This window comes from Lucilia sericata, unplaced genomic scaffold (assembly GCF_015586225.1).
Source record: "Lucilia sericata isolate MDLA Ls3-8-SP2 unplaced genomic scaffold, ASM1558622v1 Contig000128F_arrow, whole genome shotgun sequence".
NCBI classification, from domain to species: Eukaryota; Metazoa; Arthropoda; class Insecta; order Diptera; family Calliphoridae; genus Lucilia; species Lucilia sericata.
In genome coordinates, this window is record NW_023994160.1 from 3,440 (window position 1) to 580,155 (window position 576,716).

General features: G+C 29.1%; 3 protein-coding genes and 1 long non-coding RNA gene across 9 annotated transcripts in view; 1 reads left to right on the top strand and 3 right to left on the bottom strand.

Annotated features, from left to right (window-relative positions):
- Positions 1-517: 517 nt before the first annotated feature.
- On the bottom strand, positions 518-267,533 carry LOC119600927 (myb-like protein P). Of its 2 annotated transcripts, XM_037951516.1 has the most exons (4): positions 267,514-267,533; positions 183,301-183,329; positions 117,182-118,812; positions 518-657 (listed from the first exon to the last, which is right to left on the bottom strand). In XM_037951516.1, exons 3-4 carry the CDS (start codon positions 118,422-118,424, stop codon positions 533-535), a joined length of 1,368 nt encoding a protein of 455 aa, XP_037807444.1. In that variant the 5' UTR covers positions 118,425-118,812; positions 183,301-183,329; positions 267,514-267,533; the 3' UTR covers positions 518-532. The 2 variants fall into 2 exon arrangements, with proteins under 2 accessions (XP_037807444.1, XP_037807446.1); XM_037951518.1 differs by lacking the exons at positions 183,301-183,329; positions 267,514-267,533 and adding an exon at positions 122,188-122,315.
- Positions 267,534-377,822: 110,289 nt separating this feature from the next.
- Positions 377,823-547,524, top strand: LOC119600926. Its single transcript, XR_005231169.1, has 4 exons — positions 377,823-378,301; positions 448,800-448,873; positions 539,484-539,626; positions 547,076-547,524. It is a non-coding gene; the product is annotated as an uncharacterized LOC119600926 (long non-coding RNA).
- LOC119600924 (venom allergen 5) lies at positions 414,122-429,733 on the bottom strand. Of its 3 annotated transcripts, none has more exons than XM_037951515.1 (6): positions 429,262-429,733; positions 416,807-417,007; positions 416,572-416,732; positions 416,404-416,501; positions 415,850-415,990; positions 414,122-415,641 (listed from the first exon to the last, which is right to left on the bottom strand). In XM_037951515.1, the coding sequence occupies exons 1-6, from the start codon at positions 429,353-429,355 to the stop codon at positions 415,374-415,376; spliced, it is 963 nt and encodes a 320-aa protein (XP_037807443.1). In that variant the 5' UTR covers positions 429,356-429,733; the 3' UTR covers positions 414,122-415,373. The 3 variants fall into 3 exon arrangements, with proteins under 3 accessions (XP_037807443.1, XP_037807442.1, XP_037807441.1); XM_037951514.1 differs by having other exon boundaries at positions 415,822-415,990; XM_037951513.1 differs by having other exon boundaries at positions 414,127-415,990; positions 429,262-429,732.
- Positions 467,451-576,716, bottom strand: part of LOC119600923 (acetylcholinesterase) — a 163,306-nt gene continuing 54,040 nt past the window's right edge. For 2 of the 3 annotated variants that reach the window (XM_037951510.1, XM_037951511.1), the window contains 9 exons: positions 552,630-554,290; positions 543,673-543,811; positions 543,070-543,606; positions 542,501-542,708; positions 538,879-539,021; positions 531,380-531,529; positions 514,880-515,043; positions 513,079-513,242; positions 491,258-491,387 (listed from right to left, as the gene is read on the bottom strand). In XM_037951510.1, the coding sequence (XP_037807438.1) occupies positions 491,266-491,387; positions 513,079-513,242; positions 514,880-515,043; positions 531,380-531,529; positions 538,879-539,021; positions 542,501-542,708; positions 543,070-543,606; positions 543,673-543,811; positions 552,630-553,132 (2,130 nt within the window). In that variant the 5' untranslated portion in view covers positions 553,133-554,290 and the 3' untranslated portion in view covers positions 491,258-491,265. Of the gene's footprint in view, positions 469,008-491,257; positions 491,388-513,078; positions 513,243-514,879; positions 515,044-531,379; positions 531,530-538,878; positions 539,022-542,500; positions 542,709-543,069; positions 543,607-543,672; positions 543,812-552,629; positions 554,291-576,716 lie in introns of those variants that run through there. The other variant, XM_037951512.1, reaches the window with a different exon arrangement.

The window sequence follows — 576,716 nt, forward strand, 5'->3', positions numbered from 1 at the left end:
TTTTGATACTGCTATAAAAGTGAAAGTTTGCGATCTCTCAAATTTTCCTCGAAGATTGTTTGTATGAAAACATAAAATTGCGTTTCAAAAAAGAGAGGCCCAACAATGAAAACAGTGAAATTCTGCTATCACTCGAAATTCGTTTTAATATCAATTTTTTTTATAGAAACATAAAATTACAGAAAATTTCCAATTAAAATCGATTTTTTTTCTGTACAAAAACATAAAATTGCGTTTTCCTCGAAAACTTAAGGCCCTACCGCGAAAACAGTGAAAATCTATGATCGCTTAAATTAAAATAAATTTTTTTATGTATGAAACATAAAATTGCGTTTATTTCGAAAACTAGAGGCCTTATAGCGAAATTATTGAAAATCTGTAATCACTCAAACTTCACATTAAAATTCTTATAAATCTCTTTTTTAAAAATATTTTGTATAACTGAAATGTTTAATAATAGTTGAAAATAGTTTTAAATGTCTGGCATTTATTTAATGGTCGAAAAGATTTCGTGTTAAACTTAAAATTAGCTTTACTCACCGGTATTGGCAACTTCACAGGGCAAGACAATCGTATCACCAGCTACAAATTTAAATGTTTCTGAGCGGGATATAAACATGGGCTCATGTTTACTCATCATACTTGTCGAGGCAGATACTGAAATTGAAAAAAAATATCAAAAACATTAATTTATATTATTTTAACTTTAAAATAATTTTAGTTGACTTTTTAAGTTGTTTTTTTAAAGCTTTTGCTCATTTGTTTGTTTTTAAATAAATAAACATATTTCTGTAAATACTGCCATATAAAGTTTAGAAATTTATTTCTTTATTTGGGTTTAAACATTTTTTCACAAACAGTTTTAAAGTATTACCCAACCTTAGTAAGATAAGTAGTTTTGTGTAATTAAGTTCTATAATTCATTATTTATTTACAAATTACTTTTTGTAGAAGTTTTTCTTAAACAGGTTCATTTATATTTTTCAGGATTTTGGTTACTTAAAAGTTTTATTTTTTAAGAAAACATTAATCATTTGTTTAAAAAAAAAGAAGTGATAGACAAATTGATGTGTAAACATTTTTGGAAAAGTTATGAAAGTTAATATGTATCACGTTGTGAAAATTCACAAAAGTCTAAAGTATATAAAAAGTACATACTTAGTTTGATAAGAATGGAATCATTATTAATCATGGCACTTCTATAACGACCCTTTCTCTGTACTAGCTTATTTAACCTAAATTTCTATATTTTATTATAAAAACTTTCTATTTTTTTATACTCTTAGCATAACAATTATTTAGTATTTATTCAAAAATTTTTTTTTTATTACCATGATAAAAGTCTAATGTTAAATTTGTGTAAAAATTTAATACCGACAAAACAAATTATTTTTGTAGGTTTTTCTACTTTTGTTTTTGATACAAATTTTTAACAATAGTAGTTACATTTTCTATAGTTATTTCATTAATATTTATTATTTACATTCATAAGTCTATATAAAACATAAATATATCTTTTTGTGTACACACATTGTGCAATTATTTGTATAATTTTTTTTATTTTATTATGCAGCAATAATCGTATTGTTGCATTAAATCAAACAAAAAGATAAATAAATACAAAGGGAAAAAACAAAAGTTAAATTTATGCAACAGAAAAATAAAATTGTTGTTTTTAGCAATAGTTAGTTTATTATTGAGGAAAACTATTCAGTATGTTGGGAGTTTTAATACACCCTATAAATATTAGAAGAAAATTATATTTCCAATATTTTTTTTTTTGCTCTAAAAAGGTTGACATCATATAACAGACATAATTTTTTTTCATGTAAAGTATCATTTATTGTCAATCATTTACTATTTTAGTGTAAATTTTTTTAGTGTCAAGACAATCATTCACTATTTATTTATATGCTTATTTTTTATTATAATTACTAAGCCCCAACAGTTTTTGTTTTGTTATAGGGTATCTTCGATTACGTTTGTTTTACTTAAAGTTTTTTGTAAATTGTTGTTATTTTTTTATCTGTTTTATTTGTGATATTTTTTATGAAATTCAAATAAATATTTATTTAAATATTTTTTATGTAAATTCTACATTGTGTTTTACAGCTATGAAATATTTCCATGTTTAAATTATAATTTAAAAAGTTGTTCAAAATTTAAAATACATATGTAAATATCATCATTGCGCCAACAAAAAGTTCTTAATCTTTTTTTCTCAAAGTTAAAAATATTTTTTAAATCATTCTTAACCCTTAGCCTATAATAATGGGTCAAAATTTCCCAATAATAAGTTATAGAGATAGGTATGAATTTAGATATCATATAGCTGCTTTTAATTAGTCAGTTAAATGTCTCAAAATATTTGTATAAAAGAGAATTGGTTAAAAAACCCTGTAACAATTTTGAAAAAAAGCTTTCACACATAGAAAGGTTGATATAAGTATATGTGAAATGTCCACTTATTTCCTTATAAAAGGACTTCCTTATAAAGGACTTACAATTTCAAATGAATATTTTAAATATTTATATGTGTTGGATGCTAATCTAATTTTGGTATAAAATGAAAGCTGTCAATCTGTAGATCTTATTTGACTCACCTAGATAAAAATCTAAAAAGAAATTAAATTTAAAAAAGGTCTCACTTTCGAAACGAAAAATGTTAACAAATTTTTTGTGACAATTCTTTTTCATGCGTGAAATAGTTATAAAATGTATAAAAAAATTTTAAATATATAAATTTTTCATATTAGACAACATTGACCCACTAATGGCATATTTGTTTTACTCCTTAAATACAGGATAAGGGTTAAATAAATTTTTTTTAACACAAAAATTAAAAACATACATATATGTTTTCTCTAGCAATTCGATAATATCTTTTGCAAAATAAATTTTTTGTTAAAAAACCAATTTAATTATTTATTTTTGTTGACATGAATTTAACTGCCAGTTTCTCTAAATGTCAAAGAACATTTTCTTTCTTACAAATATATTGAAAACAGCAAATAAATTTAAAATGTTATTATATCCTACACCACTATAGTTGGAAGGGTATTATGCGTTTGTGCTGATGTTTGTAACGCATTCTAATATTAGTACTATACTCACCTTAAAGTTAACCGATTGATTCAGAGTCACGTTCTGAGTCGATTTAACTATGTCCGTCCGTCAGACCGTCCGACCGTCCCTGTGTCCATGTAAACGCTGTTATCAAAGTACAGTTCGCAATTTTCAAGATAATTTCATGAAATTTGTAATACACTTGACCCAAGGACGAAAATGGTTAAAATCGGTTCATTATTTCACCTAGCCCCCATAAAACTGAACCCCTCGAAAAGAGCTTTTGAGCTCATAATTATGTATAATATAAATGTATCTCGATGAAAGTTCGCGCAACTAAGTTTTATACAAGCCTTGATGACCTTGTAGAATTTCGAAATGATCGGACTTCGTTTGACCCTAGCCCCCATACAAAGCCCCCTTCAGAAAGTGACTTGAATATCCACAATTCATTTATTAACACTATTATTGGAATGAAATTCAGCACAGACAAAAAATATATATGAATACAAATCTATCCAGCCCATTTTATCAGGATCGGTTCACATTTGCTCCTATTCCCCCATATAAAGCCTCTTTTAGGAAATAAGTTTTTCATCAATAAATTGCTTAAATAAATCGGAATCAAGGTAATATTTAAGATAAATGCTTTATTGTGAAAAATAAATCACATTTAATATTCATAACTGGTGTAGGGTATCATACTTACTTGTTTTTGTTTTCAATATATTTATAAGAAAATGTAGTTTCGATATTGTGAAACAGGCAGTAAAATTTGATTCCGCACAAACGAAATCGTCTTAAAAAAAAAATAAAAATAAATATTTATATAGGCGTTAAACAATCGGATAGACGAAACATACCAAACAATACTTTTATGAAAACCTAGTTTTTCTTTAGGCGAACGTCATTAATGTACATTGGACACATTGGAAGGCTTTACACAACCATCGGACGTGTCCGATCGCATACCAGACACAGAAACACTGATCACAAATAGAATGTCGTGGAACATTAGATCAAATACTCGTAGGAATCCGTTTTTACAAGCATTGCTCTAAATTGGGGAAAAATTGGAAATGGGGTTCTATATAAAGATCCAGAAACAGATATACCACTGTTTATTTAATCACAATACTAGCTTCCAGGCAGAAGCATTAACGGAATGCGTAAATTGTTTACCAATATCCAAAAGGCAATTAGGGAGATAACAGATGATAAAGCTAAATCTAAGACCGTATTGAATTGTATGAAAGCTCTAACCGAATACTCTCCCAGAGATAAGGTACCAGGCCACTTGGGAGAAGTCAGCAATGAAATGCGATAAGGCCTCTTGGAATAATGAAACTGTGAGTAGAACCACAAAGATTATATAGTGTGACCCTAACAAGAGCAGGATGAGAAGCTACCTTAACTTAAGCAAGTCTAAGGTAAGTATTCTGAGTGTTGGACGTGTAGATTCAGACGAATGTAGAACATGTGGAGAGGACAGTGAAACTCTGGAGTACTTTCTCATTGTCAGGCTTTCGCCGAAATTAGATCCAAATATCTTCGGAGTGATATTATTCCGGATATATCATCTTACACGAACACTGATAGAAAAATTCTTAGGAAATACATCCAGATAACTGAGTTTATGAACATTCAGTGAATACTATATTTCATGGAAATCAGAATACAACAGGCCCGATAGTGGCCTAGGTGTATTTCTTCGAATTTGATGTAGATACATCCTCCTATCAACCTAGCCTAACCAAGTTTCCTGAATGAAGATTTACATGTGAGCTAGTAGCAAATATAGACCGATCCGCATAGAATTTATGTTTACATAAATTTTTTTCTGCTGAATATCATCATATTTGAAAAGTGTTGCTTATCTTTATAACTATTTGGAGAATTGATACCCAAAACGTAAATTTTGAAACTAGATAAACAAAATTTTACGAAAGCTCGAATTGTTATTCATTTAATCAAAATACTTTACTATATTTAAATAATTAAATTATATTATTTTATGTATGGTACATAAGCAATTAAAACATATGTATGTATGAGCACAAATAAAATTTTGAATTTGAAATTTAATAGTATAAAATTTAATTTAAAAGTTAATAAAATGAAAATATATTACAAATATTATTGTATAAATTTAAATACAATCAATCATAGTTTTTGTAGTACATAAAAAATTATTTTTTACTTTGACAAGAAATAATTACATTTGACATGTAATGAAATTCTAAACCCTAAGGATATAGAAATATGTAAAGAACATATTTTATATATACATATGTATGTATGTCTAATTGATTATATTATATACAGTTGGTACATAGAGGGAAAAGGAAATATACACGCCTGTTACCAAATTGACACCAAAGAGTTTATAATTTTTCAATAACATTCGTTGTCGAAGTATAAACATACGTACGAAAACACTATGTAATGTTGACAACTCAACATTGCAACAATTCGTTGTCGAAATCTAAATTTTATACACATCCGTTGTCTAAATGTTAATAAACGTAGTAAGCTCACTATTGGCAACGGATTGTTTGTCAATAGTGATCATACCAAGTTTGTTAACATTTAGATAACGGATGTGTATACAATTTAGATTTCGACAGCGAATTGTTGCAATGTTGTCAACATTACATAGTGTTGTCGTCCCTGTGTGTACAAGTCAAAACCGGACACTGTTATAAAATTATTGGAATGACAGGTGTGAGATCGATTCTTTATTGTAAACGTAGAAACATTTTTTTTTTCACGAAAATAAAAATTAAACTTTATCACACTTTTCGTGATCGTATTCCTTCACTTCTGGTCTTGTATGGTAATTTTGATATTCGCTAAAATTGCAAAGCGCTATAACCGAATGTACATTAGACTGTTCCGAGGAACCACCTGTTTAATTTAGGAATACCTCTCAAACGATGAGTATTAATGTACTGAACCCAAGAAAAAAATTTTTTTGAATGGTCCCCGGGACACCCTAAAGTACATGTATACATACATCATGCTTATATATGTACATATGTATAAACATATTATTGAATTTAGTATATAAATTAGTGCTGACTATAGTATAGACTATAGTCTTGACTATGCTATAGTACTTAGGTATAAGGCTTAAAATAATTTGAATTTAATGCATTAAAATAAATGTTTAGTTTAGCAACAAAATATATGGTAAACTTGGTAAATATTATTAACAGAATATTTAATAAATGCTATTAAAATAATATTTCTCTTGTTTTAAAGATTTACTTCGTTTTGCAAAAAATAATTTGATAAAATATATGTATGAGAAATAATTGTTTTCTGTTTGTAAATTTTGTATAAAATTTTGTTATTATGGATTGTTTATATTTTATTTGCAACAAATTGCAATTATATTTAATGATTTATGTTCATTTCTTTGTTTGGTTATGTTATTAAGGCTTTATGCACACTGGGATGAAGAGCAAATAACTTAATTCATAAATATGCACATTTATTAGCCAAATTTGTTTAATATTTTTTAAATTATATATTTAAATATAAGTATACCTGTATGTTTTTTTTTTTAACACTATTTTATTTAAAATAGTTTTTTGCCTAAAAACAATATGTGGTTATTATACAACATTGTAACTTTAAAATTAACCAACCACTGTACATTTAGGTTATTAATAACCTTCTTGCACATAATATTTAAACAACACACAGTGGTATAGGAAAAAAAAAAGAGGGAAATAATTCGGTAACTTCTAAACGGTTAATCCGATTTTAATGAAATTTGGTGTGCACAAAGAGGAGGTGTTGTCGAGTTTAGGTTTTGAATTTGGACCTTATAGGCCAACCAGGGGCCCGGCGGGGGGTCATCAAATTAGGACACCTCGGCTATGTTAAATTTTTAAAACGATCCTATTTCTTCATTTGAGTTCCGATTTAAAAAAAATTTCGTATATAGAATCTCCTCATCGAGCACTATAAAAAATGTTGTCATAGCAGTAAATTATCTCTTATAGTTTAGGAGATATTCGCATTTAAAAATTAAAATTTTAAAATTTTTACCGTCCTTACTTTAGTTTTTTTTGATAATAGCAGGTCCAAATATTCCCGATTTTCGCCATTTTGTTTTATTCGCTTAACAACAAGTTTATATATCAAGCAGTGAAAGAATTATGTAAAAATCATGACTGAGTCCAAAGTTATAGGCATTTTAATTTAAAAAATTAAAAAAAGGCGATTTTTTGTCATTTTTTTGGGAAAAAAGTATCTTTTTCTTTTTAAGTTATCTAAAAAGTTTCTAAGAAGATGTATATAGAATTTATACTTTTTGGAAAGCTGACTTTACATAAAGTACGATAAATGAAACAAAACCTAAAAATTTTTGATACCGAGGGGACCAGGTCCATCCAAAAAAACCCTATTTTTTATGGAAAATTAAATTTTGAGCAAAAATTCTCAAATCGCATAGTCGATATCAAATTATAGTGACCTGTTTTATATGACCCAATATGTTCTTAATCATTTTGTAACGGGTTTCGATAACCCCGCCCCTGGTATGGATATAATAGGCAAAAAACTAAAAAATCCCATTTTTGGGATTTTTTAAAACTTTTTTGGGAATTCCGGGATTTCTAATAAGAAAATTCGAAATTTTGATTTAATTTTGGATTTTAAGTAAAAAAATCTACCTAACTGTAAAATTTCATCAAAAAATATTCATAAATAAAATTTTTATTGCAATTAGAAAAATTTGTATCTTCGCAAAAACTGAATAAAAAACATTTTTTAATTTTTTTTAAAAAAAGTATTCCGCGAATTTTTTAATTTTCAAAAATTATATACAGTTTTGAAAAATAGACAAAATTACCTTTCCATTGATATATAACATGCCTACCTAATGTTTTTTAAGTGACAAATTAATTAGGGAAAACTCAACATCTTTTAGAAAATTTGCCTAGCACTATTATTTTCATCCATAAGGTTAACTCTTAAATTTGTTACATATATGGATGAAAATAATAGTGCTAGGTAAATTTTCTAAAAGATGTTGAGTTTTCCCTAATTAATTTGTCACTTAAAAAACATTAGGTAGGCATGTTATATATCAATGGAAAGGTAATTTTGTCTATTTTTCAAAACTGTATAAAATTTTTGAAAATTAAAAAATTCGCGGAATACTTTTTTTAAAAAAAATTAAAAAATGTTTTTTATTCAGTTTTTGCGAAGATACAAATTTTTCAAATTGCAATAAAAATTTTATTTATGAATATTTTTTGATGAAATTTTACAGTTAGGTAGATTTTTTTACTCAAAATCCAAAATTAAATAAAAATTTCGAATTTTCTTATTAGAAATCCCGGAATTCCCAAAAAAGTTTTAAAAAATCCCAAAAATGGGATTTTTTGGTTTTTTGCCTATTATATCCATACCAGGGGCGGGGTTATCGAAACCCGTTACAAAATGATTAAGAACTTATTGGGTCATATAAAACAGGTCACTATAATTTGATATCGACTATGCGATTTGAGAATTTTTGCTCAAAATTTAATTTTCCATAAAAAATAGGGCTTTTTGGATGGACCTGGTCCCCTCGGTATCAAAAATTTTTAGGTTTTGTTTCATTTATCGTATTTTATGTAAAGTCAGCTTTCCAAAAAGTATAAATTCTATATACATCTTCTTAGAAACTTTTTAGATAACTTAAAAAGAAAAAGATACTTTTTTCCCAAAAAAATGACAAAAAATCGCCTTTTTTTAATTTTTTAAATTTAAATGCCTATAACTTTGGACTCAGTCATGATTTTTACATAATTCTTTCACTGCTTGGTATATAAACTTGTTGTTAAGCAAATAAAAAAAAATGGCGAAAATCGGAAATATTTGGACCTGCTATTATCAAAAAAACTAAAGTAAGGACGGTAAAAATTTTAAAATTTTAATATTCAAATGCGAATATCTCCTAAACTATAAGAGATAATTTACTGCTACGACAACATTTTTTATAGTGCTCGATGAGGAGATTCTATATACGAAATTTTTTTTAAATCGGAACTCAAATGAAGAAATAGGATCGTTTTAAAAATTTAACATAGCCGAAGTGTCCTAATTTGAGGACCCCCCGCCGGGCCCCTGGTTGGCCTATAAGGTCCAAATTCAAAACCTAAACTCGACAACACCTCCTCTTTGTGCATACCAAATTTCATTAAAATCGGATTAACCGTTTAGAAGTTACCGAATTATTTCCCTCTTTTTTTTTTCCTATACCACTGTGCAACATAGGTTATTTATATATTGAAAATATTTCTTGTTATATTGAAGACATTGTTAAAGTTGTAAAATATTTAATATGTATATGTATTTTAACAAAATGTAAGTGCCTGCACAAACAATATACCGACACAATATATGTAAGTAATATTTAGTATTATTCACAGCATATACCTTAAACCTACCAAGACAATAATTAGTTTTTGAATTACATACTAAATAAAATACAATTATATAAAACAGACAAACTTGACATTAGACCTGTTAAAATAGAAAAACAAAATAATTTTTCTTTAGAATGTAAACTAATTTTGGTTAAAACAAACAAAATAAGAACTACAGATTAAAAATTTAAATTTCAGAGCAGGCCTAATTCTCACATACATAAATATTTCTTACCATAAACAGAATATTCAAACTATACAATAATACATGCTTAATAAATTTGATTTGAACATAAACTACATAAATGTTTTGTGTTTGTGTGTGTTTATTTATAATTGTTTTATTTTCAATTCCAAACTTGTTTATACACATTTTGAACAACAGGACTCTTGTTTTAATTTGATTTATTTAATTTTAGGTTATTATATAAATAACCTAATGAAAATTTTGTTTTGTGATCCAGAAAAACTAATTTATATATTCTTATGTTTCGCATAATAGGATATTAGTATAAACAATGGGCAATGTCTTTTATAAACACAAAACAAAAATATATAGTAATTTAAGTAATAATGTTTAAGTGGTTACAACTTTTGTTATTAAATAGAAATTTTAAACTGTTATGCATATATGTATGTTACGATTTAATCCGATAAAATTTATTATTATACCCTTCACCTCCATTAGAGGTGATAGAGGGCATATGTAAGTTTTGTCTGAGACCCAACAAAGTATATATATTTTGTGTCGTTATCATATTCTGATTTGATTTAGCTATGTCCGTCTGCCTGTCTGTGTAAAACACGCTCACGTTAAAACTAAGCAAAGGAAATCAACCAATAAATTTGGTATTGAAAATAAGCAAAATCGGTTCACAACGTAAGAAGTTATGAATAAAAGTTTCAGACTACCTCGAAAAAAAATTGTGTTTTTTTCCTAATTCGAAAGCAGTTTTCTCGGAAACTACCGAAGATATTTCAATGAATTTTATAATACATCATTTTTTCTACTAGGGATCAATTATGTTCAAAATCATAACAATCGATCAAAAATTTCTTATAGCACCCGGAAATTAATTTATCGTGAATAACTCCCTCAAATATATCGGTATTTTCTATATATAAATATAATATGAGCAGGAATCATAATACCAATATAGATCTATATCGGTCCACAATTAGTCATATATAAATAAATTACTCTACGAAAGTTTTCCCGGATAGAACCGTTCTGAAAATCACTTAATAGCACATAATTCATTATTAAATGTGTATATCCGGATAAAATTCGACATGTGTATGTTCTGTGTATAGATAAATCATTCTGCTAAAAAAAACACTTAAACTGATTCAGTTCATGAAAAATGTCGACGTCGGAATAAAACTCGAGAGGAATATGGTTTGTAAATATAGAAATCATTCTCCTAAATTTTTTGGCATCGGCAAGATCGGCCAATAATAAGTCATTGCACTCGTACAAGGACCACATCCGCAAATTTTCTGGACCTAAAAATTATCTAAAACACAATGGGTATATTTTAAAAATTATTTATTTTTGAAAAAAAAACTTTTTGAATTTTACCAAAATTCCGATGTATTTAAGCAATTTATTGATGAAAAACTAAATTTCTAAAAGAGGCTTTATATGGGAGCTAGGGTCAAATATGGGCCGATCCTCAAAAAATTTGGAAGAGGGATGTAATTTTATATAAAGGTTAGTTATGCTGTATTTCATCGCTATACTAATGGTTATAAGTAAATTTTTGGACGTTTAAGATATTTTTTAAAGCGGTGTTTGTATGGGGGCTAGGGTCTAACGACGGCCGATAATTATAAAAATTGGCTTGGTCATTTATGCTTATATAAAACTTTGTTGTGACAATTTTTGTAGAGATAGTAGTATATTTGAAATAGTTATGTGTTAAAAACCCAAAATCCGAAGGACAGGTTGTATGGGGGCTAGGTGAAATAATGGACCAATTTCAATAGGCATCATCCCTGTGCCGAAAAACTCGTATGGTCCAAATTTTATCAAAATATCTTGAAAATTGTGTGACGGACGGACATGTCTTAATCGACTCAGAAAGTTATTCTTAGTCGATCGGTATACTTTAAGGTAGGTAGGACCAATATTTTTATGCGTTGCAAACATCAGCACAAACGTATAAAACCCTCCCCACTATAGTGGTGTAGAGTATAAAAAGTAGCTTGCTGGTGCAGGGCATTTATGATTCGGCACAGTCGAATATACTACTCTAATTTGTTTATAATTAAAATTTATTTATTATAACCTAGTCTTTTGAGAAGTACTCTTTGGATGCGTGTACGGAGTAATCTCAATTTTTGCAGGGTATTAACATATACCGGCATGCTGACGTATGCGGCTATCAGCTGCTGGGCTTTCTGCTTGAAAATGTTGGTGAGGATAGTAATGGTGTTGCCGCGTTCATTGGACCATCGTCATTATATTTACAAAACGTCAAATTGTGTTAACAAATTGTCTGTTAAATAATTTTCTATTACATTAAATAACAAACCTACTTTATAACATTCAACTAACTTTCTTCCAATTATATTAAAGTTATACATACTTAAAATAATACCTATTTTCCACGAATCATTTTCAAGTGATAAAATTATATTTATGCACACAAAAATAATAATTTAACACCCCAAACAAAAGTTAAATTTATAAATAACAATCTTTATAAAAGACTAACTTATAACAATTATTTTCTATTATATTTATAAGTATTTCATTCGAAAAGAGCAAATATATAAACACATCAGGACTTTTACTGCCAACAACAATAAACTATTATACGACTAAATACACAAAGTATAAAGTATATCCAAAATAATATAAATAATGAACCTAAATTCTCCCCAAATAAGTTATCATAATAATGATATATAAATCTACTTATTTGTTTGGTAATAAATCCAATATTTGACACTTGATTGTAAACGAACTGGGGCCAACAGAAGAAACGGAAAATAAAAAAAGAATATGTATATAAAATCATCTAAAACTAAACAATCAAATGTAAACAATAAGGCACAATTTAAAAAATAAGTCGAAACATAAACTTTACCATTGTTGATATATACATATATACAACGAAAAGAAAGGAATCGTATAAATAGAAAAGAAACGACTAACAATTGCAAAAATAACACACCAACACATTGTTGTTAAAATGAAAATTGTCCTTGAAGTGGAATTAAAGTAACACACTTACTGACATTTTGTAGTTTTAATGGAGATGGAGGACAAATTGATGAAGGAGAGATGATAATGACAGGCATAACAACATGACCTATTGACATATTTGCCTAAAAACATACAATACTATTTCAATGTTGACATTATCCCTCCAACCTTCTACGTAATTTTCTGTAGAGTTATTTCTACTTGATGTTATGTGTGGGAAGTAAGAAATAACAAGGAATAGTGGAAATGTCAATAAAAAGTTACTTTATAAATATTATCGACTGTTAAAATGAAACACATTTAGACAAGGCGCAAATAAATTAATCGATGACACTTGACCGGAAGTAGTAAAGGAAATCAGGATTTCCTACGATTAAAATTTTGCCAGATTTTATTGAAGAACTTTAGTGTAGGAAGCGTATAAGTGTGTTAATGATGATAAATTAATCATACGCCATGTGTATTAATGAGCATAATATGTAAATATAAAACAGTTTATTTCTAGAAAATTTTGGAGAAAAATTATATTTATAATCAAAATGAAAAACATTTCTTTTAAAATTTGTAATACGTTGTTTATTTTTCTTTAATAAATTTGAAATTTTAAAAAAAACTAATTTATATTTTTTCAGTTATTTAATTTATTTTATTTTAAAATAACGTTTCAAAATGTGTGTGTTTTCTTAAAAGAGTAATTCTTTGTTCTAAGTAAATTCAAGGAAATTCTCTACTTTTAAAGAATTTTCATTAATTATTGATTTTTAAATAGTTTTCTTTTTAAAGAATTTTTGAAAATTTAATAAACTATATTTACTCCCTTGTTCGAATGAAACATATATTTTTGAAAATCCATTTTTTACCACTTTTTTTTGTTTTTTTTATCCAATTGATATACCTTACAGCACTATAGTGGGGAGGGTATTATGCGTTTGTGCTGATGTATGTAACACCCAAAAGTATTGTAGGGCCAATATTTTCCACCTTAAAGTATACCAATGGGCTCAGAATCAATTTCTGAATCGATTTAGATTTGTCCGTCCGTCTGCCCGTCTGTGTGTCCATGTAAACCTTGTGCGCACTCTACAGGTCGCAATTTTCAAGATAATTTAATGAAACTTGGCATATACTCTTCTTTTGATCCAAGGACGAAGTCAATTGAAAATGCTTAAAATTGATACATTATTCCATATAGCCCCCATACAAGCGTACCCTCCGAATAGGGCTTTTGAGCTCATAAATATGTTAAATGTTCTTGTATCAATTTAAAAACCAGCAAAACTTAGTTTTATATAAGTTTAAAATAATACTGCTGATTTTCATAGTGATCGGGCTTCATTTGACCCTACCCCCAATATAAAGTCCCCTTCAGAAAATGACTTGATGTTCAAAATTCACTTATAAACACTAATATCATGATAACATTCTGCGTAAATACCTAATGTAGATGTAAATTCCTCTACCAAAATTTATAAGGATAGGACCATATTAACCCACTGGCCCCATATAAACCCTTATTTAAAAAATACCTTTTTTGTCAAGAAATTGTTAAAATATTTCTTAGTTAAGGTAAAAATGAAATTAAATAATAATTTAAATTTCTAACATAATCACTGGAGTAGGGATCATATGGTCGGCCATTCCCAACTATAAATTCTTATTTGTTTTGTTAAGTTTTTTTAATTAAAACAAAGTCAATTTCGAAGAAATTATCGACATTTTATTCCAGAATTACTAACTTACGGATTTATGCCTCATAGTTCATTTCTTACATTCTCTTTTATACTTCTTCCGAAAAGCTCTTGGAAGTGTGAATGAGAAAGAATAATTATAAATAAATAAAGAAATCCATATAGATTTTATATCATGAGCAAAATCGTTGTAAACTCTAAATATTTAATTCGTAAATAATTTTCGGTATAAAAAAACACATACAAATTGTCCAGGTAGAAGTTTAGTTTTTTCACAAATATTTCTCCTGTTAATGTTGTAATTTTTTTGCTGTGAACACATGTTCATGTTGGAAATCAGTTTTATGAAAAAGACAAGAGAAAATAAGCTTTCTCAACGCTTGCATTCAACACAAGTTAGTTTATACAATTAAAACTTATTCTTGTAGTTTTTAATAAAAGTTTTTTTGATAAAAATCCCTTATTGCTTTAAATCTGTTGTATTTTTATAACACTTACATTTTCAGCTGAAGACAAGCTATTAAAAGTTGAAAATTAACTTTGTCTATTTTATATTTTCCTGTATTCATTTAATGGGCTAGTTGGTTTCATTTAATAAAGGCCATCAGTAAATTTTGGATTTTCCTTTGATTAAATAAAAAAGTTGTAAAAATATTTAACAAAATGAAAAATACTGCTTGCATGTATGTCTATCCAACATAAACTATGTTAGCGATGTCCTTCCCAAAATTAATTTATAAAGAGTCGATCTAAATCATGATTGGTATACGTATATTATATATTACATACATATTTTAGGTTTACTACATTTTACTTAACAAAATCAAACATTAATTATATTTTATTATTGTGTAAAACTTAACAAAATCAAACATTAATTATATTTTATTATTGTGTAAAACTTTTATAATTTAAATTTTCAATAACAATTTCTATTCCAAATGTATTAATTTTTAATACCAGTATATAAAAATTTATTTTCCTCAAAAAAAAAAGAAAAGAATTTGTGTTTTCCCTAAAACGTTCGTTTGTCATTAATTCTAAAAATCACGTCACAAGGCAAAAAAAGTACTGAAATCAACCAACAAGGGTTTTATAAAAAAGTGTAAAATGAAAATAGGATTTAAAAGAAACTGTATGATTAAATAGAATAACACCATTTTTTTCCTTTCTAACAAACCAAAAAAATAGCAAAAAAGGGTAAACATATAAACATGTTGCTTTACATGGAAATGAGTACAATTTAAAGGATTTAACACACAACAGGACTTTAAGCTGAAACAAATACTAACGAAAAAAAAAGAAGGAGAAAATAGGAAAGAGAATAAGTATAAAATAAAAACCCATTGTGATGATAAAAATGTCAACAATAAATTGATTTGAATTCGTTTTCAACCACCTTCAACTCGAATAAACAGGCTGACACCTAATATTTTGTGGGTAATGTTGGAAAACTCAAAAAGGACTTATTTTCAGAAAGGCTCACTATGTTTGGTTTAAAATTTGTAAAACATTTCTTAGAAAAAAAAAAATATTATAAAAAAAGCTTTTATGGGAAATGGTGTTGCCTATTTAAAACTGTGTACATTTACATTATATATTTTGCTGCGTATTCATGTGTTGACGAGTGTCTGATTCTGACCGTATTGTAGGAATTGGTATCAAATGGTTAGTTAGTTTATTTGTTTAAGTATTTTTTCTTTTTTCGTTTGTTTTTTTTTTTTAATAAAACTATCATTTATTCTACTCGTCACGTAACATGTTGATTTTCTGCTTTTGCTATTTTTTCATTTATTTATTTTATGTATTAAGTTTTTATTATTTTTATTTATATTTTTTTGCTGTCCTCAGATTTGTTTGGTTTTCTTTTATTAAATTATATTTTACTTAGTTGTGTAAAAGTGAGACCTTTAATAAAATTTGATTTTTATTGTCCAAAAGTGACCTTTGAGTCACCGAATAAAATAAGTAAAAAATAAGTAAGAATAAGAAGAAGGGAATGGCCGACCGTATGATACCCTACACCAGTTATTATAGTATTTAATTTAATTTTTACCTTAACTCAGAAATATTTTAACAATTTGTTGAGGGATTTTCTAAAAAAAGGGGTTAAATGGAGACAGGGGGTTAATATTTTCCCAGAGTAATTTAGGTCTACATTACTTATTTATGCAAACTATCATCGTGATATGTGTTTATAAGTGAATTTTGACCATCAAGTCATTTTCTGAAGGGAACTTTATATGGGGAATAGGATCAAATGAGGCCCGATCATTACGAAAATCAGCAGTACTATTAAGACTTATTTAATACTAAGTTTTGCCGATTTTAGAAATAATACAAAAACATTTAACATATTTATGAGCTAAAAAGCTCCATTCGGAGGATACCGTTGCATGGGGACTGATTAGAATAATCTTTATCCATGGGTCAAAAGAAGAGTATGTGCCAAATTTGATCAAATTTTTTACAAATGTGATTATGGCCCACTGTGCATAATAACGAAGAATAAAGTGATGTGATTCTTGAGTGTAACATATTGGGGATATTACAATATCGACGATATGATATTTTAGTTTGGCGAAAATGTTAATTTATCAGCATATACATATGGGCATTTCCACCGAAAAGTATATTTTTTGTCACATCACGTCACGCACATTAATTGACAATATCTTAAGACCATTCCTTTTGATTGGCCCTTACTTTATCCTATGTATAAAGCTATTAGAGCTCAACATAAAAATATAAATAATTTAAATATATATAAATATTTTCCATAGATATAGGCAGTTAATGGTGCGTGACGTGATGTGACAAAAGTAGACTTTTCGGTCTTTATCTAAAAAATTTAGAACAAATTTTGCTATAAACAATAATTAATCAGTTATATAGATGAGAAAAAAAACTATTGTTTTGCAAAAATATCAAACTTTAACCTTCTTCTAAGTACTCAAACAAGTTGTGCGGCAATCAAGCGACGAAATCCCAAACCATTTTCGAAACATATTTTGAATCTGCAATAAAAAAAGCTTATTTCATTCTAGTAAACTCTAAGCTACTTCTGCTAACAGCATCTCTGCATTTATATATTATTTCGAAAAAAGTTAAATATTTAAAACCAAAATTCTACTATCAACATTTATCATTTTGACGCTGACGTGATGTCATTTTTAAAAGTCATAAAGGTGTAAAAATATCCATGTATTTAGATACATAATAGTATTTGAGAATAAAAAAATAAAATAACATTAAAAAATCCAACAAAATCAAACGTGAGAATTTACTGAGTTTTATGTTTCCAGAATAAAACATAGATACTTATTTCAGTATTTAGGTGTCTTTTTGAATAGCTTTGTGACCTGGCATATTTTATGGCAATTTAGCATGATGTTTTAGTTTAATTTTTTAAATCTAAGTAATATCTATGTTGTCAATATTATTGTATTGAATTTAACAAAAACAAAAAGGTCTTTCATGTCATGAAGTTGTAAAAACGCCAAATTATCATTATTTGTTTAGTGGAAAAAAAATTCCGTGGAGACGATAATATGTGTGAATTGTATTTTTTTTTTTAACTAAAAAACATAAATTTCATTATCAAAGTGAATAAACGGACAGACGGACATTATAGATACGAATCAGGGACTGATTTTAAAACAAACTCTGTAACATATATATGTACTGCCATATTCACAAACATTTATCAAAGGTTTATAGAACAAGTTTGTTATAAAATTTGATTTATAAACCTTTGGTAAAATTTTATGAATAAATATTTTCTATCTCATTTCTACAAATTTATAAAATCCCAGAAATTTTTTTTCCAAAAAAAACACCTGTTTCTAAATTATAATTTTATTCTGACAACTAAAAAAATTAATAAGAAGCTTATAAGCAATATAAAAATAAATGGAATAAAAACGAGAAAAAAAACAAAGAAAATAAATGAATGTGTCACAATATAATCTTTATCATTTTGTCATTTTTATTATTTTTTTCGTTGACTTTTATAGTAGACAAAAACAAATAATAAAACATATTTTTATATTTGCTACTATATTGCCGTAGCTATACAAGTACAATTCAATTTGACTTTGTCATCAGGCTTTATATTATTATTCCTTGATTTCTTGTTTTCTCTTTCTGAACACACGCCCCTCCCCCCTAATACTTACTACACCCTCTTTATCTTTCACAACGATTTTTGTAATTTTTCTCAACAATTTACGTTTTTATTTTTCTCATGTTATTTTACTATTTTCGTTTCCTTAAAATATTTTGGGTTATAAGGCCTTGTAATGATACACATAATAATGACGACGAGTACAACAATGATGATGATGATGAACCATTTTATTTTTTGATTGATGTCATACGCCTCATAGTGACAGTCAATTATCTTAAATCACTACAAGATGAACGATGAATGAACGTAGTGGCATGCGTTAAGAAAAAAAAAATATGTACATTTTTTTTATTTTTTGACCTGATGCCAGAAGGCATAACTGCTTAAGCACTAAATAAGGGGGCATGTCTGGGCAATACAACACCAGGCAAATTAAATATAAAATAAAGAAACTGATAAAATGATAAACGTCTTGTGGAACAGAATTGAAGAGTGCTATTTAAATAATAATCTACCAGCATTTGTTAGTAGAAGAGGACGAATAAAATCTTGGTTTATTTTAAGGTTTAAACTTCTTTATAATAGATTTGTATAGATAAGGTTTTTATTAAAGGCAAAATACTAAAAAAACGCTTTATTCATAATTACTTCATACACTGCTATAGTAACAGTGGTTCTAACAAATTATATTTAAATATATAATACATACATATTTACTTACACACCGAAGATTATTGATAACGCATTTAGTGAGACAGAAATCGAAACTTAATTTGAATTAACTTAATACTTATATTATAAAATGTCTATTATAATGTTAAACTTCACTCCATTACTCAGCCCAACTGTTAATATCTAATACATTTCAATTATGTATACTGTCATTTGATATACATTGCGTTTTTTTTTTCGATCTAATGAAAAGTTATATAAGACGCTTAAAACAAACGTTTTCAATCAATAAAGTATAGACAATTAAACATAATATCAGTTAGATATACAGACATATAAAACAGTTAATATAATAATGTTGAACTAATGATTTTTCCACTAAATAAAGAAAGAAATACAAAAATTTGCTATAAAAAAGAGACAAAGGAAAAAAATTCACTTCAAATAAAAATATCAACACCTTTTTAAAAAAAAAGTAAAATAAAACACGCAATGCTTTAAAGACAAAAAAGTTAATAGAAAAAGAAATAGAACAAAATGAGAGTTGTAAATATTAACTATTTAACCATAACATATTGTTATTAAACTAAAAAGTTCTTTGTGTTAAAATAGGTATTAATTGCTGACTTTTATTTTGGAGTCAAAAAAGTTTTTATTTAGTTATTTTTCGATTTTCACAAAGTTATAACTGCTTTGTTAATGGTTTATTAGGTACTTTTTCATATTTATTTTTATTATAAAACATTAATGTATGTATTTATGTATATATGAATCGCGGGCCTCAACTGAATCGTAAAATGTTTACAAAATTTGAAATTTCATGTGTTGTTCTAGAACCTTTTATATTATCTACAAATATATTTGTGTATGTATGTCTAAATATACCTGCAGTTCGACAAAGAGTCAATGCATAGCAAAAATACAGTCATTTCCACTTATGTTAAACCACGGATGTACTCTTTGTAAACGAGGGTGAAGGTAATCGTCACTTTAGTGTCCCCTTTATAAGCGAGAGAGGGGACACTTAAAAAACACTTGTCTGTCTCTTTGTAACCTATGGGGTGACGATTGACTTCCTCGTAGGACAAGCACATGTTAAAATAGCAGTCGGTGGCTAGGGGTAACCCTATGTGATAGGCTAAATAGGGAGTTCGGGACTGTCGGCCCGAACTTCTGGGTATGTCACTCACTTACACACCTACATTGTCCCACACAGGGAGATCCAATTGCAAGTTTCTGTTATAATTTGATCTTAATTAATTTTGGTATATTACGGCTTGAAAAATCAGTTATTTCTTTATTATGTACAATAAATCGCGTCTAATATTCATAACTGCTATAGGGTATCATATGGTCGGCTACGCCCGCCTACACTTTCTTACTTGTTTAGATGAGAGACAAAATAAAAGAAAATTGAAATACCTGGGAAGTGATACCATTTCTCTGAAAGGTGGATCCAAGTAGCAAAAGAATATGTTTTTGAAATTTGCCAAACACCTCCAAAAACTTGAGTTTCGGATAAAAAACCGGGTTTTCACATCTTTAAGTACTTAAAGGTCAGTAACTTAGTTGAATTTCAACCGATTCAAAAAATATGTTTGCTGATGGAATTCACACATAACTCTCCAGGTTACTTAAACGTTATATATTTCATTATAAAGGTCTCAGCTTCTGCTTTCTAAATTCGTGGACTTAATCGGTTAAGATTTAACTAAGATTTAACTAAGTTACTGAGTTATAAGTGCCTAAAGGTACGAAAAACCGTTTTTTTACCCGTAACTCAAGATTTTGGAGGGATTTGGCAAAATTTCTAAAACATATTCTTGTTCTACTCGGATCCATCTTTCAGAAAAATTGTATCAGTGGCATAGTGTTATTTTATATTACAAACGATTATTTAATTTTAGTCCGCGAAGAAAAGATAGTGAACGATACGAATAAAAAAATGTATTCGTGTCAAAATAAACTAAACTACTATTTAATAAGGTGCCAGTATTTGGACCACCCGTTATATTAACGCAATTTATTTCTCAAAGAAAATATAAAAAAAACTATATGTGTGACAAATAAATTTGTATTCAGTTGATGACAAACAAATGTCAAATACATACAAATCTACTATATAGAATAACACAATACACATACATACCTACATACATATGTATATATTTATGTGTGCATAAAAAACCTATATCCTTTGTATTAAAGAACATGTGTGTGTACTTTAACATGTATGGATGACATTGTTTAAATAGGCACTTTAAACGAAAACAGTTACAATCAAATTGTAGCAGTGAATATAAGTACTTTGACTGCAAAACTGTTTTAAGAAGCGCTTACTCAATTGTGTGTAAACTACAAATAAAAATAAAACACATACTAAAGAAAAAAGTTTGAACAGTGGGCAAAAATATTACTTCACCTTGGAGTACTTCAATAATGAGAAAAATATTATGATTGTAGGACTATATTAAATAGTGCCTCGATATCTCAGTTTCATTTAAGTAAAAAGTAAGAGTTTTATATTCGGCTGTGCCGAATCTCATATACCCACCATCAAACCGAATGCCATAAAAATAATACTCAGCAATAAATATCAGGGTGATATTTGGAATATGGCTTAAGTCAATTATGGACCGAGCTTTTTTGAACTAACAAAATATTAATTTTTAAAAAACAAATTTTTTAGTTAAATTTTTAAACCGTGAGCGTATGAGTAATTTTCTGAAGAGGATCTTATATGGGGGTATGGTCAATTGTTGCCCTATCCTCATAACTTTTTGTAGACCGATTTTGGTTGATATAAAACTAGTTTACATTGCCATTAATTAGCATTAATGTAGTTTTATAAAGGAGGCTTATATGGGGGAGTAAGGTGAATTACCAACACATTCTGTATGAAATTCGCTCCGTATTTTATAACTGATATTTTTAAGCCAGTAATGATCGTTTCTGAAGGGGACCTTATATGGGGGGTAGAGTCAATTATGGACCGATTTGGTTGAAACATTTTGGCTCGCGAGGAACTTACATACTTGTATCGCATTTTATCGCTATACTCGTATTTTTTAACCAGTAATGAGCGTAAAAGTGGTAGGGTTAATTATGGACTGATCCTCCCTAAATTTGGTGGAGAGATTTTGGTTCGCATTAAACTTATGTGTGTCAAATTTCACTACATTCATATTTTTAAGCCAGTAATGAGCATTATAGTGATTTGCAGAGGGGACCTTGTATGGGGGAAGGGTCATTTATGGTCCGATCCAAAAAAAAATTGGTACAGAGGTTTTGGCTCGCTTTACTCGTATTTTTAAGGCAGTAATGAGCGTTAAAGCCATTTTCTGAAGTGTACCCAATAGGAGGAGTAGGGTCAATTATGGACTTATCCACATAAAAGTTAGTAAAGAGATTTTGGGTCGCGAGGAACTTAATTGTGTAAACTTGTATTGCTATATTCATATTTTTTAGCCAGTAATAAGCGTAAAAAATTGGTAAAGCGATTTCGGTTCGTAAGAAACTTACTTATACCGAATTTCATCACTATACTCGCATTTTTTGGCCAGTAATGGGTGTTAAAGTCATTTTCAGAAGGGGACCTTATATGGGGGGTACGGTCATTTATGAGCCGATCTTTAAAAAAATTGGTTAAAAGGTTTTGATTCGTAAAACTTACTTATACCGAATTTCATCGCAATACTCCCATTTTTGACCCCTTTATATGGGGGTAGGGTCATTTATGAGCCGATTCTAAAACAAATTTGTAGAGAGGTTTTGGTTCGTAAGAAACTTACTTATACCAAATTTCATCACTATTCTCGCATTTTTGGGCAAGTAATGAGTGTTAAAATAATTTTCTAAAGGGGACCTTATATTGGGTGTAGGGTCAATTATGGACCGATCCTCAAAAAATTTAGCAATAGAGAATATTTTAAAATTTCAACAGACAGACGGACGGACATGGCTAGATCGTCTTACAATTTAATAAGGACCCGGAATATATATACTTTTATGGGTCTATGACCAATATTTCGATGTGTTACAAACGAAATGACAAAATCAATATACCCCCCATCTTTTTTGATGGTGGGTATAAAAATGAGATTTTGATGGCTAACTTTACAGAAGCTAAGAAAGTTTGTTCTCCATCGTGTTTTGAACAGGTCAGAAGATATCTAGATAATCTCAAAATTCATGAAGGACCCAGTTAATACATCTCCAGGGAGGTATAACAAATTATATATAACCTCCAGTATACATATTAATTTTATGCTTAAATAAAAGGTTTTTACCCCAACGTTATAATGATTTATAACAACTAAGAAAATAAATACATTTAGCTTAATCATCACCCACTGTGCAAAAATGTGTTACCCCTAAACACTCACATTTGTTAATACTCTTAGTGTTTGTTTGCAAGTAGTTCTTTTTTCTTTTTTAATTTCAGGAAAATGGGGGAGTGTGACTTTTAAGAAATTGGCAGCGTTGCGCTGACACTAAGCGTTCAGTGACTGTTGAAAAGTATTTTACCGTTGTTATCTTAATAATATGAATATATGTATATGTGAGTGAGTATGTTTGTATGTATTGTTAGTACATTGTAAAGGTGCAAATGTAACAGGATGTCTACATTTATACACAATAAATACTTTTCAAATGTATAGGTATGTATAAGTCCACATAAGAGTGTATATTCATTTCTTCAACAATGTTAAAATTCGAAACGAAATTTAAGTCAAATAAAAATGTTACCAATACTTAAATAACAAAGTAATTTTTTTTTTTTTTTTTTTTTTTTTTTTTTGAAAAAAAGGCTTTCCTTTTATACTCATGTTTTGTATTATTTTTTTGTGTTATTTTCTGTTCAAAAACAAATCCAAGTTCGTGACATGATGTTACCGAAATTTGGCACTTGTGTCGTTGTATCTATCTCATTTAGCTTCACTTCTCTTATGGCATTTAAATGACAAATGCTTGTAAAACGTTTACTGTTTTATTTTCATGTTAGTGCTGCCACTGTCACAGCTATTGCCACTTATGAGAGTGAGTATTTTTGATTTTTTTAGTCTTTTATTTGGCAAATATGTATCATTGCCTTTTTTGGTTGTTGTTTTTTTTTTACTTGCAACATTTGTTGTGTATAATTCGTGTGGAAAAAAGTTCTACGTGTGTAAGCCAATCTGACACTGATTTGTACACTTTTCATGTATTTTTTTTTCTAGCCTTTTAGCTTTTCTTACGATTTTTTGTCATGTATTTGTTTGTCGCAGACTTTTACTTGTTATATTTTTTCATGTTTTTTTTTTTTTAATTTCGATCTGGCCTTATTTGCAGTAGACTCAAAAATGTCAGATGAAAATATGTATTTGGAACATTTTTTTTTCTTTAAAGTATTTGAATAATATATATAAATATATTTTGTTCACTTAACAAAATTGTCGCACATGTGAGAAAAGTTTATTTATAAAATTACAAATTTAATAATTTAAAAGTTGATAATAAGATGTTTTGTGGCAAGCAGAATATACATACATACATATATATTTCTCTAGATTGTTAAATATACGTATCTAAAAGAATAAGTGTCAAATTGTACAAAACTTAATGCAATTTATGTTGTCAATAAAGTTTTCTTTACTATTAAATTTCTGTCAAGTTTTTACTGTACATTAAGACACTTGTACTTCATACCCGCTTTAAAATATTTAACAGATACACACTTCTACACACACAAAAATCCTCATGAATACAATTCTAATCAAAATAAACTTAGTGTCTGCCAAGTCTTTAAATATTTAATAGGGATTTTTTCATTTTCACTATAAAAAAAAGGTTTGTTAAACTTTTTATTTTGCACTTTTTCTAAACATTAGCTATAATTTATATCTGGGGTAAAAAAATAATAAAAAAAAAATTACTCAGGTGCTATTTTTTTATTTTAATATTGCAAGTTAAAACTGAATGGTTAAATAAATGAAGTTATCAAACAAAACAAAAAAAAAAAAAAAAAGAGAAAATAGAAAAAGTAAAAAATAGAGTAATCCAAAGGTAAAAGTAAAACTTTAAAATACATTTAAACATACAGGGTGGGAGGTAGTTTTTCGGACAGAATTATTATTAGTAAGTTGTTAAGACGATTTGGATGGACTACATTGTCTACAAAGGAATGATTCTGTTAACCAAATTTCATAAATCATATAGTATAAAGTAGCAGATGACCAAAATGCTGACAACAATTTTCTTTAATGTTTAAAATCGAATACCACAAATTATATCCCCCTGTTTGCTGTGTTTAACTATAATTCCGCTTAAAATCGCTACCTCAACAGCAGCTTTAAAGATTTTGCGGTAGTTTTTATTTTAATCATTTAGACTTGAATACATTTTCCTTATCCTTATAATATGTTTTCTTTTCTACGCATTTTGGCTAAAAGATTTTTTTAATTTAGTAATTTTTTTTCCATTCATTATTCTTTCTTTTTTTTATATGCTTAGCTTTCTTAATTTCTTCTTTTAATGATATCTTGTTTTTCAGCTCATTCTTTCTTGTCGTTTTTGTAATCTTTCTTAGTATTTGTTTTTGTTTCCCTTTTCTTCTTTCAAACATAATGAATAATGAGAGGTAAAAGTAAAAGAAATCACTACCTTTAGGGTCTTTAATGATTGTGCTGCTATAGTGTTGATATTGTTTGTTTACCAGTTGGTTTTTATCTTTTTTTTTTTAAGCAACTTTTGCGGTCCATTTAATGAAATGACCCTAAAGTATTGTTGATTCTATTCATTAATTTAGTTGTTTAATGTTTAAGACTAAAGTTAATTTAATAAATTAAGTAATCAATGAGATGTTGTTGAAATCAATACCAAAAGGGCAGATTTTTTAAGGACTTTGATTAAAATAGAGGCATTATTAGCATATAAGAATTTAATTAAGAATTTTTGGGCTGTAAATTATTTTTGAACATAAAGAGCCTAACGGATTTGATATACCACCATTCTGTTCATATATTGAAAAATATTTAAAATATTTTTGGTAATTTTTTGATGTTTGTAACGCACAATAATATTCATCTTATACCCACCTTAAAGTATACCAATTGACTTAGAATAATTTTCTGAGTCGATTTAGCTATGTCCGTCCCTCTATCCAACCGTCTGTTCGTCCGTCTGTCCGTCTGCTTGTCTATCTGTCTGTCTGTCTGCCTGTCTGTCCTTGTAATCAAACTATAGGTCGCAATTTTAAAGATAATTCAATAAGGACCAAATAATTTGGTCCCTATTGCCCCAGGGACGAAGCCTCTTATATTTCACCTAGTTCCCATACATCTGAACCCCCCAAATAGGGCTTTTGAGTTCATAATTATGTTTAATATACTCGTATCTCGACAAAAAGCTACAAAACCAAGTTCTATACTAGCCTTCATGACCCTGATGAATTTTATAATGATGGGGCTTCATTTGACCCTAACCCCTATACAAAGCGCCCTCCAAAATATGACTTAAATGTCTACAATTTTATTCAACAATAAATGGCTTAAGTATATCTGAGTCAATGTACAATTTAACTTAACGAAAACATAATGGTGTTTAAACAGAGAGCTAGATTGCTGCAAATTTTGTGTTTTTATAAACGATATGTAATTCACAAGTAAGACAAATATTGTCTATTTTCAATACCAAACAAACCTTATCTATAGGAAGGCGTGGAGCCACGGGGGAAGAGGAAATTTACAATTTAGCGATAAGGTTCGTAAAAATTGTGACACTAATATAAACCAATAAACCCTACAAACTATTTATAATGTAAGACAATGTAATTTCCTTTAGTTAATCTTTTAGTTATATTCATTAGCATTATTTAGCATTTAGTCTTTGTATTCTTTCTTTTTTTTCAAAAGCCATTAATAATTCTAACCAAAAAAAAAAAAAAAAAAATATCATAATTTCCTATAGATAAAGAAAACAAAACTATAGAAAAAAAACATCAAGGCTAATTCTGAGATATATTTTTGCATTATCTTGAACTTTTGATTGTCAATTGAACAATTTTTCTTTTATTGACTTTTTTTCTCTTTTGTTACTTTTGTCTCAATCACCATCACCACAATCATCCGAACCACAAAAAGTAACAATGAAAATATTAAAGTACGAACCGCGTTAACTTGCAAATGACTTTGTCTGTTCTGGATCAAATGGTATCAGAACGTTTGAATAATTCATTTGATTTGTGCTACCATCATTATTAAACAACAAATTTTTTACAATAACTTTGCGGATTTTTTTTTCGCTTTGTTAACAGTTTTTGTTTCAAATACCAATTTTCTATTCAATGTCTTGATTTTTGTGTTTTTTTTTCTCAAGATTTTTAAGGCTTTTGCATAATGGTTTTACTTTAAGTTTTCTTGCTTACTTTAGTTTTGTATGATTCTTTTACTGTTTTCTGAAATTATCGTATCGTTTCTGGTAACTCTGTGAATGTCATCAAATGGCAGTAGCCAAAGTACAGGAAATAATAGAAAAGTATGTGAGTCATAAAAAAAAACAGCATAATAATATAAAAAAGGAAGAAAATATTGAAGAAGAAGATGAAATCGTCGTCCAAGTTAGGGAAATAAAGATATCAAAACTTTATTCTGTGATTTTCTTGCATTTACTTTTGTGTATAAAAATTGAGAAAAAAAAGACATTAACATTAAGTTAACATTTTGAATTTCTGTGTAAAAGTCTTTTCATTTTATATTATTGTTTAACTGAATAAAGAAGTAGAAAAATGCTAAAGGAATATGATTGTGGGAAAAAAAAGAATTTAATAATTTTAGCAGAGTTGAATTGATGCTGACATTCCTTATTTTAATATTGCAGTGCAAAGTGAAGTCGTAAGTCCTTTCTGAAATTGTTGAAATGATTATGTATAAAGTTAAAATGAAATTAAATATGGAATTTGTTGACCAAATTAAATTTGTTTGATGGCATTTTTTTTTTCTTAAGTATGAGAGTAAATTTCTTGAAAGGTTCTTTACGCATATGGATTTATTTAGATTACTTAATTAGTGCGGAAGAGATTTCCCGTTTTTCCTACCGAGTGAGTCCCCAGGTGGCTGATAGGGGGTGGTGATGGACCATCTCTCCTCTTCCAGTTTAGTTTCATTTAAGCTGAGGGAAGACAGATTGTCCACCACCAGGGAATATTATATTCTGAAGTTAGTATGATGGTATGTATTCTGAGTGGACAGACAGATTTACGAACACATCTATACAAAATTTATCGTTCGTATTCAGACGCATGTTGAGCATGTGGAGAGAACAGTGAAACTCTGGAGCACTTCTTTGATACGTTCAGGCATGCATCCAAGTTAGATCCAAGTATCTTGGAAGTGATGTTATTCCGGAAATTACATTACTGACTAACACTGATTGGAAAATTTACAGGAATTGCATCCAAGAAACTGAGTTTCTGAACATTGAAAAATAATACATTCAGTGAATAATTTTTTTTTTTTTCATAAAAAGGAGCGCACAACAGTTCCGATAGTGTTTTTCTACAGATTTGACTCAATTCTTTCTAAACATTAAGATCGAGATATGAAAACCTCTAAAGATAGAACATGTAATTTCATCTAATTGCAATTATGAGAAGTCAAAACCTTAGATTGTGTTAATGTAAGTGTGCTGTACATGACGATGTTTAAAACACTAATTGTTCGTATAATTCAAATGCAAAGATATATAAGGATATAAGTACTAATTAGACTTACAAACATATACTTACTACGTATTTAGCAGGTACACATATACATACATACATATGTAGGTATGTATGTATATAAGTGGGAGTATAAACCAGCATATAAACAGCTTTTGAAACAAACGGTAAACATAAAAGGTTAGAACTGAACGTGCTTAAACTGGAAAAAATAAATTTTGTATTATTTAGAAACAAATACAAAAAATGATTGTAGCTTTTAGCAATTCTAAATATGCAGACTCAAACAGCCAAACACCCACAAACATAATTTTAATTTCAATGTTAAACACAAATACATATAAAAAAATATTTTTTAATACATCTAACTAGACCTTGGAAAAGATTTATGTATTAAAAAAAATACATACTAATTTGCAGTTCTTTTTTTGCTTGTTTTTTTATACTGGAGACTTAATGGGAATATACACAAATTTTCGCCTAAAGCAAATGGTGTGGCTTATGGTACATGTCACTATACAAAAGCTATGGAGACCTGCACAAGTGCTGAACATAATGCAAGTACATACATACTGTTTTTTTTTTAAACTAGTTACATAAAGTGAATTGAAATCTTTTCATGTACTTAATGTAATGTACAGAAAAATTACACGTTTTTTGTTTTTGTCATAAAAATTTTTATAAATTGAAATTTTTGCTTGGTGTGTTTTTGCAAGTTGTCTACCCCAGGAAATAGCTGTCTGCGTTAATATGTTGCTATTGTCGTTGCAAAAGAAAAGAAAATAAACTTAATTTTTTTCTGCAGATTACTGTTAAGAAACATCTTAAGAAAACAATAAGCTTGCAGGTGTAAATCTAAAAAACATATATGTACTGCGGCAGTATTGCCTAGGCAATCAGGTATATATGTATTTTTTGAAAATAAAATGTATATCAAAGGAAACTGTTTCGTGGTATAATTCGTTATTAAGGAGATATTAATAAGCCCTATTGTCGCACAATAGTGTGCTTCATTAGTGAGTAGAACTTTGAACTGTCTGAAGCTAGCTTAAATGATAATAATAGCATCGCTCTTAACAAAAGCATCTTAAAGAATTCAAATTCCTCTAGAATTGTTTCTTTACATAAACTGACTCTCATAAAGCCAATAAATACATTATTAAAAAAAATAATCCATCAAATAAGAAAACGGTAACGCAAAAAGTTATGTATATTTAATATCAAATTAATTTTTCCGTTATTAGAACTGAAAGTTAATTAAGATATGATAGCACAGGTCTTAGACGATGGAAAAAAATTTCAAATAATTTTATGAAATCATCGTGCTGATCCCGAATCTTTTAGTCCTTATGACTGTATACTTGTAGTAGTTGGTAGAGTGCTAGATTACACAGGCCAACGAAATGAAGGTTTGTGAAAACTTTTAAACCCAATTGGACTATTTTTAATGTATTTTTAGCTACTGATATCGAATCTGATATCAGTTTTTCCCCATCACAGTTTCAGTAGTAAAGAATAACGCCAGTTTTTAAAAAATTTTAACAAAAAATAATTTTCTCCGAAATTTTCAAAATTCAAATCCCACTTACCGCTAATGTGTGAGAGATATCGATCTAATTTCTTTACTAATTTATTCCTTTCTTTATTGTTCATAAGTCACATGAAGATTTTCTTAATATTTTAAAATTTACTTAACAAAATTGCTAGAAGTTTGAAATTGGATTTTTGAAACTGCCGTCTGAAGGGGTTCCCATTTATGACTATACCCCAAATACGGTTTACGCTATCCAATGAGTATAAAAAAACACACATTTAAGTAAATAGGAATATAGTAAACGTAATGACATGGTGTTATTAAAATAATTGTCAAAATTTGGTAATGATTTTTAGATATTTCTCATTAAAGCGTTTTGTGACACTAAATGATTAGGGGAATTTGTAATAGCTTTTACAATTTTTGACCGATTTTTACATTTTATATCTCATTGAAACGATAATTAAACATATATTCTAATTATTTACTATTAAAATCCAAAAAGATAAATTTGGTGCAAAAAATTTTTAAAAACCTTTTTCTCCTTCAGAGCCGTGGTGCCACCAGTTAACGTAGTCCTATCGCGCTTAATTTTTCCAAATTGCATTTCTATAACTTTAAGTATAAATCTAGCGGCAGAGATGGCCACTATTCGCAACTTCTATAAAATTACCGAATTTTATATTTGGGACTCAAGTATACAGTAAAAGGACTAAAATATAGAAATGTGGAAATTTGGAGGGTGATAGGACATTTTTATTTCCATATTCGGAATCAGCACCCCAAATAATACTAGAATTAGTGAAATTTATTTCAAAAGTTTTTTCATCGTTGGCCTGTGTTATCAGTATGGGGTTCGATTCCCACTAGAGACTCTGGTCTGCATCACTACAACGAGCATAAGGTCATCGTCACCCTCGTCACTGCTCAGTAAATTAGTTTATAATATAATTTGTAATTGTATTGTAATGGAGAAATAAATATATAAAATTTCAGATAATAGAAAACATATTTCTGAAGTTTAAGTAAATTCTTATAATTTTAACCCATAAACTGTTAAGTTCAAAGTCACATTTTGCAATATTGGCAAACTTTTTGGAACCGTAGTGAAATATTAATTATTTTCAATCGAATTAAATAAAACTTGAGAATAATATATAATATAGACCCATATTTATAATAACATAGAAAAAATCTATGTTAGCACTTAAACGTTATATATGAACTAAATATTCAATATTTCTATAAAAATATGGGTGATAAAAAAAAATATTATCAGATTCTGTTTCACCAACTAACAATACATGAAATCGAGAGATTTTAACAGATTTTCCAAGCATTCATTTCGTTGGCCTGTGTAATTTTATTCATAAAATTAAAAAAGCAGCATTAATTTTCAATAAGTTGAACTTTAATTCAATAGCACTAATAGTGTAGATATTTTTCAATTTCCACTGTTAAATTAAAACTTTACGTGCCTTTATAAAATGGTCTTAAATACAATTTTTTTTTTTCCTAAGAAAATATAATAATCACGTTTTCGAATACCATGTTTATGGGAAAATTTAATGCAAATACATAATCTACACCTGCATGTTAACATACAATGCGTATTATTAATATTTAATGAAATCAAAATTAATCATACGCACATAATGTCTCCAATAAAATTTGCATAACATGTTGACAAAAAAAAAAAACTATGTAATAAATATTTTATTTATAATTAATTCAAGTATTTACGTATACAAATGCATGTACATATAAACTTATGTTTGAGAAAGGTAGAAAAAAAACAATTTAATTAAAATTTTAAACTACTGCAGTGTTGGCATGATAAAATATTTGCACATCACACACACAAGTATAAATGAACGTATGCATGTGCAACAAACTGACATTAAAGTAATAAGACATTTAGTCGAGTGTAAGTGTACATAGGTACATACTTATTTATATTGTTAAACACTTGCATACTTACGTACATGTATAAATGCAGGCATGAGGGTACAGGTATGTACATATATATGTATGTACATACATATGTATAAAGTTTAAAGCAAATGACTTTAAAGTAATGCTAATGACATTGTACAGCATATATGTATTCACGTATGAAGAACTGAAATGTGACAATGTGAAACAAGTACTTGTATGTGTTAGACAATTTTATATGGATATTAACATTTCTAAAAGAATTATGCGAGTTGAAACTTTAACCGAAAGGAATTCTTATATATATCAAAATATAAACGATCAAAAAGAAAAAAGGAAGCTTACAATTATACAACGTTAAAAAATAATTTTTAGGAAAAAGTTTTAAAGATTTTCATAGCCATTCTAGATTTTAAGATAATCTAGACTTTACTGCCCATTAGTCCGTTTGTCACGATATGGACTACATGGAGGGAGATCAAAAACAGTATGTCGTTTATGTACCGTATTAAATTTTTTGGATACCTTCTGTTTCAGTTATACTTCATCTTAAAGCCTTTTCTCCAAATTCGAACGAACTTGCTCATTCTTATTTCATATTGAGAGCAAAAAACAAATTCGAAAAATTGTTGTTTTCAATATAAAATAAGAGGAACATGCCCTTATTGTTGAAGTTTAGTGATATTAACTATAACATGTACGTTGGGTTCTGGTATGTTATATTAAAAACACATTTGCCAGCATTATAAATGCATAACTTTACCAACACATGTTCAAAATCCTTTGACTACTAGTCTTTTAAAGGTGATGGAATCCTAAGGAAAATATCAAAATTGGGAGAATCCATGTGAAAGAGGACAGCAGTCGGATTTACCATCTCCGATTTTAATTAAACTTACCACACATACAATGTATATTTATAATATCTTCCACATATCATTGACTTTTTGAATGGAAACTCATTCCAATGTAAAAATATGGCGATTTGAAAATTTAAAAATATCTTAAAATTTCCTAAAAGTATATACACATAATTGCCCATAACTCTGAAACTACTTAAAGTTCAACACGGTTTTTGATTTCATATTAAAGCCAAAGATAATGTCTTTAAAATCATTTAAATAAAATATTTTACTTTCTAAACGTTAAAGTTAAATTTTCGTGTTAAAAAAAAAATTTAATTTAAAAATTCAGAGGAAATATTTTTTCAAATAAGAAAAAATTCTCTGCAATGTATTGAAAGTGGGAACGCCTGTGTACCTGTGTATTTCTCAGGTTGCTTAAGTCAGATCATAAAAAACCCTTTCCCTAAATTTTTGGAAAATTCCAGTGTTAAAGAGTTAACCAGAACTGCTCTATTTAAATTATCAGTGGTCTGCAAACAAAAAATTATTTGCGTTCCTTTAAATTTTAATAACTGATTGTGATAGATTTATTGTTCCCGAATACAAGTGCGGTAACAAAAACTACTTTTTTGGCAAAAGTGTTGTAAAAACATAAAATTTTTTGTTAAAAATTTAAAGAAATTTTTAAAATGAGGACAAAATTGACAAAAAAAAAAAAAACAACAATTAAAACAAGTAAAATTTATTATAAGGATGTCTGGATGTATATTAGTTATTATTCCCCACTTTAGTGTGGAGGGTATATTGGGTTTGTGCTGATGTTTGTAATGCACAATAATATTGGTCATATACCCATCTTAAAGATACCAATCGGCTTAGAATTATTTTCTGAGTCGATTTAGATATGTCCGTCCGTCCATGTACAGCTTGTAATCAAACTACAGGTTGCAATTTTGAAGATAATTCAATGATATTTGGTACATGATCTTTTATTGTACCTGGGATGCAGCCTATTGAAAATGGTTAAGACCGGTCTACTATTTCACCGAGCCCCCATACAACTGAACCCCCGAATAGGGCTTGTAAACCTTGTAATCAAACTACAGGTCATGTTTTGAAGATAATTCAATGAAATTTGGAACATGTTCTTCTATGGTACCGGAGACAAAGCTCATTGAAAATGGTTAATATCGGTCCTTTATTTCACCTAGCGCCCATACAACTCAACACCCCGAATAGGGCTTTTAAGTTCATAATTATGTTTAATATACTCGTATCTCGACAAAAAGCTGAAAAACCAAGTTCTATAATAGCTTTGACGATCCTCTTGAATTTTATAATTATAGGGCCTCATTTGACCCTAGCCCCTATACAAAGCCCCTTTCAAAATTTGACTTAAATGACCACAATTTCATTCAACAATAAATGGCTTAAGTATATCTGAGGCAAGGTACAATTCAACTTAAATGCTTTATTATGAAAACTAAATCACATCAGCCTTAGTCGGCCTTGCCTGACTATAATTTCTAACTTGTTTTCAAAATGGAATTTTTAGAACTAGTGTTACTTAGAAGTTATTCTCCCTTTTTGTATGTCAATAAGAGTATACGCAGTTTATGCAGTCAATCAGTTTTGCAGGTAAAGTAAAACAAAATTATTTGAAAAAGGGTAAAGTAATAAGGTTAAATATGACAAAGTTAGAGAATACAAACACTTAAGATGTGACAGTTAAAAAACCCAACAGAAAGTTGCTAGTTGAAATTAATTTGAAAAAAGGTTTTGCACAACGACTAGTATGTACAAAAATCAATATAAAAATTTAATAAATTAGTGAGAATGTATTCAGTCGGTCCTGACAGTTAGACGTAATCATACAAATGTATATAGGATTTTTTGCAACAATAAAAATAATACGTATTTAATAAATATGTGCGTATTAAAAAATAAAATACATTTAGAGAAACATGACGATAAAATTTTGCCCTATTGGCTTTAAGCTCTCTTATAGACCATTAAAAATTGATTTCAACAATTTTCTATTTCTGAAATGATTGTTAGTTGGAAGTTTTTCAGTAGTACACTGACAAATTTTCACCATGGCAGTATTTTCAAACTAATACTTCTCGCACTCCTTGCAAAACGTACTTTTATTTATGCAAACTATAGTTATAAAACTGATAATATAAAAATATCATTAACCCTTCGTTAAGTAAATTTTAACTTAAATACCATCATTAAATTATAAATCATGTCGTATATAGAACTTTTTTTTGTATAGCTCTATACAGTAAGTACCTACCAAAGACTGCAGGTGATATTAAATTTTACAACATTTTAGCGTAAAATTAAACATAACAAATTTACATGCATAATATGTCTGCTTAAGCTCATTCCCATTATATTTAGAACATATTTTCTTGTGAAAATTTTCTTTCCAACAACACAAAAAAAAGGGAACACAAATGCAAAACAAATTTACAATCCTAACATAACATGAACTCTTTCATGTTGCCAACATGCAAGTATATGTATGAAGTTTATTAGGGCAGACCATCAAAACAATTGTATAAAATTCTTTTTGTGAAACAATAATTTAAACAGTAAGCTTCATAAAATTTAATATTATATAAATCGCATTCGAATGAAATTTATTTTATTAAGGGCAGGCCTAATGTACTTATGTATGTATGTACGATGAACGTATAGGCATAGAGTAAAATTTAGACTTTTACATATTAAATTGCTTAATATTTTAAGCATTAAGTTAACTATGGCTCATATACATAGTCATTATATTTTGACTAGTATTTGGTTTGGTAAATGAGTGTATAGTTATTAGTAAAAGTTGGCATATTATTAAGTTTAATTTAGGTGATAAGTGTAAGAACATCAAATAAAAGTAATGTCCTTCACATTATATTTATATTATATATAATGGAATGCGATAAAAGCTTTGTTCGATATTTTAAGAACTTTTGAATTCAATAGATTACGTTTAAAACTGACACTAACACATGACACAAGAACATGACTGATGAGAAGTAGTATCGAGGCCGAAAATGCACTCTCTTATACTGTTACATCCAATATTTTTCATTATTCTTCATTGAAAAATATCATAAAAAATTGAAAAAAAATCACAAGTGAGAGTTTAACTTGAGCATGAATATGTGGTATTCTTGAAATTTAAAAACAAAATTTTGTCTATACAGTTTTAGCTTCCCCAATATGACTGAAAAATACCCTTATAGCTATGAACTGCACATAGATAAGTTTTGTAATAAACGGAATATATGTATAAAATTTTATGAGAATCAGTTCATAATTGACCCTATCCCTCGTATAAGGTCCCCTTAAAAAATTACTTTATTGATCATAACTTACTTAAAAATAATAATACAGGAATTAAATTCAAAAATTTTATGGGGGTAAATCTGTAATTGACCCTATCAGCCCATATACTTCTTTAGGAATGAATAATCTCTACAAAATTTTGTGACGATCTGTCCCTTATATAAGATTCCCGTATAACCCTTTCTATTTCAAAGTCTGTAGGTCCCTTAAGATCTGTTTAACTCCTTAAACTATATATGTTTAAGATCAATTTCAGAAATAATCTTTAATTTACAACACATCAGGAGTGGGGGTTAATGATTACACAAAGTAATTCATTACATAGTCAATTACAATTACTTGTACTTGAGTAATAACCAATTGCAATTACTTGTAATTGAAGTTCTTCCAATTACAATTACTTATAATGTGTAATTGACCAATTACAATTACGTATAATTGTAATTCAAATTTTGCCAATTACAATTACTTGTAATTGAAGTTTCCAGTTAAAATTACTTGTAATTATAATTGAAAATTCTTCAATTACAAGTAATTGTAATTGACAAAACTTCAAATACAGTTACAAATAATTGTAATTGGCAAAACTTCAATTACAATTACAAGTAATTGTAATTGGTAAAGCTTCAATTACGATTACTTCAAATGTATTTGTAATTGAAAATCTAGTCATTACCCCCCAAGCCTGCAACATATGCTATGATGGTGGGTATCAAAATATCTCATGTAATATGCAACTTTTAAGACTTTGTAAAATTCTAAAAAAAAAACGTGATATATCTATGCGTCAATCGATTCATCTGTTTATAGTTCTGACACAAAAAATTCCAGCATAATAATTTCCAAAATATTTAAAATTTATCTTAAGTATTTTTTCAAGGAACTTTTTTTTGTTTTAAAGTACCAGCACTTTTACACCCAACTATCATCATGTCCTACATTAGTGCATTGTTGCTTTTTCCTTGCGAAAAAAAGTTTCATTTAGCTTCGAATACAACATATAATGCTAAAACTAATGTTTACCAAACATTTTTTGGCATACTTAGTCATTGGCCCTATAAATTTATTAGACACATACATAATTACACATAAAAGTTAACATTGTTATGGTTTTAACTTGGCTTTCTGTCTGTTTTATTTCTTGGTTATTTTCTTTTTCCCAACACCCCACCCTTATTGTGGAAAAACCGCTTGTATACCAAGAGAAAAACTTAAAAATTGTGTTACTTTAAATTGCAAACTTTTACAAGTTGAAATCTTTTTATTTTTGTTTTTGCAATATTTTTTTTATGTAAGCAAATACTTGTTTATATATGTATGTATGTACATTTATTTCGAATGTATATAGAGTATATGTAGAATTGGTCATATTTTAATATTCACAACAAATTTGCCAAATTAATATCATTCTAAAATAACGAATATATCTATTAAAAAGAAAAAATCTTGGAAGTTGTTAATAGCTGGTATCAAATTGAATGTTACTTTTATAAAAATATTTACATTTATGCTTTCATCTATTAGTTTTTTCTTGTTAAAATTCTGCAGTAAAGTGTATATCAGATTCGACTTTGTCCAAATATATCACTCCTATTCATTCTTTCAGATTTATTTTATTTTCATCTACTTTTTTGCCAGTACTTTTTCTTGCTGTATATACATATTTTTATGTAATACTGAGTATTTTTTAAATTTGGGTCAAGTTTTGTAGCATTTATTTATTTTGTGTAATATAAACACTCTTATATATCGTTCCTGATATAAGGTAAGGTCTTTACTAATCATAATAAAAATTTGAGTAAAGCAAAAAAAAAAAAAAAAAATCTACTTGAAAATATCAATTTTGTTCAATATTAATAAATGGTTTTGTGCAGATAGTGCTAAAAATTTAAACAACAATAAGATTTAAAACATTACATAGGACTTTTTAGCAAAGCAGTGGCGATATGTGCCATGTATATGTATATATTTTCAATTTTTAGTTTTTATTCTAAAATACTCATTTTTATTTCTATTTTCTTTTTTTAATATGAATTTTTTTGTGAGTATATGTGTATATATATGCATTAATTCAAGTTCTACTCAGATTGTAGTTGTTAAAATTGTTTTTATCATGATTGGGTTGGCATATTAATTTAATCGTTTAAATTGGCAAAACGTAAAGTTGGACAAGATTTCTCCAAAAATGAGGGTAGCTGTTACAATTATAAGTAATTAGTTTCACACTTGAATTATTTACAGGCATTAGAATTATTACATAAGTATTTGTGTTTAAAATTGTTTAAGGAAAATTTATTTAATAAATAGAACCTGAAAACTAAAGCTACTTTGTGTAAATTTGTATACTAAAACGCTTTAAAATATTCGAATAGTCTAGTCTATTAGTCTAGTCTATAGTCTAGTCTATAGTCTAGTCTATAGTCTAGTCTATAGTCTAGTCTATAGTCTAGTCTATAGTCTAGTCTATTATTCTAGTCTATAGTCTAGTCTATAGTCTAGTCTATAGTCTAGTCTATAGTCTAGTCTATAGTCTAGTCTATAGTCTAGTCTATAGTCTTCTATAGTCTAGTCTATAGTCTAGTCTATAGTCTAGTCTATAGTCTAGTCTATAGTCTAGTCTATAGTCTAGTCTATAGTCTAGTCTATAGTCTAGTCTATAGTCTAGTCTATAGTCTAGTCTATAGTAGTCTATAGTCTAGTCTATAGTCTAGTCTATAGTCTAGTCTATAGTCTAGTCTATAGTCTAGTCTATAGTCTAGTCTATAGTCTAGTCTATAGTCTAGTCTATAGTCTAGTCTATAGTCGTCTATAGTCTAGTCTATAGTCTAGTCTATAGTCTAGTCTATAGTCTAGTCTATAGTCTAGTCTATAGTCTAGTCTATAGTCTAGTCTATAGTCTAGTCTATAGTCTAGTCTATAGTCTAGTCTATAGTCTAGTCTATAGTCTAGTCTATAGTCTAGTCTATAGTCTAGTCTATAGTCTAGTCTATAGTCTAGTCTATAGTCTAGTCTATAGTCTAGTCTATAGTCTAGTCTATAGTCTAGTCTATAGTCTAGTCTATAGTCTAGTCTATAGTCTAGTCTATAGTCTAGTCTATAGTCTAGTCTATAGTATAGTCTAGTCTAGTCTATAGTCTAGTCTATAGTCTAGTCTATAGTCTAGTCTATAGTCTAGTCTATAGTCTAGTCTATAGTCTAGTCTATAGTCTAGTCTATAGTCTAGTCTATAGTCTAGTCTATAGTCTAGTCTATAGTCTAGTCTATAGTCTAGTCTATAGTCTAGTCTATAGTCTAGTCTATAGTCTAGTCTATAGTCTAGTCTATAGTCTAGTCTATAGTCTAGTCTATAGTCTAGTCTATAGTCTATAGTCTAGTCTATAGTCTAGTCTATAGTCTAGTCTATAGTCTAGTCATATAGTCTAGTCTATAGTCTAGTCTATCTAGTCTATAGTCTAGTCTATAGTCTAGTCTATAGTCTAGTCTATAGTCTAGTCTATAGTCTAGTCTATAGTCTAGTCTATAGTCTAGTCTATAGTCTAGTCTATAGTCTAGTCTATAGTCTAGTCTATAGTCTAGTCTATAGTCTAGTCTATAGTCTAGTCTATAGTCTAGTCTATAGTCTAGTCTATAGTCTAGTCTATAGTCTAGTCTATAGTCTAGTCTATAGTCTAGTCTATAGTCTAGTCTATAGTCTATAGTCTAGTCTATAGTCTAGTCTATAGTCTAGTCTATAGTCTAGTCTATAGTCTAGTCTATAGTCTAGTCTAAAGTCTAGTCTATAGTCTAGTCTATAGTCTAGTCTATAGTCTAATCTATAGTCTAGTCTATAGTCTAGTCTATAGTCTAGTCTATAGTCTAGTCTATAGTCTAGTCTATAGTCTAGTCTATAGTCTAGTCTATAGTCTAGTCTATAGTCTAGTCTATAGTCTATAGTCTAGTCTATAGTCTAGTCTATAGTCTAGTCTATAGTCTAGTCTATAGTCTAGTCTATAGTCTAGTCTATAGTCTAGTCTATAGTCTAGTCTATAGTCTAGTCTATAGTCTAGTCTATAGTCTAGTCTATAGTCTAGTCTATAGTCTAGTCTAGAGTCTAGTCTATAGTCTAGTCTATAGTCTAGTCTAGAGTCTAGTCTATAGTCTAGTCTATAGTCTAGTCTATAGTCTAGTCTATAGTCTAGTCTATAGTCTGTCTATAGTCTAGTCTATCGTCTAGTCTATAGTCAAGTCTTTAGTCTAGTCTATAGTCTAGTCTATAGTCTAGTCTATAGTCTAGTCTATAGGTCTAGTCTATAGTCTAGTCTATAGTCTAGTCTATAGTCTAGTCTATCGTCTCGTCTATAGTCTAGTCTATAGTCAGTCTATAGTCTAGTCTATAGTCTAGTCTATAGTTAGTCTATAGTCTAGTCTCTAGTCTAGTCTATAGTCTAGTCTATAGTCTAGTCTATAGTCTAGTCTATAGTCTAGTCTATAGTCTAGTCTATACGTCTAGTCTATACTCTAGTCTATATTCTAGTCTATAGTCTAGTCTATAGTCTAGTCTATAGTCTAGTCTATAGTCTAGTCTATAGTTAGTCTATGTCTAGTCTATAGTCAAGTCTATAGTCTAGTCTATAGTCTAGTCTATAGTCTAGTCTATAGTCTAGTCTGTAGTCAATGGAGTTCATTATTAGATTATTGAAATTAAAGTGGCATGTCATAATGTCCTGGACATTGTGACACACTAAATTGAGTCATGTGTCCATTGACGTTATGAAAATTTCAAAAGTGTCACAATATGACACTTTTTGGAGTGTCATAGCGTCCATGGACATAACCCTGGACATAATGATACGCCACCGAAATCGTTCGTTCTTTTAACTGCGACCTGCTGAACTATAAAATTCTGAAGCTAACAATACATACGAATAACATTACATCGAATCAGAAATATATTATTGTATATTTTTAGGGGAGTGTAGGGCTATTGGTTTTAATTTATGGTATTTACCTAAAAATGTATTTGTAAAGCCAAACTATTTTTTTTTTTAATTTACAAGGATGCATAAATGGTAAGTACTCAGTTATAAAAATTATTTTTGATATTTTTTTCCAAGAATTGAATTTTGTTAACATTTCGTTATATCTATAGGCAGTTTTATTTCGTGTTAATATTTTAAAAGAACAATAATAACTTTAGCATATTTTACTTGAAGGGTTGCGATAATTTTTTTTTAGGTTTTGCAAAAGGGGTTAATGTTGAATACGAAAAATTTTAGTTGAATTGGTATGTATAAACATAATAATTTACACTCTTGGGAATTAAATTGTAAATATAATAAAAATACGGAAAAGGGTCAGAATGAAGGTCGTTAAGCAATTAGTGGAGAGTGAATATTACTGATATAAGGGTTATGTATTAATATATTTTAACTTACAGACATTAGCATCAATTGTTAAAAAAAAATTATAATAAATTTAATTAAGATCACATTCAATGTATTATGTGATTTGACGTACGTAGAAAAAGTTGGATGTTATCGTTAAATGACATGACACATGACGACTTTTACTAAATACTTTTAAGCTAATATACCTAATATAAACTATTTCGCGAACTGTTACACATATTCATATCATAAAAGTTTTTTTCTCTTTCTTTATTTAAAATCCATTTATCACTAACATTTCACGCCCAACAGTATGACATTCTTAATTCAAACAAACTTGAATTATATAAAATAATAAAAATAATATTTAACTAAGCACTTGCTGAAATTTATATGACAACAACTGCAGCTTAAAAGAACAACTTTGAAAATGTACTGGAACTACGCAGGAACACTTCTACATTTGGTATTGTATACATACTTAAATTAAAGAAAATATATCGTTAACTGAAAAGGAAAATGTTATAAAATAGTTACAAAAACTGGGACTCTTTAAAATTTTTGTCATATCCTAGTGGCTCTTTTTCTTTGTGAAACCCTGCATACACTAGTAATGGGTTTCGAAACTATAATCTCAATACATGTAAACATTCTTCACTAGCAAACAATCCTAATCAATTTGGTTTTGCGACTGCATTGTGTTTTCAGCGAACATATGGTATATATAATTATCAAGTTGGTCTGGATTTGTAAAATTTCTTAGCTATACACCAATATTTTCATATTGGCTTCAATTTTTTTAAATGTTTAATATTATGATATGCTCCCTTTGAATTTTAGGTGACGTTATAAATATATTTAAGTATAGTTAAATACATTTTAAGAACTTTCATTAGTACATCCGGTAATGAAAGAAAAACACATAGAATTAAATATAACAAGTACAACAGCAAAATAGTAAAACAAAAACACAAGAAGAGAGAAACAAAACAAAACTAGCTGTCAGAGAAAATACATTTATAGGGGGTATAAGGTTCATTTTCACACATGTGGCAGCATAACGTTTTTTCAGTGTTTGTGATAAAAGAAAAATAAATAGAAAACTGAACCGGATGTTATTCTTAATAAGCATGTGTGTAAGTATTATACATACATACGCTTTCATTTATGCATGTATGCGACACAGGATATAAAAGGGAAAATGTAACGCATACAAATTGTTGTAATTGTAGCAAAAGTACTATGCACATTGAAATAGTAGTAGTGTTTGTATTATTATAAGTAGCAAGTATGTATGTATGTGTGCTTGTGAGCGTGTAAGTAATCTTATTTGACTTAAGGGAAAATAAGTTTACACATAAATCTGTAACAAATGAAACAAAAAACAGAGCAGCGTAAAAAAAGAACAAAAAACATCATACAATTCTGCTAGTATAATATAATTTACAATTACAAGTTGCAACAAAGTTTTAATGTAAATGTTTGTGTAAAATAATCATGTATTTTTGAAAGAAACTAAACAAAACAAAATTCAACATTAATTATAGAATACTGTTGGAAATTGAGCATTAAATATGTAAGAGTGAAAAAAAATTGAGGATTTCATTTAAAGTTTTTTATTAAAAAAAAATCTTTTTGAAGTTTTTGTCCTCAAAAAATATAATAATTTTTCTGATTTTCTGTTAATTATGAACTAACCCGCATGAAATTTTATAGATATTTTGATACTAATAAAACTTGTTTCAGTTGCATTTAATCGATATGAATACTTATAGTATCGCGAAACGTATAGTGCGGTTGTATGGAGGCTAGGTGAAACAATGGACCGATTTCAACCATTTTCAATAGACTTATGTCTTGAAAATAGCGGCCAGTACCTTGCGCACAAGATTTACATAGGCAGCCAGCCGGGCAGACGGACGGATATGTCTTAATCGACTCGTTTGCCTTAGATCACTAAAAACTTGTACAAATTATATGGTTTTCTTAACAAAATAGTTAACATTGAAAATTCAATACAAATTAAAATTTTAATTAAATTTTCTTTAAGACAAATATACATTACACCAAATGTCTTTAATAATCGTTGTGCTATTAAAAATGACTGGCTGACAGTAGATTTATAAAACATAAGATTATGTACATTAGAAGTGCCCAAAAATGATCGAATTTGTTTAGATGGCTCTTCATTCGTTCATTATTGTCTAAAACTAAGTGGTTTTAGCTCCATCGGATAACGGGAACCCGTGCCGAAAATCGTTTAAAATGTTTAAAGTTTGGCAAATAAAAAGACTTTTTTGATTTCTTCAAAAATAGTGCAATTAAAATTTTATAAAATTATTAGTTTTTAATAAACAAAATGAGACCCATCTAAACAAAATCGATATTTATGGTCACCTCTAATGTATGTACATACATGTAGTCTTTAGCTATGGTTACAAATTACATACTTATCTACAAGATGTTTTTATACTAGATGCTACAAACAATTAATAAGTATAGTTGGTCATGATAACCTACATTAGTTATGAGCAGGGCAAGGATGTTCATGCACTAAAAAATTTAAAAAATGCGCTTATAATATGCATTATAAAATGGGAAAATATGCACTAAAAATGTGAAAAATATGCACCAAAAAATATTTCCTTGTGAAGGTACATATTAATAGATATTCAGATCTTAAGTATTTTGACAACAAATATACAGGTTTTTAAGGACAGAGCTACTGCTTTATGTACTATAATAGCACTTTAACGGAACCACGATCTCGAGGATGACAAATATAATGACTAAGAAACAACTTTAAATAGTATATATTTAATTTCTGAAAGTGGAAAGCTTGATAGCAATTCTAATAAAATTTGTTAAATGAATGTATTTTTGTATAAATTATATTTCTTCCGAATTTTTTTTTAGAAAAATTAAAAAATATGCAAAAATGTTGGAAATATGCAAAATATATCGAATTTAAAGCAAAATATGCAATTTATGCAATTATAACAAAATATGCAAAAATATGCAATAACAAATCGATGCCATTTTGTAGCAAATTCTTTGATTCGAAAAGAAAACTAGTTAAAAGTTATTTTGAGTTACTCACTACAAACATGCATTTGCATAGAAATCCTTGCCCTGGTTATGAGAATATAGTTTATTATACAATATAATGCTTCTATAAGAATGTATGTACATCGATAAATAAAAAATTTGGTGAAAACATAAAATTTGATGAGGATTTATATAGGATCAATATTTTAGTGTATTATAAACATCTGCACAAACAGATAATACCATTCTATAGTGGTGTAGAGTATACAAATTATTTTCTATTTCTTAATAACAACTCGTAAAATAATATTATTTCCAAGTACGCATACAACATATAAAATACTTGAACACAAAACATACCAGAAGTTTTTCAAGGAGTCAAAACATCCCCCTTTAGAAGGTATTTTTATACCCTACACCACTTTAGTGGGGAGGGTATATTGGGTTTGTGCTGATGTTTGTAACGCACAATAATATTGGTCCTATACCCACCTTAAAGTATACCAATCGCCTTAGAATCATTTACTGAGTTGATTTAGCTATGTCCGTCCGTCTGTCCGTCCGTCCATGTAAACCTTGTAATCAAACTACAGGTCGCAATTTTGAAGATAATTCAATGAAATTTTGCACACGATCTTCTATGGTACCGGAAACGAAAATGGTTAACATCGGTCCATTATTTCACCTAGCCCCCATACAACTGAACCGGACTAATAAGGCTTTTAAGTTCATAATTATGTTTAATATACTCGTATCTTGACAAAAAGCTGCAAAACCAAGTTCTAGCCTTGATGACCCTCATGACTTCTTTAATTATAGGGTCTCATTTGACCATGGCCCCAATTCAAAGCCCCCTTCAAAATTCGACTTAAATGTCCACAATTTTATTCAACAATAAATGGCTTAAGTATATCTGAGGCAAAGTACAATTAAACTTAAATGCTTTATTATGAAAACTAAATCACATTTTTTTTTGTAACAGGTGTAGGGTATTGTATGGTCGGCCTCGCCCGACTATAATTTCTTACTTGTTTTTTAATTATATCCTTTGGCGTTTCTCCGTTTAAATATTATTTAAAACATTAAACAAGTTTATCAATTTTTAAAATTTTTTCTACAATACACTTTGAAAAGTATTTAATTAAACCGACATTAGTTATCAAGTTTTATGTTATTCCATTCATATATAAATGTAGCAATGAATATACATAAATGCCATAAAGAATCACTAATTTGATTCAAACACTTTAAACTGCAGGGATTTAGAAGCTGTAGGTGTATAAGAAATAATATATCTGTATGTGTTTTGTTTTTTACGAGAAGACATTTAAAGTTTAGTTTTCATTAATTTTCATTTGTTGGGTTTGTTTGGTGGTGTTACTTAGACTATAGTTGTACTAGCAATAACGTTGATGTTATTATTTTGTATGTACTTTATTATCCTTGAAATACTTATAAATTAACACCAAGGTTATTTGGATAAATACACATATTTCTAAACACAAACATACTTTCATTTTGAGAGCTTTACTTGTTAAGATGGTTGGGTGTTAAATTTTAAAAGAAAGTGGCACTTGTAACATCTTTTGAAAATATTTATACAAATTAAAACAAATAAAGTTTTAATTTAAGTGCTACCACCAAACTATTTTTATATACATATAGTAAAATAATGTTGAACACTTTTAAATAAATAAAATTTAATGAATACTTTAAGCGGCATTAGAAGTTTACATTTGATTTTTATTAACTACTAGCATACCCTGGGTGCTTCTCTACCCTAACCTAAATTAAATACATACAAAATTTTGTTTACTTTTTTAGAAAATTAAAATTGATCAAACATTTTTTTAATGTTTCAGTTTTTTACGTTCAATATCATATGAATAAATTCGCATTTAGTAAGAAAATTGTTTTTTTAGTTTCATTCATTTAGCTTCCACATTATAGAAAATTTGGAAAGTACTATTTGAAAAAATAGTACTAAAAAAATTTTATTTTTCTGTGTTCAATATTATATATATATATATATATAAAATATAATTTCATGAATGAAAAAGTACCAAAAGTGACTTTCAGTAGATTCTCATTCACTAAGGTCCCTACATTTTAAATTTTATTTTTCCATGTTCAAATTTGGAAAGTACTATTTGAAAAAATAGTACTAAAAAAATTTTATTTTTCTGTGTTCAATATTATATATATATATATATATAAAATATAATTTCATGAATGAAAAAGTACCAAAAGTGACTTTCAGTAGATTCTCATTCACTAAGGTCCCTACATTTTAAATTTTATTTTTCCATGTTCAATATCATAAAAATATCAAAAAGTACCATCGGAAAAACGAAAAAGTACAAAAATCTCTATCAATAAATTCTCATTTAATAAGGACCGTGTGTCATGTGTTCTGGTTAACCATTATATAGAATCCAAAAGGTACCATTTGAAGAATGGAAAAGCACCAAAAAGTTCACACTTACAGGATATTATTCAGTCAAGACCAAGTATAATTTATGTTCCTAGGTTGAATATTTTAGAAAATTCAAAAAGTACCATTTATGAGATAAAAAGTACTAAAAAGTTCTCTCTTAAAGAATCTTATTCAATGAGGACCGTGTATGTTTAATAATCATGTGTTTTGAATTCATATTATAGAACATACAAAGAGTGCCATTTGAAGAAGAAAATGTGCCAACAGTGGAATAAATTCTACCTTAGTGGAAAGTACTAATAAAAATAATAAATTTTTCCCCTTTTCGCTTCGAAATATACTTTTTTGAGAATTAAGTTTACAAAATATTCTGTATTTAAATTTATATATCACAGATAAAACTCAAACGATTTCAATCTGCATTCATTTGTTCCACAAAAATTGTGCTTTCAAAAAGTACCAAACAATTTACTCTAATTTGGTCCTATATAAGACTTAGTACTCGAATTCCAAATTAATATACCAATAGCTTATTTAATGTGAGTAAATAAACTACTTTTTTAAATTTTATAAAAATTGGCTCAATGAGTTTGAATAAAATTAAATTTCCCGTTTTTCCCCTTTTTGGTACTTTTTTCTCCAGTGAAATAGCAAACATTTTGTTTCAACAAATATTACAGAGTTAGTTCGTAATTTAATAGGAATACTTCAATAAAACGAAAAAGTTTTCACATTAGCTAAAAAAGTACCAAAAATACACTTTTCTCCCTTTTACACCCAAAAAGGGCTGAATTAAAAAAAAAGTACGAAACAGGTGTCTCATAATTTTGGGAGATATATTCAAAATATTTACAAAAAATTTTATTTTGTTAATTAGTTAAAAAGTTATAAAGGACAAAAAAGGTACCAAATTACCTTTGTTACACATTTTTACCCCTTAAAAGTACGAATTTCGAAAAAGTACCAGACACCTATCTGCTTATTTTAAGAGTAGATACAGGTGTATTTAAAATTTTTCTTGTATCACTAGTATTGGAAAACCAATAAGAAAAAACCCGTTTTAGCCGTTTTTTTCCCTTTTTTACCCCTAAATGTACAAATTTCCAAAAATCCCTCCTTAGTGGGTCTACATAACTAAAAACACATCTAATTTCAAAATTTCATAATTCTAGGTTCAGCCCTTTTGGTCTGTGCGATGATGAATCAGTCAGTCAATAACGCTACTGTTTTATATCTTTTTTCCCACTAAATACCTTAAGTTCTGTTAACAAAATCAAATAATGTTTTTAAATTCATTACAAATTCTATAAGCAAAGTATATACAGTGTTATTATGTAAAAATATCATTCCATGTAAATAAAAATAATAATTTTTAATTACACCAAATGCGGCCAACAAGCTAAATTTTGTTAAAATTTTCATTTTTAATATTAATATTCGCTGCTTAACTTACTTACACGTTTATTAATTTTTAAACTATTATTATGTTAATTTAAAATTCCCACATGTATTATCATATTTGTACATATAGCAACTCATATACATATTTAATTGAAATTAAATTCCTTTATTGCCGAATTTACACTGAAAATTACGTGTGTATATGTAAATATTCTTTTGGCACAAGAAAATTGAAAATAAGAAATAAAAACAAAGCAAGTGAAATTAAATAATGTGTACATATGTATGTATTTATGCCTTTCCCATAATAATTTCAGGTAAAATCATAAACTTTTTTATTAGGATGGTTCAAACTCAAAATTTTAAATTTTTTACAGGAAAATCCTCGTTTTTTCTGCTTTTCAGAAATTCATACATATTTAAGTAATTAATACATACATAGCAGACTTTTTTTTAAATGCGGCAAAAATAGCTTTATGTTGAATTTTTGGGAATACAAAAATTTTAAAATTTAAATAAAATTTCTATTTATGAATATGTTTTAAAATAAAATTTAAAATTTTTGTAGAATTACATACAAAATAGAAATCTTAAACCAACTGTTTTCTTTTTTACAAAATATATTTTATATTAATGTTTATATCTTACAAATGAAAACAATCCTAATTAATATTCTTACACACTTACTTATACATACACAACATACACACTTAATAATGGTTGTGGGTATTGAAGACGATATTTGTTTTTCTTAGTTCAAAGTAAAAACATTTTCATTTTTGAATATTTAATTTCTGTATTTCAATTTACGCTTTAGCACCCACAAGTTTTACGTATTAACCTTGAATATACATAAATATGTATGTGTGTATGTGTAAGAAATTAAAAAAATAAAAACTATTAAAATCATTAAGCTTAACAGCGATGAAAAACTGTGCAGAAACCATTTTATAACAGCAATAATTGTATTAAAAAGAAGGCAGACAATTATAAGAAGCCATAATACCTACATACATATATAATCACAACTGTCTGTAGCTAGGAGGCTTTATATCCATTTTAGAAATGGGTCTAAAATATTTCTTAATTTTGAGATCCGTTCTTTAAAAATAATTAAAAAACAAGTAAGAAATTATAGTCGGGCCCTACACCTGTTACAAAAATAAAATGTGATTTAGTTTTCATAAGAAAGCATTTAAGTTGAATTGTACCTTGTCTCAGATATACTTAAGCCATTTATTGTTGAATAAAATTGTGGACATTTAAGTCAAATTTTGAAGGGGGCTTTATATAGGGGTTATGGTCAAATGAGACCCTATAATTATAAAATTCATTAGAATCATCAAGGCTAGTATAGACCATGGTTTTGCAGCTTTTTGTCGAGATACGATTATATTAAACATTATGAACTTGAAAGCCCTATTCGTCGGGATCAGTTGTATGGGAGCTAGGTGAAATCATGGACCGATGTTAACCATTTTCAATGGGCTTTGTCTCCCATACCATAGAAGATCATGTGGCAAATTTCATTGAATTATCGTCAAAATTGCGACCTGTAGTTTGACTACAAGGTTTACATGGACGGACAGACAGACGGGCGGACGGACAGACGGACGGACGGACGTACATAGCTAAATCAACTCATAGCTAAATCAACTCTAAGCCGATTGGTATACTTTAAGGTGGGTATAGAACCAATATTATTGTGCGTTACAAACATCAGCACAAACTCAATATACACTCCCCGCTAAAGTGGTGTAGGGTATAATTATAAGAATACAGTTAGTTGACAAAATCTGAGAAGCATATGACCTAAAAAGTCTTTTAAGAACCGAAAAAAACACCAAATAAATTTGTAGAAATTTTTATCGTAATAAGCTAAAAACACGAAAATTTTGACACCATTTCCAAAAAAATCGTTGTTTCTAGTAATGCGCACAAACCCCTTTTTGGACCAAATATTAAAAAAAAACAGCATGATCGACCATATGATACCCTATACCAATTGCGAATATTAAATGTGATTCATTTGACCGTGTCACATCGACGGACATTCTGTTATAAGTGAATTGTGGACGTTCAAATCATTTTCTTAAGGGGACTTAGTCCGATCATTACTAAAATTAACAGTGTTATTAAGGATATCAATCTTAGTTGTGCCAATTTTTGGGAAAATAGTGGTATATTTGATGTAGTTATGAGCTAAAAGGCCCAAATCGCCCAATTTTCAATAGCGTTGTTCGTCCCTGGATCAAAAGAAGCGCGCGTTCCAAATTTCATCAAATTATCTCAAAAATTGATTTACATGAACACACAGACAGACGAACGGACAGACGGACATAGCTTTTTTTTTGTACAAGTTCTACTGAGATCGGTATTTTTTTGTCGCTGGTAGGGAACTGAGGACGCCTTCGTAATGCGCATGTCTACAATATATATTTTAATAGCGGATTGTAACATATAAAGAATACGTGTAAATCATAACCCGTATGTTCAGATGCGCATTCTATATAATATTTATTCTTTGGTTCAACTTATATCGGGGGAAATCATATACAAATTTGATCTTATATGAAAAGTCTATAGAAGTTGAAAATTGTTTGAAATTTTGTTATTGTCCGGATTTTTTTTTTTTTTTTGCTAAATGCTTACATTATTAATTTATTAATTAATGCATTTTAAACCTCATAGGGCATATACATATACATAAATATATCTCCGTATTTCTATTGTATAAAATTTATAATTATTTTAATATTTCTTAACAATGTCCAACATTTTAACAATCTGTGCCTCCAATTAAACAAGTATGTTTTTAAACTTAATATCTTATTAAAGTTATTAATTAATTTTTATATTTCCAATTATTCATTCTAACCATTGCAAAGAGTTATAATTAAAAATTTAATAAAAATATTATTAATAAAATTATAGAATTACGTTTTAATGGCGTGTACGAGTAAATGTATACACACAAGTGTACACAACAAGTATAATTAGTTAACAAACGGTTCAACTTCACCAATAAGTACTGAGCCGGAAAAAGGATTAAATTTGCCTTAGAAGAAGGCCTTTAAATAAATAATTATTCATTGTAACAATAGGAAAAAAACGACCTCTTATACTTAAATTTTAACATCTTTATCGAAAAAATACATGACATGAATTATGAATTATTTAATGGAATACTTAAAATTTTCTTTTAAATGTTTAACGAAAAGTTATGTTAGTTACGGCCATGTAGTTTTCAACTAATTACCTCTAAAATGCTGCAAGAATCTCTTACCGCTTTTCCAACAATAAACATACAAATGACTACTTAAACATACATACACTCAGTTTTATAAATCTCTGCTTTATTTTGTGTTTACTCTTCTTTGTCTTTTACAAATTGTTGTTCAACAATTCTCCACATTTAATTAAAATTAAAAAGTTTAAATTTGTTGTGTGTGTGTTTTTTATACTTTTTTGCTGTTAAATATGTTCGTATGTCTGCTAAGTAGTTGTTGCTGGCATTTATTTTAGGAGTTGTGATAGTGTATCTATGATATATACATATGTAGGTTTGTACATTAGAGTGCTCCCAAAAAAATAAGTTGAGAATTTTGCTAATAAATGGCATGAGGACATTTAATGGCTAGATTGTACTTACAGCATATCGACACACTATATTCAAAAAGTGCGTCTGGCATAAATTTGGAATCAAAATATTAACTTTTGTGCTTTTTGCACTTGGGTTTGTAATTTTTCTTTTTTGAGCAAGCACTTTTTGAATATAGTGTGTCGATATGGATAAATCTTAGGGAATAGGCAATATATTTACGACTGATTAAACTATATGCCGGAGGTTGAATTCGTAAAAGTTGAGATTCAAATATTAAATACGGAATAATTTACACCAACACAGAATATTTGTGTAAAACATCAGCCTCCTTGGTTGGCTTAACGCACTAGCCAAATAATTTTTTAATCTACCAAGATTCGAGTTTGCTAAAAATATTCGAATTTGTATTATATATATCATATAACATTATATATTTAGACCCAATACTAAACTGATTTCATTTTCTAAGTCGATTATCCTATCCGCCCGTCTCGCCGTCTGTTTGGTACATGCAATGTACAAGTTACCATTTTTAAGATAATTCGAAGAAAATTGGTAATAAGCATTTTTTTAGCCTAAGAATGACACCTATTTAAAATTTTTAAAATTGTGTTACTTAGCCCCTATATCACCAGAACCCCAAATAGGTCTAATGAGATCTAAATGCAGATATAGGGTATTATATAGTCACCTATGTTTAACTATACACTCTAAACTTTTTAATGAATATTATTAAAAATCCTTTAACAGCCAGTTTAGAAGAATAACATGTTAGTGTTAAATATTAAAGTAAAATTTAGAAAGGGACCTCCTTATTCTTAGAGTTCCAGATTTTCTCTGTGGGTTGCTTATATGTTATGTTATTGTATGTTTGTATTTAATTATGTTTTGATTGTTAAGGGCAAATACATACATATGTATATAATTCTAGTTATTATTATAATACTCAATGTTTAGCTCAACATTTACAAGCGCTAATTTAGCAATTAACTTGCTAAACTTGTTAGAAAAACTTAAGTACGTATTGCTCATTTACTAAAAAATCAGTAAAAAGATCATTTCAGAATAAATGGCTTTGAATGAATATTTCTTAAATTATTTTTAAACAAATTATGATATTAGAAAAGTGAAATATGTTTTAAATATTAAAAGGGTAATAAAAATGTTTTTCATGTGAATTAAAATTAATATACGTTAAAACACAATTTTTTAATTGTTGCTTAAATATTTGTATACCCACCATCAAAAAAGATGGGGGTATATTGATTCTGTCATTCTGTTTGTAACTCATCGAAATATTGGTCATTGACCTACAAAAGTATATATTTTCTGGGTCCTTCTAAATTCTAAGACGATCTAGCCATGACTGCCCGTCTGTTCGTCCATCTGTCTGTCTGTTGAAAGCACGATAGAGTCCGAACGGAAAGAGATAAAGGATTAAAATTTTCCACAAATATTCAGTATATATAAGGTTTGCTTGGTATTGAAAATGGGCAATATCGCTCCACTTTTTCGTATAGCCCACATACAAGTGGACAGCCGAAAAACAGCTTCAACGGGCATATCTGTTTTAAAAGTACGAATATAGCAATGAAATTTGACATAAATAAGTTTCATATGATCCAAAATCTTCCTACCCCCATATAAGATCCCCTTCAGAAAATGACTTTAATACTCATTACTGGCATAAGAATACGAGTATAGTGATGAAATTCTACACACATAAGTTTCAATGGAGCCAAAACTCTCTATCAAACTTTATGTGAATCGGTCCATAATTGACCCTTCCCCCATATAAGGTACCCTTCAAAAAATGACTTAAACGATCATTACTGTCTTAAAAATATGAGTAAAGCGATGAAATTCGACCCAAGTAAGTTCCTTGCGAACCAAAATCTTTTAAAAAATTGTATGTGGATCGGTCCATAATTATCTCCCTATAAGATCCACTTCAGGTAATTAATTTAATGTCAATTACTATCAGAAAAGTACGAGTATAGAGATGAAATTAGACATAAGTAAATTTCTTGCGAGCCAGAACATCTTTACTGACTTTTATGAGAATCTGCATATGATTGACCCCCCTTTATAAGCTCCCCTTCAGAAAATGACTTTAAAGATCATTACTGGCTTAAAAATTCCAGAAAAGCGATGAAATTTGACACACATATATTTTATGCGAGTTAAAATCTCTCTACCAAATTTATTGAGGATCGGTCCATAATAAAATTAATTTAACGATCATTGCCGACTTAAAAATACGTGAAGAGTTTTGAAATTTGATATAAGAAACATTTATAATAACGTAAATCTGCCTACTGAATTTCATGCGGAGAGTGTCGGGAAGTGATATTCGATGTAAGTATGTTTTATATAAACCAAAATTTGTATAAAAAATTTATGAAAAATTCAGTTAATTTGATGAGTAATATCACCCTGATGTTTATAGGGGAGCATTTCTTTTAAGGCATACGGTTTGATGGTGGGTTTATGAGATTCGGCTCAGCCGAATATAACACTCTCACTTGTTTTAAATATTATTAAAAAATATTTAATTTTTTATATGTCGACAACGCAACGTTCACCTTTTTTACGTTGCGTAGCTGTCAATCGCAGTTGAACGTAAAGTATTATATGTGTTTGAGCCTTAAGTTAAAATTTTTTATCACACTTCCACTCCTAATTGTCCCTAGTCATCACTTTATCTTAAACAAAAAAAAAAAATCCTAAAATAATTAAAATTAATTTTCTTAACGTTCATAAATATTACAGAAAGAAAAAAACTTTCTCTTTTTATACTTTGAAGATAAAAACTTTGCCCTGAAAAGAGGACAAAACAATAAAATGTTGCCAAAAACAAATTTATCCAACTTTTAAACAAAGAAAATTAAATCACCAAGAAAAGTGTGTCATTAGTAAGACATAATTTGTAAAAGTAGCCTAAATAAAACCACTTAAATAACAATTATAATTTCATTTCAAATGTTGGTAACTTATTTGTTTTTTTCTTATTGTTTGTTGAATAATTTATATAATATTATAAATGTCAAGTTTTTTGCGCTTGATATATGTACAAAGTTTCATATAGTTTAGAGACAATTAAGAAATGTAATTTCTTAGAATAGAACTTATACAAATGTACGTCAATTTTCAATAATTTTTACATACGGCTGTCCCTTTTCCAAAGTAATTGATGGCAATCGCACCTACGACATCCGGAATGACAGACTATCCTAACGGAGGTATGTAAATTTTATTACTACTGTTGTTTAATATTTCGAACAGATTTTGTATTTTTTGTAAATTTGGTTTTTATAAAAAATATTGGCGCGTGCAGAATTTTATAGAAATCGGTGAGAGTGATGTTCAAAATTTCTTTTTATAATATTTTTCAACAATTTCTTCTCCATCCAACTTTATCTTGCTTTCGTTTCAGTTTAAAGCATTATTTTTTATATTATTTTCTTTTTTATTCTACTTGTATATTTCAATCTTGTAACATATAAAAAGACACGAAGTCACGTGTTAATACACGTTTAATTTGTACACAACCTGAGGAAAATTTGTATTTAATTTTTTATTGTATTTTTTATATAAGTACAAAATAGTAATATTGTAAAAAAATGCATAAAGTAAAAGTTAAGAGAAATTTACTTTCCAATGTTCAATAGAAGTTTTGGCTTTAACAACTTAGTTATTTAATCAAAATTTTATTTATTTGATTAGAAAAAAAATATTTAATTGTGATAAGAAATTTATGAAAAACTTCTTAAGTGTATAGAATTTTTTTGCGGTACTAATAAATTTTACTTACAATTATCATAATAAAGCCATTAAGTAGGAACTTACCTAAAAAAGACAAAAAAGGAAAATTAGTTTAAGTTAATAAAATACAGTTGCATGAATATTAAATACTAACAAATAATAGAAAATGGCTTTATGCCATCTTTAAAAAAATTTCGGATCATTATATATCTGCTAGGATATTTTTTAATACAATAATAATAGGTTGTAAACTTATTGTTTTTATATAGATGGGGTATTTTGATTTTGTCATTCCGTTTGTAACACATCCAAATATTGGCGACAGACCTACAAAAGTATATGCATATATTCTGGATCCTTATTATACTCTAAGAAGATCTAGGCATGTAAGTTTGTCTTTCCGTCTATATGTCCGTCCGTCTGTCTGTTGAAAGCACGATAGAGTCCAACCGGAAAGGGTTGGAGGGTTGAAATTTTTCACAAATATTCCTTATAGGTAAGGTATCTTCGGTATTGAAAATGGGCAATATGGTTCATGGTTTCACATGGCCCCCATACAAGTGGCCCTCCGAAAAAAAGCTTTAACAGACATAACTGTTTTAAAAGTACAAGTATAGCAAAGAAATCAGATATAAATAAGTTTTTTATTGGGATATTCTCTATTGAACAGTAATATTTGGTAATGAAAATGGGCAATATCGGTCAACGATTTCACATAGCCCCATACGAATGTATTCCCCGGAATATTGTGCAAAAAGCTTCAAATATTCACAAATTCGTTGATTATGAAGCAAATGTGACAAAATTTCGCATAAGTCAGATTTTTGTCTTCTAAAATAAAATTCTGATTTATAGCGAACATAAGACCATAATTGGGCCTAACCCCCATATAAGGGTCCCATCAAAAAAGTTATAATGATCATTGGTGGCTAAAAAATAACTCTACAGTAAAATAATTCGACATAAACACCCGAAACCAAAATCTTTGTACTAATTTTTAAGAGGATCAGTCCATGATTAACCCTACCCCCCATATCAAGTCCCCTGTAGAAATTACTATAACGCACATTACCGGCTTAAAAGTAATTTACAATGACGAAATTCACCACAAACAAATTTTTTACGACCTCAAACCTTTTTACTAAATTCTGTGGTGACCGGTCCATAATTGACCTTAGCACCCATATAAGGTCCGCATCAGAAAATTACTGAAAAATACGAGTAAAACGATGAAATTTGACATAAACATTATTTTTATGAACCAAAATCATTCTACAGAATTTTACAAGGATTGGTCTATTATTGACCCTACCCCCACATAAGGTCCTCATCGGAAAATTACTTTAACGCCAACTACTGGCTTAATGTGAGTAAAACGATGAAATTCCATATAAACATAACTTGTATTAACCAAAATCGTTCTACAAAATTTTGTTAGGATCGGTCTATGATTGACCCTTACCCCCATATAAGTTACCCTTCAGAAAATCACTTTAAAGCTCAGTACTGGCTTAAAAATACTAGTAGATGTATGAAATTGGACATTAACTGGTTTTGTATAACCCCAAACCTCTTTATGGTCCACAATTGATCCTAAGGTTCCCATCAGAAATCACTTTACCGCTCATTACTGGCTTAAATAACAAGTACAACGATGAAATTCTACATACACATTTTAAAAATTTTACGAGGATCGGCCTATAATTGACCCTACCCTCTATAAAAGTTGATTTGTATAAACCAAAATCGTTCTATGAGATTAGACGATGATCGGTTCATAAATGATCCTACCCCCCATATAAGGATCCACAAATATGAGGATAGGGATGAGAATTGTTCTATATATAACCCTACTCTCTTCAGAAAATTACTTTAACTCTCAATAGTCATTAAAACTATGAAATAAGATACAAATACAGCGATAAAGTTCGAAACCAATAATTGATGTATAGACAGGTGAGGATAGGTGACCCTACCACGGAAAACTGTTTACGTTTATAAAAATAGGACAAAAACGCTTTGTTTTTAAAAATTAATATTTTTTAATTCGGGAGAGCAATGTCTATAGTCCCCCATTAACGGACCTTTTTATTAATATCGATATATGACAATAAAATATTCCTTATTTATAGGGCAATGATTTGATGGTGGTCATATAAGATTCGGCATAGCCGAATATAAGACTCTTCTCGTTCCTTTAAAATTAAAATTAACAAAATTCAATAGAAAAAAACTAAATCATTTGACCTGCATAATTTGAATTTATAACATAATATGAATTGTTTTTAAACTATTTTATACTAAAGTTTAAATATGCAAATAATGTAATTATTATAAATTGGAAATACCTAATATGTTTCCATATATAGAATAGAACACTATATATTCATTTAAAAATACATACATACAGTTAATTTTCATTTGTTGACCTCAAATAAAAAATGTCAAGTAATTGAAAAAAATATATATTTATAAAATTATTGCTAACAATTACACTTATTGTATGATAAAAATAAATTTTTAAATTCAATTATCATAAAATACTCTATTACCACACATTTTTAACATAAATGTTTATTTTATTTAAATCTAATAAAAATATTAAACAAAATATTTAATAAATATAAAAAACTAAAAAGAAAAAAACTTTTCTGAAGCTAATACCCTGGTATTAACACACGACATATTGGTTGGTGGTGGTTAATATAAAAACAAAACTTTTATCAAGTAAAAAATTTCAATACATACATACATACATAAATATAAAATAATTAAAAATAAATTTAAAATTTGACTGATGCTTAATCACAACTAATACTGAAAGGATTATAGATATGCAATATTAATACAAATGGTTTAAAACTTTGGACAACTATATGAAAAAAAAAGTTATTATCAATGTTTATTTTCATTTTCAACATTTGTGGTGTTAAAAATGTAAATAATTTTTTGCCTTTAACCTTGTATTTAATGGGATAAAGGATTTTTTGTGTGTTATTTTAATGTTAAGCGCTAAAATAAATATATGTATTAACACTGAATACAAAATAGGTAAATTAATTTAAAATTTATTTTTTTACTTTTATAACAATGATTCATTTTGAGAAAAAGCAATTAATAATGAAGAATTTTTGGAATAGCAAAACGTTTGGACATCATCTGTATAGAGTTTATTACTATGAAACTTATTTCGTTGTAATTAAATTGTTTTCGAAATCCCAAAGGGATTCTTTCTACAATTTCTCTTAACTATAGTACTGGGAAGTATTATGAATTTGATTCCTAAACCAAAAATAAAATTATTAATACCACATACAAACAATGTGAACACACGCACTTTGTGTGTATAAAAATAATATAGAACAAGAGATGTACTCCCCCGTTTTTAAAAAGTAACCTGACCAACTATAATTTGTATGTTTTGCTTTACATGTGATAATTGTCTTTTTTTATTATTTTGTTGTTAATTCTCTAGCACAAACGTAGACAATTAATTAAAATTAATTGCATTTTTAGCAGTTTCAGTTCTGGGTTACCATGTGCTGATGTTCTTCAATTACCACTTCATAAAAATTTTGAATAATAAACAGCTGAAACAACAGAAACAACATCAGCCATACAATACAAAAAAATCTGCATGGCATCATGTTAAAAAAAAGTAATTTTCATGCTGTTTACATGATGAAGTAACCATAAAATTACACTTGAAAACTTGACAGCCTAGAAAATGAGCTGAAACACAAAAAAAAAAAAAAAAATAACGAAATTTAAATATTTTTATTATAAACACGCACACTTATAGAGAAAAGCCAACATGTACCGGATTAACTTTAAAGTACTGGGAAAATTTTTAAAATTTTTACATAGATATAAAGTTAAAATGTGTAAAGAACTTCATTACATTTTAAAGTAATAACTTGTGAAGGAACTTATCAGGTTATGATATCAAATGTCAGAAATATAAGACACATCATCTACAACACGTTGCACGTTTGAAAGCATAATAAGGTAAAAATTTATTTAATTACATTATAAAAATGAATTTGTTGATATCTTCAGTTATTCGTAATAGGTGATATGAACAAAACAGACCAACCATAACTTACGCTTTAAAAAAGGACCTGAGTTCTAAATTGCGGATGTTATTAAACTAATACAAACATCATACGGCAGAAATGCAGATATAGTTGGAATATAGAGGGAATACTGCGCTGGCATTAAATCATATCATTTAGAATGATATTGTCATCCCCTTTATAACACATCCAAATATTGATTGTAAAATTATAATCAATAAAGTCCGAAGTCACTTTAATTTCCTATTATGAATCACTTTAATTTTCTATTCTTAAAATTATCCTGCAACTCTATATTACTCTTGGAACGAGTAATATAGAGCCACATCCACCTTAAACGTATGGTTTGTCTTTGCTTACATAAATGGTGGGAATAAAAGATTCTGTATGTATTCTAGTTCTAAATTTACACGCATATGTATGTGTGATCCTCAGTTTTTATTCCCATTATCAAAAAAGATGAAAGTGCAAAGATTTTGTCATTCCGTTTGTAATACATCTATCTATCTTCTATCTATCTATCTATCTATCTATCTATCTATCTATCTATCTATCTATCTATCTATCTATCTATCTATCTATCTATCTATCTATCTATCTATCTATCTATCTATCTATCTATCTATCTATCTATCTATCTATCTATCTATCTATCTATCTATCTATCTATCTATCTATCTATCTATCTATCTATCTATCTATCTATCTATCTATCTATCTATCTATCTATCTATCTATCTATCTATCTATCTATCTATCTATCTATCTATCTATCTATCTATCTATCTATCTATCTATCTATCTATCTATCTATCTATCTATCTATCTATCTATCTATCTATCTATCTATCTATCTATCTATCTATCTATCTATCTATCTATCTATCTATCTATCTATCTATCTATCTATCTATCTATCTATCTATCTATCTATCTATCTATCTATCTATCTATCTATCTATCTATCTATCTATCTATCTATCTATCTATCTATCTATCTATCTATCTATCTATCCTATCTATCTATCTATCTATCTATCTATCTATCTATCTATCTATCTATCTATCTATCTATCTATCTATCTATCTATCTATCTATCTATCTATCTATCTATCTACCTGTCTGTCTGCCTATCCTCTGTTTGTTTAAATCACGATAAAGACCACACGATAGGAGCTTAAGCGCTGAAATTTTTAACAAATATTAGCAATTCAAAAAGTTTGTTAGTTAATTAGACAGAAATCGTGATAGAAATATACAAAATCCAGTTTTACGCAACCAGAAACTATATTGTAAAGTATGCCGAAAGACTTCTTTGATATTAAAGAAAAATTACCATAAAATATTAAGAAAATATCGTATTTTTCCGATTTTAAAATCTGTTTTTATATTAAACGCAAAATCAATGCATATAAATCACGTTAAAACCAAAAAAACACACATGATTAAATTTCCATTAAAACATTAAAAAATCAACGACAATGATGAATATATTAAAGGATTTTACTTTATAACAAACTCAAATCATCTGCTTATAGGTTTAAAAGCATCAATTTGCGCCTTAAATAAACAAATATTTTAATACAGATGTCTATTACCGCAATATCTATACATATAAACAAAACATCACTTCGATTTTTTTCAAGTTTTTGTTGCCGTTTCTTTTTTTTTAATGTATTACCAATAATATCCTTACATTAAATAAACGACACGCAAAGACTTCATTACTAAAGGATTTTCGAATGGAAAACGACTAATAAATGATAAAATAAGTCGATTTTTATGGCATTCAAGTAGACACAATAAACACTTAAGGCTTATATATCTACTAAATCGTTAATATACATATATATACAAATATAAATAAATAACAAAGAGAAATAACTTTAAAAGGAAATTGGTATTGTATGAAAAAAAAAAAAATAAAAAAGAAAAAAATTAAACATAAATTATGTTAACAGCACTCTTAACACACATATGCTCTTATATGTATAGTCCTTTTAAGAATTTACCACATAATCCATTTTGGTATTCAACAGACAGATACACCAACAGACAGATAAACGCACATAAAGTAATAAGTAAACTCTTGATTTTATGCGAGGGTCTTTGTTTCAAATAAATTTTTGTTTGAAATTTGTTTAAAAAATGTATAAATACGCATTAATATTAACCGTATTATACTCATGAGTGAAATTTTATTTTTAACATAAAAATAAAATAAATTAAATGAAAAGAAATATAAACAAACACAAGCAGCAAATACTTAAATATGCCCACATACACTAACTTGTAATAAGTACTTTAATATTGCCCTGCAGTTCGAGCTGCCTGTTATGAATTAGTGACTTTACGTTACACATTTAGCAAGTTTCATAGCATTATAGAAAAAATACTTTTCTCAAGGTGTCACTCTCTATCAGTTAGCTTACTTGGGGAAAAAAGAGTAACGATAGATTTTTTCGATCCAAAATATATAGTACATAATTGTGCATCTATCAAGTGACTAAATATTTTGGAAAAAGCTATCTAAAGATGACTTATCAAACTGCTGGGTCCTTACAAAAATTTCTAAATTACGTCTGTGTGTAAAATTTGTTGTCTGTATGCTCTTCTGCTTAATCGTGGGATAAAGACTTTTATTTCAACAAATAAAAGTCTAAATTGTAAAAAATGTTTTTTTTTTTTATTTCCACTAAAATGTTGGCATTTTATATGAATGGCAACAAAATTTATTTATATGCCTGCTGGCCATAATTTTTCAATCGACAGTTGAAAAGTACCCCTTTTTATTATTTTATATATTTATTGACTTAATAAAAACTAATATGAATATAGGGAAAAAATTTTATGTTCGAATTAGTTTAATGACAATAAAAACTTTTAGGACCACTTTTAACAACATATTGTTTTCATGTAAACTATGACTGTAAAATAATTTTAAATATTTACTTATTTATTTTTATACTTTTAGCAAGCAATGTTTTTAGTTGGCCATGGTTTTTTTTAATAATAAAGCATTAATTTTGATTTGTTGATAAAAAAACAGATTTTCTAAAAGAACGGCAAGAGGTTAATATTGGCATATCCTTATAAATCTTGGTAGAGGGATTTACGTCTACATTAATTTTATCCTTCAAGTACTTTTCTGTAAGGGACTTTGTATGGGGGCTAGGGTCAAATGAATCCCGATCATTACGAAAATTGGCAGTACTATTTGTATTATATAATATTAAGTTTTAGAGAGATACAATAATATTTCAAATATTTATGAGCTCAAAAGCCCTATTCGGGAGGTACCGTTGTATGGGGGCGATTTTAATCATTTTCAAAATTCAAATTTCATTAAATTATTTTGAAAATTGCAACCTGTAGCGTGCAAACAAGGTTTACATGGACAAACAGACAGACAGACATACAGCCAGCCAGACGGACATAACTAAATTGATTTAGAAAGTGATTCTGAGCCGATTGGTATACTTTAAAGTCTTACAAACATTAGCACAACCCAGCAGTTCGACAAAGAGTCAATGCATACGAAAAAGACAGTAATTTCCACTAATAGTTAACCATCTGGATGATCGTAATTCGTATGTTTTGGGTCATTCGTCACGAATGTACCCTTTGTAATCGAGAATGAAGACAATCGTCACTTTAGTGTCCTCTTTGTAAGCGGGAGCGGAGACAGTCGTCTGTTTACTGTCCTCAAGTAACCTAGAGATTATACTCTTAAAAGTTGTGTTTTTTTTTTTTGTTGTACTTCCGAAAGTAGTTATTTTACCCATCTTTTGGAGAAATGATTGTTACTTTCTACTAATGTACCACCATCTGGTTGACTCAAATTTATATCTTTCGGGTCAATCGTCACATTATTGTCCCATAGTATTCTAGAGAGTAGACACTTGAAATTTTTAAATTTTAGTTCCATTATTGGTGGTGGTAAGGTGTTAAGATACCACCTCCAATTCGTATGTTTTTGGTCTTTCGTCACAAATAAACTCTTTGTAAATGAGAATGAAGACAGTCGTCACTTTAGTGTCCCCTTTGTAAGCGAGAGCGGAGGCAATCGTCTCTTTACTGTATCTTTGTAGGGTGTAGAGTGACGATTGACTTCCTCGTAGGACAAGCCCATGTTAAAATGGTTGGTCACCTGGGTAGTCAGGGGGCTAGGGGCCACCACAAGTGGTAGGTTAAGTGGTCAGTTCGGGACTGTCCCGTCGAACTGCTGGGAAACGCATAATACCCTCTCCGCCCCAGTGGTGTAGGATTTAAAAATCATATTAATACACTTCACAAACAAAAAGAAATTGTTTGTTACTGATATGAGTTTTGATAATTTTGCTTTTATCTGAATAATTTATGAACAGAAATTTTATGTTTTTTTGTAAAAATTACAACAATTCCAGTTAAAACTTACATTGAAAAGTCATGAGTTAGCAGCTTTTCCAACTTATTCATTCGTTAGTTAACGTTATACGTTGATGACACTGGAGGCACTGGAGACTTAACGTTTTCACTTACAAATAACTAATTAAATAATTACTTACAAACCAATGTTTAGGTAATTTATTGTACGCCACATAATGGCTTACTTTCTGTGTGTTGTTAGTTCGCGTCAAATAAAATGTGAAAATGAAACCGCAAAACTTAAAATAAAGTGCTTACGTATCTGATTAAGAGTATTTAAAAATAATGCAGACTGTATGTAGTAGTCATTGAAATGTAAGTGGTTATGTAAGTATAAACCATTAGCAAGTTTTGTTATTGCCAAAAATCAATTAAAAAAATTTCAAAATTTTTAAAAGATTCGCACAGCCGTATGTATAGGTTAGGTTAGGTTGATAGGAGGATGTATACTACATCAAATCCGAAGAAATACACCTAGGCCACTATCAGGCCTGTTGTGTGCTCCAATTCATGAAAAAAATGGGATTCTCTAATCCATATTTTTAATTCATCTTTTGTTGCGTCGAATAGTTTTGCGTTTGTCAGGTTAACTACATCGAGCTCCCTTCCCTTTAAAGCTATTACATTCGCCCTTTCGTTGCCGACTACTCACGAGTGGCCTGATACCCATATGATGTGAACCTTACCACTGGGAGAGTATTCAGTTAAAGCTTTCTTACAATCCAATACGGTCTTAGATTTAATTCTATCACCTGATATCGCACTAATTGCCTTCTGGCTGTCGGTAAATATATTAAGTCCTGTGGGCGCCATATTTATTCTAATTCAATTTACACATTACGTTATTGGTCGTACTTCTGCCTGGAAGCTTGTGTTATGATTAGGTAAACGGTGGTATATTTCTGTTTCTAGGTCTTCAATATAGAACCCCAGGCCCACTTTGTCCCCTAATTTAGCCATCCGTGTAGCAACGGATTCCTACTGGTATTTGCTCTAATGTTCCGCTTGACCAAGACATTCTATCTGGGATTAACGTTTCAAAGTTTCCGACATATTCTGTGTCTGGTATGCGATCAGGCACGTCCGATGAATGTGTATAACCTTCCAATGTGTCCAGTATGCATTGATGACGTGTCCTATAACCGTTTTTGGCCAGTTCGCCTAAAGCAAAGAACCGTTCGGCTGTAAGCGCCGCCTCATATCTTATATATGTTTCAATGGGTGGAATATCTAGCAACGTTTCCAGAGCCTTGGTTGAAGCAGCATGTACGCTAAACTCCCTGTAGTAGTTTGATATTACACTTTTTGTCCAAAGCAGTCCACCATATTATTGAAGCCTAAGCTAGAATTGGTCTAATTACACTTTTATAAAGCCAATTTGTCATAGTAGGACTAAGATCCCATTTCATGCCTATGGTTCTCCTACATATCGCCCAGCACCGATGTGCCTTGTTGATCCTATCCTCTATGTGGTGTCTCAATTTTAATTTCCGGTCAAGTATTACACCTAAGTACTTAACTTTGTCTGTCACCGGTATCTTCTTGCCCAGGAAGCAAGATTCTGTATATGTAGAAATTTTTGTCTTTCTTTTACTTGTTTTTTCAGCGTGTTTTACAATGTAGTGAAAGGTACATAAATACACAGCCGAATATAGGCACTTTAATTAAAAACATAAAAAATATCCACAACCAAATTAAAAGAAATTGATGCCCCAAACAAAAAAAAAAAGCTAACGAACGAACATGAAAAGTTTATTTGTTCTTTTATTTCCCTATGAACTAAATATCCATATATTATTATTTTACATTTACTCTTACTATATAGCCGTTAAAGCACAGTAAATTTTTATTATTTTCTTACTAACTGATGATCCTTTTTTGAATCCTTAATATCCTGCATACAATATAACCAACAGAGCGCACCATGTTTATTTCAGGGTATATGTATGTTCATTACTTTTAACAAAAAAGGAGTCGTATAATTTTTTTGTTTGGTTTCTATTTCGATTTCATAAGAAGGTGGCAAATTTAAGGATATTTCTATATAAACATTTTTAAGGCAATAAAAAAACAGTCAATTTGATTTCCGGCATTAGCCAAAATGTTACGTTTTTTTCCAACATTCCTCTTAAGTATTTGTAAAATTATACATCAAATAAATTCTTTTGATTTTTTTTTCTTTATGTAGTTGGTGTAAGGATAGCAAGTTTCTTTCTCTTTATTTTAAAGCACCCAGCTATTAGTATAGTGTTAACAACATTTCCGTTTATTTATTGATTTGTAAAGTAATTTCATATGATTTTATTTCTACGATTTGCTCGTGTATATTAAGAGCCAAAACGTTGTATGGCATATTTAATAGATGCGAAAAAAGAAGTAGGGGCTATATAGGAAAATATGTGGAAACGATGCAGTTAGGGAAGACTAAAATTAAACTTTATTATACAAATTTAAAACAAATTAATTTAAATATTTTTTAAGTGTAAAATCTATTAAATTATTTATATAAATTACAGTCCACAATTTGTATAAAAGAAATTATGTATGTAAGTCCCGTCCCTGTTTTTTCTAACTTAAAATAAAGGCAAATAATGAACAGGATAATCAATTTGTTTACACTTCTTATAATGCAAAAAAAAAAAAAAAGAGAAAAATATTAAGTTGAAAGTAACATAATAGCGCCTATTGAAGTATGACTTCCTGAAGCAACTCTTACATGTACTAAAACGCTTATAAACATAATACAAGAGAAAGACAGAAAAAAGAAAACAAAACACATTCCAATATACATACACCCAACTGACCAGAACGGAAGTGGGAATTAATGAATATCGAGTAGTTTTTCTAGGCGATTTATTACCCATTTGCCTTCTTATGGCTAATTTGTTTTATGCTTGACTTTTACATTTCTCTGTATCATACCAACCAGCCACCACCCAACCTATAAGTATATGAAAGCTTAAGCTTGTTGTACTATTTTATAAACATAACATTCATCAATACTTTTTTCGTCGGTTTGTTTAGTTGTTTTATTCCCTTAACAGTTTTTCGTTATTTCTTTGGATTTTTATTACTTTGGACATTATTACAAAATAAGAACAACAACAGGCGTTATATCAATCTATTTCGTTCCAATAGAATCGTTTCTTTATCGTTAAAACCATCATCATGTTTATGTTCATCAGTTGTTGTTGGCCTGGCATGGCTTAAGTTGGCACTGCCTGCCAACTGCCTGGGTCATGAAAATTCATCATGTACCAATAAACATGAATTGTTTTATTGTCTTTTGCATTAAATTTCTTTGTAGAGAAAAAAAAAAAAAAACGTAAATTTCTTTTAACAGCAATTTATAATAAAAACAAGAAAAAACTCTCTGACTTTGATGTTTATACTCAATTATTTTTATAAGAGCATTTTTATTTTCTATGTTGTAGCCTGTTGTAGCCTGGTCTTGACCTTGTCTTGTTCTCTTGTCTAGATAAAGATTAATAAAAACTGTAGCAGCATTTAAAGCATCTTAAGGTTGTAGGAGTTGATGATAATTCTTGGTATTATTTAGAAGTAAATAAGAGTCAACTATTAGAAAATATTAGAATATAAGTTTATATTTTGATGGAATTTTTGTAGCAAGTAAAGCATAATGCTTACTTAAACAAAATTGTAATCTTGGGATTGAATTTAATTCTTAAATATTTAGTTTTTAAGAATTTTAGTTTAATGTAGATACCGCTACAATGTAACTGCAGTGAAATATAAGATTTATGAATATGATACATATATGAACAGAAATTTTGTTATACATTTAATTTTTTTAAATATTAGATAAACAAGAAATATTTATAAAAAATTCTTCCTTCCAGCACTTCAACAATAAGTCAAAGAAATTTATGAAATTGTTATTTCGATGCGTTATAACATAATTGAAAAGGCAATATATGATTCTCTCGAGTTATGAAGTGTGGGGCCCACTTCTCTGCTCCGAATATCTCTAAGCCGAACCAAACAATCATATAAACATATAACAAATTGTGTTTTTTTATTGATTCGAATGTAGCCTCTTTAACATTCTAGTTAGTTAGTTAGTTAGTTAGTTAGTTAGTTAGTTAGTTAGTTAGTTAGGTAGTTAGTTAGTTAGTTAGTAGTTAGTTAGTTGTTAGTTAGTTAGTTCGTTAGTTAGTTAGTTAGTTTAGTTAGTTAGTTAGTTTAGTTTTTAGTTAGTTAGTTAGTTGTTAGTTCGTTTTTAGTTCGTTGTTAGAGTTAGTTAGTTAGTTAGTTGTTAGTTTGTTAGTTCGTTAGTTAGTTAGTTTCGTTAGTTCGTTCGTTAGTTCGTTAGTTTAGTTAGTTCGTTAGTTCGTTAGTTATTAGTTCGTTTTAGTAGTTAGTTCTTTCGTTTAGTTTAGTTCGTTAGTTAGTTAGTTAGTTCGTTCGTTCTTCGTTAGTTCGTTCGTTCGTTAGTTAGTTAGTTAGTTCGTAGTTAGTTCGTTCGTTCGTTCGTTCGTTCGTTTCGTTCGTTTCGTTCGTTCGTTCGTTCGTTCGTGTTCGTTCGTTCGTTCGTTTCGTTCGTTCGTTCGTTCGTTCGTTCGTTCGTTCGTTCGTTCGTTCGTTCGTTCGTTCGTTCGTATCGTTCAGTTCGTTCGTTCGTTCGTTCGTTCGTTCGTCGTTCGTTAGTTCGTTCGTTCGTTCGTTCGTTCGTCGTTCGTTCGTTAGTTCGTTCGTTCGTTTCGTTCGTTAGTCTCGTTCGTTCGTTCGTTCGTTCGTTCGTTGTCGTTCGTTCGTTCGTTCGTTCGTTCGTTCGTTCGTTCGTTCGTTCGTTAGTGCGTTCGTTCGTTCGATTCGTTCGTTTCGTTCGTTCGTTCGTGTCGTTCGTTCGTTCGTTCGTTCGTTCGTTCGTTCGTCGTTCCGGTTCGGTTCAGTTCGTTCGTTCGTTCGTTCGTTCGTTCGTTCGTTCGTTCGTTCGTTCGTTCGTTCGTTGTTCGTTCGTTCGTTCGTTCGTTCGTTGCGTCTTCGTTCCGTTCGGTTCGTTCGTTCGTTCTGTTCGTTCGTTCGTTCGTTTCGTTCGTTCGTTCGTTCGTTAGTGGCGTTCGTTAGTTCGTCTTCGGTCGTTCGTTCCGTTCGTTCGTTCGTTGCGTTCGTTCGTTCGTCCGGTCGTTCGTTCCTCCTTCTCTCCTCGCGGCCCCCTTCCCGTTCCTCCCTCCTCTCTCTGCGGCTCGGTCCCCTGCTTCCCCCTTTCGCCCTCCCCTCCTCGATTCAGTTCTGCCCCTTTCTCCTTCTTCCTTTCCTCTTTCCCTTTCCTCCTCCCTCCCTGTTTCTTTTCCCTCCCTTCCCCCTTGTCCTCCTCTCCCCTTTTTGCCCTATTGTTTAACTTACAAATAGTGGTGTAAATTTTAAAACAGACTTGTCCTGGTGCAAAATTGGTAATTATTGGTTCCTTGTTCCTAGATCTCTTATAAGGTTCTTAGCAGGAATATAGAGTACGATTTAAAATTAGTTATGAGTTGTTCCATAAATTGATTTTATTTATATTTCGTTAAATAAATGAAAATATCTTTAGAAATTAATGTGAATATTAAAGTAGGTTTATAGCTAAATCACTGTCTACAATTAATGTAATTCACTAGATTTTTATAAATAAAAAGGATTTTTAGTCCTAATCTTCAGCAAAATTATAATTTATCTAAAGGTAGAAGAATCTCAGTTCCTGTAAAACCCTCTTCCCATGACATGCAAAATTATAATAATTTATATATAATTTTTCTAGTTTCAGTAACAGCTGACGCAGCATATAAATATGATTAAAATATACATTAATTCATATTTATTAAATTTAGCCCTTTTTAATGGAATTATATAGTATTTAAGTATGTATATGATACGCATACATATTTACTTTCTCTGCTGTCTACTTCTTAATTTTAATGACTCGACATTCTTTGTTATTATAAATCCTAATTTTTTTACATATTTCCATCATCAGCAGGCAACAGGTTGATTTTGTTATTATGAAAAAGTGTCAAGTCATAAGACAAATTATTGTCTAATAGAAAATAAATTTGTAGACTATTTAATGTAGGTGCCAACCCCGTAAAGAAATGTTGAATTAAATGGATAATTTATCAAACATTAAAGATGTTTAGTTTTTCTTTTGAATTATAAAACAAAAAAAAAAAAGGTTGAATACAATTAAGGAGTGAAAAATTACTTTAAGGTTAAAACTAAGAGTTATAAATTGTTTTTAAAAGAAAATTTTACAAAATTATTTTAATGTTTTACTAACCTTTAAACATTATTTGTGTTTTTGAATGTTTCTTTAAAGCGAAAATTGTTAATTTAAATAGTTTTACCAACAGCTGCGGATAACAACTACAAAAAACATCTTTTTTTCCAATAATTTGTCCAAAATGTTTTCTAATTAAAATTTGATATTAAAACCCAAAACTTGATTGATTTAATTTCTTTTTTCTTTCTTTCTTCAGCTGAACTTTAACCATGCGGGTTTCCTTTATAACTTGAAATAATTTTTTTTTGTTTCTATTTCAACAGACTGACTTGAAACATGAAAAACAAAAAGGTTCATTCATTATACGTTTAACAAAAAAAGAAAAACTTCTAACCGAAAATTGTTTTCGAAATTTTTTTGTTGTAAATTTTTTTTACTATTTCAAAAATGTTTATAGTAAAGTAAATTTTCCATACTTAAGAAAATTAAATTTTTGCCTTTTTACCAAAGAAATCCTACAAGTAATAGTCCTTGCCTTGTCCTAGATACACAAACAAAGTAATTTTGAAAATTTTATATGTATGTAAGTAAGGGTGTATATGCGGGCGGTATTGGTGGTGGCAATATTAAAGTTAATGAATTAAGGTTAGACAAAAAGTTACAAAGTAGCAAGGGTTGGGTGTTTGAGGCCAAGAAATGTTGTTGCTTAATTATATTGAATAAATATTTGTTAAAATTACTATAACAAACCCTAGTAATATAGTTAACAAACTGTTAGTATTTGCCAACAGAAAGTCTTATTGACAGACAGCCAGACATTTAGACAAACAGTTGTATCTAGTGGCCAACAAACTCTTAAAGAGAAAGCAAATATTTTAAATTCCATTTATCAAATTATTTACGTATATTGTATGTATGTATGTATACGTTCGCCATAAGAAATTTATATTTTCTCTAAAAACAATTTGATGTATTTCTTATTTGAAATTAAACACTCAATATCTTTAAAAATTAATTTGTATTATAGCAATCGTAATAAAACTTCGAAGGTGTATTGCATTTTATATTAAACTAGCATACCCTGGGTGCTTCGCTACCCTAACTTAAATTAAATACATATAAAATTTTGTTTACTTTTATAGAAAATTAAAATTGATTACAAAATTTTTTTAATGTTTCAGTTTTTTACATTCAATATCACGCATTCAGTAAGAAGCTTGTATAGCTTCCACATTAAAGAAAATTTCGAAAGTACTATTTGAAAAAAGTACTATAAAATACCTCTAATAGATTGTTATTTAATCCAAAATTTTATGTTTCTGTGTTCATATTATATACAATTCAAAAAATATAATTTGATGAATAAAAAAGTACCAAAAGTCCCTTGTCATTCACTAAGGTCCCTACATTTTAAATTTATATTTCTATGTTCAATATCGTAAAAATATCAAAAAGTACCATCGGAAAAACGAAAATGTACAAAAATCTTTCTCAATAAATTCTCATTTAATAAGGACCGTGTGTCATGTGTGCCGGTTAACCATTATAGAGAATACAAAAGGTACCATTTGAAGAATGGAAAAGTACCAAAGAGTTTCCACTTACAGAATATTACTCAGTCAAGACCATGTATGTTCAAAATTATGTTCCTATGTTGAATATTTAAGAAACTTCAAAAAGTACCATTTATGAGATATAAAGTACTAAAAAGTTCTCTCTTAAAGTATCTTATTAAATGAGGACCGTGTATGTTTAATAATCATGTGTTTTGAATTCATATTATAGAACATACAAAGAGTATCACTTGAAGAAAGAAAAAGTACCAAAAGTGGATAAATTCTACCTTACTGGAAAGTACTAATAAAAATAGTACAATTTTCCCCTTTTCGCTTAGAAATATACTTTTTTGAGAATTAAGTTTACAAAATATACCGTAATTAAATCTCTATATCACATATAAAACTCAAATGATTCAAATTTGCATTCATTTGTTCCAGAAAAAAGTACCAAAACAAAAAGTACCAAACAATTTATTCGAATTTGGTTCTATAAAGGCCTTGATACTCGAATACTAAAATAATATACCAATAGCTTATTTTGTGTGAGTAAATAAACTACTTTTATACCCACCATCAAAAAAGATGGGGGGTATATTGTTTTTGCCATTCCGTTTGTAACACATTGAAATATTGGTCTAAGACACCTAAAAGTATACATATTCTGGACCCTTATTAGATTCTAAGACGATCTAGCCATGTCCGTTTGTCTGTCCGTCTGTCTGTCTGTTAAAAACACGATAGAGTCCAAATGGAAGTAGCTAGCGAGCTGAAAATTTGCATAGATACTTATAGTTAATGCAGTTTGTTTGGTATTAAAAATGGGCAATAACGGTCCACGATTTCGCCTAGGCTCCATATAAGGCCCCCTTCAGAAAATGACTATCGTTCATAACTTGCTAAGAGAAGCATCAATAGCGGTGAAATTTGGCACAAACATGTTTATTGGAACCTAAATCTCTTTTAAGGTTAGGCCCATTATTGACCCTACCCCCATATAAAGTCCCCTTCAGAAAATGAGTTTATCGCCCATAACTGGCTAAGACAAGCATCAATAACAATGAAATTCGGTACAAACATGTTTTATGGGAACATAAATCTCTTTGAAGAATTCTATAGGGATCGGCCAATAATTGACCCTACCCCCATATAAAGTCCCTTTCAGAAAATGACTTTATCGCCCATAACTGGCTAAGAGAAGCATCAATAGCGGTGAAATTCGGCACAAACATGTTCTATGGGAACCTAAATCTCTTTGTAAAATTTTATATGAAGTCCCCTTCAGAAAATGACTTTATCGCCCATAATTGGCTAAGAAAAGCATCAAGAGCGGTGAAATTTAGCAAAAAACATGTTTTATGGGAACATAAATCTCTTGGTAGAATTGTATAAGGATCGGTCCATAATTGACCCTACCCCCCATATAAGGTCACCTTCAGAAAATGACTTTAAGGCTTATTACTGACACAAAAATGTGAGTACAGCAGTAAAATTCTACATAAACAAGTTTTGTGAGAGCCAAAAGTTCTTTATCAAATTTTATAAGGATCAGTTCTTATTAACCCTATCCCCCTTGTAAGGTCCCCTTTAGAAATGACTTTAAAGCTCATTACTAGCTTAAAACTGCGAGTACAACGATGAAATTCGATATAAACAATTTTCGTATTAGCTAAAATCTTCCACTAAATTTTATGAGAATCAGTCTGTAATTGACCCTACCCCCCTATTAGGTCCCCTTCAGAAAATGACTTTAACGCTGATTACTGACTAAAAAATGCGATTACAGCTGTGAAATTCTACATTAAAAAACTGGAATTTTTCAACTGAATTTGATGAGGTTCGGTCGATAACTAATCAAACACCCATTTTCAGTTCCCTTCAGATAATTACTTAAAACCTCATGACTGAATTAAAGATACAAGTACAGTGACATTAGATACAAATAATTATTAATTACTTACAAAAAAACAGTTTATGGTTATAAATATTGGATCAAACAAAATTAATATTTTTAATTCGGAAGAGCACGGTCCATGCTTAAGCCCTTATTAAAGGCCCTCTTCCAAATATTTCCCTGATGTTCATATTAATATCGACACATGATTCAACATAGATCAATAATATCAAACTTTATTTATAAGGACGATTTGATGGTGGGTATATAAGATTCGGCATGGCCGAATATAACACTCTTACTTGTTCAAATTTTATAAAAATTATACATATTTATAAAAAATGAGTTTGAATAAAATTAGATTTCCCCTTTTTGGTACTTTTTCCCTCTGTGAAATAGCAAAAATTTTATTTCAAATAAATATTAAAGAGTTAGTCTGTAATTTAATAGGAATACTTCAATAAATCGAAAGATATTTCTTAATGTGCTAAAAAAGTACTATAAATACAGAAGCAAACAACCCTGAATATTACCGCTTAATTGGTATGTGTTCAGCACTTTCTAAAGTTATGCAAAGTCAGAAAAGTGTGGTTACTTATCATATATTTGAAGTTCAACTTAACGAACGGTATTATGACTTTCTACCTCAGTGGTCTTACTAGCCTTTCTATTAGAAAGTTCTATTTAAAATTTTAAGACGACTTAGGTGGTTACCAATTTTAATCACAAATAAAGAATCTCAAGTAAACTTTCAGAGTTCTATATTAAAGGAAATATTGATTAACAGCAGATATGCAAATTTCGTTTAATTTAATTAACATTAAGCTAAAAATGGCAATGAATATGAACGAAGCATAACTGAAAATAAAGTATGTTTTTTTATTATTTTTTAATTTCATTATTGTTTTTTTTTGCACTTAATTTTAAAATTCTCTATCATTTTTTCAACATCTTGTTAGCGTATGCCACACTCCATCCATTTAGTATATAATATTAAATTCATCGGTTGGTGCGTTTTTATTGCTTCTCGCATTAACAGGATCTTGTTTTTAATTATTAAAACAATAAAAAATAAATGAAATGAAAAAATAATAATAAATTTAATTAGTTTGTGTAAACAGAAGAAAGAGAAAAGATAAAGTAAAATGTTTAATAAATAATGCTCCGTTAAACTGGAGTTATGTTATTTTCGTTTTTTTTTTTTTTTTTTTTTGGAAGCATAGCGTGAGGAAAATAAATTCACTGAAACATAAAATAAAGAAAAATAATTTTACTCTTGCAAAAATTGTTATAGAACGGAATAAGTGCATCAAAATTTCGGTTGTTGCTGTTTAAAAATTTTAGTTTTAAATGCTGAAATTTGTTTCTTTTTGTTGTTTTAAATAGACTTAAGAAAATTCTTTAAAACGAATAACAATTTGCAAAGCAGTTTGAAAAACGTAAATGCTTAAAAACACTTTTTATCATCAAACATTTTACAATACTAAAAACTATTGTGTTAGAAGCCAAACACTAACGTACCTGAAATGCTATAGATTTTGCAATTTTTTCTTAGGTTTTGAAATAACTCAATTAATTAATTTGTAAACCATACGAAACAGATAAACCCAAACGTATCTGTGTATATTAGAGTATCCCATAGAAACTTAATTGTAGAAATAAATCTCAAATGTATCAAATAACGAATTAAAAATCGTGATCTCAGTGTAATTTATCCCAAAAAAATATTACTACATTTTTCGAAATAGTTATCAAAAATCAATTTTAGAGCTAGGCCCATATGAGATTTACAGAAAACCTTTTTCTCGGGACTCACTAGTGTACTTATACTTAAACATACAAAACAGAACTGAAGCAAAACAAGTTATTGTGAGCATAGAAAAGAAATTAATTATAGTTTCAGAAATTACTGTTGTTTAAAAAAAAAAAACGATGTATATTTTGTACTTCTGTGCAAAATATAGTCTACAAAAATATAAACAATAGATTTTCAATTCTGTTGAGGCATCCATTCACACACAGACGATGAAAGCTTCAGGCATTTCCATAGAGATAATTGTATAATTGATAGTTTGCTTTAATAACAAGAATTGAAAAAAAAAAAAAATATTTTAAGGGAAAACATTCATGAGTGAAATTGTTGGTAAACGACGAATTAGCTTAGTTTTCTGAGAATTGTAGAAATAGTTTTAAACGTAGTGAATTGCAGTTATAAACACCAGCTTTAACATTCGAATGCATTCGCAAGTTGTTTTATAAATATTGAATTGAAAATCAAAATCAATTAGATTTGATTTCAAAGTAATATCTATTACGGAGTAAAAAATGGATTTAATGCATCTTGAACTGAAAAAGGGTAATTTTTATTTTTTCTAAAAAAGTCATATCATTGCCAGTTGTAAATCGATTGAAACAAACGATATTAATTGGAAGAGAATTTACTAAACAAAAAAATAACAAAAAATAACATTTCTTGATAAAGAGTAGTTCATAAATGGACTTAAATTTAAAAACAATGGATAAAAAGAAAATCTGAATCTTTTCAGTTACCACCACCAAAAAAGATGGGGAGTATATTGTTTTCGTCAATCCGTTTGTAACAAGTATATATCGTCATATGAAATCCAAAAAGCCCTAAGTCACATTGAAAAAATTTTTCAGGAGAAGCAAAAAACCCTCTAAAATGATAAATAAACCATTGACAAATTATTATTTGAAGAAAAATTTGCGGTTTTTGTTTAACTTACGGAGATATAAAACTTATGCCCTTGAGAATTTGTTTTTTTGAAACCCAAAAGGACCTAAGTTACATTAAAAAATAGTTTGTTTTAATATTTTCAACTAAATTCAAATCGGTTTTTGTTGGTCAAATAGGCTTTAAAATGGAAGGCATAAGGCTTTTTTGTTTTCATAAAGATTTTACGAAATTGGAATTTTTCTTTGAAAAAATTCTAAAACTGATAAAATAATCTCTAAATTACAAGGATTCGCTAAAAATGCCATTTTTGTTTCATTTGATGCCAACTTATAACATTTCACAGTTTCGAAGTTAAAAATTCAAAAGAATTTTAAAATGTTCAAGGTAATTTTAGAAGATAACCTTTTAGAATTTCTTTGATAGGGACGTTAATTTTAATTGTAGGAGTGTAAAATTTAGCAGGAACATGTATTTTGATACGGTGCATCATAATCAATCAAAAAGTCAATTTTGATTTTTTTGTAACTTAGGACTTTTTGGATTTCATATGACGATATGTATATTCTGGGCCATGTACGTCCGTCTGTCTGTTGCAAACACGATAGACTCGGTCCATGATTCCTAGACCCCATATATGGTGCTCTTAAAAAAAATTAATATAATCCGAATAACTAGCTTAAAAAACAAGTTTTATTGGAACCAAAATGTTTTTGTCAAATTTTATGAAGATCCGATAATTAACTTAAACCCCCATATAAGGTCCTTATCAGAAAAACAATATAACCTTCATAACTTACTTCAAAATATCGGTATAGCAAGCGAATTCTAGACAAACAGGTTTTATGGGAACTTAGATGTCGTCGCCAAATTTTGTGAGGATAGGACCAAAATTAATACTACTCCCCATATAACGCCCACCTCAGAAAATTATTAGTATAGCAACCAAATTCTAGATAAACAGGTTTTATGGGAACTTAGATGTCGTCGACTAATTTTGTGAGGATAAGACCAAAAATAATACTACTCCCCATATAACGCCCACCTCAGAAAATTACTTTAGCGCTCACAACTTGCTTCAAACTGCCAGTAAAGCTACAAAATTCTGTTTATATCGAATTTGTTTTATCAAATTTTATAAGTAGTCCTTATTAGATTCTAAGACGATTTGGCCATGTCTGCCATCTGTCTGTTCGTCTGTCTGTCCTTCTGTCTGTCTGTCCGTCTGTTAAAAACACGATAAAGTCTAAGCGGGAAGATTTAGAGACCTGAAATTCTGCACAAATATTTTCAGTTGATGTTTGGTATTGAAAATTGGCAATAACGGTCCACGATTTCACCTAGCCCCCATATAACGTCCAATTCATAAAATGACTATAATGTGAAACTTGCCTAAAAAAGCATGTATAGTATGAAATTCGACATAAATAAGTTTCATTGGAACCAAAATTTTTGTAATTTTATGAGAATCGGCCGATAATTGATTCTATCCACCATATAAATAAAATGACTTAACGTCCTTAACTCCCTTATAAATACCAGCAAAACAACAAAATTCTAGATAAACAGGTTTTATGGGAACTAAACTAACGTCGCCTAATTTTGTGAGAATATGACCAAAATTGATTGCTCATAACTTGCTTCAAACCCACAGTAATGTAATAAAATTCGACATAAACATGTTTTATCAAATTTTATAAGTATCGATTGAACTTCAATTTTTTTCTAAGAATGTCTGGTACTGGTACTAAATCTCAGTCAGCGCTACAATATATAAAGAACATCATTTAGTTATGTATTTAGGAATCGATATTTTGTTATTTTTAATACAATTTACTTATTTAATAGATTACGCAGAATTTTATGATCAATATTAATATAAATTCAGGCTGATTTTTGGAATATGAACTTTAATATGGGTCAGTTATAGATGAAGTATGTGTAAAGGAAATCTTTGAATATATGGACTTATGTCTTAGGAGTTTAATGAGGCTTTAGTCAATTATGGACGAGACTCTACAGAATTGTATTTTTTCTATAATTTTATCTAGGACACTTTAGATCATATATGAGAAATAATTCAGAAAATTTAGTAAAAAGATAACTGTTCCTAAAATACCAGTTTTCATTAAAAATCGATTTTCAAAGGAATGGGATAGAGTTAATTATAAAGGGTTACTCATTTAATGTAATCCAATATGAAAATTTCGGTTCTAAGTACTAATTTACATTAAAAATATTTTATGTCAAATTTTCGATAAGTACTTACAAAACATTTGTTAACTTACCTAAAAAAGAAAAGAAAACATGTTTTTAATTATTTGTACACATAAATTAAATCTAAAATAATATGACTGTTTTTAATACTTATTATTAACTTTTAATAGGTTTTTAAAAAATTGTAACAACTTTTCAAATTAAAACTACCATAAACTTTTACAAATGAAAATAATAATAAATATTAAAACAAATAGTTTAATAACCTTATCCATTGTTTTATTACTTTTAATAACTCTAAAATGCGTTTAAAAGTAGCCATCACCAAACAAGTTTAAAATTGTTTCTAAACAACAAAATTAAATTAAGAGTTTTTAAGGTAATTGCTAATAAATATTACAATAAAAACAGATAAGAACTCTATTACAGGAAAGCCTAAAATATGTCCTAAATAGGCAAATAGAAAGGAAAATTTAAGGTTTTCTTAAGAATTTAATAGAGAATTATACAAATTTATTAAAAGAAAATAATGTGTTTTCGTTTAACTTTTTTAAATGGAAAAACTTTTCTTTTTTGTTTCAATGACTTTAAATTTATAAATTTTCCATTTTTATTGTATTATCTGTATAAAAAGTAAACAAAAATTTTTAAAATATGGCTGTTAGTAGGCCTAATTTTGCATTTTGTTTTTATAAAACATAATCAAATTCTTAGAAAATTTGAAAGAATTTTAGTATTAAAAATAAAAAAAAATCTATGCCAAATCTTGTACACCCGAAGTCCACCATTATTTTCAATATAATTACTGGGATCATAAGCTAACTCATAACATACAAACATAAGTACATATGTATGTATTTATGACTCTTCAAACTACTTACAGAGGTATATTTTTACGGGATATACTATGTACATAAGTATGGACGTTATCTTACATTTATATATGGAATCTACAAGTGATTCTCGGAGTCCTACAAGCGGTATAACAAAATTAATATACCCACATCATTTCCGAAGGTGGATGTGAAAATGATATTGTTTGTGAAATTATTATGTAACTGTTTGTCAATTTATTTAATAAACAAATACAAATACCTTTACAATTGCCACTTACCATCAACCCACATTTTAAAAATTACCCTTAAAGTATTCTACAAAAAAATAATTTTTCTTAGAAATGTGTGGCTGTCTGGCATGTGCGTCTTTGTCTGCCAATGAATTGTTTTTGTTTAAGAGTATCTGAGGCAGAATAAACGTGTCCACACTTATGCTATTTAACGCTGCATCAGTGTTGCCAGGAGCTTTGGGAAAGGAAGGCCAAATCGAACAATAAAAAGGCTAGAAAATGCTGAAACTTTTGAAAAATAAGGCTAGAAAAAGGTTAACTTTTAATACTTTAAAATCTGTACTAAAAAGAGAAAAATTATAGTCCGGCATTCCGACCATATAATACCACAAAACCAATGATATTCGAATGATCTAGAATGACAGTATATCCAAAATTACTTATTCTCACAGAATTTGTTTATATTTGTAATCAATTCTGTAAAATAATCTGCGTCTGTAGCAAACTTATTCTTGTTCTCTTCAAAATTACGATTCATCTTCGAGATCAAAATCGCTTTTCTAAATTAGGCTTATACTTAATATTTTTAATATCGATAGATCATTAACACGTATACGTACAGGTGTCGCCATAAAAAAGTGCATGACTTTTGGCAAAACTGGGTCTTTTTTTACGTAACGGTAAATGTATATGGTTATATTTTCATAACTGAAAAATGCACGCAGTATAATTATGACAAATAAGAAAAAGACTAATAATTGCAATCAAAAAATTTTTAGAGTTTTCAAATCTTGAAATATCTTCTTAATATTTTTATCATAAGCTCTTAGAACTATAATAAAAATTCTGAAATGTTAGTCTTTTAAGTCTTAATAAGAAAATTGAATAAAGGCAGAAAGAGCCAGAAGATAAAACAAAAATTTCGAGGCTAAATAATAAATAAAAAGTCTAAATTTTGCCCTAACATGTTAGAGTGTTATATTAACCCTTAATAAATTTGGTAGAGAGATTTTAACTCGTATAAATTTCATCGTTTTTCTTGTATTTTTAAGACAGTATTGACAGCTTTAAAGTAATTCTCTGAAGGGGAGCTTATATTGGGGTCAATCATTTCCATATTCTTATAAAAGTCAGTAGAGAGGTTCTGAGTCGTAAGAAACGTACGTACATATGTCGAATTTTATCTCAATACTAGTACTTTTAAGGCAGTAATGAAAATTAAATAAATATATCTGAAGGGGATCTTATAGGGAGTAAGGTCAATTATGGACCGATCCACATAAAATTTGGTTAAGAGATTTTAGTTCGCAAGGAACTTACTTTGGTCGAATTTCATCGCATTACTTGTATTTTTAAGCCAGCAGTGATCGTTTAAATTATTTTTTTAAAGGAAACCTTATATGGGGGTTAGGGTCAATTATGGAACGATCCATATAAAGTTTGATACAGAGATTTTGGCTCCATTGAAACTTATGTGTGTCGAATTACATCATTATAGCCATTTTCTGAAGGGGACCTTATATGAGGGGTAGGGTCAATTATGTACCAATCAACATAAAATTTGGTGGAGAAGTTTTGGATCGTAAGAGACTTACTTATGTCAAATTACATTGCTATAATAGTATTTTTAAGCCAGCAATGAGCGTTAAACCTAATTTTTTAAGGGGACCTTATATGGAGGGGGTAGGGTCAACTATGGACCGATCCACATAAAATTTGTTAGAGAGATTTTGTCTCCATTGAAACTTAAGCCAGTAATGAGCGTTCAAGTCCTTTTCTGAAGAGGACCTATATGGGGGGTAGTGCCAATTATGGACCGATCCTTATAAAATTTTATAGGGAGATTTTGGATCATATGAAACTTATTTATGTCGAATTTCATCGCTATACTCGTACTTTTAAGACAGATATCCTTTCCTATTCCTTTCGGCCTCTATCGTGCTTTCAACAGACAGACAGACATACGGACGGACAGACATGATTAGATCGTCTTCGAATTTAATAAGGACCCAGAATATATATACGTTTGTGGGTCTATGACCAATAAATCAATATACCCCCATCTTTTTTGATATTGGGTATAAAAAGGCTAACCTGGTAACACTGCGCTGCATATATGTACATATTACTTATAATAATATTTGTTTCAACAACTTTATTAAAAAAAAACTTTTTGCATTTATAAAGAAAGATTATGGCAAAGAAACACAAATATCTGGTAATAAAATAATGATTGTTCAAACTTGAAAGCTTCAAGGGCTGCTAAGACACGTATGTATTTAAAATCTTCAAACTGGTAAGTACAAACTAAATTATTATTATGGGCCTTAAAGTCGCCTTAAATGCATTGACATGGATTGAAAATAATAAAGTCACGTGTATGTTTCTTTTTCTAACACTTGTGATCAATGCTTTAGGATTCAAAAAAATATAATAGACAAATATTATATTGTAAATTTATTTTTTCAAATTATAATATTATCATATTACAGTAATTTAAGACACTTCTTATATACAGTAAGTTCAGCTCTGATTTTACATACATATTTATATTAACAAAACAAAAGACTGGAAAAAACAGAGACAGCTGGTCAAACGATTTCTTAATATTTAAATAATTCTCAAGAATGTTTGCTTTATAACACATATAAATTGTTATAAAAAAATTACAAGGGAAGCTAAATAGAATTCATATTGTCTTACGTAACAACTCTAACATCTGTTGTTGCTGCTTAAACTAAACAAAATATATGTATGTAACTACATATATATATATAAGTATGTATGTATATAGATGTTAATATAAATATTTATTTAAGTATCAAACATACTATACTCATTATCATTTATACTTATACATACAAAAAAATATTAACTTAAAGTAAAATGAAACAAAACAGTAGTAAAACTTCTAAAACTCCTCTTTGTAAATTAGTTTCGCCCGGCAACAAAACTTCTTATCCAAGTATTTATCTTTCAACATTACTATCCTACTTATCGTCAACATTGTTGTGCCTTATCGTCATTATCATCATAATTTGAATTTGAAGTAACAAAGGAATGTTGAAAAAGCTAAAACAAGTTAAAAATCCCATAAATTTTTAAAAAGTTTTTATGCCCACCAAAGAAATTGATGCAATTCCTTAAATTTATTTTAGCGGATAGGGGAGAGCGTTAAATGAAAATGATTTGGGTTTGACATAAAATACGACGGTAGTATTAAGATTACAATTACTAAATGTTTTAATATTGTATATTTTGCTTTCTGTTGCCTTTAAGAAATATTAATTCTAAGCAAATTTTATATCAAAATTCTCCTTTATTATTTTCCATTTATTTTCTCCCTTTATAAAAACCAACATCTGTTGTTGTCCTAAAGTTGGAATGAAAAAAAAATGTTCAATTGTTTGCCATTGTCAACAAATTTGGTTTATAAATATAAACAGTTTTATTATCCCAAAATACAAAAGATTAAATATTTAGCTGAAAATCCTTATTAAACACATATTTATGGGTTTGGAAGAGAAAGCGTACAAATAAAGGAACTTATCAACCCTCATTTTTTCGTTTGTTTGTTTAAAACTGTGGTTTAATAATTTTGTACTTCTTGTTGAAGTTTCCTGTTTTTTTAAACGAATTGTTTAACCTCTTAAAGTAATAACAAGTATGGACTTATAATATCATATTTAAGTTGTTTAATATTATGGGATGTTGCTGTTTATTCATAACATTTGTTGTTATTAATGCAAAACTGGACATAAAATGAATATTTTATGAGCGTAAAAAAATTGTATTAGAATTTAATGAAATTTTAAAGTTTAAAATGACTTTTGAATATTTTAGTTTGAAAAGGAAAAAAAGAAATGATGAGGAAAGAAAAATTTGTACCCTACATGAGTATATATAAAATGTGATGTACATATGTATTTATTAAAATAATTTATTTTGAATTTTACCTTAATTGCTGTATATTTAGGCAAATTATTTATGATAAACTAATTTTCTGGATTAAAGGATTTTACATGTCGATTTGTGTTCATTACGATGGGTGTAGGACCAACATTTCTATGAGTTACAAAAATCAACTCAAATGCATAAAACCTTCGCAATAGTGTGGTATAGGGTATAAAATTACACCCCTCTACTTTTCTTTTAAGTCCAGTTATGAACCTCTAAGTCATTTTTTGAATGAGACCTTATATGGGGGGTAGGATCAATTATGGAGCGATCTTCATATACTTGTATCACTAATCCAGATTTAATGGTTAAAGTATTTTTTTATAGGAGCCTTATATGGGGGCAAAATATGCAATATTATTTCTAGTTTGTGTAAAACTTACTTTGGCAAATTTTTAATATGATTACTAACTATTTTAGGTGAAATCGTAGACAGATATCGCTCATAAATACCAAACAAGCCTTATTAATTGCGAATATTTGTTTCAGTTCTGTAGCTCCTACCGTGTGACCCCAATCGTGAATTTAACAGGCAGATGGACGGACATGGCTAAGTCGTCGTAGACCTCATGCTCGAATACTTATTCGTTCATAATATAAAAAAAATTCAATCAAGTGAAATAATTGATAATTATTTTAACTTCAAATACGATGAAGCTAACATATTTTAGATATTTTTTTAACAAACAGTATCTATGTATAATTTAATTTTTCTTATAAACCCAAATCACACATGATTTATATCATAAGATTAACAAAATTAAAACCAAAAGTCATTTTACTTTAACAAGAAAATATTAAATAAATATATTTTACTCATGGCAAACATAAATTGTATATTTTCAAAATATCACCTGTATCAAATACAAAAATTATGAAGAAGGTTTTTAAGTTGGAAATATTGTATTTTTAATTTTTATTAGCATAACACATACAACATGCCAACTATATTCTGTGTGTGTGTGAAGGCTCTGATATGTAGTAAATTTTTCAAAATATTTAAAAATTGATTTTTATAGAAAATGAAATTTTAAAAAGGCATAAAACATGTTTGCTTGGTAATGCTAGTTAGTTTTTGTAAATGATTTATAACAATAGAGTTTTTGCATCTTTTAATAGTTTGCTATTCTATAACAAAACATACTTAAATACTTATGTACATTAAGGTGGTAACGTTTGTATAGAGTAGAAATTAGATCTTGTGTTTGCATCAAAAATTAAATTTTGGGTCAACCCTAATGCACATTATACATGTTTTTGTACTAATATTAAATTTAAATACACTTGAAATCGACTACATCTCCCCACAAACTTCTAAGGTCTTTATTTTAACAAGAAACTACTTGTTAGTCAGTATAGGGGGTCCATTGCTAAAAAAAAACAAAACAAAATCAAATACAAAAAAAAAAAAATAAAAATGTCTTAATCTCCTTGTCAGGTACAAAACATGTTCATTTTTGGTTTTTACCTTTTCTGTCTCTTATACAATCTAAAAGAACATGAACAATCAAAACAGGTTGAAAATAACACATACACACACACAATTTTAGAAATACTTTGTAAGACCAACCATGTTTTATGAGTGCTTGAACATGATGATGGTGGGTTTTCTTTTCTGAAGAAGATAAATAGTTAATAGTAAAATATGTATGTACGTTTAACTTAGAGTAGAATAAATTTTATAAAGTATTTGAATTGAAAATTTTACATGTTTAAATAATTCAAAATTTTATTACTAGGGCAGACAAACAATTTGCAATGTGAATATTTAAGAAGGGGAGTAAAGGAATTTTTTGCAAAAATTATATGTAACAATAAATGGAAAAAATGTCATAGAAGTGTATAACAAAATTCCAAGCATTAGAATGAATGTTAAAGTCAGACCCATCAAAACTAGGTAATGGCTTACAATTGTAATTACTTACCTAACAACATACTTTTCAATGACTATTACATATTGCCTGGATTACATAGAATTAGTCTAATATGGTCTTACTAATAATGTGTTATAAAGGTTAGGTTAATTGGAGGATGTATAGTACATAAAATCCAAAGAAATACGCCTAGGCCACTATCGGGCCTGTTGTGCTATTTTCCAATGTTCAGAAAATCAGTTTCCTGGACGTAATTCCTAAGAATTTTCCAATTAGTGTTAGTCAGGAATGTTATTTCCGACGAATGCCTGACAGTGGCAAAGAAAGTGCTCCAGAGTTTCACTCTCCTCTCCGCATGCTCTACAATCATCTGAATCCGCACGACCAATTTTGTATGGATGTGCTTGTAATCCTGTGAGTCCATTCAGATTACGTACCATCAAACTAACCTAAGACTTGCTCATTTTGAGGAGATTTTTCGCGTTGCTCTCATCACGGTGGTCTTAGATTTAATTGTATCACCTGATATCGCGCTAATTTATCTGTAGGCGCCATATTTATTCTAATCCAATTTACACATTCCGTTATTTCTCGGACTTCTGCCTGGAATCTTGTGTTATGATTAGGTAAACGTTTCTTGGTCTTCAATATATAACTCCAGGCCCACTTTGTCCCGCATTTTAGAGCCATTCGTGTAGCAACCGATTCCTACTGGTATTTGTTCTAATGTTCCGCTTGATCAAGATATTCTCTCTGGGATCAGCGTTTCAAAGTTTCCGACATATTCTGTGTCTGGTATGCGATTAGGCACGTCTGATGATTGTGTATAACCTTTTAATGTGTCCAGTATACATTGATGACGTATCCTATCACTTTAGGCCAGTTCGCCTAAAGTAAAGAGCCGTCCGGCTGTAAGCGCCGCCTCATATTTTAAACAGATATGTGAAATATCTAGCAACGTTTCCAGAGCCTTGGTTGAAGTAGTACACATGGCACCACTTTAACCCATAGCAGCATGTATGCTGGACTCCCTGTAGTAGTAATTACACTAATTACACTTTTTTAAAGCCAATTTGTCATAGTAGATCTAAGAATCAATTTCACACCTATAGTTCTCCTATGTATAGCCCAGCACTTGTGCCTTGCTGATCATATCCTCCATGTGGTGTCTTCATTTTAATTTCCTATCAAGGATTTTACTTAAGTACTTAACTTTGTCTGTCACCACTATCTTCTTGCCCAGGAAGCAGGTTTCAGAATACATAGAAATTTTTGTCTTTCTTGTGAAAAGACAGATTATCCGATTTGACTTAAATTTTACACCAGTTAGTTTTAGACACTAATGAACAAAATCATATTTTTTTTTGACACTTCTAATGTACATTCATGACTAGTGTTATCATACGGTCGGCCCTGATCTATACTTATTTTTTTAAGTCGACTCTTACTATTTCGTTTTATAAAAATATTTATCTAAAACTGAATTGAATTTAAAATATTTCAGTTTCCTGCACAAAAAAATATTTTAGTTTTCCCCTCTCTCGTATAAAAATGAATGTCTAAATCTACATTTTGTGTTTTTATATTTAATATTAAAACTATATAATATAGTTTAGGTTATTTATTTACAGTACTTTTTTGTTCTTTATATTATGTGAATTGTAGAACCACTTTAATTTACATAATTTCAACCACAAAGGTTTGCATAATTTATAACTTTTCTTTTATTTTTTTACAGTTCCTGAATTTAACAAACCAGGTCAGTAAAATGAAATTAGAAATGTAAAGAAACAAAATATATAAAATAGAAAAAATTATAATGTCGAGTGTATGTTTAGTTATGAAGGGTGTTCCATAATTGGAAATTGACTCTACAAAATGCAACAATTTACTGTTATAAATCAATTATAGTAAAAAAAAAAAATATTTTTTGTTTAACTTGTTTTACCTCTTTATAAATCATCAACAAATAAGGCCCAATATTCCAACTGACAGACAGACAGATAAAAATAATAAAAGAAACAATATTTCAATATATGTACCCACTAAACAATTTTTGCCGAATTCGTTACGAAATCGTATCGACAGTCTGCATAGGTTGCCGATTTCGTATCCGAATTCCGTCAGAATTCGTTACGAAAATCGTATGAAAGGTTGCTCGGAATTCGGAACTCTTTGTCTGAGGAAATTCGGAAAAATGTGCAGAGTTGTCGGTCAGAATTCGGTACGAAATCTGATGTAACTTCCTGGGGAAATTCTGTAGGAATTTTCGACAAATCTTATTGAAGTCGGACAAATGTCTGATACCATGTCTGACATTCTTTCGACATGTCGTACGAAAGACTAATCAAATATAAGAAAGTCTGATATATGTCTGATAAATGTCTGATAAAATTTCCGACAGTTCGTACAAAAGTCTGATCAATTATAAGAAAGTCTGATAGATGTCGGATAAATGTCTGATGAAATGTCCGACAATTCGTACAAAAGTCTGATCAAGTATAAGAAAATGGGCTGACTATTCTGATCAACGTCTGATGAAAACTATTTTCATATATACAATTTATTATGGTTTAAGTTTATTAATTTTAATAATAATTTATAAGATTCCATTATTCATGACTTCTTAAGGGTACATAAATAAATAATAGAAATTTATAGATTATTTTTAAAATTAATAAAATTAAACCATACTACTTACGTATTATATACGAAAATAGAGTTCATTATATACATCTATTTAAAATTATAAAATTAAACCATAAAAAATGATGTAATTTTTTTGCTAATTTTTGTGTATTAACAAAGTTTAAAGAAATTTAAACAATAATCATCACATATGCAGATGTTGTTTACTTGATTTCCAAAAACCAACTGAGAAAATAAAAGAAAATAAAAATTAAATTCCCTTTTAAAGTACAGTTGACGAATTTCAAAATATAAACAGGTTTGTGCATGATTTTTATAAAAAAAAAAAACAAAATTTCCTTCAGATAATGTGCAGAGTTGTCGCAAAGTTTTCTTACAAAAGTACTGAAAATGGGAACAAAATGACCGAGCAAAAAATATCAGAAAATGTGCAGACTATTCTGTTAAATATCTAAAGGAACGTTACAAAAACAATTCTCTTCAGATTATGTGCAGATTTATCGGATATAATTCTTAATCCATTTTATATTTTACTTCAGAAAATGTATAGACTATTCTCCTTTATGTCTAAAAAATAATATAGGAATAAAAAAACAAATTGTCCTCCGCCAATGTGCAGATTAGTCGCATAATTGTCGTAACACTGAAATTCCCTTTCGACAATGTGCAGACAAGTCTGATATTAATCGTTTAATACTTCAGAAAATGTGCAGAAAAGTCTAACAAACAGTTTGCCGATTATTCTGTAAAATATCTAAAGGAAATTTAGAAATTCGTTAAAAATTCTGATAAAGTATAAGAATTATTTCAGAAAATTTCTGACATCAGACATGTCTGAAAAAGTTGTTTACTGGGTACATACATATATGAAAAAATAACACAATTTTTAAAAAAGATTATATTAGACTTTCAAAAGGGACTCCCTTAAATACATACATACATTTTATAAATTGTTGTTTAAGTGCTGTTTCACATATAAAAATATATGTATACAGTACACTGGCTCTTAGTTATGAATACAAAAGTATCTGTATCTGAACAAGCCAATACGGAATATTGTTAAAACGGTGAATTGAAATTTTTGAATTTATCTAACTGTTATCCATTAATAATACCTTCTAAATCCAAATCCAAACGTCGCCGCCCTAATGTTAACTAATATTAATATTTAAAGAAACATTTAAAATTTCAACAAAAAATATGAATTTAACCATATCAGACTGTTGTTTATTAAAACAACACTTACTAGTCATTGTTTATGGACACGTGTTGTATTTGTCTATGAGTGTGTGTGTGTGTGTCAGGGCATGAGAAAAATTACACCTTCCTTTTTTATTTAAATTTAATTTTTTTATTCTTGAGCTCCAGGCAAAATGACACAATTTAGTTGAATGCAGGATTTTGGACTTACCATATAATAAATTTATATCCTCTATATGATATAGTCAGTACGTGCAAAGGAGATGGGTCTTTGCATTTAAAATTTTAAACATTTAAGCATTTATAAATGTTTTATATCTTAAGAAATATTATACATCTTAAACAGATGTATAAGTGAGCAAAAAAAGTTTAAGCAAAAAAAAAAATAATAATAATATTCAACATACATACATATGTACATTGTACATTGTTACTTTGACCAATCTTACTTTTCACATATGTATGTGTGAATGTTAGTATACATGTATGTTCTTTAGAGTGTCCCGAGGAATAGCTTTTTTATACCCACCATCGAAAAAGTTGGGCGGTATATTGATTTTGTCATATGACATAAGTAAGTTTCTTAGGAGCCAAATTTGACAAGTAATATCACCCTGATGTTTATAAGAGAGCATTCCTTTAACGGTATACGGTTTGATGGTAGGTATATTAGATTCGGCATAGCCGAATATAACCCTCTACTTATTGGGATTTGATATAGGCAATGCCTATTTATATATGTATACATATATGTACTGAACAGAGATAAAATAAAACAATATTTTTTGGAAGGGGTCCTATAAGATATTGAACATCCTGATCTCAGAACTATTTAAGAATAAAGTTTCATAAATTTTTCAAAAATATGTTTAAACAATTTTAAACTCATTGAAGAAAAAAATCTTAATTTTTATACCCACCATCAAAATAAATGGGTGGTATATTAATTTTGTTATTCCGTATATATATTCTGGGTCCTTATTAAATTCTAAGACGATCAAGCCATGTCCGTACGTCTGTCTGTTGAAATCACGATAGGGACCAACTGGGAGGAACTAGACAGCTGAAATTTTGCATAAATATTCCGTATTGATAAGGTTTGTTTGGTATTGAAAATGGGCAATTTAAAAATTTGCTTATGTTTTCTTCATTTTTATACATTTTATACTCATAACTGGTGTAGTGTATAATAAGATCGGCTACGCCCGACTTTACTTTCTTATTGGTTTTTATTTTTTCCTCGTATAAAAGTAGGAAAATAATTCCATGTGTATTTTAAAAATATCATGTTTTTGAAGTGAATGTTTTCATATCAGTTTTATAGACTGCGTACAGTTGTGTTTAAAATAATAAATAAACAAACTACTACCTTTCTTGGAAAATTGTGCTGTTTCTTCATTGAAATAACTGAAACTAAATTATTTATTATGGCAAATAAATATGTTCGGTTTTAAGTTCTGGTAATGACTGAATGAAGTTTTCACAAAACCTCAGTAGATTAACACCTGTAAATCTTCCTTTACGCCATTTTCAGTGATAGGACTTAAGCGGAAGAAGTTAGCGCATTGAAATTGAATTGAACTTACAACAGAAATTATGAGGAATAATTGGACTGTATTAGAATTATTTACTTAAATTAAATTAAATTAATTTAATTTTTAAATTCCTTAACAGAATACAACCTATATTTATTCAATATTTATGCTGCTATAAATCTCTCCACATCAAAAATAAATAAATCCTACATAAAAATATATAAATAAATATAACAAAAGCAATTTTTTTAGATTATTTAACAAACATTTTTAAATTTTTAGTTATTCTATTATAAAGTGTTCTTATTTGTACTTCTCCTTTAATTCTTGGAATAAAAGATATCACTTTCAAGGCTTTGAAGCTTCTTATATTACAATGTTTCCATTTATGGATATAGTTTTTTCTATTTTAATTTGTGGTTTCTTACATGACCTGTAAAAGAGTTTCATACAAATACATATATATACCATAATCCCAAAAAAAAAAATGGAAAACAAACTATAATAGATAGAAATGGTTAGTAATATTCACTTGTTCTCATACTACTTTAGAAAAGAAAAATAAAAACTGTTTTTAACAAGTTCATTTTATTTTTGTCACATTTCTTTTGCCAATTATGATGCTAGATGTTGTACAATCAGTATATTCCCAGAAACATATACAAGACTATCCACCCAGCAGTTTTACCAGGACTCTGTGTATTCCTTTTAGATATAATTTTTTCAATTCTTTCCTTTGACTCGAATTTTAATATTTTTCTAGTGTATGATTTAAACCATAAATATTGAGACAGCTAATTATATAAACACTTGAAGTGATATCACGACTTCAAAGCAGCCACTCCGTACTGCAGGGACATTACTATGCGGCTTACAAAAACTTATTTTGGCTTGATTTTTATTTCCAGCTTTATCTGTGTATGTGTTTATATATGTATTTAGGGGATAATTTTTTTCGTCTTGTTTTTTGCAACACTCTTTTTGTGTCATTTTTCAACATTTTGTTATATAGTTTATTTTAAGGGTCACTTTGGGAACATTTTTGAGTGTGTTGAACTTTTATGAATTTTAATTTTGTTTATGAATAAAAGGACAACACGTTTATGTATTTTTTAATTCTCAGAAAAGTACAAATTAAATACAAAACAAAAAACTCTATTACATTTTATTTCTACAAATTGAGCATTAAAATTAAGCAGAGACAGTTACTGTTTTACTTTTTACTTTATACATTAAAAAAATAAAGGTTTCTTGTATCTTTTATCAGGGATATTAAGAAAAAGTTGGAAATTATAGTCGGGAATGACTGACCATAAGATATACTGTAAATAACTATAACAAATTCATTGATGAAAATATGATTTTCATGATGAAAATATGATTTCTAAAAACAACATATGGTAAAAATTTCATCCAAATATTATCAGTCAAAAAGCATCAGTCCAAACGCATAAAACTCACTCCACTATGGTGGTGTAGGATATAAAACACTTAAGTAAAACTATATTATAAAAATAATTGATCGAAGATTAATGTATTTATTGGAACATGATAACTCGAACAAGAAACCTATAAATTTAATTAAATATTAAAAATTTTTTTTATTAATTATCCCTATATAATGCAATCTACTTAAATATACGGGATACTGTTGTCCTAATTTACTTATAACAGATAACTTTGAATGTCATTTTCTAAACTATTAGAATTGAGCGGAATTGCAATTTATTTTATGTAATCGTATCAATTGATCAAGTACCAAATAGCAGGGCATGAACTTTTCAAATATAAGGCCACCATAATAAATGCAAACACTATTAAATACAAACATACTACATACATACTGTTACTCCTATTTAATATGTGTAGTATGTATGTATTTTGCGTTTGAAATAAGGAACAATTGACAATTACATAAACAATCGCTTATATTTCTAAGGACAGAAAATAATTAAATTGATCAAAACTTTTCTACAAATAGATAATTTAGCACAGAATTTGTAAGCATTTTTCTAAAAAAATAGAATATTAAACAAGTAAGAGTGTTATTATTCGGCCATGTCTAATCTTATATACTTAAAATCAAAATCATCATTATTAATAAATTTTGATATTATTGAAGCAATTTTTTCATTTATTAGATCTAAATATGTTGAATTTTATCATTATATGTCGATATTAATATGAACATCAGGGTAATATTTGGAAGAGGGCCCTTAAATAAGGGCTTAAGTATGGACCGTGCTCTTCCGAATTAAAAATATTGATTGTTTTGTCAAATTTTTATAATCATAAACTGTTTTTTTGTAAAAGTGGGTATATGGAGGATAGACCTATCCTCATCGGTTTATACAATAATTATTTGTATCTTTAGGATCAATTATAGACTGATCCTCATAAAATTTAGTAAAGAGGTTTTGGCTCATACGAAACTTGTTTATGTCGAATTTCATCGCTGTACTCGCAGTTTTAAGCTAGTAATGGTCGTTAAAGTCATTTTCTGAAGGGGACCTTATATTGGGAGTAGGATCAATTAAGGACCGATCCTTATAAAACTTGATAGAGAGCTGTTGGCTCGCACAGAACTTGTTTATGTAGAATACCGCTGTACTCGCATTTTTGTAATGAGAGTTAAAGTCATTTTCTGATCCCCATAAAATTTAAGAATTTACAAATTTCATTGCTATATTTGCTTCTTGAGGTCATATATGAGCATTAAAGTCATTTTCTGAATGGGACCTTATATAGAGGGTAGGGTTAATTATGGACCGATCCTTATAAAATTTTTCGAAGAGATGTAGGTTTCTATAAAATATGTTCCTGTCGAATTTCACCGATATAGATGTTTTTTTTAGACAGTTTTAGACAGCTTTAAAGTCATTTTCTGAAGGGGGCTTTATATGGAGGGTAGGGTCAATTATCGATATAAAATTTTACAAGGAGTTTTAAGTTCCGATAAAACATGTTTATAGATGCTTCTTTTAGCCAATTATGAGCGATAAAGTCGTCTTCTGAAGGGGGCCTTATATGGGGCTAGGTGAAATGCCCATTTTCAACACCAAACAAAGTGTATCAACTAAAATTATCTGTGCAAAATTTAAGCTCGCTAACTACTTAAATTTGGACTCTATCGTGTTTTCAACAGACAGACGGACGGACAGAATATATACTTTTATGGGTCTTAGACGAATATTTCAATGTGTTACAAACGGAATGACAAAAACAATATGCCCCCCATCTTTTTTGATGGTGGGTATAAAAAATAGAAAAATAATAATGTGATTTCTGTTACCAAAACTTCACCTTCTAGGTTTAAATTTTCAATTTCACTGTGTAATTTATCGAAAACATACTAAAAGTTAAATAATTGACATTTAAATTTGACTAATCTTAGTCCTTAATTATAAATATGTACACTTATGAATTTTGTGATATTTGCGGGTCTCATACTAAACAATTTCAAAATTACAATAATTTTAATACAAACATGTTTTCACATACACGTTCATATTTACTTATACATTTTTAAAGTATCCTACAGTCCTGGTGACTGGTACCGAACTAGTAAACTAATTTAATATGTTTTTACACTTTTTAACCGATTTAAAATCGATAAATGAAAACTTCCTTTACTTTATTTTGTAAGTGTCTGACGATAATTTTCCCTAAGACTTGTTTTCAGCTGTGTCAGATGTCTATTCATATTCTCTATCTTTTGATCAATGATCTCTATCATCTTCATGCTTATATCTTTCATATTAATGTTAATAACTTTACCATATTCTTCGAAGGCATGGTACCGATTCTAACCGCTTTTATTCCTCTCAAATTTAATTATGTGCAGCAAATGAGTCAAAAATATATATCTGAAAACAGCTGAATAGACCAACCAGATGACAATGCACTGCAGTGTCGCTTTCAGCATTTGTGTTTTTGTTAAACAATTTTATTTATTTCTTGTTTTTTAGTATGTGTGTATAATAGTGGGGTCCAGAAATAATGATTTTGTTCAGATGTGTCTAATTTGGTTATTTTTTAATATATTAACAAAATCGAAAAAAGGACAAATGTTTGAAAATTGTAATTTATCTAATATTACAATAGGATTTTTTTTTTGATTTATTTAAAAAACCAATTCTATTTTTTTTATATTTGAATAAAATTGTATTTTCTGCAGAATCTTTTCATCGATCAAAATGTTTTGGTCCTTGAAATGAATTTGCAATATGTGCGGAATTTCATAAAATTTTCTTGAGTATTGTAGTTTTCAAAAGTTTTACATGTATACACAGACTGTCGGATGGATACCTATAAATTTCAGAAAAATATTATGACTCCATTCCGTAATAGAAATATTTGGTTGCGTCGAAAGATTGGCCAAAGACGTAAATGAGTAAACGTTTAGCTATAATAATTTTTCCTTAATACCGAAATATTTTAACAATTTGTTACCAAAAAAAGTGATTTTCTGAAAGAGGAGTTACATGGGAGCAAAGGTAAATGTGGTCCTATCCGTCCTATTTTCCGACAGACAGACAGACAGACAGACGGACATTGCTTAAAAAGTGATTCTGAGCCGATTGGTATACTTTAGAACCAATATTTTTGGGTGTTACAAACATCAGCGCAAACGAAATACACCACTATAGCGGTGTAGGGTATACAAATGCTAATAATCAATTTTCCCTTGTAAACATACATATTTACTAACATTGGAGGTTCTTACACAAAAAAATCAACTTTAATTTCATTATTTGAAATTTATTTCAACCCACCCTAATGAAAATACCTATTCACATTATTCTGTGCATTTGGCATAGCTTTCTTTCGTATAAATATAATGAACATATATATATATACTATGTATACACATACATTCATATATAGAGAACTTGTTTTCGTTTATTCTAGACAGAAGTGAACATGATTTACTAACAAAAGAACAATTACATATATTGATTCAGTAAAAACAATTGCTCTTTCTCTTCAATTTTAGTCTATCTATTTCAGTGAGTGCAATTGTATTATTGAAAATTTATTTAGTGTGTATGTATACAACATACACATACATATGTATGTTCGTTGAAGTGCGTTTGCATTTACTAAAAAGATTTTTGTTTACTTTTCCTACATCATCAAACATCTAAAAATAAGGGATTCTTTTTGTTATATGATATTGACGACAATTGAAATCATCACCATTAGAGTGGCACGTTTGTGGTAAATTTTTGGGTCGTTCTGTGTGCGTGTGTGCAAATCTTTATTTATTGCAACACGTTATATTACTTCAATGAGGGATAAAATATTTATTAATTTGTCATTATAAATTCTTTCGATAAATATTGATTTAGGACGTTTATACTTTTTGTATTTATTATTGCTAAATTGACACTTTTGGTAATTTATTATTTGTCGATTGTTAAATGTTTTAAATTGTATAGCAATAAAAGGTATTAGTAAACATTCTATTTGAAAATACATATATCTGTACAGCTCTCAATCATTCGAAATCCCAATAGAGCAAATTCAAAATCATTCATAATTTTTGAATATTTCTTCTGTGCATTTAAAACACTACAAGGACTTTATAATAAAACAATCTTAATACCACTTAAGAAAAATGAGCATTTTTAACATGTATGTATGTACATATCGCTCATTTACTTTGAGAATGTCGTAACATTAACCGACAATATTAAAATTTTTCGCAAATGAACAAAAATGCACAAAAGAATTTCGATAGTTGTGGTAATTTTGTAGTATTCAGAATACCGAGTTTTGAATTATGACATTCTTAAAGTAAATGAACAATATATGCATTCATGTGTGTAAGTGTTTAACTATGTTTGTATATATCAGGATGTATGAGTTCCATAAAGTTCTTCAATGGAATTGTGTACTTAAACTAATGAAGCAGAGAATGTTTAACACTATGACAATGATTAAACTTATTCGTACTTTGCCGATTATTGTTTGCTAAAACGAATACAACAGCAAAAACTACAACAATAAAAAAATCTCAATTATATTTAAGTTTTTTTTTTTTTGTTTGTTTTAGCACTACTTAACATACTCAGCAACTAAGTAAATACTCAATTCAGTGAGTAAATTAAAACACTGTTTACGAGGTTGGATTTATATTAAAAATATCTATTCATTCTAGTCAAACTTACTAATGCTAATTTAGCTTCTTTCATATTTATATTTAATATTTTATCTTATAGTTCTAAAATCTAAAACAAACGTTTTTAAAGTAGATAAGAAGTTTCTTTCTGAGTCGATGTTGCTTAAATTGTCATACTTACATATGCACATTAGGGTATCCCGTGGACCACTTTTTTCAAGGAATGCCTCTCAATGCATTTTAATGTACAACTTAGACAAATATTGGATTTGTGCTGATGTTTGTAACGCATAGAATTAATGGTCCTATACACACCTTAAAGTATACCAATCGGCTCCGAATCATTTTTTGAGTCCGTCCGTCTGTCTGTCCATGTAAACTTTGTAATCAAATAAAATAAAATTTTGAAGATAATTCTATGAAATTTGATACACATACTACTTTTGACCCAAGGAGGAAGCCTATTGATTTTGGTTGATATCAATCCATTATTTTACCTGACCCCCATATAACCGGACCTCCTATTTGGTAGAGCCACCCTCTGAAAATGGCTTGAATGTCGTTAATTGGTTGGATCGGTTCATATTTTTGACCCTAGCCCACATATATAGATTCTTTCATTCAAAATACTATATCTAAATTAAGACAAAATTCAACATAAATGCTTTATTATTAAAAAATAATACAAATTTAAAATACCATATGGTGGGTCATGCCCGACTGTACTTTCTTACTTGCTTCTATTGTTTAAAATTGGTTTAGGGCATCATATAGTCGGTCATGACCGACTTAGGTACTTCTCAACTTTTGTAATTGACCTATTAAGACAACATATTTTCGCTATTATAAATTGACTTTTTTTAAATGACACAAAGGTTTTAACACAAAAATTCATACTTCCCTCGTAAATTGTAGTTCTGCGGTAGAATAATTGCAAATCATGTAGTTTAAGAAGGGGAAATACACCGTAATAGAGGAGGATATACATATACAATTTTTTAAGCTTTTTTAAGTATACGATTGGGATTTAATTTGATAGGTTTTTGTAATCCTTACAACACATGTGCACTCACACAAACCCCCTGGAAAAATTCATATATTTATTTATGTCTACAAGTGAGTGTGAATATGCCAATACATACATATATTTGATTTAGTACAATTTTCTATGCTTTCACTTGATTAGGTATCAGCATTTTTCCTCCACCCGTTTGCAGCTCTCAGTTATTTTCAGTTATTTTCCGTTTAGTCTTTGTTTAATACCTTTCATTTGAAAATTTTAAATCCTCATATACAGTGATTGATACGATATTTAGAATAGTCCTCATGTGCTTCTGTTATCCGTTTACACAATGCTTGCTTCCTTCCTGCAGGAATTATATAAAGCAAAGGTTTTTTATTTTCGAGTGGGAGTGTAAATGCCTTGCATTCATGCCTTTTGCTTATTTTAAATTATTAAAATAGTCATCATTGTTTGAAAATGTTGACAGTCATTACGGGGATTTATTCATGTCGTTTTTAGTGTTATTGTCCTTAGTGGTGATGTGCTCACGATGACAATGTTATTGCTGATGACAACGACAATATATTGACATTGATATAGTGCGTTATTTATCTTTTTTTGTTTGTATTTGTTTTTGTTATTTAGTTTATATTTTCATTTTTAATTTGTTTGATTGTCTATTTCGTATTGAAAAGCAATGTAAGTACATACGAGTATCAACCCCCTCTTGTGTATTCACTTCAAAATCGGTTTTAATCTTAAATACTATAGTGTAAACGTTTTTTGCTTTAAGTTCTTTTTTCACGCTTATCTGACAGATTAGTTACGCTAAAGAAATTACTGGGAATTTCTCTAACATTAATTGTAGATTTTAACTATTCGGATTATTTCTATGAACATAAACCTAACATATGGCTTAATTAATCGATAGTTTCAGATAGATATAAAGAGTGAGTATAATTGTTGTTTTTATTTTCCATTAGTTTAAGTTGAATGAACTATGCTCTTCAAAGTTAATGATTTACTCATACATGTATGAACCTTTAACAATAAGTTGATAATTACTCTTAGTAATCTCAGTGTTGATTTTTCTAAACGAAAACTATTTTATAAATATACCTTTCTCAATGAAAACGGACTTGTAAAGACACTTTGAAAATTGTCGTCTAAATAGTCCATACTGACTTGTGAAATCACTTTTCCATAGGAATTCTTGTGAAGACATATTTCTATAAGAAAATTGTCTTATGAAGACACTTTTCTATAGGAAATCTGTCTTGTGATGACACCTTTCTTTATGAAAACTGACTTTTGAAGACACTTTTCTATTAGAAAATGTCTTGTGAAGACACTTTTCTATTAGTGTTAATTTGTCTTGTGATTATTATATAGTGAAGATGCTATCCTTTATGAAAACAGTCTGACTGATTCATCATCGCACAGCCCAAACGGCTGAACCTAGAATCATGACATTTTGACTGTATATGTGTTTTTGGTTATGTAGATCCACTAAGGAGGGATTTTTTTTCTACATTTAGGGGTAAAAAAGGGAAAAAACGGGTAAAACTGGTTTTCTTAATTATCCTACCTAAAATTAGTGATACAAGAAACATTTTAAATACACCTGTATCTACTCTTAAAATAAGCAGTGTGTCTGGTACTTTTTTGAAATGATTTTGGTACCTTTTTTGGCCCTTTGTAACTTTTTAACTAATAAACCAAATAACACTTTTGTAATTATTTTGAATATATCTCCCAAAACTAGGAGGCACCTGTTTCGTTTTTAGTCCTTTTTGGGTGTAAAAGCGGGAAAACTGTATTTTTGGTACTTTTTAGCACATTAAGAAAACCTTTTCGATTTATTGAAGTATTCCTATTAAATTACTAACTAAAAATTACTGAAACAAAATTTTTGCTTTTTCACCGGAGGAGAAAGGTACCAAAAAGGGGAAAACGGGAAATTTAATTTTATTCAAACTTATTGAGCCAATTTTTATAAAATTTGAAAAAGTAGTTTATTTTATTTACTCGCACAAAATAAGCTATTGGTATATTATTTTGGAATTCGAGTACTAAAGCCTATATAGGACCGAATTCGAGTAAATTGTTTGGTACTTTTTGAAAGCACAATTTTTCTGGAACAAATGAATGCATATTTGAATCGTTTGAGTTTTGTCTGTGATATATAGATTTAAATACGGAACATTTTGTAAACTTAATTCTCAAAAAAATATATGCCTATTTTAATAAGTACTTTCCACTAAGGTAGAATTTATTCCACTTTTGGTACTTTTTCTTTCTTCAAATGATACTCTGTATGTTCTATAATATGAATTCAAAACACATTGTTATTAAACATACATGGCTCTCGCTGAATAAGATTCTTTAAGAGAGAACTTTTTATTACTTTTTATCTCATAACTGACTGAATAATATTCTGTAAGTGGGAACTCTTTAGTACATTTCCATTCTTCAAATGGTACCTTTTGGATTCTCTATAATGGTTAACCGGAACACGTGACGGTCCTTATTAGACATTTTCCAATGGTACTTTTTGATATTTTTCGATATTGAACATAGAAATATACAATTTTAAATGTAGGGATCTTAGTGAATGAGAATATACTGAAAGGAACTTTTGGTACTTTTTCATTCATCAAATAATATTTTTTGAATTGTATAAAATATTGAACACAGAAACATACAATTTTTTATTAAATGAGAATGTATAAGAGGTATTTTATAGTACTTTTTTTTCAAATAATACTTTAAACGAATTAAATAAAAATACAAACTTCTTCCTGAATGCGAATTTATTTACGTGATATTGAACGTAAAAACTGAAACATTAAAAAAATTTTAATCAATTTTAATTTTCTATAAAAGTAAACTAAATTTTGTATGTATTTTATTTTGGTTAGGCTAGCGAAGCACCCAGGGTATGCTAGTTTCCTTTAAGAAAACTGTCGTATGAAAACACTTTTCTAAACGAGTATTATCTAGTAAAGATACTTTTCTGTTTTTTTATGGCTTTAAATCTAATTTCTTTCTTAAAAAAAAACCGTGTAAATGGATCTCACTTTTAACTTAACTTTCTTTATAATTACCACGATTATATTTAAAACTCTCCTCCTCCTTAAATGGAATATAAAAAAATCATATTTTCCTTGCTAAAGTGAGTTTTATTTTATAATGAAAATATAATGAATGAAAGGCAAAAAAAAACGTGTTGATATTTTGTGTGAAAATACTATTAATATTATGTGTTTAATTTCGTGCTCCTTTTTTTCAGTTGTAAACTACTGGTATTAGTTTATTATGAAATATGAATAATGTAAGTTAGTAAACCAACTTGTGCAATCTTAGCGTAGAGTAGCATAATAAAATATAAAACAAAAAGATACATCATAAAAAGTAAAAGCAAAAAGAAACTTATAATTACGTTGTTAAAAAATGAGTGGGTGGCAAAAAGGAGGTAAGTGAAACACTAATAAAAAGTCATTTAGACCAGTAGCAACAACATGCTGCCACCAGTAGGTTTATGAGTTGTTAAAACTAAATATTTTTTAAGTAAAACTGTTGCTTCTGTTTATGTGCGGGTTTTCTGGCTAATATTTATTACTCCTACTGTTTAAAATAATATTTTCTATTCACTCACTAATACCATTGCATTAAATAGTTTTGTCTGGTTTTACAATAAAGAATCCTTTTTAGCCAAGATATTGCTTGTTGCTGTAGTTAGCACCGCTGTTGCTTTTACTCTTTGTTCGTGTTGTTGTTCTTGTTCATGTTATTTATTTAGTTTGTGGGTTTTTCATAATTGTTTATTATACAATCTTATCTTTATTTTTACATTTTATAGTTGGAAAAATAAATTTTGATGCTTGCTTAACCATATTTATAAATAGACAAATTAAACTTACTGCACAGACAGACAAGATTCTAACTAGCTACCAAACACACACACACGTCATCACATACCTAGATGCTTAGTTAGCAACATTGAATTTATCATGGTGTTAGTAAATTGTTGAAACTTTAAGTCATTTATTTGTCTGCTAGAAAGGCGATAATTGAGGACAAAATATTTTCTGCATATTTATTTGAATTTTAAAAAGTTTTTAGTACAAGTTTCCTGTAGTTTATTTAACTTGTTTAACGTAATTTATTTTAGAATTTTACAGACATAACGTTAATGGAAGAAATAATACATTTATGGAAGAAATAATACAATCACAAATAAATAACTATTTTAATTAAGCATATACTGAAAATAGAAGATGTCTTAAATTCCATTGCCCCTGAAACGCTATTGTTAGAAGATTATAATTAATGTTTGTTAACACTGAATGAAATAATAGTGTTTAGGTCAAATACACAGATCCACAAAATCTTCAATCTTCTTCTATATATATAAAAGTGTAGCGTTACTGACTGACTGATTCATCATCGCACAGCCAAACGGCTGAACCTACAATCATGAAATTTTGTAGATCCATTAAGGAGGAATTTTCGAACTTTGTACATTTACGGGTAAAAAGGGGAAAAAAGGGTAAAACAGGTTTTCTTAATTATCTTACACAATATTAGAGACAAGAAAAGTTTTAAATACACCTGTATCTACTCTTAAAATGAGCAGATGGGTATCTGGTACTTTTTTGAAATTCGTACTTTTAAGGGGTAAAAATGTATAACAAAGGATTTTGGTACCTTTTAGGCCCTTTATAACTTTTGAACTAATTAACATAATAAAATTTTTATAAATATTTTGGATAAATCTCCCAAAATTATGAGATACCTATTTCGTACTTTTTACAATTCAGTCCTTTTTGGGTGTAAAAGGGAGAAAACTGTATTTATGGTACTTTTTTTGGCATATTAAGAAAACTTTTTTCGGTTTATTGAATTATTCCTATTAAATTACGGACTAACTCTGTAATATTTATTGTAATAAATTTTTGCTATTTTACTGGGGAAAAAAGTACCAAAAAGGAAAAAAACGGGTAATTTAATATTATTCAAACTCATTGAGCCAATTTTTATAAAATTTGAAAAAGTAGTTTATTTACTTGGTATATTATTTTGGAATTCGAGTACCTACTAAGGCCTATATAGGACCAAATTCGAGTAAATTGTTTGGTACTTTTTGAAAGCACTATTTTTCTGGAACAAATGAATGCAGATTTGAATCGTTTGAGTTTTATTTGTGATATATAGATTTAAATACGGAACATTTTGTAAACTTAATTCTCGAAAAAGTTTATTTCTAAGCGAAAAGGGGAAAATTTTATTCTTTATTAGTACTTTTCACTTAGGTAGAATTTATTCCACTTTTGGTACTTTTTCTTTCTTCAAATGATACTCTTTATATGTTCTTTAATATGAATTCAAAACACATGATTATTAAACATACACGGTCCTCATTGAATAAGATTCTTTAAGAGAGAACTTTTTAGTACTTTTTATCTCATAAATGGTACTTTTTGAAGTTTCTTAAATATTCAACCTATTTTAACATACATATTTTTGACTGAATAATATTATGTAAGTGGGAACTATTTGGTACTTTTCTATTCTTCAAATGGTACCTTTTAGATTCTTTATAATGGTTAACCGGAACATCCGGTCCTTATTAAATGAGAATTTAATGAGAGAGATTTTTCGTTTTTCCGATGGTACTTTTTGATATTTTTACAATATTGAACATAGATATTGGAAATAAAATTTAAAATGTAGGGACCTTAGTGAATGAGAATCTACTTAAAGGGACTTTTGGTACTTTTTCATTCATTAAAATTATATTTTTTGAATTGTATATAATTTTGAACACAGAAACATACAATTTTTGATTAAATAATAATCTACTAGAGGTATTTTATAGTACTTTTTTTAAATAGTACTTTCGAGATTTTCTATAATATGGAAGCTAAATGAATGAAACTAAAAATACAAGCTTCTTACTGAATGCGAATTTATTCACGTGATATTGAACGTATAAAACTGAAACATTAAAAACATCTTTAATCAATTTAAATTTTCTATAAAAGTAAAAACAAAATTTGTATGTATTTAATTTAAGTTAGGGTAGCGAAGCACCCAGGGTATGCTAGTTAATGTATAAAAGATGGGGTGCTAAAGAATTAAAACGGAGTGCGTATTTCTTTAAAAAAAAAAAAAAAAACAATTATATATGTTTTTAAAACAACAATTTTAGGTTTTTGAAAAAAATTTCCACGTTAAAAATCTCTGACATGGCAATATCCTATATTTGTTTTCATAAAAAAGAAAAAACTTCCTGCAAAATAAAAATCAAGCATATTATCCTTGAATATTTTTGCTGTTACCATAAAATTAAAACGTAAGTAAAAAAAGAGTAACACAAACATTATAAGAAATCAATACACTTGAGATAAATAAACAAAATCGAAGACTAAAAAGGCAGCGTTTTTTTTTTCTTTTGTTAATATTGGCGGATGTTAAACATACTTCAGCTACCGTCTCTTAAAATGAAAATCGAGAAAAAATTTTTTTTTTCAAAAATCCCGAGTGCTTATATAATTTCACATACTTGTACAAGTCAAGTGGAAAAACGAAAAAAAAGTACATTAAGTGTATAACGCCGACATTTCAAGCCTTTTATAGAGAGTGTAAATGTTTATTTCTAAACCACTTATAAGATGCTCAACCAAATATGGTGGTGGCAGTAGCAATATCACTGGCAGCATCAGTAAGAGTATCACTGTTTATGGAGGTTTTTACGGCAACATCATTGAAATAAACAAAAAAGTATACAGGACTTTCTTTTTGTTTGTCTGTGAGAACTTTTATTCAACGAATAAAAAACATTTTGCAATATTGTTCAAACTACAAACTTTTGGCAACCAAATAAAACACACACTAAAGTCAACATTACAATTGAAAAATAATGCAAACAAAAAAATTATATAAAAATTATAGTTGGCATGATCCGCCCTAAGATACCCTACACCGATAAAATGTATTTTTTGAGATTTGATCTTTATATAAATCTATAAATAAATATTGATACCGAATTTATGAAAATGTGTTTAGAGGAAGCTTATTTTTACAGAATTTTGCATATGTAAGTATGTTAGTCATTTATAAGCACTAAAGTCCACTTTTAAAAAATATTTTTGAAAAACTTCTGTTCTTCTATCTACAAACTTAACATATAGATTCAGATAAAAATTCAAAAAAAAATTGTTAACATTCCGCTATGTTATGAAATTAGGTTTCAAATCGACTCGTTTTAAAAAATCACATAAGCATGTATCTGTTAATGTCCCTTAATTCACTAACATCAGCACAAACTCATTAAAGTGATGTAGGTTATAGAAAATATACCGAAATGAAAATCGAACAACGAGGCATTACTCAATTTTGTTTGGCGAACTGAACATGACAAAGTTTTGTGGTTTATATACAAAATTGTTTGCTGATGTGTGGTGAGTGGGTGAAAAATTGGTTAAAGTCATAGTCAATGATAGCAAAAAAAAAAAAATACAAATGAAGCTATGGATTTATTGATTTTATTCTCAAAGTAGTTGTTTAACTCACAGCTAGTTATCGGTGGTAATAGTGATATACAGTCAGTGTCAAAATAGAATTAACTTTTATATTTAAATGCAATAAATGTTTGTGGTCTACTACACATATACCAATATGATGAAATTTATATAATATTTATATCAGCATTTCCTAATTCTTTCACCCCACTGTACATCATTAGGTATTTATTTTCATTTTTTTCAAAACACATTCACATGTTCTCAGCTTTCCAATATAGATATATTTTTTTCTTTTCGTAATACTTATTTGCAAACGAAAATCTAAAAATCTAAAAAAGTTTTGCCGACACTTTTGTAAAGTCAGTTTGAAGTGTGTTTTCTTTGCAAAGTTCTCTAAGGTTTATAACGATGCTGATTTATTTACATAACGTCAAGTGTTTGCCAGTGATAAGCTCTTTGAGTGCACTGTCTATTTTTTTTCTGCCAAAGGTACGTTAATCTTTTACCTGTTTAGAGACAGAAAAGTTATCGATAGTTTGTAGAATTTATTGCAATAACAAATGAAGCATAAAGGAATTTGTTTTACTTTAGCACACAAAATATTATAAAAGGGTTAATAGGTAGAAGGTGAAAAATCAGTGTAACTTAAGATAGGTATTTTGTATAGAAAAGATCAATAAAACAAAATGAAACAAAGCCAGTAAGTCTTCTTTTAATATGACTATTGCACATATGTATGTATGAAAATTTTGAAAATTTATCAAATTATTTAGAAATTAAACAGAAGGACGGACTTTATTTAGTCAACTTAGAAATATGTATTTTCTAAGTTGACTAAATTTATTTTTGTTTCGCTACAACTAGCAGTACCCTATTGCTAACGTAAATATAAATATTGTAAAAATATTTTCACATAATTCATATTTCATTTTATCATAGTTTCCTCCTTATTTGATAAAGTGAACTTCCTTTTAATGTCAATAGAAAATATTCATAGTTGTGTTTGCTGCTTGCTTTCCAATAACTTTCATACAGTCAGCAACAAATATAGCAACTTCTTACATATATATTTACAATGAAACAGGGTTAAAACGAATAACGAATATAACATCGATTTATATATAATTTATACATAAATTTTACTGGATAGCCAATGATTTAAATGATTATATTACTTGCAAAACTTCAAACATTTCGTCATAATCATATTCGACTGTCCTGAGCTATGTATGTATACATGTGTAGTAGTTGAACTTAAAGATTCTTTTTTTTTTGCTCTTTCATTTATTGGAAAATTCGATTTCCTTTTTCTGATTGAACGTGATGTGGTTTAATATGAATATGAATGAATGTCACTTGCATGAGTATATCAGCATATATTGAAAAAAAAAAAAAAGTATTTATATATTAAATTCCCAATTGAGTCAACGAAAACGAAATCGTGCGTATTTGGTGTTAAGAATATTTTTTTTTTGATGAGATCAACAATTTTTGTTTCCACATGTTTCCCTTCCTTTTTTTTTGGTTAGTTTCGCTAACGGGACATGCTTAATAACTGCGAGAAATATGTATATAATAATTTGAAATTAAAGCCACTTGTTTCAAAATAATTAAATGAATCAAGTCTTTATACCCTACACCACTATAGCGGGGAGGTTATTATGCGTTTATATTTGTAACACCCAAAAAAAAAGGTCCTACACCTTAAAGTATACCAATCGGCTCAGAATAACTTTCTAAATCGTTTAAGCTATGTCCGTCCGGGTGTCCTTGTAAACCTAATGCACATACTACAGGTCGCAACTTTTAATAAAATTTGATGTAATTTGGCACATACTCTTCTTACGACGAAGCTCTGACGAAGCGTATTGAAAATTATTTTGTAAATAAGCATTATAAATGATACTAACCTATTTCGGTTCATAATTATATCATATAAATCTTATTTTTGATAAAATGCTTTGCAAATAAGATTCGAGACAAAAACTCTATTTAAGATCTTGTTTCGAAATTGAATTTGAGGCGCAAAATTAGCAACCACCATAGTTTTCTATTAATAGATACCGTTATAAGATTTATTACATTTTGACAGCCATAATTTACATTTTGTTATTGCAAAACTAATGCTAATTATGACAACTATATTAACAATAATATTTCTTTTTCTACAAGTCATTAAAATACAGTGACATGACTTAAATACTCTTCTTGCCACGAATACATATATAGCCCACATACGTATACTATACATATTTATGTAGTCACAAACATTTATATGTAAATGAAGTGGGAAAAATAATGGGTGAAAGTGTGCTATATATTAACAAGTGGTAGACGTCAACACATCTACACACATTTATATACGTATACAAAAAGAAAAAAGGAATAAATACATACATAAACAAGTATAAATATATGTACATAAATAGTATAAAATTCTTGTTAATATGTACGTCTGAATTTATATACATATGTATGTATATATAAGTTGGTGTGTTTGTGTGTGTGTAAGTAATTAGCAATATGAAAAGTAACTTTATGTATTATGTATGGTTGGTTAGAGTTTCGTGTTTTTAAGCAGTTTATTGTATCTTCCATTCAATTTAACTGTTACTAATAGAATTTATATTCATAATAACGACAACAGCAGAAATATACTTTACGTATATGTATATAAGAATGTATGTATTGTATTATAAAAACACACTCACACAAGCAAAAAAATAATCATAAACATAAGTACGACTCAAAGTCTAATAGGCATTTTAACTGAATTCTTGTTTATTTCTTTTAAATCTTCAAATTAAATCATATTTGAAAAAGTAAAGAAGTATATATCGGTTATGGTGGACCATGTGATACCCTACACCAGTTATGAATGAATGGAAATAAAACATATGTTATATGTCACTTTATCTAATTGATAAAAAGCACGGTTTTCTAAAGAAAGCGTAAATAACCATTTTTAAAAGACTTCATTGAGTCTAAAAAGTTTTGAAGATTAAATATCATGAGCATAAATCAATTCTGAGACGATTTGTGTACTTTAACCCTACGGTTATGACTTTTTGATGAGTTGTTTTCAAAAACACCATAAAAGACAACAACGAAACACAATCTTACTTTTTAGCTGCTGTCAAAAATGTTACCGCACCAAACGAGTCAAATTTTGTTCTTTCATTTAGCTAATGACGATTGATTTTACACTGTATTAATTGCGACATTCCGGTGTATTGAATTCCACAAAAAGTGGAACTGACGTTTTACTTTTAACTCGTTAGATAGCTTTAGAACAAAACGTCAAAAACTAAAGACAATTTTTAGACTCAGAAAATACTAAATAAATATAACGATAAGATGCTATGGATCATTATGTGTACTAGATTCACATATGTATAACTATAGCACTTTAATACGAACCACTTAAATTTCTCACACAAATCAACGACGATTTATTGCTAAGTAAGAGACTAATAAATGAAAGTGAAACCACACTTACAGAACAAACAAAACCTACAGGCAGATTACAATAAAAGAATAACAGTATTAATAAGAAAAAGAGAAAACTTTGTGAAAATAATCTAAAGAAAAGTAAAAAAGAAACATCAAAGCAAAGGAAATAAGGCATAAATAAACGGAAGCTTGTGTTGAAAACACAATAACAACATGTCAACATAAACTCATATACTTTCACAAACGCAGAAACACATACATTTACTCATACTAAAAATACCATATGATATTTCCATCTGACTGCTTGCTCGTTTCGGTTTTTGTTGTTATTTTTCATTAAGATCTTTTTTTTTTTTTGTTTCTGAAAGTGGCATGTTTTAATAACGTTGAAAACCCCATCTTGTCATTTTATGTCTTCATTCTTAACTTATTCAAAGTTTGTGAAATAAAAAAAATATATACTCATACATACACAAACACTTTTTAGTATATAAAATTTTTTTTTATTCCTTTTCTAGGAATTTTATATGTTTATTTTTTTCTTACTCTTTATATGTTGCTTGAGGGTAAAAAACTCATACTTTGTCCTTTGGCATAAATACCTCAAGTTTCTCTTTATGGTAGTAGAGAAAATATGTAGGAAAGTACTGCAAAATATTTTTATTTTACAGCAATAAACGTGACTTGATATACTTACGTGCAATGTATATCATAATTCGTTTAGAAAAAATGTTTTATTTTGTCTTTAAAAATTAAACTAAAAAAACATGTCCTCGAAATCTCATGTTTAAGAAATCATATACAGTGTAGTAGCTGGTCATAAGAACAAGCTTTGAAATTAAGAAAAAATAATTGACCCTAAACTTTGAAATTGTAATTTGGCAAAGTTTTTGCTGATATTTTTGTTTTAATGTTATCATCGTTGACTTTAACCCTTTCTATAAATTATCTTTTAAAGTTTTCAATCATAAAGGAAATTCGTTTTTGTTTTAGTTATGCTATTTATGCTTGCAAAACAAATTAGAACAAGTATGTATGCAATGTCACTTATGAGTTCAAAACTGATCATCAATAAGTTCTATGAAATGATTACTTTGGTATATCTATCAGCTATCCTGACAGTATAAAATAAAAATAATACAAAATATCTCCCAACTCTTCTTGTTCGCCTGACATCAAATTTGACATTGTTTGATCAGTAGAAGTATTTTAAAATATTTTTTGAAAAATGTACGTTACAAAACTTTGAAGTCCTTTAAAAAGGACACGGAATCATGAAATAAAAAACCCAAAACGTAGTATTTCTGCATTAAATTTACAGTTTTAGACGTATATCAGCCAGTTCGAGTCTAACGATTTTTTCTCTTTTTTTTGTTGGACAGTGTAACTTTTTAAGAAAGTTATTAAACTTTACGAAACTTAAAGTTATTAAACTTAACGGTGCTGCGAAATATTGCATTATGAAAGAAATACCCAATTTTTTTTGGTGAAAATTAATATCTTTTAGGAATTTTGTTATATTAAGAAATTTTAAATATTGAATTTTTATTTAAAAATCTCATGAAATATGAGTTCCCTATTACTTACTGCGTTTTTCATAAAAGGTTTAAAAAACAAATTTTCACAAAAAAATTATCAACCTATAAACTTTTGATATATGATTATGAATAATTAACAAATCAAATTTAACATACAATAATCAGAAAAACATTTAAAACGGTACGTATGAGTGATGTTATACAGACTCATATTAAGCATACGTACAATGTACATTAGAATATATGAATAAACTATGTATGTACATATTCATACATATTTATCTATAAATTTTGTTTATGTAATTTAAATAAGTATCTGTAAATTCACAATATTTATACAAATTGTTTTGAAATGTACATCTGCATGTTATAACAAAAAATTAAAACTTTCAAAATAAAGTCAAATTACAAAACAAAAAACTTTTTTAAGTCAATTAAGTCATTCAATATTTTTTAATATAAAAAATATACTAAATTTAAAATTAACATACAATAAACTACTAAAAAAATAATTTACATTAGTTTACCATAATTTTTTAGTCAGTCATTATTTAAAAATAAATAACTAAAACATCCGTAACTAAACTTTCTGTCAATTACATCAAGTAATCTTTCATTTTGTTTGGAAATTTATTTTGCAATTATTTCCAACAATATTTCAAATTGAACATAAACTTGCAATTTACACAGGCAAATATTCTGTCAGACAAAAACAAGAGTCATGTGAAAAAGTGATAAACAAACTTTTACAGAACTAGCAGACAAAGGGCTATATAAAGTGTAAAGCGGTAAGAGAAAAACTGAATATGAATAGAAATGCATTTAAAACATTTACATATACAGTGGAAACTAGAAAAATATAAATAAAAATAAAAGAAAATTAAAATTTTGTTGATGTTTGTAAACAACTTCATGGACTACAGTTAAGATTATGGTCTAGTGTCTGAACTAGAGTTTACAATCAGAACTATAGCCTAGTCTAACAACCGGACTAGTATGTGGTCTAAATTAGCCTGGATAGTATAGTATATTATTTATGGGGAATATAGTTTAGCTCATTGTTCGTAGATTAATATCCTAGATTATAGTATTATCCACAATATAAAGTTCGGGCTATAAACCCATCTATATCACGAGGTGCAATTCATTCTAAAGTCTCAACTGTAGTCCGGGTTATAGACTTATTCATAGTCATACTCTACAAAATTTAGCCAAATTAGTAGGATATAATACTATTTACAAACTGGATTATATTACATAGTTCGGACTATAGATCCCTCTAGTCCGAATTATAGTCTTGTTTATAGTCAAAACTTTATATATCTCTACAGCCTGCAATAGAGTTTATATATGGAGAACAATTTAATCTGAACTATAGTCTAAACTAAAGTCTGCTCTATAGTCCTTTCAATTATTTGTAGTCTAAACTATATTCCAGTCTAATATAAAATTCAGAATATATTATCTTATCTAGTATATAAGTATTATGAAATATAGTCCGTACTATATTCTAGATTATTGTCTATCTATAGTCTTGTCTGTAGTCTATACTTTAGCCTGGATCATGTTCTAGTCTAAGGACTGGACGATATACAGCCTGCAATAGAGTCTATATATGGAGAATAATTTAGTCTGAACTATAGTCTAAACTAAAGTCTGCTCTATAGTCCTTGCTATTATTTGTAGTCTAAACTATATTCCAGTCTATTATAAAATTCAGAATATATTATCTTATCTAGTATATAAGTATAGTCCGTACTATATTCTAGAATATTGTCTATCTATAGTGTTGTCTGAAGTCTATACTTTAGCCTGGATCATGTTCTAGCCTAAGGTCTGGACTATAATCAAACCTCTACTATTTACTTTATAATCTATGACTTTCACAGTACTCTGTTCTTGAATATTTTTTACTGTTCATACTAATGGTGGTTATATACACAACCCCCTTCTATATTGGTATTAAATTGCATATACATATACATAAGTATGTATATGTGTATGTACGTGTAGAATTTTGTACTGTAGCACTTACATTTATTACTCTCTAAGACTAAACCAAAACAGTGGCAATGGTTACAGCACAATAATAGCAACAACGAAAAAAAATATTTAACCACAATAATAACAACTATAATTGATAACAAAACAAGAAACGAAACGAAAACGCGTCCACCAAACTAAAACGGAAAAACAGAGTAGTTTTAGTTTCTTTTTTTTTTTTTTTTTGTTCACGTTTTTAATGCTTTTTGCCAGTAAGAGTATTTTATTTCTTTCTGTTTTTCATTACAATTTTTCTTTAAATGGCAACAGTTGTAACAAATTGTTTGTTACAATGGCCAAAGGCGAGATATAAGTGTGTTTGAAAGAAAGAAAACAATGAGTGCACAGAGCTCCTACTGCTACTAGCGTAGTAATATTTAGTTGCTAGTATAAATATTTTAGTTTTAGTATGGGAATTTTCAGTAGTAGCTGTAGTAGTAGCATTAGTTGATTTTCACTAAGTTCTGGTGTAAGTGAGTAGTGGGTGTAATATGAAAAAAAGCAAAATATCAAAAAAAAAAAAGCTTAGTTATTTGTGGTTCATTATTCAGTTTTATTTATTTTAACTTGTTGTTTTATTATTTTTTCCGTTTACATTTGTCTGAGTACTAAATAGTCCGTCTGTCTATACAGCTGGCTGTCTATTTTCGTTTCTAGTTTTATTCAAAAGGATATTTTTTTTTTGCTGTGTTTAACTAAATGTTTATGTTAGTCTGTATTAAATCTTTTTGCTTTAAGCTTTGTTTTATATACATTTTTTTCTATTTTTGCAAAAACTTTTCTGGTTCGTTACACTGGTCATTGTATAGTTTTTATGTTTTTCTGCAAAAATATTTGTTAATGAAATAAGAGTTTTTGCATGAAGAAAAATTATAAACAAATTGTGTAATTAGTTTAAATGTAGAAAAACAAACATAAACGTAATTATTTTAGTTATTTTCATAATAGTATTAATATGAACTTAAATTTTTAAAACGTGTAGTTTTTATTCTTAAATAAATTGAAATCACAGAAACTTTGTTTGCTATTTTATATAAAATTCTAAGAAAATAAACACTGTGGAAAATAGTGCTGTATATATCCAAAGTGTCTGCAAATATTATATACATATAATCAAGAATTTTTTTGCTTAGTTATAGTTTGAGGGAAGTCGAATTAGAAAGTGATTTTAAATTTATGGGTTAGAGTTAGAATATCTAAGGCCACTACTTAACTAGGGTTACTAGGCAAAGCTAACGAAATTTCTTTCTTTTTAATTTTATTTTTTAAATTTGACTAATTCTAGCTTAAGCTTCAATAATCTGGTTGGCTTCTTTGGATAAAAAGTGCAATATCAAACTACAACAGGGAGTTCACGTACATGATGCTTGGGTACAAGTGGCGCCATAAGCACAACGTCAAGCAAGGCTCTAGAAACGTTGCACCCATTTAAACACATTTAAGAAATCAGGCTGCACTTACAACCAAACGGCTCATAACTTTAGGTGAACTGGCCAAAAACGGTAAGAGGACACGTCATCAATGTATACTGGATACATTGAAAGGCCATAAACAATCATCGGATGTGCCTGATTGCATACCAGACAGAGAATATGTCGGAAACTTTGAAACACTGAGCGCAGATGGAATGTTTTGGCAAGCGGAACATTTCTCACGAACACTGATTGGAAACTGAGTTTCATAACATTGAAAGATAATACATTCAGTGGACACTATGTTGTTTTTTTTTACCAACAAACCTTTTCCTTCCATGAAAAGCAACGCACAGGCCTGATAATGGCCTATTTCTAATACATTAATAAATACTGCGATTTTCTTATATAAAACAGTTTGTAAAAACGTCTACAAAACAGGTTTGCTAAACATCGTATATATCATTGTAAAGGCCTCAGCTTCCACGTTTAAATCCGTTGAGAAAATAGGTTGAGATTCAACTAAGTTACTGATTTATTAGTATTAATGTACGAAAGCAGTTTTTTTATCCGTATCTTAAGATTTTGAAGGCGTTTGGCAAATTTTATTTATATTTTATTAAATTATTCGAATGAAAACATTTATTTAATATTCGTTCGAATAATCGAATAATTTTTAAAATTTAATCGAATGAAAAAATATAGTACATTTTTATTCGAATAATTTTAAAAACGGATAATTGACAACACTAATACATATGTAGGTACATATGTATGTACTTTCTTATTTGTTTTATTATAATTAGTGTTGTTGTGTAAAGTAATATAAAAAGCGTAGCATACTTTATGGCATTTAGTAAGTAAAAAACACATATGCGTATGAGTAACATACAACATGTCTTAAAATAAATAATACTCATACGTTTCAAAAAACAATTTTAAAATAACTTTTTCCAGAGTTTCTATTCTACAGCAAATATTTAACTAATTTACAATATAAAATTGATAATAGTTGACTAAAATTTAAAAGACTAACTAAAATATTGTCACCAGAATATATGAAAAATTTTCTTAGCTTTTAACAGAAGTTTAGTATTACCAACATTTAATACTTTTTAAAAATTCCTCTTCAATGCTAGTGGCTTTCGCAAAAATTCAACTAGATGCAATAGACAATTTATTTAAGTGGTTTATACAGCAAGCTATGAATAATAATTCATTATAATTTAATATATTTTTCCTTTTATTATTTATTTGGTTAAACACAAAACCAAATTTTAATAACATTAAAGAATGTTCAAAAAACATTTCATATTTTTATGAATTTTTTTTTTACTCAGAATACAATTTTTTCATAAAGCAAAGAAATATTTGCATATTTATATGTAAATTTATTTAGTTATTTCATTATTAAAGTTAGAAATGCAGAGTAAAAAATTCAGTTTTGTTGAATTGAGAAATATACTATTTAATGAGGAAATTTTAATAAAATTAATGAAAAATATAACAGACCAATGGTGGAAAATTTTCGTAATTCTAGTATTATTTGATGTACTGATTCCGAAAAGTACATTAAAAAAGTTCGTATCACCATTTTCCATATTTTCATCTTTCAGATCTCGTGACATGTCTCCCAAATATTCAGTTGCAGAAGTTTCGAATACTGACCAGAGAAAAATGATTTTTAGAAACATTTTACCATTAAATTATAATTAGCAATATATGTAATTTGAGGACTTTGGATAATAATAGAAAATTATATATGTATTAGTAAAATTGAATAATGCTAAACTATAAACTATTAAATTCCAATCTTAATTTGAAGAATTTGTATAGAAACTTTTGCATAAATTTTGAAAACTGTGGTAACCAGTACTTAAAAATTTCATAAAAAACTACATAAATTTAGATGTGTTAAAGATAATTAAAATTCATAAAATTCTTCCAAACATTGAACGAAATGACATTCTGCAATCAACTCATAATATGATACAAAGTCGATTGAATAAACGAGTATTACTGGTATAATACCTTCCCCCTTGGAATATACTAAATTAGGCTGTATTAGAACCACAAACAAATTTTAATTTCAATTTTAAAATTATTCTCTTGCTACCCATATTTAGGTAAACATTTTCTATGTTTACATCATTTCATTACTCTCATTTTGTTTGTTTCGAATGACCCCTCCCAATAGAACACCAAATTTTTTCCCCATATACCAGGTGTTTTTGGTTTTATATGATTTTGCTCAGTGACAAGTCCTAAATTTTCCATTCACAGAAAGTTATACAAAAATGTAAATGAGATTTTCATCTTTTTTACTTTTTTCCATTTATCAGTCTTTTAGATGAGATTAATTACAACACAATATGGTTTTAACATAAAAGGCACATATGTGTACGCACATACTAGTAGGGACAAAAAAAAAAAGGATAAGGATGCATACATTTCATACAACAATCATTAATGTGTGCACGTAGGAGTGTGTCATATTACCGGAAGTATATAAGGATATACATATGTACATATGTTTATAATTTACTACTTACCAGTTTGATATTGCATCGACATGACGAACATAAAGCTAAACACAACAGTACGTAGTAAACATTCCAGCTGTTTGGTATTTTGGTAGAAACGTTGTCGTAAGGGAAATGCTTTGCAATATGTTGTTGCTGCTACTGCTGCTGAAGTTAAAGTTGATAGTTCTGTTGGTCTAGTAGCAGTAACAACAGCAGTAGTATTCTCAGTAGTAGTAGCAATATCATCTGTGTGTGCATGATGGATGGTGGTGGTAGTTGTAGAAATAGTGTTGAGTATTATGTTGGCCTTGTTAGTGGTGGAAGTGGTGGTATTAATGTTGGTATTTCTTGTATCCTCTTCAACGGTTTTAGTTGCAGGGGGATAAGTAGAAGCAGCATCTGTACTACTAGCATCAGTAATATTGATATTTATGTTTGATTTGTTAAAAGTGCGGATGTTGTTGAAATTGTTTGTGCTGCTACATATATTCGCACTTTTGCAGTGCTGCTTATGCTTATGTTGTTGTTGCTGTTGTTTCTGTGTACATTTTTGCTTTGAGCCACATTTTGAACTAATGCAAACATTATTGCATTGTTTTATTTTACTTTGTGAATTTTCCACAACATCCCCAGTAACAGGAATTGTTAATGCTTCTGCTGTAGCAGCAACAACTAATTCTGTTGTTGTTGTTGGTAGAAGTGATGATGATATAGATGATGATGATATAGTTTCCAGATTTCGTATAATTTCTGTTGGGTCAGTAGTGCTGGCAATTGTTGGCCATAGTTTGAGTTGATATTGTTGTTTGCCAGAATTTATCGTTGAGCTTCTCTGATCTATATTCTGTTCTCTTTGTTTGACATACATGTTTTTGTTTATTGTTTTACTTGCTGTTGTCTTATTTTTTGTGGTTGTTGGTGTATTCGTAGCATTTGAAAATTCAAAATATTCCTTTAAGGTCATGTGTGTTCGTTTCAATGCCTGCTGAGCCATTGTGGATACTTCCTGTTTCGAAACTTTACTAATAATTGTTTGCTTTCTGAAACTAGTTTTTGTTCTATTTCTTGGCTGTGCTTCAGCTTTTAATGGTGAAAATTCTAACATCATCAGTCGGGCGTTTTGTAAACTTTTTGCTTTATCAAATTTATTACTTTTTCTGCTGCTGTTATGACTAATGATAGTGTTGGCAATATTTTTTGAATTAAATTTGTTGTCTTCCCTCATTTGCTGTTGTGTTATAAAATTTTCATTTTGTTTATCACACGTCATAGTTTTTTGTCCGTTTAAATATTTTTATCTCGGGTATTTTTTTTAAAGATGACCTCTGTTTTTTTTCTTATATAAATAATTCACTTTGAATGGTTTTTTGTTTTACACAATTTGCTCAATAGATGTTTAATTTATTTTACAATTTTTTTGCAACAAACTCTTTTGTAGCTATTGAATATATTATTATATATATATTTTTTTTGTTTTGTTAATTTTTTACTTTATTTCCATTCAAAATATATGTATATATAAAAAAACTTTTATAGAATTTGTTCACTTTTCATTTTAGCCATTTTTTGTTGTTATTATTTGTCTTTTTCGTGAGTTTTAATTAATTTAGTTTTACGAGGACAATTTATGCAGCAAAAAGTTTTCGTTGTTTATCAACCTAAAAAGGGAAAAAATAGAGTTTTTGTTAAATATTTTAAAAGTTATAAAACTAAAGTTATTATTTTTTAATATGCAAAAGGACGTAACAGTAATTTTTTGTTTAAAATTTAAAATGAAGTGTATTGAAAATCTTTAAAATCGGTGCATTATATTACTTAGGTCCTATTTCACAACCGGACCCCTAAATAATTTTTCAATGTTAAAATTTAAAAAAATGGGCCTTTATCACTTCTTTTTCTCTTGAAAAGTAAGGTAACAAAGTGATAGAGAAAAATCTAAAAATATATTCGACCTTAACTTCATAAAAGGCCTTCCTCCGCAAATCGGCTTATGCTGATATCATTAGTGATACTGTAAATTATATTAATAAAAATTATATTAATTTTGGCCATTTAAAAATTCAGCGAAATACCAGCTAAATCGTATAAATTTATAGACTTTTTACACAATTTTAAGATGATCGGTTTTTTAAAACACAGATGACAATAAAAGGCCTTTCCGGCGTTTCCTAGGATGAATTGATGATCTGAGACCACAGTTTCCCATGAGTAGTCCCGTTAGTATTCTGAGATCACTTTTGTCAAGCGATAACATCTTTTGGGTTGTTTCCAAGTGGCAAACAAATTCCAATTCGACCCACGATACCCATCTTTGTCTGACGTAACCTTGTGGAATACCAAAGAATGGTTCAGTACCGATAAATGGACGATGTCTGTCTTTCCTCATAAACACAACACAATTTTACAAAGAATGGCTTATAAGTTTCGTCAAAATCGGAAAGGGAAACGTATAAAACCTGTTCGAAAATGTTTAAAATGCCCCAATAAACCATATTTGTAGATAATTTCTTCTCTACACTTTCATTTTTGGTAACGCTGTCGTGCTCTCAGCAAATAAATGGACAGATGGACGGAAATTTCTAAGTATATTGCTTCAGAATATCATAAGAAACGCGATTGTATAAGTCTATGATAGATCACGTATGAACCAACCGTAAATACACTTTTTATACCCTACACCACTATAGTGGGGAGGGTATTATACGTTTGTGCTGATATTTGTAACACACAAAAATATTGGTCCTACACCCACCTTTAAGTATACCGATCGACTCAGAATCACATTTTGAGTCGATTAAGACATGTCCGTCCGTCTGTCCGGCTGGCTGGCTGTCCATGTAATCCTTGTGCAGGCCGCATTTTTCAAGATAATTTGGACCAAGCATGTTTTTTGGCACAAGGACGAAGCCTATTGAAAATGGTTGAAATCGGTCCATTATTTCACCTAGCTCCCATACACCCGTACCTCCCGATTTGGGCTTTTTATGCCATAATTACGTCAAATATGCTACTATCTCTCTAAAAATTGGCACAAATAAGTTTTTAATGGCACTGCAGATTTTCGTAATGATCGGCCCTTATTTGACCCTATCCCCCATACAAACCCCCCTTCAAAAAATTCCTTAAACGTCTAAAATTGACTTGTAACCATTTGTATCGCAATGAAACTCAACATAATTAACTATTATTTAAAAATAAAAATTCAAATTTAATGAGGATCGGCCCATGTTTGACCTATACTCCTATATAAAGCCTCATTTAGAAAATTTGTTTTTTATCAATAACGGACATAGCTAAATCGACTGAGAAAGTGATTCTGAGCCGATTAGTATACTTTAAGGTGTGTGTAGGACCAGTATTTGTTGATGTTACTATCATCAGCACAGACTAATAACCACTATAGTGGTGTAGGGTATAAAGATTGGACATTATGACAAGCTCATATCAATAGTGAAAATTATATTAATGCAAATCAGTGTAGCCAATTTAGCCATTTCATTGCTAAATCTAGCACATTTCATTTAGCCATCAAAATTTTAATTTTGCCATAAACCATTTTTATTTTCATTTAGCCATTTGAAAAGTCAGCGAAATACCTGCTAAATCACATATAAAGATTCAAACATAAAGCCCAGGACCAATATTTGTTGGTGTTATAATCATCAGCACAGACTCATAATACCCTTCCCACTATAGTACTGTAGGGTATAAAAATTGGACATTATGACAAGCTATACAAACTTCATCGATTAATTTAAAATAAATTTCATAATATTTTTCATTTCTAGGCCTTTCATAAACTAGTAAACAACTAAGATCTAGATTTGGATATGTAACCGCAGTGCACCTGTGCGTAGACAATTTGAATTTTTATCCAGAAAAACAATCTCGTAGCTATGGTGATTAAGTTTAAAAATAATTTTTGCCTAATTTGTTCTAAAACATATTTTCTAACTATGAAATTTTTATTAAAATTTCTTTTAAATTTAATTACATTCTTAATATTAACACAAGTAAGACCATATGATACCATTTATGAATGTTAGATGTGATTTATTTTTCATAATGAAGAATTTATCTTGAATATTACTTTGATTCCGATTTATTTAAGCAATTTTTGGATGAAAAACTAATTTTCTGAAACAGGCTTTATATGGGGGGCTAGGGCAAATATGGATCAAACCCGATAAAGTTTTGTGAATATATTTATATTTATATAATATTTATTTAATATTTATTTGTGCTGAATTTCATCGCGATATTTGTGTTTATAAGTTAATTTTGGGCATTGAAGTAATTTTCTGAAGGGGACTTTGTATGGGAGCTAGGGTCAAATGGGGGCCGATCTTTATGAAATTTGGCGAGGTCATCAAGACTTGTATAAAACTTAGTTATGCCGATCTTTATCAATATACAGGTATATTTAACATAATTATGAGCTCAGAAGCCCTTTTCGGGGGGTTCTGTTGTATGGGGGCTAGGTGAAATAATGGATCGATTTTAACCGTTTTTGTCCCTGGGCCAAAAAAAGTGTGTGTGCCAATTATCTTGAAAATTGCGACCTGTACCTTGCGCACAAGGTTTACATGGACAGCCAGCCAGCCAGACGGACGAACGGACATTGCTTAATCGACTTAGAAAACGATTCTAAGGTGGGTATAGGACTAATATGTTGTATGTTAGAAACATCAGCACAAACCCAATATACCCTCCCCACTAAAGTGGTGTAGGGTATAATAAATATATTTTATTTAATAACTTGAAGCGAATTATTAATAAAAACAGGGCGAAGAAAATTATAGAAGATTTAAAATTTATTTGTTCATTTTAAACAATTTAAAGGGAAATAATAAGTCATAGGAAAAACTAAGAACCACCCTTTTTAAATATACCATTTTCCTAATTGCCTCAACTTGTTGCATTTAAAATTTAAATTACTGTAATTTGTTGCTGTTTTTTTTTTTTCTTCTCTTAAAGAAACTAGTAAACACAGTTATTGTTTTAAGTACACTTAGTACTATAAATAATTATACCTTTATGAATTGTTTTCAATAACTAAATTTACATACATATACACATGTATGTATGTGTGTTTGTTTTTATATATAATATTAAATTTCACTTTGTTGCTGTAGTTTTATTAAGAAAGCGTTTATTTTTTTAAACTATTATTTTGTAAAATATTATTTTTTTTATTTTGCAATCTTTAATATTTCAATAAATGAACAATTTTTTGTTGTTATTTGTTTATCTATTTTTATAATAAAATTATTATTAAATACTTTTTTAAAAAATTTGTTAGTAGCTTTAATTTATTTTTGAGCTTTTTAAAAAATTATTTTATTATTTATTTTTTATATTTTGTTTTTAGTTTTATTTTGTTTTTAATATTATGTACTTTTTGTAGGTTTCAATAACAAACTGTAAATTTTACTTTTATTTGTTGATAATTATATTAATTATATTTTATTATATTTATAAATATGTATAACAAACTCCAATTAAATACATTCATATATAATACGTTTTTAAATTTTGCTGTAAACTCTTTTGTTGCTATTCAGTTTGTGTTTATTTGAATTATTGATTTTTATCAATATGAATTTATTATTTATATTTTTACTATTTCTTTAACACTCCCTCTAATTTCAATGATTTTTAGGTTTTACACACACATACACTTGTTGTTTGTTTAAATCTTAGCATTTGCTATAAATTCCTTGATGTTGTTGTTTTTATTATAAATTTTCTAATTTGATTTTTTTGAAGAAAATATTATATTTTCCTTTTGTTTGTTTTTTTTCACTTTATTTTTATAATTTGTTTATTTATTTTTTTAACAATTCTTTTTTCTTTGTTATTTTCAATCACACAATAAGTAAATATTGTAAAAATTACACATATTTATTATATCTTAAGGTTAAAGAACATATAAAAATATTTTATTCTGCGTGGGACAAACGACCGACAAGAAATGGTTGTGTATGCGTGTTGTATGTTGTATACGTCACGAAATCTATGAAACAACTGACTTGTCAGACCATTGAAATACAACCAACAACCAACTATTCAACCCAATTGAGTTCAGTTCAGTTGAGTTGAATTGAGCTGAAATGTAAAGAGGACTAAACAAAAATACGTTAGTATGTACATGAACACTCTCTATTTCTCTCAGACACATATACTAACATACTCTCAGACATTTATACTCTATAAAATGAAATGTTTTCTTTTTTTTTTTGCAGACAATAACAGGAAAAAGTGGGAAATTTTTCCGTTTCTTGTCGTAGTTGAGCAAATAAAACAAGTGGAGAAAAAATCATGTGTTTTTGCAGGTTTGCTGTTAATATAAGCTGAAACACACACATATGTACATAAGTATGTTCATCCTGTTTATACATTTTTTAGAGGATTTGTGTTTGTACTAAAACTATGCTACTCATTTTTTGTTTGGGTTCTTGTGGCATACGCAGATTTCAAAACAATCCAGCCAAGAATAAATTTAAGAAAATAAAATCCTTTGGGATATAAAGGAAAAAAAATTAAAAACGGTTTACTGTAAACAGGAAAAAAATTCCCAATATTTTGTTTGAATTTATTTTAAATATATAAATACATGTATGTAAGTTTTTGTATTAAGCAGTAGAAAAGTATGTTTATTTGATTAAATACAGCACCAAATTTGTCAAGAATTTTTTTTGTTTACTTTGCAAGAAATTTGTATGTGCGAGAACTACTACATATAAATAGAAATTAACATTTGTATATGTATGAATTTATATACATTTAAGCAAATTTATTTATTATATTAAACATAGAATTGTAAATCTAATAAATGCTATAAAATCAAAATAAATAGAATATTAATAACAAATTTTAAGCTTTAATAGTTTATATTATTTAGTTATGTATTAATATTAAAGAGTAAAAGTATGAATAATATATGAACTGAGGAAATTTCGCATCAATTCTTCAGAATTTCTTAACTGAATTTATTCCACAATTAAACTAAACCGAGAAGTGATTCATTTACTAGAGCAAGTAATTTTTGTGGAATTTAATCTTAAACTGATTCTGGTAAAAGTTACATGAGTTAAAGTTACCATAAGTCTTTTACGGATATTTTTCTAAAGAATATCTTTTGTTTGCTATTTTTAGCCCAGATATGATAACTAAAGTATTTTTCAGACGAATACCTTTTGTCAAATATAGACCGCCATCGATATCGGATTTCTTTGCTGACATATATTCCCTATTTATACCCTCCACCACCATCAGTGGAGATAGAGGGTATATATGTATAAGTTTGTCGTTCCGTATGTAACACCGAGAAATATTCATCTAAGACCCAACAAAGTATATATATTCTAGGTCCTTATCAAATTCTGAGTCGATGTAGCTATGTCCGTCTGTCTGTCTGTGTAAAACACGCTCACGTTAAAACCAAGCAAAAGGAAATCAACCACATTCACGTAAAATATTTATTATTATCCTAAGCCGTTTAATATTGAAAATCAAAAATTTTAGACTATCTCGAATAAATTACGCTTTTTTTTCATAATTTTTTTGAAGTTTTCTCAGAAACTACTTTCGATGAATTTTGTCACATATTATTTTTTAGGGTAGTGATCAATTATGTTCAAGATCTTTACAATCGATCGAACATTTCCCATAGCCCCCATACAAAGGACATATTCCCGGAAATTAGTTTATCGTTAATAACTTCCTCAAATATATCGGTATCAACACAAAAATTTGTACATGCAAAATCATACTGTCAACGTAGATCTCGGTCGGTCTACAATTGGTCATAGCATTTTCAATAGGCGTCGTTCTTGGGTCAAATTCAAATTACTTTGAAAATTGGGACCTGTACTTTGACAACAACGCTTACAACGGACAGTCGGACGGATGGACGGACATCGATGGAGCTGCTTTCGTTGGACAAAAGACATATTAAGAGACAGACCTGGCTATGTCGTCTTGGAATCTATTAAGAATCATATCAATCAATAATTTTTTGGTGATGGGTATAAAAATTAACGAAATTCTCGAACAAACTTTTAGTGCAAGAATTGAGTAATCAAGTATAAAATTCTAATTTTTAACTAGTAATAATTAATTTTGGGATTACATTTATCTTACAATGCATAGTAAATTGCAATCTACTTATTATTAGTTTGTTTAGTTGATTAAAAATTTATTTGACAATACAATCGATTTAAATGAAACGATAACGATAACGAAATTGTAGAAGTATTGTTATGTTAATTTGAACCCTACCTGATTTCAGATTTTAAAACATTTTAGATAGAAGAAAATTGTATTCTTGATTTGAGTTGCATTTGTAGTTGATTTTATAATACTTTATAAAGAAGTTCATATGTTCATACACATTATTGTTTAGATTCAAATATTAATATCATTTGTCAAAAACTCAACTACTTTGTTTTTTTACTTGGAGATTCTATGATATAATAAATTTTTTAAAACGAATAATTATTCTTGCTCCAAAATACCTTTTGTACAAAATTTCAACGAGTATTTATTTAAACTAGAGAAAGCGAATACGTAATAGTATAACCAATTCAAAAACTACCTTGCAGTTCGACAAGGAGTCAATGCATACAAAAAAGACAATGATTTCCACTAACGTCTAACCATCTGGTTGGCTCTAATTCGTCTTTCGTCACGGATGTAGTTCTTTGTAAAGAAGGGTGAGGGACACTTTAGTGTCCCCTTTTTAATCGTAAACTATGGGGTGACGATTGGCTTTCTCGTAGGACAAGCATATGTTAAAATATCTAGTCACCTGTACAGTCGGTGTCTAGGTGTAACCCTAAGTGGTAGGTTAAATAGGGAGTTCGGGACAGTCCGACCGAACTGCTGGGTAATTCTGAACCGTGTTCTAAAACATAATGTACTCCTCAGTATAATATTCTAAATAACAAGTAATTTTATGCTTTTAATATACACACATACATACAAAAAGAACAATTTATATATTGACTCTTTTTTTCAAAAAATATTTTAGGAAGTCGAAAATTATACATCTGATGATTGGAATACATATGAAAAATATTAATAATGAATTATTTCAGTGGAAACAGTCATCATATCAGTTGGTTTTATGTTAGTAATACGTAGAAATTCTATTAGCATTTTAATATATAATGTAATATTATATTGGTATAACACGTTTCGAAACTGTATAAAATTAATACAATGCTTTATTAAATTCTTCAAATTTTACAATTTTTTTAAATTCATTATCTGATTACAAATTTAATTTATTGATTTTCTCAAATTTGTACAAAATAAAACCAAAATGTATCAATTATTTCTTAAGATACCAGCTGCTTTTTCTCGTATAATATGTATTGTAAGAAAACTTTTTTAATTTTGATCTATGTAAAACATAATAAACAAATTTCTTGGTTATGATATAGAAATTTGCCTAACCTTTTTCGTAAACAATTCAAATATGAAAAAAAAAAAAAACTTTAAGTAAATGTATATTTTTACCCACTTATTAAATTTATCTATGTGGCCTGAAACATGAATAGAAAAAGGAACATCCTCCTTGCCGCACTTTCGGCATGATGTTGTATTGGTCTTGAAGAAGAATGAGAAGAAGAACGAAACATTAAGGTTAATGTTTTCTATAAGTGTCTGCCAATAAATTGATATATGGAATGAAAATAATACATGCAAAAAATACGACTAGGACTAGTCAAATTAGGATAATGATGTACACATGTATATTTGGAATAAACTTATATACATTTGGTGTTCGTATTTACATGGGCGTGTGTATATACATAGGGAAAATTGTCTGTGAAATTTTAAGAGCAATCATTGTATCCAATACATAGTAGAGAGTAAACATGACAGCTTAGTAGCACACATCTGTCAGAGTTGGTTCAAGCTTATGGCCAAAGTACAGCTAGAAATATGAAAAAACTTTTGGTTAAGTACAAAGGTCAAATTGGTCATGATTCAAGCACAAAGAAAGAAAGCATTCAGATTTATAATACTGCTTTTGCCATTCCGTTTGTAGCAAATCGAAATATTGGTCATGGACCCATAAAAGTATGCATATTCTGAGTTCTTATTAAATGCAAAGGACTGAAATTTTAAACAAATATTTTCTATTGATGCAGTATAGCGATCAAATTAGACTTTTCATGTTCTAAATTTTTTTTGGATCAATCCCTAATTGACTCTATTTCGCATACAGATCTCCTTCAAGAAATTACTTAAACACTCATTACGTACATGACATAAAAGCAATGAAATTCGACATAAATAAGTTTTATTTGAACCGAAATCTCTTAACCAAATTTTATGAGTTTTTGGGGTTTAAAATTATTTTCTGAACAAGACCTTATATCTGTTGTAGGGTCAATTATAGACCGATCCTTAAAAAGTTTGACCGATAGAACATGTTGACTTAGGTTGGGTCAATTAAGGTCCGATCCTTATAAAATTTAGTGTGGAGATTTGAGTTCCCATAAAACTTTTGTATGTAGAGTTTCGTTGCTATACTGGAAATTTGAAGTAATTTATGAGCGTTAGAGTCATTTTCTGGAGAGAACCTTTTGAAGTGGAACTTATATGGGGAGTAGGCCAATGATTGTCCGATCCTCATATAATTTAAGAGAGAGATTTTAGTTTCTATAAATCATGTATATTTATGTCAAATTTTATTGCTATACTGGAATTTTGTAGTAAGTTATGAGCGTAAATATCGTTTTCTGGGGAGCCTTATATGGGAGCTAAACGTAATCGTGAACCGGTATAGACCATTTTCAAATACCAAACAAACTATATTAACTAAAAACATTTATACAAAATTTCAGCTTTCTAGCTTAAAGATTGGGTATGTGATGGAGTGAGATATACCATTCGGATACTTGTATCTGATTGACGAGAAGGATCCTGAGTTGTATCTGTTGAGATGTCGGAATGACAGAGGGAGTAACGGTTGAAATGTTTATGATATTGGTTGAGAAGTTGTGGAGCTGTAATACCTTAATCTTTAATTTATTGGCGATTTTCCTTCATGGTTGAGTGTATTGGAGTTTACACTAAACATGCTCAACTTATCACAGTAGGTCCTTGTGGCCACTGAAATAAGTATTGTCAATTAAAAATGGATCCGTGTTTTCTGACGACCAATTAAGTCCCCTAGGTGCTGTTACCGAAGACGTCCAGAAATGCACTGGAGTGAGTCTTTAGATGATGAGAATGTGAGGAATGGCATTCCTCATAGCATCAACCTGATGTTGGGTCCAGTGATTGCCTTTTCCTTTGTCGGGGTTGGATTAAGCTTGACTCATGACACCTGTTATTCCCCAACGGGACTACTATGGCAAAAGATTAGAAAGCTCGAGTAATTGAGCAAAATGCACGTATACTGAATTTCCATATTTCCATATTTCCGCAAATTGCCACCTTCGTATAAGAAGCACAATGGGACAGTGGTGAGTCGTTACAAAAGCTCTACCAGTGGTCACGTAAAGCACTTCAACATTCGTGTCTAGCTCATCACGTATGAACTCTATTTGGTTCTAATCTTGTTCATGTCGAATTTCATTGTCTGTCATGTGGATTTTCAATGCTATACGAGGTTCTGTTAACCAGTTATCTGCGTACTAGTCATTTTCTGGGGGATTTTACATAGGAGCTCATTTTCAATACCAAACAAACTATGTACATTAACATTTATGCAAAATTTCAGCTGTCTAGCTCATATGTGTATTCAACAGACGGGCGGACATGGCTAGATCATCTTAGAATCTAAAAAGGACCTAGGTGTTACATACGGAATTACAAAAACAATATACCCCATTTTTTCGATGGTGGGTATAAAAAAACTGTAACATAAAATATTCTATTAAATTCTTGATATACAAGATTAAACGAATGCACGAAATGTTGAGGCCAAATACAAGAAGATGTATTAGAGAAATTTTGAAAAATATTCCTTTATAATTTTTGTACAATATAGCCAAATAGAAAATTATTATTTAAATATATAGTTTAACGTTATTTCTTATGATTTTGGTTACATTTAAATGCCGTGAAATATTGTAAATACAACAGTAGTAAAATTATATTAGACAAACTTATAATAATATTTTCCACACTAAAATCTAACTACAAACATATGTACAAAAATATGTAAATTGCTATCTATTAGTTTAGTTATTAGTCTGATAACAACTTTTTCTTAATTTAAAACAATTTTCATTTATAAGGAAATTGTTTCGTGTTTGTATCATAATAGTTTAACTTTACTCATGAAATTCCTACTACTTTATAGAAAAAACCTTTAGCTTTCACTTAAATTATATTATATGAAGAACATACTCAAGACGTTTCTGTCTTGCTCCTTTGCCTTAAACGATCAAATTGGCAAGTATGTTAAATTGTGATTTTTGGGTATTAAGGAAAAATGGAAAATGTTCAGAAACAATGTTAAAAGCCAAAGAAAATAAATACTATATGTGCCAAAGAAAGTAAAAGTTTTCTCGTTTACCTTTCATTACTGTCTTTTTCAGGTTTTTTTAGTTGCCTGTTTTACGGTTTGAGTATTATAAATAAAGATGTTTTCCCAAAAAGTTTTTTTTTTTTTTTTTTTGAATTTCTATACGGGACCCTGAATTCTTTTAGTTTATTCAATACTACTGGATGTGAGGATATGAATAAAACGTTTTTTTTTACTTTAACTAGCAGAAGACTTTGTTTTGGCGTTCCTTTTGTGTATATGTGTGTTTTTTTAGTTTATTTTAAGATATCAACTGTTAGTTATATAAAACAGTTGACATCAAAGAACCGATATATAACTTTTGTTCCTAAGTTATTTTCATTTAATTATTTCTTAAAATTGCTTTAGCAGGTGTTTAAGATTTACAATAACTGAAAAGGAAACAATTTGTGAGATTAGAATTAAAAATAGTTGTAGATATAAGCAAGTAAGAGTATTATATTACGCTATGAGGAATAATAGCGGCCAATCTATAAAAAGATTCGGCTTTATGGAACGATTTTTTATCATTAATTATCACGTTTTTATGTTTTTTAAGATTTATGTTAAATTATATTACATGTATATTGATATTTTTAAGCCATTAATGAAGGTTAATACCATTTTCGGAAGGAGGCTTTATCAGAGGTATAACAAAGTGAATAATTCTTCGTATTAAAAATGTTTTTTGCAAACTTTGTATTTTTTGCAAAAAACTTATATTTCCGTTTTTAAGAATTTGATAAAAATTTTTTTGAAATTTTGTTGGGATGATATAATAAATTATATATTTTTTTTAATTGCATATTCTATGAAATTATGTTTTTAAAATAAGATATAAAACACTGATATCATGTCAGAAATAAACTAGTTTTACGCATTTATATAGGAAACTTATTTAATATAATCCAATTGATTACCCCCTTAAATCTTCGTTGCGTATGAGTAACAATTTTGTATGTGTTTTCCAACAAGAGTCAAATACTTATAAAATCAATGTTTTTGTTTAATATATGATCTGAAAAATCGCGAATAACTTGGTTATTTCTGATTCGATTTTGGAGTATTATATCTTATTTTAGAGATAAAATTCCGTAAAATATTAAAATAAAAACTATTTCTTATATGTAAAAATTTTGGTTAAAACGGAAAAAAGTTGTAAATTTTAACAAATTCAGTGATAATTATTCAAATTCTTCCACGAATTTTTATTATCCGATTGGGAATAAAATTAGACTCACCAAAGACAATTTTTCTTTTCTGGGCCAGGACTAATAAGCGAAAATTGCTTGCAAATCATAAAAAAAACATTAAAAATATCAAAAGGTGTTTACGTTTGGGAATTTTCAGGAGATTAAGTTTATAATTTTTATACAAGTATTTGGTATCATTGAAAACATACCTAATGACTTAGGAATTAAAGTTTTATAGATATATAATATAAAGGATCTTTTATTACAATAGCATTTACAAAAAAGTTCAAAAATCATAATTGACACATAGATAACGAAATTTCTAAAGCAAAAAAAATGTGTTCCAAAAAATTATTTTTTGATAAAAGTGCCCACTATGACGTTATTTACCGTGTGATAGTAAAAATGCTTTATATATATTTAAGAAACATATATAGCCTATATAAATGTGGTCCTCTGTTAAGGATCAGTGCTTTGCGTTTTTAAAATTTTTTATTCAAATCAAAATATTTGTTTCAAAATTGGCCAAATTTAGATAAGGTGATGGGGACAGTATCCGCTTAAATGAGCCAAGTTTAATTTTACACTCTTCTACATTAAGTTATCTTTCCGAATAATATAAAACTTGTATAAAATCCTGAAGAAAATTTGTTTCTTTTGAGGAAAGAATAAAGGGTAATTTCAAAAAATTTCGAACAAAGAAGTAGGATTTTGAACATTGCCCTCTCCGATTTCAATGAAATTCGTTACACACATTCATCATGTAAATATAGAATTTAAAGTTGTCCAAAATTTATAAATTCGTTATGGTTCAGATTTTATCGAGGTTCAAAGTTCATATTCTTTATGATTTTTTTCAGCAAGCATTAAATTTTACATCGTATATTTTCTAAACTAATTATCCGATTTTAATCGTTTTAGTCCCCAATTAAAGCCTATGTCTTGTAGTTCGACAATATTTTATTTAAATTGATGTCATACGTAAAAGGTACCTTCCATTTTTGTTATTATATATAAAAAATTCAGAATAGGACAATAAGGGGATCTCAAGTAAACCAACTTTTAGTAAAATAATCTACAACATTTCCATACAAATTTCTCAAGGACTAGTTATTCAGCTCATTCCTATCATAAATAGATTTTAGCGATTTTTAAAAATGCCCGAAGTTATTAACTTTGAAGGGCTACCCATTCCATTCTCAACCACCTACAATCGTCAATCAACTCAAAAACACTTCAGCTCCAAACATGTGAAATTTGTTTGCGATATATCCAATATTTTCAGAGATACCTAATTATTTAAAAAAATAAAAGTTTATAAATCTTCTACAAGTGATACCATTGAATTTTCCTTCCTTGTCCAGGTATGTTCAGGGTTACTCGGTTCATACCAAATTTACCACAGTGTGTTTTCTGTTAGTAAGAACAAGTCCTCTGCTTATTTGATGGATTCGTGCTTCGGTCCATCAGAGGCCATCCCATCATGGTTGTAAACCGAAGTGATGTTTCTGCATCTCCAAAGTTAAGCAACAGGACAACAATGGTCAGAGTTTACATAGATCGAGTAGTTGAGTAAAGTGTTTGTATACGGTCCAGCAGAACAATGTACAAAAATTGCCAACGGCGGGAAATTTAATAGGAGAATTATTATAAAACAGATTTGTGTTGAATTATTTTTAAGTCTGTTATGATCGTTAAATTAATTTTCTAAAAGGATCTTTATATAAGTTCTATGGTCAAATATATGGCGATGTACACCGTAGTTAACATTATATCTTAACCAAATACATTAGTAAATAAAATTCAACTCCCTAGCGTTTTCGGATTTAATTTTAATGTTTATCTGCACGCAGTGTTAGCTATGATATGTTGCAAACCTTTTAAATGGTTACACTAAATATTGAATTTTCATTTAAATAATTAAAACCGAATCAGAACAATAGGAAAGAAATCACTGAAACAAATCCTTTTAACAAAATTAAAAAAAAAAAACTAACAAATCTTTAATAAAATTAAAAAAATACATTAACATTAAACTAAATATAACCATCATATACACTCTTTCAAATAACTATAGCGCATTTTTAGACAAATAAAAAAATTACCTCTGTTAAACAGATACGACCGTTGTTCAATAATACTTTATTGATATTTCTTGTATTATTAGAGAATAATCTATTATAACAATTTTAAAAAAAAAACATACCTGCGAAACAAGAGAAAGGAGAATGTTTGTTTAAAAATATACTATAGTTATTAGACAGAGTGCATGAAGATTTACTTTTTTTAAACACTGTTAGGAAAATGATATTTAGAGTTTTTTTTTGGCTACCGCTGTTATTGTTTTTACTTGTGTTGCATTTTAGCCGCAGTGCTTTAACAACTACAATTCTACTCCACTTGTATGTAAATTCAAATACCGGAAATAGCCAACATTTAAATTTAAAAACAAAGAGTACATATACATACATGCATTCGAAATGGAGTTGAGTGTAAAACAAGAAAAGCGAAACGTAAAGCAATCTGAAAATGCTATTCACTTTACAAATAAAGAGCAAAACATCTGAATGAAGTAGCACCATTGCCCAAAGTAAATAATTTTTTACGCTTAGTTGATATTTGTGGATATTGTATAACCCCTCGTACAAAATATCAGTTTATATGTTGCTTACATATCAAAAAATATTGTAAATTTAAAGTTTGCACTAATATCTAAACAACTAATTTTTTTTTTAATTTTTTCTGCTGTGGCGAATCTCATATACCCACCATCAAACCGTATGCCGTAAAAGGAATGCTCCCCTATAAACATCAGAGTGATATTAGTCATCAAATTTATATCAAACTTATATGAAAGGTAGGGTGAATTACTGACATTTTTTCATAAATTTTTTTAGACCGATTTTGGTTTATATACAACTTGTTTACATAGAATATGACTTCCCGACACTTTCCGCATGAAAATTGGTAGAATGATATACGTTCCTATACTCGTACTTTTAAGCCAGTAATGAGCGTTAAAATCATTTTCTGAAGGGGACCTTATATAAAATTTGGTAGAGTGATTTTGACTCGCATGAAACTTATATGTGTCAAATTTTTATATTTGATAGTAATTAGATTTAAAGTATTTTTTGAAGGGGGACCTTATATGGGCGATAGGGTCAATTATGGACCGATCCGCACAAAATTCGGACTCATAAGAAACTTACTTATGTCAAATTTCATTACTATACTCGTAATTTTAAGCCAGTAATGAGGGTTAAAGTCATTTTCTGAAGTGGACCTTAAGGGGGGGTTGGGTCAATTATTAATCGATCCATATAAAATTTGGTATAGAGATTTTGGCTCGCATGAAACTTATGTGTGTCGAATTTCATCGCTATATTCTATTTTTACGCCAGTAATGAGAGTTACAGTAATTTTATGAGGGGTACCTTATATGAAGGGTAAGGTCAATTATGGACCGATTCTCATAAAATTTGATAGGGAGATTTTGGCTCATATTAAACTTATTAGTGTCGAATTTCAACGCTATACTCGTACTTTTAAAACCGATATGCCCGTTTAAGCTCTTTTTCGGGGGTCCACTTGTATGTGGGCTATCCGAAATCGTGAATTGTGAACAAACTTTACCTTTAGAAAATATTTGTGGAAAATTTTAACTTTCTAGTTCATTTCGATCGGACCCTATCGTGCTTTTAACAGACAGACAGAAAGACGGACGGACGGACAAACGAACGGACATGACTAGATCGTCTTAGAATTTAATAAGGACTCAGAATATATATACTTTTGTGGGTCTATGACAATATTTCGATGTGTTACAAATGGAATGACAAAATCAATTTGGTCCCCATCTTTTTTAATGGTGGTATAAAAACTGTGGTTTGTCTTACCTGATGTCAGGAAACTAATATTATGTATACAATGTTTTCTTTTCCTGGAAATGGTGTATTTTAAAATAAAAGTACACAAAAATATAAACTCCATAAGTATAGAAATGCAGTTAGTAAATGTTATTTAGTCTGAAGTACTTTTTTTTATTTTTTGCATTTTATTTGTTATATATAGTACTAAAGGTACATACATACATATATTTACATTAGAGTATACCAAGAAACTAGCTTTTCAGAACATAACTTTTTTGATACAAAAATCTAAGACGATCTTTATACATACATATATACATATGTATATAGGTATATTATTGAAATCACAGTAGGGCTCTGAAAATAGTTAGGATAACAAAGTTTTCCACAAATATTTTGTGCTTACAAAAAATGTATTGATAATAGGCAATGTCGGTATTAAAATACGCTATGTATACCAATATCAATAAATTATTCCTGTGGGACACTCTATATTACTTAGGTATATATGTATGTATATATGTATATCAACTACCTATACATGCATAAGCTTCAACAAATGTTTATGTATAAATTTAACTAAACTGAAGGTATTTATGTTTAAATTCATGTGGTTGTATCGTGGTCTGTTTTATAGTTAGTGAAAGTATTTGTTTTCTATTATTATTATTACTTTTTTGGTTGTAGTCTTGTGTTATTTTTTTTTTTTTTTAATTTTATTTAGTTGCATATAAATGAAGCAATTTGTGGTAACACTTGCATTTCACTGCAAATCTCTTTCTATTGGTATATGAAATGTTGAGGTAAAAATATATATTTTTTTTTAATATTAGTCGGTTATGCATAAATGTTTTCTGAGGATATGGGTAGTTTTGTAGGCATGACTTAAGAATATTTTGTGGAAAATTATAAATTTAAGAAAATAAATAATATTAATAGAAAACAAGTTAGAGTGCAATATTTGGCTATACTCAATCTTGTTATATATATTTTTTTAATAAAAATAATTTTTTTTTTTAATATTTCTTTAAAAGATCCGAATTAAATATTCATAAATTTATAATTTTAACTGTTAGTTGGGCCAAATCTTGTCAGCCACTACTTGTTGTTATAGATGAGATCTCTTCAAACAAAGACGTTCTTTCCCCTACCCTATTTCTTATTTTTGAAGCTACGCGACCGCGTACAGAAGATGTGAGTTGTATTTACATACTATGGAATGTGTTCCTCTGAAATTAGGAAACATGTTCCCGGTACACGTTTATTATTACGCAACGTACGCCTTTCTTCAAGAACACACCCTTTTGTGCTAGATTGGCAAGTGAACCGCACAACATATTACAGAGAAAATTCATTCTTCAGTCGCACAGTTCGTATGTGAAATAAACTTCCTGCAGAAGTATTCCCATGACACTTTCGATGTTAGAGGATTTTCATCAAATGTCCACAAACACTACTCCCTCTGCCCTATGATAATTAAATGAAATTTGGTATATGATCTTCTGTTGTACCAGGATATGTAACCGTAAATTAATTCTCCTGAAAATGGTTAAGATCAGTCCATTATTTCACCTAGCCCCAATACAACTGAACCTCCGAATAGGGCTTGTAAACCTTGTAATCAAACTACAGGTCGCAATTTTGAAGATAATTCTATGAAATTTGATCTTCTATGGTATCGGAGACGAAGCCTGTTAAAAATGGTTTACATCGGTCCATTATTTCACCTAGCCCCCATACAACTGAACCTCCGAATAGGGCTTGTAAACCTTGTAATCATACACATGATCTTCTATGGTACAGGAGACGAAGCCTATTGAAACCAGGTAACATCGGCCCATTATTTCACCTAGGCCCCATACAACTGAACCCGCCGAATAAAGCTCCTAAGTTCATAGTTATGTTTAATATACTCGTATCTCGACAAAAAGCTGCAAAATCTAGTTCTATTCTAGCCTTGATGACCCTCAAAAATTTTGTAGTTATATAGTCATTTGAACAATTTGACTTAAATGTCCACAATTTTATTCAACAATAAATGGCTTAAGTATATCTGAGGCAAGGTACAATTCAACTTAAATGTTTTATTATGAAAGCTAAATCACATTTTAATTTTATAACAGGTGTAGGGTATTATGTGGTCGGCCTCGCTCGACTATAATTTCTTACTTGTAATTTAATTTTTTATAACATTTAACAGAAGTGATTTGTTCTTAAATTTTATACATGTCGGTCCACAATTACTCTAACTGTCTATTTAAAGCGATCAATTTATTTAAACAGTTTATCCTCTAAATCAAGATTCTTTTAAATTATATAAATTTAATGCGTCTTTTATTTAATATTTTGTTTCATAAAATATCATCAATATTGCGAATAGATATTTGTGGGCAAATACAATAACGTTAGGAGAATTGTAAAAATATTTACACATACGTACATATACACACAAGTATAAAAGAGGATTATTGGATAAGCAAGAAAGTATTTTCATAATTTGTTTTATTTTTGATGAAAGTAGCTGTTGAAAAAAAATTAAAGAAACGCAGGTTCTACTTGATATATTATTAAATCTTAGTGGATAATGTTCAAGTCTGTCAGGCCAAGATCGATTACCACCACAGACTGTTTTAAATAAGCGAACAACAGGATCGATAGTGTCCTAAGTGTTTTTCTTCGGATGTAGTAAGCATCCAGTTTTCAAACTAACTAACACAGTGATGTATTTCCTTACGATCTATATTAGTTATAATAACTTTCTAGAATAAACAAGTAAGAAAGTATAGTCGTGCGTGGCCGACTATATGTTTTCCTACACCAGTAATGAGTATTAAATGTGATTTATTTTTCATTATAAAGTATTTAAACAATTTATGGACGAAAAACTAAATTACTTAAAGAGGGTCTATATGGCTGCTAGGGGCAAATATAGACCGATCCCGATAAAATGTTGTTATTAGATTTATATTTATATAATATTTATTTGTGCTGAAATTCATCGCGATATTAATGTTTGTATTTGAATTTTGGACATTCAAGTCATTTTTTGAAGGGGACTTTTATGGGAGCTAGGGTCAAATGAGGCCCGACCTTTATGAAATTTGGCAATGTCATCAAGGCTTGTATATAACTTATATCGAGATACGGGTATATTTAACGTAATTATGTGCTCAAAGGCCCTTTTCGAGGGATTCTATTGTATGGGGGCTAGGTCAAAAAATAGGCTAATTTTACCATTTTCAATAGGCTTCGTTGTTGAACCAAATAAAAACCCCTGTACTTAGTCGACTCAGAAAATGATTCTAAGGCGATTGATATACTTTAAGGTGGGTATAGGACGAATATGATTGTGTGTTACAAAAATCAGCACAAACCCAATATACCCTCCCCATTAAAGCGGTGAAGGGAATAATAAATAAAATAACATCTTAAATAATTTGTTTTTAGAAATTAATTCTTCATTTACCCAATACGAGTATTTACTTCTTTATATATATATATATTTATTTATTATTATTCATTCTTTTTGATTTTTTGTTGATGTTTCGTTTTCTTTTTATTTCAATATTTGTATTCCTGCAATTCTATGTCATACTACATAGAATAATTTAAAAAACCATCATACATATATCAAAAAAACTACAAAATACATACATATATACATCTTTATAACATCGCATAAATTTGTATCTATTGAATATAGTATATATCGAGTGGTAGAAAGTTATGAATAAGCAAATGTAGACATAGAATAAATGATTGAATCAATGAATGAATGATTGTACGTCTATGGAGTAGAAATGTAGCATGTTTTATAAAGCCAACCATCCATCCAACCATCAATCCATTCACAAAACCAACAACCAGCCAAACGTCCAACAACTAAAAGTAAATTGAATAACGACAAAAATTGTACAATATGAAAAATTGATTTGTCTTTCGTTGTTTCATCTTTTTTTTTTTGTCGTTTTGTGTTGTTTTTCTTTCATTTTTCGATACTCAATGTATGAGAAAAGCCAATATGAGAAATTATAACAACGTACTACGTGTATTAAAAAAAAAATGTGATCTCCTTTTACCACTACCAAGAACAAGGTTTTGCTCTGTATATTTTTTGTATGAAAATAAAATTTATGGTCATAAATAATAAAAAATAGAAAAAATAATTTTCCTAGTTTTTAGGTACATACATTAGGGTGTTATCAAAATAATAAATAAGAGCTTAATTGAATCTAAGAGTTCGTTTCTCGAAATTTTCGACCGTCAATATTTGGTGATGTACATATGTAGATAAAAGTATAAAATGCCTAGAGGTTTTTGTGATAATTTTCATATATCATATTTTGGGTTTTATATTGAAGGTCTTTGAATGACCTCATTCGATTTTTTTTAATTTTTATAAAAAAAATTATCTTTTCAAAAATTTTTTTATGTATATTATTTAATGTAATACGTAGAAATTAGTGTATTATTTTATACATATTTTTAATAAAATGTTTTTTCTTACAAATGAATAGGTGACAAGAATCAAAACAAGTGAGAGTGTTATATTCGGCTGTACCGAATCTCATATACCCACCATCAAACCGTATGCCTTAAAAGGAATGCTCCCCTATAAACATAAGGGTGATATTACTCATAAAATTAACTGAAGAGGACCTTTATAAGAAGACTTACGTTCCTATAAATGATTCTTATATCAAATTTCATAACTGTTCATGTATTTTTAAGTCAGCAATGATCGTTAAAGTAATATTCTTATGGACCGACCCACAATACATTTGGTAGAGAGATTTTAACTTTAAGATATAAAGTCATTTTCTGAAGTGGAGCTTATATGGGGGTTAATCATATACAGATTCTCATAAAAGTCGGTAGAGAGGTTCTGGCTCGTAAGAAACTTACTTATGTCGAATTTCATCTCTATAGTCGTACTTTTAAGACAGTAATGAGCATTAAATTAATTATCTAAAGGGGATCTTATATGGGGGTAGGGTCAATTATGGACCGATCCACATAAAGTTTAATAGAGGGATTTTGGCTTCATTGAAACTTATGTGTGTCGAGTTTCATCACTATATTCATATTTTTAAGCCAGTAATGAGCGTTAAAGTCATTTTCTGAAGGGGAACTTATATGGGGGGTAGGGTCAATTATGAACCGATCCTTATAAATTTTTTTTGGGAGATTTTGGATCATATGAAACTTATTTATGTCGAATTTCATCGCTATATTCGTACTTTTAAGACATATATGTCCGTTAAAGCTGTTTTTCGGAGGTCCACTTGTATGGGGGCTATCCGAATACGTGGACCGAAATTGCGCTTTTTCCATACCAAACAAACCTTAGTAATAGAGAATACTTGTGCAAAATGTCAGCTGTCTAGCTACTGCTGTGTGGTCCCTATCGTAATTTCAACAGACGGACAGAAGGACAAACGGACAGATGGACGGACATGCCAAGATCGTCTTAGAATTTAATAAGAACCCAGAATATATATACTTTTGTGGGACTATGGCCAATATTTCGATGTATTATAAACGGAATGACAAAACCAATATACCCCCCATCTTTTTTGATGGTGGGTAAAAAAAGCAATTTAAGGAAACATATCAGTAGATTGAAAAAACTTTGAATTTTTTTATTTTGGGCCTCCCTAATATACATACGTATATATGGATATGTATTCAAATTTAAAGTAAAAAAATCAAAAATCGCTACAATAATACCCAAAAATAGTAAGAAAGTAAAGTTAGTCAAGCTTAACTAAATTCGTGATACTCTACATCGATAAAACTAAAATTTGGGCAGATGTAGGTATGACCAGTTAACAATCCATCATTAAAATAAATTAAATGGAGATGGGGATTTTGATTTTTGCATTCTGTTTTTTTTTTTTTTTGTAATATTGATCGTAGATCCGCAGAAGTATGTACACATATACAGACTTCTCTTCGGGTTATCGAACTAGTACCTAACTAATACAAAAATCACCAGTCATTACCATGTTTTTGCTGGTTAAAGGTAGTTTTAATAGCTATTTAGCTCATTACTTTTTCAATGTGAGTTTTTACTGGGATTGTCTACTTCCAAATCCCTCTCCTAGTTACTTATTTATTAGCATATATATAATACTCATATAGCGCATTACAGATTTAAAGGAGCAAAAATCATAACTTGTTTCATTTCACCTAACAACCACTTGACTTCTTCTCTCAAACTTGAACATTAGTTTACATATGTTATACAAGAATGACTAGAGAAAAATATATTGTTCTACTCAGATTTTTTGTGTTTAAAATACATACATTTATAACTATTGCTCATTGCTACACATGTAGATTCAACTATTTACATATGTATATTTGTATATTTTCTTTTTCAAATGGGATTAAATAAAATGACAAACACACAGCATATTCTTTTTCTATTTTTCCCTAATATTTATTTTTTCATTTGTAGTCCTTAGTGGTCATATGATGCAACATAAGCCTATAAAGCATCATCGTCATCATCAAAATTTATATTCTTCTCAGTAGTTTTTTTTTACAAATTTTCTTTTTTTTAGCAATACGTATATATGTATGTGTAGTAAAAAATGTGTAACATCATTTTTTAGCATATTTGTTTAAGTTAGTTATTTTTCTTTGAGTGCCTGTGAGTGTTGCCTTAACATGTGTAAAGAATTCCATACATAATTTCCATTTCTATTATTTCATTCCTTCTTTCCCTAACTTTACTCTTATTGTAGGTCTGCTTTTCTTTATTTTATGCATATTTCTATTTGTATGCATATGTTTGGATGTAGTACTTAGTTATGACATGGGAATATTTCCGTATTTGTATACGCATTGTTATCAAAATATTTTTCAAAGCACTTAACTCGTACTCATGAAAAAAAAAATAATGGAAATGGATTTACTCTTATACAAATGAATATCTAAATGCACAAACATACTAGTACTTTTTTAAATTTCTTGACCATGAGTAGCAAAAATTTAATAAAAATAATTTATTTAATGAAATTATTTTCTATTTTAAGACGAATTTTAATAGCAACGTATTAATGTTTAACTTGGTTTTCAATTTTATAACAACCAATCCCATTGGTTTCTTTAAGAAAGTTGTAAATACTGTTTAAAATAAATTTAATTTATACAACAGCTGACTTTTTTTATGGTTCATTTCTAGAAAATCAAAAAGATTAATACTGTAGATTTTGAAAATTTGATATAAAACTGATTTTAAAGCAAATTAATTTTTGTTAATAAATCGTTTAATATGATACTAGCATATCCTGGGTGCTTCGTTACCCTAACCATAATTAAATACATACAACGTTTTGTTTATTTTATAGAAAATTAAAAATGATTAAAAATTTTCTTAATGTTTCAGTTTTTTACGTCCAATATCACGTGAATAAATTCGCATTTGGTAAGAAGCTAGCATTTTTAGTTTCCTTCGTTTAGCTTCCACTTTATATAAAATTTCGAAAGTACTATTTGAAAAAAAAAAACTATAAAATACCTGTTATAAATTCTCATTTAATCAAAAATTTTATGTTTCTGTGTTTAATATTATACACAATTCAAGAAATATAATTTGATGAATAAAAAAGTATCAAAAAATACCATCGGAAAAACGAAAAAGTACATAAATCTCTCTTAATAAATTCTCATTTAATAAAGACTGTGTGTCATGTGTTCCGGTTAACCATTATAGAGAATCCAAGAAAAAACCATTTGAATAATGGAAAAGTACCAAAGAGTTCCCACTTACAGAATATTATTCAGTCAAGACCATGTATGTTAAAATTTACGTTCCTAGGTTGAATATTTTGAAAATTCAAAAAGTACCATTTATGAGATAAAAAGTACTAAAAAGTTCTCTCTTAATGAATTTTATTCAATGAGAACCGTGTATGTTTAATAATGATGTGTTTTGAATTCATATTATAGAACATACAAAGGGTGTCAATTGAAGAAAGAAAAAGTACCAAAAGTGGAATAAATTCTACCTTAGTGGGAAGTACTAATAAAAATAGTATAATTTTTCCTCTTTTTGCTTAGAAATATACCTTTTTGTAAATTAAGTTTAGAAAATGTTCCTTATTTAAATCTATATATCACAGATAAAACTCAAACGATTCAAATCTGCATTCATTTGTTCCAGAAAAATTGTGCTTTCAAAAAGTACCAAACAATTTATTCGAATTTAGTCATTTTCACATATTTCCAAAATGTACAGCTATATACCAATTAATTCCATAATGCATACATTCCAGGAGCATAATTCGGTTTTGACAATTAATCTGCTTTCTCTATGAACAAAACAAGTTTTTCCAGAATATTTTCGCTATAGTATTTAAACTGTGTTCTGTGCCTTGTACCTTGCCTCAGATATACTTAAGCTATTTATTGTTGAATAAAATTGTGGACATTTAAGTCGAATTTTGCAAGGGGCTTTGAATAGGGGCTATGGTCAAATGAGACCCTATAATTAAAAAAATCATGAGGGTCATCAAGGCTAGTATAGATCTTGGTTTTTGCAGCTTTTTGTCGAGATACGAGTATATTAAATATAATTATGAACTTAAAAGCCGAATAGGGCTAAGTTGTATGGGTGTTAACCATTTTCAATAGACTTCGCCTCCGGTACCATAGAAAATTGTGTCCCAAATTTCATTGAATTATCTTCAAAATTCTGTAGTTTGATTACAAGGTTTAAATGGGCGGACGGACAGACGGACGGACATAGCTAAATCGACTCAATAAATGATTCTAAACCGATTGGTATACTTTAAGGTATAGGACCAATATTATTGTGCGTTACAAACATCAGCACAAACCCAATATACTCTCCCCACTTAAGTGGTGTAGGGTATAAATATTATTATTATACCCTACACCACTATAGTGGGGAGTGCATTATCCATTTGTGCTGACGTGGCCAAAAACTATTGGTCCTACATCAACCTTAAAGTATACCAATCGGCTCAGAAACACTGAGTCTGTCTGTCTCTCTTACATACTGTCTAATTGTCTGACTGTATGTCCATTAGAGTGTCCCGAGGAAAGCCTTTTTAAGGATTTCATGTAGGAATAACACTCAATCGATGCGTATTAATCTTATGAACACGACAAAAATAAAAAATATTTTTTTTTTTTTTTTTTTTGGAATGATCCTCAGTTCCCTAGCAGCGATTGAAAATCCTGAACTCAGTATATTTTTTAAAAAATTAATAAATTAATAATCTTTTAGATTTTTTTTTTTAAATTTATATGCTCCTTATAGTACAACAAAAGTCGTTTTGAGGACCATAAATAAACTAAAAAATACGCTCAAAATAGCGGAATTTTTTAGACCCAATTCGAAAAGATTGCAGAAAAATGTTTTTGAATATATTTTTAAACGCAGGGTAACTAAGAACTTTTTCATTTAGTACATTGAAACGCATGGTTTAGAGGTATACTCCTAAAAAGTCCATATAAACAATTTTTGTTTTCTTTTTTATACCCACCATCAAAAAAGATGGGGGGTATATTGTTTTTGTCATTCCGTTTGTAACACATTGAAATATTCATCTAAGACCCATAAAAGTATATATATTCTGAGTCCTTATAAGATTCTAAGACGATCTAGCCATGTCCGTCCGTCTGTCCGTCTGTCTGTCTGTTGAAAACACGATAGAGTCCAAATGAAAGCAGCTAGCGAGCTGAAATTTTGCACAGATACTTCTGGTTGATGCAGTTTGTTTGGTATTGAAAATGGGCAATATCGGTCCACAATTTCGCCTAGCCCCCATATAAGGCCCCCTTCAGAAAATGACTTTATCGCTCATAACTTGCTAAGGGAAGAACCAATAGCGGTGAAATTTGGCACAAATATGTTTTATGGGAACCTAAATCTCTTCGTAGAATTTTATAAGGATCGGTCCATAATTGACCCTACCCCCCATATAAAGTCCCCTTCAGAAAATGACTTTATCGCCCATAACTGCCTAAGAAAAGCATCAATAGCGGTGAAATTCGGCACAAACATGTTTTATGGGAACCTAAATCTCTCTGTAAAATTTTATAAGGATCGGTCTATAATTGACCCTACCCCCCATACAAAGTCCCCTTCAGAAAATGACTTTATCGCTCATAACTTGCTAAGGGAAGAACCAATAGCGGTGAAATTCGGCACAAACATGTTTTATGAGAACCTAAATCTTTTTTTAAAATTTTATAAGGATAGGCTCATAATTGACCCTACCCCCCATATAAAGTCCCCTTCAGAAAATGACTTTATCGCCCATAACTGGCTAAGAGAAGCATCAATAGCGGTAAAATTCTGCACAAACATGTTTTATGGGAACCTAAATCTCTCTGTAAAATTTTATAAGTATCGGTCCATAATTGACCCTACCCCCCATATAAAGTCCCCTTCAAAAATGACTTTATCGCTCATAACTTGCTAAGGGAAGAACCAATAGCGGTGAAATTCGGCACAAACATGTTTCATGGGAACCTAAATCTCTTTTTAAAATTTTATAAGGATAGGCTCATAATTGACCCTGCCCCCCATATAAAGTCCCCTTCAGAAAATGACTTTATCGCCCATAACTGGCTAAGAGAAGCATCAATAGTGGTGAAATTCGGCACAAACATGTTCTATAGGAACATAAATCTTTCCGTGGAATTTTATAAGGATAGGCCCATAATTGACCCTACCCCCCATATAAAGTCCCCTTCAGAAATGACTTTATCGCCCATAACTGGATAAGAGTAGCATCAATAGCGGTGAAATTCGACACAAACATGTTCTATGGGAACATAAATCTCTTTGTAAAATTTTATAAGGATAGGCCCATAATTGACCCTACCCCCATATAAAGTCCCCTTCAGAAAATGACTTTATCGCCCATAACTGGCTAAGAGAAGCATCAATAGCGGTGAAATTCGGCACAAACATGTTTTATAAGAATTTAAATCTCTTCGTAAAATTTTATAAGGATCGGTTCATAATTGACCCTACCCCCAATACAAGGGCCCCTTCAGAAAATGACTTTAATGCTCATATCTGACTTTAAGAAACATATGTGCATATATATAGCAATAAAATTCGACATAAAAAATTTTTATAGGAACTAAAATCATTTTCTTAAATTTTATGAGAAAATGACTTTAAAGCTCATTACTAGCTTAAAACTGCGAGTACTGAGTACGACATGAACAATTTTCGTATTAAGGTCTCCTTCAGAAAATAACTTTAAGGTACAAACTAGTTTTGTGTGAGCCAAAAGTTCTTTATCAAATTTTATAAGGATCGGTCCTTAATTAGCCCTATCCCCCTTGTAAGGTCCCCTTCAGAAAATGACTTTAAAGCTCATTACTAGCTTAAAACTGCGAGTACTGAGTACGACATGAACAATTTTCGTATTAGCTACAATCTCTCACTAAATTTTATGAGGATCAGTCTGTAATTGACCATACCCCCCTATAAGGTCCCCTTCGGAAAATTACTTTAACGCTCACTACTGACTCAAAAATGCTATTACAGCAGTGAAATTCTACGTAAACAAGTTTTGTACTAGCCAAAAACTATTTATCACATTTTATGGGGATCGGTCTATAACTGACCCCACCCTCCATATAAGGTCCCCCTCAGATAGTGACTGTAACGCTCGTTACTGGCTGTAACGCTCAAATGCGACTACAGCGATGAAATTTCACATAAACAAGTTTTGTATGAGTTTATGGTTATAAATATTGGATCAAACAAAATTAATATTTTTAATTCGGAAGAGCACGGTCCATGCTTAAGCCTTTATTAAATTCCCTCTTCCAAATATTTCCCTGATGTTCATAATAATATCGACATATGATTCAACATAGATCGATAATATCAAAGTTTATTTATAAGGATGATTTGATGGTGGGTATATAAGATTCGGCATGGCCGAATATAACACTCTTACTTGTTTTTTTTTTTCAAAAGAGTAGAATTTTTCAAGATAAGAAATTAATCAATTTCTAGGTCCACATTTGACATAAACTTTATAAAAGTCTTTAAAAAATCACAGCTATCGACATATTATATCCAATTTAGGTTATAAATTAATAAATTGCAGTTACATATGCAAAATGCAGATTTGTATTCTTTCAAAAAACCGATTCCTGGATTTTAGATTTTTTAACACTTTGCAAAAACTGATTTCCGGTTTAATGATTTTCCAAAATTAAAGAAATTCTAATGTCGGCCCCATAGCCATATTCCATTAAAAATGTAAGATTTTAACTAAATTGAAAAAAACTCCATATTCCAACCTTGTGTAACTACTAGAGTTTAAAAATTTAAAGCTTGATTAATTTCTTTATTTCTTTTTGATGTTTTCCAAGATCTTGACATACATTTCGAGCAGGAAACAATATTAGTAATCCCTTTTGTTTGATGAAGGTCTACTATGGATTTTGTGGCATCATAATTTTTGAAAAAGAAAAGAAAACAAAACATAAGACAAGAAAAATAAAAGAAAACTGAAAATATGATTGATTTGCTGTAGATTGAAAAATTAACCATAACAGAATAAAACTTTAATATACAAAAATATACATATACATATGGGGAATTTCGTGTGAAGTGACCCAAATTAAAAAAACTATTTGGATGAAATTTTCACCAAGCTTAAAACTATTGGATAATAGGCCAGGCTCTATCGGTTAAGAACTGCCGGGCTTTTTAAATATGTTTTTTTTTTTCAAAAAAACTTCCTTATTTTGCTCAGAAGAAAGCTTAAACAATTTCCTTTAAGGGCTTTATAATCAGTCCCATAATGTGATGAGATTGGGATGTCTATCGAAAAATTATTTTTTAATTCTAGAATAATTTTTTTTCAATATGTGGCACTTAATTTTCTCTATTTTTATAATGGACGTTTTAGTTGTTTTTTTATACCATTTCCTTTAAGAGCTGGTTACTTAGAGGAATGTACCTTGGTGCGAATTTCATCCAAATCGATTTTAAAATTTGGTTCACTTAACACGAAATTGCCCATATGTATTTTTGCCTGCAAAAACAAAAGAATAAAATAAAAGCAAAAAAATAAAAATCCATATGTAAGAAGTAGTACATATAAATAAAAATGAAAAAGAGTTTACAAAATAAGCAACATTATGATAATATATCATTATAACATTAAACTGAAAGAAGGAGTTGACACAAACAACATCATTTTTGCCAAAAACAATATAAAGTAAACGAGAAAAAAGTATAAAGCTTATTTACCTCAAAAGTGTCATATATCAAAAGATGTTTTTCAAATCAGTACTAGAAAATATAAGACTTGTTAGTATTCATTCTGTTAGGACAAGTCCATACTATTATATTTTAAAGAGAGTTTTGGAAAGCACGATTCAAGGTAAAGAATTTTGCGAAATTATATTATAATACAATAAGTTATATATCAAGACTTTTACAAATATTTAATCCTTGTGGAAAACTAGCTAGTCGCAATATTCCTCGATACTTCGAAGTTCGCTAGATTGATTAAAACTGTAATTACTTAGTTAGTTAGTATGTTATTTTAGGCTTAAAGCACTAAAAATTCTGTTTTCATTAAACTATGTTTTTTTTACTTATAACAGTCTTAAAGTAAATAAATGTTATGTTAGGCGCACACAATCACACACATATATTCTATGCATATGAAAAATATATACAGACTTATCTAAGTTTACTACAATAACAACACATACACTTTATATTTTTATCGAGCAGTAAAGAAGAAAAACTTCAGACATGTTGTTGTATGTGTGACATTGATGGGGATAAATATAAATTTCATAAACCTGTAGAAGACACAAAAATACATAAACATATATACATACATACTCTCATATAAAAAATAAATTTATATATGTGTGTGTGTAGGTGAAAAAACCCTCAACAAATTGAAAATTTATTTTCTTTAAGAAACCAGCACTACCGGAAATGAATATAAAGATAAGGATGTAAAACAAAACAAAAACGAGAATATGTATAAGGATTGAAAAAAAAAGAAAATAAAACTCATCTTTAAAACCACATGAAATGAAAGGGAACAAAATAAATTGGCCAAAATTAAGGAGAAAATTTCAATACACAATAGATCGACATCATAAGAAATGAAAACAAAGTAATAATAAAAAGAAGAAACGTAAAAACTGTGAAACAATTTATCAAAATTTTTTTATATAATTTTTTTTAAGCAATTTAAAAGAAAACCACAAACAAATAGAGAATAACATAGCAAAAGGACACGTAGAGTATTTTTTAAACTAAGGGCCCTTGAATTGTATTAGGAAGTTAAATCAAAATAAACTTTTTATATCCTACATCACTTTAGTGAGGAGGGTTTGTGCTGATGTTTGTAACGCACAATATTATTGGTCCTATACCCACCTTAAAGTATATAAATCGACTTAGAATCATTTTCTGAGTCGATTTAGCTATGTATGTCCGTCCGTATTTCAATGAAATTTAGTACATGATCTTCTATTGTCCCAAGGACGAAGCCTATTGAAAATGGTTACGATCGGTCCATTATTTCACCTAGCCCCCATACAACTGAACCTACTAATAGGGCTTTAAAGTTCATAATTATGTTTAATATACGCGAATCTCGACAAAAAGCTGTATAACCAAGTTATATACTAGCCTTACTGACCCTCATGAATTTTATAATTATTGGGCCTCATTTGACCCTAGCCCCTATAAAAAGTCCCTTCAAAGTTTGACTTAAATGTCCACAATTTTATTCATCAATAAATGGCTTAATTATATCTTAGGCAAGGTACAGTTCAACTTAAATCACATTTTATTTTTGTAACATGTGTTGGGTATTATATGGTCGGCCTCGCACGACTATAATTTCTTACTTGTTTTTTGATAAAAATTTATTAATAAACAAGTTAGATTGCTATATTCGGCACTGCCGAATCTTAGATACCCTCCACCTGCAAACTACTTTTTATTAAAACCCAAAATAAATATGTTATAGGGCCGAATTTATAGTTTATACTAAAGAAATAAATTTTACTTAAGTATTAAAGTACATACTAAGTACTTAAGTACTTTATTTTCCTTATGGAGAACTGTAAAACCCGGCACATATTTTGTTTCCGTAATTAAGATACTATTTATCATTTTGTAACTTATTTATGCATGTATGTATGTAACTAATTTTGATTAGGACAAGAAACATTTGTATTAAGTGATTTTCAGATATCGACCGATTATTCTTCGACCTATTATGTTCCGATCCTGCCAATAACTTATATGGGAACTATGACCAATAATGTACCAATTCGAAAAAAAAAAAAATTCAAAATTATTTATCTATACACAGAACATACTCATGTCGAGTTTAATAATAAATTATGTGGTATTATGTGGTTTTCAGAAGTGAACCTTACATGGGAGCTAGTTATGGACCGATGCTGAAAAAATTCTTTATATGGAATGTAACCAATTATGGACCGATGTGGAAATTTTTCACGAATGATTTACATACACAAAACAAATTCACGTCGAGTTTTACCCTGATAGCTTCATTTATCAATGAATTATGAGCATTTAAGTGATTTTCGGATGTGGACCTTATATGTGAGCTATGACCAATTATGGACCGATCCGAAAAAAAAAAATCGTAAAATAATTAATATTTATACACAAAACATATTCACATCGAATTTTATCCCGATAGCTTTATTTATCAATGAATTAAGCTTGTTTAAGCGATTTTAGGATGTGGACCTTATATGGGAGCTAGAACCAATTGTGAACTGATCCGGAAAAAATTTCACTGAATGATTTATATCTATATACAGAACATATTCACCTCGGGTTCTACCCTGACAGCTTTATTAATCAATGAATTATGCTCGTTTAAGTGATTTTCGGATGTGAACCTTATATGGGAGCTATGACCAATTATGGACCGATCCGGAAACAAATTCCGTAGAATGATTTATGTATATACAAAACATATTCATGTCGAATTTTATCCCGATAGCTTTATTTTTCAATAAAATATGTTCATTTAAGTGATTTTCGAAAGTGGACCTTATATAGGAGCTATGACCAATTGTGGACCGATACAGATCTAAGTCGGTAGTTTTAGTTCCTGTTCATATAAAGTCAATATGTACAAAATTTTGTGGTGATACCGATATATTTGAGGAAGTTATTAACTATAAATTAATTTCCGGGAATATGTACCTTTGTATGGGGGCTATGGGAAATTTTGGATCGATTGTTACAATTTTAAACATAATTAATCTATAGATGGACAAAATAATCTGTGATAAAATTTGTCGAATTATCTTTGGTAGTTTCTGAGAAAACTACTCAAGAATTGGTGAAAAAAACTTAATTTTTTTGAGGTAGTCTGAAATTTTTACTCATAACTTTTTACGTTGTGAACCGATTTTGCTGATTTTCAATACCAAACTGCTTAGGAAAACAATGAATACTCTCAGTGAATTTGGTTGATTTTATTTGCTTAGTTTTAGCGTGAGCGTGTTTTAACCAGACAGACAGACAGACGGACATAGCTAAATCGACTCAGAATTTCATAAGGATCCAGAATATATATACTTTGTTGGGTCTAAGATGAATATTTTTTGGTGTTACACACGGAATGACAAACTTATATATACCCTCTATCACCACTGATGGTGGTGGAGGGTATAAAGAAAAAAATATGTATGTATGTGCCATGAAAGTATACAACTACAGGAGTTTTAGAAATTTTTTACCAAATATCTGGAATATTTGAGCCCTATTAGGTAATCGCGGTTTTTAAAGTCTTTAAAAATGTTTCAAAAATACATATCTCAACATTATTAAACAAAAGTTTGAACTACAAATATGTGTAAAAACCTCATTCGTTTCAAGTTAACCTAAGAGGTTATTTTTCTTTTAATTATTTAATTTATTATTAATAAAGTTGTTTTAAACATTACACAATATCGTTTTGAGATAGATTTGAGTAATTTGAGAAGCGTAAATCAAGCACCACTTTTTGTGAATCGGTTTACTATAAAAACAAAAGTATATACATATGTATGTATATTAGACCGACTCACTCTGTATGGAAAGCAAAAACGTGTTTTTGTTACCCCTTTCAAAATTTAACTTGCTTTGTTTTATGATGATTCCCAAAATCTTTTAAGTCTAGCGATGACCGTTCATGAGCTGGACCAAATTAAAAAAAATGCATTTTTGAACTATTGTTTTTAAGTTTCAGTTTTGTTTTGAAACAATATATTTTTTTGGAAAACTGTCCAGCTCACGAACGGACAAAACTAAACCCAAAATATTTTGGGTAACATCATATTACATAACAGACAATATTTTGAAGAGGGCAAGTTAAGCACCATTTTTTGTGAGTCGGTCAATTTCAATACTTATAAGAATAACTTATTTTATTTCAATCGAAAATGTGTTATTGATTTTCTAATGCCATTAAAAAACTGAATTATAATTTAAGATCATACACGTTTACGTTTATTTTTAATGCTGGTTTGCAACTTACGGGAAAAATACTGCCAAAGCCCTACATTTATCACCACATCAAAAATAGCACTAAGTGCATTTGTGCAGGTGATTTTTAATGACTTCCAATAAAGCGATAATAATTATATTTTTCAAAACTGAAGATATAGATTTTCTGCTCACAATTTCCATATTCCAAAAAAATTTTAAATTGTTAGGTTTTTCATTAATATAAATAAAATTTATCAACAATGTAGTAAATTTTTCACGCCACTAAATGAAGCTTCAAAAAACCTTTAAAATGATATCACATATTGTATATTTTGTTTAAAAAAAACTGTAAAACTTAATAAAGTAAGGGCCTTTTTTATAACCGTTCACGAACGACCATAGAGAGACTAATTATATTTTTGAAAACATCATAAAACTGAACAAAGACTTTTTGAAGCTGGATAAAATTTTGAGTTGAACAAGAAAAATCATGTCCCCCATAAGATATTTTCTTGAAAACTGTTCAGCTCACGAACGGACAACACTAAACCCAAATATTTTGGGTAACATCATATTTTATAACACCAGTTTTTGAGAGTCGATCTAATGTATATGTATAGACATACATGAACATTTGAATGTTCTGTAAGAATACGTGAATGTGTATATTGAATATTGTTGGTGTTAGGAATGAATAAAGTGAATTCGTATGAGTAACGATTTTCTTTGTATTTACTTCGAAATAAATCGGAAAGCCACTGGTTCAACAAATTTTATAAAAAAATTCATAGTAAGTAACTTTTTTGTGGTATAAGTAGTGAAAATAATTTTTTTATGTCATTTAACATCCACCAATATGATTTGACAAAAGCAGACTTTTCGGTGCAACAGTCTATATACATACATTTGGTTTAGACTTTGATGTTTTTGCAAATATAACATTTTACATCCACTAATGAAAAAGTCTATAAAAATAATAAGAAACACAACACTCCTGTACCAAACGAGTTGAAATTTGTTGATCGTATTTGCTTTGATCATATCTTTAATACTTATAAATCGATTTTACTGGTTTTACATAAAGAAAGAGTATATCTAATAAAATAATCTAAGATTTGGATTCCGAAAATATATGGGCCTTCAAAAAATTTATTGACATTTGGTGCTTGATTTTTTTTTTAACAATCGCGAAAAAATAATACAGTAGTCTTTCATATCTGTTAATTTCTGTAGAAATACGTGAATGTCTATATTCAATACTGTAGGTGTTAGGAATGAATAGAGGAAATTCGTATAAAAAAATATTTTCTTCGCATTTACTTAGAAATAAATCGAAAGGCCACTACTACAACGAAATTTATAAAAAACATGTTAGTAAATTTTTTGTGGTAGAACTAAATGAAAACTGCAGGGGAGGTTTGTACAAATAGTAGGAGTTATTCAAAAAATGTCAGCACTAGTAATAACCTACATAACAGTAGTTTATAACGCACAAAAATATTCCTCCAAAATCTTTGTGTGCAAGGATTAAGCTAACCCAATGAAATTTAGCTCTTAAGCCTTCTTGGTTGAATCGGATTATTATTTCAACTAGCCCCCGAGCAACCGGAAGTCCAGTCCGCGGACTCAGTAGTAGGTATTTTAAACTCATAAATATGGTAAATACACAATTTACTCGTTAAAATAGGCAGAACTTAGTTCCATGATCAATAATAATTCAATTTCTTACTATTTTTTATAGTGGGTAAGATGGAGTTTGTAGCTAAAAACAAGTAAGAAAGTATAGTCGGGCGTGGCCGACCATATGATACCCTACACCAGTTATGAATATTAAATGTGATTTATTTTTCATAATAAAGTATTTATCTTCAATACAACCTTGTTTCCGATACATTTAAGCAATTTATGGACGAAAAACTAATTTTCTTAAAAATGGTTTATATGGGGGCTTGGGCCAAATATGGACCGATCTCTATAAAATTTTGTGAATAGATTTATATAATATTAATTTATGCTGGATTTCATCGCGATATTAGTGTTTATATGTGAATTTTGGACATTCAAGTCATTTTCTGAAGGGGATTTTGTATGGGAGCTAGGATCAAATTAGGCCCGAATTTTTATGAAATTTGGCAAGGTCATCAAGGCTCGTATAAAACTTATTTGTACTGCTTTCCATCGAGATATGGATATATTTAACATAAATATGAGCTTAAAGGCCCTTTTCGGGGTGTTCTGTTGTATGAGGCTAGGTGAAATAAATGACCGTTTTTAACCATTTTCAATAGGCTTCGTCCTTGGGCGAAAGAAGTGCGTGTACCAAATTTCATCGAAAAATATTGAAAATTGCGACCTGTACCTTGCGCACAAGGTTTACATGGACAGCGAGCCAGCCTGCTAGCCAGCCAGACGGACTGGCGGACAGACGGACAAAGCTTAATCGACTCAGAAAATGATTCTATGCCGATTGCTATACTTTAAGGTGGGTATAGAACGAATATTTTTATGTGTTACAAACATCAACACAAATTCAATCCCACTTTAGTGGGGAGGGTATAAACAGCAAAAATGTTTTCATGAATATATGTGAAAATTGTAATAAAAATTTAACAACTTTCGATCTAATAATATTACCTTTAAAAAATCTTTCCTTTAAAAATTTTCTATAAAAATTAAAAAAAATCTTTACTAATCAAACTTTTACAAAAATTTACGTACAACTGAATTATACAACTCTTGTATATTCATAAACAAAGCTAAACCATTGAGACGTTGGTTGGTCATAATGTCTGCCACAAACCACTGAAGCATATATAAATAATTGAAAGGGCGACATTTATTCGAGTATTCGACTAAACATTAACAGACAAAACCAAACAGAAATAAAATGGAAAAAAATCACATTCATGACTACTCACGATTTTGATGATGTTGATGATTGTGATGATGATGTTTTTTTTTTGTTAAAATTTCCAATGAAATGTTTCGCTTTTTTCCGTTTGCTAAAATACAAAAGTTCGAAAAAAAAACTAAATAGAAACGTATAAAGTCTGTAAATGTAAAAATTTTTGTTGAGAAGGACAATAACAGGATAAAGAAAGAAAATGTCATTGTTATGCCATCTAATGTTTTCCTCTATCTTTCTTTCAACTAATTGTACAAATATCATAATAAAATAATAATAAAAAAAAAACAACCATTTCAATGATGATTATGATGACAAAAATTGAATAACAAATTTAAATAAATAATAATAAAAAAATTCCAGTGTACAAAAATATGAACTCTATTTAGATGCTCAAATAAATAAAAGTATATACACGCAAAGATACAATTATGAATAGTACGAGTAAACATGTAAAATATTATATAAAAATTGGATTTAAATTTAAACACAAATATTATTTTAAATTTATAAAAAACAATCAAATTAAGGACTTATTGATGTATGTATTTGAAGTTTATATTCATTTATTTTGAACAAAAAAAAAATTTAACAAATTTAATGAGTATCGGTCCAGAAAATGATTCCGAGCCGATTGGTATACTTTAAGGAGGGTATAGGATATAGGATAACGCACAATATTATTGTGCGTTACAAACATCAGCACAAACCCAATATACCCTCCCCACTGAAGTAGTGTAGGGTATAAAAAGTTGTTAAATTTTCGTGATTTTTATATATAACTGACTTAAGACTTCCAGTAGCATGGAAATATCGGAAAAAATTCGATAAAGTGTTTACTCATCGAGAAATTTCATTCCAAAGTTTCAGTTTCAAAATTAAATTTATCCAGTTACTAATATAGGGCAAATAATATGATGTGTACAAAAGTGAATAACTTCTATATGTAATTAGATATTTACACAATTTAAATTACATATGGATGTAGTACACATCCATCAACAAGGATTAAAAATTATAAAATTTATATGGAAAATATTTTTTAAGTGATAAGCATTTTCCTTATATTTTTATGACACTACTAATATATCCTTAAAATAAACAAAAACTTAATTTTTAATGGAACGCAACTATTGAAATTGGTCGAATGTGGTCGTCGGACTATGTAAAGAGCATTCGCTAATATCTGTAGTATGTATTTCAAAAGCTAACTTTTGCGACCGTTTGAGACCCCTCTAAAAATTTAATTTCAATTTTAAAGATATTATCTTAAATCTCATGCACATACTTGGCATAAACTTAAATATAACCCTACAAAAAATATGGGCGGTAATATCATTGACACGCCCACATTATTTGCTGATTTTGATTTAAGTGGTTTGAGAATTCCCTTTGAAATCTTACTAAAATAAGCATTTAACTTAACAATTACAAATATTTTTATTGACCACGCCCACTTTTAAAAATTGTAAAAGATATACGACAATGTTAAAAATAATCAACTATTATCATTACAGTTATAAATATTTGTATACTTTAATCAGCTTTACTAAATAATTAAAAAGATAATAGCGAAAAGGCGAAATATTAGTTTGTGGGCATGGTTATAATAAAAATTATATTAATTATGTTATAAATTTTAATACATTTAAAAATTATTTGTATAATTGACTCACACTTTTTCACTTACATGTATACATTTTCTATATAAAAAGTAGGCGTGTCCTTATTATAACCAGGCCTACTTATTTAAAGCTTTCTGATCTTATAAGGGTCTATTCAGTTTGTCTGTTTTTAAGTAAGTGCTTTTTATTGTACTCAATAATACCAAAATTAGCACTAACATAAGCAGTGGGTGTGGACATGATATAACCGCCCTTTTTTGGTGAGGTTGTTAAACCTCTTATTTTGATATTATATACTTAATATAAAGTCAATTTATAAAAATTTGTCAAAAAAAAATTTAATTAATAATTTTTAAATTCAGATGGTCTCTTCCCATTATTGACTTAAGCTAAGGCCCAATTCAAAAATATTCATATTAATATCGATATATGATAATGAATTTGAACATGAAGCTCCTGGCAAAACTTGTGGCAGGGATGATTAAAAACTATTTAAAAGCTATTTAGAAAATAGTAGTATGTATTAATAATAGACAAATTTTATCTAGCAGTCATAGATTTAACATTTTAAAGCAGTTAAAGGGTATCATATAGTCGGTCGTGACAGACTATACATATTTACTTCTTTTTGTATCGAATCATATTTTTGATATGAAAAAAACATAACAGACAATGAAATAAATTTGTTGCTTTTGTTTTTTTTTTATTAAGATTTGATATAACTCGTACAGCACAGCAACGTATAGAATGTCCTTCTGTCTATCAATTTTATTATTTTTCTCGTTTTGTTGATTTTATATTTTTTTAAATTTTTTTATGTAGTACATTTACACATATATACATGTACACATACATATCAGTGTATTTGTGTGCGTTAAATAATCCTTTAGTTTATTTGCGTAAATCCCTTTCGTTGTGATAATACTCTTAAGCATATAAATAATAAACATTATTATTTTGTTTATATCGATAAATCGATGGATACTTAAACAAAATACAATTTTCCCTTTTTGCCGTTATTTATATCGAAAAATAAAATATATAAATTTAAACTCTTTTTTTATACCCTCCACCACCATCAGTGGTGATAGAGGGTATATATAACTTTGTCATTCCGTGTGTAACACCAAGAAATATTCATCTGAGACCCAACAAAGTATATATATTCTGGGTCCTTATCAAATTCTGAGTCGATTTAGTTATGTCCGTCTGTCCGTCTGTCTGTCTGTCTGTGTAAAACACGCTCACGATAAAACGAAGCAATAGAGTTTAACCAAATTCAGAGGAAAAATTTTATGGATCGGTCCATAATTGGACATAGCTCCCATACAAGGTCCCCTCCCGAAAATCACTACAACGCGCATAACTCATTACTAAATTAAGATATCCATATAAAATTTGGTACAAATATTGCCCATAAGCATGTAAATATTGCTGTGAAATTTTTTTCCGATCGGTCCATAATTGGTCATAGCTCCCATACAAGGTCCCCTCCCGAAAATCACTTAAACGCGCATAACTCATTACCGAATTAAGATATCCATATAAAATTTGGTATGAGTATTGCCCATATGCATATAAATATTACTGTGAAAATTTTTTCCGATCGGTCCAAAATTGGTCATAGCTCCCATACAAGGTCCCCTCCCGAAAATCACTTAAACGCGCATAACTCATTACTAAATTAAGATATCCATAAAGAATTTGGTATAAATATTGCCCATATGCATATAAATATTGCTGTGCAATTTTTTTCCGATCGGTCCATAATTTGTCATAGCTCCCATACAAGGTCCCCTCCCGAAAATCACTTAAACGCGCATAACTCATTACTAAATTAAGATATCCATATAAAATTTGGTATAAGTATTGCCCATATGCATAGAAATATTAATGTGAAATTTTTTTCCGATCGGTCCATAATTGGTCATAGCTCCCATACAAGGTCCCCTCCCGAAAATCACTTAAACGCGCATAACTCATTACTTAATTAAGATATCCATATTAAATTTGGTATTAATATTGCCCATGTGCATAGAAATATTACTGTGGAATTTTTTTCCGATCCGTCTATAATTGATCATAGCTCCCATACAAGGTCCCCTCCCGAAAATCACTTAAACGCGCATAACTCATTACTAAATTAAGATATCCATATAAAATTTGGTACAAGTATTACTCATATTCACAGAAATATTATTTTGACATTTTTTTCCGATCGGTCCATAATTGGTCATAGCTCCCATACAAGGTCCCCTCCCGAAAATCACTTAAACGCGTATAACTCATTACTTAATTAAGATAGCCATATAAAATTTGGTACAAATATTACTAATATGCACGGAAATATTACGGATAAAATTTTTTTCCGATCGGCCCATAACTGGTCATAGCTCCCATACAAGGTCCCCTCCCGAAAATCACTTAAACGCGTATAACTCATTACTAAATTAAAATATCCATATAAAGTTTGGCAGAAATATTGTTCATATACAGAGAAATGTTACTGTGAAGTTGTTTTCCTATCGATCCATAATTGATCATAGCTCCCATACAAGGTCCCTTTCAGAAAAACACTTAAAGGCACATAACTCATTACCAAAAAATGATATTAATAAATACTATTTTTGTTCATAAACACTATTTTTTAATGCAAAAAATCCTTAATGTTATTTCAAAATTTTTTCACGATCGGTCCATCATTGGTCATAGCTCCCATACAAGGTTCCTTCCCGAAAATGACTTAAACGCACATAACTCATTACCAAATCTTGATATCCATACATTTAGAAAAAATGTTGCTCTTATATACATAAATTACACTATAAAATTGTTTTACGATCGGTCCATATTTGATCATAGCTCTCATACTAGGTCCCCTCCAGAAAATCACTTAAATGCACAATATTCATGATATAAATACAAAATTTGTCTTTATATACATAATTGGTCATAGCTCCCATACAAGGTCGTTTTACGAAAATTTCCTAAAGGCACATTTCTCATTACTAAATAAAGCCATTGATACAACATTTGGCACAAATAATAGTTTTGTATACAAAAATTATATTTCAAGATTTTTTCTCGATAGGTTCATAACATGGGTGCGGTGGGTCCCATACAAGGTTCCCTTCAGAAAATCTCTAAAACGCACATTACTTATTACTAAATTACGATATAGATACAAAATTTTACTGAAATATAGTTTTTATGTACAGAAATTTTGCTTAAAGAATTTTTTACGATCGGTCTATATTTGGTCATATCTCTCATACTAGGTCCTGCCCCTAAAAGCGCTTTAACCGTATTTAACTATTTGCATTATCAATTTGTGTAGAACAAAATTATAAATATGTATGTATTTTGAAAATCCTTAAATCTTTCACACACATGCATACATGTAAATACTAAATATCGCTAAAGCATATCTTAGGGCGCTATAAAAATTTAAAAGAAAGTGGCGTTTCTAATGTTCAATAAATCTTGGAATTCTAGTAGATTTGAGCTGTTTAAATCTTGGGATTTTTCTATTTAAGACATGAGAAAACTTATTTCTACAAATATTTTATTAATTAATACAAAAGTTGCTGGTGGAGGGTATTTAAGATTCGGCTCAGCCGAATATAGCACTCTAACTTGTTTTTTCTCGTATAAGAAAAAATTCATAAATTTATGCTTGGCGTATTTTCAAGTTGAATTTTATTTGCTAAAGGAAATTTTGTGGGTTTAATGTAAAGAATTGTAAAACCAAGGAAGTATTTTTTATACGAACACTCATAAAAAGGGCTCTTTTATTGGATAAATGATGATCTATTTGTTTTTATTAAATGTTTGAAGACCTTTTCTGAAGAAATGGAAAAAATTATGTATGTATATGAATTTAAGAGGATGTTGTATATAAAATGTTTATGTTAAAATATTTCCAATTCAGTATTCTCCATTCTCGAGTATATTTATAAGTGCTATTTAACATAAATAAAAATCATAATTTAAGCTTTTACATCCTGCTTAATCTAGTATTTACAAGTCTTAGTAATAAGATAAAAATATTGTGGAATAAGGATAAATTTTAAATATGACCTTCTCTCTGATTCGGTACACATCCTTTGTACAACTACGAAAATAAGAATTTTTCAAAATTTACAAAATTGTATTCTACTTTAATAATTTTAACTTAATTAATGCCTATTTATTGAAGGATTTAAATATATTCCAATTAAATAATTTTTACATTAAAAATACTGAGAAACTATAAAAAAACCCCATATAAGGTTCCCTCTGAAAATTACTGTAACGCTCATCACTGGCTTAAAAATATGAATATAGTGACGAAATTTGACACACATAAGTTTAATGCGAGCCAAAATCTTTCTGACAAATATAGTGAAGATCGGTCTATAATTGACCATACAAGGTCCACTTAAGAAAATGACTTTAACGTTCATTACTGGTTAAAAAATACGAGTATTTGACACAAGTAAGTTACTCGCTAGCCAAAATCTCTCTAACAAATTGTATGTGGATCGGTCCATAATTGAGCCTCATTGCTGACTTAAAAATACGAGTTATGATATACGGTTATGAAATTCGACATAAAAAACTTTTATACGAACTTTAGTCTTGGCGGAATATGGCGGTAATTCACCCTACACCGCATATAAGCCCCTTTAGAAAATTACATAACTGGCATAAAAGTGCAAGTATATCGATGATATTCAATCTAAACAAGTTTTATATGATAGATCAATAATTGAGCATACCCCACATATAAGGCCCTCTTTAGAAAATTTGATGGGGAGGATTCAGACAATTACTAGTACAGCGATAAAAATCGACATAAAAAAGTTTATACTTAGGAACATAGTTCTTCATTCCAAATTTAATGAGGATTAATTTATAACTGACCCTAGCCCCTATAAAAGGTTCCCTTCAGGAAAGAGTTTTGGTTATTAAAATACGAGTTTTCCTTATTGAAAATATGACTATTACGATGAAATTTGACATAAACAAGTTCTATACAAAAAGAAATCTATGAGCAAAATTTATGAGTATCGGTTCATAATTGACGCATACATATAAAGGTCCTCTTCACAAAATTATTCATACGCTCACGGTTTAAAAATTTAACAAAAATATTTTGTTTTTAAAAATTAATATTTTGTTAGTTCTTTTGAACTCGGTCCATAATTGACTTAAGCCATATTCCAAATATCACCCTGATGTTTCTAGGGGAGCTTTCCTTTTACGGCATACGGTTTTATGGTGGGTATATGAGATTCGGCACAGCCGAATATAATACTCTCACTTGTTTTTTTTTTTTCTCAAAAGAAAGTTTAGACCGTTTTCTTTAAAAGCTTTGTGGTTACTTATTGGTTAATTAATTAAATATGGAAGTACCTTGAAAAGCCCTTTCATATGATATTAAAATTGCATACATTTTCTTCATAAGAAATATGGAAAAATATAAAAAAATGATTTTTTATCCTTTGATCCACCAATTATTGCTCTCAGAACAAACAATTTGAGAATGGTATTTTAGAATTTTCAATTTCGACAGGATCATCAGCAACTCCCATCTTAGGGCCACCCTTACATATGTACATATGGAGAATTTCTTGTCAGGAGACCCAACTTTAAAAATCGATGCCTTCCGATTTGAATGAAATTTGCACCAAGGTTAGTAATATGGGATAGTAGGCCAGACGCTTTTCAGCTCTATCGGTCAAGAACTGCTGGAGTAAAAGAGGATCAAAGCTGGACAATGAGTTTAACATTTCACCTATTGGTCCTAGTAAAAATTGTCCAGAGGAGTTCAGATAGCTATTTTTTCATTCTTTCTAAAAACAAATATTTTTTTTTCAAATGGGCCCTTTTTTCTCTGAGAAGAAAGCTTATACAATTTCCTTAAAGCTTTTTAATTTGTTTTCAAATTAAAAAAAAAAAATTCGGAAAGAATGAAGAAATGCCTATCTGAATCCTTTGGACAACTTTTTCGAGGACCAATAGGTGAAAAGTTACACTCATTTGCATAAAACCCTGTATGACCAAAATGTCCAACTTTGACCCCCTCTTAGTCCGGCAGTTCTTAACCGATAGAGCTGAAAATTTCAGTCTGACCTACTATCCAATAGTACTAACCTTAGTACAAATTTCGTCAAAATCGATTTTTAAAGTTGGGTCACTTGACATGAAATTCCGCATATGTATATTTAAAACATTTCTTTCCATCTTCTCTCGATCTACATATTTAATCAGTTGAATATCTATGATTTCTCAAAATGTCTACAAACTTTCACTTAATATTTTAAAGTTTCTTACAGTCCAACCCTAAACTTTAATACTTAATCCCCTAGGAAATATTTTTAAATTAAAAATGGTTTTTATTACTTTTGGTCTACTCTCTTTTGGTTAGTCTTCTGAATATAAAAAATAAATTAAAGACTTTAATGTAACATCTAATTTGAAATTGTGTTCATTACAGTTTGTTTTAACTAGTATTTTTATTGTGTTTTTTTTTTTTTTTTTCTATTTTGAAATGATGTAAAACCAACCACACAAAAGAGATTAACACTTAGATAACTGTTAGAAATACAAAAAAAAAACAAGACTTTTAGATTGAAGGATGCCAAAAAGAAAGTACTATGCAACCAGGCTTGTTCTATATGAAGAAAAAATTAAAATACATAAAAAAGTCATGCTTAAAATGTAATTACGTACAAAAAAATTAAAGAGAAGGACTAGAAATCAGCCAAGAAATATATAAAAAAAGTGATTGTAATCATTACCAACTAACACATACACATGCAACTAAAGGAAAGGAGTTGGGACAAAACATAAACATCATTACAATACTCACAAACAGTTAAAACATGAAGAATAGAATAGTTCCAAAAACATGAAGGAGCAGAAAGCCAACATTTACCAAAGGCAATGATGAAAGATAAAGTGGCTTCTATTTTTTTCAGTTTTGCACAAAAATTGTTAACATTCAAAATGAGACACTTGCGAGACATCATCAAATGAAATGAAATGTGAACAATAATAAGCAAGAAAAGCAAAAAAACACAAACTTAAAAAAAAGCAAGAGAATAAAAAAAATACGAAAAATGTACAAATGTTTCCAACACAAAACGGAAACCGGAAATGGTACACAAAATGACATTAGTACGACGAGTGTTTGGAATAATGTTACAATATATATACACACATGTACATGTAGGGTATGTTACGCGCCAAATGAAAGAAATAGAACCAAATTGTAAAGATGGCACAAGAGCACAAATGATGTTTCGTATTGAAGTCTTTCATCAACCACAATTAGAAATGAAATAAAACGAAAAAAGGAAAACGTTGATACATCCCCTTCCTCCCTCGACGCTTTCAAATGAGGCAATTAAGAAGGGGTTGACTGACCTTAAATACATCGATACATATACACACAAGCTATGCATCAAATATGTATGTGTATTTCTAAAGGACTGTATGGTATGAATTGCTTACATTTCCTTTTCAGTTTTCCAGTATGAAAAAGGGGTGTTTTTTCTTTCTTTTTGTCCATTTTTAGAGCTTCATTGTAGTCTTGTATAAGAATGTGTTCACTCAAGCAAATTCAATTAAATTTTTCGGTCAAGCAACAATTTCCCAAACTTTGCACAGTAATTAGCCAATTGCTTACTGTGCCACAAAGTGGTTGTTTCGCTCTTGTCTCTTGGTATCATCTAGTAGTACATGGTTAACAATAAAATGATTACATGGGTGATAACATGCTGAATAAAAGACAAAGATGACAAAGAGCATAGAAGCAAGAAAAATCTACAAAATCTACTAACAAAATTATCTCTAATGCATTTTCAACAATTGTAATTTTTATGTTAAACAACACAATTTAAGTAGTCGTACGGAGATTAGAAGCAAAAAGGGAAAGCAATTAAACGGTTTTTAATTTGAATTGTGTCTTTTTTTGGTTTGGGTATTGTACTTTGTTAAAATATTGAATGTGAATCAATTAAGTGCTTATTTTTTTTACTAATAAGCATACACACACGTGATGAGTTTAAGCAATTAACGAGTGCAACTGTGAATAAAAATATTTGGATGGGTTTGTAATTGTTTTATACTCCAGGGACTAAATGAAGATCTGATACTAAAGACTACAATATGAAATAATTGACACATATTTACTATTAAAATAAATTTTAACAAGATGTGGATTATGATTTATTTCAAATCTCCAACATAAGGACACCATTCGGTTTAGACGGTTTTTTTATATCCTACACCAGTATAGTGGTTAGTGCTGATGTTTGTAACGCACAAAAATATTAGTCCTAAAACCACCTTAATCGACTTTCTGAGTCGATTAAGACACATTCGTCCGTCCGTCTGTCCGGCGGGCTGTCAATGTAAACCTTATGTGCAAGCTACAGGTCGCAATTTTTAAGATATTTTGATATAATTTGGACAATTCCTATTAAAAATGGTTAAAATCGATCCATTATTTCACATAGCCCCCCATACAACCAGACCAATTTGGGGGTTTTAACTCATAAATACGTCAAATATACCAATATCTCTCCAAAAATTGGCACAACTAAGGTTTATATAGGCAAAAATGACCATATTGATTTTTTATAATGATGGGACGACGTTTGACCCTAGCCCCCATACAAACCTCCCTTTAAAAAATATTTTTAATGTCCAAAAATTTACTTATAACCATTAGTATCGCGTCGAAATTCAGCATAACTAATTTGTTGGCGATCTGCCCATATTTGACCCTAACTTCCATATAAAGCCACTTTTAAAAATCTTGTTTTTCATCAATAAATTGCTTAATACATCGGAATTAAGGTAATATCAAATGTCTCTTTATGAAAAGTAAAAACAAATTTATTTATAGTGGTGTATCATATGGTATTATATAGTCGACCATGCCCGACTATACATTCCTAATTGTTTGGCATATGATCGGTTTTGGAAGATTTTTAAAAGAATTCAAAACTTTTTATCCAGATATCAGTAGGATTCAACCTTGAAGGAGTGAAGAAACGTTATAGCATTATCTTCAGTAGCTTTTAACAAGAAAGAGTGTTATATTCGGTTCTGTCGTATCTTCTGATTTTTACTCGTTCGTGCATTATACAGTTTTACAGTATTAATATTATTTTCAATTAAAAATTTCCACAATGTGGATACTTACAGTACAGCAGTACAGCAGTATTTTATCTTTTTCCATAAGTTATGATTTATTTCTTCAAATGATAAGTTCTTATGTGTGTATGTTTTCTTTGGCAAAATAAAATTATAAATTTTAACAGTATTATAAATTTTTTAAAGAGTGAGGGGAGTAAAAACGTGAAAGACGAGACGATAAAATATTATGTATTTTTTTCTGTAACATAAAATATGAATTGCGAGTTTTGTGTTAAGACGTGCATAAAACATGGCCTTCACACATGACTATATTTAAGTACGAGTATGAAAACGAGTAAATGATAAACTTAAATAGTACACACATACACACTAATAAAAGTATAACTTCAAAGATTTATCGTTATGGTTACAGGGTGTCAGATGATGAAAGACACAAAACAATCTTTGAATGATAAATCTCCAAAGGATTTAAATACCTTTCCACTAGAAGTCTGAATGAATGGCTGGCTCTATTTTTAAATGTTTTTCAATCAACTCGTTTTTTGTTTAGCATAATGTTTACTAGATCTGTTACGTTTTGTTTATGTTAAAAATTGACACCAAAGTGCTTATAATTTTTCAATAACATTCGTTTTCAAAGTATAGTTGGATAGTTGTCATATTAACAGCAAAAATACACGACGTTATCAAGTCAACAAAGAAATATTGTCAAATAATAAACGCAGATTCGATCTACGACTGGTGGCTGTTAACTACAAAAATTTAAAAGTTTTTTATACTATTAATTTATTTATATGGAGGGTACCATTTCTTAGTGAAAACGATGTGTTATCAAAGTGACAACGCTATGTTTTCAAACAGAATATTGCGTTTTTTAAATGACAACGATGCGTTGTCGAAATGAAACAAAGTGTAATCGGAATGGCAACAATGCATAGTAGCAATGACAACGATGCCTTAGCAAAATGATAACGGTGGTTGTCAAAATGATAACTGGGTGTTATTTAAATTTTATACACATCCGTTGTCTAAATGTTAACAAACGTGGTAAGCTCACTTTTGACAACAGATTGTATCAATTTCGGTACTTTTATACCGGTTTCTTCCCCCTGTGTATATTTTGCCTTTTCTTCTTTTTAGTTTGTAACAAATTTCGTTACTAAATAGGGGAATGCGATATTTCAGTTTTTATAAAACATAATAAATCGAACATACAATTTTGTATAATATTTTCGAAACCAACGTTCATCCAAAATTATAGCTTAATAATGTAAACAACAAACACAATCTCATCTATTTTGTAAAAATTCTTACCTAACACTCTGTAAATAAGTTGTGTATATCTGCTCATATAAACATAAATAAATTTGACAATATACGAATTATGTACCATACATTCTTACATAAATATGTACATACATAGATAGAAACATGTATGAATCTGTATCTATAAAATGAAAATATATAATTGTAAAATGTATGTGATGATTTATATTTAACGTGATAGGAATTTTAATTACAATACAAAAATGTATATTAAAAAAAATATGAATAAAAATATCCAATTTAAATTATTTTCATATTAATTTCTCCATGACTTGTAATATGTACATACATATATAGTATACCGGCCCTGAAATCGTTTGAGAATGTTAAACTAAAAGAAACTGTTTAAAACGTGATTTAATTACATAAATTTACTCGAAAAAAATATAACTAAATTATTTGTTTAAAAATATGCGGCAAAACAAAAAAGGAAACACACATTAAAATAGTTTAATTAATTTAATGTTTTTAGTTTTTTTCCTCCCAGGTTCTTTTGTTTGTAATATCTTCTATTGTTTATAGAATTATGATTAATGACTTTATTTTTATATGTATACTATATACATAAGTAATTTATGTATGTAAATCTGATTTTTAATATTAATTATATACGTATAAATAATATAAATTATTCTTTTAAATAATATATTCATAAGCGAGGTTCGTAGTATATGAACCTCGTAAAGACAAATAAATGTATATATGTATGTATTTGTATATAAGTATGTATGTATATACCTAAGAACTTTTTGCAATAGAAAGTGCTGTTGTTATAATTGTACATAGAAATATGAAAACGTGAAATATTATGAACTACTCTAATGTTTAAAATTTATTTACCTATAGAATTTTGAATTTACATAAAAATTATATCTATACTAAACAATAAAACATTATAAAAATATCTATACTAAAGCATTAAAAAAATATTGCTTTATTTATTTTTTTACCTAATTAAAAAATGAAATATTCTCAATTAATTTGACAAAATAAATAATTTATTACAGATTATGAATTCGAATTTTATTGCAATATGCTAAGTATGAAAGTGTAATTCTTCATAACCTTCCATATTATACTCTATACTAACTTAAGGATGTATAGATGGTAAAGTCCATTTGCAGAGTTTTTTAAAATCTCATAGATTTTTGTGAAGCCTGGAAGATATCAATCCATTTTTATGTTTAGTCCAATATTACACAATCCCATGCTCTAAATTATACACAAATCAGATGATACATATGATTAGAGATTAAATGCAGCAAAACTGCATTCACATCTTATTATTTCGTGATCCTGTTTCCTTGTAAAAGGACTTCAAAATTTCAAAGGAGCATATTTAAAAAAAAAACAAGTAAGTGTGTTATTTTCGGCTATACCGAATCTTATATACCCACAATCAAATCATCCTTATTAATAAACTTTGATAATATCGAAGCAAATTTTCTCATTTATTAGATCTATTATGAATCATATGTCGATAATAATATAAACATCAGGGAAATATTTGGAAGAGGACCTAACGTCATTTTCTAATGGGGATCTTAATAGTAACGAGTGCTACAGTCACTTTCTGAGATTTAAGTACCTATTAAATATGTTCCTGTCGAATTTCACCGCTATAGATGTTTCTTTTAGACATTTATAAGCGTTAAAGTCATTTTCTGAAGAGGACTTTATATGAGGGGTAGGGTCAATTATGGGCCTATCCTTATATTTTATAAAGAAATTTAGGTTCTCATAAAATATGTTTCTGCCGAATTCCACAGCTATTGATGTTTCTCTTTGCCAGTTATGAGCGAAAAAGTAATTTTCTAAAGGGGTCTTATATGGGGCTAGGAGAAATCGTGGACCGATATTGCCCATTTTCATTACCAAACAAACTGCATCAACTAAAAGTATCTATGCAAAATTTCAGCTCGCTAGCGACTCTATCGTGTTTTCAAAAGACAGACAGACAGACAGACAGACAGACAGACAGACAGACAGACGGACGGACGGACATGGCTAGATCGTCTTAGAATCTAATAAGGACCCAAAATATGTATACTTTTATGGGTCTTAGATGAATATTTCAATGTGTAACAAACGGAATGACAAAAACAATATACCCCACCATCTTTTTTGATGGTGGGTATAAAAATTATAATATGCCAAATTTGGATAAAATCCAAAATTTTCCATAGGCCCCATACTAAGGTACATATTTCCGGAAATGGATTTATCGTTAATGACTTAATCAAAAAATAACGGTATCAGAAATCATACTACCAACGTAGATTTGTATCGGTTCACAATTGGTCATAGCGCCCATATAAGGCCCACTTCCGCATTTTTTCACTGATAAATAAAGCTATCGAGATAAAATTCGACAAATTCGTGGATATATAAATCACTCCACGAAATTTTTTCCGAATCGGTCCATAATTGGTCATAGTTCCAATATAAGGTCCACTTCCGAAAATCACTTAAAAGCTCATATTTCATTAACTAACGAAGCTATCGGGGTAAAATTCGACATGAATATGTTTTTTGTATATATAAATAAGTCTTCGAAATTTCTTCCGAATTGGTCCATAATTGGTCACAGCTTCCATATAATATCCATTTTCTAAAATCACTTAAACGAGCATATTTCATTGAAAAATAAAACAAAAAGTTATCGAGATAAAATTTAGCACGAATATTTTTTGTGTACTTATCAATCACTCTATAAATTTTTTCTGGATAGTCCCGTAATTAGTCCCAGTAAGGATCATTTGCGAAGATAACTAAAATGCATAGTTACATTAAAAATAAAAGTTGTCAAGATAAAATTTAACTTGAATATGTATGTTTTGTGAATATATAAATCAGTATACGGATTTTTTCCGGATCGGTCCATAAATAGTCATAGCTTGCATTTAAGGTTCACTTCTGAAAATCACTTAATACCACATAATTTTTAATTAAATGATTATATCCGGATAAAATTCGACATGAGCATATTCCATGTATAGATACATCATTCTGCTAAAATGTTTTAGATCGTAGCTCTCATATAAGGCCAACAACATCGTTTAAATCACTTAAAATAATTTTTTTTTCGACCTCATCAAAATAAGTTCCATATATGCATAAAGAAATTACTAAATGATAGTACCCTCACTACGAAAACAAAACATATGCCGAGTTATCTAAAAACTCGATAGTTAAATGGGTTTTAATAAAAAATAGCTTGCTGGTGGAGGGTATTTAAGATTCGGCATAGCCGAATATAGCACTCTAACTTGTTTTTATTTTATTCTGTCAGAATTAAAAGATGTCAAAAATGCCCTTCAAAATTGTTTTTTTATACCCACCATCAAAAAAGATGGGGGGTATATTGTTTTTGTCATTCCGTTTGTAACACATTGAAATATTCGTCTAAGACCCATAAAAGTATATATATTCTGGGTCCTTATTAGATTCTAAGACGATCTAGCCATGTCCGTCCGTCTGTCCGTCCGTCTGTCTGTCTGTCTGTTGAAAACACGATAGAGTCCAAACGGAAGTAGCTAGAGAGCTGAAATTTTGCATAAATACTTTTAGTTAATGCAGTTCGTTTGGTATTGAAAATGAGCAATATCGGTCCACGATTTCGCCTAGCCCCATATAAGGTCCCCTTCAGAAAATGACTTTAACGCTCATAACTGACTAAAAGAAGCACCTATAGCGATGAAATTCGACATAATATATTTTATAGGAACCTTAAGATCTTTGTAGAATTTTATAAGGATCGCTCCATAATTGACCCTATCTCCCATATAAAGTCCCATTCAGAAAATGGCTTTAACGCTCATAACTGTCTAAAAGAAGCATATATAGCGATGAAATTCGACATGAACATATTCTATAGAAACCTAAATCGCCTTGTAAAATTTTATAAGGATCGGTCTATAATTGACCCTAGCCGCCCTATAAGGTCCCCTTCAGAAAATGACTTTAACGCTCATAACTGTCCAAAAGAAGCATCTATAGCGATGAAATTAGACATGAACATATTTCATAGGAACCTTAATATCATTGTAAAATTTTATAAGGATCGGTCCATAATTGACCCTATCCCCCATATAAGATCCCCTTCAGAAAATGACTTTAACGCTCATAACTCTCTAAAAGAAGCATCCATAGCAATGAAATTCGATACGAACCTATTTTATGGAAACCTAAATCGCTTTGTAAAATTTTATAAGGTTCGGTCCAGAATTGACCCTACCCCCCATATAAGATCCCCTTCAGAAAATGACATTTAACGCTCATAACTGTCCAAAAAAAGCATCAATAGCGATGAAATTTGGCATGAACATATTTTATAGGAACCTTAATATCATAGAAAAATTGTATAAGGATCGGTCCATAATTCACCCTATCCCCCATATAAGGTCCCCTTCGGAAATTACTTTAACGCTCATAACTGTCCAAAAGAAGCATCTATAGCGATGAAATTCAACATGAACATATTTTATAGGAACCTAAATCGCTTTGTAAAATTTTATAAGGATCGGTTCATAATTGATCCTACCTCCCATATAAGGTCCCCTTCACAAATGGCTTTAACGCTCATTACTAGCTAAAATCGTTCTAGAAAATTTGACGAGGATCGGTCCATAATTGACCAAACCTCCCCTCCCTAATAAGGTCCCTCTCAGAAAATGACTTTAACGCTTTATACTACCTTAAAAATACAAGTACAGCGACAAAATTTGTTACAAATTTCTCATTTTAGGAGGATCAGTCCATAATTGATCCTATCGATATACATAATATGTATGATGGTAAAATTATACATAGATGTAATGAATGAGAAAATTGTTTTGATAATAACAAAAGCATCGATTCTTAAATATCAAAGTTTTTTTATAAGCAAGCACTCCTTTTCGGCAATGTTTTGATGGTGGGTATACAAGATTCGGCACAGCCGAATATAACACTCTTACTTGTTTTAATTAATATTGAAAAAATAAAAAGGCATTAAAGAATAACAATTCCAAAATTAATTTTGATGTTATAAAATGAAAATAATATTAAATATTTCCCAACTCTTCTTGATCTTCTGACATTAAATTTGGCATTGTTTGATCAGTAGAAGTATTTTAAAATATTTTTTTAAATATGTACTTTTAAAGAACTTTAAAGTCCTTTACAAAGGACACAGGATCACGAAATGAAAAAACTTTTTACGCAGTTTCTCTTCACAAAATTAATAGTTTCAGACGTATATCATCCGATTCATATCAAACAAATTTTTTCTCTATTTGTCAGACTTATAGTCAGCTAAAAATACAAATATATAAAGCAATTGAAAAAAATGTTGGCCACATTCTTGAAAATCACTTTCCGATTCGATTAAAACATGCCCGTGCATCCGCCGGTCCGGCTGGTTGTTCATGTAAATTTTCTGCACAAGGTACATGCATTAATTTTCAAGATATTTTGATGAAATTTGAACCATATATATTTTTCGCCCTATGGACCGAGTCTATTGAAATAGTTCCATTGTTTTGCCTAGCCTCATTTTTTCGGAATGATAAACCCTACGGGAACTTGAACCAGATACGAATCGAACTCAACAGAAATTTTTTCTAAATGAGGTTGTATTAGGAGTCTACGGTCTAGTGATTCGATAAAATTTAACAAATGGTTAAAGGGTTGGTTTATAATTGTTTAAATCTGTCCTTATTAATCTTTTGCTGGTATATTTTTTATGTTTTAGCACTGTCTGTCCTCTGTAGCTCACTTTTCGTTTCTTTTGAAATTTTTAAACGATATGACATTTTCTTTTACCGTTTTCATTAAATGCCCGTGGGAGATTTAAAGTATTTTTGAGTGTATGCGTATTGTTTTGTATACACATTGAGTGCGGTACTACGAATATGAAAATATTTCTAAGGACATGGGTTTTGTATGTATGTATATGTACAATGAATAAGCCTTTTTATATTTGTGTGTATGTGTTCTCTTTAATATTTTTTTTTGTCATGGCTAAAAAATTAAAAAAAATACAAAACCGTTTGTAGAAAAGATTTTTCGCTTCAATGACCGCAATTTTTTGTAATTAACGAACGTAATCACTTAATGTAATTAAAATGTTTTTTACATTCTCTTTTAATTCTTTGTTGCTGCTTTCCTCATTTTTTTAATTTTTATTATTGTTATTATTGCTATTATTGTGCTCATCTTGGAAAAATACGGGAGTATTTAATAAAAGGAAATTATAGACTTAAAAGATGGGATACAAATGTAATAGTATACGGTTATTCAAGGTTGTTTTTTTAATTAAATGTGCACTCGTTTTTTCCCCTTTTAATAAAGGAAATTTATATAAAAACGAAAAATATTTGAAAACTGACTACATAAACATAATTGAAATTTACGGAATTATCCGTAGAAATAATTTGTTATATTTTCCGGTATTTATTGTAATTAAATATGTATTAGATGAGTTAATGATAAGATTTAAATTTTATACAACCGATAACAAAGCTAATATTTTCTTAATATTTTTTCAGGGTAAATATGGGTCTATCCTTACAAATTTTAGCAGAAGGATTTGCTTCTATAATAATGTTATTTATGCAGAATTTCATCGTGCTATTAGTGTTTATAAGTTATTTTTGACCTTCAAGTCATTTCTAGTAGGGGACTTTGTATGGGGGCTAGAGTCAAATGAGGTCCGATCATTGCGAAAATTAGCAACAACATTTAGACTTATATAAAACTATGTTGTGCCTGCTTATGTTGAGATACTAAAACATTTAACATAATTATGTGCTCAAAAGCCCTATTTGGGGGTATGATTGTATGGGGGCTAGGCTTCGCCCTTGGGTCAAAAGAAGAGTAAGTGCCAAACTTCATCAAATTATCATGAAAATTGCGACCTGTAGCGTGCAATATTATGAACACACAGACGGACGGACATAGTTAAATTGACTCAAAAAGTGATTCTGAGCCAATTGGTATACTTTAAGGTGGGGTCAATATTTTTGGGTGTTACAAACACATAATACCCTCCCCGTTATAGTGGTGTAGGGTATAGCTACATGATATTTAATATTACATAAAATAATTTAAAACTCTTATGCATCCTTTGAATTTAATAATTTAATTATTATTTATATTTCTTTTACCAAATCGTATTAGTTTGCAAATTTATTATCAAGAATACATAACAGATTTATGTTCTACAAATCAGATATAATAACAGTTTCCATTTATTTCTTCTTTATAAATATGCCTCTACTTCACAATTCCCACAACCAGTTGTTTATCACATTGTATTCACTAAATGGTTTTTAAATATCCAATCAAGGATTAAAATCATGTAAATGAAAAATTGCCGTTTACACATACTTAGCAGTATGTATGTATTAGTATTTGAATTAGACACAGCTACATACAAACAATAGATGTTTCAAAATCAACCAACACGCACCAAAAAATTATAGAAAATCCAAACATACTTATACATTTACAACTACATAGGTATGTATCGAAAACTACATACATGTCTAATGAACAAACAAAAATATTGTATGTAAGCATTTAAATATCCCCAGTTTTTTTTCAGGTAGTCAGTGTTTTACTTATAGACAATTTTAATTAGTTTGCTCGAATGTATGTATATTTTAATTCATTATATGTATACTTTCTGCAATGCAGAGTTTAAATAAATCAAATTGCTTAAAAGAAACCATAAACTTAATGTATCAAGTAATTCACAGAGATGTGATTTTAATCTTCTACCCACTAGAAGTAATCTATTGCGGAGTCAAATGTTCATTTGTAATCCAATTATGGTATATAGGGGCAACTTACATACTTCTCACAAAATTACCCACTAGCAATTGGAGACCATTTCTCCGAACTACAGGAATACACATTATGATTATGTGTATTTATTTTGGATTTATGTTTGTATGTGCCTCTGTTCGTTTGAGTTTGTATTATATTTATGTTTTCATACGAATTTGGCTTGTTGTTGGTTAAATTTATTTTTGTGAAAATTGATTTATTTTTAATTATCTTTGACGTGCCGCAAAATAATAAATAAACGCTAAAATTTATGAAGCTAAAAATTAAACAAAAATATAAACATTCGATTTTCAAAACTAATGTGGCCACACGTGTGCAAGTAAATTTGTGGGCTTATTTGCAATGCCTTCTCTATGTACATTTTCCAGTTAAAATATTCATTTATTGTCAACCAAATAACATTCAGTCAACCAATTATTTTGATAAACAAGAATACTGGCAGCAAAACCAGGAAGTTTTGAAAAGAAAAAAAATTAACAGGATCATAGCCAAGGGTAATTTTGAATATACTTCGGGCATGTAAATTTTTTGAATTCGTACAATTATTTTGTTTTCATTCCTATTCTATGGTGTATAGTTAAAAAAGCCTAATTTAACTTATGGCATATTTTAAAATTTATATACATATTTATGGAAAATTTAGATTTTCCTTAAATATTAATTTATTTAAAGTCAATTTTATTAAGATCAGACCGTCTTCAGACAATCGACCCCGGGGCATGTTTCCTTGATAAAATCTCTATCTTTGTGTATTGCAATCCCGGGGTAAAGAGGTGCTACCAATACCTCTAGGCCACCGGGACTATAAACTGGTGATGTCAAATGTATCCTCGGAATGATTTGGCATGGGGTCTAACCAGAGCACCATATAATCTGGCACTACGGTTGGCCGGTTGCCCACAGGACCTACTCCTGACCGGTCAATTGGTTGAGGTTCCTTCGGGATCGGGTTTAATACCTAAAATCGCGGGAAGGGACAGTTTGGTTTGGTTTGGTTTGATTCACGGTGAAGTAATATCTTTTCAATATAAGTTTCTGTTATCGACGGTTGATCGGTACAAACCACAGGGTAGGCTGTGGAATAAAATGTTGGGAATGAGCTGATAATGCAATGATTGATCATTAAAAATGATGTGTTGACTGTTGAATATGATGTATCTTATGGAAGAGATGTGTGTGTCGGAAGAGACGGAAGTCGCAGAGACGGAAGTGCCGGAAGAGATGGAAGTGTCGGATGAGACGGAAGCGTTGAGGAGATGGATGATGTGAAGGTTTTGATGGGTTGGAGTTTTGCTGCATACTTATGTATGATTGATGTTTTTTTGAGCGGTTTGGTGATGATGTTTAATCTTTGTTTTATCGGTAATTTTCCTTCATTGGTTGGGTGTGTTTGGAGTTTACTCTAATCATGCTTAACACAAAGCAGTAGGTCCTAATGGCCACTGAAATAAGTCTTGTCAAGTTATTGTGGAATCTGAGATTCGATCTACCAATTTGTCCCTAGGTGCTGTTGCCGAAGCAACAGAGCCTTGTGATGTAGTTGCACGACTAATGGATGTTAATACTACCAGTGCGGATCGTTAGAGGATGGGTACGCTACGGCGTCGCTCATGACTATGCATATACCTGTTGATCTATCTCGGTGTTGATCCCGAGATTATAGATTCAATGGGTGCGATTTTGGGATCTTCGTTGACCCCTCTCTTTCGATTGGTCTGGTACTTTTCAGCCTGTCGGGGTAGCTTGCTACCTGTCTTTCCGCAACGTGATCACTTGGCAAGATATTAGATAGCTCGAGCTCTTCAGCAAAGTGCTTGTACATGGACCGGCTCAGCCATGTACAAAGATTGCTACCTGAGTGGACCTTCTCTTTCAGGGAAGCTACTTAGGGGCGAGGGGTGAACCATCCCAAATTCACCCAGTGGTTGAAAAAGACCACAGTGAAATAAGGCCGTCAAGGCAGGTGTTCACTTTAAGTTCTCGACATTCGTCTTCAGACAATGACTTTGAAACTTATATGTTTTCATACGATATTATATGTATGACGACACATGCCTGTATGACAATAAAATTCGAATTCTGAAATCCCCATTTCAGAAAAAAGACTATAGCCCTAATAACTAGCTTGAAAATACAAGTATAGCTTTAAGATTTGGCCAAAGCAAATATTATAGAATCTTAAATAATTTAGAAAAATTTCATAAGAAAACATCAATATTGAATCCAAGCCTCCTTTTCAGGATCTTTTGTGGTTCGGTTTATATGCTCTATATAACCCACTTTTAGAAAATACATTTATTTATTCTAAATAAATCATTAAAACATTTGAATTCATGATACAATTCGACAAAGAGATTTGTTTTAAAATATTATTGTTAAAGCTCGATCCTTGATTCAAACCGATTTTTGTAACCATTGGCCCCCAATATCTCGTTTAGCACACACAATATTTTTGGCGACTTTTAATCCCTTACTAATTATGCTAAGAAGAAGCTATGTACCAATTTTCCTTTATCTATTTAAAATACCCCAGTTTGCTCATTTATGTGTCTAATTTTCATTTCATAATTACTGCATTGCCTGTCTCTGTTCATTATCAGCCATATTATAGTTTACACATGTACACATGTACATACATACATATGTATCTAGTGGGGAAAAAAGCATTTACAAAAGTTAGAATTGTTGTTCGGTTACAAAATAAACTTTGCTAAAATTTCAAGGACTCTTTTAGTATCCTTTAAACGTTTTTTTTGTTTGCTTTAATACAAAAACATTTCTGTTGCAACATTAATGCCCTGCAAGCTAATGCCGAAATACTTGCAAAATTTATTTTTAGCCATTTAATTTTTTTGCGTTTTGCAATATTTTTTTGTTCGTTTTCGTTTCTCTCAACTGACATAAAATAAACTAAATAAAACTCAGTAGTACATGTAAAATTTATGCGTTTATTTGTTGGGTGTAGATTTTTATATTTTTGCTGCATGTTAGAACCCCATAAATATTTCACTGATATACACCAACAATTCCAATTTTTTTGTTTCTTTTTTATTTCAGATTTGTTACTGCTACATTTATTTATAAGAGTATGTATGAGAGAGTGTTGAAAGTTTATTGGTTTGAAATTGTAATATTATGCAAAACTATGTTTGCAACAAGGCTGTTAACATATACAATTCATATGTATACACAAAGCAACATACACATACATACATATATTCTCACACATTCCTTTTTTTTACTATAGTATGCGTGCTTTTTTATAAACATGCTACATGTTGTACTATTTTTGCAATAATTTATTATTTTATTGATTGCTGAAACGGAAATTAAATAGAATTAATTTTAACAAAATATTATTAAAATGCGTGTTTCAATTTATCTTAATAAATGGCTAAAAACAACAAGAAAAAGGGGTAAACCAGCAAGTATGGATTTGTACTGAACAAATTGCTTTTTTTAAAGAACAAAGAAAAATTTAATTAAAGTTTATTAAAAGTATTAAATTTCAGTGTTAGGTAAAATTTATGGATGGATATTGATTATAATATTAAAAGTGAAGTTTATACATACATATCGTCACCTTAAACGCAAACGGCCCCATCTAACTTTTTTAAATTTTACAGGAGAAACAAAAAACTATTTAAATTGAAAAGTTTGTTTCTATCAACGCGATTTATTTCTAGTAAATAAACAAATTATTTAATAGTGAAACCTATCATTTGTTATCATGGTTGACAGTGGCGTATATAAAATGGATAAATTGGACTTTTTACCTTCAATATTCAAATGTTTTTGTAGATAGGGCCTTTTGTTTTTTGTCAATAAAATCGATAATGTTGGTGGTAGGAGTCCAATTCTCCAATTACATTAGAATCAACAATAAAATCGATTTTGAATTTTTGTTTAGTTAGGGCCGATAAATAGTATCAAGGAATAAAAAATATTCTATCCCCATACTCTAATCAATGAAAGTAGAATAGACATATAATTTTGGACTAAGTACACTAATTAAACATGGCACACTAAGTAAACAACATATGTATGTTCTTTAGTAATCAACATATAAGAAACTAATTTTTAAACTTTTATAGGGATATTTCATAGAAAAGTAGAAATCAAGTGTACTTCCAAAATGTTTTTTACCCTTTATTAAAATTTTTTAAGAACAGCATTACATACATATGTATGCATTCGGTGCATTGCCAGTTTTCTATTGAATTTGTTTTAAATTGTATGGGATTTCATTTGTACAATACTGATATACATATGTATTTAATCGCCCTTTTAAACTTGAAAGATTAAACTAAGTTTTCTCTTTTAAATGATACATTTTGCAAATTTGCAAGTTTGCACACGTGTTTCCTATATCCCCTTAATATATATTTTACAGAATGTACTTCCAAGAACAATAACTCTTGTTTTTTCCAACTTACTCAGTTGGCTACCAACCTTTTTGGATCAAATATGTTTCTATAGGATCAGCCAGGGTATTATGGATTTACATCCATCTTAAATTGTATCGTTCAGCTTCGATTCAGAATCGATATAATGATGTCCCTCTATCCATCCATATCAATTATGAAATGAAACTACAGGTAGTAATTTTCAAGCTAATTTGATTAAAATTAGCATCTACTCATTCATATATGAAGTCTAGACCACAAACAATCGTACCCCCCGACTATGGAGTTCATAGAAATTAGTGGGTTAGTGGTTAGTGTTCTAGTCTGGTAGACCGTGGGTTCGATTCCCATCTGAGGCACTGGTTAAGGAGCGAACAACAGGCCCGATAGAGGCCTAGGTGTATTTCTTCGGATTTGATGTATATATACATCCTCCTTTCAAACTAACTAACTAACTAACTAACTAACTAACTATGGCTAGTATTACAATGAAATTCGGGATAAATTTCTTTTTTTACAAAATTATATATAATTTTTTCTTTACTTTCATAACAGGTGTAGGTTATCGTATGGTTGGCCATGCCCAACTATACATACATTCTTAGTTATTTTTTCATTTATAAAATTTTGTTTATTTTACTTCTAAGAAAAATCGCTTTGATTTTATCCACCTTGCTCAGTTGGTGATACAACACAGTTTTTCACTTCTTTTGTTTTCATTACACAGGCCAACAAATTTTCTAAAAGATTAAATATGAATCTCAGAATTTCACAATGACATTTTTAAACTGTTAAAACAGCTCGAAGACATCTTTATTTATTTCAACTGAAAGTCCATTGTGTTGATTTTAAAATAAAGGTTTAACCTCTATTATATCTCCTTTCTTCTTCGACATATTTTAACTTAAAATATAAATTAACAAGAACTGAATTTCTAACTATTCTTCATTATTTAATAACCAACCCATAAAGAATTGAATTGTTTAAAAGTTAAAAGCCCGGTTTTAAACAGGCTATCGATTCTTGATAGGAGCAAAATTATCAGCAATAACTTTATATGGACTCAGAAATAATGTTCTCAATTTACTTGAACAAAATTAAGCAATAAATTGTAATCATACTATTTTGACTAATTTTCCTATAGAAAATTATTTCGACTTGTTGCAAACAGAATAACAAACTCAATATATCAACACCTTCTTGATAGTGGATATAAAAATGTGGCATACATGCACTTTATGCACTTAATACTGATGTAGTGTGAAGTCAACAACGTGTAAAGTCAACGAAAAAAGAAAAATTTTTTGAAACATCTTAATAAATTGCTATGGGACTCTGAGAGAAAAAAAATGAACACTGCGTTGGCAGTCTTTCGTTTTTCTCTATAAAATTAAAACATACATGTGAATTTAAATATTATTGTTAAAAGAAATAAAATTGTGCGCACAAGCTGTTGCACAAAGTATAAATATAACAACAAAGTTAAAGTGAAGCATATAGTTTGATGTAGAGGCTTTGACTAAAAAGAAGGTCCTAGTGTTCAATGACCTTCTTGTAGTGAGTTAGTAATATTGTAATTAAAAATTTTAATCAAATATTTTCCGGTGGTTCAGAGAATAATAATCAAGTAGTTTTTGAAATTTCAAACTAAAGATTTTGAAATTATGGATTTATTTCCATATTTACACGCTTTATTACTAAAATGGGGAACATGTTTTCCTAAAATGTCTGCATTTTTATTCCAAGAAGTTTAACCACCAGATATATTTATGTTGTAGGAATAATTCCCCGGTCGATCAGTTAATATCCTGAGCATTTTCTTTCAAATAATTTTTACACAAATTTTAAACATTGATAAAAAAGGGCTTTAAAATATACAGAAAGCGGCCTAACTGCATAAAGCAGAACAAGCTTTTTTCCCTCTATCCTATATGTACATATAATAACCAGCTTTTTGAGAGGTTATAAACAAAAAAACAACAACTGTTGTTCAAGACAATATAAAAATAAAAGTCAATGTTTGTTATGTATATGTTGAAGGTGTAGGTGTATAGTTGCACACACATACTATTTCAACACTTTCAGCTTTAAAGCACAATATCCTCAACTGTATTAACAAAAATCCGCCATACATTCAACTACAATATTGTGCATTTTTCCTTAGTTTAAGTTTATTTCTCTGTACGGCAACGACTTCCACCATCATGTCACTCACTGAACATTTCATGTTGTTTTTCTTTTTCCCTATGAAAGTGTTAAGAAAAATAAAACTATAATATAGTTTTATTTTTCTTTTTTTTTCAATATGCATACTGGCAACGAAAAATTGTATAAATTGTGCACATGATGGTTTTTTGTGTGGAAAATATGATGGGGAAAAAAATTTAACACATTTGTTCGTATGAAAAGCTGCAAAAAAATAGCTATTTTCACCCAAAAATACATTTATACACCTTTAGTTAGTGTGGTTGCATAAACAAAAATGAGCAACACACTTATTGTTTTTATTAAGTTAAAATTGTGAAGAGAAACAAAAAGAAAATGCATTCAACATAAGCAGAAATAAAGGTAAGAAAAACATTTTTTAAATCTGTGTTAACAGATTTTGTGTGCTAAAGTCATTTTGTTTTGTTGAATACATTCACGGCAAAAGTGTTACTAATTTGAAAAAAAAGAAAACTTTTAAAGAAGACAGATTTTTTTTTATGTTTTTGCACAAAAAACAATAACAAGCGCAAATTTTAAGGTCGTTTTTTGTGTCATTAACTTTAACTGAAAGGATTCGCTGACAACATCAATTACTGTGTTCTACAGAGAATTTCTTTGTTTTTGACTAAAATAAATAACGAGGAAGTTTCTGCATATTTACATGAGTACATGGAGTAAAATTTTGTGTACACTATTTCATCACTTGGGAGTGAAAAAAATATATAGGAAGAAAGGTTTTTAATTAAGATAAATTAAAAATGATTTAAAACTTTTTAGGGTGTTTGATGTGTAACAAATTATAGTTTTAAAGGAATTTTAAGCTCACATTTTTAGTTTTGCCCCTTTTCTATATGCAGTTTCTTATTTAAGTGAAACTTTGAATATCATTAGAAAATGCATTTTTTTCTAAACTGATCTAATATGGCCCGATGCTAATAATATTTGACAGAAAGATTTTAGATACTATGAAACTAGTTCATGATGAATTTTATCACTATACTGGTATTTTTAAGCCAATACCTAAGGGTCGCTAATGTTATTCTACGAGAAAGTCCATTTATAGGGGATAAGGTCACTTATGGACCGATCCTCAAAAAACAGTTAGAATTCTTGTTTTTATAAAACTTGTTTATGTCGAATTTCATTGCTTTACTCTAACTTTGAAGAAGTTGTTTATGTCGAATTACGTTGCTATTTTTTAAGGTTTGTTTAATGTTGAAGGTAGAATCAATTATGGACCGATCCTCTTAATATTTGGCAGAGAGATTTTAGTTTCTATAAAACATTTTTATGTCAATTACGTTGATATACTATAATTTTGAAATAAACTATGAACTTTAAAGTAATTTTCTGAGAGGTTCCTTATATGGGGGGTAGAGTCAATTATGGGCCGATCTCCATAAAATTTGAATATAAAGAATATATATACTTTTGTGAGTCTATGACCGATATCGCGATGTATTACAAACGGAATGACAAAACAATATACATATATATTTTTTTAATGGTGGTTATAAAAAATAAAAGTCAAACTTAATCAAACAAAATCAAGATTTTCGTTTGTAGAACTTTTTGAAATACCTGTGTAAAGTAGTTTGATGTTAACATTCCTGAAAATAAAAAAGTTGTATTTTTAAAATGTTTCTATTTATATTTTTGTAAAAGTATTATTAATACAAATATATTTATTTATTAATTTTTATTATGTAATGTAATAAAATTCGAAATTGTTATATTATAGTACGTATGATTGATATTTAATTATATTAAAAGTGATGCAATAATCATACGTATGAGTGGTTTACTATACGGCAACTGAATCTAGGTAAAATCACAAAACAAATGTTAAAACCGACTGACATTAAGCAGAAAACATATAAAAGTAATATCACACTGAGCCGCATTATTTCTACCCTCGGATCTACATATGTATGTTAGCTGCAAATGTAACACTATTGCAATGCAAACAGACTATGTATAAGTATATAAGACATTCCAGGTTTTTGAAAAGTGGCAATTACATTTCATTTATTAAGCTACAAATATTTATAAACATTTTAGTTTGACAACCCACACTACAGTGCTTTATTTAGGTATTTAAGTAAAATCCTATCATATTATTCATTATGTAAATATATAATATAAATAAGTATCCACTTAAAGTAGATACATTTTCGTACATACATTTTCAAAAAAATCTCCATCCACATACTATTAGAAACACATAACAGATGAGGGATGTAGAAACAAATGCAGCAATTTCCATTTTGGTATTATTCGAATTGAAAAAGTGAAAACATAGGTAATTAATAAATATATAAGTATGTTTGTATATATTTTAATTGTTCTATTTATTTAGTGAATTGGAATTTTCGGGCAAATTCGATGTAAAATTTTTAATTTTAATAAAAATGTTCTACACTACAAACAACTGTAAAAGGTATACCTACAAAAACAAAGTTTTGAAATATGTATTTTTATAATCAATAAAATATTTTCTTACGTATATTAAAACGTTTTGAGTTTTAAAAGTTTAAAGTAAAGTTTATTTCAAAAAACTTAGTTTACACATTTTTCTAATAAATCCTTATAATTTTAACAGTCTCGACGAAAAAAACAAATAAATACAAACACATGTCAAGATACTTACTTTAATTTAAAAAGTATTTTTATTCGTATGTATTTACAAAACATAACTGATTTTGACACATGTCTATTCAAACAGTGGCAGAAGCTCTAAAATGCAACACAAAAATGTAGTTACAAAAAATTAGACATTTATAGTACAAATACAGTAGACAATATATTAAGAATAAATTAAATCTACTGTGGATACAATCTGTAATTGTTTGTATCTTTTAACTGAAATAAACTTTCCAACACTATATGTATTAAATTGTCGGCGATCTAGCCATGTCCGTCGGTCTGTCTGTCTGTTGAAAACACGATAGAGCTCAAACGGGAACAGTTAAAGAGCTGAAATTTTGCCCAGATATTTTTAGTTAATGCAGGTTTTTTTGAATTGAAAATGCGCAATATTTGTCCACGATTTTGCCTAGCCCCCATATAAGGTCCACTTCAGAAAATGACTTTAACGCACATAACTAGCTAAATGAAGCATATATGGTGAAATTCGGCATAAACATGTTTTATAGGAACCTAAATCTCTCTGTAAAATTTTATAAGGATCGGTCAATAATTGACCCTACCCGCCATATAAGGGCCACTTCAGAAAATGACTTTAATGCTCATAAATGTCTAAAGGAAGTATCTATAGTGGTGAAATTCGGCATAAACATGTTTTATAGGAAACTAAATCTCTCTGTAAAATTTTATAAGGATCGGCTCATAATTGACCCTACCCGCCTTATAAGAAAATTCGTCATAAACATATTTTATAGGAACCTAAACCTCTTTGTAAAATGGTATATGGATCGGCCAATAATTGACCCTACCCGCTATATAAGGGCCCCTTCAGAAAATGGCATAAATAAGTTTGTTACAAGATAAAATCTATCTGCTAAATTTTATGAGGAATGGCCCATTATTGACCCTACCCCCATATAAGTTCCCCTTCAGCAAGTATTTTTAACGCTCTACTGGCTTAAAAACAACTTTTTTACAAGACAAAATCTCTCTGAAAAATTTTAAAAGGTCTCCTTAAAAACAATTACGTAAACGCTAACTGTCGTAAAAATGTGAGTACAGAGAAGAAATTCGAGATAACTAAGTTTATTACAAGCCAAAATCTCTCTACCAAATCTTATGAAGATCGATTCATAACCGATCTAACTGGCTAAATAATAGCAGTGTAGTGGTGAAATTTATCATAAACAAGCTTTATAGCAACAAAAATCTCTATTTCAAAAATCACTCTAATGTCTATATTAATTTCGAGTAGTAAATTTCAGTATACATCAAATAAATGAGAAGACCTTCCAAAATTTACTTTATTTTTACGGCACAAAATTTGATAGTGGGGATAGAATGGCCGAATATAACATTCATACTTGTTGTATGTTTGTTTGTTTGGACTTTATAGGCAACTAAACGGCTGGACCGATTTCTTTGAAATTCACAGTGTCTTCCTTTATTTCTAGAAGGAACTATAAGCTTTTTACTTCAAAATTTCTAGTGGGCGTGAATCCACTCCCATTTCGGAAATACAATTAGTTAGATTTAGCACACAAACGGACATGGCAATTTTAAAAGTTAAATGTACACGCAAAGAAGAAATATGGTTAGGGCTACCATAAACTGAAACTATCATTAATGTTTGGAATTATAATTAGGACAACCATATAAAATACTTCACTTTGGAGATCATAATATGATTCTTGTAGGTTGTCATAAGTTAACATATTATTGTTCCTATAACAATTATAATATGATTCCTACAATACCATAATTTGTTCTTTAATTTACCATTATATTATCCCCATTAATAACATCAAATATTTAAGGGAATCATTTTATTACCAACAAAAAATAATTTTAATTAAAATAACAATAAATCAAAATTACAATTTTCCATCAGCCAGTATAAATTGAAGAATATCCTAGAAAAATCAATATGATTTTAATTACGTAATTTATACGTACATTATTACTTACATATATTGATGGAAGATCTACTAACATTTGTAATGTCGATATACCTATTCCTAGTTAAGTGGTACTTCTGCTAAAAACTGATTACAGGTGATCAAGCGGTGTAGAGTCTGGTATACCATTCTTTTGTTCTGCGGACACGAAAAATATATCCAAATTAGAATTACTCGTTGACTATGGATATTAAAAAAAATAATTTTGTGACATTTCACAAAAAAGATATGTTTACAACAATTAAAAAGAAAAATTATAAAATATGTAAAAATAGAAAATTTCTTATACTTTATGAATTAAATAATCACTTTTAATACATATTTTACACTCACATAGTTTTATAAGAAAATGTATTTTTTTTAATTCAATTGGTTTTTTATTTTAATTTCAATTCCTTGTTTCTTACACTTCTTTAATCTTCAAGTTCTTATTATCAAATGACGCTCTGTGGCGTTTTAGAGAGAAAAATGGCATACAATGATGTTGTACCTTCAAAAATTAAATAGTTCGTATAAATATTGAAAGCTTAATATTGAAAATACATAGAAACAGTAAGCAATACATGTTTGAACTTCAACTTTTTTTGTTTTAACAATGACGTCACAGTAAAAATGTCAATTAAACTCAAATATACATCTAATTTTTATTTTTCAAATAAGAAAAAGTGCCCTTTTAAGTATATTTAACTAAACAAATGAAAGGAATAGGAAACGCAATTGCTATTCTAAATTCACATTTATACTTACCTTTAACAACATATATTTTGTTCTTATTTAATTTTTATTTTTAATATTAAATTAATTTGAGAACACACACACTGTTTACTCTTTAAAAGAGTAAATTTTAATTAAAATATGTTTACAAATTTGAAAAATAAATTAATTTTTATAGGAATAATATCAAATGTTTGGTAGAAAATAAAATAAATTTCATAATTGAGGATCATGTAATTTTATAATATGACATGTTAAATGGTTATATAAATTAAGGTTTAATTGTAATAGTCATATGAGACATTTAGGAATATATTTTGATCGCAATGAAAATGTACAACCATGTTTTTTCTTTGCGTGTACTTTTAAAATTCTGATTAACCTTTTTGTTTAAAAATCGTTAATATTAAATGCACAACAAAATAATTAACCAGTGGTATTATGAACTAACAAACAAGAGACTCATGTTCGTAGGTAGGTACTTATTTAAGTAGTTATTTGTAAGCGAGCGTGCTAAGTACTCTCCTTCAATATTATCACCGTGATCAAATAATAATTTTTTGAATTTAATTTGTAAACCAAAAATATTTAATCTAAATTTTTGTAAATTTTTTTTTAATTTATTATTTGATCTAAAAAAGCGTATTTGACTCTGGCGCAATTTCCTGAGAATATAACCTAAAGTTAAACAAAGGGCATATCAAATATAGAGGTGAACAATATTATTTGTATGTACTTACGAAGGATATAACTTCACCGTGATGCGATCTGAAAACTAAGTTTATAAACTAGTTTCATATTAAAGCATCAATATTAGTTACCTCCCATAACCTAAACCTATTTCATGGTTATAGAATACTATAAACCTTACAACTACATTTAGTTGAGGAAACTAACGAGGTGGGTTCATTTTATGTAAATCTCAATGTGTTACTGTATTAAGAAATATTACTAAATTTATTTCCTTGATATGTACAAGTTTGTTTTGTATGAATTGTATGAATGTTTTTATGTACGTGCACCACCCCTTCCTCCCTCTATGCTATGTACATAACAACAAACATATTAAAGTGATTTCATTCATTTAGTTCCGGATGTCATTTCTATCATCGTACGTGTACATGTTTTTGAATACATATTCTTACATCATACATAAGGATGTATTACAAGAATGATGATGATGTATATATTTGCTAAAAATTGCTTTTTCTTTTATACAAAAAATTGTCAAGTCACATGAAATGAAAGTAAAAATAAACCACATATATACACTTTTGATTAAATACAAAACAGATGTTTCATATATTATTGATATCATTTTCATTTAAATTATCATTTGGTTAGTTATTAGTTCATGTAAATACACAGAATATTAAGAAAACATGCAGGACAAAGTTCATGAATTTAAAACTATGTATTTAATAAAGAAAAAATCACGCACTATTTGTATTAGAGGAGTGGAAAAAACGTATTTAGTTAACATTTTTAAGAAGTCTCCGATTTAAGAAAATTAAGAAACAGTTTTTACATTTGTAATGATGTGAAAAATTAAGGAAAAGAATAATAATAACTCCTTCTCAATAGAAATTAATTTATACAAAATAGCACTAACTCTACCTTTTTCTACTTAGCTGTAAAAAAAAGTATAACATGCTTTAACTAAAAGTCATTTCACTTAAGTCAATATTAACTTTAGCACAAGTTATATAACAACTACAACTTTTCCAGTATCTTTCAGGTGAATAATACTTATTTGTTCTCCTTGGGTTTTCTTCTTTTGTTTTCAACTTTTACATTCTCCATCTATACTTAATTTTTTTTTTACAAAATTGCTTTTAACATAATTGCAATAATTCCCATATGATCTCTGTCTGCTCTCAATGTGGCACAAAAACTGTATGTCGATGTTTTTGTTTGTTTTTTTGTACTTTGTATTTATAAATAGAAAAATGTTGTGCTAATATATTTAAACATCTTTTTTTAAATGAATATTTAAATTTTTGAGCAGGTTTACGAGCATGTATAGCAAAATGAATCACAATTATAGATCACTTATTTACTTTCCAACACACATTCTATGAGATCGTAATCGGGCAAGCCATAATAATGATATCCTACATCTCCTATGAACTCTAGAGGTATCCAAAAATATTGATTTTCATTGGATTGGTCTCATTTTGTTTATTATTGTGCAAATTTTAGTCTAAACGGATTTCCATAACTCGATTGAAGCAATCCAAAAGTCATTTTATTTACCTAATTTTACATTTTTCAAGCCATTTCCAGCACGAGTTGTTGTTTAGACTCTAGTGTACAAAAAACCAATAAAAATGCATATTCGGGTATGACCGAACATATGAAAAAAGATGGGGGGTATATGGATTTTTTGATTCCGTTTATAACACATCGAAATATTGGTCATAGACCCACAAACGTATATATCGTCACCTGAAACGCAAAGGGCCCTAACTAACCAAAAATTCAAAATCGATTTTATTATTGATTCTAATGTATTGCATCAAAACAAATGTCCACACCAAAAATTGGACTTCTACGACCAACATTATCGATATTATTGACAAAAAGCAAAAGGCCCTATCTACGAAAACATTTGAATATTGAAATTAAAAAATCCAATTTATCCATTTTTATATACGCCACTGTCAATCATGACAACAAATGATAGGTTTCACTATTAAATTATTTGTTTATTTACTACAAATAAATCGCGTTGATAGAAACAAACTTTTCAATTTAAATAGTTTTTTGCTACTCCTGTAAAATTTTAAAAATGTTAGATAGGGCCGTTTGCGTTTTAGGAGACGATATATTCTGGGTCCTTATTAAATTCTAAGATGATCTAGCCATGTCCGTCCGTCTGTCTGTTGAAAGGACGATAGAGTCCGAACAGAACGAGAAAGAGGTTTGAAATTTTCTTCTCTATAGGTAAGGTTTATTTGGTATTGAAAATGGGCAATATCGGTCCATGCTTTCGGATAGCCCCCATACAAGTGGACCCGCGAAAACAGCGTTAATGGGCATATCTGTTTCAAAAGTACGAGTATAGCGATGAAATTCGACATAAATAAGTTTCCAAAATCTCCCTACCAAATTTTATGAGGATCGGTCTGTAATTGATCCTACCCCCATATAAGGCCCCCTTTAGAAAATTAGTTTAACGCTCATTACTGGCTTAAAAATACTAGTATAGTGATGAAATTCGACACACATAAGTTTCAATGAAGCCAAAATCTCTCTATTAAACTTTGTGTGGATAATTGACCCCACTCCCTATACTTAAACGATCATTACTGGCTTAAAAATACAAAATACAGAAAAGCGATGAAATTCGACACACATATGAGTTAAAACCTCTCTACCAAATGTATTGAGGTTCGATCAATAAGAAAATTACTTTGACGATCTTTGCTGACTTAAATATACGTGAACAGTTATGAAATTTTATATATGAAACATTTATAGGAACGTAAATTTTCCTACCGAATTTCATGCGGAAAGTGTCGGGAAGTGATGTTCGATGTAAAGATGTTTTGTATGAACCGAAATTGGTTTAAAAAAATTTTATGAAAAACGGTCCTCTTCAGTTAATTTAATGAATAATATCACCCTGATGTTTATAGGGGAACATTCCTATAAAACACATTTTTAGATACCTCTAAACTGATTTTAATCAAGTGACCCTCTACACGGCTAAACAAAGATGGTCTCTGCATGTATTTACTTTAGTATACTTTTAAAATTAAATAGATATTTGTAGCAACTTTTCAATTTGTTTGTGGCAAATCGTTTGTACAAATCAACAATTATGTAGGAGTATAACAGTAATGGGTACAATATATACAAATCAGCACATTTATAATTGTAAGTCAAGACATTCAAGCGGAACAACTAATAAATGTATATGTAAGTCACACAGAGTTGATTTTTGTGTTCGTGTTTTCTCTAAACGTTTTTAAAGAAATTTTAAAAAATCCCCTCATTGCTTCGCAAACTCTGAGTTCATTAATTAAAAAATTTCGCATATCATTTTAGCATTTAGAACAAAAACCACAGAAATGTTTATGTGTGTCCAGATGTCTAACAACATACACCATAAATTTGCAACATATTTAACATACCAACACATATTGACATAAACATATATGATTGTGAAGGCACATGCATAGGCAACTCTTGCCACTCGCTTGCCTTAGTATTTAGTAAAATTATTTGCCTATTTGAATGTTTATTTGATTTATATTTTGTACATATGTATATATATTTTCTTTTTTAATTTGTTGTCTATCAACTCATTCAATTTGTATATATTTTTCTACGAATGTTTGCATTCTGTTAAATGTCTATGTGTCTGTCTGCTTCACTGTTAGCCGGTCTTTCTATTTAAAAGTCATTTAATATGTATTTGTGATGAACATATTTAGTATTTAGATTTAAACATGATTTTCTCATTCACTATTTGTCAAAGCCAAAAGCTGTATTTTCTTTTGACTTATTTTTCCTTTCAATTTTTAATTTTTTTTGACGTTTTAATAGAAACAGACAGCATAAAAATGTATATAAATTGTAAATAAAGCTAAATAAGTAAGGAATTTCATCAAACAAATTAAAATTTATTCAAATAAATAATGGAATGATTCTAAAGGGGAGAGAATCGAAAAAAAAAACATATGATTACTGTTAAAGTTCAAATAAAATTGCAGAAATTTTTAATTTTTTGTTTACTTTTTTATGGAAGATTTTTAGAAAAATGTTGAGGTCACAACATTTCACCACTCAAACGATGTCTTTTATATATTAGTAAGTATTTGTACCTTACGAATAACTCAGTTAAAGAACTATTTAGTTTTGCTTTTGTAAAGCGTTAGTGTGTGCATAATTTTAATTAGTTTATACAATTATTTTAAATATGCAAAACTGATTTATTTTAATTATACTCTACACCACTATAGTGGGGAGGGTATTAAGTGTTTGTGCTGATGTTTCTAACACCCAGAAATATAGATCCTACACCCACCTTAAAGTATACAAGTCGGCCCAGAATAATTTCCTGAGATTCAACATAAATGCATTATTATTGAAAATGAATGGCATTTAATATTCGTAATTGGTATAGGGTATTATATGGTCGGCCACACCCGACTATAGTTTTTCACTTGTTTTTATTAATATTTGTTTATTTTTTGCATCTATACCAACCTTAAACTATACCAATTCGCTTAAAATCCTTTTTTTTTTCATTTTCTAAGTTTGAGAGCAAGGTGCAGGACGTAATTTTAAAAATAATTTAATGAAATTTCGCAATTTTTTCAATATAAACTGGTGATGATTATAGTAAAATAATATAAAATTTGACACACTAGACGACTCATCATGTTCTTAGAACTAGAAGAACTTAAAAAATGTTAATGTCAAAGTCTTTTTTAATTTATTCATATCCCCACCCAATTTAAACTTAATTCTCATGACCTGGACATCAAAAACTTCCTAATATTACTCAATATTTTATACCTACATAAATTCACTTCAATATTTAGAAAAAACCCAGGAAATAAACAAATTTTTAATGAAGTGATGATTTGTGTTAATAAACCTTTAACAAAATGTATAAAAAAAGAACAAACATAAAAAATTGAAAGGCAAAATATAAATTAGTTCCACTAGGAATAACAAAATTGATATAAGTTAAAACAACACAGACACACAACACTCTAAGTTCACAATAATAAATTACAGGGCATTAAGTTAAATTGCAAAAATGGGAAAAAAAGACGAACACCAAAATCAAATAACAAGTGACTGACGAAAAAAGCCTATACTATATTGAACAACAGAAATTTCTGCAAAAAAAAAAAAAAAGAAACACAAAGATCAAGCAGACACTTCCTAAGGACAATATATTCGAAATGCTGGTACACACTTCAATTTCTTTCTTTAACTTCTTTAGCATTTCATTATTTATGTTGACATTGGGGAATTTGTAGCGAATATACAATCAACAGGATGAATATTATGAGAATAGAAAGAGTGTTTTAGAGGATGAAAGGTTGTGAGAGAGGGGCATGGTGAGAGTGAAAAATAAGACGTAAATAAATAAAATCACATGCCATCTTTATCGTTTAAGAAAATTGTTTTTGTTGTTGTAATAAACAACAATCTTGGTAAAGTACTTTAGTGAATTGTTCACCGTACAGTGATAGAAATGTTTAGAAAATTTTATATATCAATTGTAACATATTAACAATTATTGACATTCTTTTTTCTACAATATTAATTGTGAAAGCTGATTGGTATTGATGAGTTTAGTTTTGCTGTATCAACCGGTGATCTTTAATAATAAAGTTAAAAAGGCAATAAATACCAGAAAAAGTTATTTTGATATATTTTTTATAGCTGTAATACCAAAATTTGATCTTAAGTCTGACAAAAATTTAAATGAAATAAATCACCCCTACATTGAACTAATAATCTATAAAAGTTGTAAACAAATATTTCATTTTTTGATTGTATAAACGTAAGGAGAATCTATTTAAGACAACTGGTGGTATAAGTAATAATTTTAATTATTAAGTATTCGACTATAATTCATTCCTCTACTGTAGTAGAGAAATAAATAAATGTTCTTTAATGGTTTTTGCGATTTTAATCAAATTTTTACACTTAAAGAGAAGAAGTATTATTAAGTACAAGTTTCAGTTTGGGTTTTATACACAAAAAATTATGTTATTTCGTTTTCCAATTATGGCCGTCCGGGAAGAGCTATGGAACTGAAAATAAGGCCCAATGATTTCAGCTACTTATCAGACATTTAAAAATGTTATAAATGTTATTTAAACTTTAAAATATATATCTATGTCATTCCTTCTCAACAGTTTAAATACCATTTAAAACTGTAATATAAAGCCAAAAGCCACAAGAATGACCATTAAAATCTCCTTTAATAATTAATAAGGCATATGGAATTCGTCTTTACCAGCATTTCAATAAATCTTAGTTATTTTCTAGTAAATTGTTGAGTTTTTACTTCACATCACATTCTAAGGTTTTCTTTATATTTATATTTTATAGATTTATATGGATTCTTAATTTTTCTGCCTGTGTATAAGGATTTTTATTGTTCTTGCTCTTGCTCTCTTTCTCGCTTATAGGCATTTTTCGCTTTTAATGCCATTTACTATATGTACAGTAATCAATCATCAATTACCGTTAAATCCATCAGGAATTATGCGTTAAATTGATTGAATGTCTGTATACCAAGTACATTTACCATACACTCTCACTGATTCTAACTGACACCCACACATGCATATACATTTATACATGTTTACAAATACTTATGTATAGAAAGCCAGGCTGTCAGGGAGGCAGACAAATAGTCAATGGTGTTTGTGTTTATGTTTTAAAGCAAATGACGTCTGTTGCGATTTATTTACAACAACGCGCAACAGTATATTGTTCTACGGGGAAAGTGTGCTGGAGCATTAGAAGCCAAAAGGGGAAAAGGAAGTGAAAACACGAGGGTAAAAAAATAAAACAACATTAGAGTGTATTAGAAAAATTCACATTATTCTACACTCACTTTAAGTGTTTGTTCTGTGTGCAGCTGATGTTTATTTCAAGTTATTTTTGCTACACAGAATAGTAAATCAGCATGTTTGCTTAAGCTGGCATTTGAAGCTATGTAGTGTTTGTGTCTAAGTATGATGTATGTATATTAGAGGTGCACAAAATATAGATTTTCTTTTAATAGAGATACAGGTATATTTAACATAACTATAAGCTCAAACGCGCTTTTCGGTCGTCGTCCTTGCGCCAAATTTGTTCCCATTATCTTGAAAATTTCGAGCTGTACCTTAGGCAAAAGCTTTACATGGACAGCCAGACGGACGGGCAAGGCTTAATCGACTAAGAAAACGATTCTATGTCCATTGGAATACTTTAAGGTTGGTATAGGACGAATATTATTGTGCGCTATAAACTTCAGCACAAACTTAATATACCACGTAGGGTATTTATATATCATTTTGTGAATATATAGCAAAGAAAATGGTGAATAGACTTGTTACGTGTTCTCTCATGTTAATAGAAAGATAGCCTAAAAGATAACATTTATTTACTATATTTATTTATTAATTTCACTATATTTAAAGAAATCGCGTTAATGATACTAATTTTGAGCCCATCTAATTTATATGTATGTGTGTAGGGAGGCATTCAAGTATTTGGTGCTGGCATTGGTACTGCGGTGTTTCTGATGTAGTTTATATCGTTGCTGTTATTTGATGAGCTTTAATAAAGTTAGGTGTAGCTGCTCTACCATTCTGTTCATCATTCACACACTTAAAGATTGATATGATTTGTTATAGTCTGACTGATTGTGAGTTATTCAGTTAGAAACAAAAATAAGAATAAACAAGTAAGAAAGTATAGTCGGGCGTGGCCGACCATATGATACCCTACACCAGTTATGAATATTAAATGTGATTTATTTTTCATAATATCTCATTTATCTTCAATATTCCCTTGTTCCGATACATTTAAGCAATTTATGGATGAAAAACTAATTTTCTGAAAGAGGCTTTATATGGGGGCTAGGGGCAAATATGGACCAAGCCCGATAAAATTTTGTGAACACAAATATCGCTGAATTTCATCGCGATATTTGTGTTTATAAGTTAATTTGGGACATTCAAGTAATTTTCTAAAGGGGACTTTGTATGGGAGCTAGGGTCAAATGGGGCCCGATCTTTATGAAATTTGGCAGGGTTATCAAGACTTCTATAAAACTTAGTTGTGCCGTATTTTGTCGATATATCTCTATATTTAACATAATTATGAGCTCAGAAGCCCTTTTCGGGCGGTTCTGTTCTATGGGGGCTAGGTGAAATAATGGACCGATTTTAACCATTTTCAATAGGCTTCGTCCTTGGGTCAAATAAAACGTGCGTGCTAAATTTCATCCAATTATCTTGAAAATTGCGACCTGTAGCTTGCGCACAAGGTTTACATGGACAGCCAGCCAGACGGACGGACGGACATAGCTTAATCGACTCAGAAAACGATTCTAAGCCGATTGGTATACTTTAAGGTGGGTCTAGGACGAATATTTTTATATGTTACAAACATCAGCACAAATCCAATATACTCTCCCCACTAAAGTGGTGTAGGGTATAAAAAGTATGTAATAAATAAATATAAAGAGTCATAGAATAAAATTCAAGAAAAACAGAAAACAGGCCTATATCGGCTTACCGAATCTTATGTACAAATTAATATATTTATTAAAAAACATAAAAATTATCATCTTATTTACAAATTATAAACATTATGAAATTTGAAGACCATCTACTAATATCCTTACGCCTGTGTATTAAAGGAGCGAAAATTCCCAGAGAAGAGGACATTAGAAGACAAAATTTTGTTACAATATTCTCCGATGATAGTAAGTATTTGAAATATAAACTAGAAAATATTTGATGTCAATATAATATTTAATGTTAATATAATAAAATTCCAAAATCATGATTTTATGACTTTTAAAATTTAACTAACTAACTAACTAACTAACTAACTACTAACTAACTAACTAACTAACTAACTAACTAACTAACTAACTAACTAACTAACTAACTAACTAACTAACTAACTAACTAACTAACTAACTAACTAACTAACTACTAACTAACTAACTAACTAACTAACTAACTAACTAACTAACTACTAACTAACTAACTAACTAACTAACTAACTACTAACTAACTAACTAACTAACTAACTAACTAACTAACTAACTAACTAACTAACTAACTAACTAACTAACTAACTAACTAACTAACTAACTAACTAACTAACTAACTAACTAACTAACTAACTAACTAACTAACTAACTAACTAACTAACTACTAACTAACTAACTAACTAACTAACTAACTAACTACTAACTAACTACCTAACTAACTAACTAACTAACTAACTAATTAACTAAACCACTAAACAAAATCTTTCTATAGTTCCAAAAACTGCAGTTGACTTAAACAAATAAATTTGCCTTGAAACCTATGTATTCTTTAAAATTAAAGTTATTTAAGAAGTTTCACCTAAAAATAGAAACATTGTTATACAAAATAACAATTTATTTCTCATCTTCCATGTTTAGCTTAATACATACATAAATATGTATGTGCTATGTATGTACAATAGGGTACACATAGAGAACAAACAAGGTATTGTTGTTTCTACTAAAAATTAAACTTTAGTCATCCTAAGATGTCGTTTTTCGAAATATTGTCATGAAAGAAGCTTTTGAGAGGAGCTTTTTTTAAATTTTAGAGAAGTTCCTTTTTCAAAATTCAATTTTATTTAAATTTAAAACCAACTTTATTGAATAAACAACATTATTCAAAATGTTGTTTGCGAAGCAAGCACCACAACACATATGTATGTATGTATGTATGTACAGTGTAAGTTTTCAGTACAACGGAAATATTTATTTCAAAATACAATGTGTATCAACGAAAAGCTTATAAAACTACACATGATTGATATACATTAGGGTGTCCCATGAACTACTTTATTTGTATGAGTACCTCTAAAACCATGCGTATTAATGTATTAAATACAAGAAAAATAAAAAATATTTTTTTTTGAAAATGACCTTAGAAAGAATTACCTAAATACTAATTTTCGGTGGGATCATCAGCAACTTCCATTTTTGGATTCACCCTATTGTATATATGTGTATGTATTTCACATATTTTTATTTTCTACATAGTCATACATTCATTCATCCATTTTCTCATTCAACTCTTTTGTAATCAGTTACAATACATATGAATTTAAACGTATCCTTGACAAGGACACGTGTTAAAGAAACTGTATTAGTGTTAACAAACAATAACAGGTACATGATTATTCTTTTTATTTTTTCCATTTTTTTGTTCGAAATGTGAAATTTATTTTATTGCTTTTTGTGCTCGATAAACGTAAATTATTTCATTTTTATTGAATCAAATAGAAGTCAAGGTAATATTTAGTCGCATGAATATAAAAGAAATGATGTATGCATGTACATATTTCAATACCAATGTCTCTTTGCAATTGACATATAATGCTGTGTAATTGATCAGTATTTTCTTTATTTCTTTATCGATATTATTTTTAACTTTTTCTTTAATGTAAATATTATTTTTTCGTGATTTACTTTTTTATTTTTATATTAAAAAAATAAAATGTTAGTATTTTTAAAGGTTAATTAAGCATATACATACATAAATGTGCATTTGAGTTAATATATAAAACATATTTGGAATAATCACTACTCCATGTATTATTACATAGACAAAAATATAATAATGTATTCCAAATCAAACAAAAATTAGTAAAAAAAAATTGAATTCGAATTGTGATTTGTCCTCTTTTCGAATTGATTGTGCCAATTATGGGCCAAAAATCTGTAGATATGTATATTGTGGTTTCCGTAAGACTTGTGATATGTAAACCTTCGATCCTTATAAAAATTAGTGAATAAATTTTGCTCATAAATTGTTTATATGGGGGATAGGAGCGAATGTGGACCGATCCAGATAAAATGGGCAGGATAGATTTGTATTTATAAAATATTTGTCGGTGCTATATTTCATTGCAATAATAGTGCTAATAAATGAATTGCGGATATTCAAGTCACTTTCTGAAGGAGGCTTTGTATGGAGGCTAGGGTCAAATGAAGTCCGATCATTTCGAAATTCGTCAAAGTCATCAAGGATTGTATAAAACTTAGATGTGCGAACTTTCATCGAGTTACATTTATATTATATATAATTATGAGCTCAAAAGCTCTTTTCGGGAGGTTCAGTTGTAGGGGGGGCTATGTAGGTGAAATAATGGACCGATTTTAACCATTTTCAATAGGCTTCGTCCTTAGGTCAAAACAAGCGTGTATTTCAAATCTTGAAAATTGCGACATGTACTTTGATAACTACGTTTACATGGACAAACGGACAGTCGGACGGATATCGTTAAATCGACTCAGAAAGTGATTCTGAGTCGATCGGTAACATTTTTTAAATGCGTTACAAACATCAGCACAAACGCATAGTACCCTTCCCACTATAGTGGTGTAGGGTATAGCAACAAAGGAACAGAAATCCTTACTGGAAAGTAAACCATAAAAACTAACTACAAAGAAAATATCATGTTTTTACCTCTCGAGTTATAAAACTCCGGCGCCCACCTGCGTATTTTAGCAGAAAAAACATGATAGCAAGCAAGAAAAAAAGGTGAACTATTATCCTTTCAGTCAGTTTACGTTTGTCTTCAAAGAAAAAGGGTGTGGCAAATTTAAGGGACAGGGACAGGGATGGCAAATTTAAGGACAGGAATGGCAAATTTAATTAAAAAATCATGTAGCAGTCTATAAACTAACAATAGAAGAGTCTATAGAAATTTATATAAAAATTTCAAAGGTCTTTTGAAATTAGGTAAAATTTATTTTTGTCTCTTCCAGGAACTTGGTACTTCTTTAAACTATATGTCAGCACAATTTTAGAGTATTACTTCAGTAAGGAATTGTAGAATTATAATTGCACAAATTGGGTCATTGGTGTTCCACTGTACTTTTAAAGATCGAATTGTAACAAAAAGAGTACAATAGCATCAAGTTTGCCAACCCAGATGTGTAATTTTTTAACGATTTTTTCCGATATGTGTATATATTGAATCTCAATTTTTACTCTCTTATTTTGGTGTATGTTGGTAAATGCCAAAAATGTGTTTTTTTCTTGTTTTGAGAAGACTTTTGCAGTTTTTCACATTTTATTTGCCATTTTTTGTGTGTTTTTTTGCGACTTGTTAAAAAAGCTTTGATTTAAATCACATTTTTTTATGTTAAGTGATGTGTGAACATTCTACTCCTTGTTTTTTTTAACTTATTTTTATACCCTACACCACTGTAGTGGGCAGAATATTATGCGTTTGTACAAATTGCAAATTCCAAACATATTAGAATAATATCGAACTAAATTTATTTCGATAAAGCCATCAGCTAATGGCTGTCCGAAAATTACAGTTCCCAATATTCTGGTATATTGACCTCCTCAATACCAAGATAAAATTCAACATTATTATTATTATTATACAAATTAAATAACATTCTAATATCCTTCTATAGGTTATCATATAGTCGGTAATACTCGTCTATACTTTCTTACTTGTTTTATTTTTATTTTCCCTTTTCAAACAAGTGTATTTTTCTTCTTTACTTAATGAAAGGGTTTTTGTAAACATTGATTTACAATGTAATCAATATAAAAATGTTTTACATTTCTTTGAGCTGCTTGTAATTTGGTGAAATAAAATTTCAGGAAAATCTAATACAATTTTGATTGATTTCTTATGACTGCACTACTATGTGTGTGGTTGTGACTTAAATACTAAATAGGCTTTAAGAGGAGGAAATTGTGGGAAGAAAAAGTTAAAATATTAGTATTGGTACTTAAATCGATCAAAATCAACTGTATGATTGATGTTACATCTTGAGTGTGAGTTTGAGTTTGAAACTTATTTTGTTTATGGAACTCTTTTTAAAGTACATAAACAATAAAAAATGATTTAATGCAGTTTTGTAATGAGCAACTGCTGTATGGAATAAAAATTTTTAGTGTTCTGTTCATTTCAAGGGACTATATTCAATAGTCACTATCTCTCATTTTCCTGAAAAAGAAATTTCGGTGGCAAAATATTCAGCAAATAATCCCGCATCGAAAACAAAAAATCGGTTTCGAGATATAGCTCATTATGATACTAATTCGTTTAATTGTATTGTCTTGTTAAAATATACTTATAACGTGGATTTTGGAACTAATTTTATAAAATATAATATTTATTGATATTGAATCAAAATAAAATTTGTATATTTCTATGAAAAATTCTTTATCAGTTAGTTGTACGAAAATTTCGTTGATCATTATGAAATTGGGCAAGATCTTCAAAGCTTGTGTGAAATTTATATGTAACATAATTATGAATTCAAGGACCTAGTCGGGCGGTTGGATGTTATGTTTGATAAGTGAAATACTGGACCGAATTTAAACACTTTGAACAGAACTCATCCTTGAGCGAAAAAGGCGAGTCAAATTATCTTGAAAATTGCGATCTCTCCGTGTGATCGTGACAGTCGGACAATAAAGTGGGTGCGTGACGAACATCTGTACAAACACATATTGCGGTAAAAATAGTACGCCAAAGTAAATTCCTATGAGAAACAACAAATCCTTATTGGTCAAAATCAATTATTTTAATGAATATTGTACAGCAATGAATAACTCATTCAAGTCATAAAAAAAAACAATTCAATATCAGTGGAATCCATGCTCTAACTACTTATTTTGTATGTCTTCCATGCTTATGTGAAAGCTGCACTATATTTTCAAAAATGTTCTCAAGGATTACGCTTGTCTATAAGTTGCAAAATATTATAGATAAATCATGCTGTAACAGCAATACACTAACATACACAACTGCTGCATAAATGTTTAATGTGTTTTTGTTCTAATATTTAACACTTAAAGTGTCATCGTTTGTGGTTTTTAGCAACAAATGGCGCCACCATTATATTCTTCCTATGTTACCATGAAAATCATTTGCATCATCATTGCTCATGTACTTGCAATTTAATGTTTATTCTTTTTTTTAGCCTTTATAGTTGTTATTTCCGTTGACAATGCGGACATTCATATTTTTATTTATGATTTTAAGAAATAAATTCTTAAAATTTCATGACCATGGGAAACTTTGCTGAGCTAAATGTCAAATTTTACATGTACAATTGTTAATGCATCAGGTCACATTGTGATTTATTATTATTTGAAATTGTTTCGTCAATAGTATAAAACCTTTAGAAATATAATTTTGTTTACACAAACGGATTTTTTATGTTATAACAATAACAAATTTAACTTCTTTACATTTAAAGATAAAAATAATTATTACACGCAATTAATACAAGGGTCCTCTGCAAAATATATACTTTATACTTTGTCCACAATCATCATTAATAATTGTATAAAACACTAGTTCTTGTTGCAATGTACAATCACAAACAAAATCAAGTGTTTATTCTATATACCACCATAGTGCGTTTGTGCCGTTGTTTGCAAAACATACACCCCAGCTAGCATTTTTGAAATTTTTGATCACATTTGAGTCATTTATGACTCTTCTACACGATTAAAATGATCATTTTCTGATCATAAATGATACATTCGTCGGGAGAAAATGGTACCCTACCCGCGACACTTCTAAACAAGTCTTTTATGAGGCCCACTTCTGATCAATTCTGACTCATTTTTTAATCATTAATGTGCCGACTTACTGGTCATTTTATAATTATTTTCGAATCATATTCTGTCATTTTCGAGTCTTTTCTGAGTAATTTTTATGTTTGTTACAGACAAATACAATACAACAGAAAACACTTTTTGATCTTCCGACTGCTCGAAATGTAACTACAAAATAAATTTATAAATAATCAAATTTCGAACACCTGGAAGACCTATTTGTGATAGCAGTACATTTTGTTATTGTTTTTCAAATAAATCAGATTTTAAACATTAATTGGAATTATTTAGACTGATTAGTCACCAACTATCTTCCGTGGAAGATCATTAAGCATATAAAATTATTATAATTAAAGCATAATATAATTTCAATTTCTATGACAGAAAATCGACTTTATAAATATCATACAAATTGAAATACTTATACATTTAATTTTATAAACGAAATGAGAATTATATCAACTTATTTTAGGCCACACAAAATTTTTTGCCAACTCTTCTAAAATAGTCTTTTCTTAGCCCATTTTCTAATCAGTTTCGACTCAATTTTGAATCGTTTTTAAGTATACGTGTTGCTATTCTATTGCTAACAAAAACAATTACATGAGAAACAATTTTTGATCTTCCAACTGCTCGAAATATGATCACAAAATAAGTTTTTAAAACCATCATATTTTATACACCAGGATGATCAATTTATGATTGATATACATTTTGTTATTGTTTTTAAAAAAATTAGTTTTCAATCATATATCAGTATCATTCTCGAATCATTTTTTAAGCGCTCAACTTATTAATCACTTTTAGGTCAAAAATGAGTCAGTTTACTGATTAATCATCCAACAATCTTCCAAATGCCAGCTGGGTAAGCAAAATATTTTTAAAAATCATGCTGTGAGGAATAAGTAAAATCGAGCAATATTTGAACAATATACCCATAAGGTCCCTTCAGAAAGTAAACTTTATATTCACAATTGATATATAAATATAAGGATCGCAGCATACTTGACGGTAGTGTTTACATAAATCCTAAATCGTATAATCTAGTTATCGTGAATAACGGAATATATTGGTGTGGGAATAAAATCTTATACATATACATGATTTATTGAATTTCATTTATATATTATATACTGTATAGGTTATAATTAAAGTGATAAAGGGTTAATTCTAAAAACCAGTCTAATCGTTTTAAATGAAATCTGTTGTAGAGTAACATAACATCGAGCATGACTATCTAAATTTTCTTATTTTTTTTTTTTTTTTTGTAAAAAAAAATTATATAACAAGAGCTCAAAGTCTTGGCGAATGAATATAGCAATGCAATACTTTAGGGAACGATTTACTAGATCTTCTTTTTTTTTTTTTTTTTGAACTTTTGTGTGTTTGGGTTTGCTCTAGAATATAGAAACAAAAACAGAAAAATTATAGGAAGTAGGAACAAAAAATTAAACGGATAAAAGTACTTTTGAAGTAAAAAGCAACAGAACTACAAAACAAAACACAAAATGGCACAAAATAGCGACAAATATTTATCAGACAATGGGGAACAATTGAAAAAATACTGCAGTGGATTAAAATTATAGAGAAAATAACGAAACAGCGAATAGTTAAAACAAGAGACATTCTCTTAAAAACAAATTTAAAAATCTTGACATTTTAACAAATTATGGGAACCAAAAATAAATTTCGTTTTTGAATTTATTTTTTTTTCATCTTTGTGTCTCCTTCTGGCCATTTTAGTTATTTGAATGCGAACCATAAATATGGCTTTAATTGTTATTGTGGGAACTGGCTATAATAAATTAGATTTGTGTGGTGTACGAAAATTTTATAGAAATTTTAAACAAATGGTTTAATACAATTTATAGATTAAGCATTTTTTTGCTTTATTTATTTGCTAAACTTATATTTAACAATACAACTACATAAAAGTCCCATTATCTCAATATCTGTTTTTATTTTATAGTAAAATTAAATAGACAATTTTCATACAAAAATTATTTTAATCGGCAGTATATCTTCTACCTGTTAAACGATAACCCAAGGTTGAGATAACGGGCCTAAGTCATACAATTTTTTTTTTTTAAATCAAAAAATAGTGTTTTATTTTAATTTCTTTAAACGATATCTTGGTTGTCTGTGTGCTAGAAGTAGAGAAATTTAAATAAGCCATAGTTGTGAAATTTCGAAATGGTTACACATGGCGTATGATTTATTTTATTTTATTTAAATGTTAAGTATACATCTGTGTGTCTACATTTTTTTATAGAAATATCACATTGAAATATTCGCGAATTTCAACTTTAAGCTAAGATGCTGACACAATCTCAGTTGTTTGTCTAATGTATGTATATAAATTCTGGGTTCTTAGATCTAATATAATCTAGGTGTCCGTCGATCTGTCTGTAGAAATTACGATAGAGACCATATGGTTTTGTATGGGAAATGAGCAATATCGGATCATTCATTATGCCTAGTTATTTATGCAGAAATCGGAATAAAAGTTTACATAATTCAGTTTTATGCAACCAATAATTATAATCTATCTCCCATATAAGGTCCCCTTCAGAAAATCACGTTTACGCTGATAACTGTCTTTATAATACAAGCATAACGAAGAATTTTTGAGATTTTTGTACCTCTAGCTTACAGTCATATTGAGAATAAAAAGAAAAATTTCATATCTGCTGTATTTATTGAAATAAATATTCAACTCTTTTCTGTTTACAGATTTATCAGTTTTTATTTGCAATCAACACAAAAAATTAATAAAAAGCATCTGGCATGAAGTAGGAAAAGTAATAACAATTACGAGTGCTATGTCATATTTTATAAAGGGTCTTCTTAACAAATAATTTCGAATTTCTAAATAAAATTTTTGCAAGACATTAATTAAAATTCTCTCGAATTGCAAAATATAAACAAGCGCTCTATCTACAAACCGATTTTCCTGCTAAATTTTTTTAAATGGAAATTCTAACAAATGTTAGAATACTAGTTTAATTCCCAAATATTCTCCGAAACTTGTGCACAATAAGCCCGTCTTTGGCCCACATTTCCAACGATAAAGCAAAAATAAAATTATTGAAAAATAGCGATTTATATGCTTTTAGTGTGTAAACATTTTTAAACTCTTTTTATACCTTCACCTTCGTGAGAAGGGAATATATAAGTTTATCATTCCATTTGTAATTTTTGCAATATATTTTTCTGACTCTATAAAATATATATACATATTCTGGATCCTTACAGATAGCGGATTAGATTTTACCACGTCCGTCCGTCAATCTGTCTGTCTTTCTATGTGTGTTTTGAAATCAATTTTCTGAAGACCTCAGATATCTTTGGGATCTCAGTCTTCAATAGTTCTATCTGACATGCCTTCGAGAAGTTTCCTATCTAAATTCAGTAAAATCGGTTCATAAATAAAGAAGATATAAACAAAAATTTGAGACAACCTCTGAACATTTCGTCAAAAAATTTGTATTTTTTTCATTCAGACGCATGAAATCAACAACAGCGTTCAGATTGTGCTTGTATATGTGCACGTTGTCTTTGCTTGTTTATAATAACCCAGCTAGCAGTTGGAAGATTGTTGAATGAGTCACTGATTAATCAGTGACTACTTTTGATGACCTAAAAGTGATTAATAAGTTTCGCGCTTAAAAAATTATTCGAAAATGATCCCGAAATATGATTCCAAATAGATTATTTGAAAATACAATAACAAAAAGTATAACAATCGTTAATTGATTATCCTGGTGTTTAAAATATGATGGTTTTATGATTTAATTCATATTTCAAGCAGACATAAAATTGTTTGTTATGTAATTGTTTTTGTTTGTATCGGAACAACAACCATTACACTTAACAAAATGTTAATTATGTATCGCTCAGTCGGAAGATCAAAAACTGTTTTCTAAATTATTGTATTTGTTTGTAACAGACATAAAAAAGAGTCAGAAAAGACTCAAAAACAACTAAGAAGATTCGGCACAGCCGAATGTAGCACTCTTACTTGTTATACATAAAAGTTTTACAAGTCTTTATGCAAACAGATGAACATTTTTGTAATAAATTGTGTATAAACAAAGCTTCTATTTTAAAGAGGATTTTCCAACTAAATTTTTTTAAAAATACAAATTTCAACATAGTAACAATTTTCTAAAATTCACAAAACTTTCTTAGAAACATGCAAAAAATAATCCCCTTTTTATACCAATTTATCTACTATACAGCAACAACTAATTTTTTAACATAAATTTTTTACAGTTTTAAAAAAGGTATTAATATTGAAATAAATTTATAAATAATGCAAAACTGATGGATTTTTTTTTTAATTTTTGGTAACCCACTTCTTAACGTTTATCAGTTATTTTTGCATAATGGTAAAAAGATTATCGCATTTTTATATAAATCAAGAGCAACATGTTTTTTAAGTTTGAAGCATTTTTTTTTAAAGGAAACATTTTTATTTTATACATAACTTAAATTGATTATTTTTTGAATTATTTTTTAATGCTATTGTTTTATACATTTAAAATAAATTAAAAACAAGTTAGAATGCTATATTCGGCTGAGCCAAATCTTAAATACCCTCCACCAGCAACTTTTGTATTAATACATTTCTAATTAATAAAATATTTGTAGAAATAAGTTTTCTCATGTCTTAAATAGAAAAATCCCAAGATTTAAACAGCTTAAATCTACTACTATTCCAAGATTTATTGAACATTAGAAACGCCACTTTCATTTAAATTTTTATAGCGCCCTAAGATATGCTTTAGCGATATCTCGTATTTGCATGTATGCATGTGTGTGAAAGATTTAAGGATTTTAAAAATACATACATATATATAATTTTGTTCTACACAAATTGATAATGCAAATAGTTAAATACGGTTAAAACGCTTTTAGGGGCAGGACCTAGTATGAGAGATATGACGAAATATAGATCGTGAAAAATTTTTGAAATAACATTAAGTGCTTTTTGCATTACAAAATAGTATTTATGAACAAAAATAGTATTTATTTATATCATTATTTGGTAATGAGTTATGTGCCTTTAAGTGTTTTTCTGAAAGGGACCTTGTATGGGAGCTATGATCAATTATGGATCGATAGGAAAACAATTTCACAGTAATATTTCTCTGTATATGAGCAATATTTCTGCCAAACTTTGTATGGATATCTTAATTTAGTAATGAGTTATGTGCGTTTAAGTGATTTTCGGGAGGGGACCTTGTATGGGAGCTATGACCAATTATGGACCGATCGAAAAAAATTTCACAGTAATATTTCTGTGCATATGAGTAATACTTGTGCCAAATTTTATATTGATATCTTAATTTAGTTATGAGTTATGCGCGTTTAAGTGATTTTCGAGAGGGGACCTTGTATGGGAGCTATGACCAATTATGGACCGTTCGGAAAAAAATTTTCAGTAATATTTCTATGCATATGGGCAATACTTATACCAAATTTTATATGGATATCTTAATTTAGTAATGAGTTATGCGAGTTTAAGTGATTTTCGGGAGGGGACCTTGTATGGGAGCTATAATATTTCTGTGCATATGAGTAATATTTGTACCAAATTTTATATGGATATCTTCATTTAGTTATGAGTTAAGCGCGTTTAAGTGATTTTCGGGAGGGGACCTTGTATGGGATCTATGACCAATTATGGACCGATCGGAAAAACATTTCACAGTAATATTTCTATGCATATGGGCAATACTTATATAAAATTTTATATGGATATCTTAATTTAGTAATGAGTTATGCGCGTTTAAGTGATTTTCGGGAGGGGACCTTGTATGGGAGCTATGTCCAATTATGGACCGATCCATAAAATTTTTCCTCTGAAAGAATTCTATTGACATAAGATTTTGATGTGTAAAATTTTGTGAAGATATCGACATTGTGGCAGAAGTTATTAACAAAAAACCCATTTTCCGGGAATATGTACTTTTGTATGGGAGGTATATGAAATTGTGGACCGATTCTAGTAATTTTCAGCAGGGATCAAGATCTTGTGCGGAAACGAATGTATGGTGATTTCCATGGAATTATCTTGCATAGTTTTTGAGAAAATTACATCAGAATGTGTAAAAAATGCTTATTTTTTCCGAGGTTGTTTTAAATTTTGATTCATTACTTTTCCCGGTGTGAACCGATTTTGCCTATTTGCAATACCAAACAACTTAGGAAAATGAAGAAAATTTTGGGTGAATTTGGTTAAGCTCTATTGCCTCGTGTTTTACACAGACAGACGGACAGATGGACATAGCTAAATCGACTCAGAATTTGATAAGGACTCAGAATATATATACTTTGTTGGGTCTCAGATGAATATTTCTTGGTGTTACACACGGAATGGCAAAGTTATATATACCCTCTATCACCACTGATGGTGGTGGAGGGTATAAAAATATATTAGCCCAATTCACGATTTGATGTATTTTTCAATTGCATTTATGCAACTATAAATATTTGCAATTGTGAAAATTTTTTCTGCTTTTATTTACGAACACTACAAAACATAACAAAAGAGATTTTTCAAAATTCAAAATAAAATAATATAGAATATACTTCTTTAAACATCGATTCATAATTTCCCCAATCTTTGGTAAAACTATACATATAAAAAATGCCTTCGTATTGAGACTTAAGAAAATACTATAACTTAAACAAATGCCAGATAAGGCCAGGTAATTCAATAAAATTTCAATTTAAAAAAAAAAATTATATTCTTACTAATTCCTGAAATCTTTTTGATTTTGAATTCCAACTGTTTACTAAATAAATTCTTTTGATGACATAATGAAGACAAACTGCGCTGTGGCTGAAAGAGTAAGGTCTTAAAGAAAAGCAAATAAAATAAAATAAAAATAGAATAAGAATAATGAGAATGGAGATGCTGAGGGCAGTTATATTTACACAAGTTGGCGTAAATTAACAGGTCATTTGAAGACCAAATGTTACTTGCATTCCCACAGGTCCTTAATGGTCTCTTTGTCTGTTTTGTATTTGTTTGTCTATTTACTATTTGTGACTACAATTGAACCATTGAAATATAACCTGCAAAAGTTACAGCCAATGCAAATGAAAAGACAAATACTTAGGGATTCACATGCCAAGGCATTCTTAGTACATAAAAGCAGGAAATTTTGTTTTTGTTTGTTAGTTTGAATGAACTAGAAAGCGTCGGTTAAGTGAAACTATATGGTATAATATATAAATATTCACAACATTTGGCTAACAAACAAAATAATTCCCAATCATATTAAACGTATTATGTATTTTTAAGTGCAATTTTTGACGTAGAAGTATTGGATTTGAATAATGAGAAATCATGTACCGAAACCCACAATTTGATCGGATTTGATTTATCTATATATGTACATATGAACATCCTCCTTTCTAACAAACTAACTAAACCGATCGGTATACTTTAAAGTGGGATAGCACTATGGGCCTATCCAATAAATGCTTAACTTATTAAACAAAAAAACTATATAAAAGATAAATGGCAGCTTAACATACATAAAACTTTAGCAGCTTTAGAGAATTTTCTTTAAAGAGACTTTTAACACATACATATCATGCTTTTATACTATAGAAAAACAACAAATTTACAAAATTCATATTTGTACACAGCTATACATAAATTCTTTAAATTAATTATAAAACTTTAGTAATCACTTTTTACAAAAAAAAAAAAAATAAATAAATAGTTCACTGACCTAACTTCTCGACCGGCCCTCTCCTTAGTAAAACTATTAAAATGAATAAAATATCTAAAAATATTTTCTCTATTTTCGAAGCAAACATAAAGATTCTTAAGAGACTAATTTACGAGTGAAAGCACGATTGTATGTTTGACAAAATACTTATAGCTACGGCAATACATAGTAAAGCTAGCACCTAGATTACCAACTCTTACCACTGTCAATACTATCAACCTGCCCATACTATTTGTACAAACCTAATCCTTTGCCTTAAAATATATCTACCCACTGCTCCACTACTTTATGTACTTCATCCGTTTCCACACAGTATGTTTTCTAAAAACACTTTTGCTACAAATGTTTCCCAAAACAAAAATGAGAAGACAAAAAAAAAAACAGAAAAACTCAATTCCAAGTAAAAAAAAATACATTTGTATTCAGGACTTGTTGTGCTGAACATTCTTAATTAGGTTAAATCTACTCGAGCCATTAAAGTCAATGTAGTCAGCACATACAATAAAAGGAGTAGTTGTATAGAAATGAGTAGAAGTTACAATTGTATGTATGTATATAGTGTGTAGGAGTTCTGTAATCATTCCCGTCATCATCATTATACTATAAACACATGTACAGAGTTTTGTTTGTCTGTAGTAGAGATAAACATAGAAGTACAAATACAGCATAATTCGTAATAAATACAGTGGCGTGAAAATTGCTGATTATATTTATAAAAATAATATTTTAAAATGCAAGCTCGTAGCACCTTAGAATTAGGCTGATTTCAGAGAGCCTGCGAAGCTCTGAGCTACAAACCTTTCCTTGTGTTTTCCTATGTGTCATGTCAGAGTGAAAGCGAAGCTTGATGCGAGAAAACACAAGCAAAAGTTTGTAGCGCAAAGCTTCGCATCGCTTGTAGCAGACACTCTGACATCAGCCTTAACTATAATGTAAATGGATATCCTATATCATAGATTTCATTATGTTAAATACTACAATTCTACTTTAATAGAAAAAATACTTAAAATCAGATCTTATAAATACTTACATTCATATATCATGAAATGTTTTTGGAAAAATCTAAATACGAAAGCAATCCTGTAAAATAAATACAATAAACGCCACTGACTTGCACACGATTCTTCTTAAAGAAATCCATGAGCTCATAAGATTTTTGTTTCAATTCAACACTTTTTTATTAACGATTTTCCAACAACTCTCTAATGTCTGAGATACTATAATCGTCATCTTAGTAGATATAGAAAATAGAAACAGCAACTAGAAATTCTTATTTTTTTTTTTATAAAAATCTAACATTAAGATAAGTATAAAAATGTTGATGGTGTTGCTGCTGTTGTAGTTGTTTTTAATACCAAGTTATATAGAAAATGTGTCATGCATTGTTAAATACTAACCCAGGGAAATATAAAACTAAGGATGAGTGAGAAAATACTAAGACTTGAATTGAAAGAAAAAGTAGAACAGAAAATGAAGAAATGAAAAACTAATACAAAAGGAGACGAACAAACATAACGACATATTTTTCTAAAGTATTTCTATGTATATCTAAAGCTGATTCTGTGTAACTATTGGCATCCAAAAACAACAACAACAACAGTGGTAACGATGGCAACAACAACAGCGACAAATAACAATGATTACTTTCATCATTTAACTTGTGTTGATTTGTATTTGGTAGGGGAAAGAGTATATGCATACACCATTAAATGCTCAATTATTTACCACCAAGATTAACAAATCAATATTAAACAAGTAAGAGTGTTATATTCGGCTGTGCCGAATCTTGTATACCCACCATCAAATCATTGCCAAAAAGGAATGCTTCCTTATAAATACATAAACTTTAATATTTAAGAATCGATGCTTTTGTTATTATCAAAACAATATTCTCATTTATTACATCTATGTATAGAGAAAATTTTGTCGATGTACTTGTATTTTTAATTATGGACCGATCCTCGTCAAATTTTCTAGAACGATTTTAGTTTAGGCTAGTAATGAGCTTTAAAGCTCATTATAAATAAAGGATCAATTATGAACCGATCGTTATAAAATTTTACAAAGCGATTAAGGTTTCTATAGAATAAGTTCATGTCGAATTTCATCGCTTTAGATGCTTCTTTTAGACAGTTATGAGCCTTAAAGTAATTTTCTGAAGGGGACCTTATATGGGAGGTAGGGTCAATTATGGACCGATCCTTATAAAATTTTACAAAAATATAAAGGTTCCTATAAAATATGTTTATGTCGAATTTCATCGCTATAGCTGCTTCTTTTAGTCAGTTATGAACGTAAATGTCATTTTCTGAAGGGGACCTTATATGGGGGATAGGGTCAGTTATGGACCTCTCCTTATAAAATTTTACAGTGATATTAAGGTTCCTACAAAATATGGTTATGTTCGCTATAGCTGCTTCTTTTAGTCTGTTATGAGCGTTAATGTCATTTTCTGAATGGGGACCTTATATGGGGGATAGGGTCAATTATGGACCGACCCTTATAACATTTTACAATGATATTAAGGTTCCTATAGAATATGTTTATGTCGAATTTCATCGCTATAGCTGCTTCTTTTAGTCAGTTATGAGCGTTAATGTAATTTTCTGAAGGGGACCTTATTTGGGGGCTAGGCAAAATCGTGGACCGATATTGCCCATTTTTAATACCAAACAATCTGCATCAATACAAAATATTTGTGCAAAATTTCAGCTCGCTAACGTGTTTTCAACAGACGGACGGACATGGCTAGATCGTCTTAGAATTTAATAAGGATCCAGAATATATATACTTTTATGGGTCTTAGATCAATATTTCGATGTGTTACAAACGGAATGACAAATGATGGTGGGTATAAAAATTACAGATAAGTTTTGCTGTCTGGATGTATACATACATTATAATATTTTTAACTCATATACCACCCATAAGTTAAGAAAATTTTTACAACTATTTCCATGTCAAAATACAGAAACTACTTTCTTTTATATTCAATAATATTAGTATTGTTGTGTTGTTCTACTATTGAGATTTTTGCTGCTGTTGATCTCGTTTTTGTTGTTTGTTTATGTATAGTTTATGTGCGTTCTCTTATAACCGGATGTTGATGACAAAGGCATATTTACAAATGTAAATCTTGAAAATGAAACAATTACACAAAAAGAAAAATAAACAAAACACACAAATATTAAGAAGTGGGAAAGTTACGGCAGCAGCACCAAAGGAGTAGAGATTTTCAAGATTTTACAGACACATAAATAAGATAGACATGTACATACATATATAAATACATATGTATGAAAATGTAAGTATATCATTGAATATATGTCCAGTAGTATTTTAAGGAGTACCATGACTCCTTTTATATACATTCTTTATTTCTCGAATATGTAAACTTTTTAACTTTTCTTAAAAAGTTTCATTTTTCATTGTATAAAGTAAGTTATCTATTACAGAGTCAATTACCAATTTGCAATTGAATTGATTATAGTATAGTTAATAGCTTTTTAATTTATAACCGATATATAAATATACGAATGTTTCTTGTTCGGGATAGCTATTTCGAACTTTTGGGTATATTATAATAGTCGTTGTTAGGCAACATGAGCAACAATTGTTATTTTCACACACACACATATAAATTTGCATATGTATGTGTGTAAGTGTTACTGTATAATACAAACAAAAAACAAAAAACAATTGTATGCATGACACGTTAATGTGGAAAATCTTGTTTTTATGTTTAGGAATTAAATTTACATTTTAAGTTGTCCTTTAGATTTAATTTAATTCAACATCATTTACAGTTGTCGCAAAATTATAATTAAAGTTTGTAAAGTGGAAAATTTTAATATAACTTATGTAATAAATTTGAATAAAAATTTGGTTTATACTATTTTACATAGAAACGCTTGCATAGTCATGCAGAAAAAAAATACCTGAACTCACTGAGTTTGTTTTCATTTGTAAGTTTTTTATATGCAGGTAAGGAACCTTCCGATACAGATTTTGATAGTCGATAGCTGAAAGAATATCTATGTGGAGGCACATGAAATAAAATTGTTTCAAAATTTGTTACAGTTATTTCTTTAATCCAAATCTTTAATTAAAAGATTCTTTAAGATAATAAAAAATAAAATGTTGTCCAAAACATTCCCGATCTAATAATCTACATACATGATATGGTACTGCGATTCCAACCGAAAAAAAGTTTAGTCAATGTTAACGTTTCTCAAAATTTTTGTGCTGAGGTCTATAGTTGGTGAGCTAGATCAATGAAAAAACGTCCTTTTTTATATTTTTTCTTTTTATATTTCACGCGAAGGAATGTTATGAAATTTGTACGGTCTTTGGAAAGCGCTTTCAAATGCATTTTGAAGCTTTAAAGTAATTTTCTGACGGGGACCTTATATGGGGGGTCGGATCAAATATAGAGCGATTTACATAAAATTTCTATAGAGAGATTTTGGTTCGTATAAAACTTACTCAAATTTCTTCGCTATACTTGTATTTTTACGCCACTAATGAGCGATAAAGTCATTTTCTGAAGGGGACCTTATATGGGCTGTAGGGTCAATTATGGACCGATCCACATAAAATTTCATGTGGAAATATTGGCTCGCATGAAACTTATGTGTGTGGAATTTCATCGCTTTATTCGTGTTTTTAATCCAGTAATCAGCATTATAGACATTCTCTAAATGGGAACTTATATGGGGGGTAGGGCCAATTATGGTCCTATGTCCACCATAATTCGGAATTTTATTTCGGAAGACAAGAAACTGACTTATTCGAAATTTGGTGGCATTTGCTTCCAAAGCAACGAATTTGTGAATGTTTGAAGCTTTTTACACAATATTCCGGGTATTGTATGGTTGTCCATTTTCTATACCAAATATTTCTGATCAATAAGAAATATTTTGGGAAAATTTCATCTTAATATTTTTTTCTATGGACGCCATCGTGCCAACAACAGGCAAATGGACGGACATAGCTAGATCGTCTTAGAATCTTATGAGTTCCCAGAATATATATACTTTATGGGGTCTGTGAACCATATTTCGATGTGTTACACACGGAATGACAAAATCAATATACCCCCCACTGTTTTTTTTTATGGTGGGTTATTTATCCCTGTTACAATAATACGAAAATATATGTAAATGAAATTATTAAACAAAAATAAAAACCTTAATTAATAAAAAAGTTCGTTTTGTTGGTCCATCGATTTGTAAGCACTAAAAGATGTTATATAGTTTTCCCGGTAGACTGTTAGTCTACTGTTCTAGAATCGAGATTATCAGCTGAGTTTACTGTTATTGGAACGTATACTCAATATGACTTTCTACAGAATTTATACGCAATCATACGCCACCATAAACAAATTTAAGTAAATTTTACAAAATATAAATATTTTGTATTTAACAAATTTCAAAAAATCTGATTTTAAGATTCCATTCAATTTATTATGTATATTTTTATATCTTATATATAATATATTACGATTACGACGACAAGGCTAACAATATTTCGTCGAATTTCGTAAAGTGTTACCAATTGTCTTTAAATTTTATATTAATTTTTTTTTTTCTTTCAGCTTAAAATCAGCATTTATTAAATCTATAAATTTTATTTAATTGTCCATTAATAAGTATTACCAATACTACAAAAAGTTCATTAAATTTATACGCTTTGTTTTCTTCTTTATAAAATTGTTTTAATAAGGTAACAGATGACAGAGGCCTGAAAAGTTGTCATACCAGCAAATAAAGAGTCAGACATACATAAGGATAAACATAAAGTTCATATAAATGAAATTAAAAGAACATTTCCACAATTAAATATATGATACAGTAAAAGAAAACGAACTGACATTGAGTAAGTACGATTTTGAAAGACCAAACCAACAGAAGCTGCAACAGTAGTAACTGCAATATTAACTGTAAGAGAAAGAGTTCAAAGACATTTGTGTACATAAGTGTGTATGTGAATGTGTGTTTGTTTATAAATGTCTGTACATATAGTGATGCTTAAATTTGAAAACAAGTTAAATAAAATTCAATTTCTTATTTCTCCTTATTTTCCGTTTCCTGTTTTTTTTTTGTTGTCATTTATTTGTGTTGTCATTGTGACTGCACAGTAAAAGCAGCCAAGTATGCTGAATTGTCTGTTAAATATTCGTCGTAACATTGTTTTTTGTTGTTGATACTACAACTGCTGTTTAAAACTTCAAAGGATACACGTGATTTCATAGCAGTTTATCACGTGACTGACACATATGTCTCAGTGACAGTTTAGCCTGGTTTATTGTGTCACCAACAGCAACAGTCACAATATTACTGCTGCAGATGAGACTATAGCCTGTGGATATATATGTATGTACATTTTTATAGAAGCATAGTAAGTGGTAAGTTGAATTCTGTATACATGCTTGTAATTTTATATTTATGTAGTTTTATATACAGAGATTTTTTTAATTTTCTGATTAAAGTGTTTTATTAAAAAATATATGCAGTTTAAAATAAAGTGAAGACCAAATTATTTACATAATATTTTATAGAATCTTAAAATCCGTACAATTACAAGAAGTAGTAAAGACTTTTTATAATTTATTGCAGATACAAGCCAAATTTCAATAAGTATTATAGTAACAATTAAAAGTAATATCAATAAATAATATTTTTTTAAATAGTAAAAATTCAATACAAATACATACGGGCAGTTTTGTGTCAAGTGATCCAACTTAAAAAATCGATTAGGATGAAATGTGCACTATTAGACACTAGGCCAGACACAAAATTTCAGCTCTATCGGTCAATACAATTTGGGAATCTTGGTCATACAGTTTTTTTTAAATGAGCGTAACTTTTCACCTATTTATTCTAGCAAAGTTTCCAAAGGACTGTAGATAGCTGTTTCTACAATGTTTTTCAATTTGTTTCTTCTTTAATAATTTTTTTTTCAAAATGGGCCCTTTTTTGCTCAGAAGAAATACGTATACTTGGATATTACTTCCAGAAAATCTAAAAATGCTACTTTTAAAGTGGTACTAAATGCAACTCTTTTGGAAGTACTTATATCCTTACTTACTTAAAGTAAATTTCGAAATATGGTTCTATGTTGGAACTTAGGTCTGTTACTTAATGTAAATTGTTTATATTGAATTTTATCTTAATATTTTTTTAAGAAATATATTTGAAACAAGTAAGAAACTATAGTAGGGTGTGGCCAACCATATAATAAATAATAAAGCATTTATTTTGAATCTTACATAAGTTCCAAATAATGTCTGTTCATGTACGGTTGTATGCTGGCTAGGAGAAAAAAAAATATCCTATTGAGTGTTACAAACATCAGCACATCATACCGATAGATAGTAGTATATTGGACATTGTTAAGAGATAAAAGGCCCACATCAGTCCGGTTGTATAGGGGTTAGGATAGAAATTGAGCCGATCCTTATAAAATTTATTGTTAGGAATTATGTATATGTAAAACTTATATGTTCCTAATTTCATCGTGATACTATGGACATGCGGACATTCAAGTTATTTACTGAAGGGGACTTTCTATAGGTGCTAGGGTTAAATGCTGCCAGATCATTACGAAAATCAACAGTGTTATTTATAATTATATCAGACTTAATTATGCTGATTTTTGGATAGATAGTAGTATATTAGACGTAGTTAAATGATAAAAGGCCCAAATCGGAAGGTCCGGTTGTATGGGGGCTAGGGCAGAAATTGAGCCGATCCTTATAAAATCTATTGTCGGGAATTATGTTATATAAAACTTATTTGTTTATATGTGTATTGTGTACATTCAAGTCATTTTTTGAAGAAGAGTTTGTAAGGGACTGGTGTCAAATAATGCCCGATTTTTAAAAAAATCGAATTATTCAGACTAATATAAAACAAAATTTTAACATAATTAATAATTAATTTAACACAATTATTAGGTCAAAAGCCCTATTCAGGGGGTCCGGTTGTGTGGACACACAGTCAGTCAGACAGACAGACTGACAGACGGACAGACTAACATAAAACTAAATTTTAACATAATTAATAATTAATTTAACATAATTATGAGGTCAAAAGCCCTATTCGGGGGGTCCGGTTGTATGGACACTCAGTCAGACAGACAGACAGACAGACGGACGAAAATGATTTTGAGCAGATTGGTATACTTTAAGGTGGGTGTAGGACCAATATTTTTGTGTGTTACAAACATCAGCACAAACGCATAATAATAAAGTGGTGTAGGGTATAAAAATGTTTTTTAAAACTATCATTCATCTATTATTACTCCCATCCTTTTCTTGATATGTTTACCTTGATTTCTGTTATACAGAAAACGGAATTGAGTAATAAAAGACACTAATTGGATTTTATTTTATTTATACAATTAGTTCGGAATACTTTTTTCCTCTTGGTTTTTATTTAATTGATTTATTTAATAAATAAAAGTAATAAAATAAAGTTAAAACAAGTAAAAAGTAAGTTTTCCGCATTCTACTCTGTTTACAAAGCCACAAATTAAAATAAATGGAAAAGTATAGTCCGGCATGGCGGACTATATGATGCACTATACCAGTATGGTGATGTACTGCAATTGTACGGTGGCTACGTTCAAATGAGGTCCTATCATTAAAATAATCAAGATCATTAAGGTTTATATAGAATTTTTGTACATATACTAGTATCTGTACCAAATTTCATTAAGTTTATATGGACGGACGGACATTACTTAGTGGAATTAAAAAATTATCCTGAGATATATGACCATTATGGTGGTGTACTTAAAACATCAGCATTAATCCAATCTACACTTCCCACTACATTATAACAAGTTCAATGTGCTTGAATTTGAAAATTTGAAAATTTTATAAAATTAGTTTACAACTATATTTTAAATTTTTACATTAATTTTCTCATTTTGTTTTTAGAATGGTGTGACAAATAGATTCTCATATCATAAACCACTGAGAAAAAGTATTAATCCGATATCTGTACATTACAAACAAAATTTAAATTCCAAATATAGTAAACATTTCAAAATATTACCAATGATATATGGCTGTCATCTGGACGCCCACATGTTTATATATGTAACTAAATACATATTTATATGTAAGTAATAGATTTCAGTGTAATATACCGAATGTAAATGTATTATTTATTTAATGTAAAATAAAAACAACGTCTCTTTTTCACTATATACATACATATGTATAACTCACGCATGTTTTATATATTGACATAAAACGAAATAATATGTTGCATATTGCAACAGATCACATATGAGATATAAAATAAATGCCAACTGACGTTTATATATAATTTATTTATGGTAAAATGATACGGTCCTTAAAAGTTAATTTTAGATATGAAACTTCCTCTTTAATAAATTCATAAATTATTCATGACTATTGAATTGTATAATGGTAGAGTTGATGGCGGGACCATGTAAAATGTAAATAAATATACAAAAATATACACATATTACAGAAATGGAAAAAATATGTTTGTTAAGAAAGTATGGGTATTTTTAATCCTAATTGGACTATTCCAAACTGTTTTTAAGAAATTATAAAATTAAAAATTTCACCAATTCTTTAGAGTTTTCATTTATAATACATAATAGTTAGTATAATATATATTAGCTATACCCAATGTACTTTGCTTTGCTAAGTATATATATTCTGGATCCTAAACTAAGCAAAGGAAATCAACCAAATTCAGATAAACCATTTATTATTAAGCAGTTTGGTATTGAAAATCAGCAAAATCGGTTCACAACGTAAAAAGTTATGAGTGAAAATTTCAGACTACCTCGAAAAAATTACGTTTTTTCCTAATTCTTTTGAGGTTTTCTCAGAAACTACCAAAGATATTTCGATGAATTTTGTCAAACATTATTTTTTTAAGGCAATGATTGATTATGTTCAAAATCTTTACAATCGATCGAATATTTCCCATAGCCCCATACAAAGGTATAAATTTCGAAAATTAATTTATCATTAAATATCAACACAAGATTTTCTATATGCAAAAACATATAATATGAACAGAAATCATACTACCAACGTAGATCTCAGTCGGTCCACAATTGGTCATAGCTCTCATATAAGGTCCACTTCCAAAAATCACTCAAACGCATAAATTTCATTAAATTCTAAAGCTATAAGGATAACATTCGACTTGAATAGGTTTTGTGTACACATAAATCATTCTACCACTTTTTCCCCGGATCGGTCCATTATTGGTCATAGCTCCCATATAAATCCTACTTCCGAAAATCACTTAAACGCACATATTTCATTGTCAAATAAAGTTATCTTAATAAAATTCGACACAAATATGTTTTGTCAAATATGTTTTGTCATTCTACCAATTTTTCCGGATCGGTCCATATATGGTAGTAGCTCCTATATAAGGTCCACATCAACAAATCACTTAAACGTACATATTTCATTATCAAATAATGATATCTTGATGAAATTCGACACAAATAAGTTTTGTGTACATATTAATCAATCTACAAAATTTTTCCGGATACTCCAGTAACTGGTCATAGCTGCTGTGTATATAAAGTCTACTTCCGAAAATCACCAAAACGCACATATTTCATTAATTAATAAATCTATTGTAGTAAAATTCGACTTGAATTTTTTTTTTGCATATAAATCATTATACGAAATTTTTTCCTTATCGGTCGATAATTGGTCACAACTCCCATACAAGGACTATATCCGAAAATTACTTTAGTGCACATTGACAATCAAAGTTATCGGCATAAAATTCGACATAAATGTTTATTTTATATATAAATCATTCTACGGAATTTTTTACCAGTTCGGTCCATAAGTTGTCTTAGCTCCCATATAAGGTATACTCCTGAAAATTACTTAATACCACTTAATTCGTTATTAAATGCTTATATCCGGATAAAATTCGAAATGAGTATGGTCTGGTGGAGGGTATTTAACTTGTTTTATTTAAAATTAATATCACAAATGCAAAATACTTTGCAAAATACTTTCCTATCAAAAATACATTTTCATTAAACCTTTTCTACAAGGAAGTATTTTATAATACAGTTTTCAGAAATATTATATTATATTTCTATAGGCCCCCATCAATGTATTGAAACTAATATAATAGGCATTTAACAATTAAAATTATGGTTCAAAATTTGTTATTACATACGCGTATTTAGAACTATTTCCTGCATCACGAAAAAATTGGATTTCACAATCATGACGACAATCGATGACAAACAATTTTATATTCGAAAATTTTAAATTAAGTTGGAAAATTCTATGTTGTCTTATTAAATTATTTACTTATTTTATTTTCTCTAAAGTACGTGAATAAAAAATAGCGGCAAACTTTAATGACAAATTAAAACTCTAAATAAGAATATAACTGTACAAGTAAAAATGGCAGAAAACACTCATACTCATATTTGTTTTGTGGTTTCTTGGATGGAGGGAAAACTTAAAATTCTAATTATTATTCCGAAACCACAATTAATTAAAATTTCACAACTTTTAGTATTTGTGTGTCAACATTTTTTCACGCATTGTCAGCATTGACTAAGATTTAACATAATTAATGTGTTTGCGTGGCATTTGTTCCCTCAAATGCGAAGGTAAATACATAAAAAATACTCAAGTAAAAAAAAATGGAAATATTTTCACAAAATGAAAACATTATAAATCTAACAGGTGATGGTGGTGAATGTCCAACAACTAACCAGTCAACCAGAATACCAACACGTCACAAATGACAAATGTAAAATGATAAGGATTAAAAACAAAATTTTTAATTTTGATATCAACAAACAATGGCGCATAAACAAACGACAGCAACAACAGGAAATCCATATGTGAGTGGAAATTTTTTCACAGCAAGAATTTACTGGCAATAAGTATAAATCACAATGAAATGAAAAACTAAATCACATATTTCTTTCTCATATAAAAATATTCTTTTGTGTGTACTTGACAGTATAACGTTCAATCTCCATTGGGGCTTTTTTAACGTAATTTTTGTTACCTCATTAAAAAGGTTATAAACCTAATAATTGGTAATGAAATGCCATATTATACAATTTATGTTTGAAACAAAAAAAAACCAAAAATTTACCAACAAAACCACCAAATATGCCAACTGGGGGGTAACAATTGAGCAAAAATAACACAACCACTCACCGGAAACGGAAATAATAAAAAAATAAAACCATAAAAATATGTAACAACCAGCACCGCCTCACCAATACTGCTGCTACGGAAAAGAATCAAGAAAAATACCGGCAGCAGCAGCAGCAACAACAACTGAAAATTATATACTCGAATACTTTTATTTTATTGTATATAAATTGTAAGCAAAATTATATTCAACCATGCTTGAGATATTGTCTTAGATTTACTTTCAAATAACTATCATCATTTCTCATGTCGCACAAGCTCGCCTGCTTTAAATCTCCCTCTCTTTCTTTCTCTGTTCATGCAAAGGTGTATAACGCTTGGTTACGTTAATTTTTATGTATTTATGTATAACTTTTAGATTCTCGATAGAAAGTGGAAGACAATAAAATAGCAAATATAATCATTTATGACGTTCGTTCGATGTACAAAAACGACTATCTGTTAAAATGATGATGCTGCTACTGGTTGCTTTTATTTTCTTTTTATATACTAATGTTTACGTTTTTAAGGGTGCTCCATACTAAAACTTCAATTCACTGGCACATAATTTTAAAAGGTTTTAATTGAAACTAACAGAAAATATTATTTATCAAAAACAGAATGTCTCGATAGGATATATCCAAACTTAAAGGGATAAACTTGAAAAATGGGTGAAAATTATAAATTTTGTTTTTAATGATAAATTTACTCCAATAAAATGCAGAAATTTCCTTTTGAAATGTCCTTTTTCACTTACCATCAAAGTAAACATATCGCCCAATTTGTCCACATATTCGACAGTTTTATTATACCCACCATCAAAAAAGAGGGGGGGGGGTATATTGATTTTATCACTCCATTTGTATCACATCGAAATATTGGTCATAGACCCACAAAAGTATATTTTGGGTCCTTGTTAAATTCTAAGGCGATCTAGCCATGTCCGTCCGTCTGTCTGTTGGAATCACGATATTCTTTTTTGATAAGGTTTGCTTGGTATTGAAAATGGGCAATATCAGTTCACGTTTTCGGATAGCTCCCATACAAGTGGATCCCTGAAAACATATTTAACGGGAATAACTGTTTTAAAAATACTAGTATTCCGATGAAATTCTACATAAATAAGTTTCATATGAGCCAAAATACCAAAATACTACCAAATTTTATGAGGATCGGTTCATAATTGGACCCTATAAGGTTCTCTTCAGGAAAGTGTTTTGCTTATTCTGTATTTAAAACAAGTAAGAAAGTATAGTCGGGCTTGGCCGACCATATGATACCCTACACCAGTTATGAAAATTAAATGTGATTTATTTTTCATAATAAAGCATTTATCTTGATTATTACCTTGATTCCGATTTACTTAAGCAATTTATTGACGAAAAACTTATTTTCTAAAAGAGACTTTATATGGGGGATAGGAGCAAATGTGGACCGATCCCGATAAAATGGGAGCTTTGTATGAGGGCTAAGGTCAAACGAAGTCCGATCATTTCGAAATTCGGCGAGGTCATCAAAGCCTATATTAAACTTAGTTGTATGAACTTTCATCGATATACATTTATATTATACATAATTATGAGCTCAAAAGCCCTTTTCGGGGGGTTCAGTTGTATGGGGGCTAGGTGAAATAATGACCAATTTTAACCATTTTCAATAGACTTTGTTCTTGGGTCAAAACAAACGTGTATTCCAAATTTCATCAAATTATCTTGAAAATTGATAACAATAAGTGATTCTGAGTCGATCGGTATACCTTAAGGTGGGTGAGTACTAATATTTTAATGCATTACAAACAGCTGCACAAACGCATAATACCCTTCCCACTATAGTGGTGTAGGGTATAAATACGAGTATAGCGATGAAATTCGACATAAACCAGTTCTATACAAAACAAAATCTATGTACAAAATTGTATGAGTATCGGTTCATTATTGACCCTATCCATATATAAGGTCCCTTCAGAAAAAAGCGTAAGAGTAGCTCATGACTGAATCGAAAATACGAAACTACTATACAAACCGAAACCTTTCTATTAAATTTAACGACAATCGTTCAACAATTGACCCTACTGCATATTAATGTATGTTCACGGTTTCAAAATTTAACAAACATAATTTGTTTTTAAAAATAAATATTTTGTTAATTCAAAAGAGCTAGGTTCATAATTGACTTAAACCATATTCCCTGCTGTTTATAGAGGAGCTTTCCTTTTACGGCATACGGTTTGATGGTGGGTATATAAGATTCGGCACAGAGGAACATAACACTATCACTTGTTAAGAATTGAAATTATTACCTTATGGATCCATGATTAGCGGTATTTCTTGATTTAAGGAAAATATAAATAAATAAATAAATTTTCGAAGTTTCGATTTCAAAGTTTTACAAATTGTAAAAACTTCAAGGGTCACCCATAAACAAATACATAGAACGCGCTAGTACATGTGTTTATATAGGTATTGTCTTTGTAGGTAAATAAGCAAGAATAAGAAATAAATTTCAAACCAAAGCAATGATGAACGTCCATAATAAACTATAACAACATTGTTAGTAATTTCATAATTTAACCCTCATATTTTCACAGATAAATTATGGGAACAAATTATTGTGTTTCGTTGTTGTATAAAAAAGTAAAAATATAAACATCTACAGCAAAATAATAATAATAATTTTGTAATAACAGTTCATTAACAAAAAAATCTTATAACAAAGTCATATAATTAACATCCCTTAATTTATGAACTTATTATAAATTCAATAAATTAAAAAGTTAAATCTATCCATGCCCACAAATTTTACCATAATGGTGTCTTTCTACTGTTTGGGGTTTAAAATCTATTCTTTTTATTATGATCATTATTAAGATGTTTTTAGTATTTTTCGGTTTGGTTTCGTTTTTGGCTATAAATGAAAATATTGTTATTATTACTCTATTTATTATGCTTTTTGAGTATTTATTATTTTCACATACTTTACTTCATTCATTACTTATTTATTATATTTTGTTCTTTGTGTTTTTATGTCTTTGAATGTTAGCTTCTTCCTATTTTTTATTTTTAAGCACCCAGTATTTTTATTGAGCTTTTTTAAAACAACGGAATTTGTTTTTTGTTTTTGCATTTAATTTTAATGGCGGCATAAAGTATGTAAAGTTTTTTTTCATAAAAATTATTGTATTATTTTTATTAGATTTAATTTTAATTTTGTAATGAGTTCGTCATAAAATATGATGAGTAAAGGTTAAATATTTCTGAACATTATTAAGACTTGATTCCTTTGAGAATTGAGAATGAAAGTAATAGAGTTTGAAAGTAATAAAAAAATAATGTATTTGGAGGTACACACATACATACATATTTAAGTAAAAGTATCTAAAGATGAGAAAATGGCGTGTTGTTTCGGCAAAATCTCTAAAGCTGTTGTTGCTGATGGAATCATACATCATATATACCCTATATCATTGATTTCGAGATATGAAACAAATACGACAGAGTGGCTACTGTGCCTGAACGGGTAGTACAGAAACAAAATTGTAGATTTATTAATGGCTTAAAGATATCATACAGACCATCAAAAATTGTATATTTTTATTCGTCATTCTGCTAATGTCAATTGACCGCATTAGAGCAGTGATGTAACAACTTTAGGCTTTTTCTTGTAGGGCTCAAACATGATCCAGATCCTTAGCGTACTCACCATTGCAATGGTGAGAACCAGAATCATTGAAATGTTTTAGAAAATTGAACTGACTGATTAAGATGCTGCTGATTATAAACCAAAATAAATTTTATCCAAACCCCTATAAAAAGTTCCCAACAGAAAATTATATTAACGTTCATAACTTGCTAAATATCTAACAAAAAGCATTGGGATCGACCCATAATTGCGTAAAAAATACGCTTTGGATAATAAAATCTCAGCCAGTACCAAAATTTATAAAATTATTTTCAACTTTGTAATCTGTAGGTTAATTGAGTATTGTAGAGTATACGACATATGGAATATTTATACCCTACACCACTATAGTGGGGAGGGTATTATGCGTTTGTGCTGATGTTTGTAACACCCAAAAATATTGGTACTACGCCTACCTTAAAGTATACCAATCGGCTCAGAATCACTTTCAGAGTCGACTAAGCTATATCTGTCTGTCTATCTGTCTGTCTGTCTGTCTATCTATCTATCTGTCTGTCTGTCTGTCTGTCTGTCTGTCTGTCTGTCTGTCTGTCTGTCTGTCTGTCTGTCTATCTATCTATCTGTCTGTCTGTCTGTCTGTCTGTCTGTCTGTCTGTCTGTCCGTCTGTGTGTCCATGTAAACTTTGTGCGCACTCTACAGGTCGCAATTTTCAAGATAATTAGATGATTTAAATTTGGCAAATACTCTTCTTTTGACCCAAGGACAAAGCCTATTGAAAATGGTTAAAATCGGTCCATTATTTCGTAAAGCCCCCATACAACCTTTTCCCCCGAATAGGGCTTTTGAGCTCATAAATATGATAAATGTTCTTGTATCACTCCTAAAATCGACAAAACTTAGTTTTATATAAATCTTAATGATACTGCTGATTTTCGTAATTATCGGGGCTCATTTGACCCAATCCCCCATACTAAGTCCCCTTCAGAAAATAACTTGATGGTTACTTATAAACACTAATATCACGATGATATTCTGCATACATAACATAGGCATAAATCCCTCTACCAAAATTTATAACAATAGGACCATATTAATCCCCTGCCCCCATATTTTCGCTGAGAAATCAGATAAAAATGAAATTAAGTGCTTTATTATTAAAAAATAATCAACGTTTGTTATATAATCACTGGTTTAGGGTACGACGTCTTCGGCCATGACCGACTATAAATTCTTACTTATTTTTATTATCTATTTACATACAAATATTTAGATCAGTTCTTATGCAAAATTAAAAGTACATATATTCATATTCTTATTACTACAATAACTATAGCAATTTTTATTACTAAATCATTTGAAACTTTAACAAAATCAACATAACAATAAACTATATTACCATTTCAAATTACTATAATAAATTCCAAAACCACATAAGAAAAAACTAAGAAAATACAGAAAATACTTAAGATAATCTTAAGGAATATTATGAATTACACATATGCGAACACATAAAAGAACTTATGGAGATGTGTACACAAAGGGTCAGTATATATATCAAAACCCTTAAATAGAAGTAAAAAGAAAGAAAAAGAATTAACTAACAAATCAAAAAAGGAAAAGGAAGAGAAAATAAATAACTTTATGGTTTCATTAAATCTACGCAAAAAAAATAAGGAACTCTTACTCGTATAATACAAAAAAAAAACTGAGACATATATAATGACTCTAACTAACAATATAAAACACTTTAGATGTTTATCAGACAATCTAAAAATATTATATTTGTTAATGATTATGCATAAATAATCTTAAACACACACAAACAATTTTACACATACTACACGGAAGCAAAATTCCAACACATCCTCCTACAACATGTGAGAAAATATAAATATGAAATTATACAGAGTGTGTTAGAGGAAAAAAGGATACCCTTTTCAACACACACATACATACTCTCTCAATCATCATCAACAAAAATAACAAGTAAGAGTGTTATATTCGGCCATGCCGAATCTTATATACCCACCATCAAATCATCCTTATAAATAAACTTTGATATTATCGATCTATGTTGAATCATATGTCGATATTATTATGAACATCAGGGAAATATTTGGAAGAGGGAATTTAATAAAGGCTTAAGCATGGACCGTGCTCTTCCGAATTAAAAATATTAATTTTGTTTGATCCAATATTTATAACCATAAACTCATACAAAACTTGTTTATGTGAAATTTCATCGCTGTAGTCGCATTTGAGCGTTACAGCCAGTAACGAGCGTTACAGTCACTATCTGAGGGGGACCTTATATGGAGGGTGGGGTCAGTTATAGACCGATCCCCATAAAATGTGATAAATAGTTTTTGGCTAGTACAAAACTTGTTTACGTAGAATTTCACTGCTGTAATTTTTCGAAGGGGACCTTATAGGGGGGTATGGTCAATTACAGACTGATCCTCATAAAATTTATTGAGAGACTGTAGCTAATACGAAAATTGTTCATGTCGTACTCAGTACTCGCAGTTTTAAGCTAGTAATGAGTTTTAAAGTCATTTTCTGAAGGGGACCTTAGAAGGGGGATAGGGCTAATTAAGGACCGATCCTTATAAAATTTTATAAAGAACTTTTGGCTCACACAAAACTAGTTTGTGCCTTAAAGTCATTTTCTGAAGGAGACTTTATATGGGGGGTAGGGTCAATTATGGACCCACCCTCATAAAATTAAAGAAAATGATTTTAGTTCCTATACAAATTTTTTATGTCGAATTTTATTGCTATATATATGCACATATGTTTCTTAAGGTCAGAAATGAGCATTAAAGTCATTTTCTGAAGGGGACCTTGTATTGGGGATAGGGTCAATTATGAACCGATCCTTATAAAATTTTACGAAGAGATTTAAATTCTTATAAAACATGTTTGTGCCGAATTTCATCGCTATGATGCTTTTCTTAGCCAGTCATGGGCGATAAAGTCATTTTCTGAAGGGGACTTTATATGGGGGGTAGGGTCAATTATGGACCGATCCTTATAAAATTATAAGAAGAGATTTATGCTCCTATAAAACATGTTTGTGCCGAATTTCACCGCTATTGATGGTTCTATTAGCCAGTTATGGGCGATAAAGTCATTTTCTGAAGGGGACTTTATATGGGGGGTAGGGTCAATTATGGGCCTATCCTTATAAAATTCCACGGAAAGATTTATGTGCCTATAGAACATGTTTGTGCCGAATTTTACCGCTATTGATGCTTCTCTTAGCCAGTTATGGGCGATAAAGTAATTTCCTGAAGGGGACTTTATATGGGGGGTAGGGTCAATTATGAGCCTATCCTTATAAAATTTTAAAAAAGAGATTTAGGTTCCCATAAAACATGTTTGTGCCGAATTTCACCGCTATTGGTTCTTCCCTTAGCAAGTTATGAGCGATAAAGTCATTTTTGAAGGGGACTTTATATGGGGGGTAGGGTCAATTATGGACCGATCCTTATAAAATTTTACAGAGAGATTTAGGTTCCCATAAAACATGTTTGTGCCGCATTTCACCGCTATTGATGCTTCTCTTAGCCAGTTATGGGCGATAAAGTCATTTTCTGAAGGGGACTTTATATGGGGGGTAGGGTCAATTATGGACCGATCCTTATAAAATTCTACGAAGAGATTTAGGTTCCCATAAAACATATTTGTGCCAAATTTCAACGCTACTGGTTCTTCCCTTAGCAAGTTATGAGCGATAAAGTCATTTTCTGAAGGGGGCCTTATATGGGGGCTAGGCGAAATTGTGGACCGATATTGCCCATTTTCAATACCAAACAAACTGCATCAACTGGAAGTATCTGTGCAAAATTTCAGCTCGCTAGCTGCTTCTATTTGGACTCTATCGTGTTTTCAACAGACAGACAGACAGACAGACAGACGGACAGACGGACAGACGGACGGACATGGCTAGATCGTCTTAGAATCTTATAAGGACCCAGAATATATATACTTTTATGGGTCTTAGATGAATATTTCAATGTGTTACAAACGGAATGACAAAAACAATATACCCCCCATCTTTTTTGATGGTGGGTATAAAAAGAAAACAACAAGGAAAATTTATTAAACAGAAAAAAGTTAATGCGAAATAAAAGTAGCATAACCGAAAGGGATATTAAGAATAATTTTTGTTTTTGCTCATGTTTCTTATACAACATGCGTCTCTTTGTTATACAATAACTTTATTTTCAAAACATAATTTAACATTATAAAAGAAACGAAAGAAGAAATGGAAGACACTAAGACATCGATGCACTGTGGTTAAAGTGAATATTTAATTAATATTTAAACTAAATATAAACTAAATATTTTCTGTTTAACTGATTCTTTTTTTCTTTTATATCAAATAAATTTTAAATCAATACAAATATAAGTGAGAAAATTTTATGTTTTATTATTTCAATTATAATTTGTGGAGACATAAAATTAAATTTTGCAACTTAGTTTTGAAATTGTATTTCGGGTATGGCGAGTTGGTGAATAACTATATAAAATCTTAGTCCTCTAGCTTTTCCCGTGATAGTCTCAACAGATAGACAGACTGACGGACATGACTAGATCGTCCTGAAAAAATTTTTAGATTTGTTTATACATTTTCACTTAAACTTTACCACTGTACGAGAAAAGAAAGAATTATGTAGAATATCCACTTGCTTGTTTTTCTGTGGTGCAAAAAGTGTTATTGTGCGTAATGTGATTTAACTCTGTTTAAGTTTGAGTGTGTGTTGAATTCAATTTGATACTAAATAAAATAAATGTTGCTTTTCCCCTTTTCTGTTGTTTCTTTTAGTATATTTGGAGTTTATGTGTTAAGTGGGTAAAATCATAAATGTGCCTTTTTCACTACTACGCAGACATAAGATCACACACTCATAAGATAGATGGGGGTTTAACTACATAGATTTTTGCAAATTCTCTTGCGTTTTTTTGTTCAAACTCTTTACTAAAACACACATACATACATATGTTTATATACACATTTATATATATTTAGGCACAATATATATACTATATTACTTTAACTAAATAAGAATTTATGATTAAAATCATATTTTGTAAGGCTAATGTTCAAAATAAAGTGGCAAGTTGATAGCATTTATTTTTATTTGCCACTTTAAGAAAGGGGTTAATTTGGATGTCGTTAAGACCATGAGTTAATGGAATAATTAATTTGTGTAAATTTTTTTGAGTTAGTTTTATTACACTCAATAATGATCTTTATTATTTGTAAGTTATAAATAATATTAAAATAAAATATTACTAAATAACAACAATTATTTTTTTTTAAGAAATTGCGACCTATGCTTTTATTTGAAACTTTACAGTGGCGATTTATAGAAAATTGGTTTTCTTTAAGTTACGATAAAATGAAACGAATATAAACCCTTGTACATACGGGCGTATGATTTAATACTAACAACTTGAACCAACAACTTACAAATGTGCATGTATTATATTTTTTGCAAAGTTTACCTAAAATGAGAAAAAAAATATATATATATTATTAATATCTTGATGTAAATTGTCTTTATAGATATATTTATTTTCTAACACTTAATTTAAATAAACTATTATTTTCAAAATGCTGTAATATACTTACATATACACACATATACAAATCTTAAACCTAAATGGAAAAGATTTATTAGGCCCTAAATGTAATCATATTGATATAGAATTTTTACATCAAAATGTTCTCTTATTTGTTTGTTTGCAAATCTTTCATTATAAAATCACAACATTATGACAAGTGTAAATACACTTACACACATACACTTGTTTATATTTTATGTGACACTTGAGTATTTGAAAAAGTGCATGAAATAAAAATCACAAATGTAAATATTTTATACTTTATAAAAACAGCAACAATAATAAGTGTGTAAGAGAGTGAGAGAGAGAGAGTATTATAGAAGAATGACAAATACTCAAACTAGGACTTTGTTCAACAAAACAAATATACCAAAAAAAAAAAAAAAAACCGAGAAGAAATAAAATCATAGTATTAATTTGTTGCATCTTGAGAATTTATATTTTACCAAGCCATAACTACATACACATATGTACGGATATACTTATACAACGTAGAGTAAATTTTTGTTTACACATGTTGTTTGCAGTCAAGTGTATTGTGAGAATACACATTACTTTAAGTCTGTATACATGTGTGTGCACATTTCAGTAACTTGATTATTTCAATATGTGTGTACATTAGACCGACTAACAAAAATAGTAACCCTTCTCAAAATATACTTCATTATGCCAAAACTTATATACTACATCACTATAGTGGGGAGCTTTTTACAAATTAGAGCTGATATATAAAACGCATAGTATTCTTTGTTATACATCCACCTTCATGAAATCTGCCACGAAAATGAAGTCTATTGAAAATGGATTAATTCGGTCAATTATTCCACACATTTTCCATATAACCGTATCCCCAAATAGGGATTTGGATCTCATATTTATGATAAATGTTGAATTATGTTAAATGCTACCGTCGATTTTCATAATAATTTTGGGTCTCGAGGTATGATAAAAAATACCTTTTTTGAAATATAAGCAGTTTACAAATGACCACGGATATTTTGGGAATCAATTTAGCAAAAAGTAAGGTAAATTTTTGTATAAGGTAACAATTGAGCTTTCCACACAAAGTGAGTCAATCTAATGTTCATATGTATATATTACATATGTGTAAATTTATATGTTTTCATCTGCCTTTGCATATGTATGTGTGGTAATAATAACATTCATTTGTTTACATTTGCAGTACTTAAAAATTGCAGATCTTATACATACTTTGTACCACACACAGCAAGTTACTTATACATACTTAAATATTCACTTGCATACACTTTCATTATCTGCTTGTTACTGCTGTTGAGACAAGTGACAATTAAACTGGGTATGTCATCTGTTACAGCAACAACCATCAACATCGTCAGCAACAAACTGCAATAACAACACTAGTTGAAGCAATAGCAGTAGAATCAACTAGAGATAATTCTTGTCAACACTTTAACATGAACTTTTTGAGATGAAAAATAAGAAATTTGGATTTTATTGTTGCTTGTTAGCTTACAAAAAAAAAAGCGAAAATAAAACATATAAAGATGTTGCTAAAGATGGTGAATGCCTGCAGCAACAAATACAACGTTAAATATGTTAACTTAAAATCTTGTTAAAATATTCCCACTTATTACTTATGTATGTTTTGAATCTGCTGGCAGAATTATGCAACAACTTCGGCCATGTAATTAAAAATTAGTTTTCCAAAGGTGGTTTCTTATAAAATTATGAGAGATAATTACTAGACACTTATAGTTTACCAAATCTATTTTATGGCAAAATTCTAGAAATTGTATATGTAAATAAAATAATTTAGTACAATAAAAAATATCTTCGGATTACAAACAGCAAATAAGTACATTATTTTCGGTCTTTCTAAATTTTATATATCCACTATCATCTTCCTTTGAAGTTATATTTTATATATGTATATATTTATAAAATAATAAATATTTTGAAAATTTGTATACCCATCTTGTCATTCCGTTTGTAACACATAAAAATATTTGTCTAAGACACACAAAAATATAATATTATGAATCCCCAATAGGTTCTAAGACGATCTATAAATGTCCATTTGTCTATCCCTCCGTATTTATAATTTTTTTTAGTTTCATAGATTTTTAATACCGATTTTGGTTCATATAAATTATGTTTACATCGAAAATCACTTCCCGACACTTTCATCATGAAATTCGGTAGGAAGATTTATGTTCCCATAAAAGTTTCTTATATCAAATTTCATTACTGTACTGTATATTTTTAAGTCAGCAATTATCGTTAAGTAATTTTCTGAAAGGAACCCTATATGCGGGTAGGATCAATTGTGGATCAATCCTCAATAAATTTGGTAGAGAGATTTTAACTCGTATAAAACATATGTATGTGTGTCGAATTTCATCGCATTACTTATATTTTTAAGCCAGTAATGAGCTTTAAAGTCATTTTCTGAAGGGGAGCTTATATGGGGGTCAATCATTAGCAGATTCTCATAAAGGTCCGTAGAGAGGTTTTGGATCGTTAGAAACTTACTTATGTCGAATTTCATTTTTATACTCGTACTTCTAAGCCTGTAATGAGCGTTAAAGTAATTATCAATTATGGACCGATCCACGTAAAATTGGGTAGAGAGGATTTTGCACGTAAGAGACTTATATATGCGTTAAAGTCGTTTTTTGAAGGGAACCTTATATGGGGTCAATTATGGTCAATTATGATAGAGAGATTTTGGCTCGCGTGAAACTTATCGAAACTTGTCGAATTTCATCGCTATACTCGTATTTTTAAGTAATTAGCGTTAAAGCAATTTTCTGAAGGGGACTTTATAAGGACGGTAGGGTTAATTATGGACCGATTTACATACAATTTGGTTCGTAAGAGATTTATTTATGTCAAACTTCATTTAAAGAGTTATATTCGTATTTTTAAGCCAGTAATGAGCGTTATAGTCATTTTCTGAAGGAGAACTTATATGGGGTAGGGTCAATTATGAACCAATCCTCATAAAATTTGGTAGGGAGGTTCTGGATCATATGTCGAATATCATCGCTATACTCGTACTTTTAAAACAGATATGCCTGTTAAAGCTGTTTTTCGGGGATCCACCTGTATGAGGGCTATGCGAAAACATGGACCGATATTGCCCATTTTCAATATTAGACAAACCTTATCAATAGAGTATATTTGTAGAAAATTTCTAGCTCATTCCATTTGGAGTCTATGTCCAATGTCTCTCATCTCTACAAAGACAAATTTTTTATTAACTGATCTCTCCATCAAATATTATATCGTCAAATATTATGACGATAATTCACCCCATGCCCAATATAATGTCCTTTAACGTTCAATACTGACTTAAACATGACATTATATCAATGAAGTTTGACATAAACGAGTTTTATGTTAATCTAAATCTCTCTACGACGTTCTGTAAGGAACGACCCACAATTGACCCTACTCCCCCATACAAAAATTACTTTAACGCCCAAAACTTGACACAAAAAACTATATTCCGATTTTTTGAGGACCGATCCATAATTGACCCTACCCTTTAAATAAATCCTCTTACAGAAAATCAGTTTAAGACAATATTACTTTTACTCCAGATTTTAATGATTTCTATGAGTTTTTAGTAACAATTTTTCTGGACAAATAAAGTATACAATTTATCTTTCCAAATCAATTATATAACGTCACTATATAACATTGAAATAAGTAATTTTATCACAAGAATTAGGTGATAATCATTGATATGACAGATATAAACATATATTTCGAAATTTCATTAACTTAACAAAACCTTGAATATTTTAAATGCAAAACAATTTTTAACATCTTAAAGATGTTTAATAAAATCAAAACACGTAACGTATTTCAATATGGTTTTTTCGAAATCAACATTGTTTACGTTGTAAAGAAAAATCAAATATAGTAAATAAATGTAATGTTCATATCGTTCAAATACAATCAATATGCAATATGAAACATTATTTACCATTCCCATTGATAAGACTTACTCATGCCAAATACATACATATTTTCTCCACTTTTTTTATTTGCATACTTAAAGGTCATAAATGAAACCTTAAACTTATATGCAGTACACAGATACAAAACGCGGCAAGAAAAAACTGAAGAAAGTTTTTGCAAAAAAGCTAATATGAAATGAAATGTTATAAATCTCAATGTAAAAACTAATACAAGAAAACATTTTTGAAAAAAAAAGAATGGAAAAATACTTACAAAACACACTCCAATGATAAGTACGTGATTTCGATGTTAAACATTTACAATGTATGTAATGTGCCTCCAACCCAGTTTGAGAATGAGGATAATTTTAATGATAATGACGATCATCATCCATGTTTGGATATTGCATACATAAACTGAAACCGCCACAAACTAACATGATTTGTTACATTAGTGTGTGTTAGCATTATTCTCTCTAGTGTTTTTTTTACTTTCTGTTTAAACAAAAGTTTGTTAAATTATGTACATATTAGACTATTTGACTACATATACATATGTATTGCAATAACGCATGCTGCGGCGTTTCAAAGTTGCTAATCACACGTTCGTTTCAAAATAAAATGCAAATTTTTCTTTCTAAACAGGAAAATGTGTAAAATATTTATTAGTGCAACTTAAAAACACTGTGTCTAGTTTACGCATCCATTTAAAAGCCAAAATTTAATATGAAATTTATGGCAATTTTTACGCTACACATGTATTAGCAATGCAAAGTGTACTTAATAATCATGCACGCAAAGAAAAAATATGGTTGTGGTAACCATAATTTAAGAGCAACATATTATGGTTAAAGTTAAAACATATTATGATTATTATTAGTATCAAACATGATATTTTTATATTTATTCATTATTAGTATAATAAAATATCATATTATGATTAAACAAAGTCCTAATATTTCATAATAATATAGTTTTATTAATCATAATGTGATATTGTAGCATCATATTGTAGTCTCAAGTAACTATATTCACTTTTATCATAATTCTCAAGGATTTTTTGATAACATAAAGTGTTTTTAAAAGGGGTTATGTGATTATTTTTTGTCAAATACACAGCTAAACTGACACTTTTAAGACAGTAATGAGTTAAAGCTATGAAGGAGGCCTTATATAGGGAGTTCGTTATATAAAAAACTTATATTTATCGAATTTCATAGCCCTTTTCGTCCAGTTATGACACATTAAACGGTATTTTGGATAGACACTTTTATGTGGGCTAGGTGAAATCGTTGCCAGATACTGCCTATTTGCAACACCAAATAACCTGCATCAGTAAAACATATTTATAAATTTCATGCCTCTTACTTTCTTTGTTCAGACTCTATCGTGTTTTCCACATAAAGAAGGACGGACATGGTTAGATCATCTTAGAATCTAATAAATGTTCGACATATGTTTACTTTTGGGGTCTTAGACCAATGATTTAATGTGTTATGAATGTTATGACATCTATTTTGTTAAATGATGTTATGTATCGTATCATTTAACAAAAGAAAATATGCATACATAAGTATGTCGTCACCTGAAACGCAAACGGCCCTAACTAACCAAAAATTGATCGATTTTATTGTTGATTACAATGTATTGCATCAAAACATATGTCCACACAAAAAATTGGACTCCTCCGACCAAAATTAGCGATTTCAAACTTTACAATTTCAATAGTTTTTTGCTTCTACTGTAAAATTTTAAAAATGTTAGTTAAGGCCGTTTGCGTTTTAGGTGACGATGTATAATTTGTTGTATTTTTATGGTATTTTTATACCCACCATCAAAAAAGATAGGGGCTATATTGTTTTTGTCATTCCTTTTATAACACATCGATATTAATATAAGACCCTTAAAATAATATATATTCTGTGCCTTTATTAGTTTCTAAGACGATTTAGTCATGTCCGTATGTCTGTTTGTCTGTCCGTCAGTCTGTTGAAAACACGATAGAGTCCAAATGGAAATAGATTGTGAGCTCAAATGCATAGACATTTTGAGTTTATGCAGTTTGTTTGGTTTTAAAAATGGGCAATATACGGTTTCGTCTAGCCTCCATATAAAGTCCGCTTCAGAAAATTACTTAAGCGTTCATAACTGGCAAAAGGAAGAATATATAGAAATTCGACATAAGCAAGTTTTATAGAAGCCAATATTCTATCCCCAATAGAAAACGACTTTATCGATCATAATTAGTTTAAAAATACCAGTATAGCGATAAAATGCGACATGAACTTGTTTTATTAGAACTAAATTTTCTCTATAAAATTGGAGCCCTTTCAAAAATGGAGAGCAATGAAATTTGACAAAACAAGTCTTATTGAAACTAAAGTCTTTGTCATACTTTTATGAGGTTTGGCCAACGATTGGACCTACCCCCATAAAATGACTTTATCTCTTTAACGTATAGTATTGAAATTTGACATAAACAAATTTTATAGGAACCAATTTTTTTACAAAATTCTATGATCATACTTCCACACTTTTTAGAAACAATCAATTTATACTCAATAAATCAGTAAAAAATCTATTTATGTAGTATATACGATAATAAAATTGAGAATAAATCTAATGGCTACAAATAAGAAAAGGATCAATTCATCTGAAATTCAATCAATCTTTTAAATTAGAAAAGCTCGGTCCATAATTGACTCAACTCCTCATTAAAGTCCTTATTTCGAAAATCCACCTGATGTTTATAAAGTATTGTAAATAACAAAATGATCAATTCATAATGAACCATAAATTCATGTTCATATTACAGGTTATGATTTGATTTAAGAGTCGAATATAAATAACACTTTTGTTTTTTTCTTCTTTTTTTGCAGTGAGAAAAAGTTTAATGAACAATTTTTAATATTTCAGAAACTCAACGTGACAGAAAGAAACTAAAATTAGATGTAGTTTTTGTATATTAATATCTCCAAATCTATTATAATTTTTTAAAAGAGTATTTCATATATCATAACAAATGATAGGTTTCATTGTTAAACAATATGTTTATTGAATAAAAATAAATCACACGGATAGAAACATATGTACTTTTTTCAATTTTCACAATTAGAAGACTCAGAATACAACTTGAGCCAAAAATTCGAATGATTGATTAATCATTCGAATCTCTTCAACACTAACTTTTTTGGCACAATACAGAAAATTACCAGTTAAAATAAAGAATTTCAATTTGTATAATTTGAAATTTTGCAAATTTTTTTTGGTATGTTTTACACTCGTTTTACTTATCTACATGAATACAGTGAGAGATACATACTTATTCTCATATTTTCTACAATTTTGTGCAACAAAAGCATACCATTTTGTGTTGAAAAAAAAAACAGTAACAACAGTTAATAAATAATATATGAAACTGAAAATGTTTATTAGGTGACTCTCAACTATTTTGTTGGTGATATTTTCCACACAACATTTCATATGCATAATGGAATTCATGTGCATTTTCAAAGATGGGCATGCATGAGATGCGAGATACGCGCATGTTTATGTATGAAAATGTATATTTTCATACAACATCACACAAAAAATTGCTAACAACTATAAAGAATGTGGATATACATATGTATGTATGTATGTATGTATTGCTTATACAATGTATGTGACTTACAATTTATGCATTTCCATAGATATCAATGACAATATTGATATTGAAATTGATTGACATTAATGAATTTTGTGTATTAACGAATTTAAATTATTAAAACAAAATGTGTGTGTATTTTAAAATTAACTGAAAAAAATATTTTAGTAAAACTTTTAAATGTAACTTCTATTACAAAATAAAAATTATGAACAATTTTTAAAATTCTTGTAATTTTAAATATTGTTTAAATGTTGTCAAATTTATTAAAAAAAAATTAATATGTATTAAATGAATTAAATAAAAAACAAGTCAAATAAAAGTATTTTAAAGTGAAAAATAATATTTTTGTCAGGAAAAATAGTTCAGGTATTAAAACTATAAAAAATATTATTCATATAAATACATAATTTTTTTTTTGTAACTCAGTTATTGCAACATTTGTTTTTCTTTCCTTGCTTGAAGCCAAATAATGAAGTACCTAGTATATGTTTTCATAAAATGCACTTACAAAGTGTAAATTTTAGTTACATGTGTACATTTGTATCTAATAAAAACAAATAAACAATAAAGTACAATTGGTCGATATAGAATATAAGATATTCTATACCTATATTAAAACTTGAATCCACCAAAATCACATAATTTTAAATCGTTGTTATCATCAAAAGCAATTGACCATTTAGAGTGAAATTTTGGATTTGAATAGGCTATTGTTTTCTAATAATTTGACATCAACAAATATATTTCTGATTATTAGAGAAAAATCATTTTGTACAAATATAATAAAAATTTTAGTGCTTATATACCTTTGATACCAAAAAAATTACACTGCAATTCCGTTAGTTTGACCAAACCTAACCTGTTGCCATTATGCAAGAGACATACTCTTCTTTTGCCCCAAGGACTATTGAAAATGGTTTAAATCTCAAGGATTTTTTGATAACATAAACTGTTTTTAAAAGGGGTTATGTGATTATTTTTTGTCAAATACACAGCTAAACTGACACTTTTAAGACAGTAATGAGTTAAAGCTATGAAGGATGCCTTATATATATATATAAAAAACCTGTATTTATCGAATTTCATAGCCCTTTTCGTCCAGTTATGACATGGTTTATGGTTTAAATCGGTAGATTACTTCGCCTAGCACCCATACAACCGTACCCCCGAATAGGGCTTTTGAGCTCATAAATCTCTCTAAAATCAGGAAAACTTAATTCTATATAAGTTGAAATGAAACTGCCAATTCAGTAATAAAATTTTTTTTGTCATTGTTAAATTAAGGTAAAAACCGAAATTAATGCTTTATTAATATACCACACTTTTAGCATAATCACTGGTGTAGGGTAATATATGGTGTCCGACTATATATTCTTACTTCTTTTATTTTTTGATTAAGCTATAAAACAATTTTCTAAAAAACTACACGAAATTTCAAAAATCCTTTTTATATCCACCATCAAAGAAGATGGACGGTATGTTGTTTTTGTCATTCCGTTTGTAACACATCGAAATATTGGTCATAGACCCACAAAAGTATATATATTCTATGTCTTTATTAAATTCTAAGACGATCTAGTCATGTCCGTCCGTCTGTCTGTCTGTTGAAAACACGATAGAGTCCGAACGAAATGAGATAGAGGGTTGAAATTTTCCACAAATATTTTCTATAGATAAGGTTTGTTTGGTATTGAAAATGGGCGATATCGGTACACATTTTCGGATAGCACCCATACAAGTGGACCCGAAAAAACAGCTTTAAAGGTCATATCTGTTTTATAATTTACATATGAGAAACAATCTCCCTGCCAAATTTTTTGAGGATCGGTCCATAATTGACCCTACCCCCCATATAAGGTCCCCTTCAGAAAATTAGTTTAACGCTCATTACTGGCTTACAAATACGAGTATAGCGATGAAATTTCACATAAGTAAGTTTCTGATATGCTTAAACCTCCCCACTAAATTTTGTGTGGATCGGTCCATAATTGACCCTACCCCCAAAGAAAATTCAGAAAATTACTTTAATGCCCATTAAAAATACGAGTAGAGCGTTGAAATTCAAAACGAATAAGCATTGCACGAACCGAAACCCTTCTATCAAATTTTACGACAATCGCTCCATAATTGACCCTACTGCCCATATATGTACATATGTTCACGGTTTACAAAATTAAACAAACAATTTTGTTTCTAAAAATAAATATTTTGTTAGTTCAAAAGAGCTCGATCAATAATTGACTTAAGATATATTCCAATTATCGCCCTTATGTTTACAGAGGAGCATTCCTTTTACGGCATACGGTTTGATGTTGGGTTCGGCACAGCCGAATATAACAATCTCACTTGTTTTAGAATAAAATTAGGAGATTATAACCTACTCGAATTCAAAATTTTGTTAGGTACTAAGTAGTTAAAATAAAAATATACCAATAATATCATAATATCTTCATGAAAATTACTTTATAATATCGTTACGGCTATTTTGCAAATGAAATTAATGTAAAATTTAATATTTGCAAAAAGTTTAAAACTGCAAACCCTAATATTAATATTGCTGTGGTAAAAAGAGATTTTTCTGGATATAAGTGGTAAAATTTTAAATTCATTGAAAATGTATAATCTCTAACAAAAAACAAGTAAGAAATTATAGTCGGGCGAGGCCGACCATATAATACCCTACACCTTTGACAAAAATATAATGTGATTTAGTTGCCATAATAAAGCATTTAAGTTGAATTGTACCTTGCCTTAGATATACATACTTAAGCCGTTTATTGTTGAATAAAATTGTGGATATTTAAGTGAAATTTTGATGGAGGCTTTTCATAGGGGCTAGGGTCATATGAGAACCTATTATTATGGAATTCGTGAGGGTCATCAAGTCTTGCGTACAACTTGTTTTTGCAGCTTTTTGTCTAGATATGAGTATATTAAACATAATTATGAACTTAAAAGCCCTATTCGGCGGGTTCAGTAGTATGGGGGCTAGGTGAAATAATGGATCGATGTTAACCATTTTCAATAGGCTTCGTTTACGACACCATAAAAGATCATGTGCCAAATTTCATTGAATTATCTCCAAAATTGCGACCTGTAGTTTGATTACAAGGATTAAATCGACTCAGAAAATGATTCTGAGCCGATTGGTATACTTTAAGATGGGTATAGGACCAATATTTTTGTGCGTTACAAACATCAGCACAAACCCAATATACCCTCCCCACTAAAGTGGTGTAGGGTATAATAAGTGGTATAATGTAGTCGCTTATGTAACACTATACACACTTCACCTTCCGCAAAATTTTTCGTTCGCCAACTTTGTTCACTTGAATAAATGCCCCATATGCTGTGACATTTTTCTATGGAATTTTGTAAACACTGAACAGCTGTTATGAACAAAATCAACTGTTGTGAATGAAAAGTTCAAGGAAATTTTACCATAGCAATGTTCCTTTCCTTTAAGATTTTTCATTATAAGTATTTGATTTCATTGAAATTTATAATTGCTATACATATCTTGTACATACTGTATTCCTATTCTGCAGTAATAAAAGTTACACTAAATACTTAACCCATATTCAAAAATTCTTAATAAAATTAATAGGAATTTTGGATGGAAAAAGTGCGAATAGTATCTTCACGAACACGGGGGATAAAATTTATTATCTACTATTTTCAGTATTTGTTGTTATGTCTTCAATTCGTAGAACTTTTCAAGTATCGCACTTAACAAATCTTTTTAAATCCATACTAGTATTCATATTTTTACAAATAAAATTATGTATATATGTATTTACTCCCTTTCTAAATCTGGTGGATTGTAAAACATATTTTAATAAATTCGACTACAAACATATAAATCAGTACATTAGACTGGTTCAGGTTTTGGAAATTTTTTTTTTTAATTTTGATCCATAAGTTGAGTGAGTAAGATGTTACGGTCATTATAATGGAATGTAAAGTGTGGACAGACAGACTGTCTCATGCCGATAATTTCTAAACCCTGGAATAATTGTGCCATGTTGGGATATCTTCGTCCACCTCGAAATAATTTATTATACCCTACACCACTTTAGTGGGGAGGGTATATTGGATTTGTGCTGATGTTTGTAACATATAAAAATATTCGTCCTAGACCCACCTTAAAGTATACCAATCGGCTTAGAATCGTTTTCTGTGTTCTGTGTTCTGTGCTATGTCCGTCCGTCTGGCTGGCTGGCTGGCTGTCCATGTAAACCTTGTGCGCAAGCTACAGGTCGCAATTTTCAAGATAATTGGATGAAATTTGGCACGCACGTTTTATTTGACCCAAGGACGAAGCCTATTGAAAATGGTTAAAATTGGTCCATTATTTCACCTAGCCCCCATAGAACAGAACCCCCCGAAAAGGGCTTCTGAGCTCATGATTATGTTAAATATACAGATATATCGATAAAATACGGCACAACTAAGTTTTATAGAAGTCTTGATAACCCTGCCAAATTTCATAAAGATCGGGCCCCATTTGACCCTAGCTCCCATACATAGTCCCCTTCAGAAAATTACTTGAATGTCCCAAATTAACTTATAAACACAAATATCGCGATGAAATTCAGCACAATAAAATATTATGTAAATATAAATATATTCACAAAATTTTATCGGGCTTGGTCCATATTTGCCCCTAGCCCCCATATAAAGCCTCTTTCAGAAAATTAGTTTTTCATCCATAAATTGCTTAAATGTATCGGAACAAGAGAATATTGAAGATAAATGCGATATTATGAAAAATAAATCACATTTAATATTCATAACTGGTGTAGGGTATCATATGGTCGGCCACGCCCGACTATACTTTCTTACTTGTTTTACTGTATAATTGTATTAATTCAATGAATCCGGTTTAAATTTTATTCAAGCTAAAGTTATCATTAAACAAATTTAGGCTTTTTGGATTATAGTGTATGGTATTTTGTTCGATAAGTCAGATATGCAGAATAACTAAAATTGGGAATATGAACGACTTCTTACATTTTTATATTATATTCTAATTGATCAATCACGTTTTTGACATTAACAATATCAATATAAAGTCAAAAGCTGGATCTTTTTATTTATTTGTTCTTTTTATTCGTTATATAAGGTAGTTAATGTTAAAAATGTTCGAAGCCAACCTAATCGCAATATTTTTAGGAGAATATATCGTCACCTGGAACGCTAACGGCCCTAACTAACCAAAAATTCAAAATCGATTTTATTCTAATGTATCACATCAAAACAAATGTCCACAACAAAAATTGCATTCCACCGACCATAATTATCGATTTTATTGACAAAAAACAAAAGGCCCTATCTACAAAAATATTTAAATGTTAAAGGTAAAAAGCCCAATTTATCCATTTTTATATACGTCATTGTCAACTATTATAACAAACGATAGGTTTCACTATTTATTTCCTACAAATAAATCGCGTTGATAGAAACAAACTTTTTAATTTAAATAGTTTTTTTGCTTCTGCAAAATTTTCAAAATGTTAGATAGGGCCATTTGCATTTAAGGTGACGATATATATGTTTATAAATATGTATACATAAATACAACCAATAAACTATGTATTCATAGATAGATATATATTCGACAACAACATGTTGTCATTACACATGCAGTGCATACATATAAAATAAAGTCTGGTAAAACATTTGTTAAATTGTCATTTAGTTGTACAATAAATACAACGACAACAGCAACGACAAAGTAACAAATACCCAGCAGCTTTAAAAGGAGTCAAAAATATAATTTATAGTTGGTATCATAATATTTTTGAAAAGGGCATTTGCGTCAATAGTTCAAATTTTGTTAAATTATCTTCAAAACTGTGAAAGTTAGAGGGGTTTTTAGTTATTCATTCTTGGTAGACCTTATCATGGAAATGTCTATATATATAATTCTGTAACCGTAAATGATAAGTAAACTCATTTGACCCGGAACTGTTATCCCGAACTGCAGAGTCATATATAGTACAAAAAAGTATATTTATGTAAATACGAATATCCATTAAATTTATTCAATTTATAAACAAATAAATGTATGCGTTCATGCATAGAAAAAGAATTATTAACATATATTTTAAAATACTACAACATTTTTAGCTTTTAGCGCATTAGGGATTAACAAAAATTGTTGTTGTTGTTGTTATTTTTTAATTAAACGGAATTTATTGACATGGCGAAAACATTTGAAAAACTAATCACAATGCAAATATTGTAAATATTAGGTAAAACTGAAAGAAAAATTAAATGTCAATCATAATTTTGCTAAACTATTAAAAAATACTAATATTTATGAAATACATAAGAACACATATGGGGCATTTCATGTCAAGTGAATAACATTTTGAATCCGATGTCTTTCGATTGGAATGAAATTTGCAAGAAATATTTAATCTATTGGATTGTAGCTAAGACACAATATTTCAACAAGATTGGTCAAGAATTCTCTGAGTTACAATGGGTCAAAGTTTAGCATTCAGTTATTATTGAATCCAGAAAAGTCCTGAATTGGCCCGAGTTTTTTAGATGTGTGACAAATTTTACTAAGAACAACAGGTCATAAGTTACATGTATGATAAAAATGTCAAACTTTGACCCATTCTAACTCAGAGAGTTTTTGAACTATCCCAGGAAAAACTTACATTGAAAAGTAATGAGTTAAAAAGCTAATAAAACCTCTTTTCACTACTTCTTCATTAGATTTTTATGTAATTTTTTTTAACACGATGATGTCATTGGACGCAAGTACTTCCACGCTCGCTTACAAATAGGGAATTAAAGAAGTACTTGCAATTTCTCTTACAAAACAGTTGTTGAGTAAGTTGTTTTGTTTGCTAGAATACGAACCAGGGACTTCGGTTTGTTAGTCAAATGTTCTACACACTGCACCACTGCTTAGCTATTTTATTGCGCGTCAAATAATGGTTTTCACATACAAATTTAATTTTGTTTTCTTTTTTGTAAAACACAATTCTTAAGTCGCAAACAAAGTGACAAAGCCCAAAATAAAATACTCCGATATCAGATTATAAGAAAGTCATTACCAGAGTACTTCTAAGTAATGAAGACGATAAGTAGTAGTCATTGAAAAGTAAGTAGTTATAGAAGAACAACCCATTACCGAGTTTATGCTGGGATGTTGTTAAAAATTGTGTTTAAATTACTATCCAATGCACAGAGGGAAAAAGAAATATACACGCCTGTTACCAAATTGACACCAAACTGTTTCATTAACATCCGATGTCAAAGTATATACATACGTATGTGATGTTGACAACATTGCAACAATTCGTTGTCGAAATCTAAATTTTATACACATTCGTTGTCTAAATGTTAACAACCGACAACGAATTGTTGCAATGTTGTCAACATTACACAGTGTTGTCGTACGTATGTATATACTTTGACAACGGATATTATTGAAACAGTTTGGTGTCAATACCAGGCGTGTATATTTCTTTTTCCCTCTGTGTAGGACTAGCATTGCTGCAAATTTCATTTCAATGGGAAGACTATATAAAAATAATTTTAAATATATGCATTCATATTACAAACTCTTTAGAAATATTTCTCATATAATGCATTTTAATACACCTTTTAAAAATTGTACTTAATCTGTAGTATTATTCATAAAAATTTTTTCCGTAAAATATTATCGCTTGTATTAATAATGTTATTAACATTAAATTTAACTTCATTAACAATTTTAATACGGATTAAAAAATATCCTTTTAGTCTATAATAAATATACACAAATTAATATGTATACACACAAAACATTAACCCTTACATAATCAGGTTTCTATAAGAGCTAAATGACTATAATTTCCTTGAATATCACATACATCTTTATATCCAAAAAGTAATCCCAACAATCATTTTCAAATTATACCCTGCTCTAGTCACAACGTCAAATAAAAAATGAGTTTTGTAAAATCATATTGAAACTCCCCTTTAGAAAATGACTTAAACGTCCATAACGCTAGTGATTATTCATGAAATTCAGCATGACTAACTAACCTTATTCCTATCAAAATATTTCACGTTATCAGAGCGTCAAAAGTGAAAATTAAAATATTCCGAGAATATTACAAAACGACATAAATTTTAAAAAGAAAACCATAAAATGTTTACTGGGTTATTATAAATAAAACTTTATAATTGTATGTATTTAAATATTTTTGTTTTTTAACAAATTTGTTGAAAAAAAATAAATTTGTAAAAAAAACTTTGTTGGAAAAAAGAAAAATAAAAAGTTATGTTTAAATGGGAAATTTATACAGGCTTAACGAAATAAAAAGAAAAATAAACATAAAAGCTTTTATAAAATTATGTGACGCTGTTTGTGCTTTTATAAATTATAAAATTTATATATAGACACTCATGTTAGAAAGAGTAAATTTTTTAAGTGATGTTTTTTTTTTTTTGCAAGTCTGGAGTACTTTTGATTTCGGTTAAAAAGGTATCAGAGAAGTCGTTTTAATAACTTTTTTAAAATGTATTAAAAATTTTACTTGAATATTTTAAATTAAAAGTTCGAAAAATATATTAACTTACTATTTGTTCAACGAAATTTAGACTAAATAAAAATTTTTTTTTTTAAAAAATAATTAATATCTCTAAAGTACTATTGGCAAAAAATATGAAAAAATCACATATTGTTGCATTAACATTGGCAACCTCTGCAGAGTTGTTAAGCAAATGTGTTAAATAGATTTTGGTTTTCAAGTCATACGACAAAGTCAAATATTAAAAGCAAAAAAAAATTTAAGTAAAACATTTGCAGCAAAAACAACCAAAGCTTTGTTAAAACCATATGGAAACGAATATGTAACTTGTTGTTGATATTTTCTATTATTTTTAAATATAAAGTTTATAATTTATGTAAATTAAGTCTAATATTCTGGCATCTGTAGACATGAATGTATATATCTATATTTATCTAAGTAAATAATTTTTTTTGAAAAAAAAAAACAATGTTAAAACGAGTTTTTCTATTAGAGTTCCTGTGCGTATGAGTAATATATGTATGTTTTAATACAATAAAATATTTGTTTTTGTCATTCAGCTTGTAAAACATCGATATATTGATTTAAGGCCCAGAAAATTATATATATTCCAGGTCCTTATTAGACTTAAAACGATCTAGCCATGTCCGTCCGTCTGTTGAAAATACGAAATAGTCCATACGGAAGTAGCTAGTAAGCTGAAATTTTGCAAATATATTTTATATTGATGCAGTTTGTTTGGTATTGAAAATGGGCAATATCGGTCCATGATTTCGCCTAGCCCCTATATAAGGTCCCCTCGAAAAATTACATTAACGCTCATATTTGGCTAAAAATTCATTTATAACAGCAATATTCGGCACAAGCATGTCATATAGGAACCTCATTGACCCTACATCCCATACAAGGTCTCCTTCAGAAAATGACTGTCTAAAAGAAGAAGGCTCATGACTGTCTAAAAGAAGCATCTATAGCGATGAAATTCGACATGAATATATTTTATAGGGACATTAATATCGTTGTTAAATTTTGTAAGGATCGGTCCATAAATGACCCTATCCCCCATATAAAGTCCTCTTCCGAAAATGACTTTAACACTCCTTACTGGCTTAAAAATGCGAGTATAGCGATCAAATTCGACATGAATAGGTTCTATGCGAACCAAAATTTCTCTTCCAAATTCTATAAAGGTCGGTCTATAATTGACCCTACCCCCATATAAGGAATACAAGAATCGGCACAGCTGAATATAACACTCTTACTAGTGAAAATTTTATACCGATCTCACCAGGCGTTTAGAAAGGCCAGATTTATTTTCAAAAATATCGATTCTAATTTACTGTGTTATATTTGCATGGCATAAATTAGAACACGTACATACATACATATGTATGCTTCGCTCCAATTGTGTCAGTTAGTTTATTTGTTTAATTTTTCTTTTTTTTTGCCTTTTGGTTTTTCGTAATTATTGTTTACCTTTAACAGCCTTTTTGTAGTTTGTACTCTTTTCTGTTGATGTCGTTGTTTTTGTTAATGTTGTTGTGATACACATAATTAATTTCGGCTGTTTATGTTAAATATACCCCAACTATTTTCATTTACCAAGTTTTCTCCTGTACTCGTTTGCTGTTTATAGTTTGTACTGCTGTCACTATGTTCACTAATTAAGCACAACGTTTGTCCATTAATCAAATTAGTTATTTTGGTTGATTTCAAAATCCTACTACTACCAATATCGATGGTATTATACGTTTATACTTAAATATGCTCACAGTCTATTTAATGATATCTGTCTCAAACTAGAGGAATAAATGTAAATGGGCAATTTTGTGTGAAGTGATCCAACTTTTAACATCAAAGTCTTCCGATTTGGATGAAGTTTTCACAAAGGATAGTAGGCCAGACACAGTTTTATTCAGTTCTATCGGTTAATAATTGCCGGAGTTAGATGGGAGTCAAAGTTGAACATAATAATTAGAAAATAGTAATTTAAAAACAGTTTATTTCTGTTATAATATATTTAAAAATCGTTTCAGAGAACTGATCAAAATTAATTTTATCTATTGTGGCGTTTTTCTGCATCATTTTTACGTACTTGTAGTTTTATTAGAAATCTTCCATTATTACACCAAGGAAATCGACTTTTAAAGTCTGTCGTACTTGTTAGACTATAGAACGAATATTACTTGACATCACCTGAGAAAAAAAATCTTGAAATTATTTTTTTCTAAAGTTTGTTTATGTGTTCATTTTCATTTAAAATATATTTTTTTTATTATTTGACATTCATACGTTTAAAATTTTAGATAATTTCCAACATAATTCTCAGCTTATTGCAACCAAACCCATTGTTAAACACCAAGCACTTAAAACCCTACCCTATCATATACATAAATTCTATATTTAGGCTATAATGCTTTAAAAATGATGGTTCTAGTAAATAACTTCTGTTCCGGTCACTTAGTGTTTTTAAGGTTAATTACCAAATACTTACAAATATTTGTTGGTTACAACATTAACAATAACAACTATTCATTCGCTTTTATTTGAAAGAAGTAAGATTGCTTTTGTGACATGTAACAAAGAAAACTAATTTAGTTTATTTAATTGTATAAGGTAAGTTCCCTGCCTTATTTGTTACAAAATATTAATGTATTCCTTTGTTTATATTTTGCTTTTTTGGTAAAAGCCCCTGGAGAATAGAATAAATAAATAAATGTTATAACTCTCTGTGTTTTTTATTTTGTTCATTATATAGAACAATGTGACTTTTGGTTGTTTAAGCAAATATATTTTCAAATATATGTACATTAGGGTTATGACTATTTTTGGGAGCCAAAATACCACACAATTATCTTATTGCCAATACTGTCCTGATATCAAAAACCTATTTTTTAAGTCAATTTGGCGAAAAAAACTTTCCGCACCGAAAGCAATTTCTAAAATGCTTTTGTTCGTTATTTTTATAATTATACCCTCCACCACCATCAGTGGTGATAGAGGGTATATATAAGTTTGTCGTTCCGTGTGTAACACCAAGAAATATACATTTAAGACCCAACAAAGTATATATATTCTGGGTCCTTATGAAATTCTGAGTCGATTTAGCTATGTCCGTCTGTCTGTCTGTCTGTGTAAAACACGCTCACGTTAAAACCAAGCAAAGGAAATCAACCAAATTCACCCAAAGTATTTATTATTATCCTAAGCAGTTTGGTATTGAAAATCAGCAAAATCGGTTCACAACATAAAAAGTTATGATTAAAAATTTCAGACTACCTCGAAAAAAAATACTTTTTTTTTCCTAATTCTTTTGAAGTTTTCCCAGAGACTACCAAAGATATTGCAATGAATTTTGTCATACATTATTTTTTCAAGGCAGTGATTAACTGTGTTCAAAATCTTTACAATCAATCCAATATTTCATATAGTCCCCATACAAAGGTATATATTCCCGGAAATTAGTTTATCGTTAATAACTCCCTCAAATATATTGATATCAAAACAAAATTTCGTACATGCAAATAATTTCTGTTCATATTAATAATGTCAACGTAGATCTCAGTCGGTCCACAATTGGTCATAGCTCCCATATAAGGTCCACTTCCGAAAATCACCTAAACGCTCACATTTCATTGATAAATAAAGTTATTGTGATAAAATTCGACACAAATAAGTTTTGTTTAAATATGAATCACTCTACGAAAATTCTTTCCGGATAGGCCCATAATTGGTCATAGCTCCCATATAATGTCCACTTCCGAAAATCACTTAAACGCATATATTTCATTGAATTCAAAAGCTATAGGGATAAAATTCTACACAAATATGTTTTGTATACATACAAATCATTCTACCAAATTTTTTACGGATCGGTCCATTATTGGTTATAGCTCCCATATAAGGCCCGCTTCCGAAAATCACTTAAAGGCACATATTTCATTGTCAAATAAAGCTATCTTGATAAAATACGACACAAATATGTTTTGTCTAAATATGAATCACTCTACGAATTTTTTGCTGGATAGGCCCATAATTGGTCATAGCTCCCATATAAGGTCCACTTCCGAAAATCACTTAAATGAACATATTTCATTGTCAAATAAAGTTATCATGATAAAATTCGACACAAATATGTTTTGTCTTTATATGAATCACTCTACGAAATTTTTTCCGGATAGGCTCCCATATAAGGTCCACTTACGAAAATCAATTAAACGCATATATTTTTTTGAATAATAAAGCTATCGGGATAAAGTACGACTTGAATATGTTTTGTGAGCATATAAATCATTCTACGGAATTTTTTTCCGGATCCGTCCATAAGTTGTCTTAGCTCCCATACAAGTTTTACTTCTGAAAATCACTTAATACCACTTAATTCGTTATTAAATGATTTTTTTTCCGGATCGGTCCATAAGTTGTCTTAGCTCCCATACAAGGTTTACTTCTGAAAATTCCGGATAAAATTCGACAAGAATATGTTCTGTGCATAGATATATCGTTATATTAAAATGTTTTCGAACTGGCTTATTAATATAAATTTTTCTGGACTTAATTAAAATTAGATTGACATATGCATATCAATACGGAAACAACAGTTTTGCCAAGTTATCTAAAAATTAGATAGTTAAATGGGTTTTAATTAAATAGGGTATTTAAGATTCGGCACAGCCGAATCATATATCATCGTTCATCATATATAATGATGAACGATTTTCTCTTTAAGATAATATAACAAAATTGCAAAAGTGTTGCGGAAAAAATGTATTAATAGATTTTTGTACTATGGAAGATAAATTGATGGTACTAATTATAATATTGATTATGACAATAAATTCTGAGTGGGTCGAGTTTTAATGTCAGAAGCCTATAGAAGAAGCCACCTTCTGAAATTCTTTTTAATTTTATATAATTTCTTTACTTCTTTCTTCTAATAATTTAAAATTTTGGTCGCCTTAGATTAAATTTAATATTAATGTAAAATTTTAAGTCATTGGTCTAGGAAACTGATGCAAATTTCATGCAAATCAGTTAATTAGTTTTGCAGCGGAAGACTAACAAACAACTTAACTGTATATTTTATGTATATATTGAATCGGATGAAATAAATTATTCATATTTAAGTTTTAAACAATTGTAGAAAACTATTTAAATATTGTTCATATTTAAGTTTTAAACAATTGTAGAAAACTTTTTATGAACCTGAACTTCACTGTTGACAATAGTTACTTTAAACAAGTTTTTTTTAAACATAATTATGACGACATATACACATTTTTCCACAACAATACATACACTCGTGAATGAGATTTTCACCCTGGGAAATATATTTTAGCACATTCTCTACAAAAACTATGGTTACTAGTTACTAAAACATAAAAAATGGTATTATTTTATACGAGAGTTGTATGACGATTTCTTAAATGTTATTTTAAAATATTTGAGACAAATTTATCCTTAGTTCATAAACAGAGCTGTTATCTCTTGAAACTTTTTATTTTTACAACAATTATTTTATTATAAACTCATTATACAACCCTCTTATAAAACTTAAAAAAAAAAGACTTTTTGTGTTATGTATGTATGAACTATGAGGTCAAATACAAACACATCTAACAAACTAAAATCGAGTTGTGCAACTTTTGTGGTTGAACATATATTATGGTGCAAGCAACAACAAATAGATACACGTACCAGAAAACACAAACCCAACAAAAATATGAAACCGCTTTTTTTCCTAAGTCCTCATATATATACGCAAATATATAAGCTTTCCTACAGACACAGCTAAAGACATAAATATTAGCAACACAGCTAAACAAAATAATGGCAACAAAACTGAAAGATGCAACTTTGCTGCGTAACAAAATAACGTAACGTGTAACAAATAATGAATTAGTTGCCACATGAGGTGCAATGAGATTTTGTTTTATACACAATTGTGTACAACAACTATTACTTGTGTTGATGCAACACAATCACATCCTTTTCCAAACCCTGAAAATAAAAAAAAAGAATATGGTATTTATTCAACTTTGTTTTGTGATTCTTCTCTCAACTAATGACAATGTCAAATGAGGGAAATGTGTTTAAATGCTGAGAGGCAGGTAGTATTTTAGTCATATAGTGGGTTAGAGTTTATTTAAAAGATTTCTGCTATAGAAAAACTGAAAATAAAAAACTCTTGACAAATTCCTAAAAATTATTCATGCACATAATTAAATGCCATCCAAACAAAGTAAAATACAATACCACCACTTACTTATTACATACTATATATAAAAAACTAAAAAACTTTACAAAATAAAGTACGAAAATAAACTTATGTGAATGTTTCCTTCCGTTTTACAGCATAATATGTTTTTAGGTGTTTTTTTCTGCTAGTAGTAGTGTTTGTTTATTGTTGTCATTATTAAGAGTAAATCTTAGAAAAATGAGAACAAATTTTATGTTATTTACACACAAGCTTGTATGTGTAACTATATGTCATTTTTTATAAGATTTAACCCCCTAAACATTTTTTTCTAAAATAGTTCTACAGTTTTATTATAGAATTTTGACTGAATTGTTTATATAAGATCTCTTAGAAAATGACTTTATCGTTCAACTAGCGATGGAATTCCGGGGTAACAAATGGCGAAAATACATGTCTATTTACAATGCATTGTCTGCATATTTTCTAATATTTGCCAAGGATTTATGTACAAGCTATATGAAGAATATCCACGATTTAACCATACATTTCTTTAATTTTTCTATAGGAATTTACTTACGATATCTAAATGACTTCTAATCGACAAATCTAAAAACGAAACACGAATTTCTTCAGAGAAAGAGTTAGTTTTTGCGCAATCAATCATACAAATTCCGTAACGTTTTATGACCGGCATCTCATACGACAGACTCTCGGTACGATGTCTGATCGTGTTTGTCAAAAAATCTACAATGAAATCCTCATTTAACAACAAATAAGTAATTATAGTCGGACGAGGCCGAATTAGTTTTCATAATAAAGCATTTAAGTTGAATTGTACCTTGCCACAGATATACTTAAGCCATTTATTGTTGAAGAAAATTGTGGACATTTAATTCGAATTTTTAAGGGCCTTTGAATAGGGGCTATGGTCAAATGAGATCCTATAATTAAAAAAATTCATGAGGGTCATCAAGGCTAGTATAAAACTTGGTTTTGCAGCTTTTTTTCGAGATACGAGTATATTAAACATAACTATGAACTTAAAAGCCCTATTCATCCGGTTTAGTTGTATGGGGGCTAGGTGAGATAATGGACCGATATTAACCATTTTCAATAGACTTCGTCTCTGGTACCATATGAGATCGTGTGCCCAATTTCATTGAATTATCTTCAAAATTGCGACCTGTAGTTTGATTACAAGGTTTACATGGACGGACAGACAGACAGACAGACGTACGGACATAGCTAAATCGACTCAGAAAATGATTCTAAGCCAATTGGTATACTTTAACGTCAGCACAAACCCAATACACCCTCCCCACTAAAGTGGTGTAGGGTATAAATATGTTATAGAATTAATAATATTTCCACGCTGAGCCTATGTTTGCTTTCGTTTTCTTATGGTCACGTCATAGTTCTTGGTAATTCACAACTTTTCTTTAGGGGACCGAACTTAAATCTCAAACACTTATTCAAGTAAAATGTTTTAATAATCTTTTAATAGTATCACATTTTTGTCCTTGGATCAAGCTCACCAAATATTGACCTCAGGATAAGCGGTTTCTTACAAACATAAACCAAGCTTTCATTTTACGTGGGAACATGAGTATTTTATTTATATTCCATACAATCGGGGCCATACCAATGTGTATACACACACATGCACATGTATACATATTACTCGAATTTAGCCTAATATTTGCACTACAAAAGCACACATAAATAAATCCAATATTAAAATCTTATAAAGGGAAATAGAGAAATTATGTTTCATTGTTTTTGTAATGCTCATACGGAAGGAAATAAGCAAAAATGTTAAATGTAACGAATGTCAGTAGATGCAAGCATTTCGATTTTTTTTTTTTCAATTTTGTATTCAGCACTTCATAAACAAAAAAGCAAAACAACATTAATAAAAAATACATGTAGAAAACAGAAAACTACAAAAAAAGCCAAAACAATGCCAGTGTAAAATGCAACAGACCATATTATCACACATACATACATATGAAGATAGACACATACAGCAACAACTCTGTTATTTACTTCCTATTTTATTCCGCATTTATTTTTTAAAACATTTTTTGTTTCATGTTTTCTACTTTGCTGTTGTTATTCATTTTACATTACTGTAGGTAATAGCGGATATGAAAAAGTATAAAATAAAAAAAAATACCAAATAAACGAACGGAATTCTACATAGATTTGATTTATGAGCATTGTGAGCATGTTCAAAACTAAGGGACAGAGCAACTACAGTGACAACAGCAACAATAACAGCAGTTGCAACAACTTGTGTTTTGTTTTCATAATTTTACTTACAATTCGATGGAAGACATATTCTGTTTATTTTACTTGCTTTGTTTTTGCACTTTTTTTCATTTATTAAAGTTTTTAACTTGAACAAACAAAAATGTAATTTATGTTTCATACGTATATATTTTTATTCTTCATAATTTATTTATTATTTTTATTACAAATATAAGTACACTGTATATAGTTTGAGAATTAAATTTGTGACAAATTAAGAAATTATTTGGCGGCAAGCCTTCATACGGTTCAAAGTTTTCAATGGTTTTCAATGGAAATCTTTTTCGTATATGTCGTTGATTAAAAGTATTACATTTCATTTTCTGTACAGAACATAATTGAAGCATGGAGTCGAATAACTGATCTGTTTACAAATTAATTTTAAATTTCTTCCTTTAATAATTTGCAACGATAATCCTTGATGTCTTTAAAGCTAAATAAATCTCTATGAATATTAATTAAAAAAAATTTTAAGTTTTTATTAAATTTGAACTAAATTACCACCACTTCTGCAAGTTTTGGTAAGAATTTGTTCATAAAAATTATACACAGGATTAGGTAACAATATATGTGAAAATTAGGAAAAATATTTAATTTCATATTTATTTCAATATTAATTTTAATATTTTTCCATTAGTCATTAGCAGAAATTAGATTTTATCATTTATCTCAGAATCGCTCTCCTTTATCATAGTTATCAAAAATTCCACTGTTCGATCAATTATTCTTCTTGTTTTACTAGGCTCTAATAAAATACTTTTTTACATAATTATAATATTTATATTTTTTATTATATATGTACATCTGACCGAAAAAATATTTACATAAATTAAAATGTTTACATTAACAAAAAAATCTCAAATACAACAATAGTCACATCATATTTTCTAGTTACAAGTGCTTAATATACATATATTTTGTTTATAGTATGCATACATATGTATGTATGTATGTATATATTGTATTTCTTATATTTAAATGACAAATATTTTGAATATGCAGTTACTCATACAAACACACTCAGCCAGACACAAAATATAAATTTTACTTTTTATACTGTCATATTGCTGTAATATGCAACTGAGCTCTTAACTTTTGCTATGTTAGCAACACTGTCATAATAAATCGTGTGTTGTCTCTATTTTTAAAGAAAAAGTGTGTGTGTATGTGTAGCAATGGTGATAATAAGAAATATATATTAATATACATACATATATAACTTGAAAATATGCTTGTGTACTTACATATCGCTCATTTACTACAAGACTGGTATAATCCAAAATTCGGGTTTTTTGAACCAAGGACTACAAAAATGCGCCTTTCTAAAGCCGTTAATATAGATTTATCAAATTTCAAACATTATTTTCGGTATGAAATCGATTTTTTGTTGTAAAGGTAAAAACTAAAACTCATGTTTTCACAAACATTACATAAATAAAAATTGAATTTAATTTCAAATGAGAAATATGTTAACCCGAATCTTGTTTAACTTTTCAAATTCGTAGATTTGTTTAAAGTTATTTAAACAAATAGTAAAATGTCATCAAACCTTCAAAGCCATTTTTCTCGAAACGACTTTTTTGGATTAAGCTAGTCTTGTAGTAAACTAACGATATGTATTTATGTATATATACATTAGGGTTATAACCAAAATAATGCCCTATCAATACGTGGTGGACAGTAGTGTTCTCAGGACAAAAATTAGTTGCACGGGTCATTTTGATGCAAAAACCTTCAGTGGCAAATGTTCCGAAACCATTTCGAAAGAAATTTACATGATTTTTTAATACATACTAAGTATAATCAACATGTTTTGGCACTAAAATTTAAAGAGGGATTACTGCAGCACGATTTTATGTTCCCGATTTCCCGATTTTGTGTTAAAAAATTTAGAGCAAATATCAAAAATGTTAGAGCATTTGCCGCGGAATTTTTTTTAAAGCTCGGGAAGAAGTGAAATCCTTTTTAAAGTACTTGTTTATAATCTAGTGGAATGAGTGGGGCTGATTTAAAATTTTAAAAAAGTGTATAAAAATTATAACACTAATATACATATAAATGTATGTATATGTGTGTAATTATATTCATAAAATATGTTTGATATTTCTGTATTCTTTGGAATGATGCAGTAAATACATATAAATAGAGTTCGTTTTTTTCGACAGATCATAAAATACCGATGTTTTTAATTTATAACGTTTATAAATATTTTAATATTTGTTTCTTTTTTTGGATTCTGGAATTAATCAAAACATCAGGATATTCGACTTTAGTTAGAAGAAAATCTCCAATCGATCGTTATCTTAATATAGGAAGCTATAAAGTTGAAACACTTAAATTAATTCAATAATAATTCAAAAATTAATTCAATAATAATTCAATAGTCAAAACTATCGGGCTACTTGGTAGTGTAGTAGCGTATCAGTCTAGGTATCGTCTATATCTAAGAAAACACAAGCAATGATTTGCAGCATTGCATTTTACCATCACTAATATTATTTTTATAAAAGAAATTAAGTAATAAAATAAAGTCAATAATGCCTATTTTTATGACACCCTAATTTCCAACATGTAATATTTTATATTTAAATACATTTTTATATCCAACATTAAAAAAGATGTATGAAAGGGTATGTTGATTAAGTCATTACTTTTGTAACATATCGAAAAATTGGTCACAGAACCATAAAAGTTTTTTTATTCTGAGTCCTTATTAAATTCTAAAACGATCTAGCCATATCCGTCCGTCTGTCTGTTGAAAGCAAGATAGGCTTCGAACGGGAAAAGGTAGGGGAAGAAATAATGTGTAAGGTTTGTTGGAAAATTGGCAACATCGTTTCACGCTTTCGAATGGCTATGAAATTCGACATTAACAAATTTTGTACGAAACAAATCCTTCTTTCAAATTTTATGAGGATCTTTTCACTTTATAATCTACACCTCATATAAGGCTTCTTCAGAAAATTACTTTAACGTTCGTTTCTAGCTTAAAAATAGAAGTATACCAACGATATTTTACATAAACATGTTAAATACCAAATAAAATCTTTACAACAAAGTTTATGATGATCAGTCCACACTTGAATCTATCCCGTACCCCATATAACATATAAAATATGTCTTAAAAATACCAGCGCTAAAATTAGACATAAGCAAGTTTTGTACGAACATGAATTCATTGGCCAAATTATATAATGATCGGTCCATAATTGACCCTTATATCAATTTTTTAAATGATCCTGCCCCAAACATAACGCCCCCTTCAGAAGATGACAATAACTCTCATCACTGGTTTAAAAATAATAGTACAGCGATGAAATTCGACATAAACAAGTTCTATGAAAACGAATATATATCTACATAATAATTAATAATTAATCCAACCCCCTATAAGGTTTATATGAGACCGATCCTCATAAATATAGGTTTCAATTCCTAAAAAACTTGTTTGTGTCCAATTTCACCATTATACCGAAATTTTAAAGCCAGTTATGAAGGTAACAATATAACAGTCATTATATTCATAAAATTTGTAAAGAGATTACTGTTCTTATAAAACTACCTTATGTCGAATTTTATCACCGTACTGATCTTTATAAAGCCAGTGCAAGTGTGAACCGATCTTGTCCATATTCAATAACAAACAATTTGCATCAAAAAAAGTATCTAGCTCTATCAGTTGTTATCACTCTCATTTGTTTTAAATTCTCTTAAAAATATACACAATTATGTCTATCGTGACGTATAAGTGTTATATGAATACAAATATTACGCATACTTTTACACTGACATACCGTAAACTACATTAAAAAAGTAACAGACATTAATTTTCATCTAGGTTTTTTATATTAAAAATACAAAATATATTTATATTCATCGTTAAAGAACAATAGCATGAATATCATAAATAAAATATCAATATAATATATGGTAACATTTTACACACACACAAACATACATACATCAACTTTTTATATTTTATACTGAAACTTTTACATACATTTACTTGTATACTCTCATGTACTTGTTTACAGCATCAAAGTGCGTCTGAATGATACTTATTTAAGGAGAACAAACATTTATTGCTGTCATATTTGGAGTATGATGCAGAAAATTACAAGAAAAAAGCGGAAAAGATATATTAAAGTAAAGAAAAAGAAATTGTATAGTTGATGTAAGAAGTAGTAATATGGATTTATGAGTTAAGTGAACCACAAATTAATGACAGATTGTAAAAATAAAGTAGACGCGAAAGTAAATACTTCGACATACTTAAAAGCTAAAGGAACTTTTAATATTTATTTAAAAAAAAAAATTAAAGAAGATTTAACGTTAGATGCAGCGAAACAATTTCGAGATATCTTACTGAAGACAAGAATAGTTACATAAAGACATGCACTTATATTCTTATATCTGTTTTTAATTATGACTGATATTATGAGGTTGCATATAGTAAAAATTTACATTACATTTTTGTTACAACTTTTCTTTAAAATCAGGTTGTTATTAAACATGTGTGCATATAACTTTATTCTTCGCATTTGCACCTCCGGCTAAATTCCATACATAATTTTAATTTTCAATTTAACTAGGAATTAAACATTTTTCGAAATATTTGTTCATAAAAAATAAATATTAAATATAATTACATATTACATGTCTTTATTAAGCCGTCAATATTTACCAATAACAAAGTTATTTAATAATCTTAAGAAATAATTACATTTCTAAAATATAAAATTATACAAATTATATATAAAATAATACAATTAGTTTATTGCATTCCAATTAATTAAAAGTTAATTAATAATTTATCATTATTTTATAACACTCGTATAACTATTTTACCCTCTTAATCAATAATCAACCTTAAAACACTGACTCATATATTCTGTTATTCCATAAGTTTATCATTTATTAGACAAATTATTTGAAATTATTTAAGTATATTTATTCGTAGTATTTCATAACCTTTAATTTAAAAATACCTACATTTTCTTTTAATAACTAGAAAAAGTTTAAGTGTGTTTAGTTTTTTTGTTTTCCCCTATTTTTGTGTTTAAGTGCCATGTCATCGCGCAATTATGCTTAAAATGAAAACGAGTCCAGTAAAGTGTATGGGTGGAGTTATTGCCACTTATTTTCATTTATACGCCAACAAACGTAAGTGCAGCACATTTCAATTAATTTAAGAACCTCATGGTCAAAGTGTATAAAATTACACGAGAAAAAAAAATACAGAAACAGAAATGTATAAAGGGAAACGTTACACAATACCAACGTCAAGGAATCAAAAGTTGTAAAAATTCAAGGAAATATGCCACCAGTTTGAATGTCTGTACGTATCAACGAATATCAATAAAAGTACAGGTAAATAATATTTGTAAGTTAATGAAGAATATTTAATACCCTAAAAATTTATTACAATATTTGAAGAATAGAGAAAAACAAGACACGTTCGATCGATGTCTCAGAGAAATAATAGATTATGATTAGTACAGGTAAATAATATTTTTAAGTTATTGAAGAATATTTAATACCCTAAACATTTATTACAATATTTGAAGAATAGAGAAAAACAAGCCACGTTCGATCGATGTCTCAGAGAAATAATATGCTACTTGTCTATAAAATTCAATGCCCTTAAAGTTTTACAACGTCTTAAAACACATCTAAATCTTTACTTAACATTAATAAAGATATGGCACCATTAAAATATATTTGTAAAGGCGACCTTATATGGAAGGTAAGATCTGGGTACATAAAACTAACGTTCAGCACTCAATTAACATTTTTATGAATGTTTAAACTATAATCCGAAGGGCCTAGTATAGGGTCATACGAAAACGTTGACCGGTATTGCTCATTTTCTATATCTATTTGTAAAAAATTTCGGTATGTTGAAAGCCCGACCACGTTTTCATCATACAGACAGACAAACATATAGATAGACAGACGGACAGGTCGACTAAAGTGGCTAGAATTAAATAAGAGTCAAGATTATATATACTTTAGTGAGTCTACGACCTAAGTGGCAAAGCCAATATATCCCACATCTTTTTCAACATTCTTTACACACTTTTTATTCCACCGTTTGTAGAGCACTTAATAATTAACAATTTAAGGCATTGCCACAAAGAAAAACAAAATGAAATCATCATGGGTAAAAATTATCAATACCCCAAACAAATGGTAACAACAATTAAAAGCAACAACGGAGGAAAAGTTTTCATCAGACTCACACACAAACATTAGCACAAAAACGAAGGTACAGATACTCACACCCACAACGTAACCTTTTAGTACAAAACAAATGTTTAAGTATAAATGAATGTTAAAATTTATGCGTAAAAACTTTTTTAAAATTCAACAATTCATTAAGAAAATGTACGCAGACAGCAACAAGCAAAGTTATTCTTTTTAGTATTTTTTTACTTCTGCACAATTGTACGGGTATGAATTTAATGAAAACCCTTTTTTATTGTATGTAGGTTTGTTGTATGTATGTCAAAGTTATTTTTACTCTCTATCTTAAAAATGTTTTTATGTGCGGACTTTTTCATTTCATTATGGCAATTTTGTAGCTGTTTCTGTTAAAGTTGTTGCTGCCGCTTTTTAACGTTTTTTTGGTGGTGTTGATTTTTTTCTTTGCACCAAAAATTTGTGGCCATAAATGATAATAAAACCAAACACCGAAAATGCGTGAGTGAAAATTGTTCGCATTTATTCATTTTCGTGCAACAACGACAACAACAATAATAAGTCAGGCAGGCATATAAGTGGCTGTCGACTGGCAAAAGGATGAAACGTAAATTAAAAGGGGTGGCTGGTTAACTTTTGTTTTTTTTTTCATAGGAACCTGGTAGGCGGTTATATTCACATAAAATATTTAATGCAAAGGTGTTAAAGCCAAAAATTATATTTATTCATTTCAGGAGTAAAAAGCTTAATATGTCTAGTTAAGTTTATAAATGAGCGTTTGTGTGTCTGTAGGTAGATTTAAGTGGAATTTCGTATGAAAGGTTTTTATCGTCCTGCCATTTGATTAATGTATTTAGTGTTATTATTGTAATAAAATAGAAAATAATACTAAAATATTTTCGAAAATTTTATGAACGAAGAAGAAGAATTTTATTTTAACTACATTTTATTTATAACAAGAACAATAAATATTTTAAGATAATGATGACTATTACTTTTCTTTTAAATTTGAAATTTCGATTTATGTATTTGTTTTGAAATGAGTTGTGTAGAGGTTTTCTGAAAACATATTGTTATAGGAGGAAGATTGGGGGTTAAATATAATTATATATTTTATTTCATTTTAACCTTAATACAGAAATATTTTAAAAATTTGTTGACCAAAAAGGAATTTTCTAAAAGAGGGGTTATATGGGGGTTAATATGTTCCTATAAATTTTGGTAGAGGGACTTATGTCTAAATTAGTTATTTATGCAGAATGTCATTGTGATATTACTGTTTATAGTGAATTTTGATGATCAATTCATTTTTGAAAGCGAGTTTGTATGGGGGATAGGGTCAAATGAGGCCCGATCATTACGAAAATCAGCCGTATCATTAAGACTTATATAAAACTAGGTTTTGACGATTTTTGAAGTGATTAAAGAACATTTAACATATTTATGAGCTAAAGCCCTGAACGAAATAATAGACCGATTTTAACCATTTTCAATCGGCTTCGTCCTTAAATTCCATCAAACTATCTTAACCTGTAGACGGACAAACAGACGAACATAGCATGTTTATTTGGGTGTTACAAACTCCTTTATAAATAAAATTTAATATTTACGAACCGATGCTTTTGTTATTATCGAAAATTGTTTCTAATTTATTAGATCTATGTTGAATTTTATCATCATATATCGATATTAATATGAACACCAGGGTAATATTTGGAAGAGGGCCTTTAATGAGCGCTTAATTGTGGACCCTGCTCTTCCATAATTAAATAGTAATCGTATTATTAATTCAGTTATAAGGTTTAAGGTAATTTTCTGAAGGAAACCTATAATGGAGGGCTGGATCAGTTATCGACCGATCCTCACCAAATTAAGTTAAAAAATTTCAATTCCTCTAAAACTACCGTAATTTGTACGAACTTTTGAGCCATTATTGAGCGTTAAAGTCGTTTTCTGAAGTGGACCTTATTAGACCGATCCTCATAAACTTTTGTACATAAATTATGTTTCGTAAAGAAGTTATTTATTTCGAACTTCATCGCCTAAGTCGTATTTTTAAGTAACTAATGAGTTAAAGTAATTTTCTGAAGTGGTCCTTAAATGGGGGGTAGGGTCAGTTATCGATTCATCTTCATAAAAGTCGGTAGGAAGATTTCAGTTCCCATAAAACTTGTTTATGTCGAATTTCATATATCTACTGGTATTTTTATGCCCGAAATGAGTGTTAAAATCACTTTCTGAAGGGGACCTTATATGGGGGGTAGGGTCAATTATGTTCTGATCCTCATATAATTTGATAGAGAGTTTTGGCTTGCCCGTATTTTTAAGCCAATAATGACCGTTAAAGTAATTTTCCGAAGAGAACCTTATAAGGAGGATAGGCTCAATTTTGAGACGATTCTCATAAAAATCAGTAGAAAGGTGGCGACGAGAATCTTCCTTATGTAAAATTTCATGGCTATACTCGTATTTTTAGAGAGTATTAAGCGTTAAAGTCATTTTCTTAAGGGGAAGCTATATGGGGGGTAGGGTCAATTATGGACCGACCCTCATAGAATTTGGTAGAATGATTTAGTTTTATATGAAACTTATTTATGTCGAATTTCATCGCTACTCTTGTATTTTTATAACAGTAATACCAGTTAAAGCTGTTTTAGGGGATCCAAAAACGTCGACCGATATTGCCCATTTCCAATACCAAACAAACCATACATAGTAAGGAAACTTTCAACCCTCTACCTCCTTTCGTTCGGCCTCTATCGTGCTTTCAACAGACAGAAGGACGGACAGACAGACTGACGAACAGACATGGCTAGATCGTCTTAGAATTTAACAAGGACCCAGAATATTTATACTTTTGTGGGTCTATGACCAATATTTCGATATGTTACAAACAAACCCACCAGCCTTTTTGATGGTATGTATAAAAATTTGCTCATGGTCAGCGATATTGAAAATGTTTGAAATCTACTATTTCATTAAGTCTCATTTGACCCTAACCCCCAAACAAAGACCCTTTAAAAATTCCATTAAATTATTCAATATAAATATACATTCTAAATTGTTTTATTTTAAATCAATTTCTTATAACTATTAAGAGAACATGCTTGATCATCTGGTAATGACATAAGTTCCAGCTCGTTAAAAATATAATAAAATATTATGTTACAAATAGGTAATATTATAACTTAAAAAATTTAATATGAATCATTTAATAATTTCTTACATTTACTTTTTAACACATAATCAATAACCACTTAATAAGCTTCTTTAAAGCATCTGCAATAAATTGTAATATACCTACGTACATACCTGCATATGTATGTATGTACAGATTTATAATGCAGACATGAAGAGTTAAGTACACTAAATGTTAAAGAGTAATATGAAAATAATAACGACCACTTAAATTAAACTTCATTATTTTAACTGTCAATTTTGGCTATAGACACTTGATATTAAAGCAACCACATACACCCCAACACACAGCCGTATACACGAATATGTACTTTCATAACCAAACACACATTCTACCAGCTACAAAGAAACAAACATAATCATCTTTTTGACTGAACAGTTAGCTGGCTTATAACTGTAAATGTATATAAGTAAAATAGACAGACAGTAAAATAATGCGAGTGAAATAGAGAGAGAGAGAAAGAAGCAATATCTATCAATAAATAAATAAATTTTAAAATAAATGTCAGACTATAGTTATTATTAACATTATACATATTTATTATAACGGTGTGTTGAATGCATCAGTGCTTTTGAAGTCTATTGAAGGGTGAAAGAATCATTGAAAAATTCTTGTAGGGTGGTATTGGCAAAGAATACTCATACCTTATTGAAATTAAACTGTGGGGTAAAGCTTTAGAGATATGACAGTTGGATATTTCAGTCATTCAAAAGTAATTGTCATTGACATTGTAATAAATAGCAATTCGTGCTTAACAACACTGGTGACCACTTAGTCATTTTGGTTTCAACTTGTATTCAGTTCCATTGAATTGTGGAGTATTGAAGTTAATGCGTGTTATATGTATGTGTATGCGTTGATTGTTTATCCTTGCGTATGTCTGATTAAAACAAAAAAATGAGAAAAAAATTACTATATGCCACCAATTTATATTTTCGTATAATTTATTTCTGCTGTGGAAAAGGCAAAGAAAGAATATTTTCTATTTTATTAAGTTTCTTTATTTGGTAATAATTTTTTGCTAAATATACCCTTGAGTGGCATTTATTATTGCTTGGTTACTTGTGCTTTTGCCATAATTTGACTTATTGTTTACGCTACCCTATATTTGAGAATTTAAAAGAAAAAACTGTTTATGATAATCATGGAACTATAGACATTAATTATGTCCGTCTTTGAATATAGTAGATATAGGAATATAGGGAATAGGAATACCAGAGTTATGTACAAAAGTTAAATCTCATATAAAAACACATGTAATAATTTCAAAAGGTGGAGTTTAAAATAGCTATAAATTTCGAAAGATATTTTAGATATGGGCAATTCCATGAAAAAGTAAACCACGACTGAAAAAATAAAACCCCTATAACTTTTGAATTTTTGAAGATAATTCAACAAAAATTGGTACATGATTTTATGTAGCACCAAAGACGAAGACTGTTGTAAATTCTTGAAATCGGTCTATTTTTACACCTCGCCACTATACAAACGGACCTGTAAATATCACTTTTTAGCTCATAATTCTGTTAATTGTAATACTATTCCTTCTAAAATCGGCAGATCTATAATGTATATAAGCCTAAACCACTATGACGATTTTCATAACGATTAGACCTTATATGAACCTAGTTCCATTCACTATGACGATTTTCATAACGATTAGACCTTATATGAACCTAGTTCCATTCAAAGTCTAATTTCAGAAAAACACTTAAACGTCCGTAACTCACTTATTACCACTAGTATTATAATAAAATTTGGCACAAATAAGTTTTATATGAATAAAAATCCCACCCCAAAATTTTATGAGGATCGGTCCATATTTGACCTTAGTCGTTATATAACATCTGTTTTTCATTTTACCTATAAATTGCTTAAACATGTATATAGGACTTCCATGTCCGACTGCACTTTCCGACTCCTTTTTATTTGTTGAGGGGTCTGAGGGCATATATTTCCAAAATATATATTTTATAACCTAAAAAAAATTCAGGAGAAAAATCTGTCACATTCAATGTGTCACGTACGATATTCATAAATGTGCATTATAAAATTATATTATTTTTTTTTATTTAAAAAATATGGATTACGAATGGAAAATATGTCCCATAGTGTAAGAAATTAAAACAAAAAAGATACACCTACAGAATTCGCAGATTTTCGTAAATATTTACATGTACTTCAAAAATACTTCCGTTTTTCGTCACGTATGATATCGCCATATTTTAATCCATATTTTGAAAACAAGATTCCGAAACGGATGATTCCTTTTGCAAATATAGTTTTGTCAGAATGGAGCAGAATGTCAATATTGTTTTCCAAGTACTCCCATTTTTACCAAATCTATACCACTCTGAAGGCGTACGAACGTCACATACTATCGTATGGAATTGCCCATATGCATATTAAACCAGTTGCTCACATGTTTTGATAATGGATTAATAATTATTAGAAATTTCCAGTAATTTCTATATAAACTCCTTATGGAGTTCATAATATTCATTACTACCCTACACAACAGAGCACATTTATTCATTAGAAAAATGTGAAACAATTTTCATCAATTCCTTTTGACATGTGCGTGACGCATATAAATTCTTAATATTCAAACGATTTCCCTTATAATAAAATAAAAGAAAAAATAACATATTTGACAGTTATGAACACTTAGTCTTAACATTTTGTTACTTTTCTACTCAAACTAAATTGACAGCAGTGGTCTAGACTTTCTTTCTATAAAAAGGGTTTTTTTCTATAAAATGGCCTTTGGCCGAATGTATGATACATACATATATGGAGTATAAACATCAAAAAAGGGTTGGTAATAAATAATTTAATAAATAGTTATTTGATATTTTCTCTATTGATATAGTATTAAGTTTAAATTAATAAATATTAAATATATTTACATTTTTTAAAGAACTTTGTAGACATTACAGAGGGATGATATTAAAATATCCCAGCAGTTCGGTCGGACAGTCCCGAACTCCCTATTTAACCTACCACATAGGGTTACTCCTTGCCACCAACTGTCCAGGTGACTAACTATTTTAATATGTGCTTGTCCTACAAGGAAGTCAATCGTAACCCCATAGGTTACGAAGAGGCAGACAAGTGTTTTTTAAGTGTCCCCTCTCTCGCTTACAAAGGGGACACTAAAGTGACGATTACCTTCACCCTCGTTTACAAAGAGTACATCCGTGACGAAATACCAATTAAAGCCAACCAGGCGGTTAGACGTTAGTGGAATGACTTTTTCGGATGCATTGACTCTTTATCGAACTGCAGGGATGTATAAGCACTTGGTATAGCTGCATACATACATACATATTATGGGTAATGAAGAGTTGATCTTAAAGCATTTGTTTAAGGATAATAAGTTTATGTTATACAGAGTGTTTAAATATTGCTTTAGCTTTAATTTTGGTTAAATATATTTATGTTATAACAAATCAATAAGCACCTACATACATATACACTTAAGAATGATTGAATTCCATAATATGCATATTGTAATTCTGTCAATATGATTTTTCTCAAAAGCAGATTTCAAATGTATTTTTTTACCTAAAGGCTTTTAGATTATGTAATAATATAGTTATATTTTACAAAATGAATTTTTGAAAAAAATATAAAATCATACTAAAACCCTAAATCAATAAATAAAATAGTTTTTATTTTTAATTATACATATTTATAACTTTTTAATTTCAATATTAAAAACAAATATTATTCTTTTTGTAACAAAATTCCAAAGAATTCTAAAAATATTTTGAATAAACTATTTTTATTACAAGCATATAAAGTAACTAGAAATGTTTAATAATTTGTCTATGTGGTACTTGTAGAAAAATATTTGCTAAACGATTAATTTAATTGATTTGTAAATCTAAATCACTTTAAATAAAAATCTAAATGAAAACTAAGAAAAAATGTTACAAGGACTACAGCAATTAAATTAATTTGTCTATGGGAGTAAACTTTATATTTTTATAAATAAACAAGTGTAGGATATAAAAATTTTCTTTGTTATAGTTACAAAAAAAAAACAAAACCAAGAGTATTTTATATTCAGCAGAATCTCATACATATGAACATATACATATAAAGCACCAGCATTATTTAGAATAAACTTAGTAGATTGAGCTTAAAATGTTATAGATATTTTGAAACATTTTAAATTTTCGATAATTTTATTGTAATTTCATAATTTATAAAAAAAAAAAATTTTGAAATTAAAGTGATTTTTTAAAGAGAAGTTATATCGAGATTGGGCCGATCCTTATAAAAATTTGTTTAATTTTTTTCGAATTTCATATCCAAATTAATAGATAATTTTTGGGTAAAGTTTCAGCCGTCGTCGAAAAATATTGAAAGGATCCATATTAATTTACTTTTATGGCTTCACAATCAATATTTATGTGTGTTACAAATAGAATAAGAGTTTTTATTACCAATATACCCTATCTAACAAAATGATTTTTTGTATAATAGACCGTCAGACAGAAAGGAAAATTTCAACTTAAATTATTATAAGAAGCCAAAAAATAGGTTGGGTTCTCAGTTCCCTAGTAGCAATTAAAAATCCTGATCTCATTACAAATTGTCGACAAAAACTTTCCTAATTTTTATCTTATTGTGGGAAAAAAAACATAAATTTTTTTATAGTACGTTTAGTCCATAAATTGATGTTTAATGAATTGTGATTATGATAAACATTAGTTTAAGGCCAGTTTAGGATCAAATCATCCTCGTATAGCCAATGACTGCAGACATTTTATATTTACAAATTCTGAATTAAATGTGTTCAAAAACTTATATACATTTAAAAAAAATTGCATATATAAATACTCTATTTTCTTTCATTCCAATAAGTGTCCATGTAAACCTTGTACGCACTCTTTTGAGATAATTTTTGAGATAATTTGATTAAATTTGGCACATACGCTTATTTTGGTCCAGGGACGAACGCTGTTGAAAATGGCTGAAAGCGGTTCATTATTTCACCTAGCCCCCATACAACCGGACCCCCCGAATAAGTCTTTTGACCTCATAATTATGTTAAATGATCTACTACATCTAGACAAATTGGCAAAACATAGTTTTATATAAGTCTTAATAATTCTAGCAATTTTTGTAATCGGTCATTATTTGACTCTAGCCCCCATATAAAGTTGTCTTTAGATAATGACTTGTATGTCCACAATTCACTTATAAACACTAGTATCACGATGGAATTTGGCACAAATAAATTTTATATAAATATAAATCCTGTCAATAAATTTTATAAGGATCGGCCCAAGTTTTGCCCTAGCCCCCATATAACCGGACCTTCCGATTTGCACCTTTTAGCTATAAAATTTGACACAAGTTCCTCACGAACGAAAACTAAGCAAGGTAAAATTTTAAAGGGGTAACAAAAACACGATTTTGCTTTCCATACTGAGTACATTAGGGTGTCCCGTGGACCACTTTTTTGGAAAATACCTCTCAAACGATGCGTTTTTATGCACCAAATACGAGGAAAATAAAAAACATTTTTTTTTAAATCCCTCAGTTTCCTACCAACGATTGAAAATCCTCACCTCAGTATAATTTTTCACGTGAACAGTACATTAATGCGCATCGATTAAAATTCTTAAAAATGTTGTTTCCCAGGACACTCTAATGTGCATGCATACATACATATACAGATTCAAGATATATACAATCTCAAAACCAAATGAAGCCAACATCAAGCCTAAGGTTATGTAGTAAAGGCAAAATTTTTAGTTCAAGTATTTCGCCAACATACTTTCGTGGAAACATTGTTTATACAATTTCAATATTGCCAACAATTAAGCAAAAACTACTTTCTACACAGAAAATGAATGAACACTCATTAGCAATTCATAAAAAGAATGGAAATAGAGATAAAAGATATTTAGAAAAAAACTGCAAACAAATGCGTAACCCATTGTGCTTGAGTGAACATATTTACCAAGACGATGATGATGATAAAAATTTTGTTCTGATAGTGTGAACTAGAACGTATTTTAATTCTGCTGTGGCTATAGCACGATGATACTAACAATGATAATGCTGAGTTGTTAAAAATATTATGTGGATGTAACTGAAGTAAGATTATGATTTTACATTCAGTAGTAAATAAGATTTAAAATATATTTGTATCTATAACATTTTCTGTATATTCCTCGCTGGATCTGTTGTTAAAACAAAAAAAGGGTTTGAATATTAGAATGTGCAATAAAATATTTAGAATTACGTAAGCAACTACAACAATATTGTAAGAAAATACACAAATTATATAAAAAGTGGTCGGCACTCATAGCAAACAGAAGACATGTACACAGAACCCCTTGATTTGTAGCTTTCATAAAGGCAATGAACTATTATTCAATGTGTTAAAGGAAAGGTGGCAAAATATAAGAATGTATCATTTTACCGACCACCCTTTTTTGCAGGAAGAAAACGCAAAAATAACCCAATTGAGAAAAAGACAATGAGCTAAAAATTCCTGTGAAAAAGGAGATGCTTCAGGCATTCAATATTTTGTTTGTTATTTTATAATTGTTTGATTTCAGAAACATGTTGAAAACAGAAATATGTACAAAATTTTTTATTTTTCATTAGTTAACTGCCATTGATTTATAATAATTATAAAAACAACAAGAATACGAATATTTTAGCGAATGCTTATGTCGAACAAAAATAATTACATGTTAAACGCCATCTTGGCAGACAGAAAATATACTAACATTTTGGACATAAACTTAGAACAAAGAGAAAGAGGGTTGATTGTGAAGGAAAATATAAATAACATTTTAAATAAAATGTAGTCAACTTCAAAATCGTATCTTATGTATGTATGTAGTATGCAAATACTGCTCATTTCTATCATCGCAAAGTTGCATTTAAATCGTGCTATTTTTATGTTAAGATCTTACAGATTTATATACATAATTTTGTTTAAGATTCTTACTCAGTGCTTTGACACAAGTTCGATATCCTCACCAATTAACCCACTCATTTTTATGAAATAAAACACAAGCAAAACCGTTACAATAAGCTTGACGTCAAGAACACAATCCTGTATTTTGCAACTTAATTAATTCATTTTTGTAATTAAATGCGAATAAAACGAAGGCAAAGATATTTTCACGACTGAGTTGTCGCCACTGTTGTTGTTTTAAATTCACTTCGACTTTGTATTTTTTACAGTTTTATTTTTAAAATACAACTACAAACATTATCAGAATAAATAAAACAGTAAACTGCTTAGACATAAAGCAACGACGAAATTTTATAAATTTAAGCCCCTAAAAACATACTTTAAATTTTTAAGTAGTATATTTAAGAGTTTACGAAAATTCCATTCTCTAATTAACACTTTAAACAAAACATAAACGCAAACGAAAAAAAAAATACAAAGAGAACAAAATAGAAATTCACTAAAGAAAAATTATCTTTTGTATTCATGAAATTGAGGCTAAGAAGAAAAAGTTAAAACTTTGCTGAAAAGCCCTCATATAAATTACACTGAAAATGTGTCTGAAGTGTGCTTAATCTAATGTGGTAAATTTCGTCCATGTGTGGGTGTTTATGTAGGTATGACTCTGTATTTGTGTCTGTTTAAAGGCTTCACTTGTACAAGCTACTCTTTAGCAGTTTTTTTTTGTCATATCCTTAGGATGGGAAATTTTTTCCCTCCCCCATCTTTTCATTTTCACATGTTGTTTTTTAGTAAGTAGACCATTATATTTAAAATTTAATTAACATTCCATATGATGCTGGTATGTAGAATGTTGTCTCTGGCTCTCAGGTAAATTCAAATATTTTCAAATACTATTGTCCTGCAGAATGTGTTGTTTTTGACACACAAATCTGAACTTTATATAAAATTGTATATAACTTATATATAACAAATGACCTAATAAACTTTATAATTTAAAAGCCTGCAAATGGAAAAGTTTTCAAGCTATTTTTTGTATATTAAATTAAGCTGCAGGTTAAAATTAAAGGATGTAAATTGCTGTTAAGGAGAAAACTTATTACCTTTCAGTAACTCTAAGGAATGCGGGTCAAGTTATTGTGGAAAAATATAATAATCAAAGATTTTAATTATTTTCTTGATGTAAATCCTTTTAAAGAAACATCAGTTTATTCAAACATCAAACATGGAACAAGATTTTAAAGACTTTTAGGCTACATAACAAAGCCAAAGAGCTAAAATATCACAAAGATCTAATGTTATGGGCAAATTTTAGAAATCAGGTTTTCGGGTTAAAAATTTTGTTGCCTGAATTAAAAGTATTTATTTTTATCTTGGGCATAACACTTTTTTATTTATTGCCGATAACTCACCTTTTTAGTTTTAATTAATCCTATAGTCCCATCATCTGAAATAAAAAGAATTTTCTTTTTAGAACCATTCAATAAATATTTTTTAAATAACAAAATACTTAAAAAATAAAAAATAAATATATTACGGACATTTTATATAATTATAAAAAAATATCTACGTTTAAGGGTTAATTTCGAGTTTTCGATTTCATCTTAAATAAGAGACTTCAAGTGTCAAGTATCAAAAACTAACAAATATTTCACTATGATTTCAAGAAAATTTCCCAATATTACATAGCTTGAGTTTGACCTTCACAGTTTATGGGTTAAAATTATTCGAATTTACTAAAACTTCAGACGTATATTTTCTATTATCTTAAATTTAATATTCTTAAAAGTAAAAGTAATAAAATGCATAACAGTAAATAATAAACAGTAAAAAATAAAGCCTGTTTTACAAAAATTTTACTAAAATATTGTTTTTTCCGAAATCCTCGAAATTAAAATCGCTGGTACTGCGAATTACTTAATCTGTTTTATTGTCAATAAGTCACATGGAAATTTTTCTAAAATGCATCAATCGAAATAATTAGTATATGGTATATGATCTTTTGTAGCACCAAAGAAGACTGTTGAAAATTTTTGAAATCGGTCTATTTTTACACCTCGCAAACGGTCCCGCAAATATTACTTTTTAGCTCATAATTCTGTTAATTATAATACTACCCTTTTTGTCATTCCATTTGTAACACATCGAAATATTCATCTAAGACCCATAAATGTATATATATTCCGGATCTTATTAAATTCTAAGACGCTCTAGGCATTTCCGTCCGTCTGTCTGTCTGTTGAAAACACGATAGAGTCCAAATGGAAGTAGCTAGCGGGCTGAAATTTTGCATAGAAATTTTTTATTAATGCAGTTTGTTTGGTATTGAAAATGGGCAATATCGGTCCTAGCCCCCATATAAGGTCCCCTTCAGAAAAAGACTTTAACGCTCATAACTGACTAAAAGAAGCAGCTACAGCGATAAAATTCGACACAAACATATTTTATAGGAACCTTAATATCTTTGTAAAATTTTATAAGGATCGGTCCATAATTAACCCTACCCCCCATATAAGAACTCCTTCAGAAAATGACTTTAACGCTCACAACTGACTAAAGGAAGCAGCTATAGCGATGAAATTCGACATAAACATATTTTATAGGAACCTTAATATCTTTGTAAAATTTTATATGGATCGGTCCATAATTGACCCTACCCCCATAAAAGGTCCTCTTCCGAAAATGACTTTAACGCTCATAACTGTCTAAAAGAAGCATTTATAGCGATGATGATTCCTTTTGCAAATATAGTATTATCTAAATGGAACAGAATGACGCTATAAAGGCGTATGAACGTCACATACAATCGTATGGAATTGCCCATGTGTAATTTTTATTACATTTAACCACTAAATGAGGTCCTTGTCAGAAAAAACTAATTTGCGAAATAAAATTTTATTTAATTCTTGAAAATTTTTGGGGAAATAATATTTTATATATTATTTTTCATTAAAATTGTTTCAGTTCTTCTATAGCCTTTATACACATAATTTGTATTAAAACATGCCCTCTTCTATGTTCACAATTTATGTATAAATGCCTTTCATCACGATGAAATTTGAAATAAGTAAATTTTTTTATTAACCAACTGTTTATAAAAAATAATGATAAATTCCGTGAGAATCCATCTATAATTGACTGTTATATCAGGTGAGATATTCATACTTGACGTACTGTATTTTCTCATTTAGTTTAGCAAAGTGTTGCTAACATATATTTATATAATTTTTAATTTAAAATAAATTTTAATTTTTTTTTTCCTCTCTTAACCATGATTTATTTTAAATTTCCATAAAGCTTTTAACGTAACCCAATTCTATCAATGTTTGAAATAAATTTTTAAAAACTAAAACCTTTATAAATAAATTACAGCCACCACACAATTACTCCATTAAATAATGTGTCATTTAAATGTCTCACTTATTCACATTATTAGGACACAAATATTTCAAATTCAATTTCTATAACATTAAAAAAAGAAAATAATTGTAACAAAACCAAATTAAACATGTGTTTTTAATATTAATAACAATTTTAGGTAGTTAGTTTTACAGCGAAACTACACAAAACAACAATTAAATATTTATGATGAGTTTATAAATATAGTCGGTTTCGCGTTCATACAATGATGGGTGTTTTTCTCCCGATATGAGGATCATGACTTATAAACCTATAAACATTGGAACTGATGATTAGAAATACCGATAAACAGGTTATATTTTCTATTGAAAAAGCAATTATGCCGAACTATTTTATTCACATAACACATTAGTATTATTTATAAAAATTCTAAATGTCGGACCTAACGACCTCAAAAACTTATTTGTTTATGTAGTCAAGTGCAGCAGCAACAACATGTTAACTTATTCATACCAATTAAAGCGTGTGTTAATTTCACCACATTTAATAATAAAAACAAATAATTTTGCCCAAAAAATAAATTATCTATGCACAATTATGAATATTTTAGTAATTAGAATATAAAGTTGATGCTTTACAGGGTGTTGATGCTTTACAAGGTGCACTAATAAAATAAAATAATATCGTGTCTACAAATGCAACTAAATCTCTATTCTTCTAATACTTGCTGCAAAATCTCTGTCAGTTTAATTAGTTTACAAGATATTTGTCGCAAACAAAATTTATATCCAACCGACATAACAACCCAGTATTTTCTATACACATAAATAGATTTACATGCATGTATCAGTATCCACATTTATATATGTATGTATGTACGAGTATGTAAGTAATTTGCACACAGTTTTAATGCATATATTTGAATATGATGTTGCATAAGTGAATGAATGCATTTAGGGAAAGTATTTTTATGGGCAGAGAAGTGGAAAATGTCATTTAATGTAGATGTAATTTATGGTAAAATATAAATTTTAATTAGCCACCAATGGGTATAAAAATAACTATATATAATTTTTCTATTTTGTTGTTATAAATTTATGAATTTTTACATATATTTTAGGATGTGTGTAAAATTATATTATTATTTAATATAAACTACATATGGGCAATTCCATGAAAAGGTAAACCATGACTGAAAAAAGAAAACCCCTATAACTTTTGCATTTTTTAAGATAATTCAACAAAAATTGGTATATGATCTTTCGTAGCACCAAAGAAGGAGAATGTTAAAAATTTTTGAAATCGGTCTATTTTTACACCTCGCCCCCATACAAACGGACCCGCAAATATCACTTTTTAGCTCATAATTCTGTTAATTATAATACTATTCCTTCCAAAATCGGCAGATCTATAATGTATATAAGCCTTAGCTACTATGACGATTTTCATAACGATTGGACGTCATTTGACCCTAGTTCCATTCAAAGTTTAATTTCAGAAAAACACTTAAACGTCCGTAACTCACTTATAAGCACTAGCATTATAATAAAATTTGGCACAAATAAGTTTTATATGAATAAAAATACCACCCCAAAATGGTATTTTTGGGTCCATATTTGACCCTAGCCGCCATATAACTTCTGTTTTTTAATTTACCTATAAATTGCTTAAACATGTATATAGGTCGGCCATGTCCGACTGCACTTTCCTACTCCTTTTTCTTTGTTGAGGTGTGTGTGTGCATATATTTCCAAAATATATATTTTATAACCTAAAAAAATTCAGGAGAAAAATCTGTCACATACGATGTGTCACGTACGATATTCAAAAATTTTCATTATAAAATTATATTAATTTTTTTTATTTAAAAATTATGGATTACGAAAGAAAGAACTGTCCCATAGTGTAAGAAATCTATACCACTCTGAAAACGTACGAATGTCACATACAATCGTATGGAATTGCCCATATGTATTGGTTTTTTATAGAAGTTAATAAAAATGTTCGTTGTTTTTAAGAGAAAAGTACATAATATGAAAAAAAATCTTCACGGAAATCGCCCAAAATCTTTTTAATTATTTAAAATCCGAAATTGTTCAATTTGAAAATGCTATAATTAACTGCCTCAAATTTAATTTCTCTCAAATTTTACTAAGTAATTTACACCTATGGCGTATGAGTAATATTGAATTGTTTACACAATACATAATAATCATACTCTGTAGTAATATTTAAATAGTATGTAAAAGTTCCCACACCAAATGCCTGTCCGTCTGTTTATAAAAATCAGTTTCTTGAAGGCCCCATACAATACTATCTTCGGAATCCAAGTCTTAGATAATTCTATTAGAATAATGTTTGTATATTAGAGTGTACCGGGGAACACCCTCTTGAAAAATTTCATTGTACACGTTCTCGTGTTCAGTATTTTAATACTCATCGATTAAGGGGTATTCCTACAAAAAAGTGGTCCACGGGACACTTTGCTGTGATGCTTTTTTTCTATTTACTTCACTAATCCTAGTATTATTTGATGTGCTGATTCCGATTATGGAAATAAAAAAAGTCGTATCACCCACCAATTTTAAACATTTTCATCTTTTAGTCCTTCTAACTGTATACTTGTGTCCCAACTATAAAATTCTGAATAGAAAAATTTGGGGCGATAGGACTACGTTAACTAGTGGCGCCACGGCTCTGAAGTAGAAAATGGTTTTTGCAAAAATATTACCACTTAATTTATATTTTTGAGCTTTAACAGAAAATAATTGAAATAGGTATTTATTCAATTATCGTTCCAATAAAATTAATATAAAACACAAAGATCCGTTAAAAATTTTTAAAGTTGTTACAAATTCCTCCTATCATTTAGTGTCACAAAACACTTACATGAGAAATATTTAAAAAAAAATATATAACGTTAAATATATTCCTATTAACTTAAATGTTAGTTTTTATTCTCATTAGATAGCGTAAGTCGTATTCAGGGTATAGTCATAAATGTGAAGCCCTGCAGACGACAGTTCCAAAAATTCAGTTTTTCAGTTTTTTTAGCAACTTTGTTAAGCAAATTTTAAAATTTTTAGCAAATCTCCATGTAATTAATGGACAATAAAGAAGAGAATAAAATAGTAAAGAAATCTGATCGATAACTCTCACATATTGCCGGTAAGTGCGATTTAAATTTTGAGGATATCGGAGAAAACTATATTTTCTAAAAAAATATATTTTCGACCCATCCTAATAAACAGCTACATATAACACCTTACTTACATATACTATATCCAATCATACATGTTTTGTATTTTTTCTATTTGCGCATTAAAAATAATTTACTGTTTTTAATTTAAAACTTCTACATTATTACATGTGGGAATATGACTCTGTTTGTGAATAAAATCAGACAGACATAAAGTCAGAATTTTATAATTTACACATGCATGCAATTTACCATAATGCATATAAACACGCTGTCGCACACATTCGAGATACTAAAATATATATTGCTTATTTGCTACAAGACCGATATAATTCTAAAAAACATAGTTTTGCGTAAAACAGTATTTAATCACTTTTTTCGATAAATTTCGATTTACAAAATGAATAAATAAATACAATAAGCTATTCATCTAAACTTAAGCTAAATTATTACTTACCAAATATGAAAGCTTGAGTTTTACTTTTGACGTTTACAACGAATTTTGAATTATGCCAGTCTTACAGTAAATGAATTATATGTGTTTGTTTATAAATATGGTTACAGACATATCGCCATATAAAATAAAAAAATATATTTATTCTGAGTCAATAAAGTCTTGTATATCCTTCATTTTAAACGATAGACTTTTGATGGGTACCGGTTCGCATTTTTTACATAGAGTTCTTTATTATCTCAAGGACGATTCTTATATTACTTGGATAAAGTCATTTTCAACTTATAAACAATAAATTTAGTAATTTGAGCAGATATTTGAAAATGGAGTAAAGACTAATTAAGTTCTTAATTGCTATGATTTGTTTTGCTTTTAAAGATAAATTTTGGACGGTAGTAAGTTTTGCTTTAAAGCAGTTTTTTCTTAAATAGATGAATACAACATGGTGGGCATATGTAGTTTATCGTTTTTCAATAATACGTTTTTTTTAAATTTTAGGTGACGATATGTTATTGGACGTTAGTATATATTGCAGGAGTCTGTTATATATAGAGAATTTTTCAACGTTTTTACTGTTGACGCTGTGGTTAAAAACATTCGCTGGTTCAGTAATTTATCTTCAATTTTTTTCATTTAAATTATTTTAACTTTCATTTAAATAGAAAACATCAACCCGGAAACTGCTTTACTTTAATTCATCCATTTAATAAAATATTATGAAATATTTATCTTCACTTATTGTTTACTTGAATGTAATAATTTACATTTCAAATGTAACGTTATTGATTGATAGCTGGATAAAAAGTATTTACTCATTATTGAATGATGAAAACTATTAAAATATTTATAAAGATGAAAATATAAATGAAGCAATACAAATAATTGCTTTATTCTATTTAAATTTATTTTATATTTGCAGAGAAATTTATATAGAAATACAACTATGAGCTTCAAAGTAATATTTAGTAGTACTTTTGTATAAGGACTAAGTGAAATAATGAAGTGATTTATAAGGCTTTGTCCTTGTTAGGGTATAAATATTTTGTTACCATTTATTAAAAACACAGGCGAACAAAATGAACTTTTGAAATCAATGGGACTATTTTTAATGTATTTTTAGCTGCTGCAATTGATTCTGATTTCGGCATCGCCTATTTTATTATGGACATTTTATAAAATTATAAAAAATATATTTACGTTTAAGGGTCAATTTCAATTTTTTCGATTTCATTATAAATATAGGACTTTATTATATAATTTTTGTAAATTTCATTTATTTCACTAGAATTTCCTTGGCGCTACTAGTTAATGTAGTCATATGACCCGAAATTTTTTCCAGAATGCAATTTTATAACATTAAGTATCAGTCTAGAAGCATAGACAGTCACTATTTACAACATCTAAAAAATTACAGAATTTTATATTTGGGACTCAAGTATACCGTCAGAAGGACTAAAAGATGAAAATGTTGAAAATTTGTGGATGATACGGATTTTTATACCCTTCACCTTCATGAGAAGGGTATATATAAGTTTGTTATTCTGTTCGTAATTTAAAAATATTAATTTTGTGTCCTCATAAGGTACAAATACAATTTGTAACTCATTATAGGTGTCGAAGTCGTTTTAGCAACGCCCATCTGTCTGTCGACGTAACCCACTTTGACTTTGACTGATTGAAAAGTCCCTTTTCTGCATTTTTGTAACAATTATAGGTACTAACAACTTTTTTAACACATCATGGTGAAGGGTATATAAGACTCGGCACAGCCGTATATAGAATTCCTACTTGTCTATTTCCATATTCGGAATCAGCACACTAAATAATACTATGATTAGTGAAAATTATTTAAATAGTTTTTTCATCGTTGGCCTGTGTTATCGTTGTTTTGACCCTATTATTCTAGTTTCCAAAATAAATGGACTTTTATGTTTTCCCTCAAAAATTTGACATTTGGTGGGAAAAATGGACCTTTATGGGGAAATAAAGTGATCACAGATTACTGTTGTTTTGGCCCTATCTCTACTAATTTCCAAGATAAATGGATTTTTATGTTTTCACTCAAAAATTTGATATTTGGTGGTCAAAAATCGATTTTTGATGGGAAAAATAAGTGATCACAGATTATCGCTGTTTAGGCCCTATCTCTTCTAGTTTCCAAGATAAATGGACTTTTATGTTTTCACTCAAAAATTTGATATTTGGTGGGCTAAAATCGATTTTTGGTGGGAAATATAAGTGATCACAGATTATCGCTCTTTAGGCCCTATCTCTTCTAGTGTTCAAGATAAATGGACTTTTATCTTTTCACTCAAAAATTTGATATTTGGTGGGCAAAAATTGATTTTTGATGGGATATATAAGTGATCACAGATTATCGCTGTTTAGGCCCTATCTCTTCTAGTTTCCAAGATAAATGGACTTTTATGTTTTCACTAAAAAATTTGATATTTGGTGGGCAAAAATTGATTTTTGATGGGATATATAAGTGATCACAGATTATCGCTGTTTAGGCCCTATCTCTTCTAGTTTCCAAGATAAATGGACTTTTATGTTTTCACTAAAAAATTTGATATTTGGTGGGCAAAAATTGATTTTTGATGGGATATATAAGTGATCACAGATTATCGCTGTTTAGGCCCTATCACTTCTAGTTTCCAAGATAAATGGACTTTTATGTTTTCACTCAAAAATTGGATATTTGGTGGCCAAAAATCGATTTTTGATGGGAAATATAAGTGATCACAGATTATCGCTGTTTAGGCCCTATCTCTTCTAGTTTCCAAGATAAATGGACTTTTATGTTTTCACTCAAAAATTTGATATTTGGTGGGCAAAAATCGATTTTTGATGGGAAATATAAGTGATCACAAATTATCGCTGTTTAGGCCCTATCTCTTCTAGTTTCCAAGATAAATGGACTTTTATGTTTTCACTCAAAAATTTGATATTTGGTGGGCAAAAATCGATTTTTGATGGGAAATATAAGTGATCACAGATTATAGCTGTTTAGGCCCTATCTCTTCTTGTTTCCAAAATAAATGGACTTTTATTTTTTCACTCAAAAATTTGATATTTGGTGTGCAAAATCGAAAAATAAGTGATCACAGATTATCGTTGTTTTAGGCCTTATCTCTTCTAGTTTCCAAGATAAATGGACTTTTATGTTTTCACTCAAAAATTTGATATTTGATGGGCAAAAATCGATTTTTGATGGGAAAAATAAGTGATCACAGATTATCGTTGTTTAGGCCCTATCTCTTCTAGTTTCCAAGATAAATGGACTTTTATGTTTTCACTCAAAAATTTGATATTTGGTGGGCTAAACTCGATTTTTGATGGGAAATATAAGTGATCACAGATTATCGTTGTTTAGGCCCTATCTCTTCTAGTTTCCAAGGTAAATGGACTTTTATGTTTTCACTCAAAAATTTGATATTTGGTGGGCTAAAATCGATTTTTGATGGGAAATATAAGTGATCACAGATTATCGCTGTTTAGGCCCTATCTCTTCTAGTTTCCAAGATAAATGGACATTTATCTTTTCACTCAAAAATTTGATATTTGGTGGGCTAAACTCGATTTTTGATGGGAAATATAAGTGATCACAGATTATCGCTGTTTAGGCCCTATCTCTTCTAGTTTCCAAGATAAATGGACTTTTATCTTTTCACTAAAAAATTTAATATTTGGTGGGCAATACTCGACTTTTGATGGGAAAAATAAGTGATCACAGATTATCTCTGTTTAGGCCCTATCTCTTCTAGTTTCCAAGATAAATGGACTTTTATGTTTTCACTCAAAAATTTGATATTTTGTGGGCAAAAATCGATTTTCGTTGGGAAATATAAGTGATCACAGATTATCGCTGTTTAGGCCCTATCTCTTTTAGTTTCCAAGACAAATGGACTTTTATCTTTTCACTAAAAAATTAAATATTTGGTGGGCAATACTCGATTTTTGATGGGAAATATAAGTGTTCACAGATTATCGCTGTTTAGGCCCTATCTCTTCTGGTTTCCAAGATAAATGGACTTTTATGTTTTCACTCAAAAATTTGATATTTGATGGGCAAAAATCGATTTTTGATGGGAAAAATAAGTGATCACAGATTATCGTTGTTTAGGCCCTATCTCTTCTAGTTTCCAAGATAAATGGACATTTATCTTTTCACTCAAAAATTTGATATTTGGTGGGCTAAACTCGATTTTTGATGGGAAAAATAAGTGATCACAGATTATCGTTGTTTAGGCCCTATCTCTTCTAGTTTCCAAGATAAATGGACTTTTATGTTTTCACTCAAAAATTTGATATTTGGTGGGCAAAAATCGATTTTTGATGGGAATATAAGTGATCACAGATTATCGCTGTTTAGGCCCTATCTCTTCTAGTTTCCAAGATAAATGGACTTTTATGTTTTCACTCAAAAATTTGATATTTGGTGGGCAAAAATCGATTTTTGATGGGAATATAAGTGATCACAGATTATCGCTGTTTAGGCCCTATCTCTTCTAGTTTCCATGCTAAATGGACTTTTATGTTTTCACTAAAAAATTTGATATTTGGTGGGCTAAAATCGATTTTTGATGGGAAATATTAGTGATCACAGATTATCGCTATTTAGGCCCTATCTCTTCTAGTTTCCAAGATAAATGGACTTTTATGTTTTCACTCAAAAATTATATATATGGTGGGCAAAAGTCAATTTTTGATGGGAAAAATAAGTGATCACAGATTATCGTTGTTTAGGCCCTATCTCTTCTAGTTTCCAATAATAGGCCCTATCTCTTCTAGTTTCCAAGATAAATGGACTTTTATTTTTTCACTCAAAAATTTGATATTTGGTGGGCAAAAATCGCTTTTTGATGGGTAATATAAGTGATCACAGATTATCGCTGTTTAGGCCCTATCTCTTCTAATTTCCAAGATAAATTGATTTTTATGTTTTCACTCAAAAATTTGATATTTGGTGAGCAAAAATCGATTTTTGATGGGAAATATAAGTGATCACAGATTATCGTTGTTTAGGCCCTATCTCTTCTAGTTTCCAAGATAAATGGACTTTTATCTTTTCACTCAAAAATTTGATATTTGGTGGGTAAAAGTCGATTTTTGATGGGAAAAATAAGTGATCATAAGGCCCTATCTCTTCTAGTTTCCAAGATAAATGGGCTTTTATGTTTTCACTCAAAAATTTGATATTTGGTTGGCAAAAATTGATTTTTGATAGGAAATATAATTGATCACAGATTATCGGTGTTTAGGCCATATCTCTTTTAGTTTCCAAGATAAATGGACTTTTATCTTTTCATTAAAAATTGGATATTTGGTGGGCAAAAATCGATTTTTGATGGGAAATATAAGTGATCACAGATTATCGGTGTTTAGGCCCTATCTCTTCTAGTTTCCAAGATAAATGGACTTTTATGTTTTCATTCAAAAATTGGATATTTGGTGGGCAAAAATCGATTTTTGATGGGAAATATAAGTGATCACAGATTATCGCTGTTTAGGCCCTATCTCTTCTAGTTTCCAAGATAAATGGACTTTTATGTTTTCACTCAAAAGTTTGATATTTGGTTGGCAAAAATCGATTTTTTATGGGAAATATAAGTGATCACAGATTATCGCTGTTTAGGCCCAATCTCTTCTAGTTTCCAAGATAAATGGACTTTTATGTTTTCATTAAAAAATTTGATATTTGGTGGGCTAAAATCGATTTTTGATGGGAAATATAAGTGATCGCAGATTATCGCTGTTTAGGCCCCATCTCTTCTAGTTTCCAAGATAAATGGACTTTTATCTTTTCACTCAAAAACTTGATATTTGGTTTGATGGGAAATATAAGTGATCACAGATTATCGCTGTCCCTATCTCTTCTAGTTTCCAAGATAAATGGACTTTTATGTTTTCACTCAAAAATTTGATATTTGGTGGGCAAAAATCGATTTTTGATAGGAAATAAAAGTGATCACAGATTATCGTTGTTTGGGCCCTATCTCTTCTAGTTACCATGATAAATGGACTTTTATGTTTTCACTCAAAAATGTGTTATTTGGTTGGCAAAAATCGATTTTTGATGGGAAAAATAAGTCATCACAGATTATCTTTATTTAGGCCCTATCTCTTCTAGTTTCCAAGATAAATGGACTTTTATCTTTTCACTCAAAAATTTGATATTTGGTGGGCAAAAATCGATTTTTGGTGGGAAAAATAAGTGATCACAGATTATCGCAGTTTAGGCCCTATCTCTTCTTGTTTCCAAGATAAATGGACTTTTATGTTTTCACTGAAAAATTTGATATTTGGTGGGCAAAAATCGATTTTTGATGGGAAATATAAGTGATCACAGATTATCGTTGTTTAGGCCCTATTTCTTCTAGTTTCCAAGATAAATGGACTTTTATGTTTTCAATCAAAAATTTGATATTTGGTGGGCAAAAGTCGATTTTTGATGGGAAAAATAAGTGATCACAGATTATCGTTGTTTAGGCCCTATCTCTTCTAGTTTCCAAGATAAATGGACTTTTATGTTTTCACTGAAAAATTTGATATTTGGTGGGCAAAAATCGATTTTTGATGGGAAATATAAGTGATCACAGATTATCGTTGTTTAGGCCCTATCTCTTCTAGTTCCCAAGATAAATGGACTTTTATGTTTTCACTCAAAAATTTGATATTTGGTGGGCAAAAAGTCGATTTTTGATGGGAAAAATAAGTGATCACAGATTATCGTTGTTTAGGCCCTATCTCTTCTAGTTTCCAAGATAAATGGACTTTTATGTTTTCACTGAAAAATTTGATATTTGGTGGACAAAAATCGATTTTTGATGGGAAATAAAAGTGATCACAGATTATCGCTGTTTAGGCCCTATCTCTTCTTGTTTCCAAGATAAATGGACTTTTATGTTTTCACTGAAAAATTTGATATTTGGTGGGCAAAAATCGATTTTTGATGGGAAATATAAGTGATCACAGATTATCTTTGTTTAGGCCCTATCTCTTCTAGTTTCCAAGATAAATGGACTTTTATGTTTTCACTCAAAAATTTGATATTTGGTGGGCAAAAATCGATTTTTGATGGGAAATAAAAGTGATCACAGATTATCGCTGTTTAGGCCCTATCTCTTCTAGTTTCCAAGATAAATGGACTTTTATGTTTTCACTCAAAAATTTTATATTTGGTGGGCAAAAGTCGATTTTTGATGGGAAATAAAAGTGATCACAGATTATCGCTGTTTAGGCCGTATCTCTTCTTGTTTCCAAGATAAATGGACTTTTATGTTTTCACTGAAAAATTTGATATTTGGTGGGCAAAAATCGATTTTTGATGGGAAATATAAGTGATCACAGATTATCGTTGTTTAGGCCCTATTTCTTCTAGTTTCCAAGATAAATGGACTTTTATGTTTTCACTCAAAAATTTGATATTTGGTGGGCAAAAGTCGATTTTTAATGGGAAAAATAAGTGATCACAGAAATATAAGTGATCACAGATTATCGTTGTTTAGGCCCTATCTCTTCTAGTTTCCAAGATAAATGGACTTTTATGTTTTCACTCAAAAATTTGATATTTGGTGGGCAAAAGTCGATTTTTGAAATATAAGTGATCACAGATTATCGTTGTTTAGGCCCTATCTCTTCTAGTTTCCATAAATGAACTTTTATGTTTTCAACCAAAATTTTGATATTTGGTGGGAAAAAATCGATTTTTGATGGGAAATATAAGTGATCACAGATTATCGTTGTTTAGGCCCTATCTCTTCTAGTTTCCATAAATGGACTTTTATGTTTTCAACCAAAAATTTGATATTTGGTGGGCTAAAATCGATTTTTGATGGGAAATATAAGTGATCGCAGATTATCGCTGTTTAGGCCCTATCTCTTCTAGTTTCCAAGATAAATGGACTTTTATCATTTCACTCAAAAACTTGATATTTGGTTTGATGGGAAATATAAGTGATCACAGATTATCGCTGTCCCTATCTCTTCTAGTTTCCAAGATAAATGGACTTTTATGTTTTCACTCAAAAATTTGATATTTGGTGGGCAAAAATCGATTTTTTGATGGGAAATAAAAGTGATCACAGATTATCGCTGTTTAGGCCCTATCTCTTCTAGTTTCCAAGATAAATGGACTTTTATGTTTTCACTCAAAAATGTGTTTAGATTATCTTATTTAGGCCTATCTCTTCTAGTTTCCAAGATAAATGGACTTTTATCTTTTCACTCAAAAATTTGATATTTGGTGGGCAAAAATCGATTTTTGGTGGGAAAAATAAGTGATCACAGATTATCGCTGTTTAGGCCCTATCTCTTCTAGTTTCCAAGATTAAATTGGACTTTATGTTTTCACTCAAAAAATTTGATATTTGGTGGGCAAAAATAGATTTTTGATGGGAAATATAAGTGATCACAGATTATCGTTGTTTTTGGGGCCCCTATCTCTTCTGAGTTTCCAAGATAAATGACTTTTTATGTTTTACACTCAAAAATTTTATATTTGGTGGGCAAATTCGATTTGGAGGGAAAACATAAAAGTCCATTTATTTGGAAACTAGAAAGATAGAGCCTAAACAACGTTAATCTGTGATCACTTTTATTTCCCATCAAAAATCGAATTTTGAGTGAAAACATAAAGTCCATTTATTTTGGAAACTAGAAGAGATAGAGCCTAAACACGTTAATCTGTGATCACTTTTATTTCCCATCAAAAATCTATATTTTCCATCAAAAATCGATTTTTTGAGTGAAAACATAAATCCATTTATTTTGGAAACTAGAAGAGATAGAGCCTAAACAACGTTAATCTGTGATCACTTTTATTTCCCATCAAAAATCGATCGATTTTTTGCGAAAACATAAAAGTCCATTTATTTTGGAAACTAGAAGAGATAGAGCCTAACACAACGTTAATCTGTGATCACTTTTATTTCCCATCAAATCGATATTTTCACAATAAAAATCGATTTTTGGAGTGGAAACATAAAGTCCATTTATTTTGGAAACTAGAAGAGATAGAGCCTAAACAACGTTAATCTGTGATCACTTTTATTTCCCATCAAAATCGATATTTTCACAAAAATCGATTTTGAGTGAAAACATAAAAGTCCATTTATGGAAACTAGAAGAGATAGAGCCTAAACAACGTTAATCTGTGATCACTTTTATTTCCCATCAAAATCGATATTTTCACAGCAAAAATCTATTTTTTGAGTGAAAACATAAAAGTCATTTATTTTGGAAACTAGAAGAGATAGAGCCTAAACAACGTTAATCTGTGATCACTTTTATTTCCCATCAAAAATCTATTTTTCCATCAAAAATCGATTTTTGAGTGAAAACATAAAAGTCCATTTATTTTGGAAACTAGAAGAGATAGAGCCTAAACAACGTAATCTGTGATCACTTTTATTTCCCATCAAAAATCGATTTTTTCATATCAAAATCTATTTGTTCAGTGAACAAAAGTCCATTTATTTTGGAAACTAGAAGAGATAGAGCCAAACAACGATAATCTGTGATCACTTTTTTTCTCATCAAAAATCGATTTTTTGAGTAAAACATAAAAGTCCATTTATTTTGGAAACTGAAGAGATAGAGCCAAAACAACGTAATCTGTGATCACTTTTATTCCTCATCAAAATCGATTTTTTTAATCAAAACTTAAAAGTCCATTTATTTGGAAACTAGAAGAGATAGAGCCTAAGCAACGATAATCTGTGATCACTTTTATTTCCCATCAAAAATCGATATTTTCCCATCAAAAATCGATTTTTTGAGTGAAAACATAAAGTCCATTTATTTTGGAAACTAGAAGAGATAGAGCCTAAACAACGAATTCTGTGATCACTTTTATTTCCCATCAAAAATCGATTTTTTGAGTGAAAACATAAAAGTCCATTTATTTTGGAAACTAGAAGAGATAGAGCCTAAACAACGTTAATCTGTGATCACTTTTATTTCCCAAAATCGATATTTTCACATCAAAATCGATTTTTGAGTGAAAACATAAAAGTCCATTTATTTTGGAAACTAGAAGAGATAGAGCCTAAACAACGTTAATCTGTGATCACTTTTATTTCCCATCAAAAATCGAATTTTTAGTGAAAACATAAAAGTCCATTTATTTTGGAAACTGAAGAGATAGAGCCTAAACAACGTTAATCTGTGATCACTTTTATTTCCCATCAAAAATCGATATTTTCCCATCAAAAATCGATTTTTGAGTGAAAACATAAAAGTCCATTTATTTTGGAAACTAGAAGAGATAGAGCCTAAACAACGTTAATCTGTGATCACTTTTATTTCCATCATCAAATCGATATTTTCATCAAAAATCGAATTTTTGAGTGAAAACATAAAAGTCCATTTATTTTGGAAATAGAAGAGATAGAGCCTAAACAACGTTAATCTGTGATCACTTTTATTTCCCATCAAAAATCTATATTTTCCCATCAAAAATCGATTTTTTGAGCGAAAACATAAAAGTCCATTTATTTTGGAAACTAGAAGAGATAGAGCCTAAACAACGTTAATCTGTGATCACTTTTATTTCCCATCAAAATCGATATTTTCATCAAAAATCGATTTTTGAGTGAAAACATAAAAGTCCATTTATTTTGGAAATAGAAGAGATAGAGCCTAAACAACGTTAATCTGTGATCACTTTTATTTCCCATCAAAAATCGATTTTTTGAGTGAAAACATAAAAGTCCATTTATTTTGGAAACTAGAAGAGATAGAGCCTAAACAACGTTAATCTGTGATCACTTTTATTTCCCATCAAAAATCGATATTTTCCCATCAAAAATCGATTTTTGAGCGAAAACATAAAAGTCCATTTATTTTGGAAACTAGAAGAGATAGAGCCTAAACAACGTTAATCTGTGATCACTTTTATTTCCCATCAAAAATCGAATTTTTGAGTGAAAACATAAAAGTCCATTTATTTTGGAAACTAGAAGAGATAGAGCCTAAACAACGTTAATCTGTGATCACTTTTATTTCCCATCAAAAATCGATATTTTCCATCAAAAATCGATTTTTGAGTGAAAACATAAAAGTCCATTTATTTTGGAAACTAGAAGAGATAGAGCCTAAACAACGTTAATCTGTGATCACTTTTATTTCCCATCAAAAATCGATATTTTCCATCAAAAATCGATTTTTGAGTGAAAACATAAAAGTCCATTTATTTTGGAAACTAGAAGAGATAGAGCCTAAACAACGTTAATCTGTGATCACTTTTATTTCCCATCAAAATCTATTTCACAAAAAATCGATTTTTGAGTGAAAACATAAAAGTCCATTTATTTTGGAAACTAGAAGAGATAGAGCCTAAACAACGTTAATCTGTGATCACTTTTATTTCCCATCAAAAATCGATATTTTCACATCAAAAATCGATTTTGAGTGAAAACATAAAAGTCCATTTTTTTGGAAACTAGAAGAGATAGAGCCTAAACAACGTTAATCTGTGATCACTTTTATTTCCCATCAAAAATCGATATTTTCATCAAAAATCTATTTTTGAGTGAAAACATAAAAGTCCATTAATCTGGAAACTAGAAGAGATAGAGCCTAAACAAAGATAATCTTGATCACTTTTATTTTCGACCAAAAATCGATTTTTTTTAGTAAAACATAAAAGTCCATTTATCTTGGAAACTAGAAGAGATAGAGCCTAAACAAAGATAATCTGTGATCACTTTATTTTCGACCAAAAATCGATTTTTTAGTGAAAAATAAAAGTCCATTTATCTTGGAAACTAGAAGAGATAGAGCCTAAACAAAGATAATCTGTGATCACTTTATATTTTACCAAAATCGATTTTTTTTAATGAAAACATAAAAGTCCATTTATCTGGAAACTAGAAGAGATAGAGCCTAACAAAGATAATCTGTGATCACTTTTATTTTCGACCAAAAAATCGATTTTTTTTAATGAAACATAAAAGTCCATTTATCTTGGAACTAGAAGAGATAGAGCCTAAACAAAGATAATCTGTGATCACTTTTATTTCCATCAAAAATCGATATTTTTAAAATCGATTTTTGAGTGAAAACATAAAAGTCCATTTATTTTGGAAACTAGAAGAGATAGAGCCTAAACAACGTTAATCTGTGATCACTTTTATTTCCCATCAAAAATCGATTTTTTGAGTGAAAACATAAAAGTCCATTTATTTTGGAAACTAGAAGAGATAGAGCCTAAACAACGTTAATCTGTGATCACTTTTATTTCCCATCAAAATCGATATTTTCACATCAAAATCGATTTTTGAGTGAAAACATAAAAGTCCATTTATTTTGGAAACTAGAAGATAGAGCCTAAACAACGTTAATCTGTGATCACTTTTATTTCCCATCAAAAATCGAATTTTTTGAGTGAAAACATAAAAGTCCATTTATTTTGGAAACTAGAAGAGATAGAGCCTAAACAACGTTAATCTGTGATCACTTTTATTTCCCATCAAAAATCTATTTTCCATCAAAAATCGATTTTTGAGCGAAAACATAAAAGTCCATTTATTTTGGAAACTAGAAGAGATAGAGCCTAAACAACGTTAATCTGTGATCACTTTTATTTCCCATCAAAAATCGTATTTTCCCATCAAAAATCGATTTTTTGAGCGAAAACATAAAAGTCCATTTATTTTGGAAACTAGAAGAGATAGAGCCTAAACAACGTTAATCTGTGATCACTTTTATTTCCCATCAAAAATCGAATTTTTGAGTGAAAACATAAAAGTCCATTTATTTTGGAAACTAGAAGAGATAGAGCCTAAACAACGTTAATCTGTGATCACTTTTATTTCCCATCAAAATCGATATTTTCCATCAAAAATCGATTTTTGAGTGAAAACATAAAAGTCCATTTATTTTGGAAACTAGAAGAGATAGAGCCTAAACAACGTTAATCTGTGATCACTTTTATTTCCCATCAAAAATCGATATTTTCCATCAAAAATCGATTTTTTGAGTGAAACATAAAAGTCCATTTATTTTGGAAACTAGAAGAGATAGAGCCTAAACAACGTTAATCTGTGATCACTTTTATTTCCCATCAAAACGATATTTTCACATCAAAAATCGATTTTGAGTGAAACATAAAAGTCCATTTATTTTGGAAACTAGAAGAGATAGAGCCTAAACAACGTTAATCTGTGATCACTTTTATTTCCCATCAAAAATCGATATTTTCACATAAAATCGATTTTTGAGTGAAACATAAAAGTCCATTTATTTTGGAAACTAGAAGAGATAGAGCCTAAACAACGTTAATCTGTGATCACTTTTATTTCCCATCAAAAATCGATATTTTCACATCAAAAATCGATTTTTTGAGTGAAAACATAAAGTCCATTTATTTTGGAAACTAGAAGAGATAGAGCCTAAACAACGTTAATCTGTGATCACTTTTATTTCCCATCAAAAATCGATATTTTCCATCAAAAATCGATTTTTTGAGTGAAACATAAAAGTCCATTTATTTTGGAAACTAGAAGAGATAGAGCCTAAACAACGTTAATCTGTGATCACTTTTATTTCCCATCAAAAATCGATTTTTCATCAAAAATCATTTAGTGAAAAAGTCCATTTATTTTGGAAACTAGAAGAGATAGCCAAACAACGATAATCTGTGATCACTTTTATTTCCATCATCAAAATCGATTTTTTGAGTAAAACATAAAAGTCCATTTATTTTGGAAACTAGAAGAGATAGAGCCAAACAACGATAATATGTGATCACTTTTATTTCCCATCAAAATCGATTTTTTAGTGAAAACATAAAAGTCCATTTATTTTGGAAACTAGAAGAGATAGAGCCTAAACAACGTAATCTGTGATCACTTTTATTTCCCATCAAAAATCGATTTTTTGAGTGAAAACATAAAAGTCCATTTATTTTGGAAACTAGAAGAGATAGAGCCTAAACAACGTTAATCTGTGATCACTTTTATTTCCCATCAAAAACGAATTTTTGAGTGAAAACATAAAAGTCCATTTATTTTGGAAACTAGAAGATCACTTTATTTCTTATCAAAAATCGAATTTTTGAGTGAAAACATAAAAGTCCATTTATTTTGGAAACTAGAAAGATAGAGCCTAAACAACGTTAATCTGTGATCACTTTTATTTCCCATCAAAATCGATTTTTGAGTGAAAACATAAAAGTCCATTTATTTTGGAAACTAGAAAGATAGAGCCTAAACAACGTTAATCTGTGATCACTTTTATTTCCCATCAAAACGAATTTTTGAGTGAAACATAAAAGTCCATTTATTTGGAAACTAGAAGATCACTATTTCTTATCAAAAATCGATTTTTGAGTGAAAACATAAAAGTCCATTTATTTTGGAAACTAGAAGAGATAGAGCCTAAACAACGTTAATCTGTGATCACTTTTATTTGCCATCAAAAATCGATATTTTCACACAACATCTATTTTTTGAGTGAACACATAAAAGTCCATTTATTTTGGAAACTAGAAGAGATAGAGCCAAAACAACGATAATCTGTGATCACTTTTATTTCTCATCAAAAATCGATTTTTTGAGTAAACATAAAAGTCCATTTATTTGGAAACTGGAAGAGATAGAGCCAAAACAACGATAATCTGTGATCTCTTTTATTCCTCATCAGAAATCGATTTTTTTAATAAAACATAAAAGTCCATTTATTTTGGAAACTAGAAGAGATAGAGCCTAAGCAACGATAATCTGTGATCACTTTTATTTCCCATCAAAAATCGATATTTTCCCATCAAATATTGATTTTTGAGTGAAAACATAAAAGTCCATTTATTTGGAAACTAGAAGAGATAGAGCCTAAACAACGTTAATCTGTGATCACTTTTATTTCCCATCAAAAATAGATTTTTTGAGTGAAAACATAAAAGTCCATTTATTTTGGAAACTAGAATAGATAGAGCCTAAACAACGTTTAATCTGTGATCACTTTTATTTCCCATAAAGAATCGATATTTTCACAGCAAAATCGAATTTTTGAGTGAAAACATAAAAGTCCATTTATTTTGGAAACTAGAAGAGATAGAGCCTAAACAACGTTAATCTGTGATCACTTTTATTTCCCATCAAAAATCGATTTTTTGAGCGAAAACATAAAAGTCCATTTATTTTGGAAATTAGAAGAGATAGAGCCTAAACAACGTTAATCTGTGATCACTTTTATTTCCCATCAAAAATCGATATTTTCCCATCAAAAATCGATTTTTTGAGCGAAAACATAAAAGTCCATTTATTTTGGAAACTAGAAGAGATAGAGCCTAAACAACGTTAATCTGTGATCACTTTTATTTCCCATCAAAAACCGAATTTTTGAGTGAAAACATGAAAGTCCATTTATTTTGGAAACTAGAAGAGATAGAGCCTAAACAACGTTAATCTGTGATCACTTTTATTTCCCATCACAAATCGATATTTTCACAATAAAAATCGAATTTTGGAGTGGAAACATAAAATTCCATTTATTTTGGAAACTAGAAGAGATAGAGCCTAAACAACGTTAATCTGTGATCACTTTTATTTCCCATAAAAAATCGATATTTTCCCATCAAAAATCAATTTTTTGATCGAAACATAAAAGTCCATTTATTTTGGAAACTAGAAGAGATAGAGCCTAAACAACGTTAATCTGTGATCACTTTTATTTCCCATCAAAAATCAAATTTTTGAGTGAAAACATAAAAGTCCATTTATTTTGGAAACTAGAAGAGATAGAGCCTAAACAACGTTAATCTGTGATCACTTTTATTTCCCATCAAAAATCGATATTTTCCCATCAAAAATCGATTTTTGAGTGAAAACATAAAAGTCCATTTATTTTGGAAACTAGAAGAGATAGAGCCTAAACAACGTTAATCTGTGATCACTTTTATTTCCCATCAAAAATCGATATTTTCCCATCAAAAATCGAATTTTTGAGTGAAAACATAAAAGTCCATTTATTTTGGAAACTAGAAGAGATAGAGCCTAAACAACGTTAATCTGTGATCACTTTTATTTCCCATCAAAAATCGATATTTTCCCATCAAAAATCGATTTTTTGAGTGAAAACATAAAAGTCCATTTATTTTGGAAACTAGAAGAGATAGAGCCTAAATAACGTTAATCTGTGATCACTTTTATTTCCCATCAAAAATCGATATTTTCACATCAAAAATATATGTTCACATCAAAAATCGATTTTTTGAGTGAAAACATAAAAGTCCATTTATTTTGGAAACTAGAAGAGATAGAGCCAAAACAACGATAATCTGTGATCACTTTTATTTCTCATCAAAAATCGATTTTTTGAGTAAAAACATAAGAGTCCATTTATTTTGGAAACTAGAAGAGATAGAGCCTAAACAACGTTAATCTGTGATCACTTTTATTTCCCATCAAAAATCGATATTTTCACATCAAAAATCTATTTTTTGAGTAAAAACTTAAAAGTCCATTTATTTTGGAAACTAGAAGAGATAGAGCCAAAACAACGATAATCTGTGATCACTTTTATTTCCCATCAAAAATCGATATTTTCTCATCAAAAATCGATTTTTTGAGTAAAAACATAAAAGTCCATTTATTTTGGAAACTAGAAGAGATAGAGCCTAAACAACGTTAATCTGTGATCACTTTTATTTCCCATCAAAAATCGATATTTTCACATCAACAATTGATTTTTTGAGTGAAAACATAAAAGTCCATTTATTTTGGAAACTAGAAGAGATAGAGCCTAAACAACGTTAATCTGTGATCACTTTTATTTCCCATCAAAAACCGATATTTTCACATCAAAAATTGATTTTTTGAGTGAAAACATAAAAGTCCATTTATTTTGGATCAATTACCCATCAAAAATCGATATTTTCACATCAAAAATCTATTTTTTGAGTGAAAACATAAAAGTCCATTTATTTTGGAAACTAGAAGAGATAGAGCCTGAACAACGTTAATCTGTGATCACTTTTATTTCCCATTAAAAATCGATATTTTCACATCAAACATCTATTTTTTGAGTGAACACATAAAAGTCCATTTATTTTGGAAACTAGAAGAAATAGAGCCTAAACAACGTTAATCTGTGATCACTTTTATTTCCCATCAAAAACCGATATTTTCACATCAAAAATTGATTTTTTGAGTGAAAACATAAAAGTCCATTTATTTTGGATCAATTACCCATCAAAAATCGATATTTTCACATCAAAAATCTATTTTTTGAGTGAAAACATAAAAGTCCATTTATTTTGGAAACTAGAAGAGATAGAGCCTAAACAACGTTAATCTGTGATCACTTTTAAAACAACGATTATCTGTGATCTCTGTTATTTCTCATCAAAAATCGATTTTTTAACTGCAAACATAAAAGTTCATTTATTTTGGAAACTAGAAGAGATAGGGCCAAAACAACGATAATCTGTGATCACTTTTATTTCCCACCAAAAATCGATTTTTTGAGTGAAAACATAAAAGTCCACTTATTTTGAAAACTTGAAGAGATAGGGCCAAAACAACGAAAATGTGTGATCACTTTTATCTCCCACCAAAAATCAATTTTTTGAGTGAAAACATAAAAGTCTGTTTATTTTGGAAACTAGAAGAGATAGAGCCAAAACAACGAAAATCTGTGATCACTTTTATCTCCACAAAAAACTGATTTTTTGGGTAAAAACATAAAAGTCCATTTATTTTGGAAACTAGAAGAGATAGAGCCAAAACAAGATAAATTGTGATCACTTTTATTTCTCATCAAAAATCGATTTTCTAAGTGAAAACATAAAAGTCCATTTATTTTGGAAACTAGAAGAGATAGAGCCTAAACAACGTTAATCTGTGATCACTTTTATCAACAATCGATATTTTCACAGCAAAAATCGAATTTTTGAGTGAAAACATAAAAGTCCATTTATTTTGGAAACTAGAAGAGATAGAGCCTAAACAACGTTAATCTGTGATCACTTTTATTTCCCATCAAAAATCGATATTTTCACATCAAAAATCTATTTTTGAGTGAAAACATAAAAGTCCATTTATTTTGGAAACTAGAAGAGATAGAGCCAAAACAACGTTAATCTGTGATCACTTTTATTTCTCATCAAAAATCGATTTATTGAGTGAAAACATAAAAGTCCATTTAGTTTGGAAACTAGAAGAGATAGAGCCAAAACAACGAATATCTGTGATCACTTTTATCTCCCACCAAATATCGATATTTTCACATCAAAAATCGAATTTTTGAGTGAAAACATAAAAGTCCATTTATTTTGGAAACTAGAAGAGATAGAGCCTAAACAACGTTAATCTGTGATCACTTTTATTTCCCATCAAAAATCGATATTTTCACATCAAACATCTATTTTTTGAGTGAACACATAAAAGTCCATTTATTTTGGAAACTAGAAGAGATAGAGCCTAAACAACGTTAATCTGTGATCACTTTTAAAACAACGATAATCTGTGATCTCTGTTATTTCTCATCAAAAATCGATTTTTTAACTGCAAACATAAAAGTTCATTTATTTTGGAAACTAGAAGAGATAGGGCCAAAACAACGATAATCTGTGATCACTTTTATTTCCCACCAAAAATCGATTTTTTGAGTGAAAACATAAAAGTCCACCTATTTTGAAAACTTGAAGAGATAGGGCCAAAACAACGAAAATGTGTGATCACTTTTATCTCCCACCAAAAATCAATTTTTTGAGTGAAAACATAAAAGTCCATTTATTTTGGAAACTAGAAGAGATAGAGCCAAAACAACGAATATCTGTGATCACTTTTATCTCCCACCAAAATTCGATTTTATTAGTAAAAATATAAAAGTCCATTTATTTTGGAAACTAGAAGAGATAGAGCCAAAACAACGAAAATCTGTGATCACTTTTATCTCCACAAAAAACCGATTTTTTGGGTAAAAACATAAAAGTCCATTTATTTTGGAAACTAGAAGAGATAGAGCCAAAACAAAGATAAATTGTGATCACTTTTATTTCTCATCAAAAATCGATTTTCTAAGTGAAAACATAAAAGTCCATTTATTTTGGAAACTAGAAGAGATAGAGCCAAAACAACGAATATCTGTGATCACTTTTATCTCCCACCAAAATTCGATTTTATTAGTAAAAATAAAAAAGTCCATTTATTTTGGAAAGTAGAAGAGATAGGGCCAAAACAACGATAATCTGTGATAACTTTTATTTTCCACCAAAATTCGATTTTTTGAGTGAAAACATAAAAGTCCATTTATTTTGGAAACTAGAAGAGATAGGACCAAAACAACGATAATCTGAGATCACTTTTATTTCTCATCAAAAATCGATTTATTGAGTGAAAACATAAAAGTCCATTTATTTTGGAAACTAGAAGAGATATTTCCAAGCAAAAATCGATTTTTTGCGTGAAAACATAAAAGTCTATTTATCTTGGAAACTAGAAGAGATAGGGCCAAAACAATAAAAATCTGTGATCACTTTTATTTCTCACCAAAAATAGATTTTGTTGAGTGAAAATATAAAAGTCCATTTATTTTGGAAACTAGAAGAGATAGAGCGAAAACAACGAATATTTGTGATCACTTCTATTTCCCACCAAAAATCGATTTTTTTGAGTGAAAACATAAAATTCCATTTATTATGAAAACTAGTCTATTTATGTTGGAAACTAGAAGAGATAAAACCAAAACAACGAAAATCTGTGATCACTTTTATCTCCTACCAAAAATCGATTTTTTGAGTGAAAACATAAAAGTCGATTTATCTTGGAAACCAAAAGTGATAGGTCTAAAACAATGAAAATCTGTGATCATTTTTATTTCCCACCAAAAATCGATTTTTTAAGTAACAGATAAGCCCATTTATCGTGAAAACTAGGGGAGATAGAGCCAAAACAATGATTTTCTGCTATCACTTTTATGTTTTTGGAGTAGTTGAAGATACTATTTTAAAAATAAGACTCTAAACTAAACGATTTATTATCATTCTCGCATGAAAAATTTTTATATTAATAAAATTATATAACTGATAGATATTAATTATTAATGGGCGATACAATAAGTATTATTTTAAGTGTGAAAATGTCTGATAAATATAATATATATAAAAAGATTTTCTTACCTTATTCCTTCCTCATCAATTGGATTTAAAGCATTAGACTTCCGAAACAATCCTCAAGCATTCTAAAATCGATGAATTTAATTTAGTCGTTCTTTATGTAAGTTAAAGTTCTGTTGCTATTATCGTTATCGGTGGTATATTTCTGAAATTTAAATATTTGGCTTTTAATTAAACATATTGTGAATATTTTTTTTTTAATTTTTGTTGAGCCAAAACCAAACAGTATGTAACGCAAAAATTTTAAACATAAGGGTCGGTTGCTGTTATGTCTTACAAAAAAAGAAAAATACAAGATGGTTTACATTGTTTTTCTAGTTATTGTTTAAAAATTTTTTATTAAAAATATTTTCAATTGTTTCATTTTAACCGACATTTTTCAACGAAACTATTAAATGGTTGTTATTGGTGTCGTTTTAGTATGCATGTATGTATGTGTATTGGTTTAACTGTTTGTAAACTCGTTATTATCTAAAAATATGAATCTTGTGGGTAACAAATGGTGTAAGTTTTTAATAACAAAAATAAATATTTATGACTTATTACAAACAATATCGTTATTAAAGGGTGTGTAGAAATAAATTTGTATGTATGGACGAATGAATTTTCAATGACTTACATAAACAATTCATGCAAAACAATTTGAAGCTGGCGTTTTATTTGTTCATATTTATGACCCCTTTTAAAATGCTATTTACTGACAAACCCAAGTTATTGGGAAAAGAGAGATGGAGAAGAAATCTAGTTAGAAAGAGTTACCCAGCAAAAACATGGTAATTACGTGTACTAACTCAGCAACTTACTTTTCAATGACTACTACATATCGTCTGCATTACTTGGAAGGAGTCTAGTAATGATTTACAAATAATATATTATGTACACAGAGAGAAAAAATATACACGCCTGGTACCAAATTGACATCAAGTTTTTCAAAAACATCCGTTGTCAAGTATATACAAGAACATCTAATGTTGACCACGCACCGTTGTCAACATTGCAACAATTCGTTGTCGCAATCTAAATTTTATGCACATCCGTTGTCTAAAAGTTAACCAACGTGTTAATCTCACTATTGACAACGGATTTTGAGCTTAACACGTTTGTTAACTATTAGACAACGGATGTGCATAAAATTTAGATTGCGACAACGAATTGTAGCTATGTTGACAACGGTGCGTGTTGTTTTCGAACTTTGTTCTTAACAAAAAATATTTTTATACCCTACACTACTATAGTGGGGAGGGTATTATGAATTTTGTGGTGATGTTTGTAACAGCTAAAGATATTGTTCCTACACCCACCTTTAAGTATATCAATCGGCTCTGAATCGATTAAGCTATGTCCGTCCGTCTGTGTGTCCATGTAAACCTTGTGCGCACGCTACAGGTCGCAATTTTTAAGGATGAACGCTATTGAAATCGATCCATTATTTCGCATAGCCCCATACAACCGTAACTCCCGAATAGGGCTTTTGAGTTTATACTTATGTTAAATGTTGTAGAATCTATGCAAATCGTGGTTTTATATACGTTTAAATGATACTTCCGATTTTCCTAATGATCGGATCTCATTTGGCCCTATCCCCCATATAAAGTCCCCTTAAGAAAATAGCTTGAAGGTGAAAATTAACCTTTAAACACTAGTATCGCGATGAAATTCTGCATAAATCGCTCTACTAAAATTTTTACGGATAGGGTCATATTTACCTTTGCCCCCATATAACCCTTCTTTCAGATAATCACTTTTTTTTTGCAACAAATTGTTAAAATATTTCCGAATTAAAGTAAAATATTTTATTATTAGAAAATGTATCACATTTTTAACATACTCACTGGTGTAGGGTATCATATGGTCGGTCATGGCCGATTATACATTCTTACTCGTGTTTTTTAAAAACTAATAGCAGTCGCAGTGTAGGTATCCTCGTAGGCTAGATTTAAAATCACTGGTAGAGAACGGCGGCCCTTTTCAAAAATATTATTTTTAATGGTCCTTAATAACCTATTATTCAACAAAATCGACTTTTTTTATACATATGTCAGCTTCTTCTTTCTAAATCCATTAAGAAACTTAAAATCCGATTGAGATTCAACTAAGCTACCGACTTTTAAGTGCTTAAAGATATGAAAACCCAGTTTTTTATCCGTATTTCAAGATTTTGGAGGTGTTTGGGAAATTTCAAAAACAGATTTTTGTTTTACTCGTATCCACCATTCAGAAAAATAGTACCACTTCCCAGGTATTTCGATTTTCGTTTATTTTATCTCACTGTGTAGTTTATGTTCAATATTAATGGTGGCAATAATATAAAAGTATTTTTTCTTTGAAATTTACTATACATATACAGCTAACATGATAGAAATAATAAAAATGGCTAAATAAGTAACTGTTGTATATTTTGCTTGTCTAAACGTCAGACAAAATGTCTACTACAGACTCATTTTATTCATAGGCCTGTTAAAAAAAATAACATTTATATAAAAAAACACTAAAAAGTAAGTGGAAAAATGTTACCAATATAAGGTTCATCAATATTTTATGAAAATCAGTCTGCATTTTGTCTACATACATAGTACTCTGAGCCCCTCAAAAAAATAGCTATAAACTGAACGGTGGATTTTTTTCTACATACTATTTGAGACTTAATACTTAAACAAGTACAAATATATTCAATTTATTTCTACATACTCTAACAAATCGTTATCATATTTGCCTCATCTGTTTCCTGTTTCTTCATTTTCATCTATTTTTTTTTTTTCATCGTTTTTTGGTTCAGCGGAAGTGATAAATTAGTTAAGCTTAGATTGTTACTACTGCTGGTTGGTTGGTTGGTGGTGGCACTTGATTTTGGTGTTTTTCAAATTTATTTCATTTTTTTTCTAGTCTTGTCTCTAGAAAATTGTATTGGATTTGTTGTTGTTGTGTTTATTTGAGTATTTGTGTGCCAAGACAGATAAGAAATTATTTCAAAGTTCAGAGGGCATTAAAAAAGGGAAGCGCTTTGAAAATTATGTTGATATAAGTACTCTGTCAATATGAATATTAATGTCATGTAAATGGATGGATTTCTAATATATTTTTTTTCACTGTTGAAAATTGTATATGGATTATATTAACAAATTGAGTATTTTATAAGGCTAAAAGTCACAGTAAATTGATTGAATTTTATGGCCCACATTTAACTGTAACTGCGGATAAAGAGTAAATTTATTTGCTGTTTACTAGAGAGGAACTAATTTAGGCTTGGCAATAGAAAAAAAAAACAAATATATTGAAAATTTACTATTTAACTTACATAAACATTGTTCTTATATACACAAGAGCAATAAATAGAAATTGTTATGGTAAATTTTAAATTGGTTAGATGAATTATCATAATTTTCTTTTTAATATAATTTTAGCAATAATGTTTGTAAAGTATTAATACCCAGCGAAAACTTTCACGAAATGCCAAAATTTACTTATGCAATAGCTGTTTAAGTCTTTATTTAAACGCGGTGATTACATTCGAAACCACTACTTATTACACTCTCTTACAAATGGGAAGTTAGGTAATATGATAGTAGTTTTGGAGGAAAAATGTCTGTATGTCTGTTATTAGTTTTCGCAAAAAATAAAGTTTTTGTCATTTATATAAAAAACTAAATTTGAAAACGATATGTTATTGAAAGGAATACTGTTGAGTAAGTACACGTCATTACCATGTTTTTGCTGGGTACTTGATGCATTTATAACAAAATACCGAAATATTGATAAATTTAAAAAATATTTATGTTCTGGGACATTCTCTGCATATTTGGGCCCTCTCACAAAATATGCTATTTTGAAAAAGCTAAAATTTGCCAGGAATTTTTTTTAGTAATATCTGAACTATATGAAAAGTTTTGAATTAAAATATATGAAAAGTGTTTCAATAACTAAATTTCGTTCCACCAAATTGTATGAGAATCATATTTAACCCTATTCCCCATATAAAGCATCTTTCAGAAAATCAATTTTGTATTAAGAACAAGTTAGAGTGCTATATTCGGCTATGCCGAATCTTATATACCCTCCACCAGCAAGCTACATTTTATTAAAACCCATTTAACTATCTAGTTTTTAGATAACTTGGTATAAGTTTTGTTTCGAAAGTGATGATACTATCATTTAGTAATTTCATTATGCATATATGGAACTTATAATGATTAGGTCGAAAAAAAAAAAAAAAAATTTGATTATCAGATATGGACTTTTTACGGGTGCTGTGACCTATTATGGGCTGATCATACCGATGTCAAACAATTTAGGAAAAAGATTTGTATATTTACAAATCATGTTTCTGTCGAGTTTTACTCCGACGTCAAATATTTTTACAGAATGATTTATCTATACACAGAACATGCTCATGTTCACAAAACATATTTAAGTTGAATTTTATCTCGATAACTTTTATTGTCAATGAAATTGAGCATTTATATTATTTTTGGAAATGATCTTTATATGGGAGTTGTGACCAATAAAAAGTTTTATATATATATGAAGGGCTTATTGCAGTAACTCGATATGCCACAAAAATAAAATTTTGAGTAAATCGACATTAAAGTTTAAAAAAAATTCTCAAAAAAATGGTTATTTAAATTTGTACTTTAAACACGCCTAATAATCATATAAGGTCGATAACTATCTTATGCCAATAGATGGACATCATAAATAAAGAAACCACTGTTTCAGCAAAAAATTGTGGCTTATCAAGTTATTAAATAGAATGACAAAACACATTGCTTTGGCACTGAATATTCAGATTAAAATTTGATATAAACATATTCACGTAGATTTTTACCCCAATATTTTATTAGTTAATGAGATGTGTGGATTTAAGTGATTTTCGGAAGTTGACCTTATATCTAGAAAAAAGTTCGTAGAGTGATTGATACATACACAAAACATTTATTTATTTGTACATAACAATACAATTCCAAATTTTATTCTAACCTAATTTAACGAGCAGTAGACCAGTGATTTTCGAAGTTATTTTCAAAAGTGGACCTTATATGAGAGCTAAGTCCAATTGTGGACTTATTGGAAACAAATTTGGCTGAATGTTTTATGTACATATATACATATAGAAAAAACACATTCATGTCGAATTTTACCCCGATATATTTATTAGTTAATGAAATATGAGCGTTTAAGTGATTTTCGGAAGTGGACCTTATATAAGAGCTATGGCCAATTATGTACCGATTCGATTCGATTATATTGTATTTATATATATTTGTTTGTATTGATACCGTTCTATTTGAGGGAGTTATTAACAATAAATTCATTTCCCGGAATATGTACCTTTGCATGAGGGCTATGGGAAATTTTGGATCGATTATTAAGATTTTTAACATAATTGATCCTTGGGTTAAAAAACTAACGTATGACAAAATTATCTTTGGTAATTTCTGAGAAAACTACTCAAGAATTAGGAAAAAAACGTAATTTTTTTCGAGGTAGTCTGAAATGTTTACTCATAACTACTTATGTCGTGAACAGATATTAATGATTTTCAATACCAAACTGCTTAGGATAACAATTAATATTTTCAGTGAATTTTGTTAATTTCTTTTGCTTAGTTTTAACGTAAGCGCGTTTTAACTGGACAGACAGACGGACAGAAGGACCCAGAATATATATATACTTTGTTGAGTCTCAGATGAATATTTCTTGGTGTTACACACGGAATAACAAACTTATCTATACCCTCTAGCACCACTGATGGTGGTGTAGGGTATAAATAGATCAATAACATCGTCAATTGCATTTAACTCATGAACAGACATAGTTTTGTAATTCATTAATAAATAGTACAGTTCATATATAAAATACGTTGTAAAAACATTTCCAAATTTGGAAAACGGTGCAAAAATAAAATCAATTAAACATCATATATATCATATATATCTATGTCTTTATAAAGGCCTTAGCTTGTGCTTTCTAAATTCGTGGAGAAACTTAAAATCGGTTGAAATTCAACTATGTTACTGACTTATAAGTGCTTGAAGGTTCGAAAAACCACCCTAGCAATTCGGAATCACTAGTTAAATAACTAATCCAAGCCCTTATTATAGGTCATATTCCTTGTTCTACTTGTTCTTATTACAATAATATCAGAATTTTATTATAGGTTCATTAAACATAAGACTACTTGCGTTAGTTCATCATTAATAATTCTTAACTCTGAATGAAAATATATGTATGTATATAATAACACAATCATTTAGTATTATAAGTACATCCTTGGACTGTATTAAATTTACACACCACAACATATTATAACAATACTGGGGTTTCAAAATTTCATAAATCACTAAAGAAATTTGCTGTTTTAACTTTATTTTACACATATGTATAAAATAGATGAGTAATTTTTATTTTGCATTATACTTTGGAAACAAAAGGAAGACATATACTTCCGGTATCTTATAACATATGCCACATATTAAGACACATACAATTTGCACACTTACACCAACAATGTGCAAAAAAACAAACATGAAAAACAACACCCTCTTGTCATACAAAAAGACTTTTGCAACTTCCGGTGTAGTAAATTCAACATATTTGGACAGTTTTTAATGTTTTTTTTTTTTTTTTTTTTTTTTTTGCAAACTATTGTCTGTAGTTTCACTATAAGCTGGTAGTTAATGGTTGTTTTAACAATAAATTTTTGTCAATTTTTTCTTTGCTTCTTTAATAGCATCTTTCTGCATTCTATTCAAAAATTAACTTTTATCCCAAATACATTTAATAGTGTCATTTGACATTTAACAAAGCACAATGGGGGAGGAAAACTATATGTCTGTACAATACAAATAAAAAAGTTATTTACCAAATTATAATAAAGATGAATTTTAAGATTAGTAAGTGCCGGTTCAAATGAAATATTTCATTTGAAAAAAATTTTATGTAAGAAATTTTTGTTACTACACTTTTGATCTTTACTGTAATATTAAGATTCTTATAAAAAAATAGAGGCATATGTGGCGTAGTAACATTATGCACACAAAGGAAAGAAGACATAAATGTAACAAATTATGGGAAATATACACAGCAACCAATATACGGCTATATGCAACTAAAACTATAAGAAAAAGCTTAAATTACACACATAAAAGAAACATATTCACATATATACAAATGCAGAAGGATATAAAACACGACATACACACACTCGCTTAAACAAAATATGCAAGTTGGCAAAATAAAAACAGTAACGGAAACACATACATTCATTTACATATAAAGGACTTCTGTGTGTGTCTGTTAGAATATTGTATTTGTATCTGTAAATGAGCACAAGAATGAAAAAAACGAAAATATTGAAAATGCTGATACAATAAAAAACAACCATGTTCTTAAAACTGGAGTTTATAAAGATAAAATAAGACACACACTAACGGCTAACACATACGAGGACAATTCTTACAGTCCCATTGAAACATAATTTAAATTGTAAAAACTTTAAAATTTGTCAACGTCATTGAAAAAAGCTACACTTCACCCAAAAGAGTGTTATTCTTTTAAATTAAAACTACCCTCGTATAGTCCTATAACAACAAACATACTATACTTCCATGCAACATATGTCTGCTATGTATGTAGATAGTAAATTGTGTTCATGTATCGTAGCTGTTGTCTTCAATAAGGATATTTTACATTCTTTTTTATTATTTTTATTGTTGCTGTTTTTTTTCTTTAAAATTTTCAATATTTTTCAGTTTTTGTTGATTATATTGAATTGATATGTGTGTATGTGTTTTTGTATTCAAGAATTTTAAAGTAAAACTATAAAATTTTAGTTTATGAAATTGTTTTACAAAATTTTATGGGTCAGACATGTTTTTACTATAAGTGCAATAGAATATTTTAATTTTATTTAAGAGTGTAATAGAATTTTCCATCAGAGTCGTATATATACTTTTTTGTGTCATATACCAAAACTTCATTAGTTGATTTTCTATCTTAGAAACAATATTGTTTCAAAGTTTGACATTGTTAAGAAGAAATAATATTTAAAATTTTTGTATCTATCGAAAAAGTTAATAAAAAGAAAAATCTAAAATGGTAGATTAATAAATTGAAATAAAAGTAGTAAGATTTTTTTGTATATTCGGCTAAGACGAATATATGCTATATTTTATGTACATATATGGAGTTATACGGATATATACGGACACCACAATATTGTACAAAGTTTGACACTGTTAAGAGGAAATAATATTTAAAATTTTTGTATCTATCGAAAAAGTAAATAAAAAGAAAATGGTAGATTAATAAATTGAAATAAAAGTAGTAAGATTTTTATGTATATTCGGCTATGACGAATATATGCTATATTTTATGTACATATATGGAGTTAGGAGTTTTATGGGGGCTTGAGTCAATTATGGATAGCGGTTTAAAGATTTGAAATAAGAAATAAAACTTCATGGTGGTTATATAACCATATATACGGACACCACTACGTTATAAAAGAGCAAAAAAAAAAAAAGCACATGTCTCCTAGTTTTGCCCAAAGTAATGCACTTTTTATGCCCCCCATAGATTTAGGTCCTCGGTGTCATTTTTGCATATCTTACAAACTGTTCGGAAGTTCGGAAGAGGCATAGTTTCAGCTGTTGTCATTAAGAACAAATATTGTGAACATAAAAAATCAAAAAAACTTCATCATAATTTTATTTCAAGTGGAAAGTTTTACTTTGTGAAATTACACTACTTTTATTAACGATGCCTGTACGTATACGTGTTAATGATTTATTGATATTCAAAATATTAAGTATACGCCTAATTTTGTTATAATACTTTTTAACACGTAAACAAATCGAATTTTTTATTTTTTTTGCGATTTTGATCTTGAAGACGAAGTTTTTTTTTTATTTTAAATGATCACAATTAAATTAAATAAGAAATAAGGTTGAATTAATTAAGAAATGAAATTAAAACAAGTAAGTGTTCACATTCGGCTGTTTATGTTTCTTAGGTTCAATATTATAGAAAATGCAAAAGTACCATTTATATTTATATTCTCACTTACTCCGGGCACTACATGCTTAATTTCATGATTCTAGATTCAATATAATATAATATATAAAAAGTACCTTTTGGAGAAAGAAAAAGTACCAAAAAATTCCCGTTTATAAGTTATTTCAGATATAGGTTAATTTCATAACTCTAGGTCCAATATGAAATAAAATTCGAAAAGTACCTTTTGAAGAACGAAAAAGTACAAAAAAATACCCTTTTATAGGTTGTCACTTACTCCGGGTCCTACATGCTTAATTTCATGTTTCCAGGTTCAATATTATAAAACACTTAAAAAGTACCTCTTGATGAACGAAATAGTACCAAAAAATCCAATTTATAGGCTATCACTTACTCCGGTTTAATATTATAGGAAATTCAAAAAGTACCTTTTGAAGAAAGAAAAAGTACAAAAAAGTCTCCTTTTATAGGTTTTCACTTAATACGGGCTCTACATATTTAAATCTAGCCAATAACAACACACTGCTACCGTTCGTAACGTGACGTTCATGCTCAGCTTTATTTTTATAAACAAACAAGTATAATAACAAAATTTACCGTATGATTATGTGTTTTGTTGTTGTTTGTTTACAATTTATGTCTGAGCACGAATAAAAAATCTCAAATTTTGATGAAATTTTCAGAGGTTGTGTGTTTTGCTCATATCTCCGATATGGAATATTCTGATCTCGCAGATATCGGTTGTCTTCTGAAAACTAATTTCAAAATACAGACAGACATGGCTAAATCGACCCCGGAAAATTATATTATAGAAATTACAAACAGAATGACAAACTTATATATGTATAGCCTTCTCACGATGGTGAAGGGTATAAAAAGGGTTTGCTAGACGGGCAGACGGAAGGCTTGATGCGAGAAAACACGACCACTTCTTATGAGGCCACAAAATTAATATTTTTAAATTATGAATAGAATAACAAACTTGTATATACCCTTCTCTCGAAGGTGAAGAAGTTCATATGTACGACGGGATATCGTTAAATAAACTACTATTAAAAGATATTTATATAAATTACATGTGTTTTATGAAATCTTTCAAGAGGAAAAGTAATTTTCTAAGAAAGGCTCTATTATATATGCTATTGTTATCTATTATTTGTTGTATCACATAACAAAACTAATCATAATCTAATTAACCTTTACTACCTACACACACATAAACACACACACCATATAACAATAGAACTTGATGAGTTGTTAAATTTTTGTTTGCTACGAATAGATAAAAATCTACAAGTATTTTGACATAAGGACACAAATATTTTTTGCAAACAACGTCACTGGTTTCCTTATTATTGTGTTATAAAACAAAAACAATACAAATTTATCTTATCTTTTGTGCACATAAATGCTATTCTAAAAGTGTTTGTTATTTTACAGTTAACCTGCAACATGAGACCAATTTGCAACATTGTTAATACTGGAAACATGTAACATGATTTTAGTTTTTTTTTTGTAAAGTTGCTATTTCAGTTACTGCTGCTACTCCAGTTGTTCTTTTTTATGGCTGTTAGTTATTGTTGTTGGCAATATTCATACAACAATAGATATCAAAACAACCTCTTGAGACACACCCAATTCAACTAATTTTTGCCAACATAACATAATCCTTGTTGTAGCACAAGTGTTTGTTCCACTGGACATTTATCATTGTGGTCACAAGCAGAACAGCAAGCAATCACCAACAAAATATTTGAAATATCAGTACACAAAAGAGAACACACAAACAACCTTCACTTGGTAGTGCTGCTGATCATGAGTTCCCAGTGTATGCTCTGCACGGACCTGTTGAGAAATAGTCGGAAAAGTCTCAGATGAAACTGTCAATATAAGACATTGTTGTATCTTAGGAGAACCATAAATTCTTTGACGAAAATCGTAGGTTCCTTCTGAAGTTTAGAAAGATAAAAGTAAAACATAGTGGTGTAGATGCATGTTTAAATTTAAAATCAGATATTTCAAAAGCAATTATTAGTTCTTTAGATCTCTTTGCGGTCATTCTGGAATATTGTCATAAATCCCGATTTAAGAACTAATATGTATCATGGTATTAGAGAGTGACTGATGCATCATACAAGTAAGTAATTTTAGTAAAGTTATTGTGTCGGTGATCAAAAGATTCTTGTAAAAAATCAATAATCTACTAACTAAATATCTGAATGTTGTAAAAAATGAATTTCTTCGATTTCGTTTACATTCCAATATTCTCCTCCAATCGCAATTTTAACGACTATTACATGTTACTGTAAGCCATGCGATTGTTACTTTTGAAAGATTAATACATTCATATCCTTGTGGAAAAACGCAAATTTTTAGACAAAATTCTATCCAACATTGAGAAGTAAATTTTTTTCTTATAAACATATATCACCCTAATAAATCCTTATTTGAAAGTGCTTTAATACAATGCATAGTTGTTTTTGGTTGTTCTTGTACTATGTACCCAATATTATTGTTGATTAGTTTGTGGTTATTCTTGAAGTGGTCCAGAAAGCTTAAAGTCTTTTATGTGTGTGTGTGTGTGTGTAAATATCTGATGTAAGTGCGTGTTATGGCTTCTATTAGTATGTGTGCATTTGATGTCAAGAATTTGTCACTGACTAATAGTGACATCAATGCTGTAGCCCATACTAAAGGATAAAAACCAATAAACAAAGACATGGAAGAAGAAAAAGATACAAATACTTTTAGTGTTTGTGATTGTTAGCTGACAAAGTGTCAATGATGTTTGTTCGTTTGTTTACTTGATTTTGTGTCTTAGTAGTGCACAATGGGGCTTTACAATCTCATAAGTCTTATATTACGCAAGTATAAGCCGTTTATCACTGATCAATTGGCTCTAGTGATATTATGATCTTCGAACTGAAGCAGAGAATCCATACAATCTAGTAGACAGTTCCAGTCATCCCAGTTATCTTAAAAAAGTTTTTTACTCAAAGATCATTGATCCAGCTAAAACTTAAATTAAAAATTTATGGGTTACAAATATTGAACACGTTCACTTACAAATAACTAATTAAATAAGTACTTAAAAATAGGGAGTTAAAAAATGTGCAAGTTAAACGACAAAATAATAATAATAATAATAATAATAATAATAATAATAATAATAATAATAATAATAATAATAATAATAATAATAATAATAATAATAATAATAATAATAATAATAATAATAATAATAATAATAATAATAATAATAATAATAATAATAATAATAATAATAATAAGAGTACTGAAAAGTAATGCAGATGGTATGTAGTAGCCACTGACTAGTAAGTTGTTGTGTAAGTACAAGTCATTACGAAGATTTTTGACGGGAAACTTTGGGCTAAACCGAAATATATTTTCCGTGTTTGACAGGATTTTTAATTTTATTTTAAAGAAAATCTTGTCACGATCCGTTTTACGTACGTTACGCCTACAAAAAAAATCGATTTTTTGGAGTTCAGAACAGATACTTATGATCTGCTACTACGGCCTAAGGAACGGCTTAAGGTAACAATCACGTCTGACTTTTGGTGTAACTTATATAAGTGTGAAATGGTGCCTATGTATAGGACCGGTAAGTGATGTCGTCCAGATTATGGTTACCCTCAATTATAATAAATATAATAAAGTGAGTGGTTTTGCAAAATTATTTTCTAAATATTTGTTTTTATCTCGGAGGCGACAAAACCAAATTCTCGAGGCAGCATCGAAAAAACTGAACGTCATTGGCGGGAAGCGGAAAAATAGTTTAAGTGGAATTGTAGCATTATTGCAAATGAACACTACAGAGTCATTATTCCGGACATTATTCATGGTCTCAAATTGAGGACATAGACTTGGATAATCTTCAATTTCAAATGTTATTTATGTAGCTCATCGAACAATGGATTTATTGCTTACTAAATTCGGTTAAGGAGTTATCAGCTATTTGTCTGTTGATCAGAAATCGATTAGAAGTAATAAAACCCAGTAAAAACTTCCATTACCATGTAAGAGGTTAAAAGATTTACCTGCACAATAGAACTTTAAGTCATTATTTTAACACGGTGATGTCATTGGAGGCAAGTACTTACCACAAACGATTACAAGTAATTAGAAAATGTATACAGCTACTATATCTTTACTAGCAAGATGACTAATGAATTAGAAAGTATTTATATAATACATTATTAGTAGACCTTATTAGACTACCTCCGGGTAATCCAGACGATATGTAGTAGTCATTGAAAAGTATGTTGTTAGGTAAGTAAATACAATTGAAAGCCATTACCTAGTTTTTGCTAGGAAGTTATAACAAAAACACAATCGATGCAATCCTGTTTATAATTTCGAAAAATCTCATTGTGTTTTATTATACTACAAGTACATCAGAAGCACATGCAATCAAAGATGTTTTCTGAACATGTGTTACTTGCTTTCAAATACATTTATTTGGTTAAAACTGTTTGTTTTGACACTTAAGAGATGCCCTTTTCTGGCTTTTGTACAACATATTGTAAGTACAGTTTAATATAAACTTTAAAAACTCATTTTAGCAGTATTAATATAATATTTTCCTTGGATTTAAATTCATATTTTATGTTTTTTATACTTTTGAACATACTGCACATTTTTAATAAAGTTAATACGAGTATGATATCAATATGTATATTATGCACATTTTGCCACTATAGATTAGTGTAAATCAACTGAAAAGGTGACCATATGTAATATTAGAGAGATATAATCAAGTAAAATTTCTATACATTTTTAACTTGTTATAACACATATTTCATTATTATTTGGGTATATTATTTTAGAAACTTAATAAATTTTAAATGTGTTAACTTATATTTATGATAGCTTATATATTTTAAATACATATTTGTATAAAAATTTTGTATTGTTAAAATTTGGCTACTTTGTAAAATCATGTCTTTTATAATAATTGTTATAAAAGACTGACAGACTAATATTTAGCATATAGACGCGTCATGCTTTCAATATTGTATTTTTTTCATATTTTTATTACTTATGGGTTTTGATGAAATTCGATACACACATTTTTCGTGTAAATATGAAATTTAAAGTTCTTCAAAATTTCTAAATTTTTACCGATCAGATTTTATTGAGGTCCAAAGTTCATATTTTTTAGGATTTTTTTCAACAAACATTAAATTCTACATTATATATTTTCTTAACTATCTATCCGACTTTGTTTAATCCCTAATTAAAGCCCATGTTTTGTAGTTTAACAGTACTTTTGTTATAATAATTATTATTGTTTAAAAATACGGATAATGATATTAAAAAATGTCCTTGAGTCAAAGATATCATAAAAACAGTATCTTCCATTTTCCTTCAGGGTTTTCAACAATATATATATATATAAAAATTTCAGAAGGGGACAATGAGCACAGAAAAAACTAAAAATATGTTTCAATTATCAAAATAATTGTATCAAGCAAGTTTTGCACCTATCACCAAAATGATGATATCAATTATCAAATTTGTAAAAAAAACTAAAAAAATACTTTTTTTCCAAATAACGAATTAATCAAAACAATTAATATCAATAATTGAGACAAAATTTAAAATTGATTAATTCATTAATTGTATAAATTAAATATTTAATAAAAATAAAATCTAATTTTTATTAATTTATTAATCAAATGAATTAGTTTGTTTGGTAGAAAATGTATTAAAAACCAATTAAGTTGATGATTAAAACAATCAAATTATTAACTGATTACTCACAATGTTAAAGGAATGCTTGACCTTTAACAATGCTTTGAGCATTTACAAAAAATATCACTTTATTATCAAATTTGAACATATAAAGTGTTTTATAAAATGTCTGGAAACTTGAATATTATATGCCTAAAATCGTATTGACTATTTAAGAATTATAATCATTGTTAGCATAAGAAATCAAAATAAAATATTTAAAAACAGTTAAAATAGAAAAGTTGGCCAGAAAATTTTTTTCAATCAATTAAAAAACTAATTGAATCAATTAAAAATTTAATCCAATTTGTAAACTTAGGTTTTAAACAACAAGATAATTAAGACAAATAAAAAATTGCTTAAATTAAAACTAAAGAAAGAGAAAAACATGTTAATTGAAAATAAACTACTAATAATTTTTTCTGTGAGGGGAAAGAAACAAAAAATTATATTTCATTAACAAAAAATTAAAATTTTTAAAATTTATGTAGAAATGATATGAATTATTTTACTAAAATATGATTTATTTGAGATCCCTTTATTGATTCATTCTGAATATGTTATATATTTTTGAGTACACTATAAGCAATCTAATGTAAAGGAATAAAGAAAATTAATAGTACCCAGCAAAAACTAGGTAATGGCTTTCAATTGTAATTACTTACCTAACAACATACTTTTCAATGACTACTACGTCTGGATTACATAGAAGTAGTCTAACAAGGTCTTACTAATAATGTGTTATATCAATACATTCTAATTCATTATTCATCTTGTCAGTAAAGATACCCAGCAAAAACAAGGTGATGACTTTCAATTGTAATTACTTACTTAATTACATACTTTTCAATGACTAGTACATATCGTATGGATTACATAGAAGTAGTCTAATAAGGTCTTACTAATAATGTGTTACATAAATACTTTCTTATTCATTAGTCCTCTACTTTGTCAAGCTATAGAAGCTGTATAAATGTTTTCATGCGATTTACAATGACTACTTTTTCTAATTACTTTTAAGCGTTTGTGGTAAACGCTTACCTTCAATGACATCACCGTGTTAAAATAATGACTTAAAATACTATTGTGTAGGTTAAATTTAAGCATTTTAATCCCTTATATGGTAATGAAAGTTTTTGCTGGGTATAGAAACTATACGTTTTTTCATGCAATTTACAATGACTTCTTTCTCTAATTACTTGTAATCGTCTGTGGTAAGCACTTGTCCCCAATGACATCACCGTGTTAAAATAATGTCATAAAATGTAAGTAAATTTTAGCATTTTAACCCCTTAAATGGTAATTAAAGTTTTTACTGGGTACCTTTTTTGAGATATCCATGACAAAAGGACCTTTTTTGATATAATTATCCTTATGTTAAAACTATAATATTTTAGAGAAAACATTGTCAAACAACAAGACATAGGCTTTATTTATGGACTAAAGCGATTAAAGACCGAGAAGTAGTTTAGATATACATACCATATATTAAATTTAATGCTTGTTGAAAAAAAAATCTTGAAAAAATATGAACTTTGAACCTTGATAAAATCTAAACCGTAATGAATTTGTAAATTTTGGAGAAGTTTAAACTTCGTATTCATACAAAGAATGTGTCTACAAAGTTTAAAGTACAAAACCTGCTCGAAAATTTTTGAAATGCCCCTTATACGTACATATACATATATATTTTACATATTGTAGCTGTATTAAAAGGGTATCCTTAACACAATATTTGTATGATTTTTATGGGAAGTGTATATAAAGTTTGTTATTCCTTTTGTAATTTCCATCGTTTAATTTTGTGATGATAAGTATACAAAAGTATTAGTAGAAAGTAGTATATACAAAAACTAAATATGTATATACTCATATAATCTTAAAGATTACGTACAGTGAAGTCAATTGTTGAAAACATTTTCCCGTAATAATTAAATAATTTTGAGACCCATTTCAAGAAAATTGGAGATTTTTTTCACAAATTTCAATCGCTGTTCGGGAACTGAGGACCATTAAAAAAATGTTTTTTTATTTTCCTCGCGTTCAATACATTAATACGCATGGATTGAGAGCTATTCCAACATTAAACTCTTAAAAATGCTGTTCCTGGGGAGAGAATTATGACTCAGTTTTTACAAACAAAACCAATAAGGAAACACTAAATGAGAAAAAATACTATGTTTATTAAAATAAGTTTTTTAGAGGCCCCAGATATCTTTGAAATAAAATCTTGGATTACTCTATTAAATACGGAGCTTTTCTATTTAAAACCAGTAAAATCCGCTCATAATCGTCGGAGATGTGTTCAGTTTTGAAAAAAAAAACTAACGAAATAAAGAGCAAATTTCAACTGGTTATGTCCGAAAACTTTTTTGACAGAAGCTAAAAAGTAAGACAGCTCTCAAAATATTGACGTCAGCAGAAAAATTTTGAGAAATGGTATCTTAGAATGAACTAAATTTTCATTTAGTTTAGGGAAACATCAACAACTTTCATTGGTAACACCCTATAATACATACACATCGTACATTTACTACAGGAATGACATAATTCAAAATAGAACATTTCGAGAAAAAACGACTTTCAATCTTTTGTGCCATTATACAATTTAATTTTTAAAACAAGGAATCCCACTCACACCGGAAATAGAAGACATTTTTGTAAATATATGAAACTAAGTGAAAAACCTTAGAACGTCTAATATTTTTTTATTATTGCGGTTAAAAAAGTCCTAATTTTGAATTATGCCAGTCTTGTAGTAAATGCACGAAATTTACATGTATGAGTGTTTCTTTTTATTAAATGTTTAAATAATCATAAAAACACACACTCTCCCCTAACCTACGGATTTTCCATCAAAACAACCAACCAGTCAGTCATACTGAACAAATATGTAAGTACTCGTCGTAATAATAATAATAATAAGTAATAAAAAAAATGTTATAAAAAGCTGGGAAATAAATATTTTCAATGAATGGATGAATCAGTAAATTGCATGTAAATAACTTTATGCATCATATATGACTGTGTCTCTCTAGTTAAAAGCTTTATGCAAATACTTGCAACATTTATACACAGACACAAACACATAAATACTTACAAATAACTGAAAAGAGTCCCAATAGTTTTATAGGACATACATAAATAAATACCATTTTAACAATATACATACTTTTTTTGTTTTTGAATCAAAGAAAACGCATTCATTACATACATACATATGTGTCTTAAGAACGTCATTATAACCACTATTACAGAGTCATTTAAGTGAAAAACCTTAGAACGTCTAATATTTTTTTATTATTGCGGTTAAAAAAGTCCTAATTTTGAATTATGCCAGTCTTGTAGTAAATGCACGAAATTTACATGTATGAGTGTTTCTTTTTATTAAATGTTTAAATAATCATAAAAACACACACTCTCCCCTAACCTACGGATTTTCCATCAAAACAACCAACCAGTCAGTCATACTGAACAAATATGTAAGTACTCGTCGTAATAATAATAATAATAAGTAATAAAAAAAATGTTATAAAAAGCTGGGAAATAAATATTTTCAATGAATGGATGAATCAGTAAATTGCATGTAAATAACTTTATGCATCATATATGACTGTGTCTCTCTAGTTAAAAGCTTTATGCAAATACTTGCAACATTTATACACAGACACAAACACATAAATACTTACAAATAACTGAAAAGAGTCCCAATAGTTTTATAGGACATACATAAATAAATACCATTTTAACAATATACATACTTTTTTTGTTTTTGAATCAAAGAAAACGCATTCATTACATACATACATATGTGTCTTAAGAACGTCATTATAACCACTATTACAGAGTCATTTCCCTATTTTGAATCGCAGTAAAGTGTGTTTATATTAAATGTAGATTCATTTCGATTAATATTTTATATTTATGTCAGTTTCAGTCACCGGAAACTGCAGGTTTTTATTCGTATGCAAACAACCATAAAACGTGATTTTAAATGATTGCAATAGAAAAAAGAGGAATATAAAGGATGTTTTCACAAAATTATTATTCTTTACTGTACAACAGTTTTTTTTTGCAATATGTATTGTACATTTATAATATTTTAATTAATGTTGATTATTCATATCAGTCATTAATGCTAATATGTACAGGAGGTGTGAGTTTTTATACTTAGCAAGTCTGCTGTTTTAATGTTTTATTTATTTACATATCGTAAGTCTATATTCAAAAAATGTCAACTCAACTTTTGGTTGAATTGCGTTTTTATGGTAACTATGGCATGGGGATTATAAATCACAAATATCTCTAATTAGTCACGAATATCTACCCATAAAGATCAACATTTTTTAATATATAGGTCTATAAGATTTGATGGTTATCTTTGATTACAGGAAGATAACTCCTTGTAACATCGTTAAAACAAAAGTAATCATTCGGAGCATTTGATCTACACATCTTTTGTTTATGTGTTATAAACATAAGCGTATTACATTTGATATCAAATGAGAAAAAAATAAAATATATTATAATTGTTCTACAATAAAATTAAAAATAAAATTCTTAAACCCCGTTTAAATCATGAGAGTTTTAAAATATTTTTTACAATTACTGTTTTAATGTCAATGTTAAAGCAATTTGATAATGAAAATACATATATATTCCCATTTGTATGTATAAATATATAATGTTATGTCAAGTCAGATTTTAAATAGTTCTGTTCACTCCCTCAATTGAAAAAAAAAACACTCTCACACAACAAGTGAGAAAACTTTTTAATTGTATGTTAAAAACTTTACATGCATTATTCTGCAATCAATTAACAAGTTTAATTATCAAATAACAAAAGGATAATACACTTTCACATATAATGACTCATATACACACACAAACATATCTACAAACTAGAGTATATATATATATTTATGTCGGAAAAGTGTATAGATGTATTGAAGTATAGCAAGGATAACAAATCTGTTGAAAAATTTCTATTAGAATAAAAGTGTCATTAACGATTTACTTGTATTCGAACAATGTTAACAATATATATTAGTATATGTGAAAGGTAGTATATGGAAGAAAAATAAAAAAAATATATATTATGTATTTAAAAAATAGCGCTGCAGACAAAGATTCATATAAAATTTATACACAGACAAGTTGAAAAAAAAATCAAAAAAGATAAAAGACACTTATTTTTAACACCAAACACCGAGTGTTCTATAGACTGTGGCAGGGTTAACTTTTACTGCTGCAAAGGATGCTCGTAAACATACATATTTATCACTTTTATCAATTTACAAAAAAAGTACAGATTTACAGCTTCTAGAATGCATACATACTTATGCCAGGATATAAAATATTACATTAATACAAAAGCAGTAAACCTGAAGCTCGGGATAACTGTCTTAGTAGTGATATTACATCTATGCTTCATTCTCACAGTAAAACTACTGAGAGCTGATAGCTGAGCACACACAAAATTTAGGATTTTTCTCATTGATTATTTTATTATGCGCCTCAAAACAATCTCTTTTTTGTATGTTATTTTGCGATAACTTATTATTGATTTTCGGATTATGAGCTGAAGAGGACCTTCTTATATGGGGTTAAAGGTCAAATGTGACCCGACTTTTCCTCAGACTTTATAGTATAGTATCCAATAAAGTATGTACTTTTAAGTGAAAAAATTTTATCACGATTGATGCACAATTAACATAATTATAAAAGTTTAAACATTATTCCGGAGGACAATAGAATAGAGGGTAGGACAGAATGTGAACCGATATTTCAAATTTTTATTGGAAATTTTTTTGTATTTTTTTACTCAAAAGAAAGTATAGACCATTTCCTTTAAGAGCTTTGTACTAACAATGGTGCAAATTTCATACAAATCGGACCACATCGATTTTAAAAGTTGAATCACTTGACCCGAAATTACCCATATGTATAAATAAACGAAAAACAAAACTCCTAACTGAATATCTAGATACATATATCTGATCCCTTATTCTGAATATATTGTTATTCTGAATACCAGCCAATTATTCCGGGAATTTGTTCCCTTTTACATGCGTTATGAATAGGAGAGGTAAAAACTCCCAGGGAGTTCATTATTCAGAATAGACCTGATAAACGACATTGGAGAATGTTTCCATTATACCTTCAAATATCATGCTAGGACCCATGCTAATGCATAAAAAATAATATAGCAATCTTGACATAAGTTAAAGAATATTACAAATTGTCAGACATGTTCAAAGTTTACAAAAAAAAATCATTTTAAAAGGAAGAATATTAACTATTTATTGATAAAAGTAGCTAATGCACACATTTTAACAAGAATAGCAGACAAATCGTTAATGGCTCAAGCATATCAACTGACAATTAAGAAATAATTGAGGTTTAAATGTTGTTGATTCCTATTTTTAAATACCTATTTATAATTTCAGATTTGGGAAAAATATCAAAATATTTCTACAATTACTATTTTATCACAACACTTATTATGAATGTACAACATATATGGGATTATAATTACTATTAAAAATCATTTTAATCCCAACCACTAATTTTACTAATTGATTTTTGTTGTTAGTCTATTTTTTTAATTCCATTCAACTCTTAAATGTTATTTTTAATGTCAATATTCTTAATGTAACATCTTTTTGTTGAAATGTAACGAAATTGACGTTAGAAGATAAAATTTATATTTATAGTTGCATTTATACACATAAACATTATCATTATCAGTGCTAATAAAAATGAAAGAATTATTTAAAAAAAAGTTTTTATCAAAATGCAATCAATCACAACTACCACAGTAGCAAATGCATTTATCAAAAAACAGACGAGTATTTGAGAAAAAATGTTATATACATACATGTATATGTTATATGTATGTATGTTAGGGTGTTCCTGTTTATATGGAAAAAATAAGAACTGATGTTACCACCGAAAATGGATGTTTGGTTTATTTTAAGATACTATTTCTCAAAATGTTTGTCCTGGGATCAATATTTCGTGAGCTGGTTAAAAGAATAGTTAGTTTGAAAGGAAGATGTTTAAAATATACCTAAAGCCTCTATCGAGCCTGTTGTGGGCTACTTAATCAGTGCCTCAGGTGAAAATCGTACCCACCCTCTCCGGTCTACCAGACTAGAACACTAATCGATAATCTACCGAAGGCCAAGGTTAAAAGGATTAAATGCCCTTTTTTAAGTTTTTCAAATTTGTCCATGTTTTACGCAAAGGAATGATGTCACATCATTGATGTGTAATTTTGTTATCTCGTGTATTTTGTATTAGTTCAAAAATATTAAAATGTTATATTTTTTCGGAAAATTTTCATTTTTAAAAAATTTAATATAACTTCCATATTGGGGCCACCCTAATATATACATATGTACGTCTTTTGAAACCACAATGAGAAGGAAGAAGTGTTAAATATTTGGATATATTTATTAAGGTGACTGGCTATACATAGTTAACTGAAATTGTTTTAATTTTATAACAAATAAAAGTGTTATACTTCGGTTATGCCGAATCTTATATATTAAGAATCGATCCTTTTGATTTTATCAAAATTCCGACCGTCGAATAAATTTTGGTAGGAATGTTTCGGTTCGTATAAAACTTATTTATATCGAATTTCATTGTTACACTCATATTTCTAAGTAGGTATTGAGCGTTTAAGTCATTTTCTGAAGGGGATCTTATAAGGGGGTAGTGCCAGTTATCGACCGATACTTTTGATATTCGGTAGAAAGAATTAAGTTCATATAAAACTAGTTTATTTTCATTCTGTTCCTATAAAACTTATTTATGTTGAATTTCATCGCTGCAATCGTATTTTTAAGTTTAAGTCATTTTCATAAGGAGATCTTATATGGGGGATAGGGCCAATTATGAGCCGATCGTCATAAAACATGGTATAGATATTTTGCTATATATGAAATTTGTTTATGTAGAATTTCATCACTATACAGATATTATTAAAACATTTATGGACGTTTAAACTATCCCTGCAGTTCGCTCGAACATTCCCGAACTACCTAATTAATCTACCACTTTGGGTTACCCCTAGACACCGACTGTCCATGTGACTATTTATTTTAACATGTGCTTGCCCTACAAGGAAGTCAATCGTAACCCCATAGATTACGAAGAGATAGGCAAAAAGCTTAAGTTTGTTTTTTAAGTGTCCCTTACAAAGGGGACACCTAAGTGACGATTATCTTTACAGAACAGAAATATAATTCTTATAAGAGTTAAGAATAAAGTAAAAATTTGTGATCATTCCCCTCTAATAATATATTCTTATAATAAACTAAACTTGGCCGTAGATCCAATTGAGGAAATAGAAATCGCTCCAAAAATTGATTTTTATATGAAAAAACTAAAATGAGCAGTATCAAGTAAGTGATTATTGGATAGCCTGGGCGAGAATTACCTTCTTTATATTTTTTTTACCAAGATAGCAACCTAATGATTAAGTTGTGTATATGAAAAGTGCAATAATGTTCACAATTCATTTAAAACTATTATACGAAAAGGATTTATATTTTCATTCATTTTCCAAACCAAACAAAAAAAAACGGAAAATTTCCCCCATGCACAAACACACTTACAATCACACAAGTGCACTCATACAATTACACAAATGACAATAACCCAACAAATCCTCGAAAAATGGTAAAAAGAAAATCAAATAAAGCAGAATAGTAAAGGGAATAAAAAAGAAAGTAAAGAAAACAATAGAGTAAAAGTTTTTCACAAAAATTGTTAAAAGGACTTAAATGCAGTATGTACGTATGTATGTCTCTACTAGTAAATATGTGTGATTGTACGAGTGTATATCTGTGTGCAAATCTGTGTGTCAACGAGTTTTTATTAAAGTGTATGCGAGTGAGAATGTGTGTGTATTTGGATGAGACATTGGGGGATTAAATTTTAATTTGCCAAAAGTGGCAAGTTACTGTGATGACAATGTTACGATAAAATGAATGATTTTCAGTTTTCTTTATGAACAAAAACAAAATATAATTTTAAAAGAAGAAAGGATTTATGTATATGTATGTAGTACGTACTATGATGTAGTTGCTTTTGTGATTTTCATAATTTTATAAAGTGTATTTATGTTTGCACAAAGATTTTATTTTTGATTATGATAAAAAGAAATAAGGAAATAATGGTTTTTAACAATTTTATAAGCTTGTCGAATTTCAATTCTTAATAAGTGCTTTTAGTGCAAGGTATTGAAAATACTTAGGAAATAACATTTTAAGGTAAGTATTTAACATGAATTAAGAGGGTGAGTTACTTGAGTATCGAGAAGTATTAGTGGTTAGTTAGTTGTTTTTGTATGTCGTCTAGAAATCTTTTGAATTAAATCGTAATTAATTCACGTATTTTGTGCACATGTCTACGTTTCTTTGCTTGTTGTTGTGTTTCTTTTTTATTATGTTGTAGTAGAAGTTTAATTAAATTCCCATAAAAATTTGCCAACTATTTAAATGGCTGAATGTTTTTGCATTAATTTTCCTTGTACATATTTTCCTTTTTTTTCATTACTCATTACGAACATCAATGTACATTCAAATTTAATGTGTTCATTAAATCTAAATGTAAGTACAGTGCGTAGAAAAAGTCTACTTGCCTTTAAAAAATCGCTGATATAGAGCTTCGGTATAAATAACGGAATCGATTTAGCTATGTCCATCTGTATGTTGATATTTGCCAAATCCAAAGTTCAATAACTCTATCAGAGATGTTTTCAAAAAGTTTTCTATTTATTTCATTCAGCGAAACTTTTTTTCAAAATTTGTAAAATATATTTTTTTAATATTCGACGTTAAAAAAACTAACTTATGGATGAAGGGTATTTATGATTCGCCATAACCGAATATTGCACTCCTTATTTTAAAAATTTTTTTTTTTTAAGAAAATATATTTTTGAACAATTCTAAACACCTATGTATATAAACTTTTCCCTACCACTGTAACCTGGACCACAAACGCACTTTCACTAACACCGATAGATAGCCACACAGACGCAAGCACCCACACGCACACACTACTACACTTTTCAATTTCTGTATTTATAAGAGAGAAAATAACGTACATGTGGTTACAACGTGTCGACGTTTAACATAAAAAGCCAATTTCAAATGGTCTTTATTATATCTAACCGATGTCTTAAATAGCCATTGAATGTTGTTGGCGCGTACGCGTTTACCACGCGTGCAACTTTTACATTTTTATCGTTTATTGTTGTTGCTTTCGTTAGAGTCCCGTTTTGTGCCAATGACTACAGTTTCCTGTTACGTGAACGTTTTCATTTTAGGGAAAAATAATAGAAATAGAAAAAAGGAATCATTGCGGAATAAATGCGTTGGAATTTCTTGATGTTCATTACTGTGAGACTGATGGCGATATTGTTAGAATGTTTTATGAGTATTAGTTGGTGGTAGAGAAATTATTCACATTCTACAAATCTTGAAACAAATTGTAAATTGAGGTTTTTAGATATTTGAATCGGCTATATTTTTCAGTTTTTCTTATTATTATTATTTGGTTTATAGAAGCACAGCAAAATAGCTTTACACCTACCCAATAGTCTGCTCTAAAAAAAAAACTACTAGAAAATACAGAATATCATGTCAATTGTTTGAAGAAAACGCATTTGTTAGACTTTAATGTGGTTTATTGTTACAATTAAATCATTTTTGTAGATGATGTTTCCGTTGTTGTTCTAGCGACGTTATAGATTTATTTTATGACTAGGTTGTGATGTTTTTAAATGGTTTCTTGGGTTGTTCTAAATATAACAAGTGAGAGTGTTGTATTCGGCTGTGCCGAATCTCATGTACGCACCATCAAACCGTATATACGGAATGTTGCCCTGTAGACATAGGGAATATGAAAAGGAAGGTTTCGCTTCGTATAATTCTTATGTTTTACTTATGTTGTTTCGAATTTCATTGCTCTGCTCTTACTATCGATACTGAAGGGAGCCTTATATGCGGGTAGGGTCAATAATGAGCCTCTCATAAAATTGTGTACATAGATCTTGATTTGTATAGAACTTGTATTTTTAAATAAGGAATAAGCAAAACCCTTTCCTGAAGGGAAACTTTATATAGGGGCTAGGGTCAATTATAGGTCAATTCTCATTAAATTAGGAATGAAGAATTATGTTTCTAAGTATAAACTTTTTTTGTCGATTTTCATCGCTATACTCGTAATTAGTTGAATTCTCATCAAATTAACTGAAAAGGACCTTATTATGAGGTGTAGGGTCAATTATTGACCGATCCTCAAACCGATTTTGGTTCATATAAAACTTATTTACATCAAATATCATCGCTGTACTCGAGTAATTAGCGTTAAAATAATTTTCTGCTGGGAACCTTACAAGAAACTTACTTGTGTTGTGTTTAAAACCAATAATGAGCGTTACAGTAATTTTCTAAAGGGAACCTTATATGGGGAGTAGGATAATTCATAGGCCTATCCTCGGAAAAATTGGCAGAGAGATTTCGGTTTGCGTAAAACTGATGATGTGTGTCGAATTTCATCGCAATATTCGTAGTTTTATGCCAGTAATGAGAGTTATAGTTATTTTCTAAAGGGGACCTTATTTGGGGGGTAGGGTCAATTGTAGTCCGATCCTCATAAAATTTGGTAGAGAGATTTTGGCTCATATGAAACATATTTATGACAAATTTCATTGGTATAATCTATAAGCTATTTTTCGGGGGTATACTTGTATGGGAGCTATCCGAAAACGTGGACCGATATTGCCTATTTTCAATATTAAACAAACCTTATCAATAGAGAATATATATGCAAAATTTCAATTATCTAGCTCCTCTCGTGTGATCCCTATCATGATTTAGCAGACAGACGGACGGACATGGCATATGACTTAAAATTTAGTAAGGACCCAGAATATATATACTTTTGTGGGTCTACGACCAACATTTCGATGTGTTACAAACGAAATGACAAAAACAATATACCCCCCATTTTTTTTTTTTTTTTTTTGATGTTGGATATAAAAAGTATTCTATTGTAGCGAGAGAATGATTTTATGTTTCATATGGATTTGTTTTGTTAATAAATCTTTTTGTATTTAATCTTTTAGCATTTGTAAGAAATTTCTTTTAGTGTTTTACTATTTCCAATAATATTATAAAAAGAAAGTCATAAAGATAACCTGTGAAAATGAATGGGAAATTATATTTTTAAAGTTATTCAATTTAAAAGTGATTTTCTTAAGCTCTGTGAAACATGATGAAAATTTTTCATATTTGAACAAAGGACTCATTAATATCCAATTTAAATATTGTTAAAAATTTCCTGTTTCTGAGGTATTTAAAAAGTTATTAGTTTTATTAATTAAAATCTAATCATGTGAATATATTCTAGTCGAACATAATTTTAAGAATGCATAGTCGGGTAAGGACGACCATTACATAACCTACACCTGTTATACAGTAATAGAGAAAAATTAAGAAGAAGTGATTTATTATACCCTACAACACTTTAGTGGGGAGGGTATATTGCGTTTGATCTGATGTTTGTAACACATATCATTTTCTGAGTCGATTAAGCTATGTCCGTCCGTCCGTCTGGCTGGCTTTCCATGTAAACCTTGTACACATTTTTGGCTCAAGGATTAAGCCTATTGAAAATGGTTAAAATCGGCCAATTATTTCACCTAGCCCCATACAACAGAACCCTCAGAAAAGGGCCTTTGAGATCATAAATATGTTAAATATACCTGTATCTCGATAAAATGTGGAACAACTAAGTTATTCATATGGGGGTTAGGGTCAAATGAGCTTCGGTGGGGAGACATAATTAACCGATTTCAACCATTCATTCAGCCTTATTCATGACACCACTCCTTTCTCTAGTGGTGTAGGGTATAATTACCTTTAATGTTTAACTAAATTTTTTGCACTACAAATACTCCTAATAATAACATGCTATCAGTCTCAGCTACTGGCATTTTGACAGTCATTAAAGTTGTAAGTTAAATGGTTGCTATAAAATATTAACACTCTATGACGAGACATAAAAAATCATAAAATTTGTATTTTTAATATAAAATCATGAAATATGCAAGCTTTTGTAAAAGTTATATGTAATCTACCACACGCTACAGGAAATGAAAACACACACACACACGCTCGCACAGATACAACATTTGCAACACTTATTGCCAACTGTTGGAGCAATAGTTATTGAAAAAAAAAATGAAAAAAACTGTTTTAAAACAATGTGATCATACAACCATTTACCACGTAAAACACAAATTTATATATACATTTATGTGAGTATATGTGTATAAACATATAACCACATGCAACAATATTTAAGTGATAAAAAAAGGGGAGAAACAATGAACAAAAGCACACCAGTATTAAACATTCATAATTTGTGGCATGTGCATGCCATCATGCATGCACATTTTACCAAATTGCAAAGAAGGAGAGAAGGGTGAGCACCAGTTAAATTAAAAAGGAAACAAGCAAATCATATGAATTAATGGCAAAAAAAAAAAACGAAAACAAAAACATGGGGAGCGTCGGTTGCGTATGTTTAATAATAAATGGGCAAGTTAAATAAATATTAATAATACGCAACAATAAGTTGCGTGTTTAACATGAAATGCTACGTGAACTATATACAACATTAAATGAATAGTTTCAACAGGCTCTTTGTACAAAAAACAAGGAGAAACAGAGGAGGAGATAAATAATGTTTAAAAACTTATTATGTTTAATAAAAAATGGAGTGGTGTGTATATGGTGATTTAATAAGCACCTTTCAGTGTACTACAACCAATTAGTTAGAGTAAGATAATTACGTGACATTTTGAGTTTTTTTTTTTTTTTTTAGTTCATTAAGGGAAGGGACAAAGGTAGCAAATATTTAAAAAGTTACAGTTAATGAACCAAAAAGTTCGAAAATTTGTCCCATCGGGGAAAAGTATGTTAGAATTCTTGTTTCTATATTATTGACATTGAAATTGAGAAAATAAGTTTAGAAATTAAACAACCATTTAACAAGGTAGCAGTTTCCCGTTTCCGACCAGGAATATTCGTTTGCTAGATCTAATTTTAGAAATGATTCAGAAAATCTCAAACAATATAAATCTGCTTTGAATTGTTGCAAAAATCTTTAAAAAAATACCAAATAATTCACTCAAATTTAACCCTATGTAAGGTAGCAAAACATACTGTGAATGCTATTATTACGTAAATTTGAAAGTTTTAATACGTCATAAACTTTACCATATAAATTTAATAACTACATAAAAAATCCTTGTAGGGTGTTGCTCTTATTAAAGTCGTGGTAATGAAAAAGTTTTTTTTTTACAAGTTCAAGTCTATAAAGTACCATATATAAAATAAAAATACTTTTTACAAATACAAACAGCAGTATACACATTTAACTAACATACACGTCTATACAAATATGCGTGTTAGCACAACATTAACCTTTAAATACTCATACGAGTACAATAGGGATTGGATGGGTGCAAAAAAAAATATAATACAACTACCTACTTCCTTTCTTTCCTGTATCTTTTATTTGTACTTGTATGCAGTCTATTGTTATAAGGTGAATAAGGGTGTGTGTGTATGTGTGGTTGTTTGTATCTGTGTGTTTTGTTTTCTATAATTGATTTAATTCAAACACTTTAGTTTGAAATTAAAATCAACACATGCTTGTTGTAATCTCTAATGTTCATGAGCTATTTTCATTTTATTTTATTTTCCTCTGTTGCTTTGTGATAAGATTTTAACACTATTTTTACATTTAGCTGAACAGAAATGATTATTGGAAGTAGTGGTGGTGGGTGTCATGTAATGGGTGAGAGATATAAAGTGAGTTAAGGATATAGTTTGCTATACACTCCATTAAATTTAGTGGTAAATACATAAATTATGGTAAATTTAAGATTAGTTTCTTTCTATCAAGTATTGGGGCTCTGTCTTCAGACTAGATTTTATTAAGATTCCCAGTTACCCAGTGAAAACTTTCATTGCTACGTAAGAAGTTAAAATGCTAAAATTTACTTACACAATAGCATTTTAAGTCATTATTTTAACACGATGATGTCATTGGAGGCAAGAACTTACCGCAAACGATTACAAGTAACTAGAAAAAGTAGTCATTGTAAATCACATAAAAGAACGTATGAAGCATCTGTATCTTTACTGGCAAGATGACTAATGAATTAGAAAGTATTTATATAACACATTATTAATAAGATCTTATTAGACTACTTCTATGTAATCCGGACCATATATAGTAGTCATTGAAAAGTTGTTAGGCAAGTAATTACAATTGAAAGCCATTACCCAGTTTTTGCTGGGTATGAACCTTAAAGCAATACTCTGAAGGAAAACTTAAAGTTTAAATTCAAAAAAGGTTTATAAACTGAACTACTTTCTTATAAAGATGACCCGAACAAATGAGTGTATTTAGAACAAGTAAGGTCGGGCGAGGCCGACCAGATAATACCCTACATCTGTTACAAAAATAAAATGTGATTTAGTTTTCATAATAAAGCATTTAAGTTGAATTGTATCTTGCCTCAGATATTCCTAATCCATTTATTGTTGAATGAAATTGTGGATAATTAAGTTAAATTTTGAAGGGGGCCTTGTATTGGGGTCAAATGAGACCCTATAATTATAAAATTCATGAGGGTCATCAAGGCTAGTATAGAACTTGGTTTTGCAGCTTTTTGTTGAGATACGTGTATATTAAGCATATTTATGAACTTAAGAGCCCTATTCGGCGGGTTCAGTTGTATGGGGGCTAGGTGAAATAGTGGACCGATGTTAACCATTTTCAATATACTTCGCCTCCGGTACCACAGAAGATCATGTGCCAAATTTCATTGAATTATCTTTAAAATGGCGACCTGTAGTTTGAATACAAAGTTTACAAGCTCTATTCGGGAGTTCAGACGTATTGGGGCTAGGTGAAATAATGGACTGATCTTAACCATTTTCAATAGGCTTCGTCCCTGTAATAATAGAAGATAATGTACCAAATTTCATTGAGTTATCTTCAAAATTGCGACCTGTAGTTTGATTACAAAGACAAGACGGACAGACAGACGGACGGACGGACATAGCTAAATCGACTCCGAAAATGATTCTAAGCCGATTAAGGTGGGACCAATATTATTGTGCGTTACAAACATCAGCACAAACCCAATATACCCTCCCAACTAAAGTGGTGTAGGGTATAAAAATATGAACACGATTAAAAAATACCCTCCTCACTAAAGTGGGTAGAGTATACAAATTAAAATGTTTGAGTAATATGTTTTTTATACCTGAAATGTAAAGAGGCTGTAATATGTTGATTCCTTATCCAAAATGAATTCATAAATTATTATTATTGTGACTAGACCACTTCAAATAACAACTCTCAGTTACTGCCATAACCCTCGTAATCACATATATACATATGTATAATGATAAAACCAGTGCCACACTTAGCATAAGCAATATAAGCTCTTAATATGAAAATCATTATAAAACAAAAAAATAGGAAAATATATAAAACACATTACTAATGTAAAAGGAAACAGGGTATTCCCGAGGTTCAAGTTTCCAGCAAGCCAAGAAATAAAAAAAAAAAAAAACGTTGGCAATATTTTGCATCTTTTTTCAAAAGAGATTTGCCTTTATAGCAAAATGTATATATATGTAAGAGATGGAGAGAGAGAGAGAAAAGAAGATTTGTAATATTAATTTGCATGAAAAATTCATAAATAACATACACGAATATTTTAAAAAACCAAATTGTGAATAATAAAAAACAACAAGAAGAAAAAAGAATTGAAAAACGTTGCATATGTTACAAATAGCAACAATAACATAAACTACAAGACAAGACGATACCAGCAGAAACAACAAGATTTCAATGTATATAGAATAGGGGCAACAAAAAGCAATAAGTCATCAGGGCAACAACATTACAACAACAACAACAAGCACAATAGAAAAAATAAGTATAAAAAATAAAATAATAAAACGAAAAGTCACTAACCCCATAATAAAACTTAAAAATACAAAAAGCTGTAGTAAAAAGCAAACTTTAGAAATTCATAGATTCATTATTTCATACATTCGTTGGTTCACAAATGTAGACGACGATGCCAAATAAGTACAAAACATTTTAAATGTAACAGCAGCTAATTTTAGGAAAAAAAGCAAAATACTACAAACATGATTTGAGAACTTTTTTAGAACTTTAAAAAAAAAAAATATTTGTATGTATGTACTGCTTACATAAATTATACGCCAATTCGTTGTGACAAACAGAAATTTGTATTAGATTGTGAATTAGAATTTATAATAACTTTGTAGTAAAAATAAAAAATTAACATATTTTATCTTATTAAAATATACACAGAAAAAACTGAAAATGTGTTTTAATTATCAAATTGATTGCAAGTTTTGCACCTATCAACAAAATGATGATATCAATTATGAAATTTGTAAAAAAATATTTTTTTCCAATTAAAAAAATAATCAAAACAATTAACATCAGTAATTAAATTCAAAATTTAAAATTAGTTAATTCATTAATTGGATAAATTAAATATTTAATAAAATAAAACTTACATTTTAATTAGTTTATTAATCAAATAAATTGAACAGTTTGGTTAAAAATGTATTAAAAATCAATAAAGTCGATGATTGAAACAATCAAAGCATTAATTGAATGCTTACAACATTAAAGGATTCCTTTACCTTTAAAAATGCGTTAAGCACTCTCAAAAATATCTCTTTATTGTCACAATTGAACAAATAAAGTGATTTATAAATTTTAAAATATTTATGAAACTTCAACTTCTTATGCCTAAAATATTATTGACTATTTGAGAATTATTATTTAAATAAAATATCAAAACAAAAAACCAAAATAAAAAAGTAGGCTGGAAAAACTTTTTCAGCCAATTAAAAAATTAACTGATTCAATTAAAAGTTTAATCAAATTTGTATACTTAGGATCAAAACAATGAGATAATTATGACAATTAAAAAATTGTTTAAATAAAAGTTAAAGAAAGAGGAAAACATGTTAATTGAAAATAAACTACCGATAATTTTTTCTATGTATGTATACATAATTTTTATAAAGTACATAATAAAGAAACTTCTCATTGAGCACTATAAAAAACTAGCATAAGAGATATTTGTATTTGAAAATTACATTTTCAAAATGTTAACCTATCCTACTCCAGTGTTCTGATCCAAAGTTCCAAATATTTACCTATTTTCTTCATTTTTATACCCTACTCCACTTTCGTGGGGAGGGTACCTATATTGGATTTGTACTGCAACACATATAATTAATGGTCCTATACCTACCTTTAAGTATACTAATCGGCTCAAAATCATTTTCTGAGTCGATTAAACCATGTCCGTCCGTCCGACTGTATGTCTGTCTGTCCATGTAAACCTTGTAAACAAACTACAAGTCGCATTTTGAAGATAATTGGATGAAATTTGGTACACACATTACATTGAACCAATTGATTTTGGTTGATATTGGTCCATTATTTCACCTAGCCCCCATAGTACATGATCCCTCAAATTAAGATTTGGAGCTCATAATTATGCCATAATTATATAATAATATACCTTAAAAAATAGGCACAATTACGTTTAATACAAAAATAAATGATACTGCAAATTTTCGTAATGATCGGCTCTTATTTAACCCTACTCCCCTTGTAAAGTCCCCCTCTGAAAATGCTTGAACGTCGTTAATTCACTTATAAACACGTGTATTTCAATGAAATTCGGCATCATTAACTTTAATGTCAACAAAAACCCCTCCACACATTCATATTTGACCCTAGCCCCCATGTAATGGGTTAAAATGCTTAAATTTACTTACACAATAGCATTTTAAGTCATTGTTTTCACACAGTGATGTCATTGGAGGCAAGTACTTACCACAAACGATTACAAGTAATTAGAAAAAGTAGTTATTGTAAATAGCATGAAAAAACGTATACAGCTTCTATATATTTACTGGCAAGATAACTAATGAATTAAAAATATTTATGCAACACATCTTTTATAAGACCTTATTAGACTACCTCTATGTAGTCCAGACAATATGCAGTAGTCATTGAAAAGTATGTTGTTAGGTAAGTTATTACAATTGAAAGCCATTTGGCTGGGTATGGGACTTTATTATATTCTAAAACGATCTAGCCATGTCCGTTCGTCTATCTGTTGTCTATCTATCACAATAGGGTTCGAACAGAAAAAGCTAGACAGCTAAAACTTTTCACAAATTTTCCCTATATGTAAGGTTTGTTTGGTATTGCAAATGAGCATTATCGGTCCCCATACATATGTGGGATGCAACGCTCAATATTTTCATTTAGGTATGGCCGTTTAAAAATACAGTACAGTTATGAAATTTGGGTATCGGAACTCAAAGGAAGAAATATGATCGTTTTTAAAATTGTATATACCCGAGAGGTCCTACTTTTTAACATCTTCGATTTTTTGAAAATTCTGTGCATATATTCTGCTCATAAATACGATTTGTATGACGAATAAATGGGATCCATAACTTATATGGTTCATATACATATTATGGACTCCTAAAGTTGGGCAACTCAAGAATTTTCGTGGAAAATTAGCAATGTGGACGACTTAATTACTTTGGAACCCCTTATCTGATTATAACAAATGAGGTGTCGTTCGACAGAACTCCGATTACTCATTATTGGAATTTCACAAAATATTTTTTAGGTCCTGGATCAAGCACCATAAATCGAAAAATGTTCTTTATTCTTGAATATTAAGCGTATAAGTTATGGATTTAATTTATACGTTATAAAAACCATATTTAAGAATAGAATGAAAGATCTAAATTTTTACCAAATCAAGGGTGTCAAAAATTTAAAATGGTTGAAGTGTCTGTGGAATGACTCTTCCTCTTTACGCATGTGAAATCGGACCTTTAGAAGCTACAGAATTATTTCAATCTTTTTTTATTTCTATATCACTGTGTGACAGTTTACTCATTTATACGCTCTTTGGTAAGTAGGAACCGATATATGCAATTGTATTCCTGACCACAACACTAGAATCCAAACGGAAGTCCGTGTACAAGCAAAATGACAATAAAGGCATTATGGGATGATAATCCCGATATATATAATCGTATTCCTGATCACAACACTAGCTTCCTGGCGGAAGTCCGTGTACAAGCCAAAATGCATTATTAGTCGGAATAAGAAGATAACCTAACAAATGCAAATGGATTTAAAAGTATGGGATGATAATCCCACTCAATTACACGAATTAATGGAACGAGTGGTAGAACCACAAAGATCCTATGGGGTAATCCAAACGAAAGGTGAGCGGGACCATAAGTGGGAGGTTACTTTGATTACGAGCACAACTTTATCTAATTGTAGCAGAATATGAAGAATGATAATGATGATGGCAAAAGCACTTGAAAAACTTTCTCTACCATTACACAAGCCTATGACGAAATGTTTTACCGGATATAACATCCTCAAGAAGTTTTTGAGTCTCCGGACAAAAATTCCATGTAAAGGAGTTATAACATGGTTATAACATCATCCTCTTCAACCCAACCTATGTTGAGATTTGTTTTGATTATAAAACCGGTAATATCGGTGCCATATGTATAAGTGACAGCTATTGAAGATTTCTCTTTTTTGGAAATTGCATTTGGAGGCCAACGACTAAACAGGAATTCTACGAATGAAATGCAAAATGAGGCACAAACAATTGATGTTTCCATTTGTATAAAATGGAATGATAACAATAGTGATCCCTGAAAAATCCAAAGAAAATAATAATAAGTTTTCTTAAAGTAAAACTACTTTAAATTAAATTTTGTAAAATTTTATACGAGAAATACTATTAAGTGTTTCTCTTCAATATATATAAAATGTATTTTATAAATCTAAAAAATTGATATCCTTAAACATATGTATGTAAGTATGTACATATGACTGGTTGTATTAATGTTCGTTTTGATATTTGTTGGAATGTGTTGATAACAAGGTGTTTTGAGGTGTGGTGGGGGGCTTTCAAAATTGTGGTTAGTAGAAAGACATTGATGTCTGGCGATGCTGATGATGTTGGTGGAGGGTGGTTAGTAGTTGTCAAATACATACTTTCGTTTTAAAATTTATAAATGTTAAATTTTATTTATTTTTCTTTTTTATCGACAAAAGATTCGACATGTGTTTTTATACATTGTATAAATATGTGTTAAAGATTTCTCGATAAAACACACCCTTACATAAGTATTACAAAATGTTTTTTTTTCTATAAAAATAAATAAAGTATCGATTATAAAAAATGACTTGTTACATTTTGGTTAAATGCTTGAATAGACTTTAAAATACCTACATATATATTATATTCCTTTACATTTCTTACAATTTGTGTTGAAAGTATAAATATCACTGTTTGTCTTATAAAAGGTTTGTGGCTTTTTCTAGGATTTTGATTTTCTGATTTAGTATTAAATATGTTTAAATTTATAAAACACATGCATTTAATCGTCAAATCGTTTTATTTATATTGTCAAATTTGTAATGTGTAAATTGTTTGGAATTTTGTTTTATTTACCAATAAATTACATTTTATTTGAGGTTTCCTCTTAAATGGTTTGTAATACAAATAGAAATATTTATATTTGTTAATATTAAGAAAATATTTTAAAAAGAAAAATTCTTTAAAAATCTATGTACTTTTATTTCCATTAAAAATTTCTTTATCTATAATTTTGCACTCAAATATTTTTTTCTGTAAATGTTTCTGTCATTTATCTATTCATTGCACTTTTGATTTTGAATTGTTTTGCATATTTTTATATAAACTTGGGTTTCAAATCGAAAAAAAAACACTTTTCTTTATTTTTGTGCATTTAACTTCAATTTAGCATTGTTGTACTTTGTTATAGAATGACTTTTTCTATTTTCCCCTATTTTTTGTTCGAAATAATTTGCTCTACCATAAAAATGTTACAACAGCAAATAAGTGACTTTAATACTTATAAGTCTAGACACTATTGTTTTCTAGTAAGCAAATACATTGATTTTATATTTTTCATTTCTTTACAATATTCTATTTTATTTTATGCCATTCAATTCAGTACAGTATTCCCTTCCATTAGTTACAGGATCAAATAATCAAAGAAAAAAATATTTATAAGTAAGAGCTCCTGGGTTTTTTGTGATGCCAAATAGAAAACACATTAATATTTGCAACATTTTATTTAGAAAATATTTTTGTTTTAGGATTTAATATTTTCTGCATATTAAACTGGAGAAGATTAAGTTCATATTTACATTTACAAATGAAATATGAAACAAGTTTTAGTAAACAAATGTAAAAATGTAATTTCTTGAGTGAAGAATTAGAAATACAGCATTCTCCTATCAAGATAACAATATGGATTTGAAAAATAGAAAACTATGATAAATCATCTAAATAGAAAACTATGATAAATTATTTTCATAACATTAATCTAAGTCCTTGATTGTCATTTTAGAGAAATGGGCTAATATTTAGTATTTTTGAACTGTTTCCTGGTTTCGGGAGTATTTAACTTTAGTTAGATAGTTAGTTAGTAAGTAAGTTAGTTAGTTAGTTAGTTAGTTAGTTAGTTAGTAGTTTAGTTAGTTAGTTAGTTAGTTTGTTAGTTAGTTAGTTAGTTAGTTAGTTAGTTAGTTAGTTAGTTAGTTAGTTAGTTAGTTCGTCGTTCGTAGTTTTAGTTAGTTTGTTAGTTTGTTAGTAGTTAGTTAGTTAGTTAGTTAGTAGTAGTTAGTTAGTTAGTTAGTTAGTTAGTTAGTTAGTTAGTAGTTAGTAGTTAGTTAGTTAGTTAGTTAGTTAGTGTTAGTTAGTTAGTTAGTTAGTTAGTTAGTTAGTAGTTCGTTTAGTTAGTTAGTTAGTTAGTTAGTTAGTAGTTAGTAGTAGTAGTAGTTAGTTAGTAGTTAGTTAGTTAGTTAGTTAGTTAGTTAGTTAGTTAGTAGTTAGTTAGTAGTTAGTTAGTTAGTTAGTTAGTAGTTAGTTAGTTAGTTAGTTAGTTAGTTAGTTAGTTAGTTAGTAGTTAGTTAGTTAGTAGTTAGTTAGTAGTTAGTAGTTAGTTAGTTAGTTAGTTAGTTAGTTAGTTAGTAGTTAGTTAGTTAGTTAGTTAGTTAGTTAGTTAGGTAGTTAGTTAGTTAGTTAGTTAGTTAGTTAGTTAGTTAGTAGTTAGTTAGTTAGTTAGTAGTTAGTTAGTTAGTTAGTTAGTTAGTTAGTTAGTTAGTTAGTTAGTTAGTTAGTTAGTAGTTAGTTAGTTAGTTAGTTAGTAGTTAGTTAGTAGTTAGTTAGTTAGTTAGTTAGTTAGTTAGTAGTTAGTAGTTAGTTAGTTAGTAGTTAGTTAGTTAGTTAGTAGTAGTTAGTTAGTAGTTAGTTAGTTAGTAGTTAGTTAGTTAGTTAGTTAGTTAGTAGTTAGTAGTTAGTTAGTTAGTTAGTTAGTTAGTTGTAGTTAGTTTAGTTAGTTAGTTAGTTAGTTAGTTAGTTAGTAGTTAGTAGTTAGTTAGTTAGTAGTTAGTTAGTTAGTTAGTTAGTTAGTTAGTCGTTCGTTCTTCGTTCCTTCGTTCGTTCGTTTCGTTCTTTCGTTCGTTCGTTCGTGTCGTTCGTTCGTTCGTTCGTTCGTTCGTTAGTTCGTTTCTTTCTGTTCGTTCGTTCGTTCGTTTCGTTCGTTCGTTCCGTTCGTTCGTTCGTTCGTTCGTTCTTTCGTCTCTCGTTCGTCGTTCGTTCGTTCGTTCGTTCGTTCGTTCGTTCGTTTGTTCGTTCGTTCGTCGTTCCGTTCGTTCGTTCGTTTTCGTTCGTTCTTTCGTTCGTTCGTTCGTATTCGTTCGTTCGTTTCGTTCGTTCGTTCGTTCGTTCTTAGTTCGTTTCGTTCGTTTCGATTCTTCGTTTCGTTTCGTTTCGTATCGTTCGTCGTTCCGTTCGTTCCGTTCGTTCGTTCGACGTTCGTTCGTTCGTTCGTTCGTTCGTTCGTTCGTTCGTTCGGTTGTTCGTATCCCCCCTCAAATCCTAAGACATACACCTAGGCCTCTATCGGGCCTCTTGTTGTTCGCTCCTTAACCTGTGCCTCAGGTGGGAATCCTCCGGTTTACCATACTGTCCACTAACTTACCGGAGGCCACTAATGGCACATAGGACAATAATTTAAATAAAACTACATAGTCTTCAACTAAAAAACCGTTAAAGAAAACTATAATGGAATCAAATCATATGATCTCGTTAGTTCAATTCACTTAAACATGGGATAAATATTCCCTCAAATAACTCAGCATGTAGCGTGAACTAGCATATCTGAATTGCACGATATTTAACTCGTTGAAAAGACAATTTTTTAGACACTCATGAACAAAATGAAGAAAAAATCATATTTTTTGGGCACCTCTAATAAACATATACCCTGCTCAAAAAGATAAAGAGTATAATAACAAGAACTAAAGACAACCTAACGCGAATGAAATAATAATAACCAATGCATTGTAATATTAAAAATCATTATGCGGCAGACTGTTTGGAAAACCAACGCAGACACCTCCATCTCTCTGTTACAATTCCACAACAATGCCAAGGATTACATTTCAATTTCTATGTCTGAGACAGAGATTCGCAACCAGTAGCCAATTAAGTAACTATTAGTAATGGCCTCAAAAAACTATTTGGTTATCTGCGATTCGTATGCCTATTAACAATTGTATTACGAAGTAAATGCAAAAATCAAAAGTCATCACTAATGGCATCATGACAATGGCATTTACAAAAATGTTTTAAATTCATTCCCCTTTATTATTCATTAATTTTTTTTATTTTTCTGCAATCTGTCTTTATTCACTCCAGGACCAAATTCCTTTTACGCATACACATTTTTTGGATAAAAAATTAACAAAAATATTTAGTTTGTTTCTTGTGCATTTATTGGTTGCAGTCAGTTATCATTACTAGCTGACAGACTGAATGAATGAATGATAGACAAACAGACTGCCAGGCAGACAGACAGACAGACTGGTTGTTTGTATGACGAGCACAACTTTTTAATTTGTAGCATGTACATATGTATGCAAGTGATTTAATGCAGCTGATGTTGCTTTTATTCGTTTGTTAGTTGACTCAGTGGTTGCTGCCTATCCGGTGGCTTGTCATTATACTTTTAGGTGAGTAAGTTAATTTAGTGCTGCCTTTATTACTACATTTTTGTGCAAAAACAGGAGCGTTTTCTTTTAGGATCTTTAAAGAGTACTCATAAGAATTATTTGCTAAATAAGTTCTTATAACCGATAGCTAAGTGGATTTAGCGAGTTCCATCCATATGTTTTATTTAGTATGGTCATATCCTTATAAATTTTCCTAGAGGGATTTACGTTTACATTAGTTATTTATGCAGAATATCATCGTGATATTAGTTTTTATAAGTGAATTTTGACCATCAAGTAATTTTTTGGATAAGGTTAAATGAGGCCCAATCAGCATTAAGATTTATATAAAACTATATTTTGCCGATTTTTGAAGTGATACAAGAACACTTAATATATTTATGAGCTCAAAAGCCCTATTCGGGCTTTTGCGACCTGTAAAATTCGCTCAAGGTTTATATGGACACACAGACGGACGAACAGATGGACATAGCTAAAACGACTCAGAAAGTGATTCTTAAAGTGTAGGACCAATGTTTTTTCGTGTTACAAACATCGATAAAGATAACGGTTGGAAAATTTGCATATTAAAAAAACGTTAAAGGGGTGCCCCGGCAGGATAGTTGGTAGTGTGCTAACCTGTCAGTCTGAGGGTTCGTTTCCCAGAGACTCTGGTCTGCTGCACAACAACGGGCGTTTGGTCATCGATAAATTAGGTTAGAATACAATTTTTAATTGTATTGTAATGGACAAATAAATTAATAAAAAAAACGTTAAAATATATTTTTTTCTCGTGCATCTGACATCCCTGGTCAAACACACAAACATATGTTTTTTTCATATTTTAATAAATTCAGATTATAATGTACCAAATACAATTACTAGTAATTGTGATTTCGACATTAACAATTACTATTACATGTAATTATAAAGTAAACAATTTACAATCACAAGTAATTTTAAATGCATATTACTCAATTACATGTAATGGTAATTGGCAAAACAAGGTAAAACTTCAATTACAAATCATTCAAATGTTATTAGATTCATTACCCCCCAAGCTTGGAATTTATAGAATATGTAATTATTTTTAGTTTGTCAACATAAAAAGACGTATACTGTATTGAAAATAATTAAATATCAATCATACGCCTTAGTTCATTAGTTAAGTTGTTCGATAGTGAAACATTATTTAATTAAACAAATTTTCTTTTACAAAACATTACACTATGAAAAAGCGCTCCTGTACATACATATCTTCAAAACTTAAACTTATGTATGTATTTGAAAAAAATATCCAAAAAAAAAACACAAATTTTGGCACTCAACACTTCGTGCAGGCAAATGCAAACAAGCACACTTGCACAAACACACACATTGACGACTCAACACAATACATTGTAATGGGAATTTAATGACGCCACATAATGTTTCAAGTGTTTTGTAGACATTCGTTTAAACCAGACTCTCATAGATATTCCACAGTCTTAGATTTAAGTGCCACGACAACAACGAAAGTAACATTCAGATATTAACTACAATATCTCAGACACAAGAATATACACACCCATACAAATATTTAAGCAAACACTTACAATTACGCAGACATCCACACTTACACACATACACACATACATAAGTACTAAGTGAGTAAATGTATCTTGTTGATTTTTTTGTTGTTGGCTCCTGTTTTCATTCGCTATCTTAACAGAAAAAATATATATATTTCTTTACAAGTGGGTTGATTTATGAACCTATAAATTTTCCAATACAATTTTAATTTTCATTTTCATTTCACTTAATATTTGTTAGTTGTTTGGCTACATGTCTCTATTTGGGGAATTCTTTTAGTCCTTGCTCCGTTCCCTGGTTTATTCATTGATTTACTCATTTTTATCTTTGTTGCAAGAATGACAATATTAAACGATTTCATTGTTAAAGAAAAACGTTTGCGAATAAATTAAAATAAATTTCTTTCAATATGTTTTTTGTAAGAAAATAAAATTTATTAAAATTTAAATTAATGATGAGAAATTGAATTTAAAACAATTTGTTGTTTTTAATAATAATGAACAAAAAATGTTGGCAATTTCTCTGTTATCTGCTAATAAAAGGTGGGTGTATCTTGTAGCTTTCATTAGTTTTTTTTTTTTATTAAATTGAAAACGTTTTCAGATTAAAAAACACAAATACTGATCGTGGTATATGATTTATACTTGAGTAGTATTCTTTTAGTTTCGCTTATGCAATTTTAAATTTAACGTGGTAGTTTATGCGATATCAAAACATTTGGAGTCGGAGAAATCAATGAGGCGTATGATTGATTTTTAATTATTTGCAATTAGTATACGCCTTGAGTTCACTTAAATTTTTAGTTGTGATTGAAAGTAATAATACACAATATTATTTTAAGTAAAATAATAATAAAATGCTTCTAATTCTATAGAGCTCGGTCTATAATTGACTCAATGCCCCCATTACAAAAATATGTATGTTGTTCATATAAATATGGATGTATTATAATACAACACAGCATAAAAAAAATCACGATAGGATCGGTGCATTACGATCAAACTTCCTATATAAACAGACTTTAATGGCAGGGTTGGGGGTAATGACTACATTTTCAATTACAATTACATTTGAAGTAATTATAATTGAAGCTTTACCAATTACAATTACTTGTAATTGTAATTGAAGTTTTGACAATTACAATTCTTTGTAACTGTAATTGAAGAATTTCCAATTACAATTATATGTAATTTGTAATTAGTAATACCTTAGTTACAATTACAAGTAATTTTAATTTGAAACTTCAATTTCAATTACAAGTAATTGTAATTGGCAAGACTTCAATTATAATTACAAGTAATTGTAATTGGTTTTTGGTCAATTACACATTACAAGTAGTTGTAATTGGAAAAATTTTAATTAGAATTACAAGTATTTGTAACTGATTATTACTCAATTACACATTATAAGTAATTGTAATTGACCATGTAATAAATTACTTTCTGTAATCTTTACCCGCCATGCCTGTTTAATCGTGAGTAATTGAATTTCACTAAATAAAAAAAAATATTTTTCTTAAAAAATATATTTTTTTCATTTCCAGTGCTCGTTAAAACGATTTATTGCTATTTATAACCTATAGAAGTTCAAAGTATCATTAAATAAAAAATTCAACAATTCTAAAGTCATAAAAAATTTATTTTAAAATTATTTCAATCTAAACGTTTTGTTAACATGTGTGAAAATAATTTAGACAAAATGATATTAAATTAAAATTTAAAAGTCTTTTTAATGTCAACCTTATGTAAATTATATCAATTCATTCCTACATACAGATGTACATATGTAGGTGCCATTTTATGCCCATTTATTGATAATAACAAAAAGCAAAATAAATACGTTGATGTTATTATCCTTTATACGGTACATTAAATTTTGATAAATCTGTTAGTAGATTGTATTGTCTCTATAAATGTTGAAGTGTATGCATGAATGTGTGTTTATAGGTATATATGACTTTTCAACATCAATAAAAAGTGACAAGATATTTAAAACATTTTAACTCTTATCTCTTGTCATTAAAAAGGACTCTACTACTCGACTAAATAAATAAAATACACTCGTCAAAAATACATATAAAAACGCACAAAAATATTTATACACTTACTCACATTACAGTGATAACGTTGTTATATACACCTATACGCATAAACTTACATACTTTTGGGACACCCCTGCTGTTCGGGGTGGCGCTCCTGAATAAGAAATTTTACACAAATCGCAATGATACTATATGTTTTAATATGTATAAGTATAAATTTTTAAAACGTTTATACTGTATACTCTTTTAATTACAAAGGACTACTTAATGACACTAAAGTGATAAACTTTTACTCCGCAGTGCAAATATTCAAAAACAATATAAGTTCGAAACAATCTAGCAGTAAAATACTTGGGGAAAATATTACATCAAATGCGTATTGATCTCTTGAAAATCTGCTGGAATAACGAATATGCAAACGTAGGTGTAAGTTTATATTTTCACATCTGCGTATTTCTACACACATACATATGTAAGTAAGAGTAATGGAATATTTTCACATACAGAAATTACCGCTGCTCTTACTGTTGTTAACCTTTTTTCTTTTGTTTTTGTTGTGATGTAGTTATGTCAAGGTGTCATAAACATAAAATGCGTCATAAAGTCGTTTAACATTGGCATCAAATAGAGTTGTTAAAATAAGCAAAAAAAAAAGAAAAGATGAAAAACAGAGCAAATACATACTTAGTGCTCGTAAAACGAAATAAAATAAATAAAATACTAAAACGATTTGCAACATCTTTCCGCATTTCATATGCCTATAGACCCACATATTTTTATGTAAATTCATATAAATATACAACATTTTTAAACAGTATAAGGGTAATGGATATTGCTAAGAAATTTCAAGAAAGAATTTTGTTCGAGTAAAACGAGATTGTGTGTTGTGAAACGCAATAAGAATACACATAATGATTACTCGATAATGTTGTTATTATTGTAATGTTACAGAATAAGTGTGCACAAGGAGGGAACGAAAACAAGGGAACGAACGAACGAACGAACGAACGAACGAACGAACGAACGAACGAAACGAACGAACGAACGAACGAACGAAACGAACGAACGAAACGAACGAACGAAAAAAAACGAACGAACGAAACGAACGAACGAACGAACGAACGAACGAACGAACGAACGAACGAACGAAACGAAGACGAAAAAAAAAAAAGAACGAAACGAACGAACGAACGAACGAAACGAACGAACGAACGAACGAACGAACGAACGAACGAACGAACGAACGAACGAACGAAACGAACGAAACGAACGAAACGAAAACGAACGAACGAACGAACGAACGAACGAACGAACGAACGAAGAACGAACGAACGAACGAACGAACGAACGAACGAACGAACGAACTACTAACTAACTAACTAACTAACTAACTAACTAACTAACTAACTAACTAACTAACTAACTAACTAACTAACTAACTAACTAACTAACTACTAACTACTAACTAACTAACTAACTAACTAGACTAACTAACTAACTACTAACTAACTAACTAACTACTAACTAACTAACTACTAACTAACTACTAACTAACTAACTAACTAACTAACTAACTAACTAACTACTAACTAACTAACTAACTACTAACTAACTACTAACTAACTAACTAACTAACTAACTAACTAACTAACTAACTAACTACTAACTAACTAACGAACTAACTAACTAACTAACTAACTAACTAACTAACTAACTAACTAACTAACTAACTAAATAACTAACTAACTAACTAACTAACTAACTAACTAACTAACTAACTAACTAACTAACTAACTAACTAACTAACTAACTAACTAACTACTAACTAACTAACGAACTAACTAACTAACTAACTAACTAACTAACTAACTAACTAACTAACTACCTAGCTAACTAACTATTTTATATTATATTATATTATATATATTTTCTTTACCTTCGTTAGAAGGGATGTTTGTCATTCCGTTTGTTATTTCCATAATGTAATTTTTCGAACCTATAAAGTAAATATGTATGTATATGTACGTATATTCTGGAAACTTATAGATAGCGGAGACTATTTAGCCATGCACGCCTGTCTGTCTGTGTGTAACTTGAAATAAGTTTTCAGACGACCCCAGATATCTGCGAGTTCCTTATATTCAATAATTCTATCAGACATGTGTTCGGGAAGAACGCTATTAAAAATTAGCAAAATAGGTTCATAACTTACGGATATATGAGCAAAAATACTAGAAAATTAAAAAATGCAAAATGCTCAAATCGCGTAGTCGATATCATGTTAAAGAAACCCATTTTAGATGGCCCAATGTGTTCTTAATTATTCCGTAAAGGGTTTGAATAACCCCGCTTCTGAAATGGTTATTATGTCCAAAAAACAAATAAAATACATTTTTGGGATTTTTGAATCGTTGAAACCGTTTAGAAGTAGCATAATTATTTCCCTATTTTTTATTTCTATTCCACTGTGCACAGGTTACTCGAATATCGACACTGGTATGAACATATTTATTTTACTCTGTAAGGCTTTTCCAACATATTTACATGTGTTTATTAGGGTGATCGATTATTCGACATTTTCCAAAAACCGGTTTTCGAATAGTTCGAATAGTTGACATTTAAAAAAAACCGGTTGATATTTTTCAAATTCAGAAAAAACCGGTTAACCGGTTTTTCATTATAAATAAAAAAATATATTTTAATTTGAAAAACTTAATGTTTATGTTTAAATTTGATTAATAAAACATGGCCCGAAATGATTTTTAACAGTTTAAAAGATTATAACTTTAGATCTAGTCGTCTCATTTACATTATTTCTTTAATATAAAAAAATTAGGAAAAAAGTGGGACACTTCTGTTAAACATAAGGTACTATGTAATCCTAGCTTATTTTAAAAGCCCTGTTTAGGAAATTTGCATAGGCATTCCAACACTTCCATAAAATTTCAGCCGTAAATTAATTATTGTAATTGGAATATAATCTTAAGATTGATAAAATTTTATCAAACAGTTATCAATTTTACAAATAATCTTTTTTTAATTAATTAGGAAATTCAAAAAAGTTTAACCAAAGGAGCTTTAGAAAAATATACGCTAGCTCCTCGACTCGAATATTTTTAAAATTTAGGCGGGCTGTATTATTATTTACTTAAAAATTTCATTTAAATAATCTTTGAATACAAAGCAAATAAAAGTATTCGAAACCGGATTTTAAAAAGTGAAAAAACCGGGTTATTCGATATTCGAAAAATCAACATTAAGAAAAAACCGACACTGGTAAAGCAGAAAAAACCGGTTTTAAGACCGGTTGAAAAATCGAGTCGATCACCCTAGTGTTTATAATATAAAATTGTTTTGGATGCGTGCATATTTGTTCATATTCACGTAAAAATAACTCTATTGTATATTGGAATAATACAAAAAAATACAAAAAACATACTTTTGCGTAAAAATACGCTTTTTTTTATAAAACAAAAATAAAAGTATATTTTTTTATAAAATGGATTAAAGGATTGTTTTATTTATTTTTATATTATTTGTGACATAATACGCTTGGTTAACGCATACAAATACATACAGACAAACATATTTAAAATTTAACAAAGCGGAAACATGTAAAAATTGTCAAATGTGATTTATCAATAACGATGAAAACATGTTTAAAATTGAACAATTGCTATTTTTGTTAGTGTTTATAAGTATTTTAATATATTGTATTTAATTTTTTTCTAAATTTTTTTTAAAATTAAATTAAATAATAAAAAATATTTTATAAATGTTAACAAGCAATTTGGCGTATACAATTTTTATTAAAAAAATACATACAAATAGATGTTTTAATTTTTTTATGAATTTAAATTGAAATGCACTTTTATATTTCGTATTGTTTTATTAAACGAACAAATTATTAACATTTAAACTTTAAATAACTAAAAATGGAATTATTTAACTCAATTTTATTTAAATATTATTTTATTATTTTAAGTTCCGGATAACAAACTAAAACACATAAAAAACGAGAGGAAAAAATAAACCAGCTAAAAGCTGTTTATATATAAAATGCACAAACATACTAAATCAGATTCCTTATTAGAGCCCATATAATGTTTTAAAATTTTGAATCTATGATAATTAAACGATTTTTGATAAATCTTTACATTGAGTTTATCACTCACATTTATAAAATATTATATTAAGTTTTATCGAAATTATATGCATGATATTCTTCCATTGACTAAATAAAACGGAGATTAAAGTATAAATTCCCAATATGATTGTGTCACCATTGTCATTTATTAAAAAGACCACAAACAGAAATAATAAAAAATGGAATCCAAATGCATTGACTAACTAATATTATCGATATCAATTAATGATAAATCTCTAATAACATGATTTATGATATTTTTATCGTTATAATGTGTCTTTGAAACCAACAAAAAATATGAAAAAAAAAATCTAAATTTTAACAAGGATATAAGTGAGGGTTGGGTTTCCGTTGCCAGGGACAAATATTATAATGTGTAATGTGTGTGTGTAAAGAAGAGTGTTCGAACAAAACTTTGTTATATGATGATTTATTGTTTTTTATTAACAACCATAAAACTTCACACCACACACAGAAGCGCAACACACGCAAATATTAGTTTGAACAAAATAAATGCCTAGAGGAATTCCGTCTGTCCTTCCAACACCCTACCACATCCTTAGTATGTATTCTCTAAATACATATTTTATGAATTTTATTATTATGATTTTTATTTTTTTTACATAAATACATATACGCTTAAGTATTCTTCCTTTTTTTTACTTATTAACTTATCACAAGAAACAAATGTGTTTGAAAGTTCTAAGCCAACATTTCCAGGATGTATAGTTGGATAAGTAAATGAATGAATCAAAGGCAAAAAAACATTTCTGATTTCCCTTTTTTTGAATAAATGTATGGCCCACCAGATAATGTTTAAAGAACAAAACAGCAAAAATAGGAAAATAAAAAAAACAATGAGAATATTGTACCGAATTATAACATTATCTTTTTGGTGAACAATAGAATTTGTACAACTTTATTTAAGCTGATGCTGCTGCTAATATTTCTATACCATCACTTTTACAAAGGCTGTTTCCACTGATATTCTAATATTTTTCTGCAGATTTGGGGAACTGTGTTTTTTATGCTTTTTTTGTTCCTGTTATATTTTTGATATCCCCTCATAATCCTTGGGAAAATCTGTGTTGAAAATATTTGTTGTAAATTGTTAAACGAACAAGAATGTTTGCATTTATTGGGCAGGGGAGAATGCCACTTTAGGCTAAAGTAGGAATTACCTTAATGAAGAAAAATTTTCTATAGAAAAGGTTGCCCTAACGAAGACAATTTTCTATAAAAAAAGTTGCCTTTATGAAGACAATTTTCTATAGAAAAAGTTGCCTTAATAAAGAAAATTTTTCTAAAAAAAGTTTCCTTAATGAAGACAATTTTCTATAGAAAAAGTTGCCATAATGAAGATATTTTTCTATAGAAAAAATTTGCCTTAATGAAGACATTATTTCTATAGAAAAAGTTGCCTTAATGAAGAAATTTTATCTATAGAAAAAGTTTCCTTATTGAAGAAAATTTTTCTATAGAAAAAGCTGCCTTAATATTAGGGATGCCAATCCCGAAATCCCGATCCCGAAAATCCCGGGATTTTTCGGGATTAGAAAATCCCGAATCCCGGGATTTGCAAAATAAATCCCGGGATTTTTTCGGGATTAGGATATCCCGAATACCGGGATTTTTCAAAATGAATCCCGGGATTTATTACTAAAAATTTTTTTTTAATTCTTTTTTGAGCCATAATTTCATTCAATTCGCTTCAAAATTACGATCTTTGTTTATTTTTGACTTATTCAGCACAGCTATTCTTGTACATTTTGAACCTTTTATTTTTTAAAGTGGTATGATACCAAATATAGTACATACAAATTTATTTTTTCATTTCGTCGTAGACCCAAAAAGTATACACATTCTTTGTCTATAGTAGACATAAATTTGGACCAAAATTAACACAAGAAATCCTAAAAGCACCTCCTCTGAAAACCAATTTGATGCTAATATTAATGTATTGACCAATCAGCTATTTAATGAGATTCATTTTTAAAATAGAATCGATTTGAATCTACAAAAATAATACAAAAATTGTGTAATATTCAATTTCTGCGGCTTTTCATACAAATTATCATATTTTTTAAATTGATCCTCTTAAATAGAAAGTATTTTGTTGTCTGCGTAGTATTTTGAAATAATAAACCATTCCTCGATTGAAATTAATCATACCTTTTCAAATCTATTGATTTCAAATTGTTCGAATTCCATCACATACCGGAATATTTATTTATTTTATTTCGGCACAGTCAAATATAAAATAAATTTTTAAATGATATCTAGAATGTTTTGCTTTACAACCCAGCAAAAAAAGAACTTCCAAAGAAGCGAAAAAGAAGTAGAATTTACTCCATGGAAGTACTGAAAAATAACTGAAGAAGTGATGATTTTAACACAGGCTTGTCATAGGAGGGATGTCCTTTTTATTTGATTCCAAATTTACTACTTCTGAAGTCATTCTCAAGAAGTAATTTTTATGATCCTTTTTTGCAAGTTATTCGAAAGTGAAATTGTATTATTATAGAATACAACTAATTTGCCTTAAATAATTTTAAAACTATAAAGGGTAATAGATACATATAATAAAACAGAAGCCGAAAAGTAAAATGTTTTATCTCCCAAGAATGTAAGAACAAAAAAATATCTTCAGCTGTGAAAAAATATAATTATTTTCCAATCTTCGGAAGTCTTTAAACATCACTTCCTCAGAAGGTTAAAAAATTCACTTAGTGCTACTTTTAAAGTGGTGATAAATGGTATACTTTTGGAAGTACTTCGTTTTAATTTTGCTGGAATGCTTTCTATAAATCTGAGTGATAACAGTAAAGGTAAATTAAATTGTTCTGAATGTAGATAACATGTTTCAAAGAAAAGGTTCATTTATGATCTAACCTGATATTCGAAGGATTGAACGTTATATTTATTATAACCTATTGGTCCTACACCCACCTTAAAGTATACCGATCGAATCAGAATCGCTTTCTGAGTCGTCGTTTGACATTAGCCCCCATTAAAAAATATCTTAAACGTCCAAAAATTTACTTATAACCATTAGTATCGCGATGACATTCAGCATAACAAACCTTTATATAAAATTACATGCCTCTTCCCAAATGTTTGAGGATCGGCCCATATTTGACCCTAGCTCCCATATAAAGCCTCTTTTAGAAATTTAGTTTTTCATCAATAAATTGCTTAAATACATCGGAATTAAGGTAAAATTCAATAAATTTTTTATGAAAAATAAATAATTTATCTTCTGTCGATTAATTTTCACAAGATTAAACAATTTTCTTCACAAACATGAAGATTTCAGATTTTCATGTATAAAATAATTAAATTTATGTAATCCCGAAATCCCGTAAAATCCCGAAATCCCGAAAAATCCCGGGATCCCGAAAAATCCCGGGATCCCGAAATATCCCGGGATCCCGGGATTGCAATTTTCAAAATCCCGAATCCCGGGATTTGTAAAAGCCAGTCCCGTTTGGCATCCCTACTTAATATAGACTATTTTTCTATAGAAAAAGTTGCCATAATGAAGACAATTTTTCCATAGAAAAAGTTGCTTTAATGTAGACAGTTTTTCTATGGAAAAAGTTGCCTTAATTAAGACAATTTTTATATGGAAAAAGTTGCCTTAATTAAGACAATTTTTCTATAGAAAAAGTTGCCTTAATTAAGACAATTTTTCTATAGAAAAAGTAGCCTTAATGAAGACAAGTTTTCTATAGAAAAAGTTGCCTTAATGAAGCCAATTTTTCTACAGAAAAAGTAGCCTAATGAAGACAATTTTTCTATAGAAAAAGTTGCCTTAATGAAGACAATTTTTCTATAGAAAAAGTTGCCTTAATGAAGACAATTTTTCTATAGAATAAGTTGCCTTAATGAAGACAGTTTTTCTATAGAAAAAGTTGCCTTAATGAAGACAGTTTTTCTATAGAAAAATTTGCCTTAATGAAGACAATTTTTCTATAGAAAAAGTTGCCTTAATGAAGACAATTTTTCTATAGAAAAAGTTGCCTTAATGAAGACAAGTTTTCTATAGAAAAAGTTGCCATAATGAAGACAATTTTTCCATAGAAAAAGTTGCTTTAATGTAGACAGTTTTCCTATGGAAAAAGTTGCCTTAATTAAGACAATTTTTCTATGGAAAAAGTTGCCTTAATTAAGACAATTTTTTTATAGAAAAAGTAGCCTTAATTAAGACAATTTTTCTATAGAAAAAGTAGCCTTAATGAAGACAATTTTTCTATAGAAAAAGTTGCCTTAATGAAGACAATTTTTCTATAGAAAAAGTTGCCTTAATGAAGACAATTTTTCTATAGAAAAAGTTGCCTTAATGAAAACAATTTTTCTATAGAAAAAGTTGCCTTAATGAAGACAATTTTTCTATAGAAAAAGTTGCCTTAATGAAGACAATTTTTCTATAGAAAAAGTTGCCTTAATGAAGACAATTTTTCTATAGAAAAAATTACCTTAATGAAGACAATTTTTCTACAGAAAAAGTTGCCTTAATGAAGTAAATTTTTATAGAGCAAAAGTTGTCTTAATGAAAACTATTTTCTATAGAAAAATTTGCCTTAATGAAGACAATTTTTCTATAGAAAAAGATGCCTTAATTAAGACAATTTTTCTATAGAAAAAGTTGCCTTAATGAAGACATTTTTTCTATAGAAAAAATTTGCCTTAATGAAGACAATTTTTCTATAGAAAAAGTTGCCTTAATGAAGACAATTTTTCTATAGAAAAAGTTGCCTTAATGAAGACAATTTTTCTATAGAAAAAGTTGCCTTAATGAAGACAATTTTTCTATAGAAAAAGTTGCCTTAATGAAGACAATTTTTCTATAGAAAAAGTTGCCTTAATGAAGACAATTTTTCTATAGAAAAAGTTGCCTTAATGAAGACAATTTTTCTATAGAAAAAGTTGCCTTAATGAAGACAATTTGTCCATAGAAAAAGTTGCCTTAATGAAAGCTGTTAAACTTTTTCTCCTACCTGTTACATACATTTGTATCTAAGTTTGTATGTATATTAAAATATCCTGTGGAATAAATATGTATATTGCACAATATGTTGTCAATGTTTGCATCAGCACTTTCGTAGCTTCAGCTTTTAGCTTTTCCCTTCCTCTTTTCCTCGCATCTATTATTCTCTTTTTCTGGCGTCATCGTTGGTTGCTAGAAATATACATACAATATTTGTTTTTTCCTCTCTATACTGTATTTTTGCTTAAATTGCAATTTTGGTTTTCATTGTTTTCATACAATAAATGGTTTTATATACATATATATTTTTGAGGTCTAAACTGAAAGATAAAAATAGAATACAACAAAACATCAACTCGTAACCATAAAACTGGACAATTGTATTGTGTTTCAAAAAACACCAAATTGTTAAAAATAGAAAGAATATTCAATATTTAGCTGCATGCTAAAGTGATTTGATTTGTTTCGGATTTTTTTTTTTTGGATTTGTAAAAGAAAAGAACCATCATTGTATTGTTTGCGGTTTATGGAATCCCTTTTTGCTGTTTTAAAAATCAGCGTTTTTTTTTTTTTGTTGACCACTAATCAATCTTAATTATTTAGTGTTGAAAATATTATTGAAATAATAGTATATACTAAGTGAAAATGTTTAAATGGGGTTACGTACATAGTAATGAATTTTTATATATAATTGAAAACACTGCAATTTTCATACTTTACTATGTACATCTTACTTAAAAAGTATATAAGTAATTTATAATTTTATAAATTAGGTATATAAACATTTCTAACGTAAATTTAAAACTTTAAGCTAATATAATTTTTTTCCAAAACTTTTCTTGTTATTTATAAACATTAAGTTTAGAACTGAAATTGATTTTAACAAAAACAAGCAATACACAACATTTCCTGTGTACTTTTAGTTAACTACCCTGCCCCCTCTACTTTAAAAGAAAAAATCAAACAAACAAATAAATAGGAAAAACAACAATTTTAATGGACATTAAATGCAATTTCCAGCACATATGTCTTCAAATTTAAATCATCCACCCTTGTAAACAGTTTCAAAGTTCCAGTCTATTAAATATCAATGTCGCAAAAATGGTCCAGCAATCATTACAAAATACATCTGGCTTGCAAATTGACAACGACCCCCCAAAATAGACCGAAAAACTAGCAATAGGAATAAGGGCTATAAGAATACAAGTATCGAAAGGCAGCTAAAATAAACAACACTAAACAAAAACATCGAAAAAAAAATGAGCGAATAAAACTGTTTGAAATACCAAACATTTAGAAACAAATATACAACACACAAACACATAACATGATAAATAAGAAACAATAATAATGGCCGCATTTAAAGGCAGTTAAAAAGCAACACAACAGCATGTTAACAACTGTTACACTTACAGCAGGCGGAGGGACAGACAATAACAGCAACATATACAAAAAGAAATAACGACAAAAATAACAAGTAAGAAAGTATAGTCGGGCGAGGCCGACCATATGATACCCTACACCAGTTATGAATATTAAATGTGATTTATTTTTCATAATAAAGCATTTAATCTTCAATATTCCCTTGTTCCGATACATTTAAGCAATTTATGGATGAAAAACTAATTTTCTAAAAGAGGCTTTATATGGGGGCTAGGGGCAAATATGGACCAAGCCCAATAAAATTTTGTGAATATATTTATATTTACATAATATTTTATTGTGCTGAATTTCATCGCGATATTTGTGTTTATAAGTTAATTTGGGACATTCAAGTAATTTTCTGAAGGGGACTTTGTATGGGAGCTAGGGTCAAATGGGGCCCGATCTTTATGAAATTTGGCAGGGTCATCAAGACTTCTATAAAACTTAGTTGTGCCGTATATTATCGATATATCTGTATATTTAACATAATTATGAGCTCAGAAGCCCTTTTCGGGGGGTTCTGTTCTATGGGGGCTAGGTGAAATAATGGACCGATTTTAACCATTTTCAATAGGCTTCGTCCTTGGGTCAAATAAAATGTGCATGCCAAATTTCATCCAATTATCTTGAAAATTGCGACCTGTAGCTTGCGCACAAGGTTTACATGGACAGCCAGCCAGCCAGCCAGCCAGACGGACGGACGGACATAGCTTAATCAACTCAGAAAACGATTCTAAGCCGATTGGTATACTTTAAGGTGGGTCTAGGACGAATATTTTTGTATGTTACAAACATCAGCACAAATCCAATATACCCTCCCCACTAAAGTGGTGTAGGGTATAAAAACCAACTACAACTAGAATATACACAAAAGGAAGTATAGTCTAATGATTCAAAATAACAACAAACAACAACGCAACAGCATCAGCAACAACAAGAATGGTACGTAACGAATAAAATGACACCAGCTGTGGTCCTTATTTAGAATCATCATCATCATTGTCATACATCTATGCAAGTTATTTTAGTTTTAGATCGAAACCCAGCATTGTTAAAAGGAATCTATGTTAAGCTTTTAGTCACAATTTGGATTTTTGAGTAATTTGACCCCTGTAATGTTGAGAGGAAGTCAATTGATACTTTACTAAAGTCCTACCTATGAAATCCATTAAATAGTGCGACTAAGTCAGAAGTAAATGTACTTTCAAAGTTAGTTTGTTGTTGTTGTAATAGTTCGACTGTGGCCGATAGTTCTTTCCAGGGGAAAAAACTTTAGGTTGATACAGCTGCCGCTGGTTTGACAATCTTTGACCGATTATGACTCAGTTCGTTCCGGAGCGAAGATCTAATTTTTCAAAGCTGGTTTGTATTGGAGAATTTTTTTGTACGAACCCAATTATGATTATACATAATATTATATACCCGAACCGCAGGGAAAATACATACTTATGTATAATACTCACACTTTTGATCGAAACAACTTATTTGTTTGAAGGGAATGAGAAGAAACGCATGCAATATGTTAAGGGTTTCCATATTAGATATCCAGTATTTTCTAAAGAACATTTACGATTGGTCACAGATTTTCACTATTTTATAAATTGAAGCATTATTTAAGGATCTACAGCCGATTTTAGGTTCTTCATGAGTTGATCTCAGATTTTGACTGTTTTCTCACATTGATTTTAATTATTTACGGATCTACAGTCAATTTTTGCAGCGAAGCATAACTCATACGGAAATTGGAGATCAAGAATATATGGACTTGCTAAGCCAACCATCCGACTATACTACCCCACACACATACACTTTGATAGAGTTTTAAAAGTCAGATTTCTTTCCAGGAACTAGTGGCGTAGGGATGGTACAGATGGTCTGAAATGAATTGCGGTGTTAGATCTCAATATTTGTGGAAATATATGACATTTTGAAAGAACTCTTATACTACTTCCCTATTAGTCAGACAATGTAAGAAATAACTGTGTCTCCTGTCTTATAGGGACTATTATGGAAATGAACAGTCAGATGAGCAACCTGCTCTGGATATCTCCAACTCCGTTTCAGTAGAAACTCTGTAAGGTTTTATCATAAGAAGTATCCTCTGGTAAATTTTTCAAAAGCTTGAAAATAGATGAAATAATTTAGACTAATGTAGAAACCAATTTATTGTGATAATGAGAAACATACAAGACAACTTATAACCCGAAATAGGCGGGATATCTCGATGTTGATACCAAATATAACTGGACAATGCAATTTGGCTTGGGTTCTCCTTCGTACTTGAAAAAAGCGGAAAAAAAGGAAGAGATTGCCTTCTATCTTCTCAGCGAATGTTCTGCTCTAACCGTCAAGAAAATCAGTTTTCTTGGCAATTACTGGGTGAGTAATATGAGATTTCTCATTGCTACAGGCCGAATATAATACTATACAACACTACTGGGTGGAGTGGTCCTGTCAAAATGGAGCTCCTTCGAATTTACTTGACTTTTCGCGCGCAGTGAACCATCCAATCAACAGTAAATTTTAGGTTCTTCATATAGAAATCAATTTTGGTGAAAAATATGAGTGACTAAAGATGGTCACTATTGACTCATACGATTTTAATCTGATCACAATTGTTTTTCATTTCTGTACCGTTATTTACGGATAGGAATGGTAATATTTTGCCGTTACTTCTTGAAAAGGAAACCCTAATTGTTGTAAAAAATGTATGTCTACTATGAGTATGTAATGTGCAACATGTACAAATGACCAAAAATTCATACAAAGATACATATATTCACAATATTCTTTAACCTCCCTCTTCTCGTCAATATGAAAACTATAAACATAAAAACAACAACTGTGAACTCCTTGCTGTTTTTATTTTTTTAATGACAATCTGTGACTGTAGAATGTATTTGTATTTATCACTGCTTTACAGTGGCGCAAAATATAAAATTTGCTTTATTTCGTTATTTAGAAAAAACTTACCAAGGATCAAATTACTTATTATAAGAAAAATATTTGACAAATTCTCTTTTTGGAAAAAAAATCTGATAACTCTGATTATTAAATTTTTTTACAATTTTTAACATTTTTGCTTATTTTACGAAAATCATTAAGGGTTTTCATTTAAATTTTCAAAAGCATCGCAAACTGTGCTGTTTGGGCATTTTCAATTTTCTATATAAAAATTTCACAAATTGTATGGGAATTTATTTGCACAACTGTGATATATTTGATCACCTATTTAAACTTGCAAGCTTACAGTAAGTTTAATTTTTCCTTATTACACCGTGCAACAGTCACTTTCACACATGAAAAAATCTATGTGTACAAGAAACTGTGGATCATTAGTATTAACCCTGTGTACTCAGTTTTTCATAATCAGCTCTTTTGCCCCTGTAAAATCACTTTAAAGTTTAAAGGACATACGATTTCAAAAGATGAAATTACAAATTTATATAAAAAATTTAGTATTAATACATATTAAAATCTAATGAAGCTGAGAACCTCTGCTTCAAAATAGTATTATTTATTTCAATTCATAAGGATTAAAAAAGAAATGGAAGCTTAAAGAAAATTTGTAATTAAAAATGTTTGTTTCGAAAATGAAACATTTTTTTAATTTAATTTATTTTTTGATTTCTCAAATGAGTCAAATAAATAATATAGATAGAATCTACAGATTCCCAGCTTTCATTTGATATCAATATTAGCATCATACAACACATATAAATATTTAATATATTCGTTTGAAATTGCAAGACTTTTAAACTTTGAAGTCTTTATAAGGACATAAGAACTGATTATAAAAATCGGAGTGACACAGAATTGCTATAAATAGAATCTAGTTTCACATACATATCAACTTTTCCATGTATGAAAGCTTTTTTTTTTATTGTCACAGGGTGTTATTTATCTTTTAACATTTTTCTAAGAAATATGCTCCACAGTACTCCTGTTATTAAAAAAAAAACAAAAATTTTTATATACCAAATATTCGTGTTAGTTCTTGAATTGTACTCATATTATGTAGTCGTTTGTTATTTTCCAACTAGTGGTTTATTACATTTGACCATTGTTCTGTTTAGATTTCTAGTTTTTCATGACCATAAAAATGAAAACGCTATAGGGGATAAAGGAGAGCAAACGGTTCGTTGTACAAGCACACAAATCTCATTTATAAAGCTCTTTATGTTGCAATACATACATATCAAGTGTATTTATGTGTGTGCGTGTTGAAATAAGTGTAACTATGTTTTTAGTATTTTCGATTTTGCAAAAATTGTTATACTAATTTTTATATATGGAACTCATTTGCCAATTTATACAATACGATTCTACGCTATTATTGTGGACAATATTGTAGGCCATTTATAAACAACAACAACAGCGAAGAAGAAGAAAAAAATGTGAAATGACAAATAATGGAGGGGGATCATTTAAAATACATTGCACCATTTGTGACCATGTCTATAGAAAATTCATTTGTGTACTTATTTAATAATATACAATATTGGCAATTGTATATTGTTGTTTTATTACTTGTTTTGCTAACATTTATTAAATAATCTTATGGACAATATCTGGAGGGTAAATTTAATGAAAAATTTTAAGGGAGAATGTAATGTTATGGGTTGGATAATAGTGGGGGAATGTTTTCGTTGATTTAGAAGATGGACATACATATTTCCTAGTTTTTTACATTATGAATTGACACATCTTGATAAGTATGAAATCAAAAATAAGTTATTGATGTTTAAAAAAATATCAAAATTAAGTTTCTTGTATAATGTCATTTCCAATTTGCTTGGCTTGAATTAGACCTTTGGGTCTATCTCTCTAATTGGCTCCAGTTAATGAATAATGAATAGGTTTTTTACCCAAAATAAAGAGTACAAGTAAAATTCCTCAAAAATTTGTTAATTCAAAGTTTAAAAAGAATAAATTCTATAAATTGCCAAATGTTTTTAATTCTTTAAAATCGTTATATGTTTATTAATTCATAAGTTAATATAATTATTTGGCTTTACAGTCCATTTATTTAATTGCTGAGCGAATTAATTTTTTATTGGAATTAATTCAATTGAATGATGATACAAATTGTATGAAAAAAGCACATTGAATTTAAAAACAAAACGTATATTTAATCTAATCAAAATTTAATGGTTGACAAATTTTTAAATTTAAGTGAATTTTAAATTAAAAAAGACTGACTAATTCAATTTGTAGCAGATAGAATACAAGTAAATTTTAATAATTCATCAGGAAATAAATTCAATCAAGCATAGAAGCCTTAAGTTCTCGAAATTAAAGCTCTGGAAAGTCATTTGAAGAATTGCTAATTTATGAATAGATAATTTAATTAAAAAAACAATTAGTTTTTATAAAGCTTTAATTGAACGATTTTGAACAAAGTTCGATTTTTTAGAAATTTTGTACGAACTTTTAAATTTTTCAATATTATATTGCATTTTCATCAGATTTCCTAAATTTTAGTCGATTCAAAGTTTTCTAGAAATGACTATAAGGAAGTAAAGTAGATGTAAGGGGTCATACAATACATCTGGATTAGAGTTTGGGAATTCCTGTACTTTTCAATTTCCCGGGAAACGGGAATGAAAAAATTTATTTCCCGGGATTCCCGGAAATTTATATAAATCTTAATTTTTAACTATAATAACAACATTTTTTAACACTTAACACGACTACTTCTTTTTTAATTTAGCGATATTTTTTTTGAGAACAAATCAAACATTTTTTTAATTTTGCCAACGAAAAATTATAAACATATGTACTTATTTAAATCAAGTCTGTAGGGTACTACATGATCTCAATACTTGCGGCAATATAGAAATATTCTTCCACTAAGAATATTCGCAAGAATTATCTGTCCTTGTCTTTGTTTGGATCCCTGTGCATAGGGGCTTTTATGGAAACGAACAGGTAGATTTGCTAAGTTTGCTAAGTAGAACGGGATCAGCTCTTGATATCTCCAACGCCGTTTCAGTAGCAACTCCTTTTGGTATTACAAAGAGCAGTATCCTCACAATCTTTCTTCAGAATGCTGAAGATAGATGGAAGGCATTGTGGCCTCCTTTCAATGGGAAATGCACAAGACACATTATAACCCGAAAAACGCGGTTGATAGCAGTAATAACAGGACACTGAGTGCTAGGCCGATATGCAAGTCGGCTTGGGCTACCCTGCAATGAGCACTAGAATCATGAAATTTTGACAGTAGATGTGTTTTTGGTTATGAAGATCACCTAAGGAGGTATTTTTGGAATTTGGAAAAATACATTTAGGGTAAAAAGTAAAAAACGGGTAAAACAGGTTTTCTGAATTATCTTAAACAATATTAGTGATAAAAGAAACATTTTAAATGCACCTGTATCTACTCTTAAAATAAGCAGATGGGTGTCTGGTACTTTTTTGAAATTCGTACTTTTAAGGAGTGAAAATGTGTAACAAATGTGATTTTGGTACCTTTTTTGGCCCTTTATAACATTGTAACTAATAAACATAATATTTTGAATATATCTTCCCAAATTATGAGACAACTTTTTCGTACTTTTTTAAAACTCTGTCCTTTTTGGGCGTAAAAGGCAGAAAACTGTATTTTTGGTACTTTTTTTTAGCACATTAAGAAAACTTTTTCGATTTATTGAAGTATACCTATTAAATTACGTACTAACTCTGTAATACTTATTGAAACAGAATATTTGCTATTTCACTGGGGGTTAAAGTACCAAAAAGGGGAAAAAAAGGGAAATTAAAAATATGATATTATTTTGGAATACGGGTACTAAGCTCTTTATAGAACCAAATTCGGATAAATAGTTTGGTACTTTTTGAAAGCACAATTTTTTTGGAACAAATGAATGCAGTTTTATCTGTGATATATAGATTTAAATAAGGAATATTTAGTAAATATAATTCTAGAAAAAGTCTATTCCTAGACGAAAAGGGTTAAAATTGTACTTTCCATAAAGGTAGAATTTATTCTACTTTTGGTAGTTTTTCTTTTTTCAAATGATACTCTTTATATGTTCCGTGATATGAATCCAAAACACATGATTATTAAGCATACACGGTTCATTTTGAATAAGATTTTTTAATAGAGAACTTTTTAGTACTTTTTATCTCTCAAATGGTACTTTTTGAATTTTCTAAAATATTCAACTTAGAAATATAAATTTGAACATGCATGATTCTGAGTGAATAATAATCTGTAAGTGGTGACTCTTTGGTACTTTTCCATTCTTCAAATGGTACCTTTGGATTCTCTATAATGGGGAACCAGAACACATGACACAGGGTCCTTATTATATGAGAATTTATTGAGAGAGATTTTTGTACATTTTCGTTTTTCAGATGGTACTTTTTGAAGTTTTTATCGAACATAGAAATATAAAATTTAGCATGTGGAGACCTGAGTGAATGAGAATTTAAAAACCGGTACTTTTGGAACTTTTTCCTTCATCAAATTATATTTTTTCAATTTTCTATAATATTGAACACAGAAACATACAATATTTGATTAAATGATAATCTCTAAGAGGTATTTTATAGTTCTATTTCCTTCTTCAAATAGTATTTTCGAAATTTTCTATAATGTGAAAGCTAAACGAATGAAAATATAACTACATGCTCCTTACTGAATGTAAATTTATTTACGTGATAAATATCGATAATATTGAACATAAAAAACAAAAATATTAAAAGAACATAAATCAATTAAAATTTTCTAAAAAAGTAATAAAAATTTTGTATGTATTTAATTTTCGTTAGGGTAGCGAAGCAACCAGGGTATTCTAGTGATTACATAAAATAATTCATTACAGGTGGTCTGTTGGGGTAACATTTCCGACCTCTTTTTTACTGAGTTGGCTGATAAGGATACCATGGTTTCAACATCGCGACGCAACCTGCCACACACACTGCTTACGCTACATTTGACATTCTGCTCTTGAGTTGTCATTTTATGAGAAGATGATATGAACTTAACCTCGTTAGACTTTTTCTTGTGTGGAATTTCTTAAATCGTAAGTTTTTGGGAATAAGCCATAAACTACAGCATACAAAATGGCATCGCTATGTATTTCAAACGAATACAAATTTCGAAAATATCTGACACAAATACTTTGTTTTATTTAAATTTAAAATAATAAATAGGAAGAGCATTATGTAGGAATGATTAGAATGAGTCTGAAGTTTTCGTTTTTCCTTTCAACAAGATGAAGCGTTTGTAAGCATTTATGCCATTTAGAATTATTCCCCTCACAGATAAGCTACTATCTGGTGGTATCTAAATACAAATCGCAATTTCTAAGATTATTTATTTATTACTTATAAATTAAGGTCACTTTGTTAACTTTGCCATAAAGTCTTAATACTTATTACATATTTGCAACATTAAAATGCAAAGTTTTACTTTATAAATTATATCTGTATCTTCATTTCTAATTCCCAGTTAAATATTCTGTAAGCGAAACTAAAAGTAACACAAGATCGATTAATCAAATTAAAAGTTCTTCCGCCTACATAATATCCATTCAACTACTATAAAGCTATCAACTTTATACTTAAACTAAAATAAAATTTACTGCTACTAAAGTCAAAAACATTAATTATCATTATGTGAGTGTATGCGTGAAAATATGTATGTCTGTATTTAACAACAAGTAAGTGTTTTTTATTCGGTTATGTCGAATCTTATATACCCACCATCAAAATATGTGTCGCAAAGTTGAAGTGAATTTCTGATGGTGGTCTCATATATGTATGTAATTGGATCATTAAGAATCGATTCAGATTTATTATTAAGGTTTACTTATCAGATTTATGAATGATTCATTGACCATGAATAGATTTTCTACAAGAGGGCTTGTATGGGAAGTAGGGTCAATTATGGAATAATCATCTTGATATTTCTTCTAATAAAAATTTAATCGAATTACAAATTTTATGTCAATTATTAATTTTATTAGTCATTTTCTGAATGGGACCTAGAGGGGACCTGCTGCATGACCTTTTTAAACTAACGAAATCGTAAACCTATATTGTCTATATCCAATACTGAACAAACATTTTTTATGGTGGACTTAAAATGACCTAAACCAGAAATTTTTGAAAAATTTCGGGCGCCAAATTCTGGGATTCGAAAGCGATCAACATTTTTAATACAATTTTTGTAACTTCTATTGAGCATTTTCCATCAGCCTTCTAGCACCCCACTTCGACTAAACCGTCTTAGTATCAAAGATGAACCCATTGTATTAATTACTTCTTTGAATCTGCTACCAATAGTTCGATGTATTACAACCGAAATGATAACATCAATATACCTCCATTTTATACTATGAATTTAAAAATGACCTAAACCAGAAATTGTAGCAACAGCAGGATGAGTGCCTAACAAAGTTTAGTTAAAATAGCTAAAAACAAACAGAAAACAAATTCACACAAACATAAGTATATAGTTTATTTTATATGTATTTTAGATGAGATGCATTAACTATTCATAATGAACAAAAACAAAAATAACATCAAACTATGAGTTCATTATTTAATACTTTTAAAGTTACATGTTCCCAGCAGTCTTAAAAGAAGTCAGTAGTTTTCTGGAAATTCATGAACTTTTATACTGCAGTATCATTAGCAGACACTTTTATTTTGAATTATTATTTAGAGAAAAATATAGACTAATATTAGGGCCGACAAGTCAGCCCCGGTTCAGCTAGTATTATACAGAATTGCTTACTTGAATGAAATATTACAAACTGCAGGGTACATGTACAAAAAACTAACACGTAAACAACATTCATACACAAATACGTACAACTATATAAACTTTACTTCCGTTTTGTTTGGCTAACACGTTCATGGTTAAAACAAAACAAAAAAAAAAAAAGCTGAAAATAACAAAAAAGTTATGAAAAAGTTTAACATTTCTTCTATATACATACAACAATTTTTCATTGTTTTTTTTTTACTTTTTTGAAGTCTGTTAAATATTTTGTTTCCTTTTTATATTTCGTCTGGATTTTTATGAACTAATAAAAGCTGACTCTACGTTTATTTTTATTGGCGTTTAAATGGTTTTTCAAAGTGGCGCTAAATGTTCAGGCCAAGTGATTAATCAAAATAAAATATATATGTTCAACAAAAATTATTGCTTAAAATCCATAAGAACAAAAAGAAAGAGAAAAATTATTATAACAACATTGTTGTTTTTGTTGTTATATTGTTTCTTGCATTGTTATTTCATGTTATTATTAATACGGCATAAATTTTTTTTAATAAAATATATTTTGTGGTAAAAGAACATAAACTGTAATGAGCTTCAATGAAAAAGCCAAATGTGAAAATCGGAAAAAAAATACATATTGGAAAAAACAATGTAGGAAGTAAAAAGGAAACGTCAGTTAAACCGGAAACAACAATTTAACTTAACGATTAAAGTTTATTAACACCATTATTATATATATTTTTAGTGTGTATTTAGTATGAGGATTTTTTGAAAGTTAAGTCAAGAAGATGTTTATAAAATTATTATTGTTTTATAAATAAAAATATGTGTGATTTATAAGAATCTTAATGATTTTGGGAAACGAGTCTTGAATCAATAACAGACCGATGTTTTCAGAATTTTATATAGTGACTACATTTTTATAAAAAATAGTAATGTATTATGTATTATTTTTTTAATGTTCAGAAGCTCAGTTTCCTGGACGTAATTCCTAAGAATTGTCCAATTAGTGTTACTCAGGTATGTTATTTCCGGAATAACATCATTTCCAAGATACTTGGATCTAACTTCGACGAATGCCTGACAGTGGCAAAGAAAGTGCTGCAGAGTTTCACTGTCCTCTCCACATGCTCTACATTCGTCGGGAATCCGAAGTCTAATATTATATAGATGTGCTCGTAATCATGGGTGTCTACACAGAATACGTACCATCATACCAACCTCAGACTTGCTTATTTTAAGGAGATTTCTATTTTTGCTCCCATCAGAGTCACCCTATAAGATCTTTGTGGTTCTACCCATCGTTTCCTTATTCTCAGAGGCCTTATGGGATTCTCTCACCCATATATTGCTGTGCTGATGTTTGTAACATCCAAAAATATTGGTCCTACACCCACCTTAAAGTATATCAATCGACCTAGAATCACTTCTGGATTTGATGAAATTTTGAACGCACGTTTCTTTTGGTTCAAGGACGAACGCAAAAATGGTTGAATTCGGTCAATTATTTCACCTAGACCCAATACAACCGGTCCCCCGAATAGGGCTTTTGACCTCATAGCTATGTTATATGATCTACTAAATCTTCAAAAATTGGCAAAATTTTGCGTTATATAAGTCTTAATAATTCTACCGATTTTCGTTAAGATCGGGAATTATTTGAGAAAATGACTTGAATGTCCACGATTTCTGCCCTAGCCCCCATTCTACCGGACCTTTCGATTTCGGCGTTTTATCTCTTAACTACGTCTAATATGCTTTTATATATCCAAAAATTGGCACAATTTGCAGGTGTTTGTAACACTCAAAATTATTTGTCCTTAAGTATATCATTTAGTTCAGAATCACTTTCTGATTCGATTAATCTTTGTCCGTCTTTGTGATCGTGTAAACCTTGTGTGCACGCTACAGAACGCAATTTTAAATATGATTTGTAAAAATTTGTTACTTACTCTGAATCCAATGACGAAGGCTGTTGAATATTATTGAAATCGATCTTTTATTTCCCCTAGTCAATATACAACCGTACATTAACAGACATTATTTGGAACCTATGTAAGATTCAACATAAATGCCCTATTATTGAAAATGAATCACATTTAATATTATGGTATATGGTTGGCCACGACCGGCTTTAGTTTTTTACTTGTTTTAATTCAGCTTTTGTTCCTTACCTTTAAAGCTATTACATTCGCCCTTTCGTTGCCGACTATTTCCGAGTGGCCTGTTACCCATATGATGTAAGCCTTAACTCTGGGAGAATATTCAGTTAAAGCTTTCTTACAATCCAATACTGCCTTAGATTTAATTCTATCACCTGATATCGCCCTAATTGCCTTCTGGATATCGGTAAATATATTAAACCCTGTGGGTGCCATATTTATTATAATCCAATTTACACGGAATGCTCCGACTTCAGCCTGGAAGCTTGTGCTATGATTAGGTAAATGGTGGTATATTTCTGTTTCTGGGTCTTCAATATAGAACCCCAGGCCCACTTTGTCCCCCAATTTAGAGCCATCCGTGTAGCAACGGATTCCTGCTGGTATTCTTCCGCTTGACCAAGACATAAAATACCCAGCAAAAACTGGGTAATAGCTTTCAATTGTAATTACTTACCTAACAACATACTTTTCAATGACTACTACATATCGCCTGGATTACATAGAAGTGGTCTAATAAGGCCTTACTAATAATGTATTATATAAATACTTTCTAATTCATTAGTCATCTTGCCAGTAAAGATATAGAAGCTGTATACGTTTTTTCATGCGATTTACAATGACTACTTTTTCTAATTACTTGTAATCGTTTGTGGTAAGTACTTGCCTCCAATGACATCACCGTGTTAAAATGTATGTATGTTTTGTATATTTAAAGATGCCGGAGTCGATTAACTTGTATCCGTCTGTAAGGAAGAAATAAATCACCTCTCCAGCTACTGATAGATATACGATAGTCCTTTAATTCATATCATTTTCTCTAACAGGATCTTAAGTATAAATTCTTGTAAACCACGCAAATTTCAAGATTAGGAAATATGTTGACTTGATCATTATAACATGGTGTAGACAAGATGTCAAACAAAAGCAATATGTAATTTCGAAGGACCAAACTCTAAAAGTTTAATTTGTTATGAAGCTGAAATTAATCAACTTAAATTAAATGAAATTAATAAAAATTAACAACAATGTTCAGAATATATCTCTTCTTCAATTTGAATGCAATAGTTCAAATAATTCTTATTAAAAATGCATTGGATATATAAGTGTAGAAGTTGAAAACAGTTATTCTATTAAAATAATGATAAATCCATAATTAATTAGACCCTACACCACTATAGTGGGGAGGTTATTATGCGTTTGTGCTGATGTTTGTAACACCCAAAAATATTGTTCTTACAATCACTTTAAAGTATATTAATCGGCTCAGCATCACTTTCAGAGGCGATTTAGCTATGTCCGTCTTTCCGTCTGAGTGTCAATATAAACCACTCTACAGGTCGCAATTTTCAAGATAATTTTCTGAAATTTGGCATGTATTTTTTTTTTTTTAACAAGGACGATGTCTATTGAAAATAGTTTAAATCGGTCTCCATACAACAGTACCCTCCGAATAGGGCCTTTGAGCTCACAAATATGTTAAAAGTTCTTGTATCACTTCAATAATCAGCAAAACTTAGTTTTGTATAAGACTTACTGATACTGTTGATTTTCGAAATGATCGGGCCTCACTTGGCCCTATCCCCCATACAAAGTCCCCTTCAAAAGATGACTTGATGGTCAAAATTCGCTTATAAACACAAATATCACGATGATATTCTGCATAAATAACTAATGTAAGCGTAAATCCTTTTACCAAAATTTATAAGGATAGAACCATATTAACCGCCTGCCCCCATATAACCCATCTTTAAGAAAATCCCTTAATTTAAATTGATTGGCATACTACTTAAAGGTGAGTGTTAGGATGTAACATCTACACTATGATAAAATTGGTTATTTTATTTCAAGCACTTAATCTAATTAAAAAGAAATTTTTCTAAGATTTTTTTCTTTGAAATTTCTATTGCTTTTAGATAATAATTTTATTTAGATTTTCTTTTAAAACACATACACACAAAAAAATCATACCAATGTATGTCGAAATATAGCCTCATTTTTTAACTCTTTGATTTATATGCCAATTTTAAGTTATATACTTACATAAACCCAAAAAAAAAACAGACTTTTTATATAAGAATATATTTGCAAAAATACATTTAAATAAATTACTCTAATTTTTTTCTTTTTGCCGCATTAAAAAGCGCGGGTTGCCTTAATAAAAATAAATAAACAACTACTCATACTGTGACTATTGACTACTGCTTTACTAAAGTTAAATTGGCTTAATCCATAATATTCCCTTTAATTTTTTTTTTTTTTTTTTTTGCCTTCTACATATTATAGGCCATAGCTGAACAAAAAAAAACTCGCATCATCAAGATTTTCCACAAAAAAAAGGGTTTTTTTTGTCAACAACAATGACAATTATTGCTGATACAGATACTATTTTCACTCAATTAAGTTTTATGACAAACATAAATTTAAAAAAGCACAGAAACTTTGGGGGAAAAATTCATTGCGTAAAACTGCCAATTTTACAACAATTGAAAGTTAAGTCGTTTAAATGTTGTATGGATGTAGATCTGTGTAAGGATTGTTATGATGGAAGAAGGTTAAATTGTAAATTTCGATTAATGAAATTTTGGGTTATTGATAAACTACTTAATAACTTATTTTATTTTCAGCTTGATAAAATATTTTTTTTTTTTAATTTTTAAATGGTTTACATTTGTTTTGTGTAATAAATTACAACCCTCGTATAAATAATTAGCGTTTGAAATAATATGATTTTGTACCAAAATAGTCGAAATAATTAAATTGGGTTAATTAGTGTGGTTTGGAATGTAAATGTTGAAATAGTTTTTTTGGCATTTATTTATACATTTTAAATCCTTGAATTTTATATTTAAATTTTTTAAATTCTAATTTAACTAATTATATATTTAGTAAACCAAAAACAATTTAGAAGCAATTGAGTTTTTGTCAAATTAGATAAGTACATACATATACATGCATACATATGTATGTATGTTAGTTAATATGTATAATAGAACGAAAATAATTGTTTTTTTCTAAATTTACTCATTGAAAATTTAACTCATTACTTTAAGGCGACGATGTCGTTGGAGGTAAGTAATTGCTAAAATCGCTTACAAATAAGGAATTAAATAAGTATTAACTCGTTTGCAATGTGTTACACAAAGTAATTCATTACATAGCAATGTGTAATTGTAATCTTTATTTATTATAAAAACTTATTTAAATTTCAAAGTTTTTTAAATTTGTCAATCTAAATAACAAAGTGTAAACAATTTGTTAAAGGTCAAATTGGAGCGAAAATCCCAAAAAATGTATTTTTTACATTTTTGCCCCACATTTCTCTCGGGGCTGATGAAATACTTTGAGGGAAAAAGTGGAACACATTAGAGCTTTCAAAACTGTTTTTTTCTGATCCTAACTTTAGGATTTTATAACATGTGTCCCAAAGTTGAAATATTGATTGCAAAATAGGAAGGGTGTGGTACCGACAAAAAATAGAACATGTTTTAAAACTAAGATATTTTTCGTAAAGATACTTTTAATAAAAGTATAAAATGTTTATATGTTCTTAAAGAAAGTTTGTTTTTATTAAAAAAAGACTTTCACCAAAAAAAACCGCAAATTGAAAATCGTTTATTATTGGATCCACAAACGATATTGCTCTAAAATTTTGTTGTCTAACTAACAAAGAAAGTTCAAAGACATTCAGGATCAAAATTACGCCCTACATTTTAAAAAAGGCGCAAGAAAAGCAAACAAAATTGCACTCGTTTGAGGCCCCATAGCGGCGCTCCTCAAGCATTTGTGGGCTCCATTTTCAAAGCTTAAAATCGAATACTCCTTGGCTATGCCCATGTCAAATTTCATCCAGATCCAACAAGTGATTTCGAAATAATTTATTTCCTTTTATAAATAAAATTCATTTCTAAAGTTTAAATTAATAAAACAAGCTCAAAATCAAGGAATTTTAAAAACGTGCCAAACAGGACAAGAGATTCAAAAAAATTTTAAAATTACTAAAGTCTATTAAAAACCCACTGTGTCGTTATTAATAATGATTTTTGTATAATTCATTAACGTTTATGCATAACTTAGGGTACTAAAACATCTATGCTGAAATTATTAAAATGCACGCTCCTAAAAGTACGCTTCATAGCAACGAAGAATAAAATGTTTTTGTTTTCGTAAAATTTGCTATAGCATACTTTAGCCATTACTAAATGTATGTTAACTAACATTAAAATAAACCTATAAAAAAGCGAATATACATATGCATCCATAAATTAAACAGTTTGCTTACTTATAGTTCTTTCCTGATGAACACCACTTATAGTTTATGCACTTATTGGAGTCAGCTATCAACTTTGTTGAACTTTTCTATTATATACTTTCTGCAACAACAGCAACAACAAACACTTGTTTAAGAAGAACACTCTTCAAGTAGCATTCTTGTTTTGGAACTTACAAAAACCACAACAATTAATTATGTTTGCATCCACCACTGTCTGTCTCTTAAATTTTGCAAATTACTAACAAAACATTTTGCAAGCACAATTTCACTATTTATTTTATTAGTTCCACTTAAATTTCAGATAAACAATATCGTCTTTTTATTTATTCATATTTAAGTTTCAGCGGTTAAACAAAAAACTAATATTTGGTAAAAATTATTAAACATTTCACTAAATATAGAAACTAACAGGTGACCGTCTGCAAAAATGTAAACAACTTAACTAAAAGGTATTGCCAGATGAGAGTTTTATTGTGATGTTCGTAGTGTTGCCAACTCAGTTATTTTACAATTAAAGTAACCGTCTTTATATTTAGAATAAATTGTAGGGTTTGGTTTTACAACCGCACAGTAGGTTCGATAGTACCTAAAGTGGGGATTTATTCTTGATAGTCATAGTTTTAATCAGAGATGGGGGTAGTGCACTAAATAATTAGTTAAATCAATATTTAACTAGCACTAAATATTATTTCAAAAATATATATTTCTCACTAATTAATGTTATTTTTTTTAACTATAACTCAATTGAGTTGTAGTGTAGAAAAAAGCACTACACTCAAATAGTTAGAAATTTGACAGTCACTAAAAAAAGGCTTCAATAATTTTCTTTGCACTATTTTTTTATGAAAATTAAAAAATTTGTAAGACAATAAATGATTCAATTTTTTAAAAGACACATCTATTAAAATGGAAAATACAGATTTTGTTAGCGATGACACTATGATGGACTATGCAGTTACCCCAACAACATCTCATGCTTTAAAAAGAAATGGTTGAAACACCTAAATTCAAAACTTTTGCCCTCTTCTGTTTAAGTATAACAATTTTTTTCTTTAGCGGAATGATGAACTGTCCTCAGAGAAATAAATTAATTGGTCAATTTTGTATCTCGATTGCCACTCCAGCTGCGTTGCCAAAATGATGTGGTTACTGGATGATTTTTAAGCAATAGCTTGGAAACTTTGTAAATAATGAACGTTTTAATCATTAATAATATTCGTCCAATGAGTTTTTGGTCGACTTAAACCATTTTTATACATTCAAATAAGTGAAACATTTCTCTGTTAAAAAAATAGTGCAGGAATATTTTTTGAACTAATAATTTAGTGTAGAAAAAATTATTTCACTATGCTGTAAAAACAAATATATTAACTATTTTTAAAATATTTTTAGTTTAAAATTTTAAATATCACTATCACTATTATTGAGTGAGGCTTATATTTTTCAAATCATCACAAAACATAAATAAAAGTAGTGAATAATTTTGAACTACCACTAATTATTAGTGATAGTTAAAAATTAGGGCACTACCCCCATCTCTGGTTTTAATATATTTCATCATCAGTAATACATAAAAAGACATATTTTAATATACATAAAAATTATTTTTAATTTTATATACATTTTTATTTTACGTGATATTGTGACTTTGATTGTAGTTTTAAAAAGAAAATCTATTTTTTCATAAAATAATATGCAAATAAAAGTATACGTTATGTACTATTCAAAAAATAAAAAAATAATTCTATATTCAATTTAAAATCCAAATATAGAAAAAATCTATTTAAAATCCGAATTTAAATATTAACTGCCTTCTGCAAAAACGATTATTAATGTTAACAATGGTTTACTACACACTTTTTCCATGTAAAAAGTAGGTTTTAATAACCATTGTTAACTTGCTAATAGTTTTTGCATAAGGCAGTAAAATATTTTTATACTGTTAAAGGTTACATCCTAAAACTTGTACACTTGTAAAATTGTTAAAGTTAAAAATACAAACTCATTGTTTTTATTAAATTTTATCTAGTTTCAACAGATATCAGATACTGATATGAAAGCATAATTCTAAATTTTCATTTAAACGTCACTATCGACGTTGGGTTCAACTTGATTTGAAAATCCGTATTTTCTGTGATATTTACACGTTTCAGATCAATTTAAGAATTGATTTGTTAAAGCTTATTTTTTCATAATTTTGCATGATTTGGCTTTTGAAGCATATTTAAGTCATATTTTCGATTTTTTAAAGCATATTTTACTCTTTTAGTGCATATTTCGATGTTTTAATTTTTATTTTATATTTTTAAAACATTTTTTAAAATTGTGAAAACTTTATAAAATTGTTTTTATTTTATGCCTGTTTTTAAATTTTGAAGAAAAAATCGTTTGTAGAGCCTAAAAACTGAAAAAAATAAACACATTAGTATCATAAAAACCAATATTATAGTTTTTTACTTTATAAAGCATTAAGTTTAAAATCTTGCCTAAAACTGATAATTTTGGATTTAATGAGACCAATGCACTTTTGTTGTTTAAAAAACTACACTGAAAATAATCCATGCCTAATATACACGAAAAATGTTGTACATTGTACGAAATGCTTCGTGGTTTCGCACCACGAAATTCTTTCGTAATATATACGAAATTGTACGAAATATTTTAGTAAAATGCAAAATAATTTTATATAATTTTAGAAAAAAATTTTTTTCATTTTACGAGTTTTTTTAAAGACATAAATATTTTAGTTCTTTTAAAATAGTTATTATAAATTTAGAAAAAGATTGCGAATTAAAGAAAAAACAAATCTTTTATATTTTTTAAAAAACATAAAAATTTTTACGGGAAATTAGGCAGCTAATTTCCTGTATATTAAAAATTACGTTTAATTTAACTCCCTTAAAATTACGAAAATAACAAAAAAAAAAAAAAAAAATCGTAACAAAATAATTTTTTTGTGAAATCAAAAATAATTCTTGTATATTACTAAATAATCTTGGTACGAAAAAAATTCGTTACTTTCGTTAAATATTACACGCCTTAACGAAATTATTTTTGTATAAGAAAACAAAGTTTCTTAATATATACGAAAAAAGATATTACGACAGGTTTTCGTGCTTTCAAAAAATTAGAAAAGGGGTTGATTAAACAATATTTCGTATTATACACGAAATTTTCGTATACATTACGAAAAAAGTAGTTACGAAATTTTTTTTCGTAAAGTTAAGCATGGATTATTTTCAGTGTAGTAATGTTAAGTATTGGGCTCTATGGCAAAACCGATAAAAAATGTCAGTTTAGAAGCTATGAATACAAATGGAAGAAATCTATGTCGTTTGAAATTAGTTTTTTAGGGACCAAATGTGGCTTCTTGTTATTTATTAGTTATCTGAATGTAAACCAGTTCTTCAAACCATGAGATGAATCAATTCTCAAAAATAATTCTTCTAGAATGAAATTAAATATGAATTATTTTATTACATTTTCAGTCTTTTTGAGATTTTCAATGTTAAAAAATAATAGTTTTTAAATCTTAAGAGTTTTTTATCGCATATTTAAAGCGCTTAAAATACATTTTTAGAACATAACTATTTATCAGAGGTTTATAAAAAAAATAATGATGAATAATAAAAATATTTATTATATAGCTTTACAGTACAATAAATTTTCGAATAGTACTTTGTAAAAATACAATATTAAAAAACTTTTTTAAAACATATCCATAGGTTCTTTGATATGAGTTAATTTTTAATTTAAATGTAATATACGGTTTCATTCTCAATAGATATTTTTTTGTTAAAATATAACAATTAAACTTAATTAGAAAAAATTGTAGGTATTCATTATGCTATGGAAATTTTTGTTTGTTCTTAAAATATATTTATATAATAATGTTATTGTGTGTTATTTACTAAAACTTCTATCATTATTCTAATTAATTAAACGAGCCAGTCAGTGTAACAAAAATGCGTTTCCATGGCTCAAAAAAAAAAAAAAACATAAAAGGTCCAAGCTTAAACATAAATGAATTGCGCTGTATTAAAAAGTATAAAGAGAACATAAATTTTAATCATTGGGACACTAAAGATTTATTATAAACAAAATATGTTTGTTTATAATAAATTTATAAGATTTTTTCTAACAGATTAGCGGGAAGTAGCTTTCATTACACTGAAAATAATCCATGCCAAATATATAAAAAAATGTCGTATTTCTTCGTTGTTTTGCACCACGAAATTGTTTCGATATATGTATATACGAATTTGTACGAAATATTTTAGTATAATTCAAAATAATTTTAGAAAACAATAATTTCGTAAAATTTTAAAAATATTTCGTATCATACACGAAAATTTCGTATATATTGCGAAAAAAGTATTTACAATTTTTTTTTTTAAATTAAGCATGGATTATTTCTACTTTATATTAGGGTGCTGATTGGGACTGATTTTTAAAAATCTCAGGATTCGGGATTAGTTTTTTTTTCTTATATCAGAAATTTTTATGGTTTCAAAGATAACTTTTTAACATTTGTATAAATAAAGCTTAAATGTGTTATAAAAATAAATAAGCTCTATTTTACAGTTTCAATTATATTTTTTCAATTTGTTTAATAAATTTTAACTTTATAAGAATTATCTAGAAAGTTTTGTTATATGCAACAGTTTTCAGAAAATCCCAGAATTAATGCCGCGATTCAGAAACCGCATCTCTAGTTCATACTTAGTTAATATTTCTTTACGCTTTTAATTAAAAACTATTTTTAAGGCTTCTCTGGAGCAAGAAGAAAGATTTGTAGTGCTGAAAAATACATTATTTAAAATTTTATATTTGTAAATTTTAAAAATCTCTATATCATAATTTAAATATGTCAACCATATGCAATTTCGTTACGATGTTCTTACTAGTTCTCGAGTACTAGTAAGAACATTTATTTTAAACAATTCGAGATAACGAATTGTTTGAAATAACCTTCAGCTTAGCCCCTATATACATACAGCCACTTTCAGAAATTCAGTTTTCTATAATAGCACAGGAAAATAACGGCTTTGCTGCGGAATTTTAGATAGCAAAATTAAAATTGTCACATAGCTTCTCCTTACCATTATTAATAAGGTATTAAAGGTCACCATGTGCACTAAGCGAGATATTCGCGGTCAAAGGTCACAAGAATCAGTTTTTTATGAATATCACACGTCGTACTCGTTTTGATGCAATTATAATATATAATTTTCAAATTTTAATATTTTTAACGCAGACACTAATTATGTCACACTTTCTATTACACTAGACAACACTAAAAATGCCTTTTAAATAAAAATAGCAGATTCCTATGTATTTCCACTCGCTGATTCCTATGTATTTCCACTCAAAAATTGTTATGAAAATTTCTAGTTTTTATGAAAACGTTATTTAAGACATTTTTTGGTATTTTTTACTTAATTTCTCAGAACCGGACCAATATTGATAGAGTTGTTTAACAACATGGTAATCTACATAAATCTATCTATGATTAGAGTATAATCATGCTGACAGTTATTGGAGGATACCTTGGATGCCCTGCAGCGAAGTTGAAAATTGTACTTAAAAGCATTAAGATCCTCACAAACATCATGACAAGCACTTACAAACATCAACAACTATATTTTTTAACAGAAAGGACATCGCATTTATCCAATTTACTATAAGTATCGTATTGTTGTATCATCATATGTCATTAATATTTAGCAGGCAAATTTTTTTGACACAAAAATAGCGAAAACGTACGACATACAACGCTACGCCAGCGATTGTGAATTGTGTAGGAAATATTTTGAATTCATGAATATGTAAAATATAAAACAAAAGTTGAATTCAATCCGAAATATTTCACTGCTTTTTTAATGAATTTTCAATTTTAACCATTATTGGTTTGTGTTGGTAGTACTTTATGGAAAAACTCAAGTGAATTTAGCCCAAATTATTGTTATAAGTATAAAACAAAAAAGGCTAAATTTTCAACATCTTGCAAGGAAACCTAGTTATACTGCAATAACTGTCATCATAATTATACTCTTTGGAAAGATAATTTTGTGTAGATTTCCATGTTGTTAAAAAACTTTGGAATTAAGTTCCAGTTCTGCAAAATTAAGTAAAAACTTCCAAAAAGTGGCGTAAACAATGTATGTACAAAAATCGCAATATCTCAAAAACTAGAGCTAACCGAATTTAATTTTAATAACGATTTTTGAACTCAGCGGATGGAAATACATAGGAATTAGCCATTTTTATTTAAAAGGCACGCAAAAATTTCGATTTTGTCGGTTTCTTTATTAGCCATTGTGCAGTGTCTGTCTATCCGAGTTGTTGTTTCCAACATTATTGCATACCATTATGTTTTTACTTTTCTGAAAGTTCAATAAATAAATAAATTTGAAATTATGGATAGACAGACATTGAACTACATATAGGCCAAAGAAAAACTCTTATATGCAAAAATGGTCTCTAACTAAAATGTACAACATTTAATTGTCTATAGAAATGTTATAACATCTGAAATCGTAGGAATAACAATAAGCAAGATATTTGAAAAAAAAACTAATTTTTGTAACCTTTGACTTTGAGATTAATTAATTAGCCCCTTAATTAAGACCATAAGACAAAGCCCTGTACCAATTCGAATTTTATCAACATAACTTTATTTGACAATTAAATATGTGGACCTTATATGGTAGCTATGACCAATAATGGACGATCCGAGAAAAAAGTGGTAGAATAATTTTTATGTACACAAAACATATTTAACACGAATTTTATTACAATAACTTTATTCATCAATGAAATATGTGCGCTTAGGTGATATTCGGAAGAGGACCTTATAGGGGAGCTATGACCAATTGTGGACCGACTGAGTTCTACGTTGATAGTATGATTTCTGTTCATATTATATTTGCATGTGCAAAATTTTGTGTTGATAGCGATATATTTGAGGGAGTTATTAACGAAAAACTAATTTCCGGGAATATATACCTTTGTATGGGGGCTATGGGAAATATTGGATCGAATGTAAAGATTTTGAACGTAATTGATCACTGCCCTGAAAAAATGTGTGACAAAATTCATCGAAATATCTTTGGTAGTTTCTGAGAAAACTTCAAAAGAATTATGAAAAAAAACGTAATTTTTTTCGAGGTAGTCTGAAATTTTTACTCATAACTTTTTACGTTGTGAACGGATTTTGATGATTTTCAATAACAAACTGCTTAGGATAATAATAAATATTTTCGGTGAATTTGGTTGATTTCCTTTGCTTAGTTTTAACGTGAGCGTGTTTTAAGCAGACAGACGGATATAGCTAAATCGACTCAGAATTTCATAAGGACCCAGAATATACATATATACTTTATTGGGTCTTAGATGAATATTTCATGGTGTTACACACGGAACGACAAACTTATATATACCCTCTATCACCACTGATGGTGGTGGAGGGTATAAAAATAAATATAAGTTTAATATAGCTATCATTTGTATAAATATACATATATAGTGTATATGCTTATTTTTTAAATCGTTTACGCATATTTTACAAATACTTTTTTAACGGTTACTTTTACGTAAGAACCAATTATATATTGATAACTGATCGATGGCAATTGAAAAATTACACTTGGCAATACTATAACTGCAAAGCAGTACAATTTCTCTACTGGCAATACCCCTTCGTTTAGTTGTTGACATTTTTATTCGCGGCCGCTTGTTGTTTTATCACGCTTAGTAAAATTCTTTCAAAATGTTAAATATACGGTTAAAAGTATTTATCAAAGTGTTTTAGTTTGTGCATTTTATTAAAGTTTATTGAAATTTGTTAAATAAATAGTCAAATTATGTGTGGAAGCTTTGTGATGAAATTCTTGGAAGAATTTATTATTATGTAGTGTATCTTGTGTATTACAACAATGCTATTGAAGTTTAAAGTGTTTAAGCAAGTGTTCTTGTTTTTGTTGTTGTATAAAGTAAATATATAAATATGAAGGAAAAAGAAGAAAATTACATGTTTGTAATGAGAAATTTAATTTAAAAGATAAATAAAATGCATAATATGTAATTGTAAGAAAATCATAAATAAATAAATTAATTGAAAAGAGAACAACAATCTTTAATTGATAAAAAAGAAAAAAATTCAGTACTATACATTTAGGAATGCTGCAAAAAAGGTAAGTTGAAAACTAATTTGTTATTTATTGCTTTAGTATCATTTATATATAAATATAAAACTTATTAATTTCTTTTAATAACAACAAATTTAATTTATTTTCAAATACCTAACCAATTAAATGTTTACAAAAATTTTAGTTTATTTTCTATATAACTAATTATAAAATAGACAAACATTTCTTTTAATAAATATTTTAGTAAGAAAATCTCAGTTATTCAAATCTTAAACCACATAGAAGAATGGTTTAATAATATGCTATTTACACAGAATCACTTTTCGTAAAAAGAACTACTGCACATTTTTTGTTTGTGAAATATGTAGTATATTTTTAGGCGCCATATAAAACTGATGTACTAATTAAATATACTCCAAAGGTTATGCCCTGTTAAAAATAATTTACATATATAAAAATTTAAAGTTTTCAATAAGAATCTGAATCTTATATAAGCTCCACACAGTGGTTTAGAAACGCCTAAGATTATGCTCTGTTAAAAATAATTTATATAAAAATTAATAATTTTTGGTTGAGAAATTATTATTATACCCTTCACCTACGTGAGAAGGGTATATATAAGTTTGTCATTCCGTATGTAATTTCTATAATATAATTTTCCGACCTTATAATTTTCTGGATCCTTATAGATAGCGGAGTCGATTTAGCCATGTCAGCCTGTCCGTCTGTCTGTGTGTATGTTGAAATCAGTTTTCAGAAGACCCAAGATATCTGCGAGATCCGAATTTTCAATAATTCTATTGGAAATACGATCGAATAGAACGCTATTTAAAATCAGCCCAATCGGCCCACAAATAACGAAGATATGAGTAAAAATCCAAGACCACCTCTGAAAATTTCTTCAAAAATTAACTTTTTTCGTGCATGCTTATACAAAACAATAAACAAACAAAAACAAAACACAGTATCAAACGGTAATTTTTTTTGTTATTTGTTATTGTAATTCTTGTTTATAAACACAAAGCAAAGAATGAACATCACGTTACGTTGTTATTGGCTAGAAACATGAAATTAAATATGTAGAGCCTGGACTAGGCCAGAACACATAAAAGGGGACTTTTTGGTACTTTTTCGTTCTACAAAAGGTACTTTTTGCATTTTCTATAATATTGAACCTAGAAACATGAAATTAAGTACGTAGATCCCGGATTAGGTCAGAACACATAACAGTGGTCTTTTTGGTACTTTTTCGTTCTAAAAAAGGTACTTTTTGAATTTTCTATAATAATGAACCTAGAAACATGAAATTAAGTACGTAGATCCCGGATTAGGTCAGAACACATAAAAGGGGACTTTTTGGTACTTTTTCGTTCTACAAAAGGTACTTTTTGAATTTTCCATAATATTGATCATAAAAACATGAAATTTTACATGTAGGGCCTTGACTAGGTAAGAACCTATAAAAATGGACTTTTTTGTACTTTTTCGTTCTACAATAGGTGCTTTTTGAAATTTCTATAATATTGAACCTAGAAACATGAAATTAAGTATGTAGAGTCTGGATTAAGTGAGAAACCATAAAAGGGGACTTTTTGGTACTCTTTCGTTCTTCAAAAGGTACTTTTTGAATTTTCTATAATATTAAACCTAGAAATATTAAATTATGCGTGTGGAGCCCGGAGTAAGTGAAAACCCATAAAAGGGGACTTTTTGGTACCTTATCGTTTTACAATTGATATTTTTTGATTATTTGTAATAAAATTCGTACTGACTGTTTTTTAACACATCATGGTGAAGGGTTATATACCCTTCTATATAGAACTCTTACTTGTTTTTCGTTATTTTAATTCTGTATCTCTGGAACTATTGAATATATTCACCTGTTTAAAGCTTAGGTGTTTCGTGTTTTGGTACCTTATCGTTTTACAATTGATATTTTTTGATTATTTGTAATAAAATTCGTACTGACTGTTTTTTAACACATCACGGTGAAGGGTTATATACCCTTCTATATAGAACTCTTACTTGTTTTTCGTTATTTTAATTCTGTATCTCTGGAACTATTGAATATATTCACCTGTTTAAAGCTTAGGTGTTTCGAGCCGATTGGCAGTTCGAGGTTATCGTGGGAGGAATGCTGGCCAGTAAGTAGCCCCTCAAAGATCTAAAAAATTAGGTTTAATTATTATACCCTACCCCACTATAATGGTATTATGCGTTTGTGCTGACGTTTGTAACACACAAAAATATTGGTCTTACACCCACCTTAAGATAATACCAATCGGCTTTCTGAATCGATTAAGCTATGTCCGTCCGTTTGTGTGCATGTAAATTTTTGCGCACTTTTTACCCAAGGTCGAAATGGTTGAAATCTGTCCATTATTTCGCCTAGCGCCCATATCAAAGTTGAATCCCTAAGTGATTACGTTTTTAATTATACCAAATACTTGTACAAGAACTATAAACTTAATCAGCAGAAAATTTCCCAAACTTATACAACTTATTGATATTGATTTTCTGTCCTGCCCCTGAAGAAGAAGAAAAAGTGTCTTTGCTGAGTCTAATTTTATTCCATTGGATCTAAAATTAACTAGTGATAAGGCTCAATCGGATAATGAAAATTGGTGAAAGAATTCGATTAATTATCACAGAATTGGTTAAAATTTACCACTTTTTTATACCCTTCACGTTCGTGAGAAGGAAGAATTTCCACAATATAATTTCCCGACCCTATAAAGTATACATATGTATATATTCTGGATCCTTATAGATAGCGGGGTCGATTAAGCCATGTCCGTCTGTCTGTCTGTGTGTGTTGAAATCAATTTTCTGAAGAACCCAGATATCTTCTGGACCCAAATCTTTAATAATTCTGTCAGAAGTTTTGTTATTGTTTTTTTTTTTTTGCGAATCTGTCTAATGTGTGTATATATAACAACAGGTGTATTTATTTAAGCTAAATAATACTTAAAATCAATCGTAGCAAAAATAACAGAAAAAAGTTCTTTTTAACAAGCAAATAAATAAACAAACAAATAAATAAACGAATATCTAGACAAACAAATAATCGAAGATATAATAAATACATAAATAAGGACATTCATATACACACAATATTAACACTCATACATAAGAATAAGTAATATTATCTTTTACAACTAAAGGTCCTTACACAATTTTTTTGAACTAAAAAAGCTTTTTAGTACAATGTTCAAAAAATAAGTCCTTTAATTCTAAAGGCGCATGCCTTAAGTTCATGCGAGCTTTACCGGTTAAATCTGAAAATGAATTCGTAAAATGAACCCCCTTTAAATACACTCATAAAGTCATTACTTACTTGTGTTCGCGTACACATAACAGTAAATATTATGTTTTTGTATCTCTTTGCCATTGTTTTGATATAATTTACCTTTTCATGTTTCATGTTTATTTGTTGTTTTGTAAACATTAAGGACACGTGTTGGAATGATTATGAACTGAAATTGCAATATAAAAAGAAAAATAACAAACAATCATCTACATACATGTTTTATAAATGTGAATACAAAAAAAAAACAAAATGTTGATGGCAGTATAACTCCACACAACGTATGGTTTATATTATAGTATGAATAATTAATATTGCTCATACGTTACACGATTTCTCCCATCCCTTTAGTATTGTGTGTATTAATTTTGTTTGTCACAGACGTGATAAATTATTTTTCAAAAAATGAAGTACTAGATAAAAAAAGTTGTTAGTTTATTTAAAAATAAATAAACACACGTTTGCTTTAAAGAAATTTGTAATTTTATCATATATACATATAAATATTTTTGACGATTCTTAATCATTTAGGTTTTTTAAATCATTTAGTGTGGGAAACATTGTTATTGGTCTCATTGGTATGCCATATATAATGATGATACTTACGCTCCGATTTATTGCTCTTATTGTTAATAACATTATTTTTTCAATATTTATTTAATCATTAAAATTTCAAGTAAAATATTCCTTAATATATGATATAGTTTGGTGGCCTTAAAAAACGATGGTGGTATATCGTCATTAAGATGTTCTAACCATGTCCCGCCCGCATGTGTCAACAAAGTTTTAGGAAAAAGTATATAAGAAATTTGTACTTCATTGATGGCGTTATTGCGCGAGTTGTCTGCATAAAATAGGATGTTTAGACGGAATACAAGGGGTCCATAATTGTATTCGGTACAGATTCCCTGTGATTGTCTGGTCAGATTTCAGCAGCTAATAATAAATAGAAGCCTTTTGGTTCCACCAAATATGGACCAACACCTTAGCACCAAGCTCCTATTGAGTACGACAACAATCTTCACGGATTAATGCCTCTAATTTTTTGTTTCAAACATAATTGATTGGCTTGTACGATCGTTTTCTTTCGTGGCAAAATCATAACTTCTGAACTGCACGAACAATCTCGTTGAAACAATGAAACACCGGTGAGTAATCGGTGTGTTTTAGCGGCCCATTTTTATATCCACCATCAAAAAAGTATATTGATTTTGGCATTCCGTTTATAACCATCGAAATATTGGTCATAGACTGACAAAAGTATATATATTCTGGGTCCTTATTAAACTCTAAGACGATCTAGCCATGTCCGTTCGTCCGTCTGTCCGTCTATCTTTCCATCTGTCTGTTGAAAGCACTATAGATTCCACAAATATTATTTATAGGTAAGGTTTGTTTGGTATTCCAAATGAGCAATATCGGTCCACGTTTTCGGATAGCCCCCATACAAGTGGAACCCCGGAAAATAGCTTTAACGGGCATATTTGTTTTAGAAGTATGAGTATAGCAATGAAATTCGACAAAATTAATTTCATATGAGCCAAAATCTTCCTAACAAATTTTATGAGGATCGGTTAATAACTGACCATACCCCCCATATAAAGTCCCCTTCAGAAAATTATTATAACGCTCATTACTGGCTTAACAATAAGAATATAGCGATGAAATTCGAAACACATAAGTTTTACAAATTTTATGTGGTACTGGCTTTAAAATTCGAATAAAGCGATGAAATTCGATACAGATAAGTTTCATGAGAGTCAAAATCTATTTATCAAATTTTATATGGATCGGTTAATAATTGAACCTATCCCCCATATAAGGTCCCATTAAATTATTTTAACTCTCATTACAATTTCATGCGGAAAGTGTCGGGAACTGATGTTCGATGTAAACATGTTTAATATGAACCAAAATCGGTCTAAAAAATTATGAAAAATTGTATGAAAAACCTACCTCTCAGTAAGTAATACCACCCTGATGATTTATGGAAAATAAAGAAGGAAATAAAATGGTAAAGAAATTAAGTCGAAATCTCTCACGTATTAGCTATACCTACGATTTTAATTTTGAGGATTTCGGAGAAAACTATTTCTGTAGTTTTAGTAAAATCGAATAATGATAACCCATAAACTGTAAAGGTCAAACTCAAGCTATGCAATATTGGAAAATTCTCTTGAAACAATAGTGAAATATTATTTCGTCTTCAACCGATTTAAATTAAACTTAGAAAAAATATATAATGAAGTCCTATATTTATAATGAAATCGAAAATAAAATAAATTAACCCTTAAACGTAAATATATTTTTATAATTATATAAAATGTCCTTAATACATGAACAAAATATTCTCTTCCATTTTGCGAGAAAATGGTGGGCGATAGAAAAAACAGTTATCAGATTCGGTTTCAGCAGCTAAAAGTACATTAAAAATAGTCAAATTGGTTTCAAAACTTTTCATAAGCCTTCATTTCGTTGGCCTGTATTATTGGTTAAACATCAGTAGATCTTTAGTTATCCAGTGAAGTAGTTTTAAAGGAGATCGTGTAGAAGTAGTACATATAGAAGGTGTCACCAGGATTGACAGCTTAAGATATAACTCTTACTAATACTTACCCAGCAATTACTGCATTACTTTTAAATACTCTTATAATGACTTATATCGTATTTTTAACATCCTATTTGTAAATTCTTATTGCAGTAATTATTTGTAAGAAAGCGCGTTAAGTTTTTGCTGGGGGTAAATTCCGTTTTCAATGATTTTGGAATCTTTTTAAAGTTCTTCATATATGTATGTATGTATGTACACTAAAAAATACCATTAGTATTTGTGACATACATAATTACTTAAATATTTATCACAATTTTTAAATCTTTAAAAATTCAATTACATTTACTAAATGTTTAATTAAAAGGCACACAATTTAAAATAAATGCAATTTACAGCAAAAACTGCAGAAAAACAAAAACGTTTTGTTAACATAATTGAATTGTCATTACATGTATGAACGAGTAAATGAACATTTAAAAGTATAATCTATCTATGAGAATTTATGTACATACATATGTATGTATGTATGTGTGTGCATCATCAAAGTATGTTTATATATTATTTATACAGATAATGACAAAAAAAGTATATATTTTAAAAGAAGAATATTTTTACTTGTAATTTATTTTTATATACTTTGACATAACATGGCTCTTGATTTTTTATAATTGCTGTTGTTGTTAAATATATGACTATTCTTTAACTTTTTTTGTTTTTGCTATTTTTAATGTGTTTTGTTCATTCTTATGATGCTGAGACGACAGTAACTTATAAATTTGTTAAACTTATATGAGTTTGTATATGGATATACATATTAGATATATTCTGTTCATATATATATGTATATGAACAAGTATATTCAAGAGTGTATGTGCTAGTTAAGGACAAGTTCATTTATCTATGTGTTTGTATATATAGAAGTGAACAGAAATATAGGTGTGATATTTCTTGACTATTTTTTGGGTTGATAAATTTTTGTTAAACAAATATTTATGTTTCCAGGACATACCAAAGTAAATCTGCCATATTTCCTGATATTGAATTGTTTGACTTTTACATTTTGGAAGATCTCATATAGAATTTCAGTTTCCTTAATCCTCATAATAATTTTCTTGTCTTCGATTTGGTATGAAAAAGTACAATAGCATAAACATATAAATATGATTTTCATTATACAAAAAATTGAATTTTCTCACCTATTTTTCTGTTCACGTATGTTTATTGTATATATTTCTCTATGTATGTTTGTACTATAATTTATGACAACAATTATAATAAAGAAAATACATACGTAAATGTTGAGTGAATGTAAATGTGAATTTTAACACTACGAGTGTGATAAAAAATATAAATTAAAAATTATGCATATTTTTTAATTTAAGTAAATGCTTAAGTGTTTAACCCATTGTTTTAAACGATATGTTAACATTCAAATCGAATATCAGAATATGTCGGGAATTTTGAAGAACTAATCAAGCGAGACATTAGATTAAATACCAGTAGGAATCCTCTGCATCATGGATCAAAAAGCACCTGATCACTATACTTGCTTCAACAGAAGTCCATGCAAATACGTAATGTATAAACTGGATTAGATTAAATATGGCGGCAGTAATGTAAATCTAGACCGTATTGGACTGTAAAAGACCATTAACCGAAGGCCACTTGGTAGTAATATGCAAAGAAAGAACTTGCCTTAAAGGAAAAGGAATTCGTGGAAGTTAAACTGACGAATGCGAAACTGTACGACTCAACGAGGACTGATTTAAAAATGTAGGCGAGAGAATTCCATAAACCCAGTTGGAATAATTAAAAGGTGGGTAGAACCACAACGATCTTTTTGAGTAACAAGAAAAGAACGAGAAGCCTCCTTAGAATGAGCAAGTTCGAGTTTAATATTTGTACACACAGGAATACGGACAAAACTATACAAAATTGGACAAGCAGATTCAGGTGAACAGAATATCTCGATAACTTTAGTTATCATTGCCAGGGTTTCGTCGAAATTAGATCCAAATATATTGGGCGCGATATTATTCCGAGCATAACATCCCTAACTAACACTGATTGGAAAAGTCATAGGTATTACGTCCAAGAAACTAAGTTTCTGAACATCAGACGATAATACCTTCAGAGATATATATACGATTTTTACCACCAATGTTTACCATGTAAAGTAGAGTACAACATGTCTTATAGTGGTCCTACCCAGAAGGAAAAAAGACGTTTTAAAATTATACACGCCTGGTATCAAATTGACACCAAAGTGTTTATAATTTTTCAATGACATCCGTTATCAAAGTATGTACGGATTGTTGTCAAATCAACAAAAAAATAATAATGTGTTACCAAAATGCTATATTGTCAAATAGTAATAACAATGCGTTGTTTCAATGACAACGATGCATTGTCAAAATTGCAACGTTGGTTGTCAAAATGATAGCAGGGTGATATTTAAATCTTATACACATACATATCGCAAACCCAGTACAAAAGTGACACAACTCAAAAAAATTTTTTAAAGAAAAGGAAACAAATTTTTTACAAATTCTGAAAGATAAAGAAAGACATAACGTTTTTTCTTGAACAGTTAACAACAACAAAATACACTAATATTTTTGTAGAGTTAAACAAGTATCTTGTGTATAGTTTAAGGCTTAAAGAATATAAAAACGCAAAAATAAAATTTTGAGTTGTGTCACTTTTGTACTAGGTGTGCGATATGTTTTCTAAATGTTAACAAACGTGGTAAGCTCACTTTTGACAACGGATTGGATCAATTTCGGTATCGGTTTTTTGCTACTGTGCAGGTGTATTTCTTAGGATATTAACATAACCAGCTACTCAGTTCTAACTGACTTCAATATTTAAATATTAAAAAACAGAACATTATCATTTACTTTGCTAGTTAATGTTTTCTGGAAGCATCCGATTTTATCATCATGTTTAATTTCTCTAAAACAGATTTTGTCAATATTCTTTAAAGATATAATGCACTGATATCATTATTTCAGCTACTTTTCTAAATATTCACAATAATTTAGTGCTTTTTTCCAGTCATTTCCCTTTTCGCCTTTCGAACAGCCTCTAAAGTGTTAAAACGATTTTAATCTTTCACATCATGATTTAATTACAGAAGATTTCAAGAAAACAAAAACATGTAAAAGAATGTCTATTCAAATTTAATTTAGTTTCAAATAAGATTATCCTTAATATATTATGTTTTCTTTTTTTGTTTTGTTCGTATAGCATTATCTTGTCAGGTTTTGTTGTAGTTTTTTATTTTAAATTTATCATAAATAAATTTAAGTCCTTTTGATTGTTACTCTACATACATGTATTAAATAACTTTTGAATTCTGTTGAGAAAAATAAAAACAATAAAAAGTTTTCTTAAGCCTACACATTTAAAATTATAAGTATTGCATATACTACCGACATCACTTATATTTCGAGCACTCTTTGTTGGTTTTTTGTTTGTTTTGTTTTCTTGCCGTTATTGTTAAAACAAATAATCGTAAATAAAAAGTCATAATAACACAATTTGTTTAAAGAAAGAAAAAAAAAAACAAAACATATATTTTTCGACTTTTTCATACACCATGTATAAATATTTTAAACTCATGAAAAATATGCTATTAATTGGCCTCTTTAAGGGCCTTTTTATAGATACAAAATTACTTAATTGGCACTTCTTTGTATTCAAGGCCTTTTCTGCTTTTTTCTGTTTTTTCTAACAGATCATGATATGAAGACCTATTTAGAGACAATTCTTGAAGAAAAGCTTTTAAATAAAGAGCTTTACCAAGAGGCCGCCTTGAAAAATTCTTATTTTATAACATAATATTAAAAGGGCCTCTATGTAGCCCTTATATTTTTTTACTGTTTCAAAGTATTATTTAAAATCCATGAGTATAGTTTTATATAAACACACACACACAACAATTTATTTGCAACTAAAACAAAAGCCATGGAGGACGAACTTGAAGCATTGATGTTTTAAATATTTTACTTTTCATAATTTTTGTTAGTATGTATAAACAATAGGTTTATGTCGTCACAACCCAGCAAAATTTTAAATAAAAAAATTCAAATGACAAAAGAGAATTTTAATGAAAAATGTATGGAAAGGCCGTTTTCATTGAAAATGCTTATTTTATAATACATTTTTATGAAAAAGCTTTATTCTTTTGTTTGTATGCTTTTATGCACAAGGTTGCTTTGATAAAAATACTGAAAAGTTTTATTTAATTTTTTATATAAAATACTTTTTAAAAAATACTCAGGGATGTCTGGATCCTCCAAAATTGTTCATAAATTCGCTTCATAAAGTTCATAATGGCTGTACTAATATAAGTCACGGAACTCTATTTCCAAACATTAACTATGTTGGTTCTCGAGGGTGTTTTCAAGTTTCTAAACCGAATGACGGACAGCCTGGCGGTGGTGAACGAGAATGGGGCTATCGTTACCCTTTAGCTTAAGGAGGGCAGATTGTCCAGCACCTGGCAATCGTTTATGCCCCGCGGAACAAAACTAAATAGAAGGTGTTTCGCTAAAAAAAAATAAACAAATATGGATAGGGCCTAAATAACACAGTAGCGGCGACAAGTGCTGATATGCTCGCTCGCGATTCATGTGTAATCGTTATCCTGCAATCGTGAGCAAAAGACTACTGAAGGTTGATACATTCGGGATAAGTTCGGTGTTGTTGTCGAATGACAACAAATACCCGACAGAGGAGTGACTGTGGGACTAAGCGTTGGATATGAGTTGGTATTAATTGTATATGATACATGATGAATGTAGGGGTATACGGGCCTTGCCAACCCGTATACTTAGATTAAGTGTGTAGGATGTTGTTCTCTTATGAGTGTGTCGGATAAATGAGAAGTGTGCTTGGTTGAATGGTGATGGATGAAAGGCATCTGATACAAGTGACACCATTGAATTTTTCTTCCTTGTCCAGGTATGTTCAGAGTAAACTCTGTTCCTACCAGAATTACCACAATGTGTCACTGTGATTAAGAACAAAGTCTCGGCTAATTTGATGAATTCGTATTTCGGTCTACCTGTTACGTCTCTAGGTGCTGTTGCCGACTCAACATAGGCCATTCTATCTGCATGGTTGTAAACGGAAGTGATGCTTTTGCATCTGGGAAGTTAAGTAACGGGACAGCAATGGCCAGAGTTAGATAGCTCAAGTACTTGAGCAAAGTGCTCGTACACTGGACCGGAACTTCTAAATACGTAAATTTACATGCAGGTGGCAAGCACAATGGGGCTGTAGTGAGTCGTCAGAAAAGCTCAACCAGTGGTTGGAAAAGACCACCGTGAAATACTTAGGTAAGGGATCCGACTCTAACTCCTTAGATGATAATAACAACACAATCATACCAAATCACGAAAAGGATGAAAAACGCCTTTTAGGAGCACAAAGAACGAAGTTTAAGAATATGCTTAATGAAATTACAGTAAGCCAATCTCACGACACTCCAAAGAAAAAATCGGATTTACTTCAAAAGTAAGGGTGTCTCAGAGGAAAGAAGAAGTTAGGCACTGAAAAATTAAAAGAGCGCCAAAGTTTCTAAGAGATAACACCGGAATAATCTGTGTTGTTCAGTATTCGATGCCGGTAATCCGACAGGCAAAAACATAATAGAACAGCAGAGTATGATAGAAGATCTGGTCAACAATAAGATGGTGGTGGACCATGCAATCGCTCCATATGCGTAAATTAAATTCAAATAAATATGGAAATTAGGGCGATATTAGGTGACAATGGACCGTATTGGATTCTAAGAAAGCCTTAATCGAATACTGTCCCATAGGTAGTCTGAGGTTAGTATGATGGTACTATACAAAATTGGATGTGTGGATTCAGACAAACGTACAGCATGTGGAGAGGACAGTGAAACTCTTTGTCAGGCTTTCCACGAAATGAAATCCAAATATCTTGGTGATCCGAATAGAGCACAACTCACTAACACTGGTTGGAAAATTCTTAGGAATTACTATGTTTCTAAACATCGAAAGATAATACCTTCATTAATCAATATACATATAAGGTTTTTGTTTTTATCAAAAAATATTTTCTAAGGAACGTACAACAGTCCCAATAGTATCCTAGGTGTATTTTATTAAATTTGATGTAATAAACATCCTACTATTAATCTAACTATTTTGGTTTATTGATTTCACCTTTTTGAAAATAATCTAAAACTCTTACTGGGTTACACTTCAACTTTAAATATTAACAAGTTTAAGTATGTCTGTAAGTTTTCTTTCTCATATTGTACTATACATATGGAATATAAAGAAACTTTTGCATATGTAGAATTTCTATAAGAAGCAAGAGCAAAAGTTTTTGTTGAAAAGAACTCATAAAATATAAGTTTTTATAATCCTTCCTCCTTTCTGTTGCTTTCATTTTTTTCTGTATTATGCAAGAATACTTTTATTTGTCGTATTGTCCTAAAACAAAAGGGAAAGAAAAATATGAGTTTTTTCATTTTATTTTGTAGAAAAAAAAAAAAAAAAAAAATTAAAACAAAAACCGAGAAATGAAATTTCAATGTTAAGTGGAAACATAAACAATAGATACGACTAATTTTGTATACCAACTTAAAATGTTTCATATGAATGTCTGTCTGTAAATCTAACAAAAAAAAGGAAACAAATTTTTAAATAAAAACTCTGACTGCTTATCATAAATACTTAACACACACACCCTCATGCTTAAGGAAATCTTATTTATTTTATTGTAGTATGAGTAAAAATATTTAAAAGTACATATATATTTGATTTAGTTCCAAGGCTTATAAGTATATTTTTGGGTCATTTAACAAGTATGTATTTACTTTTTGTATATAATGTACTAAGTAATTCGGGAAAGAAGCTAATTGTCACTTAAATAATTTTATATAATCTAGGGAGAAGCCAATAAGATTGCATGTACAATGTAGTAATCTATTGTAGCTTGGGTATTTAAAATCAAAGTGAAGTGTGATGGAAGTGCGACACCCAGACCTGCAGGATTACTATTTATTTATGAACATTTATATTGTGTTAGAATTAAATAACTGACAGTTATTTTATACATATGACTGACATTTAATTAAAGTCTATTTTATTTAAATTTTAATGTTTTCGCTCAAGCAAAACATTTCACAGAAGTTTTTGAATTAAACACAAATGTCATTAATTAAAGGATTTTAAAAACAACTGACACTTAAGGAAAACAAAAGTTCTTCTCTAGTTTAATTTTAATTATTGGAAAATATATTAACAAAAATTTTGTTACTTTATATAAAACTGAAAGGTTAAGTATACAAAAATTGTATTTTTAATTACCTTTAACATTAAGAATTACTTTATGACCTTATTTAGTTAGTTTGAAAGGAGGATGTATATACATCAAATCCGAAGAAATACACCTAGGCCTCTATCGGGCCTGTTGTGCGCTCCTTAACCAGTGCCTCATGTGGGGATCGAACCCACCACCTCCGGTCTACCAGACTAGAACACTAACCACTAACCTATCGCAGGCCACCTTAAGACATTTAAGTTCATTTAGTATTATTACACTAGTGTTAAAAATATTGCCTTAAATGTACGATAAATCTATTTGTTATATCACTCATAAACAATTTAAACAATTTTAGAAATAAATACATTTTTTTCGTTAATATCAATATAATAAGCATTTTAACTAACATCTCCTCGTTCATAATAAAACATCCTCTACACAACATGATAACATCCTTACATTTTAGTAAAATGAATTTCCTTTTGTATTCTCTTATGAGAAAACTTTCACTAATTATGTCCAACTCATGCCGTTTAATTGAACGATTCCCCCATAGACATGAACGACAACATAATTTGCCATCTCTGTACTGGAAATTTTGTTAAATAAATTTCTAGACATGTGAGTTTGGAGAAATAGGAAATGCCATATAATGGTCACACATAGTTAAATTTATTAGTACATAATATGTTAAGAAATTAATTATTAAATACACCGTGAGAATTGTAATAATTTTAAGCAAATACTTAAGTGTATTTCACTGTAGTTTGCATAGAAAACATAAAATTGTAGTTTTATTTATATACTTTACACTTCTATAGTGTTGATATTTGTTACATCACTTTAAGGCTTAGAATAATTTTCTGAGTTGATTAAGCCATGTCCGTCCATCTTCCTGTTTTTAGATATAAAAATTCAAATCAAACTACTGCTCTCATTTTTTTTGTAATTGTCCGTCAGTCTAATGGTCCCATATCAGAATCATTTTTTGAGTCGATTAAGACCTTGTAATCGAAATACTTGTCACAATTTTGAAGATAATCGGTCCATTATTTTACAAAGTCCTTAATAACGAATTTTGGTCGAGTATTTTGTGTCACTTCTGTAATTTCTGAATGGCTCGTCCAGTTCTAGTGAAATTTTACATATGTATGTAAAGAGGATGTGCAATGAAGTTTTCGTTTTGAATTTTTTTCTTCATGGGTCCACCAGGGGGCGCACTTGGTCACTTTAAAATAAATCCCCCATATAAGAAAAATGTAAAATAATTTTAAAGCATTCCAGTAAAAAAAAGAAATTCCAAAGAATCGACAGAGAAATAGGATTTACTTCATGAAAGTACTGAAAAAGTCCTGAAGAAGTGATGATTTTAACACAGGCTTGTCATAGGAAGGATGTCCTTTTAATTTGATTCCAAATTCACTACTTCTAAAGTCATTCCCAAGAAGTAATTTTTATGCTATTTTTTTACAAAAATGTAAGAACAAAGAATATATCTTCAGCATTGAAAAAATAGAATTATTTTCGCTTCTTTGGAAGTAATTAAACATCACTTCCACAGAAGGTAAAAAAATGCATTTATTGCTACTATTGAAGTGGTGATAAATGTTATTCTTTTGGAAGTACTTCGATTTATTTTTGCTGGGATTGGTACCCTTTTGAAATTCGTACATTTAAAGGTTGCTATGTGCAACAAAAGTTATTTTGGTCCTTTATAACTTTTCAGCAGATACCTAACTAATAACAATTAAATTTCGCTTACAAAATTTCTCTCAGCATAACTCGGTTATGGTCTACAGAATGACCACAGAAGAAAAAAACACAACAATTTTTTGACATTTAATCCGACACAATTTGCCTTTTCCTCAATTCGCCGTTGTTTGGGTTTTTTTCTACATACTCTTTTTGATACTACTGCGTATTTCTAACAAAATACCACAAAGATGCAATAACAATGGTCTGATGATGTCTAAGGGCAACATACCAAAAAAAATACATTAAATTGTCCAGACATATACGCTGCAGGGTTAGAATATGTGAAATTGTTACAATTCCCTAAAAAAGAACAGTTACAGTAAAATCAAAGGAACTGAAAAAAATAGATAAAAATCAACCATACATGCAGTAATTACGACAACAAAACAACACTGTATTTTCAGCTCAAAATTCCTTTTACCATTTACAACAAATACCAGAGTTTTAAAAGGAATACTAACATCAATGTGGAAGCATATAATACATACATGTTTTCTGTATTTTTTGGCTTGACATTTAAACACTCAGACAGACGGACAGACAATCTCACACATATCGTTTGGAAAATAAAGTGTGAGTACTGTGTATGAGTAAATATGACCTTAAATTGAAACAATGATTGTTAGTATTTTTACAAGGAGAAGTCGTCGTCTGACTTTGTGAGTATGAGTGTTAAAGAGTATTATATCATCTGCAATAAGCTTATGATAATAAAATGTCTCATAGTGGTTGTACATAGAATTTGATACTTTTCTAGTTACAAAACACACATACATACACCTAACCAGACAAGTGCAAAACAACAAATACTAGAGGAACAATTACAAAATGTCATTTGATAAAAAAGGATATAAAAGAGACAATTATAACATAACACATTTTCTTTGCACATTTTTGTGGGTTTTGAAATAATAGTAATAATACAGACAGTAAACGTGTAATAGACAGCGAGGAGAAACAGTGAAGAGTATAAATTGTTTGCTTATTAACAAGTTTATCATATTCAAACTAGACTCCCTTAACAGTTTTCTTATCAATGAAAACTTAGTTCAGAGCCCGTGGGGATTCAATATCATTATTTTATCATTCATGTTACTTTCCAGAAATATTCGAAGTTTAAACCAAAAGTCAAAAAATTCCTACAATTAAAACTCAATTTAGTAATAAAACAATATCTTTAAACTTACAATTAAATATTTTCCTTTCGAAGGGAGTTTTTCAACATGATACTCTGCAGATCCATACAAAAAAATAAAGACTTTATGTTAGTAGGAAAACCTAATGCAAGTGTCATATAAACTTTTCAACTTTTAGTCGTAACTTGTTAGTTACACCTAACAAAGCTTTGATTAATGTGTTCAATGCAACACAATATTGATACGGTTGGTATGACTAACACTTCGAAACACATTTACAGCACTTGGAGGAGTATAAATTTTGCTTTTATACTATAATACGACAAATATTTCACACAAAATGCCAAATATAGCCTTCATCAAAATGTTGAGGCTGTATTAATTTTGTTGTTCTATTTGCAGTACAACGAAGTATTCGTCTTAGACCCACAAAAGTATATATTATTTAGTCTTATTATTTTCTAAGATAATCTCACCATGTCCATTCGTCTTTCCATTAAGACAACACCTAGTTTCTGGGTTTACTATTAATAATTTGGTTCTTAAGAATTGTTATTTTCAGCATCATTTATTATTTGCCACATTGTCTAGGTTTCTGTAGGTTTTAAACCCAGCCAGCCAGTCAGCTAGACTCTTTTAGATAGACCAGACCAACGAACGAATAAATGTCTAGATGGCTGAACACAACGATACAATTGTACAAATTTTTGTCAACATACTCATGTTAAGAATATCAGGCATATAAGGACAATATATATTTTATTATTATCAAAAAAAAAAAAAAAAAAGAAATTATGTTGCAAAATATAGCACAGTCTATAAAAATTAAAAAAATTATAGAAATATAAAAGCGAAAAACAAGTAGAATATACTACATGGATGTACTGAAAAAGATATGCCAATATACTACTTCTGAAGTCATGCTCAAAATTTAATTTTTATGTTCTTGTTAGGAAGATATTTGGCAGTAGTGAAGTTATCATATTTGCTACCCTAAAAGCACTATAAATAAAAAACCCATTTAACGATTTTGAAGATTCTAACTACAATATCTTTCCAGATTTACAATATGTTATATATGAGAGCAGCCAAGCAAATTATTGCAAGTTCGCCAATTTCTATATATCTATGAAAAATTTGAATAATCTAACAGTTTTCAAGATATACGAAATTTTGTATTTAATTCATATATGTGGTGCCAAGCCCCCCATTGAAAGTCCGCCCGTTATTCTCTAAATGTTCAGATGAATGTCAAAGTTCTTCAAGTAAAATTTGAATATTCTAGCTCTAATAGTTTCTCAGATATACGAATTTGTTTATTTTATTCATATGGGGACTCCAAGCCCTCCAGATGAAAGTCCGCTCTTTTCCTCCAAAATGTTCAGATGAATATTAAAGTAATATGTGCAAAATTTGAAGAATCTAGTTCTATTAGTTTCCCAGATAAGCGAATTTTGTATTTAATTCATATGGGAGAATCCAAGTCCCCCATTGAAAGTCCGCCCGTTATACTACAAATGTTCAGATGAATGTCGAAGTTCTGCAAGTAAAATTTGAAGATTCTAGCTCTAATAGTTTCTCAGATATACGAATTTTTCTATTTTATTCATATGGAGGCACCAAGCCCCCCAGATGAAATTTCTCTCCTATTTCTCTAAAATGTTCAGATGAATATTAAAGTTCTTCGTGCAAAATTTTAAGAATTTAGTTCTTTTAGTTTCCCAGATAAACGATTTTTTTGTATTTAATTTATAACCCAAAATGTTTACATGGATGTTAAAGTTATTCGTGCAAAATTTTAAGATTCTAACTGTAATAGTTTCCAAAATAAAAGACTTTTTGTATTTAATTTATATGGGAGGTGCCACGCTCCCTAATGCTAGTCCGCCTACTTTTTGTCCAAAATAATCATATTGATACTAAAGTGGCTCCGACAAAATTTGAGAACTCTAACTGTTATATTATCTCAAATATACGGATTTAATATTTTCTTAATATGGGCGTGGCTCCTCGCCCACTTGAAATTTCAAAATAAAAAGTAGCCTATTACCTATTCCAGACACACAGGAATACGCTGTGAAAATTTCAAGAAAATCGGATCAGCCGTTTAGTAGTCTATAACGTTGAAACATACAAACAAACATACATTCATTTTATAGGTAGATGGCGAATGATAAATTTTATTTAAATAAATATTACTTATACGCACGCTAACCAGAGGATTTGGCGATCAACTATTTTTAAAATTTACTAAAAAAGTTAAAATTTACAACATTGGCCTTAAAAAGGAAACATTTTTACTATGAATGTACTGCTCAATTTTTATACCGATTTAAGTACATAACTGTATACTTATATATTTGTATAATAGGGTAGCCCCGTTTAATTCATTCTAAGATACCATTTCTCAAAATTTTTGTATGGTGTGTGTCAAAGAATAAAAAGGTAATTTTTAAGGATTTTTTTTCAATTTCTTTCACATTTCACGCAAATTATTAATGTGGTACGAATAGTATTTTTTAATAGGAAGTTGTTTTATTTGTCAAGTTATTTGTTCCTCGGAAATTTTATTTACTTGCTCATTGAAATAGATTAAATTGAAAATATCTACTTCGTTTTTGGTTTTATACAGGACTACCCTAAAGAAAATTCATACATATGTATCTATGTACACATGGATGAGTACCTACATACATACATACATACGTATGGATATATGTATGTAGTTTGCAATCTACTGATGACAATGTGTCATTAAATTATTTTGCGTGTGTTGCATACTTTTAGGCGTGTAAAGGCCATCACAAAAAATGTAATTTAACAGATTATATATTTTAACAACAAACACGCATACAAACAACACAAAATACATGATGAGTATATGCAGTTTATACCATAAATATCCCCAATTGTTTATGTAGATATACAAATGACGACACCACCCACTCCCACAACTGCAACACACTATATACTTACTTTTATACTTGCATAGTTAGTTGTACATAAGTATTTCCGTCTCCCCCTTCTTTTTTGCATGTGTTTGTCTGTCTATGTATTTAAACATTAATAAACACACTTATTGTCTGACATGAAAGACGAAGCAATTCATGTTCATGTTTATGCAGACAATGCAGGCAACCATATAATTTATTGTTAGTTGTGTTCAAAGCGAAAAGGAGGGGGTGAGATGAGAGAAATTAAAAAAATAAGGTATTTATATTTGTGTATGTGTGTGTAGGCAAAATTTCATTTATAAATATTTGGCTGCACGTTTAAAAAATGTACTTTATTTTTGCAAAGTACTTTTTGTATTTATTCCAAGTAATTTTTCAAGATATTTCTTGGTTGAAATGGCACAGAACTTGTTGATTATGACCAATTCTAATGTATTTAAATCTTTTATATATTTATATTTTGAATAGTTTCCTGAATTTATGAGACTTGCACCAAAAAGTACTTTTCTCATCTCATCTCTGGTGCGTGCATATGATATGTCGTTATTAAAGTTCATGCTGTTAGAGAAGTAAGAGGTGTGAATTTAAACAGAATAGAATTTTTATGTTCAACAGGCTGTTAAATCAGGGGTGGTATATAATACGTGTGTGCATATGAACTGTTAGTAGAAATTATGTTTAATGATCTATTTTTGGATAGTAAAATTGCACATATAAACATGTACTTTATATGTAAATAAACACACTTAATAGCTATAGATACAAACATATTAGAGGTTTCCCAAAATTTTTACAATATTAAAAATAGTTTGGTTTTCAGTTAAAGCATGTCATTCCTAGGCCAAATCTACTTCATAAACAAACTTGCCCGCAATAAATAAAGTATATTAACAATCTTTATCTAGGATGAATTTTGCCTCACCCTTTACAAGTATAATAAGAAATATAAACAACGTTTTATGTTCAAATAACATGAAGTAATAAATTCATGGGTGCAAATAAACATACAGGGAATTATGTTTAACGAAGTAAGGATGATATTGCAAATGCTTAAGTCCTGCCTGCGTTTGTAAATTTATATTACAGGAATAATTTCGTTTTAAAATTTAAAGGGAATATTTTAGGATTTAAAGCTGAATAATGCTGCACAAGAAATAGTTTATTTGAAAAATAACTATTATCATTGGTTCTAGACTTATACTAGTGCAGTTGTACTAAATTTTGTCCTATGTTACCAGTTTATTACTAGCATGACCATATGAAACCCTAAAACAGTTATGAGTATTAAAATATTTAAATATATGGGGGTCAAGTACAGATCGATCCTCATACATTTTAATGAAGAGATTTACATTTATATTAAAGTTATTAACGCCTTGAAAATTGCGCGAAAAGTTTTCATGATCGATTAGTATACTTTAAGGGGAGATATTGGGTTATTGTTTTTGGATTTCTTTTTATTGAAATCTTTATGAGTTTAAAAATATTCACTTCCAAAAGAGAACTTAAAAATTACTTCTTAAGCATGATTTCAGTAATAATAAATTTGGTATCATTAAAAAAGCACATCCCTTCCATGACAAGATTGTGTCAAAATCATTGCTTTTGCTTGTATTTAAATTAAATTAATTTTTCGCTTCTTCGAATGTTTTTTTGTTGGGATAACGTTCCAAAAATTATATTTTGGAACTGATGACATATTCTTTTAATAGCGATTTCATTCCTAAAATACTAACAGTAAACTCAATACCATTTCATTAATTTCACGGACGTGCTTCTGTACATATGGATCTGTACACTGGATCAAAACGTTGGTTTACTTCAACAACAACATAGGCCAACGAAATGAAGGTTGGGAAAAATCTTAAAGCCAATCTGACTCGATTTCGTGTACTTTTATGTATTAAAACTAAATCTGATCTAGGTTTTTTTTATCACCCCCAATTTTCTTTGAAAATGGAATATAATATTTAGTTCATATATTAAAATGATTTTATATAATTATAAAAATATCGATTTTTAATGTCGTTATAAATATGGTTCTTTATTATATATATTTTATAGTTTCATTTAAATTGGCTGAAAAATCTCTACTACATAGAGGAAAAAAACCGGTAGAAAAGTACCGAATTGATTGTCTAGTCTATAGTCTGGTCTATAGTCTAGTCTATAGTTTAGTCTATAGTCTAGTCTATAGTCTAGTCTATAGATTAGTCTATAGTCTAGTCTATAGTCTGGTCTATTGTCTAGTCTATTGTCTAGTCTATAATCTAGTCTATAGTCTAGTCTATAGTCTAGTCTATAATCTAGTCTAAAATCTAGTCTAAAATCTAGTCTAGTCTAGTCTATAGTCTAGTCTATAGTCAAGTCTATAGTCAAGTCTAGTCTATAGTCTAGTCTATAGTCTAGTCTATAGTCTAGTCTATAGTCTAGTCTATAGTCAAGTCTATAGTCAAGTCTAGTCTATAGTCTAGTCTATAGTCTAGTCTATAGTCTAGTCTATAGTCTAGTCTATAGTCTAGTCTATAGTCTAGTCTAGTCTAGTCTATAGTCTAGTCTATAGTCTAGTCTATAGTCTAGTCTATAGTCTAGTCTATAGTCTAGTCTATAGTCTAGTCTATAGTCTAGTCTATAGTCTAGTCTATAGTCTAGTCTATAGTCTAGTCTATAGTCTAGTCTATAGTCTAGTCTATAGTCTAGTCTATAGTCTAGTCTATAGTCTAGTCTATAGTCTAGTCTATAGTCTAGTCTATAGTCTAGTCTATAGTCTAGTCTATAGTCTAGTCTATAGTCTAGTCTATAGTCTAGTCTATAGTCTAGTCTATAGTCTAGTCTATAGTCTAGTCTATAGTCTAGTCTATAGTCTAGTCTATAGTCTAGTCTATAGTCTAGTCTATAGTCTAGTCTATAGTCTAGTCTATAGTCTAGTCTATAGTCTAGTCTATAGTCTAGTCTATAGTCTCTAGTCTAGTCTAGTCTATAGTCTAGTCTATAGTCTAGTCTATAGTCTAGTCTATAGTCTAGTCTATAGTCTAGTCTATAGTCTAGTCTAGTCTAGTCTATAGTCTAGTCTATAGTCTAGTCTATAGTCTAATCTATAGTCTAGTCTATAGTCTAGTCTATAGTCTAGTCTATAGTCTAGTCTATAGTCTAGTCTATAGTCTAGTCTATAGTCTAGTCTATAGTCTAGTCTATAGTCTAGTCTATAGTCTAGTCTATAGTCTAGTCTATAGTCTAGTCTATAGTCTAGTCTATAGTCTAGTCTATAGTCTAGTCTAGTCTAGTCTATAGTCTAGTCTATAGTCTAGTCTATAGTCTAGTCTATAGTCTAGTCTATAGTCTAGTCTATAGTCTAGTCTATAGTCTAGTCTATAGTCTAGTCTATAGTCTAGTCTATAGTCTAGTCTATAGTAGTCTATAGTCTAGTCTATAGTCTAGTCTATAGTCTAGTCTATAGTCTAGTCTATAGTCTAGTCTATAGTCTAGTCTATAGTCTAGTCTATAGTCTAGTCTATAGTCTAGTCTATAGTCTAGTCTATAGTCTAGTCTATAGTCTAGTCTATAGTCTAGTCTATAGTCTAGTCTATAGTCTAGTCTATAGTCTAGTGTATAGTCTAGTGTATAGTCTAGTCTATAGTCTAGTCTATAGTCTAGTTATAGTCTAGTGTATGTCTAGTCTATAGTCTAGTGTATAGTCTGTGTACGTCAGTCTATATCTAGTCTTCTAGTCTAGTCTATAGTCTAGTCTATAGTCTAGTCTATAGTCTAGTTATAGTCTAGTCTATAGTCAGTCTATAGGTCTAGTCTATATGTCTAGTCTATAGTCTAGTCTATAGTCTAGTCTATAGTCTAGTCTATCGTCTAGTCTATAGTCCCTAGTCTATAGTCTAGTCTATGTTCTAATCTATATTCGAGTCTATAGTCTAGTCTATAGTCTAAGTCCATAGTCTAGTCTATAGTCTAGTCTATAGTACTATCTATAGTCTAGTCTATATCCTAGTCTATAGTCTAGTCTATAGTCTAGTCTAGAAAAAAGTCTAGTCTATAGTCTAGTCTATAGTCTAGTTAGTCTATAGTCTAGTGTATAGTCTAGTCTATAGTCTTAGTCTATAGTCTAGGTCTATAGTCTAGTCTATAGTCTAGTCTATAGTCTAGTGTATAGTCTAGTGTATAGTCTAGTCTATAGTCTAGTCTATAGTCTAGTGTACAGTCTAGTCTATAGTCTAGTCTATAGTCTAGTCTATAGTCTAGTCTATAGTCTAGTCTATAGTCTAGTCTATAGTCTAGTCTATATTCTAGTCTATAGTCTAGTCTATAGTCTAGTCTAGTCTAGTCTATAGTCTAGTCTATAGTCTAGTCTATAGTCTAGTCTATAGTCTAGTCTATAGTCTAGTCTATAGTCTAGTCTATAGTCTAGTCTATAGTGTAGTCTATAGTCTAGTCTATAGTCTAGCCTATAGTCTAGTCTATAGTCTAGTCTATAGTCTAGTCTATAGTCTAGTCTATAGTCTAGTCTATAGTCTAGTCTATAGTCTAGTCTATAGTCTAGTCTATAGTCTAGTCTATAGTCTAGTCTATAGTCTAGTCTATAGTCTAGTCTATAGTCTAGTCTATAGTCTAGTCTATAGTCTAGTCTATAGTATAGTCTATAGTCTAGTCTATAGTCTAGTCTATAGTCTAGTCTACAGTCTAGTCTAGTCTATAGTCTAGTCTAGTCTAGTCTAGTCTAGTCTAGTCTAGTCTAGTCTAGTCTAGTCTAGTCTAGTCTAGTCTAGTCTAGTCTAGTCTAGTCTAGTCTAGTCTAGTCTAGTCTAGTCTAGTCTAGTCTAGTCTAGTCTAGTCTAGTCTAGTCTAGTCTAGTCTAGTCTAGTCTAGTCTAGTCTAGTCTAGTCTAGTCTAGTCTAGTCTAGTCTAGTCTAGTCTAGTCTAGTCTAGTCTTAGTCTAGTCTAGTCTAGTCTAGTCTAGTCTATAGTCTAGTCTATAGTCTAGTCTAGTCTAGTCTAGTCTAGTCTATAGTCTAGTCTATAGTCTAGTCTATAGTCTAGTCTATAGTCTAGTCTATAGTCTAGTCTATAGTCTAGTCTATAGTCTAGTCTATAGTCTAGTCTATAGTAGTCTATAGTCTAGTCTAGTCTAGTCTAGTCTAGTCTAGTCTAGTCTAGTCTAGTCTAGTCTAGTCTAGTCTAGTCTAGTCTAGTCTAGTCTAGTCTAGTCTAGTCTAGTCTAGTCTAGTCTAGTCTAGTCTAGTCTAGTCTATAGTCTAGTCTAGTCTAGTCTAGTCTAGTCTAGTCTAGTCTAGTCTAGTCTAGTCTATAGTCTAGTCTATAGTCTAGTCTATAGTCTAGTCTATAGTCTAGTCTATAGTCTAGTCTATAGTCTAGTCTATAGTCTAGTCTATAGTCTAGTCTATAGTCTAGTCTATAGTCTAGTCTAGTCTATAGTCTAGTCTAGTCTATAGTCTAGTCTATAGTCTAGTCTAGTCTAGTCTAGTCTAGTCTAGTCTCTAGTCTAGTCTATAGTCTAGTCTAGTCTAGTCTAGTCTAGTCTAGTCTAGTCTAGTCTAGTCTAGTCTAGTCTAGTCTAGTCTAGTCTAGTCTAGTCTAGTCTAGTCTAGTCTAGTCTAGTCTATAGTTAGTCTATAGTCTAGTCTATAGTCTAGTCTATAGTCTAGTCTAGTTTATAGTCTAGTCTAGTTTATAGTCTAGTCTATAGTCTAGTCTATAGTCTAGTCTATAGTCTAGTCTATAGTCTAGTCTATAGTCTAGTCTATAGTCTAGTCTATAGTCTAGTCTATAGTCTAGTCTATAGTCTAGTCTATAGTCTAGTCTATAGTCTAGTCTATAGTCTAGTCTATAGTCTAGTCTATAGTATAGTCTATAGTATAGTCTATAGTCTAGTCTATAGTCTAGTCTATAGTCTAGTCTATAGTCTAGTCTATAGTCTAGTCTATAGTCTAGTCTATAGTCTAGTCTATAGTCTAGTCTATAGTATAGTCTATAGTCTAGTCTATAGTCTAGTCTATAGTCTAGTCTATAGTCTAGTCTATAGTCTAGTCTATAGTCTAGTCTATAGTCTAGTCTATAGTCTAGTCTATAGTCTAGTCTATAGTCTAGTCTATAGTCTAGTCTATAGTCTAGTCTATAGTCTAGTCTATAGTCTAGTCTATAGTCTAGTCTATAGTCTAGTCTATAGTCTAGTCTATAGTCTAGTCTATAGTCTAGTCTATAGTCTAGTCTATAGTCTAGTCTATAGTCTAGTCTATAGTCTATCTATAGTCTAGTCTATAGTCTAGTCTATAGTCTAGTCTATAGTCTAGTCTATAGTCTATGTCTATAGTCGAGTCTATAGTCTAGTCTATAGTCTAGTCTATAGTCTAGGTCTATTAGTCTAGTCTATAGTATAGTCTAGTCTAGTCTATAGTCTAGTCTATAGTCAGTCTATAGTCTAGTCTATAGTTAGTCTATAGTCTAGTCTATAGTCTAGTCTATGGTCTAGTCTATAGTCTAGTCTATAGTCTAGTCTATAGTCTAGTCTATAGTCTAGTCTATAGTCTAGTCTATAGTCTAGTCTATAGTCTAGTCTATAGTCTAGTCTATAGTCTAGTCTATAGTCTAGTCTATAGTCTAGTCTATAGTCTAGTTCTATAGTCTAGTCTATAGTCTAGTCTATAGTCTAGTCTATAGTCTAGTCTATAGTCTAGTCTATAGTCTAGTCTATAGTCTATAGGTCTAGTCTAGTCTAGTCTAGTCTATAGTCTAGTCTATAATCTAGTCTATAGTCTAATCTATAGTCTAATCTATAGCCTAGTTTATAGTATTGTCAATATTCTAGTCTAGAAAATTTAAATCGCAGCTACGGCTGATCCGTGAGAGATATTGAGCTAACTTTTTACCTATTTTATTTCCTTATATATTGTCCATGAAATACAAGGAAATTTTTAGAAATATTAAAATTTATTTAACAACATTTTTAAAGGTTAGAAATTAGAGTTAATTAGTGATATACGAATATATTTAATGTAATGTTTTTTTTAATATTTCTCAATTTTTTTAAAATTTGTTTTCGTAATACTAAACGGTTTGAAAATATTTTTAGTATTTTTTAAATTTTTACATATTTTAATTATTTATATATATAATTAAAATACGTATAACATAAAAAATTTATTGTTAAAATTTTTACAAAAATTATAAGCTATGTATAAGCGGAGACGGCCAATATTCGCAACTGCTGTAAAATTACAAAATTGAATATTAGGGACAGAAGTCACGAGGGCTAATTTCAATTAATTCTCGTACTAGTGTTAGGGTCTGCTGTTCTAGTCATAGCACTGCCTTTTAGGCAATAACCGCTGCATCTCCTGCAAGGAAAATATTGCTGCTAAATTCTTTTGCAAAGATATTCGAATTTTTAACTTTGCATCCTCTTTTGAAAGTTCGTCCCTAGGTTCTCTTCAGAAGATTACTTTATCGTTCAAAATTGACTTGACAAAGATTTACGTAAACTTAAATCTCTTCTTTATATGACTTAAAGCATTACCTAAAAACAACAAAACATATGCTAAAGCATTTCTAAACACAATTTGCTTTAATTAGCCAATTTCAATCAATAATTTAAAAATATTTAAATTTTTAACAAAATACATATTTACCTGTGTTTTCATAAGGATTTAAATAAACAACAAATGTAACTACATGTTTGTTTATGTATGTGTTTTGTTATTTTACGTAGAATGTAAATGAACTCATGTATTTAACGAAGACACCCCTTAAAGCGGAAATGTATTTAAACAACATGAATTATTGTAGTTAATTAAATAAATAATTAAGTTTTTCCGTTTAAAATAATATGCTACATTAGCAGACATACAGACAAAGGTACATATAAAAGCACATACAATTTTTGACTCACTTTTGGCATAAGGAGGAGATGGTAGAATGACAAAAACGCTTGTTGATGTATATAAGTATAAAGGGTACATGAATGAATGAGTGTCTGTCTACAGGAACAAGCAAACAAACATTTAAAGCTAATAAGAGGAAAACAAGTATACATTGGCTGTATGTAGGTATTAATGAATGGTTTCTATGTTTAAATGTATTTGAATGATAATGTTGAGTATGTATAGACCTAAAAGTATTAACACAGATACAATAAATATTTTCGACTTTAATTAGTAATTAAATTAGTAATGCAGGTATTATAAAATTTAACGAGGTAATAACACAAACTGCAAATAAACAAATAAATATACATAAATAAATTAAGCACAATGCAAACATTGAAAATAACACAAAATAATATAAATATACAGATACACATACACCCATACAAGAAAAATAAACAATAAATTATATAAAAGTACCAAGGCTACAGATAAACACACATACCCACTAAAGTATCAAGTCGACAAAAACATTTTTGTGTATTTATTTTAATCCTACTTAGTAATAAACACCTGATCATTCATTATATATAATAAGAAAATTGTTATTATTCTATTTATTTGCATGACAGAAAAAAACCTAAACTAAATACAAACATGAGACCCACCACAATCCCGTATTGATTGTGTATCCCAATGAGATAAATTAATATATTTATAAATCCTTAATTGTATTTAAATCATCATAACTAATAATCATCATATTAATTTATGATGAGAACCAGCCGATACTGTATACTTGTATTGTATAATAAATAGTAATTAATTAATAACAGTGTAGAATGAAACTGTTAATGATTTGGATTTTAGTTAATTTTCTCAGAATATACATACGTTGTCAAAAACCATATACTTTTTTAACTAAGAAAACTATACAGAATCTAAATAGCAGGGAAATGTAAATTGAATATAAGTACTTCTTCCGTGGAGAAATTATTAGGAAACCGAACAATATTTCACTAAATGAGTAACTTTTCTTAGGAAGAAGTATTCAGACTATAATTAGTATTGCATGGGAATTATGTATTCAAAATTTGACAACTTGGATACTCAGTATAACTAGATGGAATCTAAATAATTTATACTTTTGAAATACTTACATCTGTACATTCAAAATATCGTCCATTAGTTTCGAGTAATGTTTTGTTCTAGGAATAGTTGACACAATCTGTGTTAGTTAACCAGAATTTAATAACATTTTCAAAGTATTTTGTGAAATGTGTTTAAGATTTAGGTAAATTTTTTCTGACGAAAAGTTACTAGAAACTTTGTAATTATACCCTACACCACTATAGGGGGGAGGATTCTGTCCATCTGTCTATGTTTTTGATGAAATTTGACATATAATCTTTTTATTGAAAATTATTGAAATCGGTTAATTTTTTCGTATAGTCCCCATACAACCGTAACCACCCCCCCCCCCCCCCCCCCCAATAGGGCTTTTGAGGTCATAAATATGTTAAATGTTCTTGTATAACTTAAAAAATCGGCAAAACTTAGTTTTATATAAGACTTAATGATACTGCTGATATTCGTAATGATCGGGCCTCGTTTGACTCTATTCCCCATATAAAGAAGCCTTCAGAAAATGACTTGATCAAAATTTACTTATAAACACTAATATCGTAATGATATTCTGCACAAATAACTAATGTAGACGTAAATCCCTCCACCAAAATTTATAAAAATAGGACCATATAACCCCATATCTAGAAAATCCCTTTTTTGTCAACAAATTGTTGAAATATTTCGGAATTAAGCTAAAATACACTTTTTGAGATAAACAAGTACACAGAGGGGAAAAGAAATATACACGCCTGGTACCAAATTGATACCGAACTGTTTATAATTATTCAATACCATCCGTTGTCAAAGTATATATAGTCGTACGACAACACTATGTAATGTTGACAACATTGCAACAATTCGTTATCGAAATCTAAATTTTATACACGTTTTAAATTTTAAATGTTAACAAACGTGGTAAGCTCACTATTGACAAACAATCCGTTGCCAAAAGCGAGCTTACCACGTTTGTTAACATTTAGACAACGGATGTGTATAAAATTTAGATTTCGACGAATTGTTGCAATGTTAACATAGTAACGTCATACAATTCCCTGAAAAGAAGTAGTTAAAACCAGAGTATTTTTTCTCAGAAAAAGTATTGGCAATTTGCATACTTTCCTTCGAAAATGTAGTCAAATCTGTGTATATTAATCAAATTCTTATCTAGTTCTTTTATTCTGGAAAATATAACACTATATATATAACACAATATAACACAACAGTGGGGAGAAAGAAATACACCCATCCTAGAGTATACCAATCCTCTCAGACACATTTTCTGACTCGATAAAGCTATATCCACCTGTCCGACCGCCTGTGTGCCCATGTATATCTTGTGCGCATGTTATAGATCGAATTTTTCAAGATAATTTGATAGATTTTGTCCAAAGACGAAGCTATTTATAATATCTGAAATTGGTCCATTATTGCACCTAGTCCCTATTTGCCTAAAAGAAGTAATTATAATCTTAGCATTTGAACTTAATCATATATATGGTTACTAATATTTTCTATGCTAAACATCTAGTTCTAATCCCTTTCCCACTGATACATAATAAATTCTATAGTTTGTAATGTATTTAACGAAAATATTATGTATTTAGTATTATTTAGGATATTATATCCTGATTTGTGGTTTAGTGTAAAATATTCAAAAGTTATTTATAAATGTAGTCAGTATAGGCAGTAGGAGATATTACAACAGCAACAAAAACATCAACATTAACATTTGTTAAGTAAATAATATCCTCAAGGGTAATAACAGTATTTATTTATGTAGTTTATTTGTATGTATAGTCTTTAGTATATACATAAATATGTATGTGTGTATATATTTTAGTAGCATAAAACATAACTAACTAATAATAATCATAATTTCTATAAATTATTGTATGTGTGTTCGTTCAATCAACGTAAACAATGACACAAACAAATACAAGGGAAATCCGATAACACTTGACGTCATAGATGAAGTAAAAATAATGGAATATTTTAAACAAACTTTAAAATTTAAGAGCAACTCTATCCCTAAAAAAGTGCCTCTTTAGGAAATCTTAGTCATGACATTATGATTAGTTTGCTAAGATAAGCTAATGAAAATATCAATTGTAATAAAATATATAAATTTTATTATTTGACGACGACACATTTAAGATTTGTAAAACGATTTCGTACTCGATCCGCTAGAATTATCGGCTTTCGTAAATTTGAGTAAAGTGTTTATTAATTTCCCTTTGCTCACATATTATATTGTAAATATGTACATTCATTTATACATAAATAGTTTATATCTATAAACACTTGTATCGATTTGATATGTTTGGGTAAATATAAGTCTATGTGTGTGTATGATGATTGTAGTAATCCGCTTATATGTATATGTTGTTTATTAAATACACATACAAATAAACACTTATATCATTATGATAACACACAAAGTGTAATAAATTTGCTAAAATTTTTAAACCGATTTCAATATATCAAGTGTCCTGTTCTAATTTAACTTTCTTTTGTCAATATCGCTGTTATTGCTATTTTTGTTGTTGTTGGCAACTAATCAGCATAAATTTAAAATATAATTTAAGACTTTGTTTACACTAAATTTTAATAAACAAACACATACAACATGATATAGACTTTAAATCAAATTTAATTTTTTGTAGCACCCATAAATTAACATTTTCCCTAAAAAGACTATAACCCTCACAAGTATAGTTTATTTTGTATTTTATATATAGTTTCGTTTCAAAATATTTGGTAGACAGCATAAGCACTGGGGAATTGCATAAAAAAAATTTATTTTTATTAAAGTTTTTACTGCTATTGTAAATTATAAAAAATTTCCCACTACTCTAAACCCATACTATCTTTACAGTGAAAAGTAATGAGTTAAAAAGCTATTAAACTACTTTCCACTAGTTATTCATAATACGCTCACAAATAAGTACTTATATAAGACATTGCAAATAGGCAATTAAAAAGGTATCTTATATATTTTAGAGTGCATTAAATGCTGGTTTTAACACAGAAATACTATTTTCATTATGAGTAGAATGTCGTACGTGACAGCCTAATTTCACGTGGTCTTTTTCATCCATATGGTGAGCTAATTTGATGACCCACCAGCGCCCTTTATGTATATTACACGCCGGTGGCAATTTTTCACATTGTTCTGCCGGTCCATGTACAAACTCTGACCCGTTGCAAAAATATCAATTCCGTTTACAACCATGCAGATGGGATGGCCTCTGTTGAGTCGGCAACAGCACCTAAGAAGTAATCGGTAAACCGAAATACGAATTCATCAAATAAGGCTAGGGTATAGTCTTCCGAGATGCAAAAACATCACTTTCGTTTACAACTTGACAGATGGATGTCTTCTGTTAAGTCGGCAACATTTAAAGACGTAATTGGTAGACCGAAATAAGTCGGGGAAGAGAACATACTGTGGTAAATCTGGTATGAACGGCGAATTCAATAGTATGACTTAGATACATCACCATTCAACCCAACACAATTCTTATTCATCCGACACACTCACTCTAGGTATACGGATGGATCCACATACCCCTACATCCATCTCGTATCATATACACTTGACACCAACTCACTTCAAACGCTTAGTCTAACAGTCACTCCTCTGTGGGGTATCTGTTGTCTCAGTAATAGCACCGAACGTATCCCGAATTATAGACTTTACAGTGTGACGGTCTTTTAAACAACATTCTCTTCCCACGACCAATAACCGGGACAAGACAAAGTCCCTGTGTTCTACCGGTTCCCGTGGTACCAGATTATCTGGTTCTCTGGTTCGACCCTATGTCATTCCAAGGGAAGGCCGAGGATACATTTGATCATCACAGTTTATAATCCCGGCACACTAGAGGGACTGCAATAACACCAAGATAGGGGAAGTTCATTAAGATAATATGCTTCGGGAGAATTATAGGTAGGAACCTCACCTTTTTTGGTATGAAAGTTGTAATACAATGTGCCCCGTGGGTGACTTTAGGTAAGCAGAACTGGCGCTGTGGAATGAATGTAATATAACAGTATAAGTACTTACGTATACGATTATACTAGGTTAGATTAGGTTGATAGGAGGATGTATACTACATCAACTCCAAAGAAATACACTTAGGCCACTATCGTTCCTGTTGTGCACTCCTTTTCAGAAACTAAGTTTTCTGAACATAATTCCTAAAAATGTTTCAATCAGTGTTAGTCAGGAATGTTATTTCCGGAAGAATATTACTTCCAAGATACTTGAATCTAACTTCGACGAATACCTGACAGTGTCATAGAAGGTGCTCCAGAGTTTCACTATCCTCTCCACATGCTCTACATTCGTCTGAATCCGCACGTCCAATTTTGTATAGATGTGCTCGTAATCCTGTGTGTCCCATCAGCATATGTACCATAATACTAACACCGGATTTGCTTATTTTGGGGAGATTTCTCGTCTTGCAGATAAGTATGTTGTTGTATAAGTCTTTACCAAGTTTTTGCTGCGTTAATAGCCTTTGCGATATTCAAAAAATTATAAATATTTAATAGCTTTTTATTAAAAGTTATATTTAAAATAGTAGCGACACCAAACTCCCATCACAACTTACGTACTTAAATAATTTGCAATTTAATATCCGTTGTCATGTTGGTCTTTACTCGTTTTTACACCAGTTTGTATCCCTTTTATGGTTACAACAGGACTATAATAATCAAAAAGCAAAAAAATTCTATATATTGAAATTCCTCACACATATGTGTCACAGTTGGTTGCTTTATGGACGAGTTGTGCCAATAGCTCGATGTTGCATTAAATCCATGGATTTATGTAATATTGACACAACGCCATTATTATAAATACAATTTCAATTGTACAATACAAACACTTTTGCATATTTACATAAATACTTAGAGATGCATAAATATATGGATATGTAAATATAGAACTGTGTATGTATTTCCGTTTTGTATACCTTTTTACTTACAACCTTTTACTCCATCCAATTGAAAATTTTGGTTTTAAGGTGTGTTGTCCTTTTTTCCATTATTTATCTACTGTATTTTACTATTTATTTTCAACTCCTATAAAATAGTCAATGTGGAAGCACGAATTATATTAATACCAGGCACAATTATTTTAAATATTGTATTTTTAGTTTTATGCCAGCAAATTACATGTAAAAAGTGTATGCGTTTCTGTGTCTCTTCTAAATGAAATAGTCAATGAACATTATTTATGAATTCGTGCGAAAACCACTATTATTTTTTGGCGGTTAGGAATAGTTGCAATATGGTTTAAGGGTATTTTAGACTGATTCTGGGGTTTGGCAGCCAAATAGATTTTAAAATATCTTGCTTGCCATACCATGGATAGCATGCTATTATTATGCTATCCATGGCTTTACAACTTTTATTTAAAATTTTTATTTTAAATTTATTTTAAACATAATAATCACTTCAATACATGTGAATTGTTTAATTTTTCCATTTTAGTTTGTAAATGCATATTTTCTGAAAAAAAAATGTAAAACGTTCTTTTATATTTTTGATGTTTTGAAATTTAACTTTTTTCTTTTAAATTATGCCTGAATGCATATTTAAGCGTGTATTTTGGCTATAATCAGATGTATACGTTTTTACATTTTTGCATTTAGCATGTTTAAAGGTTAGACAATGTTAATTAGAGACTTTAGTTTTTAAATGCATAGTGTGAATTTGTTCAAATATATGTACATATATTTTAATATAATGATCTAGTTAGTGCGTTTAATACAAATTAATGGTATTTTTTCCTTTAGTTGAATATACAAAATAAATGAAAATTCTTTTTTTAAATTACAGGAAAATTTTTAAATTCATTTAATAGAAATTGTTTCTAGTCTTCGAAAATATTAAATACCTTTAGGTATACCAATCGGTGTACTTTCTCCTAGCTCCTCTATAAGGTACCGTTAGGTAAATAGACTTAAAGACTAACTGCCTGATGCAAAAACGATATATTGTCGATCGGTATGTGAGCAAGAAATTTGCCGGTTAAACTTACCGCTTTGTCTCCCCCCGGGTATGTTTCCTTGATAAAAAACCCTAATCTTGGTGTATTGCAATCCCGGAGTAAAGAAGTGATACCAGTACCTCTAGTCTGCCGGAACTATAAACTGGTGATGTCAAATCTATCCTCGGCATTTCCTTGGAATGATTTGACATGGAGTCAAGCCAGAGCACCTCATAATGTGGTACTACGGGTGGTTGTTGCCCGCAGGACTTGTCCTGGCTGGTCATTTGGTTGAGGTTCGCGGGAAGGAATTGCTTGGTTAAAATATTGTTATATAGTGAAATATAAATTTTCGGAATAAGTTTCTGTTAACGCTCCTTGTTCCTAGGATTGTTACAAACCATAATCTAAGGCTGTGGATTATTAAAATGTTGGAATTGAGTTGATTATGCAAAGATTGTGTATGTGATGGAGTAAGATACTTGTATCTGATGGACGAGAATGGTCCTAGAGTTGTATCTGTGGAGATGTCGGAATGCCAGAAGGAGTGACGGTTGAAATGTTGGTGAAATTGGTTTAGACGTTATGCAGCTATAATACCTTAATCTTTAATTTATTGGCAATTTTCCTTCATGGCTCAGTCAAAGTAGGTCCTTGTGGCCACTGAAATAATTGAAATAATTGTCAATTGAAAATGGATCCGTGTTTCGGACTACCAATTACGTCCCCTTGGTGCTGTTGCCGAATCAACAGAAGCTATCTTAGTAGACTTTAAGAGGCGCAGGAATACACTGGGGTGAGTCTTTAGATGATGATAATGTAATGCATCAATAGGGCGTTTTCACCTGATGTTGGGTCCGCTCCTTCTATCGACTATAACCATTGATTGCCTTTTCCTTTGTCGGGGTTAGATTGAGCTTGACTCATGACATCTGTAATTCCACAAGGGGACTAATATGGCAAGAGATTAGATAGCTATACTGAACCGGAAATATACGTAAATTGCCAACTGAGTGTAAGAAGCACAATGGGGCGGTGGTGAGTCGTTTCAAAATCTCACCCAGTGGTTGAAAAAGACCACCGTGAAGTAGGCCAATAGGTGTTCACGTAAAGCATTTTGACATCTTACCGCTTTGTCTAAGGAAACAGTGCTACAGTGCCAATACGGCAGGTATTCACGTAAAGCACTTCGACATTAACCCTGCAGAGGAGTGACTATAGGACTAAGCTTTGGAAATAAGTTGGTGTGTGGCTTTGGAAATGAGTTGATGTCAAGTATATATGATACGGGATGAAGTGAGTGTTTCGAATGAATAAGAAGTATGTTGAGTCGATGGATGTAAGGTATCTTATACAAGTGATACCATTGGATTTTCCTTTTTTATCTGGTAATGTTTCTGTTCATACCAGATTTAACACAGTGTGTTTTCTGTGAGTCTACAGATTACACAGTGATGTTTTACATTTCGGAAGTTACGCTAAGGGGCTGCAATGGCCCGAGATTAGATAGTTCGAGTACTTTAACAAAGTGCTTGGGCATATCATGACATGTATAAAATTTGATACCGGCGTATAAGATACATAAAGGGGCGGTGGTGAGTCGTCAGAAAAGCTCACCCTGTGAAGGAAAAAGATACAAGTGTTCACATAAAGCATTTTGGCAACTTACAGCTTTATCTAAGGAAACAGTGCTAAGAAAATTTCGAACAATTATAACTTTTCAGGATTACTGACAAACACCCTATATCGTACAAGTTCAACAAACATGACCCAATGCTTTATGGTTCGTCCCTCTTTTACACCCATACTGTTTTAAATTAGGAAAAATCATTTAAATTTTTAATTTAGATAAACAAAGATTTTATTTTCTATATTTATATAAAAAAATGTTTGACATTTTATTTAAAATATTTTCTTAGTATTTTTCTTAAAAAGAAAATAATCATAATAATGAACACAAAATTATACAAGTGCATTTAGATAAGTTACAAAAGTTAAAAAATTACATATAAAATGCTCTTAAAAAACATACAAGTATGATGAGGATGATGAATAATAATGTTTATTGAATTGTAAAAATATTTTTGTTTCTCTTGAGAAAATTTAAATAAAATTTTACTTTAAATTTTCTTTTACATAACAAATATTTGATACAAACATTCGTTTGATACACAGTGCATTGAATATTTCTTTAACAGAGTTTTGATTTTCTTCTTCTTTTTTTTATATAAATGTTAGTTAATTAAATTTGATAATAAAGAAAAAATACTTGTTAGATAATTTAATAAAGTGATTTAGAAAATTTGGATTTTAAATACTTTTGAAAAAAGTTGAACCAAATTTTAAAAAAATTTTGTTTTTATAAAGACATTGTAAAAATGGACGCTACTTAGAAACTAATTTTAACAAAATGTATATAGTTGGTTTTGATTTATGATTTAAAAAAGTTTGATTGTAGTATGTTTTTCATAATTAAATCTAAACAGTAATGATTGATACAATATGGCAATTTTGGAGTAGTGATGGTGGTTTTGTGTGGCAACATTGGTGAGAACTTTAGAGTGTTTTTTTAAATCAATTTAATTGGCAGCATTTTCTTGTAACAATGTTGCCTCGGTGTTTTATATTTTGTGGTTGATGGCGCTGCTAAGTGTGGTTTTTGCTTAAAATTTTCTAATATTAAAATTTATTTAGTTTGCTTTATGAACAAAGTTTTGTATACAAAAAAAAAAAAAAAATTATAAAAATGATTAGTTATATTCATAACTCCCTACTCTGTACTACACAGTAGTAATTTAATTTAAAAAAATAATAATTTCTTTATAAAGGGAGCCAGATAATTTCTAAAATTCTAAAAAAAAAATAATGTTATAAAATAAAAACTTAAAATATGGTAAGAACAGAAAAGGAAATTAAATGAAAGTGAAGGGACGAATTTGTTTTTATGAATATAATGGTTAACACAATGAGATTGTGGAACACTATCAACCACGCCATGTCAACAAACTCCAACCTCGTTTAGCTGGTGGTGTAGTATTGTATAGATTATCTTGTTGTTGCTGCTGCTGCTGCTGTTCGGATTGTTGCTCTTGATCTACAGATGACCGTAGTACAGTATGTTTGAATACGGATCTCTTAAATTCCTCTGGTGATGGTTTATAGGCCTCAAGTTTATTCCGGTATTTATTGTATTGCTGTTGCGATGTCTCTGTGGTAAACGTCTGTGAGCCGCCGTACGTCTTGGAGCCGAACGAGTAGCCTCCGTAGGTTGATATTTTTTTCGTGGCTGTTGACGTGATTTGCTGTTGTAATTGTAGATGTTGTTGTTGTTGCTGTTGCGTTTGTCGTACTTTGTAGGACGCCTGTTGATAATGATGTTGATATTCATTAGAATATTTAGTATTTTCATTGTTATTGTTATTATTGTTTTTGTTATTATTGGGGTTATTGTATTGTGTATTTGTAGTAGTGCTAGTGAATTGTGTTGTTTGTTGTTGTTGTTGTGTGTTATATGTATTGTATGAATTATAATTGTTAGTTACTTTGTTATTGTTGTTGTTGTTTTCATACGTTTCAATTGAATTGCTGCTAAAACCCGTTGAACTCTCGGGAGCAGCACATAAGCCCTGATAACGTGGTGATGGTTTCATTCCATACGACGAACAGGCAGGTTTACCAACTTCATAAGGTTTTAAGCCAACTACGTTGCCACTGGAAATAAAATTAAAAAAAATTGATAAATTAAAAAGTCTAGATTATAAATTGAAACATTAAGGAAGGACCTTATTCATAACAGTTTATCAAAGGTTTATAAGACAATTTTTTTCTACAAAATTTGTTTTATAAACCTTTGGTAAATTGTTATAAAAAAGAGATTTTCTAAAATAAAACATTTCAACTAGGTTTTTTAGGAACTCAGAAGTATGAAATGCAAACATTCATTTTTATGGTCATATTATTGAAATTATCCAAGAATATATTTTAGTTTATGGATTTTAATATAAAATCTAGAAAAATTTATACTTAAGTGGGACTCGAACTCGAGCTTGAAAAATATTCAATAAATAATAAAATCTAAATATTTTTCAGCTTTATTCAAAATAATGTTTAAAACTAATTCTTACCCTGGACCATAATTGCAAACATATAATTTATTGTATTTAGTGGTATCTTTATATTCCGTAAAACCGCAACCCACCAAACTTGTTTCACCCCAAACCAACTGTAAAAAAAGAGAAAAAATTGTCAAATTTAATTCCAAACTAAATAATATAATTTAAATAAATATTTACCTGAGAATAATGACCAGTTTTCGATGACCAAGCATCACCAAATTGATATTTTTGTACTTCATCAAACCATTTCTGTATGCGAGAGGCAAAATCACCATCATCTGGTTCCAAAGGGGCGGTACTCCAAATAATAGCCATATTTTGACCCATAGTAAAACGATCTTTAGAAAAAAAAGGAACATGAAAAAATATTTCTCTCTTAATAGTTTAATTTCAAAATAAAAAAGAAACTTACTTATGGTCCTATGAGGATCATGTCTAAATTCACAATTTTCTGCCCACTGTTGAGCCCTTTGTGCCAGCTCATTATCCCATACTATTTCACGCATATTTTCAGCACCCGGTTGTCCAGGATAACGGCCGGTAGCCACTGTTTGCCTTAATCTGTTGTGTTCTTTTAGAATTATGTCTTTTTCTTCTTCTGTGATGCCAGCAGCTAAAAACAGAGAAAGAAATTTGTTTAATTAATTAGATATTCTAAAATATGGGCTAAATTTATATTTCTTTTATATTTTTTGTGACTTAACCACAAACTAGATTCTTTTTTTTTTATTAATTATTTTTTTTATTTAGTGGTTTTTTTATGAGAGTTCTTTTTTCACTGCTAACGATTGAGTCATTTCTATTTTTATTTAACAATTTTTACGATTTTAGTTTCTAGTCGCTCTTTTTTTTTTTTTTTGTTCATTGGATTAAAAATATATATAAAACTAAGAAATAATACTTTAAAATTGTTTTTAACTAATTTGAATTTAATCATTGGTTATTATTTTTTATGATTTTACGACTATTTGGTTTCTTTTACGTACCAAAGTTTTAATGCTTAAGTTAATATTTTAACGAAATCTTTTTTTTTTTTTTTTTAATAATAATTATGTAAAATGTAGAAAAAAACAACAAATAAGAGGAGGATTTCTTTGTTTTTAGTAACAAAAAATTGTGATTTGATATGTTTTTTAAATTTATGCATAAATTGTTTAAAGAGAGTGTGGATTTAATTAGCATAATTTCACGTGTCAAATATACCAATACAAAATTTTGAAAAAATATATAAAAATAAAACTAGTTTTGTGTTGTTAAATTAACAAATAAAAATTAAGCTGGTATAAATGTATGAAAAGTTATATATTTTATAATAAAAACAGGTTATTTTGTTATAATTAAATGGGCCAAAAAAAAAAGTTCAAAGGGTGTTAGACTTTAAAGAAAAGTAACTTTATTAATACAGTTTAATAAAAAGCAATTTGATTAGAAAAAGAGTTTAATTTAAAAACAAAAATTGATAGAATTTAAGCGCTTAAGCAAATAAAGAGCAAGTAAGGTTTGCAACCTCACTCTCTAGTTAAACGCCAAAGTAAATAGAGAGCAAATGTATAATTTTCTTTCTTGCTTTTTTACTAAAGACATAGAATTTGTATAAAATGTTGATTTACTTCAAAAAAATATACTCAAAAAGTATAATTAAAAGGTTTAGGGGTTAAAATTTCAGTTGTACAGTACTAATTTCAAAATCTATAACATTTTGCTCAAAAAAGGTTTAAAGTAAAAATTTTTGTATATTCTGCATTTAAAACCTTTAAAAAAGCCAAGATAAATTAACAAGAAAAACCTTAATATTTATAAAAAAATCTTTATATCACAGTGGCATTTTAAAGCTCAACAATGATTATTATCAAAATCAATTTAACTGTGAAAAACAACAAATGAACCTTAAAATTTTAATACAAAATGACAAATTGCTTATAAAAACTGATTACCACAATGATTAATTTCCGTAAAATCTAAAAAAAAACCCAAACATTATCATAAACTATTTAAAAGCCCTAAATTGAATTGGACAGACGCTGCAGAAAAGACAAAGATAAAACCACAAAATGTAATGTTAAACGTCACTTAGGACATTAATTAAAGGAACAAGCTGTAAGACTACAAAACAAAGAGATGAATAAAGTAATGTTTATAAAAGACAAGATTAAAATAAAGTACTTTATCTGTTTATTAACTATTTATCAGCGACAGACACAATAAACATAAACAATATTGATTAACTTTACAAAAAAAAAAAAAAAACAACACGAAATCCAAGAAAAAACAAAACTTCAACAATAAATGTTAAACACAATTGTTTAAGAAAAGCCATCATTTAAGTTAACAAGTATTGACGCATACATCGATAGTATGAGTAGCCGGCAACAGCAGCATTCTCATCATCAGCTGCATCAATGAAGCATTAACAAAAACGAAAGACTTAAGCAAGCAACTTGATTTTTTTTTTTTGCTGTTGTTGCTTAAGATCACTATCACTTTAAATAACGTACATATTAATCTTCTTTTTTTATAAATTTATAAAAAACTCTTAGAGTGTTTTTTTGTTAATATTTTAGAATGTATGTTTAATTTTAGTTTTGTAAAGAAAAAACTTGGTTTTAAATTAAGAAATAGTTTTTTTTTCTTATTATGTGTGTAGTGTGTTATTTTTCTGACAAATTGTATTGACTAGACAATTTGTCTAGAAAATATAAAAGATTTTCATTTACGACAACTTTTTAAAGAAAATTTACAATAATTGTTATAAACATCCTATTAAAATTTTAGTCTAATTTCTAAGAACCCTACACAGAGGGAAAAAGAAATATACACGTCTGGTACCAAATGGACACCAAAGAGTTCATAATTTTTCAATAACATCCGTTGCCAAAGTATATACATATGTACGACAACACTATGTAATGTTGACAACGCAACGTTGTCAACATTGCAACAATTTGTTGTTGAAATCCAAATTTTATAAAGTTTGGTGTAAATTTGGTACCAGGCGTGTACATTACATAGTGTTGTCGTACGTATGTATATACTTTGACAACGGATGTTATTGAAAAATTATAAACAGTTTGGTGTCAATTTGGTACCAGGCGTGTATATTTCTTTTTCCCTCTGTGTAGAAAAGAGGTTTTTTTTTCCAATTTATACAGATGATTTATCTATATAAAAAAACACTGCATTGCTCTGAAAGTCTCAAAAGAACTTTCATTTGAGCTGGTCTAGTCTCGACTGTTAAAGAAAAGTAAATCAATATGGAAGATTAATGCTGCACTTTTAATAGTCGCATGACCATATGAAGCCCTATTTCTATTCCATACATTCGAGAAACTGAGTCATATAACATAGTTTAAAAGCTACTTGCTTTAACCATAAAATCAATTAATAACAAGTTTATTATATTTAATAGAGTCTTAGAATTTGTCTATTTTGTATGTATTTATAATTTGCATAAGATTTATGAGTTTGTATTTTGTATTCAATAAAAATTCATTTAAAATTTTGTGGGTCATTTTTATTTATATTGATTTGAAAATGTTTCAAATATTCTCACACTTCCTATTTTGAAATTGCCAACAGAAAATTAACATTTAAATTATATTAATATTTCAAGATCATTTTATTAAGTTTATTTAATTGCCTAGCAGACGCCATAAAATTTTTTATTCAAATCAAATGATCTATATTTTAAATATACGAGGGTGGCTATAAACATATTTGAATTAATTGGCAAAATTTGCCAATTTCTTTAAAGAAAAACGGGAACTAACATAACGCTAGTTTTGTGGCTTTAGACTTTGCACTTGTTAGTTTAGCTCATCATGATTATGAATATCCCGCAAATCTTCCTTTTTAAAACCTTGAGTTATAAATTAAAATAAAAAACTATATTCTTTCCTTTAATTAGTGTATTATTGCAGTTTTAAGCTACTCATTAAAACTTTATAATATTTAAAAAAAATAATCATATTTTTTCATAAACACTTAAAAATAAGCCGCAAAAAGGTTTAATTTTTTCAGTTTTTTTTTTTTTCTTATTAATTTGCCCCTTTTATTGTGGTTTTTCATTTTAAATATCATTTATCATTTCACAGATATACAGCGTCTTATAAACATATTTATGCATATTTTTCTGTGGCTTATTAAAATTTTTAATTGCATTATTAGCACGAGTCTCGTTTGTTGTAAAACAGTTTTATTTATTGAAAGTTTTGCGGCTTTTAGTAGCAGACTTAAAGGCGTCATTTTTGTTAACAGATTTCCGTATTGTTTTTTTTGCAATACATTAATATTTTTTTGTCGCTTTTTTTTAACAATTATTTAAAATTACATAGAGCATGTAAAATTAATATGCATGTTAAATTGTACATTTTAGTGTTGATTTTAATTAATGTCAATTTATCTTGTTAAATTTTATATAAACAAAATGTTTGTATTATTTTGTATCATTTATTAACTTTTTAAAGTTGTCTTGTAGTTGTCATAAAAAAATATTTAACAGTCATTAAAAATAATAAGCAGGATTTCATTATATTTTTTGAATATTGTATTGATAAAAACTAATTATTAAACTAGAGCATGATGAACATTTTTTTCACTTAAACACACGCAAACTCTTGATTTATAAACAATATACAACAACTAATACTTATACACTATTTCAATTTTAAGCCTGGCAACGGCAGAGAGCATCAAGTACACAGGGGGAAAAAGAAATATACACGCCTGGTAACAATTTGACACCAAACTGTTTATAATTTTTCAATATCATCCGTTGTCAAAGTATATACATACGTACGACAACACTATGTAATGTTGACAACATTGCAACAATTCGTTGTCGAAATCTAAATTGTATACACATCCGTTGTCTAAATGTCAACAAACGTGGCAAGCTCACTATTGGCAACGGATTGTTTGTCAATAGTTATTGTTGTCAATAGTTGCGTTGTCAACATTACATAGTGTTGTCTTACGTATGTATATACATTGACAACGGATGTTATTGAATAATTATGAACTCTTTGGTGTCAATTTAGTACCAGGCGTCTATATTTCCTTTTCCCTCTGTGTATGTTTGCTCTATTTATTTTTTTATGCATGCCCATACATATGCAATGGACTCTCGTACTCTTGCTTTCAAGCGTACGCAAGCTCTCACGTTCATAAAAAACAAACAAAACTAGTCAGAGAACTTATTTTTACTATTTGCCGATATGCCCTTTTCCAATGTAGAAGAGCTTTTTGCCTATATCTGCTTCAAAATTATTTTATAATTTCTAACATCATTACAATCTTCTTACACGGAAAATATATGCTGTCGTTTTCTCTTTCTGCCCATCACTGACTATAAAAAGAACATATTACAAAAATCTTGTTACCTCAAAAGATACTGTTATAGCGCACATTTTACGATCGAATATTTGTAAACCATATTCTCTTAAAGTTCGCGTTAAACATAAATTTATTCATTCATTCATGTATTTAGAACGTCACAGCAACAAAACGCTTGTTAATTAAACGAAAAACAAGAATTCTTTATAAAAATAAAATTGGATTAAAATGTACATGACACAACACCAACTAAAACAAACTTCAAAACGTTCAAACATACATACATACATACATACAATTGTACGTGTTGCCATGGTCACGGTCAACTTCTTATAATGTTGAATTAAACTGTAAAAATTGTGTGGATTTTAAAGAGGCGGCAAAATGAAGAATACAGAACATAAAATCACACTTAAAACTCTAAAAAGGAGACATAATCACTTAAACAAGAACAAAAAGAAAAAACGGGTCCCTTTTTTTAATAAAAAAAAAACTATTTTATGTTCTTTAAGTTAAAGGCGGCATTGTATTGATCAGTAACTGCTTAAAATCATATAAAATTTAAATGTTCTCACGTTTGAGCATTGAATAGTTTTATATAAAATGCTTACAATTTAAGTTTTTTTTTTTTCTGTTTTCTCGTTTAGTTTTTAAATCTTTAACAAGTTGTAATCAATTTTATAAATTAAATGGAGAAACGGGAGAAAAAAAAAAGAACACAATATATTGATCGTTATAAACTGAAATTAAACTGAGTTAGGGATTTTATCGCTAAAAGAAGAGTTCTAAAACGGAGTTTGCTTTCATAGTTGGTAGTGGCAGGGGTGTTTAGGAGGATAGAAGAATAGCAAGTTTCTTTTTATTGCTGACTTAATGCCCAGCTCCTTTAAAATCTTTGCTGTTGACGTCACACTAAAATCTTTGGCTGCTTAAGTTATATTCATTATATCCAAATATTATTTAGTAGACATAATTATTTAAATAAAATGAATTGGTAATAAAATTGTAACGCCTGCAAGCATAAAACGTGTTGATAATTTAAGGCCTGAAGTTAAAAGCTTTAAAGTTTAAGCATAAATTCAAAAATCATATAATTGGCCCTATAAAAATCATAAACATAAAAGAAAACACCTCAATAAAAGGAAGTATTTTTATAATAATATAATATACAAGTTTTGATTTCATTTTAATGTAAGCTGTCATGTTTTTCCAAGCTTAACACTAATTAACAAAACATGAAATAAAATAATTTATTTAATTTTGAAATGAAAAAGCTTAATTTAACAATAGATTGCAATTAAAATTTAAATCTGTTTACAAATTTAAACAAATTAAGCAAAAGCATCTAAAATGATTGCTTGAAAACAAAAGACTTAAGCAACAAACTTGATTTTCTTTGTTTTGTTCTAACATTTAAAATATTGTTTTAACATTTAAGCCTTTATTTATAACAAAATTAAAACAAAAAGGTGAATAGACTACAAAACAATATTGTCAACAGAGTTTTGATTATAGAAAACATAAAAATAAATTTCTTCTAAAAAGTTTCGAACAGGTGACTACGAAATAAAACCTGTTAACATAAATTTAATTAATCAACAAATTGGAAATATGAAACGTAATCTTTTAAAATAGATATAAATCTATAAATAATAATCAATTCCTAAAGGCTATGGAAATTACATGAATTTTTTTTTTTTCATTTTAAATATTGTTTTTTTAAAAAAACTATAATCAACAAAACATACATAAAAACACATTATTTACATTTATATAGAATGATTTTATTTGCTGTTGTTTTTTTTTTGTCGTTTAAAATCTCTATGTACAAAACAGTTTATTGACTTTGGAGGCAAAAACTTGAAGAATTAATAAGATTTTAGCGTAAAAAGGCAAAAAAAAAACGCTTTAAATGACGTCAAACTTAAAAAACCTGTTGTCAAAGTATTTCTAGATTCATAAAAATTGTGTGTAAAAAAATAAACAAATAAATAAAATTGTAATAAACAATATTGAAGGAAAAATATACTACATGCATATTAATATTTACAATAATAAACAAATGCTTTGAAACTAAAAATTTTAGATACGAGATGAAAAACATGACGAGTTAAAAAAAAGCGAAATAGTTTCAGAAAATTAATGGCGAAATTATGTGATAGAGAAATGATCAGAAACGCATTAAATAAATCATAGTTTAGACTATTGTTAGCCTAGTCTATAGTATAGTCTATAGTCAAGTCTATAGTCTAATCTATAGTTTAGTTTGTAGTTTATATATAGTCCAGTCTGTAGTCTAGCCTATAGTCTAGTATATAGTCTAGACTATAGTCTAGTATATAGTCTAGCCTATAGTCTAGTATATAGTCTAGTATATAGTCTAGTATATAGTCTAGTCTATAATCTAGTCTATAGCCTAGTCTATAGTCTAGTCTATAGTCTAGTCTATAGTCTAGTCTATAGTCTAGTCTATAGTCTAGTCTATAGTCTAGTCTATAGTCTAGTCTATAGTCTAGTCTATAGTCTAGTCTATAGTCTAGTCTATAGTCTAGTCTATAGTCTAGTCTATAGTCTAGTCTACAGTCTAGTTTATAGTCTAGTCTATAGTCTAGTCTATAGTCTAGTCTATAGTCTAGTCTATAGTCTAGTTTATAGTCTAGTCTATAGTCTAGTCTATAGTCTAGTCTATAGTCTAGTCTATAGTCTAGTCTATAGTCTAGTCTATAGTCTAGTCTACAGTCTAGTCTATAGTCTAGTCTATAGTCTAGTCTATAGTCTAGTCTATAGTCTAGTCAATAGTCTAGTCTATAGTCTAGTCTATAGTCTAGTCTATAGTCTAGTCTATAGTCTAGTCTATAGTCTAGTCTATAGTCTAGTTTATTGTCTAGTCTATTGTCTAGTCTATAGTCTAGTCTATAGTCTAGTCTATAGTCTAGTCTGTAGTCTAGTCTAATCTATAGTCAAGTCTAGTCTATAATCAAGCCTAGCCTACAGTCAAGACTATAGTCTAATCTATAGTTTAGTTTATAGTTTAGCCTATTGTTTTATATATAGTCATGTCTATAGTCTAGCCTATAGTCATGTCTATAGTCTAGTCTATAGTCTAGTCAATAGTCAAGTCTATAGTCTAGTCTATGGTCTAGTCTACAGTCAAGTCTAGAGTCAGCTCTATAGTCTAGTCTATAGGATAGTCTATAGTGTAGTCTATAGTCAAGTCTATAGTCTAGTCTCTAGTCTAGTCTATATTCAAGTTTAGAATCTGGTCTATAGTCTAGTCTATAGGGTAGTCTATAGTGTAGTCGATAGTCTATTGTCTATTCTTTAGTCTAATCTATAGTCAAGTCTATAGTCTAATCTATATAAACAAGCGTTACATTTTATTTGTAGCTTTAGTTAATAATTTACAACAACGTATCTTTTATTATTTATCAATTTTAAACAAATTTATCTTCTTTAATTTTTGCAATATCCAATGTTTATTTAAACAGTTTTTATCATTAACAAAATGTATATTTAAATAAAAAATTACGCTATTTTCACTTTGAAGCGAAGCAACATGTTAATTTAGCAATTTTAAATTTTTTTCAAAAAAACGAGTTTTTTTTATAAACTTAGTTTTTTTCAAAAATGATTGCATAAATACGCATCTTGGTAACAAATATTTTTATAAATTTTTAATATCAAATGACAGATATGCTACAGAAACCAATAATTTAAAATTCAATTTGAAATTAAAAACTCGTGCATATTGAATATTTAATGAAGTGAATTTTACTTTAAAGTTTTTTGCGGTTTTGTTTAAATAAATATTTAAAAATATATTGGTGTCATTAATTTAGTTTTTTTTTTTTGCCAAAATGTTGGGTAAAGGTTTTAAATTAATAAAATTTATTTGGTTAAGATTTAATAAATACTTTAGTTGTTTATAATCTGAAATAAACTAAATGTTTTAGAATAATCAAAAAATGTTTAAAGATAAAATCAAAATTCTGAAAATTTCCCCTTTCATTTTTTTTTTTTAAATTTTATGTCAAATCATCAAATAGCTACAAATTCTCTATTAAAACAAATTATGCCAAAATAAACAGAAAAAATCTCTTCTCATAAATATTTTGTAGAATATTTAGCCAAATTTTTTAAACCCTAACGTGCTTAGAATTACCAAAATTTAGAAAAAATATTTTAAAAAAATTTTATAATTTCCAGTTATTTTGGAATTCAGTTTAAAACTTCTAAAATAACCAGGAGAAAAAACAAAACATCCAAATAAACGTAATTTATAGACGCCAAAATGTCCCATTTTTTTATTTATTTTGTTTTAACTAAAACAAAGTGTTAAGAAAATATTTATAAAACGTGAACATTTTAAATAAAATTTTATGATTTTTTCTGTAGACGTCTTTTTCTAGTTTTTGCAATAAAATGGTTGAAAGAAAAAAAGGTGCGTCTTTGAAAAAAAAAAAATAAATAATTAATATGTCAATTTCTAGTCATAATAAAATTAAAATTTGTATTTCTTTTTGCGTTGTGATCTTGCTATTGACCACATTAATGTAGAAAATATATAACTTTTTGAGAAACTAATGATTTATTTATTGCAAAATGTTTATTTACACTTTTCTGTTTAGTAGTAATAATAAGTAAATGATTCTTAAAATTAAAATGAAAGCGAAGTGCGATGAAAACAATTTTGAATGAAAAAATCGTTGAATACTAGACTATAATAAACTAAATAGTATATATTTGTCTAAAGTTTAGACTATATATACTAGACTATAGACTATAAGCTAGACTAAAGACTTGTCCAAATACTAGACTGTAAACAGGACAATAGACTTTATATTATAACTATAGGCTTGACCATATTTAACTAAACTACAGAAGAGACAATAAACTAGACTATATATAGACTGGACTATAGACTATAATATAGACTAAACTATAGATTAGACAATAGACTAGACTATAGAGAAACTATAGAGTAGACTATAGAATAAGACTATAGACCAGACTACAGAATAGACTATAGACTAGACTTCAGACTCGACTATAGACTAGACTACAGACTAGTCTACAGACTAGACTACAGACTAGACTGTAGACTAAACTATAGATTACTCTACAGACTATATATCTAGACTATAGACTATATACATATATATACAGACTGTAGACTCGACTATAGACTAGACTACAGACTAGACTACAGACTAGACTACAGACTAGACTACAGACTAGACTACAGACTAGACTATAGACTAGACTATAGACTAGACTATAGACTAGACTATAGACTAGACTAGACTAGACTATAGACTAGACTAGACTAGACTAGACTAGACTATAGACTAGACTATAGACTAGACTATAGACTAGACTAGACTAGACTATAGACTAGACTATAGACTAGACTATAGACTAGACTAGACTAGACTAGACTATAGACTAGACTAGACTATAGACTAGACTAGACTAGACTATAGACTATAGACTATAGACTAGACTATAGACTATAGACTATAGACTATAGACTATAGACTATAGACTATAGACTAGACTATAGACTAGACTAGACTATAGACTAGACTAGACTAGACTAGACTAGACTAGACTATAGACTAGACTATAGACTAGACTATAGACTAGACTATAGACTAGACTATAGACTAGACTATAGACTAGACTATAGACTAGACTATAGACTAGACTATAGACTAGACTATAGACTAGACTATAGACTAGACTATAGACTAGACTATAGACTAGACTATAGACTAGACTATAGACTAGACTATAGACTAGACTATAGACTAGACTATAGACTAGACTATAGACTAGACTATAGACTAGACTACTAGACTATAGACTAGACTATAGACTAGACTATAGACTAGACTATAGACTAGACTATAGACTATACTATAGACTATAGACTAGACTATAGACTAGACTATATACTAGACTATAGACTAGACTATAGACTAGACTATAGGCTAGACTATAGACTAGACTATAGACTAGACTATAGACTAGACTATAGCCTAGACTATAGACTAGACTATAGACGAGACTAAAAACTAGATTAAAGACTAGACTAAAGACTAGACCTTAGACTAAACTGTAAACTAGACTATAGCTTAATATACAAAACTGAAAAAAACAAACAAATTGCTGAAATTTTTCCACAGTGTAACGCATGCAAAGCATGTTCCTCCTTAAAATGTTAACTGTTATTTTGTGGTTTTGTAGTTAAACGCTTTAATTATAATTCAACGTTTGTCTTAACAAAACAATAGGCACGTTTTTTTCTATATTGACCACAATAATGAGTCAATAAAATTGTTTAACAACAATCATAATAATAATTCGTTTGACTGTAAACAATATTAAGTTGTAGTCTTGTTATTGTTGTTGCTGCTGTTATTGTTAAAACATTTTACAATAAATTTTATTAACAATGTCTGGAAGAAGAAACAAACAAAAAAAAACAACACCCAAAAAAAGTGTTAACAAAAATGTAATAAATGTCGGTTTAAATATATATTGTTTTCATTGTTCTGGTTTATGTACAAAAAAAAATGTTGTCAGTGGGTTATTGTTAAAAAAACTCTACATAAAAGATTTTTGTTATTGTTGTTTTTGTTTATAACCTGGAGTTGAGTCTCATCTTAAAGGTTGTGCTTTATACAGACATTCAGTAGACAGTCAATTTTTCAATTAACTTGATTTTTTTTTTATTGATTATGTTGTCTGTCTGTCTATCTCAATTTTAATTTTATTTTTTTAATTGTTAGTTTTTTTTTTTTTTCTTATGTAATAAATGAAAACTGTTGTTTAAATAAGCTAATAACTTTTGTGAAATTTGATTTATTAGATTGTTTATATTTTATTTAACATTTGAGAAAATTTAAATAATATATTTTGTGTTATAAAACTTTAATAGAGGAAGCTATAAATTTTCATAATTAATTAGTGTATGTTTTATGGCATGGAAAATTTTACCGAAAACTTTTAGTGGAAATTTATGATAATTTATTTTAATGTTAGGTATAAATAGTACCAAAATAAAAAGTACCTTTTTTATTGTTGATTATAGAGAAATAGTATCTAACTTTCTAGATAAAGTTGTCTTGAATGTTAAAATTTTTGTATATTGTTTTAATCCCAGACTTGTAGGGAATACACTTAGTAATACAAGTTTAAAAATGGGTTTGTCTCTAATAGGAGACCATAGATCAAATGTAAGCTAAATTGCCAAAAAAATTATACTTTTTGCACTTAAATTACTAAACTTTATGCCAACTTTAATTACAAAAAATTTCCTACAATTTCAAGATCAATAAACTAACAGCGTCAAGTGTTAATTTTGAAAAAAAAAAAAAAAATATTGAAATTCTGCACATGAGTGTCTTATTGTTTTTTCTTTTTTACTTTTAGCTTTTTAGCAATATTTGTTAAAATTTTTGTTTATTTTGCATATTATTGTTACTAAATATTAATTTAATTTCCTTATTAATTATGACACTTTACACTTACCCAATAATTTGCCACGACAGGCCAGGGCTATATTTAAACATACTGCCAGCAAACACAATTGCAGTACAATTTGTTGTAGTTTTAATTTAAACATTTTGTTATTTTTCTTATTTATTTTTTTGTACACTTTTACACAAATTTAAAACTTTTTAATTTTATTAACTTTTTAATTTTTTTGGCTTATTTATAAGACAAAATTTTTCTTACAACTTTTTGTATGATATTTGAAAACAAATTATTTTCTTATAAATATTTCTTTCTTTTAGGGTTTTGTTAAATTTTTTTAATATTTTTTTTGTAGGTGGAAAATATTTAAAAACACTTAACTTTTTTTTCTTAATTTTTATATTCAACCGATTTATTTTTTATATTATTAAATTAATTTAAATAGAAAGAAATCTTAAAAAATGACACAACTTCAATATCCACTCTCGTGTACTGGCTAGCTAGACTTGAAGGCGTCTTATGGCTTGCCGGTGGCCGCTAACGCACGTTTATATACGACCATCTTAAACAAAATTTCTAAAGTTGTCGTTTAAAACATCGCAACGTATATTTCTTTCCAAATGTTTACAACAGCAGCACTTCTCCACTCAGCACCTTTAAAATAGTTTGCATTGAGAGAGTGTTATATTTCAGTTTTCCTTGTTCATTGAATTCATTGATTAAATTTATAAATATTTAGTTTGTTTTTCAGAGAGTAGTAGTAGTAGCGTTATGTATTGTCAAATCATTGGTTAACATAGGTAATTTTACTTGTAACTAAAATAAATTGTAAAATATGTTGGTAAATTGTTAATGTTTCTCAACAATGTTGAAGAAACAAGATCTATCATTATGCATTTGTTTCGTTTTTTTGTTAAACATGTTTCACTTCTGAGAAAACATTTACAATATTCAACATGTTGCTAAATAAGATATATACATGTCAGATGTGGAAAAGTTTATGTGAAGTTTTTAATATTAATTTGGTTTAATTCAAGTAAAACGCTCTGTCGAATTTTTTATACTCACCATCAAATCATGTGTCGTAAACAAAGTGTATTTCGGAAGGTTCTATTGATATTTCATTGCTATACTCCTATTTTAAACCCAGATATTAATCATTTTTTGAGGGGAACCCTTTATGGAGGGTAGGGTCAGTTATTGACCGATCGTTATGAAATTCGGTGGAAATATTTAGGGTCCTATAAAACTGGTCGTATATCATCGTTATATTTGTATTTTTATGTAATGACCGTTAAAGCCACTTTCTAAATGGGACATTATATGGGGATAGGGTCAATTATGGACCGAATCTCCTAAAACTGGTTAAATAAATTTGGATAAATATAAAACTTATTTGTGTCGCTGTACTCGTATTTTTAAGCCTGTTATGAGCGTTAAAGTCAGTTTCTGAAGGGGTCTTATATAGGGGTTAAAGACCTTATATGGGGATGAGGTTATTTATGGAGCGTTAAAACCACTTTCTGAATGGCATCTTATATGGGGATATGGTCAATTATGGACCGATCCTTTTAAAATTGGTTGAAGAAATTTGGGTAATTTGTGTCGCTGTACTCGTATTTTTTATATCTGTAATCTCAATGGACTCTTATATAGGGCTTAAAGAGATTATATAGGGATGGGGTTAATTAAGGAGAGTTAAAGCTACTTTCTGAATGGGATCTTTGTCAATTATGGACGAATCCTCCTAGAATTGGTTGAAAAAATTTGGGTAAATATAAAACATGTTTGTGTCGCTGTACTCGTATTTTTAAGTCTGTAATGAGCATTAAAGTCAGTTTCTGAATTGGTCCTTATATAGGGGGTAAAGACTTTATATGGAGATGGAGTCAATTATGAACCGATCCTCATAAAATTTGTTAGAGAAATTTGGGTTCATATAAAACTTATTTGTGTGAAATTTAAACTTAGTTCTAGGTCAGTAATGAGCGTTAAAGTCAGTTGCTTTGGGATCAGGGACCCTTATATAGGGGGTAGAGTCTATTAAGGACTGATTATCTTAAAATTTGCTAGATATTTTGGTTCATATAAGACTCCAGCAAGTCATTAAGTCATTATTTAAACACGGGGATGACATTGGAGGCAAGTACTTACCACGCTAGCTTACAAATAGGAAGTTAGGTAAGTACTTACTACGATCAGCTGCAAATAGGGAATTGTTTCAGAAAAAAAATGTCTAACAGGATAGGTCCACTGCTTCTACTATTAGTTATCACGAAAAAAATAATTTTTTCCGTTTGTGTTACAAAGTTGGAAAAAACATGTCAAAAACATCATAAAAAGTAAGTACTTACATAATATATTATTTGTAAGTCATTACTAGACTCATTATAAGCAATGCACACGATATGTAGTAGTCATTGAAAAATAAGTTGTTGAGTAAGTATACATAATGCACACGGTATGTAGTAGTCATTGAAAAATAAGTTGTTGACTAAGTATATAAGTATATATACTAGACTCATTCTAAGCAATGCACACGGTATGTAGTAATCATTGAAGAATAAGTTGTTGAGTAAGTATAAGTCATTATACTGTTTTTTCTGGGACTTGTTTATGTCGAATTTGATTGCTATATTCTTTTTTTAAAACAGTTAACTTATTCCACTTGTATGGGAGCTAGGTGAAAGCATTGACCGATATTGTCCATTTTCAATACCAAACAAACTGCAAAATTACAACGATGTTGTTTTCGTAATGGTTTGAGTCATTTATGGGTCTTATTTAAGACGTATCCAAATTATGAACACTAACTTTAAGTTGTGTGTTAAATTTTTATATAAATTAATTTTCCATCCCTGATACAAGTATTTCTTACACTAACTCTCTCTTTATGTTGATCGTACATTGCTACAATGTTTATAAACATTTATAATGGAAACATATTAAACTACACACAAAATGTTGCCAACCATTGAGTCTCTAATATTCTTATCTCAAATAAACATTTCATTTTTAATCATTTGCTTAGAGAGTCAAGTCAAGTTCAAGTTTTTTTCGAGAGATTTTTTTCCTTTATTTTGTATTTTAAAATATGGAGGTTTTTTTTATTTTGATAACAGGTTTTTTTTAAAGTATAATTTTAACAACTACTACTTGTTCAAGTTACTTTCATTTTGTTAACATTTTTTTCGAAAGAAATAAAATTTTAAATTTCTTTAAATTTAGACACAGGAATATTTTAATTGGTCGGATTTTAAAATGAGTTTAAAATTAAATAGAAATAGATATAAAAAACATATTTTTAAAATTGAGAAAAATATTTAAATTTAAAAACTTGGTAAAATTTAAAAGGAACTGATGTTTATCCTTATCAAATTTTAATTTTATCAAACGTTTCTAAAACAAAATCCTAAAACAAAATGTAATTTATAAACTTTTAATAAAATAACAGTTCGATTATAAATGACACTTTAAATTAAATTTTCAAAAATTTTTTCCGACTGTGATTACAAATGTTGCATTTTTGTGTTCGTTAAAGATTATTCAAATAAATATTACATTCAATATTATATGAAATATTTGTATTACAATTTCGATATGTTAACTATAGTTTGAAAGTTCTAATAAATATTAAATGATGCAATATCTAATATTTTGTTAATCATATTCAAAGGAGAAAATTGTAAAAATATTCCATTATTAAAAAATCTGCATTGACATAACTTGTTCTTTTCGACCATAAACATAAAAATGTATATTCATTTGACTAAATTAGCAAATAAAATATCATAAATATTCTATAAATAACTCTCCATTAAAATGCATAAAATTACATTAATATTAATATATTTCCAAAAGAATCCATAAAATATCTAATTAAATACTTTATATTAAGTTGGTATAATATATTTTAAAAAGATAAAATTTTGTTTAAATTTTATATCTTAGTTTAATCCATATACGTGAGAGCGTATAAATTTGTTTGCGCCGAATATAGTAAAAATATGCAAATTTTATGAAAATTTTCAAAATTAATAAAACGCAACTGATAGCAAATTTTGAAATAAAATCATGTTAATCTTTGTGATTTTTTTAATTAGGCTTAAACCACTATATGATTGTTATTAATTAAGTTAAATTTAATTATCATATTGTTTACAACGTTATTTATATTTCTTAGAAAATATTTCTATGTACGTCAGCAAGATTATGCTAAAATTTTTAATTTGAAAACAAATTATACAAGAAAGGTGTCTATGTTATAAAAACTATCAATATTAAAATATGGGGGATAACCTAATTTTATGATAACATAGTATAGGGCAAAATCGAATCAGGTGCGTAAGTGAGAAAGTATTATACGGTTAATAATCATTTGACGTTTTTATTTGTTTGAAAATTATTACAAAAACTACACTAGCACGTGTAAATCATTATGATTTTATATGAATATTAATATAGTGATTTCCCAAATCATCATCAAAACATAAATCCGCAAGAAAATTTCTGAAGATGTCCTTATAGGGTTAAGCTACTATATTGATGATATTATATTGATATTAATTTGAATATTTAGAATTAGTTAGTTAGTTAGTTAGTTAGTTAGTTAATTAGTTCGTTTTAGTTAGTTAGTTAGTTAGTTAGTTAGTTAGTTAGTAGTTAGTTAGTTAGTTAGTTAGTTAGTTAGTTAGTTAGTTAGTTAGTTAGTTAGTTAGTTAGTTAGTAGTTAGTTAGTTAGTTAGTAGTTTAGTTAGTTAGTTAGTTAGTTAGTTAGTTAGTTAGTTAGTAGTTAGTTAGTTAGTTAGTTAGTTAGTTAGTTAGTTAGTTAGTTAGTTAGTTAGTTAGTTAGTTAGTTAGTTAGTTAGTTAGTTAGTTAGTTAGTTAGTTAGTTAGTTAGTTAGTTAGTTAGTTAGTTAGTTAGTTAGTTAGTTAGTTAGTTAGTTAGTTAGTTAGTTAGTTAGTTAGTTAGTTAGTTAGTTAGTTAGTTAGTTAGTTAGTTAGTTAGTTAGTTAGTTAGTTAGTTAGTTAGTTAGTTAGTTAGTTAGTTAGTTAGTTAGTTAGTTAGTTAGTTAGTTAGTTAGTTAGTTAGTTAGTTAGTTAGTAGTTAGTTAGTTAGTTAGTTAGTTAGTTAGTTAGTTAGTTAGTAGTTAGTTAGTTAGTTAGTTAGTTAGTTAGTTAGTAGTAGTTAGTTAGTTAGTTAGTTAGTTAGTTAGTTAGTTAGTTAGTTGTAGTTAGTTAGTTAGTTAGTTAGTTAGTTAGTTAGTTAGTTAGTAGTTAGTTAGTTAGTTAGTTAGTTAGTTAGTTAGTTAGTTAGTTAGTTAGTTAGTTAGTTAGTTAGTTAGTTAGTTAGTTAGTTAGTAGTTAGTTAGTAGTTAGTTAGTTAGTTAGTTAGTTAGTTAGTTAGTTAGTTAGTTAGTTAGTTAGTAGTTAGTTAGTTAGTTAGTAGTTAGTTAGTTAGTTAGTTAGTTAGTTAGTTAGTAGTTAGTTAGTAGTTAGTTAGTTAGTTAGTTAGTTAGTTAGTTAGTTAGTTAGTTAGTAGTTAGTTAGTTAGTTAGTTAGTTAGTAGTAGTTAGTTAGTTAGTTAGTTAGTTAGTAGTTAGTAGTTAGTTAGTAGTTAGTTAGTTAGTAGTTAGTTAGTTAGTTAGTTAGTTAGTTAGTTAGTTAGTTAGTTAGTTAGTTAGTTAGTTAGTTAGTTAGTTAGTTAGTTAGTTAGTTAGTTAGTTAGTTAGTTAGTTAGTTAGTTAGTAGTTAGTTAGTTAGTTAGTTAGTTAGTTAGTTAGTTAGTCAAATGATCATCATCATTCTTGCTTATTCTCACATTAAAGTTATACGTCCTCATGCAAGAACTAGAAGCAGTTTATACCCTTGAAGTAGCCATTAACCTCTGGGTATGACAGTTATCTACAAGAGGGAAATCAAAAACTCACATTAAATAAGCTATTGCATTCATAAATCCACAAATATTAAATTTTTTATTTTATTTTTACAGGAAACAATTGTGTTTTCAAATAAAATCATTGTGGTAAATAAAACCTTAATGTTTTCAATAAATATCATTAATTTTAATTTAAATATTTTTTTTGCAAAATTTTAGAATACATTTTTTATTATTATATTTATTCCCGTTATTGATTGTAGGCATCATGTTGCATTTCATTTAATATTTTCTTAATTAAAGCGGGTGTGGATTTTACTCAAATAACATTTTCAATATAAATTTAATTTATTCCAATTTGGCAGAGTATCGTCCACTTGATATCATTTATTTAGATTCTACTAAATAACAAATATATAAACTATAGATTTGTTTTAGAGTATAACACAAATGGAGGAAACGATTTCATTAATACCGGCAGAAATATGATGATTATTATTTAAATTTATTATAATTTTGTTGATGTTGGTGTTGTTGATGTGTGGCGATGCAATCATAGCATAATTGCATACGAATATTATGTTTCAGCAATAATAATTTTAATTTTTAATATCGTCACCTGCAATGCAAATCGACGTAAAAAATGGATGAATAAAATACATAAACATGTTTGACTAATACTCATAGGAACGTGTTTTTTATTTTCAAGCAATTATTAACAATCTCTATAAACAATTGATGAACAAAATGTTAATAAGTGTCAATATGAATTTTAAAATTGCGAATACGGAAAAACAATAAACTGAATCACAAAAGATATCTGAGTGTAATTATTCATATTTTATAAAACTTTCAATGGAAATTCAGATGTGTAATCAGATTGCCAATAATAAACTGTAAATTCAAACAATTTTATCAATAAATGTTTAAAACACTCATGAGAATTAAAACTAAAATGCAGAAACATATCTGCCAAAAATAATAATAACTACAAAATCCCCATAAAAAGAAAAAACAAACATGATTAAGACACCTTAAACAGAAAAACTTCTATGTAATGAAAAAAAAAAAAAAACTGAAAACGTTTTTAAAATCCTATATTATTAAAATAAAATTAAGCCCGTGGTTAAATAAATTGTGACGTCTGAAATCGGGCAAAATATTTAGTTTTAATTTTATTTTAAATAAAATATATGCATACATATGATTTTCTTTTTCATTTCGATATTAACTTAAAGTGCAAATTAAAATATTAAGAGAAAAAAGAAGATTTAAAAATCTCGTTGCGAACGTTTGCCATTTCATGGACAGCTAAAGACGGCAAATAAAGTGTGTTGTTGAATTTTATTTGTATATAAAAAAATTGTTATATAAAAAACAACTAAATTCGACAATTGGCCGATTGAGGTAGTGCTGTATTATATATTTTATTGCTAGATGAATGGACCAAGAGACGCAGTTATGAAGGTCAATTTTGTTTATATTAATTTTAAAGCAAACAATTCTATTTGGTGAAAAAATAACAAAACAACAAATATTAATTTATATTTTAAGTCGACTTTATTACTCTGTAAACTTCAGCATTATTTTTATGAGAAACAATTTTATAACAAGAAACAGCCTCTAGGCGCTAGAACTGAACTAGAAATGAACTAGAACTGAACTAGAACTGAACTAGAACTGAAATAGAACTGAACTAGAACCGAACTAGAACTGAAGCAGAACTGAACCAGAACTGAACTAGAACTGAACTAGAACTGAACTAGAACTGAACTAGAACTGAACTAGAACTGAACTAGAACTGAACTAAAATTGAACTAGAACTGAACTAGAACTGAACTAGAACTGAACTAGAAACTGAACTAGAACTGAACTAGAACTGAACTAGAACTGAACTAGAACTGAACTAGAACTGAACTAGAACTGAACTAGAACTGAACTAGAACTGAACTAGAACTGAACTAGAACTGAACTAGAACTGAACTAGAACTGAACTAGAACTGAACTAGAACTGAACTAGAACTGAACTAGAACTGAACTAGAACTGAACTAGAACTGAACTAGAACTGAACTAGAACTGAACTAGAACTGAACTAGAACTGAACTAGAACTGAACTAGAACTGAACTAGAACTGAACTAGAACTGAACTAGAACTGAACTAGAACTGAACTAGAACTGAACTAGAACTGAACTAGAACTGAACTAGAACTGAACTAGAACTGAACTAGAACTGAACTAGAACTGAACTAGAACTGAACTAGAACTGAACTAGAACTGAACTAGAACTGAACTAGAACTGAACTAGAACTGAACTAGAACTGAACTAGAACTGAACTAGAACTGAACTAGAACTGAACTAGAACTGAACTAGAACTGAACTAGAACTGAACTAGAACTGAACTAGAACTGAACTAGAACTGAACTAGAACTGAACTAGAACTGAACTAGAACTGAACTAGTACTGAACTAGAACTGAACTAGAACTGAACTAGAACTGAACTAGAACTGAACTAGAACTGAACTAGAACTGAACTAGAACTGAACTAGAACTGAACTAGAACTGAACTAGAACTGAACTAGAACTGAACTAGAACTGAACTAGAACTGAACTAGAACTGAACTAGAACTGAACTAGAACTGAACTAGAACTGAACTAGAACTGAACTAGAACTGAACTAGAACTGAACCAGAACTGAACTAGAACTGAACTAGAACTGAACTAGAACTGAACTAGAACTGAACTAGAACTGAACTAGAACTGAACTAGAACTGAACTAGAACTGAACTAGAACTGAACTAGAACTGAACTAGAACTGAACTAGAACTGAACTAGAACTGAACTAGAACTGAACTAGAACTGAACTATAACTGAACTAGAACTGAACTAGAACTGAACTAGAACTGAACTAGAACTGAACTAGAACTGAACTAGAACTAAACTAGAACTGAACCAGAATACGAAAATGTTCACAAAAGTTCTTAAATTACAAATATAACATATTTCCAGCTCCTACATCTCTATCTATTCTTTAGACCATTTCACCAAAAATACGTTACAAACTACACAACAAACCTAACAATCTCCAAAAATTACCCATAGTGAAACTTTTAAAAATATTTATTGTATTTTTAACCTAAAGGATAACTTTTGATGTTTCTTTTTGATATAAAGTTTTTTAAATGTTTATTTGTTTTATCTTGGCGATAAATGAACAATTGTTTTAGTGTCGAACGGCACTTGTGGGACACAATTACTTGTATTCACAGGTCAGCAAAAACACAAAAAAATAAAAAAAAATAACCACCAAAAGATTAATAACATTTAAACATACCCATGTTGAACATGAATTTTCAATAAATGTTCATTTTGAGAAGAAAGGGTAGTCGCGTTTAAAATGAATAAAAATTTGTTAAACTCAACTATATCAAGTATAAAATATTTTGTGCGAAGCCCCTGCAGTAGTTTTAAGACTGATCATCTAAAAGTATCCCCTTTTTTGATATTTTAACATTTTTATCAGTAACATTGTTATTATTATATGTGTTTACTTGGTACTTTTGATGTTTTTTCGTTCGTTGCAATATGTTGCTAATGTGCGGCATGTTTAAATGTTGTAAGTTGTTAAGTGCTTGTGTAGTAAAGAACACACATATAAATTTATTTATACCTATGATTGTGTGTATATTTGTAGTTATAAGAATTTACGCATAATTCTTATTATTTATGCGCATTTTACAATAAAATAAATCAAGAAGTTTCGACGTCACTACACATATCGACAACGCGTCATCAGCAACATGTGTGGTATTATTATTCTCTTTTTTCCATTTTTTGTTCCTTTTCTTTTTATGCTGTTGCTATGTCCCTCTGTTTAAAGTAGCCTGTTATATGAAGTTCCTCTTTGAATTCGCTATAACCTGCTTCTTTATTGATCAGATTATTATGATCGTAAAATTATGATTGTTGTGTATGTCTTAGAAACTTTCAATGAATTGAACTAGAACTGAACTAGAACTGAAATAGAACTGAACTAGAACTTAACTAGAACAGAACTGAACTAGAACTGAACTAGAACTGAACTAGAACTGACTAGAACTGAACTAGAACTGAACTAGAACTGAACTAGAACTGAACTAAAACTGAACTAGTACTGAACTAGAACTGAACTAGAACTGAACTAGAACTGAACTAAGAACTGAACTAGAACTGAACTAGAACTGAACTAGAACTGACTAGAACTGAACTAGAAATGAACTAGAACTGAACTAGAACGAACTAGAATTGAACTAGAACTGAACTAGAACTGAACTAGAACTGAACTAGAACTGACCTAGAACTGACTAGAACTGAACAACTAGAACTGAACTAGAACTGAACTAGAACTGAACTAGAACTGAACTAGAACTGAACTAGAACTGAACTAGAACTGAACTAGACTGAACTAGAACTGAACTGAACTAGAACTGAACTAGAACTGAACTAGAACTGAACTAGAACTGAACTAGAACTGAACTAGAACTGAACTAGAACTGAACTAGAACTGAACTAGAACTGAACTAGAACTGAACTAGAACTGAACTAGAACTGAACTAGAACTGAACTAGAACTGAACTAGAACTGAACTAGAACTGAACTAGAACTGAACTAGAACTGAACTAGAACTGAACTAGAACTGAACTAGAACTGAACTAGAACTGAACTAGAACTGAACTAGAACTGAACTAGAACTGAACTAGAACTGAACTAGAACTGAACTAGAACTGAACTAGAACTGAACTAGAACTGAACTAGAACTGAACTAGAACTGAACTAGAACTGAACTAGAACTGAACTAGAACTGAACTAGAACTGAACTAGAACTGAACTAGAACTGAACTAGAACTGAACTAGAACTGAACTAGAACTGAACTAGAACTGAACTAGAACTGAACTAGAACTGAACTAGAACTGAACTAGAACTGAACTAGAACTGAACTAGAACTGAACTAGAACTGAACTAGAACTGAACTAGAACTGAACTAGAACTGAACTAGAACTGAACTAGAACTGAACTAGAACTGAACTAGAACTGAACTAGAACTGAACTAGAACTGAACTAGAACTGACTAGAACTGAACTAGAACTGAACTAGAACTGAACTAGAAACTGAACTAGAACTGAACTAGAACTAGAACTGAACTAGAACTGAACTAGAACTGAACTAGAACTGAACTAGAACTGACTAGAACTGAACTAGAACTGAACTAGAACTGAACTAGAACTGAACTAGAACTGAACTAGAACTGAACTAGAACTGAACTAGAACTGAACTAGAACTGAACTAGAACTGAACTAGAACTGAACTAGAACTGAACTAGAACTGAACTAGAACTGAACTAGAACTGAACTAGAACTGAACTAGAACTGAACTAGAACTGAACTAGAACTGAACTAGAACTGAACTAGAAACTGAACTAGAACTGAACTAGAACTGAACTAGAACTGAACTAGAACTGAACTAGAACTGAACTAGAACTGAACTAGAACTGAACTAGAACTGAACTAGAACTGAACTAGAACTGAACTAGAGCTGAACTAGAACTGAACTAGAACTGAACTAGAACTGAACTAGAACTGAACTAGAACTGAACTAGAACTGAACTAGAACTGATCTAGAACTGAACTAGCTGAAATAGAACTGAACTAGAACTGAACTAGACTAGAAATGAATTAAACCGAACAAGAACTAAACAAAAATATGATTGAAATGATCCAAGATAATGAATTTAGCTTTAAGTGTATTTGTAGTGTAGTGTAAAATCATGCATATTCGACTTCACTTACTTATATGTTTGAAGGAGCGTTGCTTAATTTTAGCTTCTTGCTACAGTTTAATCTAAACGACCCACCAACAACTTGTAACAGTACCTGTTTCACATTATTGCCTTTGTGCTCGGAACCGTCTTTTTTAACTAAATATTTTGTTAAAACACTATTGTTTTATTAATGTAGCTTGTTGTTGACGGTTGATGATGTCGGCTGAATGCCTGCCTTAATGTATGCTTGCATTTGGTAGATTTTTTGTTTTATGGTATGGTGTGATTGGTTTCACGTCTGCAGCTCTTTTTTTCGCAGTCCTGCTGCATGTGAGTCCAATTTGCAATTTAATTTTTCATTGTTGCATTGGTTCTTATGTTGGTATTTAAGAATTTATTTTACCTGTTTGTATTTGAGCGGCTTATTCATGCGGTAGTCGAGTATTGAGAACAAAAGAATTAAGGCATTCTGTTTGTTGGTGATGATTTTTATAATTATAATTCTTATTTGCGCGCTCATGTAGGCCACAGTTATTTTTTAATATTTAATTAAAGAGGAAATCTCTGTATACATACATATATGTATGTAGATATTTTTGTGCTTATATGTAAATTAGGCTTTTGTTTGTCATAATTATATGTGATTTTAAGAATAAACTGTTATTTACCTTGAATATAATTTAAATTTTTACTATAATAAGGATGCAAAAATTTTAACTATAAATTTATTATGTATATTAAGTATGATGGTTTTGTTGTCAATGAGTTTTTAATTTGAGAACAATTTTGATACGTTAATTGTAATGTTTCAGTATAATTAAAGGTATACCCTTTAAAAAACATGAGAAGTAACATTAAGACCTCAACTAGTATAGAAAAACTATTCTAAGTTCCTTCCGTATATTAGCAAAATAGTCAAAAACCTTTTTAATTTTTTATCCATAACTAATGAATGAAAAAAAAAAACATTCTGAAAAATCTATATGTACACTCAACATTTTAAAGAATGAAAACTTCAAAATAAACAAACAAACTTGTTAAATGTTAACTATCAAAGATTAACTGCCCAAAAATCAGTCAATTAACAACTTAATCAGGTGACAATAAGTGTAGACCTGTCCACTCCCATACAATCAAACATTTATTTTTTATCTAAAATTTAAGAAAAAAATCATATAAATAACATTAAATTAATATTAAGATAAAAACAAACTATCAAATTAATGTTTTTCGCTTAACAAAAGAAAACACATAGCGACAAACAAAACACATGCTTTAGAAAAATAACGGTGTTAGTAGTGTGTGGTCTTACCTGTTTCTGTCTTGAAAAAAAAAAATTGCGATTAAACTTGTTAACTACAACCATTAAATTTTTTCTCTTTTTTAAGCTTGAGTTTTTGATTAAAATTCTAGTTTTTAATAATTTCATTATTGTTAGAAACTACTTTTTAGAATATAAAACAATAATACTCAATCTGGAGAATCGGATTTAGCCTTGAGTAATGAACTCTAGTTCATTGTTTTGTTTTATAGTTGCAGATAAGTGTCATTTTTTGGTTTTCTTTTTAATGTTTAGAATTTATTTTTAGTTCTTTTCTTTCGTAAGTCATTTATTTTTCGATTATTTAGTTAGTTGTTGAATGTATTAGATATTATCTTAATATGACTTCTGTTAAAAATCAATAAAAAATGTATCTTTTTTAAGATTATAATCTATTGTATATATTTCTTTATACTATAAAAGCGGAAGTTATTGGTTTTTTATTAATATAATATTTTATATGAAAATTTTGTTTGAGTGGATGTTTTTGTCAAGATTTTCCTTGTTAGACAAGAATTGTCGACATTTAAAAGTATGAAATAAATAGACTAAACCGGTAATGGTTGCTTTAAACTGATTTTGAAACACATCCACTATCGAGAAATATGATATAATTTACATCAACTACACAACAACACTTTACTCGAAATTTTCTCCAACTCTAATCTAATTCTAGTTTAACTCTTCTCTAACTCTACTCTAACTCTACTCTAACTCTACTCTAACTCTAATCTAACTCTAATCTAACTCTACTCTAACTCTACTCTAACTCTACTCTAACTCTAATCTACTCTACTCTACTCTAACTCTACTCTACTCTACTCTAACTCTACTCTAACTCTACTCTAACTCTACTCTAACTCTACTCTAACTCTACTCTAACTCTACTCTAACTCTACTCTAACTCTACTCTAACTCTACTCTAACTCTACTCTAACTCTACTCTAACTCTACTCTAACTCTACTCTAACTCTACTCTAACTCTACTCTAACTCTACTCTAACTCTACTCTAACTCTACTCTAACTCTACTCTAACTCTACTCTAACTCTACTCTAACTCTAACTCTACTCTAACTCTACTCTAACTCTTCTCTAACTCTACTCTAACTCTACTCTAACTCTACTCTAACTCTACTCTAACTCTTCTCTAACCCTACTCTGACTCTACTTTAACTCTAACTCTACTCTACTCTACTCTACTCTACTCTACTCTACTCTATCCTACTCTACTCTACTCTACTCTACTCTACTCTACTCTACTCTACTCTACTCTACTCTACTCTACTCTACTCTACTCTAACTCTACTCTACTCTAACTATACAGGGCTGGGACCGCCTGAGGACTTAAACATGCCAGAGTTAGCTGGAAACCTCGCCAGAAACACGTTCCGTAACAATATGGCTCTCTTCTAACTCTACTTTAACTCCTCTCTAACTCTACTCTAACTCTACTTTAACTCTACTCTAACTCTACTCGAACTCTACTCTAACTCTACTCTCACTCGATTCTAACTCTTTACTCTACCCTACTCTAACTCTATTCTAACTCTATTCTTACCCTGCTCAACACTATCTGGATAACATAATATTGAACCACTATCATTGACATTTTTAACAACTTATCTTACATAACAGTTTTGTATTATACCACTAAAAGATTCGTTTTAATAATTGAGAGTCATAATAAATTCAAAATTTTCCCTCAAACAGAAACAATGGCAACTCAAAACAACTAGAAATTTCATTAATGAATGAGTTCTTTTGTAACCCCATCATTATTTACACCTATTTTTTTTTGTTACCATTAATACTGACTTTTGGTAAGTAATAAAAAAGATAAAAAGTTATAAAAACCAACACAATAATCAAAAGGTAACCAATCGGTTCAGCTGGTTTTTTATATGTACATACATATGTATATGAATTAATTTTGATTATAATCTTGACCAAACAGAAAGAAAGCATTAAAAAACAATAGAAAATAAATCATCAACCAATTTAAAAACGTGTAGTATTGTCTTCTTTTTCCAAATGTTTTAACATACATTTTAACTTTTATGCTTCTGCTGCTGCTCCTCATGCTCGTTCTCAAAGAACAAATAAATGTTGTTCGCCATTTAATGAAATTAAAATGTTGTTTTGGAAATTGTCGGTTAATTTATTGTTGTACAAACACGATTAGATTTTTAATAAGAACAAACAAGCATTCAAATAGTTAAAAGGACGGACAGACAGACCGATGAACGGAATACGACCAACATAAGCTAAAAAAAAAACAAAGTTCTGAATAAATTATACACTTTTAGTGGCTATTTTGTTTCAAATATACACCAGTTAGTTTAGACAAATTCTGTTGTTTTTCGGGCAGTTGTTTATATTTCCATAATTAAATTTGATAGAATCAAATAAATAATACACATAAGCCAGTGTGCAAAATATAATATTTCTTTAATTGGATGAATGTACAACAAACATTTTGAAATCGAATATAAACCATAATTGGAATATTAATAATAATTTTCTAATTTTAGCAAATGCTTTTTTTTAAAAAAAAGAGATTTCAATTCTTCATTTTGAATTTCTATTTTATAAAAATTTTAAATATTAAAACATCTTCAAAAAAAAAATATTTTAAGAAATTTTTAAATCAAAATGTTTGTTGGTTTATTTCTATCATAAAGATCGTGTTACTACACGTGTATCAGGTTGAAAACTTCATCGTTTTTGTTTGTTTTGAAAAAAAAATAGTTCAACATATTGAATGAATATTTTTTTAGTCGCAATAATGAGATTTTATGTATATGATCGAAACACACATAAATACGTATGTTGTATGTTTAAATGTTTGAGACTTGTCTGGCCCTCCCATTTAGCAGCATACACTCTATGACAGACATTTAGCTTACACGCGCCAGTGTTTTGATTTTGTTATTATTTTAGTTTTGATTATAATCGAAATTTAAATGATTAGAAATAAATTTCACACACGAGAAACAAGGGATAAATAGAAATTTAAATTGTATCTATTAAAAATTCATAACCAAATGATTTATGGGAATTTTTAAATGAATCTTAAACGAGATAGTATTAATTACACTAGAAATTTTCAAAATATATAAATATATAAGATGAGGGTACAATAAGATAGATGGATTTGAATGGGGAAAGGGTATTTAAAGTTGGTTAGTTATGAAGAGTTGGATCAAAGGCCAAAAAGGTTATTTCAAATGAATGATGAATAAGTTCGACAAATGCGATATAACCAGCCACTAACAACTATCACTAGTGAATTTTTAAGCCATTAGCAATATTAGTTACTGGAGAATTTTTCATGGGGATGTCATTGCTAGTGGCCGACTGGTACCCTATTCATAACATCTTAACATTTATTTTACTAGTTCACATACTCCAAGAAAAAATAATAAATTCACATTAAAGAATTAACTCTGATACTTGGATTAAACTCGGAATCTATCGATTTGTTGCCAGATGCTCTCGCCACTGAGCTACTTATCTCGAACTAATTGTCATAAACATCATGGGGAAATTTGTCACTTTGACTCTACTTTCTCTCTACTCTAACTCTACTCTAACTCTACTCTAACTCTACTCTAACTCTAACTCTACTCTAACTCTACTCTAACTCTACTCTAACTCTACTCTACTCTAACTCTACTCTAACTCTACTCTAACTCTACTCTAACTCTACTCTAACTCTACTCTAACTCTACTCTAACTCTACTCTAACTCTACTCTAACTCTACTCTAACTCTACTCTAACTCTACTCTAACTCTACTCTAACTCTACTCTACTCTACTCTAACTCTACTCTAACTCTACTCTAACTCTAACTCTACTAACTCTACTCTAACTCTACTCTACTCTAACTCTAACTCTAACTCTAACTCTACTCTACTCTACTCTACTCTACTCTACTTTACTCTACTCTACTCTACTCTACTCTACTCTACTCTACTCTACTCTACTCTACTCTACTCTTCTCTACTCTACTCTACTCTACTCTACTCTACTCTAACTCTAACTCTAACTCTACTCTAACTCTAGTTCTACTCTCTACCCTTATCTAATCTAATCGAACTTTATTTAAAATAATATATGAATCATTAAATTAAAAATATTTAAAGGCTGATCAATCCTATATTCTTAACACTTTGAAAATCGAAAACGAGAAAAATATATATTTTTTGTTAATTTGAGTGTTTTCTTGTGAGTTTTGAGAGATCGAAATTATCTTAGCAAAACAATAACTTACAGTTATGTATTGTAATTTATTATTAATTAATTACTCTATTAAATTAATACATTTATAAGTAAATGATATCAATTGCAGCTATTCAATAGATTAATTAAGCTTTTTAAGCGGAAATCTTATTAAACGATTTATATATAAATCAAAAGTTTAATACTATAATTGTTTAATTGTAAATTAATCGGAATCATAAATTTTATATTTAGTAAACAGTGTTGAATTTATGTAGAAAACGAAAAGAAATAAATAACGGAATGTTATCATTATGACTATATTTTATAATGATGAATTTTGTAAGCATATCAATTTGTTAATAAAGTACAAATTGCATTTAAAAAATGCTATACGAACTGGGGCATTCTGATCTTGCTGTTATACTTTTAGCCTATAAATTAGTACATACATACATATGTATTATATGTGTAGTAAAATTATACCTGTATAAATATATCTGATGTCGGCAATTGTCATAAACAAGGTGACAGTATGATTGATGAAACATTTGCAAGTTAATGAATTCAAAAACACACAGTACAAAATATATTTTATATTTTTTTATTATTCTTGGTTAAACATATTAATCATTTGCATTTATTGTAGTTTCAGTTAAAAAGCAAAAAATAAAAAAAAAAATATGACGTGATAGATTTTATTTCAAAAAAGTTCCAAAACATGTTTTTACAGACCTTTTTAATATCGGTAATTAAGAACTATTTCAATTTTCAACTGTCTAAACAAGTAGTAGCATTTTCATTTAATAGATCACGCTATAGTAGATGATAGGGCAGTTTTTTCGGGGAAATACTATTTTAAATGCTTTAGGGATTTAAGAAAGTAATAGTTTTTTTTTAAGTTTAAAAGTGAGTTTTTGATGATAATTTTTGTCTTGTGCAAATATGTAGATATACAATTGCTGTAGGCGTAGAATTAATAGTCTGGAATAAAAATAATTTTTGATTAATGATTTCAATTCAATTAAGAAAAGATTAAGAATTTTGTTATCTGCGTAATTCGGTCCGTAAATGACGGCAATGTAATCAATAAACCATAAATCTAGCAATAATTTTGATACTTATGACTTTTGGGAAACAACACATTTATATGTGGTTAGTTAGTTAGTTAGTTAGTTAGTTAGTTAGTTAGTAAGTTAGTTAGTTAGTTAGTCGTTAGCTAGTTAGTGTTTTAGTTAGTTAGTTAGTGTTAGTTTAGTTGTTAGTTAGTTAGTTAGTTAGCTAGTTAGTTAGTTAGTTAGTTAGTTCGTTAGTTAGTTTTCGTTAGTTCGTTCGTTCGTTAGTTAGTTAGTTAGTTAGTTAGTTCGTTCGTTCGTTCGTTAGTTCGTTCGTTAGTTCGTTCGTTCGTTCGTTCGTTCGTTCGTTCGTTCGTTCGTTCGTTCGTTCGTTCGTTCGTTCGTTCGTTCGTTCGTTCGTTCGTTCGTTCGTTCGTTCGTTCGTTCGTTTTCGTTCGTTCGTTCGTTCGTTCGTTCGTTTGTTCGTTCGTTCGTTCGTTTTCGTTCGTTCGTTCGTTCGTTCGTTCGTTTCGTTCGTTCGTTCGTTCGTTCGTTCGTTCGTTTCGTTCGTTCGTTCGTTCGTTCGTTCGTTCGTTCTTCGTTCGTTCGTTTTCGTTCGTTCGTTCGTTCGTTCGTTCGTTCGTTCGTTCGTTCGTTCGTTCGTTCGTTCGTTCGTTCGTTCGTTCGTTCGTTCGTTCGTTCGTTCGTTCGTTCGTTCGTTCGTTCGTTCGTTCGTTCGTTCGTTCGTTCGTTCGTTCGTTCGTTCGTTCGTTCGTTCGTTCGTTCGTTCGTTCGTTCGTTCGTTCGTTCGTTCGTTCGTTTTCGTTCGTTTCGTTCGTTCGTTCGTTTCGTTCGTTCGTTCGTTCGTTCGTTCGTTCGTTTCGTTCGTTCGTTCGTTCGTTCGTTCGTTCGTTCGTTCGTTCGTTCGTTCGTTTCGTTCGTTCGTTCGTTCGTTCGTTCGTTCGTTCGTTCGTTCGTTCGTTCGTTTCTTTCGTTCTTCGTTCGTTCGTTCGTTCGTTCCCTGTTCCCTCCCCTTCCTCTTCCCCTCTCTCTGCCCTTCCCTCCTTGTCATTCCCAAGTTTTTCCCATAACCTTTCTCTTCATCATAAACCACTCAACATCCTTACTTTTCTTTGTCGTTAAACAAATTATAATTGATTAATTTTTACAGTTTTTTTTTTGTACAACAATTTTTTCTAACACTTTTCATTGAACACAACATGATACGGGGAATCAATAGCAAACATAATTGAAATGACAAAAATTAATTACTTACTTCAAATAAAAAAGTAATATTAAATTTTTTATCTCATTTTCAGACACATCACAATCATTAAACACATAGTTGATGATCATTGATTAAAAATATTTCCGGTGCGTTAAAAGATGGAGTGTGAGTATTTTTTTTAATTCTAATAAATTATTGCTAGTACGTCATTATCAGCAACTCAATCAACATCATTATTATTATTTCAGACAAATTACGGTAATAATTTTTTTGTTAATTTATTTCTCTAAAGTTGCACTTGATTTGTTAGTTGCTGTTAAAAATTTCATTTGATGTTAATTAATTGATGCTTCTATAGTATGAATAAATTATTTACTTATTTTTTTTGTGAGAATTTGACAGCATACGTTTTTTCGTTTTTGTTAATTGCGATTTATGCATAAATCTGCGGTTAAGCGATTATACTATGTTGATACACTCGAAACTTTATAGTTAGTTTAAAAAGATCAAGTTAGTCGTGAATATTTAAATTGGTTTTTGTGAAATTCGTTTAAATATTGATATCAAAATTTTATTTACAATATAACCTTTTTGTTCTTAGGAAAGTTCAGTAACATTTTAATAAACAAAATTCATTATAACAATATAAAAAGTTGTAAATATATTTTTATTACTTACATCTCATTTACAGCAATCGTTAAAAATCCCCGACTTTTTAATTCTCTAATAGAGAGCCTCGTAAAACATTTCCAATTCAATACAATGATCAGCCACCCCCAAACAATTTCATTATTAATATTTAACAATTTCCTTTATTAATGATTTATATTGTTGTTTGTTTAATATTTATTATTTTTTTTAAATTAACAGTAGTTTTTAGTTTTTATTGTACGACATAAATAAAATACGAATATTTTCCAATGAAATTAAAACCGGCATATTAAATATTGATTTTTAAGTAATTTTCTGCGTCAACACATAAACAAAAAAATATCGTTGAAAACAATAGTGACACACCTTTTTAACGATAATTAAATAAATCAAGCGTTAAATAATAATAAATGACGAAAAAGAAAAGTAAATAAACAAAGTTATTAACAAATAAACAAATTTTTAAATTAAGTATTTTGATTTTATGGGAAACAAATTTTAAAGTACCCTACATGAGGCGAGGAAGGTGAGAAAGAATGAAAAGAATTTTCATGGCATTTGGAAAAGTTTTACTAGAGTTTAAACCTTTCAGGGGGCTATTTCCAATAACGACAAGGATATTTTTCTAACTGATTTAAACCAATTGCAAAATTTCTTTTAATCTGTTTGTTCGTTTGTCTGTTTGGTTTAAAAAAAAATTATTTTTAATTTATTTTAATTTTCATAAATAAATAAAATATTTTTTTTTTAATTTTACATACTTCATACACAATCTTCCATCACTGACTACCGTTAAATTTGAAAATAACTAACATGTATAATTCTGCCACTTTATATGTTAGAACTTGTTCATGCCCTGTTTAGATTTTTATAAACAAGCAAACTAAATACAACAACACATTCATATAAGCTGTTGTTGTTGTTTCATTGTGTTTATATGCAAGACAAAAATTCTAATTTTTTGAGAAATCATGTCTAACAGAATTGTGCAAGACTACTTCAATAATTTGGTGGACTGCTTTGGACAAAAAGTGTAATATCAAACTACTTCCAGGAGTTCAGCGTACATGCTACTTGCGTATAAGTGCTGGCATTAGTACTTCGTCAACCAAGGCTCTGGAAACGTTGCTAGATATTCCACCCATTGAAAGATATTTAAGATATGAGGCGCTTACAGCCGAACGCCTCTTTATTTTAGGCGAACTGGTCAAAAGCGGTTATAGGACACGTAATCAATGTATACTGAACACATTGTTCTAAATTGGGGGACAAAGTAAGCCTGGGGTTTTATATTGAAGACCCAGAAACGGAAATATACTGGACACATTGGAAGGTTACACACAATCATCGAACGTGCCTAATCGCATACCAGACAGAAAATGTCGGAAACTTTCAAACTTTCGATATTCTCAGTTAGAATATCTTGGTCAAGTGGCATATAAGAGCAAATACCAGTAGGAGTCCGTTGTTACACGGATGGCTCTAAATTGGGGGACAACGTGGGCTTGGCGTTCTATATTGAAGACCCAGAAACTCCGTTTACCCAATCGTAACACAAGCTTTCAGACAAAGGTCCGAGCAAAAACGGAATGTATAAATAGGATTAGAATAAATATGCCGCTCACAGGGCCAGAAGGCAATTAGGGCGATATCAGGTGATAGAATTACATCTAAGACCGAAAGCTTTGACTGAATATTTCACCCGAGGTAAGGTTTACTTTATATGAGTACCAGGCTACTTGGGAGTAGTTGCCAACGAAAAGTCGAATGTAATAGCTTTAAACGGAAGGGAGCTCGACGAACGCAAAAGCTGAATTAAAAATATGGGTGAGAGAATCCCATAAGGTCGCTTGGAATAATGAAACGATGGGTAGAACTTCAAAGATCCTATGGGGTGACCCTGAGGAATCTTCTCAAAATGAGCAAGCCTGAAGTTAGTATGATGGTACGTATTCTGAGTGGGCACACAGGATTACGAGCACATCAATACAAAATTGGACGTACGGATTCAGACGAATGTTGAGCATATGGAAAGGACAGTGAAACTTTGGAGCACTTTCTTTGCCACTGTCAGACATTGGTCAAAGTATCTAGGAAGTGATGATATTCCGGAAATTACATTCCCGACTTAGGAATTTCGTCCAGGAAACTGAGTTTCTGAACATTAAAATATAATACATTCAGTGAAACATTATTTTTTCATGAAAAAGGAGCGCACAACAGGCCCGAAAGTGGCCTAACCGAAAAAGACCGTGATGGTTGGTTTTAATTTGCCTTTCGTCACGGATGTACTCTTTGTAAACGAGGGTGAAGATAATCGTCACTTTAGTGTCCCCTAAAATAGCTAGTCACCTGGACAGTTGGTGGTTAGGTGTAACCCTATGTGGTAGGTTAAATAGGGAGTTCGGGACTGTCCGACCGAACTGCTGGGACCATTTAGAAATGGACTAGGAACAGATATATGAAAGTGTATTGATTTTATCATTCTGTTTGAAAAACATCGATATGCTATGGTTCCATATTGGATTTTAAATCGATTTAACATGGCTAGATCGTCTAATGTTGATAAGGTCTAAACGAGAAGATTTATAGGTCTGAAATTTTCCCCAATATTCCTTATTTATTCAGCATTTGGTATCAAATGCTAAAAATGACATTAACGTTTATAACGATCTTAAAAATACAAGTAGTGTAAATCTCCTTGTGAAATCTAATTCTTGTTCCACTATGTTGAAAGAAATATGTGTTTTACTTTTCCTGCTTTCTGTAGAGTGTATAATAGTTGTTAAATACGAGTAAAATGTTATTGAAAAGTAAAATTTTAATTTGAATTTATCACAAAAATAAAATAGTTTGTTTCTTTAATTCAAACTGACTTTAGTCACATTTCATATTACTACTTTAGTCATAAGAAATTAATGGTTAAAACAAATATTTTGAAATTTAAAAAAACAACTTATTTCTAAATATTTAATTTTCTAAAATTAAAAAGAAATTTCATATCATTATAATAAAACGTCATATAATTTACGACAACATTTTTAACTAAAAATCAACCACAATTGAAGCACCGCTATATTTTGTAATGCAAACAAAAAAAAAAACTAACAAATTATTTAAATAAATATTTTGCTAAATATTTTATTAAACAAAAAAATCTACAATAAATCTGTGTTAACTTTATTAAGGCAACAAGAAGAAGAAGATAAAAACACCCACGTTTTTTTTTTATAATAATAGTTAATGGATTAATATGTTTCATTTTCATGCTTTCAAATTATCATTAATCATTTAAAATTTGTTGATACCTTTAGTTTATTTTTGTTTAAATTTTATAGGTTCCTTAAAAACTCTTTCAAGTTCATTTCCGCTAGTGCTAAGCTATAAATAATAAAATTTAAATTGCTATAAAATTATTAACGGTCCCAGAGCTTTTATTTTTTCTTTTGTTGTCTTTGCAATTGTCAACTAAACCATTTACAAAAGCCTCATTATCTAGATTTAAACTAATTTTGTTAATAATTTTCAAGGTTGTTTTTTTTATATTTTGGCAAAAATTAGCTAAAATATGGTTAAATTGGTTATTGACTTAAAAAGTATATAATTATAAACAGCACAATAAAGTTGAAATTTTAATTCATTAAAAAAGATATTAATAAATTTTTTTTATTTAAAGTTTTGTGTTTATTCTCCCAAGATGGTGTGCTCACAGTCAAGGTAATTGAAATTAATCGATACAGATGTTAAAATAATTTATTTATTTTATTTTTTTATCTTTTCTTTATTTAATTTTATTGTGTTCGTTTGCTTATTATATTTTTTTTTTTGTTTTTTTTTTTCTTGCCATTTTGGGTAAATTGTTCAATGAAAGTTAACAACTTTTTTATAGTTTAATATTTTTTGTTTCTTTTTGTGTGATTTATAAAATGTAGCACGTGTTATTAAATTATTGATAAGATTTTTTGTTTGCTTTTTTTAGTTTTTATGCTTATTTTTATAATTTATCTTTGTTAAAAATCAAAAGATATATTGAGTATTAAGGAATGAATAAAACTTTTGCTCGATTTGTTTAAACTTCAAACAAAAGACTTAAGACACAAGCATGATTTTGTTAATTAAAATAAATAAACAAAAACAAGTGAGACTATTGTTTTTTTTTTAATAAAAAACACTTAAATTAAGAACTTTGATCTCTTTGGTCAATTTGAAATCAATACTTTTATTTTAAGTATTCCAAATGAGTTTACTACAGAGTCCGAACGAGAAGAGCTAAAGGGCTGATATTTTCCACAAATATTTGTTATGGATGCAGCTTGTTTGGTATTGACAAAGGGAAGTATCGGAGATCAAGAACATATGGACAAGCTAAGATTTTAAGCCTATTACCTGGAATGTTGAACCAACCATCCGACTATATTACACCACACACGGACTTTGATGAAGTTTTCAAAGTCAGAATTCCTTCCAGGAGTGAGTGGTGTAGGGGTAACCTACCGAGCGAATATACCACTAAAATCTTTATAGATGATTCTAAAATGAACTGCGGTGTTGGCTCTGGTGTCTTCTGTGAAGAAGCTTTTGTTAGTATATCTCAGCGTCTTCCCAACAACTGTAGTGTCTTTCAGGCTGAAATATTTGCTGTAATGTCAGCGTACTACATGTCCTCAATAGTCAAGCGGCACTTCTCTCAATAAATTATTTTTACTACCACTTCCCTATTAGTCAGACAATGCAAGAAGGATCTATCAAGGCTGAGTCGCCTGTCTGACATTACCCTTGTTTGGGTCCCTGCTCATATGGACTATTATGGAAATAAACATAATATCTCCAACTCCGTTAGGTTTTATCAAGAGCAGTTTCCTCAGAAAGGCTGAAATGGAATAACCTAACCACATGTAAAGGGTCTAAGTTATTGTGGCCCACCTTTAATGAGAAACGCACAAGACACCTTATAAACTGAAGTAGAGGGGATATAACGAGATTGATAGCAGTAATAGCAGGACACTGGGTGCAAGGCTGACATGCAAGTCTTCTTGGCCTCACCTTCAATAAACACTGTCACAGTTGCAAAGACAGGGAAAAGGAAGAAACGGTCTTCCATCTTCTCTGCAAATGATCTACTCAAGCTGTTAAGAGAAAACACTTTCTTGGCAGTTACTTCATATCTAACCTTGGTGAGATATCTGGGATCAAGCTTAATGAAATCCTGAGATTTATCACGGCTACAGGCTGGGTCTAATACTAAACAATAGTACATCTGACGAGTGGAGTGGTCCGTTCAAAACGGAGTTTATTCGACTCTACTTGACTGTATGCGCACAGTGAACTACCACGTTAACCAACCATCCCCATATAAACCTTTCTACAGTTTATTATCAATAAATACAGAAATGAAATAAATTAATTCTTATTATCGAATATTTCTCAAGCATTTCATAAAGATATCTAACATTTCAAACTAAATTTTATTGTTTTTTTCCTTAAACATAAAATAACACCCCACTTTAAGCACTCTTTTCTAGATTACGCAGTTTGTTTTATCAATAACTAATAAAAAAGGCACGCGTTTAGTGTTCTTAAAATAACTGCATGTTTTCAGAATATTAAAACAAAACTGATTACGTAGGTACCAAAAATCCATATATTAAAATAATTTTAACAACATACACTATACACTGAACAGGTATAACGAAATATTTACCAAAAATTGTGGGAATGCGAAATTGCGTTAATTCATGAACGGATCTTAAGGTTTATCACTTTATTATGGCCAACAATAACCTAGTAAATTCAAGTTTAAACAAATAATGGCAAAAATGACAAATTGTTGAGTGGAATACTTAAGTGCTAATGGTGTCTCTTTAATGTGAATTCCAAAAATTTATTTAAAAAACCACAAAATTTCTATTTTTAGTAGATTTAACATTTTTATGTTATGATATGATTGTTAAAGAGATAATAAATTTTTTTTTTGAAAAAAAAAAAAAAAAAAAAAAAAAAAACATAAAAAATTTCTCATGATTTTGATTTTGAGGGGAAATTATATACTTGTAAATATTTTTAATTGGTTTTTAATAAAATTTGACATACTTAGATTATAAAACAGCGATAAGTGCACAAGGAGGGCGATATTGTAAGTTAAATACACAAATTAAATTTCAATTAAATAGAATAATTGTTTACAATTGGTTGGCTAGATTTTTTTCAGAAAACCAGCAGGTTTTGGGGTAGGGGAAATGATTACATATTCAATTACGATTGAAGTAATGGTAATTTACGTTTTACTACTTTGAATTACTTGTAATTGAATTGCCAATTAAAATTATTTGTAATTGAGCAGTAACCAATTACTTATAATTGTAATTGAAAAATTTACAATTACTTGTAATTGCGATTTTTCTCTAATAATTACATGTAATAGTAATTGTAAATTACAATTACAAGTAATTGTAATTTGTTATTGCTTAACTACACATTACAAGTAATTGGAAAAATTTTTACTTACTCAACAACTTAGGGTTAGCTTAGGTTAGGTTGATTGGAGGATATATATTACAACAATTCCGAAGAAATACACCTAGGCCGCTATCGGCCTAGATGTTAACTCAATGTATTATCTTTCATTGTATTAACTGAATGTCTTATCTTTCAATGTTTAGAAACTCAGTTTCCTGGACGTAATTCCTAATAATTTTCCAATTAGTGTTCGTGAGGAACGTTATATCCGAAATAGTATCATTCCCAAGATATTAGGATCTAACTTCGACGAATGCCTGACAGTAGCAAAGAAAATGCTCCAGAGTTTCATTCTGAATACGTATCATCATACTGATCTCAGACTTGCTCATTTTAAGGAGATTTCTACTCTTGCTCTCATTAGGGTCACCCCATCTTTGTGGTTATACTCACCGTTTCATTATTCTAAGAGGCCTTATGGGATTCTCTCACCCAACCATTGTTGCGTCGAATGGTTTTGCCTGACGAACGTTAGCTCCCTTCCCTTTAATGCTAATACATTCGCTCTTTCGTTGCCGACTACTCCCGAGTGGCCTGAATCCCATATGATGTAAACCTGGGAGAGTATTCAGTTAATGCTTTCTTACAATCCAATACGGTCTTAGATTTAACTTTATCACCTAATATTGCCCTAATTGCTTTCTGGTTGTCGGTAAATATGTTAAGCCCTGTGTGCGTCGTATTTATTCGAAACCAATTTACGCATTCCGTTATTGCTCGTACTTCTGCCTGGAAGCTTGTGTTGTGATTAGGTAAACGGTGGTATATTTCTGCTTCTGGATCTTCAATATAGAACCCCAGGCCCACTTTTTCCCCCAATTAAGAGCGATCCATGTAGCAGTGGATTCCTATAGGAATTTGCTCTTATAATCCGCTTGACCAAGATCAGTGTTTCAAAGTTTCCGACATATCTTGTGTCGGGTATGCGATCGGATACGTCCGATGATTGTGTATAGACTTCCAATATGTCCAGTATACATTGATGACGTATCCTAGAACCGTTATTGGGCAGTTCGCCTAATGTTATGAGCCGTTCGGCTGTAAGTGCCGCTGTAAGTGTTTCTATGGGTGGAGTATCTAACAACGTTTCCACAATATTAGTCTAATTACACTAATATTGGTCTAATTGCACTTTTATAAAGCTAATGCTTCATAGTAGGTCTTAGGCTGATGTCAGAGTGGGCGCTACAAGCGATGCGAAGCTTAGCGCTACAAACTTTTGCTTGTGTTTTCTCGCATCAAGCTTCGCTTTCACTCTAACATGCCACATAGGAAAACACAAGGAAAGGTTTGTAGCGCAAAGCTTCGCATTGCTTATAGCAGGCACTCTGACATCAGCCTAAGACCCCATTAATGTGCCTTGTCTCCATTTTAATTTCCGGTCATCCGGTCGATTACATCTTAGTACTTAACTTTCTGTCACAGGTATCTTCTTGCCCAAGAAACATGGTTCAGTATATTTAGAAAATTTTGTCGGGTTAACATTGAGACTCTCGGTTGATCCCAGCTCAAGACCGTATTCAGAGCCTCCTCAGCTCTTCTAATCCCTTACTTTTCAATGTAAGTTTTTGCTGGGTATCTTTAAGTTTGTGTTTCTTTGTTTACTATTAGAGAAGATTCAATAATAATGCACCTTCAGTGCATATCATATTTTATTCAACTAATATCATGCGCCTTTTCAATCTATAGAAAAATTAAAAATATATAAAATATACAAAAGTATTAACTTGCATAAAATTAAGTTATTCTGGCAAAAAATTCCAAAAATATTAATTAGTCTTTGGTAAATCCCAAAAGAATTTCGAAAGGCTTGAACTTTAATGAACTTATATAATAATACTTTCTATATAAGCTGTTTCTTTTTTAATAAAAATAAGAAATTTATATCTTAAACATTATTAAATTTAATAAACACCTCCAAAGAATTCCATAAAAATTCATTAAGAATCCATTAATTTGTTTGACTTGCTCTTAGAAACAAAGCATGAACATGAACATTAATATTTATAGTGCAACATTTGAATGCACAAACAGTTTTATAGCCAGCAAAGAATGCTAACAGTATTAAACAAATAAAAAAATCTAAAAATAGAAATTAACTATATTATTTTCCCTGTTTTGTTTTTTCAACCAATTTGTCAATAATATTAATAAAAACAAAAGATTTAAGACACAAACTTCTTAAATTAAATATTAACAAATGGTCGGTGGTCTCTTATTAATTTCCAAGTTTATGCTATTAAATTTCAGATATTGACCATAAATTTTCTTTATATGTCAGTTAAAACAAAAGACTTAAGACAAAAAAACTTTAGTTTTTAAACCTGTACTACAGCCTTAAATAAAAGACTAAAGACAAAAACTTTTTTTCAATTAACATCAAAAAAAAAACAAATAAACTTTCGAAATTAAAAAACAACAATAATAGACATATAAAAACAGTCTTTTAAATTATGTTAATGGTTAATATAAAAATAAATAAATAATTTTTTATTTTGTTAAAGAAGAATCAATAAAATACTACACACTCCTGTGGTTAATGAAGCAACATTAAATGAAAAGAAATGAATACAAAGGAAACTAGAAAAAGACACTAACTGACAAAACCTGTCACCTGAACAAATCAGCAAATCCTAAAAAAAAATACAAACGTTAAAACTACACAAAAAGTAAAGACACAATTAAACGTTTTAATAGACAAATACTGTCAGAAATGAAAAAGAAGAATCAAAAGAACTATACAATGCAGAAGTAGAAGTTAAAAAGCAGAAAACGAAGTATTAGAAATTAACATATTTGACAATGATAACAATATGAGGACAACAATAGAATTTAAAATTAATTTTTCGGGAGAGTATTCAGTTAATGCTTTCTTACAATCCAATACGGTCTTAGATTTAACTTTATCACCTAATATTGCCCTAATTGCTTTCTGGTTGTCGGTAAATATGTTAAGCCCTGTGTGCGTCGTATTTATTCGAAACCAATTTACGCATTCCGTTATTGCTCGTACTTCTGCCTGGAAGCTTGTGTTGTGATTAGGTAAACGGTGGTATATTTCTGCTTCTGGATCTTCAATATAGAACCCCAGGCCCACTTTTTCCCCCAATTAAGAGCGATCCATGTAGCAGTGGATTCCTATAGGAATTTGCTCTTATAATCCGCTTGACCAAGATCAGTGTTTCAAAGTTTCCGACATATCTTGTGTCGGGTATGCGATCGGATACGTCCGATGATTGTGTATAGACTTCCAATATGTCCAGTATACATTGATGACGTATCCTAGAACCGTTATTGGGCAGTTCGCCTAATGTTATGAGCCGTTCGGCTGTAAGTGCCGCTGTAAGTGTTTCTATGGGTGGAGTATCTAACAACGTTTCCACAATATTAGTCTAATTACACTAATATTGGTCTAATTGCACTTTTATAAAGCTAATGCTTCATAGTAGGTCTTAGGCTGATGTCAGAGTGGGCGCTACAAGCGATGCGAAGCTTAGCGCTACAAACTTTTGCTTGTGTTTTCTCGCATCAAGCTTCGCTTTCACTCTAACATGCCACATAGGAAAACACAAGGAAAGGTTTGTAGCGCAAAGCTTCGCATTGCTTATAGCAGGCACTCTGACATCAGCCTAAGACCCCATTAATGTGCCTTGTCTCCATTTTAATTTCCGGTCATCCGGTCGATTACATCTTAGTACTTAACTTTCTGTCACAGGTATCTTCTTGCCCAAGAAACATGGTTCAGTATATTTAGAAAATTTTGTCGGGTTAACATTGAGACTCTCGGTTGATCCCAGCTCAAGACCGTATTCAGAGCCTCCTCAGCTCTTCTAATCCCTTACTTTTCAATGTAAGTTTTTGCTGGGTATCTTTAAGTTTGTGTTTCTTTGTTTACTATTAGAGAAGATTCAATAATAATGCACCTTCAGTGCATATCATATTTTATTCAACTAATATCATGCGCCTTTTCAATCTATAGAAAAATTAAAAATATATAAAATATACAAAAGTATTAACTTGCATAAAATTAAGTTATTCTGGCAAAAAATTCCAAAAATATTAATTAGTCTTTGGTAAATCCCAAAAGAATTTCGAAAGGCTTGAACTTTAATGAACTTATATAATAATACTTTCTATATAAGCTGTTTCTTTTTTAATAAAAATAAGAAATTTATATCTTAAACATTATTAAATTTAATAAACACCTCCAAAGAATTCCATAAAAATTCATTAAGAATCCATTAATTTGTTTGACTTGCTCTTAGAAACAAAGCATGAACATGAACATTAATATTTATAGTGCAACATTTGAATGCACAAACAGTTTTATAGCCAGCAAAGAATGCTAACAGTATTAAACAAATAAAAAAATCTAAAAATAGAAATTAACTATATTATTTTCCCTGTTTTGTTTTTTCAACCAATTTGTCAATAATATTAATAAAAACAAAAGATTTAAGACACAAACTTCTTAAATTAAATATTAACAAATGGTCGGTGGTCTCTTATTAATTTCCAAGTTTATGCTATTAAATTTCAGATATTGACCATAAATTTTCTTTATATGTCAGTTAAAACAAAAGACTTAAGACAAAAAAACTTTAGTTTTTAAACCTGTACTACAGCCTTAAATAAAAGACTAAAGACAAAAACTTTTTTTCAATTAACATCAAAAAAAAAACAAATAAACTTTCGAAATTAAAAAACAACAATAATAGACATATAAAAACAGTCTTTTAAATTATGTTAATGGTTAATATAAAAATAAATAAATAATTTTTTATTTTGTTAAAGAAGAATCAATAAAATACTACACACTCCTGTGGTTAATGAAGCAACATTAAATGAAAAGAAATGAATACAAAGGAAACTAGAAAAAGACACTAACTGACAAAACCTGTCACCTGAACAAATCAGCAAATCCTAAAAAAAAATACAAACGTTAAAACTACACAAAAAGTAAAGACACAATTAAACGTTTTAATAGACAAATACTGTCAGAAATGAAAAAGAAGAATCAAAAGAACTATACAATGCAGAAGTAGAAGTTAAAAAGCAGAAAACGAAGTATTAGAAATTAACATATTTGACAATGATAACAATATGAGGACAACAATAGAATTTAAAATTAATTTTTCGTTTTTTTTTTCTTCATGCTAATTTTCGTTTTTATTTTGCCAAATTGCAAATTAAATAAAACTTGTTTTAAAAATCAATTCAGGGGATTTTGTTCACTAAACAACACCTTACTGTGAGGAGGATATTAAGAATAGTTGTCTTTTAGACCCACCACCTTCAAGTATATCGTTTATCTAAGTCGACATTTTTTTCGAAATAACTTGGAACTTTCCACTACTGAAACTATGAATCTTATTATATTTCGATGTAGGGTATTATCTGGACATATATACCCAACTTTTATTTTTTACTGGTTTCTTTTATATATATATATATATATATATATATATATATATATATATATATTTTTCTTTAATATCAACAAGTCCCGTGCAAAACAGAAATAATAATAATAATGACAGTTAACATAAACTTTTGTTTAATGGTTATTTAAATAAAATATAAAACATTTAAATTTATTTTTCGAATTGTTGATTAATAAACCAGCTTGAAAGTGATACAACAGAACGCTAACATAATTTACATAAAGTCTGGAAACTTTTGTTAAATGACTGGTGACTTCTTCTATTTCTTCTTCTACTAATTTCAAAATCACTAAATAATAAAAATAATAAAAAAAAACGACAACTCATATAAAAGATAATTTATGACATTTGGTGACTTGTTGTCTATGATTTCACCAAAATAACAACAGAATAGAAAACATATCAACAAGAATCTATGATTCTGGTTTTAGTACAATTACGCTTTAAACTTTTTTTGTCATAGAGGGGCTTCCATTAAATAAACTTTAAAAAATTAAAAATCATTAACAATTTAAATCAAGCTGATAATCATCAACTTTTTTATTTTGCTTGTGAGTTTTTATACCCTTCACCACTATAGGGGATACGTTTGTGCCGATGTTTGTAATACCCAAAAATATTGACAACAAGTCACCATCCTTAAATTATACCAATCAGAATCACTTTCTGTCCGTCCGTTTGTATGTCTGTTCGTCTGTCCTTCTGTGTCTCCATGTAAACTCTGTGCGCACGCTACAGGTCACGATTTTCAATTTAATTTAATGCATTTTGGCACATACTCTTCTTTTGACCCAAGGACAAAGTGGTTAAAATCGCTCCATTACTTCGATTTAGCCATGTCGATTGTCAGACTGTTTGTCTGTCTGTCTGTGTGTCCATGTAAACCTTGTGCGCACCCTACAGGTCACTTCTGAGTCGTTTTAGCTATGTCTGTCTGTCCGTTCGTTTGTCTGTCTATTCGTCTGTCCTTCTGTGCCTCCATGTAAACCTTGTGCGTACGCTACAGGTCTCGATTTTCAAGATATTTTAATGAATTTTGACACATACTCTTCTTTAAACCCAAGGACGAAGTGATTAAAATCGATCCATTACTTCGCATAGCCAACAACCGCACCCCCGAATATGGCTTCAAAGCTGATCACTCTCGTATCACTCCAACATGACTTGATGGTCAAAATTCACTAATAAACACTAATATCACGATGATATTCTGCATAAATAACTTTAATGTAGACGTAAATCCCTCTACCAACCTTTATAAGGATAGCCCCATATTAACCCCCAGCCCCCATATAACCCCTCTTTTGGAAAATCCTTTTTTTTGTATATATTTCTGAATTATGTTAAAAATAAAATTAAATGCTTTATTATTACGAAAAAACTAATCAATATTTGTAATATAATCACTGTTGTAGGATATCATATGGTCGGCCATGACCGACAATAAGTTCTTACTTGTGTTTTTTTTTTTTTGGGTCATTGAACAATTTACACAGATATATGAACATTTTAAACAAATCATTTTTAGAACATTATTTACTAAAGGATTTTGTGTTGACATCCACTTATTTCTTAAATAAATTCATTATGACAGTCACAGTAGCAAGTTGAAGGTCAATATCCAATGGATTTGTTACAGATCTAATAATTTAAAATTTTAATTTATTAAGACGGGTTCCGTAATCTGAAAACAAAACGTTTCAATGTTAATTAAACGCTTGTAAATAAAAGATTTTGCTGCTAATTATGTATTAAATTAATAAGAATTATGATTATTGATTTTGTAAGGCAAGAAAAAAAATACTAATTAAAACAAATAAATATTTATTTAACAACAATTTATTTCAGCAGCCAGGGCTGGTGTATTCATATTGACAAAGAATTATTTTCCCTGATAATGTACATTAACATTAAGCTTCACTTTAATATGTATTGAAATGAATTTAATTTGTAACTGCTTGTCATCCTAATTACATAGAAGTAGTTTAATAACGCCTTATTAATAATGTGTTATATAAATATGTGCTTTGTTTTTCATTAGTCATAGAATCTGTATAGGTTTTATCATGCAATTTACTTTCACTAATTTTTCCAATTACATTGTAAACGATTGTGGTAAGTACTTAGGATAATGGCTAAAAATACTTAAAATAAAAGTTTTTGCTGCGTACACAAGAGCTATTTTGAAAAAAAAAAATAAATAAATAAATCAGTATGCTCTCAACAAAACCAAGTTTGTGTCTTAAGTCTTTCGTTTTAATGAAAGCTATTGGCAAATTTCTAGATGAACAAAAATCATAAAAATAAAAAATTCCTATTTTTAGAACATTTATTGATATTTTTAGTTGGAACATAAAAAAATATATCTTCAAATGTTGCGCTATAAATATTAATGTTCATGTTTTATCTTTAAGAGCAAGATAAATAAATTAATGGATTTTTAATAAATTTTAAATGATTTTTTTTTTTTTTTAATCATTATTAATGTTGTGATTTAAGTGTCTTTTATACAATATAAATATCAACTCAATCCTTATTTCGAAAGTTATTTCTTTATTTTTACTTGTTAGAAGACCCCAATTCTAATTTTGAGTTACAGTGGGTCCAAGTTTGACATTTTTACAAATCCACTATGTAACTTATTAACTATTGTTTATTCATTTATTCAATCATTCTAAAAATATTTAAACAAAAATAGAGCTTTTGGTCGTTTAGTGCGTTACGAGTGGGATACATATCAAAACAATTTTAGACACATTTTTAGCAGTTGCCCTATTTTGTATATTTTTCCTATTTGCGTGTAAGTCATTCTAAAACCTGAAAAAATGACAAATATACTGAGAAACTAGAAAAATAACCTTTCCGATGGTATGTAACATGCCAAATTAAAATCTCATACCGTCGCTATTGTAATACTCCCTTTATGTAAACCTCAAGAACAAAATCAACTTTTTCATGTGATTTATCAGAGAACTATAAAATGTACTTATGCACAGTGGAACAAAATTTGACGTATGAGTATTTCAGTAAAAAATTTTAGAATAGAGTTGACTGGTTTTCAGAACCTGCGGAATCGTCGTCATTTTCTTTTTCTTCCTTGGGCGGAACCTCCAGCTTAGCACCAGAGGCGGCAGCACGTTTGGCATTGCTTCGACAAATGTGGAGGTAGATGCTATCGAAACAGTAGTATAATTTCTGACGTCCCTTATTGGGGCGGAGACCTTCACCACCATGGGTAGGTAAATTTCCGCAGGGTCATGTGGTTCAGCTGGGATGGTGGCAATGGAACTCAGTGTACGAGGTATCTCGACTACCGGTACGATGTCCAACCTTGCACATGGCCACACTTCCCCACGGGACTCAATAGCTAACTTGTGGAGAAGCGCAGAGCGCATTTGAGCAAGCTAGGAGTTTTATATGACCCTGGAATCAGCCAGCATCATCATTCTAGGGGCGGGTCCCGGATTCTCCCATAGGATCTTCCAGTATATGCAAATAATCTTGTGACCGATAGTCCCCCACTTTTCATTGGAGATGGCTCCGTCACAGATGCTGAGTCACTAATAGCCCTTATCAGCGGGTTTCTAGCTACCTCACTAAAAGGCCTATTAATGACAATGGTTTGCGCCATTAAGCCTATAGGTAGAACTGCCTTTAATGACAGGACTATACAAAATTTACCAAACATATTAGTGATGTGAAGAGAGGACGAATGTAGAAGTGCTTTACGTGAACACCTGCCATGTTGGTCTATTTCATGGTGGTTTTTTTCATCCACTGGGTGAGCTAAAATATAACAACTCACCACCGCCTATTGTGTTTCTTACACGTCGGTCGTAATTTAAGTATATGAATGCCGGTCCATTATACGCGCACTTTGCTGTAATACTCAAACTATCTAATCTCTTGCCATAGTAGCCACGTTGGGGAAGGACAGGTGTCATAACCAAGCTCAATCTAACCTCGACAAAGGAAAAGGCAATCACTGGTTTGAGTCAATATAAGGGGCATACCCAACATCAGGTGAAAACACCCCATTGATGTTATGTCATCTGTCCACAGACTCTGTTCTGTACACAGACCTTTGTCATTTGAATAGAAAATTAGTCAACGCATTATATATAGGTTTATATCAGCCCTTAAACCAACAATCTCTTCCCGCGATTTTGGGTTTAAACCACAGCCATTACGTAGATCCCGAAGGAACCTCAACCAAGTGACCACCAGGACAAGTCCTGTGGGCAACTGACCACCTGTAGTACCAGATTATGTGCTTCTCTGGTTAGACCCCATGTCAAAGAGAAGAAGAGAGGACAGCAAAACTTCAGAACACTTTCTTTATCATTATCAGACTTTCGTCGAATTTATATCCAAATGAGAATGTCTCTTAGGGACGCTGATTGGAAAATTCTATAGAAACTAAGTTTCTCTTTATCTCACATTTTGTTGAAATGAGTCAAAAGTGAAGCTTAATTATACCCTACACCACTTTAGTGGGGAGGGTCGGCCTCGCCCGACTATAATTTCTTACTTGTTGAATTTTAGAATTAAGATTTATATTTGTTTGGTACCTGTTAAAACATATACATAAAATTTTTCATTAGTATATTCAAACATCTAAGTTATCCACTGAGCTGTCAAAGTCAAATAATGTATATTTTTATTCAAATCAAGCACAAAATTCAAGAAAATTTAAAAAAATGCCAAAAACTTTAGATTTAGATTCCCGTGTTAATCAGATTTTTCCATCAATATTTACCAAGGATCGTGCAACAGGCCCGATAGCGACTTAAATATGTATATTTCTTCGCATCTGATGTTTTATACATCCTCCTTTCAACCCAACTTTATTTTTCTAAAAATTTTGAAAAATCTACTTACCATCCTTTAAAGTGATTAATAAAAGATAAACAAATTTTAATTTAAATTAATTTTTTTAAATTTTTTTTTTTTAAATAGTGAGCTTTAATCATATTCATAGCCATTTTTTCTTAAGTAAGTGAGACAATATAAGTACATATGAGATTTTTTGTTTAATAGATTTAATTTAATTAGATTATATTTTAATAATTATATCACATTAATTAACAACAGTTTAATTTTTTCAATAACAATTTTTGTATAAATATATTTAACACATACAATAAACATTTATTCAAAAATATTTAACTAAACTTCAGTTAACAATTTAATTTTAAATTTGTCTACTTCAAACAATTTAACTACAAATTTTGGAAGCTGTTAATGTTTATTTAATAAAATGAGACTATTATCATTATTCGAATCTACTAACCATTATTTCTTTTGCTATATTTATTATTACAAATTAACAAAGATAAATATAAATTTACTTGTGTTAATATTTATTTTGATTAAGACTCTATTTACACATCACTTGTATTTTGTCATCATTCTCGATATTATCACTTAACATCACCATTATATCGTATCATTGTCAACTTTATCATCAGTTCATTTGCAATCTTTTTATGTCCAATGTCAGTATTAATAAAGACAAAAAGATTGTACCTATTTAACATTTTACAAAATTATCCTACCAGTTCATTTTTTTCCAATATCATTATAAAAACAAATAAACAAACAGGAAAGAATTTATAATCGGGCATGGCCGACCATATGATATCCTACATCAGTGATTATGTTACAATTTTTGATTATTTTTTTAATAATGAGGTATTTAATTTAATTATTACTTTAATTCAGAAAAAGACATTTCCTAAAAGGTGGGTAATATGGTAGAAGTATAACATCAGTTATTTATGCAGAATATCATGGTGTTATTAGTGTTTATAAGTGAATTTTGACCATCAAGTCATTTTCTGAAGGGGAATTTTTATGGGAGATAGGGTCAAATGAGGCCCGATTATAACGAAAATCAGCAGTCTCATTAAGACTTATATAAAACTAAGTTTTGTCGATTTTTGAAGTGATACAAGAACATTTAACATATTTATGAGCTCAAAAGCCCTATTCGGGGGGTACGGTTGTATGGGAGCTATACGAAATAATGGTCCGATTTTAACCATTTTTAATAGGGTTCGTTCTTAGGTCAAAAGAAGAGTATGTGCCAAATTTCATAAAATTATCTTGATCCTGTATCTTGCGACCTGTAGAGTGCGCACAGGGTTTACATGGACACACAGACGGACGGACAGACAGACAGACAGACAGACAGACGGACATAGCTAAATCGACTCAGAGAGTAATTCTGAGCCGATTGCTATAATTTAAAGTGGATGTCGGACCAATATTTTTAGGTATTACAAACATCAGCATAAACGCATAATATCCTCCACACTATAGTGGTGTAGGGTATATATATAGATTTTATACATAGTATGTAGTTATTTTTACTTATATTCAGGTGTAGATATGTTAACGAACATACGAAAATATGTATATAGTCAACGACAAACTTAAAAATATTGATTAATCCCTCGTAATGAGTTGTGCTTATACAACCACTTACTTTTCAGTGACTTCTACATACCATCTTCATGACTTTTAAGTTATCTTATAATGATTTACACATAATAAGATAAGTAGGTACTTGATTTTGAGTTTTGCAGTTTACAATTTATACGATCGCTCGCTGGCAACTGTTTTTCTACACGCACTGAAGGAAAATAGTTTTTGTCGTTGACTGTATATTATCTAAATTTTACAATACAAATAAAAAGTATAGTTCTCTTAATTTCAAAACTATTTAAATAATGAATAACATAAAACAATAACTTTAAAAGTATTTGGTAATATGTAACTTCCACTAAATCTTTGTTTTAAACACGCGTTGCTGTAATTACATCAAATATTTGAAATCTCTTAAAGTATCTTAGTAATAAAGACATTAAACAATCAGTCAGTTTATATAGACATGTGTGTATTCTACATAAATTTCAGACAGTAAATACAAAACAATAATCCTTACTTTACTTTCATATGATAAATGATGGTCCTTTATTTTAACAATACACAATCCTACAGTTTTATTTGTTCCTTGTTTGTTTTCATAACTTATAAAAAAATATATATATTTAATTTGCTTGCAATTCAATTTGCATATCGTACTAGTATTATTTTATACAATCTCCCCTTTCAGTAATACTTTTTAGTCGTATTGAATAAATAGAATTGAAATACGCGCTTGGAGGAACACGAATACATTAATACATACATATAAATATATACATATGAAGATTTATTTACATTTTGTCTCAATTACCTGTCATCATGCAATATTATTTCTCTTTTAATAATTTAACAATTCTTGTTTTTTTTAGCCAATTTATCCATAAGTTACCATAGGCATTTCAATTCCATTCCTTTCATTTGTGTTTTCTTTCTGTTAGTTTTAGTAAAGCTATGTAATTTTTTTTAAAAGTACAACTTTTTTTGTGTGCAGAACATACAGTTATGGTATTTATAGTTTATTTTTTAATAATATTTATTAATTGAAAGTTTATCTTTTAAATGTTAAAGGTACTTTAAGTTTTTAGAAGCAGGTATACTTTGTTTATCTGTTGTTAACTTCTTTTTTAGTTTTTATAAGGAAAAGTGCGTTTATTATGTAGTTTATGATTGCTATACTGCAGTTTAACCACTTGTTAACCAGGTTTTAAGATGAATAAAAAGATATTCGCCTACTTCGGAAAGGTTAGTCAGGAAAGCTGAAAAAGGAAAAAAATACGATGAAAATATAAGAGACTCTTTCATATAATAAAAACAAGTATTCTAATGGCACATATTTGACTATATGACACCCTACACCAGTGATTTTGTTAAAAATGTTGATTATTTTTTTAATAATAAAGTATTTCATTTCATTTTTACCTTAATTCAAAAATATTTTAGCAATTTGTAGACAAAAAAAAAGAGATTTTCTAAATGAGGGGTTATATGGAGGCAGGGGGCTAATATGGTCCTATCTTTATAAATTTTGGTAGAGGGATTTACGTCTACATTAATTATTTATGCAGAATATCATCGTGATTCTAGTGTTTATAAGTGAATTTTGACCATCATGTCATTTGCTGAAGGGGACTTTGTATGGGGGGTAGTGTCAAATGAGGTCCGATCATCAGGAGTATCATTAAGACTTATATAAAACTAAGTTTTGCCGATTTTTGAATTGATACAAAAACATTTAACATATTATGAGCTCAAAAGACCTATTCGGGGGGTACGGTTGTATGGCGGCTATACGAAATAATGGACCGATTTTAGCCATTTTCAATAGGCTTCGTTTTTAGGTCATAAGAAGAGTATGTGTCAAATTGCATCAAATTATCTTGATGAAAGTTTACATGGACACACAGACGGATAGACGGACAAAGCTAAATCGACTCAGAAAGCAATTCTGAGCCGATTGGTATAATTTAAGGTGGGTGTAGAATCAATATTTTTGGGTGTTAAAAACATCAACACAAACGCATAATACCCTCCCCACTATAGTGGTGTAGAGTATAAAAATTTATTCAAACTTTCTTTTAGAAATTAAATTTATTAAATTCATCAAACATTTCATATTAAAAGAATGTTTTTCCATAATTTTTTATTATTTTTTTAGAAAATTTCTTATGAAAACAGAATTTATCGATAATTTGCAATAAAAATGAAATTAAAAGAAATTTTTCTATAAAAACAGAATTTATCGAAAAATTTAAATTTAAAAATTTAATTTAACGAAAATTTCCTATAAAATCGTTACTTGTCGAAATTTTTCTATGAAAACGAATTGTATCGAAGATTTTCGATAAAAAAGAATTTAACATTTTCCTATGAGAATAAAATTTATCAAAAATTTCGGATTATAACGAAATTTAACGGAAATTTTCTATAATAAGGAATTTTATCAAAAATTATCTTAAGAAACGAAATTTATAGAAAATTTCCTATAAAAACGGCATTTATCGAAAAATTTCTATAAAAACGGAATTTATCGAAAATTTCGTATATAAACGGATTTTATCGAAAATTTCCTATAAAAATGGAATCGAAAATTTGTATTAAAAACGAAATTTATTGAATATTTTCCACAAAAAATATAGATTTACTAAAGAATCGAAATTTATGGAAAATTTCCTATAAAAACGGAATTTATATAAAAATTTTGTTAAAAACAGAATTTATAGGAAATTAACTATAATATCGAAATGTATCGAAAATTTCTTTAATTTGTAAATTTATTGAACATTTCCTATAAAAACGAAATTTATCTAAAATTTCTTATAATATCGAAATTAATGGAAAATTTCCTTAAATATTGAAATGTATCTAAAATTTCCTATAAAAACGAAATTTATTGAAATTTTTCTTAACAACGAAATTTATGGAAAATATTATATAAAAACGGAATTATTGTTAATTTCCTTTAAAGACGGAATTAATCGAAAATTTCATTTAATATCGATATTTATGGAACTTAATGAAAATTCTCTATAAAAAAGGAATTTATGGAAAATGTCCATAAGAAAGGAATTTATCCAAAAATTTTCTTTAAAAACGGAATTTATTGTAAATTTCCTGAAATATCGAAATTTATTAAAAATTTCCTTTACAATCGAAATTTCTGGAAAATTTTCTATAAAAACGATATTTATCGAAATTGTCCTATAATAACAAAATTAATGGAAAATTTTCTATAAAAATTGAACGAATTTTCTAGAAAAAATGGAACTGAAACGGAATTGTAGTAAATTTCCTTTGAAGACGGAATTACTTGAAATTTTTCTATGACAACGAAATTTAAATTTGTATAAAAACAAAATTTATGGAAAATTTTCTATATAAATATATAGAATACAATATCTAGAAAATACTCTGAGTATATAAACATAATTTCTCATAAAAATTTCCTTTTAAAGCGAATTTCATTGAAAATTGGGTCTGAAACACAATGAGTATATTTCCTATAATAGAAAATGTAGGAAAAATGGAACATTTATCAAAACTTTCGGTTAAAATGTATTAAAACAATTCCAAAATGTCCCTTAAAAATTTTAAATTTTCAAAAACATAAGCTTAATTAATATTTAAATTAAATACCTGGCACTCCTTTTAACAAATCATAAAATTAACAAATAAATACCACCTGTCAAACTTAAAATCATGTGCATAAATCGTAATTAAAAACCCTTATACGGATGTTGGCATTTAAATACTTGACATTACAAAAGGTCAATTAATATTAATTTAATATTTACTTTCCAATTTAATTTCAACATCTATGTCGATTAAAATCAATCATCACTTTTAATCGATTATAATTCAAATGAATACTTAAGTTTATAACAAAAATTACAATACAAAAACTATTAGAATTTAAACACTAACATTTGATGATGATGTCTTGATAAGTAAAAGCAATCAAACATTTATTACATTATACTATATGAATAGAATATTCAATATAATTATTCCAAAGGGTGCGAATTCGTTATGGCTCGCGCGCGCGATCTTGTGCATTTAATGGTGCAATCTATCTACACATACGAGATTAATACACAAACAAGATTAACATGATCATTATTATCTTTCATCATAATAAACTCAAATTATTATTTGAGAAATTAAGAAAACGTGTCTTATAATTAAATTCAATTAATTATTAAGAAGAATGTTTTGCAAGCGGCAAAAGTGAGTCGTGTTCTAACCCTAACAAAAAAATAAATATGTTGTTTTATTAAAGAAAGTCCATATAATTAGTTGTGCATAAGTATTTAAATATAAACACCTTTAACTTTTATCTTAAACAGCTGCAGTCTTTTAATGGGAAATAAAAATTTCCTATAAATAATTTTTTTTTCGAAAAGTGCCATTAGGGATTTACAAGATCTGTTTTAAAACGTTCATTAAATGTAAACATTTGTAAGTGCATAGAAGTCATAAGTATTTAAAATCTAAGAACGCAAAACAATACTTGATAAATGAATGAATTATAAACGAAATTAATATTGAAAAGAAATAAAAAAAAGTAGCTAGAGAACAACATAAACAATTTACAACTTTTGCAAACAAAATAGACAGACTTCAAAGAAGCAAAACGACACAATGTTAAATGCCACAATACATTCTAATTTATTAAACAAGAAATACAAAATAAACACATATTTAAATAGTAAATTTAATAAATATTTTGTAGAGTTTTGCAATAGACAATATCTAATGCAAAACGATGTAATAATAATAGTTCATGTTAACGTATCTAAACAACTCATATAGCGATTTGAGGCTCATCATCAGCATCATCAGCGCATCCCAGTCATGTTATTTATGATGTTTTTCATTGTGCAAATTTACATACATGTAGTTCGAATCATCGTAATATGTAGATACATGATGTGTATATGTAGACTTATTTGCATACACAAATTACAATATTAATTTACACTTAAATTTACATATAAAATGAACCTTACATGACAAGTAAAGCAGCAGGCAGAGCAGCAGCAAGAAGAAACACGTATATTAAACAAACAGACTGTCAGACAGTCACACAACTATTGCTACTGCATTTAACTCTTTGAATTATTATCATTATTGTTATTTCGACTACTATTTTGTTTAAGTGCCTGGTCTGGACTGGCGCTTACAATAACAAAACCCGGAAACTAAAGCTTTTAACCATATGTGTATGTAATGTATTCATATTTGTATTATTGGAAATATAAAATGGATATTTCATAGAAAACGTTTTCCTCAATTGTCACAGTTTTCTCACAAGCACTGAGGATTTGCAGAGCTTTATATTAAAGCTGTTAAATAAAAAATTACCAAAAATTTCCTTAAATAGAAATTATATCGAAAGTATGTCATAAATAAGAAGAATTATCAAGAATTTGCTCTTAAGAGAAAATTAGTCGAAAATATCACATACAGAAATATACAAATAATCGAAAATTTTCTGCTTGTAAGAAATAATTGAAATAAAAAATTTATCGAAATATCCCAAACATAGTTTTTTTTTTTAATATATCGAAAAATTATCAAAATTTTCCCATTAAATGAAAACGATCGCAAATTTCGCATAAATATAAAAATTATCGTAAATATCATATAATAACAAAATATTTAATAAATAAGAAACTATCGAAAAATGTAGCACAAAAAATAAATTTATCAAAAAATATAATTTTATCGAAAATTGTTAAAAAAAAGTCCTATTCGGAGGGTTCAGTTGTAGGTGAAAGAATGGACCGATGTTAACCATTTTCAATAGGCTTCGTCTCTGGTATAATAGAAGATCATCATATGCAAAATTTCATTGAATTATCTTCAAAATAGTTTGATTGCAAGGTTTACAAGCCCTATTCGGGGGTTCAGTTGTATGGGGGCTAGGTGAAATAATAGACCGATCTTAACCATTTTCAGAGTGTCCCTGGGACAATAGAAGATCATGTATCAAATTTCATTGAATTATCTTCAAAACTGCGACCTGTAGTTTGATTATAAAGTTTTCATGGACGGACGGACAGACAGCCGGACGGACATAGCCAAATCGATTCAAAAAATGATTCTAAGCCGATTGGTATACTTTAAGGTGGGTATAGGACCAATATTATTATATTATTAGTTACAAACATCAGCACAAACCCCACTTTATCTACAGTAAAAAAAAAATATTAAAAATGTAACACAAAAATTTTATTCATTAAAAATTTTTCGCAGTTATTAATTTCGTAAAAAATTCTCCACAAATAATAAAATTTTCTAATTTCAATATTTACATTAAGGGGAGGTGCCACGCCCACTATTGCTAGTTCACCAATCGTTTATCTAAATGATTCTAATTATGTCAAAGATGATTGTTCAAAATTTTAGGTATCCAGCTGTTCTAGTTCCCTATATGTACAAGTTTTAGTATCAGTTCAGGTGCCACGCCTAGTTTTGCTCATACGGCCCTTTTCCTAAATATTAATATTTATACTAAGGTTACTCGTACAAAATTTGGTGAATCTATCTTTTATAGTTACCTATAAATTTAGAATATATGGAAGGTGCCACGCCCAATATTAATTTTTCCCCCCAAAAATATGTATATATTTACGTAAATGTCATTCTTAATTTCTGGATTCTAGCTGTTTAAATTTCTCATATGACTTTTAAAACTTATTTTGTAAGATTATTTGGTACGTCATCCACCTAAAATTTCAAAACAAAAAGTTGCATTTAGTTCCTTCCAGTCATACAGGAGTCAATGTAAAAATTTGAAGAAAATCAGTCCTTCCCTCCACACACGCAAATATCCGACTTTGGGTCAGAAAAATTTATTTGGTGCACAAGGACATTATATATGTATGTGTAATGGTGCGGATATACATATAACGGGGTAAAAACGTACTGGGGAAGGTTCGAACTATAAAAACGTTTTATAAGATTGCACTATGCGACATAAATTAATACCTGGATAGTTGAATCTCATCATATACAAATATGTCATCATATTAATGGACTATTAACTAATGTGCTTATATCTAAAGTATATCTAATCAGGTATAGTATTCCGTTTATAAATATGTATGTACTTATGTATATAACGTTACTTTTGTATATTATAAATAAATTATATTATTCATGTAAGTACTCATTTTTACTCATTTATGTATAAATATGCATATTGATGTCGATAATAAAATAGAAACATTAATGCACATTTTATACATAAATACAAATGTCTGTTAATAGCCAGCAGTTCGACAAACAGTCAATGCATCCGAAAAAAGTCTAACTCCCTGGTTGGCTCTAATTCGTCTTTCGTCACGGATGTACTCTTTGTAAACGAGGATGAAGATAATCGTCACTTTAGTGTACCCTTTGTAAGTAAGAGAGTGGACACTTAAAAAACAAATTTAAGCTTTTTATCTATCTTTTCGTAATCTATGAGGTGACTATTGACTTCTTCGTAGGACAAGCACATATTAAACTAGTAAGAAATTATAGTCGGGCGAGGCCGACCATATATTATGTTACAATAATAAAATGTTATTTAGTTTTTCTAATAAAGCATTTAAGTTGAATTGTACCTTGCCTGAGATATACTTAAGCCATTTATTGTTAAATAAAATTGTAGACATTTAAGTTAAATTTTGAAGAGGTCTTTGTATAGGGGTAACCATATCCCCTATACAAAGCCCTATATTTATAAAATTCATGAGGGTCAGCAAGCCTAGAACTTGGTTTTGCAGCTTTTTTTCGAGATACGAGTATATTAGATATAATTATGAACTTAAGAGCCCTATTCGGAGGGTTCAGTTATATAGGGGCTAGGTGAAATAATGAACCGATGTTAACCACTTTCTTCGTCTCCGGTACCATAGAAAATCATGTGCCAAATTTCATTTAATTATCTTCAAAATTGCTGTAGTTTGATTACAAGGCTTACAAGCCCTATTCGGGGGTTCAGTTGTATGGAGGTTAGGTGAAATAATCGACCGATCTTAACATATCAGAAAATGATTCTAAGCCGATTGGTATACTTTAAGGTGGGCATAGGACCAATATTATTGTGTGTTACAAACATCAGCACAAACCCATTATACGCTCCCTACTAAAGTGGTGTAGGGTATAAAGAGCTACTCACCTGGGCAGTCGGTGGCAAGGAGTAGGTTCAGGACCGTGCGACCGAACTGCTAGGTAGTTATGCATATTGTTTTATACATATACATACATATGTATGTACTTGTGAAAACGATTAATTGAAAATTGTTTAAAACTTACAATAAATAAATAATTGCAAAATTCCTCAAAAATAATAAGGGATTTCATTCAAACGCTTAAGTATCCTTTTTATTTCATTAATCCCTTGCTTTTCTCCGAAATATTTTAACTTTCATAATGCTGACATAAACAGTGTCAGTTTATCAGCCTTAATTATTGGGCAAATAAATTTCTATAATATATTAAAGAGTTTCCTAGTATTTTTCTCTAAAGACATTCACAAAACCACATTTACTTGCATGTGGAATAAATTTATTTAAAATTTATATTTTTTTTTCTTTATTCGACCACAAGGTAAGCATAGTTGGTAAATAAATGTGTTTATGGTTACATTATGCTCCATAAATGGTAATGAAAGAAAGGTTGGCTGCAGCCTGTTTTAATTAGCATAATAAGAAATTATGGCCTTTATAAATGGTGGCAAATAAAACTTTATTAAACAAACATTCCAAATTGTTAAATGTGTATGAATAAGAAATTAAAATTTATAAAGTATTTCATGTGTTTTTTAGTACAATTTTAATAACTTTAACTATCTTTAATTCATGAAATAAAACTTAAATTAACCACATTTTTATTATAGAAAAGAATTTTTATGTAACCACAAAATAAAGCGTTTAGAGTTTGTGGTTGATAATGGTCTTAGTGTACCTTTTAATATTTTAATCCACTAAAATGGAGAGAATTTAAAAAAAAAATTATTGCAAATATTTATACCAAAGTGGTATTGATATATGCTCTTTAACGTATAAAGATCGGCCTACAATTACTGAATCTGAATTACTGAATCAATTAAAATAGCCCAAATTAATGATGAAAAACTAAATTTCTAAAGTTGCGATCAAATTTGGCCCACATAAAATTTTGAGGAGTATTTTATTTTTATATAAGAGTTGGTTATGTTGAATAATTTGAGAGTTGCGATCAAATTTGGGCCTCATAAAATTTTGAGGAGTATTTTATTTTTATATAAGGGTTGGTTATGCAGAATTTCATCGTAATAGTAATTATGATAATTATGGACATATAAGGCATTTTCTAAAGTGGAGTTTGTATATGTGCTAGGGTCAGTTGAGGGTCGATCATCACAAAAATCGGCATTGTTATTTACGCTTATATAACACTTAGTTGTGTCGCTTTCTGAAGAGATATGAGTATATTTGTCGCAAAGTGAAATAAGTTACCGATTTCAACCATTTTCAATAGGTTTCGTCCTTGGGTCTAAAACATGTATGTTCAAAATTTGATCAAGGCTTAAATGGATAGCCAGCCAGACGGACAGACAGAAGGACATGTCTTAATCGATTCAGACAGACATTGTGAGTCGATCTATTTTGATTGTTACAAACATCAGCATATTTGAACAACAACACCAAACGAAACAAAAATACACAAAGCAATGAAACCAACACACATCCAAACATACGTATTTTTATAATAAGCAATGTTGTTGTTACTTTTTTGCCAAATCCTGCAATAATTTATGAATTTTGCTGATTTGATAAATAGGAAACTTCTCGATAGCATGTCTGACAGAATTATTGAAGATTTGGATCCCGAAGATATCTGGGGTCTTCAGAAAATTGAATAGACAGACGGAATATTTATATGGTCGGAAAATTATATTGTGGAATTTAGAAATATACCCTTCACACTCCCTCCCCCCCTGGGGCAAGTATCCTTAATGAAAGACCCTCATCTTGGTGTACCTCTAGTCTGCTGAGACTATAAACTGCTGATGTCAAATGTATCCTCGGCCTTTCCTTGGAATGATTTGGCATGGGGTCGAACCAGAGCATCACATAATCAGTTGCCTGCAGGACTTGTTCTGGCTGGTCAGTTGGTTGTGGTTCTTTCGGGATCCACGTAGTGGCTTGGTGCTTGATTAAAAGTTTGATACACGGTTAAATATAAATGTTCATGATAAGTTTCTGTTTCTGATTTGTACCGCTCCCACCGCACAGGACAAGGCTGTTTTTAATAAAATGTTGGAATTGAGCTGATAATGCAAAGATAGGGTATGTGATGGAGTGAGATGTAACATTCTGATACTTGTATCTGATGGACGAGAGGGATCCAGAGTTGTATCTGTGTAGATGTCGGAATGACAGAAGGAGTGGTGGTTATAATGTTGGTGAAATTGATTGAGACGTTGTGGAGCATGTAATACCTAAATCTTTAATTATCGCCGATTTTCCTTTATGGTTGAGTGTGTTGGAGTTTACTCTAAACATGCTCAACTTATCATAGTAAGTAATAGATCCGTGTTTCGGACTACCAATTACGTCCCCTAGGTGCTGTTGCGAATCAACAGAAGCCATCTCAGTAGTATGGTTGGGTGACTTTTAAAGGTTCTGGAATGCACTGAAATTAGTCTTAAGATGATGAGAATATTTGTAGGGACATGACATCAATAGGGTGTTTTCCCCTGATGTTAGGTTGGGATCAGATTGAGCTTGACTCATTCCACTTGTCATTCCCCAACTATGGCAAAAGATTAGATTGCTCGAGTACTCGAGCAAAGTGCACGTATAATGGACCGGAAATTCAATATACGTAAATTGTCACCTGCATGTAAGAAGCACAATGGGGCGGTTGAAAGTCATTACAACAGCTCAGCCAGTGGTTGAAAAAGACCAGCGTGAAATAGGCCAACCCGGCAGGTATTCACGTAAAGCACTTGACATTAATACCCTTCGTGTAAGAAGCACAATGGGGCGGTATTAAGTCGTTACAAAAGCTCACTCAGTGGTTGAAAAAGACTAATGTGAAATAGGCCAACACGGCAGGTGTTCACTTGAAGCACTTGACATAAATACCCTTAAGTGTTTGTGTCAACTTTGAGTAGGCGTGGCGTGGCACACCTATTAAAAATAATTACCGAATTCGTATATCTGTAAAACTATAACAGCTAGAGTCCTCACGATTTGTACTTGTTAACACTACTATCAATATGAATATTAGTTGATCTAAATCCATAAATTCCATTTAGAAATAAATAAAACAAATTATTTTTTTTTTTACAGTATATTTTATTATATGAATTTTTATTATTTGTTTTTTTTAGTTGATTTATCATATTTAGTTATCTCTGATATATAATTGTTTGTTTTATTTATTATAATAATTATAATAGTTTGAATTTGAATTCTTTGTATCATGTTTTTTTGTATTCATTTCTTTTTTTTTAAGATTTAGTAGAGTTAATATTTTTCTTTTATTTCATAATAACTTTATTAATATAATATTTTTGTTGTTTGTTTTTTTTTTTTTTTTTGTTTTATGTTTCAATAAAATGATCCCTACAATTTTTTTTGTTTTTTATAATATAAATTTTAATATATTTTTTTAATGGTTTTTTGGTTTTGCTAAACACATTTTAAAAGTGTTTTTTGTAATATATTTTTTGCATTATGAATTCCATTTTTTTTTTTTTGTTCTTTTTTATTAATCTTTAATGTTTTTATAATTATAATAAAGTTATTTTCAAAGTTTATTTTTCTCTTCGGATTTTTTTGTTTTTTTTTTTTTCTTTTTGCTAATTAAATTTATTTTTTATATAATATATATTTGTTTAATAATTATTTAACTAAAAAACAAGGATATGCTGAACACTAAAGCCATATATTTATATAAATATAAAATAATTAATATAATTTCTATTTATGTATATATTTTTAATATTTATTTAATTTTTTAATAATATTTTTTTTTAAATTAATTTTTAACGAAAAAAAATAGTTTAAAGTAATTAAAGGAAAATTAGGGTCCTGATAGACAAAATAAAAGATTTGTAAAACTTAATAAAGATGTTTAAAAATATATATGTAAATAAAATATTCTAGCAGCTGGAGAGTAGAAGAGAGTTGCTATTAGCTTTGAGGAAGAAAGTTAATTTTGTTAAGCTATTTGAGAAATATAGAGAAAATATTTGTTTTTTTTTTATAAAGTAGAGGGAGAGTGTGTAGATTTTTAACTTGTCAGTACTTAGTTTTATTAATAATTTTTATTTTTGTTTTATTATTTTGTTATTCATGTATAATTTATAATTATTTTTTTTTAATACTTTTATTTTTTTTTTTTTTTTGAAATCTTTTATTTTATTTTGCATAAAAAATGTTTATTTGTTGTTTTTTTATATATTTAACACAAAAAATGTCACTACAAAAATGTTTGGTTTTTAATAATATTTTTATTTATTTATGTTTTTTTAGCTTTTATTCAAATACTCGTACTACTTAACAGATCCCTAATTTTGTTGTATAAATTAAAAACAAAATAAAATATTTTTTTTTTTTTTTCAAATAAATAATAATAGATTTTACTAATTAAGAACACATATTTATTGATTTCATTGCACAATATTTCATAGTATGTTTTTTTTTTTTTGTAATTGTTGTCACATTTTTTCTATTTATAATAATTATTTTTTCTTTGTTTGTTTAATCTAACAAGTGTGTGTTTTTTTAATGTTATTTTGCAAAATTTTTTATATAAAAATTTGGTAGATTTAAATTTATGTAACTTAAGGCTTAATATTGAGAATCCATATTGAAAGCAAAAACAAAAAATATAATAAACACAAGTAAGAGAGTATAGTCGGGCGTGACCGACCATATGATACCCTACACCAGTTATGAATATTAAATGTCATTTATTTTTCATAATAATTCATTGTTCCGATACATTTAAGCAATTTATGGATGAAAAACTAATTTTCTGAAAGAGTGTCAAATTTCATCCAATTATCTTGAAAATTGCGACCTGTACCTTGCGCACAAGTTTTACATGGACAGCCAGCCAGCCGGACGGACGGGCATAGCTAAATCGACTCAGAAAACGATTCTAAGCCGATTGGTATACTTAAAGGTGGGTATAGGACGATTTTTAGGATATTTTTGTATGTTACAAACATCAGCTTAAACCCAATATACCCTTCCCACTAAAGTGGTGTAGGGTATTTTGATCATTAAATCCAATAAGAATGCAAGAAAGTATACATAGGTAGGCATGGCCGACCTTATTATTCTCTATACCAGTTATGAGTGTTTTTACAATATTCATAAGCAATTTATTGATGAAATACTGATTTTCTGAAAATGGCTTTAAATGGAGGCTTTGATCAAATATAGGCCGATTGGTGGAGCGATTTATGTTTAAATAAAATTTAGTTTTGACTTTATACTAGTGTTAGAAATTCAATTATGAAGCGGACTTTGATGGGGGGAAAGGGTCTAATAAGGCCCGTTGATTACAAAAATTGGTTATCTGTTATATATACCAATTTTTGTATATATAATATGATTATTGAGCTCCTAAATTAACATTATCTAGAATCCGAAAAGGCAGGTGAAAAAATGGACTGATTTCAACCCATCGTCCTTTGGTCTGAAAATATCCATGGTCCAAATTACTTCAAAATATCTTGAAAATTGAGGACAGACGGAAGTGTGTTGGAATTTACTATAAACATGCTCAAGTCCTTGTGGCCACTTAATTAAGTCTGGCTAATTAAATATAGATCCGTGTTTCGGACTACTAATTACGTCCCCTAGGTGCTGTTGCCGAATCAACAGAAGCCATCTCTGTAATGTGGTTGGGCGACTTTAAAAGGTTCTGCAATGCACTGGAGTTAGTCTTAAGATGATGAGAATGTTTGTAGAGACATGGCATGCCTCATAACATCAATAGGGTGTTTTCACCTGATGTCAGCACGTATAATACACTCTCCACTATGGTGGTGTAGGATGCAACTAATTGACATAGACCGCTTATAAGCGATAAGACAATTATCTTTTGTCGATATTTTATAATGATAAAGTTCGTTGTATTGAACCGTTGATTACGAAAATTGGTTTATCTAAAATTTAGTTGTACCAATTTTTGTATGTTTAACATGATTATTAAGCTCCAAAATCCTATTCGGAGAGAGCCGTTATATGGGGACAAGTTGAAATAATTGAACGATTCCATTGGACTATGGCATGGTTATCAACATTTAAGTGTATAATATAATATGTTCACAGTTCACTTGAAGATACTAAAGTGCCGATTGTCGCTCTACATTACCAACTAAACTACTAATCAAGACAATATATATGAATTAGAGTCATTGACTCCTTGTCGAATTGCTAAACGCTAAAACGTATGGCTTTGTTTCACTTCATTTTATTAAACTTTCTAAGACTCGAAATTCTGAAAATACAATCGGTATCACTTACCACAATCGCTTACAAGTAATTAGTAGTCAATGTTAATCGTATGAAAAACCTTATACAGCTTCAATAGCTTCACGAAGGAGATGACTAATGACTTAGAAAGTATTTATATAACACATTATTAATAAGAAGTTATTAGACTACATGTATGTAAGCAGGACGATAAGTAGTAGTCATTGAAATGTATGTTAATGGATAAGTGGTTACAATTGAAAGTCATTATCTAGTTATTAATGGGTTGTTTGAAAATCCTCAAAAAAAACAATAACTTTGTTCAAAAAATAGTTTCGTAATTAAAAAAACAAAATTATTTATGGAAAAAAATTTTTTTTAAAAATATTGCGTTTAAATAAATTACTTTTACAACAAATTTTTATATAAAAAATCAGCATTGTTAAAGTATCATACACAATACAATTAAGACAGTTTGAAAAAAAGAAAATCTTATACAAAACTGTCTTAAATACTCCTTAAAGGTCGGGTCAAACAAAACGATTAAACTCTAGGTTAATAAAAAACCCAGAGTTTAACTTTAATACTAGAAATGTTCTTTTCTTTTTTTTTTTTTTTTGGTAGAAAATGTTTATTTAACATTATTGTTCTTTTTTTTTTCTTAATTTTTCTTTTAACAAATCTTTTTGTATAGAAATGTGTGTGAGTGTGTATAGTGTGTAGTGTGCATTGTTAGACAATTTTGTGCAGTACATTAAAAAACATTCTAATACAAGTTCGTTTTTTATTTAAGATTTTTTTTGTAATTTTTTTTTCATTTAAAACAAAATAGTAGGCCATAAATTGATATGTATTTGATATTTATACATCAAAACCATTATTATATTAATTTTTAAATTTAATTTAAATATAATTTTTCTTTTAATTATTTTGTATTTTTTTTTTCAAATGCAATTTGTTTTTGGTTTTTTATTATTGTGAGTTTGAATTTTTGTTTCTTTTGTAGTAATCCATTTTATTTTAATTATCTTAATTTATGCGGTGCTTTATTGTTATTGTTGTTTTTTTTGTTTTAATATTTAAAGTTGTGTTTTATATGTTTTTTTTTTTTCAGGGAAATTTATTTTCTTTTACTATTTATTTTGTGTAATTTTTTTCTCAATTTTACATTTAATTTTTTGTTTTTTTCATGTTGTGTTTTCTTTATTATCAGATGTCGTAGCTGATATAAATTAACTAAAACATAAATTAAAAAAAAAAAATATTTTTTGTATTTGTTTTTTTTTAGCTAAAAAATTTAACTGAAGACTTTTTCAAAGAAACATTTTTAAGAAAATTATAAGTTTTGTTTAATTTTTGTTTCTTTTTTTCTAAGTTTAATGCTAAATCTTTCTTAATTTATTTACACTTAACTATATTTTTTATATTTTTCTATTATTATCAAATCATAAATTATAGCAAATTTAAAATGAGGTTAAAATTAGTAAAGACGTTGAAAAAGAATTGTTATTAATTTAAAAGAAAAAGGGTTTGAAGTTTTATTGGTATCAAATTTTGGAGCTGAGATAAGTTTGAAAATGTTTTTCAAATAATTTTAATTGTTAATCTCATGGCACAATGCATTTGAATTACAGTCTAAATTACTTAGAAGCCATAAAGAGCCCATTGTAGATTATCTTGCGTTATATCTCTGTTAAGAAATACTTGTTTCATCATCTAGAATCTGAAAAGTTACGGGTGTATGGGAGCTAACTGAAATAATGAACTAATTTCAAACATTTTCTATAGTCATCGTCCCTCAGTCCAAACACAGTTATAATCCAAATTTCATTAAAATATCTTTAAAATTTACATGGAGAGCCAGCCGGCCAACCGGACAGACGGACGGACGGTCGTGTTTTAATAGACTTAGAAAGTAATTCGTTTTGTATACTTTAAGATGAGTACTTTTTCTGAGTTATAAACATCAGCATGTAAATACTCTCTCCTATTTGGTGGTGTAGGGTATAACTAATTGATAATTACAATTACTTGTAATTCAAGAATTTCCAATTACTTGTAACTGTTAATTTTTCAAGTATTTGTAACTAGTAAATTTCAATACAATTACAAGTAATTGTAATTGGTAAATTTCAATTACAATTGCAAGTAATTGTAAAGCAATTAATTTGCTTTATTTAATCATTATTCCCAAGATCATATCAAGGCATATTATAGCCGAAATTCTGAATATACAATTGGTATTACTTAAAACAATTGCTTACAAGCAATTAGAAAAATCATGGTCCAATACATTTTCAATTACATATGAAGTACTTGTAATTGAAGATTCACCAATTACAATTACATACTTGTAATTCAAGTTTATCCAATTACAATGACTTTTAATTGTAATTTAAGAATTTCCAGTTACAATTACTTGTAATTGTAAATTTTGTTTCTTATAATTACATGTAATTTTGTAATTAGTAATGCCTAGATTACAATTACAAGTAATTTTAATTGGAAACTTCAACTGCAATTACAAGTAATTGTAATTGGCAAAACTTCAATTACAAGTAATTGTAATTGGTTATTAGTCAATTACACATTACAAGTAATTGTAATTGGCAAAACATCAATTACAATTACAAATAATTGTAATTAGTTATTTCTCAATTACACATTACAAGTAATTGTAATACATGGTCAATATGTAGTGAATTACTTTTTGTAATCCTGCCTGTTTTGTAATGATAGCCTATTAAAGTTAGTTGTATTGAACCGTTAATATACAAAAAGGGTACTCAAGCTGACTTCATCTTGAGATTTAACTTCTCATGGACGTATTGTAAGTATTACACAATCTTATAGAGGCTAAAGACTTCTCTCTCTCCATGGATTTTATATCAAACAAAATGGTCCTTCGGACTACGTAATAGAAATACCCTGTAGAAGTTCAACTTAAGCAATATAAGACAAAGTTACCGAAATTCTAGAAGGAACTTAAGAATATCGATAAATGTTATAGGGGTTTATTTTGTAAACCCCTTCCCCTCACTTCACTTTATTTCTCATATAAATTTTCAACGCAGGGTGAAGTGTTTTACAAAATAAGGGGGATAGTTTTTAAATCAGTTCCAGGAAATAGTGGCTCTTTTTGAAGGCCCTCACTTCTCTGAAGTGTTAAATAAAATTTACAAAAATTTAACTGTAAAAAAAAGAACTCCAAAATTTGATCTCTACTTAAAAAATTTTAAACAAATATTTAAGAGAAAAATTTCAACAAATTATTTTTTTTTAAATTCAATTATAGAAAACTTGGTTTGTGTTTAAGATAATTTTCTTTAGTTTGGGTAGAAAAAGTGTTTTCATATTAAGGCGAAATATTATATTGTCAATTTGAATTTTTGTTGGCTTGAGCCGAAAACCATGCAAAAATATGACAAAAAAATATTTCCATAAAAAATTAAAAAAAAAAAAAAATCAGTAAAAAATTTATAAATTATAAAAACAGACATAAAAATTCCTTTTTTTCAAATGCTTTATAAATGGAGGCCTTTTTTTACAAAAAAAAAAAGAATTTTTATGCCTAATAGGTCTAAAGCAAAATTTAAAGAAATTTTGTTTAAAAAAAGTGTTTACTAGAGTATTATTGTTTAATTTTTCTGTTTGTTAATAAGACTTATTTATAGTTTATTTAAAATTAATTATTATTATTAAGATCTTTTTTTTTGTTTTTGTTAAATTTATGTTTTCATGTATAAAAAATATAAATAATTTTTGTTGTTGTTTTTCATTAATTTTATTTATATTAATTAGTGAGTAATTTGGTAATTATGCAATTTAAATGGGTCCTTATTGTTTAAAAATTGAGTTTACTTTTGTATTTAATGTAATGTTTTACAAAAATTTAATACTAGAACTTTTAGGGGATTTTGTTTTTTTTAAGTGTTTTATAAAAGAGTTGAAAACATAATGTTTACTTTTACGAATTCTTTTTAAAAAGTAACAAATAAAATTTGGTTTTAAATTTGTTTAAGTAAGCCTTTAAGACTGTCTTAATTATTATTATTTATTTTTATTTAATTTATTAGTATTTAATATTTAAAGCATTTTTGTTTTTAATTTTAATACGAATATATATTATATATGGATTTTATTACTAAAGTTTACACTGGGGTTTTGTGGGTTTTAAATAAATTTTCTATATTTTTTGTTTTTAATTTAAAAGCGAACATCGCTCATTATTATTTCAATCATCTAAGATTTAACTTGTTTTTTTTTTCAAGTTATAAAGAAAGTAATACATTTATCCAATAATATAGTAGTATATGGTTGATATGCCTTTATATGTTTATATACTACATAATTAAACCACTACAGTAAGTGTCAAAATAAATTAAATTTATAATTTTTCAAAATATTTTTTTTAATTTAGTATTTCTTATATAAAATTAATTTCTAATTTTAGTTTTTAATAAAAATTTATAGTTTAATTAAAACAAAATTTAAGAAAGTAGTTTAAGAAATTTACTTTGACACTTACTGTTTGGTTTTGGAATATTTTTTGTTGCTAAGTGTATATTCATTATTTATATATGTATATATATTTTTTATTAGTTTTGTCTAGGTTTTAATAACTATATATTTTTTATATTTGTATAATATATAATATCAATTGTTTTTTTCTTATTTATTTAAATACCATTTAAATAGCAATTTAATTATTAATAAATACATTTAACTATTTAAAAGTGCTAAAGTACTTCTTTCTTTTTTTTTTTTTTTTTGTTGTAATTATTGTTATTTTTTGTTTTTAATTATTATTTATTTAATAATTATGTTTTTTTTTTTTGTTTGTTTTAAATTTTTATACAATTACAGACATACTATTTATTGTTGTGTAAGTTAGATTTTTTTATTAGTTTTTGTTTAAAGCCAATTTAGTTTTTTTTTGTTTAATATAAATTTTAATTAATATACTTTTATTAATATACTGATATGTTTTCATATACAAAATTTAACTAAAAAATATTTATAAAATCCAATAATTGTCGTTTTTTTGTTAGAATGGATTAAATGGTTTTATTTAAAAACCATGTTAAAAATCGATTAGTTATTAAAAAGAAAAAATAATTAAAATTCTAATTAATAGTTTTTAAACTTAACTAAGTTGTGTTAAGTAAAATTTTTATGGAATTTTTTTAATGTAATTCAATTAAATAATTTTAAATTAAAATTAATATTTTTGATCTTTACTAATTGTTAACGAAAAATTAAACTTTTGTCTTTGAGTTGGTCCTTCGTACTATTAAAACTATAGCCTGAGCTGACCCTTCGAATTATTGAAAAGCTTCGAACTATTGAAAATTGAGACTACTCCGCAAACACCTGTAAAAAGTACTTCTCAAAGGACTAAGGCTGGTCCAAAACTAATCTAAATGTATGGAAAAATAAACTCCATTTAACATTGTCATGTCCTACGTAATCCATCTATGCATTACATCAGAGTAATCCCAAAACTACTTCCTTGCTAAAATTATGGGAACACATGTTCTGCAAATATGGTTCCATATAAGACAGGCTATGAACCATGTTGTTTAAAATAAAGTAAACATGATCCATGCCTTCATTACATAGGACTACTAAACGGATCATGTACTCCAGTAATAATTACAGGGGAGTTGTTTTTGGATAACCTAAATGGATTATGTCCCAGCACTTCAAAAGTAGCAAATAGTGACTTATTTTACCTTCTGTGGAAGTGATGTTTAATGACTTTCAAAGAAGCGAAAATAATTCTATGTTTTCAATGCTGAAGATATTTTTTTTGCTAAGGTACGTTCAGACCTATCAAATATTTGATCAAAAAGACGTAACCACTATTTCTTTCAATATTTTTTCTTTTGAATAAATAGTAGGAAAGTAGGTCGCAGTAGGCATGGCCGACATTTGTTTAGATTTTTTAGAGGATTTATGTTGTAGTTGGCTTTAATTTCGAAACACTAATTTGCTAAAAGAAGCTTTATATGAGAGTGAGGATCAAATATGGCCCGATACTCATAAAATTTGGGGAAAGAAATTTGAATTAAATTTCATTTTTAATTTTATTATTATTTCACAATTATGGATGTTTAAGTAATTTTCTAAAGGGGAGTTTGCATGAAGACTAGGGTCAAATGAGGCCTGATCATTACAAAAACCGTCAGACAGTGTCATTTACCGTCGACCGTGTCATTTATGCTTATAATAAACGTTATTATGTCGATTTGTGAAGAGATACTAGTATAATTGACTTAGTTATGAGCTAAAATCTCCAAATCGGAAGGTTCCGTTTTATGGGATCTAGGCGAAATAATGAACCGATTTCAACCATTTTCAATGGCCGAAAAACATGTACATATGTTCCAAATTTCATCAAAATATCTTTAAAATTGCGGTCTGTACCTTGCGCACTAAGTTTATATGGTCCGCCAGCCAGACAGACGGACATGACTTAAACGACGAGAAAGTGAATCTGAGTCGTTTGGAATACTTTAAAATAGGGGTATGAACAATATTTTTGTGCATTACAAACATCAGCACAAAAGTATGATACCTTACTCTGGTGGTGTAGTGTACTAAAAGATATTCTAAAGTGATAATTCCAATTTTGTTTCCATATTTTGTTTGTGTAAATTAATAAATATTTATAGGAAATCAAATTGTCGGTTTCTAGGGGCCATGTCGTTTTTGTCGTTTCATCAAAATATATTTAAAATTGTGGCCTGACCTTTTTGTCAAATATTTTATAGATGTGAACGCAACTTTATACAAAAGAGAAATTGAAAATAATACAGTTTTTTTACTAAAAACATGAATTTTTAAAACTTTTCCACAAACAGTCTAGAAAAATGAGCTTTTTTATAAAACGAGCTTTTAGAAATAAAGTTTAGACGGGTGTGACCGTCTAAACTTCCTTAGGTTAGACGGTCACACCCGTTATGAATACTAAATGTGACATTCACGTAATTTTCTGAAAAGAGCTTTGAGGAGCTTTGTCAATAAGCTCGATTATTACAAAATCCAGCAAGGTCATCAAAGCTTGTATAAAACTTAGTTGTGTCGCTTTTAATTGAGATGCAACTCTATTTAACATAATTATGAGCCCCATTCGGATATTTCAGGTGAATGGGGGGTTGGTGTAATAATGAACCGATTTTAAACATTTTCCATAAGCTTAATCATTGGTCCAAAAAATGCGTACGTAACAAATTTCATCAATTATCTTGAAAATTGCTTCCTGTACCTTGCGCACAAGCTTTACATAGACAGCCAGCCAGATGGACGGACTGCCAGTACTATCCAAGTTTTTTTAGAAATTAGTTTTTGCTCTAAAATTATAGCCAATGATAATTCGGTATATACATACATATATATATGTAGTTATATTCTCAAAGACCCTTAAAAAATTAAAATCAATCAAGGAAAACTGCAACTCAAAAAAAAAATAAAATAAAAAACACCAAAGATTTAAAATTTATTCAAAGAATATATGAAAAAACAGAGTTTGTTTTGTAAGAGGATTTGATTTATATGTATGTAAAGTAAAGTAATGTAATGTATGTAGTGTATGTATGTATATTCTATAATATATTTTCTTTTTTATAATAAATAGAAACAAACATAAAATATATCTTAAAGCTAATTATTTATCAATATCATTTAGAAAATTGTGTAATTTAAAATAAAAAAATTAAACGAAACATAATATAAAAGAATCAAGTAGTAGTTAATTAAATTTAGTTATGACTGTAAAATTTAGATAATTTGTGGTTTTAACTTTAAGAAAACCAACTCGTTGCTTAATTATTTAGTTAATTAATGCAAATTGCATTTGTTTATTAATATTATATATAATAATTGAATGCATTTATGTAGTTTTATGTATATATAAATACTTATTTATTTATTTATTTTCTGTTGGGAGAGTTTTATTTTTAATAATTAGAAACAATATTTATTTATTATGCGCCTCAAAAGTATCTCCTCTTTTTCTTAATAATTAATTTTTTTTTATTTAAAATTTAATTATTAGTTTTAGTATTTATTGTATTTTAAATGGCTTTATTTAAAAAAAATCTTATTTGATTTTGTTTTTTTTTTTTTCTTTCTATAAACTTTCACAAAGCGTGTACAAAAAATTCTTAATTCAGGGAGTTTTGTTTTTGTCTTCTAGGGTTTATCATCAGATCAAAATTTATTTATTGTATTTTTCATGTTCCTTTTAAAAAATTTATTAGATTTGCGAGTATAAAAAAACCAAAAAATATGTTTTTTTTTTACATTTCAAAAATTGTTTCTTATTATCAAACAAATTGTCATGAATTTTTTTTTATTAATGTCTCATTTTGGATTTGTGCCATAATTACAAAAAAATATTATTTTTTTACCAATTTTTTTTTTATTTTATTTTAACCAATTGTTACAATTTTCTATAAAAACAATATTTATGTTGTCCTCTAAAGTAATGTTTTTCTTTAAAAGGACTAACATCTTAATGGGTTTAAGAGTTTGCCGACAAGTTGGCCAACTTGTCGTTAAAACCGGCTTAAAAAGGGAATGTTGGCTTTATTATAATTTACAAAAAATGCGGGTATTTGTTATTATAATTCATTGTAGTCTTGATTTTTTTAGTGGGGTTTTGGATTTGCCTATAAAAACTTGCAATTTTACATTACATTTGCAACTTAATTATTTATAATTCTTGTTATCTTCTGTTTAATTAGTAAGTCTATCTGTTTGTGTATTTATAATTCTGTTTTGTCAGTTTATTTTTAAATTTTTTATAAACTACAATTTGTGCTTGTATTTCTAACATGGTTTTCATTATTAATTTTTTTTTATTTAAATTGTTATTTTTTATGCTTTCATGTCATTTTGTTTTACTATTTCATGTTTTCTCTTTATAAAGTATTTTTTATTTTTCTTATTTAATTTATTATTATTATTTTTTCATATATTTTCAATTAAAGTGTAAACAAAATGTTTATGTTCTATATTTTTTTTCATATTGTTTTTATTCAAAAATGCCTGTGACCATTATTGTGAGCATGATGACCCATTTTATCAAGTTTTGTTGTTTTTCGTTTATAATGGACACTGCCGCAGATTCTGCACTGTTGTTTTCACATTCGGAACCTGAAAAATATAAAAATTAGTTTGTTATTTTCTTTTTGAAATGATGATGAGTTTCGTTTTTGTATGGTTTTGATAAAAATTAAATTTGAAATAAATATAACGAAAATTTGGCTAAAAAACAATTTATTATTGGTTTAAGTAAATTTAAGAGATAACAAGTAAGAGTTTATAGTCGGGCATGGCCGATTATATGATACCCTACACCAGTGATTATGTTAAAAATGCTGATTATTTTTTTAATAATATTTAATTTAATTTTTACCTTTAATTAATTCAGAAATATTTTAACAATTTGTTGACAAAAGAGGGATTTTCTAAAAGTGGGGTTAAATAGGGTCAGGTGGTCCTATCCTTATTAATCTTGGTAGAGAAATTTACGTCTACATTAGTTACATATGCAGAATATCATCGTAATATTAGTGTTTATAAGAGAATTTTGACCATCAAGTCATTTTCTGAAGGGGACTTTGTATGGTGGATAGGGTCAAATGATGTCCGATCATTACGAAAATCAGCAGACTTATATAAAACTAAGCTTTTTTAAGTGATACAAAAACATTTAACATATGTATTTATGAGCTCAAAGGCCATATTCGGGGGAAACTGTTGTATAGGAACTATACGAAATAATGGACCAATTTTAACCATTTTCAATACACTTCGTCATTGGGTAAGAGTATGTTTAAAATTTCATCAAATTATCTTGAAAATTGCTACCTGTAGAATGCGCACAAGGTTTACATGAACACACAGAAGGTCAGACAGACGGACATAGAAAAATCGACGCATATAGTGATTCTGAGCCGATTAGTATACTTTAAGGAGGGTGTAGGGCCAATCTTTTTGGCATAAACGCATAATACCCTCCCCATCCACCACTATACAGTTTTTAAACCCACCATCAAAAAAAGATAAGGGTATATTGTCGTTCTGTTTGTAACACATCGAAATATTGGTTTATGACCGACCCATAAAAGTGCATATATTCTGGATCCTTATTGAATTTTCTGTCTGTCTGTCTGTCTTTTTTCTGTCCGTCTGTCTGATGAAAACACGATTAATTTAGAACAGAAGGAGCTATAGATCTGAAATTTTATACAAATATTTAGATGATATGGAAAATGGGTAATATTGGTCTAAAAACTTTAACGCTCACAACTGGCTAAAGTAAACATGTATTGCGATGAACGTAAACAGGTTTAATATGAGTCAAAATATGTATATCAAACTTATGAAGATCAATACCCCCCATATAAGGACCCCTTCAGAAAATAACTTTAACGCCCATAAAAAGGGGCTTTAGCTCGATATTAACAAGTTCTGTAGAAACTAAAATCTTCTATGAGGATCGGTCCATAATTCGCCCTCCCATTCCCCCATATAAAGAGCCACACAGAAAACTATTTTAACGTCCATAAATGCCTTAAAAACTCCAGCACAGTAATGAAATACGACATATATAAGAATCTTAATCTATCTGTAAAATTCTACCAGGATCGGTCAACAATTGACCCTAACAACCCATATAAGGTCCCCTGTTTTATGATTACAAATAAAGATTCATATATATGACATGTATATTAGGATTATAACTTTTGAAAATTTCCAATCGGCCCTACCTATTAAAAAGTATAAAGTATATCACTTTTTTCCTAGCGACGGTGAAAAAGCAAGGATATGGATTGCGGTTAATACCTCTTCCGATTTTAGTATCCAAACTTGTAGAATATACTATTAAAAATTCATGTAAATTTGTTTGTAAATGGTTTTAGAAAATCGATTTGCCGCGGTAGGTTTTTGCACCAAAATGACCCGAGAAAACGGTTTTCGTTATTAGAACACTACTGGCTACCACGTAGTAATAGGGCTTCATTTTGGTTATAACCCTAATCATTATACAGGTTAAGTATACGATAGCTCACCATTTTTCTAAATATTAAATCATTTCCCATTTATATCCCCATCTATCAACCATCAAGGATATAAAAATATTAAGAAAATATTTTCTAAACTAATATTATATTAACTAATAGTATTAACTAATAGTACATAACAGTTTTTGAATTTATAACAGATTCAAACACATTATCATTAAAGCTTCAATAAAATGTTATAATTATTAAAACACTTTCAAAATAAAGACACAATTTCATTTCCGTTTCTATAAAATCAAGAAACAATTTAATTTCCGTTGATATAAAATACATATTTATATGTATGTATGTCTAACTTTAATTTTTCCCCTCTGGGCAAATAAATATAGATATAAACATAGTTTAAAGCACAATTTAAACGTCAGTGCTACAACAGTATCATTTTAAACTTAAAAATTAAACACACACAAAAAGTAAAACTTAATTTAAATCAAAGATAATAAAAAAATACAAAAAATAAATTAAGTAATAAATTAAAAATTATAGAAAAAAAAGAAGACAAAACAAACACTGGTGCGAATTTTGGGGTGCAGTCTGATTTAAAATTTAGCTTACTTACCTTTAAAATAAAATAAGCTAATTTCATTTTATTTCATGTGTTTCTTTTGTATTCATTCATTTAGTTTTATTTATTTTCGTCTAAGCTGACATTTATCTTATTAATATTATTTATTTAAATTATTTACTGTTATTATTATTTATTTTATATTATTTGAAACTCTTCTTTTTTTTCTTGCTTTTGTCTAAATTTAAAACTTGGTTTTTAACAAGTTTAAAACCTTAGATTTGTTTTAATTTGTGTTTTGTATATATTTTTTTTTAATTATTTTAAATTTTATAATTTCGTTTTTAAATGCACATAGAAACAATTAGTACGTTTTGTTTAATAATTGAAACAAATAAAAATTTAATAAAACAGAAAAAAACAACTCAAAAGACACATACACATAATGAATGAAAGAACGCAAATTGTATAATGTTAATTTAAAATTGAAGAGGTGTTTTTTGTCTGACAGAATAATTTTGAAATAATTAGTACTTAATTTTATTTTATATATTTTGAACAACATTAAGTGACATTTTTAAATTATTAATTAGTATTAAGACAAGAGACATTGCTGTGATTTACGAGTATTTTTTTATTAGAACATTTAAAGCATTGTAACCTAGAATTTTTTTTGGGCTAACGTTCATTTGCTTTGTGTTTCTCTAAACGAAACAAAGATTGATGGTACCTTTTAATTTACTTAAAAGCTTAATATGTATGTATATTTTAACTTGTAAAATACATATTTGTCAAAAAATACTTTTGTCAAAAGAATTATAATTTGCTAGCAAAAGAAATAAAAACAAAAAAAAAAACTTTTGATCTTTATCATATTAGTTCTGTTGTAGTTCAGTTCTAGTTTAGTTCTAGTTCAGTTCTAGTTCAATTCTAGTTCAGTTCTAGTTCAGTTCTAGTTCAGTTCTAGTTCAGTTCTAGTTCAGTTCTAGTTCAGTTCTAGTTCAGTTCTAGTTCAGTTCTAGTTCAGTTCTAGTTCAGTTCTAGTTCAGTTCTAGTTCAGTTCTAGTTCAGTTCTAGTTCAGTTCTAGTTCAGTTCTAGTTCAGTTCTAGTTCAGTTCTAGTTCAGTTCTAGTTCAGTTCTAGTTCAGTTCTAGTTCAGTTCTAGTTCAGTTCTAGTTCAGTTCTAGTTCAGTTCTAGTTCAGTTCTAGTTCAGTTCTAGTTCAGTTCTAGTTCAGTTCTAGTTCAGTTCTAGTTCAGTTCTAGTTCAGTTCTAGTTCAGTTCTAGTTCAGTTCTAGTTCAGTTCTAGTTCAGTTCTAGTTCAGTTCTAGTTCAGTTCTAGTTCAGTTCTAGTTCAGTTCTAGTTCAGTTCTAGTTCAGTTCTAGTTCAGTTCTAGTTCAGTTCTAGTTCAGTTCTAGTTCAGTTCTAGTTCAGTTCTAGTTCAGTTCTAGTTCAGTTCAGTTCTAGTTCAGTTCTAGTTCAGTTCTAGTTCAGTTCTAGTTCAGTTCTAGTTCAGTTCTAGTTCAGTTCTAGTTCAGTTCTAGTTCAGTTCTAGTTTCAGTTCTAGTTCAGTTCTAGTTCAGTTTCTAGTTCAGTTCTAGTTCAGTTCTAGTTCAGTTCTAGTTCAGTTCTAGTTCAGTTTAGTTCAGTTCTAGTTCAGTTCTAGTTCAGTTCTAGTTCAGTTCAGTTACAGTTCTAGTTCAGTTCTAGTTCAGTTCTAGTTCAGTTCTAGTTCAGTTCTAGTTCAGTTCTAGTTCAGTTCTAGTTCAGTCTAGTTTCAGTTCTAGTTCAGTTCTAGTTCAGTTCTAGTTCAGTTCTAGTTCAGTTCTAGTTCAGTTCTAGTTCAGTTTCTAGTTCAGTTCTAGGTCAGTTCAGTTCAGTTCTAGTTCAGTTCAGTTCAGTTCTAGTTCAGTTCTAGTTCAGTTCTAGTTCAGTTCTAGTTCAGTTCTAGTTCAGTTCTAGTTCAGTTCAGTTCTAGTTCAGTTCTAGTTCAGTTCTAGTTCAGTTCTAGTTCAGTTCTAGTTCAGTTCTAGTTCAGTTCTAGTTCAGTTCTAGTTCAGTTCTAGTTCAGTTCTAGTTCAGTTCTAGTTCAGTTCTAGTTCAGTTCTAGTTCAGTTCTAGTTCAGTTCTAGTTCATTTCTAGTTCAGTTCTAGTTCAGTTCTAGTTCAGTTCTAGTTCAGTTCTAGTTCAGTTCTAGTTCAGTTCTAGTTCAGTTCTAGTTCAGTTCTAGTTCATTTCTAGTTCAGTTCTAGTTCAGTTCTAGTTCAGTTCTAGTTCAGTTCTAGTTCAGTTCTAGTTCAGTTCTAGTTCAGTTCTAGTTCAGTTCTAGTTCAGTTCTAGTTCAGTTCTTATATATTTCAAATATATTAAATCGTGCCTACTCAAACCGTTTTGCAATAAATTTATTATAATAGACATATAACACCAAATTATTTAAAATAATTTAATAGCTTTAATTTAACGTATCTAAAGGTGTGATTATTATTATTTGTAAAAAATATAACGATTATAAAGCCATAAAATCACGTATAATTTTCAGAACTAATTGTGTGATGCCCATAAATTTGTAGCCTCAGGGTTTAATGGTAGTTTAACTCATAATTTAACAAATCGAGTATTTAATGGAATACAGAAACTATTATTTCAATTAATTATAATTTGGTATAAATTTGAATATGAATAACAAAAACAAAAAATGCTTCACTATTTTTGATATTGCTCAACTATTTATATTTTTAGTAAAAGCAAACTATATGGAGAATATGAATAAAACCAAATTTCATTAAAGGAAATTATAATACTCAGCCCGTAAATCAAAATATGAAATACAAACTTTGTGGGCTCTGTGGTTTATAGTAACCCAGCAAAAAAAGATTATTAGAAATATTTTTTATATATGTTTTAGCGATTAAGTTTTTTCTTAAAAATTTTTGTACAAAAAAGTTTTTAGCATCTAAAAAGTAAACGAGGCTGATTGTATCTTTAGTCAATTTCCTGCAACTTTAAAAATCTACATTGTTAACAGTAAATTTTTGTGCTGGGATGCCTTTCTTAGAAGGGTTTGTTTACCCAATCAGACGTTTTGTTTTGACAAATTTCTATTGTTTAACTGTAGAGTACAATAGCACAGACAACCCATTATTATTAATGTTTCGTTATAGACAATAAATTTACTCTATTATTAATTCACATTAAATAATATTTCTATTTCGTCTTTTGATTGAAAAGATAAAAGGTGTCGCATTGTTATTATTATTCACTCAAACATATAAATATAATTTTTTACTGTCATTTACCACGACACGTGCCTTTATGCCAAAAAAGAAACAAATTTAGGGTTAACATTTTGTGTTGATTTTATCGCAGATTTTTTTTTTTATATTTTAAATTTTTTTACCGACATGTGTGTTCAATATAAATTGTTATGACATTTTAAAATGTTTAGCAAAAAAAAAAATATAATAAAATAAAACTTAATAGAAGCGTGTTCAAATAATTCTTTTTAATGTTAATTTTAAGCACCATATGTCTGTATATTAATGAGTTCATATAAAAGAAATAGATTGTATTACTTTCTTTAATTTAAACAGTTTTGCCACAAATAAGCCACACAAATGATTCAATAATGTCTTGTTTTCATAGTAAGGAAGAGCAACAGAAAGAAAAAAAGCGACGACTAACAGTCTGGTGTATTCAGAATTTAATTGTTAATAACGCACAGTGTTCATAGATCAATGGTATTGGAAAAAGTTCTTTAGATGGGCAAAATAAATATGTATATCTGGCTCTTGGCAACAAGTTTAAAATTATATTAAAAAAGAATGGTCTCAATAGATTAAAAATAAGATTTTATGTTAATCAGAGATATGAGAGGCTCTGATTAGAAAGACACATTAATTAAAATAAAAAAAATGTTTCTAATGATCTGATTCAAAATATGTATTTAATATTCGTCTGAATTATGAATAAATTATTAGGATGTATGTCCGGTTGCTGCATATTTAATTCACTTGTCTGCAACTTTTCAAATAAAAATTTATGTTTATTTTGGCGATTATTCCACCATTCACCACATAGCGAGATGAACATGTTAAAGTGATAACGAAGAGCAACGTTTTGGACAGAACATGAACATTGATTATGGAAGTAAAAATCTAGTATAATTTATAATAAGTATATAGAAATATTCCTAATAATTCCTAATATGATACTATGATCATATGCAAAATAACCTCGATCGGAAAACCAATTGGAAAGTTTTTGAGTTTTTGTATTAAAACTTCCCTCGACTTTATGTTTCTCAGACCCAACGTAGTTTTGTTTATTCAGTTTCAGTTTATGTAGATCCTTCGTGCAACATATATGGGTATTTCCTCTTATTTCTATTCGTAATGGAATCCTTTATAGCGTCCCATAATTTTTGACAATTTACCTATCTTAATTTTTTTTTTGTATAAATTTTTCCTTTCTTAACCACTGTGAAATGTATTAGTAGTAATTATTTTTTAATTTCTTGCTACAGGTTTATTAAAGCAATACAAGTTTTAATTAAATTATCAGCTTAGAAACAATTGCGTAATTAAAGATCTGTGAAGTTTTACCAACTGATTATCTTACTTAGCAAATCAAAACTCATCATAGAATACCTCAAAGGTCTAGGCTTCACCTACGTAAGAATTACATTTACGATAATATAATTTTCCGACCCTGTATCCTTTTAAGTAGATAACGGAATTCAATAAGCTATGTCCGTCTATCTCTTGAAATGGAAATCTTTTTGACATTTTAACAGACATGCTTTCGAGTAGTTTAATATTTAAATTTAGAACTCTTAAACAAAATAAATTAAAAAATGTAATTAATTATTTTTTTGTAAAAAAAAAAAATAAATATTAACTTTTTTATAAAAAAGATAATTTTCCCCTTTTGTATAATTTGGAACGGGTTACATAATATTTCCTCTATCTTTTAAATCTTCGAAAATTCACTTCAATTCGCACATATTTATTTAAAACTCCTACTTGTTTAACATTATACACGAATGGGAGATTTCATATCAAGTGACCCAACTTTTGAAAACTATGTTTTCCGATCGCGATGATATTTACACCTAATAAATGTTTTGTAACTCAAGAAAATTTTTTAGCATTTGCACCGTGTTTTGTATTTTTTTCTATTTGTGTGTAAGCAATTCTAAAACCTAAAATATAAACCATATACTGAGAAACTAGACAAGTTAACCTTTCCTACGGAATGTAACATGTCAAATCTTATGTTAACCTTAAGAATAAAATCACTTTTTTCACTTTAAAATGGAATAATTTGGACATAGACCTAGTTAAAGAGTATTTAAACTTTGAAATAACTTCTCCAGGGTAGACGCATTAAAGGTTCACATATGGAGCATGGATGCGAATAGGGGCTTACAAACCAGCTGGCTAAACAGGAGATACAAATGTTATACAATATAAAAACTAAAAAGAAGTTATAGTCGGGCGAGGCCGACCATATAATACCCTATACCAGTTATAAAAATAAAATGTGATGTAGTGTTCATTATAAGCATTTGCCTCAGACATACTTTAGCCATTTTTTGTTGAATAAAATTGTGTACATTTAAGTCATACAACGAAGGGGGCTTTGTACAGGGGCTACGGTCAAATGAGGCCCTGTCATCAAAAAATTCATCAGGGTCAGGTTAGTATAGAACTTGGTTTTGTAGCTTTTTGTCGAAATACGAGTTTATTGAACATAATTATGAACTTAAAAGCCATATTCGGGGGGCTCAGTTGTTTGGGGGCTAGGACAAATATTGGACCGATGTTACCCATTTTTAATAGGATTTGTCTCTAGTACAATAGAAGATCATGTGCAAAATTTCATTGTACTATCTTCAAAATTGCGACCTGTACTTTGATTACAGGGTTTACAAGCCCTCTTCGGGGGTTCCATTTTCAATAGGCTTCGTCACTGAGACAATAGAAGATCATGTACCAAATTTCATTGAATTATCTTAAAAAATGCGACCTATAGTTTGATTACATTATTTACATGGACGGACAGACAGACAGATGGACGGACGGACATTGCTAAATCGACTCTGAAAATGATTAAAAGCAGATTAGTATACTTTAAGGTGGGTAAAGGACCAATATTATTGTGCGTTACAAACATCAGCACAAATTCAATATACCACTGAAGTGATGTAGGGTTATACGATATTTTTTTATAATTTTTTCACATATATGTATGCTATGACTTATCTCATAGTTATTCCTATGCAAAATTTTAATGAAAAATTGGCTAAATTGGAATAAAATCTTTTTTACACATTATTTAGTTGAAACATAGATAGCCTTAACATAAGAGTCTAAAGTATCAACAGTAAAAGTTTCGAGGACATCAAGGATTAGGTATCCGTGCAAATTATTAAAGGACGATAATCAAAATTATTTTCTTATAAACAGATCAGTAAAATTAGAAAACGCCAAGAAGGTGGTCTTAACGCCCTTATTTGACACCATACTTAATATGTAGATAAAAGGGAACATACATATATCGGAAGAGATCGGTTTCAAAAGTTGGGTCACTTGACATGAAATCCCCCATATGCATATATTTTCTGAGTATTAAAACAATTAAAAGCAAAATTTAGTTTAACCAGTTTATTATTATTTTATTTTTTAGCTATAAAAATACTAATACAAAACTCCGATATAGTGTATTTAAACATTAGAGTTGTACTCAAACTATATTATTATTTTTGATTTTGATATTAAAATATATATTCTGGTACTAATGACAGGATTGCTATAGAAATAATTAAGAAACTTATGAATGAAAAAATTATTTTCTGAAGTACGCTTTATATTAATATAAATCTTATTTCAGTTGAATTTCAAAGTAATATTAGGCAACTATGAACCTTAGTGTGCGGATTTATTGGATGTTAGGTAAAATAATAGACCAATTTGAACATGACTAGTCCTTGTACCAAAATAAATGTATTTGCCAAATTTAAACAAATAATCTTGTGACATCGTATGATATAACAGGATATATTTTGATATACATATTTTTGTCTGTCGGTCTTATGTATGTCTAAACTCTTGTATCTCCATACCAATTTAAACCGCCCTAATATAGATAAATATCCAACATACATACAAACATGTATGATGGTGTATGTATATTATTTTTACCATATATCGATTTCATTTTTAATCTCTTCTTGCATAATTTTTTATTTTTTTATTAATTTTATTGAAAGTTTTTTGTTGTTTTAAATTTAACACTTCCGAAACTAGATAAAGTCAGTGTGATATTTAAAATTTTAATTATATATACATACATATTATACAAATTCCTATACATACACAAACACATGCATTTACTATATAAATAAATATAATTTTTTTACTAAAGTGTGCCGATTTAAAATAACAACAGCAAGTGCAACAATAATAAAAATATAAAAAGAAATTTTAATTAAAACTCATATAAAATGTCAGTATACAAAAATTTTTTTTAAATCTTTTTTTTTTTCATTTAACTATTTAATGGCTTTTCGATCGTTAAATTTAATAAATAATATACATAAATAAAAATATTATCGAATTTATAAATTTTAAATTATTGTAAAAAGTTCATAAAAAAATACATACATCATAATTTAATGAACTTAAATTTGCTACTAAAGTTGTAGCAATATATAAATTAATCGAGAAAAAAAAATAAAATAAATTTATATAAAATTTGCCTTTGACCAACTTTCTATGGTCGCAAAAAAAGGTGTAGGTATAATAGTAGACTATAGATGATATTAGTAAATAAACAAAAAATTAATAAAGTAAAAAATCCTGCCTATAGAAAATGTTCAATAATACCTATTGGACAAGTAAAGAGATAAATTAAGGGTGAATTTGTTATAAACAATTTTAACAAATAAAGGTTTTTAATCGAAAATTAAGTGTTACATAGATGGAAAATATAGTGAAGAAAATCCACTTAAAAATGTATGTATAACCAATCCGATTATCTAATAAAACCTTTAATTGCAAATAACGTTCGTTAATATAACTACTAATCACTAATCAAGACCTTATTTATATTATTTTAGTACAGGTTTATAAAACAAATTTTGTATGGCAATTTTAAACTGTATTACCACCATCAAATAACCTAAATTAACTAAATATAACTGTTTTATCTCATTGTTGTTGTTTTTTATGCTTTTATTTATAATTTGTTAAAGAGAGTAAGTCTCAGATTTTTGCTCATATCAAAACCGATTTTGGTGATTTTCAATGGGAAACTTTTCGAAAGCATGTCTGACAGAATTATTGAAAATTCGTATTTCGAAATAATCTGGGGTCTTCTAAAAACTGATATCAACAAACATACAGACCGACGGACATAGCTTAATCGACTCCGTTAGCCATAAGGATCCAGAATATATATTCCTTATGGGGTCGGAAAATTATATTGTAGAAATTACAAACGGAATGACAAACTTATATATTCTCTTTTCACGCCCCCCGGTGAATGTTTCCTTGATGAAAGACTCTCATCTTGGTGTATTGCAATCCCGGGGTAAAGAGGTGCTACCAGTACCTCTAATCTGGCGAGACTATAAACTGGTGATGACATTTCACTCCCTGCCTTCCATGATTTGACATGGGGTCTAACCAGAGCACCACATAATCTGGTACTACAGGTGGCCAGTTGCCCGCAGGATTTGTCCTGGCTGGTCAATTGGTTGAGGTTCCTTCGGGATCCACGTAGTGGCTGTTGTTTAAACCCAAATTCGCGGGATGGGGGTTGCTTGCTTAAAATATTGATACACGGTGAAATACAATTTTTCGGGATAAATTTCTATTAGCGCTCCTAGTTTCTAGGATTAATAAAATGTTGGAATTGAGCTCATTATGCAAAGATTGGGTATGTGATGGAGTGAGATGTACCATTCGGATACTTGTATCTGATGAATGAGAGGGATTCTGAGTTTTATCTGTGGAGATGTCGGAATGACAGAAGGAGTGAAGGTTGAGACGTTGTGGAGCTGTAATACCTTAATATTTAATTTATCTTCGATTTTCCTTCATGGTTAAGTGTGTTGCGTTGTTTACTCTAAACATGCTCAACTTATCACAGTGGGTCCTTGTTGCCACTGAAATAAGTCTGGCTAATTAAATATAGATTCGTGTTTCGGACTACCAATTACATCCCCTAGGTGCTGTTGTCGAATCAACAGAAGTCATCTCAGTAGTGTGGTTGGGCGACTTTAAGCGGTCCAGTAATGCACTGGCTTGAGTCTTTAGATGATGAGAATGTTTGTAAGGACAGAGCATTCCTCATGACATGAATATGGTGTTTTCACCTGATGTTGCGTTCGTCCCTTCTATCAACTCTAACCAGTGATTTTCCTTTGCCGGGGTTAGATTTAGCTTGACTCATGACATCTGTCATTCCCCAAACGGGACTTCTATGGCAAGAGATGAGATAGCTCGAACAGTCGAGCAAAGATCTCGTATAATGAACCGGAAATTCCATATATGTAAATTGCCACCTACGTAAAAGAAGCTCAATGGGGCGTTGGTGAGCCGTTACGAAAGCTCAACCAGAGGTTGAAAAAGACCAGCGTGAAATAGGCCAACACGGCAGGTGTTCACGTAAAGCACTTCGACATTAACACCCTTCTGACGAAGGTGTAATAAAATGGGCCTATTTAGAAAAAAGTTCAATTTTTCTATTAATTTTGAAGAAATAGAAATTAGATTGAAGAAATAGCTATCTAAACTATCAAAACTTTGATCCACTGTAACTCAGAGACTTCTTGACCTAACTTGTTGAGAAATTGTGTCTAAACTACTATACTGATCGGAAAACATCGGTTTCAAAAATTGAGTCACTTGACATGAAATAAAAATTATGGAAAATTTTCTATAAAAGTAAAATTTATTAAATATTTTTGCACCCCCTTTAAAATTAATCTAAACTACGCTCTCAACAGCCTTTGAACCTTTGATTCTTTTAGATTTTGGATTTTTAAATCGAGTTTGATTTTATTAATTTTTATTGTTGTTTCTTGTAGTTATAAAAATAAACTAAATAAATTAACATTTATTATTATTTGTTAATTTTCATCATTTATAATACATCTTATAAATAAGAAATTATTCATGCAAAATATACATATATAGAAAATAATCAAAAACATATACAGTGGACGTCCACTAGTACGAATTATATAGTGTCAGGCCCTTTCGTAATACCGAAAAATTCGTATTATTGAACAACACATTTTGTATGTTTAAATTCAAATAATACACATAAAATATTGGATTTTATTTATTTTTCATGAAAAATTACATAAAGGCATAAAAGTACATAAACAGGCATAAAAGTGACATATTTACGTATATGAATTGTTAATTTTGAAAGTATCGTGAGTCCAATGGTTGAAATGAGATATATGTAGAAGGTTTTAAATTTTAATGTTTTTAAAAAGATGTGTTCCAAAGACAATTTGCAATTTATATATGTGTTCTAAAATGTTCAGATTACATAAAACTTTTATTAGAATCTTGAATGGAATATACCACAATTCTCTAATTTATAATTTTCTCTTAAAAATTAGAATAGTTATCCTTAAACCCATTGTTTGGAATGTGGAGTCCAACTATTTTCAAAATTAACAGTTCATACATACATATGTATATAAATATCATTTTACTTATTAAAAAATCCATCATTTAACATCGATGTTTATTACATTGTAAAATGATTATTACGGCTTTTTCAATAACAGCGCTTTTGAGGCTTCAATATTGTTCTCAGCAGAGTTATTGTCGGGAACTAATAAAATACTTTCCTCATTGGCGTTATCATCCAATTTAATTTCTTCTCTTGGGTAATCAAAATTCCAATTAAATAAATTAATAACACTAAATAATTGTTGATTTGTAAATATACATGCAGTAAATTGTGTGTATAGGATTTTTAAAAATACAAAACACTTGTAATAAATACAAAAAAACTTCAAAATTACTGAGCTTAAGGTGAATGATACCGAAATAATAAAATAAAAACATAATAAAAACTTCATTCATACGTAAATAAAACCAAAATTCCCATAAAAAATGCGTTATTCGTACTATCGAACAGAAAAATTGTGACTTTATTCGTACTATAGAGTAGACAATGCAACAACTTTGCCATTCGTATTATTGGATATTCGTAATAAAGAGTATACGTACTATTGGACGTCCACTGTATAGTATAATACAAATTATAAAGAAAGAAATATAAATATAAATAAAAATTAATGAATAATACATGGTTTGGCAGACACAACGGCGCGGTTGTTATTTAAACTGAATACAAGCCTGCCTCCTAAGCAACAACTGATACGCAGACAACAACAACAACAACAAACACTAAAAATTTAAGCTAATTTTTATCGTTAAAATCTTTAAAAGAAATAAAACGCAAAAAAAGTATTTAAAAAAATTTGGTTTAGCACAAATAGCAAACGACTTAAGCAGCACACTATAAAGAAATACATTCTTAAGAAGTGCTTATAAAATGAATGACACATACTACTTAATGGCTGCTGCTTACTGTATGTCTTACTCTTAAATAGTTTAGTAATAGATGATATATAATCAAACGCATTAATATATAAAGCAGTTTGTCTATAATAAAATTCAATTTTAACCAATTAATTGTTAAATCTATAAATATCATATAGAGTTGCTTGTATATAAAATAAGTCTTTCACCTCCAGGCCATTAAATTGGCATCTTCTTCTTTTCTGTGGTTAATACAATATTTGTTTTTTTTTTCTTTTTTGTCAAATTAATTCAAGCTTATTTATCATTGTCACAAAACTAAGATTGGTTGCCTTGTTTTTTTTTAAATAAAAGACCAAAGACTTTCTTTCATCTTAAATGTTGCTTTTATAATTTAAAAAATATATATTTTTTCTTTGATTTAATACAAACACACTGACTGCCAAAAACAAATACAACCAAATGTTGTTAATAAATTTTTAAGCTTATTTTTCTTATTATGTATCAGTGTTTCACATATAAATGGGTTGTAAAATTATTTAAAATTTTGGTCTTTTATGCATAATTTGTGGTTTTTTGTTTTAGATTTTTTGCCGTCTTTTTTTCTTTAGATTAAAATTTCAATAACCCCTTAATAAACGTATTATTATGTATGTGGTCAACTGTTTTTTTTTTAAGTTTCTTGTTACCATATCAGTTTTTAGATTTAAAATTTGTATATTTCTTTTTAACTAAAGATTATAGCTTTTTAACACAGTTTTCATTTTAACAAAATATTGTGTTTTCTGTATGTCTTTGATTATTTTGATCGATTTATCATCGCACACGCACAAGACTTGTGTCACTGTTTTACAGGAAAAGATAATTTATGGGAACTTTGGCAAACAAGAAAAAAAAATAATCAAGCAAAATGACTCAAGCTATACTTTGTAAAGAAAATACAAATTTATGTCAAACTAATGACTAAGAAATACAGATCTTCTTTTGAAAAAAATAACAGAGAATTCCAGAAGTACAAGCAACAGCATGTATTTAACAGTATACATTTCGAAACTAAATTATTTGTTGATTATTTTCTAAATTTATTCAATATTTCTTAGAATAGAATGAAAATTTGAAAAAAATTTTATTGAAAATTTTCTATAATTTTTTATAAAATGAACATTTATAAATATTCTAAAGAAGGAAAATTTGTCGAAAATTTTCTAAAGAAGGAAAATGTGTCGAAAATTTTCTAAAGAAGGAAAATTTGTCGAAAATTTTCTACAGAAGGAAAATTTATCGAAAATTCTCTAAAGAAAGAAAATTTATCAAAAATTTTCTACAGAAGGAAAATTTATCGAAAATTCTCTATAGAAAGAAAATTTATCAAAAATTTTCTACAGAAAGAAAATTTATCAAAAATTTTCTACAGAAAGAAAATTTATCGAAAATTCTCTAAAGAAAGAAAATTTGTCGAAAATTTTCTAAAGAAGGAAAATTTGTCGAAAATTTTCTACAGAAGGAAAATTTATCGAAAATTCTCTAAAGAAAGAAAATTTATCAAAAATTTTCTACAGAAGGAAAATTTATCGAAAATTCTCTATAGAAAGAAAATTTATCAAAAATTTTCTACAGAAAAAAAATTTATCGAAAATTTTCTACAGAAAGAAAATTTATCGAAAATTCTCTAAAGAAAGAAAATTTATCAAAAATTTTCTACAGAAAGAAAATTTATCGAAAATTTTCCACAGAAAGAAAATTTATCGAAAATTTTCTACAGAAAGAAAACTTATCGAAAATTTTCTAAAGAAAGAAAATTTATCGAAAATTTTCTAAAGAAAAAAATTTATCGAAAATTTTCTAAAGAAAGAAAATTTATCGAAAATTTTCTAAAGAAAGAAAATTTATCGAAAATTTTCTAAAGAAAGAAAATTTATCGAAAATTTTCTAAAGAAAGAAAATTTATCGAAAATTTTCTAAAGAAAGAAAATTTATCGAAAATTTTCTAAAGAAAGAAAATTTATCGAAAATTTTCTAAAGAAAGAAAATTTATCGAAAATTTTCTAAAGAAAGAAAATTTATCGAAAATTTTCTAAAGAAAAATTATCGAAAATTTTCTAAGAAGAAATTTATCAAAAATTTTCTACAGAAAGAAAATTTATCAAAAATTTTCTACAGAAAGAAAATTTATCGAAAATTTTCTACAGAAAGAAAATTTATCGAAAATTTTCTACAGAAAGAAAATTTATCGAAAATTTTCTACAGAAAGAAAATTTATCGAAAATTTTCTACAGAAAGAAAATTTATCGAAAATTTTCTACAGAAAGAAAATTTATCGAAAATTTTCTACAGAAAGAAAATTTATCGAAAATTTTCTACAGAAAGAAAATTTATCGAAAATTTTCTACAGAAAGAAAATTTATCGAAAATTTTCTACAGAAAGAAAATTTATCGAAAATTTTCTACAGAAAGAAAATTTATCGAAAATTTTCTACAGAAAGAAAATTTATCGAAAATTTTCTACAGAAAGAAAATTTGTCGAAAATTTTCTACAGAAAGAAAATTTGTCGAAAATTTTCTACAGAAAGAAAATTTGTCGAAAATTTTCTACAGAAAGAAAATTTGTCGAAAAATCTCTATAGAACATTTTTAGGAAGAAACTTTATTGAAAAATTCTAAAGAAAGAAAGAAAATTTATCGAAATTTTTTCTTCTTTAAGAAAAAAATTATCTATAGAATTTATCGAAAATGTTCTAAAGAAAGAAAATTTATCAAAAATGTTCTAAAGAAAGAAAATTTATCGAAAATGTTCTAAAGAAAATTTATCGAAAATTTTCTAAAGAAAGAAAATTATTGAAAATTTTTTAAATTATCTATAAATAGAAAATTTATCGAAAATTATCTATAAATAAAAAATTTATCGAAAATTTTCTATAGATAGGATTTGTGTAAAAAATTTTCTTTAGAAGAAAATTTATCAACATTTTTTCTTCATTAGGAAGGAACTTTATCGAAAGTTTTATATTTATTTTATATTTATTGAAAATATTCCATAGATGGAAAATTTATCGAAAATTTTCTATAGAATATAGAAGAAAATTTAACGAATTTTTGATAAATTCTTTAATTTTTGAGAATTATTAATTATGCTTTGATTCTGCCCACCGTGCAGCGACAAGAAAATATATTAGGGTGTCCCCAAAATGGATGTTGCTGATGTTCCAACCAAAAAATAAAATTTAGTTAATTCTTAGATACCATTTCCCAAAATTTTTATCCTGCCGTCCATAGCTGGATGAAAGGATAAAAAGGTCCTTTTTTAAGGTTTTTATGACTTTTATCATTTTTTTGACAAATAAACTGTATGCATTGAAAGCGTCGTCGTTCCTTTTAAAGAAATATGAAAAAATCATAAAAACCTCAAAAAGGGACCTTTTAGCCTTTTTAGCCCTACAAACACATGTACATATGTTTATAAAAGTTTAAAACAATAGAAAATTATGTTATAAATTAATAAATAATTTAAATTAAACCAACACTTAATTTCTCTTGAAACTAAAGTAGAGCAAAAAACACATCGATCAAATATGTCTGTTTATATGAATCACCAGTAAAGCAGACACGAAAAATAAAAACAAATAAAATTTCATACAAAAGAATAAATTAGTAAAATTATGTTGTCTTAACATAAAATAATCCGTTAATTTCATTTACAACTGTTGTTGTGTATATAAAGCAATAAATCTTTTTCAATTCTTTATATAAGACATGATAAAGTTCTCAGAAAAAAAAGGGAAATATTCCATATTTTGGTTTCATTATTTGTACAATTCAAATATGTTATCTAATTAAAAAAATGAAAGAAGAAAAAATATCAGACAAAAATTTAATATTTCACATAAGGCGTGTCCCATTAGCATCTTTATTTCATTTTATAAATTTCTATGAATTTTTGTTATTTTATAAATTTATTGCTGTTTTAAAAGATTTTTGCTTAAAATATACATTTAAAATCTGTATAAAATCAATCCATTCTTCCTTAAGTGTTTTGTTTTTTCTGTGAGATTTTGCCGATTATTTTTTCTATTGAATTGTTAATTGCGTTGCTCTTTTCAATATTTATTCGTGTCGCAATAGTAAAATAATATTTTTTATTTAGGAAAAAGAACATAAAATATTTAAATCAAATAAACAAATATTATGTTAATGATGTTGATGTTTATTATTTTATGACACTTTTGATGGTTGATTGATATCAATTTTATTATTCTTTTTTTATTTTCTTAATAATTATTCATATTTTGTTAATAATTTGCAGAAATGGTTGGATTATTTCGCAATAAAATTTTTGATTTATGAGAAATGGCGACCGGTAATAAAAAAAATTGGAAAATAAATAACTAGTTTTGTTTTAGTATGTCTATTAATTAAAAAAAGTCCCAGGTGCGGTATTGAATGTAGAAATTATAAGAGGAGAAATTGTTTACAATATCCCCATATTTCGATATGAATTGAACATTTTAAAATTTAATTAAATATTTATAATTAAATAAAAACAAAAATAATTGTTTATTCAAGTTTTATTTGTGATTCGTTTGCTTATAAAGGCTAAAAGGAGTTACAGCAATAAGACATAGGCTTTAAATAGGGTTTTAGCCCAACTATTCTAACTTAAGCTTCAAATTATCTAGTGGGCTTCTTCGGACAAAAAGTCAAACATACCACTACTGGGAGTTAAGCGTATATATTGCTTGGTTATAAGTAGTGCCATGAGCAATACGTCAACCAAAGCTCTGACAAAATTGCTGCATATCGAAGGAGTACTTCTCAAAAGACTAGGACTGATCCAAAACTAATCCCAATATGTGGAAAAACATTGTGATGTCCAAGGTGAGGACCACGTAATCCATCCATACATTACATCAGAGTAATTCCAAAACTACTCACTTGCTAAAATTATGGCATCCGCCATGTGGTCCTATGTAATGCAGGTTATAGACAATATTGTATTCCAAATAGTAAATATAGTCCATGCCTGCATTCGGACTGCTAAATGGATCATTTACTCCAATAATATTTAAAAGGAAGTAGTTTCAAAAACATATTGGGTTGTTATACATAAATACCAGATAAGTCTGTTCGCATACTGAAATCATGAATGGTCGAAAACATGAAATCTTAATTTATAGAGAAAAACATTAACTTACTGATGGAAGAAAAATGAATTCGATTACACCGCCCAACAAAAAGAGAAAAAATTGTTAGACATCAACCAGATGAAACTATAAATTTAATGGAGAATAATTGCGTTGTTAGTTTTTCATTTCGTGATCCTGTGTCCTTTTTAAAGGACTTCAAAGTTTTAAAAAGAACATTTTTCAAAAAATATTTTAAAATATTTCTACTGATCAAACAATGCCAAATTTGATGTCAAGAGAACAAAAGAGAAAAAGAAGAGATTTAATGGTTTCCACCAGGGTATAAACGTTTGAGTGTTATATAGTTTTCACCAATAAAACATAACCTTACTTTGAGGTGAAACGAAAGCACTCGGTTAATGTAAACAAGGCATAACTTTAAACAGCTATACGAAGTAATACATAACACCAGTGCAAGCGAGACGCAAAACTGTCCAGGCAACAAACACAAGCCTGAACGCGTTTAAGAAATAATCGCGATGACGCGAGATTTGTTCCCCAACTTAGACCTGAATTACGACTAACAGTCAGAAGATATGACGATATCAGCTGATAAATACTGATTATACTGTAAGAGAGGGATTATCGGTATTGAGAGAGCGAATGTACTTGCCATAATGATAAGGGAACTGATATAAGTTAAACTAACGAATGTAAAACCGTTTGACACAACAAAGGTTGAATTAAAAAACAAGTAAGAAAGTATAGTCGGGCGAGGCCGACCATATGATACCCTACACCAGTTATGAATATTAAATGTGATTTATTTTTCATAGTAAAGCATTTATTTTCAATATTCCCTTGTTCCGATACATTTAAGCAATTTATGGATGAAAAACTAATTTTCTGAAAGAGGCTTTATATGGGGGCTAGGGGCAAATATAAAATTTTGTGAATATATTTATATTTACATAATATTTTATTGTGCTGAATTTCATCGCGATATTTGTGTTTATAAGTTAATTTGGGACATTCAAGTAATTTTCTGAAGGGGACTTTGTATGGGAGCTAGTATCAAATGGGGCCCGATCTTTATGAAATTTGACAGGGTCATCAAGACTTCTATAAAACTTAGTTGTGCCGTATTTTATCGATATATCTGTATATTTAACATAATTATGAGCTCAGAAGCCCTTTTCGGGGGGTTCTGTTCTATGGGGCTAGGTGAAATAATGTACCGATTTTAACCATTTTCAATAGGCTTCGTCCAAATAAAACGTGCATGCCAAATTTCATCCAATTATCTTGAAAATTGCGACCTGTACCTTGCGCACAAGGTTTGTATGTTACAAACATCAGCACAAATCCAATATACCCTCCCCACTAAAGTGGTGTAGGGTATAACAAAGTGGGAAGGACCATAAAAATCCTATAGAGAGACCCCAACGACAGGAGGACGAAAAGTTTCCTTAGAAGAAATGAGTTCGAGGTTAGTACGATGATGATATGTATTCTGAGTTGAAGAAGGAGACAAACATGTCTTTGATTCCGGGAGTAAAATTTGTTTGAGTTTGAAAAACTTTTCTTTGAAAATAATTTCCTAAACTACATGATAAATGTGGGACAAGACAAGTAAGCTCAAAATTCCAGTTGTATTTTTATAAAGTAGAAAATAAAGTCGATGATTACAATTAAAATTAAATCTTAACATATCACTAAGAAGATGGATTTACCCAGAGAATATGTACTTCGCACCGCAAACTTTAATTTTTAATAAAATGGGTTTTCTTTAAATTAAAAGTCTTGTGGATGAGTTATAGAAATGATTTTTTTTATTTCAATCGATATCGACATCGTTTAAATGTTTGCTCCGGAAGCGCTGGTGCAAATGAAATTGCTAGACACAATTTTCTATGACTTGAGCAAAAGAAGCATGTAGCTGTTCTAATGAAAAAGATCTTACAATTTAAATTAAAATCACTTTGATAAAAAATTTATATATAGTTTGCAAATGTTGTTGAAATGTATAACTCACCAAAGCAAACTTCACTCCTAGTCATGAAAGGTCAAAAAACATATTTGGGAATATTATCAAAAAAAAAATTTCCAATTCCACTAAAACAATAATATTTTTACAAATTAATAAACACTATAAAAAACAAACCAACACAAAACTCGACATTTTAACAAAAAAATTTTAATTAACAGCAAAAACAAAGAGAATTAATGAATTTGCAAAGTGAAAAGTTTTTTCAAATGATTTCAATAAAAAAAAAAACACATAAAAACTAATTTTATGATAAAATACATGTTTCATTTAATAATTGACTGCAACTAAAAAAATGCAAACAAAAATATATGTAAATCAGCAACAACAATAAATAAAATAATACTGTGATAATAAATGTACACAAAACTTTAACATCTACAAAACAATTATTTTTCTTAATAAGGTTCAGGATTTAACTATAACAGCTTTTAAAGCTTTTCTTTACACCCTCACATCCTATAACTGAAGAACTTATATTCGAATTTATAAATAAAAATTCAACACTTACCAACCCAACTTCGTACTTTCGGCAGATAATCATTCCAAAATGAGCATCGTTTGGCCAATGGACCTCTTTGTAGTTTTTCAGTTTTTTCATCTGTACTGAAGACATAATAAACAGGATCTTCTTTAGAGAAATTTGGCCATTCTTCACCATCAACAGCTGGATTACTGTAAAAATATAATAGTTTTACAGTTATTTTTAAAAAAGCTCAATAATATGTGTTATAACTTTAAATTCACCATGAATAGATGGTGGTAGTTTTTAAGTGAAAGAGCTTTTATGTTAGTGGTAAAAATTATAGGTTTGTATAACAATTTTAGTTGGTTATTGTCTACACTAAGTTTATATACATATAAAAGCTTTTTTTGTACATTTACACCAGTAAACATTTTGGTTGCAAGTTTAAGGAAAAGAAATTCGTTTTGACCACTAAGCCTATTAGAGATATGAATACTAGAGATACTCTATTATAGAAATGTTTACTTGATTTATTTATACCCTACACCACTATAGTGGGTGTTTGTAGAACCCAAATATATTGCTCCTACATCCACCTTAAAGTATACCAATCGGCTCAGAATAACTTTCTGAGTCGATTTAGCTAAGTCCGTCCATCCGTCCGTCTATCCGTCTGTGTGTTCATGTAAACCTTGTGCGTACTCTTTTCAAGATAATTTGATGAAATTTGGCACATACCCTTCTTTTGACCCAAGGACGAAGGATATTGAAAATGGTTAAAATAGGTGCACCATTTCGTATAGCCCCCATACAACCGTACCCCCGAGTAGGACAAATATGTTAAATTTTATTATATCACTTCAAAAAACTTAGTTCTATATAAATCTTAATGATACTGCTGATTCTCGTAATGATCGGCCATCATCAAAGAACCCTTCAGAAAATGACTTGATGGTCAAAATTCACTTATAAACAGTAATATCACGATGATATTCTGCATAAATAACTAATGTAGACGTAAATCCCTCTACAAAAATGTATAAGGATAGGTGCATATTAACCCCCTGCCCCTTGCAATCCCTCTTTTAGAAAATTCCTTTTTTTGTCAACAAATTGTTAGAATATTTCTGAATTAAGATAAAAATGAAATTAAATACTTTATTATTACAAAAATAATCAACATTTTTAACATAAACACTGGTGTAGGGTATCATATGGTCGGCCATGTTTGGATTTGTACTGATGTAGCGCACAAACATAATGCTCTAAACAGCATATTGTAACAATTTTGTAATTCGATTAAGTCATGGACACGTCCGTCTGTCCATGTAAAGCTTGCCAAGAAAATACAGGACGAACTTTTCAAGAAACTTTGATGAAAAGTGAGAGCGATTTATATTAAGATCACTTGAACAGTTATGATGGACTGGGAATCATAATGAAATTTGACCACCTTAAACATTGAACTATATTTGGCTCTATAAAGCATTTTTACTTAAAAATGGTGTAGGGAATCATATGGGCGACACAGCCTGACTATAATTTCATAGTTTTTTGTTTTATATGTATGTTGTTGCAACTTAAATCAAGCAAATTGTTGCAAAACACGTTGACAGCTAAACTCTAGGGATTAGTTTTCTCTTAAGAATCTTTTTTTTTTTTTTGTATTTATCTACTGAAAAGTAAAATGTATACAAATCATTAGTTTTACTTTTGGGGGGTTTGAAAGAAGGAATTTAAAATATTTTAAGAAAAAATAAGCATATTTCTTAAATTAAAATAGAAAAAATGATACATGCACATACAATATTTATTTTGCAATAATATGGATTTAAGCAAAACTTACCCCGTTTTTGCAAATTCAATAACTGAATTGAGCATACGTTTTCCCAACTCTCGTTCTACGGCTCGATACTGCAGTGATGTATTTAAGGGTTGACCAAAGAAGTACTCGATTTCATCGCCGTGTAAAACGCCCATCCATTCACCCCACAAGGAGGTACTTGTGCGCTGTAATAAACAAAAATAATAGAAATTATTACAATAATCCATAACTACTTCAAAAAAACAATATAGACTTTATATTAAAACTTTCAAGTGTGTCCGTCTGTCCGCACAAGTATCTTTGTTGAATTGAATGTGTACTTTAAATATTGAGGATACAAGATAAATTGGAGTGATAAACATTTTTTTTCTTTTTATTCATACATATTCATATGTACATACATATACATACATACATATGTACATACATATACATGTATATATTTATTTTTGCTTCTTTTGTTTTTATGTTCATAAGTAAATTGCTTCAAAATTGGCACAAGTGACTCGACTCTGTTGCTTGATTGCTTTGCCTGCCTTTGCTTGTTTGTGTATGTCTGACTGCATGTTTGTCGTTTGCCTGATTTGCTTCATTTTTTATGTGTGTTAAATGGAAGGCTTATAAGTCTCAACTACTAAACTCTAGGTTGATGAGAATTTTCCTCTTGTTGCTGTTGTTATTGTTGCAGTTGATGATGCTACTGTTGCATTTTATTGCAAACATAAAAGGACTTTAGAGAAAACTTTATATATGTGTGTGAGAGAGTGTTTGTAAACTTTTTTTAAATAGCAGCATAATATCCAAACACTTATAAAGCAAAAAAACAGAAACAAAAACAATCTTTGATATAAACATGTATAAGCATATTTACAGTGTGTAACAAATAAAAAATTCATAATTAGTTATTTGTTTTATTTTAAATAAATACCGTAAAAAAATGTTTAATTTTCGTTTATTTAGCCCTAGTATAATGGCTAAGATTATTTTAGTATTTAAACTCTACTTTGTAAATTAACTTCATTGGATCCCACTGTTATGTCCTCTCTATGCGCTATTTAATATTTATAGTAGTACTTGTGCTGCTGCTAAAGTGTTTTTTTGCGTATATGTATATTAGACCGACTCATAGAGAACAAGTAATTGTCTCACCATTCTCAAAATATAGGTTGTTAGCTGAACCATAAAAAGGACACGATTTTTCAAAAAACCTTTCGATAGCCGTTAGCGTTAGTTATTTGGACCGATTTCAAAAATCAGTTATTTTTTACATTCTTTTGAAGAACATATATTTGAGTTATTATTTGAAAGTTATATCTAATAGTTTCCAGCTCGCGAATAGCTTTTTGGAAAGTTAAAGGGAAAGGAAGTTAAATTTTGAAAGGGATAAGAAATACACGACGTCACATTCCATACAGAGTGTGTCGGTCTAATGTGCATGTGTATTAGTTTTTTCTATTGTTAAATAAAGTATGCCACAGATTAAAATTTCTTCCTTCCATTTTATTTTTTTTTCTTCTCTTTTTATTTTATTTTTTGTAGATTCTTTTAATTTTTTCTAATATATTCATATATATTTTGCTGTTGTTTTTTTTTCTCAAATGTTTGTTGGATTTAAACAATGTCTGACCTCAAAAGAAGTGTTTAATTGTTTTAATGTTTTGCTACAACATTTATTATTGTTTACCGTAAAGTAGCAAATAAAACAAATTCGCCTCTATATATTAGTATGAGCAAAAAGAACAACTTTAATGCAAAAGTAATTTTTTCGATAAAAAAAATTTTATTTAAATTAATGAACAAAAAATAATTTACTTAAATAACTCCTAATAAATTCTATACTAGAGTATTCTTGCTAAATAAAATAAATTTTGTTAAAACTAAACTAAATACTTTTAAACGACAAATTATCAACATAAATACCAAAGTACAATTTTCTAAAGAATTGAGCTGGCAGAATATAAATAAACTTCTCAGGGCATGATATTTCAAATTCCAGATGTGATTGAAAGGTCAGATTCGCATTCAGCTCTACTACATCCTTAAGAAATGTAGAACTTGGTTTCAGGGTTTCTATTTTTTTCAAATTTTATCGGCCTTCGTAAAGTTTAAGTAGGATAGCTATGCGTATGATGATTAATTATTTGTATTGCAAAATACTCATACGCCATCAGTTTATTAAAACTATTTGGAGTGAACAAATTATAATCCAGCAATAATAAAACGAAGTACTTCCAAAAGAATAACATTTATCACCACTTTAAAAGTAGCACAAATTTAATTCTTTTACCTTCTGAGGAAGTAACGTTTAAAGACTCCCAAAGAAGCGAAAATAATTCTATTTTTTCAATGTTGAAGATATATTTTTTGTTCTTAAATTTTTATGGGATAAAAATGTTATATTTGGGCTTTTGTATTAATTATGTCTATTATCCGAATTAATGTTAATATTATTTAAGTCAAATTAGTTGTATTCTGTAATACTACAATTTCAATTCCGAATAACTTCCAAAAATGACTTCAGAAATAGTGAATTTGAAATCAAATAAAAAGGACATCCCTCCTATGACAAGCCTATGTTAAAATCATCACTTCTTCAGGTCTTTTTTAGTACTTCCATAGAGTAAATTCTACATCTTTTTCGCTTCTTTGGAAGTTCTTTTTTGCTGGGTTGCAGTTAAAATCCAAGAAATATAAAAAATTTTTGTAAAAACCGTGGTGCCACTAATTAACGTGGCCTTATCGCGCTGAATTTTTCCAGAATGCATTTCTATAATTTACAGTATAAGTCTAGAGGCAGAGACGGCACTATTCGTAACATTTGTAATATTACAGAATTTTATCTTTGGAACACAAGTATACAGTTAAAATGACTAAATGATGAAAATGTGTCAAATTGATGGGTGATACGACTTTTTTATTTCCATATTCGGAATCATCACACCAAATAACATTGTGATTAGTGAAATTGATTTAAAAAGTTTTTTCATCGTTGGCCTGCCTAATGTTTATTGCTACGATTAGGATACCTATGCGTATGAGTATTGTGCGTTTTTATTGTACAATACTCATACGCCTTTAGTTATAACACATTTTATTAATTATTATTAAAAGTATTTGGAGTGAACAAATTATAAATTAAATGCTCTTATATATAAAATACATTTACATTTTTAATTAATCAAATAAATATGATTTTTTCCTTAAGAAAACTTGATCACACAACGTTGAATATTTCTATAAAAAAGTTGATCGAAATCTGAAATTTTCTATATAGAAAAGTTAAACAACTTCTGATTAATATTGGAAATGATAAGTTTCCATTGTTTATTTAAACGTTATTTAAGAAATTGTAAAATGATAGAAAACATTCAAAACCAATTTTTACTAAATGTTCTTTTTTTAATTATTAGTAAATGAGCGATATGTCTTCTTCTATCCACATTGATATTGGTCATTGTTTACGTATGAACATTAAACAAATAAAAGATTAAATTATGATTATGAAAAATATTTATATATTTTATTTGCAATATTATTAATCATACGCCTTAGGTAATATGTATATATAATCCTGTACTAATAATTTTATTAATTCACCCTAACTGAAAAAGTATATAAGTACTCTTATTTTAAAATACAGAAGATTAAAGCTTATTTGTTTATTTTATCACATTTAAATTTACTTATTTTAATATTCATACTTATTATTGATTATTTCTTTAAAACAACATATTATTAAACATTCTTTCATTGTTTTTTTTTTTTTTGTAGTTTTTATTATAACAAATTTATATCTTCCCTTAAATTTTTTTAATATTGTTTAATACAAGGAAAAAAAGTCCAGCAATTTGTATTTTGCAGAGACAGCAGGAGAACAGTAGTAAAAGAAAGGAAACAGTTTTTTGTCAAAAAAAAAAAAAAAACAGAAATAATTTTGTCAGGATTATATGATTGGTGGGTAGAGGGTTAGCAGGAGGAGAAGGAATTTTCTATATTCAAGTATAATTTGTGGCTTCTTTTGCAGGATATTCTATGTTTACCATGAATTATGTCAGACTGAAAATTAAATATGACACTTCATAAAATATACATGCATACGAATGCTAATGTACCCACACCGAGATATAGATAAGTAGCGGACAGTTTCTACGAAGGTTGATTAAAGTTCGTGGTATGTGCTCTTATTTTAGTAACTAATTACTTTATAACATTTTCATATTTTCTTTAAAAAAAAGAGGCATTCATTTAGTGCAAATTATTATTATAATTTTTTAATTTTGATTTTTTATACCCTACACCACTTTAGTGGGGAGGGTATATTGGATTTGTGCTGATGTTTGTAACATACAAAAATATTCGTCCTAGACCCACCTTAAAGTATACCAATCGGCTTAGAATCGTTTTCTGAGTCGATTAAGCTATGTCCGTCCGTCCGTCTGGCTGGCTGGCTGGCTGTCCATGTAAACCTTGTGCGCAAGCTACAGGCCGCAATTTTCAAGATAATTTGATGAAATTTGGCATGCACATTTTGTTTGACCCAAGGACGAAGCCTATTGAAAATGGTTAAAATCGGTCAATTATTTCACCTAGCCCCCATAGAACAGAACCCCCCGAAAAGGGCTTCTGAGCTCATAATTATGTTAAATATACAGATATATCGATAATATACGGCACAACTAAGTTTTATAGAAGTCTTGATGACCCTGCCAAATTTCATAAAGATCGGGCCCCATTTGACCCTAGCTCCCATACAAAGTCCCCTTCAGAAAATTACTTGAATGTCCCAAATTAACTTATAAACACAAATATCGCGATGAAATTCAGCACAATAAAATATTATGTAAATATAAATATATTCACAAAATTTTATCGGGCTTGGTCCATATTTGCCCCTAGCCCCCATACAAAGCCTCTTTTAGAAAATTAGTTTTTCATTCATAAATTGCTTAAATGTATCGGAACAAGGGAATATTGAAGATAAATGCTTTATTATGAAAAATAAATCACATTTAATATTCATAACTGGTGTAGGGTATCATATGGTCGGCCTCGCCTGACTATACTTTCTTACTTGTTTATGGTTTTATAAAATGAGGTTTAAATTATATTTTTTTAATTTATCACTTTACCCTTGCACTTTATTTTATATTATCTATAACCACAAAAAGAAATTAATAAATACCTCAATATGACATATTTCACTTTTTTGAGCACAAAAACTATCTTAAACAATACAAAAAACATGAAAGCTTACAATATCAACGTGATTTTCTATAAACCACAAGAAAACAATTTAAATATAAATAAGGCAGGTGAAAAGGAAAATTATAAATAATGATTGTTTTAATAATGCTTAAATAACCACAATTATATTAAGGTTTCACTTATAACAATTTATACTCTTTTTAGTCAATATTCATGTGAACAAAAGGAATAGAAGATGATTCTACTTTTAACAAATTTAAAAAAAAAAACTCATACATCCATAACTCTCTTATAAGCTGTAGTATTATGACAAAATTTGCCGTAAATAAGTTTTATGAGCATCGGTCCATATTTGACCCTAGTCACTATACCTGTATTTAATTTTATCCATAAATTACATAAACATAGTTAACAGTTAATAAATAAGTACGATTCCTATATGAAATACTTTCAAAAAACATCTCCAAACTTGGACAACGGTGCAAAACTAAAATAAAAATATCTCTGCTGATGAAATTCACACATATCTCTCCAGGTTACTTAAACGTCATATATGTCATTATAAAGGCCTCAGCTTCTGCTTTCTAAACTCGTATAGAAACTTAAAATCGGTTCAGATTTAACTAAATTGGTGAGTTATAAGTGCCTAAAGGTACGAAAAATGGGTTTTTTTACCCGTACTCAAGATTTTGGAGGTGTTTGGCAAATTTCAAAAACATATTCTTGTTTTACTCGGATCCACCTTTCAGAAAAATAGTATCACTTCCCAGGTATTGCAATTATCGTTTATTTTGTCTCACAGTATTATGGGTTACTACTACTAGAATGATATGTCCCTTACTGTTAGAAATTAAAACAAAATAGAAACATCTATTTCGTTAATTTTTGCATGTACTTTGAAAACTCTTCTGTTTTTGACGCGTATACCAATCGGCTCAGAATCACTTTCTGAGTAGATTTAGTTATGTCCGTCCGTCCGTCTTTGTGTCCATGTAAACCTTGTGCGCACTCTACAGGTCGCAATTTTCAAGATAATTTCATGACACCTACTGTTTTTCTGAACCCAGGACGAAGCTTATTGAAATTGGTTAAAATCGTCCCATTACTTCGTATAGCCCCCATACAACTGTACCCCCCTAATAGGGCCTTTGAGCTCATAAATATGTTAAATGTTCTTGTAAGACTTCAAAAAAAGTTTTATATATGTAAGTCATAATGCTACTGCAGATTTTAGTAATTATCGGTCCTCATAAAAAGTCCCCTTCAGAAAATGACTTGATGTTCAAAATTCTCTTATAAACACTAATATCATGATGATATTCTGCATAAATAACTGATATAGACGTAAATCTCTCTACGAAAATGTATAAGGATATGATCGATCATAGCCAAATATAAATTCTTACTTGTTTACTCCATATTTTGAGAACCAGGTGACGAAAGGAATGAGTTTTTTTCAAATTCTCTGAATCTATACCACCCTGTAGGCGTACAAATGTCACGAACGACGAACAATCTTAACTGATGTAGAGTGTCATATAGTCGTCCAAGCCGTAATCGTAATGAACCGTAATGAACTTTTCTATGTTTTCTTTATATAAATGTTAATCAATCTATGTTGTATTGTTTCATATAGAAAAGTTAATCAGTCTGTATTGCCTATTTTTCTTATATATATATATATATATATATATATAGAATATAGAAAAGTTGATCAAACTATGATGAACTTTTTCAAACAGAAAAGATAATCAACCTCTCATACTTAACTGTTAGTTTCACAAATTCTTTTACTATATTAAATAATTGAAATTGAATTGAAATGCAAATTTAAATTTGTGACCCAAAAAAAAGAAGAACAAATTAAATACAAGTAAATAAAATAATAAAAAATATACATATACAACTAAAAAGAGAGAGCAACAAGAAACAAGTAATTAAAGGTTTGAAGTGGCTTAAATGAATAGAGTAGTTAGTTCTAAATGAGTTTGAGTTTGATTTTGGTTGTATTCATTTTCAGTTCACTTGTTAAGATTTAACTGGCACTTTTTTTAACTTCATTGTTTAACCATTTAAAAAGCAAACTCAACCAAACCAACACAATAAAATAATTACAGGTGATAAATTAATGGGACACAACAATAAACGTGGCATTGGTCTCATTTCGTTTGTGATTGTGTTGGCGATAGTCAGCATTGGTGGTAAACAATTGTTGTCGACCACTTTCTATACTTTTCCCTTCTTTCTGAACATCGTTGCCTACAAACGTTTAAGCAATATAGTTGTTGTTTGACAACATGTATAATGTTTTATTAAATTGTGCGTGTGTTGTTTTTTTTTTTTTTTTCTATATATTGGATTTATTTTCTTTCCTTTTATTGTTATTATTTTTAATTGTTGTTGTTATTGTAATAACTTGTCCAAGACATTATTGCTGTTGTTTCGCTAAAAGTGGGCGTGTTAGACACAAACACACATACATATATTTTTATACAACTGCAAACACTATTACACAATAATATAAATATTTTATTTGTTATGTTTCCATAATTATGGTCAAGGTTACATGTGACCTTCTTTGCTGTGTATTATTAACTTGGTCAAAAAAACATTGTTTTTCATAGTTGTAATAATGTTATGTATTAAGTATATACATATCTATTAATTATGTCAAAGACAAAAATGCAGTAAAAAAAATCGACAAGTATTTTTTTTACATGATAGGGTTAATTTGTAATTTTCTCTTACAATATAATTTTTAAATCTACAGGCTTAGAAAGTGGAATTATTACTGTATTTTGCTTCTTCTAGGAAAAAATTAAAATGTGGCAAGTCGATCGATTTGGAGAAGTACAAGAGATTGAATTTAATGGTACATTTATGTATACACTACTAGCTATTTCCAGTGTATATTCACTTCAGTACTTAATTCATATGGGAGATATGAGGTGTCACGCCTCTTATTACTTGTCCGCCCATTTATGTCTTAACCCTTTCACGCACAAAACTAAACCGCTAGACATTTTATGGATGTAAAATGATGACGTATATTGATCATTTTTATGAAAAATGGAAAAAGTGTTTTCGAAGGATATCGTAGGATATTATCCTTTTTAGAAATAGAATAGAAATAGAAATAACCGTTTACTGTAGCTGTGAACTCAAAATGATGCTATATATCGATATAAAAAAAATAATGGGACAACGGTATCCCGTATAAGTGAAAGAGTTAAATACTCTATCTATCTATCTATCTATCTATCTATCTATCTATCTATCTATCTATCTATCTATCTATCTATCTATCTATCTATCTATCTATCTATCTATCTATCTATCTATCTATCTATCTATCTATCTATCTATCTATCTATCTATCTATCTATCTATCTATCTATCTATCTATCTATCTATCTATCTATCTATCTATCTATCTATCTATCTATATCTATCTATCTATCTATCTATCTATCTATCTATCTATCTATCTATCTATCTATCTATCTATCTATCTATCTATCTATCTATCTATCTATCTATCTATCTATCTATCTATCTATCTATCTATCTATCTATCTATCTATCTATCTATCTATCTATCTATCTATCTATCTATCTATCTATCTATCTATCTATCTATCTATCTATCTATCTATCTATCTATCTATCTATCTATCTATCTATCTATCTATCTATCTATCTATCTATCTATCTATCTATCTATCTATCTATCTATCTATCTATCTATCTATCTATCTATCTATCTATCTATCTATCTATATATCTATCTATCTATCTATCTATCTATCTATCTATCTATCTATCTATTTCTCTATCTATCTATCTATCTATCTATCTATCTATCTATCTATCTATCTATCTATCTATCTATCTATCTATCTATCTATCTATCTATCTATCTATCTATCTATCTATCTATCTATCTATCTATCTATCTATCTATCTATCTATCTATCTATCTATCTATCTATCTATCTATCTATCTATCTATCTATCTATCTATCTATCTATCTATCTATCTATCTATCTATCTATCTATCTATCTATCTATCTATCTATCTATCTGTCTATCTATCTATCTATCTATCTATCTATCTATCTATCTATCTATCTATCTATCTATCTATCTATCTATCTATCTATCTATCTATCTATCTATCTATCTATCTATCTATCTATCTATCTATCTACCTATCTATCTATCTATCTATCTATCTATCTATCTATAAAAATTTCAAATATATGTTTCAAGAATCGTGAGAAGTGTTCCTGTAAAATTTTAAATTTCTCCGTCAGATGGCGTTGAAGTTTTAATTTTCACTCAATTACACCTAAACCACTAAACCGATTATTTTAAAATTAGAGGGATATATAGATCTTTACGGGTAGAGTCCACATGTACAATCGAGGGCCTACAACGCGGATCGGTTTTTTATATGTAAAATATTTTTTTTATTCACAACTTTCTACTAATTAAACATCTTTGACTTTTTCGCCAAGATAGTTTTAACATTTTTAAGGAATTATTTTTTCCCAAATATTCTCCTTTCTTCAACACTTATCACATATCCACCTCGACAACCTTAATGTAAATAGCACTTGAAACGTGCCAACACAATAAAACATATGCATCTTATTTTAATTTATAGTTTAAATAAGTTGAGGGCATAAATTATCAACAACATGACTATATGACATGATAGTAATAGTTGTTGCAACAGCAGCAAAACAGTTTTCATTAAACGTATAGATATGGCCCCTTCATTACACATTATTCTATTTATTTTTTTTTTTTAACAAACGCTACTTACATACATTTTTCCCACTTTTCATTTAGCAATGTTCTCACCCACAAAGTAAGTGTGAGTACATGCATGATGCTGTACGAAAAATGTATCTATTCTTACAAAACTTATAAACTGCTATTGTTGTTAAACTACAAGTTACAAGTATTTATGAGAGAAAAAACAGTAAAAAAATTAAAAAAAAAAAAAACTAAAAACAAAATATTGCATTGTTTGGGGGCATTTAAATAAGATTGTACAAAACTTAAGTTTATTGTATGTTTTTGAACATGAACAATAAGGATGGTTTTTTAGTTGGAAGTTAAAATGGAAATATACTTTTTACGCAACCAAATTTATATTTTTCTTATAAGAAAATTTTTTGTAGATTTTTTTTTTTTTTTTTGTTTTAAATTTTGTTTATTTCTGTAAAATGCAGCTGGCCTAATAAATTTCTACAGCATAATGCCTGCATCTATATAAGTTGCATATAATAGAGTAGATTTTTTTCCACGTGTTCCTTAAAGGCAGGGTTAAAGCATCGTCAGCAACGCCATCATTATTACAGTTAATGGCGCATACTTAAAGGAAAACTAAAAACTAGTAAAACCTCCTTCTGCTGTATGCTATCATCTCTAGTGAAAACATTTCGTTTTTCTTTTTATGTGTGGAAAGTAGTAAACTACTTTTTGCTGATTTTAATGTTTTTCTTTCTCTTTTCACCAAAAAGTTTTTTTGACCTTTTTTTTCTTATTTCATTCTCTAGTACTACTGACACAAGTTTGAGTTATGGCGAAAAGTTAATTTTCTCCAAAAGCGTAAAATATGTGTGAATTTTCTTTTTTAACTATTTAGTTACTTTTGTATGATTTTCTAGTTAGGAAAGGCTCTTGAGAAATAGTATACAAATACATACATACATTTAGTTGGAAGTTAAGTTATGCTGAAATTAAATTTAGTAGACATTTTCTATATTTTATAACAGAACCTGTTATTTGTTCAATTTATTTTATTCCTATTATCTAGAAATTATTATAATAATTCCTAAACAACGCAAAATGCATTTTTGTTTAAACATTTTTAATCTCTCATGGATAAAAATTTTAACAACATATGACAACTTTTGATTAGTTTTACTATTAACAAACGTTTGTGTTAGATATTTTTCATTTCATAGTTTAAATTGCTCGCGGTTAAAGTGATATACTTTTGTTTCAAAAAAATTAACAAAAACTAAAGTTTTTCATGACAAATTCTATCAGATGTATTACAAAAATAAAATAAAACAAACGAACAAATAAATTCAAAAACAAATGTCACTATTTGCCAAACACATGGCAACATACATATAAAAGATAACAAAACCAAATACTTTCAATTTTTTAATTCTGAATGGAAAAATTGAGATTCTACATATAAAATAATTTAATATACATATTTCGACTAGTTATAGACAAAAAAAAAATTAACTGCAAGGTAAATTCATTTAAAGAGCATATTTACAAAATCTTCCCCAATATATTTCAAATGATTAATGTTGAATATCTTTAAAAGGACTACCCTAATGTACAATTATACATGCAATTGTAGTTGTAAATACACATTATAGAATCGTCACAAATTCAACTATTTTTCCCCATTTATATTAAATTTTGTCTATTTTTTATTCAAATCTAACTTTTGCTTTTGTATAAAATTTTGTTTTATTCTCTTTTCGCATTTGTATTGGTGAGTTTGTTTCTTAATTCACATATAAATGGAAATTAAGGACATTTGTATGAAAATGTTTGTGTTTGTTTTATTCAAAATAATTTACAGAATCTAACAACTTTGCCGTAGAAAAATTCTCCAAATTTAGAAAAAGTTGCACAGATACTGACAACTTTTCTTTAGAAAAAGTTTCGCAGATATTGACAACTTTTCTCTTGAAAAAGTTGCTCAGATACTGACAACTTTTCTATAGAAAAAGTTGCTCAGATACTGACAACTTTTCTATAGAAAAAGTTGCTCAGATACTGACAACTTTTCTATAGAAAAAGTTGCTCAGATACTGACAACTTTTCTATAGAAAAAGTTGTTCAGGCACTGACAACTTTTCTATAGAAAAACTTGCTCAGATACTGACAACTTTTCTATAGAAAAAGTTGCTCAGTTACTGACAACTTTTCTTTAGAAAAACTTGCTCAGATACTGACAACTTTTTTGTAAAAAAAGGTTCTCACTAACACTGAAAACTTTTTATATAGAAAAAGTTGTTGCTCAGACACTGACAACTTTTCTAAGGAAAAAGTTGTTGCTGACAAATGACAACTTATTATAGATAAAATTGCTCAGGCGCTGATAAATTTTCTATAGAAAAAGTTGCTCAAGCACTGCTCTATAGATAACATTTCTCGAAAGTTGAAAATTTTTCATAGAAAATATTATTCAAATTCGAAATTTTTAAAACATCTTTAAGATTGACGAGGTATCTAATATACATATGTACATATATGTATGTATGTATGCGTATGTGTTGGAATACTTAATAGAATATGAAGGATTTTTTTCCTTCTACACATTTCTCTCTATATCATCTCTAATTCAAATGCGACCATATGTTAAAGTTTTTTCCGTTACGATTTATTTTTGCTTTATTTTCTCTTTACTTGTTTATCTTGTTCTTGCTATATCATCTCTTTCTATTTGCTGTTGTTGTTGTTGTTGATGATGTGAATAGATGGATTCTTTTAATTCATTAAAAATGCAAAAGATGGTAGCGGTGGTTCAGTTATCGAAGGAAGTGATAAGGGGTAGTATGGCGAGTATTCTTTTCCATGGTGACTTTTTGACAGAACAACACAAAATGCTTTTAACTTTTATATTTCTATTATAGTGTTTATTTCCAAGTATTCAGTATTTTTCTCTTCTATTGCTGATGTTGTTTTAGTTTATTTCTTGTTTTTTTTTTTTTTTTTTTTTTTGTTGTTTTATTTGTAATCATTAAAGTGCTCAAAGGAATAAATAATAAACATATGTATGTGTGTAAGAAGAATTTCTTTAGCTTTAATAAGAAATTTGCTTAAGGCACTTTCTCTGTTAAATAGTTTAGAATTGAATCAAACTACAAAAGAGTCAAGATTAACATTTAATTGTAATTTAGTAGAAAGTTTCTTGTACAAAGAGAATAAGTTAAAAAAGGGCTGCTGTTAACCCTTTTTCGAAAAAAGAAAAAACTTAACAAAATTTTTTCTTTTAAATTTGAAACGAAAAAAATCTGCATACAATTGCATTAACATTTAATCAACAATTTAGTTTGTTACTTTATGTAAATTAACAGGCGTTTAATAACAAAACAATTTAATTCTGTTTCTTTAATTATTATTTATAATTAAAGTAAAATACATAACATACATACGAATGTTCATTTTGTTTTGTCGTGGTCGAAGTTTTACTTTGGCTGAGTATTTACTGCCTGCTTAAGAGTACAACTAGTACAAACATACGTACATAGTACTTACATACAAAAACACATATCGTTTCAACATATTTACGCTAGTAAATAAGTATAAAAATATATATTTAAACGAATAGTAAGTATCGTTGTAAATATGATGATTATTGTAGTGTATAAATTTAATGATAACAAAACTACACAAACATACTTACAAATAGGTAAATACATATACTATTAAACTTATATACACAATTACATATATATTTATATATATATTATTTATACAGAGGAAACAAATTCGAACAAGGACATAAAGTGTTAAGTTTTAATAAAATTTTAATGAATTTCATGCTAACATATTTAGACTTTCAAACATACATACTTGTACATATGTACATTAGGGTGGTCCCGTTTGTATGGACGAAAAATAAGGTGCCAATGTTCTCATCTAATATTAAAATTTAGTTGATTCCAAGATAGCTAGATTAGCTAGATCGATTGATTCTAGATTGGTAAGCTGGATAAAAGGACCTTTTTTAAGATCTTGTTTAATTTTTTCAAATTTCTTTCAAAGGAATGATATGAAATTTTGGTATCATTAGAAATATCCTTGAGAGACGCTTTGACTAGCATATAAGAAATTCGGAAAATTTTAGATTTATTACATTTTATCACAGATGAATTTAATATAATTCGTTGAAATTAATACATAATAATAATAATCAATCAAATTTACCGAAAAGGTTTTTTCCGTTTTTCAAAATACAATCTAGATCGAATTTTATTTGAATTTATCTATGGTTATGTACGTTACCAAAACGTCAGGACAAAAATTTTATCTTAGAATAAACTAAATTTTCATTTTTGGTGGGAACATTAGCAACTTCCATTTTGGGGCCACCCTAATATACATACATTAGTAAGGAAAATATATATTTTGACCTTTAAAAAAAGGAATTCACAACAGCAACGTCATCATGTTTAATAGGCAAAACTGGCAACATCATTAAATAAACTGTTATATATGTATGTATAAGTACATATACTCTTTATATACTTATGGTTTATAGCATATATATTTATGTACATTAGGGAAGTATCATTTAGGGTAGATTTTTATTTTTGTATCAGCTCAAGCCTTTGTAAAAATTTGCCAAATTTCTTTATATAAAAGTTGTATTTTTTTTTTTTAGAAAAAGTAGCTTAGACTTTGATAATAAAGTTAACTCAGAGTCTAACACTTTTATAATGAAAAATAGTTGCGTAGAGTCTGTAAAGATTTCTATAGAAAATGCTGCTCTGAGCGTGTACAGACAAAGTTGCTCAAACTGTGTGAACTTTGTTATGGAAAAAGTTGCTCAGACTCGAAAAACTTTTCCATATAAATAGTTGCTTAAAGTCTGTAAAATTAAAGTCTATAAAAAATATTGATCACAGCATGTAGAGATAAAGTTGCTTAAGCTTTTTATGAAAAAAGTTGCTCAGTGTCTCTATAGAAATAGTTGCTTACAGTCTGTTAACATTTATACTTTTGTATAGAAAATGTCTCGCAGACCTTGAAAATTTTAATTTAATTTAAAACATATACTACTGTAAAGAGCCACCTAATTATTTTTAAATATAAGTGGATTTACAAATACATATTACGACAGTGTTCAAAAACATACATACATTTGTAATATGCAGCCATCAGCAGTAATTTACAGTTACGAAATTGTAACAGGAAACATTTTGTTTACACTCTTACAAAAATAACTGCTATTTATACTTTATGCTGTACTAGCTATACCCAGTGTGCTTCGCTACCCTCATCGTAATGAAATAAAATAAATATTATTGTAAATTTTCATTCAGTCCAATATACATTTATGTATATCTGCAATATCAAAAAGTCAAAAAGTACCTTTTGAAAAACAAAAAAGTACCAAAAAGTCCCCTTTTATACGTTCTCACTTACTTCGGGCTCTATATGCTTAATTTCATGGTTCTAGGTTCAATATTATAGAAAATTCAAAAAATACCTTCTGAAGAACGAAAAAGTACCAAAAACTCTCCTTTTACAGATTCTCATTTACTCCGGGCTCCACATGCTTAATATCATGTTTCTAGGACCACATTATAAAAAACACAAAAAGTACCAGTTAAAAAACGAAAAAGTACCAAACAGTAGTCCTTTGTACCGGTGTTAAAAGTAACACCCCATTGGTATATTAAGTGTTACTAAATCTATCAATTTCTCCAATTTTATTAAAATTGGGTCAGTGAGTTTGAATAAAATCAAATTTCCCGTTTTTTCCCCTTTTGGTACTATTTTCTCCCCATTGAAGTACTAAACACTTTATTACAAAAAGTTGCAATATCGTAGTGCGAGCCCATCATTAAGTATTCATTCACATGTTAATACAAATCAATACATAGGAAACAATGTTTTATGCAAAAAGTACCAAAAATATGTACAATTTTCAGGCCTTAATCGTCCAAATATCCAACAAGTACTACTTTCATATTTTTTTAGGCTATGAAGAAGTCAAAAATATTTTTTGTATTTTTTTAGTTTGAAAGATACATGGAATTCAAAAAAAGTACCAAAATACAGCTTTTATCCGTTTATTCCCTAAAGGGGCCGTATTTGAAAAAAGTACCGCACACCTGTCCGCTTATTTTTTAAATGAACGACATTAAGCTTTAAACTGTTTTTCTAGTTAGGAGATATGAGGTTACCGAATTTACCCGTTTTTACCTTTTTTTACCCCTTAAACATTCTAATTTCCAAAAATCCCGTCTTCAACCGTTTAGGATGTGAGTTGATCAATCAGTCAGTTAGTCAGTGAGTCAGTAACGTTAGAATTTTATATATATAGATGATGTATGTATACCTGCACTGAAATACAGTATGTTCGTAGAGTAAATAAACATAATTTAACTATGATTTTGTATGACCATGCTATACATTTTAAACAAAAAAGCTTTTAAATACCGCCTTCTTTAAATCAAATTGTATTTTCATATGAAAATGTGTCCATTTTCTCTCAGTTGACACTGTCTTTATACGAATTCAAGCACTTTAATACTTACATGTGTAAAGTAGTAGTAATGTACTTGTGCACCTCGTTCAGCTAATGCCTGTGCATACTCATTTGTGGGGCAGGTAAAGAAGTGATCACCTACAGCTCTGCCAATTTGCTGTTGATTTTGATATCCTGGATTACCTTCCCAGCTGGTATACTGTAATGAATTGAAAGTGAAAAAGTTAAAAAAAATTGATAAATCTTGAGATTAAATAAGTTTAAAGTGTTGGCTGTTGTGGTAATCTATTTGTTTATGTGTCTGTAAAGTTAAATTCATTAATTTTCCTACTGTTTTTTACTTTAGTTTTAATTAATTAAAGTTTTAATATAAACTTATTAGGTTTTTTTATTAACAAATTTATTCATTGTATCTTAATTTGATTTATACCCTATTATATGTATTTCAATTAAAATATATTTTATTTCATCCTTTCTTTCATCATGTACATACAAAATAACCCGATAGAAACTACATGATAAAAATTAACTAACCAAATTTAAAAACAATTTATTACAACAATAGCCATTCATTTTATTGTTTAAATAATTTTTCTATTAAATTTAAATTAGTTTATTCCCTTATTGTAAACAAATTATTTAAAAAATATTACTATATTGTGTTTTTTTTTTTGTATATTTCATTTAATTGAACAATTTAAAAATTTATTAAACACATAAAAGAAATTAGCCATAATGACTATTTTATGACTATAGAAATAAAATTTGCATATGTGTCTGATATGTGAATAATTGGTTGCAATTATTTTAATATTATTAAAAAACCATGCATTTATAGAAAAAAATTAATCAAATAATTGATGGTTGAAGTTCATATTATGTAGTTTAAATAGAGGTGTTATTTATTTTCAATCATTCTATTTAATGACCTGTCAGAGTTTTTTAGAGATATTGAGTTGTAACCAAATTTGGTCTGTAAGAGCCTTTTGACTCTCATTTCTATCTCTATGACATTGAAAGCGCCTTCAAAAGAAATGTCTCTGATATTAAATTTGTATATTTTCTTCGCAACAAATATTAAAAAAAATCATAAGATCAGCTTTGATCAGCTCACCAAATATTAACGTCAATACAAAAACTTTGAGAAATGGTATCTAAATTTTAATTTTCGATGAGAACATTGGTCTAATTGGTTTTTAAAACTCATATAAAATTACAAAATTTATGAGAAAACTAGTAAGAATGTATAGTCGTGCATTAGTGATTAGTATGTAAAAAATGCTGATTACGCAGGCCAACGAAATGAAGGTTTGTGAAAACTTTTGAAACCAATTCGACTGATTTTAATGTAGTTTCCATTTTCTCGCAAAATTAAATCGAATATTTTGTTCATATATTATGCACATTTTATATAATTATAAAAATATATTTACGTTTAAAGGTTAATTAATACAGTGTCATCATAAATACAGGTCTTCATTATATATTCATTCTAAGTTTCATTTAAATCGGTTGAAAATAAAATAATATTTCACTATGGTTTCAAGAGGATTTCTTAATATTGCAAAGCTTGAGTTTGACCTTCACAGTTTATGGGTTAACATTATTCGATTTAACTAAAACTTCAGATATATGTTTCATATTATCTTAAAAAGTTTTATATAAAATGTATAAATGTAAAGAATAAAAGCTGTTTTCCAAAAATTTTAACAAAATTATATACAATTCAAAAAATATAATTTTAATGAATGAAAAAGTACCAAAAGTCCCTTTCAGTAGATTCTCATTCACTAAGTTCCCTACATTTTAAATTTTACTTTCAATATCTATGTTCAATATTGTAAAAATATAAAAAATTACCATCGGAAAAAAACGAAAAAAAAAACAAAAATCTCTCTCAATAAATTCTCATTTAATAAGAATCTAAAGATAAGAATAGAAAAGTACCAAATAGTTCCCGCTTACAGAATATTATTCAGTCAAGACCATGTATGTTAAAATGAATGTTCCTAGGTTGAATATTTTTTAAAAAAGTACCATTTATGAGATAAAAAGTACTAAAAAGTTCTCTCTTATAGAATCTTATTCAATGAGGACTGTGTATGTTTAATAAGCATGTGTTTTGAATTCATATTAATGAACATACAAAGAGTATCATTTGAAGAAAGAAAAAGTACCAAAAGTGGAATAAATTTTACCTAAGTGGAAAGTACTAATAAAAAGAGTACAATTTTTCTCCCTTTCGCTTAGAAATATACTTTTTTGAGAATTAAGTTTACAAAATGTTCCATATTTGAATCTATATATTACAGATAAAACTCAAACGATTCAAATCTGCATTCATTTGTTCCAGAAAAATAGTGCTTTCAAAAAGTACCAAACAATTTACTCGAATTTGGTCCTATATAGGCCTTAGTACTCGAATTCCAAAATAATATACCAACAGCTTATTTTGTGTAAGTAAATAAACTACTTTTTCAAATTTTATACAAATTGGCTCAATGAATTTGAATAAAAATTAATTTCCCGTTTTTTCCCTTTTTGTTACTTTTTTCCCCAGTGAAATAGCAAACATTTTATTACAATAAATATTACAGAGTTAGTCCGTAATTTAATAGGAATAATTCAATAAACCGAAAAAGTGTTCTTAATGTGCTAAAAAGTACCATAAATACAGTTTTCTCCCTTTTACACCCAAAAAGGACTGAATTTTAAAAAAGTACGAAACAGGTGTCTCATAATTTTGGGAGATGTATCCAAAATATTTATAAAAAATGTATTATGTTAATTAGTTCAAAAGTTATAAAGCGCCACAAAAGGCACCAAAATCACCTTTGTTACACATTTCAAAAAAGTACCAGACACCCATCTGCTCATTTTAAGAGTAGATACAGGTGCATTTAGAATTTTTCTTGTATCACTAATATTAGGTAAGATAATTAAGAAAACCTGTTTTTCCTTTTTTACCTGTAAATGTACAAATTTTCAAAAATCCCTCCTTAGTGGATCTACATAACCAAAAATACATCTGCTATCAAAAGTTCATGATTCTAGGTTCAGCCGTTTGGGCTGTGCGATGATGAATCAGTCAGTCAGTAACGCTACTCGTTTATATATATATATATAGATTACACAAAATTTGTTATTTTTTTTAAATATTTTTCAGACAAGTGTTTTTTGGCACTAAAGGATCGGAGGAATTTGTAATAACTTTTAGAATTTTTAACCGATTTTTGTGCTTTATATCTTAATGGAACAATAATCGAATATATGTAAATTGGTCTATCCTTGTTAGTAGAAGGATATATGTTTACATTAAAATTATAATTTTCTATGTATGGGTGCTATGTTCAAATGATGCCCGATCATTATGAAAACTGGTAGTAAAATTTAGACTTATCCAATAGTAATTTGTGCTGATTGTAGAGATACTAGAAAATTTAACATAATTTGAAATCAATAGAATTCGGCGGGTACGTCGTATGGGGGCTAGGTGAAATAAGGGACCGTTTTCAACCATTTTTAATAGTTTTCGTCCCTGGACCAGGAAAACTTATGCACCAATTTTCATCAAATTATCTTGAAAATTACAACCTGTGTCGTTCGCACAAGGTTTATGGACACACAGATGGATGCATAATAGCTTAATTGAATCAGAAAATGCCAGTTGTTATACTTTAAGGAGGGTGTGGGACTGACATTAATAAAATTAAGTGTATCTCTTCAAAACTACAAGAAACACAAACTTTTTCCTTATTATTATTTTTTTTTTTACGAATTCATTTGAATTTTGACACAATCAAATGCTTGACATTGATATTTGTTTGATACATATTTAATTACGAATCCAGTACCATTTGTTTCATAGCTGTAAATGTTCAAGGTCAAAATTCAAGATTTTGTACTAAGGGAAGAATTAAATGCGTAGTTTTTCCTTTATTTGTATTGCCTGCTTCCAGGCTTTAATGTGATGTGTGATATATCCAATATTTATGTCAAATAATATGTTGCAAATTAAATAAACTACAAAAAACCACTCAATTATAAAATGCCAATAACGATTGATATGTAATTTTCAATGTCATGTTAAATTAAAATATTTCTGCATGTTTGATTCCCGTCATAGTAAAAAATGGGACATTTTTATTATCCTTCACTATTGTCGTCTTTATTTGTGTATGTATATGTTTGAGTTTTGTTAGTGATAGGACAAACAATATTGTTAAAATCATATGATATGTGTAAAGTACCATAGAGTATTTGTGTACAAATTCAATTCACTTTAACATCCTCCAGCGATATTTATGAAAAAATGTTCGTCATTGATGTTTCTTTGATATTCAATTACGAATCCCAAACATTTTTTTCATTTGAAAATAATTTAGTTTTGTCCATGTACCAACACATTTCGTATAACCATGCATATCCTTTAAATGTATACCGTTAAACATATTATTAGTGTTACCTGCTTTTCGTTGTTATTTATAACCTATCGAGAATTTCTGCTAAATAATAATATGGTGTTAGTTATTTATAGGACAACAAAAACTCAATTATAAAATGCTAATAATTCAAATGTAATTTTTGTCATTCTAAATTGAAATATTTTATCATGTTCGATTTCTGTTTTTATACCCATCATCTAAAAGTATGTTGTATAATGAATTTGGTTTTCGGTTTGTATCACATTCAAATATTATTCATAAATATATAAATAGATATTTAGAAGACAATCTAGCCATGTCCGTCAGTCTGCTCTACTGTCTATAGAGGAGCAGCTAGAGGAAATTTTTGAGCCCCATTTCGAAAAGATTTCAGAATATTTTTGAACATATTGTACCGAGATTAGGTTTTCAGTCGTTGCTGGGAAACTGAAGCGCATTGAAAAATGTATTTTTCTCATATTTATTATACTACTTAATACGCATCGTCTGTGAGATATTCCTACAAAAATGTGATCCAAGGGACACACTAATGTACATCAACCCCAGCAATTATTGTGAAATTTGACACCAGATATTTTTAACTAACTAAGGGTCAAATTTGGCCCCTACTCACCATATAAGGTGCTCTTTAGAAATTAACTTTAATACATTTTGCTGACTTAAGAATGTCACTAAAGCTATGAAGTTCTACATAAAAAGGTTTTATAAGAACAAATCTATAAAATTTTATGAAGATCGCTCCAAAAGGATCGATATGTAAAGTCCTTTAATCACATCCACTTTCTATATATTTATTTGTTTTACGCTTTTATCCTCTATTATTGTCTTTTTTATATGTATGTGTGTGTTCTGTTCTGTAATATGACAAAAACTATTGTTAAAATCACATGAGATTTCAACTATTTTATTTTGTTACTGTCAAGCATAAATATTTTTATATTTCGATAAGACTTAAGTGTCAGAGACGGAAGCAATAAATTCAAACTGCAAAGAATGATATGAAATAAAATAAATAGGAAACTATAAAAAAACAAAAAAAAAAACAAAACAATGTGAAAAATAAAAACTCAAATAAACTAATGGTATTGCAATATATTAAATGGATTGTTGAACATTTTAATTTTGCATAAAGTACTGTTCGATTTTTTTAAGGACTCTTCAACAATTGAGTATTTTAGGAAGTTTTTTGAGAATCATTCGAAATTAGACTGATGCCAAATGTAAGAAACTTTCTATTATATTTTGTTGGTAAAATTAATTCACAATAAATTTTATATAAAATTAATTTCAAGGGATGCAAAAATATTCTCATTATATGGAGAATTTTTATGGTATTAATTTGTTATGTCAACTGCAAAACATAAATATATTTGGCAAATTTTCTACACATATAAGAAGTGTGTAAGGAAGTGTGTATACATACATATATCCAGCCTTTAACATCATTATTATAGACTCCAATTAAATTTTAAGATTTACATTATAAGACATTGCACTATGGGTCAAAGAGCAACTCCGACACTAAAGTAAATATGTTTTCATTACTAACGGCTGAAGAAAAAATTATCACAATAACGTTTGTAGTACAAAATATATTGAGGTTAGAAAAACATTTCACAATGAACAAAAAACGATAACTTGAAAACTGGTGATAATATGGGGAAATTATCTTAAACCAAAATGCTGTAAATTTGATTCTCTTCAAATTTTGTAATGGATTCTACAACCGGGGCATATAGAGGTATATATGTCTAAGAAATTTATTATTTTGACCTCTGACCTCCAATATTTCATGTAATTAGGACATGATTTTTGATAATTTTTACCATCATATCAAGCTAATTAAAAACTGCCATAACTTCCAAGCCCATAAAATTGTTTACATCGTTATGACGATAATTTTGTATAAAAAAATTAAGAAAAGTAAAAATCCTTTTTTAAGATATTCAAGGATAAAGGACATTTTCTATTTTTGGTCCTTTTGGTAATTTAATGAAATTTCAATAACAAGTTATGGAATTCCTGTCGAACGAAACCCGATTTGTTAAAATCGAATAATTTTTCACAAAAATACCCGACATGCCCATGTTTAGAGACCTTCAAAGTATGAACCGTATAAGAACAGTATGGATCCGATTTATATGTCATATAAACCGCATTTAAGAGTAGAATATATGCTCCGAGTTATAACTAATCGAAAGGGTTAAACTTTTCAAGTGGTCGAAATGTCTGTGGAATGACGGATAGCTTAATGAAAATTGCCACAGGGATTCATATTGGGGTCTCAATTAATTCACCATTAATCCCAAGCGTACATTGTAAAAAATTTTAGAGATAATTGAAGCCGTAGTCTAAGTTATTGGAAATAATCCTCTGAATTTGTATATTATGTCCACTATTCTTTTCTAATTATATTCATAATGATGGCCAGTGACCAATCGATAGAGTGATGCTATGGTAAGGAGTGTAATAAAATTTAATTACATATCTTTAACTAATAATAAGCCAATTTTCATTTAGCTATCTGAAATTCCCCAGCAAAACCCTTATTTTCCTGGACTCTATACTAAAATATAAATTTTTAAAAAAGTGAAATATTTTTTATCTAGTAACGAGCCTCCAGCTAAATCCAAAAAAAATAAACTTCATAAAAAGAGGGTACACAACAATTAAATAAAAAGAATAAGTCTATATTTAAAAATATATTTGCAAAATTGCAATAATAACAATAATAAAAAAATTGCATACAATTTACAATCATATAAAAAATATAAATACACAAACGTTTGTATCACAGTGTGCGTGTATATTGTTTTATTTATGAGAAACGTGGGTATTGTAAATTTTAGCTGTTGCAATTTATTTCTGGTGTTCATGTTTTTGACTTTTTTTTAATTTCCGATATACAATTTGAATATTGGTCTATAAATAAACACAAGTACTTTTTATAGGTTTTTAATCAATATCACTGACATACAACAATATGGTATCTATAAAATATTTATTTTCGTATAAATATTATTGTTGACAACGAACGCTAACATTAAAGTTGGTGTTTTAAGTTTTATTTTTTCGATTTAAAATGCTTTAAAATAAAACTTACCTGAAATATAATGGCCTCCCGTTCGGCTTGTGTGGCCTTATTAAATATATTATTCATTATTTCTAAATATTTATCACGTGGCAATGATGTTGCTTCATCTTTATCAAAGTAATCAATAAAATCGTATAAGAGAAAATATGTACCTGGAAAAAGAAAGGAAAATAATTAAATAATGATTGTAAGTAATTATTTAAGGAAGGATATTGTACATAATAAATATGTTTTGTCATTAAAAATAATAAAGTGAAACATATGTACGTATGAGTATTATTTATCTATTGTAAGAGCAAATATTAAGTATACGTCTTATGTACTTAATAAGTGTTATCTTTATTAACAAAATTTGAAAAAAGTCGAAACACATATTTCAAAGTATATATTGCTTATTTGCGACATATGTAATTAAAAATTCAGGTTTTTTGAACTGATATCAGAATATATGCGTCATATTAAAATCTTTTCTATACATACTTAGTATTGATAGCTAAAAAAGTAGTTGAAGTCAGAAACATATTAACTCTATATGTGGAATTTGTACCGCATCTCTTACAATGTCTAAACATATTAATGCAATTACTGATTGACTATATGTTTTATTTTTTCAGAATTAACTAATGTGGCGAACAATTAAGCTCACAAACCGATTTGGAGTAGCTTTAATAGCTCAACGTAAAATTGGGAAAGTACCTAGAATGAAAGCTATATTCGACAATGATGTCACTATAATTCCGGCAAAAGTATTTTCCAGGTAAGCAAATATGAAAATACGTTGGAAAACAAATTAAAAAAAATCTATGAAAATGCTCTCGTGGTAGTCAATATGCTAGATTTTAATCACAATAAGACAAGTACTGAAACTTTGCTTAAACTGGTTTAATTATTTCAAGACCTTTGTATAGAGGTGATATTTACAAGAAACCAAAAGCCTTATTTACAACACATTCGTCATTTTTTATTTTTCAACCTCAAAAAATAAGCTTTTATTTGTTCAAATAATCATGTTTGAAAGAACTGTCACGTAATTAATTATTGTCAAGAGATGTAAAAATAAAAAACCTTGTACTTGTTTTTTCTACTCTTTAAATAAAAAGGGGTGGCAGTAGCAGGGAAAAAATTATTTTTAATTCCCCATGCAGGTAATTGGGAAGTAAGAAATTAAAGGAAAGTGAGGGGAGGAATGAAAAGCGGCGAGAGGGGACGCAAAAAGGGAAAAAACGAAAAAAACGAACAACGAACGAACGAACGAAACAAGAACGAACGAAAAACGAACAAAAACGAAACGAACGAACGAACGAACGAAAACGAACGAACGAACGAACGAACGAACGAACGAACGAACGAACGAACGAACGAACGAACGAACGAACGAACGAACGAACGAACGAACGAACGAACGAACGAAAACGAACGAACGAACGAACTAAACGAAAACGAACAAAACGAACGAACGAAACGAACTAACAAAACAAACGAACGAAAAACTAACGAACGAACAACGAACACACGAACGAACGAACTAACGAACGAACGAACGAACGAAGAACTAACGAACTACGAACTAAAACTAACTAACGAAAAAAAAACGAACGAACAACTAACGAACTAACGAACTAACTAAACTAACTCTAACTAACTGAAATTATGTATTAATGAAAAGCTCTATAGTTAAAAATGAAAACTAACAACTAACGAACGAACGAAACGAACTAACGAACGAACGAAAACGAACGAACGAACGAACGAAAAAACGAAACAAACAAACAAACAAGAACGAACGAACGAACGAACGAACGAACGAACGAACGAACGAACGAACGAACGAACAACGAACGAACTAACGAACGAACGAACGAACGAACGAACGAACGAACGAACGAACGAACTAACGAAACTAACGAACGAACGAACGAACGAAACGAACGAACGAACGAACGAACGAACTAACGAACGAACGAACGAACTAACTAAACGAACGAACGAACGAAACGAACGAACGAACGAAACGAACGAACTAACGAACTAACTAACGAACTAACGAACTAACTAACTAACTAACTAACTAACTAACTAACTAACTAACTAACTAACTAACTAACTAACGAACTAACTAACTAACTAACTAACTAACTAACTAACTAACTAACTAACTAACTAACTAACTAACTAACTAATTCAATAACTTAGTTGAGTTTTAACCGATTTTTTTTTTAGTTAACCCATTTTAAGTTTCTCAGAAATCAGTTTTTGAACAATTTTGTGTTAATCATCATATACAAGATTTTGGAGGAGTTTAGAAAATTTAAAAACAGATTCTTTTTGTACACGATAATTCCTATCAGGAAAATAGTATCAGTTCTCAGGTATATCTATTTTTGATTATTTTTCTCACTGCGTAATCAATTAAAATGACTCCAAGTTATTTTTATTTCCTGTTCTGGTCTAAAATGTTTTCTTCACCTAACCCAATCACTCAATATTTTATACATCTGTAGGGTACAAAAACCAGAAAAACATATCTATATTTATTCGTATTTCAGTATTGTGTGAGGTCAGCCGTGTAAACACAAATGATAAAAATAATAAAATCATCAGTTAACAACTGTTTAAACAGAAACAATAACAATTTCATTTCACAGTAGCTGTTGTTGTAATTGTTCGCAGTATAAAGGTGGTATGTGAAAAGTTCTCTTTCTCTCTCTGCACTAGGTCGTTTCGCAAGAACAATAATATGTATTTTGTAAACAATGAAGAACAATAAAAAAAAAATAATAATAAACACAAAAGCTATGACAAACTTTAAGCATAAACTTAGCTTGATGTCAAATTGTTTGGTACTGATAGCTAACACGTGGAATGAAAGAAAAACGCTTACGGCTTTAAGCACAACAACAAAGAACTAGCGTAGCATACTTAAGGTATGTAGCAAATGTGGTCAATTTAGTGCTTTTTTGAAAATGGTCTTTTTAACAAATAATGGAGAAATAAATAGCATTCTAAAGTTTTAACAGCAAAACTTTATTAAATGTAAAGAAAAATTTATTTAAGTAAACTAAAGTTAACAACACTGATACTTAGTCCAATGAGAAGTAAAAGCTGTAACTAGTAACAGTAATTGAACTGGTACTTACGTTTACAACCACAAAACAAACAAAAAATAACAACATTGTCATGTGATTGTACTCGTATTTAAGTATTAATCCTTAGGGTAATGTAAAACAAAAACAACAAAACCAAAATAAATGTTAAACCAACAATAATATATAAAAAAGATGTGTCAAGGGCAAAAGAAGAAAAAAAATTACGAACAAAAATACTCTTACCAAAAAAATAAAACACAACAACTGCTGTTAAATAATAAGTTGTTTTTTAGACAATGATCTCAAAAGACAAGAACCATTTCTGGTAATTGAATTCACCTTGTTGTTTTTAGTATTTATTTAAAAAAATGTGTAGCTTTGTTCAAAGAAGTGTGCCTTGATATCCCTTAATAATTATAATTATCTACAATATATTTAAGGAAAATTATGAAGACATTTTTAGGTAAACAGAAGTTTTTAATTGAAAGTTTTCCCATTTATCTTAAAATTGACTAGATATCATTAAAAATCAAATAAAAACTTACCCTCATCTTTGACATTTCCAATCATAATATCATAACCAGACATATCAGCTGTTTTCATAAGAGTCATGGGATCAGCTGGTAAAAATGCACCATCTATAGTGGGAGCTGAGGGAAAACTTAAAATACCCGAATAGGAATTCCATTGTTGTACTGAAATTGTTTTTGCATCGACCGCACGCATGCAGGCCATTACCGATTGAGGATTAGTCTAACCAAAATCAAATATAATAGTTAAAAAAAATCATATTAATTTAAAAATAAGTTAATTTCATAGCCCAACAAATTTGTAACCCAGAGACTAAATCAGAATTTCTCCTTTACATCAGGTTGTTCAAATATCTCGATCTAAAATTTGGAAACTTTAAAACCCATTTTAGCCATATTTGAGACATTATATTACACATTTATTTATAAAATTAATTATAGAGGTTGAGCCTTTAAAATAAATATTTTACCCTGATATTAAGGAAAAATTCCGGATATACTCCCGTCTCTGGCTTTAACATTTTTTTGGACTGTTTTATTTCCTTAAAATCATAATCATTTTTAATTTATCCAAAAAAACTTACCGACAACAATGAGGCATTACAATTGCAATCGTTTATTAAAGCTTTACCAATCTCTACTGCCTTTTCCGAAGTCATATGACTCCAGGGTGCATTCATGGTACCCGATTGCATCATGCCACGTTTCACTAGACCTCTGGTAACTGGCGAAACTAGCTGGGCATTTACCGAACTCGAACCGGCTGATTCACCAAACAGTGTCATCCATTCGGGATTGCCACCAAAGGCACGAGCGTTTTCCTTAAGCCAACGCAAGGCCAAAGCTTGATCCCAAAGGCCAACATTACCGGGCGCTTCCTCTTCAAAACCTGGCATAACCGGTGAAAGATGTAGAAAACCAAATGCACCGACACGATACTGAAATGAGGCAACAATAACATTACCCACCGCTGACATAATGTCGGCATTGTAAATGTCCAGTGTGGCCGAACCAGTCATAAAGCCACCACCATAGATCCATATTAAAATGGGTAAACCATTTGTTGTATTTTGGGGTGTTGCACTATGGATTAAATGATCAGGATCGGTTTTCGATGAATGCTAAAAGGAAAAGTATAGTCAGTACTAGACTCCTTACAAATTTCGAAAACCATTAGCAAAACTTACCTCACCACCATTGGCTCCACGACCATGTCGCAGACGCGCCTTTGCTGGAGCCCATATATTCATATATAAACAATCTTCTGATACATTTGTATTGGGATTCCATATCTCTTCACCGGAAAAGCCAGGGAAGTATTCGTATCTGCAATAGAAATAACAGATAAAAAATTATGGTCATAAATTTAACAATGTCTAGTAATAAATATTAAATAAGTTGTAGATAGCAAAGGCCATATTTCTCCTATACCTTTCTTTTTTAATTTATATTGTAATATCCCTAATAGAGTGTATTCTATTTAAACTTTATTACCATCGTTAATAAACCACAGGGTTCTTAATTATGATAGGTGTGTATCGAATATATACTACAATCAGATGAAATATTATGTGGTCTATTTGAGCATATTTAGTTGGGTTAGTTATCTGTTTAATAAGTTCATTTAAGCTAACAGTCCGTATTTAAATATTAAGAAGCAACCTTAACTAATGCAAATTTTGCTAGAAAAGTTCAAATAATTTGACTTTTTACAAAAAATAATTATAAACACAAATTCTTTAATTTCTACCAATTAAACACATAATTCATATTTTATACAAAATCTTTAAATCAAATTAAATAAAATATAATTTGATTTATTCCATCGAGAGTGGGTGTGTTGTAAGCAGACGTAGTACATACATATGAGAACACATAACAAATCAACAAATTTAAATATTTATCATAATTACACTGGCGTGCTAATGACAAGACCTCATACTGTAGAAATATTATACATACATATTAACAATATGTGTAGGTGTTTCTTCGTATGTAGTATGTGTATTGATAATAAATATCCCCTCTATCACTATCTATCATTCTAATTCTCTTATACATTTTGTCCAGCCATCTATCAATTGTCTGCTAAAGGATACAATATCGTATTGTATTTAAATGTATGTATGTATTTGTGTTTTAAACACATTCATATACATATGTATATACATATTTCTAATTTATTAAATCTTTCACGTTCAATATACATACTTATTGATTTACATAGTATTGTGCGTGTGAAGGCAGTTTTAAGTTAATCAACTTATATTTGTGAATATTAGGGAAGCTTTCAAAATAATTTTAATTTCTTAAATTTTTTTTATATAATAATCTTTATAGGAAAAAATATTGTATCATATTAATATCAATCGTCAATAGAAATATAATTTGTGTTGCCCTGAACGTTTTATTCACAATAGTCGATTTATGTAGCATGTACTTCAAATGGCTTTTAAAAAGTTATATTAATCAAGTTTTTTTTTAATTTTTAGCATACATATGTATATGCATCACTATAGTGAAGAGGGTATTATGCATTTGTTATGATATTTGTAACACACAAAAATATTTGAACACCTTAAAGTATACCCATCGACTCAGAATCACTTTTTGAATCGATTTAGACATGTCTGTTAGTCTGTCCGGCTGGCTGGCTGTCCATGTAAACCTTGTGCGCAAGGTACAGATATAAGATATTTTGATAGAATTTGGACCATACGTGTCCATACGGCACTAGGATTGAAATCTGTCTATTATTTCACTAAGCCTTCACCGTACCTTCCTATATTGCTCCATGACACAACTAAGTTATGTATAGAAATAAATAACCATGAAGATTTTTGTAATGATCATCATAACACTAGACCCCATACAAACCGCCTTTATCATTCATAAAAGATTGACTTATAACCACTATATAAAAATACATCCCTCCTCCCAATTTTTTGACGATCAGCCCAAATTTGATCCAAACTTCCACATAAAGCTTCTATTAAAAAATTGGTTTTTTTATCAATAAATTGCTTAAGAGTATATGTATATAAATTTGTGATTTCGTATGTCTGTCTGTCTGTCTGTCTGTCTCTCTGTCTGTCCGTCTTTCTTTCTTTCTGTCTGTATGTCTGTCTGTCTGTCTGTCTGTCTGTCTGTCTGTCTGTCTGTCTGTCTGTCTGTCTGTCTGTCTGTCTGTCTGTCTGTCTGTCTGTATGTCTGTCTGTCTGTCTGTCTGTCTGTCTGTCTGTCTGTCTGTCTGTCTGTCTGTCTGTCTGTGTGTCTGTTGAAAGGAGCAACAACAACATTGCTTATTGGAAAGAAACGTTTGTGTGGATGTTTGTTGCTTTTATTGCTTTGCGTATTTTTATACCCTACACCACTTTAGTGGGGAGGGTATATTGGATTTGTGCTGATGTTTGTAACATACAAAAATATTCGTCCTAGACCCACCTTAAAGTATACCAATCGGCTTAGAATCGTTTTCTGAGTCGATTAAGCTATGTCCGTCCGTCTGGCTGGCTGGCTGGCTGTCCATGTAAACCTTGAAATTTGGCACGCACGTTTTATTTGACCCAAGGACGAAGCCTATTGAAAATGGTTAAAATCGGTCCATTATTTCACCTAGCCCCCATAGAACAGAACCCCCCGAAAAGGGCTTTTGAGCTCATAATTATGTTAAATATACAGATATATCGATAAAATGCGGCACAACTAAGTTTTATAGAAGTCTTGATGACCCTGCCAAATTTCATAAAGATCGGGCCCCATTTGACCCTAGCTCCCATACAAAGTCCCCTTCAGAAAATTACTTGAATGTCCCAAATTTACTTAGCAGAATAAAATATTATGTAAATATAAATATATTCACAAAATTTTATCGGGCTTGGTCCATATTTGCCCCTAGCCTCCATATAAAGCCTCTTTCAGAAAATTAGTTTTTCATCCATAATTCATAATTCATAATTAAATGTATCGGAACAAGGGAATATTGAAGATAAATGCTTTATTATGAAAAATAAATCACATTTAATATTCATAACTGGTGTAGGGTATCATATGGTCGGCCACGCCCGACTATACTTTCTTACTTGTTTTTTCTGTGTTCTTTGTTATTACTAAAGTAATGGTAGAGTCGGAAAAAATTAAATAAATTGAAATTTTATAAAATTAATATTTTTTTAAACACACAATAGTGAAGGGTATATAAGATTCGACAAAGGCGAATATAGACTTTTTACTGGTTTATAATCAAATCGGATGTAAAACAAAGAAATTACACTTGTTTAAAAAATATACATGTCAGATGTGGCCTACTTTGAGTTTACCCTATAGAAGTATTGTTGAAAATGAAATACATGAAGGATATTTTATAGTTCTCTGCGAAATCATCCTTTAATGTGTCGTCTGGTTCACAAAATCTTCGGGGGGAAAATTTGAATAACTCACACAAATTTTAAACATTTTTCCAACAAACCAATTTTTTCTATATATAATTCAATGAATTGTATATTCTTTTATCTTTGTTTCGAATTTCTTTTAAAGAATTTACTATTGTACATATCTGATATGTCTTTTAATTATTTGATTTATTTTCAGTTTCAAATGAATCGAAGAATCCTGCTGAAGATGTTATAACAATTGATGGCATATATAAAGCCTTAAACGGGTCAACTATACGGATTTTATAATAATGAAAAATAGAAATTTTGAATGTTTATTTTAAGATCAAAATGAGCAGCATATACATGGAATTTAATATATTTTACAGAAAAATTGTCTGTAAAACAAAAATATAAACAATTTAATTTAAATTGACAAAAATGCGCTATAATGTCATCAAATTCTTTAAACATTTATCGATTTATCCTAATGACTTTACATTTTATACATACTTGGTTATAAGTAAATTATTCACTAAATAAATATTCTCTTGTTTATATTATTTAATCTTAATTATGAAAGTAAATTGTGTATATGATTTTCTAGATTTAATGATTTTAATGAAAATTTATAAATTGTTTTATAGTTAACAATCAATCTATGACAATTTCAAAAGATTCTCTTCATTTACTTGTATTATTCTCATAAAGAAATAATAGTTTGTAACAAAAAATAATTGAAGATTTTCAATATAAACAACTAAATAAAAACAATAAACAACAATAAAGAAATTTAAAATAAATAATAAATTCAATTACATTGTTTTTTTTTTTCTTTAACCATGTAGATAGAATGAATTCTACATTGTAGATTATTTATTTTGTCTTCTTACTCCATAAAAAACAAACAAACAGAAAACACACCGACCATACACACACACATAATACATACAGACACCCCCAACCACACGTACTTTGTTTATTTGATACGTCATCACAAATTTTACATGCAATTTTTGTCCAACTTCAATTTCTTTAAAAATTGAAATCTTATTACCAGGCTTACAGAATTTTCTGCAAGCTGCATTTAAATTTTTATTAAAAATAATAAATATTTTATTCACCCTGTGTAAATGTAGGTTTTTGACGAAAATCAAAGTATACTTTAAGGCATTACTTTATTAACATTTAATCTTAATCCTTAAAGTATGTGACATTTTACCAGCTTATTTAATATGTTGATTTTTAATTTGTGTGTATGTAGACATAAAATAAATTAGTCTGCCAAAAAATCGCTTAGCTGAAATTTCTGTTCGCCTAGTATTAAGATTTCGAAATTTCGTTGAAATCGCAGTTGGTTAAAATTGCAATCAAAAATTTTTATGACGTAGTAGATAGGGTGGAAGGACAGACATCATTGTTGGGTTTGTTTAGCAAAGGGTGTTTTTCATTGGGAAGGTTGTTTTATTGTGCTGATGTTTGCAAATTGCAACGCACAAAAATATTGGTCATATACAAACACAAGCCTATTTATTGACAAATGGTTAAAAGCACCCATACAAGTGATACTGAATGAACCCTGTAGGATTTTGTGAGTTAACTAAAAATCAAGTTAACTTTTTGATAACTTCTTATGACTAGCTTCAAAGTAACTCAAAAATGATCGAGGAAATGAACAAACACTTCAATAAAATTTTAAATAAAAAATAAAATAGAAACTCGTATCAAATTTGTCAAACAATTTGTATTGAAAAAATTAAATTATGAAAATGAAAATTTGTTTCAGCAATGAAAAATGAATTTATTATTAAATTAACATTAACAATTAACACATATAAGCAATGTGCGGAAAGGTCCCCCTTTCCGAAAATTTCTTCAATATCCACAATTCACTTATAAACACAAATATCGCGATGAAATTCATCATGAATAATTTATCAATTTAATCAATTATCAATGACTCTTTCAGGTAGGCAACGCCCCACTTAACTTTTCTATCTGTTTTTATATTCGATTATGAGTTAAGTTCCGGGGACATGTTACCTTGATGAAAGACCGCATCTTGGTGTGATTGCAATACCGGGAAAAAGTGGGGATACCAATACCTGTAGTCTGCCGGGACTATAAACAGGTGATGATCAATTTCCTTGGAATGATTTGACCATCACATAATCGGACCAGACAATCCATAATCTGGTGCTGCGAATGGACATAGGACTTTCTCCTGGCTGGTCAATTGTTTGAGATTCCTTCAGGATCCACGTAGTGGCTGTGGTTTAAACCCAAATATACGGGAAGAGAATGTCGATTAAAGGACTGATGGACGGAGAAATCTATAATTTGGGATAAGTTCGGTGCTGTTGCCGAAGTCAACAAATACCCCAAAACGTTGGAAATGAGTTGGTGTTAAGTGCATATGATACAGGATGAATGTAGGGGTATACGGATCTTACCTAGAATGTCGAATGTTGTTCTCTATTAATATGTCGGATGAATGAGAAGTGTGCAGGTTTGAATGATGATGGATGAAAGGTATCCTATACAAGTAATACCATTGAATTTTCCTTCCTTGTCCAGGTATGTTCAGGGAAAACTCTGTTCATAGCAGATTTACAAACAGGCTTATTTGATGGATTCGTGTTTCGTACTATTGAATACATCTCTAGGTGCTGCTGCCGACTCAACAGAGACCGTCTCATCTGCGTGGTTGTAAACGGAAGCGATGTTTTTGCATATTGGAAGTTAAGCAACGGGACAGCAATGGTTAGAAATTGGATAGCTCGAGTACTTGATCAAAGTGCTTGTACATGGACCGGCGGAACCATGTACGAAAATTTCCACCCGCGTGTAAGATACACGAAAGAGGCGTTGCTGAGTCGTCAGAAAAAGACCACCGGAATAGGCCAACACAACAGGTGTTTACGTAAAGCACTTCGACATTCTTGTGAGTTAAGTTATTGAGGATTTGTTGCACGAATTATGAGTTAACTGCGAAACAATTAGATTAAGTTCATTTAACAATGGTAATACTTATTAGTTAATTATCAAGGAAGCCTTGTATAGGACCTGGCATCTAATTTTCACAAATTGTTCAGTGTAAGTGTGAGCATTCGAAGAATATTGCGAAGGACAATTTGATTTACATAACTTTCAATGTCTGTTCCAATCTATAGTATATTTTGATTACAAAGTTGTAATAATTTAATGTATTTTATAACTTAAAGTTTAAGTCTAGAGGCAGAAACGGTCAATATTCGCAATTGTAATATTAAAGAATTTAATATTTGAGACACAAGTATACAGTCACGGAAACTAAAATATCAAAACGGTGAAAATTGGTGGGTCATACGACTTTTTATTAAAATTATTCAGTTGAATAATTGAATTAAAAAAATAATTGAATCTGTAAAAGTATAGAAATACACATTTTGTATTTTGAGTTATGTCGGTCTTGTAGTAAAAGCGGTATATACCAAATCAAGATATACCACTTATAAAGGAAATTGTTAAGTCCTTAAACATAACATGATCCTTAGGCAAACATTTAGCTTTCATGCTAGGTTGTGTGTATCTAGATATTTCTTTTTTCAACATTATAACCGGTATCCGATTCTCATAAATTTTTGTATTTATATGTATATGTGTGTATATACTTACCCAAATATAACACTGGCACCTACATACATACATACACACGTACGTACTCGTACTCTTCTAGGCACATAGTATAGTTTAACCTACTTTTTAATATTCTACCCCTAAAAGTATTTTTGCCACAACTTTTTTTTACAGCATTTAACATAAATTTTATTGTTTATACATGTTTTTTCATATTTTTTTTTTAACTAAAAGTTGAAAAGAAAGTAAAAAATGTTAAATACACAAACATGTTCTATAAAACTGTGTTTGTTTTTGTTTTTATTTATTTTTCATGCAGACTTCATCTCATAGTGACGACAATTCAATGACGTCATTCACTCTACTGCAAATTTTGTTGTAGCTGTTGTTGTTGTAGTGTAGTTTATAGAGTTAAATTTGGTATATTGCCAAATTGAATATGTATGTATATAGTTATCTCTGTAGTATATTTAGTGGAGGGTAATTGATCTCATATTGTAAAGTTTGATTTTTAAGAATTTTAAAAATTTCGTTACTTATATTTAGAGAATTAGAACACTTGTTATATCATTCAAGAAAAGTCATTTGGATTTATATACAAATGTTGTTGTAATATCTTTATTCCTGCAAATTTTATATAATATGCACTTTACCAATCAAAGTCTAATCCCTGCAAATATTGAGGCTATTCCGCAAACGCGTGTAAAAAGTACTCCTCAAAAGACTGCTCGAAAATTGTTTCAAATATATTATAAAAACCTACTCCATCTTATATTTTGATGTCCAAGGCAAAGGACCATTTTGTTTTCAAATAAATAAGCATGACCCAAGCCTGCATTACATAGGACTACTTAATGGATTATGTACAAAAAAGTAGTTTGGGGATTACCTAAACGGATCATATAATCGAATCATTTTTGCAGGGTACTTACATGGCATTTATATTGCATTTGCGTCTTAAAAACGTACTTGCGGTTGCTATGCTGTAAATGGAAGATTTTTGCTGTTTTTGTCCGACCTTTCTTTAAGAACATATAACTATTTATATTTTTCTGAAAGGTAATCTTACGGAGAACATTTCGGTACGAAAACATGACATATTTTTGAATATGTCTCTCATACGCCCTCCCGAATTTTACATATTTTTTTTTATCAAAATTTCAACTTTGGCACACTTGTGAACATTGCTAAAACTGGACTTAGGTTAGGTTGATAGGAAGATGTATACTACATCAAATTCGAAAAAATACACCTACGCCACAATCGGGCCTATTGTGTGCTCCTTTTCATGAAAAAAAATTTTCACTGAATGTATTATTTTTCAATGTTCAGGAACTCCGTTTCGTGGACGTAATTCCTAAGAATCTTCCAATTAGTGTTAGTCAGGAATGTTATTTGGGGAAAAACATCGCTTACAAAATACTTGGATCTAACTTCGACGAATGCCTGACAGTGGCAAATGAAGTGCTCCAGAGATTCACTGTCCTCTCCACATGCTCTACATTCGTCTGAATCCGCACGTCCAATTTTGCATAAATGTGCTCGTAATCCTGTGTGTCCACTCAGAATACGTACCATCATACTAACTTCAGACTTGCTCATTTTGAGGAGATTTCTCGTCTTGCTCTCATCAGGGTCACCCCATAGGATCTTTGAGGTTCTACCCATGGCCTTAAAGGATTCTCTACCCATATTTTTAATTCGAGCTCCCAAAACTGGACTTACATTTCCAAAAACTGAGTAAAAAATAAAAAAATGGATTCCTATAACCGTCCTTTGTTTATAAGGATTATAAATTTTATACAATTTTTGAACATTTCAAATCGATCCTACCCATTCCAAGTATAATATAAAAAAGTGCGTTAAAAATGTATATCACTTTTTTGCGAGCTTTACAAAACTTTCCGCGGCAAATGCTTTAAAGTCTTCAATATTTACTCTTCTTTTCTTAATTGACCTGCACTCTACTCTGGACAGATTTGCATGAATTACATATTTTATGACCAAACACTTATGACTAAAACTGCATTTTTCAGCATACAAAACTATACTTCCACTAAAAATATTTACAACAAACCTTAACCAGAACACTCTTTCATCTACAGACTGACATACTTACGGTAATCTGGGTGCATTATATGACGTCAACTTACCTCTCTTGTACACATGTTGCTGGCAGTCGTGTTGCATCTAAAACGCCATGCCATGGTTCAGCTGGTACTGGCTTACGAAAACGTAAATCATCCACAGGAGGCTTTGCATACGGAATACCTGTGAAGACATGCACTTCACGACCCTGTACCGTTACCGCACGACCACGTACGGGACCACTAGTTGTTTGAACAATTAAACGATCCGTTATGCCGTACGCCACCGATGACATACGCAAGAGTATAACGAGTGTGGTGAGAAAACCACGATATAAGTCATTTGACGTTGTTGACGACAGCGATAACGATAACGACGAACGAGACGTTAAAGACGCGAACGCGTTTAATAAATGGCTAGAGGTACAACGGGATTTTCTGGATGTTCTCGAATGGGAAGAAATCGATGTTGCTGTGGATGTTGCTTTTGACGACCACGACGACGATGATGTTGCTGCGGTCGATGTTGTTAATGTTGGTGATGATGATGTTGTTATAAAACGAGCCATAATAGTAGACGCGCCACTGCTTATTTGTTGTTTAAAGTAACGAAGAAAAAATTATTTAAAATTCCAGGATTTTCTTCTTGTCTTTTATATTGACGTCACTTTATTGTTTAGTTTTTATTTTCTTTTGGGGCAAGGATCCTTTATGATTTATATCAAACTCATTTAACAATGTCACAACTGCAGTATACACGTGTCTTTTTTTTTCTAGCCAGACACAAACTTGTCATAAACAATTATTAGATGCACCACAGCACTGTTAAACATTTATTCTAACAGTTATTTACACACAAACACACTTTTTTATTTGAGTGTGTGTGATGGTATAGAGTAAAACGCAGTAAATCAGCGCAAACATGTATATACGTAGGAGTGCGGATACGGAAAACGGGATTTTTTTTATTATTTGACCTCTTAACTCTTACTCAAACACGTGTATACACCAAATCAAGATTTTTTTTTTCGCTTTTCCTGCAGCTACAACAAGTTGAGGTTGTATGTTTTTGACTTTATGATTCTACTTTTTCCCCACTTTTTTTGTGTCAACAATCTTGTTTCTTTGATTTCAATCTAAATACTGTGTCGTTTCGTATGATGGAAGTTGTATTAGTTAAAGAGGAGAATTTTTATTATGTATTCAAGAACACGTTGTGGAATCCCCTCGTTTTTGTGTCATACTCAACGTTTGCCTGCCGCAGACATTAGAAACTATTACTTTGCTTGCTGCCTCGTTGCTATTGAGTTGTGTTCTGCTAAGGAAACTCGTTTCTAAACCAATGCCTTGCTGCTGTTGTGTTTTTATAAATATTTAAAATGCATAAAAATGTATTTATGGGAGAATAAATAATACTTCATGTTAAAGTTATTTAAAACTATTCTAATGTTTTCGCCACTTTCTTCGGTTGCTTCTTGCTGTTCTCACTACTTCTAAGATAACTACAGCTGCTGAGGGTACTTTTTTTCTAATCTGTTTATGGATATTAAAAGCCGTTTAGTTGTGCGTAAAATGCATTAAAATTTCCTTCATAAATGTGATGTTAGTTTATGTATATAGTTTTCTATTATCTTTTTTTTTTCTTCTGCTGTAGTTTTTTTTTATTTGAGAATCCTTTTAACTGTTGTCATGTTTGTTTGCATTAAAAATTTACATTAAATTCACTTCTGCAAAGAAAAAATAGATAAAAGGTAGAACAAAATTAGCATAAATAAATGCTGTTGTTTATTTATAGAAAAAAAAAACTTTAAAATTATATAATTTACACATTGATGAAACAAACAAAAAGTTTTGTTAAAAAATATTGTTAAATAACATTTTTTAGTTTTTATTATATCCAATATCACTATAGTGGGGAGGATATTATAAGTTTGTACTTATAAATGCAATGGTTATACAGCCTGCTTAAGGTATACCAGAATCACATTTTTGAGTCGATGAAGCTGTGTCCGTCCATCCGTCCGTCTGTCTGGCCGTATATGTGTCCATATAAACTTTATGTTCACGCTACGGCCGCAATTTTCAAGATAATTTGATGAATTATGCGTTTGTACTTATAAATTAAACACCCAAACATACTGATCCTACAGCCACCTTAAAGTATAACAGAATCACTTTCTGAGTCGATGAAACTGTGTCCGTCCATCCGTCTGTCTGACCGTATATGTGTCCATATAAACATTATGCTCATGCTACAGGCCGCAATTTTCAAGATAATTTGATGAATTATGCCTTTGTACTTATAAATGAAACACCTAAAAATATTTGTCCAACAGAAACCTTAAAGTATAACAGAATCACTTTCTGAGTCGATCAAGCTATGTCCTTCCATCCGTCCGTCCGTCTGTATGACCGTATATGTGTCCATATAAACTTTATGCTCACGCTACAGGCCGCAATTTTCAAGATAATTTTATGAATTATGCCTTTGTACTTATAAATGCAACACCTGAAAATATTTTTCCCACAGAAACCTTAAAGTATAAAAGAATCACTTTCTGAGTCGATGAAGTTATGTCCGTCCATCCGTCCGTCCGTCTGTCTGACCGTATATGTGTCCATATAAACTTTATGCTCACGCTACCGGCCGCAATTTTCAAGATAATTTTATGAATTATGCCTTTGTACTTATAAATGAAACACCAAAAATATGTTATACCTTAAAGTATAACAGAATCACTTTCTGAGTCGATGAAGCTATGTCCGTCCATCCGTCCGTCTGTCTGATCGTATATGCTCACACTACAAGCCGCAATTTTCAAGATAATTTGATGAAATTTAACACAAACTCTTCTCTCGATGCAAGGATCTATAATACGGCAAAACATAGTTTTATATAAGTCTAAATACGTTTAAATTCTATTTGGTTTAATTCATAAAATTTTCATTTAAAAACTGTAGAGATGAGGGATGTATATCATTGGCTTAAGACCCCATATAGAGATTTTTTTACTAACCTCAAGGTCATAGAACCTAGTCCACATATTAATTTTTTATTTATATACGGTACTCTGCAATAAGATGTCATATGGTCGGACATGTCCTTCTGTAACAAGTAAGCAAGTCGTTTTCTCTAGATGAGTTTTATATTTTTTTTTATAAAATTTCTTTGTGGTTTTGTCCATAAAGTGTTGGTTAAAAACCACACTCACACAGACCACAAACAGCTCGAACACACACACACAAGCAAGAATGAACCTTAAACTTGTTTTATAAATAAAATATTACACAGTGGAACTGAACTGTGATTTTTTGAAAATAAATCTGACTTTTCTAAACGCCTAAATCAACCAGGATAAAATTTGATACGTTTTTAAAATGGACTCTACAAATACTCCAGGGGCGGTACTATAGGAGCTTAAAGTGGGTTACATTTGTCCGCTTTTTTATTGAACCGTTTAATATGACAGGACTAATTCCAAAAAATTTCCATTTTTCCCCACTGTCCAAAATATTGAAAAGCAGAACTAGTTTCTTATAAATGGTTTTATTCAGTTCGGATATCAGCCGCGATGTTTGTGATATAAAAAGATTATAGAATTTGTTTAAAAAGAAGATCTAGATTATGACCCTGTGTTTGAAAGGGTTTACTATGTATACTTGATCAATATTAAGCAACAACTTGTAATGAAAGTATTTCAACTAAATTATGGCCAAAATTTTTCTTTTTTCCGAACATCTTTGGAAGAAGTTTAAATAACTAAAAAAATTAAAAAATTTTTGTCTTATTTATCTTTTTGGAAAGGTTAGTTCGAATACATTACGATTTTGCTATACAAAGGGGATAAATTATGTATACATGTACATATAGAAAAACTTTAATATCTATTTAAAAACTTTGACCTCGAGCTAGATGATAATATTTTTAAATCTCAAAAAAAATGCTTAATGTTTTATGCATTTTCATTCGTTGGAAAGTAACTATGTAAAACAAGAAAAACTTTTTTTAAACAACCATTCAGCCAGCCGACAAATATCTAAAGTCAAATACCAATATAACGTGTAACATTTTAAAATATTCATTACAATCAAATCACATTTCACCGTCAAAAGTAAAACTTTACACAATTAACCTTTTGATTATACAATATTGAACTCAAACATTCATTCTTTCATTCACTCATTCTCTCATTTATTCATACATACATATTAAAATGTCATGCCATTGTATTCATACTACAACTATTACACACACTCAGAAAGTGATATAGACAACGACAACACATTACATTTGACTAGTTAACTTCCGTTCTAATAAAAACAACAACTACATAGAAAACAACAGTACAGCAAAAAAAAAATAATGATAAAAGAATTGAAATAAAATGCTGATAGAATTCCCCTGTGGATGTTTAACAACTCAAAAAAAAAGTGTAAAATAAACTTGCACACAAACACTAGAGAATTTATTTTATGCAACAAAATGAGAAAAAGAGCATTTATTTAGTATGGATTGTATGGTTTAGTATTTAAAATTGGAGTAAATAATGAATCAGAGATGTGAAATTAAAATTTTCTGAAGAAGTCCTAGAAATAGAAAAATTCTCTAAAATAGCTTCATGTTCAATTTTTGCAAAGACAAAATTTTTTTAAATTTAAATACAATTTCTATTTATGAATATTCTTAACAAAATTTTACACTATTTTCAGTGGAAATGTAGAACTGAAAAGAAAATTTTTATCACGAATACCTCAAAATCAAACAATGTTTTCTGTATGAGAGAGTGCCTGGTCCTCTTGGTGTCAAAAATGTTTTTTCTCAAAAAAGTACCTTTTTTCATAAAATTACTTTTTTTCGTAAAAGTAGTAAATACTTTGGAATCAATTATTATTTTTATACTCTTCATTATACCTTTTTCTGACCCTATATCTAAAGTATACATACATATTCTGGATTCCAATAGATAGCGGAGTCGATAAAGCCATGTCCGTCTGTCTGTTTGTCTGTCTATCTGTGTATCTGTCTGGCTGTCTGTCTGTCCGTCTGTGTGTATGTTGAAATCAATTTTCTATCAGGCAAGCTTTCAAGAAGTTTCCTATTTCAAATCACCAAAATACGTCCATAAATAATGGAGATATGAGCAAAAATTCGAGACAACACCTGAAATTTCATACATTTTGTAACAAGAAAGACATTGTTTTATATATAAAAATAACTAAAACTCTTAGGATTTTCTATCTTAATTTAAACATTTTACTTCCTAGATTTTTATTTTGAGATCATATTTCATATGTTTTTGTTTGTAATGGAACAACAACAATTACACTTAAAAATTATTTAAAAATTATGTCGAAACTAATTAGTAAAAGGGCTCATAAAAGACTCTTTTAGAAGAGTTGGCAAAAAGAAAATAATAATAAAATGTATACCAATCATAAAGAGATCATCCAGATGTTCGAAATATGATTGTTTACACATTTATTTTGTAATAATGTATATTTCGCTCAATCGGAAGATCAAAAACTATTTTCTTTATTATTGTATTTGTTTGTAATAGACATAAAAATTAGAAAGAGACAAAAACTACTAAAATATGAATCGAAAATGACTCTAAAACGACGAGTAATTCGACTCATTAATGTCTCAAAGGAGATTCAAGAATGAGTCAGATCTGATCAGAAGAGTTGCTAATAAAAGACTCCTATAGAAGAGTCGCGGTTAGGGTACAATTATCTCCCGACAAAAGAATCATTTATGATCAGAAAATAAACGCATATATGATCATTTTAATCATGCAGAAGAGTCATAAATGACTCGAATGTAATCAAAAATTTCAAAAAATGCTAGCTGGTTTGTTGTATGTAAATATGTATATATGTATGTGTAAATGTTAAAGAGAGAGTGTTTACACATGGGAAATAAAAAAAATTTTATACATTTACACAAAGATACAAACTTGCGTAACGAAATAATCAAAGGGTGAATAACTGCAAAATAATGCAATCATTATGATGATTATATTCATTATAATAATGACAACTACATAGATGATTACGATGACTATAATGGTGGCTACTATATACATACATATAATATCAAGTGATAAAGATAGAGTGAGTCTATTAAAGGCAAATTCATATTATCCGATTTGGAATCTAACAAATGAAATAGTTTATTTTTTTTAGTCGAAAACTTTAAATACAATAATTGACTGTGGTCTATAAAATAAAACAAGCTAATTTGCTTATCTATTAAATTAAGCTAGAAATGTATGCCTACGCAACAAAATAAATTGAAACAAATTGTGAATTTATACTTTATTTAGACAGTACACGTGATTGAAATTTGTATTATTTTTATATGTATATAGTGTGTGTTGTTTGGAATATGACAATAAAATTTTAAAAATTTAAATTATTTTTTATGAAAAATGATCCTGCTTATAAACTGAAAAGGCAGCGTGCCTCTTTAAGGACTGGTATAACTAAACTTATTCAGGAATATAACAAAACAGATCATACTTTGATAAAATTGTTAAATCAAATAATTTGAAAAAATTTAAATAATTTTTTCTTTGTACAACAGTAAAGTATTTTAGTAACAATATACAATATGTCACAAGATAGTTGTTTAACAAAACAATAACAAAATTATCCATATTTTTTAAAGAAACAAAAAGAACAATGAAATAACAGCAATAATGTCGTATTACAAGAGTGATTACAACTGCAATTTGAAAGCACATTGTAAGAATAAGAAAATGATTGCCAGTCGGTATGATTAAAAGCAATAAAGAAAATAACAACAACAAAAACAAGCAATACAATATACTAACATTAAAACAATATAATTAAAATGCTTCATTCTACACTCATACCTGAATTAAACCATTAATGTCAGCAAAAATAACAACAAACTAAAAAATATTTCGTAATATATTTTTAATTGTTGTACATACAACAGTTGTTAAATACTTGCAACATTTAAATGCAGTTTTCATTTAAACATGATTACATTTACTACAATTTCTAGTTGTTTAAATAATGTTATGCAAAGGGAAATGAAGAAAAACAATCTTTAAAAGATAATCTATTTCAAAACTCTAGCTGAAGAAAATAAAAAACTTCTATACATTAAAGTTCTATCCAGCAGAAAGAAAACTGCAGACAATATATGAAAAACAAAAAATAAATGAAAAGCAGTATACAATGGCAAAAAGCTACAGCACGTGAAGAAAGAATTATTATGCACGAAAGTGTCAACTAATGGGCTTCCGTCATGCAAATCATGCCAACAAAATCGTCATCGACGTGCCACTTCAAATCCCCCAAAGGCTTATGGCGAAAGAAATATATTTAACATCAACAACAACAACAACTAGAAAACAACTCACTCCAGGCCTTATTTACATATAAACCAACTAAACACTCTACTAAAGTCAAATCAAAGGCTGCCTAAAAGAGTAAAATAAAAGAAAGATGTTGTTGATGGCAAGTGGCAAGAGAAACAGAAATTTCGAATGCACAATGGAAACTTATGGCGCAAGTACAAACGAAAAATAATAATATAAAAACGACATAAAGATTTGCATTTCCTCTTTAGATATTTTTTTTTTTTTTTCATTTCTTTCTTTATTTGGTTAAAGTCATAAAGTTAAAAGAGAAAACCAAGGTCCTTCTAAATTGTAAAATAAACAATTTTGTTATTTTTTCGTGCAAGAAAAAGTTCAATGTAATATTTCTATAATATCAATTATTACTTTTTTACTACTATTTCTGCAATTTTAACCTTAAAATTGGCACAGGTTTTTTTTGTTTAAATTTATAGCCAATAAGTTTAAAGTTTATGTTAAATTTATGTCCACGAATGCAATTTCCTTTAAAATTTTAACCATTTTATTCAGATTCTTTTATTGATGGCAATAAAAATTAATCTGTGTATTGTTTTTTATAAAAATATAAAAAATAAATGGTTTAATTGCTTTCTTTATAATAAAAGGTTTTACGTATGATTATTAGTTAATTCTTATATATAGATAATTATTAAGTATACGCCACATATGAAACGAAACAAAAATGAATAATGCCCATTCAGAATGAACTAGAACGGAACTAGAACGGAACTAGAACTGAACTAGAACTGAACTAGAACTGAACTAGAACTGAACTAGAACTGAACTAGAACTGAACTAGAACTGAACTAGAACTGAACTAGAACTGAACTAGAACTGAACTAGAACTGAACTAGAACTGAACTAGAACTGAACTAGAACTGAACTAGAACTGAACTAGAACTGAACTAGAACTGAACTAGAACTGAACTAGAACTGAACTAGAACTGAACTAGAACTGAACTAGAACTGAACTAGAACTGAACTAGAACTGACTGAACTAGAACTGAACTAGAACTGAACTAGAACTGAACTAGAACTGAACTAGAACTGAACTAGAACTGAACTAGAACTGAACTAGAACTGAACTAGAACTGAACTAGAACTGAACTAGAACTGAACTAGAACTGAACTAGAACTGAACTAGAACTGAACTAGAACTGAACTAGAACTGAACTAGAACTGAACTAGAACTGAACTAGAACTGAACTAGAACTGAACTAGAACTGAACTAGAACTGAACTAGAACTGAACTAGAACTGAACTAGAACTGAACTAGAACTGAACTAGAACTGAACTAGAACTGAACTAGAACTGAACTAGAACTGAACTAGAAACTGAACTAGAAACTGAACTAGAACTGAACTAGAACTGAACTAGAACTGAACTAGAACTGAACTAGAACTGAACTAGAACTGAACTAGAACTGAACTAGAACTGAACTAGAACTGAACTAGAACTGAACTAGAACTGAACTAGAACTGAACTAGAACTGAACTAGAACTGAACTAGAACTGAACTAGAACTGAACTAGAACTGAACTAGAACTGAACTAGAACTGAACTAGAACTGAACTAGAACTGAACTAGAACTGAACTAGAACTGAACTAGAACTGAACTGAACTCTAGAACTGAACTAGAACTGAACTAGAACTGAACTAGAACTGAACTAGAACTGAACTAGAACTGAACTAGAACTGAACTAGAACTGAACTAGAACTGAACTAGAACTGAACTAGAACTGAACTAGAACTGAACTAGAACTGAACTAGAACTGAACTAGAACTGAACTAGAACTGAACTAGAACTGAACTGAACTAGAAAGAACTAGAACTGAACTAGAACTGAACTAAACTGAACTAGAACTGAACTAGAACTGAACTAGAACTGAACTAGAACTGAACTAGAACTGAACTAGAACTGAACTAGAACTGAACTAGAACTGAACTGAACTAGAACTGAACTAGAACTGAACTAGAACTGAACTAGAACTGAACTAGAACTGAACTAGAACTGAACTAGAACTGAACTAGAACTGAACTAGAACTGAACTAGAACTGAACTAGAACTGAACTAGAACTGAACTAGAACTGAACTAGAACTGAACTAGAACTGAACTAGAACTGAACTAGAACTGAACTAGAACTGAACTAGAACTGAACTAGAACTGAACTAGAACTGAACTAGAACTGAACTAGAACTGAACTAGAACTGAACTAGAACTGAACTAGAACTGAACTAGAACTGAACTAGAACTGAACTAGAACTGAACTAGAACTGAACTAGAACTGAACTAGAACTGACTAGAACTGAACTAGAACTGAACTAGAACTGAACTAGAACTGAACTAGAACTGAACTAGAACTGAACTAGAACTGAACTAGAACTGAACTAGAACTGAACTAGAACTGAACTAGAACTGAACTAGAACTGAACTAGAACTGAACTAGAACTGAACTAGAACTGAACTAGAACTGAACTAGAACTGAACTAGAACTGAACTAGAACTGAACTAGAACTGAACTAGAACTGAACTAGAACTGAACTAGAACTGAACTAGAACTGAACTAGAACTGAACTAGAACTGAACTAGAACTGAACTAGAACTGAACTAGAACTGAACTAGAACTGAACTAGAACTGAACTAGAACTGAACTAGAACTGAACTAGAACTGAACTAGAACTGAACTAGAACTGAACTAGAACTGAACTAGAACTGAACTAGAACTGAACTAGAACTGAACTAGAAACTGAACTAGAACTGAACTAGAAACTGAACTAGAACTGAACTAGAACTGAACTAGAACTGAACTAGAACTGAACTAGAACTGAACTAGAACTGAACTAGAACTGAACTAGAACTGAACTAGAACTGAACTAGAACTGAACTAGAACTGAACTAGAACTGAACTAGAACTGAACTAGAACTGAACTAAACTGAACTAGAACTGAACTAGACTGAACTGAAGAACTAGACTGAACTAGAACTGAACTAGAACTGAACTAGAACTGAACTAGAACTGAACTAGAACTGAACTAGAACTGAACTAGAACTGAACTAGAACTGAACTAGAACTGAACTAGAACTGAACTAGAACTGAACTAGAACTGAACTAGAACTGAACTAGAACTGAACTAGAACTGAACTAGAACTGAACTAGAACTGAACTAGAACTGAACTAGAATTGAACTAGAACTGAACTAGAACTGAACTAGAACTGAACTAGAACTGAACTAGAACTGAACTAGAACTGAACTAGAACTGAACTAGAACTGAACTAGAACTGAACTAGAACTGAACTAGAACTGAACTAGAACTGAACTAGAACTGAACTGAACTGAACTAGAACTGTACTAGAACTGAACTAGAATACAACTAGAACTGAACTAGAACTGACAACTAAAAATCATAGTTGTGGAGTTTATTTAATTTGCTTCTATTTCTAAGAAAACTAAACACAATAAAATATGATAACAATTGAAAATACAAAGACATTGTAAATTCACCATAACGCAAAAATGGTTTTATTTGACTTTATGGTTTTATTAATGTTTACTCATGTTTGCATACGTCTGTACATACGTAAGGAGGTGAGTGATTTCTCTTGTTATTTTTGTTGTGGTTTTAGAAATACTAAAGAAGCGACTTACATTTGTTAAAGAAGTCAGGAAAGAAAAAATAAATGTTATTGAAACACACATTTGCATTTACCTCCACAAAACACAAAGAGATCACTCTTTCGTACAAACGCACAACAATAATAAATATTTAAAGTTCAACGCCACAAGACGATGATGGTAGTAGAAAAGCACAGAACAACGTCATGTTCTAGATTTTATGTAGAATATTGAATTTAAGTAAATTAAAGTGAGTGAATTCTTCTCTCAAAGTAATATGATGATTTCTACGACTGCAATTACTGATATAAATGGATGACTACTACTGCAGCATATATTTCACTGGAACAAATAATGTTCCTGGTGCTTATTGTTGTCCTTGTAGTTGCATTTATTATTACGTTTTTGTTGTTGAATCATTGTTATTGCTGATGTTGTTATTTCAATTTTAAATATTAAATAAAGTGGATGTTGTTGCTGTTGACAGTAGATTTTTGTTGCGGAAGCAGTCATTTTCTTCAAATATAAATATAAGTTGTTCTTTTGTTGCAAAATATTTTGCATTATTTAATTTATTACAATCTAGATTTTCTTTACATTTCATATTTACTTTAAATAGTTTTTATATTTCAGCAAAAATATAAGTGTTTTGAATAGTATTTAATTTTTTTCTTAAGGATCTGTTTCTATGTAACTTGGCGTCATTGTACAGAGACATTTAAGAAGTTTTTAAAAAAATGAAAATGAAAGTTTTTTTCTTTTCCTCTATCATTATAGTTTGTGTATATATTAGATATAGTCTTCAGTATAATCACCAAACGGTCTAGTTTAGTTCTAGTTCAGTTCTAGTTCAGTTCTAGTTCAGTTCTAGTTCAGTTCTAGTTCAGTTCTAGTTCAGTTCTAGTTCAGTTCTAGTTCAGTTCTAGTTCAGTTCTAGTTCAGTTCTAGTTCAGTTCTAGTTCAGTTCTAGTTCAGTTCTAGTTCAGTTCTAGTTCAGTTCTAGTTCAGTTCTAGTTCAGTTCTAGTTCAGTTCTAGTTCAGTTCTAGTTCAGTTCTAGTTCAGTTCTAGTTCAGTTCTAGTTCAGTTCTAGTTCAGTTCTAGTTCAGTTCTAGTTCAGTTCTAGTTCAGTTCTAGTTCAGTTCTAGTTCAGTTCTAGTTCAGTTCTAGTTCAGTTCTAATCTAATTAGGAAATCTATTACAAAACGTATAAAAAGCAATAAGATATTAGAAGTATTTACTTCCATTTGTGAAAGTAAAATTTTGGTTTTCATATAAATTTAAAATCAAATTTTAAATTAAACATTCAATTGTAGCTCGTACAACTTGCTGCAACGCAGTTATTTAAGTGTAATTTAAACTAATAAAATAATTTCATTCAACACTCTATTTACTGCAGTAATGACACGTCACTTACATAACTACACCCATAATAATAACTAAGGAAATTGGTAGGAAAATCATACACTAACAGTAAAAGAGTATCCATCCACACATACATACATCAAATTAAAGTAAAGACCCTTATTTTCATTTAAGTTTAGAATGGAAGAACGAAGGAAAGCAGACAACCAGATAGGAAGAAGGAAATTCCTCTTCTTTTTTTGTTCCGTGTATTTAACTTTCAACAGAAAATTGCTAACAAATCTTCTTATCTGGCCGGGACACTCAAAGAAAACATGCAACACCATACATACATATACACACAATCTAAAATCATATAAAATGATGATTATAAAGAAAATTACGGAAAAATACTGAGACGATGAAACAAACAAACATAAAAAAGAAATAAAGGCTGACATACAATTTGATTAAACAAGTTTTAAGTTGGAGCCCAGAAATATCATCATCGCCATGGCGTTTCTGGTTGTTAAAAGACGTGACTGATTTTTTTATTATTTTCCTATTGCTCTTTTTTCATACATACATACTTATTTATATTGTTGCAGTCTTTTTAACATTTAGAAGAAGTTATAATGAAATATGCCATAAAAGAAAACCCGTGGCCAGAAACTCAATTCAAACCATATAATGAGTGTAGTGGTTGAGGCAAGTGTTGAACGCCAGCATAAGTACATTTTGGTCAAAACGCAATAAGACTTATTTATTTCATAGACTCTAATACAAACATTTTACTTTTAAAATGTTATTCCAAAGACAAAAAGGCCAAACACGAGTTGCCATTATTTATACTATGCTCTAAACTTAATAGACTTGTTTTAGTATCAACTAAATAAAACTTGTGCTTGTAGCGCACGGACTGTCATAACCACATGACTACCGCAAGTACTAAATACACCATTTCCAGGATACGATTATTTGAGTTGTTTTTTACCAAAAATTATATTATATATAGGCAAAACATTAACCTTTCATTAGACATGTGTACAAAGTAACGGATTACAATAAATTTCTTCAATATTTTAAAACAATTTCAAAATTATTATTTCAACGCTTACAAGTAAGTTAAAAACAAACTTTTCTAGCATTTAATTATCAAATAATTTAAAGTTTTTAGTTATACAATTTCATTCATTTTATATTTTAACTGAAAATGGTGTAGCTCGAGTTGTAATGGTCGCATTAAAAAAATCAGAAAAAAAACTGCATTCAACTCTATAACCTACAAACATCATTATGAAGAGAAAATGAAAAAAACTAATCATAAAACTTGACTTAATGACATTAAAGTTTTCTTTTAAATTAAATAAATAAAAAAAAAAACTGAAACGTAATGATGCAGTATTAATAAAGTAGAAAAGTTGTGAACAAAAAGGGTAAATTTTTTTTAAAGTACTTGTTTTTACTTTATATAAAGACATATGTATGTATCAGTTGAAGAGGGACAACATGTCAGAGGTTGGTGAAAATGGACAGAGACAGTGAAATGAATAAGTAATGAGAAAGGTATATAAAAGATTGGGTAATTCTTTAACATTGAAATTGATAATTACATACAAAAGTATATTAAGTTGGATCCGTGGACCACTTTTTTCTAGGAATACCTCTCAAACGATGCGTATTAAATAAATTTTGAAAACGGCCTCAGTTTCCTACCAGCGATTGAAAATGTTGATTGATCACAAAAAATTGAATGCAATCTTTTCGAAATGTTCCTCATTTCAAGGTTTCCTTAATATACGAATTTTACTACTTAATATATATGGGAGGTGACACGCCTACATTTTTTGAAACATTCATATGGATGCTCGTGTGACATTTTAGAATTCTAGCTCTAATTGTAGGAGCCACTGACCCTATGGCTAGCCTGCCCAATTTTATCTTAAATAATAATATTGATACTAAAATAGTTCCGATAAAATTTAAGGACTATATCTGAGACCACATGATACCATACACCAGTTATGAATATTAAATGTGATTTCTTTGATTCCGATTTATTTAAGCAGTTTATTAACGAAAAACTAATTTTCTGAAAGAGGCTTTATATGGGGGAAAGGAGCAAATATGGACCGATCCCGATAAAATAGGCTGGATAGATTTATATAATATTTGGCCGTGCTAAATATGATTACAATTACAGTGTTAATAAGTGAATTGCGCATATTTAAGTCACTTTCTGAAGGAAACTTTGTATGGGCGCTAGGGTCAAATCGATGTACTTTAAGGTGGGTATAGTACTAATATTTCATCAGCACAAATGCATAATACCCTTCCCACTACAGTGGTGTAGTATATAATAATAGCTAGATTTTTTCTCAGATATACCAATTAAATGTTTTTTTTTATATGGGAGGTGCCACTCCCACTATAACCAGTCTGCTCATTTTGTCTCAAAATGTTTATATGAATGTCTAAGTTTTACATAAAAAATGTTAGAACTCTAACTGTTGCAATATCTGAGATATGCTTATTTGTACGTGGGTGTGGCACTACGCCTACTAAAAATAGCCTACAGGCTCTTTAAGACACACAGGAACCCACTGTGAAAATTTTAAGAAAATCTGTCTAGTCGTTTGGCTGTCTATAGACTTCAAGTAAACCCACAAACTAATTTTTATATAAATAAATATGTATAAGTATATGAATGTATAATATACATATTTATGTAGACATCTTGATACTTTATATTGAGAAAAGATATTTAAAGTAACTTATCACTTATTTGTGTATTTCTAATGAACCACGTCTAGAAATTTAAAAATAAATTTGGCAACATTTTCAGTAAAATTGAAAATGAGTGAATAAATTAATATTTAAAACAAAAACAAATAAACCAAAGATTGACACAAAACTGCCGACAAAAGGAATGTGAGTGAGGACTTTCTGTCTGTCTGTCTACCAACCATCACTTCCTATGACAATTTAGACAACACGAAACATTATTATTACATTAACTCGAGGGTTGAGTGAATACCTTGTTGTTGTTATTGTTTTTGTTTTATTTTCTAGATTAAGTATTGTTATTGCCATTCCAGTTTTTTTTTTTTTTTTTTTGTTTGTTTTTGTTATAATTTTTCCAAAGTTTGATTTGGGTTGGTAGATTATTCAAGTTTTATATTTTTTTTTTCGTCTGCTGTTGTTTATAACCTTATTATTGTTTTACAACAAATATCCCACTTTTATTCTTATTCTATTTGGTATATGTATGTATGTATGTATGTTTATACGCCTCCATCTTTGGGGAAGCAGATTCCCCATTCCCTTTTAAATATGGCCACATTAATAATATTAGAAATCGCTTTTGTGTGTGTCAACCGCTCCTTTAAAAACGATGTAAAAAAAAATTGATAAACCACCACAAATACAAAAAACATATTCTCGTTCCACTTGCCAAATATGAAATATAAAGAAAGAGAAATTTATTTTTTCGGTTCGAGTTTTTTGTTGTTCGTGTTTTAATCAAGTTATTTACAATGGCAAGCGAAACATTATAAAGCTATTTAAGGAATATTTCATTTAACATCAGAATGTTATAAAAAATCTGTTTGAAACAACTAACGCTTATCCAAAATACCCTTTTAATAAACGTCTAAGTAATTTTTACGAAAAAAAATGCTGCATTGAATGTATCTGAAACAACCCCGTCTCATAATGGCTTTAATTGAAGATTTTTAAAGCAGTTCTTTTAACATGGTTACCTTTTTCATAATGTAATAATTTTGCCCATCACTGTAACTTTACATACATACATATTTACTTCACACACACCTACAAAAATTTCATTTTTAATATAATAAAACTGTAAAAAAAAGGTTATAATACCATCAACAACATCTCACCATCATCGAACTAAATGAACCAACAACCAATTAACCAAAAACCAAGCCTCAATGTTAAAAATCTAAACTTCTTTTACAACTCAATTAGTTTGAAATTTTGTTATTTTTTTATTATGATTGCTTTTGTTTTCTTTTATACCCTACACCATTATAGTGGGGTGGGTGTTATGTACTGCTGTTTGTAACACAGAAAAATTCTTATACTACGCCCAACTTAAAGTACACTATCGGTTCAGCATCAGAATCAATGCATTACTTCACCTAATCCCCATACAAGCCGTCTTCCTAATTTACACATGGAGTCCATAACTAGTTTGTCTATAAAAAACGGTAGAACGGTAATACTACTCCCAATTTTCATACTGATGGGGACTCATTTAACCCTAGCCCGCTTACAAAGTCTTCTTCACAAAATGAATAATGAAACACTACAAATGGATTTTTATAAACGTAAATCTCTACACCAAAGATTATGAGGTCCACATTTGACTATTACCTTCATATAAAACCTCTTTCAGAAATCAGTTTTTAAAACACAAATTTTTTAAATAATTTCAAATTAATACAATATAAATGCTTAATTATAAAATATACATTTTAAACGTATAGGGTAACATATAATCTACAATGTCGATTTATATTTTCTTAGTTTTTTTTTTTTTTTTTTTTTTTTTTGTATTAAATTGTTTATTTTTTCATTATTTAGATAGAATAAAAAAAATATAAGTATATTATGTTAAAGTGCTCATATTTCGTGAAATTTTTTTATTATTGTAAAAATAAAAACAGCTACAAAGAAATAAAGTTCTTAAGCTCTTTTTGTAAAAACAACATTATAAGAAGTAAATGACATTGTCATGTTATACATATTAAACGTTTAAAGTAAAATAAAGACTTTATTACAATATCTTTTAAAACCCACTTACAAATGTCCGTCCGTATGATCAAATTCTGTAGAGTTTAGACCATAAATTAACCAAACCTTCTACAGGAAAATCGATTTTCGCATGTGTTTACATAAAACTTAGTTTCACCCGGTTAAATGCAAGCCATGTCCGTCTGTCTATCCGCCTGTCTCTTGGCAAAATAGAGTTAAAACTAGAGAACCTATATTAGATTTACACTATGCGACAAAAATAAATACCTGGGAACTGATACTATTTTTCTGAAAGGTGGGTCCGAGTAGAACATGAATATGTTTTTGAAATTTGCCAAACACCTCCAAAATCTTGAGTTTCGGGTAAAAAACCGGTTTTTCGTACCTTTAAGCACTTATAAGCCAGTAACATTGTTGAATCTGAACCGATTTTAAGTTTGTCTAAGGATTTAGAAAGCAGAAGCTGAGGCCTTTATAATGACATATATAACGTTTATGTAACCTTGAGAGATATATAAAATTTAATCAGCAAACATATTTATTATTTTAATTTTGAACCGTTGTCCAAGTTTGGAGATGTTTTTTAAAAGTATTTCATATAGGAACCGTACTATTTATTAACTGATTAGAAACCCATGTTTATTCATGAGTAAAACGCAACTTTGCTTTTAAAAATCCGCAATTGGCGACGTTATTGATCTTTTTATTAATACAAAATTGTTCAAAAACTGAATTTCCGAAGGATGCTTTATATGGGGGATAGGATTAAATATAACAATTGTTAGAGAAAATCTGTCTATTGGGAATAAATTACAAAATATGGCATTAAGATGAAATTCAACAAAAATAGTTTATTCAAAAAATGAATTCCTCTTTAAAGTTCTATAATGTCAACTATTAAGCACTCAAAAATCCAACTGGCGTTTATATAAATCGATGTAATAAAGTCTAACGGAGATATGGGTCATAAACCATAAAACAATACCTCCCGAAATTCACATTAAATTTAGGACACATGTTTTGATGTTTAGATATAAAAGATGCAGCTATGTTGAATTTATTTATATAACACAGTGAGACAAAATAAACAAAAATTTAAATACCTGGGAAGCGATACTATTTTTCTGAAAGGTGGATCTGAATAGAACAAGAATATGTTTTAAAAATTTTGAGTTACGGGGAAAAAACCGTTTTTTCGTACCTTTATAAGTAACTTAGTAACTTAGTTGAATCTGAACCGATTTTAAGTTTCACCACGGACTAAGAAAGCTGAAGCTGAGGCCTTTATAATGACATATATGTATAACATTTAAGGAACCTTGAGAGATACATATGTGTGAGTTTTACCAGCAAACATATTTTTTATTTTAGTTTTGCTCCGTTGTCCAAGTTTGGAGATGTTTTTTGAAAGTATTTTATATAGGAACCGTATTATTTATTAACTGATTAGAAACCCATGTTTATTTTTTAGTAAAATGCTACTTTGTTTTTAAAAATCCGCTAGCAATTGACAACGTTATTGATCTTTTTCTTAATAAAATATTTTTCCAAAACAGATTTTCCGAAAGATGCTTTATAACGGGGATAGGGCTAAATATGGGCCGATCCTCATACAATTTGATGGAAGGATTTAGATTTATATAAAATTTATTTATGCTGAATTGAAGTGATATTGATGTAATTAAGAGTATTATGGATTAAAGTCGTTTGCTTAAGGAGGATTTGCATGGGGACTAGGTTCAAATAAGGCCCGGTCAATACAAAAATCTGTATAAATGAGTTAGCTGTAATCTTTAGTGATACTGTTGATTCTTTAGACAATTCTCTTCTTTATTTGACCCTAGTCCCCATACATATCCTCCTTCAGAAAATGACTTGAATTCCATAATTCTCCTCTTAATATTAATATTACGATGAAATTCAGAATAAATAACTTTTATATAAACATAAATCCTTCCACCAAATTTTTCGAGGATCGACCCATATTTAACCCTATCCCCCATATAAAGCATCCATCAGAAATCAGGTTTTGAACAATTTTGTATTATGAAAAAGACCAATAACGTCGTCAATTGCTAACGGATTTTTAAAAACAAAGTTGCGTTTTACTCATGTATAAACGTGGGTTTCTAATCAGTTAATAAACGGTACGGTTCCTATATAAAATACTTTCATAAAACATCTCCAAACTTGGACAACGGTACAAAACTAAAATAAAACAAGTAAGAAGTTATAGTCGGGCGAGGACGATCATATAATACCCTACACCTTTGACAAAAATATGATGTAATTTAGTTGCCATCATAAAGCATTTAAGTTGAATTGTACCTTGCCTAGATATAAATACTTAAACCCTTTATTGTTGAATAAAATTGTGGACATTTAAGTGAAATTTTGATGGGGGCTTTTCATAGGGGCTAGGGTCATATGAGAACCTATTATTATGGAATTCGTGAGGGTCATCAAGTTTTGTATACAACTTGGTTTTTGCAGCTTTTTGTCGAGATATGAGTATATTAAACATAATTATGAACTTAAAAGCCCTATTCGGGGGTTCAGTTGTATGGGGGCTAGGTGAAATAATGGACCGATGTTAACCATTTTCAATAGGCTTCGTCTACGGTACCGTGCCAAATTTCATTGAATTATCTCAAAAATTGCGACCTGTAGTTTGATTACAAGGATTACAAGCCCTATTGGGAGGTTCAGTTGTATGGGAGCTAGGTGAAATAATGGACCGATCTTAACCATTTTAGGCTTCGTCCCTGGGACAATAGAAGATCATGTACCAAATTTCATTGTATTATCTTCAAAATTGCGGCCTGTAGTTTGAAAAATATGTTTGCTGGTGAAACTCACACATATATCTCCAGATTACTTAAATGTTATATATGTCATTATAAAGGCCTCAGCTTCTGCTTTCTAAATCCGTGGAGAAACTTAAAATCGGTTCAAATTTAACTATGTTACTGACTCATAAGTGCTTAAAGCTATGAAAGTTAAGATGAAAATAGAGAACTAGAATAAACGTAATTTGTTTTTCTTAAGAATTTTATTAATTAATTTAGTTTTTATATTTTATTGTTTGTCTCTGACCCTTGGTACATGTAACAGTTAATGAACAAACACAATATATTTGCTTTTATTTATTTTTTCTTTGCTATTAATTTATTAGGATGAAATGAATCTGTGTAAAACAAGTTAGAATTTATACACTGGCATTGCCGACCATATGATACTCTACACGAGTGATTATGTTACTAATGTTGATTGTTGATTAGTTTTTTAATAATAAAGTATTTAGTTTAATTTTTATCATAAAACTAAGCTTTTACGACTTTTGAGGTGTTACAAGAACATTTAACATATTTATGAGGGGACAGACGGACATAGCTAAATCGACTCCGAAAGTGATTCTGAGCCGATTGTTATACTTTAAGGTGGATGTTTACAAAAATCCGCAGAAACGCATAATACCCTCCCCACTAATTAGATATATAACCCAGCAAAAAATTCAATAATTTTGCAAATCTTGCAAATTTTTAAATTCTATTAATAAAATGGTTTAAGATAAAAGTATTTAAACAAATTTTAAATTTTGGTCTCCTGAAAACTTGTGTTATTTCAGATAGAGACTATTGAACATATTGGTTTGCTCATACATCGATTATGGAAAAAAGTTATTTGTCACAATGAATTTTGTTTTGCTATCATTTTTGCTTTTGTTGTTAGTGCTGATACAAAATCCATCCTTGCTTGGCTTTTAGTTGAAAGTTACTATCGTTGACAACTTTTTTCCCCATTCTAAGAAATACAACTATGGTAACTCGATGACTGACTCACCTGTTCATAAACATAAATACTTAGTCGTATATTGAAAAAGAGAAAACATTAAGGCACTACATAAATTGCAATCACTTTTGAAATTAGGAGTAAAAATATTGAAAGCGCATAAAAATTACTTAAACTTAACAAAACAATTTCCAATAGAATATTTCATAGCTTTATTAAAATTCTCATTTTTTTACTTTAGATTCCTTTAATTTCATAAACAAAATTAAAACATCTTATTTTTTCTGTATTTTGTTAAAATTTAAAAATTTACTGAGATCTTAATTAGTTTTTTTTACAAATTTTATGCCTCTAACTTATGTGCCACCCTAAGTTTTTATGGACTTCTGTATATTATGTTTGTTTATATTTGTAAATACTTCATAATAACAAAAGTTTTATTATGTTATTTTGTGGTCATTATTTAAGACTTTTTTACTACAAGTTTTCCAATTTCAGTTTATATTTTGTTGTTAGTGGGTGGGGTCTTTTTATTATCTTTCATTTGCTTCATAACGTTTGATCGGAAAAAAGTAATAAATAATTTAAAAGGAAAACCTCAGAATCGAAAAAAAAGTAAGTTCAAAATAAACAAGTGCTGAGGGAGGGCAGATTTTCCACCACCTGGGAATTTTGTTTTCCTCGTAGACCAGAAACTGGTTACGCTTATGTTCCCCCAAAAAAAGTTTCGGTGGAAGACACAGCAAGTGTAGATCTGCTCATCTGCAATCGTGAGCAAAAGCCTACTACGGAGATGGGTACCTTGGCCTCCGTGGCGAACAATGCGTCATATTTAAAGCATACTATTGGCAAAAACATATGGGTGAAAGATAAGGATGTACTCGGAAAGCTACCTCAGCCTTAAAATATAGCTAAGGGTTCCGACTCTGAATCATACCAAAGGATGTGATACTTTATTTTTCGAAAAAAAACTATGTTCTGATAACTGAGTTATATGTGTTTGAATTTCAATTTAAAATGGTCTAAAATCATACTGTTATTGTCAAACAATTGCAAGAGCTTTGAAGTATATTTGAAAATAATATATAGTATCTCCGAAATCAGGGGTGATTATTTCTAATTTGTAATAAATAGTGACCATACGTTTCAGGAATAGCGTTAGCTTAAAATTAACACCCTAAAGCAGTGATAGGCAAATAAATCTCTAATAAGTTGCCTGGCGTAGATACACTTGAGCTCACACATGTATAAAAATATAACAAAATAAGTCAGAGAGCTCATTGATCTCTCTCTCTCTCTGCCGATGCCTTTCCTTAATTCAAATTGAAATTTTGAATGTTTTCTCTCAGAGAGCTCATTGGTTTCTTTCTGCCGATGCCTAATCTTAAGTAAACTTAAAAGTTTGAATGTTTTCTCTTTCATAAGCTGTCTGGCTCAGTTGCCCGTAAGCTCACACATGTATAAAAAAAACTAATAAAATCAATCAGAGTGCTTATTGGTCTCTCTCGATAGCATCGCTAAAAAACGGCTTTCTAGAGCACAGAGGATGAAGTTGAAGAAAATACTTCAGGAAATCATTGTAAGTCATTCGCATGACCCTCCAAAAGAAACATTCTCTCTCAATATGTGAAGCAAAAAGGATCAGATCTTCCGAGGAGCTGACAAGTAAAACTAAACCTAATTAGAAAAAGAGCTCTATGTCTTCTAATATACAGTCGAAGCCAAATCATAACTCACTCAAAGGAATCTTAAGTCAGAATCCTTTAAGTAAGGTCGACAACGGAAAGTATGATATTCCGAAGACGAGCACGTCGGCGAAATCAACCACGATGCTAAGGATGTTTCAAAAGATACCCTGAAAAACAAGTAAAAAGCTAGACCTCGACCCGCCATTCCAATAGACTAGCAGGGTTAAGCAGAAAATCTAGTCAACAATAAGATAGTGGACCATGCTTCAAAGGGCAAACAACCAAGAGAGAGCGTGAGTTGTGAGTTCAGCGTGTTGTTGACGAGGTTGGCATCTCATCAATGTGCTGGCACCCTGGGATGGTGCTAAGCTGGAACTAACAAATAAGAGGAATCTTCCAGTGCTCTCGAAGTCCGCTATCTACAAACAAGGATGGGACAGTAAACTTGCTAATGAGAGCATACCGGAAATTCTTGGAAGCCGAAAAGCTGAGCTGGCCTGTCTTTTACAGTAAAGACAAACCTGAGAGAAATCTACTTGTAACAGATATCGACCAAAACTCTATGGCTAGTATTGTCAAGAACAAAGGTAGGGATTATTTCTCCTCTAAAGCTGTCATCTTCAAAATTGGGAAGGTGCCCACAGAAAGGGATGTTATAAATAGTCACTACAAGGAGATGCCCAAGACGATACCCACAGCTCCATTAGCCACTACAGATAACGTTGAGGAATCAAATCCTAAAAACGAGAAGTTAACCAATAACTCACCAGAAAGCAAAACATACTACGCACAGTAATTCTATTTGCAGCACTCATTTTTCACTTTCCAATAAAATGTAATAAAAATTTGCAAAAATATTCATGTTGTTTTTATTGCACAAAAGTACACCAATTTAAAGATCAAATCAGATTTAATTAAAATAATTACTATAAATCAAATATAATGAAGCAATAAATGGAATTTTATAATTATACTTATGTATATCTCATTCAAGCATCATTTAGTATCGCCACGAAGTAGTACATAGTAAAAAATTGTATAAAAATACAACAACGTAATACATAATTAAGTATAAATAAATACGAATAGATAGCAAAAGAAAAAAAAATATGTGCAAAACTCGTAAATAAATTATGTATTTGCAAGTTTGGGTTTTATTTTAATGAGTCAGTCAATTATGGAGGATGGAGAATCCGATTTAATTAAAATACAACTCACAATATGATTACAATTGTGACGGTAGACGGCAAACGATTATCACAACAATATATGTCAGATAAGACCATATAAAAAATAGTATTTAAAGAAAAATTTGAACATAACAACTTAATGTCGTCTAAAGGTGGTTCTACATTTTTTGCTGTTGGTATTTTCAGGGGCATTTTTTTTTTTTAAATGAACATCAAAATCATGCTTTTTAGTCGAAAAAACAGGAATTTAAGAGTTAATTGTTATTTATTTTCAATGACAAAAAAACACCCCTATTTACTCGTGCAAAAAATGTTTACACGTTTTCTAACTAAATTAAAATAATAAATATACA

What these genes read in the sequence shown, in the direction of transcription:
- LOC119600924 (XM_037951513.1), bottom strand. Translation starts at nt 429,355, where the DNA reads ATGTTTAAATTAAAACTACAACAAATTGTACTGCAATTGTGTTTGCTG. An exon ending in CTGTCGTGGCAAATTATTGG is followed by an intron (nt 417,008 to 429,261) that starts GTAAGTGTAAAG and finishes CTCTGTTTTTAG; the next exon opens with CTGCTGGCATCACAGAAGAA. An exon ending in TGATCCTCATAGGACCATAA is followed by an intron (nt 416,733 to 416,806) that starts GTAAGTTTCTTT and finishes TTTTTTCTAAAG; the next exon opens with ATCGTTTTACTATGGGTCAA.
- LOC119600927 (XM_037951516.1), bottom strand. Translation starts at nt 118,424, where the DNA reads ATGACGTGTGATAAACAAAATGAAAATTTTATAACACAACAGCAAATG. An exon ending in GTCGATGCAATATCAAACTG is followed by an intron (nt 658 to 117,181) that starts GTAAGTAGTAAA and finishes TTTCAATTTCAG; the next exon opens with TATCTGCCTCGACAAGTATG.